Raw genomic sequence first — 411,826 nt, forward strand, 5'->3', positions numbered from 1 at the left:
ACCTCGGGAACTCATACTTTGTGTGAGAGTGTGTGGTGATAATGTGCTGCTGTTAACCATTTTAATTGGTGAACCTTATAATTTTATTTCCGATGATTAATGAAATAAGTTTTTATAGATGCTTGTCTCTGTAGTATTTTTATCTTCCAAAATCTGAATTTTTTTTTATACATATAAATAACTAATGAAATACCATTTATATCCTATTTCTTAACTTGCAGAAATACTCTTTAGTGAGCAGAAATAACCTCGTTAGTTTTGTGGATGATACCAACATAATTCATAAAAACAAAAATTTCTGAATCCTAAGAAATTCTCCTCTAAATAGCTTGGGAGATTGGTTAGGTCTGAATATAAGTATGTACATTAAATATTAATTTAAAAAAAAAACTAGTAAATACAATATTAGATAAAAGAATAAAAGTGATGACAGATTTCACGTGTGTCACTACGAAAGGGCACGACTTGGGAAATTCACTTCGGGATCAGACCGTGTATTAGTAGTTTACTTTCAGGGTGTTCACCCCTTAAAATATTTAGGTGCACTGGCCAGCCAATTGTGAGAAAAACCCCTGTGTAAATTTAGTAAAGGTTAAGCTACATACTAGTTAAGTTTCTCTCTGGCCTCTGCTTGTCGCTTTTTTTTTTTACTTAAAAAAATTAAATCTGGATTTACAAATATTATTAATTTAAATGTAAATAATTTTTTTTTTACTTATTATATATTACTTGATATTCAAATTACAATAATTCAAGGTTTCAAATATAAAAAAATCCCTATTGGCATAGCCTACAGGTGTAGGTAGATTTCAAAGTACGTATATCTTCTGGAAATATTCAGGAAACTTCTATAAACACCTGGAACATTTTAAGAACTTAATGTAGCCTACATAACATCCTATATGTTCGCCAACATTTAAAAAAGATCAATTTAACATTTTCTCATAATCCACGCAGCGAAAATATTGTGAATGTTTTTAACTTAATTCTTCCAGCATTGAATATGTCTTAACAAATTTCATATTATGCCTACTACTTTAGTTATGCAATTATTTATTTTTCACCCCTTGGTCGTATAATTTTTTTTTTGACATAGGGTTAAGTTATCTTTAAGATGGTTAATAATAAATTCCAATGAATTTTTACACTACAAAAGCTATAATTTTTTTTTTTTATTTAAACCTCTGATTTTACAGTAATAGTTTCATCAAAAATTGTTCACCCAAAGTTTAGGCATTTTACAATAAATTAAAATATATTTGATACCATATTAAAAAAAAATAATGAAATTTTCTTTCTACCCTTATACTTCCACTCCTTGTAGTAATTGTTTCAGATGAAAGTTTTAGATAATTATGATAAGATTATTGCACAATCTGTAAGAATTAAGTGTTGTACTTACAAAGGGAGTTATGATTATTTTTTTCCCTCCAACCTTTTTTTTTATAACCCCTTGCTGTAGGGTTGATCATATCAAAAACTTACCTAGACAAAAGATTTTGGTATTACTCCAAGTTATTATACGTGCAAACGGATGTGATATTTTGCATATTATAGGAGTTACAGTGATTTTGTTGTTTTTCAAAAAATCTTCCCTATTGCTACCTTTTTTGGTTGAATATTGCTCATTTACACGCACACACAATTATTATTATATATTTCAAAGATTTAATTATAAAGCAATTTAAGTATTCATAATATGTAATAAATAAAAATTAAATAACTAATTAAATTAAAATTAATATTTGTTTAAATTATTTTTTAAAAAAGTGACCGTCAGCTAGAATGGAAACCTGAGCGTCTGGGTGGCCAGCAAATACGTACCACCTAGGCCTCTGCACTGTTGGCAAAAGTGATACATATCTAGAATATAAACTGTGCTTAAATTTTCAAAGGATTTTTCCTCTGAATTGATTGGTCAATGTGATTCAATATTTTAAGGGGTGAACACACAGTCTCATCTTGGAAGTCAATTTCCCAGTTTTTCTCTCTCCTTGTTAGAGGTCTCACATCAAAAAACTAGAAAATAAAATAATAGCATTTTTATGACTAGAAGGCTAGCAAAAATATGCGATGGTAAAAGTTCCCTATCATGTACCCAAGTTGATCCCAAGATCCTGATGGCATGATCCTGATAACTAGATCTTAAGGTAGATGAGGCTTGCTGTTTTAATTTAGTATGTCAAAATATCCTTGACACAACTGCAACTTGTGATATAGCAATTAATTATAGTAATTAAGTTGAATACAAAAAAAAATCCACAAGACCTGACATAATTTGTTTGTATTGTGATATTTTTGTTTAGCTAGGATCTTTTAATGTAGCAAGCATCATGTACCACAGGATCAATTATACAGGATCATGCCCATCAGGATCTAGAGTTAAACTTAGATATGGAACTTAACCACATGCAATTTTATAATTACAAATACATATATTTATTTTGTTTGTTCTGCTGTTAGTTAAAGCATAATTTTTTATTGGGGTAGGCTATAAAAAAGTGAAATTTAAACACAGTACATATTAATAAGAAAAAAGAAACTAAGTATGTTAGTGAAGAAACAACCTACACTGCCGAGAAATATTTACTTTATTAAAGTTTGTTAGGTTAGCTACATTAAAGATTACACTGAAAACATTTGAATAGTTGGTTATGAAAGACAAATTTAGATAATCTGACCAACTGTTCAAATGATTTCACAGATTTTTAGCTAACTAAATCTAACCATTCTCAAGATTTTACACTGTATGTAATCAGTGTTGTTAAGTAACGAATTACAAGTAATCTGATTACTTGTAACGATTACTTTTCAAGTAATTTATACTTGTAACGAATTACATTTAAAAAATGTAATTCGTACTTGTAATCGGAATACATAACATTAATTGTAATCGATACATTAAGGTAATCGATACTTTATATTTACTTGCCATTACTTTTATTCTCGGAACGTATAATGAATACAATTAAGAACAAGAAGATCATACACTTTTGTGTTAGTAAAGTTTATAATTTTACGCTTGTAGTGCTACGATCGTATGCATAACATCTATGATCAAAAATGAAGACCCATAGTGACTTGCAGTGTCTCCAACATTACCCTATCCTAAAATTTGCATTTTTAAAATTTAACACATCGCTACCGTCAAGTGCTGAGCGTCTTTTTAGTGTTGGCAAAGATGTTTTTGCCATCAAGAGAGGGAATCTATCTGATGAGAACTTTAAAATGCAATTGTTTCGTAAGGTCAATTCCAAAATTTAAAGAGTGTTACTTTTATTACAGATAGCTACTTGTATGAAGTCTTTTGATGTTATTCAAGCAAGTTTGTACTCAAATATTATTCATTTAATTAAAGATAATAAATTTAATCATTACATGAAATCATTTTTTTAACAAAACATATATGTATGTTTATTAATGTAACAAAGTGTAAAAAAATTGAATCGTAGGTCAGTTTTAAAATGGTAGCGGAAAGTAATTGTAATTTTACTGATTACTTCTATATAAAGTAAATTTTACTTGTAATTAGTTACATTATCACCACAGTAATTGTAATTGAGCCCAATTACTTTTTCAGAGTACTTTTAACACTACTGTATGTAATGTATCTAACCTAACTATATAAAAAGGTAAGCTATTAGCAGTATTACAATGCCATTTCACAGAATAGTTACTAGTAACTATGGAAAGTAAATAATACCTATTTCAGAATTTTTTTTTTTGACAAAGTAGTACTACGGAACACATTTTTCTTTCTTAGCACCTGCTCTAGGAAATTACCAAACATTTTTACATCACACACATGCACACATGATAGGTACCTATACAAAAAAAAAAGTCATACTATAATTTTTTTTATTTTGTCCAACAGGAACAGGACTTTCAGTAAGCTAAAATCTTTAACACATCAAACACAAACTTATGAAATTACCATATACAGGGCTATGTAAATTCTCACTAATGTTGTCTAGCACTACCAAGAAGATTATTCTAGTAGTGCCCTTCTTGGATATAACCTTTCAGTCTGCTAGGAAGCGGCAGTTTTTGAATATTGTCCACTCGCACGTACTGACGAATGACAAACCTACACAAATATTGCAAAGACCTCACTTGAGTGAAACGCGACACAGGTTTGGCCAGGCGAACCGGGAACGACGGGTAGCCCGGAGCTCGTGGCCGCGAGTAGCAGAACACAGCCGACTCTGAGTACGTCATGGAGTGAGTGATGAGATCAACTATGCTTGCAAAGCCTTCTTGTCCAGGAAATGAATAGAAACTGAACAAACCGTGGCTGTACTCGATGCGAGCGTGAAACGTCTTTCCAGAACTGCGAAAGCTCACACTAAGCAGGTAGCGGTCAGCAGATGAATCTCGAACCAAAAATGCTCCATCTGGAAGATCTAGGAGTTTCTCTTCTGCTTCCTCTCTGGTGATGGGACCCCAGTACCAGCCATACTTGGCCAACTTGAAAAGTTCACAAGTTAAGCTACCACCTGTGTTATTTGAATGCAACAAAGTGTCATCACAGGGGTGGTCATCACCAAAATCATCAGGCCGAGATTCTTCTGTACATATATTGCTTATTAAGTGCCTACAATTACAGACTTTCAATTCTGATGCACTTTGAGAACTCTGTGAACTTAGATTCTCAAGCGGTCGGGGAGCAACAGTGGGTTTCACTTCTTCTTGCAAACTACTGGTAACATTATCTGTAACATTTAACACATCTGTAACCAATAACTGTTCTTGAACAGTTTCTCTAAGTCTCAGTGGAGGAGCACAACTTATACTGGAAACAGATGTCTGCTGAAGTTTGTTGTACTGTCTCGGAATGTTTAAATTTCTTACGAACCGAACAGGTGGTTGCAAGTTGGAATTACAAGAAGTCTTTACAAATTCTTCTGTAGTTGAACTGTCACACATACTTTTTTGGTATGTCTTCGCGGAAGAATCAAGAATTTTTGCAGTTTGTTTCGACTTGCACTTAATAGGTCTTGCAACAATACTAGCTTTCAGTTGAAACCTTTCCTTTAACTTCTTAAAAACTCCAGGTTTGTGATTATCTGTCCGTGTATTACCGTTACAATGACCATTTTCGGAAACATTTAAATGTATACCACGATTTTTCAGCTCCAAACTAACAGTTTCATTTTCTGAGCTAATTTCATCCAAATTTTCACAGCAACACATGTGAGGCCTTGGTCCACTGTGCCTTGTGCTTCTCCTCACAAAAGAGTCTTTTAAATAACTAAAACTCATCTTCCGACTTCTTTTAGCTTCTTCAACATTCCTTAAGCTCATTGCCATTATAGCATTTGCTTCATTGGTAAAATAAACTTTAACGTATGCCTCGCATTATATGCTGTTGAGTTAAATATTTATATGACCATCGCACCAAAGTAGACGTAATGTGTTTATTCATTTACTGAATAGTTGCTGATAGTAAATATTACAACTATATTTATGGTAAAAAAAAACTATACAAATGCATTCCACATAAGCACAAATATCATAGACCTAAATAAATTGAATATTTACCAACATAGATAATCACATAGATACAGATAATAACTATTCTAATGAGAGCGCACTTACAAATGAATATGTTAAAAATCTGTATGCAGAAACAAATCATAAGATTTTCCAAATTTCACGGGCAATTCACTGAATTTCGCCCAGTACATCATAAGCAATTACAATAAATCACGTTATAAAACAAGCGATTTTTAATCACACATAACTGTTAGCTTAAGAGTCTCTCGATTTAAAAAAAGCATTTACCAAGGAAATTAATGTGTTTGTCTAATTTTACATTGTATCTCCTTCACCCTAAATTTAATCAAGACCAAAATGTCCGCTATATCGGAAAGTGACCTGTGATGCCAAGGCTGATCGTCGCCTGAGTTTTGTTCAGGATATAATATTTTAGGATTATAATCAACAAAACGGACAACATCAATAATTACAGTTATTTACATGTTCTTTTACACAGCCATCCAGACACAGACTGGCAGCATCTCAGATTTAAATTAGCATTGGTGTATACAATACTACCGCTCCTGGGGCCCTATACTTGACGCTGTCCGAATAATTACGCTAGTGGAATGATCCACTATTTTCTTAACAGGAGATAGCTAGGTGTCTATTCATAAAACTGTTAAAGAGGCTATCAGGGCTGGCGCGTCCATATAGGCGAACTAGGCAACCGCCTAGGGCGCCAAGTAGCTGGGGGCGGCGCAGCACGACACATAACAGCTGATATAATATGTTTAACGATTATTGAAACTAGATGAAAATGGATTTTTGTAACAGTTTGGAATGTTTATATTGATATAAGTAATTATTTAAAGTCCACGGTGACCTGTTTATGATTTGTAATAAGTAAAAAAAAAACACATGCCTGCATACATTTTATTGTTGACAAAATATTAGGCTTACATGGTGTATTTTGAGGCAAGGACAATTTTTTTGGGGAGTCCAGATGGGGGAGGGGGGGGGAAATTAAGGTTTTTCGCCTAGGGCGCCAATTTACCTTGCACTGGCCCTGGAGGCTATCGGAATAATCATTGTAGGGTAGACGAAAACTCTTATGAACATATGGCAACATTTCTTTTAATGTTGATGTAACTGGTTAAGGTCAATCACAATGAGGGACGACCCATTTCTCATGAAAGGGTGTTCATTTTTTTTATTATTTGCATCTCAATTCTCTAACTAATGGTTGTGGAAGGTTATGTGTAGAAATACTTATGTTGACACGAACCCCGCTACCTCCATGTGAATTTATGAGTATTATGTACTGTCCGGAATCTCGGGGTAGGTTCGGCCTTGTGGCAGGAGGCAGAGGTTCGATGCAGCAGGGCCCTCCGAACTGTTTAGGCCACTCGGGACGCCTCATAAGTCCAAGAAAACACTGTGTTATAATTTATTAATTTAATCCGTCATCGCCCTTTACATGGTGCTACCCCTCCTGGCTGTAACGGTTATCCCGAAACGAATCGTCACATGCGCGGCCACTCTCTCAGTGGCGGCTCGTAATTTTATTACACAGTAAGGTCATTTAGTTCTGACACGACACGATGATTACATATACGAACCCTAAACATAACACAACTAGAACCCTAAGAAAGATCACACTTCACAATAACATTTACATATTACAATAGTGCCTACTTGCTGCCTCGTACGGGCTAAAACTAAGTAGCCGACTGACTAAGATATCGCGCGAGGCATCTTACAGTCCTTACACAGTACTTGCATATGTCGTAGCGAGCACGTCTTGGAGCACTAATTAATTAAGTTACATACCACACGGTAAATCGAGGCTGGCCACGGGACTGTCGGAAAAGGTTTTAAGAATGGCTTAATTATGGTAAACTACATGTCGGTGAAAATAAAGTGCAGCAGCTGCTGATACCGTTTCAAATGTGCGCGCGTTTGCCGACCTCCCGTCAGTCATAGGTCCCCTTCCTATTTCCTCCCCTCCTTCTTGTGATGTGCCTTTTCTTCCCCTACCTCGCTGGGGCGCTTGCGCAGTGGCATAGGCAGAAGACTTTATAGTGTTGGTCCGCCATCGGACGAGTCTTCTTCTTCGCCCTCAGTACGTCGCAGTATTAGGGTTTTGCGATTCAGATCCTGCTGAATACTTTGGCTGCGATGTGATAGGTTTGCTGTCATTAATCGCACGAGATCACGAACCCACATGGTTTTGCACAAGCTGCGGTGTTAGTTTGGTCTATGTAGCGCAGGGTAGCCGCTCTTTAACGTAATTTATAAATTATACCGTGCACCTTCTTTCTAGTTAAATTTCTGTGTTTTGCTACCTGTAATTGAATTGATATTAGTGCGTGATAGGCGCGGTGCTTCATCGTCGAACGTTGCAAAGCCATGTCTGGTAAGTGTGTATATCAAGTGCCTTCTCTGCTTTTTTTTTTTTTGTTACGATTAGAGGTGTAAAAGTAACGAAAAAATGTGTACCCGTATGTATTCGTTACTATAACAATTAGTACTCGTTACTTTCGTATCGTTACTCGTTACTTCTGATACCGCATAACATAGCACATGCTATATTATGTACAGCAACGAATCGAGTCGTATTTCGTACGTGTACAGTATGACGTCGCGTAAATAAAAATAAATCGAATATAAACAATTAAAAATATTTGATAATTAACAGCTTTTGTTAACCAAGAAACAATTAAATCACATTAGAGTGGCTTTATTATAATATATCTTTTAAGATAAGAACATAAAACGTGAAAATACGCGATAATAAAAAACAAAAACATACATATTTATAATTTGTAAAAAATACTTTCTTAGGTTGTTTCTGTTCGAATCTAAAACTTTGTCTACACACACAATACCTTTAATAAACAGTAAAAAACTTGGACGACGAATTTCCAAATTATACTTTTATTAATAAACAAACATCGTTCTTTGTAACGAATAAGCGCGCGCATGCGTAAAACATACAAAAGATGCGAGTAACGAAATGCATTCGTGTGTAAAGTTTCGTTACTCGTTACTAGATGCCGCACCCGTTACTCAGTAACGAATACATACGGTTTGCTACAGCTCTAGTTACGATTCCATCCGTAGTTAAATTTTGTAGTGATCAGTACATTCTGTAATGTTTTTTTCTGTTCTGGTTTTTGTATCGCCCCTTCTGGGCTATGAAATAAATTTAGCTTGTTCTCGCGTCTACGAAGATGCTTGTTCGTGCGTTCGCCCCATTAGATTTCTTTATGGCCTTTTCACGTGCGTTGTTTGCCCTATTGACCCATGCATCTGTCAATTGCTGTAAACTTTCACTAAAACTTCTTTTGATGTTTAATTGTTTTTGCATATTACGTGTTGTGGGGCAATATGTCAAGTAAAAATAGTATATCCATATATATGCATTTGTTCAGCGTGCTGCAGAATTAATTTTGGGCATTGTATTTGTGTATCTTTCAGCGTGGAAGTGTAGACTACTGGGACCTAGGGATCCCAGGAGGCTGCAAAAGAAAATGCTGGTCCCATGAAGCGCGGAGGCTGCTGGCCTCTGTGAGCTCCGAAAGGATACTGCCGCCCTCACAGCGCGCGACCCCCCTCCCCGCCAGCCCTCACGCGGAAAACACATGATTTTCGCGGGAAACTGAACGGCCAGGTTCGGGACAAGGCGCACAGTGAAACATAATTTTGGAAGATATAAAGTGTTAAACAATGAAAATAAAGTCTAACAGACTGTCAGACAGACGGTCTCCTCCGCCTATGTGGCACTAATTACATGGCGTTCGCCCCGTTGCACTGCCTACACTCCGGGGCGCGCCCGAGCGTGTTCGGTGCACACGCGTTCGTGAAACGTTGATGGGCATAGCGGTCTATGCAACATAGATGTGCATTGGCAGTCGGCGCCAATGTAATAATTAAAATCGTGTTTTAAAGTGATGCCCGAGAAACGAAAAATTGTTATAACTTATATAAAAAAAATTTAAAAAGAGAAAAATATGATTATGTACCTAATGCAAATGTCAAATTTATTATTGTCAAAAAAAAGTACTACAAAAATACAAATATTTTTGAATTTTTTTATTGTTTTATGTGTTTTTTATTTTCTAACATATTCTTATAATTTAAAAATACACTTTTTTTTAAGCCTTCAGTATTTGCTTAATTAGCTCCAACTCACATGATATTTTTTTGTAAACTTAGGGTGAAATTTTTTTTGGCATTGTTTCTTGATTCTGCAAACCATTTATGATTGTGTACTGACGCCGCCATCGGTGCTCCCTCTGAGAGCACAGGCCGCTATGTGTTCTCAACACCTGAGCCAGTGCTAGTGCGACGAACACGCCCGCGCGTGTCTTAGTGCAGCACCCCGAATGCCGTGACGTCAGTCACGGCCATCTAAATGCTCGAAGCGCCCGGCTGGTGTGGCAATGCGCAGCAGGTATTCAGTGCACATGCAATTGATTTAACAAACTGAAACTAACAATTCTAATAAGCATAAAAATTGTCTTTAATTAAATTATGAATTGCAAATTATTTCCGTTCACAAAACTGGCCGGCATCGCCTTCCCGCGCTCCGTCGTTTTCCCGCGCGTTTTCCTCCCCTCCCTGGCCCGGTTGCCAGGGAGAGTCGTCAGTAGCCATCCAGCACTCGCCAGGGCCGGCAGCCCCGCGCACGGGGAGCATCCAACTTTCGCGCCAATAACCACGTTTAGCATCAATAGGTAATTATCTCCGAATCATCTTTCTTCAGCTTCCCTGTCGGCCCTAACCGGCCGTACGAATTGTCGTGCGGTCCATGATTAAAGTGTGTGACCCGACTACGGGTCTTTAACGTAATACGTAATATGTATTTTAAGGCAGTCCGCCGAGGTGCCTGCGCCTCATGCTGTAAGACCTCCCCACGAGGAGTTTGAACTTTGCCCACGCAGGGCGGCATTGCGCCAAACGCAAACCAACATACGAACGCTTCAATCCCTGGAACGTGCCACGGACGTGAACAAGAGACCACGTCAGGTCCTGTCGCGCCCATTCCCAGTTTATTCGTGGCCCACACCACTACGAGAACCAGTGTCGCATCATGTGTTCATTAGAAGTCAGGAGACCGTCCTCGCTTCGAGTCCGGGACATCCTAGTAACTATTCAGTGTTAATTATCATGTTTCAGATTAGTGTATGTCGTCATCATCATATCCATGTATAAGTTAGTATTAATTGTTAATTCGCCTAGACAGTAACAGTTCCAGTTAGTAAGTGCATTACGAACTACCACATGTTATGAGCCCGACTTGCCGCGCCACGAACCGTTATCACCGTAGCTCAGGATAGCCTGCACCCCTCGATGGAGCAGTCCTTGGAACGCCGTGAGACGTAATCAGTGCCGACATTCGAGGGCCGTGTAGGCAGAGTGAAGGTTGACGACGATACGGCCAGTCACAAGTCAGTGTCTCGTGTAATGTTCTGTAACGTATGCTACCAGTAGAGGTGGGTCGAAAAGTATCAAACTGATACTTTGGCACTGATATGAGCCTGTATTAGGAACGGCAAACGAGTACACTTTAAAAGTATCAAGTACTTTAGTATCAGTTCAGAATTCGCCTGGAACAACACCACGGCCAATGTGCGCAGAACCCGATCGCAGATGACAGTCACTTGGGCAGAGCTTGTGAAAGGGGAGGGAACAGGAACGACGAATAAGGGATAAAGAAGGGAAATAATGTAGGGGAGGAAGCGCAGGGAAAGGCGTTGAAGGAGAGGCGCAAAGCGAAATTGTTACGAGTCGTTTGGTTATTGTCCCACATCAAAGTACGCTCAGTGCGCAGTGCGTGCACAGTCTCGTTCAATAATAAAACTAATGAAATTTTAATATTAAAAAGTACATTAATACAAGATATAATATTTACATTTGTGCACCTAACAGCTATGAAAATGCAAATAAATTCTCAGTTGACACTAATAACATGACGTCGTCCCAAGTGCTCCTCCGGCTCGCTGAGGCCATTATTGCCCGTTGCTGATTCAGGCTTGCGTGTGAGCCGGCGCCCATGCGCAAAAGTGTAACAAAGGTTTTTTTTATGTAATTATGTGAGGGTGTGAATATCTTTTGTCTTTTTGTGTTCCTGTAGATATGTTTCCCGGGCGACTGAGTCGCGTCTCCCCGCCTGTGACCATGTGGCTCCACGCACTCGCACACGAAGGGAAGAGGGGAGATTCATGTGCGCGCGGCAAGGGGGGAGGCCGCTGGGACGTCACGGAGCGTGGGTCGAGTCAGTCGCCTAAGTGGCATGAGAGAGCGCGGTCGCGAAGGTCACGTCACCGTCGTTCGCGTCGGCAGTTACGTCATAGTCTTTCATGTCATCGTCATTCGCGTCACTGTCAGTCACGTCACCGTCAGTCACGTCATCGTCAGTCACATAACAGTCGTTCGCGTCGTCAGTTACGTCACCGTCAGTCACGTCACCGTCGTTCGCGTCGGCAGTTACGTCAGTCTTTCGTGTCATCGTCATTCGCGTCACTGCCAGTCACGTCACCGTCATCCACGCCACTGTCAGTCGCGTCACAATCGTGTCACCGCCAGTCAGGTCACTGGTAGTGTCGTGTCGCGCTCAAGGTGCGTGGAGCCGGGCCTCGCCCTGATGGACTGTCACAGAGGGGAGCCGTGACAGCCCATGTACAGTGTGTGACGTGTGCATTAAACACACCTTAACGTCAAAAACTCTTTCATTTCACCTAAGTTAGGGTAGTTCCCTTGCCACGTGGCACGTGCCCTCTCTACCGGAGCAGCTGGGCAGCGACTCCTAACCACGGGAACGGCCCTAACGTCGTCAAAAAGATGTAATCAACATATGGACATTTTTTCGAAAACAATTAGTAACTAGTGTTTTCATACATTAAAATATTACGATTTTATCAAAAATTAAAAAAAAAAAACTGATACGTACATTAGTGAGCATACTATAGTCCATCCACGGTAACCTCCTACTTTTTTAAACGAACCTTTGAAAAAACACACCAGGATGCAGCATGTTTGGTTCGTTTGCAAAAATACTTTCCATCATATGCATATTAAACATGCATTAACACTAAATAACCGTATAATGATGTTAAATAAAATTTTACAAAAAAAGTAACTATCTATGTACAATATTATTAATATTAATGATCTCGCATGTGTGTAAATGAAACAGTGAGAGAAGTGGTGTGTTGGCAATGATTAGAACGAAATAGTTCCATAGCCAAAATATATATTTTTTGACTTTCCGCGTGTATTTAAGAATTTGTTTGGGTATTTGTTAAGTTTGAACATTTTTTTAAATCTCTGGTGAAATAAAAACGTTATGTTAACGGTAAAAAAATATTACGGGCCGAAAACGTGGTCGCGCATTAATAATGTTAATAGTCACTTGTTTGTTTTCTCTTTCAGCCGTTTGTCTGCAGTCTGCACTCTTTACGCCATATTGCAGTGTGTTTTAATATATTACTGACCATGAAATAACGTACAGTTTGTGTTTCAGGATTTTGTGTTAATATTGTGTATTTTAACTTTGTTATATTATTTATTATCTACTATTGTAATGATGGAATTTGTTATCGTTTTGATATTTTGTGTGGTTCTTGTGATTGCTGTAATGGTAATTGGTTCCGGGATGGGGAAAGCTACTTCTTCGCAGCGTCAGATGGACATCATTAACGTCGCTCAGAACTTATATGTTTTAATTAGGAAAGGCGACTTGAAGAAATGTGACGTTACGCAGACGACCGCGTTTCTTCTCAACATCGCAAAGTCAACTGTTCTCAATTAAGTAGGCTTTTTTCGTTTTCATGCACGTAAAAAAAATATCGACTGTGTCCTAAGTATTGTCGGCCTGTGTTTTAACTCACGAGGTTTTTTGTGTTTTATTTCCAATTTATATTTTTTGGTGTGAGACAACACCGCCATGTGGCGTCTCTGTTGAAAAGTTAACCTAAAATCATATTAGGCCTACTCAGGTCCTAACAATAACAATATAGGCACTTTCAAGTATTTTTATGGGTGTGATACACGTTTGTTTATAACAATGTTTATAAACTTTATGATAGGTTTAACTATAACATAAGGGAGTGATTTTATAATTTGCATTTAATTAGTTTTTCATCTGTTTGGGAGATCACAAAATAAATAAAAAAACACTTCATTAATTTCGTGGACAAAGTCTGTCATGTTTCCATTTAGTGACCACAAAGCAAATATTTGTGACAAAATGCCATATTTGGAACACTGCCTAACTGCGTATTCATTTTTAAATGTTTTCATCTGAATTTGTTAATTTTATTTTATTAAACCTTCAATCCTTAGTCTTTTCCAGATTGCTTAGATGGACAGCCATATGTATAATTTACAATACTTTTTTTTTCAGATGCAGAAAACTGTGTTGAACTGTACTAAAGGATGATATTTATTGCTTACATAAATGTTGTAAATTTATATGTTCTCCTAAAAATTTACTTTAAATTATATGTTATTTATTTAGCTAACAAACTTATTTTTTAATATTTTTACCATTGGGTATCATAAATGTTATGAACATATACATGTATACTTAGATCATATTCAAATTACTTATATATATATATATTTTTTTTGAAGCCAACCGCCGGTGCTCCCTCTGGTCCGCAAAGGTCGTTATGCCACAACAACACTGGCTCCGAAGTGCGACGAACACGCCCGAGCGTGATCTTCACAAAGTGTAAGAAAGTGCACCGCAACGAACGCCGCGAAGACGACAGCGCCCGGCCGGGTGTGGCAATGCGCCTAATTAAACACTTGATTATTTTGTTAATTAGAACAACAAAATTAATAATAATTTAAAAGAAGGGTTTATGTAAGGGTAATTATGTCTAATTGTCTTATAAGCATATGTTGTATAATTTGTTCCTAAGTCCAAAACTGGTCGGGTCGGTTTTCCCGCGTTCCACGCGTTTAGGCGCGAGGTCGCCGGGCGGTCTCGCGCTCAGTCTGGATCAGGGGCTCACAGGGGTCGGACGCTCCGCGCACGTCGGGCCAGCACTTCTAGTTTTTCTTCAACATTTCAGCAATAGTGTAAGTTTCTACAAACCTTTCAATCAGCTCGGCGCCGACCCCACTTCAGTCGCACGATACTTCGTGCGACTCTTAGCTTAATAATTTATTCCCTACAGGGATCTTTAACTTAATACGTAAGGCCATGTCCAGTTTAAGGACAGTGTAATATTACTTTCGTATTGTAACTTTCTTCGTGTTTTAGTGTAATTGGTTACGTGTGTTTTAAGTGACTATCTTGCCACGCATTGAGACTTTACGCGTACGTCGCTCACTGACGTGACAGCATAACTTTTCGAGACTTTAGTTCTGTCGCAGGCTAGACTGCAAACGGCCCTAATCACAGGGTTTCCGCTATTCGTTTACTTTTCTGCATAATTTGTTGCAATCATAGTTCCGTGCCTGAATACTGAATCTTACTCAGGGACACGTAGCCACCGATTCAACCCGTTGATTTCACTTTGCAATCTATCCTGGTCGCGCGTATTATTCGCCGGCGTTTACGTGTGTCACAGCGGTACGACAACGGACGCGGCCAGTAAAAGGACCATCCAGTGTATCGACGTTGAATAAAGTGCAGTGTTCTGATAATCTGTTTATTAATTATTTTCAAGGCGTCCTGGGTGGCCTAAACAGCCCAGGTAATTTCTGAACGTAATTTTCAAACTCCGAGACGCACTCCTGCCTGCAGCCACGAGGCCGAACCCCCGTTAAAAACCCTGCGATATTTTACAATACTAATTACTAATTAAAAAGCTAAAACCAGGCAGCGGGAGTGGCGTCAATATATATACATACATACACACACACACACACACATTGTTTTGACAGCTGGTGATTGTAAACAAACCATTTGACATTTGTCACATGGCTATGTTTTTGTTTACATACGGCGGAAGGATACATAGTGACATTAAAGTAGATCCGGTGAAAAGCAGGGCTTCAGAAAAGTAGGAGGTTACCGTGGATGGACTATATATCAATGTTTACGTTTCAAATGTTTCTTCAGATTAGTCGATGATGATTTATAACTCAGTTTTTGTTTACACAAATTACAATTAGCAAACTCATTATTATCCGTAAAAAATTTCCACACAAATTAAGTCTTTTTCCTGCACTTATCCATTCCTTATTTCACTATAAAGATACTAACTACAAAGCATGACCGCCCGTAACAATGTACATGGTGGTAATTAATACACGGCCAGGACGAACTGCAGTGAATGTTGAACTGATTGATACTGGCTGTATCAGGCGGGCATGAGAGTAACAGAGGAAGAGAATTACCGGGCGTGATAAATAATGTATTAGAGACACCGATACCATTTTACGCTGGTGATGACGGCACGGAGGATGTGTACCCTGTAACGAGAATGCTGATACCTTGTCGCTTCCTGGGACCGCTACTGCTCTGATACAAAACTATCTGATACTTGTAATTAGGTTTATTACTGTATCAGTATCAGGTTGGAACAGATACCGAAAATTGCTAACAACCCACCTCTAGCTGCCGGAATAAAACACTTAAATTTACGTGTGTATTTCACTAATACGGCGTCCTGGGAGGCCATAACAGCCCGGGGGGCCCTTTGTCGACGCGTCCCTGCCTGCAGCCACGAGGCCAGGAACCCCGCCCTTGAGACTAAATTCACTTTATATAAATTTAATTAATCAAATTTCAGGACAGGCAGTGGGGACGGCATCAGTACATAACATTTTTTTTAAACAATGCAATTCATTACAAAATGATAAAATTTATTGACAATTAATTAACAATTATTTTGGAGATAATTTTATTCATAATTGTATTAGGGGCTTATTTGAAACAATCTATGTGTTTATCAAAAAATCTTTCAGCAACTATATTTTCTGTCATTATTTACTTAAAACTATTTGTATGAATTTTTAATGGCGTATATTGTTTTCAACGATACTTTTGAATGGAAGGAATGTTGGATAGTTTTGTCATATAGGGAGGGGTTTAAAAGTGCAAACTATATTTTCACACTCAATTGAAAGAAAAACATGAAATGGCACCTAAAAAACATAAAGATAATTTATAATAGAAAGAGTTCGCGAGCACAAGTCTTTTTTGGAATAGTCAGAAATTATTATTTAATTTAAACTGAAACAAACATGGCGGAAAGCTACCTCGCTAGGGCTATCTTCAAAACCACTCTCTCTACACAGTTTTGCTACATGGCGATTATTGTTGACGAGGCCGCTATGTCCGTCAGCGTCTCCCATTTACCCACGAGTCGTTGCTGTTGCGCACTGCAGCACTTAGTGTGGTAGTGGGGATGACGTCTGTTTCTTTGGGGCGGGAATTGTACACCCCCTGTGACAAAATAGGGGCAGTAGGTTACTGACATTAGCTCGGGGCCCCGCTGGCAAGACAGGACTGACTGTGTCCATATGTGAGCACACAAATTCCTGTAGATACCCTGGTGCTTGTCATGTCCTAGTGGGATGTGCCAGGTTGGTGGGTGTCAGATTGGTAGGTGTGTCGGGTGAGGGTGGGGCAGTGGCATCCCCCACGAACGGTTCCGGCTGGCGATCGCCAGTCGTTGAGGGCGTCCCCCGGACCTGGCTTGACTCTCCTGTTGTGCGGCAACTGCATCGCAGCGCCCGCCACCTGTGCTGAGAGTAACGCCCCCTACCTACGACTTCCTCCTCACCCGACGATGTCTCCGACTCTGTTGTGTCCGAAGATCCGTCGGTGAGTCCATTTTCCGTTGGCAGGGCCACTCTTCATCATTTCCTTCCTCGTCGTCGTCCGTCTCTGGCTCCGTGATCTGGACCGAAAAGTTAGAGTCAGTGAGACTAATGTCCAGTAGCCACAGGGGCTCCCCAAGCCTCTGGGGCTCCTGGTGTCTTCCTACCAGATGCTCGTGCCATATAACCGTCCTGGTTGTGACTCGTGGGCTGCGGTCCGTCGACACTTGTTCATCCATCGGTGACTTCTGTGTCTGTCCCTCATCCGGCTCCTCAATCAACACAGGAAGAGTCGCGTCTGTCCGGCTGTCCTCCATTGACCAACCGAATACATCGATGTCTGGGTCCTCCTGTCCCTCCCTCTCGCCATGTCCTGCCTGCGCCACTGCCTGCGGCTGGTCGTGCATCCCCTCGCCGTCCTGTCTCTTGTACAGTCCTTACATCAGGTCATCAACCCACTCTTCTCGTCTGACATCAGCGTCCCGTCCGTCCTGCAGCGCGTGAGGATCGCCCCTCGCGCGGCCGGGTTCATGTGCCACGTCCCCTCGCGATTGCTGACGGGGGTTCGTCCTGGCATCCCTGTACTCGTCACTGACCAGTCTCAAGTTGTCACGGTGTATTTTAGATGGGCGTCCACTAGGTGTCTATATTTAGTAAGACTTCGTGCCTGCCCAATGCAACACCACTCGGGGCCCGTCCCACTTCGGGGACAGTCCAGCGCTGAACGGGTTGGTGCCCGATGACAGATGGTGCCTTCGGAAATACACTAAGTCGCCTGGCTCAAGAGGTTTGGGAGGACGGTTTGTCTGTGGAGTTTTGCATTGCAGGTACTGCTCCTGCCGCTGACGTGCCTGCTCCCTCATTTCCGAGATTTCTACGCGGGGGTTCTCCCCCATTCACCCTTTGTTGCCGCCGCGACCACGTGTCACTCTCCCGGGAGGGCCAATTTCTCTCCCTGCACAAGCTCTGTGGGAGAGTAGCCGGTAACGGCGCTCGTTCTCCGTCTTAGACAATATCACAGGTTGGGAATATGGACATCTCATTTGGAATGTTCCTTTCCCCACCGGAGGCGGAGCTGTACCTTGATCTCCTGGTTCCGCCTCTCGGTTGGGTTGGCTTGTGGGTAGTAAATGGGGGTTGTATGGTGCTTGACACTCAACTTCCGCCATGCTGTCTTCCACCTGGCGCCCTTGAACTGCCCGCCGTTGTCATTCAACAGTACTGCTGGGTATCCAAAGTGCTGGAACACCTCCCCTTCCAGCAGTGCCACTACAGTTCCCGATCGCACGTTGGACACTGTGTATGCCTCAACCCATCAGGTGAAGAGATTTGTTACCACGACCAAGAACCGGTTCCCTTTAGTGCTTCGTGGGTATGGCCCCATGATGTCCAATGCCATGCTGTGTAAAGGCAGCTGGTGCCGATGGAGCCATTGCTGCTCAAAGTTTCGCCTATATATTTCCCTACCTGGCGCCCGACTATATAATAATCTAATGTTACTCATTTCTACATTATTCCACACCATTACAAACCTGATTACATCAGATCACTGACGCGATAAGTTGTTAAATGGTTTCTGGCTTGTAAAACTAGGATGGTGCCCCAAGTGCTCTAATCTTCAATCATAATTCACAAACTTACCTGTCAAACGAAATACTGCTTCCTTTTTCAAACTTTTGATTGACGTCGTCCGACCGACGACCATCCCTAAGCCCGACCTGCAACCGCCAGTATACTCTCCCGCTAACGGAACGCACCCCTGGCCGTGGCTTACCCGAGTCGAGCGAGCCACCGAGCCGAACGGCCAAACCAGACATTATCATTATAAAGCACACTAAATCCGAGTGGACTAGAGACGAACCACACCCATTCCCCCTCAAACAATTAATTACGAATTTTGCGACCTTAAAGTCTCTTCCAGACGCAGTCATTTAGTTTTTAACGTAATGAGGTCAAGCTTGGCGCGGCAGGGGCCGACGCGCCACCGGACGCCATGCCAGTTCCGCAGTTCAACTTGACTCGCGGACCGGGACGGACCTACGTCCCACGGAGAGACCACAACCATTGTCTTCATCGCAAGTAACGTCCGGTAAATATAGTCATTTAGCTTAAACCAAACCTTGTTCTATTAACCTCTCCGTGCGTGCCCGGTCCGTTTTTTACGGTTCAGGACCTAATCCGACCGCGTAAACGTAAAGACGCCCCGCACCACACCTGGTGCGCAGGGTCGTTGTTCAGCATACGGCACGGGCTGTCTCCCGCAAACCACAGAACTTTCTTAAGGCCACGCGCCTTCGCGCTGACCACAAACCCGCAAGGGAAACTTCGCCAAGTTTAGTGGCGGTGCGTGTACCACCCCAGTGGGCACGGCACCCGCGTAGAAACAATCGCTTACGGGACTGGCCGACTCCAGTCACCCACAAACTCTGTGTGCCACGTCAATTGTGCGCGCCTAATTTTCATTAAGGGTACTTTGTTAGCGTAATTTTGCGCCACGTCATTTGTGCGCGCCTAATTTTCATTAAGTGTACTTTGTTAACGTAACTTTGCGCCACGTCATTTGTGCGCGCCTAATTTTCATTAAGTGTACTTTGTTAACGTAACTTTGCGCCACATCATTTGTGCGCGCCTAATTTTCATTAAGTGTACTTTGTTAACGTAACTTTGCGCCACGTCATTTGTGCGCGCCTAATTTTCATTAAGTGTACTTTGTTAATGTAACTTTGCGCCACGTCATCTGTGCGCGCCTCTCTTGCATCAAGTGTACTTGGCCTGCATACTGTTACCCGAGAAACCAGTGCCACGAAACATTGAACATGTACCGGCCTGCACCCCGCAACGGACAAGTAGCCCTCAGGGGCATGTCTGTGCTCAGTAATTGTATGGTGTGACGTCAATCCCTTGAATAAAGGCACGTCGCTACTACGGCAATCCCACGCATTCTTCTTTAACGTAAATTCCCAAGCAATACCGCCGACGGTTCTAGCGGACCAAGCTGGGGCAACGAACCACGAACCCCCATTGGTTAGACACCGAGCTAGCCTGGCGCCCTCCCGGAACATAAAACGTTAACCAGACCAGCCACCCCGCTAGAACTCGCGCCCGGACTCGAACACGAGACCGCAGCCGACGGCATGATTACATCCATATGTAATACAACACACCATATTTATTCATTAGGCTAAACAATGATTCATTCCTGGTGTTAAATAACGTAATTTACAAACAATTCAGACACGCTTCATCAATAATTTATATCTGTCAGTCAATTAACACATTTTTGTACACAAACGAAGCCTTAAATCTCTCTCCTGTAAATATAATGTTAATCTCTCATGGACGTAGCAAACCCATAATAACACGCACGATAGCCGGCCGCTACAATAATTTGGCGAGTAACCTTCTAACAGCAGATTGATATCCCGGTTATCAAACGAAAGACGAACTAGTACCATGGAGTTAAGTAACTTCTTACCTCCATGACTAGTACCCTATGATATATGTTTTCGAAGCTCAAATGTCATTAGATACTGCTAAAAAAAAAAGTAACTTTTTGTTTACAAATAAAAAGGGCGGGAATCTTGTAGTTTACGAATTGATGTCCGGATTTATAGTTATTTGGAAGTATTTTACTTGATATTTCGATTTCTTTATGTTTAATATTTATGGAGACTGGCTCTGGAAAAAATTGTATTAACACACTTATCAAACCAACTATAACATTAGCAAAGTAAGTATAGTAAAACCGAAATAATTACAGTACATACTTAGGGTTGCTAGTATATTTTATGGGGACCCGATTATAGTGAGTGGTGTTCGTCAACAATTTTGCAGATTAGAGTTAGCTATTTATTTTATCTTTAAAACGTTCAAATTATTTTTTAGTATACATTTAACTCTGCAAAATGTTTTATGGCAATTGTTTCATATTGGATAACCAGTTGTATTGTAACATAATATTATAATAAAGAAAGGAATGGGATGTTTTGTAATCTAAAGCTGTATAATAACAAAATATATATGATTTTGAATATACGCATCATAGAGCTTAGATATAAACTTGTTACACAATATGGAACAATTACCGTAGGCAAATAGAGGGTGGGAGGAATAGAGTTGCTCGGTAGGATGGATGACAGGATGGTTTTTGGAATTTTTTTTTTTTTGTGATAGATAGGTGGCTGGTCTACTGGAAGAGCTGTAGGAAGCAGGTTAATATAATGTTAATAGACTTTGAGAAGGTTTTGACGAGGTGCTTTACAGGAGAGAGGTGGAAAAAGTAGAGATGCTGATCAGGGGCGCAACAACTAAATTTCCAAAGGGGGGGCAATATACCTTTTTATAAAGTATCATTGATCCCCCCTATTGAAGTGGGGGGTCCGGGGGTCCTCCCCCGGGAAAATATGTATTTCAAAGTGGAAAATGGTGCTATTTAAGCTGTTTTATTATCTAAAATTTGATTACACAGCACTTTCTTTGCCCCTGTTTGCCCCCACTTCAAGGTTTCAGAAGGGGGGGGGGGCAAAATACCCTTGCCCCCCCCCCCCCTGTTGTTGCGCCCCGGATGCTGATAATCGACAGCTGAGTGGTAAACTGGATAACGGACTTCCTTAGGAACAGGAAACAGTGGTTGAGGGTGGTGACCGCAGGAGTATTTCAGGGAAGTGTAATGGGGCCCCTCCTGTTCACCATCAAGATGAACTAAGATGAATATGTTTGCAAACAATTGTATCATATATGCATTAGCGGGGGAAGAGGGAAGGCTACATGGTGATCTGAACATGTTAGAGGAATGGAATGGTGCTAAATGTAGACAAGTCAAAGGTGGCCAGGATCATGAGGAGGTCGGTAGTATGGGAAGTGTAGTGTTGGAAGGGACAGGATATAAGGGAGGCAGACAAATATAAGTACCTGGGGGTAATCCTACAAAACAACTTAGGATGGGGAAGCAGGTTCAGCAGTCAATAAGGGCAGGAGGGCGCTGGCTCTGCTCGGCAGGACACTGAAGGGTACGGGAAGGAAGGTGAAGGAAAAGGCATGCTCTACAATCAGGCCAATGATGGAGTATGCGGTGGTGGTGTAGGACCCGTATCTGGTGATGGAGGTGTACAAGAGCTGGAGAAGATGCAGCTCAGGGCAGTGAGATAAGTCATGGGTATGTGGAGGAGAAGACGGACAAGAGGGGTAGATGCATAGGCTATTGAAGATGATAAAGGAGATGAGGTGGGAAACGCTGACGTGGAGTAGGAGGGTGGAAAGGCTGGTTAGTATTTCAAAGGGTAGGGGTGTCAGAGAAAGATGGGAAATATGTTTTGCAGAAGAGGGTACAGAGGGAGGAAAGACTATATGTGGATGATACAGAGGAAGTGGAGATGAACGTAATAAAGGAGGCACTCATTCTTGGTGAGGACAGGACGGGAGTATAATGGGCTGGAGGAAAACATATTGGTGGTAAGAGGTGAGAGGTCAAGGACCAATGGATAAAGCTGAAAGGTGAGGGAGAGATAAGTGGGCCAGGACTCTTTGCCACCATCTGGAAGCCCAATTTCAAGCAGATGTTAAGTCTAGTAATGTAAAATTGTGAAATAGTCTAAAAGATTAGTATGGTTGGTTAGCTACATTAAGTTACAGTGATCTCAATAATTGTTGGTTTGGTTAGGTTAGATGTGTTATAAAAGGTAATTTTTTTAACAAAGCATTCAAACAATTTTTCAGTACTTTTAATTAAGTTGTACGAAGGTATTTAAGGAGAGAAAAAATGTAAAGGGGAAGGAATTCTATAGTTGTGAAAACAATAAGGGAGTGGTATGTATTGAAGGTGGCGTGTGTATTGGCTAGGTGTGTAACGCAGTTCAGGAGAAAAGTGAGAAGGAAGTACGAAGAATGCTTGCCACCGGTTTTTTTTTTTTGCCCATTTACAGCTGAAATTAATAATAATAACCCAACGTCCAAACTAATTTATGTAATTTTAATGTACCTAACCTAACAAACTGTTCATCGTGAGAACAGCTGGATAGGTACAGTAATAATACTGTGAAATCATCTCACACATTTATCAATGAGCTTGTTTTTTTATATATTTAGTTTTTCTAAAGGCCATGAGAATAATTTAGTAGTTAACTTTAAGTTTATTAAACCCTTGGTTGGTGTTCATGCAAGTTAAAGAGATTGAACTTCTATTACCACCTCACCAAACCAATCTTTTGTTGACCAGGATTTAGGGGATAAAAAATTATAGTATCAAATTATTTACTTGCCTTGAGAATTGTATGTACTATTTATTTCCAGGAAATTAGGTTTGATTGAAGTCATTTACATTGCAAGTCCTGAGACTGATGACACACACAGAAATGATGTCAGGAAATTTCCACAGGAATTTGACTACTTGATTGTGGTGGACTTCGAGTCAACTTGTTGGGAGGGAAATCGATCAGGATGGAGGCGGCCAGAAATTATTGAATTCCCGGCAGTATTGCTGAATCTTTCAAGTGGCGATGTGGAAGATGAATTCCAGCAGTACGTTTCACCATCAGAGAATCAGAAGTTGAGTGAATTCTGCAAGACGTTGACTGGCATAACTCAGCAACAGGTGGATGATGGGGTTCCTTTGGCAACATGTTTGGTTCTCTTTAATCGATGGATTTTACAGTTATCAGAGCAGAAAAAGCTAGTCATCCATAAACAAGTAAATGATGTAAACGGAGAGAAGTCTTGCACATTTGTCACTTGGTCAGGTAAATAAATATTCAGATATACTGTGTATAAAAATAACAGTATTTTAATTCTAAAAAAAAATTGTAAAACGGGTGCTTGCTTTCCAGATTGGGATTTTTCCTCGTGCCTTCATAATGAATGTCGTCGTAAACAAATTTCAAAACCAGAGATATTCAACAAGTGGATAGACTTGCGTGCAATCTACAGGGTGAGTTTTTTTTTTTAAATTGCAGTAATAAGGATTTTATTATTTTTTATTAAAAATAAGCTTATCATCTTGTTAAGGAGCTTGCGACACTAAGTAAAAGCTTCACTTACAGGTTAACCATGAGAACATGTAGCAACATTTTGTAATATAAATTTGCAAGAAAACATTTATATTGTGAAAAATTAGTATGAATTACCTTAAAATTAAAGGATTGTAAACCTTTCATTTACTATAGTAATCCAAGTGGATATATTTACTAGTGGGTACATACATAGTCGCAACAAACATGACCTCCCTGCATTCAGTTTACACTTGAGAACGTCTAGTCAAGCAATGCTCCTTGCAGGAGTTCTACAAGAGAAGCCCCAAGGGTCTCCGGGGAGCACTTCACGAGGTGGGTCTGGCCTTCGAAGGACGGGAGCATTCGGGACTGCACGACGCCCGCAACACGGCACATCTGGCCTGGCGCATGGCGTGCGACGGGGCGAAGCTGGGCATTACCAAGACGCTGCTTCCAAACGTAAATAACTACAACCACGTGTAATAAACTCTGGTTTCAAAGCTTGTTTCACCTTGTCATCTTCTTGATTCTTAAAAATATGTCTTGAAGTAGTTTTTAATTAGTAAACTATTGTTATGTTAAAAGTTTCTTGATGGATTTTCATTTGGTCTAGCGTAATAACCAAAATATGACTAACTAGAAGTCAACACAAAAAAAAATTGAAACAACATGGCAAAACAAATCCAGTGAGTGTTTTTGTTGTGTTTTCTCTCTCAACCCCCTCAACCCTTTCCAATCATTAATTGATTATATATTTTTAAGTTTCTGACCAAAATTATTTGTTAAATGGTTGTTATTTTTATTCATTTATTATGTTAATTTTTTTTACCATATTTATTATATCTGTTGATTTCTAAGTGCATAGTTTTTTTTGGTATTTTTTTGACAAATATTGGAAATGTAAATTTCATGTGTGTCCTGGGGAGGGGGCTCGTTTGTCGTGGTTGTTATGATTAATATTGTCTGTCGATTCTCTAGGGCGCCACATGTAAGGGCATACGGACCCGGCAGAGACTCTAGTTCCTAGGTATCAGGGAAGTGACATCACCCGTGTGGGTGCAAGACTTAAATTTCCCCCAGTACGTTTGACTACGGGACCTGGCCCGCTCTAAGCATGGGGCACACTACTTTACTGCTTAAGGAAGCTGCTTACCAGTGGGCTATTTAGGTCCTGCACCATTGACCATGGAGCCATTCAAAAGATACAATATGTTGACAATATCCGTACCTCAAGTGGTGATTTAAAGAGCCTGGGGTAGAGTGCAGTGCACAATAGCATGAAGGCATCTGGCCACGGAACTAGATGATAGGTTGTTGTCAAAACTGTGCCGAAAGCAAAAGAAAATAAACCCTTCCATCAAATCCTTTTACCAGAATATTAGGTACATATTTAGTTTGTAAATTATTCTGAATGAGGTGCGTTCAGAAAATCACGAGAATGGCATGGCTCCGTTCTTATTGTTCTTGCAGTTGAAACTGAAACGTATCCACTTGGGGCGTTGACAATAGTAATCGTAATTGAAGCACGGGAACGTAGCACTGAATATGTGCGTAAATAACTACTGTGTGTGGGTTTATAACAAATATTACTCCACAAGCAAGTATAAATTGTTTAATCAAAATCTCCCAACAGGAGTGTGAAGCTCCATAAACAGCGCAGTTATTGTACATGTGCCGTGTCTGCCGCCCGACCTGTCACGGCTCTGACAAGTGACGCGTCTGCCTCGCTGCGAGGACGAATAGAGAAGACAAAAATCTAAAAAATAAACCAGTCTGGAAAGAGAGCAAGAGTGTGTGGGCATGTGGCCATATGCCAGTGTTGATGATTTTCCCTCCCTCTCTTCTTTGTAAATTTCCTGTGAACGGGCACCCACACAATTAACAAGTCTATCTTGACAGGTGTCCATGATGCAACTGAGCCAAATCATTATTGTTTTTGAATGAGTTTTCCCACACTTTCAACAGAACATACCGTGACAAAACTTCAGCCATGGCTGGTGTTTATAAGAGCAGCTTCTATTTTCCTCCAACCTCACCTGCCTGAGTGTTAGTTTTTATAGACGGAAGTGACAGAGTAGCTTGCCGCCTCTTCTCTTTCCTTGGCAAAGGGATGGGTAAAAAATAAAAAAAAAAATGGAGGGATGGGAAACAAGGGTATAAAAATAGCAGTCTTTCCCTTTTGTCAAGTTAGGAAGTGCTGGAATTGGATGGATCGTAAATATTTGGAGGGGGTGGGGGAGAGAGCCACCTCACACCCTCCCGGTAGTAAACAGATACAGAAGAACTGAGGGTCAATAGTGAAGACAGATATATGGTGCTGTGAGCCATATACAGGGGTGACCCTTAGGGTGAAAATGTTAAATTTTTTGCCCAAAATTAAGAGTATGACCCATACGAAGGGCTGACCCTTCTGTGAGTAAATATGGTAATACCCAGCACAGCACACATGTTGGAAGATATAACCACTGTGGGGGGCGGGCTGGAAGGGTGACTGTTGGCAAGTCACATAGCGTTCATAAGAGGGATGTAGACCCTGGTCAATGTCAGTTAGTTTGCCTAAAACTGTATGTGCGTGCTTCACTGCAATTATTTAAAATGATGTTTCGATAATTTATTTTTTGATTTATAAGTTCTTTTTTTTTTTATCATATTCAAATCCAAAAAGAAAAAAGAAAAAAAATGTTGGTATTTTGTGTATGTGTATGACCCAGACATGTTTAAAGGCCCCCCACATACGATCAGTCCACCTCTCAGTTTGGAATGGATTGAGGCCCTGTGCACACACGATCAGTCGAGGTGTTCAGTTCAGTTTGAAGTGAAGCCTTCCGCTCACACGACCAGTCTTGTGGCTGCTGTTGCTGTTGGATGTATCGTTTCATTGTAGAATATGGAAGAAACTTTGGATGTTGCAATTGTAGTTGCACTTTTGATTACAAAATAGGATAACAAAACAGCAAAGCAACCAAAGAATATAAACAAAGATGTCTGCCACGACACTCAGCTGATGGACTGATTGTTTTGTCTGGTGAGACGCTGTTCTCTCACACGGCAGTTCGGACCAAGTGCTCTCAAGTCCAGTGTCTGATTTGATGGAAATCCATCAATTCGTCAGTCCATCAATTTTCATATTATCATTGTCTTTAATTCCCCCCCCCCTCTTTTAAGTAATTTTTAATTAACCTATCATTGGCCACACAAAGAGAATTTCTCTCATACTAAAAAAAAATGAGGTTTTATTTTTTAAGATGAGTCGGAGCAGTTGTGTTCTCTTGTCTAGCTGAGTTTACAACTTTCATTGGAGATCACCCAAATTAGTTGTGACGAATGATCTTAAAACAGTTCTATGCATACATTGCACGACCAGTTATGATTTTGAAAGGAGACACTTAATGAATATTACCACTGTAAGTGACACTACAGGTTGAGAATACTTTATTTTTTAGATTATTTTTATTATATTAGTTTCTATTATTTTTCGCAGTGGTTCTGGAACATATTTCTTGAAAATTTGTTCATTTTGTCAAGCAGAAAAAAAAATCGAAAACTACAAAAGTGTGCACAACATGTAAGGCACTTATCTGCCTCTAGATGTTTCTACTTATACATGCCTAACCTGCAAAGATAATTTTGTATGGTTCAAAAACATGACTTATAATTATAGTAAATTATTATGTATAGTCTAAAGTTTTGTTTACAGGCTTTAATCAATACTTAGGCAGAATTTAGAAGTGAAAAGGAAATTATTTATATTTAAATAGTTTTTTTTAACACTTATGCTTGTGCAAATGTAATATCAAAATAATTGGATACTCTGATGTGTTTTTATAATATAAGAAGCAAATGTGAGAAAAATTCTTAAGTGTTACTATGATGGGTTCAGGTTCAGTCTAGAAGGTATATTCATTTATTTTTATTTTATTGCAATTTTTTTGTTGTTTTTAAGTTTTCTCTGTACTTAAGGCAATCCAGTCACAGATTATAATTTTTCCACTGCTACCAGCATAATTTCTTACTATTCATACACAGTTTATAAGTATACACAATTATTTTTCACAGGTAAAAAATTATCTTAGCAATTTTCTGATGCAAAAGTGTTCATACCTTTTAATCATCAATTTAAGCATAAAGATGGAAGATTAAAAGTGAGTTATGAATAAACATATTTTCTAAACATTTGATGGTTGATTGAGCTGTGGATGTATGGCTTAGGCCACCCTACTTGATCCATTGATGGTCTGTAATATTATGAAAACTTGTTTACATGTTTAGATTACGATACAGTGCACTTGCTTTTAACTTTATAAATAAATATAATTATGTTTTATTATGAATGCCTATTACAAGTAATAAATAATATAGTAAAATTAAGTTAAGCTGCTAAGCAACATATTTAATTAATTAAGTATGTTGGTTGAACCTCCATTCTCTGGACCTGCTCCGACCCATAGATAAGTCCAGTTTTTAGTTGCAATTGTCTGAAAGTCGTCTCTCAGCTTTGCTCATAAACCTCACAATGGAAGTGAAGGGATTTCAATTAACATGTTAATATATCCGACAGCAGCATCAGTAAGTTGGGTTTAGCTTCTTAGTTCTTATTATTACAAACAGTATTTGACGTATCATTAACTATTTACAGACTTCAACAAGAGCTGCAAGGAAGTGTGTTCTTGAAGAATCTTGCAGCAATGCGGAGGAGTCGACACCAGTGAGAAAACCTCTGCAGAATGTTGGGAACGCCCCAGCCGAAAGGCACGCCAGAGTTGAGTCATACACCAAGAACGAGAGGCAAATTTTAGCTAACATTAATGCATCAGAGACTGTTAGAGCTGTGAAAAGTCAAGTTGGTAAAAAGAGTGCTCTAAACACTCCCGAACCTAACCGGAAGAATCAGTCGAGCTACAAAACCCCAGCTACCTCGAAGCGGCCATTGCCTTCTTCCAGTTGCAAGAAGACACCTCCCCTGTGTCACTGTGGCAGGCGAGCGGTGCGAAAGCTGGTGTCTCTCCCGGGGCCCAACCAGGGCAGGCGGTTCTTTACCTGCTCAAACAGGAAGTCCCTGGGCATGAAAACCTTGTCAGGCTGTGGATTCTTTCGGTGGGACATGTAAGTTAGCAATAAAAATAGTATACCTTTTTGAGAACACTGTAATATTTCTATTCAAATTGGCTATGAGGTAATGTGAGAAGTAAGCTGTTAAAATACTTGGGTGTTAAAGGTAAGTTGCAATTTATATTTTAGAAAGTGTCCATCATAATAAGCCTGAGTATTTTGGCACAGAAAGCTACAGAAATATTTGTGTAAAGATTACTGAACATACAGCCCAGGTTAGGGTTTATTTATGGTTTATGTAGGTAAATGTTCATCAACATAACTTTTTTACTGACATAAAGGTAGTACATATAATGTAGCAGACAATTATCTCATGGATAAAAATAAAGTTGACTTATAACCTATCATAAGTGTATAATATTTGGTTTTATATTGTTTTAATTGTGGGGAATGAATACCGTGTTTTCTCGCATAATCGTTGCAGATTTTATTCTAAAATCAAGTTTGAAAAGTAGGGGTGCAACCATTGTGCGGAAAATTTTTTTTGTTAGGTAAAGTTATTCATAAAAACAAAACCTGTTCATGGAAAGTACGTTTATTTAAAAAATGGCGGAGTATACAAGAGCACGCCAAACAATCTATATTAATAATTCCTTAAACAAAAACCTTTCTTCAACATTAAAAACTCTAACGCGAACGCAAGCCACTAGAATCTGACGTGAACTAACGTGTCGTAGTACACACTTGCCACGAAAGAATGCGGGCTATCAAATGTAGTTAACTCGGCACCTGAAAGAGAGCGCGCGTTGCATCCAATCGGCGAGATATCGATATTCGACTACGTGCACGCGCTCTATACAGGAAACAACATAACCAAACATGAATTATACGCTGGCTACATTTTTATAAGCGGTACGCCACAGTAACGCAATCAGATAAAGGAAATACCGTTTAAAAACGTCTTTAAAAGAAAATTTACACGTCAGACAACTTTGTATTTCCGTTTATTAAATAAATAAGTGGTAATGACCGAAATTAAATTTTAGATTACACCTACACCGCGGCGACACAGACGATCAGATAAAGGAAATAACTTTTAAAACGTCTTTATAAGAAAATTTACATGCCAAACAACGTTGTATTTTTCCGTTAATTTATTAAGTGATAATGACCGAATAAATATTAGATTTCTACTTTAAAATACATCGTTTTATACGGTAAAGATACCTACACAAAGCATTCAGCATTTACTAGCGGGACCAAATCATCATGCGACGTTTACGCGATAAGTTTTTCTATCCCAATTTTGACAGCCTAAAATATGGTTGCGACGATTACGCGCGTGCGACGATTCTGCGATAAAACACGGTAGTTTATTACAAAATGCTTCAGTACTCAGTGACCTTGATGGGCTATTGATGGAAAATATCAAAATTCCAGCAGCCTCCACTTTGTGATGATCTAGTTATGTTAGCCAAGCACTAGTACACAAGTAAAGGTTTGTTAAGGCCTGTCTACAACATTCCGAACCCATGGATGGTCCGTGTCCTTATCCTAATGTGAATGATGTGACATTGTTGTGTGGAAAACCGCCCTGTCTGAGCGTAGTAAATATAAAGTGCCAAAATAAATGTTTTTCAATTGTTTTTGCCTTTTTTTTTCATGCATTGTAAATTAGTGCAGCTAAGTTTGAATATTCATTTAACTTGTGAGTGTTGTGTGAGTTCAATGATATTTATTTATCCTGTAAGGCAAAAGTAAATGCTAACATAAATTTCTAAGAATAAATTTAAAAAATGTATTTATATGTTCTGCCTTTGAAAATGAACAGCACTGATCAGTAATTTGTCTCAGTCTTCTTGGTCTATAACCTATAACACTAGCCATTATTTTCTATTTGCCTTTTTGAAACAGGAACCAAAAACAGCAAATATCACAAGTGTTTTTCTTCTATGCTACTAAAGGACACAGATTGGGACATAAAGTTTAAGTTGACCAATATATTCGGACCATCACTCACACCATGCATGACATCCGAGGGTCACGTGGACCAATCAGCGATCAGTGTCTGTCGGACATAACTAGGGACATAGTAGTTGTAGAGACGGGCCTTTATGAAGACATGAATTCCAGAGTTGTGGAACAAGAGCAGATCAGCTATAAAATAAATCATTGGCAAGGGTTAAACACTCCACTCACACAGCATATGGTGTCTTTTAAGGACCAAATATTTCAAGGGTAAGAATGAATAAAGGAATAAAATGAAGGCTTAGCACAAACTGCAAACAAGTTCATATTTATATATTTTTAGATTTTTACTTTATCAAAACATTAAACATTTACTCCAAAGTTAATATTCTTAAGTGTCTTTTCAAGATGGAAGAACTATTTCTACTACAATACAGATTCTCGTCAAAATACTTGTATTTTAATCCTCACATCAAGTTTACAATAGTATTAACAAGGATTTAAGTTTTTCATTTTTTTTGTATGCAATATTTTTAAATTATGAATTGATGTGTTTCTTTTACTAGTTGATGAAACTACTGAACTCTGGAACACACTTTCTTATCAACTAGGTATATATATTATGTTTTCTATGGTCGTTTGAAACATTTTCAAGCCACCCTGGGATTTAAATTTAGACAATAGTTGTGCCAAATTATATTAAGAAATGTTGATATTCTTACAAACATTCAAATACACGAGAGAGTATTTTTACTACGTATATGCACCATGCAACAAAATTTTTACAGGCTGTAAAAAAAAGGATTTACACAAATAAAAATTATATAAGTGCTTTTTAATCTTATAATTTAGCGATTATATTGAAAACAGATCCATATCACTAAGAACATTTATTTATTGTGAATATGTATTACCTAGTGAAAGAAATTGTGTTTATAAACTTTTTCAAATGTATTTACATAATGAGGTTATGTTCCCATAAGTATTATTTATTTACATTATAAATGATTGCATTATTATTTAATATATATAAAAATTAATAAATTAGAATACACATTCAAAAATTTATTGATTTTCATTATTAATTAAAATTTATCTTTATTATTTTACTAAAATAAATAATTAATTTGAAACATTTGTGTATATTTATATTGAATAGTGAATACTTATGTTAATTTTTTAATTTGATTAAATTTGTACTTAACAAACCGTATTTTATCACTCTAGTTCTTTTACTATTTTATTTCTATTATTTGCACACAAAATTAAAGTTTTTCTTATCACGCCAAGAAAGTATAATTTCTAATGCACGTACATGAGTAGACATTTTTTTTTTTAACATTATATAATGAAAATGGGTCTATGATTTAATGACCTGACGCTGCCCTGCCCATTGATGAATGTGTGTCTGATCCTCCTTTGGCATGACTCTCAAGAGCAGTGAATTAGTAGCCACGTGGTTTGGAGCCAGTCTACCCCCTTCTAGTTACATCCATGCATGAGACAGACTGTAAACACTGGTGAATTGACACTCCAATATGTTGTCATTTATATAAATTCATTGAATATAAGATGTTTGACAACATTGTGTACCAATTAAATGTTTACAATATTAATTTTTGCAACTCATTAAGTTACAGTATATAGTAAACTGAATCTAACATCAAGAAGCAATATCCCAATTAATTTTCACTACTTGTGAAGTAGAATCATGCTCATTTTCCATCACATTCCAACATCCATTACATAACAGTGATTGCATTTTCTTGGCATCTGGATGTAGGCCGTGTCAGGTAATTGTCTTGCGACATTTCGGCAGTCATTGCAGCTGCCATCATCAGGTAGACTAAATCTGACTGACTGGTGCAATGTTTTTTCCTAGCCTAAATTATTCTAAGTGTGTAGGGGAGGGTCCAGGTTAGGGGAGGACCTAAGTGTGTCTCAGGCCGAAGCCTATACACTCTACCATGCGGGTTTTTAACCATGCAGGACAAGGGCGCGTGCATCATGTGCTAATTGAGGTTTACTGGCCAGCCATGGCTGCGATTGGCACCATGGCTGACACCCCATTGAAAGTAGATTAAAAGCTAACTAAAATGACCCAGGTAAAACCTGCATAGACACAGGGAAAACCCTGGGCCGGGTCATACGGGGATCAAATAAACATGCATTAAGCAAGCAGGTAACTACTGGATAAGAGGGAAAAAGGTCCTGGTAAGAAGAGTTGGGCAGGGCTGAAAAATCAACCACGCAGGGGTTGGGTGACTTCACTCATCACCCCAGCCCAGCTGCCCAGGCAGCCACCTGTAAAAAAGAATGGGGCTACTGTAAATATTCCCTTCCCCTAGCGCTGGAGCCACGGCTAGGCCAGCGGGACAGCCTCAGTTCTAGCAATATTTACAGCAGCGAAGGTGGCAGAGCAAGCTCCGCAAGCGGGTAAACCCACTGATTCGCCGGCAGCTAGGCCTGACGCGATGGCCGAGAGCACAAGTGCTCTCTACGGTGGGCAGACGAACCAGTAAACCGGCTTGAACTGCGGGCGCACGGGGTGCCAGGCAGCCTGGCATTGCGCCATCTTCATCTTCCTTCTTCAAGTCGACAGCAGTGTACCTTTCAAGCCAGGGTGAGGGAGGGTCCCAAACCTCGCTGCCCAAAATCCCCTAGACGGTTGAAGGTCGCACCACTCGAGGCTACTACTGCCAGCATACAGTAGCCCCAGCCGAAGGTCCCCGAAGTCTTCTTTCGGAGTTCCGATGCTTTTCAATTCCGTTGCGCGCGCAGCAGTCCACAGCTCCGCAAGTTCCAGCCCGCAGTTCGTCTACACCACATTTTTTCAGCACATCGAGCTCCCCTGCGGTGCCTTCGCAGATGGAACTGCTTCCTGCCACGCACCAAGCTTTATCCAGGCTACCTTTCACCCCGATAGCCGTAATAACAACTCCACCATGCCGGCCAGTGGTCCGTGGACTGTTATTGGTTATTCACAGGCACTCCAGCGAGATTGCAACTCTCGGGCTGGGATCTCGTATCCGCCACCCATGGGACGCGGTCGGTACCAGATGGCACTGCTAAGCCGCCCCAGGCAGCCACAAATCCCCCGCGCACTGCCAGCCTTCGGTTACCTAATAGGTCACAGGGAACTCCCGGTCAACAGCCCGCAGGAGAGATGCGCACACCCCGAGAGACGACCACCGACCTGACTGGTGCAGAGGATGCAAGTATTTTTATACCCTGGTGTCTGGGTGGCTATTTTCTGATTGGCTGGGCTGGTCGGCCGACAGGCTTGCTGGCTCCTGATTGGCTGAGGTGGTTAGCCAATGGAAGGGTTCTTGGTGGCTGTTTTCTGGTTCGCTGGGCTGGTTGGCCAATGACAGGCTTGCTAGCTCCTGATTGGCTGAGGTGGTTAGCCAATGGAAGGGTTCTAGTTTGGGTGGGTTGGCTGGCCTCTTCTGGTGGAACTGCCTTAATTTGCCCCTGGTCTCTATTTTTCGAGTTATCCACAAACAGATGTGTCCATATTTTGCTAAGCCGGTAGCCATCTTCCCTGTTGATGTTGTTAGGGCGTTTCATAATCAGTCAGACGTAGTATACCGAATGATGGCAGCTGCAATGACTGCCGAAACGTTGTAAGACAATTACCTGACACTGCCTACACCCAAAAGCCAAGAAATTGCAGACAATGGTCTTTAATAACAGTGATTCTTCCAAGAGAAATTTCAAATTTGACTTGTAATTCAATTGCTGATAAGATAACATTAAAGAAAACAATGTTTGTTTTGAAGCTTATTTATTTTATATTTACTTTAAAATATATATAATAATGATGATTGACAGCTTAAATTGTGAACACTTCAAAGCTACAACAAAATATTTACTAAAGAAAATTATTTTCCTTGTAATGCTTTACAATGGGAACAAATAATATAAGATACCTTACATACTTAATAAAAAATATTTTTACATTACGAGGACCAGTTCCAAAAGTTCATATAAATTCCATATATATAATTGAAAATTAACTAAATTTCTAATTCTTTCCTGCCTACTTAATATTTTGAACATTAAAATTTTAAAACTTGGAAAACTGGTCGTCATAAGTCAACAAATGATTAACAAGAAGTATAAAATTATTGACTAAATTGATAAAAATATTAATGTACAACATAAAAAAATATAAAAGATTTTTAATACTAACGTAATCACCATTGCTACACAGACTGTAAATCTCTTACATGTTGGTTACCATACAATCTCAAAACCCTGTCGTTCAGGAAAGAACCACCACAATTTAATACTGTTAGAAGAAAACACCATAAGTGTGTAACACACAAACACACATTCAGAAATGTGGGAGACACACTTTCCCTGCAAACAGTTCTGAAATGACGGTGATCCACAGGGCCAGTACGAACAGAATGTACGATACGCCAACTTGATGGCTGTTGGGCAGTTGGTACGGCTGTCCACCTATCTCATCCACGTGGAAACCCATGGGGAAGATAACGGCCGCCAGGCAGAACAACACCACTGTTCACACACCACAGTTGCACATTACATACGGATGGTGACCATTATCGAGCTTTAGAGATACCCCAGTAAAGTGTGTATTGCCCAAAGTAAAGTTTGTTTTTGTCAATATCGCTATATGCTGTTTCTGTACAAAAAAAAATACTTTCAGGTTGTTCCACGAAACTAATTTTCTATTATTTCATTGTTGTTCTCAGCCTTGAGCCATTTCTTACTTCCATACCCTAGTCCTTTTTCTATCCATTAAATAGATATTTCAAATGATTTATTAAATCAACAACTTATGAGTTTATGTTATAAAAAATTGTGTGTATACTATTTACTGGGTGTAAAACATATCATCTGTGGCATGATGTTTGCATGATTGAATCTGCAATTTTGAGAAATATAAATTGTAACAGGATAATCTTACCTTATTTTCCTATAGGTATATAGTATAATTTTTTAAATTACCTATATATTATGGTCTATCCCATCACTGATAATTTGAAGTAATGTTTTGTATACTCTTCAAAAGAATTAGCATATTGTTGAAAGAACCTTTGTTAATGAGAAATATTGCATAAATTGGTACAATTATAAGTTATTGTTTAAGAAATAACAGTAAGATAAAGGCACTGCTGGCTCATGCTAAAAATTGATGAAGTTACATGGATTTTTATTTTTAGTTTCCAATTCAGATATTAAAAATCCTCTTTACCCTAAAACAAATAGACAATTTGCTTCACATTGACATCAATCAAATACTACACATGCAAAATAATGTAATCTGTGTGAAAGTACTCAAAGCTGTGATACTCACTGGCAGTAAATCCAACCCAACGGGCATAAGGTATAACATTGCGGTCCCAATGTGATGAGCCCAGAAGTATTATAGTCGTCGTAATGCAGATGCAACCAACAAATATGCACACTAAAGCAAGTAGCCACTCTGGCTGGAGGTTAGGCGTGAAGCAGACCTGCGGACGATTGTACAGGGTCATGCACGTCCACATCAACCCCAGCCTCGTGTCACCTAGAAGCAACAGTGCAATCATGGAATGCCAATTTACACCACAGGAGAGTAGACGGCAACACAATATTTCTTGCTGGCCGCCAGGGAAACTTCACTGTTATTCCGGGTTCATACGGCTCCTTAATATGTCTTTCATTGAATAAGGGCCCTTAAAATTACTTAAATATAACTTATAACCCTTAAAAACTCCTAAATAGACTAATACCATGCAAATAAGGGATAAATGTGGGTACGTATTTTAATGTTCGTTTGCTTACTACTTGGCAGCAAACAACAAATGTGCAGTACAATTTGTGAATTTTGGACCATGTGATTAGATTTTATGTATAAAAAATGTGTCTTACTTTGAACTTGTAAAGTAAATGTATTAGTGATTAAATTAAATTTTAGAGGTGTAAATTTCAGATACACCATGCTTGGGTTAGATATGAGTTTCAGAGATAATACTGGACAATATGTACGGGGTTATCTGTAAGAAGTGTACTTCCCAAAAAAATTATTTTTTGTGAATTAACTATTGAATACCTATTATTTACATGAGGTATTTTCTATATTTCATTTTTGATTGCACAAGAGTGTATGAACTATGTTATTTGAATAGAACAAAAAGAAATTCACAGTTTGCTGCTATCATGTGTATCACAAAACATCGTAGTCAGGGTTGGGCAACCACCCGGGCCTCCGCAACTAAGGCCCTGCACTGGCCCTTTTGTTACAAACTGAGGGCGTACGGTCAAAAAATGTGTACTGCTTCATTTTAAAAAGTTTATGATATGATGGGCAGTGTTTCCTGTCATTATATAACTAAAAGTATTTTTTTTCTTCAGTCAGTGAAGATAAATATATTTTAGATAACATAAAACACACCAACAGGACCTAAAGAGGATTGTACGCCTCACATCAGCAATGGGAAGGATAACGGAGTGAATCTAGTGCACAAGCATGTGGTAGAAGAAAAGGGCAGAAGACAATGACTGGATGTGAGGCATCAAGGGATTAGGAGGGGCTACTAGTGTGAAACTCAGTTGCCGGGCTTAAGGAGTTTGACATGGGAAACCAGATTGATGCCTGATCTATCAACTTTGAAAAAGCATATAAGGTTATTACATGAGAGTTGATGCAGAAGGTGGAGAGCAGTAGTGGACCTACACTTTGCGGGGCCCTGGACTATCTACTTTTATGAAGGTCCTCCCCTGGAAAATTTGAAAAACTTACTTCTTTCATTTTCAACCCACCCTGGAACTTAAATCTCCTGGAAAATCTGGGGTGAGGGGAGCAGCAGTCTTTACGCATGCTGGGATTTAAGGGGAAGAGGCAATGTACTGAAGGAGAAGGCATACACTACCATGGTGCACCCCATGCTGAAGTATACTGCTGTGGTACGAGATCCCTACACATTAGTGCTTAGATGGGAACTGAAGGGTGTGCAGAGGAAAATAGCTATGTGAAATAAGGACAAGTGAAAAAGAATACAAAATAATGTAGAGTATACAATAAACCCATCAGAGATAATAAGGGAAATCGGATGGGAGAGTTTAAAAGAATGAAGGCGGATAGAGAGGGTGAGTACATGCTAGAGGTTGAGTGGGGTGGGATGATGGGAAAAGCTATAAGCAGGAGGGAGAACTCCAGAAAGGTAGGTAGAGCTAGTGAACAAAGAGGGGGGAATAACTTGTTACTTCAGGAGAGTTAAAGAAAAGTAGGGCGGTCTGTTTCTGTTTAACACCGGGCTTGTCCCAACTGCATCAGGAGCACTCAATCACTCAATAAAAATCAAACTTAAAGTGTACTTGTATTACCTCCGACATCGGTAATAATCCAGTCTGGCAAAGATAAACTAACAATTGCAAAAACATCGGCAGCTAAAAACAAAGTCCCTGAAATTAATGTTAGCTTGTCCATTTTCGTAAAATTAAAATTGCTTAAGTTAACCACAACACATGAGAACTTCGCCTTTCAATACAATGCAAGGATGCAAGGCCAGTACTGTTTATTTTTCTTTTTTAACCATAGAAACTCTACAGAAGAGTTACGAAACGTCTTTCATATTTCAATGATATCAAGTTAATACAATTAGATACACTAGCGTTTCCAAGCGGACGAGAAATAAACTATGAGCATTAAAATAATATAAACCAAGAAGTTGCAATCTTGAATGTAAGCAATTTATATATTTTTTTTGTGTGAAATGTATATTCACCTCTAGAAAAAATAGCTTAACTATTGGATTTTGACTCCTCGCTTCATGATCAATGTGGAAACTGTGGCGGAAACAGGAAGGTGAACATGCAAGGGCTATAGATGTTACCTATATCGGGGGTTGGGGGTGGGGGTGTCCATATCTCCCCTCCACGCAAAAAGTTATGAAAATTTTGAACAAAAAAAAATATCAGTGAAGACAGTAAGCGTGTTACTGTGAGAGAAGCTATGTCACCCCTAATGGCTATTACTATAGACCCGTATGTCAGTGAGTTACTGTTAATACCAATATAAGTTGTGTTAACTACATGTGAATACATTTTAATATATATTTTTAATTTTTTAATATCCACCAACTGAAGAAATTCCTGTATCCGCTATTGTATCTACGTCCTTATGATTACGTGCCAACCAGCCGAAACTGTTTTTTTTTATCAGATCTTGGCCTGCGCCATGTTGTTAGGACGCCCAAAGCATTAGCTGAAGCCTTATGCTGGCCTTGTGGAAACAGTTTAAAATTATTGTATTAATGGAAGTCATTGATTTTATTGAAGGAGATTTTAATTTATATGCGCTTACTAACCATTATCAGACGTGATCAAGCACCATTTCTGCAATATTTTTGGTATGACAAAATGGTGATTGTGTGGTAAAAAGAATGGACCAATTACGTCACAGCGCGCCTTCTCTTGACAATTTCTAACTTCTTTATCTATACTGCTATATGCGGTTATTCTATGGGCTCTGAGACGATTGTTCGATAAGCAGACGACGCTAATATTTATTTATTTTTCATTATGTTAATTTATTGGACTGCGTTTCAAAATAATTAATTCATTTTGTTGTTGATGCATTACTCGGTAAATTATTTAGGTCAAACTTTGTAGTTTTTGAATGCTACGGTTATTACTGGAATGGTAAATCTATCTGAAGTACTTCCCGGCTCCTTTTTGAAGTATTTATTTAGATTGCGCTGTACTCAATTTTTGTTTTTATTTAGTTGTAATGTGTTTATTTTGGTGAGTGATGTTTCGATAACTGATCGGGAAATAATTGATGATTGATATTTGTTATTGATTTATCCTGTTTTTGCAGTTTGGCACAAGCCTGGTGGCATTTAGACCTCCCTATCTTTTTTCTAACTCTTCGTACAGTGCACCACATTCCTTGTAAATACACATTCCTCAGCCAAACTGTTCCTTTCCCAAATTGTTCTCGTAACCAGCGAGTTCTTCTCTGTCTCTCTTCTTCTTCTCACTCCAAATACGTTTTTGAAGAACTTCCTGCTTCTAAGTTTTTCTCTCCCTGCCCCATTCCCCAGCTTCCACACTCTCCTATCCCACTCAAAATCTGTTACATCCTCACCAACATATCTGCCTGCCATCAATTTTTAATCTCCCTCATTCCATTTCCTTTATTATCTCTGACAGGCTTATTACATACCCCCTTTGCATTATTTAGTAATCTCCTCTACTTGCCCTTCACTCATTCAGTGGCTTTCCTTTAAACATCCTCTAGTTCTCCCTTGAGAACTCCCATATATGGATCTTAACCGCAGCAGCATTATATGTATGCCTTCTTTTTCACACTACCTCCTCCACTCAGGATTCTTTCCAGCATACCTAAAGCTTGCCTGTTTTTCTTTATCGGGGTAGTTCACCTTACGACACGGGCCGACTCCCGCTACCAAGATTTCCTTGGAGAACTATTCCAAGATATTTGTAACTGTTGATTCACCTATTTCTTCCCTTCTTCAGTGAAAGAACCTCTTATTCACTATACCTAGTATTATTTGTATCCTGCTGATTTTAAATCATAACACTAAATCCTAGGGTCCATCTGATATAAAATTTTCTTCCATGTAGACTTTATCTTCCTTTACCCCTTATATTCTACTACATTTTTATGTGCATGTAATTTTAATAATTTTTTTAATGTCAGTAATTTTTTTATAATTATTTCTGCTGCTTTATGTCCTTTTCATGTCTCCTACTCCATGTCCTTCAATAGCTCTGGTGGGTTAATATTTCCTGCACTTACCTTGACCCTCCTAGCTACTCTCTACTTTCTTCATTTCTCTCTATCTCTCTTGAGACACCTCTGTGTATGGCTGCCACACTGCTGCAGCATACTTCAGTTTAAGGTGCACCATGGTGATGTATTCTCTATCCTTCAGTGTGCTGCCTTCTTAAATCAATACACTACTTAACATAAATATCTGATTTTGCACGGAATTGTGCTGTACTTCTGCATTTTCTTTTTATGAAGTTAAATTTCTCTCAGTATTGTGCTTTAAATAGTCAAGACGACAGAAAAGTTAATTGAAAGATTACGAAAATATCCGTGTTTATGGAATAAATTTATGGAAGAACGTGTACCTCGTTTAGGGTAAAATTTCAATCCGGATTGAACCTGGAGTGGAGTGAGGAATCTAGATTTGAAATATTACTTAAAACACTTTGTTGTGGACTGAAGTTGGAGTGAAGTGAGATAATCCACTCCACTTGTTGAGGTGGACTGGACTGAAGAATCCGGATTGAGATTTTACTTTAAACACGGACTGGAGTGAAAAGAAAACACGCACGAGCAAGCCGCCGCCATATTGCATTGTTTGTTAATGGTTTCGTATCATTTCAGGCATAATTTGTGAAAATGGCAACAAAAAAAAAGAGCAGAGGAATGTGTGGACAGAGATGGAAGTAGAATTATTGTTGGACATAATGATTGAAAAACATATTTTAATATTGCTGGACGGAAAAAACCACAACATTTTCAGTCAATGTTGACTCCAACTTCGATCTTGTTTACGTTTCAATCTGGATTGATATTTACCATAAACACATTTCGTCAGTCTATGTTCGTTACACATTCACTCAGAGTTCACTCCACTCCAGGTTCAATCCGGATTGAAATTTTACCCTAAATGAGGTAATAGAAGGTAGGATATGCAGGACAATGCCTGGGATTAGATTCCAAGCGATTGCTATCAAATCGAGTTGAATTTATCCTAAAATAATCCATAAATTTGGTTTCTTCCTCACTAGCAACTGCTTCATGAAATCATGAAATTCTTCCAATTATTTTGTTTTTAAGTTCTAATTCATGAACCCATTTCTTTTTACGTTCACATACTGTGAAAGCCAGCAGAATATTATCATTGTTTGGAATTATCACTTGAATCCCACGGCATGCATCTCTCCGACTTCGCGAACAAGACTATCCTGTCTGGCCACCCGGCACAGCGAACGAACATTGCCAACATATTGAACATCGCGAACATAGAATTGCTTTCTGTGTGGCCTCGGCTTCAGAGTGGAATTAGACCTTTCATTAAAATTTATTAAGATATTCTATTTAAAAATACATTACCTATTTAAAAAAAAAATGGTTTTTTATTTTTTATAATTTTAAATAATTGTAAATTTATAATTTAAAAATACATTATTAAAAACAAAAATATTGTTTTTATAATTTATAATTTTAAATAAGGCCTGTACATTGGCCAGTCATTGGCAAGAATTCGAAAGAGATGTTATGTGCAGGTACTGATACAATGTGTCTTCCTCCTTTTCCCTCGTGACACTCACACCTGATGGCACATTCCTTTCCCGTCGCCTCCCGGGGGCAGTTGGCAACAGGCCAGCCTTGCACAACATGATGTGACAGAGTTGTTGGAGACTAAACACTTTGACATCGTCCGCACCCTTCCCCAAGCCCGATGTTTGTGTCTCCATCTTGTAGTGTTGACCACTGTGTGTGTGTGCGGGGTGGCTGCTCGAACAGCACCCGACAACCCCAGAGGATTGGCATCATTGTATTGGCTGCATTATTTAGTGAGTTTTTTCATTAGGGTTTTTATGTTTAGTAATACAGTTTAAATTAGTAATACCACTGACTTTCCTTAATTGTATGGCGCCACTCAAAATTTGAGTCAATGTAATTTATTGAAGTTATACTTCTTTAGGCGCATCATGAAAAAAATTATGAGAGTGAATTTTTTTGATGTGTGCACACCATGCAACAAAATTTTCACAGGATAAAAAAAAAAAAAAAGCTTCATACAAATGAAAATTGTATATGTGCTTTCAAATTTATACTTTAGTGATTGATATTGATATGGTCCATATAATTAAAAACATTTATTTAGTGCTTTGGGCTTGAGACTAAATATTGTGAAACCTAAGTTATGCATTTCTCCTCATTTAGCCAGAAAGTTAGCATGGCATGCTAAAGGTTGTGGGATGCCTTAATATCCCACTTATACCATTGCTTAAGAGCAGGCATGCTTGTAAAGATACAGGGAACTCTCATCAGCCAAAAAGTGGGTGACACCACACCCTGGGACAGTCAGCTGGGTCTCTGTCAGTGGCGGATACATATGGGGGGTGCGGGAGGCACGCCACCCATGTTGTACAATGCACATTCGAATGTGTTCAACACTTAACCCAGAATGAATGCATTATATTATAGATAAAAATTAAATATTTTGCTCGAAATTACTTGATGATTTGTTATTTATTACACCCATAGCCCAAGATGTCTTTTAGCACAGCACCCCCTCCCCCCCCCCCCCCGCCGGGTTTTTTCTGTATCTGCCACCACTTTGCCCGTTAAATAACATAGTGTGTAGTGTGGCACATAACACCATTAGCACAGATGCAAACTCTCCAAAGAGACTTGAGTTATAAATGAAATGATGAATTCTGTGACTTCAAGGAGTAGTAGACTAGGGAGCAGTTTATATAAAACTGTCAACTAATGCTGTAAATGTATGTATTGTTTTCATAAGACAGAAATTGCCTTAGTTTGTGCATCTCATACAATAAATGGTTATTATGCTCTTCAGGCTCAGACAGTCATGTTTACAAATTTCTCGGCAGAACCACGTTATTTTTTTAAACCATCAGCAACACGCACAGCACCCTTTGAGCAGCTAGACATAACATCATATTAGCATGTGTTCATAATGGATAGTATTCATATACTAATTCCTGATAGTTCCAGACAAAAATATGTGAACTCAGTGCACACAGTGAATGGTAAACCTACTTGGCTGTGTTATGGGCAACTGTTGTTAGTATATTGTTATGTGGCCACTCGTTGCGGCGTCACTTGTTACGGGGGCCGTAGTCTCTGATATTTATTGACTGAATTTTACTGCGTGCTCGGGTTTTATGGGCACCACCGTGCCACGTGCACGGACCGATGTGAGACTCTTTCTCAGGGTCGTGACGTCGCCCATGTGAGGCGTGATTTTAATTTCCCCCTGAATACACCTAGCACGAATCCCTGCCCGCTCTCAGCGTCTGGCACGCTATTATTTACGCAGTGGGCTCTCAGGCGTCCCACACGCCGTCACACTCCACGTGGTTAAACAGATTTAAATAAGAAAATAATACATTTGATTTACACACCTGATTTATTCGGCGAATGCAACTTACACGATTGAAACTGTTCAAAACGCCCGCGGCACGAATGGGTTTAGGTATGAAGACCCCCACGTGGTCACATCTTACATTACGTATTACGAAAGAGAAAAGACTGTTGCTGGTCGTAAGACAATTAGTTATACAGTCCCCCGACCGAGAGGAGCTCCGAGGACAAAAAGAAAACGATTTATACGGAATTAAATTGAAACAGAATTACTTGGCGGTGAAACAAGCGGTGAGGGCCTCGGAGTGCTGAAGCGTCTACTCTCGGTCGTTGATGGCGGCGGACTGGCTGAGATCATGGCTCGCTCGACTAACATGGCGTCCTCCCGCCGAAACAATTGCCGTTAAAAGATATTTGCGAATTCGTGCCACGGGAAACTAAATTAACATGACAAGAATGAATTAAAAATTATGTGACAATTTATGAATATTTGAAAAGAATAATACATATTATAATTAATAAAATGAACATTTAATTATTGTCTGGCTTCGGGTTTCCTCGGGAATGTCCGGAAACGCTATGATATTTTAATACATTATTTTAAAATAAAAGTACATAAAACCCTCCCGGCCGATCTGCCATCACGTTGCACTTAAGGAATATAAAAACAAATAACACAGTTATATTTACTTATATTTTTAGGGTTGCGGCGCACTGGCTCGACAGCGCCCTCTTGCCGGGCGAACACACACGTACGCACGGGTAGGCGGGAGGTTTGAATGGAGGGTGGGTGGTGTTTGGGTGGTGGCATATCGGACTTAAAAGGGGCCGCAGGCCCGGGCGATGTCAATATAATACATATATATTGTTAGTATGTAGTGACAGGAAGGAGGGAAGGAGAGGAAATATTTTGACTGTTCAACAACATAGTTCACATCCGCTGTCTTCTTTCACAATTTCTCATTCAAACGTAGTTCACGTTCGTTCTCTTCTTTCATGCTTCTCATTCAAACGTAGTTCACGTTCGTTCTCTTCTTTCATGCTTTCTCATTCAACATTTGTACAGTTTACTCAATATTTTTACTGGGATGTTTCACTCTGTCATCTTGTATAACCAATTACAAGAAAGAAAGGAGATCCCCCAGCACTCTGCATGTGCAGTGGAAATTATTAAAATTGAGTTTTATTTTTATTTCAGAGTAAGTCTGCTAAATGTCTGGAGGAAGCACCACGCAGAAAGCTGTTTACTCACCACTCCCTCAAACAATTAGTGACACAGACTCGTCGGAAGAAGAACTGAACAGTGTGCTGCATTCTAATAATTCCTTTCCTGTAAACAGGAAGCTTGCAGTGCCTGGAAAAGACTCTGCAAAAAACGGTGGGTTAATATTCCTTCCCCAGTACTACCTATAAAATTATTCAGTAGGGAACTCCTTTGCTGGTAGTTGAATAATGCAGATAAATATGTATCACATAGCTTTGATAGGTATTGAATTGTAAAACATTTTTTGAAACATACATATATGTATTTGTGTGTGTGTGTGTGTGTGGGGGGGGGATGGCACTTGGGTGCGTGTGTGTGTGTGTGTGTGTGTATGTATGTATGTATGTATGTATATATATATATATATATATATATATATATATATATATATATATATATATATATATATATATATATATATACATACATACACACACACACACACACGCACCCAAGTGCCATCCCCCCCCCACACACACACACAAATACATATATGTATGTTTCAAAAAAAAAAAAATATATATATATATATATATATATATATATATATATATATATATATATATATATATATATATATATATATATATAATACCCAAATGACTGCCTTTATTTTACAAAATTCATCACAAAATGGATCTGGTAACTATTATGTGAATGTAAGAATGAAATACTAAGAGTATGTTAATAATCTTAAAAAATATTTTGTGCAGCAGTTCTTAAAATGTAATTGTATGTAGCCTATAAAGTTCATTAAAACCTAATATGACGTGTTATTATGAAAAATCATATCCAAAACATGAAAACTAAAACACAACATACTAATGTTTCATGCACACACGTCCTTTCTTGTTGCGCAGTACGCCTAGAAGCTGAAGAGTTCCTCTGCACCATGTATCGCCTTGCGTGGTGCCCCTAGTAAAGCATAGGTATCTCGAGATTTGTTGGCCGAGCACTGAGTCTGGATTGCTGTGATGTAGCCTTGCAACCTACAATTTCTTGTGTATTCGTAAAACTTACATATAATAAAATTTAAGCTTATGACTACCAATTAAAATTACATAAATCTTTTATTGATGACTGTACTTATATAGCCAGATATTGTACCTCATATTGTTTACATAATCTGTGAAATAAATGTTAAATTATACTACAGTCTTAGTACAGTGTTACCAAATTTATTTCATAAAATAGGGTTGCAAACTATACTGCATAAATTAATTTCCTTTAATTAGACTTGTATCTTTATATTTAATAATTTATCAAGTAAAATTCAAGTATATTTTAATTGTTGGTTGTATACATTTTAAATCTAATGTAGCCTAAACTATAAATAATTTTGACAAAATAAATACTGTCTCAGTAGGCAAACAAAACTTTTTCATCACTATATTTTACAATGTTTGAATAAGGAATGGTGCATGTGAATGATGTATCTAAGAAGTTAAGGTATTTTATTTCTATATAAATAAAAATGTAAATGTTCATGTGTTCAAAATCTTAAATTTCCAAAAGTTCTTCAACAATTGCTTTAAAAATTTGACACAATGTTGCATTAAAATGTGTGCATTATTTTATATACCTGTGTCACACCAGTGACAGGTAAATGATAGATAAATATATAGATAGGTAAAAATATATATTTAAATTAATATTTGTGTGTTTGTCTTCTGTTTGTTTTGTAAAGATAAAGATATGAACAGGAAGATACATTGAGAGATAGAGGTATAGAGAGATAGAGAGGAAGATACACAGATATAAAGAGAGATAGAGCAAGTTATATATAAATAGTTGTAGAGATATAGATATGGAGATTGAAATATAGATACATAGAGAGAAATAGAGTGATATGGATATAGATAGATATATATGGAGAACTATAGAGATTTTATATAAATAGATAAATATACTGATAGAGAGAGATGATTTGTATATGTGTACCTACTTCAAACAAATTACAAAATAAATTTAAAGAGGCATAGCAACACATACCGAGCATTAGCAAGTTTTAAATAAGCTTGTTGTTTGTATACGCTCAAGTCTCGTAACTTTGACCAGGGTAATGCTTTCACATTACATACAATCATCCAGTTCCTTGTCCCTTCAGAGATTCATTTAACGTGTGTTCACTGCCAGGTCAGAAAATGGGCGAGTACCGCCAGCTGGGCCACGACGGCGAGACGGACGTGTCTCTGAACGGTCTGTCGAACCAGGAAAGCACGATGGCCGATGACATACTCATCGTGAAGCCGGAAGAGCCGACTCTGCGAGGCTTCCAACACATGTCCCCGCTGCGCAAGTTGTTCTTCTTCGGGTCCGTCGCCCTGTGCGGCGTCACGGTGATGGTGTTCCTGTGGGTGCTGCCGTGCGACTGGGCCACTTGCCCGTCCGCGCAGGGCCTCAGGGCGAGGTCGCGATCCTGGGAGAGGACGCTGGTTGGGCTGGGTGAGTTCCTTGTGCTTCGTGTGTTCACTTTTAACAGCACGCCAAAGATTAGGGCTACAGTAATTCTACGTCTTTGCTTTTATCATAGACCGCATCTCGCGAACCACATTTTGGCTTTTTTCCATAGAATTTTATGGCTCGATATTCACTGCGCTGCCACAGCACAAACAACAATGCTGAACGAAATCAAACGGCACAATCACAAGGCATGTCCTCAACCCGCGCGCTCAGACCTACCATCGCACCGCCCGCCGCCGCACTGCTAGCTGCTTTTTTTAATTTTAATAATTAATGAATTGAAACAATTTAAGTATTATCTTGTTTTACCAGTGGAGCTCTACTAATGACTACCATAATTTTTTTTTTTACATTTACGTGTTGTTTTTCCTAAGTAGCCTTTATTTTTAAGACTTTATGTTGAATTTGTGAGAAAAATATTATGATTTAAACTCTCTTTTTTTTTATCGTCTTAAAATTCCATTTAGATACAGATAAAATACACTTTGCGGCTCTCTGAAAAAAATTGGAGGATCTGTTTACTTAATGTTTAGCTCATCTTACTCAAAAGTCTGCCGATCCCTGTCATGGACAAATTTGCCCTGTTAAACATGGCTTAAAATCTCTATAAAAAAATGGTTCATTATATTGAATGAGAGTCATGGGAAAAGCAAGAATGGGCTGTTATGGCCATGTGTGGAGAATGGGAAAAGAGACTGCCTAGCAAAATGATTGAGCTGAAGTTCCTACACACAAAGAAGGCCACAAGGAGGAGGTGGGGAGAGCAGATATTTTAAGATTGGAACAGATTGAAAGAGTAGGAACAGTGGAGTGACAGAGGAGGATGGAGGCATTTTACTTTGCTCACCTGATTGCAGGCTGGAAGCAGTTGATGATGATGATGATGATAAATGCTATGTTGAAATACATACAAATTTGAGTTGGAGTGTTTAAAAATCACAAAAATATAAAAGTTTCTCGAATCCATTCTATCTCAGTACCTAATTCAAATTTAAAGAAACATTTTTAAGAACTTTTTAATTTGTGTGTTTTTGTAAATGATTTTTTTTTCTTTTTTTTTTTCTTTTTTTCTTCCTTCCAAGTAGCTCCTGATACAAAACACTAGCTTACATGTGTACCTATTATATATGTATTTTATGTCCACGAAGCGTTAGGTGTAGTAATTTGCCTGAGATTATAAATTTTTGTGTCTCAGCCAGATAAATGTTCAGCAGGTTATATTCGTCATTTATTTCATTGCCCAGTGTTTTCAGTTACATCGAGCTGTTCTGTTGATGATGTAAACACTGGTTTAAGTTGCCTAGCGACACCCTGTGTGAGGTTAGAATGGTAACTGAGAATGCTGAATTTACTAGGCTGTGGAGGTTAGGTAATGTCAGTTACCTAAATCAGATTTTGGCATGCCATTCAATGACTTAATGTGTTGCGTTAACCTTTTTTTTAGGTCGGCAAAACAGGATTCAAGTACATATAGAGTAAAAACAATGCAAAATAGTTATTTTTCAAATATATATATTTTTTAAGTTATGTACAAAGATATTATTTTTATATTGAAAGGTTTTAAATAAAATACAAGATTATTCTGAAGTGATAACCCGAGGCCAAGTGGATGCTTGCTATTTTGATTTAGCAAAGGCTTTTGACACAGTAAACCATCAGATATTACTCAGCAAATTATCCATTATGGGATTGAGTGACAAATATATCAAATGGTTTGGCAGCTATGTGAAAGATAGGAAATACTTAGTTTCTATTAATAAAACTAAATCTGATTTACATATGGCAAACTCTGTAGTACCTCAAGGCGGTACCCTTTCTCCCCTTCTTTTCAACATTTTTATTGATGATATAACCAAAGCACTAAATTATTCTGTTGGTCTGGTATTTGCAGATGACCTAAAAATATATAGAAAAATTACTTCATTAAATGACTGTCACTTCAACACGACATTTCTTCTGTTGTTGCATGGTGTAAGACTAATCTCGTTGAACTTAACTACAGTAAAACCACCACAATAACCTTCTCAAGAAAATATAATTCTATTGTATTTGAATATAAACTAGACAATCATACTATTGCAAAATCAAACTATGTCAGAGACTTAGGTATTTTGCTAGATTCAAAATTATTTTTTCACAATCATATTGAAACACTTAGATTAAATGCTAATAAAATCTTAGCGTTGATTAAATATATCACATTTAATGCATCTATTTTAGATTCAACACTTAGTCTTTATATATCCTTGGTGAGATCTAAATTTGAATATGGTTCTTTGATTTGGAATAACATTAATAAATCAGATAGTGACAAATTGGATAAAATACAATTCAAACTGATCAAAATTATAAACCTAAAAAGTAACATTAATCTAAATGTAGATTTACACTCCCTTCTTGGTTCCTTACAATTAAGAAGAGAAATATTAGATGCATTATTTGTACACAATTGTTACAAAAATGTAATTAATTGTAACTATTTTCTTCACAATACTGGAATTAGAATACCTACTTTCAATAGTCGTAATCAATCTTTAATTTGTACGTTAAGTAAAACAAATGATCTATTAAACAGAATAACTAAAAATTACAATAAATATGCAAGGTTATTTCCTGAATTAGATAGCAAAATAAAATTTAAAAAAATACAACTATTCCTAACTTAATTTTTTTTCTTTCTTTTGGTTAATAATCATATTGTTTCAAATTAGTTTTTTTTTTGTGTTATTCTTATTTCCTACATTATAAAATTTGCAAAGAAATTATTTACTAATTGTTAAATGTTGCCTGTTGTGTGTATCACTTTGTTTTGTTGTCTTGTATTTTGTATTGTTTTGTTTGTCTGTATGTATCTGTGTTGTTTGTATCGTGCCTACCACCCAAGGCCATAAGCTGTTGGTAGGCATGCAACAAATATTAAATAAATAAAAAATAAAACATTGACACTGAATTTACAGTTCAGTTATTTTTATTTTACACAAATTATCAAATTTAGGCTAGATTTCAGACCCACGTTATTGTGTTTAATGTATTGGAACTAGAATTTACTGCTTTCCACTACACATTGATGGGTCATCTGTAATTAAATATTTTAATTTATTTGGTGATGTTAATGGATGTGTGTGATCTAGTATCAGGTCAACGTGAAGTAGTATCATACGGGTTCATAAATTTACCACATTTAAATTCATCATAGTTTATTACGTAATATTATAAGGAGATAAGACAAAAAAAAATGATAACTTTGATAACTCTAAATTTTATACAAATTTTACTAGCACGCGACGACCCATTGATACCTATATCAAATTCCAGTAATGTTCAGGGTTAAATTGAATTTCATGAGCCTCTAGCTAATAAATAAGTTATTCGTAAGAAAATAATCCGGCTTAGTTCAGGGGAGGGCAGTTGAAACTCCGTTCTTCTTGGACCACTGATCTCGTCCTCAGCTTTCCAGGATATACGAGCAGTCTTGCTATGAAAGAAAGTCTAAACTACGATCCAGTAGCAATACTGATGATGACAGCTACTGTTGACGCCATTCCGGGTGTGCTGAAAAATCTTTATATTGGGCAGGTCTCACCAGCGCAGACAGGAACTGCAGCATGAAGATGATCGGAAGTCTTGCAAGGACGGAAATTCGCCCGACGCGGTAGTAAACTTAAATGCGAAATGCGACTCCCTATAGTCTGCATGACGAAGAATCAGACTTCAAAAATAACTAATTACGCGGTAGCCACGTATCTTCTTGTCCTCTGCGCGCAATTCCCGAACCCAGGAACTGTCACACGCACAGAGAACGTCCATTCGCTCCGCAGTTCAAAACTTAAGTCCCTCGTTCCTCCCGAAAATGCCGACCAGCGAGCATCTCAGCTAGGAAGAATAATTAAACAACCTCTTTTCTTACCTGGCGAGAATTCAATACTCGAAGACCATAGCTAACAGTAACTACATGATGCGAAGTCAGTAATAAACGGAACAATACATCTCAAATGAATGTTCAACAAAGAAGAATAACATCCCAAATATCAATGTCAACTGATGAACTATGGAATATCTCTGGGTCGTCGCACCATGTACAATTTAGCATTTACCTACATTACATAAAAATGTATAGTTACTCTTACTTAGATCACAAAATACAAAGCTAAGATACAACAATAATTATAAACATGTAAACATGTCCAAATGTTTACAGAGCCGCTTCAAGAAAATTTTAATATTTATGACATAACATTATTGTAAATTTTCTTAACTCATACCTTCTTGAAAGAAAGAAAAACATTTGATTACTCTTAAAATTGATAATTGACAAACATAGACAATATTATGCAATTTGTTTGATGTCAGTCTCTTTCATTTTTTAATGTTTTCTAAGCAATCGTGCTTGATTGTAATGTTTGTGGTATTACACATAAAATTACAATTGACATTATCACATATTACTACCCTTATAACATAACATGACTTATGTTTATGGAGATGATAAACAAAGATGCAAATTTTTTTTTAACATCAATTGACAACATGAATCATACATAATACTTTTGTATACAACTATACCAAGAATAAAATTGATTTGTTATTTAATACTGTTATAGTCTGTTCGGACGTAATTGTTCGCTGACAAAATCACATGATTTACAAAAAGTCGATAAGTCTTAACAGATGAAGTTTGTACTTATATGAGTGTAGATCGAAGCACTGTGACCTTAATCACTCGCTAGCGAATTACCATCGAAGTAGCATATCGTATACCAACGATCGTTTTCGCGCACTTCACTCCCTAATGAGGCTGTATTAATTAATGTTAATGTTCACCTATTTCAATGGGTGTCGGTGTATGTTAATTTGACAATTCCCTATCATTAACCGTTTCTCTTGTCATCTAAGTTTTAAAATTTCATAACATTGCGTCTACACTAAAGTTTGCATCACTAATTCATGTAATATGAATAAAACAACAAATTCATTAAGAACTATGCTCTCTTATATTTACAGTCCTACTATATATATAGGTTGTTTCTAAACAAATTGAAACCGCATTTTATTTTATTATTTTAAGTATCCCTTATGACTGCATATTAGATAAAGAAAATCAGTTAGTAATTATTTTACCAATAACAATTTTTTATTTTTGTATGACAAGGCGTGCGAAAAATGAAAATCACACTTAAATACCAATAAATGCAACAGCATTCAAGTTCTTGATTTGTAGGTAATATGTCGTGTTGTGTAATGAAAACATGAATAAGGTAAGAAGAAGAGAAAAAGAACGCGATAGAATAAACAGGAGCATGGAGAAGGACATCATACAGATTAGGATAATCTCTTTCAACAATAGAAGTAAACAAATAGAAATCAATATTTTCGCTTTCATTGTTTTGGAGTATATGTTAGAACGAGTGTATAAGGACAACTCTAACAAGTATAAATGAGAGAATAGCGACTAACTCATGGACAAGCAATATACGAGGAGTACTAGTGGGAAATAATCTCGAGGTACTCATTCCATTGACAGCTAGCAGTTGTTCTTCGTTTGTGGGCCAGCTCTTTAGTTAAATTAGACTTGCAGCAATATCAGTTTCGTGGTAGATATCTTGTCCGCTGTGAATTAGGCAATTGGCAGAAAAAAACAAAATTTTGAATCTTCCATAAAATTCTTCATGAAAAAAAAAAAATGTGGCATCGCTCAATACTTAACATTGAAGCTAATCACGTCACACTACCCCATTTAGGTGTGGGCAACTAAAATCGACGTAATGCAATCACTGCACGAGATGTCCGCACTGGCCTACATTGCTCAGTGGACAAAAATAATGTTGACAGCGCGGTGCGCCAAGATGTCATCACTGGTTTCTATTATCCAGTGAACACAAACAAAATAGCCGCTTCCAATGTTTAATCACTTCAGAGATGCAACATACATTTATCCATTCGAAATGCAAATATAATTAATGATCAAATAAATAATTCTGCTTCACCCCTTTCTTCACTTAAAACATAACTACCACCTTGAAACAAACATTCAACGATGTTATAAGTTACTGCAATTCATACTGTTTGTACCGTCTCAGCTGTGTTAAATTGTAATTTCCAATCACTTCCTCGCTGTCCAAAGCCTTCAAGGTGTAACAGTTCTCGTTGATTATGTCGCTCACTCTAAATGGTCCTTCATACAGGAGAAACAGTTTCTTGGTAACTTGTTGCCACAAATTACTAATAGGATTTGACTTTTTCAGAACGAGATCTCCAATATTAAGTTTGTCATTGTGTGTTCTCTTCTGTCCTCTTCTGCGCCGTTCCGCGGCGAGGTGAAGGCGCGCTCTGACGAACTCCTCCAACTGCTCTCGTGTTTCCTCTTGCTTATTTGCGTCCTCTTCATTGTCTTCCTTATTCTTGTCAATTATAGGTAATAAAAGTGTGGGTAAGGCCTCCGAACGTTCGTGTGACAAAATTTCATGGGGGGTTAATCCAGTCGAAGAATGCACGGTGTGGTTGAGTATGCATTCTACCAACTGTAAATGATTGCGCCAGCTTTGTTGTGCGTTATGACAAAATGTCCTTAACATGTTGCCTAAGTTACGCATCTGTCTTTCCACAGGATTAGATTGCGGATGACGTACCGAAGAAGTTGTAGGTGAGATGCCCAAATTACGTACACCTTGTTGCCATACGTTGCTAGTGAATTGAGTGCCTTTATCTGTTAACACACATTCTGGTTTAGCTCCTTGCGAGATAAATAGTTTCATTTTCGTGAAAACGGTCTTCGCATCGGCTTTAACGATGGCATAGAGTTTTGTGTACTTGGAGAAAATATCCATGAATACAATAACATATTTAACTCCGGATTTTGATGTAGGTAATGGTCCGAATAGATCGATGGATACAAGCTGCAATGGTCTGTCTGGTAAAATGGGCTGATATTCGCCTTCCATGTTCTCTTGAGGATGTTTTGCCTTTTGGCATAAGTCACAACTAGTCACAAGTTGTCGCACAGTTTTCTGCAGGTTGATACAAAATAATTGCCGACGCAGAGCTTCGTATAGCTTTCCAGAACCAATATGTCCTAAGATACCATGCATTTCTAAAATTAATTTAGCTATAACTGCGGTAGGTATTACCGGTTTCCAACGATCCTCCATAGGTGACTTAGGAATAGTGTATCGGAATAAAATTCCTTTTTCGGACAAGCTGTATATCCTATGAAGTTTATGATGCGTAGGTAAGTCTTGTAATTTTTGACGGATATCCTTACAGAATTTGTCGTCGTTTTGCTTAGTTTTCACATTTGCGAAAATTTCTAATAGCGTTGCATTATTCTTCAAATTATCAGTAATTAATTTAGCCACCCAAAATTCTTTTAAATTATTAGCTTGATGTGTAGGTTCGTCTGATAAATCAGGAACTCTACTTAGATAATCTGCAGCCAGATTTTCTTGACCTCGGACGTGACGTATTTCGATATCGTATTCTTGAAGTAGTAGGCACCATCTTGTAAGTCGTGAACCAAATGTTTTTCCGGTTCGTAGACAAGTCAAGGCTTGATGATCTGTCATTAATATGATATTTTCACCCAAAAGTAGATCTCGGAATTTTTGTAGTGCCCAAATTATGGCTAATGCTTCCTTTTCGGTGACGGTGTAGTTCCGTTCTGCAACGTTCATCGTCCGACTTGCCATCGCGACGGTCTTCTCGTTTCCTTCGTCGTCTCTTTGAGCTAGTTTGACTCCCAGCGCGTAAGCTGATGCGTCGGTGTACACAAGAAACGATCGTCCTTGTACAGGGTGGTGAATCACATGTTCGGTAAGGAAAATGTTTTTCAACCCTTCAAACGACTGCTGCTCCGATTCCGTCCAATTCCATGACTTATCCTTTCTCAATAGCTCAAACAGTGGTAAAGCTACTCTTGCAACCTGGTCTGAGTAATTACGGTAAAATCCCACGACTCCCAAAAATGCTCGAAGTTGTTTCACATTTTTCGGAATGGGGAAATTTGTAATAGCGCTTAGCTTGTCCGGTGCTGTACGTATGCCAGTAGGGGTAAGAATATGTCCAAGGAATGGCAATTCCTCTCTACAAAATACGGATTTACGTAATTTCACCGTCATTCCAGCAGACTGTAGTTTTGACATTACTAGATGGATGTGCTGCAGATGTTCCTCGAATGTAGATGAAGTAATCAGGATATCGTCTACGTAAGCACGGGCAAACTCTTTGCACTCGGAACCCAAAGTTGCGTCTAAGCACCTGGTAAACTCCGCTACGGCGTTACAGAGTCCAAACGGCATTACTCTGAAAACATACTGTTGGTTCCGAAATAAAAATGCAGTATATTGCTGTGATTCAGATTTCAGAGGTATTTGCCAGTAGCCGGCCGAAAGATCTAGGGTTGTTAAAAATTTTACTCCCTGATATAGCCTCAAAATATCGCAAGTGTTTTGCGGGCTTTCACGGTCTTTCACTGTAATTCGGTTAAGTTCACGGGCGTCTAAACATAATCTTACGCTGCCATCTTTCTTTCTGACGCAAACCATAGGATTAGCGTAAGGACTGCCCTCGCGACTAACTACTTTCCACTCCAGCATCAGGTTTAAATACTCTTCGGCTTCTTTCAAAAATTTGTTGGGAATGGGATAAGATTTACGATGGAAAGGTTCTCCATCTTTCACAATAATCTTTGCCTCATATAGGTTGTTAAATCCTGGTTTATCTGAAAATACTGTATTGTGATATGAAAGTACATTAAACAATGCTTGTTTCTGTATATCTTGAATTACTTTCACCTCTAAAACGGACTGTATTAAATCTTCAGAAGTAGCATATCGTGATTTACTGTCCGGTGTACTGGATGCTTGAAGTAAACATATTTCTCGTTGTAACATGCCTACTAATTTGTCAGCTATCTGCCAACTAGTCGTTGTAGCCGGAATTGCGGAATCATTTGGTGTAATTAACCATCCACCGAAGTCCAAAATTATGCCATACTTTGACAGAAAATCCGTCCCTAAAATCAAAGGCTTGGCTAGACCTTTTACGATTAATACCGACATCAACTTGACTTGGCCTAAACCTTCAATGGTAATCATAGCTTGTTGGTTTACCACGGGACTTGCTCGTGACGTCACACCATAAATCTTGAGACTAGGCACCGGTAGAATAGGCAGTTTTACGCCTGTTTCCTCTATGGCGAACACCAGATTATTACTAATACAACTTATCTCTGCTCCACTATCTAATAAAGTAGCTACAGGCACCCCACAAATACGTAAATAAATTTCTGGGCAGAATGCTGCGTTACTGGTTAATTCTATTTCATCCTCATGAGTAAGGAATTCACGCTCGTTTTCATGCATAACAATAGTGTACAAATTTTTATTAAATTTCGACTGGATTACCCCTTTGTCAACAGTTGCGATCGGCGATCGGGGACTACCATCACCGATGCTTACTGGTTTAAAGATGTCTCAGGATTCGTCGCAACAAAATTAGTGTTCTGCTGTGCGACGTTGCTGCGTATTGGTTCAATACCTTGACTATTCGAATATAAAAAAGTTGGGTTGACAGGTTCTTGTCTCTGGAAGTACCCGGGTTGCTGTAACGATGACGATGGATGATTTTTGCGGAATGAAGGCAATGATGTTGAACTGGCAACGTTGTAAGCTGCGGTGCTTTGCAGTTGGGTAACTTGCAACTGACCAGAGGGATTTGTTTCAGGTGGCAGTCGGTTCCGCGGACTTTGAGAATTCTTACCATAATGTGACTCGCCATGATCATCATAATACTGCGGTGTTTGCAGCTTAGACCGAATGTAGTCTTGCTTAAAATTCCTTGGCGCGCGTCTGCATTCTACTTGTCGCGGCGACCTGGGAGGCCGTTGAGGCGAAGATGACGGAGTCCTATCGGTTCCCCTAACATCTTCTTCCCGACGTGGTGTAGTCTGATCTCTATTACTGTTATACCTGTTTTGCCAAGCATTCGGATACGGTTGTTTATCAGCACCTTTACGTCGCCAATTACCACGATAGTTATCATTGGTTCCGTTGTCGTGGTACCACTGCTTTTGTCTGTGATTTGTTTTGTTTTGACGCCAAATTAATGTGTTTGCCTGTGGTGTACGATGTATATTCGTATTGTTCGTGTTGTCATTTCGTCGTACCCACGGTTGGTACAATGGCGGCTGCTTGTTTGGTGGTTGTCTTTCTCCTTCCTCTCGAACATTCGTGTTGGCACGGCTTTGCCTGTCCAAACGATCGTAGGCTAGAATTTGCTCACGAAAATCAGATATATTTTCAAAGTTTCTGCCGGAAAGATGCAGCTGATAACGCATTGGCAACTTTCCCAAAATCAAAGCTATAAATTCTTCGTCATTCATAACAATGTCCAAGTAACGCGTTCGCTCGAACATGTCACTAAGATGCGCCTCTAATGACCGGCCACGCTTTGGATCGAATTTTTCGCTATGCAGCTGCGCGCGTAGGTTTCCTTGTATTTTCATACTCCAGTGTTGGCGTAGGAATAGTTGGCAAAACTCATTGTACGATTCTGTGCTGCCTTGGTGAACCTCCCACCAGTAGTACGCAGTACTTTTCAAGCACGAACTCAAACAACGCATTTTCTCTGATTCTGTAAGGTTAAATCGGTTAGCATATTCGTCTAATGATTTTAGAAATTTACGAGGGTTTTCATTCGTTTTTGCAGAAAAAGTGGGCATTTCTTCGGCCCAATGACGCGCAGGATGATTAATCGTAGTAACGGCATCTAAAACTAATATCCCTTGCCCGTTTGCCGTGGTTTGTGTGACGTTTGCCGTGCTTGCCGACTGGTTGTCTGTACGCAACGGCGAAGCCGGAATGTGACGATCGGGTTGTTGTGTTGACGGCGATTCCACTACACATGCGTTAGTATCATGTAAAGATATCCTGTGTGCGAAACTCTCCAAACTTTCGATTTTATTAATTACCGTCTTAAATTCTTGCGTAGTGTCAGTCTCGTGTTGCTGTAGCATTTGCTGTACGTGAGCGAAACGTATTTCCATGCCAGTTGTGGTTTGCGTAATTGTTTCCTCTGCTACCCGCCTAGCTGTGTCCTGGCACACGGTTTCAGCATTCTCTATGGATTGCTGCATGCATTGCATCTGAACTTCGACAGAAGTAAATTTCGCGGTGACTGAATCGCGAAAATTTTGTGCTTCTTCGCGTACATTATGTATTTGTGCAGTGACGTGTTGCGTGAATTCAGAGATCTTATAGTCTACTCTCGCTAATACCTCCGTTTGCATTTTATTTAGGTTTTCGGTTATTTTTGCGCTTTGTTCCGCCGCTTCAGCTCTTTGACGTGCTAATTCCTCTGAAATAGTTTTATTTTGTTCCGCCGCTTCAGCTCTTTGACGTGTTAATTCCTCTGAAATAGTTTTATTTTGTTCGGTCTGTTGTCGTGACAACTCCGCCGCTTCAGCTCTTTGACGTGCTAATTCCTCTGAAATAGTTTTATTTTGTTCGGTCTGTTGTCGTGACAACTCCGCCGCTTCAGCTCTTTGACGTGCTAATTCCTCTGAAATACTGTTTGTCTGCAATGTTAGTGACGCGTTTAGCTGAGTAGAAAGTGTGTTAAACGCACGCATGAAATTATCCATCGTGGTTAAATTCGTTCCCGCCTGTGATGTGTTTTCTACTGCACTAACCGGGTTTTCTTTCTCTTTGGAAAATGGAATTTGTTCTGGGGAATCGATGGCGCTTGCTTGCCCAGTTACTTTATTACTTTGATTATCAGCCAAGTAACACCTAACGGGTGATAAAACCTCGCTGTATGAACTATCACGATTTTCTGCTGAATTATGCTCACATTCCTCGGTGTCGTTTGCGGCTTTGCTTCTGTGGCGTAGAAAGTACGTACCTTCGTCACCTGACATGCTCCTTCCTCGATGTAGGGACAAGGTAAATGGGAGAAGGAGGACGTTATTAAACAAAATGGCTACCACCTATCCTGAAAATGGCTTAGGACAATCGAGGCCCCGTAGTTGTGCGCCATCTATCAAATTTAGGCTAGATTTCAGACCCACGTTATTGTGTTTAATGTATTGGAACTAGAATTTACTGCTTTCCACTACACATTGATGGGTCATCTGTAATTAAATATTTTAATTTATTTGGTGATGTTAATGGATGTGTGTGATCTAGTATCAGGTCAACGTGAAGTAGTATCATACGGGTTCATAAATTTACCACATTTAAATTCATCATAGTTTATTACGTAATATTATAAGGAGATAAGACAAAAAAAATGATAACTTTGATAACTCTAAATTTTATACAAATTTTACTTGCACGCGACGACCCATTGATACCTATATCAAATTCCAGTAATGTTCAGGGTTAAATTGAATTTCATGAGCCTCTAGCTAATAAATAAGTTATTCGTAAGAAAATAATCCGGCTTAGTTCAGGGGAGGGCAGTTGAAACTCCGTTCTTCTTGGACCACTGATCTCGTCCTCAGCTTTCCAGGATATACGAGCAGTCTTGCTATGAAAGAAAGTCTAAACTACGATCCAGTAGCAATACTGATGATGACAGCTACTGTTGACGCCATTCCGGGTGTGCTGAAAAATCTTTATATTGGGCAGGTCTCACCAGCGCAGACAGGAACTGCAGCATGAAGATGATCGGAAGTCTTGCAAGGACGGAAATTCGCCCGACGCGGTAGTAAACTTAAATGCGAAATGCGACTCCCTATAGTCTGCATGACGAAGAATCAGACTTCAAAAATAACTAATTACGCGGTAGCCACGTATCTTCTTGTCCTCTGCGTGCAATTCCCGAACCCAGGAACTGTCACACGCACAGAGAACGTCCATTCGCTCCGCAGTTCAAAACTTAAGTCCCTCGTTCCTCCCGAAAATGCCGACCAGCGAGCATCTCAGCTAGGAAGAATAATTAAACAACCTCTTTTCTTACCTGGCGAGAATTCAATACTCGAAGACCATAGCTAACAGTAACTACATGATGCGAAGTCAGTAATAAACGGAACAATACATCTCAAATGAATGTTCAACAAAGAAGAATAACATCCCAAATATCAATGTCAACTGATGAACTATGGAATATCTCTGGGTCGTCGCACCATGTACAATTTAGCATTTACCTACATTACATAAAAATGTATAGTTACTCTTACTTAGATCACAAAATACAAAGCTAAGATACAACAATAATTATAAACATGTAAACATGTCCAAATGTTTACAAAATGAAAAGCAATAATTATTGAGAATTCCAAAATGACTAAAAAAAAAGCAAACAGAGTAGTTCCATGTTATTGTTCCTTTTTTGCTTACGATTATTAATGAATCTTCAGTTATGTCAGTATGCTCAGTAGCACTGTTGTAATCTGCTGAATGTGTCGTCATCTGTTGGTCCTTGCTCAGTGCTTACAAATTAGACATGAGTATTGATAGGTTTCTTAGTCTTCTAAACATAGCAAACAGTTGAATTTAAGCTGTCGCTCAAAATGTTACACGATGCCTGCACACTTTGCCTTTAATTTAAAATGAATTTCTGTTCAGAGACATGGACAGGAGAGCGGACTTCAGCACACACATCGATGCATGATCAGAACGAAACAATATGTGATGTGATATGAGAGGCTTTGCATGTTGTGAATGTGAAGTCTCCTAAGGTGCTTGTGTTGCTTACAGAATTGAAGGGGGCCATCAGCATTGTACCGGGAGTTCTCGGGAGGAGCCGCAACCTGATATTCATGCTTCGTGGTGACGTGGGGAACCCGAGTGGTTCCAACACCTCACGTGCTGGCGTGGAGAGCTTTCCCGTCGATGGAGGGGGCATAATCTCTCTGATTGGCTCTACCGGGGTGATTGCGTGGTGGAAGAGGTTGTCTGCTCTGCCCAGGGACATAGACTGCTCTCTGCTGGATGTGGACAACAACGGGGTGGATGACTGCCTTGTACTGGGTGACAAAGGACTGCTGCTCGCCATTGACCCTGTGTCTGGTACGAAGTGCATTGCTCTGTTAATGTTGGTCTCGTTACATTTTCATTTGACCCTTAATGAACTTTATGATATTATATTTAGAAATAAATTGTCCAGAATTTTTTATGCCACTATATTTACTCTGTTCAAAAGATTTTCTTTACTTTTACTGTGTCTTAAAACTTAAAAATTAATTTTTTTATCATTGATAAATATCATCTCATCCATGTGGCATATGTATCTGTTACAGCTAGAGCTGTATTTGTTTTATATTGTTGCTTGCTGGTGTATCTTATTCACTATTGTCTTTAGACATAAGGCTCTGAACTTGCACACATCTTTTTGTCTTGCATTAAAACATTATGAGACTATGAAATCAAGCTAACGGTGTCATGCAGGTTGCTATACTGCTTTTAATAATCTGTTCCAGGAGTTTCATACCTCATTAATATGTGGAAACATCTGTTTTTAGCCAAAAACTCTCAAAAAGAAGAAGAAAACAGAACTATAATTCGGACCTTATCATTTTAACCAGTACTTTACCTATAAAGACAGTAATAGGATGAGTAGTATTTGAATTTGTGGGTACTTCAAAAGCTTTACACACAATTTGGTGGCCCAACTTATTTTTAAATTAGTAGCTCTTGCATTTTGGTTTTCATACTATACAATTTGAAGCCAAAAGGTTTGCAGTGTTGAAAGAAGATATGAGATTTGGCTTTGAGAGAATTAGGCCTGTGATGTTGAACAAAGACTTGAGTAGCTGATCCCGAGGGGCGTGGGGATCTTACCTTACAAGATGGTTCCTGAATGATCTTGCGGAAGTCGCTGCCGTGAGTTACGATGCTGTCACATTCCATCACATCTATTTCATCATGATGGTTGTGTGTGTGATAGTTGCACTCTATTGCATTGTATTTTGGCCCATCTGCAGACCGGGATGGAAGTGGAGCAGTAAGGGCTTGCCCGAGCTGCTCCAGTGACCTCACGGTGGTGGCTGTGTCGCCAGGGGCCCAGCGGTGGCAGCTGCGGGCCGCGAGCGGCAAGGAGGCGGACGCGCCGACAGACCTGGACTTCCCGCTGGTGCTGCCGGACCTGGACGACGACGGCGTGAGCGACCTGCTGACGGCCTGCAGCCTGCCGCGGCAGCAGCGCAACTCGCTGGTGCTCGTCTCGGGCGGCTCCGGCGTCTCGCTGGGCCGCAACGTGCAGGTCCAGGCCTGCTTCAGGGTGCACGTGCTCTCGATCGAGAACCTCACCGTGTCCTACATCTGCCAGCAGGGCGAGAAAGGTGTGTCGCTGTTCCGACGTGGCTTTTGAAACTCGTTAAGATTTCAGTGTTAATGAAAATTGAATAATATTTTATAACATTTAATTATATTAGTGACGAATACAATAGCAATTTGTTTGGTATTTTTTCATTATTTTATATTAGAGATTACGATCAGGGTTCTTATGTACACTCAACCCTCAAAGTAACTACCTATATCATTTCAGGAAAACAGAGCACTAATCAAAACCATACTAATCGTTTACTTTTTTTTTTTTTTTTTTCATAATAAGAGTGTATGTAAATCAAAATAATTTGTTTTCAAACCACAGATTTTTCCTTTTTAACTACCATATAAATAAGACACTCCCTCTGTTAAAATACATTTATGTTATTAGTTATGTCTGAATACATTTTGAGAATAAACATCCTAAAATTAAATTACAATGTAAAAATATTACTGGCCACATTTGATATACCGTATATACTCGTGTATAGCACGCCCTTTTTTCCCCTCAAGTAAAGGAAAAAAATAAGGATGCGCGCTATACACGGAAAAAAAAGTGAGGGGTGAGGCGGGGAGGTGGAGTGGAAGTCGTTAACTGCCGGGTGACGGGTGACATTTCTGGCCAGCCCCCACACATATGCACAAGCAACAAGGCCTCTCTTTCACACAGGCACGCATGCACACAACCTGGTCTCTCGCACACACACGCTCACAGCACACACACACACACACACACACACACACACACACGTGCGCGTGCAAGCTCGCACAGCGCGCACGTCTCTTGTTTATTTTTAGACCTTCCCCTCTACAGAAACCCAGCGCAGCTAGTAAAATAAAAGAGAGAGAGAGAATGTTGTCGCCATTCCCCCTCCCACTTCCTTCGCTACCTCGTCGCAGCTGCTACCGGTGAGTCATCTAGTCCTCCGCGTCATGTTCCTGCCTACCTCCCTCCCTCCCGCCCCCGTACCAGTTGTGACATACAGCGCTTCATTATCTTCCATTTACACAGCAGAGTTTAAGTATTTTCCTTGTAATGTTGCAGAACCCTGCCCTCCTAATTAAATAATTTTTCTTTTAAACTATTTTTATGCATGTAAATATTTCTTAAAAAGTCTTTCTAATGATATTTTACCGTTTTTATGTATTTTAGGGTTGATATTTTTCACTTGCTATGTTTTTAAGAAGGTATTTTGTGTTTTAACAGACATTTTCTATCATTAGTAATTTTTATGTAATTATTCACAAAGAAGTCGCTGTTCTAGATTTTTACGTGGTTAGGCCTACTTATTCAGGTTTTTCTCAATAAGTTTAATTTTGTAAAGTAATTCGTATTATAATTATTGTTCTTAAATTTTATTAACGTGTTGTAATATAATTATAAATCACGGGACTGTGTCTGGGCTTGTGTGATGGTTAGAAAGAGAGGCATGAGAGGCCTGTAAGTGTAAGTGAGAAAGGAACAGTGCTTCCCCGCCAACCGAGATAAAGACGGTAATTCCCCCCCTGCATGGGAACCAAGTGATAACTGCTGTCTCACGGTGTGGGAGAGAGAACGAGAATGGAAGTCCCCGATTTCGATGTGAAATTGAAAAGAGACTGATCAGGGGAAGCCCAGAGTTCTGTGTGTAAAAGGTTTTTTCATGTATTGTAACTTGTTCTGTGATTGGCTGATATCTGTAGCGTGAATGAAGAGTGCGTGTGATTGGTCAGTGAGGTCATGTGACGTCTACTCCCTGCGTGGAGGAGACGAGTTCATGAGATCACCAGTCGTCTGTCGAACGCTGGACGAGTAGGTCGCGTTCGATGGCTTCTCGCTAAATTATCATGTAATTTACGAAGAAATATTTTCACGTTGGTGGTCGGAGCCAGGCCTATATTTAAATCAACCTAATTTTCTTTTTTTTCGTTTTGGATATAACTTAATTAGAAATTGCGGCCACCTTCGTAGGCATGTTGGCTCGGGGCGGAATTCGTTTTCGCTGGTTGCGGTTCTCTTCGAGGTCGTCCCATTTTTTTGTACTTGCAGTAAAACTTTACTGAAGGACTCAATCTACGCGATTATTTTCCGGTAATTTCTCGTCATGCGAGCTACCAGCAGTTGTTCGACGGGCAGATGTATGTGGACTGAATGAGTAACTTCTTTTGAAAGTGTTTGGAATCGTCTGTGCAACATTCTATTAAAATAAAATAAAAACATCAAAATTTGCAATCAGCGTTGAACTGTTTATTTTGTATATAACGAAACGTTATATTTGGCGCCCAACGTGGGGCGCCAAATATAACGTTTCGTTATATACAAAATAAACAGTTCAACGCAGATTGTAATTTTTGTTGTTTTTTATTTTTTCAAATAGAATATACCGACGAAGTCAAACACTTCAAAAAGAGGCTGCTCATTCATTCCACATACATATGCCCGTCGAACAGATGCTCGTAGTTCGCGTGATGAGAAATTACCGGAAAATAATCGCGTAGATTGAGTCCTTCAGTAATGTTTTACTGCAAGTACAAGAAGAATGGTGCGACCTCTAACAGGGCCGCACCCAGCGAAAACGAATCTCGCCCCGAGCCAAATCGCCTACGAAGGTGGCCGTAATTTCTAATTATCCCCGAAACGAAATATATAAAAAATTAGGTTGATTTAATAATAGGCCTGGCTCCGACCACCAACGTGAAATTATCTCTTCGTAAAATTACATTATAATTTAGCGAGAAGCCATCTAACGCGACCTACTCGTCCAGCGTTCGACAGACGACTGGTGAAATCTGGTCACCCTCTTCTCCACGCAGGGAGGAGAAGTCACCTGACCTCACCGACCAATCACACGCACTCTTCACTTACTCTTACAGATACAAGCCAATCACAGAACAAGTTACAATACATGAAAAAACCTTTTACACACAGAACTCTGGGCTTCCCCTGATCAGTCTCTTTTCAATTTCACCTCGAAATCGGGGACTCCCATTCTCGTTCTCTCTCCCACACCGTGAGAGAACAGTTATCACTCAGTTCCCATACAGGGGGGGAATTACCGTCTTTATCTCGGTTGGCGGGGAAACACTGTTCCTTTCTCACTCCCACTTACAGGCCTCTCATGCCTCTCTTTCTAACCATCACACAAGCCCAGACACAGTCCCGTGATTTATAATTATATTACAACACGTTAATAAAATTTAAGAACAATAATTATAATACGAATTACTTTACAAAATTAAACTTATTGAGAAAAAACCTGAAAACATATGCCTAAACAGGTAAAAATCTAGTACAACAGCTCATTTGTGAATAATTACATAAAAAATAGTAGTGATTAAAAAATGTCTAATAAAACACAAAATACCTTCTTAAAAAACATAGCAAGTAAAAAATATCAACCCTAAAATATATAACAAATGGTAAAATATCATTAGAAAGACTTTTTAAGAAATATTTACATTCATGAAAATAGTTTAAAAGAAAAATTATTTAATTAGGAGGGCAGGGTTCTGCAACATTACATCCTGATGCATCACCACACATCAATTTAAATTATTTGTTTCATACGTAATTACTTAACAGGTACCACAAAATGTTAGTAAAATTTATTTACGGGAAAAAAAATTTTTTCTTTGGAATTTGTTGCAAAAATCGTGGTGCGCGCTATACACGAGTAAATACGGTATAACAGGCTTTGGGAATAACATTTCCTAATTAGGAAATAACAATCTTTCTGGGTTACAAAATAATAGTATTAATATAGAAGGTAGGTTTTGATTCTAATAATATTCAAGAAGCGTCGTGCCGGTTGTGCCGGCAGCATCCACCGGCACCGTCCTATTGTAGCAGGGCCTTCACCTTCTAACAGTACTGAAACAAAAAAGTATACACAGCGGGGATAAATGTCAACTCCAGTATTGTTTTCTATTTTCTTCCACCATTTTCTGGTTAACAATGATGTCTACCACTTCAAAAATTAATAAATTTATGCCCTCACTTAGCAAGACTTATTCGTTCCTAAAATGCTTGTGTTATTTGAAATTACGTATTCTGAAGCGTTAGTTTCCATAAATAGCAAGGCTAATTTATTTAATGTGTTCCAAAATTTAGGAAAATATACTTTATATAATGTAAATGCGTTGAATAACACTCAACTATAAATATGTCGCACTTTGTATGACAAATACTACACCGCGTAACGGGAGATATGTAGTTATGTACTTTATCGTCAGTCGGCTGGCTGACTTGCCGCCCGGGCGTGACCTTTAACTCACGTCACGTACCTTTCCAAACCATTGTTTACTGACAGTGAAACCGATATTACTGTCTGGATTATTACATTTTAATTTTTCAAAAATTAAAGTGCTTATTTGCGTATCACCCACCACCTGGTTCACACCAACCCTGTCAGGCCAATAATTATTTTTTTCATTGATACATTCATATAACAACCTTTTCCAGGTGAATCATCTGTTCATTTCTGTTCCAGTATCTAATGTCAAATATATTCCCACTAGTACAACCAACAGCATAAGACTTATATAAACTTTTAATAAGAGTCCTTATTTCGTATGATTGTGTGCACAGTTGACTTGCTTAAAACTAAAGTGCGACCAACATAAGCGTGGCCTTCAATACAATCTGCGAGCTGTAATACTTCTAATTTGTCTCAAATACTTGATCACGCATTATGAGTGATCAAGCACGTACAGTTACCGGCAGCTGAATGGGCAGATGTTGCTTTTGTTTGAGTGAATTCTCTGCCACTGGCTAGACTGAGTTTACAGCCCGGTTTGTGGCCAGGCGACAACGGTACGGCACAGCGGCATACGCGCGGACGTAAAAACAATTGGTCCTTTACAATCCATAGCCGCAATTTAACTTGCCATAGCTGATGTTTGTATAACAGCCGATAGTGTAGACAGACCTGCGTGCACATCTGTTCTCCCCCTTGTTTGGCTAACTGTATCCCACGGCACATCTGTTGTTTACAGAAGTTGAAACAGACTTCGTGGCCTCATGACCGACTTTATATTTTTTTTTTGTCCTGCTAAGATTTTGTGTTAACTGAAATTTACAGACGTGCTATTCAAGACGGGCAGTAAAATTCACATTGCGCTAAATGAATCCGCGCAATCTGAAGACGTGCTAAGTGAGGGATAGGTGTATTGTAATTATGTGAAATACACCATACTTGAAGAAAATTGAGTAAATACGTAGTAGGAAAACATAGGGTAATTACAAATAAGAAGTTTCACTTTCAAGTTAAAATGTTTGCAAAATAGTCGTATGTAATTTTATGCTCGTTGCACACATCAAATATTTATTTAGTTAAAAAAAAACCATTGAGTATTGTCTGGTTGAGTACAGTGACTTGACTTTTGAGCCGAGTAGAGCTGAAGCTATTCACTCAACTCTGCTAAAGTTTTCGAGTTTGGCCCATCTCTAAAAAAAACCTCTTGAGCTGAGTGTGAAATGTGTTAAAACAAAGCCATAAGATACATTCATATGAAGCAGTACATGCTTTTTGGTGCGGTGGAATATGGACGACAGGCGAAGCTCTCCCATATACCGACGACAGAGGCAACAGAGGCGCCAGAGGCCATGACGGTGCTGGTCTGTTGCAGAGGCAGTAAGGGAGATGGAGCTGTTGGACTTGTACAAGCAAGCCACCAACAGGATGTTCCCGAAGGCCGGGACGCTGGCGGGAGCCCCCTCGCACCAGCACAAGGGCTACGATGGCAGGCCCTCGGTCGCCAGGAGCCTGACGCTCAGCGTGGGCGGACGCTCCCTCACGCTGGAGAACAGCGGGCGGTGCCCACTCCACTGCCGCGTGGCGGTGAACGTTACGGGCCAGGGCGGCCAGCTGGTGTGGAACCACACCGCGGAGAACGCTCACGGCACGGTGCCCGTCGCGATGGTGTTTGCCGACCGGTCGGGGCCCGTGAGTGGCTTCGTGCTCAAGTTCTGGCAGTGGGGTGCACGTGACGACCTTGGCGCGCACCTCGTCGCACACCGGCTGAGCGAGCGTGTCGTCCTGATCGTGTTCAACTCCTCCGACATGCGTGTTGTGAACACCAACCAGAGTGACATTACGCAGCTGTGCTCCTGCCTGGACGGGCGGGAGGAGGACATTGATTGCCAACCGAACCTGTCGTTCCAGGAACAGTCACGTGAGTACACTCCTGTATGTTTCTTTGCCATTGCTGCTGCGTCACATAATATGATGTGGCCAGGTTTCTTCTTTCCTTTTACATCATCATTGCAGTTCTTCGTCCATACTCTAGCCACTGATCCATTCGACCCATCTGCCAACCTCGCCTGTTTCTGACGTATGGTCGTATGACGCTAATTGGCTTCAAACATTCTATATTCTCTTGCTTTCCATTCTCTTAATATACAAAAAAATTATTTCATGTTCCTATTTCTTATGTCTTGATGTACAATTGAGAATTATTTTTCAGGGTTTAATTTCAGTACGAATTTCCACAGCGTTATGTGTCAAACCTTAAAGTAATGTTTCAGAGTCTTCAACTTTTAGTTTTAATTTATGTTTGAAATGTACTCTTTGATTTTTAAATTGCCATTATATATGGAAAGAGACAGTGCAAATCATGTGACTTAGTGAAACCATAGAAAAACCGTCTAAATTTGCCCTGATTGGTTTCTGGAAACCATGCAAAACTAAACTTGGGTTTGTCTACCAGGATTTAAGTGGGGGTCATACAGAAAGAGAGTTCACTTCTTCCAAATCTATTAGAAGTATATGAAACCTTTTAATAAGGAAATTCTTCAATTTTTTAAGTATTTAGAACATAAACAAACATGGCTACCACTGCAGTCAAACAGTCGGCTTCTATTGGTCTCATGGAGCAATGTAAATGGAAGAGCTCAGCATTTCCGAGCATGTCCGTCTCCGTCTGCCTGCCATTGTAGAAACTGTTGCGTGAGATGCGTATCCGCTCCCGTGTCTTGTGGGACGGGTTTGTGGCACAGGGAGCAGTGTGATGAGGGTCGCACTGTCCTGTCAGAGGGGCGGGGCCTAACATAACCTAACCTAAACGTTAAGATTTTTCTCTCATATGATTGTGTAGTGTTTGAGTCACCAAAACATTACTGCACGTACAGAATATTAGATTTTTTTGGTTAAGTAAAATTTAATTTTTTTTTTTAATGTTTGCAGTGCTGTTTGGAGACTTGGACCAAGATGGCTCACAAAAACTAATATCATATTTATCCACTTACGTGTCACGCACGCAGAATAATTCTGTTGTGTGGCATTTGGAGTCAAAGGTGCGTGCCATCCGGCTAGAAGCAGAGCTGCCGAAGCTCTACGAAGCATTTACCAAGGTTGTTTGATGATGGTAACAGTTTCTTTCATTTTGTAGTTTTTTTCAAGTGAGTTTAGTCTTTGTGATTATATCTTGCTTTTACAACTTAAATTCAGATTGTATTTAGTTTAGCTGAGAGATTCAGCTATTCAGGATATCATGTAAACAATATGTTGTACTGACAGTTACGTATACATTATCTGTTATACTATTCATTTTTTACAATTTTTTCTGTTGATAACATGTATTCAAAATATAATTCTTACATTATAGCATGGGTGAAAATCTGTTGGATTCCCAGGGGGAGCCAGTGGTTCGTATAACGTTTTATCATTCCCATTGCTAGCACAGTCGGACCCTCCCAGAGATGGACTTTTTGATTCAGGGGGGAGGGGGCTCTGATCCCCCGGGGATATGCACCCATGCATCATAGCGATACTTTATTATGGATACTATTGTACGGAATGGTAAGTTATCAACATTTGACTCTCAAGAGGAATCCCTGCTGATTCAGATTTTTTTCTTTTTCTTTTTTTTTAAATTTTCTTTTCATTAATGGGTTTGCAGGCTTGCTCCAAGCATCTGCGGTTAAATATTTGAAACTGGCTCAAGTTCAACAATGTTGTAACAGCTTGTTCGAAACTAAGAGTTTTCAATATATGTCACTTCTTGAGAACATTCTTGAAACAAAGCTCTCTCTAACGGTCTGATTTGTGCCCGGGGGGGGGGGGGGGGGGGAGGGGAGGTTCTGGTCAGTGGGAGAGATGTGAATGGAACCAAACAACCTGTTGTTGATGAGAGGTGTGAATGTGGACATAAAGCCAGTGTGCTGATGCGTTTTGATTGAGATGTCTATGGACCTTGAGCAGAAAACAAAAAAATAGGGAAGTATGTACTCTTTAGGCTCACGCCCACATTCTTAGTTAAATCTGTGTATGAGATGTTTTCGAATGTTGAATTACTTTTGCTTGTCTATGTTAATTTTTCAAGCATCACTCTCTCGTAGAATATAAGACTGTTGCATGCACAAATTAAGCACAGGTTTTATTTTGCCTCACTTTTCATTGTTTCTGACATTTTTACATTATTGAAAGCAAAAGCAACCATGTATAGTTAGACACCGCCCAAAGCTTCAAGTCTACAGGCTCACGAAGGCGCCTCACTCGTTCTGTTGATAAGTTCTGGCACTCGTTTGATTCTGTATGAACCGGCCTAGCGCCCAAGCCCTTTCCCACTGGCTCGGGCATTGAATACTTATGTAATTGCGTGGCATTACCTAAAACAAGCAATATTAGAACGTTTTGTAAACTGTCACTTGGCCCTACTTTACACTCAACAAATTTTTTCTGGTTAACTAACCTTAAAGACCTCAATTTCCACATAACGTACAAATAACTCGTGTAACTCTTTCCGTTGCTGAGTTATAACTAAATTCTGTGGTCGCGCAGAGTGAATTTCGAGGCTCTTTTTCAACCGCACAATGACGTAGGTGCACAATGGTGTAAGTGCACTAACAAGCAATGTACAGTGGTCTATTTTCAGAATATAAAACACTTGGCAATACAACCAGTGAGTCAAGAGATATATTAAAAAGTTTTGGCAGCAACAAAAGCGTTTCATCCCTAACTCTGGCGGGACCTTAGTATGGAAGACTTTTTAAAAACATTTTCAGGTTAAAAAAAAACACGTGCGGCAGGTGTACACTGTCATCATCAATCCAGTCTAAAATCTGCCATAAACACAGCACGCTGAAGTATATATTCTGGCTGTAAAGCTCGTGGATTACATACGCATAAAAGTGAAGTCTCTTGCACAAATTTCTTCTCACTGTGGACCACAGAATTGAGAGTCATGAGACGTGAGACAAGTAGTCTTGCGAGGACTTTGGAAAAATACTTGCTGTTTGGCATAAACTTCCTCTTCACTGAGAAGGTTGCCCTGTTCCCAGAAGGGATACCATGTTCTGGCCTAAAACGTAGTGTACCTCGCAATCTGCCATATTACTTTTGTAATTGGGGTCCTTCCTAAAATTTTGCTACTCGGTATTCGGCTACTTTGTCTTACGGTACCATAAAATATGCTGCCATTTATCCTGCAATTCTGCCATTATCAGTTACTAATATTACATTATACCAAAAAATCATCTCCTTGGAACAAAGACTGAGTTTTTTTTTTTTTGCGAAAAATTTGTAACCAATAAAGTTTATTAGTAATAAATTTTTGTAATGTTTGAAAGACTTTATAGTCACTTTTATTTTGTGATTTATTTATATAAATATACTTGCAGCAATACCTGTCATTGACAGGTTGGATGTCTGTTTGGTTGCTAAATGTTCTAATGCATCACACTCAATATTGCATTATAGCTGGTTATTTTTTACAATTATTAGAGTTAGGATGGAATTTATTTTGAATAAAGTTTACCTTCTAATGGATACCAACACAAATTTTACTAAATCAAACATTTTATATTTTTGTATGTATTCTTAGTTTGTTTATTTTGTTGTAGGTATTTTCCTTCTTTATTTTTTTTTTTATTTTTTTTATTTATGTGATCTTTGAGCACTAGCAGTTGAGTAGTTTTTGTATGTATGTATGTATGTATGTATGTATTAATGTATGTATGCATGTATGCATATATTCATGTATGCATATATTTATGTATGTATGTATGTATGTATGTTTTTATGTATATATTTTGTAATAAATTTGAGTCTCACACTGCAGGTTCGAATAGGACCTTTGTAGGACATTTTGTCATACAAGTAATGCATTTATCAGTAGCTTACTATTTATTGATTACATAACTGGTAACTGGTCCTTATTGCGTATCAGTTGTATTTTACATTAAATTATTGTTAAAATAAAGAAAGGAATTTGATGTGTTTGTGATGTTAAGCTGTATAATCAATCGCCAAAATATATTTTATTTTGAAACTATGTATAGAACTTTGAGGAACATTGTTCACAGGAGCAGTTGTTCTGTGTAACGTAATAAATTGTATTTTAACTTAAAATATTGAAATAAATTAGCAATTAAATGTGATTGCGATATGAAACTGTACCATGGCAAAAATATTTTCGATTTTGAAAATATGAATTATAATATTTTGTTATAAACTGAATACACAGTAAGGAATAATTACCCAAGAGAATGTATATGTTGGTAGTAACAAAATCCCAATATGTATGTGTTATTATTTATGACTAGTGTTAGTGATCTTGTATCCAATTGACCACACTACAAATTCTATTAGTATGCTGAATAGTACTTAAATGCATTGTCAAGCTGCCGTGTATGTACTACCAATATGTATTATGAGTACAATTATTTCATTTTGCAGCAGAGGTTATCAATTTGTTTTTAACTGGTAGCTTTTTACTTTCTGAAATATTTTACACATACGTACTGTAGGAGTGTCAACTATATTTACCTATCATATTTCAGCAATGAATTTTGCTATTGTTTTACATTTGTATGATAAGTTAAAATTTTCATTTAAACTAGTATTTGAAATACGTTTCTATACACTTCCTTAGTTATTATATGTTTCAGTGTTTTTTTTTTTTTTCACTTTATATTAGAACTACTATAAATTAATGCCAAAGAACAATTTGATAAGATGCATTACATTTAACATGGTATTTGATTTTTTATCGTAGAGAATGTCAAGTTAGCAGTATTTAATTTGTTAGATGAGTGCATGTGTAGTTTATGTTCATTAAATTATTATTTTTCATATAATCTTGAGTGAAGGTATTCTAAGTTTGACCCTTAATGGGTAGAAGTTATAGTTTTGCTTTGTTTAACTAAGTTATCTGCAGTATATTCTAACAAACAAATGTACTTATAAACACCTGAGGCAGCATTTCACAAATGAAACCAAATTGTATTTAATGTATATTTAACAGCAGTGTGCATGAGCAAATTGGAATGACTAAAACTTAGGCAAGTGATGTGAAAAGATCCCTGGAAAACTATCTGACCACTTGACAGTTAATACGGACTTGAATATTGTTTTACATACAACATATGATGGTAGTTTTATTTTTATTTTGTCAAGTGGCTGTTGATGTGGTAGGACTATTCTAGAACGTGATACCATACCATATTTCATGTAATCACCAAGATGGCATCATGTCATTAGTACCCCTACTTTCTTTCGGGACGAGAGCGAGAATATCGGGGGTTTGGGTGGGGAACATTTTATCCCCTTTTATTCACTTATGATGCTATATTATAATTATTAGTGATGGGCCGAGACTCGAAAATTCGAGTCGAGTCGAGCGAGTAGCATCAGCTCGGCTCGGCATTCGAGTTTATTTTACTCTACGGGGCGAAACTCGAAAGGAAATTGGGTAAAACTCGATGATAAAATATAATAAAATTGAATTACAATTCTTAATATCTCCTTACGTGACTTCGGCCGACACTAAAAATACGTACGTAAGACCGAAACACGTACTTACAAACAATGACGACAATCGGCCATATTATTTATATTTTAGTTTTACATATTGCCAGCTTAACAGGTGTGACCACATGGCAAAGAAGACGAACACATTTTTAATAAACAAAACACGAATAAAATTTTATAATCATAATATCGGCCCAAATATTACTTTTTTTTTAGTAAATCCGTGCTACAATCGGCGCAACGTTACAATAATAAATTAACGGTAGCGTTATATTTGTGTTACAGAGCGCATGTTTGCGACTGATACGCCACCAATCACGAAATGGCAGTTAAAAAAAACAACTTAGCTCCACTAATTTTAGGAAGTGTAGGTTGGCGAACATGAATTTTTTTTCCTTGTTTGTTTACACTATTACGTTCGGCGAGATTGCATTTTGTATAATTGTTTGCTATCCAAGTTAAGTGGCAAGTTAAAATTAATTATGAAGTATAAAGTATTTTATAAAGTGTAACTATTTAATAGATACAAATACAAAAGCATGGATTGGTTGGAAGTGCCAGCTTGCGATTGGCCGGCAACGTAACGGCGTTAGTGTTGTAGCAATAATCTTTAAATGTATTATATTTGTTATGGGAACGTTTATTGTAATGTTGCGTTAATTGTAGCACGGCCTTACACTTCCCATAAGGGAAAGTTTTCAAAAATGTTCTAATGATTGTGTGAAACGTAACCTAACCTTCGCGCCAACAAGCCTAAAGGCTAGCCTACAAATGATTTAGCACAGAAAATAGCACACGCACTCGCACAGGGCACACGCACAGCACAGAACTTCAACCTACAATTAAATAACACACGCACAGAGAAATCGGAAGTTTATACAAAATATTTACGAAAATTAAAGGAAGTGCAGCGAAGGAAAAATTGGTAGCCTTGTCAGAGGAAAACAGCTGATATATATGTTTATTTGTGTTGCGCGCGCTATGTGAGATGAATGGAAATGAAATGAATTTGGTTTAAGGTATCAAAAATCACAATTTCCCTCCAGGTCTCTGGACAATCGTACACTTCTAACCTTAAACAGAGTATCCTTCGAAAGGGTACGATGTTACAGACCTTTACATTGTAGCCTATGGCATGTTTACGTATTTAACACTTTTTTCTGCACAGGAACTTTCTATCTGTACTTCTAAAATGCTATAAAAATCGTAACTATATAACTAAAAAATGTAAACAACACTAAATGAAAATATGTCGTTTTGGCGCCATTAAGGTAAACTGACATAAAAATAATGTGAAACACTGAATTAAAATATATGACGCCTTGTAAGGTAATTCTATTCATTTACAGAATAATTATAGTTGATATGAACTCCTTGTTCGCACAAGGCATCAATGATCGCCTGCCACGCATTTTTCTTGGCTTCTTCATTTTTGAACCCTGCCAGGGTTTTATCAAATAAAATTGGGGTAAATATGTAGAGTAGCTGTATTTGGGGGAAAAAAATGTTAAAAATCAGAAAATACTTTTATTACCTATATGCTCTTTCACTTCCTCTTTTCATTAAACCCAGCGGAGATAAGAAATTCCAAATACTTTAGGAGATATCGAATTTTTTAATTTTCATAGTTGGACGATATTTGTTAAAGAAAATTTAAAAATTCCGAAAATACTTTTATTCTATGCTCTTTAACTTCCTCTTTTCATTAAACCCGGCGGAGATAAGAAATTCCAAATACTTTAGGAGATATCGAATTTTTTAATTTTCATCACAATACCTGTGTATTCATGCGGCATTTATTATTGTTTCTTGTTTACGAGTATGAAATTTTTTTTTCTTGCGGCGTTCACCATTGTTTACCTGCCTCTAACTTAGGTGAGTTTTTAACGTTTCAAATTTTAATGTTTTATTTGTTATTTGAATATTGTTGCGCAAGTAATAAATTTAAAAAAAATTACGTGAGTTCCTACTGTTCATCCTTTGTACCGGTTTGTTTTGATTTGATTTGATTTTTTATTTCATTCAATAGACCATACAATGGTATAGAATATGTAAAAAAAAAAATACAAATAAACATAAATACAAACACACAAACAGGTACAAGAACAGTATTAAAAGCATTAAAAAATTAAAATAATATAACAGCTGATCTTCCATGAATAAGCACCTATTATATATTATATATAAAAGAAATTATATATAAAAGAAAAGTCATACATAAAAAAAAATTACGAAGCTACCTACTGTTCATAATCGTCTATATTATAAAGAGCCTTATGTGCTAAATAAAGAAATAATTCCTTTTTAAATAAATTATATTGGTCCATATTTTTTAGAACTGATGGTAATTTATTGAATAATATAATACCAAGGTCAGGTCAGTTACATTATAAATACTTTAAAACTAAACAATCATTAAAATTAATTCATATTATTTTTAATGTCCGTTTAGTTTGAAAGTATTTATAATGTAACTGACGTGACCTAATCAACCATTTTAATTAATTAGGCATTCACGAACACACGGCAAAATAAAAAAAATGTGACGTTCGAATGATAGTACAGGTCTTGTATTGCAAAATAAAAACGGCGATATCTCCTAAAGTATTTGGAATTTATCTCCGCCGGGTTTAATGAAAAGAGGAAGTAAAAGAGCATATAATAAAAGTATTTTCGGATTTTTAACATTTTTTTTCTCGCAAATTCCGCTACACTACCTACATATTTACCAAAATTGGTTTGCTTTCAACCAGGCAAACTAAACTTATGTCGAAATTAGTGTCTTCATTCATGTTGAAATTGAAGGAGACTATTTAACTTCCCGCGCCTAATATCAAAACAATAATGTACAAGTCTAGTCAAATTACGTACGCATTTAACATTTACAATTGCGCATGACCTCGGTGGTAACCGAGTTTTCATTGGTCAGCGAGTAGCGCACAGCGCACACGCACAGAAAATATTAAAAGTTGGTCAACTTTCTGTGCGTCGATCCTGTGCTATTTTCCCGTGCGTATGCTGTGCTCGAGTGTAGGTGGCGCAATTCAAAAACTTCGTTTCTATTTTCTGTGCGTGTGCTATTTTCTGTGCTAAATCATTTGTAGTCTAGCCTTAAATTATATTCATTTTTTTATTGACTCGTGAATGCTGCAGGCCGCAGCTAACTCGTTCGGTCCAAAATAAGGTAAATATGTAGTTGAGCGGTATTTGCGAAAAAAAATGTTAAAATCTGAAAATACTTTAATTATATGCTCTTTAAATTCCTCTTTTCATTAAAGGCGGCAGATATAAGAAATTCCAAATAATTTATGAGATATCAAATTTTTTAATTTTCATAGTTGGGCGATATTTGTTAAATAAAATTTAAAAATTCTGAAAATACTTTAATTATATGCTCTTTAAATTCCTCTTTTCATTAAAGCCGGCAGATATAAGAAATTCCAAATACTTTAGGAGATATCAAATTTTTTAATTTTCATAGTTGGGCAATATCTGTTAAATAAAATATAAAAATTCAAAAAATACTTTTTTCTATGCTCTATACCTCAATTATTGAATTGTATTATATCAGTTAAGAATTTATTCTAAATGAATTATTTGTATTACTTAATACTTGTATTTTAAATATATTTGATTACGTGGGCCAGTCTAAGGACTCTTAGCAGTAAAGTTCAAATATTCAAGCTCAACTTAAGTGTCAAAGATTCAAATAAAAATTCAGACTCGAATCGACTCGACTTGAATTTATGATCTGCAAACTCGACTCGAATCGACTCGAACTAATTATTGTATAATTCGACTCGACTCGACTCGACTTAAAAATTTGCAGGTTCGTACATCTCTAATAATTATTGTTTTCCGGTATCATTAATTGGTATACAGTGAAACCTCATTAATACAAACCTGAAGGGGAGTAAAATATTTCAGTTTGTAATAACGAGGTTCATATTAATGAGGTTCTTGAGCCAATAGGTAGAATAAGAACTCGATAAGAAATATTGAATTCCTACATGTCAGAGCACTAAAAATGTGGAATATTATTATTGTAATAGAAGCCAGATATTGACATGCACACTAACAAAATACACTTAGAAGCAATTTTAATAGTTTTAATCAAATATACTATAACAGACTGATAATTAGTATACATATACGTATGTATGTATTCTTATTTAATTTGCTTCCAAAGTTTTGACAAAAATGATTAACATTTACCGTACAGTTAATTGCTGTTGAGTGTATAGCAATTCTTATGCAAAGTATGCAAGATATATTTACATAGGTTTAAAAAAATCATTAATTTTTTTCTGGACACACTTATCTCTGTAAATATCATTTACAGCAGAACATATCTTCTCAAATCCTGCAATCAAGTCAATTGGCACATCACTTGCAGCAAGTACATTTTCCAGTGTACGCAAAGCACTGATTGTGTCACTTTTGCTTGGAAGTTTATGCACTACCTCACCATTGTCGTCATCACCATCATTATCCTGACTTGTACCACCCTCACAAAGTGACTGTACAGCGTCAGCCGTTGGTGTTTCCTGTAATCCTCGTGAACCAACAAGATCTTCTGCAGTTAATCTTGCACTGGTGTACACACTGTCATCAATATGAACAAACTCATTGAAGTCATTATCAACTTGCACATGTTCTTTTAACTCTTGCCAATCCTCTAAAGGTTGATCACAGTCAGGTTCTTCAACAGTTTGCTGGCCAAAACCACTTTTTGCAAAGCAATGCACAATTGTCTTTTGGCTGATGCTGTCCCACGACATGGCTATACTGCGGATAGCATCCAAAACTGACCATCTAGGAAGCTCAGTCTTTCCTTTTTCACACTGCCTGATAAGGTATTTCACCAAGCGCTGTCTGTAGTTTCTTTTCAAGCACTGTATTATACCTTGGTCGAGTGGTTGTGTCACACTTGTTGTATTTGGTAGCAAGAAGAGTAAGGTAATGTTTTCCAACTTCATACCATGAGCAGTATGTGCAGCACAGTTGTCCAACAATAACAAAATTTTGCGATTTAGAGTCGCCATTTTCCTGTCCAATTTTAACAACCACAACTGGAAAATTTTTGTGGTGACCCAAGCCTTACTGTTTGCCTCGTAATCTACTGGCAAGTTTTTTGCTGCAACATCTTTGAAACATCTTGGCTTGGCAGACTTGCCAATAACCAAGGGTCGAAGTTTAGTACTGCCATCTTGATTACAACATAGTAGAACTGTAAGACGAACTTTACTGTGTTTACCGCCATGGCAGTTTTCACCTTTTACGGTTAGAGTTTTATTGGGCAACAGATTGTAAAAAAAACCTGTTTCATCCATATTAAACACATCTTGTGGTGCAAATTTACTTACGATGGACTGTACTGACTGAAGCCAGTCACTCGTTGCTGTTTGGTCGACAGCTGCAGATTCGCCACAAATGGATTTTGTGGCCAAATTATGCCTATCTTTGAAGCGTTGAAGCCATCCGTTGCTGCAATGGAAATCGTCAATTCTGAGTTGCAGTGCCAGCTGATCAGCCTTTTCTTGGATAATAGGCCCGGAAATTGGAACTCTGGCGGCGCGCATTTGATGAAACCACTCCAGCAGTTTGGCCTCTAATTCGGAATGTTTACCGACGCGCATCCTTTTCTTAGTTTGATTACTACCTTTCCTGACCGCTTCTTCTATTTTATCTGCTTGCTTTAGAATTGTACTTAAGGTTGATTTTGATATACCAAACTCTTCAGAAAGTTCTGTTTTCGTTTTTTCACCCTGACGAACTGAATTTATTATCTTAATTTTCGTCTTCAATGCAATTTCCTTGCGTTTACGTTTTGCCTCCATTTTTATGTGTGTACGTACAAATTCTAAAGTTTAATAAAATTCTCACGAGATAATTCACTTAAACTTTCATTACAACGTACACAAATATTAAACACGTTAGGCGTAACATATATTTTGTTTTTATTGGTCCGGCACAGATTCATGTATACAAAGGAAGTACAAAATCGAACGTAAATACCATCCCACGTGAAGTTCGATATATCGAATATTGTACAAACACGAGTGATTTCTGAACATATCGAACACACGAACGAGTGATTTTGAAAACATAGAGTTAAAAACACACTTCGGACACTCAGGCGGGGCCGTATCTTTGTGGTAATCTTTAGTTCGTATTAAACGGTAAACATGACTGTTTGTTTATACGGACGGGAATTGTTATTGTTCGCTATACATAATAACGAGAATTTCGTATTAACCAAACAAATCTTCATTGTGTTTAATGGGCATATTTCACGGGGAAATAGTAATAGGTAATATTAACGAGTCATTCGTAATAAGCGGGATAATATTAACGAGGTTTCACTGTATAATCCCCCCCTTCCCCTTCACACTCTATTCTATATCACGATACTCATAACACATTTCCTGGAAATTGAGGTTTTTTTTTACCAATACTGGTATCGCAATTTTGATCATATAGTTTACATTTTTAACATAATTAAATATTGGTATTGCAAAATAGAGAAGACTCTACTTCACGATACCCCAAATACATTGATACCTCAATCTTATGATGAACCCCTGAATTATTTTCTCTCATTTTGCCTACTGCTATATTGTCATTCACTTCCCCTAGCTTTTATCCCCCCATATTAAGCTTCCTCAATTGCAGGTATCATGTTCTATAACTGACCCGGTGTAGTACCTAACAGGCTTTGTGGTTACTGTGTTAAAAGTTAAAACTAGTGCCACGCAGCCCACATTTTGCTTATTTATTATAAATATGTGTTCAGTGGATTAATATTCACATAGGAAAAATTTTCTGAGAGGATTCTTTGAGTACACATCACAAGAGGCTTAAGGCCAAGATTACAGCGGACTCCTCACCACTTGGTGATGACTCTGTGCTCATGAACGTAAGTCGAGCCGTTGTGGGATCAAACCCACAGCCCTCGCCCATGAGGGTGGTGCATCAGCACTTACGCCACCTTAGATCCTACGTAGACTAGGGCACTATACGTCGGAACAATTATTCCTTTTTACTAGCACCAGAACTTTCCAAATAAATGGCTGAACCAATGCATTTAATATTTTAGGAAGTAAAATTTAGTTTTGTTTAATGTTAAGTTAGAATTTTGGTGTTATATGAAATATTATTATCCTGCAGTTTGGGTGTTATTTAGTGGTATGTACTATACATAGGGACAAAATGTTATGGTTGTATTTTTTTTTATGTTAATTTCGGTGTTAAAACGGGTAGATTTCTATATTACAGTTTTTAATTGTATACATTTTGTTTGTACAAATATGAAAATATAATATTCATAACTACTTATTTGACCAAAATTGGCTTATTTTGACTGATAAATGACGCACATATAGAGTAAAATAATTTGTAATAAGCATGTCTCGTAAAGAACTACTCAGAAAAATAAAATTAATATTTCTTATTTTTCAGTGTGTAAAAAATGTGCAAACATGATTAATGTAAAATACGTAACTAGAAAGAGATGCAAGATCAAACATGATACAATTTTTTACAATCCATTTAATTCATACATTTTGATAAAAAAAAAGTCATGTTAATAATTACATTCAATAAATTTATGGTAGTAAAAATAAATAAATTTTTGTAGTATGAGTTAAGTTTTGTCAAATTGCTGGTTGATTTCATGTTTTTAGTTACATTTCGATGCTAAATTGTTTATTTAGTAACTTGCATTACGGTATTATGTGATGTTTTGACATGTTTTGCACTGTTATTTCAGTGTTATCGCAATTCATCACATAATCTTATTCCTAACTTTACAGCACATTATTTTTCCTTTAGTTAAGGACAAGGTTGTATGGTGAATTGCGATAAAAGCATGTCAATATACCATATAACATTGAAAGGCAAGTTAATACACCATAAAGCACTGAAATGAAAAAACAAAACAATCAACATTTTAAATCAAAAATTCAACTCGAAGCCCAAAAACTTGTTTATTTTAATATATTAAACTCGAAGAGTGTAACATATTTATCATGAAAGTTGTACCAAATTGATGTACTAAATATTTAATTTTTTTTTTCCTCCCCTTTTTTGATGTATTAACTGTTTTTAGTAACTTATTTCGACATTACGGCATTGGTACATTTTTCAAACACACAATTAGTACTGCACATTTATTTTCACTGTTCCAAATAGTTAGAAATTCTTTAAACTAGTTTGGTGAATTAAGTATTCTGGAACTTTTAAATGACATATTTGTCCAATAATATGGTATATTTATGAATAAACAGAGTTCATAAAAAATAAAAACAATAATGCAGATATCTCCTTTTTCAAAAACAAAATAGTCTAAAATAAAACCATTAAATCTGCCCCTACCTTTAGACGAGTCACGCAGAACACTTGTATGTAACTGCTCACTCACTTTCAACTCATGTTCTCATCTCTGTATGGCATTTAGTGTTTTAAGAGGGCGTTGACATTGTTTGCTATGTGACTGTTTGAAATTGGCCTTACTTGAGGGTTTTAACAAGCACCCACGTGGCAAGTATGGCTTGCCAAAATTATCACATATTGTACATACAATTGTAGTTTACATATTGCCATGTGATGTACCATACCTGTTTATTTATGTTAACAATGTGCTGTGAACTGTCTCTTACATTGATCTTGTCATGTTTTACTTTTACAAAAAAAAAAAAATTGCCTCACATTTAATGAACACTTTATTATGATGTTAAAACTTGTTTATTTGCCAATGTAATTATATGTTCGGCCTTTTTTTTCCTGTAAATTTTTATCAAAAATATTAATGAAATTACTTGCAACTATATGTATTCTATTTAAATTTCCTTATATTTGAATATTAGAGTTAACTTTTTTTCTCTCTATAAGTGTAACTACAGTAGAATCCCATACAAAGTATACTTCACTTTAATGGAATATTCACTTTATTATTTTTAATTGAAGATTTTTTGAAATACCTAAAAATGTTTTCAATTTAATAATGGTTCAGTAAAATGAAAATGTTCATTTATAATAGTTATAATATTTTACTGTTTATATCTGTAAATTTTCTATATCTCCTTTAAAAATGTATGTCATAGCTTTACAAAATTTATAACATTATACAGATTGTAACTTACGTCACCAACTTTTGGAGAGAATCATCGTAGAATATGTACGTTTTTTTATAAATAAATAAATAAATAAATAAACACCCCTTTATATATGAAGGAGGTAAACCCCAGAAGGGATGCTAACATGAGGTGAGTGAATGCCTTGCTGGTAAGCAACAACTGGTGGAGCAAGGTTGGCGGTGGAAGGGGGTAGTTAAATACATACACATTGTATCTCACATTCCATTACCATTGGTCATAGCTCATAGCTCATGCAATACCTTACAAATACATGTCACCATACTCAACTAAGGCTTCAACCAGACTGGTGAGCGAGCAATAAAGTGGCCACGCTGTGAGCGAATGAGTGTACAACTGCAGCATTTTTTTATTACCAGTCATTGTAGTCGCAACATGAGTAAGATTAAAACACTAAATTGTAGGCCTGAAAATCTTCCAAAGGCCTAAAAATCATTGGTGAAAACATTTTTTCTTCAAGGCCAACATAGTACTGTGCCAAAAGTCAGCTTTACGTTATTTTTTTTTAAGGTGAAAGCCCATTTTACTGGGCCATGGTTCTTTGGCCAACATCATGTACGAAATCACACGCAGTTGTGCATGATGATCACTCAGGAATTAAATAGTTTGATTTGTGAGGAATGTCACTTAACATTGCTCTATCGCAAGCGATTGCACTGTGCCATAGTGGTCTCATGAACTTCTGCTGGTTTGATTTTTTTTTTTTCTTTTTTTTTTTTTTTTTTTTTTCACTGGTGATCACACTATCGTTCACCAGTCTGACCGCAGCACAATGTTCAGCTCTATGGCTCGACACAGATGGGCTGGCATTCACCAACTGGACTGGTGCGATTCTTGCTCATGACACTGTGATATCGCGCTATGGGTATGTGACTGGAACAATTACGTATAGCCATATGTGATACATGTGCACTTACTATTTGCTGCCATGCTGTGAAAGTTGCCTAATTAAGAGACATTCAGCCACCTTGTGTCAGCATCCCTTATTTTTTTTATGTTTATGAATGTCGGTTACAGTGAAACGGGGTGAATAAAAACAGTCTGCTCAAAGAATATTTAAATAAAAAATTCCTCAACAGAAATCACTCGCGATCATTATTGTGAACAACTTGCAAAATATTAAAATATTAACTAAATATAAATAATTTATCATATAAAAATTATTATAATAGACTTAAATTTCACCCCGGTTTACTTTTTGTACTTATGTTCCTTGTCATGATGAATTCCCTACTAAAGTCTGTAACATTAGCTACATTGCACGTGTATACATAACTAAGTAAACTGCATAACCAATCATACATTGTTTGGTAAAATTTGAGAGACTTGGTGGCCAGGAGCATGAAATCAGTAAAAAGAAATGGCTTAACAAATGGAACAAGGTGTTATGATTTTCTAGATTGAGAATCAGGAAGTTCTGTTTGTGCAACTCAATTCCGTGAAACCTGGATAAAACCAAGGATTGAGGTGGAGCTAAAATTGTTTGATATTGGCTCGAGCAGGTCCTTAGTTTGTTTTCTGAAAAAAATAAAGTTACTGCTAGTTTTCTTTTAGCTTACTTTCGCAAGGAGTTACTAATTTTTGTTTAATGTTTTGTTTATGATCTGAAATTAATTGTAAAACAGAGCCACAGGTGGGCGGAGAACTTAATTACATTTGAAAAAGTACCATCTCAAATTTTAAATGGGTCCAAGCAAAAGAAAATTCTTGACTGATTTTTTTTAAGTAGATCCCAACACACTACTTAGTTATGCTACTAGGTCAGTTAGGTCATCACACATTCTGTTCTCTGTTACGTAATTATATTATTAATGTACATATTTTTAACTGTTAAGTCTTTCAAAACCACTTGTTGTAGTGTGGGCACTTACCCTACATTTTCAGGGAAAGTCCTAAATGTTGATAAAGTAATGTATCTATAATACAATATTGATCAGAAAAATGTATTTTATTACATTATAAGTGTCTGCAATTATGAGACCTCTATACTGTATGATGAGTTTTAACAATTCAATACAGAAAGCAGTTGTATCAAACAGCTGAAATCACTCTCTTAGTTTTTGTGAAGTGTTATGTGTGTACGTGTTTTGCACTTGACACATTTTACATGTATAATATTGGCTGTGAAGCATGTAACACTCAATAAATGTGTTCTCACCACGTTCTTGAGTTTTTTTCATAGTATTAGACACTGAGTATAAAGTACAACGTATGTAGTTGAGGGAGCAGACAAGATTGGTGCAAGTTGGAGTTACAGAGAGTGACATCATGTCATTAAAAACTTAAAATTAGGAATGGACCAATCAAATCCGTAATATTTGAAGGTGCACTGAATTTCCACCTATTCGAGGCGATTTGACTAGCTACCTGACCGCATACAGGTGTAGTTCAGCTACAGCCACTCGCCCTTGCGCCACATGGAAATGTGATAGAAGGTAGTACAGTGTCCCAGTAGAAGCCTGGGCAGAGGGCCCCTATAGGCACGTGTTCCGCATGGTCACTCTACTGCCAAATGCATTATTAAACAGTCTTAATTGAGTACAAATGCAGCCTCGTGCAGGCGAAACTAGAGATCCCAAAGGCTGATCCACATTACTTGAAGACGGCTCCTTGTCTCGTGGTCCGTATGAAAATGAAGGGAAATTACATATCACTGAGAAATGAGTTCCGGCTGAACAAAGCTAACGAAGTTAAGCGACTGAAAGTTTTGGTCCAAACTGAAAGAGGCCGGCCAGGGAGCGGATTGATAAATTTAGAAAACTTGCACTATTTCAGCCAGTTCAGAGATGGTAAGGTGATAAGTGCTCTGTGGTGCTCGAGCGCATCTGGCCTCGGCGCTGGATGAATTAGGGTGAACTAAGACTGCTGTGGCCTCAAGAGGCGTTGTGCTATGCAGGATCATGTTTCGTGTGCAAAGTGCACAAAGATAAGAAGACCAGTAAAGCTAGAATTTAGAATCTTGTCGGACTGTGAATAATAAATTATTTTTTACAAATAAGACTATTGATATTCAATTACTGATTTTGATTAGTTTTTCAATTAATTTTACAATCCGGTGAGCGGTGGTAAGGTACATACACCCACTTAGTTGAAGAATAGGCTACACATACTCGCTGGTCTGTAGCAGCGCGGGTGGCCATTGATGTATCGATTGCAGGAGCCGTTTAAAATGGAGCACTGCATTGTGGAGGTCAGTGTGTGCATCTCCTCGGCTGCTGCTGTGGCAGGCTGGCCGAGAGGCGGCGTCGTGGCGCCTGTGGAGGTCGGAGTGCGCATCTCCTCGGCTGCTGCTGTGGCAGGCTGGCCGAGAGGCGGCGTCGTGGCGCCTGTGGAGGTCGGAGTGCGCATCTCCTCGGCTGCTGCTGTGGCAGGCTGGCCGAGAGGCGGCGTCGTGGAGGTCAGAGTGCGCATCTCCTCGGCTGCTGCTGTGGCAGGCTGGCCGAGAGGCGGCGTCGTGGAGGTCAGAGTGCGCATCTCCTCGGCTGCTGCTGTGGCAGGCTGGTTGAGGGGCGGCGTCGTGGCGCCTGTGGAGGTCAGAGTGCGCGTCTCCTCGGCTGCTGCTGTGGGAGGCTGGCCGAGAGGCGGCGTCGTGGAGGTCAGAGTGCGCATCTCCTCGGCTGCTGCTGTGGCAGGCTGGTCGAGGGGCGGCGTCGTGGCGCCTGTGGAGGTCAGAGTGCGCGTCTCCTCGGCTGCTGCTGTGGCAGGCTGGCCGAGAGACGGCGTCGTGGAGGTCAGAGTGCGCATCTCCTCGGCTGCTGCTGTGGCAGGCTGGTTGAGGGGCGGCGTCGTGGCGCCTGTGGAGGTCAGAGTGCGCGTCTCCTCGGCTGCTGCTGTGGGAGGCTGGCCGAGAGGCGGCGTCGTGGAGGTCAGAGTGCGCATCTCCTCGGCTGCTGCTGTGGCAGGCTGGTCGAGGGGCGGCGTCGTGGCGCCTGTGGAGGTCAGAGTGCGCGTCTCCTCGGCTGCTGCTGTGGGAGGCTGGCCGAGAGGCGGCGTCGTGGAGGTCAGAGTGCGCATCTCCTCGGCTGCTGCTGTGGCAGGCTGGTTGAGGGGCGGCGTCGTGGCGCCTGTGGAGGTCAGAGTGCGCGTCTCCTCGGCTGCTGCTGTGGCAGGCTGGCCGAGAGGCGGCGTCGTGGCGCCTGTGGAGGTCAGAGTGTGCATCTCCTCGGCTGCTGCTGTGGCAGGCTGGTCGAGGGGCGGCGTCGTGGCGCCTGTGGAGGTCAGAGTGCGCGTCTCCTCGGCTGCTGCTGTGGCAGGCTGGCCGAGAGGCGGCGTCGTGGAGGTCAGAGTGCGCGTCTCCTCGGCTGCTGCTGTGGGAGGCTGGCCGAGAGGCGGCGTCGTGGAGGTCAGAGTGCGCATCTCCTCGGCTGCTGCTGTGGCAGGCTGGTTGAGGGGCGGCGTCGTGGCGCCTGTGGAGGTCAGAGTGCGCGTCTCCTCGGCTGCTGCTGTGGGAGGCTGGCCGAGAGGCGGCGTCGTGGAGGTCAGAGTGCGCATCTCCTCGGCTGCTGCTGTGGCAGGCTGGTCGAGGGGCGGCGTCGTGGCGCCTATGGAGGTCAGAGTGCGCGTCTCTATCTCCGGCAACAGGTCAACTCGGGTGGTTCTCGTGGTTGGTAGGCCTGGCCCCTTGTTCTTGGGTCGTCCCACGTCGAGCACCCGCAGGTCGGGTTGTCCACCTGCCCCCTCAGGAAGTTTCCCAGGTCGTAATCGGCCAGGTACTTCGGGAGTTATTGGGCTCTTCGGGGGCGCCCGTAAGGGGCATCTTCAAGGTTGTAGGGTCCCACGTAGCTTGGAGCTGTGGGTGCCTCTCCTGTGGTTGGTTGGTGGGTTATTGATCGGTAGGGCCCCCTTTCCCGTCCCGGGATGCCGGGTAGGTCATGCGTCTCCGCCCCCTTGCCTTCCAGTGGGCTCTCAATGTAGGATCCTCTCCCCCTGTTGATATGTATGACGTGGACTGGTACTGCCTCCTCTCTCGCTCTGGGAAGCTGGGTGGGTTTGTATGTCTCCGCCCCTCCGTCTTCCCATGAGCTCCCCATGTATGGCTCCTTGGATCGGTGAGACCTGTTCGGTCATTGCCATGACCTTTTCCGTGACTTCTCCCTGGGCAGATCGATGCGCACGCGGAAGGTGGCATCGGCGAGCGAGGCGAGGTGCCCCCATGCGTTAAGTGTTGGGGACTCGGGTGTCGTCACATCCTCCTCTTCCAGTTCCGAGATAAGTGGGGTTGGGCTTGAGTCCTCCTCCACCTCGGGCCTGTCCAAGTTGTGTGAGACGTCTGTTATTGTCAGTGTCCCTGGCCGTGTTCGGCGAAGACGCCATCGGGTTGGTGTGGGTTCCAGGCCATATTCCCCTAAGTGCTGCGGCCGACATCGGAGACGACTTGCGCGTGGCCTGGGCCCCTCCTGAGTATTCTCCCTGTGGCTCTGGTTGGTGGTGCTGGCCGGCAGGTTGTGGTGGCTCTCGTTTTCGTCCATCGAGACCCTGGGTACCTCCGCACTCGCCTCTCGGGCTCTCCTGTTGTGGTTCTTGTGGTCCTGTCAGTACCAGGCTCCACCGCAGTTGATATTACATCTCGGAAAGTCAGTTGGCGTAACCGTCCCTGTCCACATCGGCATCAGCGGGGTGTCAGGTATGTGTCTGCCCTTTCTTCCTCGCACGCTATGTCAGTGTCGGGAGTGGGTGGTGTCCCTTCATCCGGGAGCCCTTCTCCTGGCAGACTGGCGAGTCGAAGGTCGTCCCGGTGTACCTTCTACACCTTCCGGCCTCCAAGACATACCAGGTAAGTTGTCGTACCCAGTCGGCGCTGCACGGTGTAGGGACCTCCCCATCGCGGTGTCAGACCGGCATAGTAGTTGCGGGGTGCAGCTGATAACGTGTGTACCCGCACGAACACTTGGTCCCCGGCCTGCACGGTCGGCGACAGGTGCCGCGTCTTTTGGCGGCACTGGGCGTCCTCCTGGGCTGTTGCGCGGCGCTGATCGCGCTCCACTGTACTTTCCGTAGTGTGTGGGACCCCAGTAGTGGTCTACTCACCTGGTAGTGGCAGGTTGTGCCCCTGCACCATCTCAGCTGGTGTCATGCCTGTCGTGGCGTTCGTCTGGCGTCGGATACAAAACAGTGTCTGCCACTTGTAGGTCCCATTGCATGTGATCCCCACCGAGACGTATGCGCATTTGGGCCTTCAGCCCCTGGTTACGCATTCGATGGGGTTCACCCTCGGATGGTAGGCGGGCGTGGTGTGGTGTTCGATGGGCTGGTTGTTGCACACCATACTTTCCACTGGTGTCCCAGGATTTAGCTGCCATTGTCCGTGAGGATGGACTGTGGGTAGCCCCAGTGTGGAAGTAACTTGCTAGACAGGATCTCGGTGATGGTGGCTGTTCTTACGTTTTTACACGGGTATGCCTCTGTACACCTCGTGAATAGGTCCGTGATTACAAGTAGAAAACATTTGCCGCAGGTTGTGTGGGGGTATGGGCCCAATACGTCCAATGCGATTGTCTGGAACGCGGCAGTGGGCTCCCGTGGTCGCTGCTGTTCTTTGCCGTCTCGTCTCCGCGCCTTCTTCACTTGACAGGATTCGCACTCCCGAACGTATTCTCGCACGTCATGGGTGATGCCGGGCCAGTGGTAGTGCTGTCCTATGGCTCGTCGCGTCTGGTCCGTCCCTGGGTGGCCAGCGAGGTCGTGGTCTTGGAAGAACCTTAAGGTCGCTTTCCGAGCCTCAGGCGGTACGTAGATCCTACAGTCGTGACGGCCTCCGGGTGTCCTGGTCATCACTGTCCCATCTCGCACACTCCATGCACGCCTCATGGTCTCCGGCTGTTGCTTGCCGACAGTTTCGGTCGGAATCCCGCGACGTCTCTTGAGCTCTGAGGTCGCGATTGTGGATGTCGGCCACTGGACTCGGTGGATCTTTGACGCAGTGCACGTCGGCGGTGATGCGCGTGCACGTCGAATCCGGGTGTGCCCATTCGTCTTGCGGGCTAGAGGGCAGTATTCCTTCCCAGTTCTCGTCGTCCGTCAGCTGGGTCTGGGCATCAGGTTCTCATGACAGTAGATCGGGTAGCTTATTTTCGGTGCCAGGGATGTGTTCTACTTCGAAATCTAAGGACTGAAGGAACAGTTCCCACTTGATCAATTTCCCCTTTCTCCCTTGCATGGTATGCAGCCATGTGAGGCACCTGTTGTCTGTCCTCAGCGTGTAGTTTCTCCCCTCTAAGTGGGGGTGGTACTTTTTCATTGCCCACACTACCGTTAGGCACTCTTGCTCATTGCTATGGTAGGTACCGGCATTCGGCAGAACCGAACTTGGCACTAGCGTAGTCCACTACTTCCTTGTCCCCATTCGGGTTCACGTGGAACAGTATGCCCCCACCCCGAGGGCGCTTGCATCCATTTGCAGGTACAGGTGGTGCTCGGCGTTCACTCGTGCCAGCGTGTGGTATCGTGTGAACGAGGTTTTGATTTTGTCAAACACGTGTTGGGCCGTGTTGTTCCAGTGTTGCGGTGACAGGAGGTCAGTTAGTGGCACTATTGTTCGAGAGAACTCAGGAATGTAGCACCTGAGCCAATTCACGAGGCCGATGAAACGTTGTAGTTGCTTTCAGGTCTGTGGCACCTCTGCCTCCGCGATCTTATGCAGGTCGCCGTGCTGGGGGTTGTTACCATCGGTGCTCACAACTGGCCCAGTAACTCTACTTCCACCGTCCCGATGTGGCACTTGTGGTGGGTGGCCGTTAGGTGGTGTGTCGCTAAGTGCTCCTGTACTAATGCCAGGTGTCGGTGTGGTCCTCCCATGTTTCCAAGAAGTCTATCACATCGTCCAGGTAGGTGGTTGCGAATTGACCCACATAACCTTCCAGTAACCTCGTCATAATCTCATGAAAAGTTGCGGGGGTAGCATTTAGGCCGAATGGCATGGCCCTAAACAGAAGTGAAGGCGGTCTTTTCCCTGTCCTCAGAAAGTATCGGCACTTGCCAATAGCCGGCTTTCAAGTCGAGGGTGCTGAATACCCTGGCTCGGCCTAGCCCCTCTACGTCGGCTTCAACACTAATCTGCGGGGGAATGGGGGGGGGGGGGGGATCTGACCGTAATTGTGTACAGCGGGCGAAAATCCATGCAGAATCGTAGGGAGCCATATTTTTTAGGAGCTAACATGACTCACGCATTGAAGTGTCTGTAAGATGGTTTTACTACTCCGTCCCTCAGCATTTCTGACACTTGCTCCCTAATGGCGCTTTGTTCCTAGAAGCCGTACCCTCTAGGTGTCTCGCGCACAGGGTATATGAAGGGTGGGTATGCGGTGTTCTGCCACTGTGGTACGTTTGAGGGGGTCGGCATTTGCGAACATATCCTGCTTCTCTACTAGCACACAGTTCATCCCATCCGTGGTACGTCATGGTGCAAGGTCAACAGTTATGCGAAGACCTCGGGTGTGGTACCGGTCGCGTACACAGTGAAACATTCCTGGGTGCCTATGTGAACTCGCGCAGCTCTCGTCTATACCTCTCCATCATGCTCAGCTAACCAGGGCTGACTCAATACAATTTCTTCGTGAAAGTTTTCGACGACAAGGGCTGTCACTATAATTGATAGGTCCCGAAAGCTTACCTTAAGCTCTTCCTGTCCCACCGTGCCGCCTGGTTGGGTGCTGGTTGCCAACCGTAGCTCGGCCTGGTGTGTTCGGAGCGAGCTGGGTGGCATCAGGCTCGGGGACACGAACATGTGGCTTGCGCCCGTGTCCACCAGGGTGGCTGCGGGCTGCCCTTCCACCTCCACTGGGATGTGTATCAGATCATCCCGGGAGTGGGACAGTTGGTTTAGGACAGGCGTGGTACCATGCCAGTCCCGCATGTCTTGTGTTGCAGTTGTCGGGGGTGGGGCACTTAGTTCCGCGCCCCTGGGGGTCCGTTTCCCGGTGGGGTGGTTGGTGACTGCCGCTGTGGTGGTGGTAGGGGGCAGTCGACGTGTCAGTGGCGTGTTCGGGTTGGGCAACCTTGTTGACATTGGGGTAGTGATGTGTCGGTCCATCTTGGTGGGCCGTCGTGGCCTTCCTGCGCATCTCTTCTGTAGGGTATAGGTGCCTCTTTGATGGCACATCACCCTGTGAGCGGTTGTTGTTGTCCATCGGCCCTCTCCGGTAGTTTCGCTAGGGGCGGACCTCAACTCGCTGTGAAGTTAATTCACCCCCTGTCAATACTCGGCGTGCTCCGATGCCATAGCTCCTGCATATTGCGCTCTGTGTCTACAGCCTGTTGGACATAGTCTCCAATGAATTCGGGCCGCTGGAACCTCAAGTAGGGTTGTAGCTCGTTACATAGTAGGGCTGTTACAATAGTCAGTGCACGTGTTGGCTCACTGCCGGGCGACACTCGCCTGAAGAGTTGCATTTTCTGTGCGATGAATTGCTCGACTGGCTCGTCATCCCGTTGCCGTTCGCCATAGAACTTGGATGTACACTGCACGATGGCTTGATCGGTATCGAAGCGGCGTAAGAACATGGCTGTGAAGGCCTCCCAGAGCATGCTGAATTGCCCCCACAAGTTCCACCATTGGCGGGCAGTGCCTTTCAGCTGCTCACTGGTGCATCCACCCATTCGTCCATGGGTATTCCGGATCTCGCCAGTCGTGCTTCACAATGCTGTAGGAATGTGGTAGTGTCTTCGTGCGCAAATCCACTGAACTCTGGTAGCACTAGTTTGCTCTGGTTCCACGATGGTTGCGAGGGCATCCAGGAACTTGGTTCGTATAATAAAGCTAACTCTCTAGCTCGTGTTGGGTGTGGTGCGGCGTGTACATAAGTCGGGTACACTGTTGTCTTTGTATCGACCAGCATGGTGCTATTCTCGGTTTTCGTTGCGGCGGGTGATGTGTGCATCCTGGTGAGTTGCAACGGCCATGGCAATTCGTTAGCCCCTGCATCTTGCTTCCACTTGCCCCATGGGCAGCTGGTCACATTCCCTGTCGGTGTGCATTGGCACGTGCTGTACCATGGTAGTGTCCCTGTCAACAGTTCTACTTCCCTGGGCAGGAAGCAGTACGCGCACACGGTAGTCGACGGCGGTGACTGCATGTTGTTGATTAGCTGCTGGGGTTGTGCGCGGTGTCCCACACTTAAGTCCGTGAATGGGCATGGTAGTGACGAGTTCGTTGGCCGGTCGCGCACGCCGGGTCGGGCCGCTGGCTGAGAGACGCCCAGACAGCCGCACAAAAAGGAATCATGAAGGATTGGGGAGAGGAGCACCGCCCGGGTGACCGCATGAAGCGGTGAGCGGAGGGTTTGGGTGGAGAGGTGGGGGAAGAGCGCCCGGACAGCTGCGCAAAAGGGAGAGTGGGAGGATGCGAAAGAGTAGAGGGGTTGGTGTGGGTGCTGTGCTGTGATGTCAAGTGTCCGCGCGTCTCTTGTTCCGCCGGCTAGCCTTTCTCCAGGAGTTGGAAGGGGACTCTTTGATCGCTACTCTGGCCGCACCTGTCTGTGTGACCCCAATCACTTGTTGCTCGCAAAATGGCCGCTCCTTGCCCACGCCGTGGTCCTATTGTAGAAAATAGTTGGAAACTGTTGAAAATGTCCGGTTATCGCCACACGCAATGGGCACCAAATGCCGTCACCCGCAGTCTCGGGATCGAGACCCGGGGTGGTCCTAGTGGTTTTCAGTGGCTCTAAAGGAAATCTCCGGCGGGCGCCAGGTTAATTCGAGGATTTACCGAGGTGGTCGTGGGTTTTTGCCCCTACGTGTTCCACTAGGATCGACAGCTGTTGATGGTGGGAGGGAGTTCCTACTCCTAATAAGCACTGGCCCTAAACAGTATAGAGGACTGTTTCCTAATTGTTCAGGAGGCGCTTGCGAAATAAAGAAACAGATATAGATGCTGGTTTTTTAATCTCGCATCTCACATAGTGTGGATGGGGCACGAGTTACACAATTACACTGGGAAAAAAATACGTTGGCAGTACATAAACTCGAAATGATAATTAATTACGTATTACATGGATGTTACATTGCAGCACTTGCAAACAAGGTCCCTACAATGATTTGTAGGTCGACGAAGAGTTTGGGTGGATAAACGGCCACTCCCATGATGAGCAGTAGATAGATTCGTGCCCGGGCTCACCTGTGTGTGTCGCGGGACTACGAAGATAATATTTAGTGGCAAAGTCTTTAAGACTGCAGTCGGCAGGCGTATGCTCGACGAATTACGTGAAGTTCTGTTCGCGGGAGTCGGCCCGGACCATAAGATGACTGCGTCCATTCCAGACCATGACTAATACTCATAAGGGAAACAGATTTTATGCACCGTAATCTATCAACAGCTGTGTTTCCAACATTAACGCAGTTTTGCTTTTATCGTTTCAAGATTTCGTCTTAAGGTTTCAATATTTACACAAAAATATTTTTGTTCAGAATTTCAATTTCGCGTTCTTCTTGTTGACAGTATCTTTGATTTTTTAAAAGTAAATAGTGTGCCCATTAAATTAGTTAGTCTGTGAAGTTTTGGGGGCGTAGGCTGGGGCGCAATTTAGGTTTGTTTATGGTGGGGGTGGAAGTGAATCCTTTAAAAACCTTTTAAAAATTTGCTTACAATTACAATTTATTATTAGTGTTGAAGAGTGCGTATTGTAACTGCATATTAAATATGGCTGCGAATTTGGATGAAGAACAGACACTTCGGGAATGCGAGGCATACGTTCAAAGGCATAACATTCAGCAAGTTTTGAAAGACTGTATCGTCCAGCTATGCGTTAGCAGGCCAGAGAATCCTATTTCCTTCTTAAGGGAATATTTTCAGAAACTGGAGCGGGTAAGTATTCAGGTTTTGAATATAGCTAACCTATTTTATTTAGGCCTATATGCAATCAGAGTTTTGTCTTGGTTGCTGTAAACTTTATGCTATATATATTAGAGAATTTTTGTTAATGTAGCCTGTTTGCTGCGGAAATTGGGACTGTGTGTTGTTTACTCAGCATAAGCGAGTGAATGATAGGTGACTTGGACTAACCTATGAGTAATATAGCAAAAGCCATTAGATACTTTGAGGTACAGGACGTCGCGGCTTTATACAACGGAATTAAAAAATCGGAAAACATGGTTTTCACACACTACACACGTCCCTAAATTGACCCTGAAGAGATGTTTTCTTAATTCCTACTAGCTTTTTGAAAATAATAATTTATAGCTTACATTACTACACCAGCATCGGACGTCGCGGCTTCAGAGAACGAAAAGACAGAAAAAATTGTTTTCAGGTACTAGAGACATCCCAAAATGTACCCTGAAAACATGTTTTCTTACTTCCTACTGTTTTGTGAAAAATATCATTTTAAAGCTTACATTATAATACCTGTGTTTTCACTCTGCTGCCACCATTCATTGTGTACCTGTGATTGTGTATCTCTTTGTTTAGCACAACTGTAGCCAACTATGAAGATTTAAAAAATATGGAAATTATTTCATGTATTATAGTTTATGCCTAGATCCTGAAGGCTTGATCCTTTTGGCTTGATCCTGTGGTACATGATGCTTGCTGTTTTAGTTCAGTATGTCGGAAGCTTGTTAAGGTAAAAAAAAAGGTAAATATGTACAGTCGCGGTAGATGCCAAAAAAAATGCTAAAAATCTGAAAATACTTTTATTCTGTGCTCTTTCGCTTCCTCTTTTCAAATCAACCGGCGGAGGTAAGAAATTCCAAATACTTTAGGAGATATCGAATTTTTAAATTTCATCATATGTAGAGTCAGGGTAGATGCCAAAAAAAAAATGCTAAAAATCTGAAAATACTTTTATTCTGTGCTCTTTCACTTCCTATTTTCAAATCAACCGGCGGAGGTAAGAAATTCCAAATACTTTAGGAGATATCAAATTTTTTAATTTTCATCACAGTACCTGCGTAGTATGGGGCGATCACCATTGTTTCTTGTCATAGATAATAAGGTTTCTTGTTTACGAGTATCATTTTTCTTATTGGACAATTTTGTCACGTGACTGTTCCGTGATTGGTCAGTATTCAAATGAACCAATAGGTGATTATTTATTCCGTGATTGGTCAGTATTCAAAAGAACCAATACGTGATTATTTATTCATTTATTGTTCAATACGATGTTTAATTAATCGGTCAACTTCTGCCGTGAACGACTACATCATTTCCTTATAGTGGCAAAGGAAATGTACCCGCCTCCAACTTAGGTGAGTTTTTAACGTTTCTAATTTTAAAGTATTATTTTTTTTATTTGGATATTGTTGCGCAAGTATTAAGTAAAAAAAATTACGTGAGTTGTTAATGTTCATCATTTGTCCGGGTTTTGTTAGGTCAGGTCAGTTACATTATAAATAATTTAAAACTAAAGAACCATTAAATTAAATTCACATTATTTTTAATGTCCGCTTAGTTTGAAAGTATTTATAATGTAACTGACCTGACCTAATCGACCATTTTATTTATTACCCATTCACTAACACACGTCAAAATAAAAAATGGCGACGTTCGAAGGGTTAAACGGGCGTTGTATTACAAAATTAAAAAATTCGATATCTCCGAAAGTAGTTGGAATTTCTTATCTCCGCCGGTTGATTTGAAAAGAGGAAGTGAAAGAGCACAGAATAAAAGTGTTTTCGGATTTTTAGCATTTTTTTGGCATCTACCGCGACTGTACATATTTACAAAAAAAAAATATATAAGAATTAATTATGATCGTAAGTTGAAGAAAAATAATTTTTTTTCTACCTACAATCATAATTCTCTCTTATTTCACAATGTGCAGGATCTTCCGACGTACTGAACTAAAACAGAAGCATCATGTACCACAGGATCAAGCCAACAGGATCATACCATCAGGATCTTTTGACGAACTGAATTAAAACAGCAAGCATCATGTACCTCAGGATCAAGCCTACAGGATGATGTCATCATGATAAGCCTTTAGGATCCAGGGATAAACTTGGATACATGAAACACCAGCAATAACTAACACAGAATATATGACTGCTGTAATCAAAGAATTGCCTGGAAAGACTGCAAAATTCAATGTGTCAGCTACTACAATGCACAGCACATATTCCTCACAGAAAATGAACGTTAACAATTTTAGGCTCCCATTAGACTCTTTCATTACAACATCACTTAAAATAGTACCTACATATTTTAAATACAACTTAACAAAATAAACAATAATGTACTTAATACAATTACATACTTATTCTAATAAAACAAGAAACATTAAAAATTCCTTTCAACTTCGATATTTGAACAAATTTCATTATTACAACATTCGTGCATTGACTTAAGTTCTCTAAAAGAAAATTTAAAAAAACACACACGGGTAAACATAAACAATTAATTTTGGCAATTGTGTGAATACATAGGTATTGTAATGTAAGCTGTAAACTGTAATTTTTTCACAAACCAGTAGAAATTAAGAAATCTTTCTTTGCAGGGTTAATTCAGGAACGTCTCTAGTATATGGAAAACATAAATTCCTATTCATCGTGGGTAAATAATGAATGGCAGTGGCAGCGTAAAAGCACAGGTATTGTAATGTAAGATATGAAATTTTAGTTTTTTCACAAACTATTAGGAATTATGAAACTGTCCCTTGGGAGTAAATTTATGGATGTGTTTAGTGTGTGAAAACCATGTTTTCCAATATTTTTTTTTTCAGTTCTAAAAAGCTGCGATGTCCAATAATTACTATGCTACCGCAATGGGGGTTGAAGTGTTCGTCGAAGTTTAGGGCGCCACCACATGTATAATGGGCATGTGGACCCGGCTACTCTGTTCTCAGGGCCGTGACGTAGTCCGTGTGTGGCGAGGCCCGTTTCCCCCTGTATCACTCAAAAGCTCCGAAAACGATAACAGGTGCGTTGAAGCTCCTTCCTCGCAGCAATCGCGACTGACTGCCCGTTCGTCGCTCGGCAACTTTTGGGAGCGGAGCACTGACGTCACATCGGTGGGCGCGGGCTGACACACACACACACACCGGCGGGCGGTTAAACGCCGGGGTCATAGAGGGTGGTGGTGGAAGGAGGGGGCTCGCAGTGTGTAAGGGGGGAAGTGGTGGCATATCGGGCTCAGAAGGGTGCAGCCCGGGACGATGTCAACTGAGGTTGCTAACAAAGTGCACAATTAGCTAGCTATTTACAAGTTAAGATAATAGTGGAATTTTTATTTTTTATTTTTTAAATGCCAAAGAGTATTTTTTGATTTTTGCAAGTTTTGCATGATAATCCTGCATAGGTAATTTTTTATATTCATATTGAATCAAGAGAAATTCAATGGTGGGAAGACTAAGAAAATTATAAGATAAAATTAGTTAAAAAGGATAAAATTATGAAGCAAATTATTTCACAATAAAATAACTTAATAATGGAAAACAATGTGTTAATTGGGTACTGGGCTATATCTAGTTGTTCACAGTTTTAGGGTTTTTCTGAGGGAGAGCCTCTTTTCTGTAAAAATAATAAAACTTCATAATTATGATATTTTCACTTCCTGACATTTTCAATTATTCTCTAAGAGTGAGTTATACTTCTAGTAGTTTGCTTGCAGTGTAGCATTTTAATGAATGATTTGGTTAGGTTTATATGTTACAAAGGTAAAATTCTTTGTGTTGCGGCTTTCCGTAAATAAAAAAACAAAATAGTGAAAATACTTTTTTCAAGCACTAAAATTGTTCCCCTATTTAACCTGAAAACAGCGATTCTAAATTTATGCTGGTTTCTGATAAATCACTGTTTATATGTACTTATAGGTTACATTACAATACTTGTGCATTGACGCGGCCGCTACAATTATTTGCTTTCCCGTGTTATGTTTATGTTTTGGAGAACTTAGTCAAATATTGAGAATGATCAATTAAGTTAGGTTAGCTACATTATAAATACTATAAAACATTGTGGAGACAGGTTAGTATAGCTATATTAAAAATACATTAAAATATTTCTAATGGTTGCTTAGGAATTACCAATTTACAATATAGCCATCCTTATGTAACCAAACATTTACACAATTTCACAGCATTTTGAATGTAGCTATACTAACGTTATCAACTGTCCACACTTTTTAAATGTAGCTAGACTATTTTCTAATTCCTCCTTCACTTAAGTATATGAAAAATGACATGGAAATTTTTCATGCACGTATTTATCCTGTAATATGTGCTACTGAGTTGCTAGTGCGAGCGGCGAACTGCGGTAACCTTCGGTGAACTTCAGAACTATTCAGGCTTCGGAATGGACTTGTGTGAACTGGTTGCTACTCTACGTTGTAATTCCTAAGCAACTATTAAAAATATTTTACAGTATTTTAAATGTAGCTATTACTAACCTAACTAACATCCACAATATATTAAAGTATTTTTAATGGAGCTAACCTAATCTAAATGACCATTCTCACAATGTAACAAATTTGTAATATTTATACCTAAGGTGCACAAACACAGCCTCGGAATGGACTGTAGTGAATATTAGGTTTTTGCCATGTATAAAAAAGTTTAAAAAAAATTGTGATGGCTGCATCAGTGCTTACATATAATGTAAACTATAAACTGTGATTTCTAAGAAACCAGTTGGAATATGAAGACGCTGTTTTCAAGGAAAATACAGGAACGTTTCTAGTTTTTGAGAAAAGCATTTTCTGAATTTTATTATTAATTTTTGGTAAAGCAGCAATGTAAGAAAATTACTGTTACAAATACTGTGATATCGTGTGAATGGTTTATTGGGTTAGGTTAGCTACATTTAAAATATGTACAAATATGTGAATGGTTTGTTAGGTTAGCTGCATTAAAAAAGTACTAAAAAAATAATGGATGGTTGGTTAGATCATGCTAGCTACATTAAAAATACTGTACAATTGTTTCAATGTTGGGTTGGGAATTACCAATTTAAAATTTAGGTAACTATAACTTAAACTAACCAACCATTATTACTACTTTGTAGTATTTTTAATGTAGTTAATGTAACCAATCATTCACATAATATCATCTTTTTTTTTTTTAATGTACAGAACACTAACCACTCATTAAAATGGTAAACTACTTTTAAACTGTTAAAAAATAAAAATGTTTTGTTGGCCACATCATATAATTTCTTTGAATTAAATGTGACTACATTTTTATGACTATTTGTCTGCCATCATAAAACCAGAACTCAAGTACCCTACTTGAAGTAGGAAAAAAAAAAAGAGCACATGTAACTCAGTACACATGATAGAGGTGAAACTTCTTAGCAATTCAAACCACGACTCATAAGTGCTCTCTTTATATCAGAAACATTTCAAAACAATGTTTTACGAAAACACATTTAAATTCAGCCTTGATTGGCCTTGATTGTAATTGAAATTTTGCTCTCATTGCACCCAAATAAGCTTCACTTCAATAAAAACAATTAATATTCCACCCACTGGATTTGTTTAAACTCAATAAAAACAATTAATATTCCACCCACTGGATTTATTTAAACTTTTTTTAAACTAGCATGTTCTTATTTTGACTTAACATATTTACACACTTGTGGGCTCATAATTATAATATGTTATGCGATTTAGTTAATTAAATAATAATTACCCTGTTAAACTAAAGCATGAAAAGCATTATACCAGCAATAAAAAAATTAGTTACACAGCTAAAACAATTCTCATAACACTGTTTAACAATATTGATGTATACAAGTAATTAAAATAATATGTATTAGAAAGAATAATTTTCTTGCGATTATAGCCCGTGGCACGGTGCACAACAAAAAGCTCAAACCCCATTGTGTTACTCTCTACCCAAATACTCTCTTACTAGAAGCCAGCAAGTCGGGGTGGCATCAGGCGGATCCCTACCGCTGTGACATGCCTAGCCCTGCAGTATGGCAGGGTTTAACCTGAGCCACACATCACCACGTGGAGCCCGTCCAAGGGAACGGGGTCCGACAAGTACTCTGTACCGTCCACATCCTGTTCTCTGTCCTTTTTGCATTAGAAACTTTTCACAACAATATTTCACAAAAATGTTGCATTAAAATTCAGCCTTGAAATATTACTCTCATCACCTGTTTAGAGCACTTGAAAGTAAATTTGTACTTGGTGAGAGAAATTGCCCCTTGATTGTCCACTTTGATCTCGCATGGTTCACTAACCTATTTCCTTTAATAGACTTATCATTCACAATACTTCTTTTACAGCTTCTGCTATGGCAATGTTTTCTTTCTTGCCAAACCTTTGTAGGATTTCTGGTCTTCTACATTGTTTGCCCAATTTGCATCCACATAAACTTACACTATCTTCCCCATCTCCACGTAAACCAATCTAAGATCCTCCGTTTCTTTGAAGTAGTGTTTTACTACTGCCAGTGTTGAACTGTAGGATTACTGTTGTATTCATATTGCCTGCCAAGTTTGCTATATCTGACCTTGTACCATTTTACGAATACAGAAGGCTTCATGTAGCTCTCCGGTAAACATTGTCAGATAAAGGTTTGTTAGTTTATGTCCCTGTCTCCCAAGCTGGTTGTTTCCAAAGTAGTTGAAAGTGCCTTAGCATTTTTCCATTCAAAACTCTTGTAACACTTGTTTGATATAATTTTTCGGATCTATTTCAATAAGATCTTTAGGTCTATTAACCCTCATTGACAAGAGAAGAGTTTTCTTCCAAAAAGATTTAATATCCATTACTCCTTTCAAATGTACTTTCAGATTCACAATCTTGTTTCTCTCCCCTCCACTCAGATATGTCATCAACATATACTCCCAACCCCAAGTAAACTTTTTTGTTAAAATAGACACATGGGCAGACTTCTACTGATGTCTAATTCCTTTAGGTGTTTATCCACATATGTTCCAATTCCTTCCTGTCTGTTGCAGTTCATACAAGATTTCTCTGACTTCCAGACAGGTGATTCTCTTTTCTTTTTTTTTCTCAGAGTGATCTGGCTGATCCATGAAGACTCCTCCCTTTTTAGGGCTGTGTAAATAAACTGTTTTTACATCTAAGTGTTGTTCTTGTTCCCAGTTTCTCAGCCATCAACAATCTTATAGATTCCTTTTTGACTACAGGGCTGTAAATTTGTTCATAATCATTTCCTGGTATCTGACTAAAACCTCTCTGCCACCAACCTACCTTTATTCTAGTGATGAAACGGACATCCTGTAACTATCCGGTATCCAGCTTATCCGGCCGGATACCGGATTTAAAAATAAGTACAAACTTTAAAAATTTGGTTCTTTATTTAATCCACGTAACATATATCACCATATTTTTATTTTAAAACAAAAAAACTTAGTACTTGTACTGCACTAAGATCAAATTACGGTGAATGAATACCAATTTATCTGCATTAAGAGGCAACAAACAGTTTCACTTGTTAAGTTTGGGTATTGTGTAGTATTAGCTGACCACCAAATATAAGGGTCACAATTGCGATCAATTTTTACTGACTTCAGATAAAAATCAATCTCACATGCAATCACGTTTTTTTTCTTGATTGTGAGACTGACTACTGTTGTTTTCATTAAAGCAATCCCAGAACGTGTCATGAGCTTCGCGAAATTCAGCGGACTCTTGTCTCCTCTCTTCTACTTTTTTTTGTCCGTGTTGAAGATGAACTGCTACTAGAGGACTCGTCACAACACATTTTTATAAATTCCAATAGAATCTTTTGGTGAGCTCTTTCAGCTTCAACAATCCCCAAGTAGCTTGTTTTAAATCTTGAGTCTAGGTAAGTTGCAATTAAGTAATTAAATTCTTCACTTAAGGAGTTGAAACAACTTTCTAATTCATGTTTCAACGAGGACCTCACGTGTGGTAAATCAGGTGTTCTTTGCTCAGTTTCATCTTTATCTAAAGACTTTTTAAGGCAGAAACGTGTGGTATTAATTCCGACAAGCAGGACAGTCCAGAACTTGTTATTTTGGTTATTTCTTCAAAAGGTTTTAATAGTTTAATGCATTGCTCCATCAAACTACCACTGTTGAGACATCAAATTGGTGAGTGTTTCGCGATCAGCAACAAACATCAATATGGCCCCTTTTGTTCTAACAATGCTCTTTTATAAAAAGTGGAATTCCACCTATTGCTGATATCTTGCACCAACTGATGCTCGGGTAAATTTAGCTCTTTTGAATTACCAACAGTTTTTCTTGAGCTAAGCCCGAATGATTGAAGTGTATAACAAGTCGTCTACCAGTAGCAATCATTGTTCTTACTTCTGGCTGGCTTTGAGTGACTTGCCTATAGCTCTCTGAAGCGTATGTATAAAACATCTAGCAGAATCATACTCAGCTAATCAAACACCCTTCACCATGTTAGGGCCACTATCATGAATGAGTAAATGTATCACGCTATGGTGACATCCCAGCAGTTCGCGACAAGTGTTAAGCCTCTTTTCTATATTTTCTCCAGTGTGCAAAACCTAAGAAAGGCTTCATTGCAAGAACTACATGTTCTAGTTTGAATTCAGGAGATATTCAGTGAGCTGTGAAATTCCGGACGCTAGCTTTGTTGTGTAAGCAAGTCCATATGTCGGAGGACATCAAAATTGCAAGAGCACTTCAAATGTTACTTTTGATTTTCACATAAATTCTGTCGTAGATGTCAGGAATGATTTTTTGGGTAATAACTAAAATAGTCACAGTAAAAAGTAATCTTAGTTTTCAGATACAGTACACTCCCGATTATCCACGAAATTAAGTGGCAGGGCCACCGCGGATAATTCGCAAAAGAGCCGAAAATGGGAAACAAAAAAGGAAACATTAATTTCAACTTAATCTAAAAATTTATGTCAGTAAAAGTTACAATTAACAATAAAAATTTTTAAATGATGCTAAAATTGTAGTATTTTACTGAATTATTAACATACAATACATTTCAGTAATGTAAACACAAAAGTGCTCAACCATACGACTAGAAACAAAGTGTGACAGAGACAAAAATAGCAACGCATATCAGCATACTACGTGAGTTCCGAGAAGACCTGTGGCGTTTTACTGTATACTGCACACAATACACTCACCAGGAGAGTTCAAATTTGCTCACTTGTAATAAAATACAGATTTACATTTGTGCTGTATTTTTTCGTAGCATGCGCGGATAATAGGGAGTTTACTGTACCTTAGAAAACTGGCATTACAATGATAATACATATTTTCCTTTCAATATGCCAACAGGCTAGGTAGCACATGGTATGCACTCTTGGTAATCTCAAGGGATATGGTTCAAATCTCACCCCTGAAATTTTTTAAAAACTTTTTGATTAATATAAAATGTAGTAAAGATGTTGACTCAGTTCAATAATGTTAAGGTTTGTTTCTAGAAAGTATTTACAGACTGACTCCAATCCTTTAAGCAAAAAACAAATTTACAAATATTTACTTGAATTATAAATATGTTTTAAAATGTTTCAAGTTTTATTTTAGTAACACCATAGAAGTATAACTTCTAACGTGTGCAGAAAAGTTATATTATTAAATGTTTAGTGAATATTATCAAGATGGGCAGTATTTCAATAAAATTCCTTGTCGAAAATTAGGTCCAAAGTCAGGGTTTGGTTTAGTTTTCTTTTCTTTCTTTATTATCAGAGCCATCCTGCTATCTATGCATGATGGTGGCAAGCAACTTCTATGATTCAGGCAATGAATTCTAGTGTGCAGAATGTGTTTGATTCGCATCTTGAAATTTTGGTATGTACTTAAATTTTTCTTTTAAATTTTGTGTCTGAGTTTTGTATTATAAGTTTATTTGCAACATGAATAACATGAGAACATATGAATTTGCTTGTTACAAAGGTTAGATGTGTGCATATCACTAGCGAGTACTGAAAGACTCGCTCACACTTTTTTGTTTATTTTCATTCACAAGCTAAATTCTAAGTCTGTTAATTAGGGCTATCCCTACATCTGACAACAGATTTTACGAGTGGGAGAACAGGTTTGAAAAGAATATCTCAATTAATTAACTACAGTTTTATTTATTACTATTTACACTATTAATTAAACACACAAAGCGTTTTTCCACAAATTAATCACACTTTCATTTAGTTCACAGTTTACCCTTTCTACTGGAGCTAGACTCGACAGTGGCTCTCCCTACAGCTCGTCTCGTACTGCGCACCTCTGTCCCAACACACTTGTCCGTCATACACAATACAGTCCCACTTCACCAGTCTCCACACACAAATCACATCGCCTGTCATCCAGTTTTTCTCACCAAGAGGTCACTCGTCTTCTTCACTTCATTGCCTCCGAGGCTGGGTATTGCTGGTTTTATACCCCTGAACCCCATTCTGCAATGGTCTCACATCCCTTCGAAGTGTTGCATCATCAGGGTCAACTTGACACTTGAAGCTCCAAGAACAGTGGCGTTCTAGTTACGCCACTTCACGCAGGCGGGGCTCTGGGAATGTACGGAACCCTCCAGAGTCGCAGAGGGTTCTCCGTTTTCAACAAGGAAGCGCTGGGGTACGGGGATGGCGGGGGTGAAGGGGGGCAGCAAGGCGCTGTTGCTAATTGGATTAGGCGTTGTAACATTACTAGACCGTTCCCCACATGCAGGTGAGCTCGCGGGCTGGCCTGCTTCATTGCCTCACTTCTACTATTCTCACCAGTTCAATTATAAAATTTCACTTTCTATTGCTTGATGTGGTTTTGTTTTGTATAATGGGTTAGGGTATCTTTGTCTGTTCTTAGTATTTTGTAAGTATGCTCTTTTATGAACTTGCGTGTTTTTCATTTCGGGAAGTTCTAATATCTCGATTCTAGCCTACAGACTGTGGTGTATTGGAGTTGTCATATGTGAACTTCTGACTTAAAAACAAATAAGGGAGTGTCTCACCATCATGTGATAACCACTGCTTAAATACATATTTTTAATTGTAAATAACCTTGAACACCTATTTTAATGCCAATAATGATGCTGGTTTAGTTTCAAATATGTATTAAAAAGTTATATTTTATTAGATTAAGCGAACTTTCAAACCCATAACCATATTTTAGCCATATCATTAAAGTATGACATATAGGTGAATTCCCTTCTACAGATTCAGCTGACAACAAATAAGTGTTCAGAGTTTTTAAAATTTATTTATAGAGTAGGGCTCACAATAATTAACTGTGAATAAAGTAACAACTTTAGTTAGTGCCTAAAGTTACAAAAGTAGCATGAAATGTACCATAATTTATATCAATAATTTCAACTCTTTTAAACTAGAAAATTTACTCTCTTTGATAAAAAATTTTCAAAAGACTTTTCACCACTGTAATACATTTTCTATCAATACACAAAAGTGCTCACATTTTCACAACTTTAACAGTGTGAGATGCTTATCCCATTATTTTTCATGATGATTAATATAACTGAATAATTTTATTTTTTGTTTCACACACAGAGAAGTCTTTTTTATATTTTCTTGGTGCATTATTATTCCCGAAGATGTCTAACTACTGAAATGAATTTCCAAATAAAAGAATAATTTTGACTTTCTTAAATCAATAACTTTACGCCACATTTTAATCAAATATAGACATCACTCTGTGATTTTGCGTTCGTCTGGCGAAAACCAGACGTGCCTATTTGTGGTGATGAAATTTTTTTCAGAAAACACGTGAATAATAACCTGATGTTTGGTTACAACAAGCTACTAAATTGGTTGTTGGAAAATTACTCTAGCCATTTGATAAAGCTAGGCACCATTATTTTTTGCTTTCATTTTGCCACAACACGCAAACACTTTGTATGGTAATATTTTATTCAGTAGAAGTCTAATTAAAAAAAAAATGTATCTCTACAAAAAAAAGTATATTAATTTTTTTATAGCTACAGAACACTAACTTTATATTGAACTATCAGCAACATTTTCCCCTTGGTTAGCGTGGATAGTAGTAGGTTACTGTGTACAGTAAATGAATTAACAGAAGCTTAATGTCTCAATAGATGTCAAGGTCATTGGAGACTATGAATGGAACAGTGATGGAAATGTGGGTAAAACAGAAGTACACCGGCTCTCAGCAACACATTTTTCATTTGCAAAAAAATTGTAGACCCGTACTAAAAACTGGAAATTTTGTGAAATATGCTGTCTGTAAAGCATATCACTTCTGATAGTACTATTACACAGAAGAAAAACTTCTTACATGAAAAAACTATCAAAATTAGCCAACTAATAAAGTTAAAGCCTAACAAGTCACTTTTTACTTCATCTGAGTGAAATTTTGTATAATCATATTCAGTCCATGACTAAATATTCAGTTCAAATCCTCCAAACACTAACTTACTATATTCCTTTCTTGTGAAAACTCTTGTGCTAAATCGTTGATATCTACTATATCAAGTCCGTAATTAATGCAGGTGCCTGGGTGCACTTAAAGCTTATTATTTGTATGTTATACATTTTTGATGTGTTTTTTAATGTGATTTGTTCCAATTGTTTTTACTTAAGAATCTAACTACATTTTTTTCTGTATGCTTACATTTGCAATGTTTATTATTTTGTATATGCATAGGCCTGCATGAAAGTTTACTTAAAGCCATTACACTTATGTAAAGAGGGTTGGGTTTCTTAACCACCTTCTGACACTATGCAAATTACCTATGTGCTTTCAGTCTGTATCAAACGTGGTTTGCATCCCACTATGATCACAAAGATACTGTCTGTACGTAATTAATTATGTGATGTAAAACATAATGGGTTTTCATAGTTTGATAATTACACAATTAATTGCTGAGTGGCTTACTGGAAACTACATACATATTGATCACACATCACCCATTTACACCTACCTTCTCTAATAGTGATGTGGCCAACCCCTCTCCACTATCTTATCAGCCTAAAGTTTAAAATTATTAGTTACTGTCACTTGAACATGTATCATTATATCACATATTTTGTTAATTTAATTATAGTAAATTTTTTAAGGTAAATAAAATTTTTTTTGTTTAATCGTTGGGGAGGGGGAATTAAACACCTAAATTTTGAGGGGATGTGTCCCCCCATTTACCCTGGTTTGTGGCAACTACTAGAGAAGTAAATAATTAATAATAAATAGTTTGTGTTCATCAAGTTCTAACACTTTGAGTAAAGAACCCCATGCATGTCTTATAAACTAACTTAATTGCATCTGGCAAGTCACAAATAATTACAATTGTTCTTTTCTTAATGGTTTCTGAACATTATATCAATCCAGTTATGTCAAAAGCATTATAAAAGAAAGGGGTGTAGGATTCCTCCCAGAAGTATATCCAAATGAGCTACATACATCTTTTTTGATCTTAAGATTTAAGCTCCTGGTAATTTATAACATTTTTTTTGACCATAACTATAGAAATGTATTGGTACATTAAGCAAAGTATACAAAAAATTTGTTTGTCAAGATTGTACAATTTATCACGGTGAATGATAGTGCCATAAATAAATCAAAATAAAGTATATATTCTAGCCGTATAAATATACAGGATTATTTGCTATTAAAAAAAAATTAAATTATTTGATATATATTTTAGGTGATGTTAGCTGACATCAAGATTATGCAGATACTTATAATAAAATAATCTTAAGTGTGAGTAAATTTTATAACTATAAAAATCTAATATTTGACTATTCAGATGTTGCCGGATGTATGAAGAAAAACAAAGTGTTTAGGGTATTCACTTAATGTGAATAATGGGTTACCACAACTTTTTCACTCTCTCCTGTGAAGCTCTAGTCATCATCAGTCTTATTATTTATTTATTTTCCATTTATAACAATTTTTTGTGATTTTATTAAGATTACAACTTTAGTGGTTGCTAATGGAATGAAAATTCTTTTTTATTCTGCACAGTCTTGCTGAATTCTGCTAATTGATTTTTAAAACCTTTGAAGGTAATTAATCAAACCACACATCCCATGTAAAAATTTTATTATCTTAAGTAAGTACAGTTGTACATGAGTGCATTTATCAGCCCTGGTAGAGCATGTGTAAACAACATGTAGAAAATAAATATTGTAACAAAAATATTGTTTCATTGTATATAAATATGTATATTTACATATTAAATTACCTTAAAATTGATTAAAAAATTGATATATTACAATTACTTCACTAAATTGTACACAAACCACCTGTATAGTAAGTATTATTCCTGAGTAATTACGTATATTTTGTTGACCAGTATAAACAAATAATACTGTTGCATGGAGCCACCTCCACGGTATCACTTGAAGTAGGTTGTTGCTAACCACATGTGGCAGCTTGTATCACAAGTATGTAGGAAGTACGTCAGCTATGTTGGAGTGTTGATGAGCTCTGGCTTCCACAGCTGGTTCATGAAGAAGTTATCAACCAGGGCAATGTCCTTGTCTAGGTTTCTGATGTACTCACTCTGAGCTGTTGGGGCTGCATTCAGTTGTGCATACTGCATGACATGAGAGGAGTTAATGAGATCTTTGATAAACACATCGCTTAACATCACGGAGGGTTTATTATTTTCAACTTTGGGTGGAGGGAGTACTGGTGGTGGGAAAGAAAGCTCTGAGATCAGTTTCTCGCGCTGTAGACGGACCCGTTTCTCAGTAATGGCATAGATGTGCATAAATGCCTTCTGGCATACTTCTGCTATTTTCACCCCCTTCGGGCTTGGTCCTACAAAAATAACACATGCATAAATTACTAAAATTATTACAATAAATCTGCAAAAATAGAACTTTTGAATGTTAACTAGCTTGTTATGTGTCTTGTTGACAGCGAGACCATTATTACAGAACAGTCAGGGATATTAAAGAAAGAATCAGCCATGGCATATAGCAAAAAACTACCCTAGCAGATTTCTTCCCCAATATCCTCAATTTGTAATGCACGTTTACATCTTTTATGATCTCAATGTCAACGAGATGTAAAGGTTAGTAAGAACTACTATATTTCATCTTAAAATTGGTTTAAGACTTTACTTCTTTAAGCCTCAAATTTTTTGATAGAGATTATTATGAATTCAATCCACTTTGTTCAGAAATATAGCAGTCGTAAAATTATTGTAAATATCACCAATAAATTTATTTGTATTTGTGATATCATTTGCTACTGAAACTATTACTAAATTTAGTTATTTCTTGCTAAGTCAGCCTTACACAATACTACAAAATGACAGCCAGGAAAACAACATGTATCATGTTTAAAAAGTTACCACAAAAATGACTTCTGTTAATCTGAATTTTATTGCCAGCATTGCAATTACTACAAAGAGATAAGTACCTGCTTTGATAGGGGGGTCGTTGCTGGTAAGAATAGGCACTTGGTACTTGCAGCTCACTCGTCTCTCTCTCTTCTTCAGTTCTAACGAGCGTCTCTGGACCGCTCTCATCTCAATGTGCGCCATGAGAAAGTCATTTTGCTTTATGTGGTCTGCCAACTTGTAGAACTCTTCAAACAGCCGTATTCTTGCATTTATTGGGATTTTTTCATCGCAACGCTGTGGGCAGTTGCAAAGGCTTTCTGGAAAAAAAAATTGTGTAACAGTTAACTTTTGAAAGCATAGACCAGCAACATAAGCTAGAATTAAATGAAATTTCACTATAAAAGTAAAACCTGCAAGTAATGCATTTAGAAGTAATTTTATGTCCTCAAATTATGAGTTTTTCTTTCCACTGGTAATACATTTTTCACAGATGCTGACAATAATAGTAGTATTCCAGTTACCAACAAATCTTTAATAAAGCTCAATGCCATTGCCAATTTTGATGTGACTAGTAGGTGTATACATTAATAATCTAGCTTCAATAAAAAGCACCACTAAGCAACACTAAACGTAACACAACACAACCACATCTAATTAAGTTTCATTCAGTTGCTTTTTGGCAATAATCCTGCAGAAAAATAGCCTACAGTAGGCGCAGCATATCTAAATGCCTGATATGCGTGATAGTACAATTTATTCTTGAAAAACAAATGGTAATCAAGGTTAATATTTTCTGCATAACAAATAATTTAAAGATGCCATTAAGAAACAGTTTAATTGAGATGATAATATACCACAGGAATGTTCTGTTATCATTAAATAATATTTTACCTCATATACTAACAAATAAGAATTATGGAATTAGTAACGTGTAAAATTGCTGAAAGTTTAAGCAAATTATGTGTTTTCTTTGTAGGTTTTCTTAATATATTTTAAATTTCTTTCACAAAAATTATTCTATTCAGCAATCAAAAGACTCATTAATTTGAGTGTTCAAAAATACTAGGAAAAAATTAAAAAACATTCTGAAAAATTAAAATTCTATTTGAAGTAGGTACTCTTAAAAGTGTTAAGAATCAAATCCTACTTTCCATCTCTCCATCCTCAGCTTCAAATTGTAGATGCACATTTTTTTCCCCCCACTAACATTTGACATGTTATTTATAGTAAAGGGCTGAGTTCAAAAAATTAAGATTCCCGATAATTGCTATGAGTCATTGCAGTTCCAATTGAGGAATTATTTGAGTGCAGTTACTAAATATCTAATCAATATATTCTGTGTATATTGATGCTCATAACTGACTTGACTCTGTAACACTGTAAGATGGGGCTAGGGAGTTGTATGGCACAAGGCCAGTCATTTGATCATTGACATCAATTTGGAGACCCCAGTATTTTCACATGGCTTAGTGATCAAAAGTTGCAAGTCAAGTAAAGGTGTATGTTGAATCAAATTCACAGCAAGAAAGATTATTGAATGACCAGAGACAATTCACACCTGATGTAGTTTTTGAAGAGGTTCTTCATTAAAAGCTATGCAATTTTTTTTTAATCTTTTGTTTTATTTATATATATATATATATATATATATATATATATATATACACACACATACACACACATATACACATACTAAACAATTAATATTTCTGTTAATGTGAATTTTATTAAAAGCTAGGGAATTGTAAGGTGCCCGTTGAAAAATTATGAATATAACAAACACTTTAATTTAATATATGCAAAATATTTGTTAGAAATTCAATTTCTTTTCATTTGCACAATATGAAAAGAAATTGAATTTTTAACAAATATTTTGTATGTATCGAAATATGGTTAGTAATCAACAAAATTTTTTTTTTTTTTTTTTCTGCATCTACCATTACCATTTCAACTATTGGATATCCATGCATAGATTTGAAGTTTATTATTCACACCTTCAGCATGAACACACACATTGGCTAAAAAGAATTATTGTAGTGTGACTTTGTGTGGTTTCAGAAATTTTGGAATTTATATAATAAACATTTCTACTATTTCTTACCACTTTTTATGTATTCATCTTAAGATTTTACTTTTTTTTTTTTGTGTTTGTTATTGGGACATTCTGTTCTATGAATCTCAGATTTCTGCTTGTTTAACTATAACCAATGATTGGTTACAAGCAGAAATTCTAATCTTGTTTCTGAATGCAAAATTTATGGTGTTACAATGGTTTTACAAATTAGTGACAGTAGAAATTCGTGTAATACTGCATAATTATTATCGCACTGATTTTTTTCCCCAATGAACATAATTCATGAATTGATTCATGTTAGGTATTATCCATTGTAACTCTGAAAAATGTTTTTTTTTTTGTATAATTTGTTTTTAAGTATTTCTCAATGCTGTTGGTTGAGTGATTTTTCCACAAGGCCTAAGGGATCATAACTAATGTAAAAGATTTGTTTATGTTGGGTTGCTACGTTTAAAATACAATGACATTGTTAAAATATTTAAATTATCGCAAAAATGGTTTTTTTATTCATACAGAATTCCACAAAACTCACTAGTTGAGAAAGGTTTTAAAATGGAAGAATATTGTGCAGTTTTACACTGTAACTATTCTTGCTCATTACAGTAAAGTTAGAGATATTCTCTTTATTTGTAATTTCAGTGGATTGTTAAAATCCTTTTGTGGTGTTAGTTAAAGTTTCATGCATAACAGTATGTTGGTTTAATTTGCAAGTATATATTTTTCTATGCTAGTGCAATTATTTAATTGACTGTAAGTTCTTATTTTTTATATATCTGGGAGACAAAAGTTTTTTTATATTAAAGTTAGTTGCAAATTATTAAAATCATTGTAATTAAATGATTTAACAATTTCAAGAATTTTTTACATTTAAAATTTTTTTCTTAATGATGTTGACCCAACTATTTGCCCAACTTAAAAAAAAAATAGTAGAATTTGTAAATTTAAACATACATTTTGGGATAGTCTAGAAATATTAGTAGTCTTAATACTCAAAAGTACTATTTTAACAGTTTTCCCCTTAAAAAAAAAACCTTTTACTTACAACATTTACAAATATAATGGTAGCCACATATGTACACATAGTGTATAAAATTTTTCTTGTGAGTTCACCAAACAAGTTTTTTTTTTTAAGTTACTGTCATTTAAGCCATTTATTTATCTTAATAAATAATTATTTTATTATATACAGTATACTCCCCATTATCCGCTCATGCTACGAAAAATTACAGCAAATATGTAAATCTGTATTTTATTACAAGTAAGCAAATTTAAACCCTACTGACGAGTGTATTGTGTGCAGTATACAGTAAAACGCCACAGGCTTTCTTTGAACTCGCGCAGTAGACTGGCATGTGTTGCTATTTTTGTCTCTGTCGCACTTTGTTTCTAGTCGTATGGTTGAGCACTTTTATGTTTACATTACTGAAATGTATTGTATGCTAATTATTCAGTAAAATACTAACATTTTAGCATCATTTAAAAATTTTTTTACTATTAATTGTAACTTTTACTGTACATAAATTTTTAGATTTTTAAGTTCAAATTAATGTTTCCTTTTTTGTTTCCCATTTTCGACTCTTTTGCGGATTATCCACGATTTTCACTATCCACGGTGGCCCTGCCACTTAATTTTACGGATAATTGGGAGTGTACTGTACCATGAATATTAAATAATTATAAAAAGAAGTTTATAGTAAAATGGATAGTTTAATTCGGAGTAAAGAATGAGTTCTTTTTTGGCCAAATTTGTTTTCATGTCGATAACATTCAGAAACACTTAAAATACACTCATTCAACTTGGATAGTTGCTGTCTTGAAGTGGATACGTTATTTTTGTTAGCCATAAATTGAATTTTATCTAAGAGTAGGTTGTGTTATTTTGAGGTACTAAGTTAATTAGTGTTTGACATCTATTTATATAAAAATTTTTTTATCAATGCAATGAAGACTAAGAAATAATATTTCATTGTAATTGTCTCTATAAATAAGTAGGCTGTATTAACCCAACTTAATTCACTGCAAATTGATGGCTGATTCAAAACATCAATTAAATTTACATGCAGTATGCTACATTTTAAGAATTTGAACTAACTTTGCTGTTTATTTATTTGTGCTATAATGGTTGCATGAGATTTGTTGTTATTAGAGTGTGTTATCATAAATTGTTCATATTTACCTGTTTAAAAAAGGGTTTCTAATAATTTTAATATTTAAAATTAAATAACAGTGTGAGAATTTTATTTAACTTGTATGAAACATTATGAATCTTGAAACAACAATTTGGACATAAATATTTAAAAATTAGACTTTGCCAATTTAAAGTTTTTCTTGTCAGGCAATCGATTTTCCTTTAGCAATCAGATTTGTAAATTCTATTGTCAAGGTTATTAAGTCAGCCATATTTTAAATATAATATAAAAATTATATTACAACATAATCATTTTCCGTTGATTTATATTTACAAGTCGGGATTTGTTGCACAACGCAACATGTAGGTCATTTACTTTGAATATTTGCTAATATTTTTCTTTTGGTACATGTTTCATTTTAGTTTTCACTTTAATTAAAATATTAATATAAAGATCTGCACTCTTGTAACAATTTGTTGGTTTAATCTGCGCATGACGCTGCCAGATTGAACGTAATTATCGTTAAAACTTCGCAAGCTGTCAGCATGTTATGTACCTTTGCATAGCACATGGGTATGTTGTTTGTGCATATTTCAACGTTTACTAATATGTAACATCAATTTATGTAGTTGTTTCATTTATATTGAAAATCTTAAGACACACGCAAAAATGTAATATTAAAAAATAAATAAAGGACACAGGTTTTTAACTGTAAACAAGGTTACGGCAATTTATTTATCTTCAATTTATTTACCTGGCTGTTTTTTCGCAGGGATTAATTTTCCAGAGCGAGAAACATAAGGTTGCCCTGCTGTCCGCAATTTTCTCTGCAATTTTCGCTCTTGTCTATCCACCAAATTGTTGTCTGATGTGGCGCTTGATGTAACCATGTCTGACGCCATCTTTTACTGCCAATTACTCGACTTGACATCCGCTCCAGCTAGCTGTAAAAAAAACCGACAGTACTTGTTCCGCAATCTTTGCTTTTTATTCCTGTTTTTCTTATGGCCACTACGATGTTTTCCGTGCGGGTTTATTGTGTACTAGTCGTGGAAATGGTTCCTGAGTTCCAAACGTGATGCCGCTGCTGTCGCTGTTTTCAGGCTATACGAGGTGGAAGAAATCGGAAATCTTTCGAGTCTGGACTCTCGAGTTGTGAGTATCGATAGTCCAGACGTGGCTCTCACGGCATTGCCAATTTTGTGCGGAAGTTATTATAGGGCAACGATATTTCTAGGTACACAACCGTGATGTTTGATACAACTGAAATAGTAAATACACTTGCAACAAGCGTGTAATGTTTCTAAAAATGTACACTTGATTTTAGATGAGCTAGTTATGAAAATATGTAACGTATTTTAAGTTATGTCAAATTATTGCATGCAATCAACTCCTAATAGTTTTTTTTCCCCCTGAAATAGACCATTGTATTTACTTCATGTAAATATAAGACTTATACGCATGTTATGTAATATTTATTGAAAACTTACTTATATTACTTTAAAAATTAAATTAAATTTTGTAAATAAAAACGTAGGTTTATATTTATGACCCTTAACCAATCGAAATTATCATCTTATCAATACTAATAATTAAAAATCTCGTAACTCCTTCAATAATACGAGTATGTACTTTTTGTTTAGAGTTTAAGGAAATACTACTTTTTTGAATTAACGTGCCTCAATCTTTAAGTTTACTGAGTAGTATGAAACCAAAACAAAGTGGAAAAAATTATTTTTAAATATTTATTACATGTATACATAATTAGCTAAACACTCGCAGCTTCGTTCGCCCAACAGCTGGATAAGCATAGGTCCTAATAGAAAGTGCTATCACCACTGGTTGTCGTCCAGATGAGCCTATAAGTAATTCATGTATAATTGTTTTTGGACCAAAATAAGGTACGAGCTATTGAGATATGAAAGAATATTGTAAAATATACGATTTTAGTTTTTCAGATTTTTTTCGTACTACTTCACATAAAGAGATAATTCCAAAACCTCGTAAACGTGAACATTGAGTAGAATAGCTATCATTCATACATTTATTCACACGAATCTCCGTAATTAATAACATTGAAAAGCTATTATAAATAGGTATTTTTTTTTTATTTCATATCTTCATAACTACCTTGTTTTGGCCCAAACATTTTTTACATGTGAATTACTATCATCGTATTCAAACTTGGCAAGGATATATAATATGAAAATAATCTATAGTTTTGGTTGTTTGACAATTAAACGTATGTTTATCAGCAGTGTTGTTAAGTAACGAATTACAAGTAATCGGATTACTTGTAACGATTACTTTTCAAGTAATTTATACTTGTAACGAATTACATTTAAAAAATGTAATTCGTACTTGTAATCGGATTACATAACATTAATTGTAATCGATACATTAAGGTAATCGATACTTTATATTTACTTGCCGTTACTTTTATTCTCGGAACGTATAATGAATACAATTAAGAACAAGAAGATCATCCACTTTTGCATTAGTAAAGTTTAAAATTTTACGCTTGTAGTGCTACGATCGTATGCACAACATCTATGATCAAAAATGAAGAGCCAAAGTGACTTGCAGTGTCTCCAACATTACCCTATCCTAAAATCTGCATTTTTAAAATTTAACACATCGCTGCCGTCAAGTGCTCTCGTTGAGCGTCTTTTTAGTGTTGGTAAAGATGTTTTTGCCATCAAGAGAGGGAATCTATCTGATGATAACTTTAAAATGCAATTGTTTTGTAATGTCAATTCCAAAATTTAAATAGTGTTACTTTTATTACAGCTAGTTACTTGTATGAAGTCTTTTGATGTTATTCAAGCAAGTTTGTCCTCAAATATGATTCATTTAATTAAAGATAATAAATTTAATCATTACATGAAATAATTTTTTTAACAAAAACGTATGTATGTTTATTAATGTAACAAAGTGTAAAAAAATTGAATCGTAGGTCAGTTTTAAAATGGTAGTGGAAAGTAATTGTAATTGTAATTGTAATTTTACTGATTACTTCTATGTAAAGTAATTTTTACTTGTAATTAGTTACATTGTCACCACAGTAATTGTAATTGAGCCCAATTACTTTTTCCGAGTACTTTTAACAACACTGTTTATCAGTTACAACTTACAATGAGTTTAGAACTCGGAATAAGTATACATTTTTAAGAAGTTCATTTATTTTTTCAATGCTTACGCAGTATCTATAAACATAATATTTGGCATGCGTAATGACAGTAGTATGTGCCAACGCGCCTGCCAAATTTAATAATTCTGTCCCTCCCAGAGATGGATGAACATTTTAAATCACAAATTTATGTTCATATTATATATATATATATATATATATATATATATATATATATATATATATATATCTTATATATAAAATTCTCGTGTCACAGTTTTCGTTGCCATACTCCTCCGAAACGGCTTGACCGATTTTGATGAAATTTTTTGTGCTTATCCGGTATCTATGAGAATCGGCCAACATCTATTTTTCATCCCCCTAAGTGATAAGGGTTGTCCACCCCTAACTTTTTTATTTTTATTTTTTGGACAAATTTTTTAATTTTTTTTTATAATGTGGGATTAAAAAATACACACAACCCTAAATTTTCACCCTTCTATCACCAACCCCTAATGTTTTAGAGAATTTTATATTTTTCAACCCCGGTCAATAGCTGATCAATTAACATTTGATCAACCTACCCCGCCTACAGCGAACTCATTACCTGGATTAAAACATAGGCCACATATTAATATGAAATTCCATCCCTAAGGGAGTGAAAAAGTGATAATTTCATTTTATAACAGAAAAAATCATAGGTCATAGACATACAAATAGTGAGTGAGTGTCATTTATTTATGTCTGCCACACGATCATACACATAGTAAGGTCTGGCAAATTAACATTTTTCTCCTTGGTGAGACCAGTCCGCTAAGTGGAGCTCGCAGCGGCTAGCAAAATAAAGGCGCTCATAACAGTTTTGTTCTTAACTTCGTCAATAGATAGAGTTAGTTACCTTTAATTTTAAACGCACCATCGTTTGATGCGTTTGTCATGTCTTTAATTTTAGTTTGTTTGTGCCGTATGCGTTCCTATACCATTCATCCAATTGCGATGAAATTTTAGTGAGTTGTTATGCGTATGCCCGTGAATGTTTCTGAGACGGTATAACTATTTTACAATAGTTGGAGCACAAATCGTTTCAAAAAATGTGTTTATTTTATATTATATAGCGGCACTTCGACTGTTATTGTTGTATAAGTGCGCACGCATGACACAATTTATTTAAATATAAAAGAGAGTCAGAGATAGAGTGATATATATATAGAATGAGATAGAGAGAGACAGAGAGATAAGTTGAGATAGAGTGAGGTATAGAGAATGAAATGGGTTAGATAAAGAGATATATAGATGTATAGAGCTATATAGAGATTTATATATAGAAGAGATAGAGATAGTGTGAGGTATATATGTAAATATGTAGATATAAAGAGATAAATAGCGATAGAGAGATACATAGATATATAAAGATGTAGATAGAGATATATATATATATGTTTAGAGAGATGGATAGATGATTGTATATGTGTAACTACTTCAAACATATTACAAAACAAAACTGAATGAGGCATTGCAATGCATGCCGAGCATTAGCTAGATAATGGAAATTTTACAATATTAGTAATCTCTTATTTTTAAGCTTTTTTCTATAGTGCTTTATAGAGTCTAGACTACATACAGACCACCAATTTTTAGATATATACAGGTAAATAACTATACATTGGCAGAACGTCTGTCGCAATCTGAAAGTGGTATAAATTATTTTGCACACTTGACATTCAAATTAATAAGAAATACAATTACTAACTAGGCATAGGCGTGCGCACGGTAGGTGCCACAGGTGCCTTGGCACCACCATTAGGGTTAACGTTATTTTGTTTTTTACAAGCAGAAATAATACATACTTACAAAAATCCGAATTCTTTCCAAAAAAAATATGTTTTCCAATCGTGTCGAGTTAGCTCATAACGCTATCAGTATATCAATTATCAATCGAACCAACAACTATACACACGGAAACAAGCCAGTTGCAATTACTTGTGTTGTACACGCGGGCCGCGGCTACGAAACTTCTGAAATGTAAATACTTCTCATAGTTCTCCTCGAATTACATAGAATGCGCGCTCGGTGTCCACTGTTCACTCCACTCGGCAGGCGCACGGAATAATAGCCGCCGTCCGCCAGGGTTTATTTAAAAAAAAGAGTGAGAGTTTAGTTAGTTAAAAGGATAGGCTTTACTCGATGACTTATATGCAGTCGCCGACAAAACATTTTTGTTGTATTCCAAAAGTTAAAACTTTTGCCCACTCTTATTTGTGTATTTTTATTATTTTAATATTTTACATATTTAAGGTATTTTACAAAAACTCCCTTGATTTGTTGATTTTAAAACTTAACATTTGAAAATGTTTTTTTCTAGCATTTATTTGGCGTCTTCAGAAAACATGTAAGTACAGTTTTTCAAAGCCACCAGCATGAATTCCGTGCAAACAATTTGTGCAATTTACTTTATGGCTCAACAAAGCTTAAAACTGTAAATAGTTTAGTAGTTTTCCTGATGATTATAACGTTCAAAGCCATAATTTGTCATAAAAAATGTTAAAATTTTTACATCTGTGTATTTATTTAATGTTTTTGTTCGGAAACACCTTAAATAGCACCATTTTGCGCTTTCAAATCCAAATTTTCCGGACCCCCCGCTTTAGGCTCGGGGTCCGTGAATGACAGGGCTGTTGTGTAATCTGGCACCACCAATACTGAAGTTCTGCGCACGCCTATGTAACTAGGTACATCTGATTTCGAAAAAGGTCCCCTTCACCCTGTGTTCAGCCCGGGCAACGGCGGGTACTGTAGCTAGAAATTCCCTAGAAAAAATAATTTATATGGCAAAACAACGTTTGCCGGGTCAGCTAGTATATATATATATATATATATATATATATAACCCCTTGCCGGGGGCAGAAGCAAGTGATTATATATCTCTCAACACATAAAACAGTTTTTATTATTGTCGCTGGGTACAATTCTATTTGGTTGATCACTTCAAAAATACAAGAAATTTTAGAACGTTTTCTATGTATGTAGGAACTATTTGATGGAAACTCAAGTCATCAAACTCTCACTAAGAGGAAAAAAATGCATCAATAGTTTTCATCGAAAATTTTCGTCATAGTTTTCTCGTGATTAAATATTTTATATAGCAGTTTCCTTTTTTTTTCTTCCTAGTTTCAGAATGATTTTATTATTTTATAATTCATTGTGAGTAATTTTACTGCATTATTATGAAGTACTTTATGTAGTACGTACCAATCTTAATCAAAATGATGTTTTATTTTTTTAACCGCCAGTACAAACACACATTCTCAGAAAAATAAATCTGTTCCTTACCTCAATATTCGGCTCATTATCAAGGTACTTGGAAGCTTAGCTTACATTCCCTGTCATGTATAATAGTTGACGCAGATTAAGTTTAGTTTATTGCATCCATTAGATCATTTTTATGTGTATAAGTTTGCACAAACAATTTGGACAAGTTATTGTATACAAAAATACAATGAAAAGTTCTAAATAAGAGCAACCATACCATTGGTCAGGCCAGACCATATGCTTGTTTTAATTTAAGATAGCATACGAGTAATTGTGCAAATACTCAGCTTTAGTAAGTTGATTTGGTAGTAGCATAGTCATTACTAAAAAATAAATTACCCCTGTTCACATTTTGAGGGATTAAATTTTAAAATATAATAACACATTTAGTTAGTTTTTAATTTTAGTTGTATGGACCACTTTCTTACTGACTGGTTTTGAGGAATAAAAACCGCAGAAGCCTTGCTTTATATATTAAAAAAAAAAAAAACAGTAACCCGTTTCGGCCCCTTATGGATGAATTTAAAAAAAAAAAACATGTGTATTTTTGTTTTAAATATAAAATGTAGCCTACATGTAAAGTTCCATATGTCCGACTGAAGTGTTTAAGTGTATATTTAACGTATGTACTATATATAATGTCATTTAGGGGTAGAATATTGTAGTAATTTATATCCGCAGGTTTAATATGGCCTAATACAGGAATATAAGCGAAGTCTCATTGAAATTCATACCATATATTTGGCAATACAGATACAAATAACCAAATTTTAGAAAATGTTACTCTGAGTTCTAAATATTTTGAACGATATGTTCGGATAATTTTTGAAGATGTGTTTGTATGTAAATACCTATCAGTGTTGATGGTTTTACTTTGGTACACTGTAAAAATAATTGTGTGAATGTATTTTAAAACGTTTGTCATATAATTCGGAAAAACACATACAGTTTGTTTATTTTATGCATTCCTTGTCTAAATTTAACAATACGTCTTGTAATTCGACACTGAATGTAGGTTTGTATTCTAAAAACTTAGCATTCTGTAAAATACGCAGTTTTCGTGTAAATTAACAATTTTTTGATAGTTTTATATCCAAAATGTGCTAGTAAATTTACACTTTGTGTTATGGTAACACACCAACCTGGCGTGTGTAATTTAACACAAACAGAATGCATTTTAAAACATTATAAACAAGTGTTAATTTGCTCACTTGTATCCCCGTGTGCCTGAACTGAAAAAAAAAGTGATTTTTTTTTTACCTAGAAGTATCTGTATTTATACACACTGTAATTTATATGCAAATACTGTAAAGTATACTATAAATATTACTAAAAAAATAGGTTTTGTGTGTTTTTACACAAATGGAGGTGTGAATTACAACTTGTTTGGCATGTATAAAATTAATAAAATATTTTAACACAGACCGGTAAAAAGTACAGTTGCAATACAATTGGTACTTTACATGGTTTGATCGTGTAAATTATTCATAAGTCAGTGCTATTATTTTGGTGGGAAAAATTCTTAGTCCATATAACATATTTAATTCCCTTATTTTCAACTTATTATTTAGCCTGGTGGTAAAGGTCGTTGCTTTCTTAGCACGAGATGTGCATCTGCGATCACGGTGAGTCACACGCTACCTCACTCGGGATATTGTAGCCACACTAGCGTCACCTACTTGCTACCCAAGGAACCTTCCATGATGCCATACAAAGTGCAAAATTGATTTATAATTTGATTTGATAAATTGTAGAAACACACATATAGCTGCGTAATTATATACAGAAAAAAGTTATTTTACAGTGTGTTAAACATACATGCACTTTATAATTACATAGACAATGTATGAGTAAATTTACATTTAAATCAGTAAAATCACTCATTCAAACACATACAATGTGTATGCGATTTTTAATGTAAATTGATAAATTACCTGTCATTGATGTGTAAATTTACACCTACTTTGGTGGAGTTATTTTACAACAAAACTGTGTCTTTGTAGGTTTAAATACACTAACTTGTGGGGCGGAAGAAAAAACATGTGGTGATAGAGCTGCCACCTACATCAGTGTAAAATTACACTTTTATTTTTAGTGTATATATTATTTTGATTTCACGTCAATGCCTTCAAATTATCTTTGTCATTTTTCATTATCAGAGTATGTGTTGTTAAGTTGATAACCATGGGCTAATCAGAGGCGAATATTCTGTGTAGGCATTGTAAGCAGTGCTTACAGTTTGAACCAACTACATTCTGAAGTAACTCGTTTCAATGATATGCTCTTGAATGGCGATCACATACTTCCATACCACGTCCGACTCTTCGCGATGTTTGATTGTAATTGCTGGACTCCCCTCTCTCTCTAACCACTCATCACTAGAGTGACTGCAGCCGGCCAGAGCTTCTACGTGTCCTGTGCGGCAGCGCGAAAAAAAAAAAAAATTGGCAAGTTTCCCCGTCGTGGACATCCCTCTGTAAGCACTTCTACTCTTGAATACAGGCGGCTGTGAACTCCTATCGGCCACTCTCGAGTGCGCGTACCAGAGGGAGGGTGGACTTCCCATCACCATCCGCCTGGGTGTTGACAACCCCGCTGTACACGCTGTAAGCTGCATGATTCTTCCCTGAAGCCAGTATCGGCCGACTGGAAATTTGAGACCACCAAGGCAGGTGTGACTCCCTTGCTCGTAGGAGGGAGGGGAAACAGTATCCTCCACACCGAGCTAAGCGCGTTGTTGGCCTGACAACAGCAACGTTCAGCGATATCATTAGGCACGTGGTTTAAGTGATAGATCTAATAAACATATTGAAAGCAAGGGTTTTAAAAAAATTTCAAAAAGTTTTCTAACATTGTACATGCTAGTAGTAAGTTTGTAATTTTTATTAATTTAAGTAAAGATGGTTTAATTAATTGCTTACATTATGCCTTCAATCCATGCCCCGTCACTGGGGCTAATATATAAACATACAACATTTTATGCATATCACGTAATTGCTTTGCTTATTCAGGGGTGCCCACAAGGGGGGGGGGGGGTAACGACGCAGACTGCGTCATTAAAATTTCAGGGGGGGGGGGGGGGGTGGTTAAAAGACGAGAAAAATGTATATATTATTTACATAATTATAGCTTCTAATGTGAAAATACGTTTCTGGTGCTTTGATAATTGAAAGGGATCTTGTAAATCAAATTGGCAACCCCGCACTTTCCTCAACAAAAGCAGTTTGGCATCTGTCGGTTCAGGATGCAAATATTACCTGATATTACCAAAATTATTATTAGAAAATCAGTTTAAATAATGCAAAATGTGATAAAATATAATATTAAAAAAGTATAATATTATAAAATAATTGAGTAAATCATTGAGAAAATTGCATAAAAAATTTCGGGGGGGGGGGGGGGTGCGCATCATTAGGTTAGGGGGGGTGAGTCATAGTGTTTGGGGGGGTGGGCACCTCTGGCTTATTTTGTGTCACAATGTATCTGAAATTGCTATAAATACGCTTTCAAAACGACTATGCCAAACAAACTCGGGGTTTATAGTGTAGCCTAAAAGCAAAAACACTTTACTGTACTTTAAAGACAAGTATGATATAAAAAAAAATCTTTCTCGTTTTGCCTGTAATACAGCAGTAATAACTTTAAGAGGTGAATTATAATTTTCTTAGAAATATTAGTACGCTCATTTTAAATTTAAGTTAGCAACCGGACAAAGGATATAACGGTGATTGGATTTGGAGTTTCGTGTGACAGTTGCGTGGTACGTATATCTGACGGTTTATAGAAGCCTCGCAAGTATCATAAGTGTCGCTGTCAAACATTGCCGCGAGCTGTGCCGAAACAACGCAGGAAACGTCATTTCCGTTACACTTCGTGCTGATTGAGCATATGCCAGAAAACTTACACCAACCAAATTGCTTGACCTGTCAAGTAAACATACTATTGTATTATTTACTGGCACTAGCATTGACAACGTCCTTTCTTTTTTTCTGTAACTTACCTTGCCTTTGACAATATTGATCTCATTGCTTTAAATCTTTGGTTAGTAGACTACTGCCCAAGTCAAAATTATATTAGTTTAATCTTTGACGTAGCTACAACAGTGACGAAAGTATATACAAAATCTGCAGATATCGTATCTTACAGAACTTTCTGTTTGTCATAGTAAAATCATGTGGGTTTTTGCTATATGTGGCTTTTAGATGGCCAGTCTAGTTTTCCTGCTAAAATATAATAAAAAATAACACATTAAGTAATATGTTATTTATTTTACTGCACCTACTATCCCAGATCTAGAGGTTAATTCACGAAGGAGAAAAAAAAATAACGAACAATGAATCAAGTACGTTTAGTAAACAAGAGCCTGGCTAGCCGCGACAGAGCTACTAGGCCACGAGGCGCGGACCACCTTGGTTGCAGCCTCAGTGTGGACCATTGTGTATGCAGCCCTATTGTGGACCACGTTATTGGTTTAAGCCTCGGCGTGGACCACGTTGGTTGCCTCCTTTGTGTGGACAACTTTAGTTGCAGCCTCCGTGTGGACAAATTTAGTTGCAGCCTCCGTGTGTACCACGGTGTATGCAGCCTCAGTGTGGACCACGGTAGTTTCAGCCTCGATTTGGACCACGTTGGTTGCAGCCTCCGGTTGCCGGCTTCCAGCACAGCGTTGCCACATTTCAACAGCCAGGCTCCGGCGCAGCGTTGCCACATTTCAACAGCTCCGGCGCAGCGTTGCCACATTTCAACAGCCAGGCTCCGGCGCAGGGTTACCACATTTTACACCTCACACTAATTTTTGTGTATTGTTTGGATTCCTTGATGTGTTAGTTCGACTCACCTTGTCAGTTTTATTTATTTTCCAAATTTCGTCGGACGCAACGCTGCAGTTCTATTAACTAATTTATGGTAGTTATTTTTCCTGCGTCGTCAGATTCAAGTTGTTGGCCAGTGCCCAGAAGTCAAAGCCCACAGTGTATATTAGAAAAAAAAACTTAATGGTCGTGTTATTTCGAGGGTTACTCGACCTGAAACGACGTTTACGTTAGTATAAATTTAAGTTTATGGAGATTATTTTTGTTTTGCTTATTTATAGTTTACAAGACTCCCTCCAACCCCTCTTATTGGGGGCAACATTGCCTTAAGTGCAGTAGAAGGTGAAACTCGCAACCAGCAGTAGATGTAATTATATTGTTACATTCTTCTGCGTTTCAAGAGTGCTGATTCCGCCGCGCCGTTAGCAGCGTGTATCATCGCAAAAGTCGTGCACTCTGATCGTAATAGAAAAAAAATTGTTATTTTATTATTCTTAAATTTTTCACGGGAAGTTATTAAAAGTCAATGAAATTTATCTGCGAATTTGTGTAAATCACTACATTTTGGAAGCTTTTACTTCTACAGCTATTCAATTAATTCTTCAGTCCGTAGTAATCGTCGTTATATTCACTGGCTTACATGTAACTTCAGGTCGCCACACTAAGGGCAGAATGATCGTATGGCGAGGAGGCTATCCGGGTTTGGTCTGGAGATCACTAGACAAGAGGTCCTTGCGCAGTAAGCAAAATGGGCGGGACTGGTTGTTATAAATACAGTAGCAAACTAAGGGGGAAATACCTACGTCAGCATATGTCCAAGTTTTTCCGTTGTCTGCAGAAATCGCCAGTAGCATTGGCGTCATTCAACAATTCTGACTTGTATTAAAATAATTGACTACAATTTGAAGATAGACCTAAGCTTTTTTTTTTTGACGTGACAACGTCTAATAAATCGATGAACGCCGGCTGCACGCACGAAAAAGTGTCCCGTAACGCACATTGTCTCACTACGGATGTCCCACTACGAATGTGTCCTGTTATGCTCATTGTACGCATGCGTGGCATCTCTCTTCCACTCGATTGGAACAACCATCGATTTGACTTTTCAATCATATTTTCGTCGTTTGAATTATCAATATTATGTAATTTAACGATCGTCCACCGATTTTCAGCACAATCGGTACGGTTATTTAAAAGTACCTAATGTTGAATATTCAAATACGTTTTTAACGAACAATGGTGTTTTACAGTTACACATAATAATAATTCAAATTACACCCGGGATCTTTTGCACAATGTTTTAAAAAATATTGTAACACATTATAAATAAGTTTGGTGTATTTGGGATGCGTATTTGTTACAAAATCGTGTTATAAAAACGAAATAATATTATTCCGCTACCGTGAACAAAATTTATATATATATATATATATATATATATATATATATAACATCTGAAACTATTACTTCTAATATGGCCTCGTGGCCATGCGGTTAGCATCGCTAACTACCAATTTAAAGGTTGACGGATCGAATCCTCGCCGCCGCTATACCTTCATTTTTGTACTTGTAAAAATAAATACGCCGCACGCGACACTACAAAAGTAATAAACATGTTTGAATTAATGAGTGCAAATAAAAGTAAATTTATCAATTAAATTGTAGATTTCATTTCACTCCTTTTTGTATCCATACAAAATAGCGATAATTCAATAAAAATGATTCAATTTTATTCATAAAAGTATGCAGAGGTAGATTTTATCATACAAAAGATAGAAAAATTAAAAAAAAATTACTTCCTCAAAGAATAACATAATTTTAATGCCTAAATGGTTTGGTTGCAAAAACCTATTACGGCTCAGTCTCAGGCCGAATTGGATATTTCATTTTCTTCTGGATCAATCATTTCATCAATGTTTTGTTATGACGTTGTCACGTTAAACTATCGTCCGGAAAGTGACTTAACAGACAACCAATTTTTTTTTGGCAAAGAATAAGGAGGGGGGGGGGGGGAGTTACAGTGTTTTCCGCAGTGGTAAACGTGGCGGACGTTGCCGCAAGCACGCGGTTTCTCGGAAAGTTTCCGTTTATTCCACCAGTTCATTCCGTCAATGCTCCATTCTCGTCCATTTGCCCCTCATCGTCTTTGATGCCTCAATTAATCTTTCCGTCCGTCCGTCGTACAAGGGATGTCCGTAAAATAAGTACCGTTTGATAACTAAAAAAAAAAAAAAAAAAAACTCGCGAGAAAAAGTTTTTATTGACAGTTTTAGTTTACTACACATCTACTTCAGATTTTCTCATAGTCGCTACTTAGTTTCAAGCACTTTTCGCAACGCTCTACCAGTTTTTTTTAATCCCTCTGCAGAAACGTTTGCCGCCTGGGAATATAACGGACGCCTGGGCCATAGGCATCATGGACTTCGAATACGTAATGCGTGTAGCCAAGTACAGGCGTTCAGTAAACATCTCCGGAAAACGTTTAAGCTATCTCCGTACTAGAGTCGAAAAATGATGTCTACCTTTTTTTGAAAGGGAAAAGGCGTCAGTTTGGATGATTTAATGAAACGTGAGACAGCAATTACTGGAGAAATTACAAATTACCATTCACAACTGGTTTAATTTCAAGGCGGCGAAAGACTATGCACAGGGGTTAAAGAAACTGGTGCAGCGTTACAACAATATTTGAAATGAGTGGTGTCTATGTGAAAATGTAAAGTAGATATGTAGTAAACTAAAACTGTCAATAAAAACTTTTTCTCACGAGGTTATTTTTTAAAATGACCAAATGGTGTTTACTTTAAGGACATCTATCGTACATATTTCGACCTCCACCACTGCCATTATTCCCGATCCGCATGTACTGAGCTGGCAACGCTGAGCGTACAGAGCTGTAAATGAACAACCATTCAAAACATAGCCTCATCATCCGAGCACATGTCATCTGTTATTCTTTATGCGTGCTTAGCACTTACATGCATTCCTCGTCACCTCCACACTTCTTCCAGAAAGATTACATTCAGCATTAGTAATCATCTGTAATCATATTTATACATAATATAACTTTAGTAAATTAGTTTATTTGCGTACAACATTCTCAAACGCATACCAGTGTGAAAATATTGTTACGAACGCAAGCAGGGCCGCGGTGCGCGAAGGTTCAGAGCTGGCTGGCGGCCCCGCACAGCCACTGACGTCACGTGGCCGCCGCTGACGTGAGACATGCCACGCGCGCCTGGCGGATTACAAGGGTCGTCGCTACCCCCTCCTCCCCTCCGCTCCCCGCGCGGCGCCCTGCCTCAGCGCCGTTACCTGTTACTGGGCGGGTCGTCGCGTGAGCTTACGATGCCTTTCTCGACGCTTCGGGCGTCGGGTCGGCGCGGGATGACGCGACTGGCCCCAGCCGCGCTCGTCACTTCTAGAAAGGGTGCCTGGGTATATATAAGCTCAGGACGCCGCCCTCCGCGACAGACTAGGCGAGAGAGTTTCTCGGCGATAGTTGGGTGGCGATAGTGCCGCGGGTGCGGCGAAGAGTGGCTCGGCGAGTTAGAGTCGGTGTTTCTCGGTGAGTGAGGTTTCTCGGCGAGAGAGTGTTGATTAGCGAGAGTGCTGCGGGTGCGGCGAGAGTCCTGAGCGAATCTTTGAGCGGGAAGTTCTGAGCGAATCTTTGAGCGGATCCTGGGCGAAGGGAAGTGCGACGGCGGCGACGGTGGTCCACGAGGGGTGCTGCGGCGAGAGTTGCGCCAGAGGTGCGGCCCTGCGAGGTGTGCGGTGTGTAAGAACCGAGTGACTGGGGAATAAACATTTTTAAGTGAAATTGATTATTAGGCATTTTAAGAAACAGTATTTGTTAGTGATGTAAATATTGGTAATCAATAAAACTGTGTAGTAATAAAAACTTTAATTGGGCTATCCATTTACGAACCCAGAAGTTTCCCCCCACGTTGATTTAATTTTAAAATCGTAACAATATTATTATTTACTCTTGTATATATAAATAAAAAAAGTAAATTTTCCTTCGTTCAAAATTGCAAATCCCCGAAAGTTCTTTACCGATTGCATTGAAATTTTGACACAACGTTGCATTCGAATACGCGCGTGTTTTTTTTATACGTATGTCACACCTGTAACAGGTAAAAAATATAGATATATAATAACATAGTTTTTAAATACAATTTCCATCTGTAGAGTAACATAATATAGATCGAGATATATAGGTATATAAATGAGAGATAGATATAGAGGGAGAAAAGAGCTGTATAGATAGGGAGAATTAGAGAGATCATTTGTATGTGTGTACCTACTTCAAACAAAAAAAATTGAGGCATTGCAACGCATGCCGGGCATTAGCTAGGTTTGAAATAAAAACAAGACACATTGTGTCTTTGCTTCGTAATCCCTACAAGCACTCCTGTGGTTAGAAGCATAATCTTCTGGTATGTAACAGTAGGCTTAGTACGCGCAATAAAAAAAATGCTGTAAGGAAGTTCAACGCTCATATGTTGGTATGTGACGTGGTCGCGGTGGTTGAGCGGTCAGATCAGTTGTCTCCCACGAAGGCGCTCTTGCTTGGATTACCGGCGGGCTGGGGCCGTGTCACATTATGCGGTTGGACTGGACTGGTTGTCAGTTTCTACAGGGTGGTTTCTTCTACATCAGTTGTTTACGCGTTCGTGTTTGCATAATTTAGGTACTTAGAGGATTCTTGAGAGACCTGCATTGTAGCGGTCGAAATAATACTCGGCCAAAATTCGCTGCGGGAGTTTTAGCTGCAGTGCCAGAAATGCGTAGAGTGACACCGGCCTTAAACCCAGTTTCTTTTTTTGCAAGTAGGAGATGTGAGGGACATTGCCGTTAGCTGTTTTTTTTTTTTTTAGTTACGTACTGTCATTTCAACATTTAAAAAAAATAACCCCGCCGGTACTTCTCTTGTTTCATCCCTCAATCCTTGTGTTAGTAACGTTGATATTGACGAGACGTATGTTGGCCCAGCCGCAGCGGGCCTCGTAGTCCGACTGCCTGAACTGGGCATCAAAACCGCGGGCCCGCCTTGCCTCTTTTTTTTATTTAATGAAATTAGCAATCAGATTTAGATTGTGAGGTATGTTAAGCATGCAAAAAGACTTCAAAATATGTTGTCGGCAGTCGGAGCCCGGGACAACGCGGGAGAAATAAAACGAACGAGTTCAGGAAGGAGGGTTCGAGTGCCGGTGGGAGACGGCAGTAATGAGACAACGAAGCCTGCTCGAGCGCCGTCTGTGACGGGTGCCCTGCGGCGGGAAGGGTAAAAGACTCGGGGATGCGCGCGCCGCCGCGCCACCCCTCCAACCCCGCGACTGGAGGGGGACGGGATCGTGTCCAGTCGGTCCGGAGAGCGCGGCCGCGGTAGTCGTGTGTGTCCGTGGAGCCGACAGCGTGTGCGCTGCTCTCGGCCTCGGCATGCCCAGCGACACGGAGGTACGCCCCCCCTCCCCCTTTTCCATCACTCCTCTCTCATTGCAGTTTCAAGTTGCGGCCATACCTTTTTATTTATTATCAACGTTTTTAAGCCAGGTTTACCCCTGATGTTTACTTTGCCGGAATGAATTCACACGAATGGGATTTGTGTCTGATACGCTCATTTTTAATTATTCTGTCAGTCGTTCAATGTAGGCATTTCAAAGATGTGTTTTGGATGCAGCACGCGGAGTTGTCCGGAAATAATGCTCGAAAAACCTCGTGGAAAAAATTAATCAGCTGTAATCTGTGTTCGCTTCTCACAAGCACTCTATGGGGTGAGACTGTGGCAGAAGTGTATTTGCCAAATGTAGCTCTGTAATCACGGCTTTTTTTTTGTAACATTTACTTATCCCGTTCATGCTGCACTCAAATTGGCAGTCTGCAATAAACGTAACCACAGATGTCAGTTTGGGATAAAATAAAATAATTTTTGAAAGAAATGCATTCGATTAAAGTACATGTCACGTGGGTAAGTCTGGCCATTCATTATTGAAGTGTTTATTGCCGAACGGAATATTCGCTTTCCGAATAAGTTGCATGGACATTGTTTCCCATCTACGATGGTGATTTTCCTGTCCAATATTATTACCCAAGTATATTTGGAGCCAGGCGTTTATGGTCTACTGACTAAGGAAGTGAAGGAATGATTTCACGAATAGTCGAAGACTGTGTGGTCTAGTTGAAAAGAAAGTCTAGAGCAGAGTTGGTGGCATGTCTGTTGATCTTTGACTAAACTACTGGAACAGTAGAAAATTGGCAGCATGTGAAGGAACTTCTGAAAGTTGTAATTTTTTCTGGGTCAGGGTTTAAGAACCACTAAAATTTTGAGACCACTGTGTGTGTTAAAAAAATTATAGTTCCTAGAAATGCGTTTCATGTGGTTTAATTCTATTTTCTTCATTGGAAACTCATGAGTCAATAAATACCCTAGATTAGGCTTGTGTATGCATGTTAATATGCCAAACGTTCTACAGATTATCGGTGATTTAACCCCTCGTAATTAATAACCACCCCACCGAGACCTCTTGTACTGTCAGTGGAAAATTTACAAGTAATTTCTCTACTGGTTATTTTGAACACTTACTACCACTTAAACCTCTAACTAGTTATCTCTATTAATAAAGTAAATGATCATCTTTTTCTAGTTCACTTATTCCGAATATAGATCACTTATTTTGATGTAAAAAGTAGGTAGAGGTAGAGAAAACATATTTGGAATAGCAGTTAATGACTTTGCTATACTAAAATAAAGTTTTTCACATAGTCTTTGTGGATAAAAATGAAATTTTTGTTTGTTGTTTTAGTCGTGGGAGATTTAATTTATTTGAATTTTGCGCCTACGTCGAACTAACACGAAGTTATTTTGTAAGTAGAAACTAATAGTTTGTTTTGAATAAAAAAAAGTATTTTAATGTATTAGTGAAGAGTGCGCCACTGATACGCATTATTTGAGTACTTCTATCTTTGACATCACAAGCAAACACTGAGATGACGCCCCTGACCGCAATGCCGTTCGTGTGTGATGAGGAATGACCGCTTTGTCGGACAATGGGCATGGGCGTAGTTGAGTTGGCGTTTTTGTGACAGTGGCGAGATATTTTGCTGACGGGTTTTCAGAAGCCTCTGTAGGATCACAAACGAGATTAGTCACGCCGGCAGATATTTCCGCTAGCTGTGCCGAAAAACATGGAAACCTCGTTGCCTGTGTTTTTTTTTTCCTTTACATTTAGGTACATATTTGCATCACGGACAGAGCTTCACAGAGTACAAATAACTATCGAACTTCACTCCTTAATAGTAGTGAATGAAGTTAGCACATGGGGCAGCAAACACCCGAATTGTAATAAAGAGATGCTGGCCGTTTGATATTTAAGTAGTTGAAAGGGTCATCACTATATGCTGTTTGAAGACGGAGTAGTCCTGATGCCCTCCCCATCTTCCTTCTCGCCCTTTGCTACACCGCCTGAGATCCTCACTCCCCTGGTCCGGGCGGGATGCTGCCTCGATGCCTGCTCTCTCTGGGCAGCGCTGTGCGTGTGTCGAATGATACTGATAAATATGAAATGCCAAGCGATCTTTTTAAGCCAGGAAGCTACGTCGCCCTCTCTCTCATCTGGTGTTTGATACCGAGTACTGACTGTAATATTTTTTCAATACAAGGCAATTAAACGTTTTTTTACAGTAATATGAAACTTAAACGTTGTGTTTCTTCTGTATAAATTGGTCGCATTTTCAGGATTTCAATATTTTCGTAGTCAAAATATTGGGCACAAACCAGTTGCCGGAAGATTGTTAAATGTATTTGAAAATCATAATGCAAAAAAAAAATATGTTCTTAAAATAGTGTGGGCGCAAACGCAGGTCGCCGTGGTTTAAAGATCGAATCACGTGGCGAGCTAAGGGATACAAGTCAGGACTTGTGAGCCATTGAGTTCCCCCATCTTACCGCGGGATGATGCGATAGTCGTTGTACCGAGCGTGTCTGCGCAGTGGCACGACACCGGGCTCGCATCCGGGAACGCTGGAGGCAAGTGCTAGGATGGATCCTTGCCGCAGGTCGTGGCCGCTTCGTTCTCCAGTAGTTTCCCCGCGTTATGCTCCTACTGCGTGCGTGGCTCAGGGCGCGGCTGCAGGGCAGGGCAAGCCGGCCGAATGTTTGCCATTAAATTGTAATTATCATGGACATAATTTTTCAAATTTTAATAAATATATCGAAATTTCAGAAGAAAAATTAGAAAAACCACTCATTGTCCAATTGTAAGTTCCAGGCTGGCCTAAGAAACGTTGTTTTATAGAGTTGATTTTTTTTTTTTTAATTTTTCTAAGGATGGCTCCCGAACTGTTATTTTTCTCTGGTGGTTGTTTCATAACATCTCCCTCCCCTCCTCGATAAAGCCTCTCTGCAAAATGTAAGGGTCCCGCAAAGACCAGAGTCGCCACTGCCTCGTCTTCGACGAAAAGTTAGATTTTAAAAAAGGTCCGAATCGTTGAAGATTGGTTGGATTCCGTAGTAGCATTCCGGCGATGCCTTACAGCCTACAAGCGAAATGGTGTGGAATACTCGTTTATTATTTTAATAAATTCGAACAGTCCGTCTTGACTGGCCAGCGCCAGCTCGGCGGATGTAGTCGTGGACGACATTCCGTTCTCACGCCCGCGCCGGTGTCGGCTGGACTCGCGGTCGGCCGGGCCGTGCAATCGGCGCTAATTGCGGGCAATGCCGAGTCCTCCCGCGCAGGCCCGCTGCGGAGACCACCTGCACCTCGCTGGCCCCGGGCTCGAGGGACCTCTGTGCAGGGCCGTCCAGAGGAAACATTACTCTGTGTAAAATCTTGTCAAACCCCACAATTAAAAAAGAAAAAGATAAAAAATAGGACCGTACACGATACACTGGCCATAACTGTAAATGTGGCCTCAGCGTATCCCTATCGCATAACTTCTGGGTTTTCAATGACTTCTATTAGGAATACACTTTTAATTTCTTCCTACTCTGGGGGTAAACTCGCGCGTTAAAATGATCTGGAATCTCTACCGGGCCCCTAGTGTTTCGCCCCTCGGCCCCTCCCCCCCTCCCTCCCCGGACGGAGAATTCCTTTGTTTACAGGATATCCACATTCTGGAAAGTCACAGAATGTACTTGAACTCCTAGAAAACCCATGGCAGAGCCTAGTTAGGATTTTGTTAAGGAGGGAGTCTAGTATAACCATTATATAATTTTTTTTAATGACAAAATTTCTGTATTATGTAACTAAATAAAAAAAATTGTTCCACTAAAATCATATGGAATAGTGGACTTCTAAAACTCCTAACATTTGCACATGGATTTAAGTAATGATTTTTCTTGAGAAAAGAAATTGAACAATTTAAAGTTTGGTTTCGTTTGTTTTCTTAAGTCAGTTGTTTGATGATTTCTTCAAAACAAGTCACATAAATTAATGTTATTAAATACTTGAAACACACATGTTAAGTTTGTATGAAAGACATAATTACAGTAACATGTATGCAAACTGGCATCGAATATAAACTACGTGGAAATTTCGTGCTATGATTGGAAGGATATACATTATTGTAGCCCACTAAAGTTTGCAATTACCCTTCTAAAATAATCTCTCCGTAACTTTATGTAGTTAAGTTGCTTTAATTGTATTATTCTGTTGTAGATTTTTATTTTTATTTTAAATGCGGGAAGGGAGGGGATCGGACCCCATACGGACCTTCCCCAACGGACCTGCCCTCTGGCTACGCCCCTGGTCATGGAAATTCCCCAGTGATAGTAATTCTAGGGGAAAATGTCGCTATCCAGACTGCCATCACTCAGACTGTGGAAGCATATCCTCCCTCCATCCTCTACCTGCTTCCACTACCACTACTGCTGGTCTTGAGACGACCGCCCCGCTCTTCTGCTTCCCTATTGCGCCATAGTTGGCGCGCCATTTACACACAGCACGTCTTGAGTTGGGATATTGCGAAGTAAGTGTTCATAATGTTTATCAGGCACACAGACAATAGTGACAGCGTGCGTGAAAACCATTCTGTCGGAATCACTGTTTTAGAAACACGGGTCTGGACGCACCCACGTTCTTTGTTCTTGGAATGATTCTCACAATGGGATAGATTGGATTTAAAAAAAAAATTGTGGACGTACGCCATGTCATAGAGAAACCTCAAGAACGGACTAAAAATGATGGAAAAATAAAACACACACACAAAAAACAGATTAAAATCAGCTGATGTCAAATCTAAAATACGTAGACATCACAGAGAATTCCGTAGCAACGCTCAGGGCTCGCTGCGAGCTTGGCACCAGTGGCACCCCGTCCCCCTCCCCCCCTCTGGGTTAAACCCTTCCTGAATCCGCCATTGGTACGCCTGCTGTGTCGCGGCGATCAAGTTTTGAAATCATCTTCCGACAAGCTACCGTCTGTTCACAAACTCACAAAGGCTTGATCAATTTGGCAATTTCTGTCGACGAAATGGTCACATGGCCCGAGTTTGTATAAAAAAATTATTATGTATTGCGTGTTTTTATTTTGTATCCAACTGGATTCAAACAATTGCATAAAACTAAATGTCATATTTGCCATGCTGGTTTTAATCTTTATAATAAACACGCGTTGGTAATTTACTTTTTGTACTTATAAATTAGGTTGATTACGATTATTTCAATAAAAACCATTAGTGAGGAAATTATATATTTTTAGTATAGTTCTGTTGGAGCATTTTTAAGATGTATTTATTTAAATAGCATGATATTTAAAATATACAACCTGTATACAACTTGTATGAATATGTAACATTGTTAATTGCTAACTGTAATCAAATATTGTAGTACAATATTTGCTGTGATGTGTGTTATTAAATAATAATAATAATTTATCATCAGGTTCGTTTGGAGTAAATATTCTTCTGTATTTTCATTTTTTTTGTATATATGACAATATTATGGTAGTCACGTTTCAATTAACACTTTTAGGTGCCGTGTTAACGGTCGACTTTCAACTCGTCTCCCCCTCCTTCGCAGGTCGAAAATAATCTTTGTATTACCATGAGTCAGTTAAGTGTCAGAAACAATGTAATTTAAAATAGATTGCTGGTTTTCGCCATCATTGTCTAATAAATTGTTTTGGTGTTCGAGTTTGTGCCGCGTTCAAGTGGTAGATTGTACCGACGTTTCGCTCTGCATTGCAGCAGGCATCATCAGGGTTGAGAAATCAACTGTGAGAGATAGAAGATGGTGAGGTTGCCTGGGGCTCTCTTCAAGCGGCCAGTCACGATACTTCCTATTGGCTCAGGTGTCAGCCAATTAAGGGAGGGATTTCCTGTCATTGGTTTCTGTATGTGGCTTGATTCCTCATGTTGTCGGTTGATGTTGGTTCTCTCCCCCCCCCCCCCCTTCCCCTATAAATTGTGCCCATGTTTTTCTCAGCTTGTAGCCATCTTCTCTGTTGATGTTTATTGGATGTTTGAATTTTCTATGGCTTATCTTACTATCCTGCTCTTGTAATTTCCTGTGTTTGCTATTGTTTCGTATTTATCGAAGTCTACTCTGTGTTTATGGTATCAGAATTTTCTGCAATGGCCGATCTGTTGTTGGTGGTGAAGATGCCTGCTGCAATGCAGAGTAAAACGTCGGCACTACCACTTGTACATGGCTTGTCTTCGAAAGAGAAGATAGTTTATAATAATATTTAATTAAAACTAGTATACAATGGCTACCAGTTTAAATATTAAAATGTTTTGTTAAGCGTGAAGATATAACTTCTTATCTTTGCTCACTACCACCTTAACTCGGGCGAATTCCAGACGAAGACGGTATAGCTAACAGCGCTTTTGGTTAAGTTTAGCGCAAATATACCTTAGCTTTGTTGTGCCGCAGAAAAGTTTTTTTTTATCCTATACCTTTATAACATTCGTATCCACGCCTCCCATTTATAAGAACTCTTAAATACACATATACACGAATTCTTGAGTTTGTTTTACTTAAAAAGTAAATGAAAAATACTTTTTTTAAAATTATAATGGCTTTTAGGTGACATATTTCTCTATTTAATGTAATGTCCATTGAAATTGAATATGTAAAAACAAATAATATTGTATTTTACTTGAGTTTTAGCAGTTTTCTCGCGAAATTATGAGACTGGTACGCAAAAAGGTAATTTTTATGTGATCATAAAATATTTGTTCTCAATACATTACTTATTTTTTAAAATTTAGTATTCGGTAAAATGGTCTAAACTAAAATGTACAGTAATGATAAGGGGATAAGAAGAGAAAAATTGCTAATTTTCTGCAGCGTTACACTGGGCAAGAAAACTACTACTGTGACCTTAATAACTCCTTACGACCACCAGGCACGACTCTTACACCGTCCTCCGAACTGGGATAGGTAATAAAATAAAGAGAAAGTAGCTTTTCGTGCACTTAAACAAGGCATGGCGAGGGGGAAACTAACCGCAGAGAAAAGAAACGTGCATACCAGTTTCAACTAACTATAGAGCAGAAAAGTGATAGTACCACGACCATGCCGGACTATCGAACTGTGGCATAGTTTTAACGGGAATACGAACATGAAAATGTGGTAATATAACCCGCTAGATAAAAGAAAACTCTGTACTGAAAGGAATACTAAAAACGCCCGTAGTGCAGTAATGCGAACTGGTAGCCAGAGTCAACAGCTGGAATCCACCCAAAAAAAAGTCTGAACGCGCGCTGCTCTATTGGTGCCGGATTATAGGATGCGCCCAGGGAAGTAGCCAGGGTTGAGATCCGTGGGGTCCGGACCCTCTCTTCTAACGTTAGGGAAAAAAAAACAAGCTAATACTGAATAAGAAAATTACAGCGAATTAGCAATATAAGTTTAGAGAGAGATTATTTTGGAAGGAAAATTACAGTCCATATTCTGTTACAATAACTTATTTCTTTGACATTATAGCCTAACATGCCTCATGCACAGAAGCGACACGTTTTGTGTTTCTAAATAGTCTATATTAAATGCCAGTTTTACACATTTTAGCGTATGTCTTTCATACAAATTTGACATGTGTTTCATGTATTTAATAACATTAATATATGTGTTTACGGCTTGTTTTAACGAAATCATCAGTTGACTTCAAAGCACTAAAAAAATAAAATACAAACAATTTTAAATGTTCAGTTTTCTGTAAACGATCTTATAAAAGTTAATTATTCCCTGAGGATTTTAGTGTGACAACTAATTTTTAAAAAAAATTATATTATTAAGAAAACTTACTCCTAAAAATTGGTTGTCTTTAAAGTCGGCTTACGGACGATAGTTTAACGTGAAACGTCATAACAAAACATTGATGAAATTATTGCATACTTTTATGAATAAAATTGAATATTTTTTATTGAATTATCACTATTTTGTATGGATACAAAGAAGGAGTGAAATGAAATATACAATTTAATTTATAAATTTACTTTTATTTTCACTCATTAATTCAAATATGTTTATTACTTTAACGAAGAGATTATTTTAACTATAACTTTTATACATGTTTGCTATTTAACTTCTTCCAATCTGTGTTATTCTGTTAAGGATAGGACGATGATAGGAAAAGTAGGAAACGAATGGGAGTGTTTCAAGTTTAATGTGCCTCGAAAAAGTCAAATCGATGGTTGTTCCAATCGAGTGGAAAAGAGATAGATGCGGCGCAAGCGTACAATGAGCGTAACGGGACACAGCGTAACGGGACAATGTGCGTTACGGGACGTTCGTGCGTGCAGCCGGCGTTCATAGATTTATTAGACGTCACGTCAAAAATAATATAATAACTATAGTTGACCTCCTTCATAAAATTCTGGCTGCGACCCTGATGCGCCGAACCGTATCATGCCGGAGCAAAAACTATTCACTATAATGCTAATTTGTTTTTGATAAAGCCAATTGAAAATCCTTCTTTGGATATCATACCTGTTTTCGTCATGAAAGGTTTGGCTCGATGAAGTAACGGCGATGGTTGAAACGTTGAGAACAGAACTGGGCTGTGGGCTGAGTTGCTCATGGCCGTCCGCGAAAGGGCGTGCCTCCAGCGAGTGCTCGAACACGATGGAGTTGATGCCGGTTCTTTTCGAGGCGAGCGTCAGAGTGTCCGACTGCCCTACCAGGGGACAGGCCCATCGCTCCTAGCCAGGGTAACTCATGACACTTTAATTTTTACTCCCAGAGTTTTGACGAATATGGACCTGCTTCCTTAGTTCTTAGAACTGCATACAATTTATCTCTTATATTTCGCAACGTACAGCAAGTTAAATAACCAAGAATGATAGCTATGATCTGTTTTGTTTCTGCCAAGCTATCACATTTGTTCCTTCTCCATGTGCGCCCGGCTTCTTTAGTCTGGTCTGGTGTACTCCTACCTTTGTGCGTGGTTTTTTTTAATACCTCTCGTAAGTCGGATACATTAATATCCTCTGAAAATATCTTCATACGTGTGTGCAAATGGTGATGGCTTCCCGAATTATGAATTTAGAAATGCTAGGACCCTGCGCGCTACGAACGTGTCGACGACTCATACATTTCCTCTCGTTAGATCTCTTTTTCTTTCTTTAGATTTCGCACTCAACATGAAGTGTCATTATGGTACATGCTTGTTGTAATGGGCATTCGTGTTTCGGGAAGGTAGAATAATTGAACGGCCTTAAATGGCTGTTCTTAACATAATGGGAAATCGAGGAAAGATGATTCTACAACTTAAACCATACTGCAAAATATACACTGACCGTTTCGTATTTCTCTGATCTTGAATGTGGGAAAGGGACAGTGCAAGTTCTGCCGTAGACGACCCGAATAATAAACATGTCACCCTTCTTTAAACTTACGACCCAAATACTGATCGTGTCACCCATATCTGATATTGCGACCCGAATACTGTCACCCTCTCTGATCTTTGGTGCAGGAATGGGAGAATGAAAGTGCTACTATAGATTAAATACAATATTCCAAAATACTAACAGTTTCCTTTGCTCTGATGTTGGGTTCGGGAAAGGGATCATACAAATGCTGCCATATACGATTTGGGGCTGCAGCAATGAGGCTGGTATTCGTGTCCTGTTCACGTAAGATTGCGAATACCTCTCGTACTTAACAAATAACATAATTGTTGCTGCTGATGATGATGCAGGGATTGTCACGAAGACTATGGTAATGGTGATATACGAGCTCTGTATTCGTTACTCTATAAAGACCATGTCTCACAACTATGAATACCGCTTTATGTCGAACATTTACGAGGTAGGATCATTCTGCGGTGGTTTAACAATGCATCTTTCAGAACAGTGCCCAGCCTTGAAATCATCAATCTTGAGAAGCCCATGATATAGTCGAAAATTGAAGCCTTGTTCTTGTTTTTTATTAACAAGGTGTGCTTACGGTCTGACCAACTAGTGCCCTGGAGCATTAAGTTATAAATCTGTCAGTTTTGGATGCTATCGATGTACCAGCTATGTGTCAAGGGTTGAACCTATGAATAACTGCAGAGTTAATTCTGTATGGTGACCGCGGCCGGAACTATTGTAGGAAATTAATCATGTAAGTAAATCTAAGTTTGGGCTGTTAGTCATCCCAGTAAAGTAGTTATTTATTTTCAGTTAAATCTCACAGATTCTGAGAGGTTATTTCTAATCAGGCTTAGAATGCCACGTAAGTGGGAGATGACTAGGGAATTTGAATCGGCGAGTCGGTAGCCGGGAGGCGCTTGATCCAAGCCGACGAATCCCAAGAGACGGGATATTCGTGTATTCTGACAGGAAATGACCGTCGCGTGCCGCGCTGTTCCTCTCCTTCGCTCAGCATCCGTTCGTCACTTCCGCCAGGCCCTTTTTATCCGCGTGCTTGCCGGAGCTGTCGTCAGCTTGGCGAGTCGCCTTCCATTAGTGACGCCTCGTCCGAGTGCGGGAGTTGATCGGGTTCTCTGGCGTCTCGCTGGCGCCGGACCCGCGTCTCTCTCTCTCGCGTTTGGTAGTGCAGTGCGCTGTAACTGTGGCAGTCACCGCCTCGTCAGGGGTGTATGTGTGTTACTGAGGCCTAATGATAAGCGCGACGCTCGCTGGTATTTACAGCGCGGTATAGCCTCTAAGCGCAAGGCTCTGAACTGGCGCGCAGTCTTCTCGTCATCACAGGATAAATGTGAAATTTGAGTGGTGACCGTAACACTATATGGCCTAGAAATGAAGATAAAGGTGTAATGCAAGTCCCTTAAGTGCTTTCAAGAATCTGTACTGGTTGTTTTACGTCTAAAAATTACTCTGAAAACATGCGTTTTAGCCATTTTAACTCTTCTAAAAATACCGTTTAAAAACTTTCCGAAATCAAAAGTACTTTTCGGCCCTCAGCGAACTCTTAAATGCTTTTCGTAAACAGACCCCACCCCGATATCTTGAGTAGTTTTGAAATTGCGTTGTTTTTCCTGAAGCTCTTCACACCGTATGTGTGCCCGGGTAGGCGGAGCCGTTAAGGCTGTGATGCAAGTTAGTGTGGTGTTGTCAAGATTCGGTATCGCACACTCTTGACGCTCGCCTCGAAAAGAACCGGCATCAACTCCATCGTGTTCGAGCACTCGCTGGAGGCACACCCTTTCGCGGACGGCCACGACCAAAGTTTGTTCCTTTGCAGCGAGGAAGTTAATAGCGTTAGAATTTAATTTACGTCAACGTTAAGACGATAAAATAATGGGAACAAAATCACATATGGTTGATAATAATTTTAATTTGTGTTGAATGGACTCGGTATAGTTGCTAAAAATTAAAAAAAAAAATTGCAATATATATTTTTGGAAATAATTTTTATGTATTTATAATGTATATAATTTTTAATAAAGTTTAGGTGCTAGAAAGAATTATTGTATCCAAACAGAGGAAATTAAGAAATAAACTACACTTTTATATTTTAGTAAACCCAACTATCGTAAAGACGCCCATCGTACGTTTGGTGTTTCTGTATGGTTTTAAATAATATTAACTAAAGATTTCGTCCAAATATCCGCCGCTGTACTGCTGTACTTCACGAGTTATAAATCGAAGTAAAACACTGTACTGATACGGAGTACAGAGTATTTATTTTCATTTTTTTTTTTCATTTTTTACGGACGTCGCCGCCAGCGATAGAAATTTTTTAAATGAATGTGTGTACCATTAGCCGGCAATATTTTCTCACGTTGCCGTGGCAACTTATGAGTAAACAGTCGTCCTCGTGAAATTCTTCACTAACAATAGTAATTTTTAAATATAATTTTCTGATTGGTGATAAGTCAACCCACGCCGTAAATGCATAACAGTAATTGGCTGCTTTCAGTGAGAAAATAAATTTTTTCTACAATGGCCAAGACGCGTTAGCGTCACTCGACGCTTTTCTGGCCAGAGAAACGGTGAAATATTAGTTAATTTTGCCGTGGCCGCTTATTTAAACAGTGTTATTTGGTACAGAACTGCCGACACTGGTCATTGAAGATTATATCGGGAGTCCAGTCTCACGTAAATATTTTACGTTTTAAGTGACGTGACGCCAGTTTCAGCCAGAACCAGGTATGGTTGAACATTGATTACTTACTGACGCCAGTGAAAATACGTCCGTAGTAATCGTTAATACGTTGGAAGCCTATATAATCTCACGCATTTTAAAGTGTGCGTAAATTATAATATAATTATAAATTTTGTTTTTTATTTTCAAATAAATCACACAACTGCCAAGGTCAGAGGTCTTGGGATAAGACCTCGTGTTGGCCGACTGATTTAACCGGCAAAATAAATTAACATTTTCTCTTGATTAACCCTGAGATCGCTAAATTATTTTATTAAAATAAATAATAAAATTGAACTATTGAAAATTTGTGTGCTTACCATAAAGGCATCGAAATAGATATCATCTTTTTTGACATTTCTTTTAAAGACATAAATAATGGAGTTGTTATGAATACTTTAAAAGTAAATTTATATTATTGTTTATGTTTTATTAAAGTAAATAAAATATTTAATATAAACCAAAATATTTAGTATCTATAGAGTATAGTATAAGAAAAAGTTACAACACAAGACAAATTTTTAATATTAAAAATAAGGTTTTTATACGTAGTTTTTGTCATTAAAACTACTCATATTATATTTATAAAATTTGAACATTTCAGACATTCTCGTAACAACATACTTATACGTACAGACGAGCTTTGTATTTACTTTATACGTTTAATAGCTTTATGGGCACTTAGCACTGGAGCACGAAAGCTGTTCTCTGAAGCCGTGGTCACTAAAGGTGTATTTTACTATTGTTATTGGTGAGCACTGTAACAGTCTACTATTACACATCTGGTAATAATTATTTTAACACTCCAAACTATTTTATTTATTGTCACTTTATTGTCTAGACCAGCGGTTCCCAAACGGTCGGTCGCGATCCACTAGTGGGTCGCGGAAGGGTTACAGGTGGGTCGCGACTCTATCCTAAAACTATCAGAAACCATCGAATAAACAATCAGAAAAGATAAGAAAAATCGAAACTAATCGACTTGTTAAATAAATAACTGTTGTTAAATAAATAACTGTTAAATAAATAACTGTTTTGCTACAAAGTGCATATATTTTGTCAACCATTTTCAAATCAGAACACAAATTGTTTATCAATAATCATACGGTATCTTAAAAAAGCATATATATATATATGCAATATTTAAGGGTACATTATACATACATAAGGAAGGCATACGATACAAATAAGGTTTTTTTACTCCACCATGGACCGATAGACCGTAGGTATTCCTATAAGAAAAGGCGGGTCGCCAGCTAAAAAGTTTGGGAACCACTGGTCTAGACGATGTTTTTTTTTTTTTTTAATGAAAAGACTGTTTCATTTAATGTTTCACAAATTTGTAACTATTTTTTCTCTGTGTGATTATATTTTACATCTGTTCAATGCATACTAACGGACCTACAATATTAATATTAACATTTTTAAATTAACATTGTTTCGGAATCATACATACCTGAAGCAGTTCAGCGCATGTGCCGCTAAACCATGATGTCAGCTGTAAACTGCTCTCAGCGTGGTGAAGCGGGCCGCTCATAAGGTGTCATCTGCTTCATTGATTAGTGTTGGGGTTAGAAGGGAAGGGGGGGGGGAGGCTTGCGGCGCCGCACGGACGCCTTCCGTTATTGAAGCCGTTTGCTTCCGCGACCGGCGGGCGTGGCCTGCGGGGACTCGCCAGTAATTACTGACGTCATCACCGTCCATGCCAACACGCGTTACAGGGAGCTAGGGTGGTCTCGTCGCAGGAGTACTGCGTGGAGCCGCTGTGTGCAGCTGAAGTCTGCGCCAAGTGTAGCGTGGGGACAGTTTCAAACGACTGTATGTATTTTAACTATCATCAGGCGTGGTCAAGCACCATTTCTGCGGCGTTTCGGGTGATGAAGTATGGCGATGTTGACTTGAACCATCTCCTGACAATTCCTAATTAACTTGTGGCACCAGTGGTCGGGCCACCCTCTAAGTACGCCTTTATAATGAAGTGCTTTTTTACAATGCAGTATGTTTTTTTTAATGTTTTATTTAGTTATAGGTACTTCTTTCGGTGCGTTATGAAAAATAAAATTATGTGTGTATTATTACGATGCGCGCTCACAAACAACAAAAATTAACATGTTGAAAAAAGGCAACATACAAATAAAAATTATATGTGTGCTTTTAAATCACAATATATTTATTGAATATATTTATATATATATCAATATATTTATATTGAATAATGATCCATATAATTAAAATAATAATTATTTATTGTGAACATTAGTGATGTAAATTATGTTTATAAACGTTTTCAAGTGTATTCATATAAGTGTGGTTATGTCGTAACGGTGTAAGGTTGCTTGTAAGCGTCCATTGTTGCTGGCAGGGAGTGTCTGTGGAAGGTTTATTAGTAGTCTCCTGGCCGTTTTCAGATGAATGTTTGTGTGATTGTTTTCCCTTATGTATAATTTATTTGCGTTATAAATTATTACATGTTTAATTAAAATTTGTCTCTATTACTTTACTTAGTTAAATAATTACTTTTATACACATGTTTGTATTAATATTGAATACTGACTATTTTTTTTAATATGACTGAATTTATACTTTACCAACAGTTTTTATCACTCCAGTCATTTTATTATTTTATTCGAATTATTTGCATGCTTAATTAAAGTTAGTTTTTAGTACACCAAGTAAGTATAGCTTCTAAAGCGTTCATAAGTACAAGCACTCTTTTTTAACAAAAAGGACGGTGATATAACAAATTTGTTATGATTATTTTATTGTTATAAAGAGGACTACTAAAGCATATGTTGGGGTATTCATCCTTCGAGACTTTTTGTGTGTGTTTTTGTGCGTATTCATAAACAGTTTTAATCTGTGCAAGCATTCATGTGAAATCTATGTCTTCTAATGAGGGCTAATATGGAGTTAACTTAAATTTAAAATATTTTAGTGCCGTACCACCACTATCTCGGTAACTTCTGGACCAGGCAAATAGTACAAAACAGTAATTTCTACCATTATTTTCATCGTCTTCCCAAGCCTTCCCGTTCTCAATACTTTAATACTATACTTACTATACCCACGTGTTTTTCCGAAGGGAACAATAATACTATACTATACGTGTTTTTCCGAAGGGAACAATTTTTTTTTTAAATTTTATAACAACAAAGAATATGTTCAAAATGCGTGATAAAAATTAGGTTTGTTCAAATATACTCATACTTAAAAACGTAAATTAAACGCAAATACGATGAAATATTTTAAAATACCTAGTAAATATGTATGATACTGAAACAATGTTAATTTAAAAATGTTAATAATGTTGTAGGCTCGTTACTATTAATGGAATATTTAAATATAACTACATAGAAAAATATTCATAAATTAGAGGAACATTAAATGAAACAGTTTGTCTAATAAATCATCGTCTACCCAATAATGTGACAAGAAATAAAATAGTTAAGGGTGAAAATAGTTAAAGTTAAAATAATAAATACTAGATCTTTAATAGTAGACAGTTACAGTAACTACTCACCAATAATTATGTAAATAAGTGACACCTTTAGTGACCACGGCAGCCGAGAACCGCAGTGCACATAAAACTATTGCATGTAAAAAGAGACGATAGTATTTTGGTTCGCGGCCAAGACGTTCCGTTTCGTGAAATCGGCACACGGGATTGTGTGTTAATAGCGACATGCGACAGCAGTCTGTGTGAAGGGCGGAATGGGAATATTAATTATGGTTTTGAAAAGTAATCAATAACTAACCTACCTTACATAGGTATTTTTTATGACAGCATGTGCAATTTGTCACACTTCATTGCTATTGTAAAACTTTTAAATAAGAAAAAAAATAGAAATATAATTAAATGTTAGAAATACAAATAAGGAAATATATTTAAAAAGTACTTTTTTTGTTATTTATTATTAAATAGATGTTATGTGACTGCAAAACCATATTTTAAGGACTTATTATTTTGAACTTAACCTAACATTAATTGGGGGGTTTGTTATAAGAAACAATGACAAAGCACGTTTGTAGGAGTAACAATAAATTACCATGGCCTTTGTGTATGCTCCGAAGTCCGTGTGACATAACCAGCAAAACTTGTACGTTATTCGTGTTTAATTATTTGGTTTGTAGAAAAGGAGGGGGGGGGGGGGTGTATCAAAGCTGCTGGATGGTCGCGTGTTGGTTTCGGAGCGCGCGCTTCTCCCCGCCTGTGGCTGTGGGCCACGAGGTCTCGCCCGCGACACCCGGGTATATTTAGTTGCCTAAAGGTCAATAGCAGCGCAGCGTCTCGTGCCAGAAGTTCCTTAGTTCTTAATTTGTAAATGCGGCGCGGCGTGGAAGGAGAACGGGGGCTGGGAAGAGGTAATACGGTTCCGAAATAGCCGGCATCCTATCCTGGCCGAGGATGGCAAGGAGGTTCATCAGTACGGATACGCAAGTGGTCTCGAACGAGGAGAGTTGGAATCACACGCGTACGTTTTTTTCCAGCTTTCTGGAGCACGCTGCTGGGTATAAAAATAAGTGTTGCCACGTGGCTTGCAGAGCTTGTTCAGAAGAGTGCCTAACTCTCTTCGTGGGCGCGCAAGGACTCGGGTGTTTTTCCCGCGAAATGTCGGCAAATGCTCGGACACAGACGGACCACAAGCCTCATTGCCGACACTAATCAAAGCGATCACAAGAAATCCTCGCGCGACTCGAGATTTTTTAAGCCATCTATTAGGAACAGTGGGCCTAGTGTAAATATTTCTTGGCATGTTGAATTTTTTTTTTTTTAATTTTCCTGTCATTACTTTTATTTAAGGGAGTTATAGAGTTAAAAAAGTGTCTTAAATAAAAGTAATAACGAGAAAGTGATTAATTCAACAATGCGTTTGAGACCGAGTTCACTGCACGTTGAAGTGGATTTGGTAGTACGTACTTGAAGGGTATTTAAATCCAGGCAAGGCATGGGTGTTCCACAGTTTCCTGTCGAGCATTGCGAGGCGTCCTCGCGGCGGGCCTGGATGGACCCCGGTGCGCCGAGGGGGGGGGCCGGGTCCGCGGAATGTCAGGCGGCGGGGAAAGGCGAGCTCTCCGCCCGCCGCGCGGGTAATTACATGCCCGGCGGGCCGCGCTCGTTATGCGCCTCGTTACCAGAGCGCTACGAAAACGTTCGCCCGGAAATTACAACCGAGCCCGCTCTAGCTCTGCCGACGGTCGCCTGCTGGCCCTCGGCGACTCCCCGGTCTCGCTGGGGAACCGCGCGAGACAGTTCTGCCTTTGAATATATATACTGTATAGAAGTCGCCAGCCCAGGTTAAAATTTCTAATACGGTTTTGAGGTAGTTGGTTAATTCACCGCCGCAATCGCCACCATCTCTAGGGCATCGACTTGTGGTGGTCCCTAGCGGACAAGTGTCGAACTCTTCAAACACCCCTTCCCCCTCCTGTTGAACGACGTTGAGCTGCAGTGAATGATGGATGAGGGGTGCGGGGAATGACAGCGGGCGACAGCGCTGCGCTCTAACGTGCAAATAACAACTAAGACGAAACAGGGCGGTACAGCAGCGCACTGCAGCGGTGAAGTTCCCAAGCTGCTCCTCATACGTTTCTGAAAAACGTAGAGTAAATCCTATCCACTCGCGACTTCTATACAGTATATATATTCAAAGGTTCTGCTTTTAGCGCCACGCCTACCTGGGGCACACACACACGGTTTGCAGCTCTAGAAGAAACCACGCTATTTGTGAAGTAGCTTGGCTTCTGGGTTGTAGCCGCGTCCTCGGCGAATAATTCACCGACGTTTCGGTCTACATTGCAGTCGCCATCATAAGGGAGCAGTTACCTGGTAAGGACGCGGCTACAACCCAGAAGCCAAGCTACTTCAGACAATGGCCGTGGAAGCCTGCGAACATTATTACTTAAGAGTGGTGTTTGTTTACGTAAAGCATTTAAGAAGTTGTGTTTCCGAATAGTTTTAGGAGAGTGAAAAATTAATTGCTAGATCGCCTGTTTTCAGAATAATATTTACGCATGAAACAGCCGGTAGAGATTCTTGAAAGCCTTGCATTACACCTTTATCTTCGTTTCCCAGCCATCTAATGGTTACCGCTCAAATTTGTTGTCCTGTGTACGACGGAAAGACTACGCGCCATTTCTGAATCATGCGCTTAGAGGCGATACTGCGCTAGATGCAACAGCGAACGTCGCACTTATCATCCTATCTCGCCAACACAGTTACAACCCTGGCCGGTGGGTTCTACCGGCTGTTTCGTGGGTAAATATTATTCTGAAAACACGTGTTTTAGCCATTTTTCACTCGTAAAAATAAGTTTAAAAATGAAATATAGAAACGGAACTACTCATCCGCCCTTAGCGTATTCTTAAATGCTTTTCGTTAACAGACACCATTCGGATATTAATCGTTCTCTTTTTTTCCCTGGAGCTCTGCACACCGTGTGAGCCCAGTGCAAGTGTTTGCAATTGCTATCACTCGCGCGCCTTTTTACACCCATTATATAACACTTAGGAAATATCTGTGAGAAATGCGAACTAGATATAGTGTTTAATTGATAGAAATAGGCCTTAACTAGTAGTAATGACGAGAAAAAAAAATTATCAACATGGCATGTGCGACTCCACCTTAACGAGTGCAAACTGCTCCGCCATCCCATAAAATCCACTAATTATTTCAGTGATAACTGAACATCAAGAATATATATATATATATATATATATATATATATATATATATATATATGCAATTTGTTTTACAGTGATTCTCACAAAGGCAGACATAGTTTTCAGCAGGCAGTTGTGAAGTGTGATCGATTGCTGCGACGTCAGAGCGGAGAGCGGCCTGCTTCAGAAGCAGTGATGTAGGGAACTTGGTCAACGTAGGTTTTTTTTTGATCTCTCCATCTTCTTAATGGAGTTTAAAACTTGGCTCAATTAGGGAAAAATAAAACTGCGATGTTTTTTTTTTTTTTGATACGGCTATTAATTTTGTAACAGCCATTAAAGCACTGAATTTTTTAATTTATTTTTTAATCTATCTAGAGAATAAAAAACTCAATCAGTACCAGTACCAGTACGAGTGCAGGGGATTGGTGTGCCGTGATGAGCTGTGGTACGTAATGTTGAGTGTTGATGTGTGGAGGTGTCCAGAAACAGGGACAGATGGCGTGGCGTGTGGAGGCGACGCCGTGTCTTGGCAGCGTGCTCGTCCCGCTATATTTACACGCGCGACGCATGCGCGGGTTCGAGTCCCCGCGACACTGCCGGCCCCAGGGCGAGGAGAGGCCAGTCCCAGTCGCCACCACGCGGACCGACACCGAGGCCTGGTTTTCCGAAGTAGAAGTAGAAGTAGAAGTAGAAGTAGCCACCCGCTAGAACATAGCTAGAATTATTGTGAGAATAAATCAGGCAAACAAACCAATAAAAATTAATCTATTTTGGTAGCCACGTATTTTGTGGTGGCATACCAGAAATTTTGCATCTCCTACTAATTTATATGGAATTTTTTTTTATTACCATAAATGTTAAGTGTTTCTCACACAGTTTAAAACTCTTTTATAAACCTAACTAATACTTGGGATTTTAACCTCCCGACCGAGTTTTTTTTGTTATTAGTTAAGAGCCTATCCAACAGATAGCGTTACATGTTGCGCAAAACATGGTTTAGTTTACACTGTAAGAGTCACACTCATTTCTTCCTCCTTGTTCTATGGTAGTGACCAACCGTTCCCTGCATGTTGCACAGTGCTAATACTACACCAATGAATTTCACAAGCTACTTGTTACGTAATACTGTTATATAGTATCGAATGCTTGGATGTTTTCAATATTGGTTTCTGCATCACGCCAAAGCTGCTAGTACCGATTTCAGTTATATTTTGTACAGTTACAGCGGTTATTAATAGTTTTATTTGTTTTATGTAATTATATAGGTATTTAAATAAACTTTGCGGGACAGTAATTCGAAGTTAAACGGTTTAGGTTTTGCGTTTATTATATTTATTTCTAGTACATAATATGTGCAGTTTGTTTTTAACGTAGTATTTTAAATGCAGTATTTTAAACGTAGCCAACCTAACCCAACTGAGCGTTTACACAAAGCTATAGTATTTTAAATGTCACTAACCTAACCAAATCATTAAACTGTTATTATTGGTAAACTACTTAAAATATTGAAATGTCATTTTGCACAATGATTAGAAACAGGATAACACAGCGTGGGTTTTATTGGTTGTTATTTCTTTTTCAGGTATTTAAGAATCCTTTATTATTTATTAAATAATTTTATTAAAATAAAAAATAAATTAATAAACATGAATTAACAAGATTAGTACTGACTTCAACATAACGGCTAAGGATATCAGTAGTTATTGATAAATCAATAATGATCAATTAACAATAAATATTACTCACTTTTGAAAGACTCACACCATAAAAAAACTGCACGTGTTACTGTTCTTTTCACACATTCTGCCATTTGGAACACGCCAAAACTCTGAACAAAATATGAAATTCATAACAGGTAGCGCTATCTATGCGGGAAATGCAGGTACTGTCTCAGCAGCGCTCTCTACGCTGCTGGTTGAACAAGGAGGAACGCGAGCGTGCTGGTAGCAAATATAAAATTTCAAGGTAGGCACAGCTGACTTAGGATACCTTTTTTTTTTTTCTGAAACAAGTGCGTACGCACGTTCTCTGTTTTATTCTCAGAAACGTTTCACAATAATTATTCAAGAAAACGTTGCGTTGATATTCGACCTTCTAAATTTTACGCTCATCGCGCCCACAAGTTTCGCTTCATAAACCCACTCCGCACTTTAATTTACACAATACATGCCTGTGCAAGTTTCTTGGATGTCTAATGGAACATACAGGATAGCTAGCTGTTCGCATGATCTGTGCGACAGTGGCTGCGCGCGGCTGGATCTCGAAGAGCCTCGGCTCGGGTAATCCAATATGCCGGCAGAGTTGGCGACGAAGTTACCGGTAGTAATTACCACTTAGCAGCCCAGTCGGCCGGGTGTTTCGTCGAGGGCGCCCGCAATCGCCTACGTCACCCACTGTCGTCTGCTGTGAACTGCGCATCGCGTTCGGTCCACTTCGAAGCTGACATCGTCGATACTGAGAACAACCCAGTAAATGTACAGGTCGTTGAGTTTTACTGTAATAAGTTTATTCCAGTGTTGTCGGTAATTTTATTTACTTTTTGTTTTCATTGGGAGACACTCCTTTAACTATTTTGTCCAATATATTTTTCTTCATCAACATTTTGGTTTTGATATTGTTTTTATTGCACACTCCTGTAATCCACCTGTCTCGGAACAAATTGTGACCAATGGGACTCGGAGACGTGTTCCTGCCTGTTCGCTTTTTTCTTCTTTTTCTTCTTCTTCTTCTTCTTCTTCTTCTTCTTCTTCTTCTTCTTCTTCTGTAGTATAGAGTTGTATGTTTGCGGTAATTGTTCTCTGGGCCGGTGGCCAGACTTCACTTAGCTACGCTTTCAACTGTAACTTAAATTTCTTTCTGCTCTTACCGACGCTGAACGTGTGCCGAACTCGGAGTAGGGAAGCTAGCTACATAAACCAGCGTGGCGAGCGCCGTGTAAACAGCGGTAAACACGCCTCCCGCCGGCGTCAGCATACCGCCGCGGTCGGGTCGAGCCCGGTGCAGAGGGGCGCAACTGTGCAGGCGGAATACGGCCACTAAAAAAAAACTGTCATAAATGCCGACATAAAACATTAATAGATTTAAATACGAGGAACACACAGAAATTTCTTAAGCATAATAACATAAATAGAAAAGAATATTTACGAACATTATTTGTTCAGAATTTATGAAATGGTGTATTAACGGAGGGGCGTATTGATTATAATGGCAATACGTATATACTTTGGAATAATTTTTGTTAATGTTAAGTTATTTTGGTAGCATTGAAATAAGCGTGGCTGCAAAAAAGAATGTTGTGTGCGCTTTGCTTGTGTGTATAATTTGAGCACAGTTCTCGTATTTTCAGAGAGCGTTAGTCAAGCATTGAGTTACCACTCTTCGTGTTCCTTTCTATGAGGTCCGGAGGCTGCCGCGGGGCTGTTGTGGTCGACGTGACCGAAGCTGCTGTTTCTTCTTCCAGTTTGCCGTATTTGCTAATCTATATCGAACCTTGCTTTCCACACGCTTGCGTATCGGTTAGAATGCACATTTTCTCGCCACGCCCAGCCTTATAGGCTACATAACTAGCTGCAATATCCGGCGTTGCCCAGGCTGAAAACAGGGTGAAGGGGACCTTTTTCGAAATCAGATGTAGTTAGTAATTGTATTCTTAATTTGAATGTCAAGTGTGCAAAATAATTCATATCACTTTCAGATCCCGACAGACGTTGTTCTGCCAGTGTATAGTTATTTACCTGTATATATCGAAAAATTGGTGGTCTGTATGTAATCTAGACTTTATAAAGCACTATAAAAAAAGCTGAAAAATAAGAGATTACTAATATTGAAATAATTCCATTATTTAGCTAATGCTCAGCATGCATTGCTATGCCTCATTCAGTTTTGTTTTGTAATACCTATGTTTAAAGTAGTTACACATATACAAATCATCCATATCTCTAAATATATATGTATCTCTATTTACATATATATGTATCTCTCTATCTCTATTTATCTCTTTATATCTACATATATACCTCCCACTATCTCTCTCTTTTCTATATATAAATCTCTATATAGCACTATACATCTATATATCTCTTTATCTAACCCATTTAATTCTCTATACCTCGCTCTATCTCAACTTATCTCTCTGTCTCTCTTTTATATTTAAATAAATTGTGTCATGCGTGCGCACTTAGACAACAAAAACAGACGAAGTGCCGCTATATAATATGACATAAACACATATTTTTTAAACGATTCGTGCTCCAACTATTGCAAAATAGTTATACCGTCTCAGAAACCTTCACGGGCATCCGCATAACAACTCACCAAAATTTAATCGCAATCGGATGAATGGTATAGGAACGCATATGGCACAAACAAACGAAAATGAAAGACATGACAAACGCATCGAACGAAGGTGCGTTTAAAATTCAAGGCAACTCTATCTATTGACGAAGTTAAGAGCCAAACTGTTATTAGCATATTTATTAATATTAATTTGCAAGACCTTAATATGTGTATGATCGTGTGGCAGACATAGAGAAATGACACTGACTCACTATTTGTATGTCTTATTACCTATGATTTTTTCTGTTATAAAATGAAATTTTCACTTATTCACTCCCTTAAGGATGGAATTTCATATTAATATGTAGCATATGTGTTATTCTGATGTATAAGCTATATTATTGTAAAGTTTCATTAAAATCCATTCAGTAGTTTTGACGTAAAAGCGTAACAAACATCCATACTTACAAACTTCCACGTTTATAATATTAGTAGGATGTACTTATGTTAAGAGAACAGTGACCTCCCACTGTCGGGGCCGTTTTTCGTGAACTTTGCGGCATTGCCTGTCAGGTGAAAATGACATTCGTTTGCAGTGGGGAATTTAACGTATGCAGTTGAATTGTTCGTGAATAATTTCGTAGGGCCGGTGTCACACTGTGTGTTTTCTGCCGTTGCGACTAAAGTTTCCCTTTTTTTTTTTTTTTTTCTGAATATTCTTTCCGCTGCTTTTCCTAGAGCGTACAGTGCAATGTTTTGAACGCAGCGGTCGCGCCGCCGGCTATATTTACCTGCTGTCGCCTCTGCGCCTTCTTTAATTCATGTCGCCTCGCGCGTCGCGAGGCGCCTCGGCGAGTCGACATTCGAGAGGATCGACCGTCGCGCAGGCCTTGAATATGGACATCGACCAGCTACGCAGGTTGCCGAACTGCCCCCGTTTGTGCATTTACGCACTGACGGAGAAAATGTAATTTAACTTTGCTCTCTGCCTTTCAATGACGAATTCTAACATGAAATATGTAACGTTGTTTACAATACTTCCTGTCCACTGGTATTGACTGGAAACGGGAAAACAAATTTAAATTTTCGGATTTAAAAAAAAAAAAAGCACTAGAAATAAGCCAAGCTCTGTGAGAAACACAAACTATGTGGTTATTTGAGCCATACTTCATCATAGTTTTTTATGAAGTAGAATGAAGTTTTGTTTGTTAACGGCAATTCACATAAACTATTTTGTAAATTTTTTATTGAATTTACTCTTTTTGTGAAAGTAAAATTTTTAATTTTATTAATTTTATTTTTATAGCCTCGTTAAATAAATTCGGCTTCCCCAGTCTACAGCAATTTGTATCTGCTTAGCTTGAGTAATGAAAATTAAATTTGTCTCCCCGCTACATGTGTATGTATAACCAATTCCTCTTCAGTAAATCAAAATACCGTAGGTACTGCTTTTTTCATGCAGTATCTAATTCTGTGTTTATATATCTTATTGTCAATTATAAATCCTTGCTGTATGTTACGTTGTTGCCTCTAGCTTGACACAAGCTTTGCGGCATGTTCTGATCATAACGTCAGTAACACAAATGTGCGTTTGTACGTAACACATTAACTTGTTTATTTATTTTTTGGTGGATAAGGGGAAACGTAGGTAGTTTGGTTTTGAAGCTGTGTTCATGCAGATACTCTCACCCACTTTCCTAACCATATTATTGAAGTACCTAGAGCAAAAAGTAAAAAATAAAAAAAGTGGACCGTGTTGAGTTGGGTGTAAAGGGGGTTGGCGGAGGGGGGAAGGCGTCACGCGGCTCGAGGACCCTCGACCTGCCTGCCGCCCGTCCTCGGCGCAGTCAGCAGTCGGCCGAGAGGCCCCGCGAAGGCCCCGAGACACGCGACACTCGACTATTTTTGAAAAAGATAAGGGGGGAGGCGAGGTCCGCTTCTCCTGGGCGCCTTACACCTCCGGCGATCCTCAAAATAACACTGTAACACTGCCAAGTCTTGTGTGGTTGCACTGCAAGTATTATGCACGTAGTATTTCACTCATTATTGAAGAACGTAATCCGATTCAGATCATCTCTGAATTGCGACGATATCTTGAAACCCCCACGGTCGTAAAGCAGGATTTAAAAAAAAAAACAGTTTGTTAAAAAAATCATACGTTTTTTTGTTCAACCAGCTTTTTTTTTTATTACATTAGTTATTTAGGTTCTCAGTATGTGCAAATAAAAGCCCTACAACATCCCAATTTCTGACACTCATGTTGAACCAGAAAAGTTATAACATCAAAGAACTGAAGTCAGGAAAATCTGCACATTTGACTGGAACTTAACACAGAAAGGGTATTTCCCTACAGGAGGAGGATTCTCCATGGAATGGTGTTTTTCCACACAAAATAGGATTTTTGTAAATAATACACTTTTGACTACAATTTACTAATTTAATTTTATAGTAGTATCTAGCTGGCTATAACTTACAACTTATTCAGATATTTAAAATGATAAGAATTTTATTAATATATAATTATTTGTTCCCGTAAATCACAAGAAACATAATTGAGCAAACTATTTTTATTAGAGTGAAATTAGACCTTTAATTCAAATTTATTAAGATTTTTTTTTTTTAAAAAAAAAGGGGGTTGTTTGTATAGTCAGTTTACGGACGATAATTTTACGCGATAACGTCATAAGAAAACATTGATGAAAAATCGCATACTTTTTAATTTTCAAATATTATTTACAGTTTTTGCAAATTTAATTTAAATAATTTGTTTAAATATAATCACGAACAATTAGTTAAAAATCCCGCCTTAACCTGTTTGATATTATAGAATTATTTTCTCGCACTGTGGTTGGCCGGTTCTTGCACGCTCGGCTCAAGCGGAACGTGACAATGAGTCATGCTTTTTCGTGCGTGCAGCCGGCGTTCATCGATTTATAAGACGTTAACACGTCAAAATAAATTTTTTAAAACACTCTTGATTTAAACCATGATTTAAAATGTGGTTTAAACCACGTAAAATGTACGAAAATCACGTCCGTTTTACGATTGTACGAGGATGTCCGCATTTTTTACGAATTTTAAGTACGAGACGTTTATTAAAACATGTATTTTCCGTCTGCCTTAAATGTTTTATTGTATGGTTTGTGAAAGCTGTTGCCATGTGTTGTTGCTGTGGAAACGAGTGCTGTAATTGAGTTATATTATTGGTCGAAGGCCAGCGAACCACTTAATTTGTTGTTCGATTGTACCTATATCTTTCCTTATTGGCCGCCTGAGTTACATTGATGCGCTTACAACCAATCACGAACCAGTTTAAATAGCATTTTTAGTTTGGCAAGATGGTGTCGTGCATAAGCGTATGTTGTGATTCTTCAGTTAAAGTTGAGCCAATTTTGATTTTGTTTATTACAGGTTAGGAAACAAATTTATTGCATGTTTTTAATAAAAACGTGTTATGTGCACAATTAACGGAAGTGGAATCAAGTGAAGAAGAAAACGCCCCCGAAACGTGATACGCATTATTCTCAGGCATTTCGTGATACATACACGCGAGATTTTCCGTGTATTCTTAAATCAAGCAAGGGGACGCAGTTCGCATTTTTTTCAGTGTGTAAATGCGACATCAACATTGGGCACGGCGGAAGATATGACATCAATCTCCACGTGAACTGTTCAAAACATCTCGCAAATGTTAAAAGTGTCGCATTCAGTTCAAAGGTTAGTGATTAGTTCGCTAAAAATAACAGCACAGACAATGCTGTAATACGTGCAGAATGTATGTTTACAAACTTTTTGGTTTAACATAATATTCCTTTAAATGTTTCGGATCACGCCGGCCCGTTATTCAGAAAAATGTTTTCAAATTCTGAAGTAGCAAAAAAATTTGGTTGCGCAAGAACAAAGTCGACGGCTATCGTGTAAGAAATGGCAACAGATGCAACTGATAAAATTGTTTGTAATTTACAAACTGTGGCATTTTCAGTCGCGACCGACGGCAGCAATGACTCTGAATCCAAATTATATCCACTAGTAGTAACATTTTGTGATGCAAGTTTGAAAATGATAGTGTCAAGGTTGCTTTCATTACCAGTACTCCAGGGAGATCCTACTGGAAGTTAACTGATATCAGTGTATATTGTAACAAAGGTACACTCTGTTAATTTGTAGGGTACCACAAGGAACTAAGTTTTTTCTTTGATGTGATACTAAGCAAAAATGTTTCCATAATGGTAAATAATGAGAATGATTGTTGGTCTGCAATGTTAATGTAGGCCCTATGTTAAAACGATTACATAATTTCGATTACTAGAAAAAATTCGATATCATTAAAGTTTATTAATTTGTCAATTGCCGCGAGCAGTTTACGCGTGTTATATTATTTTTTATGTATTTTACTAATTGAGGGTTTCAAAATTTGGCAAGTCTGCGATTGTGCACATAGTTTTTTTAAATGTTATTTTACCCAATTTTATTTTATTCGTAGCTGGGTATCGTTGTGTTTTGCTTATTAACTTAATAAACTGTTATGCGTTGAGCACTTTTGCTAAACAGTTATTTGAAAAGAAAAAAATTGTCCACATGCTTGGTTGAAACGAATTGATAAAATTTATCATGTAATCACCTCTGCTCTATTTTTCATACAAACCATCAATCAAACTGCTTTTGACTGTAAACATAAACCCAAAATATGTTTTATTATCGTGGAATAGAAATAAATAAGTTGTCGGAAATAGTAACGCAATATCATTCGTCCATTTCGTTGAATTTATTGAATCGTGTGAGCATTGATTCAGTGTTAACTTTTGAGTGTCTGTGACTGAGCACCCAACTGCAGAATAGAATGAGCGAGACAAAAAACAAAATGTTGTTGAAAGGGAACGCACTATCCAACTACATACGGACCGAAAGTCATAAAGAAAGATTTTTGAAACCACCGGAACAACAGTAGCTAGTATTATCCAGATATATAAATCTTGATTAATGAATAACGAAATAGGACCAAAAAGCGGACGACCAAGAAAGATGACGCGCCGAGAAGAGAGAAGCATTGTGCAATAATTGCAGCGATGTCCTCATATTTCCGGTACTGCGCTTCTGATGCAGAAGCTGCTACGGTGAAGAACATCAACTTCGATTCAGTACATCGGGTGTTTTATACAGAGCTAGACTAGTAGGGCGCGTAACCCGGAAGAAGCCCCAAATAAGCAAAGAGGCTTGGTTTTGCAAAATAGTACGTTAGCAAGCCACTAAAGTTTTGGAGGCGGGTGATATTTACTTTCAAATGCAAATTCTGTGTATTTTATTTATCGGACAAACTAAGTGTGTGGAGAGAAAAAAAGAACGAAGAGCTCCAGTGAGCATACCGTCAAGCATGGTGGCGGAAGCATTATGTCATGGGGATTTATTTCGGCAGATGATACAGGTATCACGTAACACCTGAAACTGTGAATAAGATGGTGTATCTAAATGTATTAAAGCAGCACCTGAGGCTTAGCGTAAAGAAGCTGGGCATAGATAGCGCCTATCACTTTCATCAAGATAATGATCCGAATCATACCGCTGGGGTCGTCAATTATTTGTACAATAACCTCGCGTTCTGCAAACACCACCCCAGTTGCCAAAATTAAAATCCAATGAGTAATTATGGGAGGCGAGGCTAAAAAGGGTACTGAGGAAAACGCAGATGATAAAAATCTTCAAGCGTGTTTTAATAAATAATTGCTAAAATTAGGCCCAAACATCACACTAAACCTTTAAGAATCAGTGCCAAGAAGACTATTAGCAGTGGCCAATTTAAAATAAATGCAAAAAAAATACTGAATTGCTGTGTATAACTGTGAATTGTTTTTGTTATTGTGTTGGACGATTACTTTAGCATCGTTATTTTTCTGCACGAGTTTCTGTTTCTTTTTGTTTGTTTCCAGAGCTATTGAATTTTTTTAATAGCAACGTTATCTACAATCCAGATAATGTACCTTGTAGGATTCACGTTATTCATTGTTCTTTCGTTGTCAATCGTCAGTGGACGAATACTTTTGCGACTAACTGTATTTCGGCAGTTTACCATCGCGGACTTACGGGCGTACTCCGCTCTGTTGAATCGTGGCGGCACTTGGGCTGTGAAATGGGGTCTTAAAACTAGTCGGATGAATCGCAGGCAGCGTGAAAGGACGCTAGCCAACGTTTATACAGGTGGTGTGGTACTGTGCTTAACTGCCTTACCGAAGCAGCTTGCACTGCGCCGCAAGCTCTTTTTAAGCAATGTCCACAGCTAAGGATTAGTTCACGAGGATGTATCTACTGCTGTGTGTCTTGATGGTGTGGACGGAGTTGGGGATGGAGGCGGTCGTTTCTGATGTAAAAATACTTTCTGGAATGTGTCCCGCGGGCCAAGAATATAAAACTCGTCGCATTTCCAGACTACAGTAAGTCTATGAGGTCTATTAGGTCTATTAGTAAGTCTATTGGGTACCGTTTGGGATATGTTTTCTGGTTCTCATTGTAATTCGCCAGTTTTAACATCCGTTCTAGGTGAGACTTTATTTCGGTAATACATGTTTGTCACGTCTTGTTAAACACGGTGTTGGAGATGGTTGAGTGCGGTAAAGATAAATATATGACTTTACGTCGTACATACTGGTAATCATTAGGTTCTCATAAATGCAAGTGATGCCCGGCTGTTTTAATTAAACTCGCAACTCTCGTACATTGAGTGAGACGCGCTAGCGATACGAACAAGAGCTCCACAATCAACATGGTTTAGAAGGTCATTAGTTATCCCTCGTTGAGAGTTTTAAAAGACTTGTAGAGCATAGTTCAGAGTCTTACATATACAGTGACACAAATAAATTTACTCTATCCATAAAAGTTCGTGTGATAGCGTGTACAGTTTTATAAAATCCGGCAATAGTTAAGTACATTATTTACAAAGACTATGTTAGTGTCGAAATTAAGTATCCACGAGAAAGTAAAATACGAGTACATATGGAAAACCAACTATGAAATATTACATTGCTTCCTGGCTTTTACTAGTAGACTTAAAAAAAAAATCTTTTTTCTCAGAGACTGCTGATTTTAGATTACGCAACTTCGATGAATGGGAATTATACACACTTACACACACATATACATATGAGATCTTAGGCGTGTCCGTGGTTCACAATGTAACAGTTAATAAAACTGACGCATAGGCATTAACGACAAAAATTTTTGTGCTAGGGCATGTCAACATTTCCAACAAATAGTCCCTAAGGACGGTATTCCAAGGCGTTCGGGTAAGGTAGCGAATAAGCACTGCCTTTTTGGGGTACAACCGTAACCTAATTCGTGAGTCGTATTTCAGAACGTGTCCAAACCGAATCCCAAATCGGGCACTATTTTAATAAACTGTGACCTGCGCGAGGCTAGAAACTCGTTTCAACGCATTAGAGCGGATGTTTCGCAACCATCGATACAATTGTTACGGCAAAAATACTACTAGAGATAGCAGCACCATCACACAAAAACAGAGCTTTTCAAGTTGAGATTATTTCTTGTTATGACTATTAAAGGTTACAAAATGTATTCCAGGATAGTTTCGCTATCATAAAGTTTAATTTGGCACACCAATACATTTTGTACCCCGATGATAACATAAATGACTATATACGTGCTAATGGCGTCAGACGAGGGTCCGCCATCCGGGGAGATCAACGAAAAAGCGAGCTCCGAAAATGTGAGTGGAGTGTGCGGATTAGGTGACTAGGTGTAAGTTTAGAATGTCGCGTGGTGGGGCGATGGGCGGTCTGCGTCGGCCATTGTTGCGCGGAGCGCTGGCTGTCGGCGATAACCGCCTCGCGCCGTGTACCGTGCCCGCGCCGCGGAATGCGGTAATACACCTCTGATCCAGCCCCGCGCTGCCCATCCTCATGCCTCCTGCCTCCAGCCTCCTGCCTCCTGCCACTTGCCTCCAGCCTCCTGCCTCCTGCCACTTGCCTCCTGCCTCCTGTCACCTGCCTCCTGCCCCCTGCCCCTTGCCCCCTGCCCCCTGCCTCCTGCCCCCTGCCCCCTGCCCCCTGCCCCCTGCCCCCTGCCTCCTGCCCCCTGCCGCCTGCCCCCTGCCTCCTGCCGCCTGCCCCCTGCCTCTTGCCCCCTGCCCCCTGCCCCCTGCCTCCTGCCCCCTGCCGCCTGCCGCCTGCCTCCTGCCTCCTGCCCCCTGCCCCGGCATCCTGCCCCCTGCCTCCTGCCCCCTGCCCCCTGCCTCCTGTCACCTGCCTCCTGCCTCCTGCCCCCTGCCCCCTGCCCCCTGCCTCCTGCCCCCTGCCCCCTGCCGCCTGCCTCCTGCCCCCTGCCCCCTGCCGCCTGCCTCCTGCCGCCTGCCTCCTGCCCCCTGCCCCCTGCCGCCTGCCTCCTGCCCCCTGCCTCCTGCCCCTGCCTCCTGCCCCCTGCCCCCTGCCCCCTGCCTCCTGCGCCCTGCCTCCAGCCCCCTGCCTCCAGTCCCCGGCCTCCTGCCCCTTGTCCCCTGCCCACTGCTTTCTGCCCCCTGTCTCCAGCCCCCTGCCTCCTACCCCGTACCCCCTGCCTCCTGCCTCCAGCCCCCTGCCTCCTGCCCCCTGCCTCCTACCCCCTGCCCCCTGCCTCCTGCCCCCTGCCCCCTGCCCCCTGCCTCCTGCCCCCTGCCTCCTGCCCCCTGCCCCTGCCCCCTGCCGCCTGCCGCCTGCCTCCTGCCTCCTGCCCCCTGCCCCGGCATCCTGCCCCCTGCCTCCTGCCCCCTGCCCCCTGCCTCCTGTCACCTGCCTCCTGCCCCCTGCCCCCTGCCTCCTGCCCCCTGCCCCCTGCCTCCTGCCCCCTGCCGCCTGCCGCCTGCCTCCTGCCTCCTGCCCCCTGCCCCGGCATCCTGCCCCCTGCCTCCTGCCCCCTGCCCCCTGCCGCCTGCCTCCTGCCCCCTGCCCCCTGCCGCCTGCCTCCTGCCCCCTGCCTCCAGTCCCCGGCCTCCTGCCCCTTGTCCCCTGCCCACTGCTTCCTGCCCACTGCTTCCTGCCCCCTGTCTCCAGCCCCCTGCCTCCTGCCCCCTACCCCCTGCCTCCTGCCTCCTGCCTCCAGCCCCCTGCCTCCTGCCCCCTGCCTCCTGCCCCCTGCCCCCTGCCCCCTGCTTCCTGCCCCCTGCCCCCTGCCTCCTGCCCCCTGCCCCCTGCCTCCTGCCCCCTGCCGCCTGCCGCCTGCCTCCTGCCTCCTGCCCCCTGCCCCGGCATCCTGCCCCCTGCCTCCTGCCCCCTGCCCTCTGCCTCCTGTAACCTGTCTCCTGCCCCCTGCCCCCTGCCTCCTGCCCCCTGCCCCCTGCCTCCTGCCCCCTGCCGCCTGCCGCCTGCCTCCTGCCTCCTGCCCCCTGCCCCGGCATCCTGCCCCCTGCCTCCTGCCCCCTGCCCCCTGCCGCCTGCCTCCTGCCCCCTGCCTCCTGCCCCCTGCCTCCTGCCCCTGCCTCCTGCCCCCTGCCCCCTGCCTCCTGCGCCCTGCCTCCAGCCCCCTGCCTCCAGTCCCCGGCCTCCTGCCCCTTGTCCCCTGCCCACTGCTTCCTGTCCACTGCTTCCTGCCCCCTGTCTCCAGCCCCCTGCCTCCTGCCCCCTACCCCCTGCCTCCTGCCTCCAGCCCCCTGCCTCCTGCCCCCTGCCTCCTACCCCCTGCCCCCTGCCTCCTGCCCCCTGCCCCCTGCCCCCTGCCCCCTGCCTCCTGCCCCCTGCCTCCAGCCCCCTGCCTCCAGCCCCCTGTCTCCAGCCCCCTGCCTCCTGCCCCCTTCCTCCTGCCCCGTTCCTCCTGCCCCCTGCCTCCAGCACCCTGCCTCCTGCCCCCTGCCCCATGCCCCCTGCCCCCTGCCCCCTGCCCCTGCCTCCTGCCCCCTGCCTTCTGCCCCCTGCCTCCTGCCCCCTGCCTCCTGCCCCCTGCCTCCTGCGCCCTGCCCCCTGCATCCTGCCTCCAGCCCCCTGCCCCCTGCCTCCAGCCCCCTGCCTCCAGCCCCCGGCCTCCTGCCCCCTGCCTCCTGCCCCCTGCCTCCAGCCCCCGGCCTCCTGCCCCCTGCCTCCTGCCTCCTGCCCCCTGCCTCCTGCCTCCAGCCCCCTGCCTCCTGCCCCCTGCCCCCTGCCTCCTGCCCCCTGCCCCCTGCCTCCAGCCCCCTGCCTCCTGCCCCCTGCCCCCTGCCTCCTGCACCTGCCTCCTTCCCCCTGCCTCCAGCCCCCTGCCCCCTGCCCCCTGCCCCCTGCCTCCTGCCTCCAGCACCCTGCATCCTGCCCCCTGCCTCCTGGCCCCTGCCTCCTGCCCCCTGCCTCCTGCCCCCTGCCCCTGCCCCTGCCTCCTGCCTCCTGCCTCCAGCCCCCTACCTCCAGCCCCCTACCTCCAGCCCCCGGCCTCCTGCCCCCTGCCCCCTGCCTCCTGCCCCCTGCCTCCTGCCCCCTGCCTCCAGCCTCCTGCCTCCAGCCCCCTGCCTCCTGCCCCCTGCCTTCTGCCCCCTGCCTCCAGCCCCCTGCCTCCTGCCCCCTGCCTCCTGCCTCCTGCCCCCTGCCTCCTGCCCCCTGCCTCCAGCCCCCTGCCTCCAGCCCCCGGCCTCCAGCCCCCGGCCTCCTGCCCCCTGCCCCCTGCCTCCTGCCTCCTGCCCCCTGCCCCCTGCCTCCTGCCTCCTGCCTCCTGCCCCCTGCCTCCTGCCTCCAGCCCCCTGCCTCTTGCCTCCTGCCCCCTGCCCCCTGCCTCCTGCCTCCTGCCCTCAGCCCTCAGTCTTTAGCCTTTAGCCTTTAGCGTGCTGCTTATGAACGCACGTTTCCTGATACGAGACACGGTAAAAATTGAAGGGTGTGGAGATTACGTTAAACTCCGACCGTAAATGGTGTTCTGACGATACTTTACCTACCGTAACCTTTGAGTATGAGCACACACATTTCGGATGGAATATGTCGCACCGGTGCTATTTAAATACCACGCGTATATCAGTAGGTGGTATGAAATGAATAAGAGTTTAGCGATGTAATTTATCTACAATAAATATTCAGTAATGTAAAATTTTTGTGGCACGATTTTCTTTTTATCGCAGCTGGGACTGTTTGGAAGCCAAACTTATTTACATTTAAGTTGAACGCAAAAACAATATTTGAGGTTAGGAACTGTTTTGGTAGTATTTTTATCTATGGTTTTATGTTTGCTATGGCAATACACAGGTATTGCAACATTACAGACACAAATTTATTTTACTCCATCTTTATATCAAATAATTATCAAACAAATCACCGATAGTTTAAATGCCCAAAATAAAAATAAAATAATATATATTTTAATTTATCAGGGAAACTAATTTTTCATATTTTGTTGTCACAATAATTTATTTCACGCGCACGTTAATTATTCAACGGTTGCTGGTCCTTCTTTCACGTCACTGATCCATACCGTGGCTCACAATTCTCGCGGATCGTAAGGAAACACACACCGCATGTTGGTTCGTAATTAGTCCGCTGGGTTCGCGTTCACTCGGCCGCTGTCCCTGTGCCGTGCCTGTGGTTCTCACGGGCGTGTTTTCAGATCCATTTGTATGCCGCTCCGCTGTAAGCCTTCGCTGAATAAATCTGCAACAATCGGGAACGGGTTGTGATGCAAGATGGACAAGATTAAAAGGCATTTAAAAAATTCTCAGGCGCGTTAAGTTGCTAAAAAGAAACGCATTGGCTGCAATTTAGTTTCGTAACACGCAATTTGATATACGGCCTCTTGCTTTCGAGGATTATTTGCATATTCTTTACAAGGCCGCGTAGTTTCTTCGCTGTAGTTAAATAAAAATAGTTTTGTAAACATTTCTCTTATGATGGTACTTTAAAAGCTGTGTTATTTGAATGATTGGGTTAAAATAAAATATAGACATAAAATTATTTTAAATTACAGATAAAAAGTAAATTGAGCCTGTAACTATTCGATTCGAATTCCTCATGTTTTCTTGCGACTTTTGTTTGTAACTTAGTGCATTTTTGTTCACATATTTCAGCTTAAACCCACCGCCAGCCAAAACCATACACTTAAAATTGCAACCCAATTACTAGCATTTGAATGAGGTTTTTTTTTGCAACTGGTGTTTTGTAACTAGAAATCTTCAAAGATAGTCAGAATAAACGTGGCTATTTTTTTTTCTATTTTAGTCTTATTATGAACCTAACATATTTTTTGCTTGATTAGTGACAAATCTTGTAGGATATGAATGCATGTAAATTTAGTATGTTCCAACACGAGTTACCCAATTTCACAAACCAATATACTTGACATAAATAAAAATATAAACTTTGGGTGTATTTTAATATATATAACATTACAAAGTTTTTGAAGTGATACTTCTTTAGGCGCGTTATGAAAAAATTATGAGAATAAATAATTACGATGCGCGCGCACAATGCAACGAAATTTTCACAGGTTAAAAAAAAAGCTACATACAAATACAAATTATATATGTGCTTTTAAATCTTATATTTAAGTGGTTGATATTGAAACCTTAAAAACCTTTTTATTATGAATAATAGTGATCTAAATTGTTTATAATAATGTTTCAAGTGTATTTATATGTGAGGTTTTCCCGTATTTATAATTTATTTGCATTATAAATTATTACATTATTTAATAATTAATTTTATACGCGTGTTTATATTAATATCAATACTGAGTATTCATTTAAATTTTGAATTTGATTGAATTTATACTTTACCAACCGTATTTATAATATACTCCAGTATTTTTATTATTTTATTTCTATTAATTATTTGCATGAAAAATTAAAGTTAGATTTTTACTACGCCCAAATAAGTATAACTTCTAACGCGCGTACATAATTGCACGCACCCATTTTGTTTATTTACTTTTCACAAAACATTTCCGTCGTTAATGCACTGGGTGGTTGGAGGCTCACTGCCGCAGTGTCGACGAAGATCACGCAAAAAGTCCACAGTTGCTGTGAGGTCGCCATCTCACTCGACGTGGTACCGCGACAGCAGTAGGTAGTCGCTAGCGCGCTCGCTCAGTGTGCGTCGATATGGCGACAACACAGCTACAAAAATTTAATTAAAAAAAAAAGAATTTTGCGTTCTCCGTTTCAATAAGTGTGAGCCAGTTGCAACTGTTCAACAGTGCACCTCCAGTGGATTCGACGGTGGCAGCATCGCTTTTTGGAACAGCCTGTATAGTGAGTGACATACGTTTTCAAAACTTATAATAAAATAGTGTTTTCAAGTTTTTTTGAAAAGTAATTGTAGAGTTTAATTTTAAAAAAAAATTATTAGGCATTTTTTAAATTAAATTTTGTTCCACGGAGGAATTATTAAGCAATGATACCGTGTGCGTGTGGACACTTTTGGATATCTCGTAATGAGATCCTGGCACTCTTCCACTGCACGAAAACACACGCGTCGGTAGTCTCACGCAGATAGAGCCAGCGGCGTTCCGACGTTACGGCAGTTCCAGACAATGCGTCGGTGCGGGAAGCCAGACTAGCGAGGTCAGCGTTGTTTCTAGTTGTCGTTCAGGAAAGCGACGCCTAGGTATTTTATCGCAGCATCGCTGTATAGGATGTAGGACATGTCAAGTACATTATACAGATTACACATTCAAATCTCGCAGAAAAAAGAACTTAATGTGTACATGTTAAAACAATTTTGTCATTGTATTCTCTAGTACAAAAAAAAACATTGAATACAGTCAAACAACCAAATTCATTTTTAAGCCCTGTTGTAGTGATTTTAATGTAAAACCGTGACTATCACTGTGATGTAACATGAATGTTACTTATAGGTATTTATAAGTTAAGGGAACAAATGATGTCGTACATATTTAATTTAGCAATAGCACAATGAAGTGTCAACTTATTATTCGTATTCAGTAGTATTTTACCCAAAATTATTCTCGCCTATTGTATTGTAGAAAGAACTTGTTACAAGTACAGCAGAGTTATTTTTGCCAATGATATCCAATTATGTTATTCAATACGGAAAAGCTTAAAATTTTTTTTACTTATCTGATTAATCTCTATATAAAACTAAGTTGGTGTTTGTGTTTGTCTCAGGTTATTTTAACCACGTGTATTTAAACGGCGGATAACTTTGTTTTTCGTGAATTTATTAAAATTATATCGTCTTGTGAATTTATTTATTTGTAAAAGTTAGCATGCTTTTTTTTTATTATTTCTCTGAAACTGGATAGTTTTCTGTCCCCCCTTATACGATCAGTCAGTTTGTGTGCGTTTAGTTGTCGTATTTTTTATAGTATTTGTGTTTTACGTTCGCCGATGACGAGGCCACGAGAGACAGTTTCACTCAGATCCCAGCGGCCCTGGCCTATAGTACAGGATCGCCCTAGCACTTGCCTCGAGTGACTTCGGGAAAGCAATGAAAATCCGAAATCAGGATGTCCGTGGCGGTGTTCGAACTTTTAAGCCCACTCAAATACGAGTCTGACCTCTGAGCGACGTTGCCCTGGAAGCATTGCCTTACTGCAGTGCACGGCAGGTCGGCTTGATCGAAAATGTAGACGTGGGAAATTACCACAAGATTCTCCCCCCCCCCCTCCCCCTCCCACTTGTGACTCCCTCAGGCTCCGAGTGGTGCTGCGTGAAGGTTACTGCACACCGGTTCACATTCACGTTGGGATGGTCGACCATATCTGTGATTACTCTCGCGACGTGCTGGGCCGCGCTGGTAGAGATTGTGCCGACACCACCTCCGCAGTGCAGTCGCGTGCTCGCCGGCTCTCGGCGCTAGGGTTCCGGGTTAGAATCACGGCTGAAGGAGGCGGAATTACCTACTATATATCCCGTCGCTTCCGTCTGTCCGTCCGTCCGGATGGACCGATGGATTTTATCTAAAGCTTTGGCCGCGGCAGTCAATTGTTTACCAGAATACATGCCTGTGGTGTTTGTATGCTAACACAATACGTACATAAACACGACGTAAATAGCAAACAACATCTACATGTATATTCGAGAGAAAAACATGGATTGTTGGCAGCACTTATTTTAGAAAATATTCTGACGGACGGATGAAGTCAAGTCGTAGATTGCTTGTCTGGATGCGTGGCGTTGACGGACGAACAGTGACGGAGGCGACGGCAATTGTAATTCCGTCGTAGGCGTTGGTGTGAATTTGTGCTCGTTAAGGAATACAAAGGCCCAAATATATTGGGTGTATTAAAATGTTTCAAAAAGTGCTCAGATCACGTGCTTCCCTCCTAGTCGATCCGGTTCAATTCCCAGCGAGGACTATCTCATGTTTTTCCCGAGTGGCATGGCGTGAGCCGGTAAGCCCCTCCCTCCTTTTTTCATCCTCAAGGTTCCATTTTTCTCCTGTTTGTTCCTAACGACCCAGTGGTCAATGAGACCTCAAGCTGAATTAATTATTTTGTTACTTTCTGTTTTATTTTAATAGTAAATATTTAATGTCAAGTTTTTTTTTCTAGTTATCTTTTCTAGTAAGTTTTTACGTCGCTATATGTGTATAACCTGTATAAGGAGTTAGTAAATTTTATTTCAGCTGTCTGTATTGGGGATAAGTAATTAAAAGTAATTTTCTAATTTTGAGGAATTTTATCCCGTTTTCATTCTTTGCCTATCTAAGTGTTGGCCATTAATTGGCATTAACATATTGACCAATTTTTATAACTAAATCATGATCATATCATCTTTAGTAGTTGTATTTTTTTATTGTTATTATTATTATTATTATTATTATTATTATTACTTAACGGAATCGCCCGTGATTCTTTGAAAGTCCAGAATGTACCGGCCCGCAAAGATTTGAAATTGTTTTCCCGCTCTAGTATCTGAGAAAAATGTCAACACAGGTGCAGATTGTTTGGCCGTAGCGCCTCTAACAGCTGTAGCAATCCAAGCGCGGCACGCGACTTAAACGAAAGGGAATGCCCGGGGGGGGGGGGGGGGGGGGTTATGCTTGGTCACCGGAAAGGGGCATCTGCGAGTAGAATCGTGCTTGAACCACGGGCAACATTTGGGGCTGCGATCCTGTTCGAGGGTAAGCTCTCAAGTCGTCGAGTCTCGAGGCTTGGAATTCCATTGCGTAGAAATTCCAAGGCACGGTAACAGCGAGACCTTGAGAGCGTTCGCTTCGATCGTGCCGGGCGAAGGCTATATAACTGGGGTTTCATCGCCTGTTTAAGTTCTCTGGGCTGCAGTATTTGGACCCAGTGGCAATCCAGTATGCGTCTGAGGTGTGACCCTCTGTCCTTTGCTCGGGTCGATGAATGCGGCGTGAACAAGGTAGGACGGGAAAGGTCACTTGTACCACAGACACGTGGGAATGCTATGGGCCTATCCCTCGAATTTAAAGTACCCTGCTGAGGGTTCCATTAAAAGCCTCAGATCGTATTGGATTACGGCTGGACCTGACTCCTATGTATGAACCAATGTCGATGATGGGCTGACGCAGTTTGCGGCGACACGTCTCTGGACCTCCGGTACTAGCCCGGTGAGTTAGGAGGCAGAGATGTGAAAGGTTGTGGTGTCAGGTTGGCAGAAAATAAAGAAAAGACGTTCTACGACCTAACATCGTATTGAAAGTGCTGCGTTAAAAATTGTTGGCTACTGACATATGTTCATTTCCGTTTATGAAAGTTTGCATAATATTTGGTATGTAAGTGGCACATTCATGTTTTACATGATCAACCAGGAACCATGCAATTTAGTGGGCGCATGGCAATACTGAATTTCCCATCTGGCAGAGGGTTATTGAAAGTGGAGTTTAAGCAGGGCTTCCAGAAATGTACCGACTGTAGACGTGATTTGAACCTATGTCTACTTGGTTGTTCAACTAACTTCATGGTTGCGATGAAACAATGTAAATATTCCCCGAGCACATGGGTTCCACAAGTGGGAGGACCTACGCATAATAGCTCTGAGTTCATAAACCAAAAGGGTGCACAAGCACCTTAACACGTAAATGTATCATTGAGCACGTGTTTTTAAAGTAATACTTCTTGTACGAGGTTTTCGCGTTTAACGTTTGCGTTACTTTCTAACGCTGCCGTGGAGGGGGGAAAAGAAAAAGAGAGAGCCGGTGAGTGATTGCTCGATGTCGCGGGGTTGCTGATGGCAGCACAGCTTATGATTACCAGAGATTTGGGAAATATACAGATGAAGCATAAGGTCCGATTCTTCACGAGGGGGGTGAATTTAAGGGGAGGGGGATTTCAGTGTATTACACGTACCAATATGGCGCCTTGTTTACGAAAGTATCAGCTTTACCTGTATTGGACGTTAAATTGGAGAAAGAAATCAACTCATATCATTACATTTGTGTTATTGATTCTTTTTGGACTTTTCATATATATATATATATATATATATATATATATATACATATTAATCATCTCATTTTCTTCCTAACAGCTTAATTACAGTCGTTAATAAAAGTAGGCTATAACATCTGATATGAATATAAAGAAACATCCGCCATATTGTTATGTAAAAATCAGGGGAAAAAATGGGGCAAACACCTGTTTTCACGGCTTATGACTATTGATTCATCTGTATCCTTTCCTAATCTCTGATGTTTTCATATAAGTACTTTCAAATACGTTTATAAAATTTGACGTACTTTCATACTTTTTCATACTTTCGCAACTCTGAGGTTGGATTCGGTGTTAGCATTCAAGTTGTGACAATATGTATGGACATCTCCAATAGAGTTATTAATCAAATTTTTTAGCTATCTTAAACACATTGATGCGTTCGAAGTTTCCATTGAAGACATGAACAGACACTAGTAAAAGTCTACTTTCAATGCATGATTACGAGTTTTTCCAATATTAGATTACCCTGAAAATGTCTTATCCCTAGTATGTGTGAGGTTGCACTTCTGATATTTTAGAATTTAAAACTAAGAATTATCAAATTATCATAATGTCATGATAATATATACCAAATTACTTTACATTTGCTCGGTACACATACGTAAGGGGAACTGTAAATAACCATCGGGGCAACAGTACATCACTTGGTAAACACACCTACTAAGCCCAGATAGCTAACATGAAGTTATTCGCTGGGTTTATTTGGCAACGAGCACAACAAATTTCAATACAATTGTCTAGATTCTCATTTAACATTAACTTACATTTATCGGCATGAGACGCTAATTCCCGAGTCCATTGATTATGGTATGCCCGCTTACGGAATTTTTAATTTGATTGAATTTATACCTTATCAACCGTATTAATAATATCACTCCAGTCCTTTTATTATTTTATTTCTATTAATTATCTGCATGCATAATTATCGCACCAAGTAAGTATATCTTCTAAGGTCCGTTTTACGACGACGCGTAAACGGAGACGGATCTCACGGAACAGAGTTCCTACAATTGTACGCAGACGGAGACGGTCCTGTACGGGTTAGCTCGGCAATGCTGAGCTCTTCCACGTACGTTGCTCCGTGCGACCAATAGAAGCTTAATATTTGTCTGAAGTGATAGCCATATTTATTTTATGTTATAAATACCTTTAAAAAAAATGATTTTAAGTACAATTATATCTAGTGTTCTGTTTTTACTTGGTAGTTGTAAATTTTCCCCTTGCTATGGTCTTGATGCATATTATATTTTTTAATTAATTTATATTTCTTAACCTTGAAATGCAATTTCATTGGTAGCCATTTTCACGTTTACGTGCATTGGGGAAGCAGCAGAGACCCGTTAGTGAAATGTTCCTGAAAATCCGTCTCCGTTTCCCTGCCATTGCAGATAGGGCCTAAGGCATGTACATAAGTACACGCGCTCTTTCTTGATTGTTCATTGTATCTGTACACGTGTGTTTTGGCACATGCGCAGTGCTGATTGGTGCGATCGTTGCGACAGGAGCAGGCCCACGATGCCAAGCAGCAGGCGGCCTCGCCAGAGGACACGGAGGACCTGTCCCCGCTCCCCTCAGCCGTCCAGCAACCCGCCCGCCGCCGCGGGGCCATCTCGGCCGAGCCCGTCTCTGAAGAGGACGCCACCAGCTACGTCAAGAAGGTTGTGCCCAAGGACTACAAGACGATGGCCGCTCTTTCGAAGGCCATAGCAAAGAATGTGCTGTTCTCCCACCTGGACGAGAATGAACGCTCTGACATTTTCGATGCCATGTTCCCCGTTACTTTCCTGCCCGGGGAGACCATCATACAGCAAGGCGACGAGGGAGATAACTTCTACGTGATCGACCAGGGCGAGGTCGAGGTGAGTGCTTAGGCAGTCTCGGGTTTGCTTTCTTTTTTTAAACATTATTATATTCCTTCTTTCTCAGCAACAGATGTTTCCTGTTTATTCGGGGCCGACACCACCTGTGCATCCTTAACAAAACTACGAACCTGTCCCTGCATATCACAGAGTACAGAAAGAGTTCACATTGAATGCTCTGAAAATATACAGACAAGTTTGATTCCATCAGATACGGTACTTGTAGTAAACCTTTTCCCACGATTTAAGTAAGTAGTGCAATTTGGTGTTATGGAACCACAATTTTTTCTCGTCAAAATTACGTTTAGTAATTAATGTTCGTGCTGTTTTTGAAAGTTTTGTGACTAAACCATTACCATCTCCCCTTTCTTTGTGTCGCAACTCACTGCTGACCAATGCAATTAAAATGTTGTATAGTCTTAAACTTAACGATTTTTTTTATAGAAAATAATTTTTTAGTGTTTGGAAAATGCGCACGCGGTCAGTAGGCATGCAGCGCCCGACCTGTGACTACGTGTGGGCGGCGGCTTGCGAAATACGTGTCTGCTGAGTGACGGCTGCGATTGAATCGCGCTCCCACACGGGGGGGGGGGGGGGGGGGGGGGGAATTGTGTACTGGTCGCTGCAGTAGTGGACTGTCGGGGCTGGTGAGAGCGCTCGGGAACCTCTCATGACCAACTCGAGGCTCGCGCGCCGCTATCTCCGGGCTCCGACAGTACAACAAACTCCTGAGTTGTGAGCGACGCACTGTTGTGCCGTGATTGTTCGATGCGTCCTGGTGCTTCGTGGGGTATTGATGCTCGAGCTCTTGAGTTACCAAAAGTTTTTTCCGTGAATTTCGACTCGTAGTAAAATATTACGTTATAATGGCTCTTAGCCCCCCCCCCCCCTTCTCCCCGGGGTAAGGACAAGTAGAGATTTTTTTAAACCCTCCTCCCCCTTCTACTCGGGGCCCTTTCGTAATTAATGAACGGTCCCTTATGCCGAGATTTGAACACACTGGGTGACCAAGGAGATACCATGGTGATCGGAGCTCAATTTCCAGCCGGGCCAAACCCAGTGGGATGTGGCGGAGGTTGCAGTGGTCACTTGGTTGTCTCTGGGTACTCGCATCCCCCCACCCCACCCTTAATCATCTGTAACTACGTCAAATGTCCACGATAATGAAAAGTTAGCTCATTACGTTTCCATTTCTATCTCTGATTATAGCTGGTCTCAAATACTAGAAGGAATTGTGAACTGTGTTTAATCCATACACACATGCACATACTCACAAAATCTGATGTTCCCTTTATTTCCCGGATTAAACACATTATAATATAAGGAACATAGAAGATGGATGCAGTCCCCCTTTGGGAGCTGATTTTCGGAAAACCTCTTTCTCATTTGTTGTCTATGTAATATAAGGAACATCACAGACGAGTTTTAAGTCTGTAGGACATAGACTTGAAAAACAAGAAAATTTTATTTATTACACCTTTTGGGAGCTGATTTTCATAAAATACGTTCTTGCCTTTGTAGCAAAAATAATATATGTGCAAAATTTCAAGTCTGTTGGTTATATAGTTCTAGAAAATTTGTTTTGAGTGAGATATATATAACTTTCAAGGGGATGACAGAATGTAAGTTTGGTTTATGATAAGAAAGATCAAAATATAATAATTTGGAAGGTGAGATGATTGGCATAATAAACCCACATAACTACTACCAACTGATTAATAAAAATTAACACATTTGACCATATATCTGGATCTTTGTTTCTCAATTTTGTCTTTACTATTGACTTGAATTACATTAATTTATGGAATAGATGGAAGAGATTAAAATATAGGATACTTTTCATCCTGTAAAAAAATCACAGGTTCTTTAGGAATAGCCATTAAAATCCTTTTTCAAGTTCAACTTATGGTTACACGGGCAGCAGTAGAGGAAGTGTGGGGAGCAAATACTAATATATTTGTATTTGTAGCATACTGCCTTTGATTAAATTTCGCAAAAAATTACAGGTGTGTTTTTCTTGTTAATAGTAGTTTCTAACAATTTTAATATTGAATGCTTTTTATACTTTATATACTATTATACTATATTATACTTTTTTTTGCAAATATTTATTATTTTAAGGCCTAGAGCAAGTTTTGATTACATTGTGGAATTTCAGGCATTGGGTGGTTTTTTTTTTCCTTGTAAGGTACATGTTTGAATATATACCAGCTTTCTTGGGGGAAAATGTGTTGTTTTTCAAGAAGATGTGTTATTCTCTCCATTAATTTCATTTGTGATCTCAATAAGATACACAATTTACACTTTGTCAGTATTCCTTCCGTATAATGAAGTTCTTTTTCCCTGAATGATCAGGTGTTTGTGAACAATGAGCTGGTGACTACCATCGGTGATGGAGGTAGCTTCGGAGAGTTGGCGTTGATCTACGGAACACCTCGTGCTGCCACGGTCAGGGCCAAGACAGATGTCAAGCTATGGGGCATCGACAGAGACTCGTATCGTCGCATTCTTATGGGCTCTACCATTAGGAAGCGGAAAATGTACGAGGAATTTCTTTCCAGGGTATCTATATTAGGTGAGAACTACACTTTTTTTTTATTAACCTTTAAATGGATCGGAATAAATTACTGAAATAATATTAAGACCAGGCTAAATTTTATTTTACCTTTATTATATTATTAAAGATAAGATTTCATTGAATAATTTTTAATCCAATTTTATGTTTAAGAATGAAGATTTCAATTCTATTGTTTTTATTTTTGTAAATACATTTTAGTAATATTTATTCCACCAAAGTAGTGTAATATTTATATTCTGCATTTTTGCGATAAATTAATGTATAATAAATTTGTTTAAAATGGATACGTTCAAAATAACTAAAATAAATGGACAAGCATTTGTAGTTTAAAAGGGATTCAAGTAGAGATGTACAGTCAAAAAAATTTCATTAATTTTTCTGATCTATGACATTCCTTTAGTTTAAAACATTTAAAAAAAATTGTTTTTTTTTCTTTGAATTAAGTTTTGGTTAAATGTTGTGAATTTTATGATATAACTTTCATTTCGGGGCTATATGGTGTACTGACTTGCATTTCTCTGTTATATGGTGTATGCAGTTTTATTATAATTCACCATATAATTTTTGTCCTATCTATTTTATTTGTTCATTTAAACCTCATTAACAGAGAAATGAAAAGACCATAATTTTGGCATTTCGTAATAATGAGTTTTGTAGTAAATTAACTATTGTATTGCAAATTTAATTTAAACACCAAACATTATTATTTCTTAAAAACAGTCAGATTAATTTTAAAATTTTTTTCTTAACTTAATACATTATATCACTCCTTAAAAAAGATTCTAAAAACTTGCATTTAGTTTTATACTTTAATACTTCTAATGTTTATCCTATGAGAAAAAAAACTTTATATTACATTATAACTAAATACTCTACCAAACTGCTTAGCATTGTAGTTTGAGCCTGAAATGTTACATGTCTGATTTGTAGTAATGGGTGGGTTAGATGATTTTAGAAGGGAAATATAAAATTGATGATGAATTTAGAGTATCTTTGGTAATTAAATTTTTTTTTCCAAAATAAGTTTTAATCATATTGCAGTTGGCTTTATTTTGTGCTTAAAGGTAAAACAGCACGAGTAAAATAGATTATTAGTAAAACCAGCTTTCTTACTAGTTGCAGATTAAGTAGGAAATTTTTTTTTCTGGAGACCATATGCATTCTGTGTATATATATTTTTGATAGAAAGAGTTATTTTGTTCAAAAAGGTATTAAATTAAGTGTTGAGAATGATATGTTAATCTTGTTTAACTTATTTGCTGTGGTTGTTTGCTGTGCAGAGAGCCTGGACAAGTGGGAGCGGCTGACGGTGGCAGACGCCCTGGAGACAGTGTCTTTCGAGGACAAGGAGACGATAGTGCGGCAAGGAGAGCCCGGGGACGACTTCTACATCATCGTCGAGGGGACTGCGTTGGTGCTGCAGCACCGGGCAGAAGGCGAGGAGCCCATAGAAGTGGGCCGTCTGGGACCCTCCGACTACTTCGGTACGTGCATGTGTCCCCTCGCTGCCAACAGTGGCAGTACTGCTTCTGATGATGCCTGTTTCGAACTGTGCTAGGTGGTGCCAGTATTCAGTGGGCAACGTGCTAATGTGATGGCTTTGGCTGCGAGGACTTCCGTTCTATGGATGACATTAAAAAGGCTCACAAAGTAACAATAGCAAAGGGGGAAGGTCGGTTAATGAATAAACTATATGGTACAAGAATAATATATTTAAAATAACCTTTTTTTGCAATATTAAAATATTAATAAACTCCATAACTAACAAAACTTAAAATAATTATTACTCAAAAGTTCCTTTAATAGTAGTCTTTAACTTTGCCCAAAGTATTAATGACATCTGTACCGGTTGATTCAAAAGTTACAGATCTCATTTAGTTTCCAATACATGCTTTCGGTTCACTTGTGAAATATACTTTCTTGGGGATCGTGATGCATTTCTTAGACATCTGGCATAAGACTCTAGACTTACTCAAAGTGTGGCAGTATATTACAACCTGTCAGGTGTAGGACCAGTCGAAAAGTTCATCCACGGCTGCTAGCTGACCGTGGCTCCACTCCCCTGGGTACTTGCCTGCGATTGTGTCAGATGACTTCTAGAATAGTCCCGGGTTTGCGGGTGGCACAACTTCTCACTCGCTATACACTTCTGCTCTTCAGTGTACCAGTAAATCACGTCCTTGCCTCATCCATCATGGATGTGCACCAGCCATCATTCACGGCAGCGTTCCTTAACTCCCATTGGCTGCACTCTTGTCGCCATGCACTGCGTACGCTCCCACCTTCTAGCGCACCTCACTCGCAAGTCCCATCCAGTTGCTTTGTCAGTGTCGTTTCGTAACGTCACTGAGGCATGCGCTCTGCCTGAACAAATGGAATGTTCCGCCAACTCAGTACCAGACTGTTTTGAAAGCTAGATAAGTAATAGCATTTCAAATATATAAATAAGATAAAGAAATACTAGAAAGTAAAATTATATATATATATAATGTGTGATTTTATTAAGTAATAATAAAATCACTTATTATTATAACATTTAAGATTGGCTATAATATAACATATTTAGCACATCAGTATCTAATGTTCAATATACAAGTTAAAGTAGGAAGCAAAATCAAATATTTGAGGAGTTAGGTTAATTCTGTGAATGTTTTCAATTGTGGCATGCCTACTTATTTTTTGGAATTATTATCAGTGTTTCAAAGTATGTTTTGCTAAATAAATTTGTGAAATTTCATGTCTTTTGAAACTCCTTGAGCCTGTTTTTTTGTTACTTCATCACTCGTAACTGGAGACTACTCTTTATAAAACAAAGACGCTTCATGTTCAGTGTAAACATAAACCATCGGTGAGCTTGCATCTGAGTTAATGACATCACACAAGATTCAGGCGTGAGGCACAATTTGGCGAGCAGTTATAACGTGGTGGTTTAGTTGGGAAGGGATCACGCTGGTCGAGTGGACAGATCACTCGCTCGCCAAGATGATAGAAGGAAACTTGGCTCATGGTGGCATGAGCCCCCATGAATTAATTCCATTAATGCTCTGTTTTCATACGATCACTCATCAGCCTTAATGACTTTGAAGTTCATGATACATTAAGCCTCATTCATTCATTCATTCATTCAGTAATTTATTTATTCTATTCTTTTTTCATCACAAACTTTTTCAAAATAACTATTAACAATCCTGACTTTTTTGGGGAGTCTTATTTTTTCAATGATGTTTTGAAAACAGCCATCGTAAAAAAAAATACATTTTGCCCATTATGAACATGTTTTAGTTTTGTCTTATTTTGTTCTGCATTTTCAAATGAACAAATGGTATCTTATAAGTGTAAATGCTACTGTCTCAAGTAATGTATGTGTTATTGCAAATAAAAAATGTGAGCTAGTTTTAGTACTATCCACTGATGTGTAACATTTAACTTCGCTAATGAGCATATTCATGTGTTCTTATGTTGAAAATACACTTATAATACATAACTCACATTAAATTTAACGTATAATTATTTAAAATAGTGCTGAGCATGATAAATATACACTCCCTACTGCCTGTTACTAATTTCCATTCCTTGACTTCCATCACATTCACAAAATTACTCCCACAAAATGCCACATACTGAGAGCTAAAATGTTACACATAAATAAATAAAATAAAAAAAAACAATAGATAATTTACCAAAATTTATTTTTCTTAACTATGTGTGTAAAATATAAAATCTTATTTTTTGCATGTTGCACCAATAACAGTGATGAAGAACACTTGTCAGTGGTATGGATATGAATGCTTGTGAGTGTGTGTGCAGGTGAGATAGCTCTGCTCCTCGACAGACCACGTGCAGCCACTGTCGTTGCCAAGGGGCCTCTCAAGTGTGTCAAGTTGGACAGAGCAAGGTGAGTAACTCATGTTTACTGCATCAGGCACGCAGGCTGATTGTTTACCACTTTCTCTACGTAGACTGGACTCAAAGTGGATCTTGTTACCATGAAAAAATATCATTGTACAAAACAGTCTGAAGCCACTTCCAATTCCTAATTTCTTAAGACATGCTTTTCTTGAGGTATCTTTGATAATTGGCAGTAGGTTTCATACAAGGTTAACCAAATCAACCATGTTTTTGTCCTGATAGAACAGGACTCAAATGTTTTACCTGAAGCAAGCATTTATCTGTTTTTTTCTCTCTCTTCCTTTCACACAAACACAGATGCATGCATGCACAGAGAGGAGGACAGAGAGACCGAGAGACCGAGAGACACAGAGAGAGACCGAGAGACATAGAGACACAGAGAAAGACAGCAAGACATAGAGACCCAGAGAGACAATGAGACATAGAGACACAGCGAGATACAGACATGGATACAGACAGAGACACAGAGAGATATTGAGAGACTGATACAATGAAGGAAATGGAAATAATTTCATACAAGTTATCTTGAGGTGCTGTGACAACTTAATTTATGAATCTCACCTATCCTTTAAAGAAGATGTACCAGTAGGTAGTAAACTATTGTACAAAAAAAATAATATCTGGAGAACTAAATCAAACAATTGACATAATTCATGGAGTAAAAATTCTAAGTAGAAAAAATTGGTTAAGTATGTTAACTTTCTGCTAAAATAGAGTGTAAATTTATTGTGAAGTTGTAACTACCTATTTCAGTGAATTTCTCATGCATATGTTTTGATTTAGGTTACCCCCCTTGAAATGAATAAATGCTGAGACAAACAGTTTTTACTGCAGAAAAATATGTGAAATAACTTTTAGAGTTCTAATCATGAAAACTATAGAAAGTTGCTGAAAATTATTTATAAAGCATGGCAACAGCAGGACTTCTTACCAAAGTTTTGGCTAATTGTCTACTTTCGAAGCATGAGTGAAACCAGAAACAAAGCACGTCTTGTCTGTGTAACACTCTGGTGGAGATATCTGTGATATAAAACAGCATTGCTGAATCCTAGCTTTGGATCAATATTTACTGTGGCGTTAGTTTTCGCAGATTCTCAACACTTCATTGCATTCAGAATTTCAACAACCCACATGTTTATGGTCTCTGGATACACATTCAAGGTCACTTTGGCCAGAGGTGTTGAGATTGGCTCTGTACAGAAAATAAACATTACCCACAGCCTTCATGAATTTGTACCTCTATACTTTCGGGGATTGTTTGTTTGATGCATTACCTAAATATTAATAGAGTAGGTTGATTGATCAATATTTACATTTTAACAGACTTTCAGAGAACTTGAAGATAAGAGGATTTATTTAGCAATGCGTCGTTGAAGGTGTCGGAGTGTGTGCATTTGTCGATGCAGCACCCAGGCCGTGGTCCTTTCACCCCTCCTCCCCACCCCCCTAATTTTCTGTAACAGAGAAACGCTGCCATGCATGTGCATTCTCTCACGCCGCATGCTAGTATCGAGCTGACGAGAAGTTTTTGTGCAGAGAGTTCAGGATAGTTCAGAGTGTGTGTTTAGTAAGCTGCAAGTAAGGTTGTTTTTGGACTGGTGCTAGATCGGTAATTAGAAGTTACACAGTTTTGTAGCTAAGAAACTAGCGGGAGTAGAGTCCAGAAGCCAAGATTCTCACCTAGTCATGCGCCGGGCAGCAAGTACTCACGACCGAGGCCCTATGTTCGAGTTCCTGCAAGTGTAGGATCTCCAAGCGATCCATCCATGTACAAGTCAGAACAGTGTTAAGAGAGTAAATGACATTACTTAAAGGTCAAGTGTGAGAATCACGAACTCACAGCCCAATCCAATCCCAAACCCTTCCCCTACCAAATCCCAACTCCTACCCTATCCCTTTCCTTCCAGTGGAGACACTGCTGGTGTCAGATAATTAATAATGGCCCCCCATTACATTTGGAGCCATTACATTGGTTGCTGTTACATTTGGTATCAGAAGTTAGGCCACATTCAAGACTGAAAATACGTTAAATCCCTTTTATAGAGTTTTATACGGAAATTTGTTTTTTTGGTGTTATTTTTTTCAAGTGGAAGTGCAAAAATTTGCTTTAATTGAAACAAGTACATAGATTTTTGTGAAGTGTTTTGTGATTGCTTGCAGGTTTGAACGTGTGCTGGGGCCATGCGCTGACATACTGAAGAGAAACATCACCCAGTACAACAGTTTTGTATCACTATCGGTCTAAATCACAAACAGCCAAGCATCATCTAACCAATGTATTTTGTAGCACTTAGAAATAAGCAAAGCGCTCAACAAAATAATGATTATTATTTTCAAGAGTTGCATTTATTTTGTTGATTATGTTATTATTGTGTATATCACTCACCAAAAAGAAAAAGGATGTAAATTTATATTAATAAAGGTGATTTAACTGGTTGTACGAGTTTATAAGGTATTTATGCTTGTTGAACCAATTGTTGAACAAATTGTTAAATTTAATTTAAGGCCCTCCACCTACCTGGGCACACATACAATGTGCAGAGCTTCAGGAAAAACAACACAATTTGAGAACTACTCAGGATATCCGAGTGGAGTCTGTTTACGAAAGGCATTTAAGAATTTGCTGAGGGCCGATAATTAGTTTTGTTTCTGGATTAAGTTTTTAATCTGTATTTTTAGAAGAGTTAAAATTGCTAAAAGGCTGTTTTCAGAGTAATTTTTATGCATAAACAACTTGTACAGATTCTTGAGAGCACTTAAGGGACTTGCATTACACCTTTATCTTCATTTCTACACCATGTAGTGTTACTGTCACTGCTCAGATTTCATGGTTGCTCTATGCACGATAAGAAGACTGCGCTGCAGTTCATAGCCTTGCGCTTAAGTGGTGATACCGTGCTAGAAATGCCAACAAGTGTCGTGCTTATCAACCCGCCTCTCTAACACAGATGCATCCCTGACTAGGAGGCAGGCCCCTTAAATTGACAAATATTGTACACTGAAACACAATATAAAATTTTAATAGGACAAAGGGGCCAGTCAAATTTACGCTAACTTGAATAAGATTAATATTATGAGGAGCATAAACAACATGGAAAGATTATGTTTGTATGGTTAATGACCTGCACGTGAGGGCCCGCAAGAGTTTCTAAAGTGGTGTAAGACACATCAGATGCAGTATGGTGTGCTGTCAGAGAAATGGGTACAGCACACGAGCGATAAGCTCTGCGGGAAGGCTCAAGAGTGGTGGACTTTATGGTTAAGGTACGATGTGCAGTGGCGCGAGTTCACCCGACTCACACGATAATTTGCCGATGTCAAAGCTATCCTGAACTTCAAAGCCGTGTTCTATGGCGAGGCACAGAGTGACAACAAGGTGGTTGAAAAGTTTGTGGCGCAAGTTGCAATTACTATACTGAATCATCAACCCTGGGGAACCCCCACAGAGAGTGCACCAAATCATAAAGACTCATGATCAGCCCATGTATGAGTAACCCATAGACTGTGGCTTCTAAGAGCAGAAAATCTTTTGGAAACAAGTGCAAGAAATGTTATGTTACTGCATAGTTGAGCCCTTCAATAGTGCTTACAACACCCAGATTGTGCTGGCTCCTAAAAAGGATAGGACAATGTGCTTTTTTATGTTGACTTCTGGCCACTGAACAATGTGACCATCAGCTCGCCATATCCCACAGATTAGTGTTGAAGAAGCCTTGGCAGGCTTGGTTAACACCCGGATGTTTACAACACTGGTCCTGCGCTCTGACTATTGGAAGATGCTTCCAATTCTGTATTGTTCATCTTCAAATAAGACGTGTCAAATAATGTTATAGGGTTATGACATCACCGAAAACATCTCTAGCAACAAATTTTTTTTTACAAGTTGTATGTCTTGAGTTTACATCCAATATTATCATATAGGATGGGTTCTAATATTATTCCGCATTACTGTTATGCTATTTGAATAAATCAATAATCTAAGCAATTTTAAGCAAATCGGGTACCATGTATTAAAGGTTCATATGCAAGAAATATGTCCAGCATCGAAATTATAAAACTAAAAAACAAATAGTAAAGTGACTTTACTTTAAACTGTCGAAACGTATCGATGCTATTTGAAATAGAGTATACCTGCAGGACTACGCCCCTTCCACTTTGCAACCAGACCTAATGTCTGCTGTCATTAGGCAGCTTAGCTCCCTGCCTCCTCGTGAATCATACACCTATACATATCGTCTGTGAGTGTACTTGCACATTCCTGGAATAACCTTAAGTATTTCGCTATTTTGTTGTCGTGTTGGGTGTTAGAAGTAGTGGTGTAGAAACATGTGTTGAGCAGTAGACCAGAGAGTTGTAGATGTAGAGTCAAACTACTTACGTGTGCATTAGCATTTCATTTTATCGACAATGAAAAGACAAAAAACTGTTTTAGAATATTTTTCAATAGCCAAAAGACAGTGTGAAGGTGCCTATGCTGAAACTTCATCGAACGGAAGTGAACCAGTAATAAGTGGAACTGAGGTGAGTAACAATCTATCATGAGAAAAATTCTGGCGGTACAACACATTATAAAATTGATTATTAATTATTCTCTTTGTAATAAAGTGGCAAGAACAAGTGTGTGTTGGGGGGGGGGGGGGGGGGGGTAGGAGGCAGTTTTGAATTACCATTAAACCATTACATTTAACACTTAACTGTAATTTTATAATTTGTAGTCTTAAGTTTCTGTCCCTTGCTGGTAGTAACTCATCCTTAAACATAAAAGAGATAAGAAAGTTAAAAGGTTAACTTAAGGATTTGTAAACATTGAAATAAAAATGTTTCTTTATAGAAAGTCCACACAAATTTAATAACCTATTTAACAGCTATACATACATAAAAAATTCTACTAAACATAGAACAAGTATTAATGTAAATAATAAGTTGTCCTTTTCTTAGAAATGCAGTTATTTTAAGTTACCTGGTTTGTTTCTCAGTGGGGTCATCCGAATTTCGGATGTGGAAATTATGCCGGGATGATGCTTCGGAAAGCTGGTATTCTCAGAGATTTCCTGTTTCCCCTTTTCCCTGCCTTTTATTTTCGGCGCGGCACACCGTTTACCTCATTTCAAACACCCTCTCACTTTTTTTTCTCGCCCAGATACACTCCTTCAAAAGGGATCTCTCCACTTGTACTTAATATAAATAGTTGTCATAAGAAAAATAGTGTCGCTCATTAACAGGATGGATAGTATAACATTAAATTGTGACAGCAATGCCACAGGTGCCTGTGTTCAAAAATGAGTAAGGAAACTAACATAGAAACCGCAAGCAAAACAATTACACACAAAATTACAAAAAAAAATTGTGTGCCGCTGTGGCCAAGCGCTTAGAGCTTTCGCCTCTCACCAAGTCCAAGTTACCCCTGTGACCTTAGTAACTGCAGGAGATTTTACCCTGATTAAATCTTTACATTGTTATTAAGTGAGTGAAGACTTTAATACAAAAAATGTGCAGTGTTATTTAAGGTATCGAATAGTGACGTGTGCTGGAGATTTTAAATGTTTTGGGCTAATCAGTCAAAGTAGTCGTGACATAATATGTAGCCTATTATGTGGACAATAATTCAAAGTTTATGAATTATAAACAATTTTTTTAATGTTTCCAAGTGTACATGTTTTTTTTTAATTTAGATTGAAAATATCGTAAATGAATTATTTGTAGAAAATAATTTATATAAATATCATTATGATAGTAAAATAATACTATTTAATTCCATTTGAGTAAAAAAAAAGAGAGCTTGTGCTCTCCCTGCCTTCTGCCCAACTTTATTTGTAAATTCTTCACTCATCAAATTTTATCTTAAGGAAACAATAATTTTAACATCGATGTATCCAATGGTTAGATACAAAAAATGCTTAAAAAGTGCTATTTTGCACTTTTAAAATAAAATTTTCCGGTGGAGGACCCCCGGATCCCCCCCCCCCCCCCCCCCCCCCCCCGTCTTAGTAGGAGGGGAATGGGTTTACATGACATCAAAATCATTATTTGTCCCCCCCAACTTTATGAACACAGCTACGCCAATGCATTCGGCCAATCAAAAGATGCCTAGTGAAAATGGAAATGACATCCGTTTCCATCTCAATGATTTTTTAAAATGGCAAAGAGAACATGGGTGATTGAAGAGGTTATAAAAGTTAAATAACTGATGTTGATATGAACGTCGCACGCGAAACATTTTGTGGTGAAAATGAAATGTTTTGACATCATGCCTTCTATGATAGTTGATAGTAAAGCCCAGTCTCCACCTCACCAGTACCAGTCCCCACTGGCAGAACACACCCTTGCATCACATCCGCACGATTCAAGTTAGTGACTGTTCGCAACTAAGTAAGTGCTCCGTGCCATGTATTAAACACCTGTATGAGTACCAGTGTTTTAATTCGCCAAAGAATTTATGTAAAGTCTTAATATAAACAAAATATATTGTGTCAAGTATGCGCGTCACTCCTTAAGAGTACATAGTTTGACGGACACCTTAATATATTTTGTGGCCCCAGGCCAGATTTAATACGTAGTACTCACTGAACGTATTTTATAATATATAAATAGTCTGGCTCCAGGTAACAGAGTAGGCCACAAGAAACAAAGTCTCTGGTTTGACTGGTGTTTTTCAAATAAAAATAACCATATAGATAATAAATAATACACACATATTTATACTTTCTGTCAGTCGTTTCCCACGTGGGTAAATTAACTAATTGAATTGTAAGATGTTTAGATGTTAAATTTTACATAAAGCATTTATTAGTGCTTTATGTATGTGGCACACGAGGGCGCTGTCCCTACCCTCTCCCGCCGCTTTCCTCTTGCGACAATCTTCAGGAGTTCGCGGTACAAGGCGGATGTGACCATTACATGTAGAAGCTGTAATGTTTACATCACTAAGTTCTGCGTGCCGGTAAATCTTATTAATCAAGAGAAACCTTCAGTACTTAATTCACTACGAATACCTGGACCAGTTTACGGTGCTGGGCGTGACCCTCCTGCCATAACTTCTTTTTCGCCACATGGCCGTACCATGTATAGGGCCGACTGATTCGGATCGCAATCTTTCTATAACGGGACAGCTGCCAGAGGGTGTAGACGAGTAACGTGAAGTGCAACATGTGTTAACAGTGTTTCCAGTGTAATTTGTAGCATACAGACTCAGGCTTAGTACCTGCCCATCGACTCGTGTGAATAAAACCACTCCTGCCAAAAGGTTTGTTTTATTCAGTACCTAGTTCTCCACCCTACCTTCTACTGGGGCCAGTGACCCACACCAGCCCTTGGATTAAACATCCGGGCGCCCTCCTAGACCAATCTCATTTTTAATTATTTTTAATACTTCCGCATCACTAAGTTCAACCAGTTTCTCAGTCACGAGACCGTCGGGCAGTGGCATTTTCTATAAATTGAAATTCTCTTAAAATTTATTTTTATTATTTTGATGCCAACCATTGGTGCTTCTATGTTGCACAGGCCATTATACCACATCGTTACCCGCCCCCTTTAATGTGTGCATGCAACGAACACATCGGTGGTGTATTGTAGTGCAGCGAAGAGAGCAACCCCAATGTTAATTGGTTGATAGCCATCCACATGGTAATCGAGGAATGTTGATGTGTTCATTCGCCTCTGCAGTGCATGTATTTATCCGCCAGACGTAGAACCAAAACATGTGACGTCAATCGGGCCTGCACCCCAGAAGCCTGGTCAGCGTTCGCCACCTTTCCCCTCACCACCCGTCAAACTTCCCGTAATGGCAGCTGCTCCATCTTTGAGTACGTAGTCGGGTGGTTGTGTTTGAATAGCGCGCCACGGACATCAAGAGGGCTACTAGAGATAAACATTGTATTTCTTTTTTTGCTTAATTTTTCCCAAGTGGCGTGTGACGGCAGATCGGCCGGGAGTGTTTTATATACTTTAAGTAATTAATATTTAGTTCAGGCATAAACAACGAAAAGACGTACCTACCGGACATGCACGAGGCTAACCGAATTCAACCGAAGCCGGACTGGTTATCATTAATAATAAATTGTTGTAATTTTAGTTAACAGTTTTTATCTTGCATTAGGTGTAATCTAATTATTTAGAGTGTTTCATGTTTTACCCGTAACTTCCTGTGGCATGTAATCGTAAATAGGTATAACAGTAATTGGTTCGGCGCGAAGACGCCATGTTAGGCTAGCAGAGCCCTGAGCTCACCCGAGTCCTTCGCCAGCACCGACCAAGAGCAGACGCATCAGCACCCCGGGGACCTCGCCGCTTGATTGCACTGCTAAGTAATTCTGTTAAAACTTAATTATCTTAAATCTTTCGTTCATAATTCCTCGGGGCTTCTGTCGGTCGGGGGGACTGTTTAAATAATGGTATCAGTGACCATTATGGTCCTTTTTATGCTAATTACCTAATTGTAGAGTGTGACCACGTGGTCAGGTTGCATCACGTGAACCGATTCGTGCTGCAGGCGTTGTGTGATATAATCAAAGGTGTAGGCGAAGTAGCAACTAATAAACCAGGGCATACGATTCTATTTGTATTGGTTTATTTCAACATCCTGAGTGTGTAATCGTCCGTAAACAGCCCGGTGCGGGCGACGAAGTAAAACATACACAAACGCGACCTCCTCTCGAGGATGGGTTACACACATGGCCCTTCAAATACTTAAGAAATAATTGAAAACTCGCGAATGTGCACTGGTGAATAATGTAATCTAGCTAAACAGTGAATTTGGCAGAACTATACCGTGTTTGGGTCGACCAATATTACGATTATTGCGACTAAGAAAGATGAACAAAGCAGTGAGGACCCCGTGGTGCGCTCGTGATCCAGCCCCTGAGCCGGTCAGACAACCACTGGCGAGCCTCTGGCGGCTTCATGCCACCGAAGGCTGTGATTCTCGCGCGAAGCATGCAGATCGCGAGAACGATTCGGGCTGGGTGTTAAGCTGACATCGACCTAAGTGTCTGCCCGGATCCTTCAGGCCGTTATGCCTCGCCAGCGCTATCTGTTGAGTTATTAGTGCAACGGTAGTGTGGTGCTGTGCGATGTGCTATTTTCTTTCCAGGATTTGAAATCTATTTTTATTATATATATTTTTTGTTTTAAATTTATTGTAAATATTTTTTCATTTGAAGTTTTATGTAATATCTGAGTTATATTGGTTCACCGGGCGCCAAGGCCGTGGTCTCCACCTGTGACCAATCAGCGTGTTCCGCAGGCTCATGGGAGAGGGGAGAGACGCGGGCGCTCGGGCGCGCCAGGCGGAGGAGGAGAAGTAGTCGTCAGCTGGACGCGAGAGACAGCGGTCACAAAAGCGGGTCGCTCCGCGCTAGTGGGAGGTCAGTCGTGGACCCGGCATGAGAGGCAAAGGACGTATGAGCGACGTCGCTCCGGGATGGTAAAAGCGGACACGAGCGGGCGCGGTATCATCAGTAGTTTGAGCTGTGCCGTGCGGGAGTACCACAGTTTCTTCGGTCGCACAGTTTTACAGTCGTGTCATAGTCATAGTCATTTTCTCATGCGAGTTCTGAACTTAAGTTTTGCGAGTCGTGGAGTAATTTTGTAAATTGGACAATCGCCGTCACGAGTATTGCTTTCTTTCGTGTCTCCCCAGTCAATGTGTTGTACAGTTGGACAGTTATCATATTGAACTCGAGTCATTGCGTGTTTATGTCTTTTCTGCTTGGGTATTTATCGTCATAGGCGAGACGTCCCATATTTTCAGTATAATAAAAGTGCGCATAACTGGGCTATGCCCTATAGAGATTGTCACAGGCGGACCCGCGACAGCCCCATGTAAAGTGTTTGCTCAAATGCGTATAAAGGACCTGGAAACTTTATTTGATTTTCTTTTAATTCTGGAGACTAGATTCCTCAGCTACGTGGCCCGAACCCCCCTCTACCGAACCCCTGAGTATCCAGCAATTCCGAGACAATTTCAGGGACTAGTTGACCAGCCTACGACAAAGTCTTAATCGCAAAGTGGATAATTTTATGTTTTTCTTAAAAACTACAAAGTATATTTAAATTATTTAATTAACAATTTTGAATTACAAGAACAAATTAAAGTCTGCTAACTATTTCTACCAGAAAGATATGCACGATTCCTGCAGAGTAACCAGGCGCATCCATCACATGATAGCTGCACGGGCGGCTATACCGCGAGGCCGTTTGACTCAGTGCACTCCACTACACCTGTCTGCGTGTCTGCCCCTGGAGGCAGGGGCGTAGCCAGGGGGGGGTTTTAGGGGTTCAAACACCCCCCCCCCCCCTTAGCAACAAATCTTTCATTAATTTCTTATTCATCACTCAAACAAATTTGATATTAAAATTAATAAAATTTTTACCATTACAATATTAAATTTAAGTACCGAAAACTGCTAAAATAGCACTATTTTACACCTTAAAATCCAATTTTTCCCGGGGGAGGACCCCCGGACCCCCCGCTTTAATACGGGGGAGGGGGGCATGCTTCTTAACACCTCCCATACACAAATCCTGGCTACACCACTGCCTGGAGGTGCCTTCATTACACTCACACCGTACTCTCGGGAACACTGTTACTTGGGCGGCAGTGGGTAACAATGGTCTAAGCGACTATGGGGAGCTCCGATGGATGTCCTCAGTTAATTAAAGTAATCTCCTCACTTGCCATTTTTAATTAATAGAATATTGTTCTCTGTGGGATTATACTAAAAATCTCAGCCCTAATCGTTTCCGTGCTCTGCGTACTTCGCGCGAGAAATGTGGCCCTGGGTAGATCCGGGCTGCTGGGACTACGGGAGTCACCGCTAGCTCGGTGTAGGAGTCGAACGTGACCACACACCAATGGGTTTTAAAAATTTTTCTATCTTTGACTGTAACCTCCATAGCATATGTTTTTAAATTATTTTGCATTGGCTCAGAGGGCCGACCCCATTTTCGGTGTGGTTGGAAGAAACCCGCTACACTTAATTGTTTCAGTCCGAGTAACGCATTTGAAAGTTTTACATTTGCTACCTTCGTAGTTGATGGGCTGTGTTCGCGCACCTATCGTTCGGTAGGACGTACTATTCGTGATATTTTCCTTTTTCGCTCGCACCTGGCTGTCTTCGGACCAAATTTGTCAAATTTCTGTAAAACTAAATAAACATGGAAACATACAGTAGGCCAAGTTCGTCCACGTGGGAAACATTCTGGCGAGGGACCGCCAATGCTTAAATCCAGTAGTAACTGTTCCTATCTTGCTATCTTGTGAAGCATCATCTTCATCTAGACATTGAACAAAACTGTACTCAACTACTCGCGAGATGTGTCAATCTGCCAATGTCCACGCTTTGTATTCCCCACACAGACTCTCTACCAGCTGGGAGTGTAATATTTGTCGTCGTCCCTCCGAAGGCCATAAAGCCCGGCCTCCACCTGCCAGTTTTAAACCCCGCTAATGGAATGCACCCCTAGCACATTTCACGTGAGCCAAGCGTGCCGCCGACGCCGGTGAGTGCCTTCCCAGATACGTCCATATGCCAACACCACCAAACAGTTCTCACGCATCATAAATTGCTGTGATTAATTAAGTTATTTTTAATTAGCAGAACAACACTTAATAGTGAAAGTTCGTCGTAGGGGTGCAGCGGTTTCCCCCATGGGAAACTGCAATTGAGGCACTGACATTGAAAAGGAGGTAAGTGCCATTTTTTACCAAAATGACATTTACCCTGGAAATCATTTCCAGTCACAAGGCCAATAGCTCTGAAAAGGAGGCAAGTGCCTATGACGTTTCATTATTTGTATTCAATTAGTCGTAAGGCGACACTGAGGTAACTCCATTACAGTTGGCATAGAGACAGAGGTAAGTGCCATAACACAACTAACAAGCAATAACTTCCATGCCACAGTTATTGTTTGTATTTATAATGGTATCTTTGACATTCACACATTCACCTACTTTATTAATTATCTGTGATACCTATTTGTTTACGTTTAATGTGACATATTCCTTGTTAAATTATCTATGATATCAATACAGTTTGTTTACATGTTTACCTTTCACTTGAAGATGGCACGAAAGAAAACTGATTACCGTTTACCAGATAAGGTAAGTGTAAGGGATGACGTCGTCCGACCGAAGGCCACCCTAAAGCCCGACCTGCAACCGCCAGTATTCACCCCCGCTAACGGAACGCGCCCCTAGCCATGGCCCACCCGAGTCAGGCGAGCCACCAGCAACCAAGGTAGAACCCGCCCCCCCCCCCCCCCCAAAATAAACAGACCGTCATTAAAACCAACCACGTTAAAAAACAAACATAGATTATTAAACAGTGTTACGTATTTATTTGAAGTTGGTCAACGAAAGTGCGACGTAGGAGTGCCCGGGCACTCACGTGTGTAACTACAGCAATACTCGTGTGAGTGTTCCCCTGGCGGCCTTCTGCCTGAATCAATCAATCAGACCTTTGACATAATTATTCAAACCTTGTGTTGCGTCATTAACCCCACCAGAGCAATCCGACAAGAGATGAACAGTCGCTGGTGTGACGTAAAAAGTCAAACATAATAATTCTTAAATATAATAACTTTCAATTCGTAGAAGGGACGAATGACCTTGATTCAGCCTTTATAATTAATATAAGAATTTAACATCATTAAAATCTCTTATTAACTTATCAGATTAGAAACTAACGTAATGAGGTCAACCCTGGCGCGAGGGCCACCGAGCCTCGGCCGGACGCCATGACATGACGCCAGTACAACGCGACTCGTGGACCGGGGCGGACGCACGTCCCACGGAGAGACATCATCCTTTGTCCTCACCGAGTTCACTTCTGGTAAATATAGTCATTCTTCAAACCCCTTTTTAATAATCTCTCCGTGTGTACCCGGTCCAGTTTTTCGGTCCAGAACCTAATCCGGCCGCATAAATATCAAACCCCTCCCCCCCCCCCCCCCTGCACCACACTTGGTCCGCGGGGTAGGTTCATTATCCGGTACGGGCCGACTCCCGAGCAGTGGCGTCTCGTCAGGGTAAGCAAGGCAAGCAGTGCTTGCCCAGGCAGTTTCCAGACATTGTAATTTTTAAATAAATATTTTATTCAGAATAGTATTTTACTTTGGCTCGTGCCGTTAGGTGTATGTATTTTTTACACTATCTTCTTGGGACCCAGTACTGTGCGCTGTGCGCTATAAGAAAAGAACTCGTTGACACACAAAACATGCTGTTTTAGAAGCGTTGCTAGGTTTAGAAGCGCTGGTAGGACCGCTTTCAGCAGGAAGGCTGCCGCAGTAGTTTCCTTTCGGAAGAGGGGGGGGGGGGGTGTGGCATGGTACGAAGGTACAGGGAGGGGATTGGCTGAAAAAACACGTGGTAGAAGCTACGAAGGTAGCGCTTTCTTGCCGAACTGAAGCGAACATGGCCGAAGCAGACGGTGGAATTCTTCCTCCGACTGCTTCGGCTATGTCCGCTAGAGTTCGGCAGGGCAGGTGGCGAGGTCGCGTTTCAGTCGGCGGTCGTCTCTCAGGGCGGGCGCATCTCTCTCGCGGGCTGTTGGCTGGCAGTGCGTGGGGGATTTGTGGGCGTACGGGAGGCGGCCTAGCAGTGCCAACTGCTACCGACTGCGTCCCGCGGGTGGCGGATACGGGATCCAAGCTTGAGAGTTGCAATCTCTCTGGGGTGACTGTGAATAACCAATAGCAGTCCGCGGACCAATGGCCGGCCTGTGGAGTCGTTATTACAGCTATCGGGGTGAAAGGTAGCCTGAATGCAGCTCGGCGCGTGGCAGAAAGCAGTTCCGTCGGCGAAGGCACCGCAGGGGAGCTCGATGTGCCCTGGATGCGAAGTGTAGACGAACTGCGGGCTGGAAATTGCGGAGCTGTGAACTGCCGCGCGCGCAACGGAACTGAACAGCATCGTAACTCTAAAGGAAGAGATGGCGGCGCCTTTAAGTTGGGGCCCTGTTGGAGCCAGTGGTAGCCTGGGCGGCGCGACCTTCAACCGTCCCGGGATTTTGGAGGACAAGAGGGTCCGACTCGCAAGATACTTAATTCGCCTGAACGACTTACCCCCACCCTGGCTTGAAAGGTTGTTGGCTGTTGACTGAAAGAAGGAAGATGAAGATGGTGCAATGTCAGGCTGCCTTTCGCCCCGTGCGCCCGCAGTTCGAGCCGGTTTACTGGCTCGTCTGCCCACATCTGGTTTAACTGTGGCTGCCTGGGCAGCTGGGCTGGGCTGACGAGTGAAGTCGCCCGCCCCTGGGGGTGCATGCGCCCCTGGTTAATAATAACCCAGGAGTACCCAACATTTAAATGCAGGTCGCAAGGCCCAAGCACCTAACTCCAGCATGGTTGTTTTTTCAGCCCCTTCAACTCTTCTTACCTGGACCCTTCTTCCCTCTTGTCCAGTAGTTACCTGCTTGCTTAATGCATGTTAATTGAGCCCCGCATGGTTAAAAACCAGCATGGTAGAGTGTATAGGCTTCGGCTTGAGACACACTTAGGTCCTCCCCTAACCTGGACCCTCCCCTTACACACTTAGAATAATTTAGGCTAGGAAAAAAATCGTGGCATTTCAGGAATTATTGACGTGCCAGTTTCTTGGTACACGTACCAGTTAACAGAGTTTCTGATCACGTATGAAGATAATTTATTTTGTGTTGGTACGAAAAATACCAAGATTTAATTTTTACTGTTCTAGTACATTTTTATGAGGTTCTTTTCTTCATTTTAAGTACCGACTTTGCCATGTGTTGTCTGTTTATATATTTTGTACCAGATATCGATGATACTACACTCCCATTTAGTATATAAGTAATGTAGAGTAGGTATTTTACTATCAGAATAATGTAAGTCAAACATTATTTTTTTAAAAATAATTTATTTTAAAAAAATGTCAATTTTTCTACCTGTGGAATAGTCAATGTTCAGTTAATAAAACTACTTAAATAGCACCATTTTGTACCTTGAAATCCATATTTTCCCGGGGGAGGGCCCCCGGAACCCCCCCCCCCTTTTTCTAGTTTTGATGTGAACGGAGTTGTTGCTTCCCCTCATGTAAACATCACGCCTCGCCACTGCTCCCGAGGACAAACCGTCAACACCGAATCGTTATTGGAACAATTTACCAATATTCCTCTCCACCTAACTCCTCCCTCCAGGTCCCGCAGTTCCCGGTCCCGGCCACGTTGGCCTGGACCCACTCTCCGCAGAGCAGTACGGGCATAATTGGACATCCACGCAAGCAGGGAACCGGGGGCCTCAAGCCGAGGGACGTCAGTATTTTTAAGTAACCTTTTTTTGCATTTACATTACAGTTTAAAATAGACAGCAATCCTTGTCCTAAATTTGTTTTGCATCACAGATTTGCAGTTCGGATTAGGGCAATATTTTAACCCTAAAGGATTATTTTCGAATAAAGTATAAGGCTGTGTCACAAGTCGCCCAAAGAGCACTCTCTAGCCCACTCTTGACGTCACAGAGGGTACTTTCTCCAGTCCCAACTGAGAGTATACAATCCTGAGAGGGAGAGTGGCCAGTGAGAGTGCATACACTCTTGAATTGCGACACGGTCTTAATAAATGGACAAAATTAAACACCCTCCCCCCCTTTTTAAACACCAAAAAAAAAAAAAAACACATTTTGGTTAGGTTTGATCTGTACAATTAAAGGTAAATAAACTAATGCATAGTTTACCTATTGGTATTAAACGCAATATTGCCATTAATTTCTTCAAGCAACCGAAGTGCTGAATGTCTGGAGATTCTGAAGGGCATAACAAATTCATCATCGCTCCACTCTTCATAGTTATCTGGACGGTATCTAATTGTTTTTGCCATTCTTGTTCTAGCAAGCAAAATCTCCAAAAACTCATCATCAGAATCACTATCAACAATCATCTGTCTCCTTCCAGCCATATTTGATTTCAGTAGCACAGCTGATCGGCCCGATGCCTTCGAAGTGCTTATTCGCTGAATAAGGCCTTATTGGCTCGTCCGACCACCGAATAGTTCATTCAGCGAATAGGCGCCCGAATATCACTATTTAAAGGTCGTAATACGTTCGTGGACGCTATTCAAGGAATAAATTTTATTCAGAGCTTTATCCGGAGGTGGTAATACAGGCCCCAGAATACAAGTTTTGTTAAACACAAAGTGCCACCAATCTATATTGAACATGTTTTTTAAATATCGATATATATATGTAATTGTATCTTTTTGTAATTTATAAACTATTTCATAATTTTTCCAATACGATCAATATATTTTAATACTTAAATTTGCAATTTAAGACAGTCGATAATTGCGCGCAAAATGGCATATTTCAGTAGCTATGAAAGTTTAGGAATATATCCTTTTTTGTTTATAGTTGCAGACTACAAGCAGCAGAGTGTAGGGGTGTCGGCACTGTAATGAAAAGAAAATACGAATAGAGTGTAGCGACAAATGACAAACAAAATCGAGAATAAATTAAAAATACCATTAAAAATATGAATTTTCCAAGTGTGTTAAGTGGCAGGTGTTGCTGCTTATATGGAGGATTGATATATTTGTGTATGCTGTGTTTGAGTTAAAGTTATCACATATGTTCTGATTGGATTAGTATACGTTGGGCAATGCGCGTACTGTAAGGACCAATGGCAACTAGGTAAACATGTGTTAGAATGGCAATTTCTTATATGAGTCAGATTTTTTTTTATAGAATATTAATGTTCATTATTGCATTATAGCAGTTTTGTAGTAGCCGCAGGTGTTTGCCATTACTGGGGATAGTAATGGCAGGATTTTCGTAAATGTGTCCCACAGGCTTTCTGTTAATGACAGAGAAATTGGGGGGAAATAAAAAAAATTAAAAATATTAGATTGGTTTTAATCAGAATGGTCTGGGTCAGGTTGCATTTTAATGCACTTGTTCTCTAAGATGAGTTATTTTTTCAAATGTTAAATGATTGCCTTAGGTGAATGTACATTATTTTGCTTTATTTAATAATGAAATGAATAACTATTGTCACGTGTCTACCATCTAAACCTCTGGAGAGTGTTACTTTAGTAGACTCACACCAGATTTTTTTAAGCATGTTGTGTTGGTAGCTGTGTTGATGTATGCACAGGTACCCATATGTAGGCCAAGACATGTCGCAGCCGTCTCTAGGCGAGCAGGGGCCTGGGACAAGGTTCGGGGCACCAGGATACTGGGCCCAGCAGATGCCGATGTCACGAACAACAAGCAGCGGTGGCGATCAGAAGCACAAAGAGTACCTGAAGCAGCAGGAAAGACTGCGCTTCATGGCCGCTTCGGCACGAAAGGTTAGCGACAGCTGTCTGTGTATGTTAGCTGGCATTTCTTGGCCGTGTGCACACAGCTTTTATTAATTGTAATATAAACAAAAAAAAACTATATCCATATTTAGGAAATTTTCCAATTAGAGTGGCAGATTCACTCTCACCTATGCTCCTCCAATTTTGGTAAATATGTAGAGTAGCGGTATTTGCGAAAAAAAATGTTAAAAATCTGAAAGAACATTATTTATTAAATGCTCTTTTACTTCCTCTTTTCATTTAACCTGGCGAAGATAAGAAATTCCAAATACTTTAGGAGATATCGCCGTTTTTATTTTGCAATACAAGACCTGTGCTATCATTCGACCGTGGAATTTTTTATTTTATTTTGCCGTGTGTTCGTGAATGCCTAATTAATTAAAATGGTTGATTAGGTCAGGTCAGTTACATTATAAATACTTTCAAACTAAGTGGACATTCAAAATAATATGAATTAATTTTAATGGTTGTTTAGTTTTAAAGTATTTATAAAGTAACTGACCTGACCTAACAAACCGGGACAAAGGATGAACAGTAGTCAATCACGTAAATTTTTTTTTACTTATTACTTGCGCCACAATATCTAATTATAAGAAATAAAACATTAAAATTTGAAACGTTAAAAACTCACCTAAGTTAGAGGCGGGTAAACAATGGTGAATGCCGAAAAAAAAAAATTTCATACTCGTAAACAAGAAACAATGTGAAAGCCGCATGAATGCACAGGTATTGTGATGAAAATTAAAAAAATTCGATATCTCGTAAAGTATTTGGAATTTCTTATCTCCGCCGGGTTTAATGAAAAGAGGAAGTTAAAGAGCATAGAATAAAAGAATTTTAGGAATTTTTAAATATTTTTTAACAAATATCGCCCAACTATGAAAATTAAAAATTTGATATCTCCTAAAGTATTTGGAATTTCTTATCTCTGCCGGGTTTAATGAAAAGAGGAAGTGAAAGAGCATATGATAAAAGTATGTTCGGATTTTTAACATTTTTTTTCTCGCAAAGTACCGCTACTATACATATTTACCCCAATTTTTTATGAGAAGGTAGGACACTTATGTAATCTACTTGTGACAACTAACACAAACAGTAAGTAACAGAGAAATAATTTGATTGTTACATGCCCCTGCTGTTTGGTAAACTTAGTAAGAAATTCCTTTATAATAATAATAATAATAATAATAATGAGCTGGCAGTGTGAAAATATGGATTTTTGGGATAAGAAGATGCTAAATAACAAGTAGCATAAAATATATATTTCCCCTTTACTATTTAAATTCATATGTAGTTGTTTTTGTTGAGTCTTTTTATAATACTATTCTTAATAGAAATATTTCACTTTTTAACGTAATGATTAATGCTTTAATAAAATAATTGGAAGTAGAAACTCAGATTTACTAAACATAGTTTTGTTAGTTTAAATGTTTCTATGAAAAATTTTAAATCATTAAATACTGATAAATTTGTTTTAAAATGTTTTGATAATATACATATATTATTTTTAAAATTATTTACTTTAAGCTTAATCACATTACTATGTCTGTTATTAATTCATATGAAAGTTCTTAGTGACTGTATTGTTAGTCCCAACTTCCATCATAATTTGTTTTTAAGTTATTAGCTGAGTAAGCACCACGCTTGCTGTGAGTGCAGAATAGTGTTCGAAGATTACCTACTTTATGAATATGCAACATTATGTGAATGATACTTTTTTTTTTTGTAACTTTCTTTGAATTCTCTTAAGCTTTGTGTTCATGTTTCAGGCTCCAGTCAGTGCAGATGCCCTAATAGAAAATTTAATGGGCAAGGAAGAAACTTTCAAACCAAAAGTCCACAATATAGCACAGGTAGTGAGTGGAAACACTTTCATAATATTGTAATAACCCATGCACCTTGCACTCTATAATTGTAAGAAAACACCAAAAAAAAATTATGAGTCAATTTTTTGAAATACTGATATTTTTTTGCTTTGAATTAGATAGGTTCTTATGCCTTTTTAACTGTTACCGGTGAGGTTAGTAAAGAGAGGTTGCCTTGATCCCATAAGGACTATGTAGACAGCTCGACACAACGCTGTGATGTCGTCTGTAGCCCAGTGGCGCACGGCCGCTACACACCTGCTTGCATACGGCTTTCCCTCATCAGCTCGGCTTGTTTTAAGTTTATAAATACTTTTAAATGTCTGATAACCTTAGGGAGCATCCATCAATTATGTAAGCTCAAAATTAATTGGGTGGGGGAGGTCATTGAAAATCTCACGTCAACTTTTCAATTCAAAAAATATACATTACTATTACAGATAAAAAACAATAAATTAATTATTTTACTTTTTTGGGGGGTATACCATTTTGCCCATATAATTTTTTTTTCATGGATACTGAAATTTTTATATTTCAAGAATAAATTTAAAAAGTTTAGAATTTCAAAAAGAAAAGGAAAAAACTAAGCATCTAAGCTTGAAGAGATTGACTTTGTATTGAAAAAGCAATCTTGGGTATAGACAATATATTTTAAATAAATTTTTTATATTGCACCTTAAACGTAGTATTATTTTTCTCCTCTTAATCCATCAGTATTAATCAGGAATTGATGATATTTGATGTGATTTGTTCCAGTAAATCATTAAGTTTACCAATCGTTAAACATCTTTGAGTGGTAGCAGTGATTTGAATTGTTTTAAAATGAATATGCTAGTTGGTGCAGAGGTTAAACAACAGAATCCCATTTGGAAAGTCTTGGGCTCAGAAAAGTAGTAAAATGTTAAAATATATTTGCATGACTTTGACATATGGTAAATTTTATCCTAATCTCTGTAAATTCTGTTTTCAGAATAAAAATGTATGTATACTTGTCTCATTTTGATAAATTACTAGTTTCACACCCTTTTATAATTTTTCAAAAAATAAAAAATTTCATAAAATAAATTATTTAATGTTATGTAGTTTACAAATGGAAGAAGTAGATTTGATGCTTGCTTTTGTAAATTCATACGAACCTTTTCTTCCTGTGTCATCTGTTTGTAATAACCAACTTTATTGTATCATGTCCTTAGTGGGGAGGGCTGCTAATGGTTTACCTTGTGCTGAGGCAAGACTGAAATTCATGAGCACCAAGTCAGTAATCCTAGTGGCTCAGAACTCACCATAATTTTGGAGGTTCTGTTGTGTTAGAGCTCAACTGCGCAACAAACACTAAACGTTCACGTCAACTCGCGTGGCAGGCCGTGGCGGCGGTGCCGCAGCAGCTGGGAGCAGAGCCAACCTGGCTGCAGCCGTCCTCGGCGCAGTTCCCCACCCTGTACCAGGCGGTGTGGGCCCTGGTGGGGCAGCCCTCCGGCCTGGCGGACACCTCCCGCCTCTCGCCCCTCCTGCTCACCAGTGGGCTGCCCACGGAGGTGCTGGGGTTCATCTGGGGCGTGGCCAACCAGCAGGTGCCGGGCCACCTGACGGAGCGCGAGACGTACCTGGTGCTTGCACTCATCGCTCTGGCTCAGGTGTGCGAGCACAGTGATGCATCGAGTCTGTTATTTCATTACGTGGTTATAGTCACAAGTAAAAACTAAAAATTTTGGACCATTTTTTATTGCTATAAACTCCTAAGTACTTCTAACTAGTAGAAGACATTATTTATTATGATGAGTTTCAATAAGACCAACTTTTACCCAAACAGGTGATGACATATTTTATTAAGTATTGTACGTAAAATGTGTGTTTTAATTTCATGTATCTTTGCAATACTTTTATTTTATTTTTGTACATAGACATTTATATTGTGATTTTCTTTACAGAGTGGCTGCACCTTCAACAGTTTGAGTGTGCTGAATCTTATACCTCAGCCACCAATACCTAAGCTGACTTTACCATTTGCTGTACCTGATACAAAGCAGCATAGATCCGGTAGTGCAGCTCCGCAACATCCACAGAAATCCCAGAGTGACAACTTAAACCTTACTTCGGGTCTGGTGGAAGCACAAGTGCCACCTGCAGCCGATGCTGATTTTGACGAGTTCACAGATTTCCAGAGTGCTGAAGTCATTCCAACTGCACCTACCAAGACATCCTTGAACGACTCTCCCTCAACACCTTTGCCGTCATCAGTTGTGTCTTCAGAAAGCACAAGCGAAACTCTGATGGGGCATAATTTTCCGAATGTAGTGGTAGTGGGCATGACGAGTCGAAGTGTCGGCAGCAGGCTTGCCAACCACTCCTTGGGGGCTCCTAGAACAAACAGGGGCAGACATCACAGACACCATCGTCACCAACACCAGCAGCAACAGCAGCAGCAACAACAACAACAACAACAACAACAACAACAACAACAACAACAACAACAACAACAACAACAACAGCAGCAGCAGCAGCAGCAACAACAAGTACATCATCATCAACAGCAGCAGCAGCAGCAGCAGCAAAGTACTAGTCAACTAGCAGATGATGAATTTTCAGAGTTTCAGCAGGCAAAGAATCCGGCAGAAATAGATGAGTTGTTTCCTAAGTGCAGCAAAAAACCATCCCATGGTTTGACGTACACCCTCAAGGAGAGTGCTATCCGAACAAATGAGGCCACGACAAGTGCTCCAGAACTTTTAGTTTTTGACGACAGACCAGCGGAAAGTGACGTAGTTCCTTCAACAGATGTGATCACCACACCTTCATCCATTTTCAGTGAGGAATCGCCCCCTGTATTTCCAGAAATACCAATGCCCAAAATTGATGAGAAGCCAGTGTCTGCACCTGTTACAGAAGACAGGTACAGTGCTCTGAGAGATCTTTTCACCTCAGATGACAAGCAAGAGCCAGATAAACTAACTGAAGATTTGATAAATACCACAGCCCAAGATGATTTTGGTGACTTCCACTCTGCAGATGACTTATTTACAGACTTGGCAAAGCGGGAATCTCTCCGTGATCCTGTGACCACAGCCTTTCAGGATGAAGGTCTGCCAGCGTGGAAGGCAAGTCATGCTGTAGGGTCAGACTCCTTTCAGTTTGCAGTAAACTGGGACACTGCGGAGGGTAATGATGGGGTGGAAATAAAACCTACCCTGACAGACCATACAGGTTTGGAAAGAGTTTCTGCACAGTGTGATAAATTTGGTGTGGAATCTGATCTCGTTGGTAGTTTCCTGGATTTGGATTTGAGTGGTAGCACAGCAACTTTTCCCACCAAAGTAGAAACACCAGTAGCTACAGGTTTTCAGGTAGCTGTACCTGATGACGTACTAGATATTGATTGGAGTCATCCAAAAATAACTGAAAGTAATCCAAAAGTGCAAGGATTTCTCGGGCAGATTTATAGTAATGCATTACCAGTCAAACGAGATGATGTGATCACAGTGGAAAGTATGCAGGATGATGAAGATGATTTTGGGGAGTTTGTTGGTCCTGAAACTTGGCCTGAGGAAACCAAAGTTGAAGATGGGAAGGACATTGTGTTCGATGAGCCACCAATTGGAATGGCCAAAGACTTGCTCTTCTACGACAACCAGTCTGTCAGCAGCTTGGAACTCCCTCCCTTAACGCTCAGTCGGCATGGATCCGTACCAAGTCTCGACCTGAAAGTGTACCCCAGCACGGGAGAGAAGTCTGCAGCAGGACCTGTTTTGGATCTTTCACCACAAGTAAGCCTTCGTTCATTATGGTATTATGGTGAATGAATAATGTATTGCTAGCAATATGATATTCAAAAGTATGTTGGATTAATTGTTAGTTGATTAGTATAATGTTTCTGCAGTTTTCTTTTGAAGAAAAGTTTTGAAAATAATGCAATTATCATGTTCTCATTGTACTAGTTGACATGTTAATATATTTTGTTACATGATATGACAACTCAAATTGGCTTGGCTAAAAGATGACCTTACTTGCAACGTTATAAAAACACTTCAAAAAATAATAAATAATGAGAATTTTCGGCGAAATTATTTGTTGGTGTTTTAAATTTTGATTTTAAGTATGAATTTGGTTAAGTAGTTTTTAATGAAGAAAATATTTTAAGAACTTTTACGTAGATTTATATTTTAGATCTTTCACAAAACAAAACAGTCCACCATTACACAATGTTTACAATAGGTCCTCGCAGTTCTCTCAGCAACAAAAACAACGTTTTCCTGCTTGAAAAATGATTGTTAGTTAATTTTGATGATGACAAAAAATATTCTTAAGGTAATTGATGGTGCAATCCCTTTGATTTAGTCGTGTTGTGAACAATTTTCAAATTACTACCCAGTTTACGTGTTGATCAGGACTTGTTAAAAGGTTGAAAGAGCAGTAGATTTTCAATTTAAAGCATGTTAGCAACGTGACTATGTCTGCACTGTTACTATGCATCTGCAAAACTAACTTTACATTATTTTTTGATCCATTAAGTACTTTGGTTGCAGTTGGTTGACACAGTTGTATTACTGGCTGCGATGACACGGAGGGGACAGTTACGTGGTATGTGATGCTTGTCAAGTGGTACTGGCTGCGATGACACAGAGGGGACAGTTACGTGGTATGTGATGCTTGTCAAGTGGTACTGGCTGTGATGACACAGAGGGGACAGTTACGTGGTATGTGATGCTTGTCAACAAGTGGTACTGGCTGCGATGACACAGAGGGGGCGTACCTTGTTCAAGGGCCAGGAGCGACAGCTGTGTGAGTGGAGCAGGTGTCTCCAGAGCTGCCTGTCACTGCTCCAGGCAGCTGTCGACACTCTGGGCTCCATCTCCAGCGACCAGGTCCTGGAGGAAGTGCTGGGGGCACCCGAGGGCAAAGGTTACCTGCAAGGTCAGTCGCTCACTGATCATACCGTACTCGTACCACAGCAGCAAGTTCCTGGTCCAGTGATTGTCTCAGCATTTTAATGGCATTCTGCAGTATATCATGTTTTAGGGCATTTCTCTCCTGAGCACATTAGGGTTTAGTGTGGTGGAGGTCTCTGGTGGATGCTGTCTGGAATGAACTGGTCATGCAGAGAGAGTTTGTACCTTCTGCCTTGGTACTTTGATCCACCTCAGTGTCCCGTTAGTTCACTCGTAAGAGTCTTGTGTGTATATGTCTTATGTCGCTGGGTGTCTAAATGGTAGGTACAAGATTTTATGTTGTTTTTTTTTAGCCTAATTTTGTTTTTAAAACAGAAGATATCTATGTTATTGTTCTTATTTTTATAAAAACTGTTTTGTAACACTTCATCTACCAAAATAGTGGTAAAATTTATATGCTACATTTTTATAATAAAATTAATTTAAAACAATAAAATAAATTAGCAATTTTTGTGGTTTAAAAGTGATCCAATAAGAGATGTGCAAGAAAACAAATCAAATAATTTTTTTTGGATCCATGCACTTTGGTGCATTTTTTTTTGCATGGAAATGACATTCCTTGAATTCGAATCACAAAAAGATTACTTATTTTATGATTTAAATCAGTTTTGGTTAAATGCTACTTAATTCCATGAAATACCTAACTTGGAATTTTGGTGCTATATGGTAATATGGTGTATTAACTTTTATTTCAGTGTTATTCCAGTTTTGTTACAATCCACCATATAATTTTGTCCCTACTAATTGGGTAAGCAGGTATTCCTTCATGAAGAAGATGTAGGGTGGAAAAGTCGTACTGTTGTCGCCCAATCATGCACACAGTCTCAAGATAACAGGCCTGCCAATTTTGGGCTCCGAACAATTTGGCCACCAGTTGGGTGCTCATTAATGCAGGCCAGAGGTTGGAATTGGATCCTTCACTCTTATTGTGTGTAAGAGTGAAGCCTTGGAAATAACTACAATTGAGAGAAGATAGGGAGTGAAATGGCTGGTTCTTATTGGAATATTTAAGCAGTTCAGTGGGCTGCTTTGTTGAAATATGTTGCTCAATTCGTGATCTCAGATTAACATTCTCCAAACTATTACTCAAACTGTCATGTAATTTTTTTTTGGGAATGGCAATATTTATGAATTTTTAAATTTCAATCTCCATTGTAAAAAAGTAGTAATAGTAATAGCACATTTTATTGTGGTTTATCATACAATAGCATAAACTTTGTGTGCCAAACAACCAAAGATATGGCAATTCACAAGACATAGTGTTGCTAATTGCTATTCATAGAAGATTTGAAAGATGTGCTTATGGTTATGCCATATATGTATTATCACTTTTATTGAGACTGCACTTAAACCTTTTTTACATGAAAAAAATTATACGACTTAAATATATGCTGATTCTTGAATTTATTGACTTCTTTGACTTGGCTTTGTTTAATTCTTTGAGACTTCACCTACCTGGAATATCTCAATCCCTTGAAATGCAGTAGAGTTGTTCCAAAATATGTGGTTACACTATAGTCTACTCACTCTACTCTTTATTTAATGTAAGTTAAAATAATTATGTAGTTGAAATGATTGGTTCATATGTTTGAATAAAATAATAATTGTTATTAGTTACAAAGAATGAACTAGTTGAAATAATGTCAGTTGTGCAATCGTTTGAATAGCATGAATTCCAAAATTATGATCTCCTCCGGGTTTTATTAATGAGTTTTTTCTGTGTCAATTTTCACTGAAATTTACAATGGGACAGAAGACCATAGACAATAAAAGTATAAGATCAACAACAAATGTTAACCAAGTGTTTATTGTATATTGCTACTAACTCTGAACACTATATTAGCAGACTCAACAGTCATAGATAAACCATTCCTGTGATTGCCCTTTTCCTGCAGACTCAAAATTTGTTTTAAAGTGTTCCAATACTTCTTTTTGTAAAGAAGTCTGCCTTTCACAAGTGAAGTGCAAGTTGTAATGAGGTAATAATGTTGTTTGTATAGATTTGCACGAAGTGTACGGAGTGTGTCAGCGCGTGGAGTTGTCGTACCTACCACAGACCTGGAATGAGCCCAAAATGGATTCGCTGATTGCCAGTGTGAACACTGCGTGGACCAACCTGCAACAGTATTACTCTAAGGCAGATGTTTCGGTAAGCTTCTTAATGTTAGCTACTTAATGCTTACGTTTTAAGGCAAAAGGTAGTCATAGACAGCACCATTTCTAGTGCATGCGCAGGGTGTAAAAATTAAATGCAATAACCAACTGACAGGTGAAAGAATTTTTGGATCTTGTGTCTCTTCATAGCTAAGCAGGTTATTTTTGTAAACTTGCATACTTGTTTCTCTGCTCGTCTTAGCTTGGTAACAGCTTTTCTGTATTCTTTTCTTATGTTTTTTTTTACTGCAGAAAGAAGATTTTCAATCAAAATGTCTGCTGATTAGCATGTTTCACATGCTAATGTCTTCAGTCTTGTTTGCTAATTTCTTTAATTGGGTTTAATTTACCAACTTAATAGATTTTAAGATAAGAAAAACATTATATATATATATTATATATATTATATATATAGACACACACACATATACAGAGATACACACATATATACAGAGATACATTCATACAAACATGCACACACATATACACATGCACACATATACATATGTACATACATGTAAATTAAGTTTTCAATGTTATAATTTTCTAGGGCGTTAGGCAAAAATATCCGTATATGAAATGTAGGCATAGAACTAGGGAAAATTAAGGTTTTCAATTTCATAAAAACTGTTTATTTGCTGAAAAACTCAATTCTTTTGTGTGTTAATCCCCATCAAGAAAATGAAATTATAGCTGTGTGAAGACAGCATTTCAAAGCATTTACAATGGAACCTCGCTACTACGAGTACTGACATTGGCAGAAGATTTACTCGTAATGAGTACTAACAACAGCCGAATAATGATGGAATACTAAGTACAAAGTTAAAGTCCCACACCTTTTCAAAAATGTTTCATACATGTGTGTGCACATTAAATATTAACAAAAAATATATTTTGCTAAGTATTTTGTATCTGTAACCTTGTAAGATGTAACCATTTTAATTCTATGGGCAGATCTCCACGTGATGTGTCCTGATCCGTTCCAACCTTTGAATATGTATACTGTATAGAAGTCGCCAGCCCAGGTAAAAAATTTCTAATACGGTTTTGAGGTAGTTGGTTAATTCACCGCCGCAATCGCCACCATCTCTAGGGCATCGGCTTGTGGTGGTCCCATAGCGGACAAGCGTCGAACTCTTCAAACACCCCTTCCCCACCCTCCCTCAAACACGCGTTGTCCTCCACCCACCCTCTACCCCACCCCTCATCTCTACAGTTTTTTGTGACGCACAAACTCCCGTTGAACGACCATTGAGCTGCAGTGAATGTCGGGTTGGGGGGTGTGTGGGGGAATGACAGCGGGCGACAGTGCTGCGCTCTTAACGTGCAAATAACAACTAAGACGATACAGGGCGTTAACGGCAGCGCCCTGCAGCGGTGAAGTTCCCAAGCTGCTCATCGTGCGCTCCTGGAAAAAGTAGAGTGAATCCCGTCCACTCGCGACTTCTATACAGTATATGTGTATTCAAAGGTTCCAACTGCCGTGCGTTTGGACCCGTCACTCGGCTCCGCTGCAGGGACGTGAGGGACGCGACCCCACTGAGCGTGCGTCCGTGTGCGCAGGTGGCGTGCGAGTGCCGGCTGTCGAGTGGCAGCGCCGTGTGCGGGGTGTGTCTGGCCGCGGTGGGCGACACGGAGCCCGGCCCCGGCTACAACACTCGGCAGCTGGAGCACGCGGGGCGCATGTACCATGCCGCTTGCGCCAACCTGTGGGTGAACTGTGTGGACGGCAGCCTGCCCGCGCTGCTGCCGTGCTCGGGCGGCTTGCTGTAGCGCCACGCACCGGACACGAGCCCGTCAGATGCATTTTCACCAAAAATGGAAAAAAAAAATATAGGTATATTTTCTGGCAACCATTTGTTGCATTATTTAAGTTGAAAATTTAGTTTTGTAAATAAAGTGATAACCAGTTGTGGAACAACACTGAGGTCACCTGAATATTGAATTTACACTGTGTAAACCTCAATAAAAACCCTGTTAATTCAAAGTTGTAATTGTTACAAGGTTAAACAGTTACATATAGCAAAAGATGGTTAGTACAAATATTCCAAAGTAATGTAAAAAAAAAAATCTGAAGATTCAACAAAAATAATACCGATATTGTCGCTTTGGTTAATTTGTAGGTTGGGGGGAAAAAAGGCTTAGAAATTTTATTCTTAAAAATTGATGATAGTATGTTTGTCTTTTTGTAGACAATAATCTAGACCTTTTGCTTTAGTCTTCTGTCAAAAATTCTTTCAGGGGTAGAGACCAGATTTTGTGGTTTTATTTTTACTCCAATTTGGTTTTTAAAACAGAAGATATCTATGTTATTGTTCTTATTTTTATAAAAGCTGTTTTGTAATACTTACTCCTCTAAAGTAGAGGTAAAATTTATATGCTGCCTTTTTACGTTAAAATAATTTGTATTAATTTAGTCTAAAATAGTTACATTCAGAACAACAAAAATAAATTAGTGAGCATTTGTGTTTTAAAAGTGATTCAATGAGAGATGCACAAAAAAAATTAAATTTTCTGATCCATGCACTTTCATACAAGTTTTTGTCCGGAAATGACATACCTTGAATTTGAAACATTAAAATATTACTTTTTTTTATGATATGTATTAAGTTTTTGTTAAATGGTGTATTAACATGCATTTTGATGTTATGTAGTGTTTTGACAGGCTTTTTGGGGTTATTTCGGTTTTATCGCAATCGCAACCCACCATAATCCTGTCCCTAGTGATACATTAGATATATTTTTTTGAGCCACATTGTAGCCATCATAAAATTTAACTTTACAATCCTTAAAAATAATTGGGTGCGGTATAAAATTGTGTGCAAGGTTTTTTTAAATTTTATTTTTTTAATATTTGGTTAATAAAGCCACATTACTGTAAAGAGTAAAATGATGGTATTTGGGGTTTGTATTATTGAAGTTTGACTCCAATTGCATATTTTTAAAGTGTCATAAACAAGTTGAAATTATGATATAAATCTTTGAATGATTTTCATTTAAAATTTAATTCAATATTTGTGAAGTTTCTTTGGTTTTTATTGTTAAATAATTTATTTTAACCTAAAAAAAACATGGGAGTTCATGCCTTTTTTTTTGCATTGAGTCTATAACCTTTTTTTACATTTTTCACTGCAAAATATTAATTTACTCGTGAAAATACAAAATGCCACTTTCCAACTAAATGTCCCATAACTCATAAGTAAGCATCATATATATGAACTAAAATGAGTAATGTTTGTGTAAAGTGCTCTTTAGAGTATGTTCCAAGCTTCAATCTTCACTATCACAACTGTCACAATTGATAAACCATTATTGCATAACTTTTAGTGGGATCATGTGCAATGTCCATTTTCAGAGATAGAGTTAAAGGTCTATATGTAAATAAGTTAATTTTTATAATTATTTATTATTATTTATTTTTAAAATGGAAGAACTTATTATATTACAAAAAAATTTTTTATACCAGACTAGCATTGAATTTTAAGGGAAAATTCAGTAGCTTCCTGCAAAAAAACCAAAGCTTATATTATTCATTAAATATTAAATTTTTTTTACACATATCTCTTTCAAGTAAATTTATACCTTCAGAGAGTAGGTATGCATGACCTTTATACATGAGAATTGCATAACGTTATAGTGATGAGAGCAAGTATTTTCCATTTTGATTTCAGTAAACACCAAGTAAGATGCAGAGCAGGAAATTCACAGGTTTCATTATAAAAATATTAATTTCATTAACTACACACTTTAAAATAATAATAAACCTAAAAGGGTATATGATAAATTTAATCTTCAGAACTTGCACACCATTTCTGAAAACAGTTGTGACTGTTTAAAAACACATGTGTTTACCGCTCATACTAATGCTATTTTTACTAGGTTATATTTCATTTAAAACATTTTTTGAACTATTCAAATTTTCTTTTTTTATAAGAGATTTTTTAAATTCAAATAATGTAATCTATCCCCAAGAAATAAAAAGGAACTTTTATGATGTAAACTATCCAACTTAGATAATTTTTAAAAGATGCCTAAGATTGGTCATATTTGTAGAAGTAAAACAGATTTTATACACTACAACATGGCAATAAACCAAGCTGCAGAATATTTTTATTATTTATGCAATTTATGTTACATTATGTTAATTATATCACTGCTTTCTCTAGTCTCTCACTGTCTGTCAGTATTAGGTATTTATTATGTTTTACACATCTGATATTTTATTCTGTGACTGATTCCAGATATCAACAATAACTTTAATGTTGTTAAAATGTTTTATTAAATTATACATTGCAATAAATGGCTTGTTTTGTTGGTTCATTTAAATTATAAATGAAGCTTAAATTCTATGAGACAGTTTTGTCTCATTCTCATTGATGTTGTAAATGTTCTCAATGTGGATGACATTCCTGTATTTTGCACCCTTCCATGTGGTATTAACTTATGGCTATTGTTAGCTGTTGTAAAAGTGCTTGTTATTTGATAATAAGTATGTAAAATTTTTTTATGATATTAGTGCTGACATTTCCTGAACTTGCTCAATTAGTTGTGGCCTTTGGAGGGTAAAAAAAACCAGCAATACAAGAAAAAGCTGTTTTAAAACCTACAAAACTACATGCACTGCAGGGTCCAATAATTGCAGGAAAAATTATCACATATACAAATAACAAAATAAAAACTATCAAAGTCAGGAAAATTAGGGCACATAATATACATATTTAGTTAATCGGTATGAATTAGCAAATAATTATGATAGATTTTTGAAAGAAAATTATTTAACTGTAAAGTATAATAAATACTACTATTGATTTAACATAATGAGGCACTCTTGATTTAATTGGAAGTCCATAGGGATAATTTCAAACATAACAGGCAAGTTAAGTATGACAGACAAAGCAGATTGAGGTTAGTAAACAATAAAAACAGTTGGCTGATGGAACTTATTTAAATCATTTTCTTCCTTGAGTTATTTGGTAAACGAACTTGCATCTTGAAATTTTAAGAAAGGTGGTCTTCTTCACCATATTCGTGTTTCACTTTTGCTTCATACTATATTTTTTTTTTTTACCCTTTCGTGGAATGTTAAACTTCTTTGAGTTCAGAAAATATTCTCACCAAGCAGAGCTACGTGTGGAGAAAATTTTTCTAAGGTACTGGTTTTTGTGGTTAGCAATTTTTAAACAACAGCAATTTTTTTTTACTGCCAGTTCTTAAAGTTAGTTGAGACTTAAACTCTTTCATTTTCAGTAAGTTGCAATTTACTGCGTATCACTGAAACCTACTCAGCTTCTGTGGCCAAAGTTGGCCAGAGGAAAGCCTGCTTGCGCATCATGCGCACAGACCAATCAGTGTTACAGCCGTGCTTTAAGGAATCTTCCGAGAAGTGTTTTAGCCATTTCTTTAAATATTGCTACAATCCACAACAAAGCCATGCTCATCTTGTCTGGATAAGGAGTTAATAAAATTATAAACTAATAAGCATTAGGAAAGGATTTGAGATCTTGAAAAATGATGTTAATTTGATCAGGTGTTTACGGAATAGTTTATGAACTTACAGAGGATAGAATACTTTCATCCCTTCTTATTGCAAGTTATTGGAAAAAGGATACATACCTGTATGACTGTGTTACAGTCTACCTACAATAAATCTAATTTTTCTGGGATTTCAAGGAAAGTTTTAGTTTAATAATTAGGAGGTCAAGGACTAGTGCATAGTAACTGATTGTTAACTAATTATGTGGGTATACCTTTAAAATGTTATAGAATGTTAAACAGGAAAACCATGTTAAGAAGTTTTTAACACACTAAAAAAATTTAGACCTATTGTATGTAGGTATTTATAAGTCAAGTGCTACATTTTTTTAAATTATAATACAGGAAAAATTTTTAAATGGTAACATCTTAAGAAGGTTTTATGTTAATATTTTTTTTTTTTGGTTAAGGTACCACGTATTTGAAACTTCTAGAATACACTTTATTAAGAGAAATATATTATATACATACTTTGTTAGCTTATTGCATTATGAAAGACATAAAAGCTTGTTTGTTATTTATACTTTAGCTAAAATGTACATAGCCCGATTTCTTGCTAGTAGGTAGATGCTTGTTAGTATTTATTAGGTATCATGCTTTGTTATTAATGTGTAATATATTGTCACTGGTTAAACCTTTGTGTCTCGAATTTATGTTCATAAAACCAGTCAGGAAATTCTCAAGCATTTGTAACATCCCCATATGATAAAAAAAAAAAAAGCCATTCCTGCTAGTTTTTTTATAAACAATATCTGGTTAGCGCAAACATCAGTATTGATTTTATTAAAATCCTGCAAATCACTTAAACCACAAAATAATGTACATATATAATTTTTAAACTGACGTGCTAAAATTCATCTTCAGTAACGTTTACACGGTGCCACTTTTCTTGCAATATGGGCAATATGGCGCATGCAACTAGCTAGGCACATGGTGCTGTGTGAACGTTGCATGTGTATAAGTATGCATGTGCGGAGACATAGGTGTGTGTGTGTCCCTCATCACAGTTGTGTTACTCTTGTAATACAGCGTGAAACATTCGAGCACAGATTTGTGAGTTGCAGAAAAACTAGTGATGGGTCCAATCCCAATTTTCTTGAATCCGAATCTCTTAATTCGAATCCCAGAGAGTAACTCGTATTACCCCACGAATACAAAGCTATGAGCCAAGGGTCAAAATAAATAATGTACATAAATATAAAAAAAAATTTTAACTATGTTGTTGAAACATTCTAACCTTTAAGTGTTTCACACTAAGGTTGCAGTTACACGGAATGCCGAACTACTTCAGGTGAACAGTTTAAGTAAACATGTTTACAAACCTTGAAAGTGTACAGTCACACAACAGTTGGAATGCAGTTGTTCAACTCCAAAACCAATTGTCTACTGTCATCGAAAACTAAATGTGTTGTAGATCTAATTTATTTGAGCAAGTGTACCTATGTTAGTGAATTATCATCAGCATCAATTTGAAAACTATAAAATATTTTCTGTTGATTTTTTTCGTTGTAGTCGGTAAACTACATATTACACAAAGTTGTGCCAGGAACATTCTCTATCTTGCGTTTTTTTGCAAAGGACTGTTTATACTCTCAACAGTCAATAAGAGGCTTATGTAGAATTTCTTTGCCAATCTGTTTAGGTTGAATGAGCAATGGCCTTGAACAAAACATATTCAGACTATATGTAACCGCATGCAAAAGTTGAACACGTTTACCTGAAGTAGTTCAGTCCCCAGTGTCACAGTGCCCTAAAATTCCAGAATCAATACATATTGTAATGGTATTTATAAAATTACATGTTTAAAGTACAATATCTTGAGGCATGGTAACAGGATAAATATGAAGGAAAAAAATAGTAAACTTCAGAGGTTATTAGTGTTGAATTTTTATTTTACATAGGTACTTTATTTCATTTAGTATTTTTCTTCAAATCTTTTTGTTGAATATGAAATCCTTTGAATACTAAGGATATGATATTATGTATTTGAGGATTTGATTGCCCCATCCCTAACTTAGTCAGGTGTGTATTTGTGTTAGTGAGGCGGGATGATAAGTGTGACGCTCGCTGGTGGTATTGCTTCTTGAGCGCAGTCTTCTTTTCGTACGTAAGACAACTATGAGATTTGAGTGGTAATGATAACATTATATGGCGGAAATATGCAGATAAAGGTTAATGCAAGACCCTTGGGTGCTTTCAAGAACCTGTACCAGGTGTTTTGTGCTTAAAATGTTCTGAACACACATGTTTTAGCCATTCTCAAGCTTCTAAAAATGGAGTTTAAAACGAAATACAGAAACAGAATTACTTATCCGCCCTCAGCATTTTCTTAAATACTTTTCGTTAACAGTCGCCACTTGGCTACGAGAAGTTTTCAATTTTTGTGGTTTTTTTCTGAAGCTCTGCACACTTGTGTGTCCAGGTAGGCGGGTCCTTTAATACTACAGTGTTTTGTGACGTGATCAGATAAAAACTACGAAAACCAGAGAAGTAAGATGAGATGGTTTACATGAATCAATAAATTAGTACTAGTACTCGCAAAATGATTGCGAACATGGCCGACGCATAGATCTTGAATGTATACATTAAAGAATGATAACAGACACCAGTAACTGAAAAATGTTATGTCACTGTTGATCTTGTTGCTGTTATTGCCCATCTCGTTGTATTGTCCTGCTTTGAATTCTTGGACCGATCATTTTCAGTTGCATCTCAATTTTACTTGGTGACATTCCTTCGATTTTCTGAAAAGGGCTCTACTTTCCATTATTATTTCTTGCAAGATCAGCCCACTTCTCTTGCTTTTTTCAAAATTCCACACCCAGCACTTAGATAAAATTTGAGTTTAGTTATTCTTTGCTTAATTATCAGTTGAAAATTATTCATAATTATGCATAATTATATGAGCAACATCAACCCTTTCGTAGGTATCAAAGGCATTTCAATGTGAGAATTTCTTTTGGAAATAAAGGTTACTTGTGCATTTCACATATCTGTTACAAGTAGAGATGACCATGGTTTTTGTGGTTTAATCAATGTTGTGGGTGGCACTCCATTTACGCAACACTTAGCTGTGGACAGGGACACATCATGTTTCTGGAGCATCTCGAAGGCACTACAGAGCATTTAGAGAGTGAGCCTGGAATCAACCACAGGCGCTTGCTGTTACCTCTCGCCTGATTGGAGAATCAACCATGCCAGGTGGACTATTCAGAAGGCCACCCTAGTCCCCTCCAATGTGTTGACAGAGGCATGTGCCCCTCTGGTCTAGTGGTCTAGTGGTCCTCTTGACCTGCTGGATGAGGGGTAGTGCATTGGGCCCACACGTCAAAAAATATTATAACTATTCCATCATAAAAAAAAACCCATAAACATTGAAGATTTCATGTTTTCCGACTATATTTTCAAACACCTACTGCAGTATTACATGCATTATTAATTTCTATGTAGATGTAGATTCTAAGTGGGAAATTCCTGACTGGTTTGGCTAAGTGTGTGGTTATTTTATTACTTGTTATAAGTGAGGCACTATCTGAAAGATATTTATTTTATTTGAAAAATTCTGTAAATTGAAAGACATTGTGTGTGTTTTAGTGCAAAAAAAAATTTGTATGATCTATTTTAGGACAATAAAGTTCCTGTAATTACTTGTAAAGTAACTTTGTGGTTATAGCCTTTAAATCAATAGTATTTATAAAATTATTAAATACCATTTTTATCTTATAAGTGTTAATACTTTTTATTAACGATGTTAACAATTTTGTTTCGCTAACCAGAGCAGATGCAGTTTTTCGTTCTGTTGATACTGATGACAAGCGGTTTTGCAACTGAAATCTCAGACTGGCAAATGGTGTTCCAATTAGTTTCCCAATGTCCAGTAGCCACGGCGATGCTAGTAAAAAAACTGAATACAGCCCAGGTCGCTCAAGGTTATCTTCCGTTATCCTCCAAGCACTGCTACGTGTTGCACCACGCGCCTATGCTATTGTACATAGCCATACTGGTGGCACTGATTTACATCCATTTGGGGCTGCGACATGTCATAATGGGGCAATGGGCTGAATGGGCTCGAAACCTAAGAGTAGATACAACATGAGGGTTGGCATACATAGTGTATACAATGGAAGTTACAAAGGACTAGCTGAAGTACCCGGCATTGCCCGGGCTAAACTCACAATAATATAAGGAACATCACTACCGAGTTTCAAGTCTGTAGGACACACACTTGAAAAATGGGAAATTTGGTTTTAAAGTTCTATTGATTGCACAGTCTCGCTGCATTAAGGCTACGCATCAGCAAAACCGGGACGTCTATCTTCAGCTTCATTTTGTGGGAAAGCAGGTAACCCCTAGGCAAGATGTGATGGACACACCAAACGATAGTGCGTTACAAATTCGAGGCAACGCCATGTATTGACAAAACTGTTAGGTATTAGTGCCTTTAGTTCGCGGGCAGCCACGAGCTTCACTAAGCGTATGGGTTTTGCAGAGGAGGATAGAGAGTTGCCAGACATTACTACGTATATGACTGTATGGCAGACACAGAGAAATGACACAAACCTACCATTTTTGTCTCAATGATCACTTCCTACGATTTTCTATTATAAAACTGAATTTACCCCTTTTTTTACTTCCTTAGGGATGGAATTTCATAATTATATGTAGTCTGTCACTCTTAATCTATCCATATGCAAGAAATCATGACTATCCGTTGTTCCATTGCTGCATGAAAGGACAGACAGACACACACACTTTCGCATTCATAAAATTATTAGTAGGGATTGTGATGATACAGACTCAGGGACAGTACAGTTTCTCAACACATTAGTTTTATTTTTCTAATTTTTTTTAAAAACACTCACAAAACATTTAGCGCACAATTTGTATGCATGCTGCAAGAAAGTGGTTTTGCTGCAGCAAAACAGACAGATTGTTTTTATTGTATTCTGATAACTCTATGAATTACAATAGTTCTCGACCCATCCCTGGCTGTTGGTGATGGGTCAAGTAGGCACTAAGTTACAGCAAACTGGTAGCGGATTTTGAGCCACTGTTAACATGTTTGCGGTGGTCTAAATTCAAGAGAAAACAATGTAACACTTGTACTAAGTAACTTCATCATGTAACACTTGTACTAAGTAACTTCATCAATCAAGTAAAATCCTAGCTCGTTATCCATTCATTTAATTATTATCTTGGTTGAATTGTTATTGTTATCCCATATGTAGGTACGTATTTAGAATGTTTCTGTAATTCACACTCGTAGCCTATGTAAAATTATCGCACTGTAATACATTACTATAGTATAAAATAATTTGTTACAAACAGAAGCGTACCGTAATAGGAAATTTTTCAGTATACAAAGGTTGGCAATAATGAAACTCGAAAATTATTTGAACTTGGTTGATGAACTATATTCATGTTGTCAATAATGAAAATTGACACATGGAACATAATTTTTTTAATCAAAAGGCTAAACCTAACTTTCCATAATATTATAGGGTACCGGTAAGTCTGAACTAAGTGTTTAACCAAAAACGTAATTGGCCGCTCAATCAACTCTCCAGTTTACTTGACAATGTATTTCACACCACAAAATATGTTACCACAAAACACTTACAATTTTTTGCTAATATCATTAAATTTTCTCTAAACATGCTTGTTTAATAAAGTAACTGAGTTCTATCCTAAATAAACTGCAATAAATATTCTACATTTTTTACCAGCATTCGCATTAGATACACGACAGGAAGTTGAACGATTTTGCCTGGATGCAGGTCAACCCTGCTAATAATTCTTTACATTTTGATGTTTATTTGCAAAATCTGTGGAAGAGGATGTTGGAAGTAATGAAAAAGTTCATGGAATTTAAAACCATTGCTATTGTGTGTTTATGTATGAATATTTTCAAGTAACATGATGTACAAATTCATCCATTGAATAATAGTATTCATTTACGTATGGCACAACTAGTATAAAATGAATATTCTACTATCAAAAATATAATATCAAATCAACTGCCAGTACAGAAATCGCAAAAATACTGTAGTGAGTATTATTGTCAGTGTTAATGCAGGTGTTTCACAATACGTACATTAAATATACTTTATGATGAAAAGTTGTTTATCAACTTGAATTTTAAGTGACAGACATGTTTTTATATACATTTAGGTTAGGGTTTATAGTATATAGTTGACAAAGGCAGTGACGACAACACACAAACCCGTGAAACGCGAGTAGAACACATGACAGATTTATCTCAGCTCTGGCAAAAACACGCTCGTCCTTATCAAGATTCATAGAAATACTACATTTAAAAATTACTTAAACAATCAGAAGAGCGCTTTCTGTGTTACCAATCATAACTATGGATTATGAAGAAAATATAAGAGGGACCTAAATATCTTATAATAAAACATAATTAGTGTTACAACACGTAACATTTTTTTTTGAGGTTTCACATACCATTTATTTAATTAAATGATTGAGTAAAATGTATTAATTATTATAACTTGTATTAAAATGGTTATTATAATGTTAGCTGCTTAGCATTGTTTACTTTATATATTTTACTATGTTGATACTTAAATATGTTTAGGTTATATTAATTATAAAACAGTTATTAATTTAAACAAATGCGCTCTTTTAATGTGTCATTCTGCCGTGTTGACAGAGGATACTTCTTGCTGCACTTATTGGTTTAAATCTGCACATCGTAATCTAGCCAACAATGAAAAGCATCGAGAAGCCTGTTATGTAATGGTTACTGTTATAATAACTCAAAAGTGTACAGAATAAAGTGCCTATCACAGTGTAGAATTAACTGTTTCCAACATCTTAAATTAGGGTTATGTCACTTATAGTGCATTAAATTTGCTTTATATCATATTGAAAATTAGGAGTGTATATAGGCCTACATAATGGTTAAATGTACTAGTGGCTGCTAAAAATTGCAATTACAAACAAATAAATCTTATGAAGAAACCTAACTATTTTGATTGGGCGGCATTTATTATTAACAACATCAATAAAAGTTCATATCAAATTGAAATGAAAACACAAGTTGCATCATTGTAAATATCTGATGAAACTAATGTTAATACTACTTGCCCTCCATGCCAAAAGTATAAAATCTATTTGTGTCCAAAAAAAAAAATAAAAATAATAATTTTCTCATCAAATAATTAAATGGTTAAATATTGTTTTGAGAAAGTAGATTGCGAAACACCATGGTGCCATTCCAGGCTATATATACAAACTACTGGGATCAACCTCTTACAGAATTTACTTAAATTATTAGGCCCCTTAGACTGTCGGTATTACAAACATAAAAATTCTATTATTGCCTAACTACACATGATTGTAAAGCATCTACTACATACATATTTTTCCTAACACTTTAAATGGTTAAACTGCTTAATGCTAACAACAAACGAACACCACTGTTGGTTGTGTGCTGCGTACATTTAAATATCAAGATTCACAATGTCTCTGTGCCATCTATGGAATCATCAAATATCATATATGCCATTTTGGCAAAGTATTGTGTCGAAACAGGTACTGACATCCATCTATGTGCAAAAAGAGTTGACGCAGCTTAAACAGTTAGTTTATAGCACAATAAAATATACATTAGGTGAATGTCCATTTTACGTACCTTCTTACAGTGAGCACGTAATAACTGTATTTGCAATTATAACACCATTATTTATAGCCATTTCTAATGTAAAACTTTCAGCCACCATTTATTTGTGAAGGCCAAACTTACACCAATAAATTTCAGGTGCTATAAGTTAGACTCTTGTGCGTGCTCTGTGAAAGGAATTCTTCTTCTGAATAATACAGTTCGCTGTTGACTTTTGATACACCATGTTAAAAATGCTTCAACATCAATTTTATAGCATTTTTAAGTACATGTTATGAATTAACAAATATATAATCTTCTAGTTAACGCTTAAGTAAAATATACAAACATACATACATTTTCTTAACATTATGTACAAGTACATCATAGCTTTACAAGACTTGCGCCGTTTACCATATCGTCCACAAAAATACTTTAGAGTTACTTCTTAGCATTTTAAAAACCCCAATCTCCTAACTCCCAAAAGAGTTCAAACCTACCAGAAAATATTCATCTTTAGTTTTATTAATACGTACATGCGAATTTTCTAGATCCAATAGTAATTTTGCTAAGTTTACATTGATGCTTTTAAATGACTTACATCGACAGGTATTCAAGCTAATGGTTTTAGCTTTATCAGTTAAAATCAACCGTACTTTAGCATTACTTACAAATCTTGGATAAATACACTTTTGCTTATAAAGCTTTGTATTACCTACTCAAGAATGCTTAAAAGTATGTACAACATACACATTTTAATACACGTTAAAAAACTTATCCTTATATTCTGATTTACATCCAAGTATATAATTACAAAAAGCACACATTAATGAGATAAAAATCACTGAAACACTCACACGTCTGCTGAAATAATGATGCTTATATATATATTATGACGTGCATGTATCAAGATTAATATTTGAGTATATCACAATAATTTATAGAATTTTTAACATTAATATGAGCGAAAAACATACTTATAGACACTCCTCGCTTAAATAATTTCTTCTAAAGCTCGTTAGAAGCGATGACCAAAGCATAACATCGGAATACAGACTATACTGTGTTACTATATTCAATAGTTCCACTTAGCTACATTAACACATTGACTAACGTCGTTGTTTGCACGAAAATGAACTAATATATTTGAAATAGCTGTACCTATAGAGCTTTTTGAAACCTATGCCGTAATTATGCTACAGTGACATTATTTCATACAATAATTTATGCTCAAAACTAATTTATCATATACACAGAATTTATATAAAGGCTTGCCGTAAAATTTCTATTCCCAAATAAATCGGTAGGTTACAGAATTGATCTACATTTAAGAAACTACAGAAATAAATTGTACATGTTTACAATTGGTTACAGGAAACAAATAGTTACTACCACATAAGTACAAAATATTTTCTATGTGCATTTTGATTGTGCTAATAATTCTTGTCGAAGACATGATGTCTTTCTGTTTCATAAAATACACAGTACATCGATTATCTACTATCTAGATATTACCGCTGAACACTTTGAATAATAGTATTGAGTACATATTTACAATCACATAAATAACTTAACGTAATAACTTTGACACATATGTTCACTATAGATGTGCTTAAGACGACTGCTATAAGCGATAACAGAAACAAATAATATACATAATTATATTCATATATTTTGAAATAGAAGTCCCAGAGAACATGCTTTGAGAACAAGAATAAAGCTGATAACGTGTTCTTCTTTCTCTGCTAGTAAACGCCTGTATATTCCTTCTTGTATAATTTACCGATACAATTTAGGAGGTTTGGTGACACAAACTGAAACCATCGACGACAATTTAAAGTACATTGTTGCATTATTATCTCGTATTGATGTATATTTTCAAAGAAATAGCATAAAAATATATCACACAAACATATTTTTATAACTTTCCATATAAGAGAAATGAAAGTATCAAGAGCATAGATATAGATTTTTGATAAGCATAGTTTCACAAGCCACAAAGCATGATGTGAAAGAACACTTTGATTCATACAAAGCACACGAAGCTCAACTGGAAAGTCCGAAGACAGTCGGTACACATGTAGAAACTGTTGAAAATCCGCGCGCACGCGGGGCTAGCCCCGGGAACACAGGACACGGCTCTCTGACAGTCACTGACAGCTCAGCGAGGCAGCCCGCACCAGAAGTCACACCAGCCACTCGGTCTCCCTAGTTCTCAGCTCCACCGCTGAAGCGCTGCTGTCAAGTCAGACGTGCGTGCCCGTACCGTAGCTGGAGTTCACATTCAGTCTTGTCTCCTCTGACGTGTTCTCTGGCCTGATGATGGTCTTCACCCTCTGTAGCAAACAACGAATTGCTGTCGGCGAACATGAATGAGCTTTTGCGTTATATCATCATTCACAGTGATGTAACTAGAGGGGGGTAGAGAGGGTTTGTGCCAAGGGCACCTTTTTTGAGGGGGGAAACGGGGGGTTGCTCTAAACTAGCAGAGTAATTTTTACTTTATATATTTACTTGAGTAGGTATGGTAGTGTTGGAACACAAAATAAAAGATAGAAAGCAAAAGAATGGAATTATTTGTATTGAAAGTACATACATCTAAATAGATAAATATTTTAAAACTAGTAATTTTTCATGTACTATTCAATTAGCGATGTATTAAAGATGAAATGACTGCAAATAAATATATTTATTTACCATTTAAGTTGAATCGAAAATATTTGGAATAGTGGAATTAATAATGTTGTGGTGATATGAGGTGTGGCCAGAAAATGTTTTGGTTTGGTTGGTTTGAAAAAAAAAAGGAGGGGGGGGGGGGGGGGGGGGCTCCAAGATGAGTTCTTGCTCCGGATGGAAAAACTGGTCTAGTTACAATTCATTCAGTAGGTCAGAGGGAGGCGTGCATTCTGCGGAGAGACTGAAAATCACATTATCTGAAAATTTAAAGAAAGAGAAAGAAAAATCTCAAAAAAATAACTGGAAAACGAATCTTTTATTGATTTATTGAAATAGCGTCTATATATGACACAACTCCGGTAATTGGAGTACGCAGCTGCACGTACTTACGTGTCTAAAAAGTTACATATTGTTACGATTTGCCGCAGGTTCGTAAAGGGATAGCCCAATTAAAGATTTTATTACACTACACAGTTTTATTGATGGCCACTACTTATGTCACTTACAGTTAATCTTATAAAATTACCAAATAATCAATTGCACTCAAAAATGTTTCCCCAGTCACTCGTTTTCACACACCGCACACCTCGATGGGCCGCACCCCTGGCCCAACTCTCGCCGCAGCACCCCTCGTGGGTCTCCGCCGCACTCCGCCGCCGCCGACGCACTTGCCTTCGCCGAGGATCCGCTCGACGCCTCGCTCGGAACTTCGCTCGGGACTTCGCCGCGCTCGCGATACTAACGCCCGGAACTAAACTCTCTGCCCTGGAACCTTCTTCCAGGGACTTCGCCACTCTGCCGCACCCGCGGCACTCGGCCGGCGTCCCGGGCACACATATATATATAGGCCCAGTCACCTTCCAGAACTCCCGAGCGCGGCTGGGGCCAGTCGCGTCATTCCGCGCCGACCCGACGGCAGAAATCTCTCGAAACACGTGTCGGCGGCTCGCGTAACTCCGCAGCTGTCCTGTGTCAGTTACGTGTCAAAGGCATGGCGCCGCGCGGGGAGTGTTGTGAAGGAGGGGGGAAAGCGACAATCCTTGTTATCTTCCTGGCGCGCGGGGCGCATATGTTGCGGCAGTCGCCAGCCAGCTCTGCACCTGCACGTGTCCCGGCCTTGCTCACGTTCGTAACAATATATATTTCCAGCCGATGGCATCACAGCATTTGCAGTCATATCCTAGAAATTAATATAGTTTTAGTTAAAAAGAACAAAAAAACAGTGGTAGGTATGCGTGACTTCCTCTGTTGTAACGCTTTCAAGCTTACGGTTTGCAATATAACAAACTGCACACGTTTGGTTTAAATATTTCGAATCATCTGATTTACTTTAATCAAGTAGACAGGCGGCATACACGCATTGCATTACTGTAAGTGGAGAATCGAGTGGGTGGTGTTCAACTTATGGCTTGCTGTTTGGGATTTCTCATTCTCTGAGCAGACAAATATGATATCGCATGGTGGCAAAGGGATGACATGACAATCTAAGCGTGTAAAATATACAATATCTGCAACTTCGGCGTTCCGTTGGATATTCTTAGCACTGAAGTTTCGTTTGAGGAGATCATGTCACCATACATACAATGGCGCATACAAGCTCTCCATGCCAGCCAAGGGCGCCGACACGAAAGTTAAGCGATTTGGCTTTTCCAAGCAGAATCTTGTGGATACCATTTCTCGAACGCCAGTAACGTCATGTATATTGCATCACCATTGAGTTTCGGGCCTCGAGAAAACATTCTGTGATAGATTTATGGAGCATATTCCATTAATGAAATTATTTTTAACTACTTTTTGGTACTTGGTGAAGATTGAGCCACACCCAGTGGAGTGCCTACTGAATGTTCGAAAACCATCGCGTACGAGTTGAAAGAAATCCACACGAAGTTGTTGAGGACGCGCTTCCAGTACTAATGTTTTGCGACGTCTGGATTTGAATGACCAAGGTTCTTTTGTGATACCACCCAATCACGAGTAGGCGTGGTACTTACTAAAGGTATGGTGGTAGAAAACAAAGTTGTTTCACAATGAAACTCTTGCCAAGTAAGCACCGGGAGGCAAGCAGCCAGAGTGGTGAAAAGAGCAGCGGGACAGCTGAGTTGAATGTTCTCAAAGTCCCCGGACTTTACGGCCAGCGAGTGTTAGCTATGGGGCTACGTGAAGATTACTGTCCACTTCCAAGGCAAAGAGCACACGCAGAATTTAATTTAGGAGGGGAGGGAGGATTATATCACACCCATTCCCCAACCATCTACTTGTGTACGCCCTTGTCCAAAGCAAAAAATCACGAGACGACAAAATCAGCGATTTTTTATTTTAGTCTCTCACATAAATTTTTTTAAATACATTAGGTTTTTCCGCACAACAGAGAGAGATTCGTGGAGCAATAATTAATAATTAAAATGTATAAAGTGACTCGCATTAGTTCGCATCCTACAAGCTTTTTCCTTGTCCCATTGTTAAGAATTTTTTTTTTCTTGCCAGAAGCGCTACTAACCGATAGAGCTCAGAATTTGTGCCTGATCACATGAACTTTTCAAGCGTACTTACAGCTGCACACTCCATGTCTCACTTGATTACAAATGCAAATATATAATACGAGACTTTTTTTGGAACATTTTATCTCGTTGCGCATTCTGTTTTCTTTCAGCTTACAAACGCGGTGTTTCTCTACACGGAGATGGATTTCCGTCATCCATTCTCATCTCGCCGACCCTCTCCGTCTCTAGTGACCTCCATCACTCATTCGTTCATTCTTTCGTTGATTCGTTCATTAATTCATTAATTCATTCACTCGTTCATTAGTTCATTTTCTCTTTTAATAATTAATTTGTTCCTTCATTCGAACATGGATTTATTCATTCATTCATTCATTAGTTTAATTATTCATTCTATCGTTCAATCGTTCGTTATTTCCTTCATTATTTCATACATAAATTCGTTCATTCGATCGTTTATTCATTCAATTATTCAGGCCAAACTTCGATGTATGATGGTTATCGGGGAGGCGGAGTGGAATAGGGCACAGACCTGTACAGATTATTTCGACCTTACGGCCGGCATTCTCACGTTCCCCTCCCACATATGCGCCCTAATAGGGTAGGGCGGGAGTAACATTCCAGTTCGCGTTTCATGAACATTCCAGAGCTTTTTTTTTTTTTATAAAACAGAACTGTTTTGTCGATCGGGAGGGTATTAGAGCTTCGGCAACGACCAGTTGGCTGTGTCCCGAGCCCTGAGAGAGACAGACCTGCACGCAGGAACCGGGCGTGATGGCGAACTTGTAGACGATGTAGAGCGGGATGCAGACGAGCGACGACGCGGTCAGCACCCAGCCCACGCTGATGCTCCACGCCGGGTACACGTAGTCGCCCGTCAGCATCTCCTCGTAGCCCAGCAGCGAGAAGATGAAGATCACCTGCGGCACGCGCGCCCATACCAGCACATATGTGATGGTCGACTAGACAGGGGCGCAACAACAGGGAGGGGGGGGGGGGGCAAGGGTATTTTGCCCCCCCCCCCTGAAACCTTGAAGAGGGGGCAAACGGGGGCAAAGAAAGTACTGTACAAGTCGGATATGTTATTTCCACTAGCTGTGTAATCAATTTTTAGATAATAAAACTGTTTAAATAGCACAATTTTCCACCTTGAAATACAAATTTTCCCGGGGGAGGGCCCCCGGACCCCCCACTTCAATAGGGGGGATCGATGATTCTTTATGAAAAGTTATATTGCCCCCCCCCCCCCCCCCCCCTTTGTAAATTTAGTTGTTGCGCCCCTGCGACTAGCGACATACTCTCGTGTAATAGCCATCTTTGTGTCTGCTTATATTTAGGATAAGTTGTCAGCAGACACTGTGTATGATGTCATGGTACTGGAAAATATTATATGTATTACACAATAATAAGCTACCCTTTCAAATAGGTCTCAAAAGAAATAAATACTTTCCTTAAATTGCTGGTAACTTAACGATGAAACCAAACACTGGGATATTTATTCATTTAAAGATCGCGTCTGTAAATTATTTTTTCGATGATTATAATTTAATGTGTTAAGATTATGTACCTTGATATAATTGGAGAAGTATATTAATGTTGAAGTTAATGATAAACTAAAAATATCTTCAGCTGGCAATGTGAGATACAAAATTGCGTGGAAACTGGCAAACTTTAAACCATCTCAACTCCAAGCATTTCGTCAGTGCTGTCAGTTGTCAGTTTGGATCATGAGGCATTGTCATGCCATGCCATGTCATATCATGTCCTGGCTTTATTAAGAACAATGGCGGACCAGAAGCTCACGGAAGGAAGGGCCGGCTTCTGTTTAAAAATACTTTTTGATGTGTAAACATCTTAGCTCTCGGTATACGGCATTTGATAGAAGTAATTTCGTGAAAATGTTACGGAAGTCATATAGCCACTTTCGAAAACATAGGGTACATTCTTAACGTATTGGTGTGCCAAATGAAATATTATGATGGTAAATATATTTGGTAAACAAATAAAGTCATAGTTAAAAGTAATCTCAAGTTTTAAAATACCTAATAAAACTGGCATTACAATAAATATCAAGCATATGGGCGCTGTAGCACAGTGGTAAAGCGCGCGCTTGTTAACCTCGTGGGACGAGGCTCGAATCTCGTCAATGGAATTTTTATTTTTACTTTTTAAAAACATTATAATATAATAATAATAATTTTGATTCAGCTCGATAAGGTTAAGGTTTGTTTGTAGCAATTATTACCGGACTGATCTCAGTCGTGTAAGCCAAAAAAAAAAATACTTAGTGTTATAATATGTGTTAATAATTGTTTCTGGTTAGTATTTTAGTAATGCCATATAAGTATAACTCGTAACGTGTGCGGAAAATTAAAAATATCAATTGTTTAGTGAAATTTTAACGAGATGGACAGTATTTTAATAAAAAAATCCTTTTTCGAGAAGTATGTTTGCCGCACGAGCGACGCGAGAACACACGAATGTGCTCGTTACCGAGGTTAGATGTTCGCACATCACTGGCGAGTACGCTAGATCAGTGGCGTAGCCAGTATTTGTGTATCGGGGGTGTTAAGAAGCATGGCCCCCCCCCCCCCATATTAAAGCGGGGAGTCCGGGGGTCCTCCCTCGGGAAAATTTGGATTTTAAGGTGTAAAATAGTGCTATTTTAGCAGTTTTCGGTACTTAAATTTAAATATTGTAATGGTAAAAATTTTATTAATTTTAATATGAAATTTGTTTGAGTGATGAATAAGAAATTAATTAAATATTTGGTGCTAAGGGGGTGGGGGACCCCCCCCCCCCTGGCTACGCCCCTGCGCCAGATGTTCTCCCAGACACGCGAGGTATGGCGTCCAGCGAGGGGCCGCGGCGGGCTCACCAGCAGGAACACGGGGCTGATGTAGCCCCAGCACACGCGCCAGAAGATGCCGGGCCGGTGGCCGATCATCTTCTCGACGTCGCGCGAGAAGCGGTCCACGCCGTAGAACCAGCACACGCCCGCCGCCTCCACGAACACCACGAACAGGATGGAGATGCCCGGGCCGTACACGTTCAGCAGGTTCACCAGGTACACGCCGCCCTGTTGGGGGCGTCGGTGCGCGTCACTTCACCTACAAGTCATATCTCCTTAACGTCACTTGACCTAAAAGTCACTTGGCCTAAAAGTCATTTGCCCTAAAAGTCATATCTCCTAAACGTCACTTGACCTAAAAGTCACTTGGCCTAAACGTCAGTTGCTCTAAAAGTGTTATCTCCTAAACGTCACTAAACTTCACTTGGCCTAAAAGTCACTTGGCCTAAAAGTCAGTTGCCCTAAAAGTCATTCGACCTAACAGGCATTCAGCCGAAATTAATTTAAGGTCGAATGACTTTAGGGCAAGTGGAGTGTACTCGGGGGCGTCCCTTCAGTTTGCTTGCGACACCCCCCTCCCCCCACCCCCGCCTCTACCCAAACTCTTTCCCACCTTTAACTCTCCGCATCAAAGTAGCCGGTTTCCCCTTTACGCTGCACGGATATCATTCCCGATGTTTGATCATTGGCTATCCTGAATGGTGCTGTCGAGGGGAAAGATGGACCTATTGTGCTGTTGGCCTTTTCCCCCAAAGAGTGTCGTAAGTCTTTCACCACAAATATACATCAGTAGACACCATGATGGAAGAATAAAGTTTCTTTATTCTGGTATTGCAACTTTGATTACACAATTAGGACATATTTAAATGGCTATTTATTGTTTTTTCGGGGGGGGGGGAGGAGAAGGCCCAATGGCACTATAATACTTTATTCTCCAGACCACTTCAATTGTGTTTTTGTCAAGTTTGACTTTAGTGGGAATAAAATTGTTACCTAAGCAGCACCACCTGGATTTACTGTGCAAGCATGTGTCCAACAGGTTTATCAGAACAGTGAATGAAAGAAGTAGCCTACGTATTTTATGACACCAGAACACACATTTTACTGTACAAAACTAACTAAAACAAAGCCATAAATCTGGAAATCATACACACATACATACAATGGTCGCTAAATAACTGGAGAGTGCAAAACCCTTTTTTGAACAGTGTATGTTGTGCTGGAACATTTTTTTTTGTTTAACACTAATTTTCCGATAGCGCAGTTGTAAAACCTGCAGTTATTAAGTTCAAGGGGTAAATATTGACGTAATTCAAACCTCGTTACATTTTTTTTAATAACAAATTACTGGATTATATACATTGTGATTTAAACTAATATACATTAATACATTTTATTTGTTTACATTATTGCTATAATATTATTAAATACCTAGCTCAGTCCATTGGATTGATTGTTTCATACTAGTTAGGCCTATATCCTTTATTGTTACTTAAAAAAAATTAATTATTTATATTAGGATATGAATCTCCTTGAATCAGCATATATATTAAATAATAAAACTTTATAATAGAAAAACTAGCCTTAAAAAATTTATTATAATTTATAGTCATCTAACATGTGCGGGAACTTTAAAATATTAACTGTGAAATGAATCTGAAAAAGATTGGCATTATTTCAATAAAATTCATTGTCAAAAAATCAGGCACAAAGCAGGGGTTTTGTAATTTTTTTTTTATTTTTTTTTTTTTAAGCTTTTATTGGAGTCGTTTCTAATAGTTTAAAATTCCCTGCTGTTTCGTGCTGCCATCTGTCCAGCGGGTGGAGAAAGTACGTACTTTAAAAGCGAATATTTATCATGCTCGGTATTGAACAGCGCGACGCATTGCCGTGTGTTTTTTCCTTAGGCCGGGTTTACAAATTACGCAAGAAACGCAATGACGCAAGCGACGCGCGTTATAAGTTCATTTGCAACACGAGAACACGCGAGGTTATAAGTCCACGCGTCACTGGAAGAGGTCACTGTCCAACTGGCTCGACTTGCTCGCTTCTTGCGTGGACGCCGTGGCTCGTGCAGTCGCCACGTCGCACGAACGGCGGCACCAGCGGGCGTGTCAACAGAATCAGCCCTCGACAAAAGGCCCCGGTGCTCGGTCGGCGCTAAGGGCGGACCTGAAGAAGCGCGGAGGGGAGTTAAGTAAAGCGGAGTAAATTGATTGGCCGCGAAAGAACCTCCGTGCCGCGGCGCGGAACGATTGATCAGGAGGAATAACAGGGGAATCCTTTTAGCGGCTAGCCGGGCCAGCTCTATGTAAGTTTCATGAACTAACTGGCCCGGCTGAATTATTCCATCGAGCAGTGGCTCTCGACCTTATTCTTTTTATCTCTGGCGCGGAGCTCTTTGATTTCCCTTTATAATCCTTGTTTTATGAGCCCGCGATAAAACTGTGCCGGTTGCTTCTCTCCCACCGCCCCTTTTCACTCTCTCTCTCTTCCCCCCCCCCCCGCCCCCCCCCCCCCCCAAAAGGGTGCAGGAAGATTGATGCGCCGTGTACTAGGCCCGTAAGCACGTCCGGCGATAAGAGCGCGGACACAGATGCGTTACCCGCACCAATGCCATAGAAGTCGTTCCGTTTCTTCGCGCTAGTCAGTACACTCAGGGTGACGGGACGGACGAAACCTCGCACGATATTTGTGCCGTGCCCTGCGATGCTGCCCAGTACTTTCCGCGCGCCGCTTGAATAACTAAAATTAATAAAAATAATGTGCAGTATTCCACTTATTAGTTATACAGGTCTTCCGTCCCGCTAACCTAAATATCTTCACGATCGTGTTAACTGATCTATGTACTTGCAGACGGTCTTTAAAGTTTTTGCGACTAAACAAAGATTTTTAAGGTATTAAGTTTCTGTTTCCTCAGGAAATGAGAGAAAACCACGTATTTCTAATTTGGCTTTAAATTAAAAAAAAATTCTTTTATTATTTGTTTATTTTTCAAAAATTGTTACGGCAGGTTTGGTTATGAGGACAACATCTGAGTTGTTCACAAAACATAAGTGGCACCCTGATACTTGCTGCTTACAATTATTATAAACAAGGAGTCAGAATTCGACCGACAAACTTTGGTTGCATTTTCATCGCGTGAAAATAAGTTGTAAACATACATGTCTTATGTTCTAAAGTTCTGCCCAAAGTTTTTGAATTTGCAGCTGAACAACTATTCAATTACAGTTAATAGAGAAAGTATTTAACACCGAACGTCTAAATGATGTTTAGTCGAGAAAAAAAAAATTCTACAACCGTAGCAAAACTTGACGCAGTAGTAAAACTATTTCTTTTAAATAATTGTGGATAAGTCATCAGTGTTCAATATATATTTTACTAGTGCCGTTACCCAAACAACCAAACAATATTTTCATTGAAATCACTTTTTCGACAGTGACAAGTTTGAGGTATTTGCAAAAAATATCTCAGTTAAACATTATCTGGACACTTAGTATTCCATCTTAAATAGTTACTCCTATTTTTTTTTGTTACAATACATCAGTTGATCAGTTCCAGCTTCAAAGGCGCACACCAGCCTTGGGAATAAGTCGTGTTATGTTTTCAACTAATGTTTCGTGAGGGCCCTGCAGCCCAAGTGCAATGACTAAGCCCGCGGTCACAGAGGCCAAACAGGCGATGCTGACGAAGGATGGAACCTTTGTCACAGCCTACGCGCTCCCTCGCTGGTCACGCACACGGCACGAGTTCCAGAGGCGAAGGTCGCGGGTTCGATCCCCGCACACGGAGAGAGAGAAAGAGAGAGAGAGAGAGAGAGAGAGAGAGAGACGCTTTATCTCAGCGACGTAACTGACACCTGACAGCTGCCGACGCGTATCTAGAGATTTCTCGCGTCGGGTCGGCGCGGAATGACGCCACTGGCCCCAGCCGCGCTCGTGAATTCTAGAAGGGCGCCTGGGCCTATATAAGCCCGGGACGCCGGCCTCCGAGTGAGTGAGGAGTCGGGAGTTTTCCCGCGGCGAGCGAGTTTCTCGGCGAGCGAGTTTCTCAGCGATAGTTGGGTGGCGAGAGACCTCGGGTGCGGCGAGAGTCCCGAGCGAAGTTCCGAGCGAAGCGTCGAGTGGAACCTTGGCGAAGGGAAGTGGGACGGCGGCGGAGTGCGGCGGCGGAGTGTGGCGACGGAGGTCCACGAGGGGTGCTGCGGCGAGAGTTGTGCCAGAGGTGCGGCCCAGCGAGGTGTGCGGTGTGTAAAAACCGAGTGACTGGAGAATAAACTTTTTAAAGTGTAATTGATTATTAGGCATTTTTGGAAGATTATTTGCTAACGATGTACATATTGGCAATCAATAAAACTGTGTAGTAAAATCTGTAATTGGGCTATCCATTTACGAACCCAGTAGTTACCCACACGACGATTATTAATTATTGTTTTAATAATCGTAACAATATTGTCAACACAGCAGTGGACCCCAGAGATTTCAATCACGGTATCCACGCCAAAAAAAAAATGGGTTGGGGGGGGGGGGAGGCATTTTTAGGGAGATGGAGACGACGGAGCCCAGACGCCCTGCGGTGACTCTGGCTGCGTTGAGATGTCTGCAGCGACCGCTACAAAGGCACAGCGAAGGTGAGAGAGATACTTTAACAGGTGTGATAGCGAGGCGGTTAGGTTTCCTCTTAATTACATGCGCTAGGGTAGTAACTAGACCGGGTGACGACTACGGACTCGTGTATTCACTGTAGTAAAAAGCTGGCAGTGAAGTTAACATCGAACCTTCCCTGGTCTTTGATTCCCCACGAGATCTCCCGTAGAAAGAAGGCTGCGGTGTGAGACCGGCTGAGGCCACCTTCCAAGGCTGCAAAGTAACAACTCTCAGGACGTTGCCGTCACAGCTTCTTCAGCTGTGTGACGTATGTCTGTCGTGAGTGGCCTCCATGCTCACCAACATTATTAAAACAAAATTAATAAAATATCATCCCAGCACGCTGACGTCACTAAAATTCATGAGCAATCGAGTCTTCAGTGGCACGGACACCCTGTAATCTCTCACGTGGCTCTAAGCATCTGACAAAGGCGTACCGCGTTTACAAGGTGACCTGAGGGTTTTCGGTGGTCAAAAGTTGGATCTCATAAGCTTTGAAAAAAATTTATAGTATCTTTAAAGCTAAATATTTATAAGTATTTATGAAGTCTTGAAAAGTCCTCATTAAAATTATGGAGTTGATTATATATTGCTAATTTTTCAGTCTTTTTTAGTTTTAGTTTAAGGTTTTATTTGGAACGTCTGAACATCAGTCACCACTTAGGCACTGCTACTTAAACTGCTATACAGAGTGTCAAAACTCCACCGACGAACTTTGGCTGCAGTTTAATCGAGAAAAATAAGTTGAAAACATATATATTTTAATTCTTATGTTTTAAAGCGATTCCCAAGGTTGATTTGAAGCTTTGAAGTTGATCCGAACAAATAACCAATTGCAAATAAGAGAGAAGTAATGAAATTTTAGTATGTAGGACTGATCGTCTGGATAATGCAACCCCTGACAAGCTTGTTGCGTTAGTGGAATGATTGGGGGGGCAGCACTCATGCGACGTGTTCCACCCGCACTCCCCCCAGTCAGGGGCGTAGGAACCGGGGGGGGGGGGGGGACATGGGGGACGTGTCCCCCTGAACTTTTTGGGTGGAGGGGACTGTCCCCCCCAACTTTCTAGACCGTGATATTTTTATTTTATAATATTATTCTGCCCAACTTTATTTGTAATTTCTTCACTCATCAAATTTTATCTTAAGGAAACAATAATAACATCGATGTATCCAATGGTTGGATAAAAACTGCTTAAAAAGTGCTATTTTGCACTTTTAAAATCAAAATTTTCTGGTGGAGGGGAATGGGTTTACATGACAAAATCATTATTTGTCCCCCCCAACTTTATGAACACAGCTACGCCAATGCGCCCCAGTAGGACCGTGGCTGGCGTGAACACGTGGGGGCGGAGGAGGGTGGAGGGGGGACTGACGTAGGTGGTGGTGGGCAGCGCGCAGATGTAGATGGCGAGAAGCAGCGCCGCCACGAACAGCTCCCTGTGGCGGCCCAGGGTGCGCGGGTACTCGTCGCACAGCGCCGTGATCATGGCCTCCAGCCCGCCGAACGTGCTGTCCAGCCCTGTGCACAGACCCGCGCATCACACAGACTCTCCCCGGCACGCCACCCTACCGTGTCTGCGACCACAGAACCTGCCGCATTCGTCTACCCATCATTTACACGCCGAACATTTTCATTTTACATTACATTTATAGCGTGTATGCTGTATTTGAGTGAAATTTTTTTTTGTTAAAACATTGGTAATTCTGAAATAAAGCCACTTTTATGGGAATAAAAAATAAAAAATTCCAAAATGTTATTAGTAGAGACCCGTGAATTTCGCGGATTCATTTCGTGTTATGCTAAAATTCAAATAATTATACCTTAGTGCTGCTTCTGTCATTGGTTCTCTATTAATCTGGAGGACTGAGGGCCAATTAGAGACCCTCACTCATAGAAATGTCGAATCACAGGCCACCCAGTCGAGACGACTCACAAGTCAACAGCCAATGAACAGTTGGCATTTGCCCGAGTGTGTAGATGATATTGGAGTCTATCCTGGAGGTCATTGAATCCGCGAAATTCACGGGTCTCTAGTTTTTAGTTTTACCATTTGAACGAGAGGTTAGGTTAGATGTAAATATTAAAATATTGTAATATCGCGAGAATGGTCGGTTAGTTTATATTAGATACATTAAAAATACCTTTAATATTGTGGACTGTTGGTTAAGGCGATTTCCGGAGTCAAGAGTCTAGGCGTCTCTATACGAATATATAAGTCATCTCCGCCTGGAAGGTCGGCATTATACGTCGCGCACCGTGTGTCCACCTACCGCCTGCCTTTATTTAAACCATCTTTATTTCCTACCGAGGAACCACATGGAGAGTCTGGTGCTACACAGCGCGCCGATACAGACACACGAAGTCCTCGTCACGAGGATACAAGGTGAGTAATTTCGGAAGTGTCCTCTCAATGTTTTGATACTCCAATATTTACATTCAGACTCGGGGGGGGGGGAGGGGGGGGGGGTTGTCACTGGTTTGACGTCTGCTGAAAGATAATTAATGGCAATATATAATATCGATTAAAAAAGTTTTTTAAAAATGTAACGCCGTTGCCTTTCCAGAGAAACGGACGGCAAGCAGCATAATCGTGCAACGCAGAATGCCTACCTTCAAGGCGCGAGGGATATTCACGCCGAGTGCCGTAGCTAACGTCTCGGGCAATGAGTTTATCAGCAAACATTGTTCCTCGAAATACGATCCATCATCGGGAAATTGGTTTAAATAAATAGTTCGGAAATACTTCGCGTAGTCTTAAACTTACCCAAAGCCGTCATGCAGAATAAATTTTCACTAGATATATATTTTTTGCTTTTGCATAAGGTAAATCAACACACAATAATTATTTTAAAGTGTTTGGAGCATAATTTTCCGTAAAAGTCGCCTACGCTGTCTTACACTGAAGTGGACAATTTATATCTCAATGATATCAAGTTTATAAAACTTTGAATGTGTGGGAAATCATGTACATTCTACTCGACATCATACTCTATGGGTATGAAAAAAATATATTTTATGATAATTTGATAGCGATGGAGTAAAAATTTGTATATTAATATTATAATTATAGGTTAAGATTTTTCTGCTTACAATATCCAAAAAATCTATGTTAGTTAAAATAAATGAAAATAACGTCATATGTGAATAAGGGCCGAACAGAGCGGGAGAGTGCTCACACGCACCCAGAGTGATGAGCATGAGGAAGAAGATGATGGACCAGAACACAGAGCCCGTCATCGTGGCGATGGCTTCAGGGTACACGATGAACACCAGGCCGGGACCTGCGGACAAGAGCCGACCATCTCACCCTCCTCTCCCGCGCGCGGCCCGCGTGCGACACAGTGCCGTAGCCAGGATTTAGTGAAGGAGGTGGTCCAGCACAACCATTGTATCATTTTTTGACGTGACAACGTCTAATAAATCGATGCGGCTGCACGCAGGAAAACGTGTCCCGTTACGCACATTGTCCGGTTACGCTCATTGTACGCTTGCGCCGCATCTATATCTCTTCCACTCGATTGGAACAACCATCGATTTGACTTTTTTGAGGCACATTCAACTTGAAACACTTCCATTCGTATCCTACTTTTCCTATCATCGTCCTATCCTTAACAGAATAACACAGATTGGAAGAAGTTAAATAGCAAACATGTATAAAAGTTATTGTTAAAATAATCTCTTCGTCAAAGTAATAAACATATTTGAATTAATGTGTGCAAATAAAAGTAAATTTATCAATTAAATTGTAGATTTCATTTCACTCCTTCTTTGTATCCCCATACAAAATAGTGATAGTTCAATAAAAATGATTCAATTTTATTTATAAAAGTATGCAATCATTTCATCAATGTTTTGTTATGACGTTGTCACGTTAAACTATCGTCCGTAAACCGACTTTACAGACAACCAATTTTTTTTACAGTTTTTCTAGATAAATTAATTTAAAAAAATGTCACACTTAAATAAAATCTCAGGAAATAGCAAATTTTTAGAACTCTAATCTTTACAAGAAGAATTTTAAGTAATGATTTTGCTTGAATAAACAAAAAATTTAATATTTTCTGGTTTACTTCATTATATTTAATACTTCGTTCTTAAGCCAGTTATGTGATGATTTCTTTAAATCATGTCGTAAATAAACATTAAATACGGGGAACACACGTGTCAATGCATGAAAGAAATGCTTTCACTAACAAGTGTGCAAACTGGAATTAAATATAGACTACTTGGAAACCCAATTCTCGTTGCTTCTGTGGACGAGGTATGTCGGTCTATAATGGGCGGAAATACAATATTGTAGCCCACTAGTATTAGAATAATCCTTATAATCCTTTGCTATGATTTTATTATTCTGTATTCACTTGTTTTTTAATCTTGGAAGGGGGTGGCTTGACGAAGAGAAGGGAACCAGTCTCACAGGTGTTAATATTTTAGAACTGCAAACACAGCTAGCGATTCTTTAATTCCGACAATGACAATCGTGGAGCTTTACTCCAACTCAATGAACCAAGGACAGATACAAATTCCGAATATGTCAGCTTTAATCCAAACGTTTTGCCCTTTGAGTGTTCTCAAGGCATACTAACGGTAAAAGCTGCAGTTTACCTCTTATCATTTAGTACACTCTGATTTGTTTCAAATACACACAAATAAATAAAATCTTCCAACAATAAAAAAAAACCTGTGCCCACTCATAGCCTCCCTTTTGTCGACTTCTTAAATGCGTAATAACAGTATAAAGTTTGAATAGTTTGAATGAGTTGGTACGAAAAAAGAAAATTTAAGCCTGGATAATTCATTAAAATTTTCAGCTTAAGGACTGCAAAGAAAGAACGAAAACCATTATCTAATTAAAGCAAATTTAAATGCTTGACGAATACAATTGTGTTTTATTGATTTATTTTTAATGAGGAACATTTATCTCTTTTCTGAGGGTTAGGAACAACTGCTTTAAAATGAGTTAAAAATACGTATTGGCCAAATTTAAACATTTAGAAGGAGAAATTACATTGACAAAATAAAAATGTTTTGTGTCTGCCATAAGATATTGTGTAGTGACAAAATAGTTTTTTATTTTTATTTTTTATTGTACGCAACGTTTCAAGTCAATGATTCCGGAACACTCGTTCGTAATTGACTCTGACGAGAGTAGCTGTATCAGAGGTATGGAATTTTATTTTCTAGCTTGAAAAAGCTAAGCTATCCCCATATAAAAATGCTGGCTTATTAGATATGACATGTTTGTCACAGCCTTATAACACGAAAATTCTTTAAACGAACTACAACGGATTGTGTACAGAAAACCCTCACTTCTCTCGACGTGACGTAGCAAACATTCATGCTCATTGTCCAAAAACGTTTTCTTTTGGCTATGGTAAAAAATTTTACACTTATTCGTGGTGGCGTACGCTGACAAACACTAAGCGGACATTCCACTGTGGAAGTTTTCTTTGAAGATTCCATTCATATTAGCTTTCATGGCCGTTATTGCAGATTTTTCTATGCACGTTTTATTAATCCACTTGTCCTTTTTAACTGTAGTTTTGGTTTTTGTCGTGTATAATTTTTCAGTGAAGTTGGAAATATCATTCAAACTGAAGGAAATTGGGTGGTACTAGTGATAAAATATGTTTTAATGGTCAGTGTATTTTTCAATATGGAAACAAAAATAGTTTGGCGTGTTACGTCCTTACGACACTTTTACCACAAGTATTGAAATATTTAAGTAATTAACAGCATGAATTACCACAATAACCTAACAACTCGACAAAGTGAGCAGTTGTAAGTTGCAGAATCTGTGCGTGAAGACCAGCAGATGTTACCTGAACTCGTACTAAATCCGCCATCGAGGCAAGAAGCACAAGACCACGGTTGTAGTGCGATGTAAGGTTGTAGCACCACGGCATGGACACACGCCACATTGGTGGAGTCACACGGTCACTCGTATTCCACCAAGGTGGTCCGGGTTCGATTCTCTGTGGAGTTTTCGCAAGAGTGAGACGTGGCGGACGTTGCCGTGGCTTGTGGGTTTCTTCAGGGAGCTCCTGTCTCCACCCACCCACTCATTCCGCCAATGCTTCGTCCTCATATCGTCTCTGATCACCACGATGCCAGCGAGACGTTGAAGGGGATCTATGCGTTACAAACAGCTTGCTCATTACATATTTTGTCTCAACATGACATAAGAGCTCTTGGCACTATTGCTGTTGTCTACATTTGAGGTCTTGTATAATAATTACGACAGTTATCTTTTCCGGCGATGGCTACAGGATATAACATTAAAATAAACTTCAGGCTCTATCGACTAGTGAGCTATGAAGTCCTGGGAAGATATTATTTATGCCCTGTAGTACCAGGTAATTAAATTATTTAAAAAAAATTAAACTCAAAGACGTCATTCGCTCATTAAATATAATCATAATACGAGATGGTGTTAGTACCATACACGACGTAGTTTGGGATAATGGTCATAGTACGTGTTGTGGTAATAATACGAAGCACGAGGATAGTACCGTAATATGGTTATAGTATTAAGGTACGGCAATATTATCATAGTACTGTCATATAAACATGGTATGGCCAACGTGCGAGGCAAGGCCACAGCATGGATGTTAGAAATTAAGGAGAAAGGTGTATAACCTTTGTAATTTTAACTGACGTCAATATGAGAACGACCCCCCCCTCCCCCCGCCCTTCCTTTCCAATTTGGATAAACCTTTTTTTTAATTATAATGATTTAACGCTAATTTCTCGCAGATGTGTTGTTAACAAGTTTGTTTAACAATACTGCGTTCATTTGGGCACTTCTACGGTTCTTCATAGCGAGTTACTTTCAATCTATTAAGGGTGTATGTTCCGTTCTAATTCATTATTTTATATTTACATTCCACACGGTTAAAATCGCTGGCGTTTGGAGTGACTGAACTTTCGCAAAAGGAAAAAAAAAAATCTCACATACGTTTTGCACAATTAGCTGGAAAATTTGCATTTTTACGTTTTTTTACATTATGAATAAGCAGAATGAAATGTAATATGAAACTGTAACTTTATAGGTTTAAAATAAATATAAATTTTACTGAATAATATGTGAAAGCGTTCGTTTCTGCCATAAAATGTATTTAATTTTACGAGGTATTTTAAAATTATATATAAATTTTTATTATTATCTAAAAGCTACATAAAATTAAATAATTTTTCTGAAAGAAATTTAAAACATACCACGCAGTAGCCACCAGAAATGCCTTTAAACAGAAAATTTATTCATTAATTCTCTTTGATTCTTCTTATTTATACCTACTGCACAAAAATGTTGAAAATTCAACTTTGCCAGTTAATTATGCAAAAAGTATACATTATACATATAAATATATTTCATTTTATTGACGTGTGGCCACTGAAAACGTTTACACGCTTAACCGAGTTAAAACTGTATAAATAAAAATGAAAATGTTCGTTCAAAATCATAAATTCCGAAAGTTGTTCACCAATTACTTTGAAATTTTGACACGCTGCGTGTTTTCATATACCTGTGTCACTCTGTGACAGGTAAAAAGATAGATAAAATTGTGGATAGATAAATACATATATTTCTATTTTTTTCATAGCTATAGATTGACATATATAGAGGTATATAGATATAGGTATATAGAGGATATGTATACATAGTTATACCTAGAGAGTTAGAGAATTAGAGAAAAAAATTGCAACTCCAAGCGTTAGCTAGTTAACAATAAAATAATGACGTGGAACGGGACATACGTCCTTAAAAATAATTTTTTTCATCTCTAGTTTGTCATGCTAGCCAGAAACAGGGGGTCGCCTGGTCCCCATGATAGCATGGTTAGTGTGTGAAGACAATTTTTTTTTCCCTTCAGTCAATTGTTGCGCCATATTGGTCGGCCCAAAAAAAAAATTGGATGAGTTGTAGTGTTTGCCGCGTAGAATTTTTTTTTTTTGTATGAAGATATAACTACTTACCACCATGAGACGTGGTCAGGCACTGTTTTGGGCGGAACACTAGGGCGGTGTTGAGGTTGGAGAGTGGCCCGGACGGGTCGTTACCACAACACAGAAATATCACAACGCCGAACGTACAATAACGCCGAATACCATAACGCCGAATGCCAAATTGACCGCAACGCCGACAGCTAAAAAAACAGCTGTGTACCACAACGCCGAAATACAGTAACGCCGAAAAATGTTGCTGCGGGGAGGGAGGGCCACAGGAGCAAAATGAAAAACAACTGAGTGAATTTGCGTACTAACCTTACCTAACCTAACCTTTGTGGCAGTCCTGCAATGGCATTTTTCGGCGTTGTGGTAATTCGGCGTTGTGGTACACAGCAGTTTTCAAGCTGTCGGCGTTGTAGTCAATTTGGCATTCGGCGTTATGGTTTTCGGCGTTATTGTACGTTCGGCGTTGTGGTGCGTCCCCGGCCCGGACCACGGCAAGAGGGGCTCCCCCAGACCCACCTTCGAGCCCCACCTCCTCCACGCTCTTGTTCTGCACGTGCGCCATGTAGCCCAGCACGGAGAAGATGACGAAGCCCGCCAGGAAGCTGGTCAGGCAGTTTATGGAGCTGGTGAGGATGGCGTCCCTGCAGGCACGACGAGAGACTTAGCTGCTGCTCTCGACACATGGCTGTTCTCCCGTGAACACTGGTAGCCCAGTTCTCAAGGAAGAAACAAACTAACTATTTGATTGATGCTTTAATTATTTAGGCGCGTTATGAAAAAAAATACATACGGGACTGAATTTTTACGATGCGCGCACACCATGCAACGAAAATTTCACAGGAAGTATAAAAGGCTACGGGCTTTCAAATCTTATACTTTAGTGATTGATATTGGATACTGGTCGATATAATTAAGTGATATAAATTGTGTTTCTAAACTTTTTCAAGTGTAGGTATTTATATAAGTAGAGGTTATGTTCCCGTATGTATAATTTATTTACATTATAAATTATTACATTATTATTTAATAACGTCCGTTCATCTGCGGTAATCTGACTAGCAGCGGTGTCTCGCTTCCCCCTTCCCCAACTTTTTCCGATTGAGCTCTCGAGGGTTCGGCACGTTCCCAGAGCCCTGCATGCGTAAAGTGGCGTAACTAGGACGCCATTGTTCTCGGAGGTTCGAGTGTTGTCGGGGATTCTGATGACGCGACTCTCCGGAGGTCTACGAGACCCTTCCAGGCCGGGACTTGGCAGGTGTGTAAGAAGGAGGCCGGCAGGTGGCGAGTGGTGTGGGAGCGCCAGAGGCTGGTGGCGGAGCGGTCTGCGAGGCGGTGAAGTGAGGAGGGCGAGTGACTCCTTCGTGAGCGATAACCCTGCGGCGAGCGACGGGCTTCGTGTGCGACAGCTGGTGCATCGGGGCTGTGTTGTGTGTGCGGCGGACGAGTGAGCAGTGCGAGGCAGTGCGTTGGGACAGAGGTGCGCGTTAAGAGAACAGCAGTAGAGAGAGCCACTGTGGAGCCGAGCTCCAGTGGGGAGAGTGAACTGTGGACTGAACGAAAGAGTGATTAATATGTGGACATATATTTTAAGTGTTGAAATTTAATTGATAGTGCCAATATTAGTTAGGCCTAATAAATAAAACTCTAGTTAATTAATCCAGCTATCCTTTTCAAACCTGTTTTCCCCACTTGCATAATATTGTATTACAGAACAAAAATTATTTAAAATAAAATTCAGTACTAGTGGCTGCTTCACGGCATAATTATTGTTTACCTCGAATAAATTTGTTAAACTTCGTTGAGAATTTAAAATGATTAAATTTGTCAACAATTTCGTCACAAAAATTTAATTTAAGTATATTTAACTTACATAAATTGAAATTGTGTAATGAAGAAGCCAGAATAATTGTCTTTTAACCTGGAAAGTTTTAATTCTGTAATCCATTTATCCATTTACTTCTCATATTGGGTAATCGTCTAGAATATCACTATAGGGACTTCAGAAAATAATTATATATTTGGTTTTATGTGACATCCAACATCTGAAGGCCATTAACATAATGACACATATAAATCAAACATACAAAACAATAAAAACATACAAAACACACAATTACACAAAAAATACTGTTAAACATACAATTTAAAATTAAAATACACTGACAATACATGTGACAACACAACACAAGGACAAACACATGAATGTAAAAAAAAATTCATAATATTTTTTATTTATTTTAGACAGCTCCTTCAAATTCATGAAAAGAATACAAATGTATTAAAAATTATTACGACAAAAGTAACTAAAATCATATAGCATTTTAAAAACAATCATTATAATTAATTTTTAATAACTTTCCCAAAACTATTACAAAAATACAAGTTACTGCAAACATTATGCAAAAAAAATTTCCTACTTCATGCAAATTATATACAAGCAGAGAAAATTTAATGTAAATATCAAACAGCAAGCTGCTAGGTGCCAATGAAGTGGTAATGGGCGGGCCTGCTTCTGTTCAACTTAGTTGAATCAACCAAGGGGTGTCGTCTCATCGAAAGCGAGGATTGAAAAAGTATTCAACCGCCACCGGACAAAGCAGAATTATATATTAAAACAATTTGTTTACTGCATAATGGTTGCATCAACAAACAATAAGAGCAAGATGCAGTAAAATTAAGTTATCCTGCAACGCAAGGAGAAGAAAATAAACATATGCAGCACAGAAGAGCAACACAGTCTGTGCAAGCAGACAGGGATGTCTTTGCCAGCTGCTTCAACACTCCAGAAGGAGCAATTCCCCAACAGTTTTTAATATAAAAGTATATCCAGGAAAAAATATTACATCGTATGCAGTGTTTCAAACTTCCATCTAAGTAAAACTTTTACAGCAAAAATAAGTGTTGTGACCAAACGTGCTGCCGATGAACAGTGCACAGTGTTTTGCTATTGTTGCAGTTGAACAACTTGAGCAAATATCCCATTATCAACTTCTCCGCTTCCATGTTTGAGGCAAGCGACGAGACCTCTCCTGAGCGAACAGAGAGGTGTAGCTAGGTGTCGTCGCGTCTCGTCCTCCTAGAGACCAAGGGCGTAGGAACCGGGGGGGACAGGGGGGACGTGTCCCCCTGAACTTTTTGGGTGGAGGGGACTGTCCCCCCCAACTTTCTAGACCGTGATATTTTTATTTTATAATATTATTCTGCCCAACTTTATTTGTAATTTCTTCACTCATCAAATTTTATCTTAAGGAAACAATAATAATTTTAACATCTATGTATCCAATGGTTAGATACAAAAAATGCTTAAAAAGCGCTATTTTGCACATTTAAAATCAAAATTTTCCGGTGGAGGACCCCCGGACCCCCCGTCTTAGTAAGAGGGGAATGGGTTTACATGACATCAAAATCATTATTTGTCTCCCCCCCCCCCCCCCCCCCCCCCAACTTTATGAACACAGCTACGCCAATGCTAGAGACGGATGCGGGGTGAAACTGCGAGACGGATCAGCGGCGGAATGCAAGAGCCGGGGGAACCGAGAGCACACCGGGAAAACCCACCGGCTCGCGGAAACACCCGAGCTACAACCCACTGGGAACAAAACCCCTCATCGCCACAGGAGCTCTCTCGCGGAGCAACTGAGCTCTATGCAGCTGACATGTCCGAAAACTAACCGACACAAAACGTGACAATTTGAAGGAAATGATGTCGCTGAAGGCGTTCTTACCGATAGCAGTTGTTGTTGAATTTGTTGTAGCTGGACAGGGCCAAGAGAGTTCCGAATCCGGGACCCAGCGAGAAGAAGATCTGGGACGCGGCGTCTATCCACACCTGGACAAACAGACATGGTGATCATGATGAACTTGGTGATGACCCGCACTGATCCCGCCTAACGTGGTTGCAACGTGTCTCAGACGGCGTATTTGCTTAAGGCTCGGTCTAACTCACCATGTTCATTGTTTTTCATTTTCTCGTCATTACTTTTAGTCATTAATACTATCTATTTCTGTAAATTCATCAAGATACCTCTCATGTACTTACAGGCATATCTCGTAAAGTAATGTTATAAAAATTAAATTCAAATTCCCCTGGAGTGATCGACTTTAAAAGCAATAAAAGCTAAAACGGATTTCTAAATTAAATATTTGGACTCTTTAATCATCTCAGATAGATTAAACTACACCTTATCGTCGGCTTACTATCCATCTCTATTTTTAATCGAATGACCTCGCCGGGTTTGAACCGAGGACTCCATGACATAAAAAAGTTTTTCATATAAATTATTAATAAATAATTTTTTATAAATTAAATTTTTTTTCCAATTTTCTAGCTTAAAAAATACGGATTTTCAGTATGATGGCCGTAACGAAAAGTACAAAGTTAGAGAGTTTTAGAATTAAAAATGGCGGAATCACATGTGGTGGATCCAAAATTTCCGCCGTGGTCAAGGTCAAGTTCATCCAAGATGGCCCTCATGGCGCCATGGTGGTCGATCATTGAACCCATCCTCAATCCTCGCACCGGCATCAGGTTCTGGAGCCCTCAAAATATACTACTGAAGATATTTTTAAAATAAGTACAAATATGATCCTAATAAAGCGTTCACGTAAATTTATCAGTTATTTCTTCATTTCCACAATACCAGAGTTTATTAGTTTATTTATTTAACATCTCTGTAGACGCGAGGTTAAAATGACACGGTTTCTCTTACATTAAACCACATTTGTGTATGAACTAACGTTGCATTAGCCAATCAAAATTAATAAAATAATATTAAATTAATAGAGTTATAGAGTTGACTATGCTAGAAATAAAATTCTAGTTCTAGACAAATGTTTCAAAACAAGAGTATAATACAAAATTCAACCTTAAACGTATTATCATATAACTTTAAATTAAGTAGAATCATAGACTTGCTAAAATCAAATTAAGGGTTGAATATGACTCTGAAATCGAATAATCTGGCTGATTCTTGCAGTCAAAATGCCAAAAAGTATAAAATCTGGAAAAGACATGCATAATATAGTATGTCCTTAAAAGAATGTCCCAGTTATAAGTTTTAATAGTATCAACTTTAAGCGTTGTATAATTTTGGTTCAAAGGTCACAATTAAAGAGCAACTCAAAGATTTTTAGATAAGCGCATGCGCAAGTACTGCTTTGTTGTTTTCTCGCTTGCAACGACACCTACGCAAAATGGTGACTCCTGAATGGCTCTTTCATCAATTAGTAGAGGGTGAACCTGAAAAATTTATTTGGCAATAGGGTGGAGACCCTCCCCATTGGAATCTCTCTCTGTACGAGAATGATTGAACGTCCAAGTCCCTGGCCGTTAGATTGGTCGCAGTGGTCGAGTCGGCAGAGCTTTTTTACGCTGGCCTCCACGTTCACCTGACATAACGCAATGCGATTTTTTTTTATTTGGGGCTTTATAACCGATCGTGTCTACGTTCCGCCGCTTTCTAATGATTTTCCAGAGTTGAGACACAGTATTTAAGAGGCTATTGCTTCCATTACTGAGGATTTGTTAACCAAGGTGTGAGAAGAATTGGACTTTAGATGTATAACTAAAAGGTGCACATATTGAACAGTGTACGAAGAAGTAAGTTAGTTTACCTTCACTCTGATGTGATATAAAACTGAAAGTGTTATAAAGTAGCATCGAAACTGGGCCACTCTCTTGCGGAAGCGGGGCAGACTCACCCGCATGTTGCCCAGCTTGTGCCACTGCGGCGTGAGGTAGTACTGTATGCCGACCGACGCGCCGGGCAGCGTCACCCCCCTGATGAGCAGGATGAACAGCACGGCGTAGGGCATCAGCGCTGTGACCCACACCGCCTGCCGGCACACGAGCACACCTCACCTCACCTCACCCGGGGGACCATGTCGCCAGGAGCTCCGCTAGGTCCGGCACATCCACGAGTGTGCTTTCTTTGTAAGAGTTAGAGTTTCAAAAGAAAATTGTCACGCTAAAATCTCATGGAACGGTGGACTTTCAGAAGTCCAAAGTTTACAGCATAGAAATTTAAGTAATGATTTTGCCTGGGAAAAGAAAAAAAAATGAACATTTGATATTGTGGTTTTAATTTAATTGGTTTTAATACTTTTTTTTTCCTTAAGTCAACTGATGTTTGTATGAAATACATGTTAAATAACACGAGTGTAAAACAGCATGCCTGGAAACACAATTGCTGCTGCTTCTGTGTATCAGGCATGTTTGGCTAGACGGTGGAGGGAGCACATTACTGCATCCCAATAAGGATTACAATAATCCCTACAAATTAATTTATCTGTAACCTTGTGTAGCTAAGTTTCTATGCTTTTCTTATTCTGAATTCACGATTTTTTTTTTAATCCGGCAAGGAGGGGGGATCCGGACCCCAAAGACGTGCCCCCTGGCTGGGTCCTTGGTGGCGCTGCAGTACCAACCCACTCACCAGCTCGCCCAAGGCATTTCGACTGCGGTATCGGAGCACGGAGTGGCCGCGACATGCTAACGAAAAACCCTCTCTCTTACTCTTAATCAAACACAACAATACCTCATATTCGATACCAAGTCCTAAATTACTTCATATTTTGCGCAAAGTAATAATTGTTACTAACATTACGATATCCCACCAACCTGTGCGGTGTGTTTTGTGTTCCAATAAAATCTCGAGAGTTGACCTCATAATTTTTATTTGAAAAAAAATATATATAGTGAGGCGGAATTGTGCTAAGTCCATTAATTTTTTTTAAATTTATTTGGCCACTCTTAACTACACCAAACCCTCACTTAGCACCTCATAATTTGCGTGCATTCATTTAGCGCGATGTTAATTTTACTGCGCCAGTCTTGAATAGCCCGTCTGTAAATTTCAGCACAAAATCGCCACAGGCAAAAACAAAAGTCGGGCATGACGCCACGAAGTCTGCTTAAACTCGGTAAAAAAAAAAAAAAAAAAAAAAAAAAAAAAAGCTGATACACCTTGGCATACACTTAGCTACACGAGGGGGGAAGAGATGCGCGCGCAAGTCTGACTACGCTATCCGCTGTTGTACAAACATCATCTACAGTATGGCAAGTTAAGTTGCGGGTATAGAGTGTAAATGAATATATATTTTTTTTACGTCTGCGCGTATGCCGCTGGGCTGTACTGTTTTCACTCAGCCACCGTCCGGGCCGTGATAAACTTCAGTCTAGCCAGTGGCAGGTAACTCGCACGCACCAACACAAAGCAACGTCAGCCCATGCGTCAGCCGTTAACTGTTCGTGCGCAAACACCTGCAGTTGGAATAATATTAGAACCATGGCTTCCAAGAGAGAGCGTAATTCATCGTGCTCAAGTATTTGAGAAAAAAACTAGAAGTATTACGACATGCAGAATGTCAAGAAGGCCACGTTTATGTTTGGCCCCACTTTAATTTTAAGCTATTCAATTGTGCGCACAATCATAGGAAATATGGACTCTATAAAACGTTTACATAAGTCCGATGCTGTTGCTTGTACCAGCGGGAATGTATTTCACATTAGATACCGGAACAGTAAGGAACAGATGATTCACATGGAAAAGGTTGTTCAATGAATGGTGCAATTAAAAAAAAAAAATCACGGGCCTGACAGGATTGGTGTGAACGAAGCGGTAATACGTGAATAAGCACTTTAATTTTTGAAAAATTAAAATGTAAATATCCGGACAGTAATATTGGTTTCACTGTCAGTAAAGGATGGTTTGGAAAGGTACGCGACGTGAGTTGAAGGTCACGCCCGGGCGGGCAAGCCAACCAGCCGACTGACGGTTACATAACTACCTATCTCTCGTTACACTGTGTAGTATTTGTCACACAAAGCAGGGCTGGCGCGTCCATATAGGCAACCGTCTAGGGCGGCAAGTAGCTGGGGGCGGCGCAGCACGACACATAACAGCTGATCTAATATTTTAACGATTATTGAAATTAGATGAAAATGGATTTTTGTAACAGTTTGGAATGTTTATATTGATATAAGTAATTATTTAAAGTCCAGGGTAACCTGTTTATGAATTGTAATAAGTAAAAAAGTAAAAAAAAAAAAAAAACCACAAGCTTGCTTACATTTGATTGTTGACAAAATCTTAGGCTTACGTGATGTATTTTGAGGCAAGGAAAACTTTTTTTGGGGTGTCCGGCCGGGGGAGGGGGGTATTAAGGTTTTTCGCCTAGGGCCCATTTTACCTTTCACCGGCCCTGACACAAAGTAATCGATGGTAGGCTTATAAAGATAAATGGTGTGACATATTTATCATTCAGCGTTATTCTACGCAGTTATGTTATGTAAAGAATATTTACCTAGACATTTTGGAACATATTAAGTAAATTAGCCTTGCTATTTACGGTGATTATAATGCTTCAGAATAGGCGATTTCGAATAGCGCGAACATTTTTAGGAACTCGCTAGTCGTGATAAGTGAGGTATTGGTATTTAAGATGCGGTATTTGTTGTGTAATTTTTTCTTCGTTTTTAATTAATGTTGTCACAATGTTGACATGTTAATTACATGAACTTCTTCTGGGCTACCAACGACCTGTAAGTGGTATGTATTTTATTTTTCTGGGTACGATAGCAAGTGTTTTATAGTGGTCACTCGTGCATTTTAACGTCGACTTCAAAACTGAAAATATTCTTTAAAAACAAACCGACTCGGAAATGTCGTTGTTAAAACAGAGACTCGGTAAGTAGATTATGGAAGTCGGGAGAAGTTGCATTTATTCCCCGGCAGTCGTTAATTGGGAGCGGTGTCGCTACCAGTAGCTCCTCGCGGGTGACGGCGGGGCAGGTGCGGTCGTTCCCCAGGCGCGGGTTTATGACTTCGGCGAAGTTTCCCCGGCGCAACTGTTTCCCGCCCAGAGACGCGGTTCCTCCGAATCTTAAATACTTCACGACCTTTGATTCCATTGAGAGCAGCGAAATACTCGCAGGTGTGCCCGGCATTCTTGAAGCCCCTGTCACACGATGGAAGTTTCTGTGGAAGGTAAGCAGGTATGGATGGTTCTGTGGGACCTCTGGCCGTTTTCGTGGAAGTTTTCGTAAGCGACCGTGTTCGAATTTCTGTGGAAGGTTTCTTACTAGGTGGAAATTTGATCCAATCAGAATGAAGTGGTAGTGTGCCCCTAGTGTTTAAAAATTGTAATTGATTTTAAAGGGATGTAAGTTTTCTTGATTACTGATTTGTAACTCGGTGAATATGTGGTTTTTTGATGCAGTTATAACATTATGCGAAACATCCATGTTTATTCAAAACAAAGAGTATTAACCTTTCGCACAAGCTAGGCCTACACCAGTCAATTCTACGTGTAATAATAGTTTCTTTAAGAGGAACAACCACACCTGCTGCCATGGAGGCTTGGCTAACAGTTTTGCTGGAAGCTCCTAGCGGAGCCTGTAAGAAACCTTCCAGCGTGTGGTACAGCGGCTTAACTCGCGTGTTCTGTACATAAATCGATGAAGAGGGGTGCAAAGTGCAAGACACTGGACTTGCGTCCCAGACAATCTATGTCCGGGCCCCGTTCCGACCGTCCTGATTTCTATTTTCCCATTGCTTCCCGAGATCATCCCAGGCAAAGTCCGGGACGGACTCTTGCTGTATAGTGATTGGTCGACACCTTAGAGTTGTGTGGTTGTGTGTTACAAACTCTAATGACCTCGCTGTCGGCGAGACGGAAAGCCCGAGTGTTTGTCATGACTGTGTTGTCGTTGTAAATGTAAATCGACATGTGGTTCCCCGCCTGAGGCAGGGTCTGCATGGATGGAGTGGGGCTGATACAGGAGCCGGCCAGCCTGGAGGATGCGTGAGGCGAGATGGGAGGGAATGTGGAGCGGCGACGGGAGCACCCCGAGATAACCCGCAGGTCACAGTAACGTCCGCCACGTTCACCGCTCGTGAAAAACCAGGGTTTGACCCAGAATCACATTGGTGGGAGGCGAGTGATCTAACCACTCAACCACGGCGCCTCACCACGTTGTTGTTAAGTGAGTAAATAATAAATCTTTAGCCACTGATGGCGACCAGAATCATACGTTGTTTGCAAGATGTGATTACACAGAGTGGTGTGCCAGACTAGTAGTAATACCAGTAGCAGTGTTAGTCTGAAAATTTTCACAATAAAAACTAAACATATCCATATATTTTGTGAAAAAAATTTAAAGCAAAAACTAACATCTTAAACTTGTTAAAAAATCATTTTTGATGCTTGTCAAATTTTAAGATGTCGTTCTGGGCTTATTGTACGTAAATTCGACCTTTATTGTTATGTTTAACCCTAAAATAAATGTAGACATTATTCTTTAGAGCCGAAGGAAAATAAATATGCTCTTATTTTAACAGCGTATTCCTCAAATGGAAAGCTTGAATATTATTATATCAATTCCTGATCAGTTACACTAGCCACCAATACAAACGTGTTGGTAGTTTCTTTTGGGCTGATAGATCACGTCCGAGAGTCAAGTCGTCCAGTGTTTGGGACACAAGCGCGCTCTCTTAGAGACGGTATTCCAAGACACAAAAATAAGAGTTTAGGTATTGAATATGCTACACCTATACCCTAACCGTATTACTAGTGAACGAAGGACACGGTCAGTTCCTTAATTTTTGGGAACCGATTTGCTGATTTGTTGCCCAAATTCCGCGCATGCGCAGAGCACTCTTTTACGTTGATTTCGTCCGGATGGCGGACCCGCGTCTGGCGCCATTAACTCGTATTGTATAGTCACTTTCGTGAACATCGGCGGACGTAAAAAGCGTGTTGGTGTGCAAAATTAAATTTTATATAGAGAAACTATCCTGGAATACATTATGTATACTTTAATTGTCATAACAAGATAATCGGTACTTAAAATGTACTTGAGAAAATTGGAAAGGCGGTTCTATTTTCATGCGACAGTGCTGGTATCCCTAGTATTTTTGCATCAACATTTGCAAAACGTCAGTTAAAATGAGTTGAAACCATTTTAATAGCCTCGCGCAGGGCACCGTTTGTTAAAACTGTTACCGATTCGTTCCCTTGCTGGGACTCGGTTTGGACTCGTTCTGGAACACGGCCCGCGAGTCAGGTTACCTCTGTGTCCAAACAAAGCGGTGCTTATTGGCCACCTCACCCGAGCGGCTTGCAATCCCGCCCCAGGATTGGCTACCCACCTTGCCAGCGCTGCGCACGCCCTTCCACAGCGAGAAGTAGACGAGTATGAAGACGGAGAGCACGCACAGCGCCAGCGACCACTTGATGGGTCCCACGCGGTCCAGGCCGTCCGACTTGTACTGCTCCAGCACGCTGCGCCTGCGCACAGCACACGGCTCGCTTCAGCTGGGCCCTCCGTGGCCTGAGGCGCGCGGGAAGCCTACAACTCACGTAGTTTCGGTTCCCTGCAAGAATTTCCGAAGATTTCCGAAGTTTTGCCTTTTTGGTATTAACGCCACTTCAGCCGCTAAATCAGAAGTTTCCAATGAAAACAAGCATGTTGTGACTGACATAACCTAACCTAACCCTTAGATTTTTTTAATTTCAATTTTTGAGAGAAATCCGAAGTTGCACGAACGTGGTAGGGAACTGAAACTACGTGAGTTGTAGGCTTCCCTGAGGCGCGCGACACTGCTCAGGACTGGCAACAGTTGTCCGCTCTGTTCCGCGGCCAGTGTTCGTGAAGAAACACCACGCGATGCTTTGCAAGGAACGTCTGGGACATGGGTGCCACTCGTGCTGATTTTGGAAACTGTCGAATTGAGAAACGGTGGGTGACACCGACTTCACTACGTCTCATAGTCGTGCAGAGGAAGTAGTATCAAGAGAACAAGCTATACCATTGTCATGACCATGATGATCTGATGTGCCGAAACACTGGTTGGGTATCACCTAACCCCGCGGGAGAACCTCGTGGCTAAATTTGATAATCTTCCAGAGTTTCCAAAACTTAAATCTCGCCACATGATCACAACATGTCACAATAAGAAAACGTTTCAGGACCATCTTTGTGTTTTATTATATGTAGCCAAAAACTATTTCGCATTATACATTTTATAACTTGAAAAACCATATAGCATGCTGTTCACAAAAGTCAAATTTATTCGGTTTGAGTTCCTGTAGTTAGCCTTCAATTTGTCCGATTTAAGTGACCAACAATTTCTGCCCGGAGGTCAAATGAAAGAATATTAAAATGATTTTGTAAGAAATCACTTATGACACATCAATACTAAAAAAATAAGAAAAGATTTCATCGAACTAAATGACCAAGAATTGCAAAATCTCTAAGGTGAAGGCCCCACCCACTAAGTCGTGTTATGTTACTTTCTACTAATTATTATTATTTCGGTGCTACAACTAAAGTTGTTTCACTATTTAAGTATAGAATTTTATGTATTTTCTCTAATTTTGTCGCAAATACATTTGTAAATAGCTAGGAATGACTAAGAACCTACTGTTTTTACAGAGTGCATAATGTCAACTCTCTGGAAGTTGATTTCCTGTGTGTCCACAGTTGAATAATGCGAATAACTTAAAAAACTTTGTGGCTATTTAAAAAGGTTGGTTCGTCCAGTTTCTGAACTCTGGCAAAGAAAAACAAAATGTTTACACATCCAGAAGAAGCCAGGAAGTGCAAAGCATATCTCTGATGGATGGTTGAGGACGTATTGAGAGTACAATTTTATCTAAGTGCCTTCATCAAATTACTTGGTTCCGAAATTACCGAGCAAGAACCAGAAGGAACATGGCGGGTGTGTGACACACGCGGAGCCCCCACACACGATCAGTCCGAACTGTCAGTTCGTTCTTATAAGTTGGAACTGAACAGTCAGAACTGACGTGTGCGAGCAATAACGGCGGATTCATCAGTAGGAACTGATGGACTGACGAACTGATGGCTTCCCATAAAATCGGACTGTGGACTCGAGAGCTCAGCCCGAACTGTCGTGTGTGGGAACAGCGTCTCGCCAGTCCAAACTGTCAGTTCAAATAATCAGTCCATCAGCTGGATTTCGTGCCAGACAACTTTGTTTATACTCTCTGGTTACTTTGATATTTTTTTTTTTTTAAACCAAAAGTGCAACTGCACATCCAAATGCAACAGCAACTACAAGACTGATCGTGTGTGGAAAAGGCTTCACTTCAATCTGAACTGTCAGTCCGGACTGAGCAGTCCGAGCTGGGAGCTGGACTGGTGGCGGGTCCTACTCGAAGAACTCGCGCGCCGGGCTGGTGGAGCGGTTGCTCCGCGGCTCCAGGATGTTGGTGCAGTGCGCCGTGTTCCACGAGTTGTTGCAGCTCGTCCACGGCAGCTCGGACCTGAACGACGCCAGCAGGTAGTACACGGCCCAGCCGATGATCGTGTTGTAGTACATGCCCATGTACACGTCCATCAGGCAGATGGCGTAGCCTATGCCTGCGGGCAGACGACAAGACGCGTAGCGACTTCAGCTGGGCGCACAACTGGAATAAATAACAGTAACAGTAGGTCGAGTGGAAAAGATCCGACTGCCATGTTTTCGAACTTGCTGATTCACAACACCTCATAGGACGGTCGTGTGCATGGGAGACAGGAAGTGCGCATAGGAGGGAAATTAATGTATTTTATTTCTGTTACGAACGCATGGCACAACAGCCAATGAGAGTAGAGTATAATGCAAATTTTTGCGGGACTAGAGAATTTTTTGTATTTATCAATAATAGTGTGACAATGTTCAGGTGTATGAAATTTCCTACAGTAAAAATTAATTATGGCTATTACTTAGAAACTAACGTAAATCAACGTAAACTAAAAAAAATACAAATGTCTCATGGTTAGAATGGTAAACCAAAAATTTTACATAGCCCAAATTAATTTAAAATTTGAAAAACTGTGTTCACAAATTGCTGGTCAGATGTTGTCGTAGGATAATAATTTGGTAGTTAATATAGTTATACATATGTCAGATACATCGTGAAATTTCATTGGCTGATATTAACAGCAAGACTTCAATTGTGAACCTATTTCTCACAAGTCGTGTGCGTGTGCTTGGTTTGTCTGACTGTGAACCCGGCTTTAGGTTTCAGCGCATCGCCACGTAACACACGGCGTTCCACGAGGTGTTGCCGCCACTCACCGGGTTTAATCACTACACAGTATAAAGAAAAACATGCCACATGAATTTATGCAGCAACTCGAAAATTGATTGCGCATGAGGATGGATGAAGGACATCGTTCATCAAAGGACTGCACGACAAACGTATCTTGCACGTCGCTACAGCAGAGACAGCCCTGGAGTAAACGTGCGGTACACAAGAGCGCGGCCAACTGTTGAAGAAGACGGAAATATTTGTTGAACATCTTTTGTAAGTTAGTCACATTTGATTATGGTACTCAACTGTAAACAATTCAGTCTGATAAAAACATCGCTGCAAGCATTTACCTCTGAATGGACTATTATTTCATTCGTCATTTTCCTAATGTTTCTGATTCATTTGTAGATATCGGCAATAGAAGCCACATTTGCATATCATATTTTGTTCCGAATGATGTAAGGAATAACATTTATTAGTGGTGACTGCACCATTATTTTCCCCTAAAGTGCCAGTGCTTTCTGACACTCCTCTGTTGATGCTGTATGTTTGTAGATATGATTTATAATGATGAATAGTTGATCTGACCAAAGGCTTGCTATTATACTCAGTCATTACCACGGGAGATGTGGCTGAGGCGGCCCAGGTGAGATGATTCTACGATGGTTTGCCATTGCCTTATGCGATTCATGTGAAGGGACAACACATCACCCAGCCCTGGACTCGGCAAGGGAAGTCTCTGAATTAAACTCGGGACCATTGGCTCGTCTTCCAGTAGTTCCCACCACCGAGAAGAATGAAATACCTAGTTTTATGATATTTTTAACTAATAGTTTAGGTTGTGTCACTATGGTTACGTAAACATAAAAAAAGTGCTTCCTTCTCCATTAAAAACACTTTAAAATGTTCACATTCAATTTACGAAGATCGCTGGTTACAAATTATCCAGGGATCTAAATAAATTTATTGCTATATTCGTAAATTTACGGAAACTGAGTTCACTTATTGTGAACATTAATCCAAAAGGATATTCTTAGTAAAACGTTCAAAAATTGGTTAAATCTATAGTAAGAACACTCTTCGTAGTTCCTGCGAAGATTCAGTTATTTGAAATTACGAAGAACTCTTCGTTTAGTTGATTAAAATTATTCGTTGAAAAGTCCGTAAATTTACTGTATTTTTCTAACAGTGTACTCTTGATAATGTTTGGTCAAACGAACGTGTCACATGTTTGTAGGTACCGTAGATACTGGGCAAAAAAAAAAAAAAGCTAATTCGCAGCCCTGCGCGCGCTTTACTTCTATATTCATCAAGCATTAAAAGTAATTCATCCAACCTGTCAAATTGTAACTGAGCGTGGTGAATCTGGCCTCAGACATGGTCAACAGGCACGGCATGGATGAGCATCTGTTCAGTGGAGCCAATCCCTCACAACAAACCAACAAAGGTTTGTTTGCCTCAACGTCAATCGTGACATATTTGTGTCAAAAAGAACTCGACAAAAGAAAAAAAAAATTGTGCTGGACTTTCAGATGTTTTTTTTTACCCCTCATTACTATGAACCAACTGTAGTCATGGCAACATTGCAATAATGGACGCCTGGCTGATTGCAACAGCGGTGCGTGTGATGTGAGCACATATTATGGAATTTTTCGTGCTTGAACATTTTGTGCGTTACCTACGTTGTTATTCCAACGACGTGAAATCATGCTGCAATATACAGCACAGACAGTTGAATTATTTCTTTTATATTACGTTCAACTGAATGATACGCAATTTCTGGAAATTGTGTCGTTTCAAAGTGACACAAGCGAAAGAAATTTCATTGGTCATGACGCCCTAGGACTATTTTCACCTTTCGTTTTTTTTTTAGCACGAAGGCTCCTGAGATGCGCCCCGCCTGGATCGTCGGCAACGAATGAAGCGGCGCGGCGCCCGAACTGAAGCGCGCGGACGGAACCTGACAAACCGACGTCTCTCGTCGCCGATTGAACAGACGCCTGCCATCAAGGTGCGATTCTTGGAGCGGTAATCCAATCCAGGTTTGAGTCCCGGCGGGTGGTCGGGGGAATGGGGGAGGGGCGAGAACCGGGTGCTCGCGTGCGGATAACACGATTACTGGGCCCGCCAGCAGTGCGGAGGGCAATCACCAGGAGGCAGCACCTGCGAGGGGGTCGCAGCTCGATCACGAGAGAAGCCAGTCACTTGAATTCTGTGAAGACCCAGCTACAGTTGTGCGTAGAGGCCTTGGGTGACTTCCGAGACGCACAGGTGAAACGAAAGTGTGAGTAAAGGCTATAAACGCCAAATAATTAACAACTTATTTGTATAAACAGTCTAACGACTTATTGAAAACTTGAAATGCAATTTTCCGAGTAATTATAAAACAAAATTGAGGGCCTAATCGTTCGGGCTGAGATACTGAATTCGTTACAATTGAGCAAGGAACTCCCACATGCAGAACTAAAGAATGTACCCAAATTCTTCAAGAATTCAAGATTGTAACTATGCGCCATTTGTGCGGTAAAATGTTGCCAACGAAAAAAAAAAAGACAGCACGACAGAATACAGTTCAGGGTTAGTAAAAATGGAGCGCTACACGAAAGAACAACACGATTCTCATTGTTTGAGCAATATTTTAAAAAATAATGAAGGTTTGGCGCTTAATTAAAATCTTGCGTAAATTTTGGGACACCGATAGACGTCGGGTGTGAAGTAAGAACATTTTCCGTAGAGAAATATTATTTACAAAAAGTGGGAGGGAAATTGTAGGAACTTACATTTTTTTATACGTAGCCCATCCTATAGGTAGATTATATTTTTGTACATATTAAGCAGAAATGAGAGAACAATTAAACTAATTTTAAACTGTGGTAGACTGGCAATAGTGAAAAAGTTTTCTCGATGCTCTTACACAAGAAACTGAAGCCTTTTCCCTCGCATGCGACGGCCTGCAGGGTCCCTCTATCCCGCTCGTCATCTGTTTGAACCGCAGTGTCTGCGACAACCTCCTCCCCCCTCCCCCCCCCCCCTCCCACCATGTCCTCCTGATAGCTACATCTCCCGGCACATTGTAACTCCCCCTTCCAGACATGTGATAGAGCCGTCAGGTGCACGGGATTGCCCACAAAGTGCGTTCGTTCGGTTCGTTATCCCCCAGACCCTCGCCACCCCCCTCTTCCCCCCGTCGACCCCACGGTCTGCTCGGCAACTGACTCCGAGGGGTCAAGGGCTGGAGGGCGCGGCGGGGGCGCAGATAAGTGCCGACATTCGCCGCTCGGCGCAGCACCCGTCACAAGGGCCGTCGCTTCGGCCGACTGGCACGCTTGATCTGACGTCAACCTGACACCGCTACTCTAAATGAAGATGGATATATTATATATATATACATATTCAAGTGCATATCTGTTGCGTTACACCTCCTTTACAACCTTAATTAAAACTGTACTGACAGTTCCACACAATATTGATCGAGAAGAACAAACAAATGTGTCAGATTTTCGAACGACCCACGCACTGTTAGAAATTACAGTAAATACATACCGACTTTTCAACCAACGAAGGATTTAATTAAAATAAACGAAGACTTCGTAATTTCACATAACTGAATCTTCATAGAAACTACGCCTTATTTCGACTTCCGAGTTGTATGTTTCGTTCTAAATAAAGGTGGACAATATCAGATTTTTCTTATTGCAGACTTAACCAGATATGTAATGTTTTGTAAATGCACATAGATTAATGTTCAAATTGAAGGTAAACCATTTTAACAGCATGTAAGATATGAATAACGGGAAGGGGGAGGGGTTATAGCTATTAAGATACGTTTAAAACCAAATTTTGGAATTAAGTTCATATGTACTATACGTTACTTTGTTCCCATAGTTGTAGTCCATAAAGTTACAACCATAAATCGATTCTTGACGTCTGCGCATTGACTAACATTGGGTTCGGATTTGCCTTCAGAACTGTCAGAATTATCTGATGTCAAAATGGCCAAGAGCGTTTGTTTACAAACAGCTTGCAAACAGAGACACGTTTGTGTTGAACCTTTTAACACGTAAAACAGTAGCCTAATTTAATGCAGCAAATACTTGAATACACTAGTGAATAGATAACAATCACTTACTGCATTTAAATAAGCATATACAAAGTTTAAGTGGATTATACAACCTCAACAACACACCAGTGTCCGCCATGAGACACTGTTTCTGTAGTTATACTGGCCAGCAAGCCGTTCGATGATTTCTTGAGCGCGCAGTTTGGATCCATATTTAATCTATAGTTACAGCAAATAGTACCCACTAAGCTAAGATTAATGGGTAATATACAGTTATTGAACTATCTGATTATTCATGCATATTCTGTACACTGTTTCACTCACACTATACCACGCTCGCACGCTCTAACTTTCTCTTCCTCTCTCTTTCTCTCTCTCTTTCACTCTTATCTTTTTCTCTCTGTAACTGTACATCTCTCGCATGATACTCATACACACATGTATACGTACGCAATCTACTTATAGAATAAAATAAACTGGAAACCACCAATGCAAGCCTATGTTACATTACAAAAAAAAAAATCGTGTTGAAAACAAATGTATTGTGCATTGTTTAGAAAGGAAAAAAAAATATTTAAAGTAAATTGCAGCAGCTATTGGTTTTTAGGTTTCTTTGTCCTTCAAAACGTTTCACGCAAAACGGATGACACAATTTGCATTTCAAAGCAGAAGCCTAGTTCATAATTAATAAAAAGTAAACATTCTGAAAATAAAGAATACGTATATAGGCCTATTATAGTAATAATTTAATTTAAAGAAGTATTCACTTTAACAATCTGGCAGCCTACCTAATGTTTAAGACTAGTATTACAGCCACGGCATTAAGGTATTTTCAGAATGATCGCATGCTATGACGTAGTCAAAGTCAATTTCTACGTCACCATCGGCATGTTACAACATGAAAAACATTGCGCAGATGGTGCTTGACTACCCCTAATGATGAATAATTAGGGCTATGGGATATCCGATGGTGTTTATATGCAAAATATCAAAAGGTTCAAAATAGATATTTATTGACAAAGTCCACTCAGTGACACGTGGTATCAAATACAAATTATGAGCTTCCATCAAACAAATGGAATACTCGTGCGTTGTAGACTTGCCGTACCAACTGACGTTTTCACTATTCATAATCTGTGAACACAAAGAATTTGGGCATCAACAATATGCATTAAAAAATCTATAAGACCCACACAATTGAAAACAAATAAAATAAAACACGTTATCGTAGGTGTTTAAATTCAATCCGGGTATTTACTCTAGAACAAGTTTTACTACAAATTATGCTTTATCATTCTGTTGCTATAAACAAATAAAATATTGATGGCAAGCATGGCATAACTCTCAATGAAAACTAATGAGACTGGCTACATACAAGTGGGCTTAAAATGCAGCTCAGAAACATTCTTAAAATTGCTAGTATTTAAATTATTGTCCACCGTATGTATTATTTAAACTTGGATGTTACCGTAAACACCGCAGTGTATGGGGTTACTGTCGTCGTAGCTACTCGCCTCACTGCGTGATGACACGCCAGCTCTTGGCGCGACGGATAGCTTCTCCAACGGACGAGAAAGTCGCTGTCGCCGCTCGCTGCGACTCCGGGGAGCGATGGAGTAGCTGCGACTCCGGGGAGCGATGGAGTAGCTGCGACTCCGGGGAGCGATGGAGTAGCTGCGACTCCTGGGAGCGATGGAGTAGCTGTGACTCCGGGGAACGATGTAGTAGCTGCGACTCCGGGGAAGAAGAGTTGCTGCGACTCCGGGGAACGATGGAGTAGCTGCGACTCCGGGGAACGATGGAGTAGCTGCGACTCCGGGGAACGATGGAGTCGCTGCGACTCCGGGGAACGATGTAGTAGCTGCGACTCCGGGGAACGAAGAGTTGCTGCGACTCCGGGGAACGATGGAGTAGCTGCGACTCCGGGAAACGATGGAGTAGCTGCGACTCCGCGTCCCGGCGGCACCAGGATGACTCGCTCAGCTGAACGACCGCAGCTAGTCGCACCGGAACTCGCGCTGTCTCCCACTCGGTCTGCTCACAGGCCGAGAGACTGTCGTCCTCTGTAGTCGTACTCGAAGGCCTTCCGACTCGTCCTCGTTCTTACTCGTTGGGTTACTCGTGCTCGTTGAGCGAGTGTTGCTCGCTCGTCAACGGATTCGAACCAGTCACGTAAGTCGTCAGGTGTTCGCTCTCGTCCGGCAGCCAACTAACCTGCTGGCGACTGCTCGTTCGACTACAGTCACTCGCAGAGCGAGTGTGCCTCGCTCATCCGGGGACTACAATCAGGCGCTTGAATCCTCTTTCCACGCCCTTGCCGCCACCTTACTATAGCTCGGTGGTTACTCGTTTCTCAAACGTTTCTTTACTTGTTACTCACCTAGCGATTGTTTTATTAAGATTATAAAAGAGTGCTTTTTTGATAGCTGTTACATTTGTATAAGTACTTTATGGAAGAAACAATTATCAATTATAAACACCAATTATTCAATTATTATTTTACAGGAGAAACTACTTGTATCAGTCGGTGCACTATTAATAAAAATGCATCAATTAATTAATTTATATGGTAGATCAGAGCTCAGAATTTTTATATTGAAAGATATTTAAAAAATTGAAAACATAAATGGTTGAAACCAAAATGGTGTCTTTTTAATAATTTTCTTAGAAGAGAGAACTGTATATTATCAGATGATGCTCTTCATGAAAACCAACAAGAAATTGTATTTTTTTCTTTAATACATTAAAAATATTTAAACTATAAAGTTTGTCTAAATAAGTCGTGGTATTGGCACATATCTGGCAACAGAGCAGACTGAAACAAGGACAGAACAGTGGGAATGCGCACTGCAATCTAAGGACGAGTCGCGCTGATGGACGGGGAAGTCTCATAGAGCGTGTGGCGGGAGACTCCCCACTCCGCAGTGTGAGTGCGCGCAGCCACCGCCAGGGGCGCTGCGTGTCTCGCCGCACCTGCCGGAGGCCAGGCGCGCGGCGCCGTGCCCGATTGGCGCCCTCAGCGGGTCGCGTCGGCGCGCTAAATGCCTTTGTTTGTGCCGACTGCGACGGGCTGTCTGTCCTCCCGGGCAGACGTTGCTTTCTGCCGTCTGGGCGGCAGAATAACGGAGGTGTCACAAGTTTCATCCTCTAAAACTTCGGCAAGTACGTATACAATCTTTGCCACGCTGAACTTTTCAGGACGTTGACAGCGAAAATAACTCTCGAAATTTGGCGTGAAAACTTGTACTGACAAAAAAACAACGCACACATTTACGTGTTTGATAAAAAAAAAGTCTGTAGACGTTATAAACACTGATAGGAACCAAAAAGAAAATAATAACTACTGTAAGATTTTTTTACACTTCAAGAAACCTCGTGTTACTGGTACGTTTAAAAATGTCCGATGATTACAGTTAAAAGGAAGAAATGAAGGAAGACAGATCGAAGGAAGGGTGTGACCACGACAAAAAAACACAAACTTAGATTCAAAGTCTATATGCGCGAAGCTGATTGATCGATAGAGCTTACTCATCACAGCGTTAAATGTAGTTGTGAAGCATCGAATTAAAAACTTTTTGATTTGATATCTGCTCTGGCGTCACAAGCATACTGTGGCAAAGTTGCAAATAGTTAAGGATCCCAGAGAAATATAGCTTGTAAATTATTTCTTCATCGCAATAGTTTATCAGTTAGACGCAGGAACGTCTCTCTCGTGCAGTATTGGCCACAGTACTTGCAAATACACGTTAGTTTTCTAGTATTACATGGCAATGTAATTGTATTTGCATTCCGTCAGTTTGACGAACGTAATCAAGTTATTTTCCGCATGATTCAACAGTATTTAAGAAAGAACCTCGGTAGCTTTTGATCTCCACATAAAGAGGTGAAAAGAGGGGGAGGGGGGGGGGGCTGATAAAATCTGCGATATTGGCCGAGCCAAGCTCCATAGTGATTTATGCTTTGTTAGCATTAGGTCGGGATGAAATATTGAAGCCTTGAGAGACCACTTTAATCAGAAGATTCCACAGTATTGTGATTAACCCCCTCTATCTAGAATATTTTCCAATGCTAAGCCGCTACATGCAGCATAGCTACTGTATTATGTTTCATGGCCCAACAAGGCACAGGAAGTAGATTTAGCCACTTGTTTAAGTTGAAATTCTTGACCAGGTATAATTATTAAGACAGTTGCAGTATCTGGCGCGATGTAACCAGATATATATCCTCTTGTGATTGCACACTTAGAGCATGTAAATGAATATAATACTGTAACAAGGTATAATATGTTGAGGATGTATAATTAAGACATTCGACGGCAAAAAAGTTAGATTAATAGCTCAAAATGGAAATTATAGCAAAGAATCTAAAAATTAATGATGTCGGTACTACGCATTTAGCTACACGTATACTTTCATATCGTGCGTACTTATGCCAATGTAGCCGTCCCTGTTCACAGATAAGACATCAGCTGTACAATGCCACTTCTCTGGCAAGGAATCGTGCATTTGTCCCGAAAGTAGGGGAAACGTGTGTTGGCGCGCTTACTCCAGATTCCTTCATATTGCCCGCGAACTGGCGTCCTCGCTCGCTTCCACAGAAGCCGGATATTCCTAGCATTTCCTGTCGTTCGCGGCGACTCGGGCCCTAAAGCGGAACACTTCGGTTACACTTAAAAATAAAATTAATTCATTGTGATTCTATTAATCTGTGATACGGAAGGAGGAGGAAGTCACAGGGGAACAACATGCCATTGCAGGGTACAACATAACATTTGAACGACTCCAATATTGACTCGTCAAAATAATAATTATTATACTTATGTTATGAAAGCATATATTTATGTTATGACAATGAGAAGGCTTGATTTGCCAACACTAATAATTAAAAATAACGCTGGAGGTTTTCAATGAAGAAAAAAAAAAAGAACCCAAGGGGAAAAAAATTGAACCCTTTAGGTAGATACGTAAATCAGATTTTCTTCAGATTTTACTCTCAATCTTTAAACCCTTTACCTAAACCTCTTCCAGAGACTGTGCTATTCATGTTGACTATAATTTTTAGCAGTTTATCAACCAGAGAACAATCCTGCAAAACTCGCCAAGTTCTAAGCTCACTTATGACTATACACGGGGCCATACACAAGGGTGGGGTGACGCCTCCCCGATATCCTTAAAAAATCTACCATTCCCACCGAGAAATGGAAACTTGAAAACAAACAGCGGGCAAAGTGGTTGTATCTCCACCTCTCCCCCTTCTAAATTCCGCTTCCGCTCCTAACTGTATTCAGAGTTTGACGTCACACGGCTATCCACAGAGGCTCAAGACGGTGGGACTTACAAGTTTATAGTGAGCTCCGAACCATCTGACTACTGACTCAGTGCTTGTTAATGTGACTCATGCCGGTTTCTGGGGCCAATACCACAACCCTCACCACGTGGTAAAAAATTTAACGTAAAATTTGCAACGGACGGCATGAGATAGCTTTATATTATGAATACTAAATGGTTATATTCTTCGATATAATGAAATGTGAACGATTGGGAAAGGAAAAAAAATTAAAGCATATATATAAATAATTATTTTGATCAATATATTAAAATCATTATTTTGGAAAGATGAACGCATAAACACACAGAAAACAAGCCAAAATCAAACTATGTTTATACATTTGCCATTTGAAATTGGCTAATTTTTTAGCTTGTTTACTGTGTGTTTACATTCGTCTTTCTTTGTTCGTTTTTTTTTTTTTTTTGGGTTTTCTCTATGTCATACAGTGCAAACTAGCAATGGCGTGTGTCAAAAATAATGATTTAAGTAGCTTAGCTTCTGGGTTGTAGCCGCGTTCTTGGCGTTTCGGTTGACATTGCAGTCGCCATCATCAGGTAACTGCTTCCTGATGATGGCGACTGCAATGTCGACCGAAACGTCAGTGAATTATTCGCCAAGGACGCGGCTACAACTCAGAAGCCACGCTACTTCAGGATAATGGCCTTGAAAGACTGCTAACATTATTAATTATTATTTAAACCAATATTACCCATTGAACGTGTGTACGTATTAGGTATCTGAAAGACTTAATGATCCAGCTAGAGTTAAATACAGTATAAGACATTTAAAAAAAAAATGTAACGCGTGTGTTTGACAGAGGTCACGTCCGAGGGCCAGCCCTCACTTGGGTTGCAGAGAGCCAGAGGGCGAGGCTTGGTTACCAGACGCCAGGCGGACATGTTAAGGCCAGCGCGCAGGTAACAGGAGCGTCGCGGAGCTGGAAGTACCTCACGAGCGACGAGAGGCAATGCTCCAGTAGCTCGGAGCTTCAGGAAGACTTCCACCCCCCCCCCCTTCCACCCCTTCACGTGACAAGGACAGCGGCGAGGCCTGTGACGTCACGCGGACCCGCTGAGCCGCGCGGCAAACACTCCAGAGGGTCTGAGGACCGCGCGCGGGCTCCACGGCGTCGCGGCGGTCCCTCTCCCCCCTCCCCCCCCCCAAGACATCTGCCACTCCCTCCCTACCTCCCTTCCCTGGCTGGCATCGGCCCCCGAGGCACGGACGATCGGAAACTTCCGAAAATAAACGAGAAGCACTTGCCTGTCGCACCGGATACGTTCCTGGATGCGTGCTCTTCCTTGCTCGTGACAGCTTTCCGAACGTTGCTCGCATCCACACACGGCAATTTTCAATTGGGTCCGAGGGGGAGAGCTAGGATCAAAATACGCCGTATTGGTTTCAACAGGTTTTTTTTAATGCCATAACGATTTTTTTTTTTTTTAAGTTTTTGGAAGGGTACACACATCAAGTGATTTTAAAAGACCATATTATAACATCATTTTGTTTTAGTCAGTCCCAATTTATTTTTTCCAATACTGAACACCAATTACTTCACAGGCGAAACTATTTGTAGTAGCCAAAAATTATTTACTTTAGGCATTTCACTGAATTAGATAGTATGTTTTCAAACGAAGTCTAATTTTTAAAATTGGTATGGCCCAAAATATGTTGAAACAAAGATGGCGTACCAAGATGGTGTATTTCGTCTTTATCACTCCAAATCTAAAGAACAGAGATTTACGTCTCGTCAAGATGGTTAGGAACGGAAAAACCACGTTACAAATCAGGGATATTGCTGACGGATGCATTTGTCTGGAGGGGTTTTGGAAAACCACTAAAGAATCGAAGGAAAAAAAAGCTCGGATCTAGATTCGAACTTTTCTCTTCTAGAATGCGAGCTTAGAGTGTCACCGCTGATTCAGTTTACTGCAGTCCCACTACGAACTATGGACGCAGTTATCCAACAAGTAAGAGGCTACCAGAGGATGTGCACATAATCTGCCAACGGAAATGAAATGCTTTTTTTTAAGGAAGGGATTTTTTTTTTAAATCCGCCATCGATATTTGCAATTATAAACACTAGTTTATGAAAATTATTTTGCTCTTACTTTGAAATAATATGAGATAGATCATACATTTACTTCAATTTAATTATTCAAAAAAATATTATTGCTGACACAATACCACAAACAAGTAAAAGAGAAAAAGAAATTAAAAATACATATAAAAATAACTTCTCGCCGTTTTACATGTTTGCACTTACAAAGTAAAATACATACCAGGTTTACACAGTGAATATGCTAGCACGGTCATAATCATTGATTGAGCACCATCGTTGTTTATAACCTACTATAATATTGGAGATCCTGTGCCTGTAATACGTTATGCCGGTAAGTAGTAGGGAATTTTATTTTGCCAAAAAATTCTTGTAAATAAGACTCCACTGAACGGACTATGGGCCTGTCTTCTTTAACTCCAAAGATGCAAACACTCTCTCCAGACCCCCTCATGCCGCCAGTTCAAACAAGCCGCTCGGCGACGGAGGCGCGACCCGCGGCTGGTCGATGAAGCTCCGCTCGGCACCAATTTTCTCCGACCCGAATCGGCCATCTCATTTTTGTTGATGGCCAGTATCTTTTGCGAACGGGCGAACGTAATGTTCGTGACAGGTACTAACGACTTATTCTTCATTGCCAAATTATACCTTGTATCCACACCAACATTAAATGTGCTCTAAAATGAAACTTAACAAAACGAATTTTTCGTATCTGGAAAGAACCTCAATGTCCGTGCGGCACCCACGACTCCAGCCCTAGAAGCACAACCACACACGGTTTCAGCGACTTCAGAGCGCGATAGCGGCGACATGGTATCGTCGGCGCGCGCAGCGACCGGGCCGTAACAACTGCCGTGGACTGAACTTTATCCGTCGCGTCCGTTGAATACTTGTTTTCCATTTTGATGCTGCCAACTGATCAGAAGGCTTTCAAAACGTGGCGAACATTTCACTTCCGCATGTTAACGAACATTTTAATTAAGCAGTTATAAATCATTAAACAATTTTTTTTCCGCTGTGATATTTATTAATTTATTTTCAGTTCGACCATACGTAATTTATTACACTTATAATGTCTCGGGAAATTTTTGTATCAAACACCAAACTTAAAAATGTGTTCAAACGCACCTAATTTAAAACATTTAGTGGAAGCCACTAAATAAAGAAACTTAAAAACCTTTTTAAAATAGTAAAGGTTTTTGTACAGGTTTTAAGTCCCTTTCTAACATTCTGTAGGTTAATTCAACCGTCCGTGTGTCAAAAGTTAAAGGTTGGAAAGGTTTTGACAGCCGGACGGATGGAATCTTCCAGGCCATCTGATTGGTTGAAGGTCAATTAACGGACGGGTGACGGGCGGATGAGACGGGTTATTATGAGTCCAGATTGTTGGCCTCGATTCACGAGTATACAAGATTAGTAAGTATAGGCCTACTAACTTTTATCATTATTTCTTTTTTGTTAAAAAAATTAATGACACATGATATTCACTTAGCTTTATTTTATCTTCCAGACATATGTATTCTGAAAAATAAAATGAATACCATTACTATAGAAAACAAAGTATTTTCAAAATAAAAAAAAAGAAATATGCTCAGTCAATTTTTTTTTATTTTTAACATTTTCAGGTTAAAAACAGTTCAGAAAATATTAATAACTGTTCAAATCATGGCTTGCAGTGATTTCTGTAACTAAACAAACCAAATGAACAAAATTTTACACAGAAAATAAGTAAGTAAATTCAAACAACATGTAGCCTATACGGAAACTATTGGCTGGGCTCCGCAAAGTAGGCCCAGTAATTAAATTTTTATTCTTGACTGAATGTTTAACATCTCAATGAATTCTGAAAGCTTTCCGTAACCCTTAAAAAAATGGTGGTCTGAATTATCACTATTTTGTATGGATACAAAGAAGAAGTGAAATGAAATCTACAATTTAATTGATAAATATACTTTTATTTGCACTCATTAATTCAAATATGTTTATTACTTTAACGAACAGATTATTTTAACTATAAATTTTATACATGTTTGCTATTTAATTTCTTCCAATCTGTGTTATTCTGTTAAGGATAGGACGATGATAGGAAAAGTAGGAAACGAATGGGAGTGTTTCAAGTTTAATGTGTCTCGAAAAAGTCAAATCATTGGTTGTTCCAGTCAAGTGGAAGAGAGATAGATGCGGCGCAAGCGTACAATTAGCGTAACGGGACACCGCGTAACGGGACAATGTGCGTAACGGGACAATGAGTCATCATTTTTCGTGCGTGCAGCCGGCGTTCATCGATTTATTAGACGTTGTCACGTCAAAAAACGACGGGCTGGTCCCGATGTGAAAGTTTCAGAAGGAATATTGTGTCACAAACCATACACCATGCATGGGTTTTATTTGATAATTGTAGCGGAAGGAATCTGGTTGCGTATGTAATCAGGCTCGCGGCGAGAGACGGCGTCACGCGTGCAGCGCGCAGAACACGCGCGGATACGAGTCACGACACTGCGTCACGCAGCGAACACGTAGTTGCACTCGCGAGGGTTACGGAACTACTCGGCCGTCGGACAGCGCGCATTAAAGCCCGGTCGACAATTACCATCGACGGACACTGATCGCTGACTGCCCCACGGCGACCCTCTGACGTCATGGGGGTGTGTGGGAAATGGTCCGAATAAATTGGTCAACTCGAACTTTTTGATCCCAATCGGTGTCCTTTGGTAGCATAGAAGAACGAAACCCGTGATATTTGCTGTTTCGGTTCCCGTTTCGAAAATTAATGTAAACAGAAAAAAAAAAAAAAAACAGGAAGCCAAGAAGACCATGACGAAATGTTCATAGCTATATGCTGTCCGTTTGCGACCGATGTTTTTCAAAGGCTGAACACATGAATTTATTTTGACGTGACGTCTAATAAATCGATGAACGCCGGCTGCACCCACGAAAAATTTTCCCGTTACGCACATTGTCCCGTTACGCTGAGTCCCGTTACGCTCATTGTACGCTTGTGCCGCATCTATCTCTCTTCCACTCTATTGGAAAAGCCATAGATTTGACTTTTTCGAGGCACATTAAACTTGAAACACTCCCATTCGTTTCCTACTTTTCCTATTATCGTCCTATCCTTAACAGAATAACACAGATTGGATGAAGTTAAATAGCAAACATGTATAAAAGTTATATTTAAAATAATCTCTTCGTTAAAGTAATAAACATATTTGATTAATGAGTGCAAATAAAAGTAAAATTTATCAATTAAATTGTAGATTTCATTTCAACCCATTCTTTGTATCCAAACAAATTAGTGATAATTCAATAAAAATGATTCAATTTTATTCATAAAAGTATGCAATCATTTTATTAATGTTTTGTTATGACGTTGTCACGTTAAACTATCGTCCGTAAACCGCCTTTACAGACAACCAATTTTTTTGGCATAGTGATTACAATTCATTTATACGTATGTCTGGTGCAACATAACTTTTAATTTATCATTATAAAAATATTTCTACCCACTGAATGATACGTTATTTTCGTAGCAATTATAGTATTAAGCGAGAGTAACGTCTCTAGCTATCTACTGGGCATGAACACACCCCACTGCCGTTGCTTCAAGTGTTTATGCTGTTTAATGCTATATAACGTTATTAGTAGCATTAAGCATTTACACCATATATACCTATTCTAAAACGTTAAGAGGGCAAGTCCCGTTCCAGGTCATTATTTAAGTGTTACGTTTGACATACAATTATAGACATTGTTAGTACTGAAACTTAACAAAATTATATATATATATATATATAACGTTTCACATTCATTTATAGACTTTGTTAGTACGCGAAATTAACAAAATTATATATATATATTATATATATATATAGAATACTGTTTGAATTATTAGCTGGCAATTTTTTTTAACATGTTTGTGCAATATGAATGAGAGACAAATGGAATTAAAAAAAAAACTAAGTTTTAATGACAATGCTGGTGGCAACTGCGTATGTTTTAATTTTCTTTCAGAAAAATATATTTAATTTTACTCTACCTTTTAAAATCATAATAACTCTGAGAATTTTAAAAGGCTTGCTAAAACAAAATAATTATTTTCTGAAAGAAAATAAACCGCACCATTGTCGGTAAAATTGACAACCTAAAAATGTCTAGTTTTATATTTAATTTCATTCTACTTAGTCATACTGCACAAAAACGTTAAAAATGCACCTTTGCCAGCTAATTATATATATATATATATATATATATATATATATATATATATAATATTCATTTTGTAAAAGTTCAGCTACTGAAAAAGTTTGAAAGTGTAGCCGTGTGGAACGTAAATATAAAATAATGACTAGGAACGGGACATACTACTCCATTAACTAATTAGCTGTACAGGACGCGAGTGTACTCAAATACGCCAGTGTCGATGACCGCAGGCACAATTGAATAGATGATAACAGCTCTCGAACAGAAGTTATGTATTCGTTCTGTCCGAACGTATTTTTTCAAACTCAATCCAGAGTCCGAACTGCATTGTCCCCGGGGAAGGGGAGATGAAAACAGTTCACTTTTGTCGTCCGTCAACGGTGGACTGTGTTCGATGCGTGCAGGGATTGTAAGGGAGGATACGGGAGGGAGGGGGAAGGCCGTATTGTGTTCGGGACCCCCGTATCGCGTGCTCCGAACAGAGTGCTGGCAATTCGGATCGACGGGATGTTTCCAATTATCGAAGTCAGCAATTGAATCGTTGCCGCTGCAGCGAAGATCCTGGCAGGTGCGCGCGTTGGTCGAAGCGAGCGCAATCTAGATTTGAATTAATTAAGTTTGTACAAACTTTGGAGCGTGGCCTGCCATCTGTCGGCCGCGGGCGAAACTACGTGCCGGGGGCTAATTAGCGCGCGGTGGAGCGAGGGAGGAAGCCAAGGCGAGCGGCATTCAAAGATCCCGGCTCGGATGTGACGTGTACATTTGTACGGGCGGGGAAACGCCAGAGTCCCACAGCCCTTCCCTTGCGGATGATTAAGTTATCAGGGCCCAGCTGAAGTTGCGAGGGCTCCCCTTCTGCAAATGAAAGGGACCATTCGAAAACACGGCTGCTTCTTACTCAAGGAAAATCTTAACGACACACGCGAGAAGGAAAAAAAAAGTTTTACGTCTGAACTTTTTTTTCATTCGAAACGAAACATATCATAAAGCTTTTTTTTTTTTTTTTTTAAATTTCATACAAAATATGCGCGTTGCTCGATTAAATCAAACTTTAAACCTAGATGAAACATGCGTAACGTCAAGATCATGGCAGACATACAAAAGTAGGTACTGAGGTACTGTAACATATATCCAGTTTTAAGCACAACAAATAGAATTCATCATTCCTACATCACTCAATCAAATACTGATTTCTTTGAACTAACGAAATATTGGTCTAAGTACCCACTGTTTGAGTTTTTTTTTAAATTTCTAGTAATTATTTGTTGGTTATAAAGCGTAATTTGGTCCATCATCTCAATTGTTAAAATATTAAAAAAAAATAATAATAATTTTCTTACTTCAGAAAAAAAAACTTGTTTTGTTTATGAGCAAAATGGACTACTCTGCGAGAAGTTTTTTTTTACCAAATATTAGGTCATATTGAGCAAATCATGACCAAAATTATATCTTTTTGTAACATTTGTGATGCTTCATACGCCTAACGATGGTTGATAAGTATGAATTAGGAAATTTTAATTAATACTTATCAACCACATTCACAAATATATATATATAATCAGAAAGTACTTTCTGAAAGAGTACCTAAATAAGTCAAAGTTGAAACTTTTGGCTGAAGAAATGATGTAACTTAGGTTACGGCCACACGTGCGTGTTTTCACGCTGCTGTTACAGCGTGTTTTCACGCAGCGTGAGATCCTGAGCGACCGATGGCCACACGTACGTGTTTTCACGCTGAAGCCTAGCGCGCGATTTCACGCAGAATGAATCCGCTACCCGGCCACATGTGAGCGTTGTATTGTGAACTGGCACCCATCTATGCTTTGCAGGTTTGATTATGAATTCACTAGCTGCCCGACCCGGCTTCGCACGGCTATAATAATGGGAAAAAATTAAGCCACATCTCCCATTTACAAAAATGGTAAATAAAAAAAATTAAGTGAAAATTTATTACAATGCTGTATAATGTACCGATGGTTTCCCGACTCGTGTACACAACATAAAACTGATGTACCAGTACTTCGCTATGGCAGTCTACAGGCAGATCACTCTTGCGCCGCTCATTATACATGCCCCTCTTTGTGGGTACGCCACTGCCACGCGATGCTCGTTTTCATGGAGACGCAGAAGGCATGAACAATTTAAAATCCTGTTCTCATGCAGACAAAGTACCCACTGTTTCCTGGTTTTAACCACCCATGGGATCTAATTTTCATAAAATGTCATCCTGCGTAACATAAGGAACATTACTGTGAAGTTTCAAGTCTGTAAAATATATATACTTGAAAAAAAAGGGCAATTTTTGATATTTAAAGTACCCGCAAAATTTCAACGGTGATGAGGACTGCACTAACAATGCAATAGTCGTTGCCATCGAGATGAATGAAGCATCAACAAAGCAACAGCCGTTGCCATGGTGATTTCCTACAAAAAAAAACTGGAAATTTTGATATATTACGCCCCTGAAACTCCCCTTGGGATGGGATTTCCGCATAATCCGTTCTTAGTGAGCGTGTACATCACAAAATGAGTAACTATGATAAATTTCAAGTCAATCGGGTGTATAGTTTTAGAGATCTCATGATGAGTGAGTCAGTGAGTGGTATTTCGCTTATATATGTATATATATAATATAGATACAAGTCCTTGTCAGAATTGTAACGGGAGAGGAAAATTATTGATGGTCAGAAAAATGAAAATTAAATAAAAATAATAAAAATAATTCTAGTAAAAGAAAAAAACAAATTAAACACAGAGAGAGGAAAAGAAAACAATAGTTTAGGTTTGCGATTTAAAGTGATAAAAAGTATTTAAATACTAATTGAACTCTTATGAGGGTACTGATTGCTTCGTTGTTAATATCACACGGGTGTTTTTTACTTGTATGCTAAAATTAAGAATGATAAGGCATATAGTGCGTGGCAACAATGTTAATAGGCAATAGGAAATAAACTTCTAGCGCCTGCGGCATTGTCAACATACACTTCGTACGTGTACTGCATGTTGTATCTAACTCCCTCCAACGCATTTGATTCTAAATTGGACTTTAAGTAAGGATCCCTAATGTTATTGATAATATAATATAGCCTATAGCCTTCCTCGATAAATGTACAATCCAACACTGAAAGAATTTTTCACATCGGACCAGTGGTTTTGAGATTAGCACGTTCAAACAAACAAACAAACTCTTCAGCTTTATAATATTAGTATAGATTAAGCAAGAACGCTGCTGTGGTTTTAAGTGCTGTGCTGTTGTTTCGTAGGCGTCGTCGTCGGCGGAGGCATTCAAGAAAATACTGGGTCCATCCCATATTGAGTGAAACATCAACGAAAGGAAAATTTGTGCTCTTTCATAATAAACTAAAAGAAAATCCAGACAAGTTTTTTGAGTACTTCATAATGTCCTTAAACTCATATTAAAATACTTTTGTCTATGGTGAAATAAAATATATCAAAAAGTAACAGAGCAATGTGAGAATGTGTTAGTGCTGAAGAATGTGCCGAAAAATGTTCATGAAATAACTAAACTATATACACACGCGCGCGCGCGCGCGTGCTTTTGAGTTGATCATGGTTTTAAGGTCTTGGGGTATGAAAAGAAAAACTACATGAACATTTTCCGGAAGTCGTAACATATCGACTACAATGGGTAGTATTTCAGAACAGAACGCGGCGAGAATTCCCGCACGTGTGGCCGGGCATCGACTGAAACGCTGCGTGAAATCACGCCAACGAATTGGCCGCGGTGCATTTTCTTGCGGGCGACCTTGAAGACGCGCCTTTCTGTCCTCTCCCCGCCGGGAATTCACGCTGCGTCTGGCCGGTCTCATTCTCCTTGCTGCGGTTCATATTTCTGGCGTCTTTTCACGCAGAATCTCTGCGTGAAAACACGCTCGTGTGGCCGTAGCCTCAAAGAATGGTGATGAACACAAGTATGCTAACTGGACGTGCAGTCCTTTTAACGAGAGGTACTGAAAGTACATTTGACATTCCAAGTAAACAGGGGAAGGTCTTTTATTATATATATGTATGTATACATACATATATAATCCAGTTAGTGTACTCGCTCATTGCCTTTAACCTTCATAATGCTACTTGCCTATTCTACAATGTCCTGCATGTTGCTACTAAACCTAGATATTAAGAAAAATTTCGCTAAGAATTTGAAAATGTTTAAATATTTTGCTTGCTTTAATATATACCCATTATTGAAATCTTTTGAATATTTGGCACTACAATTTTAATTCAACAGGTGTTGATAAATAATCTTGTGATGGTACAGGTATTTCTGTTACTCCTTCAAATAAAAAAAAATACAAGTCCGAATATGTGTGATATTTTATATACCTTTTTTAATTCTCGGTCAGGTAAATGTCACGATGGCCGTGCGGTCCAAAACATATGTTTTCCAGCCCATAGGTCCGAGCTATCATGTTTCGAATCACCTCGGTTCCAATGTATTATGTATAAAAAATTAAATTTAATATATCGATAAGGACCACAACAACAAATGCAGGTAATAGAACATCGATCATACGTGCATGAGACAGAGCGAAGCTGGCTCTCTCTAGGAACAAACAACAGAAACAAAGCTGACGGTATCCAAGATGGCGGCCTCCATCAGAACAGAAAAAAAGATGGCGGTCCTTACATAATCCAAGATGGTGACCTCCAGCAACGAAAACAAGATGGCGGACATGATGTCAGAGTCGAAAAAAGTGGTTGTGACATCAGATAAAATTTGGCGTCCGTGACATTATAATTCAAGATGGCAACCGTAATGAAAATTGCAACGTTTGGGGATTGGGGCGCTCGATATCAAGATGGTAGAATTCAAGATTGTGACTGAGGTAAAAGGTCGAGGTCATCCAAGATGGCCGCCCTGACGTCAGATGTCGGTCGGTCATTGACCCCGGCACCAGTACCTCTACGGTCTACCCAGACCGAGCCGTAGGACAGGCCAATACATATTACTCACCGGTGCTATAAATACCGCCCGAAAGGTGTGTTCATACTCAAAGATTATGGCACATACCGTCACAACGTCATCAATAGTAGGAGTTTAACGAAACATGTTGTGTTCGCAATCACGTAGCTTCTTCGTACAGTAATCTCCACCAGGGACGTCGGAACGTTTTCATGAGGGGGGGGGGGGGGGATGCGAAAAGATGTATCACACTTACCTCAGTCCTAGAGCCGGGGGTTCGGGTGCCCTCCCCTGGAAAAATTTAGAATTTTAGATTCAAAATTGTGCTATTTAATGAGTTTCCGAACCAAAATATTAAATATACCATTCCAAGAATTTGATGACATAGTATGTATTAAATATGGATTAAAATATCGTGGGTAGTGGGTGACAAATAACCTAACCCATGTGATCTACCCCTTAGATTCGGTCTTGGAATGTAATGTCAATAGATATGATTTTCTAATCAATGTGATCACCAATGCAACGTTTGTAACTACTGGTTGAGAAAAATACTACTAGGACCAAACATTTACTCTGGGAAAAGGAGGGGGGCGAAATGCTACTCTCGCCCCCCCCCCCCCCCATGCATAACAGCACGGGGGCGACTCGTCCCTGCTGCCCCCCCCCCCCCCCCCTGTTCCGACGTCCCTGATCTCCACGACCTTCGTTGCTTATCGTGTCTTGTATCGCAGAATGTGTGTTCGTAATCAGTCCGCAGGGCCCCGTTACGATTCGGACCCCACGCCGGCCCGTTCCATTTTTCATTTTTTTGTCAAAAATATAGAAGTTATTGCGATGGTTAAAAAATATATATTTAGCATGTAATTTAAAGGCTAGTCAGTTAAATTTTTCAATTTATTATTTCGTATGATAAAAATCTTTCTTAAATTTTATTGTCTCACGAAAAATGCGAATTTACCGGAATTTGGTCGTAAGAATTAATAAAACCAACCCGAAAATGAATTATCAGGAAAGAATACAAACATTTCTCAAGTTAAATAAGCGAAAGCAATGTTGAAATTTAATTTCCAGATTAAATTTAAAAAACTTTGTTTTAAAGAGTTTATTTGTCAATTTTTCCGGGGAAGGGCAGGGTTTGACATATACCCCTCAGGCCCCGGTAAGGCCGCTCTTCAAAATAGAGTCTGTCCACAAAAGAATGTCCCAGTAAAAAAATTCAATAATATCAGCTGTAAGCGTTGTAGAGTGTGGCTCAAAGTAACAATTAAAGAGCAATCAAAAAAGTTTAGACAAGCGAATGCGCGAATACTGCTTGGTTGTTTTCTCGCTTGCAGGGCGAAAAAAATGGCTATTTCCCCAGTTAGTAGAGGGTGAACCTGTAAACCTTATTTGGCAAAAGGATGGAGCCCCTCCCCATTGGAATCTCTCTCTGTACGAGAGTGATTGAACGTCCAAGTCCCTGACCGTTGGATTGGTCGCAGTGGTCGAGTCGGCAGAGCTTTTTTTCGCTGGCCTCCACGTTCACCTGACATAACGCCATGCGATTTTTTCCTTTGGGGCTTTATAACCGATCGTGTCTACGTTCCGCCACTTTCTAATTATTTGCCAGAGTTGAGACGCAGTGTTTAAGAGGCTATTGCTTCCATTATTCCAGACGTGTTAACCAAAGTGTGGGAAGAATTTGACTTAGGTTGGATGTGTGCCGTTGTATGGCTAAAAATTTGATGTATGATTTGTTGTAAATAGTCTCGATTAAAGTTTTAGGATATAACATTGAAACTAGGACATTATTTTACGGACACTCTATATTATGCCCCAAAAACAGCAAATGACCCAGGGCCGCGCAAAGTCTACGCCACTACTCGCAAGCAGGGACCACAGTTGTTCGCCGCTCGCTCGTATCTTTGTTACGTCACTATTATCGATACAAACTATTTGCAAGCACAGTAGGGACTCAAGCATGGCGCCGCCCGGGAGAGATACTGCACAGGCGAGCGTTAAAACGGTACTCGCGAGAGACGTGTGAGCATCCAACCTCGGTAACGCTCAAATTCACGTGTTCTCACGTTGCAAACACACTTATAGTACGAAACTCGGAAACCAAAGTAGTGCCGAGCGTTTCTTGACGCGAATCACACGTAATTTCCGTACCCGCCGCTAGAATTCGCTGCCGGAGCAGCTACTTCGACAATCGAAACATTCGATTTGTAGACAGAAATTTTAAACTATATAATAAAACGGCTGCGATGAAATCGAGAAAAAAAAAAGACTTGATAAAATACTAAACCCCGGCTTTGCATCTGATTTTCAACAATGAATTTTTATTAAAGTACTGCCCATCTTGTTGAAATTCACGTAAAAGTAAATACCATAACGTTGTTTCCCCTTGTATTTGTGAACTTACGTTCGCGCCACCCGCCACAGATGGCAGCAGCGTGGTTACACATCTCCAGCCCGATGACCAAATGGACTCGTGCCAGATGCCGTGAGCCCAGAGCCGAGATGGTGCGCACGCAGAACCCGAAGATGCAGGAACGCGGACTGTTCCCGCGCGCTGTGAGCTGTCCCGGTTACCTTTGAGCGCCGGGCAGATCCTCCTCCAGATGGACAGACAGCCGCAGCGGTGGAACTGCCCCAGGGCGAGCTCCATGTAGAAGAGCGGCAGTCCGCCGAACACCAGCATCAGGCAGTAGGGGATGAGGAAGGCGCCTGCAACAGCCACCAGTCGTAACACTCGCAACACCCCACAACACTTCCCAAATATTCTCCTCTGACTACCAATAACCCGTTCGGACGTGAATACGTCATATAATTCGGGATGCCAGTTTGAAAAATGAAGTGTCGCGAAAATATATTGGATTTTGGAACGTTTCATAAAAACATTCTGGTAGGCTGAATTTTGGACTACAGACGCCAGAGGATTGTTTCACCATCGCGCCGAACGGGAATTTTGTGTATTAAATAAATAATATAATTTTAAAAAATTGACGTTGTTTAAATTTTTTACGTGAATTCGAGAACGTCTTACTTGACGGTTGGGCCACGCTAGAAAAATTGCGACACCAAAAAAAAAAAAGTACTTTTCAGCGGTAGGCAAAGAAAAAATTTGCATTATATAATTAATTTTGGCGTCCAACAATAATAAAAAAATCTATACTATTGATGTAAATAAATAATAATTTACGTTTGCCAGACACTTGAAGCCTCCTTTGATTTTTGATTATTACAAGTCCCCTCACACGCACCAGTTTTCCAAAAAATAAGTAAAAGCAGGGGTTTAAACTTGTTTTAGAGTCCAGTTCAAATGAATTTTTAGTATTTTTACAATTTTATGAATATATTTATGTCGCCATATTTCATCCAATATGCATAAACAAAAACCTATTAAAACAACTAATCAATCTCAACATTACACTGTCCTCGATGATCAACAATTTCAATGAGTAATGTCGAGGGCTATTATCGAGTAATCGACTTTTCGGTCGCCTAAGCGATCATTGACGGCAACTGGTGCCGGGTACACTAAGCATGTTTGCAACCTGGTTCACAAAGATAACATTCGTGTTACTTCCTGCATACGGCAATGCAAATATCTTGCAGCAGTTACAAAATGCTTTGCTGAGTCAAAAAAAATTATTTATGAAGAAAACGTTGTCTTGCGTGTATAACATTCCATCTACTTGAATGTAAAGAAACATTTTCGGTGGGTCAACAAAACCTAGTTGAACGAAATAATTTCGTTGTTTAAACCAACTTATCAGTAAAGCTTAATGCAATCACAACCTGTTTGATAATAAAGCTTTGACAATAAAATCACGGATATGTTCTCTCTGCCCGTAAATGAATGTTCCCACTTGTACGTGGGAATCAACTTACTACATTTTTAACTACTAGCTTTTGTATGAATAATTTTTCTTTGAAAGATATTTTTATAGTACTGAAGCAAAATATTACGCGTGTGCATTGAATAAATATTCATATATCTGTATTTCCTCTTATTTATGAGTTTTAAGGACATTAAAAGTATTTTTTTTTAAGAAACTAAATGTTTTAGACTAGGAAGTTTCGTTTGATTGCCTTAAAATCCGAAAAGGCAACTGTTAGTACGTCACATAAATGAAAACAAACCTATTTATAATATCCACATAAATTGAATAAGAAAATATTGATTTATTAAAATATTTTTAATTAATTAATATTTAATAGTATTTTTAACGGTATGTTTTCATTTATTTTTAACAATTTTCAAAGTTTTCATGTATGTAAATGTGCTTTAAAACGTAGCTCTTATATAATTTTAAGTTCTTATTTGCGTAGAAGTTATGAATTTGTCAGTGTATCACCAAAACAATACAAGTCTTAAATATTGACTTTCCCCCTAGGTAACATCAGTAAAATATATACGATACAGATAAGTGTTTTGCAAGATGAATATAAGATCCAAAATATCATTTTTCCTGTACGTCATTTTTGCCTACCTGTTCTTCCCATGTTTGGGACTAATACATTCCCTATAAAAAAACTGTCATGCATGAAATAATATAGCAAACAAACCTAATAAGTTACATGTCCGCATAATACTTGAAAATTTTTTTTGTCGTAGTCCCCTAATTCAAACAAAGTTAGGACTGTTTTCATATGCCACCAATCTTAAAAGCAAACCTAAGATAATGAGAAATTTTCTTGGTGTTTGAACAAGACCTTTACAGTATGGTTTCGGTTGTAGGCCTAAACCTCTCTCTGTTAGAGCCTGTTTGATTGAGAATTGATGATCAAAGGGAGAGAAATTGAAATATAAGTTTTCAAGAGCCATCACTTTATTTTCCCCTAAATAGCAAAGGTTAGTTAAAATATAAAAAAACTAATGATTTAGTCTTCACTATATTTTTTTATTTATTTCATCTTTGATTAGTTGTAAAATTCATCACATGTATTGAAATAGTAGCTGACGGGTCTGTTTACCGTGGATGCAGTTACAACATATACTAAATTATTTACAATAATTACTAATTTTACCTAAACAGCTAAACAAGTTGCATCATGCTTCCGGGTGGTTCAGTCTTTTAACTCTCCTTGCTTTTCCATGGAGATGCCTTGGCCCGTGATTGTAACACCCATTCATGTTTGTTAATTTTAACATAGCAAGTAATGAGAAGGCGAAGAAAAATAATGTTAACCAACCAAATATCCTCAAATTTCTCGCCTTTATTCAATAAAACATCAACAGAGGAATTTACTGCTGCATTTCAAATATATTGTAGTATATTGTGTTTAAATATGTTTAAAATTTTTATTTGAATGGTGTGTTCCTCATTCAATAAAATAATAAAATATTTTCTTTCTAAAAAATAAAATAAAGGATAAAATATATTCTTTCTAGTTTTGTGTGTAAAATTTATTCGTATCACTGGAATAGGGGAAACTTGTATATTCACGGACGCAAATACGTACGATAGTTCATGAATGTCTCTCAATCATTGTTTGGACCTTCCAACAACTCAACTTCTCATCGAGGTTGTTTTCAAGATCACGTTTTTTTTTAAATACAAGAGCTACTGCATGTGCCCTAATTCAGTCGTGAAAAAAAGTCCAGTCGGATGGTACCAACCTCGATGAGTTAAATGTCAGCATGACTTGGGGTGATGAAGTTTGAGTCCCACATTGAGGATATGCGCTTTAAATATTAGTTAGATTGCAAGACGCCTCTCACAATGGCTCTTTTTTTTTTTTTTTCATTAATGCGTTCGCGTTTACAGTACGTTGATCAAAAGCCGGGAACGAAAATTTTTACCGGGTGTGGAGCGTATTAACGGGAACTATCGTAGTTGCGATGCTCAGCGCTTTGAGTGTTTCCTAGTAGCATTGAATATATTCATTATATCAATATATATATATATATATATATATATATATATATATATATTCAATGCTAGTATCGTCGTGTCGTGTCGGGTGGCTCTTTTATTCACATAACTGCGATCCGCAGCGCCAACACAGGGTTGCCAATGCCACCTGTCGCAGTTTCATTTGATTTTTGTTTGGCGCGGACTTGTACAAGAAGGAGTGACTTTGATGCTGAACGTTTTATCGGCGAGATAAATCGAGGTAGGGTGTTTGGGAATGTGTGTGGCCTCTGAAGACTGTCAAAACTAGGAACCTGAGAAGCCACAGAATTTGGTGTCCCTGCATTGTAAATACCACAGCTGCCAATAGCGTTCGCACATGCAAACGCGTGGTTGAAAGGGGTCTAAATCCGCGCTATTCAAAGATGCATAAACAAAGGGTTTAGATCTTGAATATGCTACACCTAGTGCATGATAGGACACGGTTGGTCCAGTTTTTTAGGGAATGGATTTTGGTTCCTATCCGTGACCTATCTGGCGCCCAAATTCCGCGCATGCGTAGAACTAACTTTTTCGTTGGTTTCGTCCAGATGGCGGACCCGTGTCTGGCGCCATTAACTCGTATATATTCAGTATTGGAGGACGTAACAAAGGTTATGGTGTTCCAAACAAAACTTTATGTTAGCAAAACTATACTAGATAATGTAATGATCATAACACGATATAATCGCACCTTAAAAAGTATTTGAGACGATTCAATTTTTGTGCCATGGTGCTGCTGTCTCTAGTATTTTTGCCGTAACAACTGTATCGATGGATCTGAAACGCCCGCTAGCATGCGTTCGCGCAGGGCACCGCTTATTAAAACTGTGTTTGATTACTTTCCTTGCCGGGATTTGGTTTGAACACGTTCTGGAATACTGCCCGCGAATTAGGTTACGGTTGTTCCCCGACAAGACTCACGAAACCATGCAGCGGTTAAGACGCTGGACTTTTATGTCCATCATTCTGCGGGAATCCTGATTTCGGTTTTCGATAGTCTCCTCAAAAATAATACTAGCCATGGCTGATTCCTTCTCTAACGTACAGAAAGGCGCTTGAACTCGTGTCATTTGGTTTGAGAGATTTTTGGCTCTAAATTTCAACAAGAATTAAATTCATTTTTTTAAAATTTAAATACGTTTCACGTCTAATTGCAACACAGAACGTCGTTGGGCCTCGAACTGCAACACAGAATGTCACTCATCCTAAAGGTTTTTTCGTCTTTCAAGTCCTTTAAGAATAGAATAACTGGAAAACAAATGCCGTCGAGCCGCTTGTTGTGGTTGGGGGGGAGGGGGGGGGGGGGTGACGGTGAGGGGAGGAGGGGTGTCCACCGCTGCTGACTCGCCGCGACGCAGTCTTCCGGGCCGACGCTCGCATCAGCGACCAACAGTCCCGCGAAGCAGCTGACCCGGCGATAATGCACTGCTGATACCGCCTTTGTCGCCGTCCCGCGCCCGGTATCAGCGCCCGCCCGCAGCCTGAACACGCGGCTTTCATTCCACCGGTGATTGCATCTGCCCGTGTTATCTTTCGTTCTGAAACAATGCACATGGTTGTGCGTTTTACAGTTTCCACTAGCTTGCCTGCTTATCGCAATTTTAAACGCGAAATCGCACGAACCGTTTTAATTACTAAAAATTTTAATATTCTGATAACATATATATCAATATTAAAAAAAATTAAAATGTTATGAAAATATATATTTTTTTCTCTCACGCGATGGTGAAACTGCACTTTAAATGAAGTAGCCTAAATGCCATGTTGTTTGATGGCCCAGCCACACAAACTGTGGCAGATCTCGGCGCGGCGTGCCTGGCAGCGGTTCGCGCGGACGAGCGGAGATTTACGACACAGCTTCTCCCCGACAGCCGAGCTGGCAGCGCGCAGCAACAGGTTGTTAGGGAGTATCGACCCCCTGCCTCCCGCCGCCGACGGGAGTCCTAACAGGACGCGAAGACTGCCGGCGCCCTCTCCCCGCGGCGGTGACAAACGACCTCCTCGCGGCAGGAAAATACGGCGGGGCGAGAGACTTCGCCCCGCGGCGACGTGTTTGTCGACAGATTCAGCAGCCCCGCACCTGGTGGCATTCCCGACCATGCAGTGGTCGCGGTACGTTGCAAGTCAGATTGCTTCCGGCCAGCAAATGGGTGGGGCTCCACCCAGCATCACGATGGCATTGAAGATCTGAGGCATAGCAATGGCGTATGTCCAAAAGCTTACATAAAGTCATGCACTCCCATTGCACAAATCTTTCAAAGATAATATCTGAGGCACATTTTACCTCCCATCGTTCAGCACGAAATGCAAATACTATTTTTCTACTTAAGAACTGACCAAGAAAATAATTGAAATATCCGTTAAAAAGGGTACTGTTACCTGACTAATGTTTTTGAAGTTACACTTCTTTACACTGGTTATGAAAAAAAAATGATGAGAATGAATTTTTACGATGCGCGCGCAGCATGCGACAATAATTGACAGGATGAAAAAAGGCTACATACAAATAAAAATTACATTTGGACTTTTAAATAATATATTATTTAGTGATTGATATTGATTACTGGTCCATATAATTAAAAACATTCTATTATTGCGAATATTAGTGATAAAAATTCTGTTTATAAATTTTTTTCAAGTGTAATTTCAAGTGTATTTATATAAGCGTATATGTTTCCGTATGTTTAATTTATTCGCTTTAATATTATGTTTTTATTTATTAAATAATTTATATTAATAACATATTTCGCACTTTTATTGATTTTCATTATTAATTTAAAGTTATCTCGATTATTTTACTAAATTAAATAATACAGTTTTTACACGTGTTATATTAATATTGAATAATGAGTATTATTTAATAATTTAAATCTTTTTGAATTTATACGTTACCAAGCGTATTTATAATAACACTCCAGTCCTTTAAATAATTTATATTCATTAATGATTTGCTTGCAAAATAAAGTTAGTTTTTTATTACGCCAAGTAAGTATAACTTCTAACTCGCGTATATAAGTACACGCACCCATTTTTTAAAAAATAAACTTCTCTGATTATAGTTTAATATTTTCGATCTCCAAAAATAATTATTTTGTAATCAAGATGTAAAAACATATATAGGAAATTGAGGGAACTGGCGTTTTAGAAAGTCTCTGTAAACCACAATTAAAATTCAAGTGTTAGGTAATATGTGCTAGTGTAAAGTTAAAGATTGGTTACATTGAAACTTATATGTACATATACCATACTTTATACGGTGTTTCTGGACCATTGCGTAAAACGCGTATGAGCTACTGGTCATTCAAAATAAATTAGTCGGGAACCTGACTTCAGGAGTGACCTCGAGTTTTCCAGGGATTTTCCCTGGAAGATAGTTGATGCGCGTAACGTATATATGTCGCCCGGCGCCTACTCCTCAGGGGAAGCTACAGTGCTAGTGGTGCTTCGTTTGCATATTTATTATGTGAATTTTATTAAATTTGAAACTTTGTCATGTGTAGTGTGGTATAGGTTCAGGGTGTCGTGTTGGTCAATTTCTGGGTGCCATCTTTTATTCCACTGACCTTTAAATTTGGCCTTGACCTTTAAATGTGACATCTCGACTGAAATATGTTGTTCCGAGAAACATTTGACGCTCCAATTACATTTTTACAAAAAAAATTTTTTTTTTTAATCGAAGAAGCCAAACTGGAATCTGAAATTTTTTAGACTAACACCGTGTATTCGTGGACGTCATTTTGTATTATAGAATAGTCCGCCATCTTTGATGACCCCAAAACTGTCATCTCGAAAACCCTTTACTATTACTCTAAATTTAAAATTGTTTCATTAATATATTTATTGATTTTATTGATTTACATGCTTGGTTACATATAATAAAAGTAATTGAAGCTTAAATATAATTATCAAAATTACTTTTTCATTACCTTTTGACAAGCATGCTAATCATCCGCACTACTAACAAGAACTGGCTCTAAACATGACAACTGCACGGCTGGATATGACCTCTGACCTGCATTTCATGCCTCTTTTTGGAGCCTGAGACCGGAGCTCCATTTACACGCTAAGTACTGTATTGCATTTACATACTATGTACTGTATTGCGTTGACTAACATCATGGTGGTTCTCAGCCAGTTAACAAACACTGCAACCTGGATTCAATAACTGACGGACTCTGTCGAGGATACGAATTTTGCCCCTCCTCCCCCCTTTGCAAAGTCACACACCTCACTACGAGGGGTCGTGTGTTTGCATATCGAGCGTCGTGAAACCTCAGACTGTTGACGCGCCGTGAAATCGCGCGCTTGGCGGTAGGCAACAAGAGGCTGTTTCATGCTTTGCAGAATGCCTACCAGCCAGGCGCCGCGTATAGCACCCCGTGTCCTGAAGAGGCATTTTTCGCGTGTCTCGGTTTACGCATGGTTGTTGTTTATTGTAACGTTAGCTACTAACCCGTGTGTCCCGCAAATAAAACACTCAAATATTCAGATAGATAATTTTTCTCCAAAAAAAATAAGATGCCCCATGCATGTGCAGAAGCATAGAAGAGGCATTTTAGTTAAGGGGAAGGAAGAGTTATAACAAATCCATCTATAATTCGGCAGTGCCCATCGAGTTTTAATCAAATAAAGTTTTGTTATTTTTCGAGTTTGAAGTAGTACTAACCATATCAATATGTATTATTACGTAATTCTGGAATTTTGCACAACTACGTATTGTCAAATGATGTCTTGATATCTGTCCGTGTTCAAGCTCAAAAATAAGTAATAGCTGTGTGCCTTAACTTATTAAATTTTTTACTATTATCCATATTAGGTTGTAGTTTTTCTTAGAATCTTGTAGTATATCTTATGTTTTCCTAAACATCAGTATTGCTTGACTATTTCATGTTGGTTATTATTCATTATTTTTTACTCTCTCAAAAAGGCATTATTTTAATTCGTTAACTAACATTTATTTTGTATTTTTGTGAGTTGGTATGGATCAAATATGTTATATTGATTTCAGATTACATAATAATATAAAAATCATACATGTTTTACGAATTTCTTAGTGGTTAAGTGTAAGCGAAGACAATGAGACTTAACATCACCACCTAATATAATATTATCAGAACGGCGCTCTTCTCTTGCTTGTATAAGTAAGAGTTTAATGCATTCTAATGGTTGAGGTCTTCAAGACAACAGTGGTCTCCGAACTTCTTTGTCACCCGACTCATGAGCTCGTATAATATTAGCCTTACGCTGTCCTACTAGCCTGATCTGAGAAATGTTTGCCTAAAATCACCCAAGCGATAGTACACATGTTTTGTACATATTCATACGAAGCTACTTTTGTTTAGTTACAACACAAACAATCTAACACAATATTTGAAGTCAAACATTCACATGTAGGTCTGGAATAATTCACTAGATGTTGAAGATCGATGTTTAAAGGAAATAATAACACGGGAAAGTCACAATAAGGAAGTAAAATAGTTTTATATAAATTTGGGTTTGTAAACACTGAGACATCGTTTGTCAATGTACGTCAATAAAAGTCGTATGGTGTGTCTTTGAGCTAAACAAAGTATAGATGATGTTGATATAAATTTTTTTTAAATATAATATGAATGTGAAATCTGTGGATATTAATGGGTAATTAAGTGATTGGTTAAAATATTTTATTAATTATATTCCCTGAAAATATTTGTTAGATGATAACTGAGAATTAGCCACTAAAATATTTTGTTTTTAGGAATTACTGCAAAAGAATTACTGGTATTTTTACATTCACGAAGGAGAAATTTACAGTAACTATAGTATGTTGCTAGATAACCGATACTTAAAGATTAGGTTTTTAACGCATATAAACATTACTTGCAAAGAAAAAAATTTTTCTCATGACTATTTATTTAACAAATTACACATAGTTAATTCAATGCGAATTTACAAATTACATTGAATATAAGTACTACCATAATCATTTGTCACTAAAATCACACTCGCAACTAAGCTGTATCCTATATATCTTAACCCCACTACTTCATGCTCGTCAATAGCTTTCATACTAAACTTCACACAGTTCTTGGACACCACAAGCCTTCCCCTATTACTCACGAGGCACAGTCTCTGCACATTCGCCGAACCAACACTCATCGTAGTTACAACCTAGCTTTTCTTTTTTAAATTTAACTAGTGCGACACGACACTATACCTTCTTCTCGCTTCCCGTGACAGACACGAACCACTGACTCGCCTAAAACAGAACTGTCTGGCCAACAATAAATCGTGGCTTAAATAGTCTCGGTTAAATTGTGCAGGAAGTTCACTAAATATCTATGATGGCGTAACAGTCCTTACTTGCCTCACACAGTCCAGAGGTTTCTATTTTGTAGTAAAATCAGTGAGGTGTCGAAGAGGCCATAGATAATTTGTACTGGCATGCATAACATATAGATCCACAATGAAAGACGTAAACGCGACTCCAGGTTCACTAAAACTTTTTTTTACTATTTAATATTTTTAACCTAATTTTCATCACGATTCGACGTGAACTTAGTGGGCTGATTTACTTCATAGTATGCCTGGAATATAATTGCTATGTTTAACATCTCTTTAGTGCCTTCTAAACTAGTTATGCCACAAAACATTAAAGATATCCGTAGTACACACATTTGGCTGTAATCACTGCTCTGGTGTGGAACACATGTGTTTTATCGCTTGCTATTACGACACAAGGGTATCAAGTACCAATTAGCAAAGTGAAAATTGCTCCTTGCTTAGAACAACATTCGTCCATCTACACACTGCACTAGATATGCATTTACTAACTTTAAAAAAAACATTTCTAACATGTCACTTAACTTAAATAATAACAATTTCTGCAAACAATTTATGAAAAATGAATTTAAAATCACTTGGTTTGTAGTATCTGTGAATGCCTTCTACGCTGAATAATTTACTAACATGTTGAAACGATATTTTACGAGCACTAATTACAGTCTCTCCTAACATTTAAAAATTCAAACATCCCGCAAGGAAGAATTTTGCCAGGAATAAAACACTACCTACAGTTTCGTATTTAATCATGATAAAATAAAAAAAATGCAATATTTAAGATATCATCGATAGATGAGATGGGAAGAATGGAAACTTACAGTACTTGGTATTTTGGTGCTTGAAATAAATATGGTGCAATAAAAGACCCAATGACTTCGAAATATTGGCTTTCAAAAGCGATTATTCAGCAATCAAGTAAAAAAAAATCTTAAAAATATAATTTTGTACAACAATAGCATAACCCGGCAGTGTTTATTTATTTACCTCTATTCATCTTAAATGGATGGTTTGTATGTAATCTAGAATCTATAAAGCCTTTTAGAAAAAAAATTGGAAAACAAAAAATCACTCATATTGATAAGATCCTATTATTTTTATTGGTATCAATTGATGATAAATTTATCTTAATAATTCACGTGAAGGGACAATATTTTTGACTATTCCAATCGCCATACAATCGAACCAAATTAAAATAGTTCATATCTAGCGTAACGTAAGTGGATATACAATATTTTTGTAAAATAACACCGTTTTCAAATACCTATGTACATAAATTTTCACGCTGATTGTTTGAACGGCGTAGAAGTTTATGCGCTGCAGCGCCATCTAGTGGAGAGTTATAGCAAAACATTTTACATAAAATAAAATAAAACACTCAGAGATTCCAATTTTCATGGTGGTTGGTCAACCGGTGTCGGAGTTTATCAACGTCATATTTACCAACATCTATTTATTTATCTATATGTACATTATTTTTAAAAGTTTTATATTTATTCAAGCCAACTACTATGAATAATATTTATTTTGCATACTTTTATATAAAAGTTAAATTTAGTAACCGTGGATAAAATTTTGTTGAATTCTGGAAATATTTAGTTTGATTAAAAAAGTGTACTTCCAATTCTCAATTTTTAAGCCAAAAGTCTTAGTTATTAAAATTCTAAACGTTTTTACTCACGTGTAATATTTTTCATTCACGTAAGTTTAATGAATTCAGAGATTTATATTATACATTTAAAATTTTTTATGAGTATTATTTTTAAAAAAATGTGTACCGAATATATTTGCTCAGTGCTAACTTTGAGAATTGCAGGTTGTTTACGTTTCCCTTAAAAATTATGTGGGCAAAAATGAAAATATATAATGATAAAAACATATAAGGTAGCATTTTATGCCACAATCCCACATTCATGTGGTGATGAGATTAGGAAAATTAGGATCAAGATCTAAATTAAGAAAAGCACCGAGTTGTTAACGAAGTGTTTGGACAGCTATCGCAACTTGGTGTCCTACCAGCTTAGACTTCAATTCTCTGCATTTTGAAGTGCTGACTATTTCTAGTTTATAAAAACCTACATACTCAGCATTATTACACATTGATTCCACAGTAGGGACACGTGTCCTAGTTTTAATGGGAAATATGAATTTGCGTAATATTGCCAGAAATAATCATACAGCTTCTTAACTAATGAAAATAAATACGTAAAAGGTAAAGGAAATGTGTATGGTTAAATTTGACGGAAAATTAAAATAAAGTGACAGATGATAGAAGTGTACCATGGTTTTAGAAGTGTACAGTTTTTTTTTTCGATTAACCTGATTAGTGTGTGAGTTATACTATAATTACCGGCAGTAGATGCAGGAAACGTTTGAATTTGACTGTATAATCTTTATTTTTCAAGAGACATAAATGAATAAAAACCGTAAACCATTCGAATGAAATTGAAATAATTCCCATACGCCTTTATTATTGCGGAACTAAAGTTACTCGTCCAATGGATTCCCTTGATGTTTCTCGTCGGTGATGAATAAGTCTGTAAAGCTTCGTCAGCCGTGACACGTTAATGTTGCGAGGAAGCTGACTCGATGGCGTAGCACGTGATTCATGATCACATATTCGGCTACCAAGTTACTCGGAGGATGTCCTGTTGGCTGCGTCGTCTCTGTATTGATAGAACGCAATATTTTAACGCCAAAATGAGACACATCTGCCGATAAGTCGATAGTTCCAAGATACGCGGAGATATACCACAGACAAAACACAATGCAGCGATAAAACGGCCAGGCATTTTTTTTATTTCTTTCGTGTGTGTGTGTGTGTTCTCAACTAGACGTTTGTTTATGCGGTTGTTCCACTGAGCGCATCCCGGACTCTCCCTACGAGTCGGGGCAATTTATTGGATTGAGGGCTGAGTTAGCGGGGGCGGAGGGTTTCATTTGGCGACCGCAGGTTTAGCCTCAACGCCCTTCTCTCCCTCCCTCCCCCCTGCCGCGGAACAGCACCGCCTGTTGGAAAGGGGGGGGGGGGGGGGTTCCCCCAGGCGGCACTTCTCACCCCGATACCGGACTCGGAGAAGGGACAAAAAAACAACTACAATAACTCCTGGAATCTGCGACACATTCATTCGTCGAGAACTTTTGTTCCTCTCTGACGAGGCCTTCCGGGCACGAAATAAACGGGTGAAGGAGGGGGGGGGGGGGGGGGGGGTGAGTTGTAACTCAGGGCAGCAACGAACAGGCAAGGGAAGAAAAAAAAAACAGAGCTGGGGACAGGCTATCCACATTTTTAGAACATAATTTATCAGCCTGAAATCTTTAAAGCGGCAAATTCTGGGTTTGGGAGGAGGAAAGAAAAAAAATTCCTTTGAATATGCCAACACATTATTGTTTGTATTTTGGCTGGATGCATGTTAAGTTAAGTTTTAGTTAAATATTTATTTACTTTAACATATTTAAAAATATCATTAACACTATTAAAAACAATATGAAGCTCAAGTTCGATTCTTGAAGGAGCGCCTAGAATAAAGATTATATTAGCAAATACATGTGAATTTATAATTAAAAAAACATTCATGCAATTAAATTTTTATTTTTAAAATATAAAAAGCATATTTACGTTTTTAAGATACAAAAAATATCCTTTTATGTCAAAATGTTCCTTGAAGTGCTGAACGAACATTACCAGAGCATTGTAGCAGAGGAAAACACAGACGTTTCTTTAAAAGCTTCTGTCGGGGATAAATAATGCAGTCCTTCCCATCCACACAGGTGCTGGTATTAGAATTTCTGAATTTCCCTCCCTTGATTTTGTTTTTTTTTTTCTCTTGAACATAAAATTTTTCAAATACAAAATATTTGATGGTATTTAAGAATTATAATGGCCCATCCCTAATTCAAAAATAATGATTTCAGCTAAATAAACTCTGTTGAGTCGCACCTGTGTTTCCGTACCATGTGCGTCTCTGCCTGAGGACGGGAGCAGATAGCAGTTCCCGAAACGTCGCTTGTTTCTGTTTTGGTAAAACTATTGTATTTTTTTGTCTTTTCGTTTTGTCGTGTTTTTGTCTCGTTTCAACTGTTGTGCTGAATTATTTTGGTTTCAATATTTTTGTGTTTTCATCATTTGTGTGTTTTTTTGTTCACTTAGTACTTTTTTCTTTGTTTTTTCTTTGTTTTTTGACCATATTTCTGTTTCGGAATATTTTGTGGTGTTTATATTCTTGTTGACAACAGCAATTGTTTGCTTAATTTTGTGTGTTTTTTGTCTTTCTTGTGTATTTTTATTTATTTTATTTATTAGTTTTTCTTCAACAGAAAAAGTTCTTAGCAATGGCGTATGTCCAAAATTTTACATCAAGTAAATAAACTCTGCATTTGAATTAACGCAATAATTTTACTGAAAAAAACAATAAGGCTTAAAAATACTCTGACGAATTAATTAATTATATATACTATATCACAAACTGAGTGCAAAAAATGGTTAATGATGAGTTCTTTGATTGGTTTTGCACTGGGAAGTCTCTGTGCTGTCTATTCATTGAACATTTGCCCTGGAGCGATTTTTGCTTGTTTTTCTATGTGTTTGCATGTTCTTCTTTTTAGCCATTCTTGTGGTCTCTCTGTGACATATGTCCAGTGTAAACCAGAAATGGCGTGTGCCCTTGAAGATGTTTTTAATGGATGTTTATGATGTTGAGGCAAACAAAGTTACCGCCTGTGAAAGCATCACAACAAGCCGCGTCCTCGATGCTGACATCGAAAGAATTAGTGAAAACATTATAGATATGACAACAAATGCAAGGACGTAACGTGTTACAATTAACAATACACTCCTTAAACAATGGGAATGACAAAAAATTGAAAAAAAAATCCAACATGGCGTGTGAGAGCGACCCTTAAGGGTGTATGTCCTGTTCCAGGTCATTATTTTATACTTACGTTCCACATGGTTAAACTTGTCGATTTTTTGAGTGGCCGAACTTTCACAAAACAAATAATTATATACATAAACATCGCATACTTCTTGAAAATTCTTCTGACAAAGTTACACTTTTTTACGTTTTTTATCTACTATATACAAATAAGTCGGGTTTTCCTTCCTGACGCTATAACTCCAGAACGCACGAACCGATTTCCACGGTTTTGCAGTCGTTGGAAAGGTCTCGGGCTCCGTGAGGTTTATAGCAAAGAAATTTCAGGAAAAATTCAGGACAAACCAACATTTTAAGTAGATGGCGCCGGTGCGTGATACATTGTTTGACAGCTACTCATTGTTCTCTGCTCAGTTAATTTCATGTGACAAACCGGTATTGTGTTCACTGTGAAATTGTGAAAAAAAAGAAGAAAAAAAATAAGTTATTCGTTTCCTAACATTTAAATTGGAAACCATCAAATCAACTACTCATTGTTCTCTGCTCAGTTAATTTCATGTGACAAACCGGTATTGTGTTTACTGTGAAATTGTGAAAAAAAAGAAAAAAAAAGTTATTCGTTTCCTAACATTTCAATTGGAAACCATCAAATCAACTACTCATTGTTCTCTGCTCAGTTAATTTCATGTGACAAACCGGTATTGTGTTTACTGTGAAATTGTGAAAAAAAAGTAAAAAAAAAACATATAACGTATATTGTGCAAATTTTTATTCAATTTCAACAGCAGGCATTTGTCTTTAAAGTCGTAAGTTGAACTGTGTAAATTATGTGGATCGTGCATTTGAGGTTAAATTCACCACTCTGTCCATAGCCCAAAATGCCTAGAGGACGACGTGCCAACATCGGCCGCCGCACAAGACATGCAAGCCAGCAACAAGTGTATTCACAGAACTTAAGCGAAGAAAGACAAAATATAATAAGAGAAAATGCCCGATTGAGACAACGCGTGAGCACACGAAGATCATTGGCATCATACAATCGCTTGGCATTCCAATATGATCCCACTGCGAACTACAGTGATGATGAAAATTTAGATATTGGACCAATGACGACTATATGCCGATATTGCAATGCGTTAAAGTTCAAAAGAGAAACGGCTGGATTGTGCTGCGCAAGTGGAAAAGTCAAACTGGATCCATTACTTACACCACCACAGCCACTGAAACCATTGTTCGATGGAAGTGATCTCGATTCCAGCCATTTTCTCCAACACATCCTTGAATACAATAACTGCTTTCGCATGACTTCCTTTGGAGCTAATATCATTCGAGAAGGCGGCTTCATGCTGACTTGCAAGGTAAAGTATCACTCACACCAACACAATGAATTGCAATACATAACAACTACATATACACCACACACTACACCATCACACGATCAGAAGTTACACCGTATTCTTAAACAAATGATTGTTTGCAATTACAGATACAAGGACAAATATATCATTTGCATGGTTCAATGGTGCCAATACCAGATGAACCGCATCAATTTCTGCAAATATATTTCATTTCGTCGATGGTGGATCAGCTGAATGTGCGGTGCAATATACAGGGAACACAACAGTTAAAGAGACGAATTATTGAACAGTTGCAAGCATTTTTTCACGCTAATAATGCTGTGGTTAATATGTTCAAAACAGCATTGGAACGAATGCCATCGGATACGCACAACTTTGTCGTAAGAGCGGATTGTACCCCAACAGGTGAACATGTGCGAAGATTCAATGCACCCACCGTTAATGATGTTGCTGCAATTATTGTTTGCGGAATAAATTTAGAAAATCATTGTTTTTCACATGGGCAGTTATACGTTGCGTGTTCACGAGTTGGGAAACCATCCGCTTTGTTTGTGTTAACGTCAGACCAAAAAACAAAAAATGTGGTTTACCAAAGAGCACTTCAATGAAACGGATAATTTGCGGACACGTATAACGCTTCGATTCAGTATTTACTTTGGATTCACTTTCATTTACTTAGAGAAGTTCAACTAAATAACACTTCATTTTTGTAATCGAAATGAATTCATTACTGTTGTGAAATGAAATAAAATTTTTCCTTTTCAAATATAAAACAAAAAAAAATTTTCTTCATCTTTTAATCACCAAACGAAATGTTACATAAAACGAAGCCATTTGGTGGCGAAACGGAGTTCGCCGGGTTTGCTAGTGCTGTATAGATAAGGAGAATGAAACGGAATATAAAACTGGAACATTTTTAGGTTTAAAGTCAATTTCACTGGCTGCTATGTGATATGGCCCAATTTTTTTTTTCAGAAAAAATAATTATTTAATTTGTACCTGGCCTTTTAAAATCATCAGTATTTTTATGATTTTAAAAGTCTAAGATAAAATTTTCTAATAGCATTTTTTGAATCTTACCACCCAGTAGCCACCAGGAATGCATTTAAACCAAAAATAAAATTCACTTATTTATCCCATTCGATTTTCCTTTCCATACTGCACAAAAAATTTTGAAAGTTCTACTTGGCCAGGTAATCATGCGAAAATTATGCTATATATATATATATATAATTTTTTATTTTGTTGAAGTTCGACCACCCAATAAGTGTGCACGTTGAACCGTGCTAGAAGTAAAGCTATAACAAAGACCTCGCTGTCCAGGCACCTGCCCGGGAGGGAAGGGGGGACCACGGACGACAGGAGGAACCGGCCACTCACGGCCACTCACCGCCGCCGTTCTGGTAGCAGATGTAGGGGAAGCGCCACACGTTGCCCAGGTCGACGGCGAAGCCGATGACGGCCAGCAGGAACTCCACCTTCTTGTCCCAGGTCTCGCGCGGCCGGTCCGGCGCGGGGCACACGGCGACCTCCTTGGCGCCGGGCGCCGCCACGTCGCCGTCGTCGTCCTCCGCCTCCGCCATGCCGACTGCGCACACCACGTAACATTACACCACATAACTTAGAACTGGCATGACTTAGAAAACTTGGAAAAATCCACGTAACTTAGAAACACACAACTTAGAAAGATCATAACTTAGAAACACGCAACTTAGATACACGCAACGCAGAACCACACAACGTAGAAACGTCATAACGTAGAAACTCATAGCTAGAGACCTGCAAAATTCGCGGTTTCGATGGCATTCAGGATACACTGCACATACCCCTGTACACTCGGGCAAATAACGCAAGTTCATTGGCTGCCGACTTGTAAGTCGTCTCAGCTGGTTTGTCTGTGATTCGATCCTTCTTTAGTTGAGGGTTTATAACTGGTTGAGATTCGTCCAGATGAACAGTAAGCCAATAGCAAAATTATCTCAGAGGTATATGTGTTTGAATTCTAGCCTACCACCGAATGAATCCGCGAATTTTGCAGGTCTCTACTCATAACTTAGAACTATCACAACTTAGAAACACATAACTTAGAACTGTCATAACTTAGAAACACGTAACTTAGAAACACGCAACGCAGAACCACACAAATTAGAAACGTCATAACGTAGAAAGTCATAAATTATAACTGTCATAACTTAGAAATTTCTAAGTTATGTGTTTCTAAGTTGTGTGTTTCTAAGTTATGACAGCACCCCCACACAGCACACACGCCGCGCTGCAGCCATCACCGACTAACAACAGCCTAGTGGGCCGTTCATTAATTACGCAAGGGTCCCGAGTGTTTATGGCACGAAGGGGAAGGGAGGGGGGGTATTTCAAAATTCTCTACATGGCCTTATCTCGGCGGTGGGGGAGGGGGGTTAAATCCATTATTACGTAATACAATGTACAATACTACGAGTCTGAACTCGCTCCCGGCGCTTCGCGAAGCGCGGCAGGGAAGTGCCGTGCCCCCAGCCGGCGGGGAAGACGCCGAGCTAGAGGAAGGCGAGGTTCAGCTGCTGCCGAGTGTCTCCGACTGGGCAGGGCGGCTCGCCAACACCCGTTCGGCCCGGACGACGGTTCACGTTCCCTGACTGAACCGGGCGTTTACTCTTTCACTGATTTCCCTTTAACATTGTTTCAACTTCCAGTCGTTCATTATGCTACGCTAAGTATTCCTCGTCTGTAGTTTTTTTTTACTGATTTGTTTCTTCACTTTTTATATTGTTTGAAATCTAACATTTAATTATAATACTCATTTTACAAAGATTAAAAATATATATGTTTTATTCATGTCAACTGAACCTTTTCTAACAGCGTTTTAAGGAAAATATAGGTAAAAATTTATGCAAGAAGGGGGAGGGTGGTCCGAGAAATCTTATGTGTCCTTACATGGGGATGGGTGTTTCAAAAATAGCCAAAATCATCCTTACTTAATAAATGAACGACTCCCAAGGATATGGAACTAACACGTCAGACAGGCTTTGGCACGTTAATAATTGAAGCCAGTATGAGAAGTACCCCCCCCCCCCCTAAACCACACACCAACCTTTTTCATCTGGATAGAAAAACATTGTTTTTTGGTTCATAATGAATTTTAATGTTAATTGCTTGCTGAAGTGTTCTTTGAATGGTTTTCGCATTGAGGAAGATAGATTTAAGAAGTTTTTTTTTCGGACATTACGTCATTGCTGGTTGCGTTGTATGTGATAAGAAACCTCAACTGAGTCACTTTCTGACGTGTTGCTAACATTCTTGTTTAACAATACTCACTTCGTGATGATACTTATGCGATTATTCCTAGCGAGCTCCTGACAAACTATTAAAAATTCTAGCGTCAGACTTCATACAGTTACGGCTTGTTTTTCTAACCCATTACTAATCAGAGTGACTTCAGATACCCACTCCATGGAATAACAGGCTCTCTCCATGCTTTGTGACTCATAGGAGCTCTCTGGTGTTGTTTCACAGGGTTACACACATTACGGTGGGCTCAAAAACAAAGAAAAAAAAGATATATTCTGGCTTCAAAATGTTTTTCATAAATACAGGATGTATCTAAGTCATAACCTGTATTCATGACTCCAAATATTTTCAAGTAATAAAATAATCTTAGTGTAAACAAAATATTTTGTTGCCTCCACAAAATAGTTAGCAGGATGTATACTGTAAATAAGGCTAGAAATATGAATATTTTTAGTGTATAAATTGGCATTTTATATGATCCACCATACATTATACATCACACAATAGTGCATCCCAAATAATTCTGGCAAAGACCGCACAACGAATTCCAAAATTTCAACTTAAGCCTAACCTGGTTTTCATCCATTCCACCTACCAATAAACAGGACAAGCATTTCGGTATTTCAGCGTTTTATTGGCTGAGAGAAACCGCTTGGAAATAATTCAAATAGGCTCGCATCAGCTGGAATGAGGTGTACACTGATCGATGTTTATCGCGCGTTGCCACATCGTGGACCTGGGGTCCTCCGCAGAACCTTCAAGAGGGCCTCCCGAGGTGGTCCAGGTTCCAGTAGCAGTAGGCCTGACCACGGGCGTTCCGCGAATGGAAAACGAGGCCGACGTTGCCGTGAGTCCAGTGGGTTTTATCGGGGTACTTCCGTTTCACTCCACCAATGCTATTCCGTCGTTAGTCCATCTCACCATGTCGGCCTTCATCCGTCTCCATTGCCCTCGATGTCGATTAGACGATAAACTCTAACATTCATCCATTCCTCCATTCGTTCAAATATGTCCAAATCAGCTTACGTAGACAACCATACCAAAGTTTATTTTTTTTAAAATTCGACATTAAAACACCTCCAGACTTTCGTTAAAATAATTAACTGTCAATTAGCAGTTTGAAAATTGCATCTTTCACTATAACAGTTACGAGCTTTTAACCACTTTCTAAAATGAAACTCTGACATACCGAGTCCCAGATAAAATGTGTCAATTACGTGCATCGTGACACATGTTTTTGTCAGTTATATTGGAAACCAAGCCGTTTAGTAAGGGAAACACATTTATTTACTGCGCAGTTTTGCTTGTGTACTCTACCCAAATATTCACTCTAGAAAACACACACACACGCCGCGGCTCGTAAAAACCACTCTAATCATCTAGCTCGCAGATACAGGCTGTTGCACTAATAAAAGCTTTTGACAAGTGACGTCAAGGTTTATTTTATGACCAGGGACCAACTCCGGCTTCGCACGGATTATATATTCTAATGTCGCGTTATTTAGATTTAATATGTAAGTACTTATAAGTATCGAGTTCTCGTAAGTGCCGTGTGTTTCTAAAATTATACGATACTAATATATACTGCCATAACTAAAATACTGTAATACATCAATTTGATGTATCAGTCATGTAGAAGTCAGTATAAGCTATGTCGCCCATAAAGCGGCATTTTAATACTTGATTTCAAACAAGATTTTTCTACTGTCTTTAAATTTATTATGAATGCATCATAAACATAAACCTACCGGAAGAAATTTTCTAAATGATGGTAAAAGCCGAATCATAATCGTTTGTGTAGTTTAGAAGAAGCAAGCGAACATACTCAGAGACAGACGCGGATAGCGACTCTGTTTTATAATATTTATAGATACTAACTTTTAAAACAAACTTTTTTTTTGTCAAAAGGGTGTTGTCATTTAAAAAAAAAAACCTAGTGTAGCGAAACACGGGGAAAGAATCAGTTAATGCAATCTTTAAGGAACCATACAGAATATTCTGGAAGTAATTTCTACAAACTACGAGAAAACCAAGATCGTGATGCGCTAGCTTTAGCAGAATGGTCTTATACCGAAGGATAGAGTCGTAGACAATTCACAAACATGCCATGCCCGGGGAAGAATTGGAACCAAGGACACACGTGTCTGGAGACAGGTGCACTGGCCACTACTCACCCATGATTAGACATAATCTACTGGATATACGCTGTTGTTTGGGGCCCGCGTGAAACTTGTTTCCTAACTGTGCAACAACAGACACGCAGACCTACACTGTTAAAAATTTTTACCTTACATTTACGAAGAACACTGTTTAAAAATTATCCAGGGATCTTCGTAAATATACGGTTTGCCTTTGTAAATTTGGGTACTGAGTTCAAGTATTTTAAAAATTAATCAAAAATAATAATCTTATTATATTAACAAAACATTCAGAATATTATTGGATGTACAGTAAACGTTTTTTTTTTCTTCCACGCTTGTGTTTACAACGAAACACAGAACTCGGAATTCGGAACCCGGGGTAGGATTTCTACGAATATATCCAGTTTTCTAAGATTACGAACACTTCGTTTATTTCTGGTTAATTATTCGTTGAAAAATACCTAAATATTCTGTATTTTCTAACAGCGTACTTCTCTTCAGCGCGGTTGGGGTTGAAGATAGATTTGAAACGTGTCGTCAGAGCTCACAGAGACACTGTGCTTGCCAGCATGTGCTTACCTGGCCTCCAGCAGGTAATAAGGGAGAGAACTTATTATGCAAGATCGCGATGCCATTCCCGCCAATTCCTCCTCTCACTTCAGCTCCGGTACACGTGCAACAAGTTTGCATTAGTTAGTATGAAATATTACTTCAAATAATCAAGATATCAGTATTTGCACCGTCCTCCACATGTGCGTTGTGGTAAAAGGCAGGGGTTTTAACACCAAATTTAAAATTTAAAAAAAATATCGAAAATAAGATAGTGATTACTGCATGGCAGGAGCTGGGAAATAGATAAAAATATGTCTGGAAATAGATGGTGAAACAATTGAAACGTTAAAATCGCTAACCACCTTAGCCAATCTAGTTGTTATTGGACTACAATAAAAATAGTAACGCTTCTAGTTACACTTTTAGTCAAAGGTGATCGCTACGGGAATACTTGTTTTTGGTTAAATATTAGTGTCGATGTGTGCATAACAGACAATAAATAATAAACTCATTTTTATGGAGTTTTATTGGGCATTGATTATAAAAGTTCTTTTTGGAGTGTTTACATTAGCCCAAAGAGCGTATAAGGTTTCCCCTAACCTGAAACCACAGCCACGGGCGCGCTGATGGGTCGTCATGGCCGACCAGTGACACCCTATACTAGCGAGAGTCGACCCTCTTGCCTCCTCGCCCTCTCCTGTCTTTTTCCCTTTCATTTCCTCCTCACCTGGGCACGAAGATACGCGTGGACGGAGCGCTGCATTGTTTCACGGCTCAAACGGCGGACGCTATAGGCGCCATCTTGGTTCCAACTGTTCACATGCCATAACAATTGTTTATCGCGTAATGTTACATATTTTCCTTCGCTAAGGCTGAGTTTACGCGATTCTCTGACACTATAAATTAGTGCCTATTTGCAGTTTATCACAGTTTTAGTCATTCCCAAAAACAATGATTCAATACCTATTTGCAGCAACCAGTGACCATAAACTTCAAGCATTCCAATTAATTAGGCATATAATTTATTAATGAAGCAAAATATCCTGTATTAAACTATATAAAAAAACGGACCAAATGCTAGAACCAAGATTGCATCTTTCCTATCTCTCTCTCTCCCTCTTCTCTCTCTCTCTCTCTCTCTCTCTCTCTCTCTCTCTCCCTGATAGCCTTGTCTACATCGCCGGACATGTCAGGACTGAAGTGGCGAGGATGGAGCGGAGGCAGGAGGGAAATGGCAGCATCCCGAGGAAACCCCCATCCGCTCGGGCGCCACTTGCGTCGCGTGTCAACCCCGGCACGTCTAGCTGTGAGGCGAGTTGTCTGATGCTCAGTAAAATGGTCCTCCATCAATGCTGTTGTCGGGCAGGTTCACCCGTGGGGGGAGAGAGGGATTCTGCCTGGAGTTTCCATTATTTTGACCATAATTTAACACACATAACCATGGTTAGTAGTAGAAATGTAAAAAAAAAAAGGCATCCTGACATTATGAGTGGAGAAGATTTAGTAACATCTGGAACAGTATGTTCAACAACAGACATGAATGGTAAACGTCCTTATGAGGCCTAAGCTCAAGATGCATTAGCACGCGCCAGGCTTTATTACGTGAGGGTAGCACGTGCGGTTTTGTAAATTGCAATGTTTGAACCATGCGAGAGCCTTCGTAGACGTCCGAGTCGCATGAGTGGGGAGAAAGTCCTATGCGAGTGTGTTACTAGAAGACCAGATAGCGAGCATTGAAGCAGCCTTCTATAAAGTTAGTTTACATTGAAATGACTAAGAATTAACTGCACGTATACACAGTACTTTATACAAGTAATTAATTCCTTGTTGACCTTATGAAAATTACTACATGTCTTGTTAAAATTATTGTATTGTAATGGGCGTGACTTATTCCAATGCATCTGAAGTTCATGAGTTATAAACCCTTCTAAACCTTTCTCAATAGGTTTTTACTTACACCTCTTCATTTTTATAAACAATAATAACGTAATAGAAACTGAGTTTTCCTAAAATAACATACGTATTTCAATGCAAAAGCATGCAATTAAAATATAAAAATGTATTTTTCCTGTCAACTGTTGGATAGTTAATAACTGATGTAAACAAACGCTACTGTTTTTTTTATTTAACTTAACGATGACTGGGGACTGGATGGATATTCTTGCAACAGACGGAGCTGGAAGCAAGGCGCAGACTGTCACAGGATTTCACAGGATCTCATAGGATCTTGAGCTTAGCACACAGCCGTGATCGCCGCCCAAAAGCCAATGTCCAAATGATCAAATCAAGCTTGGCAACTTCAAAGACAGTGTGATTTTCCATATATTTTTTTTTTACGAAATAAATTTGAGGAATCTCTATTCTGAATATTAATTAGAAGTCTTGAAGACAAAAAATGGTACGTATTTGCTATAAAAATATTCGATTTAATATCATTTAAACTATAACTTTAAAAAGGATTCTTTTTACAGAGCGCAAATATTGTGGCGGGCCGGAGAGCGAACCCGTGACCCCCGCCGCGAAGCACACGTGACCAGAGCCACGGTTATTACCTGGCAGCACACAAGCATCCTCTTCACGTCGGTGGTCGGACCACAGTGCTCTTGAAGCGTCACTGAACATCCTGGGCCAGTCGCAAACAAGGCGAAGTGGTCACCAAGGCACGTGTAACCCGACAATGTGGCCTTGTCATCGACCAATGGACACTCCGAAAAAGGCTCGATTGTACAGAATCGCTTTGAGTCTGGCCTGGAGTGAAAACAATCGTGGCTCTATAGCTGACACACGTCAGTCCCACGTGCGACATATGTACTTGCATGCACACTAGTTGCAGTTGTGTCTCGTTTAAACAGGGTTGGGTAAAATAACACAGTTTTTTTTAAAGGAGGTTGTCTGTAAAGTCGGTTTACGGATGATAATTTTACGTGATAACGTCATAAGAAAACATTGATAAAAAATTGCATACTTTCTAATTTTCAAATATTATTTACAGTTTTGTAAATTTAATTTAAATAATTTGTTTAAATATAATCACTAACAATTAGTTAAAAAGCCCGCCTTAACCTGTTTGATATTATAGAATATTTTCTCGTACGGTGGTTGGCCGGTTCTTGCACGCTCGGCTCAGGCGGAACGTGATAATTTTTCGTGCGTGCTGCCGGCGTTCATCGGTTTATAAGACGTTATTACGTCAAAAAAAAAGTGAAACAACCTGTTTCAAACAAGGTATTCTAGGTTCAAACCAACCCCTTTTTTTATTACGTTTGTTATTTTGGTTCTCAGCATGTACAAATGAAAGTCATACAACATCCCGCTTTCTGCCACTCATGTTGAATCAGAAAAGTTATAACATCAAAGAACTGAAATCATGCAAATCTGCACACCTGACCGGGTCTTAACCACAGAAATTGTATTTCTCAATAATGTGGATTTACAATACAGTCGGGGATTTCCCAGGTAATAGGAATTAACTATTTGATATTTTTAATTTTAGAGAAGTATTTAGCTGGGTATAGTTTACATATTATTCAGATAATTTAAATGATAAGGTCTTGATTAGTATATAATTTTTTGTTCCTGTAAATCACAAGAAACATTAATTAGCAAACTTGATTTATTATAAGCGTGGAATTATACCTTTCATTACCAAAGTTAGATATTATATTTACAAATACAGTATAAAAATATTTGGTTTCTTATAAAAACACTTGGTTTAAACCATAGTTTAAGATATATTTACCCAGCTTTCCTTCAGTTTAGATTCTTTCATGTCACTCCATGATTCGCCCAACCAGCAAATTTCCAACAGTCTTTGCACTTTTAAAAATTTTCATCTAAAATTTACAAAGAACGCTACTTACAAATTATCTGGTGATCTTAGTAAATTTACGGTTAATTTCTGAGTTCACGTACTTTGAACACGAATCAACAATAATTCTGGTTCTATATAAATAATGAATTCACAAACATGTTGAGTCTACAGCGAAAACATTATTTTTCTTCCACTTCTGTTGTTTTACATTGTTGACAAATAAACACAGAACTGAGAAGTCACAATCCAGCGTAATTTTCACGAAGATCCAGTTGTCTGAGACAACGAAGAACTATTCGTTTCTTTCAGGTTAATTCTTCGTAGTAAAGTCCGTAAATTTACTGCAATGTCCAGCAGTGTGCTGGTGATGAAGCTTTAGGTCGTCTCGGATGATACGGAACTTCGGTTAATCGAAGCTCGGTTAATCAAAACTCGGTTAATCAAAACTCGGTTACTCGAAGCTCGGTTAATAGAAACTCGGTTAATCGAATCCCGGTTAATCGAATCTCGGTTACTCGAAGCTCGGTTAATAGAAACTCAGTTAATCGAATCTCGGTTAATCGAAGCTAGGTTAATCGAGACTCCTCTGCGCTAGCATCCCCCGACGCGGAGCTGGCTGCGGCCCTTGTCACGGAGTGGAAAGTGATGTTCGGCATGCGCCCTGCTTAATTTCTTTTTTATATTTTATTCAACCGTGCCTTGCCGAAAGTGATGGAAGATCAATGTCCCCAGTACTCACGTGACCCCCTCCCCAGGTCCAACGACCACCAGAGACCTGCCCGTGCTCCGAGCTTTCACGGATGAACAATCCTCAAGCGGCGAGCAACTGAGTCCAGCTCACCAAGGGATTGCATTCAGACCATGACGATACAGAATGTGAATGTTTTTAACTCATTGCATCCAACATTGAATAGCTTAGAACGAATTACATAGTATGCCAACTAAGGTAAAAGTTAATTTTTTTTTACCTTAAAAAACTATTTTTCATCCCTTGCACTAATAACGTGGTCGTATCAAAATTTGATTCACACCAAGATTTCCTTCATAATAAAATAGTTTAAAATAATTCGAACGGATTTGATACTAAATAACTTTTGAGATATTTTATTAATTCAACCCCTATTTTTACGGTAGTAATTTGTTTCATCAAAAATTGTTTCAGCCAGAGTTTTAGATAAGGTTTAGGATTTATACAATAAATTATAACGGATTTTATATTATACTTTCAAACCTGGTTATTTCCACCCCTTGCAGTAATGCTTGGTTAATCATTTATTTAAGCAAAGGTTTTAAACAATATTAAGTAAGTTAAAGAAAAATAAGAATGTATTTGTTAACGTACATGGTAGTGAAGTTTTATTAATTTTTTTTATTCCAACCCCAGATTTTTATAAACCCTTGCAATAATAATTTGAATTGTCAAAAACTGTTTCAGACAAATGTTATGGATAAAATTTATAACACTTACAAACACTTGAACGGATTTGACGGTGTGATTCCTAAGGGAGTTATAAGTTTATTTGTGTAATTTAACCCCCTTTTTATACACCCTTTACAGTGGTTGGTTGTATCAGAAATTGATTCAGACAAAGTTTTAAATAACATTTATAAGGTTTACAAACAATTCGAACGGATTTAATATTGTAATAACAAGGGAGTTATTAATTTGTTGTCGAACCCTTGTTATAAATAAATTTCAAACGAAAATTGCAGAAAATAATTTATGGTTATACAATAAATTAGAATGGATTTAATAGTGTGCATGGTACGGAATTTAGGATTTTTTAAAATTATACCCTCTTTATAATCTCGTTTTTTCAATGGTTCGTTTTTATCAGAAATTGTTTTAGACAAATTTATAACAATTTATAACCATTTATAAGTAAGTCGAGTGGATTCGATAGTGTGCTTACTAAGGGAGATATAAATTTTTTGTTCTCCAACCCTAATTTTTTCTACCCCTTAAAATTATGGTTGGTCGTATCGAAAATCAATTTGCAAAAAAGTTTTTGGTATTACCCCCACGAGTTATACGTTCAAACGGATGTGATATTCGTCATATCATGGGAGTTATAGCGTTTTTCTGTTTTTTCAATAAACCTTCCCCATTTCTACACTTTGGATCGGATATTGCCCATTAACGAACTCAACCAAAATTTTCCATGGTTATATTTTATGTATTATTTTGGAAGTGATTTGTGAAAAATTACGGAAGTTAATGTGTTCCTAAAAACGTGATATAAATGAAATTTTGATTTGAGAAGATGATATTGACCAAGATTGGATCAAGAAACGAAAAACAATATAAACATTTTTCGGGAGTCGCACCATGGTAACGGCTACAATAGGTGGTATTTCTTCGAAATCTACCTAAAAAAAAGAAATATTTTCGGCACAACCTAAAGGTGCAGGTGGATATCAATGTACCTATTTCTTCTGACACTTTCTAGAAAATTTTGGAATATTCCTGTTAACTTCTAGAACATTGTGAGAACTTAATGTATGCATAACTTAATATTTTATCTACAATATTTTTAATAGATCGATTAAACCTTTTTCTCATATTCCAAACAGCGAAAACGTTTCGAATGTTTTTAATTAAATGCCTCCAACATTGAATAACTTAGAACTAATTACATACTAGGGAAGTTATGTTTTTTTCTCCCCCTTAAAGCACTAAATTTCATTCCTTGCATTATTAAGTGGTCTTATAAAAATGTGTTTACAATAAGTTTACTTTAAGTTTGAAAGAATTTAATAGCGTTTGTATAAAATTAGTTTTGAATTTTTTTAACCCTGTTTTCAAACCCTTGCAGTTGGTCTTATTAAAATTTGTTTCAGATAAATTTCTAGATGCTGTTTAACACATTTAAAATAAACTGTAACAGATTTGATGGTTTACCTATTAAACGAGTTATGATTATTTTGTACTTTAACCCTTATTATTTCCACTCCTTGCAAAAAAGGCTCGTCTTATCAAAAAAAAATTTCAGACATAAGTTCCAGATTATAATAATAAGGTCACAAAATTTTTTTTGAATTGATGGGACAGTTAGTTATGAAATTTTCGTCCTTAAACACCAGTTTTTCCACCTATTGTAGTAGATAATGCTTATAAAAATTATTTTTAATGAAATTTGTATATAATATTTAGAAGTTTTACAATAAGTGTTTTGATAATGTAATGACAATGTTACAGACGTTAAGAATTTTTTTAAATTTCAACTCTCTGTTTTTTGAACTTTGCAATAATAGTTCGTGTTATCAATAATTGTTTCAAACAAAAGATTTAAATATTATTTATAAGACTTACAATAAATTGCGAGATATAGTGCAGTTAATGGAATGGTTTTTCTTTTTTTAAACTCTTTTTTATTCCACCCTTTGCAGCAATGAGTGGTTGTTTCAAAAATCGATTTAGACAAGAGTTTTTGATATAACTGTAACAAGACTTAATACCTTCATTTGAATGAGATATTTGTCACATATAAGGAGTTATAACGGTATTTTTTTTTTCATATAGCCTTCCCCAATTTTTTAGCATTTTGTTTGGATTTTTCCCATTAATAACTCGTCAGAGAATTTTTATTAATTTATTTTATGTATCAATTTGAAATTTGAAAGTGATTTTAACATAATTACATAAGTTTTTAGATGACGATGGTTTTTGGGGTCTATGGAACATGAAACGAAAACCTGCAACATATTTCCGGAAGTTGTACGATGGTAAAGGGTACAATTTAATCTGTTATTTAACTTTTTTTAATGTTGTTTAAAACACAGTAATTTTAGACGAAAAAACAATACAAATCAAGGGAACAGGCTAAGTGATCTGAAGTGAGGGACGTTCCATATTTTTCTGAAAGTTTCACATAAGGCTGAATTTAAAAAAAAGAGAATAAGAGTGATTTAGAGAAACCATAGAAAACCGAAATCATGATGGTCAGTTCGTTATTTGAACATCAGTTCTCCCAGTTTGTAATTTCAATGATATACCACCGCACCACGCACCTTTTATAATAAATAAATAATTAGAAGTAATGAGTGCTACACTCAACCCGCCAAGAGAAACAGATGTAACTACACAAATGGGTGCCGCGGGCACTGGAGGCTGCGGCACTCCACGCCGCCAAGTTGGCAGCCCTGCGAGATGCCTGCGACTGCCGCCGGGACGGGGGCGTTAAGAGAAGGAAAGCGCCCCCCAGCTGTCAAACATCTCACCGCGAGATGGCTCTGAGGTCGCCGCCCGAGGAGACCGCAAATCCCCGACCACCTGCTTTACGTTACGAGCGGGCGAGCCAGACGTCGGCTCGTAATTCTCGGAGCGCCGTTCACACGGTGCCGCTGGGAGCGGGAGCTGCGCAGACTTTAGACTTTCCAGCGAACACTCGCGCCTCGTGGGCTAATTCCACGACAACTGTGCTGGCCTGTAATAGCGTTGCTCAATTACATCCCCACTTTAAAACAATATGTGCATTCTTACAAGGAAATAATCAAGGACAGTGTGTGTGTGTGTGTGTGTGTGTGTATATATATATATATATATATATATATATATATATATATATATATATATATATATATATATATATATAAAAGGAAAAATAACACCATGATTTGTTTCACAAAAACGTTTTGCAACAATGAACAAATATAGCAGGAGTTTAAATTCTTATCACAATAGGGAACATAAAAATACATGTTCTAGTGTTACATTTTTCAATGTGCCAGTGGGAAATTGATTTATATTTTACTTTTAAAATTTTCTTAAGAATTATTCCACAAAAGTTTTATTATATTATCAACATAAAAAACTTCTTCGTTTAAGACCCATGCCACTGAATATTTGAAAAAGGTAATTAAAAACTAAAGAACATAATATTTTCCTGGTGATATTGATTACTAATTTTGTTTACTTGTATAAGAATATATTTTAATTTAACCAACGAGTAGTTGCAGAGCAGTATTGTAAATCTAAATTAAAAAAAAAAATCCCTCCTATTTATTCAAATTGGTTACCAATGGATTTTGTGATGGATATAAGAATATTACGTGGTGTTCATTGCAATGAAATTACTTATTACTAAACAAAAATAATGTACGTAAAAACCTAGTGAATGTCTACAATGCTTAATTTTGTGTTAAATTTGGCTTGAATTTTAATATAGAAGTTTTTTTTTACCGATATAAGATAGTTTTTATGGAAATAAACAGTTTATAAATATTATTAAGTAATTATAACTATGTTGATTTATCCCATATCATCACTGCAGAAAAGTATCCAGAAATATTGCGAATAAAGACTACTGCACGTATTACTGCAATATTGCAGGCGTCCACTGGAGGCGAACAACAGAAGTTTCAAACATTGGCGCTAAGCTCACACAAATCGCATGAATAAGTACAAGGCAAGTGAACAGTTGCGTCAAGCAGAGTAGTCATCTCCTGCAGATAGAGAATCCCGGGTGACGACTTTTTGCCACCCAACTTCAGACCAAAGTGGTCTGGGTTCGACATCCGACTTGTCGTCAACAGGGAAATAAAACAGTTTATGTTGGTATAGAGTTTTTTAAAAATTGGGATAAGTATGGACAGTGATTGCAGAATTCAGGGTGTCGAACGAGTTGACTTACTTGACGAGTGTACACAGTTAGTCCAGAAGCTGGATGATTGATCTACTTGCGCGCAGTTGCACGTATGACAGGTCAGCCTCCCGACACACTGCTGGCGCTCCGGCAGCTTTTGGAAACTGCCTGAAAGACTCGATTTGCGTCTTTCCCTGGTCATATATCACTCGTCGGACATAGCCGCGGAGGCTGAAAAGAAGCCAGGGAAGGTTAGGAAGAGGGGGCGCGAGGAGGAATGGGAAAAACCCTATATGGGCTCCACATACCTCACCAGACTTCTGTAGAGCATGATGAAAAGGGGTGGCGTGCTACCAGATGGAACGAGAGATTGCGGCAGTTAAACAGCAGAAGAAAAAGTGTCTGTCACCTTTTCCATCTCCCTAGATTCTACCACACCTCTCGTAATTCTTCATTGTATCTCCTAAAAGAAGTTTGATAACTTTTCAGAAATTTCAAAAAGGGTGACTGTCGATTGCTCTTCAGAGCCCGACCAGCTCGAGAGGCGTGCACACGTGACGTCATGGCAGCTCGGGCCCACCTACTCATCAACCCACCGTGGTATAGTTTCCCTCCTGGAGTTCCCAATCTGACCGAGTGCACTGCACTTTGTCGTGAGACTTAAATATAATGCGCAACGGTAGCTTGTTTGAAATAAAGTTTATTGACCACCTAGTTAGCCTTGATTACCAAACTCCCTTGGTTTATGATCACACTCAAGGAAAGGGTTTACGATGCACGTTTAGGAAACTCGCTGTTTTTTCACGGACGGAGGCCGGTTTAATATTTTGTGGTACTTAAATGTGAAAAACCTTACCAACCGAATTTTATGAGTTCATTACTCTTGGAGAATTAAAATGTGCCAGTAATTTTTTTTTTAGCTAAAAACTTACTATACAGACTCTAGATTGATTAATTTATACCTAACACGTGAAAACTTTCTCTATGAAAATGAATGGATTGATAAATTCGTTTTCTTTTATTTTATTTTACGATGACTTTGGTGAACTATTTATAAATTATTGAGGCAGTTAAATACTATTTTTTTTACTGGTTTCATCACAGCCACTTACTAAATGTTAACTTGGGGAATCCGTACAAGGCCACTTGAGTAGTTACCTTATAGAAATATTTCTTCTTGAAAATCTGTAATCAACCAAACAACATGGTGGTTGAGTCCTAGCCTTAAGTAATCACCGAAGATGTTACTACACTGTTGTGAGAAGAAAATTCCAAGAGACGTCCAGTTTACCCGGCCTAGTTAGCATTTCATTTGGGCATACATTGGACTGAGATTTAGCGCGAAGTATAGCAAAGTGGTCAAACGAATGACTTGTGTGAATATATGAATAAAATAGACATAATAACATAATTTGAATATCCGTCGAACCATAAATTCCGCACTCATAAAAAATCTGACCGAGACTTTCAGTACTCGTCAGAGATATTTAACATCTAACTTCGGTAACGAGCAAACTCATGTGTTCTCGTGTTGCAAATGCAACTGCAATACGAAAATCGGACACAAAATTATTCCGAGCGTGATAAAACATACGCAAATTGTGTTTTCAACTACATTTCTGGACGCGAATCACGCGTAGTTTCCGCAATCGCCGCTGGAACTCGCTGTCGGAGCAGCCACGTCAACTATCGACTCTTTCCATTTGCAGACCGAAATTTGAAACTATTTAATGAAACTGCTCCAATAAAAGCCAAACAAGACTTGAAGAAAATACTAAAATTCGGCGTTGGATTTGACTTTCGACAAGGATCTGTTAAAATCCGTTGAACAGTTAATACTCTAAAAAATTTCCCTTAGTGTTTTTTTTTTTTTTTTAACTTTGCCAGATGGCGGCGCCGTTCCTTGACTTGGCTTCCGTCGCACTCACGAAATTACTCCCACTAAATGCCGTTTACCGAGAGGTAATATGTTAGACATAAATTTAAAATGTATGTATTTTTTTCATTAATATTGCGACTTAGCAACAAGTGGACACGCAGGCGTATAGTGTTTTGTTGCGACGAGTGATCGCCGTGCGCTGGGGCGGTTGTCGGGGGAGTTGGAACAGGCGCCGAGCTTCTTCGGCGAGTCTCCCGGCGAGGGTGGAGGGTGGAGGGTGGGGGGAGGCAGGGTCGCCGCGACCAGACCGCAGCCACTCTCGGGCGACAGGCGGACCCGAGACCCGGGGCGGCACAAAGGAGTGTGTGTCCTCCGCAGACAACCTGCCGGCGCCTTCCTTCGCCGGTCCCGGCAGCCCGCGCCCGTCAGCGTCCTGACGTGCGCCGATAAAAAGAACCCGCGAGCCGTGAAACTAGAGACAAGAACGTCATTTCATAGAAACAACTGAGCTTTCACTGGCGGAAAAAAAAAAATATTACATATGATGAGTCTGAATCGAACAAAAAAAATATATCGTCTGCACGTTCATCACAAAGAAATATGGTATACAGTAATTCTCAAGGCTGGCTGGTATACGCCTTTGGATGGGAAAATAACAACTAATTGGTTTATTGGAAAATGTATAAAATGTATACAAAATTCTAAAATCACCACAGTCTTTGCGACGTGTTGCTAAATATTTGATCAGCTTCCAAAGACGTAAACCGCCCTAGGAAAGCACTTCCTCTATGCCATATTGCTTTGTTATACACCTGCAGCCGAAGTTCGTGACTCTAAATCACTCTTTCTATCTACCAAATTAACCTGGCCCGATATTTTAATATGTAAAATTTGCGCTATAGCTATCTTAATTTCAAATGTTTTATCAAAACTTTTTTTATATGTAAGAGCATAAATAACATCTTACCCAGTTTTAATACCTGGTTGAAATCTGCTCTTTATTTGCCTATTCGCGTGGGAGACAACACGTGTTGGAATTAATTCTTAGTTACATTAGACCACGGACACTAACTCAACAAGCGTCCAAAGCTAGTTTCGTGGAGCCATGAGAAGTACTTCGTGTTTGACAACATTCGAAATAGTGAAGAATGAACAGGCTACCACTTTCACTCACTGTGTTCTTGCAGTTTATATATATTTTATATATATATATATATATATAGTGTGTGTGATTTTGTTACTTTCATTCAGAAAATGGATCGGAGATAGCATTTTATATCAGATTATTTAGAATATTTCTTTGCTGCAACGCATGCCTTTCGGATAGGCTGTAACATCGTACCTAATATTGCTATTTTACAAAAAAACATTAGACTGTTATAAACATCGTAGGAAATGTTCCCATGTTTGAATTTTAGGTATTATATTAAACAAATGTTTGACGTCATAGTGTGAAGTACGAGACTGGCTCGTTTGTCGAATGACTCTTAGTTTCTACGCGCAAGGAGAAACATTAATGTACGCACTCAAAGTACTTCATTCGCTTTCTGTAAAACGTAAAGGCAGCGAGGTTATCAATTTTCTGGTATCGGTTTAAATGTTTAAATCAAAGTTTTACGTTCATGTTATGCTAAAGAGATTCTGTGGCAGTATTCTCAAAAATAAAATAACAATACTTTTCTCACATGAAGAATTCAGTTTAAACCAACTTTCACTAGACAAAAATGTACACTTTGGGGACAAAATCGCAAATCGGTACCAGCATGCAGATTTCTTTTCTGAAACACATATCGCAACCAGGCATAACGAAGAAGAATCAAATTCTTTCGGAATAAAATGTTTTCAAATAAATTTAAAAAAAAATAATAATTCTTTGCGGAACAAAGTGCCTGTTAGACCAAATAAAACTCTTGTGAACACTTACCGCAACTTACAAACACAGGCGTGTGAACAGGATGTCAGAAGTGGGGGCTGCCAGTTTACCTCCCCCCCCCCACCAAAAAAAATATTAAACCACCGCCGACCCTAGTTCCAAATATATATATATATATATATATATATATATATATATATATATATATATATATATATAAATGTTACGTGCACCGGATGCAATGAATTTTTTTAAACGTTAACAATATTACTTTCTACTTTTTTTTTTAGTTTTTAAATTGTCGAATGACTGTTGTAAACAGGTGCGCAAATCTGTAAGGTTCGCAAAAGGGGGAGGGGGGAGGGGCGGCCCGAGAGTTTTGCACGAAGGGTTAACCGACACACGTCATCTACGAATACAGCGCTCGTTTTGGCCTACATGCATGCAATAAGCAGAAAACTTTCGTGAGACGTATTTTTTTTACATCAAACCTGTTTCACAAGTGCGTGCAGGTTCCCCTCAGTTCGCGGACGGGTGTGGAGGGGAGGAGATCAACTCCCGAGGTTGCAACTGCAGCCGACACAGTCGCGAAGCACAGCGGACGCAGGGCGACTCACACGGGAAGAGCGGGGCGCCGCTGGAGAAGGCGCGCCTGGACGCCATGCCCGCCGCCGACTACCGGACTGCCGCGCTCGCCAGCGGCGCCCTAACAGGATTGGGCGGCCGGGGTCGGCGCTGACGGGCTACTGGGGTCAGCTGGCCCTCCCTCTCCGCCCCTCACCGCGTGTCCACAGGCACGTGACGATACATGCCCACTGCGGCGGGTGCGACCATCTCACCCTGTATTCCTCTTCATTGTGAACACCCTTTTTGCTAAGTCACCAGATCCAATGAATTTTGGTGTAAGTCGGTAACCTTTTGGCTGTTGGTTTTTATCTAGTGCTTTAATTAGTACCCATTTTTTTTGAAAACGTATAATTTTTTATATTTATTTATTTATTTATTTATTTTTATTTTGCAGTTAAATTTTCCAGCGGTTTGGAACCTATTTATTTATCGGCGATTAGCTAGAGACCTGCCAAATTCGCGGTTTCGATTGCCTTCAGGATAGACTGCACATTCTCCTGTACACTGGGCAAATAACGCAAGTTCATTGGTTGTTGACTTGTAAGTCGTCTCAGCTGGTTTGTCTGCGATTCGATCCTTCTTTGGTTGAGGGTTTATAATTGATTGAGATTCGCCAAGATGAACAGTAAGCCAATTGAAAAATTATCTAACAGGTATATGTGTTTGAATTCTAGCCTATCACCGAATGAATCCGCGAATTTTGCAGGTCTCTAGCCGATTACGAACTAGTTATGGCCTACGCCGCAGCGGCGCTGTGATCACGACTAGTGCCGAGCTGGGTGGGAACAATAACCATAGCGACACTACTTAAACCATTAGGTACCCTTAAGCCGCATTTTATCATCTTATTAGTATTTGTATGTTATCACCAGAAAACCAATCTCCGGAACACACAAATTAAAAAAAGTGGCAGAAATCTTGAAAATATCTTTTATTTTTTAAATTAAGCTTCATTTTTACCGTTTCTGAAATAAGGTAAACAATGTTTTGCCCACTCGGCACGGTAAATCTAAGTTCGAACTATCTCTGTATCTAAGTACAGAAACACATTCTCATTACGCTCTTTTTGTTTTTGTAAATGGAACAGAAATATGCATGTAATGTTACATATATTTGTAATTTTATACATTTATATGAGTAAAAAAAAACAGTATCACTACGAAATAGTGTTCACGGTAATACTGGGTTTCGAATTCTAACCAGGAAATTTAGGATATGTGTTGTCCCTGTACCTCCAATAATTAAAGTTTTTTTGTAAACCATTTCATGAATAGCTTACCAGTATAAAATGCGCTCATTAATAAGCATAAAAAACAAAATAAAGTTTAATTACTGAATATTCTATTATCTTTTTCATGGTATAAACTATTTAATGTAACACCAATTAAAAATTTAAATTATGCGCCAATTTTCGTACGTAATACTCAGCGTTATTTTGAAAAAAATATGCAAAAATAATCATAGCCTTGCGTTGTACAGAATAACAATATCTTTCTGGTAGTTCTACAACTTTTGTACTTTTATTTTTTGTGACTGGTTTCCAGAAGAATCTTTTGTAAAAGTGCGGAACGAAACGAGCGTCAGAATAACCGTCGACGACGCAGTGAAGAGCTGACCAATTCGCGCGGTTTGTTTGCTTCATCCGTTGAGGGATGCAGGCAGCGGCGATGCGGGCCGGAGAGATAGGACCGTCACCCCCCCCCCCCCCCCCCCCCCCCGCCACACATCCGCCCGTCATCAGGGCCGCGTCGGGGATCAATGGGCCGCGGCGACGCAACTTCCGACACGCGCCGCCGACGACGACGGGGTCTTGTCTTCGTCTCCCCCCGCGTCACCCCCGGCAGCCGCGGCGCGCCCGAGCAGACACTTGCCGTCCGAGTAGCCGGCAACACGGCGTCAAGTAACTTTACTGTAAACATTTCGCGGACATGCGCCAGTGCTGGTTTTCACTTCACGGCATAGAGAAACTGCAAAAGATGGACAAGGATGACGAACAAACAATCACACTGAAAAAAATAATTCAAAATAAGCCGATGTCAAATGTGTTAAATGAGAAAAAAAAATCACAGAGAATTCCGTGGGAGGAATAAGACAGAAAAAATTAATTGGTTGTCTGTAAAGTCGGTTTACGGACGATAGTTTAACGCGACAACGTCATAACAAAACATTGATGAAATGATTGCATACTTTTATGAATAAAATTGAATCATTTTTATTTTAATAATAAAAGAATAAATACTTGAAATTATACTAGTAATCAGATTTTTAAAATGCAATAATAATTAACCATTTTTGCCGAAATTGTTGTTGTAATAAGCAATGAAAACCACATTAACTTTTCACTTCACTATATAAACAGTCGACGAAACAGTTCACGTGTAGATGAATTGTAATTAATTTTAAAAACCGGCGTTTAGCTATAAAGTTTAAATATAATTATGAACAAGTTTTCATATAAATAAACTGTAATCAAATATCTATCATAAATTATATGAATCACCATAATTTTTAGTCAATTTAACATAAACTATTATTACTGCACTCGCCGACAGCGTAACGGAACACAGCGTAACGGAACAATGTGCGTAGGGAACGAGACACTTTTTCGTGCTTGCAGCCGGCGTTCATAGATTTATTAGACGTTGTCACGTCGAAAATATTACGCAAAGACTAACACTGTAGGCTTCCCAAGACAAAACAGTTGCCTACAGATGAAAAATTGCCACTTTCCAGAACAACACTGATCTCAGAGGAACCGCTTCTTTAAGATTGCGTATACCTTTAGGAGTGTCCTTAGCACCACTCCTCAGCGACCCAGCCATAGAACATCATCTTCCCATAGGCATGATTTTATTTCGATGAATTCACTAGCTCACTCTTTGCTATCGCTGGCTAGTAACCTCGCTTTGCTCTAGCGAGTGAAGTTTGAAATCAGGTCTTCGTCACTCTCACGTCACGCTTGGCATCGCTGTGTTTCTATTTGTGGCTGAAGTTCTGACAAGCAGTTGAAGAATGGAGTTCGCCGCAGAGTTGCTCGGACCTCCAGCCTCCCGCCAGGCCGTAGCTCGTCCAACATCAGGCGGGCTGAGGAAGGGGCGGACGTTTCCCTTGCGCCTGTGTGGTTTCCTCGGGGTACTCCCGTTTCCTTTCCCCCACCAGTGCATTCAGTCCTCAACCGTCTATTACAACCCCCTTGGGGTCGAACAACTAATTTAATCCTTCTCATTTATCTAAGCACGTTGCAGGGGTAGAATCGAACGACATATTTAATGTTTTCGTTCTTAAGGGGGATTGGTCGGCTCCATTTTGTGATTTCAAAAATTTTGATGGTTTGGTTTGGTGAAATAATTTCCTCCCGGCGCTTCCAGACTAGTCTGCTAGTACGAAGGATATTCGTAGAGTTAGCTCCGTATGGTCATTAAAAAAAATTAACTTATCAAAAAAAAGTTTTTATTTGCAGTTTTAGTTTACTACAGATCTACTTTGCATTTTCACATAATCGCCATTCAGTTCCAAAGTACTTTTCGTAAAACTACACAAGTTTCTTTAACCTCTCTGCATAGAAGTTTGCCGCCTAGATATCAAACCAGTTGACAATCGTAATTTAATAATTTTTTTTCTGTAATATTTGACCTACGTTACATAAAATAAACCAAAATTTCGCCCTTTTCATCCCAAAAAAAGGTAGCCATCATTTGTCGATTCGAGTTCGGTGTTAACTTGAATGTTTTCTGAGATGTACTTGGCTACACGCATTGCGTATTCGAAGTCCATGATGCCTATGGCCGAGGCGTCCGTTCCATTCCCAGGCGGTGAACTTCTCTGCAGAGAGGTTAAATAAACTGGTACAGCGTTACGAAACGTGTTTGGAACTGTGTAGCGATTATGTGACAATGTGAAGTAGATATGTAGTAAACTAAAACTGTTGATGAAAATTTTTTCTAACGAGTTTATCTTTTAATGACCAAATGGAGCTTACTTTACGAATATCCCTCGTAAATACGGGGTTGCATAATAGTACAGAAAACTGGGGAATTAGGATAAATAGTTGCAAATTTTTTCAATTATATAACAACAACGGAAAAACTTCAAGATTTCGGGGCATAATCCCTCTTAATACACTGCCACTATGATAATTTTTATTTTATTTGGGTCTACTATCTCGTCGGCTGCCAGGTATTTACAGACGATAGCACATGGCTGTACGGAACAATGGTTTTGGAAAAGGAACCGAATACGGCTCACTGTAAGAGCATGATTCCAGTATATTAAAACTGCGTCACCTCAATACATTATTTTTTTGGACGGCAAACAATAGTAGATCAATAAATAATAGGAAATAAGGTCATGGTTTACAACTCCATTGCGGTAGTTAAAATGTGCGTATGTGTGCTATCTACTTAATAAAACCCAAAACTGACTGACTGACAACGCACAGTTTAAACCTGTCGGTCTACAAGCATGAAATAATGCCAAGGATTTTCTTATATAACGCAGATGAGCACTAAGAAAGGATTTTTGAAAATTAATCCATTAAGGGAGTTAAATAGGGGATGAAAGATTGAATGAAGCAAACTACCACTCAGTGACACACTCATCATAAATTCTCAGGAACTGTAAGACCTACAGACTTAAAAATTGGCACGTGTATTCCTTTCATTACGTAGACATCAGATAAGATTGTATTTTACGAAAATAAGCTCTCAAGGAGGGTTGCGGCACTTAAAAGATATAAAATTCTCTATTTTAAAATTATATTGTATTGTACTTAGTCTCCGTGGAAACGACTTTTGCATTATTGATGCCTTCTGCGTCTCTTGACGTCTTTTACGTTTTAATCCTTACTTTCGGATCTTAATTACCAAGGGGTGGAGGGGGGTTGGAAAGGGGGCTAGAGTGATAAAGCTTAAAAATTTCCCGTTTTTCAAGTATAGATGTGTCCTGCAGACTTGACATGATGTGTAATGACGTGTGAACCCAGGGAAATGCGGGATAGTTTATTAATAATTTATCTTACTGAATATGTCTTATAAATAGAGACCGGAAAAAATTCGCGGAATCATTAGGCGATAGGCTAGAATTCAAATACACAACATACCTCTTAGATGATTTTGCTATTGGCTTACTGTTCATCTGGACGCATCTCAACCAATTATAAATCCCCAGAACCAAAGAAGGATCGAATCACAGACAAACCAACTGAGACGACTTACAAGTCAGCAGCCAATGAACTTGCCTTATTTGCCCGAGTGTACAGGGGAATGTGCAGTATATCCTGAAGGCCATCGAAACCGCGAATTTTTCCGGTCTCTACATACTTATAAAACATTTTCCCTATGGCGATCAGCGTGATGACCATTGTTTCATGTAACAAGTGTTCACTGAGAGCGATGTTTGCCCCCCCCCCCCCCCCCCCCCCAGCTCGCCGGGTTCACCTGGAGTGGTCCGCATGAAGCGGTCCGCCCAGGCGTGCGTGCGACTGACAGCCACCCGGGTGCAGCGGCGCGCGAACAGAGCGCCGAGCGACAATAATAATTATTTGCGCGCGTGTTTCAGACCGCCATTGTCCGGGTCGGTTCACTCGACGGGTCGTTCGCTCGTCGGCCGGCGAGCCCCAGCGACGCGGGTCCTGACGTCACACGCGTGCTCTAGCCAGGACAGTTCGTGCTGAAACCAAGAGCAACATCTCTCCCCTTCAAACGAAACGCTCCCCGCGCTTTGGGGTTCGTAATCATTACAGACCGCAAAAACCCGCGCGCATTCATTTCGCGACAGGATAGAATCAGAACTCGTTCACCTTCATGCTGCTTCTGGCATTGGACCACAGTTCATTTGAAGGACTCCGAGCTCGTGTAAAAACCCTCAAGAAAGGCGGTATCGAATCACAGGCCTCCCAGTGAACAGGTCTCACGAGTGAGTAGCCAATGAGCAGGTGTAATTATCCCGAGTACATACAGGATCGTGTAATCTATCTTAGAGGTAAATGAAAACCACTGATTTTCCCACTCCCCTAGTAATCACTAGAGACCTGAAAAATTCGCAGACTCATTTCGCGATAGGATAGAGTCCAAATACTTTTGACATTATTTTGCTTCAGTGATTGGGCTACAGTTTATCTGAAGGACTCTGGATCCAATGAAAAATCTTTAACAGAAGAATTAGCGAATCACGATCATCCCAATCAACAGGTGTTACGAGTCGGTAACCAATGAGCAGATGAAATTTGCACGAGTGCATAGAGGATCGTGGAGTCTATCCTATAGGTATTTGAAATCGCGAATTTTCCCACTCCCCTAGTATAGTAATCCCCCACAGCGGCACGTGATCCGGTGTAGCGTGGAGAACAAACACTGCACGTCTGCGCGGGTGCTCGTGACAAGTGCCTTCCTGCGACGAGCCAGCTCGGAGACAGGTGGTGCCGGCCGTCGACTAGCGACTCCGGGACGGGCTCTACGTCCCTGAGGTACACGCCCGCGAGGAACAACGGCCCACGCGACCATCCCACTGGCTCAACTGCAAGGTAGAGCGCTGCCAGTCTTCTGCTCGCGATCCCGCCATTGGCTCGCGATTTGCCGATAGCTAGAGACCAGAAAAATTCGCGGATTCATTTCGTGATAGGCTTAAATTCAAACATGTGTACAATTCTGCTGGTTCTGCTATTGGCTCGCGGTTTAACTGGAGCTCTCTGGGCCAATGAGAGACCATCGACCAAAGAAGCGTCGAATCACAAGCTACCCAGTGAAGACGCCTCATAATTTAGTACCCAATGAACACGCGTGTTTACTTGAGAAATGCAGAGGATAATGGAGGCTATCCTAGAGGTCATTGAATCCGCGAATTTTTCCAGTCCCTACCGATAGAGCGTCCGAGAACCTGCTGATTTAACGAACACCAGGAGCAAGTATTTGGTTTCCTCTCATTAGAACTGCAATAAGGCATGCCCGCGCCAATGGTTTGTTTCCATGTAATTGGCGGGCGTCTGCAAGATACGTCATTGTCTCATTGGGCCGGGCCAGTCAGGACGAGTTCGCTCCCGTACTGGATGTCTGTGATTTGTGTGCCGACAGCAGACATGCATCTGAAATAAACTCAGCCAATCACTAAACACAGACAGTGTTTTAACACATATTTAGTCTTGAGATCTTACCTCAAAAAATACATGGCCCTAACAGTGACGCATTTGTTTGTCCTCATTTGATGTTTTTTTTTAGAACACGCACTAGTCTGTTAGAGGCATTGAAAAAAAATTTTTTTTTTAGTTCGATACACATCACTATTCACTGTCAAAAATTCCACAAGCATCGTAGAAACTAGGAATAAGCTACAAACCTCAACCATTCTGAATTGCGTTCGATACCACACGTGTATTTAGCGGTTCCGTCGGCAAATAAGAGGTTTGAAACTGCTACATACCGTAAATGTTTTACTGCTCAGCTTTCGCGCGCTCACTTCACGGACCATATCTCAACGCGTTATGCAATAAACGTTCAAAAAATAAATTTTTTACTTAAATAAAAGTTTGTAGATGTTTAGTTTTGCGTTACATTCAGATTCTTTCGTGAGTATATCCAACGGTAGATGACATATCGTCGAATGACTACTAATCTATGTAAATATAAACTACAATATTCTTTTGTGAAACAAAGTTTTCTGTGAGCCTAATTTTCACCAATTACATAAAAAAGTAAAATAAAAAAATCATTAATCCAAATTTAAAATAAGCGCAAGTTTGTTAATAGACACGCGACAATGGCTAGAAGTGTACCTAGTATTTTACATAGTACTACATACCCCCTTATTTTTGTAGAGGATATAAAGCCTGCCGATTTTAATATTCCCCAAAAATTTCCTTTTACAAGACCACTTTGGCATCTACCCGCACTGTAAGTAAGTTTTGGTAACATTCCTCAAGATATAATGGAATATGTTAACTTATATATCGTATTGGAAACATAGGTACCATACAAATATGGTTTGATTCATATGCATTACGATTTCCCCTAATTAAATATAAGAACTACGACTTATTTTTATTTAAAATTTCCTGAAAAAAAGTTAAGGTTAATAACTTCCGTTACATGTTCAGGAATTTTACCAAAAAAATATTTTAAAGCGGACTCAAAGCGATTATGAGACACGTCTATCTCGAAAAAATAAAAAAAGGAAAATTATTAATTCTGTAAACCTACATAAAAGTTAGATTAGTAATGTTTTTAATATTTGTTTCATAGTTAGACCAGGGTCTTTACAAGTGCTGCTTTCAACAGCAGAAGAGCTTCCTCCCATGTCCGTCAGGGTCAGAGGAGAGGCGTTGGAAGTTTTGTACACGTATATTCATAACGGAAAATGTGACTCGGATACTTTCCATCTCCACATGGAATACTGTGGCAAATTCTCACCCTTAGAGTAAGCCGCCACAACTTGTACACGCGACTGTGAACAGCGTCTTCAAATTGCAATTAAATATTAAATTTATAAATATATGTACATTTCACTTGCTGCTCCAAGCAGATGTAGGTAAGAACAAACTGCAAAAAAAAAAAAAAAAAAAAGTTCATGCAAGAAACAATTATTAGTCGTCTTATACAAATCCAAAGCCAAAATTTGTATTGCTGTAAAAAAAAAATCTTTGAAATAAAATATATCAACAATTGAGCATTACTGCTGGAGAATAGAATCATGTACAAACTTAACTAATCATAAAATTGTACTAATTAAAAATGCTCTCATTTTAAAAATATATAACTGGTATGCATACACAGTTACTTACAATCAGCCACAATTTTCCTTCACAGAGCGTTTGCCCTCCTAACATATAATAAGCAACGTGTCTCAATACTCAACGTGGTCTTTCAGTAGACAGCGTCGATACTGAGCCAAACTCGCCGTTACGTTTTTGACGTCACTGATGAGGCAAATGTTTCACCAACGTATTTTAATGCCTGTTACAATTCCTGGTGTTGCATAAGGACGCCCAGGCCAAAATTAATTATGGCAAGAAAATCCGTAAGCTAAACTCAATGCGGTTAGATCAAAGGCTCTCATGCGAATTATATCGCAATATATCTCCCTTCGTGGCGAGATGGGATATGCTTTGTGCTGGTCCGCTGTGGTTACTCTTTCGTGGGGGAGGATGCAGGGTAAACGAACATAAGGCTGGCGCAAACAAGGAGGAGGGGGAAACGGGGTGAAAAACAGACCACCAAATCAATATTCAGGTGGCACTTAAATAGAAACCAATTAACGACACCTGTGGGCAGAATGGGAACCCGCCACCGCCCACGCTCCGAAATGAAATGGGGAAGGTGCCGAAGGCATCCTAAATGAAAAAGCGCGCGCGGGGGATATGAAGTTACGTTCCAGGTTCATCTCCAATGTTAGCGTCCAACGTGGCTGGCGGTCGTGATTACTGCATTCATAGCGCAAGCATGCGTGAGCGTGAGTTCCCCCCCCCCCTTGTCGTGGCAAACAGTAACTCACAGACGTGCACAATGTGTCATATCAAGAGAAACATGCTTCGAGATTACCAACACGTCGCAGTAACAATCAGAATACATCCACGAATTCCTGATACCACGCAGTGCTTTTTTTTTTTTTTTTTTTTTTTTACCCCAATTCAGATTTAGTTAGTATCGGACGTACGCTACAGATAGCTTTAAATTTAATAATGACGAAATAAAAAAAATATTTTCCTAAAACAACTTTTTTATATAACGTATAGAGAACAAGAAAATTACCCCTCTAAACTATTCAACTTAGAAATGATATTATAGAGATACAAATAAGTTTGTTCATGTTTGTCTGCCGTGCTACCTTATAAACATTAAGTTATACGTGTTCGACTTTTGGGCTAGTCACGACAATGTTCATAAAAATTATAATATGTAAGTAGTGATTATCTTTATTTATATTAGCTAGGGATGTAAACAACCAGACATAAATTATAATTTTTCAAAATGTTCGGGCATAAATAATTCAACTGAAAACACTGGATAGTTCAAATAATTTATTTCATACCCTAAGAAACTTAATTAGTTGTATAATTTTTGTCCTGAAAGTATTTTAACGTAATATGACCCAACATGGAATGAAGTGAAAACAATTATAAGTTGTAAGCTGGAGATTTTATCTTTGAAATATGATAAATTTATTACAAATAATTGTGATACTATAGACAAAAATATATTTACTGTTTTTTTTTTCAGTCAATTTCTTCAAAGTGTAGGCCCTAACTGAAACTACTTTGCAAGTAACAGCTAATATTAAATTTCTGTCACGTGACACAAACGAAAAGGTTATTTCAGAAACAACCTAAGTCTCTTGCTGTTTGGCTGTTCTGAGTTAAGCATGAATTAATTTTCTCTACATGTAGGCGCATAGGTTGAAAGAAAAGAAAGAGCAGCCAGCCCAATATTCGCATCTTTAGATGGTCATGAATGCCATCATTTATCAATGATAGAACATAAGTCAATAAGTCAATTAGTTATGTAGTTTCTTCACTAAATGGTTAATACAAAATTACCTAAATCTAAAATGGCAAATTTGGCAACCCATGAGCAATAATTGAAAGATTTAATATTTCAAGAGGTAATGTTATTTTTGAACATGTATTGTGAGGTTGATGATGTTTGCAATATGCGTAATGTCGTTTTCAGGAAGTTTATAAAGTGAAATTTTATTCTGACTTTTTATTTATGCCTTCGCTTGATAACAAAAATAATGAATCTCTAAGTAGTATGTTTAAAACAAAGTCGTTATCCGCGTCTATCTGTCTGTTTGCTTACTTCTTATAAACTACAAACAGGGTTTTGACGCGGTTTCCACCATAATTTAGAGAATTTCTTCCGACAGTTTCATGTGTAAAATATATTCATATGAAATTTAAAGGTAGTAGAGAAATCTAGAAGTTTTGTAATTAAGTTGTAAAATATACTTTTAGGATGCTTACATGGCTTACACTGACTTATACATGACTGATACATCAATTTACTACAGAATTGTAGGTCTTTATAACGGCCTTATCCAATTAAACATATTAGTTACCTTAGGAATTTAATTTATATCAAAATTGACCTTCACACAATAAAATTTAAATGGATATCTGAGAAAATATCACAGATTTTCTCATGAGAAAGAGGCTGTTAACATTGGTTACAAATAATTTTGTTAGTTATTGACAATACGTGTTAGTAGATACTATGTATGTCATTTTTGAAAACACTGGACCCTTACAAGCGCTTGATACTTATAAGTACTTATTAAATCTAAATGACTCCTGATCAGTGTAATTAAAAAAACTAAGTTACCCACACAGAATGACATCATACTGTTGGTTCTAATATTTAATTGGTGTTCTAGAGAAATAAGTATCAATTTTTTTATTAAGATTTGTAAAACTGGCCAGTACAATAGTAACGTAACCTACACTGAAGTATCTTTAAAACTATAAAATATTTTAATATAATATGTAATTTAAATATTAATGATATTTTTGTGCAATTTATTGTATTTATGCTACGCACACATGGCATTATGGTTATTTATCTAAATATTTTGTGTGTTTTAATTTAATTGTTAATAAATATAGTTCAAGTTGTTAGAAGGAATGTTTTTGATTTGAAAAACAATGTAATTTATGAATTTTAAAAAGGCAATCTAGAACTTAAACACAGTAAAATTTAAATTATGATTAAAAATACATACCAAATGTATTAAAAATGTTCCTGCAACAATTACAAGTGTATTGCTAACTTTTGTACTTTCTGAAAAATTAGATTCCAGTGACATATGCTGTTCCTGAAATAAGTTATTCATTAACATCTTTCGGATGGTAGCACTAGGTTGGTTTTTTTAATAAACTAACATTTTCATTGCTAAGGAAAACTACCAAACAAATGAACATGCAAAAACTACAGCTAAAATCGCTGCTCACATTGGTTTCCGCAATTATTTCCTGAGTGTCCTGTGTTGAGCTTTATAATGTTTTCCTGCAAGCAGATATTTTACGCAAAAATCTCATTATTAAAACTGTCAGTTTCTTATATCCTAAAAATATGTTCACCATTAAATGGCAGCAGCATGCAAGAGACGCTGCCAACTAAGCTACAGGAACACTTTAATACTATTGCGAATTCAGTGGAGTTTCGTTGAAAAACTGTTGAAACTGCTTTATTTGGAATATGAATGGAGCCGGTTTAACAGGTTTTTTTTTTTAAATTGAAACTCAGCTTATAAGTAGCAGTGTCAATTATTCCATAAATAGAGAAGCATTACCTCTTGTATAAAAAATTCATGTCCAAGCACGGCTTCAAGGCGACTGAAAACAAAGAAACGCGTCGATGCACGTCTACTGCAGTAGGGATCTCTGATGGCCGTGACCACAGAGGCTTCACGCTAGAGTGGCGAGAGCTGGTGGTTCGATTTCAACCCTCGACGTAACTCAGTCTAGAGGCTCGATTACACCATCCATTTTCCAGTTGGAACTAGAAAATTCGTGGGTTGATGAACCTTCAGGATGGACTCCACAGTTCTATACGTACACTCGGTCAGAGGATGCCCAATTATTGGCTACTGTCTTGTGAGACGTTCCATCGTAGTAGCCTGTGATTCGATACACGCACAGCTTTGGTCCAGTGTTTCTTATTGTCCCAGAGTCCCCCAGATGAGTTGTAAGCCAATAGCAAAGGAAGAACTTAGGTATAACTATTTGAATTTTAGTCTATCGCGAAATGAATCAGCGAATTTTTTCGGGCTCTGTCTATTAGGTGTCGAAGTATAAACCTCCAGTTCTTAAAATTTTTAAAAAGATGTTTTACACCAGATAATCTAAATAATAATCTATATATAATACATGTGTATAATAATCTATATATGTATAATGGGATGTTGGTATGGTTGACGTGGAATAACTCGAACACCGTTTGACCAATCGCCATTAAAGTTGGCACATCGAAGTGTTTTTTTTCATGGAGAAGATTTTCATGCTATCCATTTTTTGTAACTCGCCGCTAGATGACGCTGCAACGCACCAAATTCGGAACCTTTCAACCGATCGCCATGGGAAAACAGAAAATCTTAGGTCATAGACATAAAAACATCAATTATTTTGTGTCGTTTCTCTGTACACCACACTGACATATAGCGCTATCCATTTTGCTTTAAATCGCGGACAATATATCACCATGTATTCAGCCCGGGCAACGCCGGGTACTGCAGCTAATATTATATTTAATTTGACAATTTATCTATGCTATATTATTGCTAGAGACCCGTGAATTTCGCGGATTCAATGACCTCCAGGATAGACTCCAATATCCTCTACACACTCGGGCAAATGCCAACTGTTCATTGGCTGTTGACTTGTGAGTCGTCTCGACTGGGTGGCCTGTGAGTCGACATTTCTATGAATGAGGGTCTCTAACTGGTCCTCATTACTCCAGATTAACAGAGAACCAATGACAGAAGCAGCACTAAGGTATAATTATTTGAATTTTAGCATAACACGAAACGAATCCGCGAAATTCACGGGTCTCTAATTATTGCATTTACGCCTCTTGCCGCTAGATTATCTTTCACACTCTCGCCTGTGTTGTTAGTTTAGAGTGTAGAGCTGTCCGCGGTGTTGGTCTGTGGTGTATCCTCCTGGAGCCTCGACCTGCCAGACGGTGGGTACTCGCGAGAGAGTACCATGATCGAGTCTCGCGCGGAGTGGGAGCACACAGCCACCAGAACATGTACAAGGACAAGTGTGCGAGGATTTATTTCACAGCCGACGGTGGCCAACTCCTCTGGGTCGACAAGCAGCGACCTCCGACAGCCGACCTTGCAGGCGTGGTCGGCGCCACAATCGATACAAGCCTTATTCAATCTCGCTGAGAGACCAGGCCCCGCCCACGCGGTCCGTCAAATGGGCCGTGTCAGCTGCGGCCAGAACTTCCAAGATGGCCGCCCGCCTGGCCGCTGAGCCGAGTGCGAGGGGTGACCACGTCCGCATCGCCGCTTCTTCAGCTGATTGTTGCGCCATCTTGGTTAGACGCCCAAAACATCGGCTCCAGTGTAGTGTTTTCAGTTTGGAAACAGTTTTAAATGACTTTTATTTTGAAAGTATTCTTCTTTAGGGGCGTTATGAAAATATGATGAGAGTGAATTTTTACGATGCGCGAGCACCACGCAACGAAATTATCACAGGACGAAAAAAGGCTACGTACAAATGAAAATTATATATGTGTTTTTAAATCTTATACTTTGAATACTGGTTCATATAATTAAAAATATTTATTGTGAATATCAAGGATAAGGTTATGTTTAAAAACCGTTTCAAGTGTATTTATATAAGTGTGTTATGTTTCAGTATGTATAAATTATTTGCATGATAAATTATTAGATTATTAATTAATAAAAATATTTAAATTAATATCGTATAATAAGCATTCATATATTTATTGGTTTTCATTATTCATCTCAGTTATTTTATTAAATTAAATAATTAATTTTATACATGTGTTTGTATCAATGTTAAATACGAAATATTTATTAATTTTTTATATTTATTGCATTCACACATTACCAAACACATATATATCACTCCAGTACTTTTGTTATTTTATTTTTATTATTTTTTGCATGCAAAAGTAAATTTAGTTGTTTTTTTACTACGCCAAGTAAGTGAAACTTCTAACGCAGGTACATAATTATTCGCATCAATTTTTATGAAAGTGTGTTTTTAACGATGGAGATTCTAATTCATGCTTACTTACCATCATCAGACGTGGCGAAGAACCATTTCCGCAATTTTTTTTGGGTGGATTAGTATGGCATTCCTACCTCCATGGTTGAGTGCAACAGAGCTTCCGTGGTAACATTACTTGGAAAATTTTTCAGAATATTCTAAAGTGGCTAGAAATAAATATTATTTAGGTGTGCATATTTCATACAAAAAAACTTAAAAAAAACAACTGTATTATTGGTTTTAGCAAAAACTAATCTTCTACACAACAGTTAAATAAGTAAAAGGAAATGATATGATTAAATTTAAATCGTACAGTTCGATGAAAAATGCATACCAGTTCACTGCACTGTGCGTAGAGACGACGAGGCATCAGATGCAGAAACAAGTGTCGCCCTTACCGCACTTACAAACAGGCGACTATCTCGAGAGCTGTTCGCCCACGTGCATCTTTTGCCCGTTTCAAGAACACAGCCACGATCGAGGTCGCCGGTGCTAGAACCCGGACACAAGCTCCGGACAACCCGTCAGCCTTCTTAAATGACGACAAGAGTTCAGCACGAAAGCTGACAACTAACTAAAGTGTCAGTTACGAATACACATCTATGCACAGAAAAGTCTTTTCTGTACTTTTACAAAATATTCCTTTGAAAGCCAACTGCCAATAAATAGTTTGTAATACTAAAATAAATACATTACAATATTGTACAGCACATAAATATGGTTATTTATGCATAAATTAAATACGTTTTTCGAAATAATACCGAGTAGGTATGTCTAACGAAAATTGGCGCATAATTTTATATTTTAATTGACGCTTCATTCAAGGATGATTTATCAAAACCATGGAAAAGATAATCGATTATTAAACCATTTATTTTTATTTTGTTGTATCATGCTTGTTATGTGTGCAGGGAACGGTTTACAAATAACTTTAACTATTGGAGGTACTAGGACAATAAGAAGCATAAATGCTTGGGCAGGAATCCGAACCAAGTATTACTGCGAATACTATTTTCTAGCGATACAGATGTTTTCATGTAAATGTAGAAATTGAAAAATATATGTAATTTTACATGAATATTTCTGTTCCGTTTACAAAAAAAAGTAATCTATAGTGTAATAGCCAAATTATTGGATAATTTTAAAGTTTAATACTGAACACAAAAGTATTTTTAAATAGTCTCCCGCCTATCCGGGCACACACACGATAAGCAGAGCTCCAGGAAATACAACGCGACTTGAAGACTACTCAAGATATCCGAGTGGGGTCTGTTTCCGAAAAGCTTTAAGAATTAGCTGAGGGCCGATAAGTAGTTAAGTAGTTTTGTTCCCAGATTAAGTTTTTAAACTGTGTTTTTAAAATAGTCAAAATGGCTTAAAGGCGTGTTTTCAGAGTAATTTATAGGCATAAAACAAAGGATACAGTTTCTTGAAAACAATTAAGGGACTTGCATTACACCTTTATCTTAATTTCTACGACATATTACGGTCACCGCTTAAATTTTGTAGTTGTCCTATGCACGACGAGATGACTGCGCTAGTTCAGAGCCTTGCGCGTAGAGGCGAAACCTTGCTAGAAGCACCAGCGAGCATCGAGCTTATCATCCTTCCTCACTAGCACACATACACCCCTTAAACACTAACCTAGCCTGTAAACACGTGGGACTTGAACTCACGACCTCTGGGCTAGCGGACAGGTACGCTAACTAAACTAGACCATCGAGGCTGGTGCCCTGCTAAGTACACAGAGCTTAGGAAATAAATAATTGCGATGAAGGGTTTCGTTTTTAGAGAAGTGTCAAATATTTGAAAACTGACATCTTATACAACCACTATTGAAGTGAATATTCTTGTTACGAAAAAGTATTTAGTGTTTGGACACTTACGAGCCATAAATGTTATGTTCAAAGTAATAAATGAAAGTATTAGAGCGTAACGTCATGTCGACATTAGAGTTTATAGTAATGAAACCAGTTCGTAAAATATAAGGGAAACAGTAATGAATAAAGCTTTGATTATTTTTTAAAAAATAAATTTTAGTAAGTGTCTTAAAATCACTTCTTATCAATCAGACACAGTGAAAAAGATTCTGCTAAGTAAATAACTGTAAAGCAATAATGTTTTATCATTCGTGCTGTTGTTTCTATCACATTATTTCGACTTTCTGTCCTACTGACAGAGTGAGTCTGAATTCGAACGAAAAGCTTTGGTTGCAAGTACAACACAACAAAATAAGTTGAAAATTCATATACGACTCATGGCTTATAGTGCTTCACAAGAATTGTATACGTAATTTTAGTTGGAGCTTAACAGCATTTTTATAGTAAATAATGGAAATAACTGTTTAAGATAGACCACCATGTGTCTATATAATGTTTTATTGATTGAAGTTTTAAAACCTCAGCCAAACGTGTCACTGTCCTAAAATGATTTGAAATAATTCGGGGTAACCCCCTTTACTTTTCACATATTTTTTGACATGTAACTACCCCCAATTATTTCAAATAAATCATTAAGATAGCTGAAAAATTCGTGGTGGGTTTAGAACTTTGTTTAATCAAACATTATATTAAATGCTTTATGTTTTATCTTAATTACTTTCTCTATTATTTACAATACAAATGTAGCTCAGCTCCAAATTCAGTGACGTATACAAGGCTTGAGAAGCACTTTAGACTATTAAGTAATAAAAAAAGGGTTTTAAGTTTTTTTTGTCGTAATGAACCTGTAGTCGAATTTGTTGGCCGAATTCAGACTTAATCTGTATAGTACATTTTCCAGGCATAAAAACCACTTTGAATATTGTGTTGGTAAATGTTTTTTACGCGACTATATAGAAAAAAAACTAATTGTGTAACACTTTAGCTTTATCGTAAAATTACAGTTATTCTAACAGTTAACTGAGAGCTAAATGATGGCTTTAGAATCCCTTTGAAACTCCAATTAACTCACTCCATTTAATAAAGTGAGATTTTATTCATTTCCTGCAATTAGTCCCAAGAACTACTTCACAAACATCCGCTTTTATAACTTGAGAGATAAGATAACGTCTTTGCTCATCGCTGAGAAACGTTATTTGTGTTTCCTCAGGAGGTATCCGGTTCGCAGATCTTGGAAGGTTCGTAAATAATCAACCCCTCAATTCTAAAAGTTTTATTGTTTCGTCGACGTCACTGAGTGCCAGAAAATGCGTTTGAAAAAGGGTCGTGATAAAAAATCACCCACAAACAGAATTATTTGAAACATTTTGTTCCATAAAATGTTTTGATTGATGTTTGCCATTTATTCTTAAGGACGGGGGTTTTTACACTTTCAAAATATTCAATGAACGTAAGTAGTATATAATAATTCCTCCGAGCGCTGGGCCCTGGGTCCGGTGCCGACGTCCGCCATCTTTGATTGTGACTTTGAATTATTATGTCTCCGTTGCACTTTTCGTTACGGTCGTCATCTTGAATTATGGCATCACGGTGTCAATCTTGAACAATGACGTCACCATTTCACTTTTCGTTACTGTCGCCATATTGGATGATGACATCACGGCGGCCATATTGAATGACCTTGACCTGTGACGACCTCAGCCGCCATCTTGGATCATACCATTTTGAATTACGACGTCACCGGTTCATTTTTAATTACGGCCGCCATCTTGAAACTCCGTAAATATTTAGCTAGAAAATGGGGGGGGGGGAATCTAAAATTTATAAAAAATGTAAATAAGAAAATTTTAATAAAATCACTCCACTATTTTAATATTTGTCCATTTTTTAAATTTCTTAATTTTCATCCGATTTGAAAAGGAAATTTTTTTAATTCATAATAAATTACTCTTTTAAATTTTGGTGATAAAATTTATATAAAAAAGGTACTGGGTTTGGACCCGGCGAGGAAAAATAATGGCGATGGATCCTTCCTCCACGGAAACCATTAGCAGAATAACCTCCAACACAATTCCAAGGCAGATATTACGTCGGTCAGTATGCCGTCATGGCAACCATCGTGTAGGACGTCTTGGCTGCCATATTGAAATTATGTAATTTATGACCTAGAAATTCGGAAAAAAATTAAAAATCATAAAAATCTCATGTTAAAATAATCGTTAACCAGATCGAAAACTGTGCTTTGTTCAATCCTTGTTCAATGCAAAAAATACTAATTTTAATAAAATTACCAAAAAAATTATAGGTTCAAGAAACAAACAACAAAATTACAAATAAAAATTTATTACATAATTTCTACAAGTACAAAAAAAAAGGGGGAGAAAACTTCCGAAAAATGCCTATAGCTCAAAAATTACGACACATATTAAATTTTCTTTTTATTCAGCACAGTAATTAATTGGACTATCGCCTGTTCTCATCTTGACGTTGAGTTTTGGGATACTCTATTATGTTTAAGTAGAAATTTTTAGTTTATTGTAATTCACTTACAAAATGTATAATACCGTCACGTGATAATAGTCCACCACTACTCATTTGAACACTGACGGGCGCTTTACAGATGTGCGAATTGAAATTTGAAACTAAAATTAAATCATTAAAACATTTAAAATTCTTTTTAAAAAGTTCATCTTTGTTCCCAAGTTAGTAGGATACATTTCACGATGAAATTATGTACCCACCTGGTGTATCTATTACGTCATCTGCAGGCAACCTCTTTACGTGGAGGAGATTTGTAAAAATACCAGACTATAAAAAATGCCTCGATACATATTATCTAGATAGAATATACAAACAATTAAAAAAAGATGATAAATCATAGATGGAAAACTATTGTTTATTATAGCTAATCAGAAGAAATTGTAAGCATTACTCTATGTGTTTTACTTCTATTAGATATACAGAATGACTTATGTAGATATACAGAATGAGTCAAAATCCGACCTACAAACTTTAGCTACTGGTTCATCACGACAAAATAATTTGAAGACATATACGACTTATGGAATAAAGTGCTTCCCAAGACTATTAATACGTTTTTGAAGTTGGATTTGAACAATTTTTTTTTTTTAAATTCTAATAGAGAAAGTATTCAATATGGAAAATTGACTCAGGATTAAGTTTAAAAGAATGAAATACTACCACAACCACTGTGAATTTCGTTGGTGTTAAAAAAATATTTGATTGAAATAATTTTATTATACACATAGTGGGAAGCACGTTAGCCGTTAAGTCGTACATATGTTTTCAATTTGGAGCCAAAGTGTGTCCGACGAATCCAGACTCGGGCGCTGTACAACACCATCCGTCTTGATGTGTCGTCAGTTGTTTTGCCCGCGCGTGTTTGGTCAGGGGCGGTTGTCGGGCGTGTGCTGAGTGGTGGTGGGACGTCGGGCGCGGAAACCAGGGGGAGTTGACGCCGCGTCGCGTCGGCGCAGGTGTTTGCGCGGAAGGAAGCGAGTCAGCGAGGCGCTGGAGACACGAGTCGCCGCTTGATTTGGCGCCATTGTGCTCTGGCCGCGCCGACACGTCCCCGGCGGCAATTACGCCCGTAATTAAAGCGCTGGTCGCCCGGATGTTGTGGAGAAGGGAGGGGTGGTTGGGCCCCGTCACTACCCCCCCCCCCCTTCACTGCAGCTGGTCGGGGGTGGCACCTCTCCGGGAGTGGAGCCCCGGGTCCGCGGAGAGACTTGGAGGACACAGCGCTCACGCGGCGAGGTCCCGTGCCGGCTCAGACTTGTTGCTTAGTCAGGCAATAAGTACACCGTGCTGACTCGCCTCACGAGCTGGGCTCCGCTGCGTGGGGCTGAGCTCGTGTCGGCAGCTGCGACGCCCGCTGGTGCTTCTAGCACGACATCCCCCCTGGGCTACAGTCTCGCCTTGCGCACTGTCACTTTACGGACTTTTTCAAACAAGAATCCACTTCAAATAAACCAACAGTTCTTCGTACATTCAGATAACTGAATCTTCGTAATTTTTTTGACGTGACGTCTAATAAATCGATGAACGCCGGCTGCACGCATAAAAAAGGATGACTCATTGTCCCGTTAAGCACTTTGTCCCGTTACGCTCATTGTACGCTTGCGCCGCATCTATCTCTCTTCCACTCGATTGGAACAACCATCGATTTGACTTTTTCGAGGCCCATTAAACTTGAAACACTCCCATTCGTTGCCTACTTTTCCTATCATCGTCCTATCCTTAACAGAATAACACAGATTGGAAGAAGTTAAATAGCAAACAAGTATAAACGTTATAGTTAAAATAATCTGTTCGTTAAAGTAATAAACATATTTGAATTAATGAGTGCAAATAAAAGTAAATTTATCATTTAAATTGTAGATTTCATTTCACTCATTCTTTGTATCCATACAAAATAGTGATAATTCAATAAAAATGATTCAATTTTATTCATAAAATATGCAATCATTTCATTAATGTTTTGTTATGACGTTGTCACGTTAAACTATCGTCCGTAAACCGACTTTACAGACAACCAATTTTTTTTTGTATAAACAGGGTAACGCAGACTTGAAAAAAGTGTATTTTTGCATACTTTTTATGAAGTTTTTGAATGTTTTACTTACCTACCAAGATTATTCTCGGTACGTGAATAAGTGAAATTACTAACCGTAAATTTACGAAGACGACGATCAATTTATGAAGATCCCTGGATAATGTAAACAGCGTTATTCGTAAATTTAAGGATAAACAAATTTTGAACATTTTACGAGTTTTGAGCGATATTCATAACAAGTCCCTCGAGTGTTTTCAAAAATCTGAACTGGGTGTTTGATACCTAAAAATTACTATTCTGGAAGTGACAGCTGACTTCACAGAAGAGTGACGTCGAGGACGGAGCAGCAGTTGCCTTCAGTAGCCATTTGGCGGGAGAAGCGTGTAAAACCTACAGCGATGAGGCCTTTTAAAAGGCATGCATTTCGACTGGAGTAACGACGGGAAACTTACACTTTTTACGAAACCATGCTTCTCGATTTACAGCAACAAGCAAACAGAGGGGAGAATGTAGTGGACAATATCCGAGCCACCAAACAAAAACTCTTATATTTATAAACTCATAAAATGAAGAAAAAAAATAACATATCGATACAAAATAAGACACTTTTTGGCGATGAAAAAAAATTAGTTTATTTTTCATAATGAAAGAGCAACAGCAAATACAAGCAGGATCGACTACTTTGGGGGGGGGGGGGGGTTTGTAGATGTCCCACTGGTAGTCTGGACCTAGTTTATTACCTTTTTATTGCTTCAGAGGTTGTATTATACAGTGTATATTTTACCTTTCTGGGGGGGGGGGGGGGCCACGTGCCCCCTTGCCCCCCTCTAAATCCGCGTATGAGCAAGCGCGTCGTAAAGCCGTTACCAGGATCCTAGACGTCGACGGAATAACAATGCAATACCAGCTCGAGATAGTGGGTGTAATAAGACAATACTTTTCACAGCTGTGCAAGAAACAAGAGACATAACCAGTTTCAATTCAAGACGTGCTGTGGGAGTGTGTAAAAAGTTATTGACATCTAATATTATAAATACAACTACAATTTTTTTTCTTCAAAAATTACAGTCACCAAAGTTTAATTTACGTGTTTTGAGTAGACTATATCCTGTAATAGTGTGTGTAACTACATGTGATTTTGTTTACACATTTACCATGGGTGTAGACAGTATTTGTGGAAGGAGAGGGCAGAAGACAGTCCCTCCTCCTGAAATTAATTTACAAAGATAACGATTATAATACATTTTTAGGCCAGTTGATGATCCCTTAAGTGCTTTTTGAAATTCCTGCCATTGTAATTTTTTTTAAATAAAATTCTTTGTCTAAATAAATCTGGGTTACAATTTATGCTTTGTGTTCCCAAGTACCTCCAATATTTAAAGTTATTTGCAAACAGTAGTTTGAATATCTTTCCAGTATTAGCTGTGCATCTTAAGCACGGTAAAACAAAAGAATGCCAAAAGTGATATAAAAAAGTTAACTTTTCTGTAGCTTTAAAACCAAGTAAATAAAATGTTTATACAATAACTTCATGCTTGTAAGCACACACCTGTGTTTCCGTACCATGTGCGTCTCTGCCTGAGGACGGGAGCAGATAGCAGTTCCCGAAACGTCGCTTGTTTCTGTTTTGGTAAAACTATTGTATTTTTTTGTCTTTTCGTTTTATCGTGTTTTTGTCTCGTTACAACTGTTGTGCTGAATTATTTTGGTTTCAATATTTTTGTGTTGTCATCATTTGTGTGTTTTTTTGTTCACTTAGTACTTTTTTCTTTGTTTGTTGACCATATTTCTGTTTCGGAATATTTTGTGGTGTTTATATTCTTGTTGACAACAGCAATTGTTTGCTTAATTTTGTGTGTTTTTTGTCTTTCTTGTGTATTTTTATTTATTTAATTTATTAGTTTTTCTTCAACAGAAAAAGTTCTTAGCAATGGCGTATGTCCAAAAACTTACATCAAGTTCTATATAATTATTGTGCAGCGGGATTGTAAGTTTGTTTGCAGAAAATCAACTATATAATTGCCAGACTAGTTATACAAATTGTATTTCACTGTTATGGAATTACATAATTCATGCTGAAAGAACAACAACATAAGAACACATAAAATTGTTTGTTACCGAAGTAAGATGCACGTGTTAGTTTCACACGAAACTACAGTAAACTCGTGGAATAACATCATGTCAGTGTTAAGAAGACTGCAAGTGTCCGCTCTACCACTCTGGTTCTGGGGTAGAGCGCCTGCCTTGTGACTTGTAGGACCCGGGTTCGCGCCCCGGCTCCTCCAAGGCGGATTGCCCAGACAAAACGGTGGCATTTTCTCTGGTAGGAATACAATCCCTTGTAACAAGTCAGGCTACCAAAGAAACGGTGGGTGGAACAGAAAAAAACCTTCCAGGTGGCTTCCAAATGGGGAGCCCGTTTCTTTTCTTGGGCTCCCCATGCGGTGGCCATTCCGGGGGTTTCTCCGGGGGAACGGAGTTTTGCAAAAATATTGTTTTTTAGCGTTTTAGTTTTTAGTAACTGTAGCATTATCATTCCAACATGTTATAAATAAAGTTGAAACATTTAAACATTTAGCTTTTGTACATGAAATATTTGAAGTAAGTATGTATTAGTCAGTGAGTGGTTGTATACCGATGTTGTGTGTTCAACCATTTATCTGTATATATTTTCTTTGAAGTATTATTGACAGTTAAATTTTAGTCACAAACTGTTTACTTTTTTAATGTAGTATTTTAGAATTTATAGAGGAAATAATATTTATAGGCACAATTCTGAAAAAACCATATAGTTTTCAATAAGGAAGATTGTCTTTAACACACACGCGTATTTTCTTTGTATGTATGTGTATATGTACCAGACATAAAATGTTCTACTTATTTCAACATGAGCAAAGTTTTGATACTTTCCAACACAATCTTATGATTAAAAAATTGGTTGTCTGTAAAGTCGGTTTACGGACGATAGTTTAACGTGACAACGTCATAACAAAACATTGATGAAATAATTGCATACTTTTATTAATAAAATTGAATCATTTTTATTTTAATAATAAATACTTGAAATTATACTAGTAATCAGATTTTTAAAATGCAAGAATAATTAACCTTTTATTGCCGAAATTGCTGTTGTAATAAGCAATGAAAACCACATTAACTTTTCACTTCACTTTATAATCAGTCGACGAAACAGTTGTAATTAATTTTAAAAACTGGCGTTTAGCTATAAAGTTTAAATATAATTATGAACAAGTTTTCATATAAATAGACTGTAATCAAATATCTATCATCAATTATATGAATCACCATATTTTTTTAGTCAATTGTAACATAACCTATCATTACTGCATAAATACTTTAAATTATACTAGTAATCAGATTTCTAAAATGCAAGAATAATTAACCTGTATTGTCGAAATTGTTGTTGTAATAAGCAATGAAAACCACAGATTAAAATTCATCGAGAATATTTTACGTTTTTATGTCTTCCAGTGCTCAAAATAATATGCAATTGTGGCCCCGAGCACGAAATTTTATTTATAATTCATTAATAATAACGCCCCTCGCGATAAACAACGGAAAATATGTATTAACGAGTGCCTGGTTGCCGTGGAAGGGGATAGATAGCACGATTCGTTTGGTTCGCGTCCGTCACCGTAGATGGCAGCACCGTAGGGTAATAATATTATTTCTTTTTTATAATACGATTTTATAACAAATACGCATCCCAAATACACCAAACTTATTTATAATGTGTTACAATATTTTTTAAAACATTGTGCAAAAGATCCCGGGTGTAATTTGAATTATTATGTGTAACTGTAAAACACCATTGTTCGTACAAATACGTATTTGAAAATTCAACATTACTTTTAAATAACCGTACCGATTGTGCTGAAAATCGGTGGACGATCGTTAAATTACATAATATTGATAATTCAAACGACGAAAACCTGATTGAAAAGTAAATTGGATGGTTGTTCCAATCGAGTGGAAGATGCGGCGCAAGAGTACAATGGGCATAACGGGACACTTTTTCGTGCGTGCAGCCGGCGTTCTTCGATTTATTAGACGTTGTCACGTCAAAAAGTCAGTGAAGATGTTAAAGACGGAATGGAGGCGACATGCTTGGACGCGGAAATTAATAAAATAATACATAAATTGCCAACAAAAAAGGTCGTCAGGCATTGATGACATACCTTATGAGTTTTACAAGCCCACTGGGAGATTATTGGCCCTGATTTCTGTGAGGTTCTACGCTACATTCTATCAAGAGGAAAGTTGTGCAGGTGCCATAAGGCCTCATTGTTCTCATCCCCCCCCCCCCCCCCAAAAAAAAAGCAAAACGCAGTGAAGCCAATAGACTATTTATCAATAATGTTTTTTTTTGTACGGGCTGTAAAATAATAGCCAGGCTATGCGGAAAACGTTTAAAGTTGCGACAGAGTGATGCCTGTGGTCCTGGCCAGACATGCTATGTCACATACTTTTCCTCTCGTTGGACATCTTCTGTGGAAATCGTATTCATTCAAGTTAGGCAGGCCACATCTCTACCTAGCTACAAACCAAGGGGGGCTGGGACATGATCATGAAGCAAATTGCGAAGCAATATATCACGCAACAGCCATCGCCATTGCATCTCCAAAAAAAAAAACAGACTGGACGGAAGCAGGACCACTGCCGCTCACATATCGAAGAGCCCAAGAACCGCTCGCTTCTGTCGTACAAGCCATGCCTGAAGACTCAACTGCCTCAGTCAAAAATATGTATCACAGAACAGTAAAACCCCAGTCACAGTAAGTCACACACCAAGTATCCACTGGATGCGGACTTAGAGAATTATTGCGGACACATAATATATTTCCTCAGTTTAACGATCGACAGCGTACCGTTTCTACAATAACCTAACAGCCACTGCAATGCGCAAATACAGGATTCGTCTAACAGACGACCCTGCATGCGTGCTGTGAGGCAGTATTGATACGGCCTTGCACGGAACACGTGGAATGAACGCATAGCGGTGCCGATAAGGCAGTGGTGTCGCACAAGAGTGACGTCAGCGATGAGTGTCTATTGCACTGCGACTCGTACGTGTTCCCGTCCGCGAAGAGAAGAGCAGCGGCAAGGTTCATCCTGCGAGCTATACAACTCCTGAAGGACGTCACGACACCGGTGACTGCGAGACCTTGTACGAGTCCTGCGACAGGAGCTGTGCAAGCTCCGAACACGGTTTGGAACATTCTTATTTTCGTTTTGAAAATACGCGGTTTAACATGGTTTGACAAAATAATTAACTGAAATAAAAAAAAATTGTATGTTTTATGTTGAGTTATTACTTAGCCTCTTTTTTAACTCTTGGCCTGAAAGTATATATATTTATTTTTGAACTAGGTTTTTGTTAACAATCTTTGTTTCTTAGCGCAAATGAAAAGCATGTAGTATGTAGTCAAACATATAATCAAACTTATATGTTTACAATTGTATTTGTTTGCAGAGTAAGTAGATAAAACTAAAACTAAAAAAAAGCGCAGTGGTAGGACGCGTGGTGATAAGCTCAACGGTATATAATATATGACGTGGTTCACACCTCGTCAATACAAAATAAAATTTTATATTTTTATTTTATCATCATTACTATTATTTAAGGGCTATTTATAATATTTTAAGACTTTTTAATATTTTTAATATAATAGGTGTAACAATTTTTCGTAACTAAAAATAATTACGAACACTTTTCTAATATTTAACCTACTATTTTATACTTAAGAGTACTTATATCTGTTTAAAGTATAACCAACAAAACTACTGGAAAGTAGTCCTTAAATAACAGCAATAACGATCAATTGAAAAGAAAATCTACATGGCGTGTTAGATTAAGTGCAAACCCATACTACGTAACGCCTAACATTAACTTTTTCTCCTCCAACCCTTAACAAATCTGCACTACGTAACACTTGACCTTTACCATTTCCCCTCCAACCCTCGACAAAATTAAACCAATCGTCATAAAAGAGAAGTGCTATTGAGACGAACGGGAAAACACGGTGTTTATAAATAGCTGGATGTCGATGGCGGGTTGGCAGAGGGGGGTGGGCGGCTCCGAGTGACGCACGCAGGGCGCCTCGCGCGGCCGGCCACGCACAATGCGCGGTGACGTCACCGCCGCGGTGCTGCGTCGCGGCGGCGCCCCTCCTGGTGTCAGCTTGCGCTCGTGCTCGGTCCGCCGCGCGCGCCTTCCTTCACACCTCGCGTCTTGTCGACGGCAATGCTGCACGAACCTTACACACGTCAGGAGGGAATTCCTTCACACCTCGCGTCTTGTCGACTGCAATGCTGCACGAACCTTACACACGTCAGGAGGGAATTCCTTCAGACCTCGCGTCTTGTCGACGGCAGTGCCGCGCGGACCAGACACACGTCAGGAGGACCTTCCTTCACACCTCGCGTCTTTTCGACGGCAATGCCGCGCGGACCAGACACACGTCAGGAGGGACTTTCTTCACACCTCGCGTCTTGTCGACGGCAATGCTGCGCGGACCAGACACACGTCCGGAGGGACTTCCTTCACACCTCGCGTCTTGTCGACTGCAATGCCGCGCGGACCAGACACACGTCAGGAGGGACTTCCTTCACACCTCACGTCTTGTCGACGGCAATGCCGCGCGGACCAGACACAAGTCAGGAGGGCCTTCCTTCACACCTCGCGTCTTGTCGACGGCAATGCTGCGCGGATCAGACACACGTCAGGAGGGACTTCCTTCACACCTCGCGTCTTGTCGACGGCAATGCCGCGCGGACCAGACACACGTCAGGAGGGACTTCCTTCACACCTCGCATCTTGTCCACGGCAATGCCGCGTGGACCAGACACACGTCAGGAGGGACTTCCTTCACACCTCGCGTCTTGTCGACGGCAATGCTGCGCGGATCAGACACACGTCAGGAGGGACTTCCTTCACACCTTGCGTCTTGTCGACTGCAATGCTGCACGAACCTTACACACGTCAGGAGGGAATTCCTTCAGACCTCGCGTCTTGTCGACGGCAGTGCCGCGCGGACCAGACACACGTCAGGAGGACCTTCCTTCACACCTCGCGTCTTTTCGACGGCAATGCCGCGCGGACCAGACACACGTCAGGAGGGACTTTCTTCACACCTCGCGTCTTGTCGACGGCAATGCTGCGCGGACCAGACACACGTCCGGAGGGACTTCCTTCACACCTCGCATCTTGTCGACGGCAATGCCGCGTGGACCAGACACACGTCAGGAGGGACTTCCTTCACACCTCGCGTCTTGTCGACGGCAATGCCGCGTGGACCAGACACACGTCAGGAGGGACTTCCTTCACACCTCGCATCTTGTCGACGGCAATGCCGCGTGGACCAGACACACGTCAGGAGGGACTTCCTTCACACCTCGCGTCTTGTCGACGGCAATGCCGCGCGGACCAGACACACGTCAGGAGGGACTTCTTTCACACCTCGCGTCTTGTCGACGGCAATGCTGCGCGGATCAGACACACGTCAGGAGGGACTTCCTTCACACCTCGCGTCTTGTCGACGGCAATGCTGCGCGGATCAGACACACGTCAGGAGGGACTTCCTTCACACCTCGCGTCTTGTCGACGGCAATGCTGCGCGGATCAGACACACGTCAGGAGGGACTTCCTTCACACCTCGCGTCTTGTCGACGGCAATGCTGCGCGGATCAGACACACGTCAGGAGGGACTTCCTTCACACCTCGCATCTTGTCGACGGCAATGCCGCGCGGACCAGACACACGTCAGGAGGGACTTCCTTCACACCTCGCGTCTTGTCGACGGCAATGCCGCGCGGACCAGACACACGTCAGGAGGGACTTCCTTCACACCTCGCGTCTTGTCGACGGCAATGCCGCGCGCGGACCAGACACACGTCAGGAGGGACTTCCTTCACACCTCGCGTCTTGTCAACGGCAATGCCGCGCGCGGACCAGACACACGTCAGGAGGGACTTCCTTCACACCTCGCGTCTTGTCGACGGCAATGCCGCGCGGACCAGACACACGTCAGGAGGGACTTCCTTCACACCTCGCGTCTTGTCGACGGCAATGCTGCACGGACCAGACACACGTCAGGAGGGACTTCCTTCACACCTCGCGTCTTGTCAACGGCAATGCCGCGAGCGGACCAGACACACGTCAGGAGGGACTTCCTTCACACCTCGCGTCTTGTCAACGGCAATGCCGCGCGCGGACCAGACACACGTCAGGAGGGACTTCCTTCACACCTCGCGTCTTGTCGACGGCAATGCCGCGCGGACCAGACACACGTCAGGAGGGACTTCCTTCACACCTCGCGTCTTGTCGACGGCAATGCCGCGCGGACCAGACACACGTCAGGAGGGACTTCCTTCACACCTCGCGTCTTGTCGACGGCAATGCTGCGCGGATCAGACACACGTCAGGAGGGACTTCCTTCACACCTCGCGTCTTGTCGACGGCAATGCCGCGCGGACCAGACACACGTCAGGAGGGACTTCTTTCACACCTCGCGTCTTGTCGACGGCAATGCCGCGCGGACCAGACACACGTCAGGAGGGACTTCCTTCACACCTCGCGTCTTGTCGACGGCAATGCCGCGCGGATCAGACACACGTCAGGAGGGACTTCCTTCACACCTCGCGTCTTGTCGACGGCAATGCTGCGCGGACCAGACACACGTCAGGAGGGACTTCCTTCACACCTCGCGTCTTGTCGACGGCAATGCTGCGCGGATCAGACACACGTCAGGAGGGACTTCCTTCACACCTCGCGTCTTGTCGACGGCAATGCTGCACGGACTATATACACGTCAGGAAGGACTTGACCGGGGCTTGCCTCGTACATTTATTTTTGTAATCAAATCACTAATATTCCTTTTAAATTTATAAATACTTGTAAATTCCTACTAGAAAATAGTTTTCCCAGTAATAATGGGTTCGTATATTTACCCGGCCATTTATGCTTAGTGTTGTCCCAGTGCCTTCGATAGTTAAAGTTATTCGTAAACCATCCTCTGAATAGTTTTTCAGTGTTAACTGCGCACATTAAAAATAAATAAAACCAAATAAATTCTATTTATAGAATTTTTGATTATAGTGTCCAGGTTTAGAAAAATTATTAAATAAAACATAAATTAAAATGTAAAATTTTGCGCCAATTCTCGTAAGGTATACTCAGTATTTCGATAAAAAAACATATTTCATATATGCAAAAATAATCATCGCCTTTTTTGTACAAATATTTCGTATATTTACTAAATATTTCTTGGCATCTGAATTCAAAAGTATCTTTTGTAAAAGTGCAGCGAAATTTTTTCTGTGTGCAGCAAGAAACCGTTTTCGCATTGGCCTACAGCGAATTCGGGAAACCCCGGATAACACAAGTCAAGATGATGTGAATAACCACCACGGCGCTTTGCTCCGTGTGATTTGATACCGTAATCGATCAGAGGGCGATGTCGATGGAAGTATCGTTACTGGAAAGGGGCATTCCACTACTTAAGATTGCTCAAATAATTTTTTAAAGTTAAATTTATTAGTTTTATTAAATGAACAGTGATTGATTTTTTTTTCATTGTACTATAACGCTCGATTATCGCTAATTTATACTCCATAAATTTTTTCCCTATAGTAATAGAAAGTATTTTAAAGCTCTATGTTATGTCTCCAACTTATATGTACTTACATGATTAAACGTTCATTTACCAATTTATTAAATTAATCTGAACGAACAAGTCCAAAAAAAAAAAAAAAGTTTTCGGAACAGGAAAATGGCCGCTGCCGCGTGGAAGTTCTGGATTGGCGACGCGGGCCCGCCGGGGCACGGCGAGCGAGCACAAGCGCCGCGCACGTGAGGTGTCAGCGGGTGTCGGCGCAGTGACAGCCGCGCACGTGAGGTGTCAGCGGGTGTCGGCGCAGTGACAGCCGCGCACGTGAGTTGTCAGCGGGTGTCGGCGCAGTGACAGCCGCGCACGTGAGGTGTCAGCGGGTGTCGGCGCAGTGACAGCCGCGCACGTGAGGTGTCAGCGGGTGTCGGCGCAGTGACAGCCGCGCACGTGAGGTGTCAGCGGGTGTTGCAGTGACAGCCGCGCACACACACCACATGCACACGTGTGCAGGCGACCCGGGGCTCGCGTGCGACCCGCGCTTTCCACCTGCGTGCGAGCTCGCGTCGGCCAACATGTAGAGGTGTAAAAGTAACGAAAAAAAGCGCACCTGTATGTATTCGTTACTATAACAATTAGTAATCGTTACTATCGTATCGTTACGTTACTCGTTACTTCAGATACCGCATAACATGCTATGTTATGTTGCAGCAACGAATCGAGTCGTATTGTGTGCGCGTACAGTATGACGTCACGTAAATAATAATAAATAGAATATAAACAATTAACAATTTTTGATAATTAACAGTTTTTGTTAACCCTGAAACAATTAAATCTCATTAGAGCAGATTTATTATAGTATCTCTTTTAAGATAAGAACAAAAAAAACGTGAAAATACGCGATTTTAAAAAAACAAAAAACATACATATTTCTCATTTGTAAAAAATACTTTCTTACGTTGTTTCTGTTCCAATCTCAAACATTTTCTACACACACAATACCTTTAATAAACAGTAAAAAAACTTGGACGACGGATTTTCCAAATTATACTTTACTTAATAAACAAACATCGTTCTTTGTAACGTAAATTCATCGAATATGCACGCGCATGCGTAAAACATACGAAAAATGCGAGTAACGAGATGCAGCCGTGTGTAACGTTTCGTTACTCGGTACTAGATGGCGCACCCGTTACTTAGTACCGAATACATACGGTTTGCTACAGCTCTACCAACATGTAACCGTAAGTTAACGCGGGCTGGGAGGGACGCGTTAGCTTGCTGTTTTTCACTCCTACGCATCAGTGACGTATCCAGGGGTGAAGACTTTGCGTTCCAGACCCCACCTTTCCAGGGTTAAAAAAAAATTAAGAGAATAAGAAAATGATATCAACTTAGCTGCAAGGTTACGGAGAGATTAATTTGGGAGGATTATTGTAATCCCTAGCGGGCAACAATAATGTATTTCCGCCCCATTATATCCCGACATGCATTACACACTGTAGCAGCAGGAATCTTGTTTCCAAGTAGTTAATGCCGGTTTGCACACGTGTTACTGTGATCAGGGGGAAAATCGGTCAGATTCGCAAGGGGGCCCCGCGGGAATTTCTAGGAGCTAGCGCGTGACCCGAGACTTGCACGTGGGGGTAAACAGACACGTCTTCTCTGGATACGGTGCTGGTATTTTGTACACTGCCCATATTTTGGTCTATACGCATGCAGTAAGCAGAAGACTTTAAAATTTCGTGTCCGAGGCTCGTGTTTTAAGTGTGTTTGCAACATGAGCACGTATTAATTTGCTCGTTACCGAGGTTAGATGTTACACATCTCTGGCGTGTACTGAAAGACACGCTAATGTTTTTTTTTTTTTTTTTCGTAAAACGTACAAAAATAGTTAGTGTGCACACAATTGTTTTGTATAAACTAATTACGGCGGGATCTGCAAGATTATAGTGGGCGTGGAACCATTCCAACCCAGCTATTTGCTCTCAAATATTACGTGTGGCACACACAGCTTACTCTCATTGAGAAGTTAGTTCTCTGGTTGTATTTCGCCATCAGCAATGGCCAAAGATTATTCCCTGATTCGTTTCCCACTCCACAGTCCAGTCAATTGTCGCAGTTTCTCAGTTCACGCTCTGGTAATTCTCCGTCTATTAAAGTGCTGATTGTAAATATTACAAAGTTCTTTACGCGCACTCAGATACCCGGTGAATTTAATTATAGTTGGCAGGTTCGGGATCAAAACATTCTGAATAGGAAGCTGTTAAGTAATTGTTCAAATACCTAACTCGGTATTTTAAAGGAAAAAAAAATGTTATAAACTCTCCATACAAATTTAAAATGAAACTGTTTCAAGAGTTTAGCAGTGATTTGCAGTAGAAGTGTTCGCAGAATTTCATTTCGGTCTTTACATTCTGGAAATTATCCATGCAATTTATTCAAGCGATGGGAGTTGTCTGTTTGTGTGTGATGATGGGAACAGATACCGGATATCGAAACGTCGCAACTGTTTTGTAGGACAAAACCTACTGTGTTAGTCGGTGTTGTCGTCTCTGTGTTGTCATAAATATCTGTGTGTCTTCATCGTTGCGTTAGTATAATTGCTACTGTTATTGAGATTGTATCGTCGTTGTTAGCCCACTGTGTTTTTTTTTTTAATTACTAAATTCCTGCCACTGAATTTTTGTGCTGCTTGATATTTAAGTTCGAATGTGTTCGTCTGTTCTCTCATCGTTGTGTTGTCCATAATACCTGTTTAGGTTCACAGTTGGGTTTATCAGTTCGACATCAGCTGATTTAGGCTTGTATTATGTGGAATTATGTTTTCATTTTTTGGTTATAATGTTGCAATCTTGAATTTTTTTTCCTATAACAGTGCAAAAAACTGCAAAAGCGAACATCCAAGAAATTGTATAAAATCAGAACCACTTTGTCTGTTGTTCACTTTCAAAGTCTTTCATTTTTTTGTTGTTGTTGGTAATGGTATGTTCGTCAGGATCCGCAGTAGTTGGTGACGGTGCGATGTTCGGAGTGCCGGGCGATCGCGGCCGCTCTGCTCCGCGGGGAAGCCTACAACTCACTAAGTTTCGGTTCCCTGCAAGAATTTCCGAAGATTTCCGAAGTTTTGCTTTTTGGTATTAACGCCACTTCAGCTGCTAAATCAGAAGTTTCCAATGAAAACAAGCATGTTGTGACTGACCTAACCTAACCTAACCCTTCCATTTTTTTTTTAATTTCAATTTTTGAGAGAAATCCGAAGTTGCACGAACGTGGTAGGGAACCGAAACTACGTGAGTTGTAGGCTTCCCCTGCTCCGCGGGGGCGAACCACGACGGCCACTGCGGCGATGCGCCTCCCTTTGAGGGCGGCCCGCGGAGAGAGCGTCTTGGCGCGGGTCCGCCGGCTAAGTGGGGCCCCGTCTCGCCTGGCGCGCGCGGGCTGCAGCCACACCGCACAGCAGCGCCGGGCATGGCGAGTCACGCCCACTTGGGTAACACCCCATACTTCTTACGGCACTTTACGGAAAAACCACGAGGTTTAATTTTTACTATGCCCGCGCAGTATGCAACGATAAAAAAAAATTACGCACAAATAAAAATTATGTTTTTTCATTCGTATACTTTACTTTATGATATTGAATACTGGTACATATAATTAAAGACATTTATTTTTGTGTATACTAGTGACATAAATAGTATTAAAAAAATTTTTTTCATGTGTTTTTATATAAGTGAGTTTATGTTTCCTTATGGTGATAATTTATTTCCATTATAAGTTATGAATTACTACATTATTATTTAATAAATAATTAAAGTTAAATAATTATAATAAACGTTAAGAATATTTGTTGATTTTCCGTATAATAAAAATATATCTCCATTATTTTACTAAATTAAATATTTAATTTTATACGCGTGTTTATATTAATACTGAATACTGATTATTTATTTTTAAAAAAGTATTTGGATCGATTTTATACTTTACCAACCGTTTTTATAGTATCACATTAGTCCTTTTATCATTATATTTCTAATAATTATTTGAATTCAAAATTAAAGTTTTTTTTATTATGCCAAGTAAATATAACTTATAACGCGCGCACATGAGTACACACACCCATTGGTTTAATGTTGGTGACCTTAATGTTATACAGAAAGCCCACCCCAGCTACTTTTTTTTTATAATCTGACTGTGCCGGCCGGTCACGGGTAGTAATATCAAACTCGAATCAAGTTTCGAGTCCCATCAATATCGCGGTCATAAGAGACGGGTGATGGGACAAACTGACAAGCTAGAACAGCGACGGAATGCATCAGTGAAGAAAATGGGAGTGCCCCGAGAAAACAGCACCAGCTCAATAACAACGTCCGCCACGTTTTACATTAGTGGAAGATCCTAATTTGTTACCGCTGGGATTTTCCTTTGCAGTTATTTCAGATCAACAGATTTCAGCTCTATTAATATTTAACGTGTTTGTTTTGAAACTCCATGACACAAAAAATCGTCACGTACTTAACACAGCAAATTACTTACTGGCAATTACTGAATGCACACGATGTCTCTGTTTTAAGTATTCCAATACGAGGCTCCAGATTATTTGTATTATTTGAATTATTTTGCTTCAGGTATCTGCATTGTACAATAATTTTAATTGTCTTCGTTTAACTTCGACTGCCTACATTTTGAGCAGAAATATACAATTTCACGATCATTAAAATTTTGTCGATGTTTCCAAGCATTTTTTTTTAACGCAACTGTGAAACCACTTGATCGTTCTTTTCATTATATTAAGATACATTTTAAATATAGAACAGAAATTACAAAAAAAATAATAATATGCGTACATGATTCAAATACGGTTATGAGTAAACTAGCTCACTTTTAAACACCTTAATAACAAAACTTAACGCACAAACTAAACGTTACCGACAGTGTTTTGCCACAATAGCTCAAGTATAAGACAGTTTAACAGAGGTGAAGTAACTGACTTGTTATTTAGACCAACCGTGTTTGTTCATGTTGTACTATAGCTGGGTCATGTTCCGGTGGTTGTGGGTTTGAACCTGTCTGTATCAGCGATGGCTTGTGGCCAGTTTCCCACACTCGTTCTGGATAAATACTTTGCTCCTCATTAATTCAGTCTCTGATAAGTTACAATGCACAGATCGATCAGAAGAAACACAATGCATATACTAAGTTAATAACTTAAATTGTTGTCCCATTTTAATTAGTTCTGTAAGAATTTTAATTAAATTGTATTAACGAGAACAAGGTTTTTACAAAACAAGAGTGAAAAATGCTTTTATTTGGAGCTCAGAAAATAGAAATAAAATAACGCAGAAAATTCATGGGAATATTTTGACCCCACAAACACGCTTTTTAGGTTGTATAGTCAAGAAAATTATTTATATTATAATGAAGTTGCTCGTACATAATTTCAACTAGCAAACATCTGTACGCATTTCAGACACTTTGTAACCCTTCTTCCTCCTTAATTGGAAGAGGGGTTGCGTCCCCGACTCACTCTGGGCGCGAAGGGAAAAAATAAATATTAAAACCAGGCATAAAAAGCTAAACAATATAAATTCCCCACACCACAGCCCAGGGGTCAGGCCAAAAAAATTCAAAGGATATAATAGTAGAGTAACCATTAAACAAACAAGAGGCAAGACTTTGGACGTATGTTATTAAAAAATAGAAATTTGCAAAAATAATTTTTACTATACATAACCATACAAGCTTAGTTACAAAAGCTGACGTTAATAATGGCAGCATCTTATCCCCATTTGCGATACTAACAATAACCTTTAAAAAATCGTAAAAATATAAATACTGATAACAACAAGTATAAAAATATATAAGGGCGTGAGGCGTGGCCACTATAAAATATCAAAATTTACTGACTGCCCTAATACCAAAAATCAAACAAGACAATCAATACAAATATATAAAAAATCTACAAAAATAATACTGAAGTACAAACAAATTATTTAAATAAAGTTCTTAAACTCTCAATCAACGGTGTAGTCTTTCTTCAGATGTTCGTTGCTAAAGACTTGCCAAAAAAACAAAGTTAATATCCTAGGCGTGCGCTGGCTTCCTGACCTTCCTCACCAACTCCAGAGTCTAATGCCACGCCGGGCCATTGGTACGAATTCACAAAGGCGTGAACGATGATCAAAAAAAAATTATCTTATTTTTAAGGGAAATGTAGCAAAAACTCTTCACGTAACATAACTATGTTACCACAGAAGTATTTATCATATACTTCAAACAAAGTCTTACTTCTTTATTAACTTGCCAATGATTTTATAAAAACGTAGAATGGCCGCACCAACCAACATCAGGCTGCGCATGTAGTCCAATACCGATCGCATACATTTAATAATACTGCACAAGCTGATATATTAGCTAAATGCAACTTTAAGTATGCAAATTCCGAAGACAAAGTCTCAAAAGCAAATTGCAAAATGTTCGTTTCTTCCAAACTTATACTTTTATTACAAATACAGGCAAACGGGCGACCTTTTTTTAAGAAAATCCCACACTGGAACAACGTGTGAAAACAAATGGGCCTCTTCACCAAACTGGCTAATAAAAGTTCCGTCCAAATAAAATTTAGTATGGGAAAATACACAGTTCACTAGGTTTGCCAAAAACCACTGCAGTACCACGAGGGTAAAAATCAAAATTGCGGCCTCTCTTTACCTTGATAAGTTCAGTATCACAGGGCAATCCATTGCCCTGTCACCCAGCGTGGAGCCTCCAGCCCAATACTCTTCGTGGCCCGTTGCCGTCCGGCACACCAGTCCGCGCCGTCACATGGCTCTGTCCTCGACGGTCGCTCGGCACACTCTCCCAGCTGATTTTTTCTTCACGGCAAGCCGAATGTCTGACGTCTTCAGCCAACCGCCGGGCGCTCACCAAGTGGTATTTACGTGAAACACAATCGATATTCTTAAACTCATAATCGATAGCTACCAAACGGCGTATAACTAATTAACAGAAACAAATATAATTAAAAAAATTTACAGATAAATTAACATTAATTAAAAAAGGCGTAAAAATACGTGAAATAAAAAACCATATAAAACTAGAGACCAGCAACAAAAATAAATTACAAGTAAAAATGTGGCCCTGCCGGCCACAACCTCCGCCTTGAACAAAAAAAAAATTTAAACAGCAACCTTAAAAAACTAAAACGTCAAAAAAAAACCTTGGACTTGGAGACAAAGTATTCTCAAAAACTTCTAATCCAACAAACCAGCCCAAACTCAAACAAACAAACCTGCAACAAGGAAAACTTGCCTCCAAAGCCTCAGTCAAAATTTCAACGCTCAAAAAAAAAAAAAAAACAAGAGAAGGATTTTCCAACAAGTAACGGAAAAGACAAACTAAACTCACAAACCGAACAAACGGGATCTAAGTATGCCAAAACAAACAAACAAGCTCCAAAGTCAAGTCCGAAACGTATTAAACAAAACCTTCTCTTTTAAAAACAAAAAAATCAAAAACTAAAGACCACTATAATTCCTGGTGCTGTTCTTGCTCCCGCTTCTTTTTAAAGCAAACTTTTTCTGAATGACCATTTTTGCCACAAAAACCACAAACAAATTTCTTAACCTTCGAAACCGAGCAATCCTTAGCAAAATGCCCTACCTTATTACACTTAAAACAAGTCTTATCAATGTTTTCATTACCCGGCGTTTTAAAACAAACCGGTTTAAAATTGATTTTGCCTTTACACTTATCGAATTCACATTTAGCGTAAAAAATATTATCAACCTGGATAGCCCAAGTGTTGAGTTCCTCCACACTATTAGGTCTGCCAATAAATGCGCATTCGTGTCTGATGGCAGGATTTAGATTTTCCAAAATAATAGCTACAAAACGGTGATCATCTAACTGCAGACCAAATACATTAACGTGATTTCTAATATCCTGTATAAATTCTAAGGTGCTTTCATTTTCCCGTTGAAAACGGAAAATCAATTCCTTAATTAGATCGTCCTTCACCCTCTTAGGGCACAAATATTCCCACAAATTCTCTTTCACTACCGACCATCCAACAGACTTATTTATACCTGACGTAATCACGTCTCTAGCGATCCCGCTACATTTAGTCGAAATACACCTTAACAATTCTTGCTCATTTTGTAAACAACAATTAGTTTTCAAACTATCTACCCCCAAGCAAAACTTTATTAAATCTCTTGGCCCACCGGAGCATAAAGATGGCAACCTATCCAGTTCCTTAAAAAGCAATTTACTTTGCATAGCAGTATTCAATGAATTTACTTGGCTGATCTCCGAATTCTCCACATTTTCCTCAACAGGTTTTTTCCTCCCTTCTTTAATGTGGGTACTTAATTTCCTGCGTAAGGTATCAATGTCATCCTCCAGACCACTCTCTACTCCCGCTGCTTGCAAATTAGCGTAAACCTGTTCTTTGGGAAGTTTATAAATCCAAGAAACTGCCATTATTAAAAAAATCAAAAAAGTCAGCAAAATCGCAAAAGTCCAAAGTCTCTGCCAAGCAGAGTTGCGCAGGTTGTAACCCTTCTTCCTCCTTAATTGGAAGAGGGGTTGCGTCCCCGACTCACTCTGGGCGCGAAGGGAAAAAATAAATATTAAAACCAGGCATAAAAAGCTAAACAATATAAATTCCCCACACCACAGCCCAGGGTTTTTTTTTTTTTTTTTATTTTTTTTTTTTTTTAAAAAATCGTAAAAATATAAATACTGATAACAACAAGTATAAAAATATATAAGGGCGTGAGGCGTGGCCACTATAAAATATCAAAATTTACTGACTGCCCTAATACCAAAAATCAAACAAGACAATCAATACAAATATATAAAAAATCTACAAAAATAATACTGAAGTACAAACAAATTATTTAAATAAAGTTCTTAAACTCTCAATCAACGGTGTAGTCTTTCTTCAGATGTTCGTTGCTAAAGACTTGCCAAAAAAACAAAGTTAATATCCTAGGCGTGCGCTGGCTTCCTGACCTTCCTCACCAACTCCAGAGTCTAATGCCACGCCGGGCCATTGGTACGAATTCACAAAGGCGTGAACGATGATCAAAAAAAAATTATCTTATTTTTAAGGGAAATGTAGCAAAAACTCTTCACGTAACATAACTATGTTACCACAGAAGTATTTATCATATACTTCAAACAAAGTCTTACTTCTTTATTAACTTGCCAATGATTTTATAAAAACGTAGAATGGCCGCACCAACCAACATCAGGCTGCGCATGTAGTCCAATACCGATCGCATACATTTAATAATACTGCACAAGCTGATATATTAGCTAAATGCAACTTTAAGTATGCAAATTCCGAAGACAAAGTCTCAAAAGCAAATTGCAAAATGTTCGTTTCTTCCAAACTTATACTTTTATTACAAATACAGGCAAACGGGCGACCTTTTTTTAAGAAAATCCCACACTGGAACAACGTGTGAAAACAAATGGGCCTCTTCACCAAACTGGCTAATAAAAGTTCCGTCCAAATAAAATTTAGTATGGGAAAATACACAGTTCACTAGGTTTGCCAAAAACCACTGCAGTACCACGAGGGTAAAAATCAAAATTGCGGCCTCTCTTTACCTTGATAAGTTCAGTATCACAGGGCAATCCATTGCCCTGTCACCCAGCGTGGAGCCTCCAGCCCAATACTCTTCGTGGCCCGTTGCCGTCCGGCACACCAGTCCGCGCCGTCACATGGCTCTGTCCTCGACGGTCGCTCGGCACACTCTCCCAGCTGATTTTTTCTTCACGGCAAGCCGAATGTCTGACGTCTTCAGCCAACCGCCGGGCGCTCACCAAGTGGTATTTACGTGAAACACAATCGATATTCTTAAACTCATAATCGATAGCTACCAAACGGCGTATAACTAATTAACAGAAACAAATATAATTAAAAAAATTTACAGATAAATTAACATTAATTAAAAAAGGCGTAAAAATACGTGAAATAAAAAACCATATAAAACTAGAGACCAGCAACAAAAATAAATTACAAGTAAAAATGTGGCCCTGCCTGCGCAGTGGAAGCGTGCTGGGCCCATAACCCAGAGGTCCGTGGATCGTAACCACGCTCTGCTACCAACGGTTGTAACCCTTCTTCCTCCTTAATTGGAAGAGGGGTTGCGTCCCCGACTCACTCTGGGCGCGAAGGGAAAAAATAAATATTAAAACCAGGCATAAAAAGCTAAACAATATAAATCCCCCACACCACTGCCCAGGGGTCAGGCCAAAAAATTTAAAGGATATAATAGTAGAGTAACCATTAAACAAACAAGAGGCAAGACTTTGGACGTATGTTATTAAAAAATAGAAATTTGCAAAAATAATTTTTACTATACATAACCATACAAGCTTAGTTACAAAAGCTGACGTTAATAATGGCAGCATCTTATCCCCATTTGCGATACTAACAATAACCTTTAAAAAATCGTAAAAATATAAATACTGATAACAACAAGTATAAAAATATATAAGGGCGTGAGGCGTGGCCACTATAAAATATCAAAATTTACTGACTGCCCTAATACCAAAAATCAAACAAGACAATCAATACAAATATATAAAAAATCTACAAAAATAATACTGAAGTACAAACAAATTATTTAAATAAAGTTCTTAAACTCTCAATCAACGGTGTAGTCTTTCTTCAGATGTTCGTTGCTAAAGACTTGCCAAAAAAACAAAGTTAATATCCTAGGCGTGCGCTGGCTTCCTGACCTTCCTCACCAACTCCAGAGTCTAATGCCACGCCGGGCCATTGGTACGAATTCACAAAGGCGTGAACGATGATCAAAAAAAAATTATCTTATTTTTAAGGGAAATGTAGCAAAAACTCTTCACGTAACATAACTATGTTACCACAGAAGTATTTATCATATACTTCAAACAAAGTCTTACTTCTTTATTAACTTGCCAATGATTTTATAAAAACGTAGAATGGCCGCACCAACCAACATCAGGCTGCGCATGTAGTCCAATACCGATCGCATACATTTAATAATACTGCACAAGCTGATATATTAGCTAAATGCAACTTTAAGTATGCAAATTCCGAAGACAAAGTCTCAAAAGCAAATTGCAAAATGTTCGTTTCTTCCAAACTTATACTTTTATTACAAATACAGGCAAACGGGCGACCTTTTTTTAAGAAAATCCCACACTGGAACAACGTGTGAAAACAAATGGGCCTCTTCACCAAACTGGCTAATAAAAGTTCCGTCCAAATAAAATTTAGTATGGGAAAATACACAGTTCACTAGGTTTGCCAAAAACCACTGCAGTACCACGAGGGTAAAAATCAAAATTGCGGCCTCTCTTTACCTTGATAAGTTCAGTATCACAGGGCAATCCATTGCCCTGTCACCCAGCGTGGAGCCTCCAGCCCAATACTCTTCGTGGCCCGTTGCCGTCCGGCACACCAGTCCGCGCCGTCACATGGCTCTGTCCTCGACGGTCGCTCGGCACACTCTCCCAGCTGATTTTTTCTTCACGGCAAGCCGAATGTCTGACGTCTTCAGCCAACCGCCGGGCGCTCACCAAGTGGTATTTACGTGAAACACAATCGATATTCTTAAACTCATAATCGATAGCTACCAAACGGCGTATAACTAATTAACAGAAACAAATATAATTAAAAAAATTTACAGATAAATTAACATTAATTAAAAAAGGCGTAAAAATACGTGAAATAAAAAACCATATAAAACTAGAGACCAGCAACAAAAATAAATTACAAGTAAAAATGTGGCCCTGCCGGCCACAACTTTAAAAAATGGTTTCTACATGAACTTATAAACAAAATGCGCACTTTACCACATATAATTGGACCATCAAGAAATGACTTAAATCTTTGCTATATCTCCACAAACATTTCTTTACTGCGCAGCTTATCTTCCAAGATGGCGTTTACAGCGTTGCCACTTGCTCGAGCGATAACTGCTGCGGAGTAAAAGAGGGAGGCAGGAGTGGGTTGTTATCTCACTTTGCCCTTCAACTCGGGAGGATTAGCGTTCCAGGCTTGAAAGTAAATTCATGAGGCATTTCGCAGCATTTTCCCGAGGGATTTCATCAGTGCCAGAGATTTCCAGGTTGGGCGCGAACTGGTAGATCAAAAATATTTCTATTTTTTCTTTTCTTCCAGAAACTACATTGCGAGTGGCAGAAGAATAAGTGAATGTAACGCTTCCGTAAGATTTTTTAGCGGCCACGTATTAAGAAGACACTATATATACCACCAAAGCCTTATAAAAATGTAAACAAACGCCTTGCCATGGTCGCAAGGTTTTAAATATTTTTAGTAATTTTTTCAGGTGCTTTGGTTTACTTTACGCCTAAATAAAACAGTTCTACAGTAATTGCAATACGTGTTTTAAGTGTTTTAAATAATGGAGGTATTGTGTTATTATAAGTGCCTTGATTCGTTAGTGGATTGCTATAAACATGTTGTTTTAGGAGAATGTGTACGTTCAGTACGTAGATACAATATATTATAATTTATGTTTTCATTTAAGCTTCATATACCATGAAGATATAGATAAATTTAAATTATTTATTAGCTTAATATCTTGACAAGTCAGCTATGGAAGTTTTTCTAAACGCATAGGCTAATACTTTGAGTTTATTCCTTTTTTTAATTTTTCTATTAGCTAAGATATTCAGACCTTTGTGATAGCATACAATTTTTACTTAAATAAAAGTTAACACATATTATTAAAGGAAATAGTACGCGTTGTTTACAATAAAATTTTAGTGAATTATTACTTAAAAAGGGGCTGCACATGTATCACGGTTGAACACATATATTTTCAGGCATTTCTGACGTATACAGAAATAAAGAAGAATGAACAAATTCGAATATCTTATTCGCCAACTGCCAGCACCTTTATTCATCAAACTGACGATGTTATCGAAGTAGGTGTTCGCAAGATTTTTCTTCTTTTCGCACTTTTTAATTACTTCGCCGCCGAGCCGGCAGCAGAAGGATCAAGAGAAGGAAATGCGAGAATCAAGATTTTTTTACTCTCTCAGATAATCTCGCTGGGAATAGTTTTATTAATATAATTCTGCCTTTCTGGCTTTCCCAAGTATAAAGACAGCACAAAAGAATCCAGAATTGTTTAATAATTATTTCGTGTAGACTGCTGACATAGAGTTTTATAATGGTTCTTAAAAAAATTGCTTTCTGTGTCTCGTTGACACATAAAAAAATATATTATATTTCCAACGGAGGGAGTAATTATTCATGCAAGCGAAACAAAGTGACAAGGTGACTTCCAATTAGGCTCTGTGAATACTACGGTTAAGTCCAAGAAATACGTTATTTTATTTGGTATTGTGATCCTACCATTATTATTACTGTCCGTAAACGGAACTCACAAATTAGTATTATTTTTATTAATGAAGATGGGTTATGATCGAAAGTTTGTTCAAAGTGTGCAGAACTCCGTGGAATGAAACACTATCCCGAAATCTAAGTTTAATTTTAAAAAAAAATCCACTTCGGTATTCTGCAAAAATGCCTTTTCTAAAATCATCTTTCAAGGACGAATTATACTCCCCCCCCCCCCAAAAAAAAAACCCAACATCATTTAAGAAATGAGCCAGGTGTAAAGTCGATTTTATGAACTCTTACCTACTTAATTTCTACAAAGAATTACCTCTACAAATATTTCGATTCCTGACAAAATGTTTGATAATTATACCTATATTATAAATAAGTATTTAGTTATTTAATCGAATATTAATGTTATTATGAAAAATTATTTTCGTGCAACCTGAATTAGTTAGGTTACATAAAAATCTTTAGCGAGATATTCCAAATAACTCACACCTATTGCAAAATAATTTCATAAAACCTTCCTTCTGCATATTTGGTATATTTCATTCAGAAAACAGAAGTAAATATTATTATTCTGCGGGGAGAATTTTTTTCACTGTGGGGATCATCATTAGTTTTATTTTAAGTATTTATTCGCATTTTTAAAACATTTGAATTAGATAGTTTGCTAAAACAATTTATCTAGTTAGTACGTATTTAACGTTTACACATTAATTCGTTTTCTTGCATACAATTCTAATTGTATTTTAAAGACTAATATATCATTTGCTGTGGCATATTTTCTTCAGTATGTTTTGTATAGCTACCTGATTGCATACATAATAATGTAAGGCCTACTTATGCATTTGACAGCTGCTTTTTACGGCCAATAAGAGGCAGAAAACTGTACTAATTGGGACACACATTTGTTTGATCTATCACACCACTACTGCGATTCCAAGTGAAATTACAGACTGAATAAGCCAGAAAGTTAATTCAATGAAGATTAGGACGTGGTCATCGCGAAGTGGACACTTAGTATGCGAAGTTATTCTAAGGGTTTTTACGGTTTCCTCCTCCATTGTTATTTCACCGAGGTTTAAACCCACTCTTTCTCACCTTATCTAAGTTGCTTTTTATTCCAGGAAAATCTTTCTCCCGAGCAAAAACAAAGCCACACTTATTGCTTTTTTGCACCACATTTAGACTGCCTTGTTTATTTGTACTTTCTTAAATTTTACTGGAAGAAAATTTGGAGAACTTATTTTCCACTGAATAGTAAAAACTCATTTATTCGTGCCAGATCTCAGTTAAATTAGCTCAACGACATAATTAAATAATCAGAAAATGACATATAATATAAGCACACTATTAAATCCGTTTCGAATTTTTTGTAAACCGTATTAACATTATCTAAAACTTTTGTCTGAAACAATTTTTCATACGACCAACCAAGGTATGGAAAATAACAGGGGTTGAAAGACAAAAAATTTATAACTCCCTGAATATTCACACTATTAAATCCGTTCAAAATGTTTGTAAACAGCATATATAATATATAAAACTTTGACCTGAAACAGTTTTTATACAAACAACCATAACTGCAGGGGGTGGAAAAAAAGTGTTGGAAAAAATTCATAACTCCCTTAGAAAGGACACAATCGAATCAATTCAAATAGTTTGTAAATCTTATCATTTTTATTTAAAACATTTTTCTGAAACAATTTTGATAATATGAGCAATTGCTGCAGGGGGTTGAAAAAATGTTAGAATTTAAAAAAAAATCATGATTTCAGTACCATGTACACTATCAAATTCGTTATAATTTACTGTAAAACCTTTAAATATTATCTACATATTTTGTCGGAAATAATTTTTATACGACCTGCAATGCCTGCACGGGGTGGAATAAACAGGTGTCGAATGAAAAAAAAATCATAACTCCCGTAGTAAGAACACTATCAAATCCGTTATAATTGTTTGTAATTCTTTTAATTTTTATCTTAAACTTTTGCCTGAAACAATTTTTGATAATACAATGCGGTTGGAATAAGAAAATAAATAGAACTTCTCTACCATATACACTATCGAATACATTCTTAGTTTTGTTTAACTTTCTAAATATTGTCTGTAACTACTGTTAAAATAAATTTTTATCTAACCAAACATTACTGCAAAGGGTGGAAATAACAAGGTTTGAAAGTAAAAAAATTAACATTACTCTTTTTTAATAGATGTACTATCAAATACATGATCATTTATTGGATGAATACTAAACTTTATTTAAAACTTTGGCTGAAACAATTTTCGAAAAAACGAATAACTACCGTAAAAATATAAGTTGAAATTAATGGAATTCAAAACCTTCTAAATATCAAATTCGTTCGAATTTTTTTCAAACCATCTTAATAGTATCTTAAACCTTGGTGCAATTCAAATTTTTTAACGACCACGTTATTAGTGCAAGGCATGAAATAAAGTGTTTGAAGGTCAAAAAAGTTAAATAATTACCTTAGTTGGCATATCATATTAAATATTGCTCTAAGCTATTCATTGCCAGATACACAGAGCTACAAATATTCCTCATATTTTCGCTGCACGGAAAATGAGCAAACATTTAATCGATCATTTTGTAATATTGGAGAACATAAATATGTTATGTACATTAAATTCTTGAAAAGTTCCAGAAGTTCATAGAAGTTGCCAAAATATTTTTAGAATAAATAGGTGCTTCGAAATCTACCTACGCCTGTAGGCCATGCTGAAAGGTATTTTTTTCATTGAAAACGCGTAAAATATAGCGATGTTGTTACACTATGCACCATAACACTCTGCAACTACTTTAAAATGAGTACAATTTGCTACCGGATCTACATAGTGCATTTAAACTAATTCAAACTCTTGGAATCAACTTGTTAAAATAAATATATAACTCTCCACAGAATTAAAAAATTAACTTAAGCAATTGACAAAACATTTAGTATCATATTCTGACTAAGAATATTATCATATTATAACTAAGAAAAATAATAAAAACTGTTCAAAATAAACTAATTTGAATTGTAAGACTAAGCCACGTCGAAGTCGAATATCGTACCGACGTTTCGCTCTGAAATGCAGCAAGCATCTTCAGGGTTGGGCAAAGTTGATTTATGAACCCTGAATAAACCTGCTACAATGCAGAGCGAAACTCAGTAAAACAAACCACTTCCACCTCGAAAGTCGAGGTATTTTATCATTCAACAGCCTGCAATCTACTTAAAAGAGTTCGGAAGTGATAATGCAAAACTGAAAAAAAAAGCAATTACGAAAAATATCAATAAGTTCAGTGTTAAAAATAATTAGAATAATAAAGTATTTCTTATATTCAGCCATAGTTTGAAATATTTTATGCATCAAAAATAAAATAAAAATGATTATGATTTTTTAAATTTTGATTTCAACATTATTTTGCTTGCGGGATGCAAATACAGAGTGAGTCAGACTCCGGCCGCCAAACGTAGCTGGACGTTCATCATGAAAAAAATAAAACATAACACTGCTTAAGGTCTAAAGTGTTTCCAAAACTGGTATTCGCCTTTGAAGTTAAAGCCGAACAACTTTTTTTTATTGCAAATAATAGCGGAATTATTAAAATGCGTCTGGATAGTGTTTAATTGAAAAAATGTTCTTCTACCAACGCGAAACTATCACTTTCGTAAAATATATTTAAGACAGCGACAACTATTGCTGTGGTGTTAGAAAATCAGTTTAATTAAACATTCTTCAGATTTTCAGTGTTCTATCATAAGTACTTTCTCAATTATATGCAATAAACCAGCTGTTCAGCTCCAACTTCAAAAGTCTTGGGAAGCACATTGGACCATAAGTTGGTGTTTTAGACTTTTTTTTTTTGTTGGACATGCAGCCGAAATTCGCCTGTGGAACCCTGACCAATTCTGTAAAAGTTTTTTGTCCGCTGTCGATGAAGCGAATGCCAGTGCAGTGTGGTGGGTTGGCGGGGACCCGCACTGACCTCGGAGCGAGCCCCCGGAGCTAGCGGCCGCTGCCCCGGCGCTGTGACGGCGCCGCCCCGACCGGCATGCCTGCCGCCTGCGGTCTGCTCTCCGTCGCCAGCCGCGGGCCCCTGCGCAGTCCGCCGCCCGCCCAGCAGACTGCCGCGGCCCGCCCGTTCGCGCCTCCCGCCGGCCCGGCCCCTCGGCCGCGCTCGGCCCTCTCCGCCGGCGCTCGGCCCTCTCCGCCAGAGCTCGGCTGCGTCGCTGCGCGGGACGCCAAGCGCAAGACACGAGTCTAACAAAAATTATCAAGTGCATGCTCCCTCAGAGCCTACTCACGATAGCGGAGTACTAAGGCACAACCCCGATATTTTAGATATTGCATTAAATAAGAGAGTTCAAACGGGATTCGAACTCAGAGTCTTTCACGAAATGTCGTCTGACCACTTTCCAGTACATCTACTATTCGATGACGTGGACACTGACATCAGTCCTCCGAGAAAAATTAAAGACTACAAGAAAGCCGACTGGAGAGGCTTTCAGACGTATTTAGTCGATAATTTGCCTGCAGCCGATGCTGCCAACTTCGAAACGAAAGATAACATCGAATCAGCAGTCACTGAACTTACAGTTAAAATTCAAACTGCAATTAACTCGTGCATCCCAGAAAAGGTGGTTAGATTTAAGAAAGATGAACTGCCGGTGTATATTAGGGATTTAATTTCTCAGAAAAATAGATTAAGGCGCGAATATACTCGACGTAGGCAGCGCGACATTAAAGCGAGAATTAATGAATTACAGAAAATAATTTCCGATGAAATAACTCTTTGGAGGAGCAGCCAATGGGAGACGAAAGTCTCTCAGCTACAGGTGCAAGATGGTAGCACCTGGAGTATGACAAAGCGATTCCTTCATAAGATAGATAAAATACCTCCGCTACAAACTCGCACTGGGTTCGCTTTTACACCGACAGACAAGGCACAAGCCTTCACGAATACCCTTGAATTAGCCTTTCAACCTAATATCGAACCCTGTGACCCGCAATTTAATGCCGGAATATACAGAGACCTTACAATTAAACTTAATCAGCCTTTAACTTCAAAACCTTACTTAACTCAATCTCAGGAAGTTAAACAGGCTATCAGGCGTATGAAACCACGTAAGGCACCGGGAAACGATGGCATTCAGAAACTGCCCGACGAAATTTTGGAATACCTAGATCAATTAATAAATGGAATACTTAAACTACAGTATTTTCCATTGCAGTGGAAAGAAGCGAATGTGATAGTCTTTCACAAATCCGGAAAAGATAAGACACTGCCCCAAAATTATAGGCCCATTAGTCTGCTGAGTACATTGTCAAAAGTAGCCGAATGCATAATTCTGCAGCGACTAAATGCTCACATTAAAGAAAATAACGTACTGCCGGACGAACAATTTGGTTTTCGCAGCGCGCATTCAACAACGCATCAACTGGTCCGTATGACAGAACATATAATAACTGCGTTCAATCAGAATAGCTATAATCTCGCAGCGTTTTTGGACATAAAAAAAGCCTTTGATAGAGTACTTCATGAAGGCTTAATTTATAAATTATATAAAACTGGCTTCCCCGATTGTTATATTAAATTACTGGCCTCGTATTTAGAAAATTGATCGTTTAGAGTCACGACAGAAGGAGCACAGTCCGATTTAAAAATAATTAAAGCAGGAGTCCCACAAGGCAGCATTTTGGGGCCGGTTTTATTCAATATTTATATCCATGATATGCCTAAGCCCACACACCGATCAGTTCAGTTTGGCTGCTACGCGGACGATACGGTGTTGTTTAGCAGATCTAGTATTCTAGAACTCGCAGCAGACAGATTGCAAACCGCGTTAAATTCAATAGAACAGTGGTGCACAAAATGGCGAATTAAGGTAAACCCTACTAAATCAGAAGCTATAGTTTTTACGCGTAAACATCTCCCGCCACTCGAAGATAGACCACGACTAACACTTTTCAATGAGCAAATTCCCCACAAAAATGTTGTTAAATATTTAGGCGTGCACATGGATAGGAAACTACTATGGCGCGATTACATAGAGGCGAAAAGAAAAACAGCTTTCACTAGGCTCATGGCCCTCTACCCCGTCATGAGCAGACGTTTAGGTAGCTCTGTTAAAAACGGAATAATAATTTATAACGCACTAATAAAACCAATAATCACGTATGCAGCGCCGGTGTGGGCAACAGCAGCGGAATCTCACTTAATCAAGCTGCAGAGAATTCAGAATAAGAGTATTCGTATTGCGACAGATGCGCCTGTGTATTGCCCCGTAAGGGCTATGCACAGAGAGCTCAAACTCGAACTTTTAAAACATTATTATTTCCGAACTGCGCAAAAATTCTATGATAAATGTGCCATAAGCAGAAACCCATATATTTCATCACTGGGCGAACAAGATCCAGAGTTGCATGGAAAATATAAAATGCCAAATTCAATCTTGGCTCACAGACCTCCGTAGTGTGCTGTGGCTGATGGCTGAGCGACCGGCCAATCAGTCTCCCGCGAGTTGAAACTTAAATTATAGACATTAATGAAATAATTTGCTAATTCAAAATGGTCCGAAGCACGCAGGTGTAGGTTTGACTCCCGGGAGTTCACTGCCTGTGCTGTTAGGGCTGACTCCCAATGTCCGATGGGCATGGCCCGCCTGGAAGGCTTCACCTCCAGTGCCGGTTGTGTTTCTGAAAGGCATGGGATTTTGAATTGCAAGCTTGCAACAAATACCAAAATGCGAATAGGTCTTGACTTAATTCACCTGTAACTTTATACACCAACAGTTCCTCTATATTTAACTAGTAGTATAGTAGTAGATATTAGAGATTTGTAAATTAGTAATAAGTCCTAGATACTAAGTAATAGTCATAAAAAATATATATTTCGAAATTAATAATTTAAAAAAAATAAAAATAAAAAAAATAATATTTATAGTTATTATTGTAGTTTTATCTTAAGCACTGCACGTCCATCCATGAGTTGGGTGTTTGCATATTTCGTAACGAAATGCCTAGTTTATAAGTCATTTATCTGTTTTCTGTCTTAGTTTCTTAGTTTTTTAGGTGCTGACTGGCGGCGGAGTGAGTGGTCAGTGCAACCACTCACCACCAGGGGCGCTTGCGTCCCTGGTCACTAAATCCAGTACTGGAAAATTAGTAAAGCGGACCACGAGTCCAAGTGCCCAACCCCCGCATGGTAGACTCTTTTCTACTCTGTCCAACACTTCATCCAGACCATCCTCTGTCTCCTGTAAATTCCTACACGTAATGCATGCCAATTTGCATCCCGCATGAATGTGCCCAGGGGTTTCCCTGTGTCTATGCAGGTTTTACCTGGGCCCAACCTATCTCTAGTTATAGTCTAGATTTAAGAGTGAGGGGAGTTAGTCATGGCGCCAATCGCTGCCATGGCTGGCCAATCCCCTCCTAGCACATGATGCATGCGACCCTCTCCTTGCATGGCTAATCCCAGCATGACTAGGCGTATAGGCTTCGGCCTGAGACGCACCTAGGTCCCTCCCTAACCCGGACCCCTCCAAAATACACTTAGTTTTAGTTAGGTTAGGAAAAAAAAAATCCTGAAAGATTATGTCAGAACATATAGTTTAAATATGTATAGATTTTTTTTCTCTGAGCGATAATGACCCAGAGTTACATCGGAAATATATTGGCTCGCAGACTTTCGTAGTGCGCTGTGACTGGCCGAGCGATCGGCCAATCGCGGCGCACTTTACATTTGTCGCGACCCTTGTGTCGCTGTTCCGGACTGGCGAGAAACCCTTTCTTGGACCCGAACTTACGTTTCAATACTCAAACACAACAACTCGAGCATTTTATTCGTGGGTTATCGCCAGTGTTAGCCCTGACTTCGTTGCTGCCAACTGTCTCTTGATTGCTTCAGATGAATTGTGATGCCCTTATGTATGTATTCACAATATAGATATTTTTGTAAATTGTACAGAAATATTCGTGTAAATTTACAATACTTATTTTTTAATTTTGTACATTCACATGAAAACAATTGTATCACTACAAAACAGTGTTCGCATTAATACTGTGTTCGGATTCTTACCCGGGCATTTATGCTTTGTAATGTCCCGGTACTTCCAATAATTAAGGTTATTCGTAAACCGTTCCTTGAATAGCATTCCAGTATTAACTGTGCACATTAACAGAGATAATAAAACCAAATATTAAGAAAAGCTTGAATTAAACATCAATTAACATGTATAATTATGCTCTAATATAGAAATAAATACTCAAATTTTAACTCGACAAACGTATTTAATATATGCAAAAATAACCATAGCTATGTGTTGTACAAATTTGCAATATCTTTCTTCTTCTGTTACAAGCTATTTCTTGGCAACTACTGGTTTCCAAAGGAATCTTTGGTTAACGCACAAAAACGTTTTTTGGGGGCAGTCGGCCATAGTTTTGTAGCCGAACTTCTTGAATATTCCTATTCTCGTCCTTCATTTTTTTTCTTTACAAAAAATATAGTTTTGTAATACCTCAGCATTCATATCGCGACCCTCAGAACTACCAATGCAACCAGGTGCTTAAGGCGTGGGAAAAGGAGGGGGGGGGATGTTTGTAGTCTGCGTCCCAAGGGTTTTGCAAGAGGGGCTAAGCGACACAAGTTATCAGTTAGGGGCTATTTAGTTCCAGGGGGCAGGCCCCCTGCTCCCTTCGGATCTACAGCCGTGATTGCAACCATAGTTCGTAGCACGACCCTGAGCTTGGAAACTTGTAGCGTTCCCAACCTCCACTGCGGGAATCTCAGAGGGAGATGGCTTACACACTAGAGCGAGTCTAGAATCCCTTCCTGTCCCCAAGCATCCGTCATCTTGGGCACTCTGCCGTGCCGCTGACAATGTAAACGCAGATTTACATACTAATGACCACATCGAAAGTTTGGCATGGCGTCGGAAGACCCGGTTTCTGTAAGGCCGCTTGGAAGGTCGTCGTCATCCTCAAGCTGTGGGATAAAGTGTAGACGCATATCTGTTGCATGAACTAGCTGCTAAGACCCACTTTATGGATGCGCAAAACATAATCGTTTAGTCACGAGAATGGGCTTTAGGCAACAGAAGCCTTGACTTAGAAGACGTGGGCACACTGTTATCAATTACAGTCACAGTTACGGGTTCTTTAACGAAACATTTAACTCAAAGAAGATTTCTTCGTAATTTTAAATAACTAAATAGTCGTAGAAACTCGTTGTATTTAGATTTCTGAGTCGTATGTGTCGTTCTAAACAAAGTTGGACAAAAGAATAGTGTTGTTTGTGTAGACTCAACCATTTTTTGAATTTTTTCTTAGTATGCCAGAAATTTCTACCACGGAATTCTCTGCGCTGTCTTTACATTTAACATATTACATCGGCATATTTTCTGTGTGTTTGTGTATTCATCTTGCATCGTCTGTTCTTCAGGTTTTCCCAATGACGACAGCGCAAACTAGCAGTGGATTATGTAAAAAAATCATTATTTAAATAAATTTTCCCCACTGCAAGAATAATTCAAAGTGTAACGAAGCACTTTACTGGGCTAGGATAAATAGAATTAAGGTGAGGTAACTATCATTCAGTTTATTACAACAAATACATTAAATATCAATAGCAGATAGATCCCACTAATAAGGATCCTCAAAATGATTCAGAGGGCCTGCTACCAATCTGAAGCACTCGTTTGACAGCCGCAAACTGTAACATGTAAGATGTGTATAAAAGTCAAGTGTAAAAGATCAAAGATGATTATAAACAAGGCACCACTTAAACATTGGTACTAACAAAGAATTCCAATAAAATAGTGAGAATGAATAAACAACTTGACTAGAAAATCTTTCAATATTTACAAAAGCTGCAGCTAAAATATTAGCCACAAATATTAATAATATTAGGACATTTAACTTAAAAATTCAATATCAATAGTGTCTACAAATGCCATAAACCAAAATATACCTCCGTTTTCACCCCCTAAAGGATGAATGTCGATAAATAGAAAAATAAAATAAGGAACTCTATATTCACGTTTTTCTTTAGTTGCTTACCTCTGATTTCAATAAATTCGGAATTTTTTTTTAAACCATACTTACCCTTTCGATAGCCCTTAGGAATTTTATTACACAAAATGGTGAAATTGTGGTTGGTAGTTTTTATGTGTTTATTATCGGTTCCCAATATCTTTTCTTGCGGTTGGTTGTCTTAGTAGACATAACTTCAAAGATAACATCAAATCGTTTACAATTAGTTTGCCTCCAAGGCATTCTCAATATAGCATAAGTTAGCATTCGAAGTTAATACACAATCTGAACTTGAACTCTGAAAATAATCATCCCAGAGGCGAAAGCCGCGCCCGATTCCAGGTGCTTAACACAACGTGGAAGTGTCCAGACGACGTTCACAAGAACTCACTCCGGGACAAGGAGTCGTGATGCACAGCGAGTAGACCAGGTGATGCTTCACGTCGCCACAGCGAGCTCCTCGGTGGTTGTCAGCTCGTCACCAGGTCAGGCCACCAACACACTTCCTGCACAGCTCGCAATTATAACTGGCAAAGTGCTCCAAGCAGTTCAGACTCGGGGCAGGAGTGATTCAACGACAAAGGTTCAAGTGGAGTCTTGCCCAGCAGTGACGAGATAATCATAGAACTGGTAGTTGAGTTGAAACTTCAAAGTCTGCTACGTGTATTACGTAAGTTATTGTAAATACAAACGTAAACTTCGTTCAAACTTCATGGGACTTAAGTATGTTAAAGTGCAGGGTTGTAGTAACCCAAAAATGAATAGAAGTATTTATTACGCCTAGGTAACCAAATCCCTTACGTCTCATACGTATCTAAAAGTTGTAACCATACCAATCTCTGGCAGCAATAAATACAAGTTCAGGTTTCCATAAGTCGCACCCGCGTATTCAACGGAAACGTTGACACCACTCACGCTAATACACCAAGTATTACGTCAGTCCTTAAGCATAGGTAATGTAGCTTTCGATCTCTTCAACAAATAGATTAAGTCCCAACAGCAAGAAAGTCAATCACCTCAGCTTGCGAAATATTCGAGGTGCTACAAATGCTTATATCAAATGACGATAACATACCATACGTCCTTTACCTAAGTGACGGTCTGGGCATCTCCACGGCTGTGGGTGACGGCAGTCTTCTCTTCGGGTGTCCGTCGGCGGTGGTCAACTGGCAGGCTCTGCTTCGACTTCTGCTGCCGAATTTCAGGACCAGGGGTTTATATACCCTAAATCCAGGCTCGGAACCACCAGGAAGAACATTCTGCAACTTTCTGTATTTTAGTCGACATTTAGCCTTCGGTTCTCACAATTAAGTAGCCTTTATTTATTAATGGATCAAGTTTTTTTTTGTGGAAGACCTTTTTTGATTATTGTTGCATCGCCGGTGACGAACCTTTCAGGGGGTCACGCTTGAAACTGAAAGCTTCAGAAGAACAAAACAGGCATGCTGCCATCAACAGGGGTGGCCGGAGGGATAATAATATAACAAAAATGTGTCACCACGGCCATGTTTCCGACAGTACTGTTGGAGAGCAAGAGTGCGTACTCTAGCCCGAAATTCTCTGTGCCGTTGGGTAACTTCAGGCCGATGGGGGATTCCGGCGGGAGTTAACACTGCAGCCTGGCTCTGCTCGCAGGCTTCAGCCGGGAGCTGTCGTCTCCGAGTGAAAGGTTGAAGGTGTCGGGGGCGCGCCGCTAATCGAGAGCGATCAGGCCCCCAGGGGGCGGGTTCCCGGCCAACAAGCATCGGCACTAAGGCGAGGCGGACAGCCGGCTGATCGGCCCGCCCAGAGCCGCTGTTCCCCGCCCTCGGCGGCGGGTAATTGCGTTTCCGCGTCTTTATTTCAGTGTTGCGGCGCTGCACACGGATGCTTCACTACATATCATTATTTTGGTAACTTCTGGAACACTTATATCCTACACGTTAGCTGTTACTTCTAAAAAAAAAAAAAAAAGGCCAGATTTTGCCTGAATAATTCGCAAAGACTCATCCAAACATTTTTTTTTTTTTTTTACCCGGGGCAGGAAATGTGTTCAGCCCCTAACACCTCCCCCCAAATGCTATAAATGTACGAAACCTAATTTGTTTAGATCCCGATATTTTATAAGTAAAATTTTAAGTTAAATACTATCAAATCCCGTGTTTAAGTGTGCGTTAAATTTCACGACATCTACGCAAGCATGCTGCGATAAATCATTAGAAACTTAGTAGTAGAGATCACCATTGAATGCACTATTAATGATAATGATTAAAATCAAAATATTAGTAGATACTGTGTAGTTAATATCTATATTCACCTTTTTATAAACTTTTTGTAGTCTACAAAAAATGAGCCAGTCCATCCTTCCCCCGACCCCTCAGATCAGCCTAATCATGTCATGCCTATTCTCTACAAGACCGTGTCCTGTGTTTCCGCAGCTGGATTACACTTGCAATATGAATTCTTTGCTCGCGTGTTTGAAACACCTGGAAGCAACAAGGAACTGAAGCTCCTACATGGCGGGTGACGTCAGCTCGTGGCTGTCATCCGCGCCGCCTGCTGCCTCGGGGCGACTCGAGTCGGGGCCGCGGCGGGGGGCAGGAGGGGGAGTGGAAGGTCTACGAGCCACGCGACGACACCTGGGGGGGTGTCAGGGAAGTAATGTGACGGACCATACAGGATGAGACTGCGTTCGACCGACAATCTTCTGCGGGTTCACTGACAATCTTCCGTTCAGGCTTTGAATATATATACTGTATAGAAGTCGCGAGTGGATAGGATTTACTCTACGTTTTTCAGGAGCGTATGATGAACAGCTTGGGAACTTCACCGCTGCAGGGCGCTGCTGTAACGCCTTGTATCGTCTTAGGTTGTTATTTACACGTTAGAGCGCAGCACTGTCGCCCGCTGTCATTTCCCGCACCCCCCACCCATCATTCACTGCAGCTCAAGGTCGTTCAACGGGAGGGGGAAGGGGTGTTTGAAGAGTTCGACACTTGTCCGCTAGGGACCACCACAAGTCGATGCCCTAGAGATGGTGGCGATTGCGGCGGTGAATTAACCAACTACCTCAAACCGTATTAGAAATTTTAACCTGGGCTGGCGACTTCTATACAGTATATATATTCAAAGGTTCAGGTTCATCGAGGCAAAGCAAGTTGCAATAAACAGCACTGCTTATGGTCTGAAGTGCTTTACGAGGCTGGTACACGTCTTTGAATTTCGGGTCGAACAACATTTTTTATCGTAAATAATGGAGAGATTGTTTAAGCCATAAGAGTCTGGGCGGTGTTCTTTGAAGTCTGTTGCTGTGGAGCTAAGCGACCCCGTGCAACTAACTCACTGTGTTCCGGCTGCATTCCAGAAACGCGACATTTACTTTCCGAAACACTTTGATGTTTCTGCAACATAAAAACAATGTGTCGGAAACTTCTAGCGCTACTGCAACCAGGAGAGCAAGCAGAACTTTATTTCTGGGGATTTTGGTGGAATAGAACCGTGTTTCACGCTGTTTGCTATAAAGCTATTTCCAATTTTCTGGTGGGAATGATAGATATTTTTAGGATTTCTAAGGGGGGTTAATTACACCATATCCTCTCTTTGAAACATTACAGCAATGTGTGGAATCATCTATGCCCCATAGAACTGAAATGGAGTTGATCTGTAATAATTACTCACGAGATATTTACAATTTTTTTTGCATGGTATAATTTCATCAAAGTTTGTTAGCAGACAACGTTTCACTTTAAATCTCTTGCTAAACGATATTTGCGATTGGTATATTAATAGTTTTGTTATTCGTAAACGTAATATTTTATTTTTCTATAGTGTAAGATGTATTGTTTCATCGCAGTTGCATCTCATCGACAGTGGCGACACCAGAGACGCATACACAAGCATGTTTGGGCTAGGGAGGGAATCAGAATTTTGGCTGGAACGAAGTGGCCCGCCACTAGAGCTAGTTCGAGTGTTAAACAGTATTAAGTGTTTAACAACATCCCTAGGCATGTACTGGTAGTTATTTACCTAAACAATTACATGGGAAATATACACTATCCACCCTGTGATTTTCGCAGATTTGTATTTATCTTTTTGTGTGTAAATGTACGAGCACTTATTTTACTAACTTTGAAAATGAAATTACTATAATCGTGTTGAATTATGAATAAATCATCAAAGGCTTGTCGCTTCTACGTTCTGATGACTTTCATGTACGTGTTTACGCTGTTTGCAACAAACTCAACACGAAAGACGGAGTTCGACATAGTGTATACGATCAGTCCTTCAATTAATTTGAGATGCATTCTTCGTTGAAAAGTCCAAAATTTACTGTAATTTCAAAAGTGTACTATACAAATATGGCACACTCTCTAAGCATGTTACATTTGTAAACAATCTTACAAGAGACACTATGGATTCGTGGTAGTGTCCCATTAAATTGTATATGTTAATATCCTACATTTCATGTTTAAAGACATTAACAAAACTTGGATTAGTATTTATGTACTATTTAATCTAGAGACAGAAATTTACTGCACAGCCCTCTTCCTTTTTATTTTTTTTTATTTTAATAGATTCTGTGACAGTATAGTTGTGAAAACTCCCGTTTCAGTCGCTTCTACTTAGAAACTAAACACAAAAACAAAAGGTGCGTAAAATACACTAGAGAATGGTACCAGACGTTCCAAGGATTTTTTTTTGTGAAAACCTGGCGTTATCATCACTTCAGGCCTATAGATGGAAGACAGTTTACCCAGTTTGAACAATGTATCTGTTTGATACACATGTTACCAACATTATGACAGAAAAATTATTTACTCTTAGAGAACTTTTTAAAAAAAAATTATACAGTTTTATGGTGAAAATATTCTTCCAGTTCTTCAAATTCCTTAAAAAAATATAATTTTATTTCACACCAGATAATGTAAAATATAATTTAACAATTAAACTATAAAATATTTTTGTAGTCACACCTCTGGCCACTAGGTTATTTTACACACACTCGCCTGTGTTGTTAGTAAAAATGTATCTTGTATTAATATCTAGTGTATTTGTTAGTATACCAGCATGGCTGTTAGATAAATAATACTGTTAGTAATCAGATGGAAATAATTTTTTTTTTAAAAATCAATTAAAAGTTAATATGCATTATCCCAGATCTCTGCACAACTTTTTGGGGCCCAAGCTGACGAGACCCTTAATTAGGCCCTTTATACAATGACACGTAAACGGAGACGGATCTCACGGAACAGTCTCTCTACAACAGCACGCACACGGAGACGGACCCGTACGGAGTAGCTCGGCAATGCTCAACTCTTCCGTTTACGTTGTTTTGTGCGACCAATAAAAGCCGAGTATTTGGATGCGGTTGGCGCCATGTTATTTTTATGTTCTAAATACTTCGAAAATTGTTTCAAGTCAAGAATATCTAATGTGATTAATTTTTATTACATATGTAAATTCTGGCCGTTCTATAATCTCGAAGCGTACCAATAGATATATTTACATTAAATTAATATTTTGTGACCTTAAAATATAATCTCATTGATTGAAGTAGCTTGGCTTCTGGGTTGTAGCCGCGTCCTTGGGGAATAATTTACCGACGTTTCGGTCGACATTGCATACCTACTCAGTAGGTAACTGCTCCCTGATGATGGCGACTGCAATGTCGACCGAAACTTCGGTGAATTATTCGCCAAGGACACGGCTACAACCCAGAAGCCAAGCTACTTCAGACAATGGCCGTGAAAGCCTGCGAACAATATTAATCTCAACGGTTGCCTGTTGTTACGTTTCCGCGCAGTGTGGAAGCAGCAGACGCGATAGTAGATGTCCCGGGAGATCCGTCTACTTTCCCGTGGATTGTAGCCCGGACCTTACGGGCACTGAGGCGGTAAGTCTCTCTTGTGGACAGCCGCGCGACCTGCGACCAAACATCGAACTAAATTATTTGGAAGCTTTTGTTATGCGCGTTCGCCCGCCATTTCATGCAACATTGCTGTTCCGTCGAACTGCCTCATGCGCCGCCTCGGGTTAATTGGGATGCAATAATCGCGAGTTACAGGCGCCGGGAACACATTTATGTCATCGATTACCATTGTCTGTGATTTGCGCGCTTTGCGTTCCGGAGCGTGATAGACTGATCGATTGCGTCTCGACTGTAAAGGCGCGTAGGCACAGTTCTCAATGCAATGCAATGGATGGTAAGTAAACACTTACTGTGTTAGTATTTCTCCCTGCTCTCTCGCTCATGCAGTTTTCTTGGGAGATATTTATGTTTAACGTTTTTATAACATAGGTGTAGGATTTGTAATTGGCACTGAAAAATCAGTTTATACGCCGTAAGAAAACTTAATAATGTTGATAAAGCGTTAGAAAACCAGAGCCTATGAAGTACCCACTGCAGTTTTCAAGCATAAATAAAAAAATATATAATTTCGGGAGTGCAGTGTAATCATGAATAAGGATGTCAACACAAACAGTTTCTGTTAATTTAACGGGATTAATAACATTGGATACATATCATATTTAGGCCAAAACATACATAAGCCAACTTTATGACAATGTTAGTTTTAAATCATTTGTAACAGCTGAAAAAATTAAGCAATATACTAATTTAACTTTATGAATATACTGAAGTTGGAGAATTACACATACGAACTGGAATGTTTTTTTTTTAAGATCAGAAATTTAGTGACAATAGACTGCACTTTGTTTTACACCTTGTTCAATAGTAATACACCATTCACAATGTAATACAGAAACAGGATAAACCAATAACTACCTATAGTGTAACATTACATAGTATTTATAATTCATTGGACAGTAAAACTATTAGTAATAATATATATACGTATTTATTATGCACATAGAAACTAAATTGTTGCATATCAAGATGTCAGTTATTCGAAAACAATGTATTTATCTATGATTTCAGTCAAAAAATTTATTCACTACTCCATTTCAATATTTAGATAAATATACTCAATTTGTACGGTTTTGTACTTCAACAGCAGCAAACACCCACATCTTCAACAAAAGGGTGAAAAAGTATTTTCAAATGGATAAGAGAAAGCTGAAGAAGTGTTGGATTTGTGGACATGTACGTCCTACGAAAACTCGCTGAAGAAAGTCAGCATAACGAAGCGTTTGAGTGTATTCTTGCAAACATGTGTATTATTTTTTTAACATGTTCAACATGAATATCGCAAACTATGGATAGTTGCTGGAGTTTTGGGCATTGGGGCAATAATTACTTGCAGCCGTAGGTGTGCCTTGCATGGCACCAGCAACTTATTCCAATACCACGATGTTATCCGTAATGGCTGGTAGAAAGCATGTGAAGCTGAATTAGCAAGAGCCATTGGTGAAGTTGACGAGGATAACATTCCACGTCATTACTGTTGTAGTAGATGGCTGGGATAGCTGGGATAGCTGGGATAGCTGCGATAGTAGGGTATCGCACTAAGAAAGCTTTGTTTATGGCAGTTTATGTTAGGTTGAGGAGATAGATCATAATAATCATCTGCTACACAATAATTACAAGATGTCAACATACAACTAAGGAAAAACGCAATCGCTTACAGAAAATCACAGGATACTGATTTTAAATTAAAATGTAATATTGAAAATGTTCCAAGCCACGTTGCTGGTGAGCACAAAAGTTACAGTTCCTTAGATGACTTCTGCGATGGGCAAAAAGACCGCGAGCCAAACCTTGTCCCAAAGTTGGAAAAAAGCGGTCTGTAGCCTTATATACACAAAGCTTGCCAGTACTTGACTGCACATCCTTGAAACCTCATACAAGATGTAGACAGCAAAAAAGTCGAACAAAAAGAGTAAACTATCCTAAAAGGATACCTCGATGTCAACAGCCTGACATAGATCCAGAGCGTCAACAGTTAGAGTGAGACACTATTCTCCAGGCACGAAGAGGAAAATGGTTTTAACGCGTAGAAAAATTCTAATTCCTTCAAATTCTGGGAAAGATTTTCATATACGTGCATTATTACAAGCTGCCTGAACTTAGTTGGCAGTATTGTTTTTTTACCTCCAGCATTTTAAACAAAAATATGTATTTTGTTTTAAAGTATTGGTTGCAATATAACAATATGATTTAACAATAAACTATGTGTGCTGTTAAATAAATTTTGTAGGTAAGTATTCATGAAAATTGTTGCTCATTTGGTGCGTATATGTGTTCAAATTTAATTCCAGATAATTAAAGAAAACATCGTTGTGTAATTTATTATTGAATAATTTCCAAAAAAAGTAAAGGTTAATTTTTAGACAGTTATCTGGACAGCTACATTTCAATAAAACGAAAAAATAAGATAGAAAAATAAATGCACAAATCATCCTTACCAACCATTTTTTTATCAATAATAATTATAATATTTTGAAAGTATTAAAAAAAATATTCAGAAGCAATAGGATTGTTTGGAAGAAAAACTGAGAACACTTTTCATTTGCTGTAAACGCCACACATTTCCTGTATACTTTTTTCATGTTATAGAATGGGAAAAGTCCCGGCCAAATTATGCATTTTAACCTGTAGTTGAAACAAACATATATTTGGAAAAAATGTTTTTTGACTGAAATATGAAGGAGAACCAGGCCTAGGTATATAAAAATAACTCTTATTCGGTAAACCTGTGTTCGCCCTTGTTATTTAAAAAGTTGTAATATATATTTTTAAATATAACGGGAAATGCAATTTTTTTCCATCGGATGGATGTGTTGCGTAGTTTTGAGCGAATATTTCAGTACTTGCTAAAGTATGTATAACGGCAACGAGATAATCCTCATGTTTCAAATGCACTTATAATACGAAATTCGGACACGAAAATTAACGTATAATTATTTAAAATACATTTTATTACAAAACTAACAAATATTTTTGCAAAACTCCGCGGCCCCGGAGAAACCCCCTGAATTGCATCCGCATGGGGAGTCCTAGAAAAGAAACGGGCTCCCCATTTTGAAGCCACCCTAGAAGGTTTATTTTTTACTACCAACCGTCTTTTTGGTAGCGTGATTTGTTGCAAGGGATTGTATTCCTATCAGACAAATGCCGCCACTTGACTGAGACACCGCCTTGGAGGAGCCGGGGCGCGAACCCGGGTCCTACAAGTCATAAGTCAGGCGCTCCACCCCAGAGCCAGAGTGGTAGAGTGGCGATCGGCAGTCTTATTAACACCGGCGAGATTATCCCCGCGTTTACTGCATTTTGGTTTTTAATCACACATGCTTATTTCTGGCAGTTGATTTGGGAAGTATTAAAAAAAGAGTTATTCTTTTAGTACTCGCCAGTGATGCGTAACATCTAACCTCGGTAACGAGCAAATGTATGTGTTATCATGCTGCAAATAAACATATAATACGAAACTCGGGTTCAAAATGTAACGTAGAATTATTTTGATTAATGTTGAGATTCATAAATAAAATAGTCGCGTTTCAAATAAAAAATTTCTGGATGCGAATCACACACATACTTCCTGCGCCCGCCGCTCGAATTCGCTGTATCGTAAACGTTGCTTGCCACCATAAAACGAAACGTAGATAGAAAATTAGCAGCACGAAACACCCAAATTTTTAAACTATTAGACATTATTTTATTTAAATACTGCCCGTCTTGATAAAATTTACTTAACAGTTAATACTATAAATTTTATCAGCACGTTAGATGTATACTTCTACGACATTACTAAAATATTAACCTTTAAAATTTTAAAACATATTATAACACTAAGATAATATATTAATTTTTGCTTAAACGACTTTAATCAGTCTGTAAATACTTCATAAAAAACCTTAACGTTATTGAGCTAATTCACATTATTATAATTTAAAAAACTTTAAAAAAAAATTTCCAGTGCCCCATGAGGTTTTCAAGTGTGCGCTCTAGCACTGTGCTGCCAACACTCTTGAGAATTCAGAATATGTCTTTTAATCATTGTAATAATTATAATACATATTTTTACCATGACTATTTTAGTTTGCCAAATATATTTATCATAAATATTCATTTTGCACACAAATAATATTTATATGTTCCCTCATATTTACGAAAGTGATTATATACGGGTTTATGTTGCTACACGTGGGTCCGACATCTTTGTGACACATTTCATTTCATCGACTTCCCTTTCATTTTCACGAAACCATTCCTACCGAGAGCTAAGATGTTTACACACACAAAAAAAAATCTAGCCAATAGTTACATCTAGTGTGAACAGCGAGGCCGGGTGTTGAACTCGCTAACTCGGATTGCTTCAGGGGAGAGAATGGTGGGAATGGCGACTCACAGTAAAGGACTGTATCTCGTAGGTAACGCCACACCACCGAGTCTCAAGGTCGAAGGGATAGAGGGTACGGAACACCGCGATCTTGCGTGGCGGACAGAGCAGGCCTGAATCAGGGTGTCCACAAGGAAAAAAAATATTTCGTACCAACTTAGGCGAGAAAAAAGTACTAGATTTGAAAAAAAAAGTACTAAATTATAATTTTTTTTGTGGTTTTAACAATTTAAGAAGTTATCATGGCATTGCAATGTTTGAACTTAAATATCACACCACACACACATAAATTCCATAGTTTTTAAAAATAATTACGCTTAATAATAAAACTTATTGGAGTTGCTGTAATATTATTATATTAAAGAAAAAAGTACTAGATCTAAGCGTAAATGTACTAGACCACTAAAAACTTATAAAAGTACGTACTAGATCTAGTACGAAAGTACTAACTGTGGACACCCTGATCAGGCCTGAATGCCGGAGGGCATAAGGTACCACCCCCCCCCCCCCCCCATCCCCCTTCTCAAACAACGCCTCACAGTCGAAGTGACGCACGGCCGAGATAACCAATCCACGTCTCCAACCCTCCAGCTTGTCCCGCCCACCTCCCACGATGGTGTACGCGCTGAACCTGCTGGCGGAGTTGCTCCCTGACTCGTTCAGGGGTCTTGTTTGCACGAGCATCTTCATAATCATTCAGACGTAACCACGCGGTAAGGTCGAACATGCGCGGTAACACATCTCAACCGCCGGAAAATAGAAACGCGCCCGCCCCACGAATCCTACGAGAGAGTTCAGTTGCGTTGCGGGCACCGCGCGGTTAGGACGACGAGATTGCAATGGCTGGCTTCGACACTGAATTATATGTATATTCTTGAAGTGGAGAAAAGATGTGTGCGAGTGCTCGTCTTGGCCATGTTGGACTTCGGGTAAATGTTTACCGAACGTTAAATATCTTGTAAATACAGTCCTTTCCTGTAAGCGAAAAAAACAACCCTGCATTTCAAATATTCTACAGCGCGATTTCGAACACAGTTGGCGGACCCACCCCCATGTTGGATGAATTCATATTTACTCAAGTCATAATTTAGTTTTATGGCGATTTTTACAGATGTTTCACTTAGTACGGCAAATAATATTTTGCGGTTATTTTTTGAGCCAGATATAGTCTACTCTTTACCTACAATTTGTACATTCATACAAACGTGCACTCTCTCTAGAATTTTCATAACGGTATTTTTGCAGGTGGGTTATTCAAACAAATTTTTGTATAAATTTACGATCCAGATCATTAGATACCAAAATTGTGTTACCCGTTTTATGATAATATTTAAATAAGACTGCACATCAGGAATGAACCAGACACGCTGATTTTTTTGTCTTGCATTATTATCGTGTCAACGTAAACAAACAAATGTCGTGGAGAGGCATGTCAAGTAGCATGCTCGTTCCGCGATGTGCAACCGGTTTTTAGCCTCGCGCAAAGGTACCGTTTATTAAAGCGGCTGCCGATCTGTCACCTCATCGGGACTCGCCTGAAGTGAAGCATAGGCCCGCAGGTGGCGAGGAAAGTTGGCTTGTGGGGGAGGGGGGGGGGGGAAACTGCTTCTGCGCGCATGCGCGGCTGCCCCAGCAACCACCGGACTCTCGGGGCTGACAATGGAGGCAGAAGACCGCCAACCACCCCCGTAACCCCACCCCCCTCCCGCCCCCTGCCCGGCACAAGCCTCCCGCGACAAGCGGCTAAGAGGATTTGAACCGCAGCCATTCTGTCGCGGGCTTTGTTCCGACTTGGCTGGACCTGGAGTCGGCAACAGCACAGGCCGCGCGCTTCCCCTCTCATCGAGGCCGATAGCTGTTCTGAACTCCAGCTTTAATTACACGAGCCGTGTCCGAACACACAGGAGTGCGTTCACAGCGCAACCGTCCCTACATCCCTCGGAAAATACAGCCACAATGTGGAGGACACATTTCTAATACTTTTACTGCTAGCACCACCTGTTGACTATTGGTCGTACTAATGTGCACGTTAGTCATTTTGAGTCGTGATATTTACGAATATTCCGAAAAAACGTAAAAAAAAATTTTTTTTTAAGTTTAATGTGGCGTGACTGTTATAAATGTCAGCTATCTGAAACACAATTTTTTGTTGGGAATCTCAAAATATTAAAAATACTTATAATTAGATTTAAATACCCCTGTAAGTGTAAGATCGCTTCTCGGTGATTTTATTAAGGTTTTTATTTGTCTCTATTTTAGCTATCAGTTATGCTTACACCGTATGCCAAAAATCTAAAATAATATTATTGTTACGAACGTGAGCAAGGCCGCGACACTTGCAGGTGCAGAGCTGGCTGGCGACTGCCGCAACATGATATGCACCGCGCGCACCTGGAAGATAACAAGGATTGTCGCTTTTCCCCCTCCTTCCCACCATTCCCCGCGCGGCGCCCTGCCTTTGACACGTAACTGACACCTGACAGCTGCCGAGTTATGCGAGCCACCAACACGTGTTTCGAGAGATTTCTGCCTTCGGGTCGGCGCAGAATGACGCGACTGGCCCCGGCCGCGCTCGTGAGTTCTGGAAATTTCGGCTGATATATAAAACGAGGTCGGCGGCCTGAGGGAGTCTGAGATCAGAGAGAGAGAGAGAGAGAGAGAGAGAGAGAGAGAGAGAGAGTTCAGGAGGGAGCCTTCCCGCGGCGGAGCTTCCGGGGCGATAGTGCCGCGGATGTGGCAGATTGGCGAAGTCCTTGGACGAAGGTTCCAGGGCAGGGAGTGAGTGAGTTCAGTGGAGTCGGGAGTTTTCCCGCGGCAGAGTTTCCGGGCGATAGAGCGGCGAAGTCCCTGGACGAAGGTTCCAGGGCGAAGAGTTCAGTTCCGGGTTGTAGTGTCGCGGGCGCGGCGGAGTTCCGAGCGAAGTTCCGAGCGAGGCGTCTAGTGGGATCTCGGCGAAGGCAAGTGCGTCGGCGGCGGCGGAGTGCGGTGACGGAGTCCCGCGGCTGAGATCCACGAGGGGCACTGCGGCGAGAGTTGCGCCAGAGGTGCGGCCCAGCGAGGTGTGTGGATTGTAAGAAACGCGTGACTGGTGAAGCAACATTTTTAAAGGCAAATTATTATTTGGCAATTTTATAAGATTAATTGTAAGTGACATAAGTAGTGGCCATCAATAAAACTGTGTAGTGTGTAGTAAAATCTATTAATTGGTCTATCCTTTATGAACCCTGTAAATCGCAACATTATATACAAGCCAAATAAAACACGATTCCGAAGCTCATGGATGCAGGGACGCATCAGTAGATGCGAGTGTCGCATCCCTAGAAACCTCGAGTTAGTGGACGCGTGTTAGGGATGCCGATGCATCCCTTGGGAGGATTCGAAAGCAACGAAAAGATGGCTGCGTCCTTATCTAAGGGATCCTCTAGGCTAGTATTCAGATGCAGTTACGGTATATCGTAGTTTTGTGAAATTACGCCAATAAATAATCTCATTAAAGGAACTTAGCCATACGGATTTCATAACGTCGTTTAGCTAACAATACTGCCTAACTAACATTTCAGTAAATTGCAGCTAGGCGGTATTGTTTACTAAGAGACGGAAGCTTGTTTACGAAAACATATTTCTTCAAAAAAATTTCAATTCATGAGAATGCCATTAAAACTTTTCTTTTCAAAGGATAGCATTTAACTTGTTTGTGATCAGTGACTGATTATAGAATTACCGAATAAATAATCACAAAACTTTTTTGCCATAGCTATATATATATATATATATATATATATATATATATATATATATATATATATATAATTCAAAATCTGCATGATATTAATATGTGACGAAGGTGGTACCAGAATCCAGAAAAAATAACATTTAAGTGTAATAAGAATAACCATAAATGCAAAACAAAACAACACAGAAGTTGAAAGATGACACGCAGCGAGGTGGCATAGCGGCGAGACACTGGGCTCGTAGTCCGGCTCGTAGCTTCCCGAGCTCACTCCAACAGATGCTGTGGTGGTATCTCACTGCAGGCCTCGACCGAGTCCTCCCCCACAGAGTCTGCTCTGTGTCGTTGTGTGTCGCCTTCTCTGAGGCCGTGTTCTACAATGACACGGAAACGGAGACGGATTAAGTAAACAAGAGACGGATCTCACGGATCAAGAGTTTCCACAATAGCACGCGCGGATTAGCTCGGCAATGCTGAGCTCCTCGTACGTTGTTTCCGTGCGACCAATAGCAGCCGCGGGTACTTGCCTGCGGGGGTAGCCATGTTTGTTTTATGTTCTGTATACGTTAAATAATGTTTCAGTTACAAGAATATCTAGGGTTCTATTATTACTTTGTCATTTATTTTTATCAAATACGTAAATTCTGCTCGTGCTATGGTCTCGAAGCATTATACATATTGAAATGCAGTCTCATTTGGTTGCCATCACCACCACTACCATTGTGGAAGCAGCAGACGCGATAGTGAAATGTTCCGGAGGTTCCTTCTCCGTTTACGTTTACGTGATTCGTGTCTCTGTTGTAGAACGGACCTTAGAGGGAGACAGGGTGTCTGGTCTCAGGGATACTGCATGGAGCCGCTGTGTCCAGCTGATGTCTGCACCACGTTTGCTCAGAGCGAAGTGTAGCGTCTGCGTAGTGGACACAGTTTCAAAGAGCTGTATTTTAACCATCACCATTTCTGCAGCGTTCCGGATGTTGAAATATGACGAAAAGTGACTCAACCATCTCCATGTTGGGTCGCACATCCATCTAAGTACGCCGTTTTAATGAAGAGCTTTTTTACAATGCAGAATGCATTTTTTTAGGTGCATTATAAAAAGACGTTGAGAGAGTATTTTTTTACGAAAGATGGGCCTACCATACACAATTCTTAAATAATTGCAAAATATTTTTTAAGCTTTAAAATTCTCAACAATATTATGCTTCAAAATCATAGTACGGGCAGAATTTGCATGTATGATAAAACTAAACGACAAAGTAATAATAGAATACTAGATATACCTGCTTGAATTGTTTCACGTGCCATTGTAGAACGGGCCTAATGGCCTCATTGTCGACGAGACGAACAGTCAAAGAAAAATATACTGAATTAAACTCGAACACAACGCACAGATATTTGAAATTTGGAGGAAATACCCTAGGGATGCACTAAGAATATATATATTTCATTTACATTCCATCCCCTAAGGGGTGAAAACGGGAGGTAAAGTTTGTATAAAGCGAAGCACGACTTCCTCACTCACTCATCACTAATCCTTCGGAACTGTAAGACCTACAGGCTTGAAATTTGGCACGTGTATTTATTTTACTACGTAAATATCCGCTAAGAATGATTTTTTTTACGAAAATCATCTCCCAAAGAGGGTTGCGGGGGCGTTGAAGATCAAAATCTCCTGTGTTTCAAGTACATGTCCTACAGACTTGACCTGGTGTGTACATAAGACCCAGACAGCACCGGGTACTTCAGGTAGTAAAACCATAAAGTAGGACTCATTAATGCACTCTGGCGAACATTTGATACATCTAAAGAAGTGATTAAAATTCCTGTGACAATTTTACCGAGTCCTTTCTTCTTTCCCTTCCGCCAGCTCCAAGTTCTTTGGACGTAAGTACACTAATGTTCTTTTTAAATGAAGGAAACTGGTCCTCGTGTTTGCACAGGGGGTCTTCTTCTCTCCGCTGGAGACCGCTGGAGACTCCCCTCGGTCCGACGGGGACTTGTACACGCCGCGGGCAACTCGGGCCGGCAGCAGTGCCGAGTGTCCAAGAGGCGAGGTAATTGTGCCGAGTGGAAGTGTGGCAGGAGGTGATTGCTCGCGCGCCGCGGACTGCGGGACTCCCGGGAGAGGTCGGTGTTTGTCCTTCGCCTTCCTCCTCCCCCTCCGGGGCCCGCGCGGCCAATAGCATAGAGTCAGCACAGATGCAGAGGCGCGGCCAATAGCGTACAGTCAGCACAGATGCAGAGGCGCGGCCAATAGCGTAGAGTCAGCACAGATGCAGAGGCGCGGCCAATAGCCTACAGTCAGCACAGATTCAGAGGGGCGGCCAATAACCTACAGTCAGCACAGATGCAGAGGGGCGGCCAATAGCGTACAGTCAGCACAGATGCAGAGGCGCGGCCAATAGCGTAGAGTCAGCACAGATGCAGAGGCGCGGCCAATAGCCTACAGCCAGCACAGATTCAGAGGGGCGGCCAATAACCTACAGTCAGCACAGATGCAGAGGGGCGGCCAATAACCTACAGTCAGCACAGATGCAGAGGGGCGGCCAATAGCGTACAGTCAGCACAGATGCAGAGGCGCGGCCAATAGCCTACAGTCAGCACAGATGCAGAGGCGCGGCCAATAGCGTACAGTCAGCACAGATGCAGAGGCGCGGCCAATAGCGTAGAGTCAGCACAGATGCAGATGTGCGGCCAATAGCGTACATACAGTCAGCACAGATGCAGAGGCGCGGCCAATAGCGTACAGTCAGTACGGAGGTAGATGTGCGGCACAAAACGTAAGTGGTACATGTATGCGTGGCCAATAGTGTAGAGTCAGCACAGATGTAAAGGCGTTTCACATAGCGTAGACAGCACAGATGCAGAGGCGCAGCCAATAGCATACAGTCAGCACAGATGCAGAGGCGCGGCCAATAGCGTACAGTCAGCACAGATGCAGAGGCGCGGCCAATAGCCTACAGTCAGCACAGATGCAGAGGCGCGGCCAATAGCATAGAGTCAGCACAGATGCAGAGGCGCGGCCAATAGCGTACAGTCAGCACAGATGCAGAGGCGCGGCCAATAGCGTAGAGTCAGCACAGATGCAGAGGCGCGGCCAATAGCCTACAGTCAGCACAGATTCAGAGGGGCGGCCAATAACCTACAGTCAGCACAGATGCAGAGGGGCGGCCAATAGCGTACAGTCAGCACAGATGCAGAGGCGCGGCCAATAGCCTACAGTCAGCACAGATGCAGAGGCGCGGCCAATAGCATAGAGTCAGCACAGATGCAGAGGCGCGGCCAATAGCGTACAGTCAGCACAGATGCAGAGGCGCGGCCAATAGCGTAGAGTCAGCACAGATGCAGAGGCGCGGCCAATAGCCTACAGTCAGCACAGATTCAGAGGGGCGGCCAATAACCTACAGTCAGCACAGATGCAGAGGGGCGGCCAATAGCGTACAGTCAGCACAGATGCAGAGGCGCGGCCAATAGCGTACAGTCAGCACAGATGCAGAGACGCGGCCAATAGCGTACAGTCAGCACAGAAACAGAGGCGCGGCCAATAGAGTACAGTCAGTACAGATGCAGAGGTGCGGCTAAAAACGTGTAAGGGGCACATATATGCGTGGCCAATCGTGTAGAGTCAGCACAGATGTAAAGGCGTTTCACATAGCGTAGAGAGCAAAGAGGTAGAGGCGCGACCGATAGATTTATCCCAATTTTTGGTATAAATCCTATCTTCCTCGCCTTCTGCACCTGGATGCAACCACATATAGCTATACTACTCCAGGCCTCTAGTCTGTAAGGGCCGCGAGGAAACATCTTATTACTTCAAGCGGGCGACTTAAACTATCTCTACAACCACACCAGATCACAAGTGTGGACTTCAACAAGTAGCCAAAGTTAAGACCTGTGCCATGTCTAACCGAAAATATTTAGCACTGAAGCTTAATTTCAAGCGGTATATCGAAATATTTTCAATTGCAAAATCGTGAGCCCCAATTCCCCTTAACCTGTACGTTCTAAACACTTTCAAATTCTATATATCTTAGATTCGCAATTAATCACCAGAAAAAAAGTCTAACATAATAAAAAAAAATCCCGGGGGGGGGGGGGGGAAATAGTGATTTCATTCCTGGATGCTACTTGGGCTAGAATTTTACCATTTCAGTAAGAAGAGTTAATCGAGACAGAATTCAAACTATCTTATCCTCGGTAGTTATGAGCACACCACCAGGACGTAACCACTAACCAGGAGAGAGGTCTGGGGGATCAGGATGGGGGGGGGGGGCACAAGTGGTGGTCCGGCCGCGGGGGGGGGAAGGGGGGTGGGTGGGTGGGGGGAATTACCATTCTCCAATCCCGCGGAGAGCGCGCGGTGCGCTGAAGGAGAAGATACGCCGGGACCATGCGTTATTCAGGGAGCCGCGCCCTGCTCTTAGAGCCGTCTGTCTCCGGCCCCCGACCCCTCCCGCCCGGCGCGCGAGGTGGCGTCTCCTCTGCTCCAACTGGCGGGCTCGCTATAGAGGTGTAAAAGTAACGAAAAAAAGCGTACCCGTATGTATTCGTTACTATAACAATTAGTACTCGTTACTATCGAATCGTTACGTTACTCGTTACTTCTGATACCGCATAACATGCTATGATATGTTGCAGCAACGAATCGAGTCGTATTGCGTACGCGTACAGTATGACGTCGCGTAAATAATAATAAATACAATATAAACAATTAACAATATTTGATAATTAACAGTTTTTGTTAACCAAGAAACAATTAAATCTCATTAGAGCGGCTTTATTAGAATATTATCTCTTTTAAGATAAGAACAAAAAAACGTGAAAATACGCGATGATAAAAAACTAAAACATACATATTTCTAATATGTAAAAAAAAAAAAATACTTTCTTACGTTGTTTCTGTTCCAATCTCAAACTTTGTCTACACACACAATACCTTTAATAAACAGTAAAAAACTTAGACGACGAATTTCCAAATTATACTTTACTTAATAAACAAACATCGTTCTTTGTAACGTAAATTCATCGAATATGCGCGCGCATGCGTAAAACATACTGAAAAATGCGAGTAATGAGATGCAGCTGTGTGTAACGTTTCGTTACTCGTTACTAGATGCAGTGGCGTAGCCAGGATTTGTGTATGGGGGGTGTTAAGAAGCATGGCCTCACCCCCCCCCCCCCCGTATCAAAGCGGGGGGGTCCGGGGGTCCTCCACCCGGAAAATTTGGATTTTAAGGTGTAAAATAGTGCTATTTTAGCAGTTTTCGGTACTTAAATTTAAATATTGTAATGGTAATTTTTTTTTATTAATTTAATATGAAATTTGTTTGAGTGATGAATAAGAAATTAATTAAAGATTTGGTGCTAAGGGGGGGGGGGGGGGGTTTGAACCCCTAAAACCCCCCCCTGGCTACGCCCCTGACTAGATGGCGCACCCGTTACTCAGTACAGAATACATACGGTTTGCTACAGCTCTAGCTCGCTATGGGACTTCAGCGTGGAAGCTGGGGGTTCGGCCAACCTGTATCCTGGCTTCTCGCAGGTACATCACTGTCTCGTGTCTCAACTCCCGTGCCTTATAAGTATGGTGGATTGCGATGAAACCTAAAAGCATGCCAATACACTGCGTAGTTATATCGTTCAATTTAGCAGCATTTAACCAAAACTTAATTCAAATCACACCCCCCCCCCCCCCAACAAAAAGTTTTCTTTTAATGTTTGATATTAAAAGGAATGTAATTATTTCAGGACAAAAATTGTACCAAAGTATATATATATAAAAAATCAAACTAATTTGTTTGGTTATATATCTTTTATTGTATCACTTTTAAACCACAAATGTACACCAATTTTTTTGTCTGAATGAATCTGTTTAAGAACTATTTATTACAATTTTTTTTGTCGAAAACCTGCAACATACATATACACTTTTTAAAAAAAAATAAGTATTGCAAAATAATAAAACAGATATGTTCTGTTTTAAAAATGAAATTGGACTAAAAATAAAATCATTAAGTCTTGTCTTGACTTATAAGATTCTTTCAAAGTGTTGAAGTACCAATAAATTATATATATATCAATTTATTATTTTTATGATATTTTTTCTGTTTTCATTTCCACCCTTCTTCCATGGTTACACCCTTGCTGGGTGGTGACCCAAAATATCTAACTAGAGGAAAGTTTTGATACTAACTTTTTGAAGCTTTTATCTGTAAATGGTTTTGATATAATATACCTAATAAAGCAAACATTATCACTGTAACTATGCAATATTTTTTTGATTGATATAATCAGTATTTTTTTACTAAAAATTACTTGGTTCTAATTACATAAACTACCCATATTTAATTATTCTGAACAAATTAAACAATATTACATAAATATATTTGTAAAAAATTTACAGCAACTTCTATAGTCGAAATCCAGTTCAATATCTCATTTTGTTAAAATACTTGTATTTCACTCCGCAACGATGAATATGTAATTTTATATGTTTGTATATTCGTATATTTGGACGAACCTTTTTATCAGTAATCAAATTATGCTAAATCTCACAAGGTATGGAACACATAATATTTTAAGTCATATTAAATATAAAAAGTAGTTTGATGTAAAATCAGTTTTTATTTAATATTTAATTTTATTTATTCAAATGGCAAATAAATCTGAAATATTTTTTTGATAATTCGAAAAATAGAGATTTTAAGTAAAGATTTGTATATTTTTTTTTACCAGCAGGTTCTGAATTTATGTATCTGTTGATAAATTTTCATGTATTACATATATAAGTTACATAATTTATTGAAGGGTATTTAAAAATATCACCTCAGAAACAAGACCTACTTTGAAGGCAGTTAACTACAAGTGCAACAATATATGAATTATTAAGAATGAAATAACAAATTCAATAGATTATTGTCTTTAAAATAAAATACAGCTTTCACTGTTCATGAAATTTCTTCAAATACACCGAGTTGCTGAAAATGCACGAGAAGTTATGTGTGCGCCTGTTCCGTAGCTTGACATTGAAAGTATAAAAACAAATCTCCTGTAATTGCGCCAACATTGTAGTGTGCGTTGCAGAACCATTTTGGACGTTTGCAATTCCTCATCAAGTACTTAGTAACAGTGCGGTTACTCTACTCTCATTCTTCTTAATTCAACTAATTCCTTTGAGAACTGTCAAACGCTTTATCTGCTTACTTTGTTTGTTGTATCCTTCTTCCTCGCGTCTCCTTCCTGTGGCGTCTAATTGAAAGAGACTCGTCTATATCAGTATTTCCCCAGAGGATCTTCCTTTGACTACCAAAATAAGAAAATGTGCGTTGTGCTTAACAAAAGACCAACCACAATGGTTTAATGTTTTCATACAGTTCCATTGTGCCAGTATTAATTGCTCGACAGTGATGCGTATCATATACTGTACTATGATTGTACGAAAACGTAAATGTTTCACGTATGCAGAACACAGTGAAAAAAAGTGTTTCGTTACGAACTATTCACTGCACTTGGATCCGTGTGGCCACTATCAGGGGGCTGTCAACTAGATAGGAATTATGATGCGCTTGTACACCAACGGTTTTTCGGTACCAACATTAGAATGTCATTAAAATTCAGAGCTAAATTATAAATATTTTTTATTAATGTGATTGGTGAACAAACTATAATTTATCTTCTTAATATGAATATTTTGACTTTTTCAACATTTTACTGTCGAGGAAATGATTTTACAAATTTGTTTAAATAAAGGTGCGAATAAACAAAGGTTTCACCGTCAGGTTGGAGACTTTTTTTTTCAAAACGCGCTCGTTCAAATATAGTTGTGGTTTGCACATGCCTGTTTGATGTATTAATATTAAATAATGCGTAGCGTCAAGGAATAGGGGGAACGCGATAAACGTTTATGTTTTGAAACCAACATTTATGTTATTTTTTTGTGCATGCATGTGTGTTTGAATGTAACAGTTGATTCTTTGAAGGCACAAATTGTACATTCCTATTTGCGTATTTGGTTTTTATAGATACCTCTTTAAATAAAGTCAATTTGTGTGTATTGCATCAGATGGGCATAATATAGCTAGTTAGGAGCTAAATATGGTTATGAATTGTGAAACGACTAGGTTAACTTAACATACTTTAAGACCGTCAACCAACACAACCCATACAATGTTATGAAAATGCTTAATTTTTTGTAATGGATATCAAAAAATACATAAATTAAACGATATTTTATTAAAATTCATAAATGTATTAAATAGGCCTAGATACTGAACCCGAGCAATTCTGAAAAAGACCTAGATCCTGATAACATTCGGGACAAAACTAAATTTCTTTGGTTTTATGCTGTGTGGTTGGTAGTGTAAGAATCGTTAGTGACCTATTTCAGAGAGAGAAATAAGGAATCATGTTTAAAACGGGAGTTGAATATCTGTTTACTTCTATACTCCTTACCAGTTTTATAGTGGTGGGTTGCAAACTGGCAACTCTAGTAATGTTCATGATGCACGAGTACGTTCTAATTAACACAACAATGCGAATTCTTTTAAATAGGGTTGTTCCGGAATTTCATGCAGAGAAAAATCTCTGTTTGCTGATACTTGATTTGATTAAATTTTTACAAGAAAAGAAGTCACCAAAAATGTCCATGAATGAATCGTTTCAGCTAAAGAAAAGCATAGTAAGACTTGACTACTATCTGTAGTTGCTTGGCTTCTGGATTTTAGCCGCGTCGAAAGAGAAAATATCACCTACGTTTCGGTCGACGTTGAAGTCGCCATCATCAGAGAGCAGTTACCTACTGAGGTTTTTCTTTTCTTAACCCTAACTAAAACTAAGTGTGTTGGGGAGGGTTCCGGGTTAGGGAGGGAGACTAAGTGCGTCTCAGGCCGAAGCCCATAGACTCTAAACATGCAGAGGTTTGCCATGCAGGAGTGGTAGCATGCCAGCCATAACAGCGATTGGCGCCATGACTAACTCCCCTCACTGACTATACTAGACTAAAACTAGATAAGTTGAGCCCAGGTAAAACATGCATAGACACAGGGAAAACCCTGGGCTCTGACATGCAGGATGCAAAAGTTTAATGCATTAATATCAAGCAGGATGCTTACAGGAAATCAGAAGGATGGATCTGAAAGAAGAGTTGGAAAGAGTAGAAAAGAGTCTACCATGAAGGAAGGGCAGGTGGGGGGGGGGGGGGGGGGCCTTGGACCTTGCTGTCCGCATTGTTTTGGGTGGCACTGGTTGTTTCGGGGGCGACTTTAGTCGTTTCCCGCTGGGCTGCCAGCCAGCCCACTTAAATTAAGAAGAAAAAAAAGTATTTAGTATATATATTTAAGCTGTAATTCAAAATCTAATGCCTTTCCCAACACAGCCGGCACTGGAGGTGAGGCCTGCCAGGCGAGCCATGCCATCAAACATGAGGGTCAGTACGAACACGACAGGCAGAGAACCCGAGGGGGCCGACCATTCACCTGTGTGCTTTGCACTATTTTGAATTAGCACTGTGTGCCCTTATCGCTAGTGGTGTTGGTGTGTGCGGTTTTCGCATGTTTAACGCAAAATATTGTGTACTTAAAGCTAAATGCCTATAACTATTTTTTTTATTATTAGGTTTTCACAAGTTCTCCTGCCTTTTAATACTCTCGCCTAGAGAATAGTTTTTTTACCCTAAAATAAATTCAGCCTTAATGCTGTGAACGAACAAAGTTTTAAAAGTAATACTTTTCCACAATGTTACGGAATCTTGAAAACTGATGTATTAAACCAAAAAACTGTGATCAGAAAACAAGAGAAATAAATCAATATCAGAACACTGATTATCTCATACTACCCTCGTTATCATCAAAAGAATTTCAACTATTCAGTTGTGTATTTTACTTGTATATTTACTCTAACACTTTAAATAAATAAAATTGTTTTAAAAATTTGAGTTAACATCCATCATGAGTATGAGTTTCAAAGTAACTTAGAAGAGATTTTTTTTTAGTTTTTGGATTAAGCACAATTAAGAAATTATACTTATCTTCTAAGAAATTTTCATCACAAATTATTTTGGAAAAAGCAAGCAACTCATTACAATTTTTATGAACATTTTTTTTATTTGTTCATATATATTGTATAGCTGTCACCATTCCATATATTTACAACTGTGATGTGTTTTAAAATGGAAGTGAATTTTCCAGTGATTGGAGCTTGGTTTCTTCTTAAGGGCGCTGGAAGGCTAATGCAGTCGCCCGAATTCCGCTAGGTAGCAGAGGCTGCTCTATCCGCGGTGGCGGCAGGAAGCGCGCCTTATCTCAGTTACAATCTGCGGTTGCCCTCTCTCTCGCACCCGGGCCGTGCCGAGCCGCGCTGGGCGACAGGCAGGGATCAGCTTACCAGCGTTGTCAACTCCACGGGCTAGCCTCGGGTGACATCACACCCGAGAGCCTTTATCAGCGAGTCCTGTCCTTGAAGGAACACATGGCTCTTGCCGATGAGTAGGGCCTACTCGGCTTTCTGAAGCGAGTGGTTGCCATATGACCTACCCGAGTTAAATATAGACAAATTTGTATGATAAAATATTCTATAATGTATATTCCTAAACTTATGTACGTGCATATAACTGATAATGTATTTTGTGTTCCGATATTTTGTATACATTAGCTATATGTGAAATTGGAAATCTAAAAACTACAACGCCGAGAATTACGATTTATGTAATTATTTTCTTTTAAATAAACACATATACGAATATAGCGTGTAATAAAAATTATATTCTAAAAGGAATGGTGTCGCTTACGTATCACTAATGAGCCATGGGTCGTGGGTTCTATCACAACCCTTTTTGTCTTAGTTTATCAAAAGTGAGTTGTTACCACAGTGATTGCATGTGTAATTTTTGCAGTCTAATTTGCACATTATTACATCGTTTCTTATAAGATGTTACTAAATTATTTATGTTTTACTACACATAAAAAAGTTATTTAAAAGGAAATCAAAAAACGTGATTTTCAAGTTATATCTCAAACAGTTATATTTAAAATTCTACGTGATCTAAATTTCATACGTAACAGTTTGCTTAGTACATAAGAAATGGCGCATGGCTTGAGCGTTGAATCTTGATGACTTAAGTAAAAAATGCGTACTCATTTTTAATGATAAAACAGCCCTAGCATTAAAACCCTCTGTAGACGGGAACACACAGTTTAAAATTTTAAAAATCGAAAAAAAAAAAAAAAAAAAAAAAGGAATATACTTTATAACAAACCAAAAACTTTCATCAAGAAATATACTGCTTACTAACAACTTGTTTGGGATCCCAGTTTTTCTGTGTTTTTTTATGAAGACTTTTATTAGTGATTAACTACCTACCTTGTTTATTGCCATACAAAGCTTTGTAGTTGTATTACAGATACTACATATTGTTTCAATATCGCCAAACATATCTAAATGCATACTTGATTTATTTATAGTAGACCATAATATATTCTTTTATATACATACATCAATTACCATTTTGGGATTGTGTCATTATTGAGTATTACAGTCTATGGAAGTCTCCAAACAGCGTTTTATATTTTTATATACTGTATACATATTTACGTATAAAAACGTTACGGCACGATATTTAGCGAGATGCTTTTGTTCAGGAATCACTAACATTATTTTAATTAAAAATTTATAACTGGCAATCACCAACAGCAAGGCCCTTCCTCAATTAAATATTAATGTAACAAGAAATTTGTAAAACTGTTTGTCTATTGCCTCACAGAAAGCAACTGGAGGGAATTATTTTTATTTAAATATTAAATTCAAACAGCTAATATATTAACACGCACAACGTGATTGACCAAATATGGTCAATAGTTTGATTTATTTTTTGCCAAACATTTTGTACAAAAGCAAACAGGCAATGTTATAAGATGTAATATCTCATATTAATTAACTATTCAGGCAAATACCATTAGAATATTTTTACTGTAATTTTTGTTTTGATACTTTAAATATATTTACAACACAAAAAGTAGAAACACATTAACAGTCATCTGAATTTAAATTTAAACACAAGTTCTATTGTCTACCAACAAAACACCAAATTACAAAAGCATTAACCCACAGAACGAATCGGTGGATGATAAGTTAATTTAATACAGTGTACACAAAACTCTGACGTTAATATTCAATACAATTTACATAAAAAAAACCGAATATCAAGTCAAATAATTATTAGGAAAAATGTTTACAAAGAAGTGACTATTCACGGTATCAGAATTAATCCCGGTAACATTTATATACATTTTATATTGGCTACTAATAAAACTAATAATAACAAAAACATATTAACTCACAAAAAATGGCAAATGCCTAACAGAGAAAACAAATGCCGATAGTAAAAATACTTAAAAAATAGTATCATGCTATTTAGCATTTACAATGTAGGTATAGTGATTATTTGAGCTTCATAATAATTTTTGATGACATACATATCTTGTATTGCCTACCAATAAAACTTGTTACGTATTGCAAAAAACATGACAACATACAGAATTGCATGACAGATGCTTAGAAAAACATTTCACTACACTATTCACAAAATCAATAATTATTTGTTTGGCCTAAATATATCAATTATAGCATATCCGAAATAGTTATTACATACACAAGCAATAATTTAAAAAGCAGCGAAGCACTTTTAAGGGATATATCCTTTTTCAGGCCATAAATATAGATTTACGTTAAATGTTATCAACGTGAGGATTTTTATTGTTTTTATCTTCACAAAGTGAAAAAAAAAAAAACACTTCAGCACAGCCTATAGGCGTAGGTAGATTTCAAAGTACTTACTTCTTTTAGAAATATCATTAAAACGTCTATAAACTTCTAGAAAATTTTTGGAACTTAATGTACGTAACATCTTTATGTTCTCCAATATAACAAAATTATAGATTACATAAATGTTCTCATTGTCCATGCAGCGGTATTATTATGAATGTTTTTAACTGAATCCAGTATTGTATTGTATTCAGTATTGAATAGCTAAGAACAACTTTTATATTTTGTCAACTAAAGTAGGTATTACATATTTTTTTGACCTTCGAACCCTTTTTATCCATTGCACCAATAATGTGGTCTTATAAAATGTTGATTGGTACCAAGGTTTAACATAATATTAAGATGTTTTAAAATAAATACTGATAAATTTGATGCTAAAGTAGTTTAGAATTTCTTTTTTTTTTAATTTCAAACCTATTTTTTACGGTAATAATTCGTTTAATCAGAAATGGTTTTAGCCTAAGTTTTAGATAAAGTTTAGGATATATTCAATAAGTTATTACCGATTTGATAGTAGGCTTTAATTCTGTTAAAATGTAATTAACCCTTGTTATTTACTTTTAACCCTTGTTATTACACTCCTTTGTAATAATGGTTGGTAACATAAAAAATGTTTTTAACAACAGTTTTAGAGAATATATAGAAAGTTAATCAAAAATAAGTAAGGATGCGATGATGTACACGGTAGGAAAGTTTTATTTGCTTTCTTATTCCAACCCCAGGTTTTTTTAACTTTTTGCTTCAGACAAAAGTTTTAGATAAAAATGATAAGATTTACAAACAATTTGAACAGATCTGATGTAGTGCCTACTAACGAAGTTATAAATTCCTTTTTTGTATTTTAACCCCTCTAGCCACCCTTTGCAATTGGTTGGTTGTATCAGAAATTATTTCAGACAAAATTTTAGATAATATTTGTAGGGCTTACAAAAAATTGATCGGATTTGATAGTGTACGTAGTAAGGGACATATTAATTTTTTTGTCCTCCAACCTTGGTTTTTTCCACTCCTTTCAGTAATGGCTGGTCGTATCAAAATTGTTATTTAGACAAATGTTTTTGGTATAACTACTACAAGTTATAGGTAATACGTACGTACAAACATATTTGATATTCGTCGTATTGTAGGAGTTATAGCGATTTTTCTTGTTTTTTTAATGACTTCCCCATTTCTGCCCCTTTGTTTGGATGTTGCCCGTTAACGAATTGGACAGAGATTTTCCATTACTATATTTTATGTATTTGTTTGGTAGTGATATGTGCAAAATTAATTAATTAACGTTTCTATGAAAATGATACCTAGTATATATATATATATATATATATATATATATATATATATATATACATATATATGAGTTGACGATGGTTTTGGGGTCTACAGACCACGAAAAGTATGTAAAAAAAAAATTCGGAAGTAGCACGATGGTATAGGCGACTAAAGCCGGTATTTCTACGAAATCTAGCTAATATATTGGGCATATTTTACAGTTACCTTTCAAAAGAACTTTTTCAACATTTTTTGAGCATTAAAAATGAGAAATATATAAAGATTACAGAACTGAAACGTCTTTAATTTTAAAAGCAATTGTAACTGGTTACTTAATTATACGATTTTAATGTAGCCGAGAAAAAATTTATAATTTTTACATGTCTTTCAAAATTATTTAATTCTTGAGGTTTCTGACAGCCATGATAAATAAAATAGCTGGTTCTGAAAGAAATTTAAACCATGTAGGCCAGTAACATTGCCTTTATACCTTATCAGCTTCAGTTCAATAATCAGTTTCATTCTCCTTATTTGTACTACCCAAAATTGTAAATCATGTAATTTTGGCAGTTAACTATGCAAAAATTATGCATTATATTTATGTTTTAGTTTTGTGAAAATGAAACCACTGAATTTTCTACAAGTTTGACAGATTAGTTAACGTAAATATAATTTTATAACATGTTATAATATCAACGACATTGGTAGGAACCGTACAGTTTCCTTATTTTGAATTGATTTTCTTTTTATAGTGTCGCGTTTGTGCTTCAGTTATGTACAATGGTTCACGAACCGGCAAACCGCGAGGAATACGGGGGTCAGCGATTTCCGGCAGAATGCAGTCCATGTAAAACTGAGATAATTTTGGCAGCATTTTTTCTTGCCAAAGAATTTTGTCCCTGACAATACATTCTACTATTATTTTTCCTCCCGCATATACAACAAAGTCACAATACTCCCTATCACAAATATTCAACTGACCTTGAATTTGGAAATAATAGCTATGATTTCTTCGCAATTGCAGCTGCCCATTTACACTCTCAATGCACAATTTTTTCCCCTTCAAAGTCACTGCTTCTTCCAAAACCTTATCTTTGAGTGAATACAAACATTTAACTTCCAGCAACTTATCCGTTCCTACAAGCCCGTCTGGGCTGGCACCGAGGTATGGATGCTCACTATCCACGAACAGACCACATTTCTGAACCTCGGCACTTTGCTGTTGCTCGTAAAGGTTAATTGCTACCGATTCGTTTAACCTCCCATACTGAATTGCAGGTGTGTGAAGATCTTTTCTGTACAAAAAGGATTTCACTAAATTATGACACGATGTCTTCTCACGCCTGCACATTACCGAACCAAACATAGATGCAGTGAGGCGGTTCATTCGATGTTCGCGCCACTTGCTGTTAATGTGTTGTCCAATTGTATCGCGTTCTAGAGTTTCCTTTTGTTCGGAAGTTTCCACATCAGATTTCAAGTTTGCCAATACATCTAACTTTTTTCTCTCCAGTGTATGTTCATCAATGTCAGGCTGAGCAGCATCCGGTCCATATTCTCGGTCAGCATCACCTCCGCGTTTCTTTTTTTTGTAAACTTTCGCATTTGCTTCTGCTGATAGACGCAGGCGACGAGCAATTTCTTTTTTCTTTCTTGAGATGCACATGTTCTTGAACACCTTCCCTGGGCTTCTCCCTGACATGCGCTTCCAAGGACTGAGATGCCAACTGGCTCCAAGGGTGTGCGCCAGGCCAGCGCCATGGCAACGTCTGTGATAAGACCCCTGCAGAGTGTAGTTAACACGTTTCCCTCCAGTGAATTTAGCTACTAAAGCCATATATCTGAAAATACCAATATACATTATTACATACAATATTATGATTACAAAGAAAGTAATATAAATTTAGTCTTATCATGTGAACAAAACTCTTACCTTTCAGCTTCATTTGTAGTTTCGTTGAATGCAACTCGATCAGCCTTCCTAACGACATTATCGATGCATTTAAAAACTTGCTGCAAGACTCCTCCTTCCTCAACCTTTCCTACTTTGTCTTCTTCCTCTTTCTTCTTGCAGAATGCTTCACGGCAGTTGCTGTGTCTTCCCAAGGCGTGGTAAGGGTTGTTGAGCAAGTCTTTACGCAGTCGTTCAACAGAAGCTTGGCTGAAGTCCGTACCTGATTCTTTTATTGCAGCCCTCACGCCAATCACCATACGATCAATGCATGTCACGCCATTAATTTTGTCTTTCAAAACTCTACGTACATGGAGTGGATATGATGTGTTTGCAGCAAGCTTATGTAGGTTCTCGCTGAATGCACGTGTTACATGGTTAGCACATTCTATTTTGACAGTTTGCCTTCCATAGGAAACTCCTTCCTGTATCCTACAAAAAGTACTGGAGTCACCATCCCCTATGTAGTACTTGTACATAACGCCATGTTGCTGTATACTGTGTCTGAAACCTTCAACTATGGCGCACTGCTCCATGCCAGTTGAAGGGCCACAATAATTCTTAAAGCATTCATGCTGTTGGATTTCAGTTTGGTCTTTTTTGGCTCTGGCACATACAGAACAGAATGCATTTTTGATGGAAAGAAACAAAACCTTTTTAGTAGCAGCGCCAATCAAAACACCCTGCAACAGCAAGAAATGATTATGTAAATATTCAACTGATTTTCACTAACGAAACAAAAATTATAAAAATATGTCCCCAACACATTTTATCCTCCTAAAGCAATGCAGATAAAATGTCAGTTTTTTTTCCCTTCAAAATTTTCTCGTGTTACATCCCCTTGTTGTCTGAAAAGTATATTTCACTTTTTAATTACAACGAAATGAATTGCATACAGTTACGTTTGGTGCTCCAAAATTTTTTTACTAAATTTGTTATTTCTTTTCGTATTGGAGTATGCTGTTGTATGAGTTTGAATAATGACAAGTCAACGAAATAAAAAAATAATAAAATTAAATAGAAATTATTGATATTTTAAAAAAAATTACAAAACCTATAATGATCCACAGATTAATAAAAAAAAAAAAACCTTAGCAGTCCATATCAAACAAATGGCTGGAACGAAAACAGAAAACAAAATCATTTAAAATATATGAAATATTTATATTTTTGTATTTTGAATTTGTTTTCGGCGTTCGTTCCTATGCATTTCATATTTTAGTCCTGCATAAGTGTTGGGTGCGTGTATTTGTCAGTACACACTTGGTTGGCATAAAAGGCACTTGTTCAGTTGTGATAGAAATGCTGGCATCCTGTGTGACAAATAGTATGTAGAGGAGGTGTTATAATTTTAACGCAGATATGTGAACAATGAATTAACGTGATGAAATGGGTGCTTTGAAAATAAATAAATGTGGATTTTTTATTTAGTCGAATGAACTCAATTGTGGCTGATGACTGTTAATATTATTTCTATATTAATATCTTGGTGAAAACTATAACTCATATTGTTACCAAACTTATCAACTTAGGTACTGAAATAAGATATAACTTGTTCAACATGCACAGTAACCAAAATTTAATTTAATTTAAAATGGTTGATCTTAAATTATTATAATTTCCAAAACAATACGCTAGAGAGCAACCCAACCATAGCATGTACCCTCGTGCTAGAATATTAGTCCTGTAGGTTTCGGGAACAAAAAATAGGAATGTTAAAAATTTTCAATACAGGTCATTCACACAAACATTACTACAGATAGTTATGCCATTAGTCGTCTCGGAAGCTCACAGTCGTATAACAGAGATGGTAATCGTTCTGGACCACTGGATGCTTCGTCTCAGCACACAGGCGTGTGAGGCTATCGAAAGGAACTACCTATTCTATTGACGTTCTGGAACCATGGTTTAGAAGACTGCACCTCCTTCGGCAACTGAAAAGTTTCCTTATACATCAATCTCACTGATGAAGATCAAGATTTAACAGCTCGATAGGACAGCAACGGCGTCCCCTAAGGCTCTCCGTTGACTATAGTCGGTATATGACCGTTGTACTCCCTAATTTTATGACGATATATATAACATATTTCCCAGAACTAAACACCACTAGTTACACAACGCGGAAGAAGTAACTGTTGTTGGTTACCGTACTGGGTCTCAAAGGGTTCCAGACCGCCTCTTACACAGAAGCCGTCTTGCCTCGCTGACAGCTAGAGTTCCAATCCCTTTATTGTAACATTTCTCCAAATTTAAACCTGCTAAGCCACCAAGGGGCACTGATATAAATAGGATTTTTTCAATCACTATTTACACCTGGAAGCTATTGCAAAGCAGTAAAATCAACAATAGAAATGTATTTCGTGCTGTCACATACAAAAAGTAATGAAACTAATGCAATATTATAGTCTGAATATAATTCATTTTAGAACAACGACGAAACTGAGAGAAATATAGCTACAGTTTGGCTGGATTACTAACTCAATACATTTGCATATACTAGAACAAAATTTACATTTAGCACGATAATTAACAGACGAGAAAATGTAACTAAACAAGTAACATAAATATGTAATCATTCCAGTGCAAAAGTTGATCCTTCAACAAAATAAAATGTCAGTGCAGTTTAAAATAATGTTTATGCCTATACCATGAAAACACGAATCATATTCTGACTCATAGTAAATAATTTTCTACAAATATTTTATGTGTTTATATTTATTCACAAAACACTGTATACTAAATTAAGTGAAAGCTACATATATACGGCATATAAAACATTAAGAGTAATTTAAAGTATAATAAATCTACATATACCGTTGAGAACATATATTTAAATTATAGTGGTATCATTTCTGATACTATATTTTGCTTGTTTTACTAATACTAGGTCTAACACCTGATGTAACTTAGGATATTGTACTGCCCACTCGAAAACGTGTATACGATAACGTAAAAGAAATCTCAATTATCGAACTCACCACACCAGAAGCAGAATTGTAGCCATGGCCATAGCTCCTCTTTGCCCAACCGCCATCTCCAATAACTGTTATGTATGGTACACCATCTACAATATGACCTTTTTGTATAGCTATTTTTCTTTCTTCCTCTCCAGCCATTTTCATTTTTAGTGCCAAGTGCTCCTCCCACACCTAACACAAAATTAATCGTTGAAGGTAATTAGGATGAATTAAAGAGATTTCGAGCAGAAAACTTAAAATTTACATTTTGAGGACTTAAATTTAAACAATAAAAATTGTCAGCAAAATCTTACCTTTCCAATTTCTTTTTCATTTTGCCTAAAACAAGAGGAAGACATAACTGGCACGTCCAACACACCCATAACCTCTTGAATTTGAGTAAATCCTAAACCAGATGATAACGTTCCCCAAACCAAGAGCGTATTTATTTCAGGTTTGTTCTGTACTGTTTTTTCATCTGTCGTGACGTATTGGATTTTCCCACATACTTCGCAGTAATATTCCCACACACAGTGAAGGCCTCTCCTCGATTCATTTCGCAACCGGAGACACCCAGTTGTACATGAAAGGGAATGTTTTCCCACTGCTTCAAGTTGAGGAAGAAGAAAGCTTGGATTGACAATCCGACGTCCTTGAATAACAGAGTCTAAACTTCTTTTTGTGGTATCATTTTCAACAATTAGTGGCGGAAACTCATCGTCGTCTATTTCCACGCCAACCCAATCTAAGGCTGGATTATAATCAACGCCACTACTATTAATAGAATTCGTAGGCGATGAAGGCAGGTCTTGGAGAATGATGTCAGCACTGAAAACACATTAAAAAAAAAGTAGATATTGTTCAATAAAAATGTACGCAATGAGTTACATACATTGGCTCATTCCAACATAAAGGTTTCTAGTAATTTAATAAATATAGGCTATTATATCTGAACCAGATTTGTATGGGAAATATACGTGTGGTAGAATATTTCTGAATCATTTTTTTGAGGTAAACCTTTTAGTAATTTATCAAATATATTAGAAAATATGACATTTTTGATAGAAAGTATACGTGGATAAGATTATTATTATTTTTTATTGCGGAAGATCCAAATGAAACTACTGCACTGCATCTCCATGATCCAGGACCGTCTAAAGAAACTTAAGGGCCCGGGGGCGAAAACATTTACCGAGCCCCCTCCCCATTACTTAATAGACAACTTTTCAAACCCCAAAATTTAAAAAAAAAAAAAAAAAAAATACTCCAAAGACTGTAAACGTTACTGTCGCCATAATTGTAAACGCAATCTGTGCATATCGCATTACTTGTAAAGGTTTTATATGGATTATATTAACAATAGACTTGTAATTATTGTCCTATAACAACAAAAAATATTGAAACTCAACCAAGGCCCTTGTAGCCTGAACCTCGATAATTCAACTTCCCCCCCCCCCCCCCTCCTAACCCTTACTCAACCCTCTCGACGGCCATGTGTATCTCATGTCATAAGGTAATGTTGAGACATGCAGTCGCATGCGAACCAAAGAATTAACTGTCAGAATATTATTTTTGATTCGGATTATTTTACAGCTTTGAAAAATAGCAAAATTAATTCCCTTCAAATATGCAGTCAGTCAGCAAAATTTGACTGTTATTGAAACATTTCTGCGCATTACCAGTAGGTTTCATTTTAATCTGCAGAATTACACCAATATGGAAGCTATAACTAAATTTAGATATGAATGTTTCGTTAGAAATAATATGGCAATTTCCCCTACAAACGTAGACTATATTATTTAAATGGATACATTCGTACTAACAAACATATGTATATATGTGTGTGTGTGTATTTATTGCTGCCACAATGTTTTATAATACACATACATAAAACAAAACATGGAAAATCGCATCAATATTTTTATCTTACATTTAACAATGGATGGCTGGCACCTAAAATAAACTTGTGTTCTCAACAGTCATACAAAATTAAAAACTAGTGGGAAATATACACACATATGATAACTTAAGACATAAGAGAGATGATTATTTAAATAAAAACATTAATATACAACTTTTTAAAACGGACTAAAAAGTATAAAATAATTTATCCTAGTCTCATACAGATTTATAATCCCATACAGATTCCTAACTCCACACAGATTGTCCTGTAATATTGTGATTATGAAATTTTAAAATCTATGAAAATACTTGTATGTCATGCCTGTCCACATAAAAATGAAAACAAATTACATTAATTTAATTTAATTAGTTAAAACAACTAAACACGTACTTCTAATGTAAAAATGCTTCTGGGCACATGAATAAACCTAGTCATTTTTAATATGACCCACACTACCATGGGCGCCGTTAGCGAGGGGCAGGAATTGTCCCTCCCCCTAATATTTTAAAAATTGTGCCCCATGTTTATTCCATATTCTCCCACTCCCCAGATTAGGTTGGTCCCCCTAATTAATTTTTCCTAACGACGCTGGTGCCCACTACTATGGAGGCACAGTTTGTTATGGTCTATAGCATAGGCGGATTTATGGGGTGTACCCTAGAAGGGTAAAATATGCAATGGATAATACGACATGCAGTAATACATAGGTACTATTATACTAGATACAGAATACCCGTGGACCCCCCCCCCCCCCCCAACACAAAGGTCATTCCGATAGACACCCCCCCCCCCCCCCCCACAAAGAAGGAATTCCTGGATCCGTCCCTGGTCTATAGTAAGGAACCATCCCGGCGTTTGCCTGGAGTTATTTCAGAAAATATTGTGGAACGGGCCTTAAAAAAAACACCGTAGCACCACGTGCCTAGTAAAAGGCAATAGGATTTACACATCAAGGTAGTCTAATTGATTTCAAACTTCAACAGCGTGGACAAAATGGAAAATGGTTTCTATTAAGTACATTCTAATTATCACACTAGCCAGGAGCGAATATTAAAAAGAAAGGGGCAAAATATTTGACTAAAGTAAGTTAGTACTGAAAGTCAATAGGTAAGAAAACTATGTTGATCCTAATTCCGTAATCGTTACAATTTCCTTATATTGCTGTCAGTAATAAAATATAGTAATTACAACCAACTCTATTTTAAATGAAGCATATATTTTTTTTATTTACCCTAAGATAAAATTTAAAGAAAGTAACTGACAAACCATTTTACATTATTTTGTGTAATCACTTACCGCTTATCTGCACATTCTTGGTACATTTCACATTCACCGGAAGTAGATGCTGTAGAAACAGTTAATTGCACGCATTCGGAAGTAGATGCGGTAGGTGCGCACAATTTTGAATCCGAACCTTCACATTGTTGTGAAATATAATTTTTCAATTTTCGCTCTGCGTGAAATTTCTTTTTAATCCTAGCTTTCTTGTTGTTTTTTGTTTTCCTATAAGGCCGCCCATTCACAAATTTTTGTGGGGCCATTTGGAAACAAAATAAATTAAAATCTACTGAAACGCGGGAAAAAAAAACCACTAGTTTGTGTTGCACACTGAGCGATGCTAGCCGCACGAGTGGAGCTACGGGCTGCTGCCTGCTGGCAGCGCGGCAACAGCGCGCGCCACGAGGCCAGGCCGTGCCGAGCTGCGCTGGCTCCAGACGCGATAACACCAGACACCGCGGCGCCTCCAGTACTGCGGGCTGCATCCGATATATTCTCAGAATGCCAGGCGCAAAAAATACATGCACTGCTTGCATGTTACAAATCTGCTAAAATTTTATTACAATCCAGCATTGTGAAACATTAATAATAAAATTAAATCCAAACGCATTTCGTGCATGTTCTCATTTTCTTATAAGTATTACCATGACGTTTATATAGTCTAATGAAAAATGACTTAATTACATGCCTGCACACTTTTTTCGTAACAATTTATGAGCTATTTCATTAAATCCCTTCAATAGATTACTTAACATACTTCAGTTATACCAAATTTCATTGGCATATCTTATCCCGTTTTCAAGATTTGTATAATGCAAAATTGAAAAAAAACCAAACTTTGATAGCGATTTATTTAAAAACTATTTGCCTAAATAATATAAAATTTGGTACAATCTATGCTCTTCGCAGGATGAATAAATGTTACAAAGAAAAACAGAAAAATTATTTTGCGAGCAGCCCCCTTAAAGCTCAGTCACACATAACATGCCACTTGACATTACTATTATGTGAGGGCTTTCCCTCTAAATATATCTAAATATATGCATTTTATGTTTTGCCTCAAATTTTCTCAACAGATATTTATTAAATATTATCAAATAGCAATGAAATCATGCAGTAGTCACAAATATGATTGCTCGTGTGATATTTTTTACTACTCAAAAATAACATTTAATTAATATCTGGTGAATAAATTGGTATCCCAACCAGAAATATAAGAGAGCCATTGGAATAAGTTAATGAACAGATATGACAAGAAAACTAAATAACCAATTTGGCATTAACACAGAGCTTTAAGTGACACACTAAGCGCAATATAACTCCGAGCTTGAGCTACGTCACACATGAGGAGTGTTGACTGCAACACGTGTGGGGGGGTCGGGTGGATGAGGAGGGGGTATAAGCAGATACGGCGACCTTGCACAGCAGGTAGAGAAAAGCAGAAAACATTGACCACTTACCACTGACGTTCCAAGCACTACCTCAGTTCTTCAACGCCAATGACTGTTCCATCCGAAGAGTCTGATGTGTAAACGTCACTGCTGTCACTGTTTGCATCACCTAACTGAACAATCGCTTTATCAATTTCAATGTCAAAACGCACATCCTTATCCCAGTATTTGTTCTCGAGTGTCTTGACGTGATTGCAAATCGGAATCCAATCTTCTGGACCCATTCGGTTAAATATTTCCTCGCAAAGTTTTTTTACATTTGCCAAATTGCAAGTAACATTTTTTGAAGCGACTTCTCCTTTAACTTTAGCCCATATTCTTTCTATCGGATTCAAATCCGGATGATAAGGGGGCAGACGAAGTAATGTGTGGCCACTATTTACCAATAGTCTGTCTGCCGAGTACTGCACTAGCGAAGGTTTGTGCTTCTTTATGAGGTTATACAAGTTTGGTTTGAGCATGTCGCTAGTAAAGGAAATATTCTCCTTACTTAACCACTGCTGCATTTCCAATTTTGTCGAGCTGGAGGTAGGAGTTTTATTTATTTTTACATTGTGATAGGGAGCATTATCTATCATTTGATTTTGTATTAATTGTTCGGTGAGCCATTTTTCATATTGTTTGTACAGTCGTGCGAGACACACCCGTCGCATTAGCTGTTCTCAGCTGTGCTTTCTCTAGTGAAATGGAGGGTTCCTGCAATCGCGCTTCATTTTCCATAAACTGCAGAACGTTATAGACGATTTCCCGCGCCTGCGAGTGCAGTTTTTTACTCTTAACTTTTGACAACACTGGAGGCATTTTATGTATAAAGTTGTACTTTACTGAAGTACTGCACTACATATGTAACACCATTGAATATATATAATGTATAGAAGTCGCGAGCCCAGGTTAAATTTTCTGTCCGGTTTCGCAGAAGAATTGTAGTAGTAGGAAGCTCCGTCGCAGCGATCGCTTCAATCGCTGGGTATCGACAGCGCACGCCCCTAGCGGTCTTAGGACGTACTACGTTAACCAGCCAGTCATGCCACCTCCCTTCACCCTCCCATACACGGGAAGCTGGTATCAGCACCGTTCGGCGACCTTGACGATAAGTATTCCTTACCACTGCCTTTGAGAGCCACGAAACCCCGGGAGAAGACAGTTACTGGGATCACTGTATCGAGGGATTGTGTACCCTAGTAACGTGAAAATTAGCTCCTAAGAACTTTGTATCAGGCTTTCAGTCCGTGTTGAGTTTAAAATATGTTTTAATTTAAAAGTTAAATACCTACTTATTTTAACTTTATTTCGCATTGATAATTTTATAATTTCAGACATGCTGAAGGGTAATAAATGTGCGTACACGGGTTGTCAGAATACTAGGATCGGTTCACAAGGCACATCAATGTTACGTTTTCCAGTTAAAAATAATGACAGGGAAGTTGTGAATTATAACTTGCCAATTTTGTTTTACATTATTTATCAGTTATATACTCTGTAAAAAAAAGTTGACGCAAGTATGCGAGGAAAGTCCTAATTATTTAATATGAATTAGTAAAGAATTCTTTTCTATTATATTTAAAATATCCACGTTTTAATTACTTTAAAAAACTAATTATATTACAGCAACCACATATTTTTAATTTCATCATTTTGACTAAAACCGAGTGAACGATAGTTAATTTTCGACGTAAATTTTAATAAACGCAAAGTTTTAGCCAAGTATTACCCACGTCGTCTGTCATAAAATGCATTTGTTTGGCAAGCGTTTCAACAAAAATTTTAAGATAGATTGCAAAATGTGCTTAAGAAATAACTAAACAATTAATTATTTGTGAGTAGATAGACTGCAGCTGCATTAGTAATTTTTTGTTTATTACTTTACCATATTAAGATGCCAGTAGCTTATTGATCGCTGTCAAAAAACGTCATGTGAAAAATTTTGCGTTTATTTACCAGAGAACATACTTTTTAAGTGGATTAGTGTAAGAAAAACATAAGTTCGAACTTTTATTTTATACAAAAATAAAAACAAAAACGTGGTAAAAATTGGTCCACACAACCACCTCCGTACTTTTTTTAAGTAGATAAAACGGATTAAAATGCTTTGAATTCTACCGTTATTACCTAAGTTATGAACAATTTCATTCCAAAATATTTTATTATGTATCCAGAAAAAAAATTAACCTGGAAGAAACTTATATTGAGATTCTAAAAGTTAGGTACGCATTTTAACACGAAGTGTTATAGACTTCTTGCCCAGTCAAAGTATAATTATGTGCTCAAATTCAATCCGATGTTTATGATTTTGTGTTTCAATTGTTCAGTGGTCTGCACGGAACGTCACATCAACAACAGTCATGATAAATAGGAAATGATAATGTAACTGACATATTTTGGGCAAATAGAGGAATCAGTACCTCTTATCGGCTATATGACTGTGTATAAGAATCCACCATTAAGAACAAAGTCAGGGTTCTCCAAGTCCAAATTCTCCCTCGTCACCTAAAACATGTACAGGGTTGCTTTCTTGGTTTTGCGTATCCCATCTTCGTCAAAGAGAGCTAAATGAAATGGAGCCAACTCATACTGCATATACATGATCAAGTCATCCTATTTTTCTTCAGTTATCGTTATCCTCTGGAAAACTAACAAATGATAAATGAGCTATTACAATTGAATGTAATAGTGTAGCTAATATTCACCAGAGTGAGAGCTTGATCTTTTCGTGACAATGCTTGATTAGAATTTTTCCAACATTATTCTGTATTGATTGCTCGCCAATTACTATAGCATTGAAAAAGGTAACTGTGGCATCCCCTACTAGTCCAGTTGCTATAGACATGATTTGTTGTGATCCAGGAAATGGTGGGTGATTATTTAGCTAAGCAGAGATCTTATATTAATCTGTGGCATCCCTAATTATTCGATATTGTCAGAAATCTAGTCGTTCAAAGATATAAAATGAGTAGCGCATAACTCTTCAATGATGAGCAGATGCAAATGCAGTCATCCCCAAGGTCCACTCGCTCAAGAACTTGTCAGTGAATCCTCGTCCTCGTGTGAGGCTTCCAACAATTTTCATGTTACGCATTTAAGTCTGTTCTGTGGTCTGTCTGACCAAACGCTATCAGTTCTTTTCTTTGAGAAGTAACCCTGACATGTAAACATGTTTAATTCTGGGGTCATCATGGACTCTAGTTTAAACATGTCTTGTAAAGTCAAGTGACAGCATTTGGCATACGAGAGGCACGGTTCACAAATATATAGGTCAGTTGCTATAGGAAAAAGGTTTGAGATAAATAAAAAAACTCATTTTTTAAGTGAGACTATCTCAAACAATATTGGATAAATGAAAAAGTGAAAATAATCTTTTATAGGATTTTTAATACTATTTCATTTTTTTATTAAAACCTTTTTTTCTTTTAAGGTTACTCATTTACGAGATATTTTTTTAAAAATCAAAAACAAATGCCTTTTTTTATAATACTTTCTAGTTTCTGACTACCTCATTTTCTATTCATCATGACTTTTGATTTTAATTCCCCTGAACACTACTAAATACGTGCAAAGTGTAACAAAAATATCGGATTTAATTCGACTACGAGCGAAATGTTAGCATATTTTGACTGGGCTATTTATTCCTTCATTAGAACTATTGCTAGTTTGAAAGCTTTCAACAAACGTTTCTGACAAATAATCTCAGTCCTGACATATGACAGTTGATTATTCCTCTGCGTTTTACACGATCATATTTTTACATATTTCACAGATGATGAAACAAACACGTACATTTTCTAACGAGTCATTGATTTATAAACCTTACTCTATACGTGTCAGTGATTGCACGTGTGTAAGTCGTTTGCTAAAGCTCGACAATGAAATATTTTAAATTAGTTAATGTTGTAAAAAATAGTACTTACTAATGAGATTATTTTACTTAACGTATAAAACGTATACGTAACGAATACCTAGGGACAATAACACAATAGTTTTGTTAAATGTCATTAGATGGCATTGTGCATGTTTCGTATCGTTATGAATGTACGGAAGTAAAAGTTACAAAATTTATATACGCAATAGAAGAGTTTTATATACTGATATTTAGAATGAAATAATTCTTTGAAATTTATATTGTACTCTGTTTTTTTTAAGTTGTTAAGTGATATTTAAATTTATTATGCATGTACATATAATATAAGGTAAATACAACTGTGGTACATGGGAACTTGCACGATTACAATTTCGCTCAAAATTACTGGGCCTCATTTAGCCACAGTTTGTTTCACTTAAGATGGCTTTAGATTACATTTATTGCAACGGCTTAAGTCTTTGGCCGCTGAATATTTTACTGTAAAATAAACAAAAATTATTAATACATGATTAGCTAGTCTTGCACTACATGAATATGTGTTAGTTTTGTTTATTGCTTCACAAATTCTTAATGCTTCACATAATTCATATGTCAAAGTCACAAATTTCGTTGTACGAACTGTCAAAAATGTCACATACTATGGTAGGATGATTATGTGGCTTTTTTTACATTGAAAGTTTTTGTGCATGTAAATAAACTCTTCAAACAACTCTAGAATACAGAGAACTGTTTTTCGCTAGAGTTTTATACACCAACTTAACTCAAAGTTACTGGGCCCTCATTACTTGTAAATTATAAAGATGATAAAATAGTACGTATAATCATTTGTTTGTGGTATTTTTATTTTACTTCCACCCATTTTTAATTTTTTTTATGTGACCTGAAATGCAATTTAATGCACTGTGTTGTATAATGCTCCTGAAGGAGAATTTACAAACCAACCTTACTTATGAAAAGTATAGGTAGTAAATATTTTTAAAATTTTGTATAAACTTTTTTTAGATCTAGCCATGTTAATAAAATATTAATTTATCACTGCAAAATAATATTCACTGCACGTATGCGAACATAAATATTATGTATGTACATGTTTACTGTTTAGTTATTTCTTTAACATACAATATTTTCCCCCGATAAAAACGAGTTTATTGTGTTAGAACTTACTAAAGTTTTATTAATGTATGACTAAGTTCGTGCACAGATTTACACTGATCAACTATTTATATAACAGTGTCTGGTATTTTATAATTTCTTCTTTGCATACATTTGGTTGAATTTATATTAAAGTGGATTCTTTGAGGTACTTTAATTAATTTGGTGAATAAAATATTTATTTTATATCCAATTGGACCGATTTTTATTCAAATACAATAATTATTATTACACCATCTGGAATCCAACACCAATGAAGTACTTATATATGTGGCTCTTTTTAAATAATTGTGTAATATTTCAAGGAATATTTTTTTTTACTTTCGGTTCTTTAAACAAAATATATTTGTGTTAAATATATGTACGTATCGTTTTGACGAGCATAACCTTCCGCCTTGTCAATGCGCTGGCCCTCCACGCAGTAACGGAAACAAAATACAAAAGATAGAGAGAGAAAGAGAGAGAGAGATAATACGCGCGCGACCTTGAGACAAGCGATACTATAGCGCTCTAGCGTGGGAGACACTAACCACGAGTTCCTTCTTTTCGAAAGCAGAGCTGTCTGGCGGGGGAGCTTGCAACTACCTCAGTTTTGATTCCAAAACTGGCATAATAAATCGTATCCCCTCGCGACTTCTATAAGTTATATATATTCAATGGTAACACTGGCTCTGAACAAAAGTGATACACTACATGCATACAAACCTCAGATCCAAACTGTAAACGAAAACGTTTAGTAAGTTCCAACGTATTCGTCGGATTTCACCGAAGGACTAAGTTTTCACTCTGTGCAGTAGCGTGTAGCCCCTGTTATCAAGTTACGCATTATCTCTCACTGCCGCGCCACGTCTGCCTTCTCCAGTGTCGGGACTCACACACACACACAACGATTTTCTAACCGTCACCCAGGCTCGGAGTTATGTTGCGTCTAGTACTTCTTATTTCAGCTTGACTGCTGGACCGCAAGATTTTTCTAGTTTTGGATGCTGATATAATTGACGTATTGTTTTGTAGTTTATAGAAACCAAATACTATTTAAAGACATTGAGTAAAATTTGGTAGACTTTTTTTATTGGAATTCATTTTTCCAAC

At 38.9% G+C, this 411,826-nt stretch overlaps 8 protein-coding genes across 19 annotated transcripts; 4 read left to right on the forward strand and 4 right to left on the reverse strand.

Annotated features, from left to right (window-relative positions):
* Positions 1 to 2,916: 2,916 nt before the first annotated feature.
* On the reverse strand, positions 2,917 to 5,450 carry LOC134530477 (uncharacterized). The gene has a single exon (XM_063365313.1). It carries the CDS (start codon positions 5,308 to 5,310, stop codon positions 3,994 to 3,996), a length of 1,317 nt encoding a protein of 438 aa, XP_063221383.1. The 5' UTR covers positions 5,311 to 5,450; the 3' UTR covers positions 2,917 to 3,993.
* A 15,353-nt stretch (positions 5,451 to 20,803) lies between these two features.
* LOC134530478 (ERI1 exoribonuclease 2-like) lies at positions 20,804 to 30,946 on the forward strand. 2 transcript variants are annotated; one of them, XM_063365314.1, is made up of 5 exons: positions 20,806 to 20,998; positions 23,557 to 24,002; positions 24,090 to 24,190; positions 24,537 to 24,710; positions 28,888 to 30,946. In XM_063365314.1, exons 1-5 carry the CDS (start codon positions 20,934 to 20,936, stop codon positions 29,356 to 29,358), a joined length of 1,257 nt encoding a protein of 418 aa, XP_063221384.1. In that variant the 5' UTR covers positions 20,806 to 20,933; the 3' UTR covers positions 29,359 to 30,946. The 2 variants fall into 2 exon arrangements, with proteins under 2 accessions (XP_063221385.1, XP_063221384.1); XM_063365315.1 differs by lacking the exon at positions 28,888 to 30,946 and having other exon boundaries at positions 20,804 to 20,998; positions 24,537 to 24,937.
* A 4,489-nt stretch (positions 30,947 to 35,435) lies between these two features.
* Positions 35,436 to 38,827, reverse strand: LOC134530480 (uncharacterized protein C16orf52 homolog A). Its single transcript, XM_063365316.1, has 3 exons — positions 38,610 to 38,827; positions 36,598 to 36,810; positions 35,436 to 35,795 (listed from the first exon to the last, which is right to left on the reverse strand). Exons 1-3 carry the CDS (start codon positions 38,710 to 38,712, stop codon positions 35,608 to 35,610), a joined length of 504 nt encoding a protein of 167 aa, XP_063221386.1. The 5' UTR covers positions 38,713 to 38,827; the 3' UTR covers positions 35,436 to 35,607.
* A 914-nt stretch (positions 38,828 to 39,741) lies between these two features.
* On the forward strand, positions 39,742 to 72,346 carry LOC134530481 (protein FAM234B). 4 transcript variants are annotated; one of them, XM_063365319.1, is made up of 8 exons: positions 39,760 to 39,926; positions 42,751 to 42,842; positions 45,581 to 45,760; positions 47,783 to 48,091; positions 61,804 to 62,115; positions 63,105 to 63,386; positions 68,980 to 69,525; positions 70,536 to 70,908. In XM_063365319.1, exons 3-8 carry the CDS (start codon positions 45,595 to 45,597, stop codon positions 70,709 to 70,711), a joined length of 1,791 nt encoding a protein of 596 aa, XP_063221389.1. In that variant the 5' UTR covers positions 39,760 to 39,926; positions 42,751 to 42,842; positions 45,581 to 45,594; the 3' UTR covers positions 70,712 to 70,908. The 4 variants fall into 4 exon arrangements, with proteins under 4 accessions (XP_063221387.1, XP_063221389.1, XP_063221390.1 ...); XM_063365317.1 differs by lacking the exon at positions 42,751 to 42,842 and having other exon boundaries at positions 39,742 to 39,926; positions 70,536 to 72,346; XM_063365320.1 differs by lacking the exon at positions 42,751 to 42,842 and having other exon boundaries at positions 39,760 to 39,869.
* Positions 72,347 to 95,668: 23,322 nt separating this feature from the next.
* Positions 95,669 to 183,426, forward strand: LOC134530482 (cAMP-dependent protein kinase type I regulatory subunit). 2 transcript variants are annotated; one of them, XM_063365322.1, is made up of 6 exons: positions 95,669 to 96,053; positions 174,147 to 174,503; positions 176,859 to 177,078; positions 178,362 to 178,565; positions 180,889 to 180,976; positions 183,151 to 183,426. In XM_063365322.1, the coding sequence occupies exons 1-6, from the start codon at positions 95,889 to 95,891 to the stop codon at positions 183,233 to 183,235; spliced, it is 1,119 nt and encodes a 372-aa protein (XP_063221392.1). In that variant the 5' UTR covers positions 95,669 to 95,888; the 3' UTR covers positions 183,236 to 183,426. The 2 variants fall into 2 exon arrangements, with proteins under 2 accessions (XP_063221392.1, XP_063221393.1); XM_063365323.1 differs by lacking the exon at positions 95,669 to 96,053 and adding an exon at positions 132,047 to 132,281.
* LOC134530483 (uncharacterized) lies at positions 110,103 to 116,690 on the reverse strand. Its single transcript, XM_063365324.1, has 3 exons — positions 116,329 to 116,690; positions 111,449 to 111,688; positions 110,103 to 110,842 (listed from the first exon to the last, which is right to left on the reverse strand). Exons 1-3 carry the CDS (start codon positions 116,474 to 116,476, stop codon positions 110,484 to 110,486), a joined length of 747 nt encoding a protein of 248 aa, XP_063221394.1. The 5' UTR covers positions 116,477 to 116,690; the 3' UTR covers positions 110,103 to 110,483.
* A 13,914-nt stretch (positions 183,427 to 197,340) lies between the features above and the next one.
* Positions 197,341 to 209,353, forward strand: LOC134530484 (synergin gamma-like). 2 transcript variants are annotated; one of them, XM_063365326.1, is made up of 8 exons: positions 197,341 to 197,631; positions 198,095 to 198,290; positions 200,072 to 200,155; positions 201,529 to 201,801; positions 202,096 to 203,928; positions 204,925 to 205,075; positions 207,111 to 207,259; positions 208,828 to 209,353. In XM_063365326.1, exons 1-8 carry the CDS (start codon positions 197,621 to 197,623, stop codon positions 209,035 to 209,037), a joined length of 2,907 nt encoding a protein of 968 aa, XP_063221396.1. In that variant the 5' UTR covers positions 197,341 to 197,620; the 3' UTR covers positions 209,038 to 209,353. The 2 variants fall into 2 exon arrangements, with proteins under 2 accessions (XP_063221396.1, XP_063221395.1); XM_063365325.1 differs by having other exon boundaries at positions 197,349 to 197,631; positions 200,072 to 200,158.
* An 8,258-nt stretch (positions 209,354 to 217,611) lies between these two features.
* On the reverse strand, positions 217,612 to 404,623 carry LOC134530485 (sodium-dependent serotonin transporter). 6 transcript variants are annotated; one of them, XM_063365329.1, is made up of 15 exons: positions 404,294 to 404,614; positions 401,409 to 401,922; positions 401,116 to 401,286; positions 295,497 to 295,694; positions 278,246 to 278,380; positions 254,231 to 254,438; positions 252,202 to 252,340; positions 246,752 to 246,886; positions 244,777 to 244,880; positions 241,568 to 241,692; positions 236,278 to 236,376; positions 234,468 to 234,613; positions 228,473 to 228,673; positions 226,347 to 226,514; positions 217,612 to 222,756 (listed from the first exon to the last, which is right to left on the reverse strand). In XM_063365329.1, the coding sequence occupies exons 4-15, from the start codon at positions 295,687 to 295,689 to the stop codon at positions 222,667 to 222,669; spliced, it is 1,743 nt and encodes a 580-aa protein (XP_063221399.1). In that variant the 5' UTR covers positions 295,690 to 295,694; positions 401,116 to 401,286; positions 401,409 to 401,922; positions 404,294 to 404,614; the 3' UTR covers positions 217,612 to 222,666. The 6 variants fall into 6 exon arrangements, with proteins under 6 accessions (XP_063221399.1, XP_063221400.1, XP_063221397.1 ...); XM_063365330.1 differs by lacking the exons at positions 401,116 to 401,286; positions 401,409 to 401,922; positions 404,294 to 404,614 and adding an exon at positions 362,042 to 362,166; XM_063365327.1 differs by lacking the exons at positions 217,612 to 222,756; positions 226,347 to 226,514; positions 228,473 to 228,673; ... (7 more) ...; positions 278,246 to 278,380; positions 295,497 to 295,694 and adding exons at positions 396,227 to 398,027; positions 398,120 to 398,820 and having other exon boundaries at positions 404,294 to 404,623.
* Between the last annotated feature and the right edge of the window lie 7,203 nt (positions 404,624 to 411,826).

Source organism: Bacillus rossius, chromosome 3 (assembly GCF_032445375.1).
Source record: "Bacillus rossius redtenbacheri isolate Brsri chromosome 3, Brsri_v3, whole genome shotgun sequence".
Classification (NCBI taxonomy): Eukaryota; Metazoa; Arthropoda; class Insecta; order Phasmatodea; family Bacillidae; genus Bacillus; species Bacillus rossius.

What these genes read in the sequence shown, in the direction of transcription:
- LOC134530477 (XM_063365313.1), bottom strand. Translation starts at nt 5,310, where the DNA reads ATGGCAATGAGCTTAAGGAATGTTGAAGAAGCTAAAAGAAGTCGGAAG.
- LOC134530478 (XM_063365314.1), top strand. Translation starts at nt 20,934, where the DNA reads ATGGAGACTGGCTCTGGAAAAAATTGTATTAACACACTTATCAAACCA. An exon ending in CACATTTGTCACTTGGTCAG is followed by an intron (nt 24,003 to 24,089) that starts GTAAATAAATAT and finishes CTTGCTTTCCAG; the next exon opens with ATTGGGATTTTTCCTCGTGC. An exon ending in CCAAGACGCTGCTTCCAAAC is followed by an intron (nt 24,711 to 28,887) that starts GTAAATAACTAC and finishes AACTATTTACAG; the next exon opens with ACTTCAACAAGAGCTGCAAG.
- LOC134530480 (XM_063365316.1), bottom strand. Translation starts at nt 38,712, where the DNA reads ATGGACAAGCTAACATTAATTTCAGGGACTTTGTTTTTAGCTGCCGAT. An exon ending in GATTATTACCGATGTCGGAG is followed by an intron (nt 36,811 to 38,609) that starts GTAATACAAGTA and finishes TGTTGCTTCTAG; the next exon opens with GTGACACGAGGCTGGGGTTG. An exon ending in TTGGGTTGGATTTACTGCCA is followed by an intron (nt 35,796 to 36,597) that starts GTGAGTATCACA and finishes GTGTGTGAACAG; the next exon opens with TGGTGTTGTTCTGCCTGGCG.
- LOC134530481 (XM_063365317.1), top strand. Translation starts at nt 45,595, where the DNA reads ATGTCTGGAGGAAGCACCACGCAGAAAGCTGTTTACTCACCACTCCCT. An exon ending in AAAAGACTCTGCAAAAAACG is followed by an intron (nt 45,761 to 47,782) that starts GTGGGTTAATAT and finishes GTTCACTGCCAG; the next exon opens with GTCAGAAAATGGGCGAGTAC. An exon ending in GTCGTTCCAGGAACAGTCAC is followed by an intron (nt 69,526 to 70,535) that starts GTGAGTACACTC and finishes TAATGTTTGCAG; the next exon opens with TGCTGTTTGGAGACTTGGAC.
- LOC134530482 (XM_063365322.1), top strand. Translation starts at nt 95,889, where the DNA reads ATGGCTGCGAATTTGGATGAAGAACAGACACTTCGGGAATGCGAGGCA. An exon ending in TTCCAGGGTATCTATATTAG is followed by an intron (nt 177,079 to 178,361) that starts GTGAGAACTACA and finishes TTTGCTGTGCAG; the next exon opens with AGAGCCTGGACAAGTGGGAG. An exon ending in GGGACCCTCCGACTACTTCG is followed by an intron (nt 178,566 to 180,888) that starts GTACGTGCATGT and finishes GTGTGTGTGCAG; the next exon opens with GTGAGATAGCTCTGCTCCTC.
- LOC134530483 (XM_063365324.1), bottom strand. Translation starts at nt 116,476, where the DNA reads ATGGCGTCAGACATGGTTACATCAAGCGCCACATCAGACAACAATTTG. An exon ending in CCCTGCGAAAAAACAGCCAG is followed by an intron (nt 111,689 to 116,328) that starts GTAAATAAATTG and finishes TTTTTTTTCCAG; the next exon opens with AAAGCCTTTGCAACTGCCCA. An exon ending in CGACCCCCCTATCAAAGCAG is followed by an intron (nt 110,843 to 111,448) that starts GTACTTATCTCT and finishes TTATTTTTGTAG; the next exon opens with GACCAAGCCCGAAGGGGGTG.
- LOC134530484 (XM_063365325.1), top strand. An exon ending in TCCACAATATAGCACAGGTA is followed by an intron (nt 200,159 to 201,528) that starts GTGAGTGGAAAC and finishes CTCGCGTGGCAG; the next exon opens with GCCGTGGCGGCGGTGCCGCA. An exon ending in ACTCTAAGGCAGATGTTTCG is followed by an intron (nt 207,260 to 208,827) that starts GTAAGCTTCTTA and finishes CCGTGTGCGCAG; the next exon opens with GTGGCGTGCGAGTGCCGGCT.
- LOC134530485 (XM_063365327.1), bottom strand. Translation starts at nt 404,538, where the DNA reads ATGGCCCCACAAAAATTTGTGAATGGGCGGCCTTATAGGAAAACAAAA. An exon ending in ATGAAAAAGAAATTGGAAAG is followed by an intron (nt 401,287 to 401,408) that starts GTAAGATTTTGC and finishes ATTTTGTGTTAG; the next exon opens with GTGTGGGAGGAGCACTTGGC. An exon ending in ACAATTCTGCTTCTGGTGTG is followed by an intron (nt 398,821 to 401,115) that starts GTGAGTTCGATA and finishes TTGCTGTTGCAG; the next exon opens with GGTGTTTTGATTGGCGCTGC.